The sequence below is a fragment of the Leopardus geoffroyi genome, chromosome A2 (assembly GCF_018350155.1).
Source record: "Leopardus geoffroyi isolate Oge1 chromosome A2, O.geoffroyi_Oge1_pat1.0, whole genome shotgun sequence".
Classification (NCBI taxonomy): domain Eukaryota; kingdom Metazoa; phylum Chordata; class Mammalia; order Carnivora; family Felidae; genus Leopardus; species Leopardus geoffroyi.
The window spans coordinates 54,305,594-54,765,410 of record NC_059331.1 but is presented as its reverse complement, the minus strand read 5'-3'; the positions used below and the strand labels follow the sequence as shown (position 1 = coordinate 54,765,410).

Genomic DNA, 459,817 nt, shown 5'->3' with positions numbered 1-459,817 from the left:
ACTTGTTTCAACCTGATGACCAATTTTTTTTTTAACTTTACAAGGTTAGCAGGAATGGACAGTGACTTCCCTTTGCACATTGACACAGACGAGAAAGAGACCTTGCCAACCTCTCAGAAGTAAAACAAGAGACCAAGCTTTGCCTCTCTGTTGCTGGCCTCTGCCTTGGATCCTGGTAGCCAGGACTTGGGAAATGAAAACACCATATTAAGTGTCTGGGACCATATAAGTCCCAGAACAGGACACTCTTATGGGCAAGACTATATTTGGAGTCAGGCGATGGATCTTTTGTTAAACCATTATGATTTTGCCTGTCATTCTACCATTTACAAAAGCCAGGTGTCACATTCACCATTTTATTTGCTAAAAAAACACAGTGGCAATGTGGCCTTCAGGTTGTGAATTAATTCTGGAAATCATGATGGATGGGCCACTGCTGTTCTATTGGTGTTTTTTTTTTTTTTTTTTTAATTTTTTTTTTTCAACGTTTATTTATTTTTGGGACAGAGAGAGACAGAGCATGAACGGGGGAGGGGCAGAGAGAGAGGGAGACACAGAATTGGAAACAGGCTCCAGGCTCTGAGCCATCAGCCCAGAGCCCGACGCGGGGCTCGAACTCACGGACCGCGAGATCGTGACCTGGCTGAAGTCGGACGCTTAACCGACTGCGCCACCCAGGCGCCCCTCTATTGGTGTTTTTAAGAGTGATGATGGCAAAGAACTTCTTGTATACTTTACAGTTTATCAAGAACATTTTCAGGGGTGCCTGGGTGTCTCAGTTGGTTAAGCGTCCGAATTCAGCTCAGGTCATGATCTCATGGTCTGTAAATTTGAGCCCCGCGTTGGACCCTGTGCTGACAGCTCAAAGCCTGGAGCCTGCTTCGAATTCTGTGTCTCCCTCTCTCTCTCTCTGCTCCTCCCCCACTCACTCTCTCTCTCTCTTTCTCTCTCTCTCTCTCAAAAATAAATAAACATTAAAAAAATTTTTTCATTATTCAAATCCCTTGGGTAACTCTATTACTATTTCCACATCAGTAATAATAATGACTAATATTTACTGAGTGATTCACACGTGCCAGTCACTGTTCTATGTGCTTTACACATTGTGACTTGTTTAATTGTCATACAACACTCTGTGCTACCAACTAATACTGTCCCCATTTTACAAGTCAGGAATCTGAGGCCCAGAAAGATTCAGCGATTTGCCCAAGGTCACACAGTCGGTAAGTGCTAACTAAACCCAGAGTCCTATTGCCTTTCACAACCCCCACTTTTTCTTCCTCTGTGAAGTCCTGGTTTCTGAGCTATACTGCATCTCTCAGCATTTTCCAGGCACCAACCATGTACCGGGCACGGAGATGGAAGATGTGAGGAGAATAAGGCAGGATGGTCTCTCAGTCTTGGAGGCGGCCATAGCTGGCAGAGGATACAAACACCAGCCAGTTAGTTAAAAATAGAGAGGGAGAGAGGGAAGTGTGCACACGTATGCAGATAAGTGGCATCAAAGTGGGGGCTGCTGAAATGCCCCATGGGAGTTCAGGGAAGTTTCCCAAAGGCAGCAACACATAAGCAGAGCCCTCTGGTAAAAATGATCATGAAAGGCCTTCCAGGCCAGGGAACAGCAGATGCAAAGACATAATCATGGGTAAGAACATGTGTCCTTTGAGAAACTTCAAAAAGTTCATTCACGCTTTTAACATTGTTCCCAACGCTGTAGGGAGCTGCTTCTAAGGGTGGAAGCTGGATCTCTTCGCCACCTTATGGTTCTCCCGCTCTCTAGCTCTGTCTCTCTCTCTCCAGCCCCTTATTGTCTAAGTCTATCCCAAGCAGCACAAGGTGTCTTGGCATCATATTAAAAACCCCAGAGCAGAGGGCACTTGGGTGGCTCAGTCAGTTAAGCATCCGACTCGACTTCAGCTCAGGTCATGATCTCACAGTTCGTGGGGTTCTGTCTCCCTCTCTCTCTGCCCCTCCCCTGGTTGCTCTCTTGCTCTCAAAATAAATAAAAATAAACTTTAAAAAAAAACCCTGAGCATGAAAGGGAAATCATGATGTGGTAAGCATACGTCAGAAGAAAGTGTGCAGCATGTCATGTAACTCCCCAAATATCTGGCTTCCCTTCAGACTGGCCCAGACCCCAGTTCCACCGGCCTCTGCCAGCTGCTGCTGTGGTGATGAGCAGGCAGGTTGAAGGGGTACAGGTTGGCACACCCCATCTGCTGGCACAGGGAGATGAGAGTAATGAGGAAAGGACTGGCTAGGCCGTGGGAGACAGAGCCTGGTCTGCAGAATTGGCAGAGGGTGAGCCAAGCTGGGCAGGTGGCACCCATTCAGGCTTTGTAAGGGAGGAAGCAGAGAATGGCGGAAAGAAGAGAGGGGAAGAGGGAAGGAAGGGGAAGAAAGAGATGGAAACCAGTAGGGAATGAGAGACAAGAAGGACAAGCAAAAAATTAAGAGATGGCAAAGCATTGTGGTTATAAGCACAGACTCTGGGCTTGAATCCCAGCCCCATAGAGGTGTGATCCCAGGCAGGTGACTTAAATTCTCTGAGCTTTAGTTTCTTCATCAGTAAACTAGGATAATAATACCTCCCTCCTAGGCCGGAGGATTAAATAAGATACTATTTGGAAAGTGCTCGGTAAGTGCTGGGCACATAGGAAGGACTCTGTCAATGTTAAAGATAAAGGAGGAGAGGTGTGGTTCCAATGCCTTGGCAATTATGTCAAGCTGGGTCAGTGCCATAGGAAGTGTGCGGATCCAATCTGGTGTCATGGAAACATCCGTGAGAGTCATGGCCCTGCCAGGTGGGAACTCAGAAGAGAATCAAGTAGCTACATTCACTGATCCAGGGAGGCTGGAGGTGGGCAGTGGCAGCCTCACAGACCTGAAAAGTGGGACGCACATGGACATCTTGGCTGGGGGGCTCATGAGCTGCACAGCCACCCATCTACAGGTTGTAGGCTGGCATCTCCTTTGATAAAGCAGGGCCACCACCAGCCGTAGGGGCCTTTGGTGGATGGGAAAGAGCACCCCCCCCCAACAGATGAGTCCTGTGCCAGGACTCAAGCCCTGCACTTGGTGAGTGGGGCAGGGACTGGATTTCTGCTCCCTCTCACCCCCCCTCAACTGTGCTATCCACAGCCTGTACAGGAGCCCCTGGGCCAGGGACAAGACTGAAGTCTCAGATTTTTCAAGAGAAAAATCAGGCTGCTTATCTGCAGCTTCAAATCTCATTCTTCTGACCTAAATCTCCGGATATATGTGTGCTTGGCTAGTTGAGAGGTTATCCCAATTCCAACCCAGATTTGAAAGAATCCATGTATATGTGGTATGTTAAGTATTTAGGGCATTTAAGAGAATCTGGCATGTGAAGCGTCTAACACATTAGGCTCGTGACTCCAGTTTAAAATGTGTAACTAGCAGTTGACTTACACTTGTGATTTTAAGTTTGCTCAACCAACTCTGTATTAAGCACCTGCCTACATGGGAGCCTAAGATAAACCAAACAGGCAAAAATTCTTGCCGTTAGGGAGTTGACATTCTAGTGGAGAGACTTAGACACTACATGATGGATATACTAAAAAATTACATTATATAGTATGTTAGAAAGTGAGTGCTATAGAGAAAAGAAAACATAGGAGGGGGAGTGCTGGCTTGTAGTATTTAGTAGGGTGAACAGAGCAGGTCTCACGAAGAAGGCACCATTTGAACAAAGACCTGAGGGCTGTGAGGAATGAGCCATGTGGATCTCTTGGGGAAGAACATTCCATGCAGAGGGAACAGCCAGTGCAAAGTCCTCAAGGCAGGGTATGCCTGGCGGATTGAGGAAAAAGTAATGAGGCCAACACCCATGTCATAACAGCACTATTCACAAAATCCCAAAGGTAGGAACAACTAAAGTGTCCATCAACAGATGAATGAATAGACAAAATGTATGTTCTGCCCATACAGTGGAATATTATGTAGCCATAAAAAGGAATGACATTTTGGTATATGCTACAACATGGATGGACCTTTTCCTTTATGCTTAGTGAAATAAGGCAGATGCAGAAGGACAAATACTATATTGTTCCATTTACACGAGATCCCTAGAATAAGCAAGTTCATAGAGACAAAAAGTTGAACAGAGGTTACCAGGGGCTGGGGGGAGGGGAAGAAGGGGAGTTGCTGTTTCTCTGGTACAGAGTTTTTACTGGGGATGATGAAAGGCTTTGGGTAGAGAGAATGGTGCTAGCTACACTGCACCGTGAACATATTTAATGCCACTGCATTGTACGTTTATGAATGGTTAAAATGATAAATATGTATATTTTACCACAATAATAAAAAAAAAAGTAATGAGGCCAATGTGGCTGGAACAGAGGGGGTGAGGGAGAGAGAGGAATTGGTCTGAGAACTCAAGGGGAGAGGGCAGGTCATGGCTATCATAGGGACCTTAGGCCTTTACTCTGAGTGAGGTGGGTGCCAGGGAAAGGTTTGGAGTAGGAGAGGGACAGGATCTGACCTCTGGCTTCTGTACTGAGAAGAGATTCAGACGGTAAAAATGTCTAGTGTGCTTGGCACATACTGAACCTTCAATGAGTCGACAAGTATGGGCTGGAAGGATTCCTGCTGTGTCTCTGAAAGGAAGCACAAATTCTAACAGCTGTCTCCCCTGGGACAGGGAGCTGGAGGTGGACGGCTCTGCAGTAGGGTGAGCCGAGGGTTGTGAGGAGCCGAGCCAGCCACCAGGGGGCACCACAGGAGCACGTGAGAGCACTGCAGACTTCCCAGGTTTTCAAAGTCAACTTAGTTCTGCTAGTTCCTGCTGGATGTTTTCTGAGTCTCCCTCCTGCTGTCCCGCACGGGAGGGTGAGGACCTCAGCCCTGTGGGGTGGGAGTGTCAGTTCCCCCACCAAGCTCCTGCACTGCTGAATTTGAGGCCCCTTCCTCTTGCAGGGGCTCGACAGAGCAGCTGATGATAGTGTGGAACTCAGATGGCACCACACACAGCCATATTCTGGACTGGCCTTCGGCCTTCAATAGAGCTCGTGGGTTCTTTTCTCTCCGGGACCCCAACCCAAACCAGCTCCTTCCACAGCCCTTTAGTTACAGTAAGCAGCGCCTCTGTTCAGCCACGTGCTCCCCACAAAGACCTTGATTGAGGTCATCTTTGACCCCTCTCTCTCACACTTTGGTTCTAATTCATCAGCAAATCCTTTTGGCTTTTACTTTGAAATGGATCTACAATAGGCCCATTTTCAGCCGTCTTGCCACTACCCAGGCATCTCTCACCTGGGTGACTCGCCTCCTCCCTGAAGCCCCTGCCTCTGCTCTTACCTCATCCATCCCTGCAGCCTCTGCTCCCTAGGCAGACAGGGGGCTCCTACTGGACCAAAGTCAGATTATGTCCTTCCTCTGCTTAGCACCCTCCGATGGCTCCCGCTGAAGTCCTCACAATGGTCCACAGGGCCCTGCATGACCTGACCCCAGAGCCCCTCAGACTCATCTGTTGCCACCCTCCCCCACCCCGGGTATGCAGGCAAGGTGGCCTCCTTGGCTGCTGTTCCCAGGCAGAGGATGTTCCACCTCCGGGCATCTGCACTTGCTGGTCCTGTGCCCAGAACACTCTTCTCCCAGGTTCCTAACTGCCTTTCTCCTTCACATCTGTGCACATGTCACCTCTTCCCTGACTGCACTATCAAAATAGCACACCCCAGGCCAAAGCTGGGACCAGGAGAGGCAAGTGAGGTATCCAGGTTACAGGATTTAAGGGGCACTCACTCCCAGGCCCGTGCAAGCACTGGCCACCTTTTTTGCACTCTGGGAGCCTCACTCACCTCCCCCTGTTCCTGGCTGTTCACCAGCATCATTGCCCCTTTACTCTCTGTGCCCCTACCCTGTGTTTGTTTTCTCTCTCTCTTAGGAACATGTGCCGGAGTTGACTGACCGCCTTCCTGCTCCTGGGATGCCAGCTGGGAGGAGGGTAGGAATTTTTTCTCATTTACTACTGGTATCCCCAGCCTCAAACTGTGCTGGCCCATAACAGGCCCACGGTAAATGCGTGTTGAAGGACTCAGTGAACCAATGTGTATCTTGGGCAGGTTGGTGAATCTCTCTCAGCCACCATTTCCATGTCTGTAAAGTGGAGATGACAGGAGCCCACACTTCTCCAAGCTGTGGTGAGGACAGAGACTGTGCATCTGACACAAGTCCTGTGGTTTCTGATGTACAACAGGCAGTCAATAAAGGCCAGCTGTTGTCGTTATTCTCATGAAGCCATGGATCCTCTCCTAGGGAAGGTAATACTAGTTGCTGGAACAAACCACCCCCAGAATTTGGTGCCATAATAACACATAATGGCCAAGGCGGGTCTTCCTGGTCAGTAGGGCCAGTGGGGGAAGAAGGACGTAGAGGAGAACTCTCTCCAGGCAGTCATCCATTCCCTTGGAGACTGTAGACAATAAAGCCATGCTGGCTTCAGTGTCTGGCTTCCAAGGTCACCTTGGAGTTCATGTCCAGCCAGGAGATGACAGAACAGAGAATGGAGAAAGTACACCCACTTCTAAACCACCTGAGCCAGAAGCAGCTCACATGACTCTCTCGTACCTTCACTGGCAAGAACCAGTCACATGGTCCCTCCCAGCTGCAAGGAGGGCTGGAGACTGTCGGCCCAGCTGGGCAGCTACTTCCTAGCAGCTACACGCCACAGTAGAGAAGTGCACGTCTCTAGTGGACAGCTGGCTGTTTCTGCCTCAGAGAGTTTCCCAAAGTCTCTACTCCCTGAAAGTCTTAGGCTGAACCTCTGCCAGCCTGTCAAGTCACCAACTTTGCCAGGCTGGCGAGACACCACCCCAGGTATCAACTGTGTGTACCTCAGCCCAGGGGATTGGAAAAGATAGCGGTGGAAATCTCTCAGCCTCAAAATCTCTCTCTCTCTCTCTGAATCAGGAGGACACAACTTGTCCCAACCGTCTTTAAGTCTGAGCTTCTCGCCGGTTCTCTGATCTGCCCTGCAGATCAGACAACCCTGGTTGTTAATGGTTAATCGCATGGTTAATCATAGTGAACTTGTGAGGAGCAGAAGACCCCAAAAGTGTTGGAAAAAAAAGAGAGAGAAGAATCTAGGAGAGGCCAGGGCTTCCCCTACGTGTTTAAGGCTCCTTTCCACCTGATTCTGCATAGCCAAATCTCCCCCACTCCTCACCTTTGTCCCCTCTCTACATCATCGTCATTATCACTGTTGAGCAGACATCTCTGGCTCTTTCCTTGGCTGGCATACACCCTCTTCCTACTAGTAACATCTCCATTCCTTGGCAGAATCACCCTCCCCTGCCTCAGTCTCTGGTTCAGGTAATTTCCTTGATCTCACACTACAAAATTTGGTGCTGAGTCCAGGATTTTCATGTGAGATTTAAAAGCCAGCTGGGCCCCACCCCTGAGCAACCTGTCACACTCCCACTGGCCTCTCACCTCCTTAGAGTCTTCCTTCTCTAAAGGTGCTGTGTCCAGTCCTGGAAAGCCCCTCAAAATCAGTGGTGCAAAGCATCTCTGGACAGGCACTGGGCCACACGAACTGAGTGCTGGGAGGCTGGTTTGGGGAGGGAGCTCCCCTCATTACAGAAGCTCTGCCAGTTAGCTATTGCTGTGTAACAAACACTCCTAAACTCAGTGGCTTCAAACAAACCACTAAACTCAGTGACATGAGCATTTATTTTTGCTCCACAGTCCACATGCCAGCTGGGCAATTCTTCTGGTCTTGGTTGGGCCCTCTCCTACATTCAAAATCAGCCAGGGACCAGGTGGGCAGCTCTGCTGATCTTAGCAGGGCTCTCTCACATGTTGGGGATTGAATGGTTTAGCACAACTTTGACTGGGATCGATGAATTCTGCTCCACGTGGTCTGCCAGCTTCTAGCAGACCAGTCTAGGCTTGTTCACAAAAAGACAGCCATTAGAAGCATGCAAGGTCTCTTGAGGCCTAAGTTCAGAACCATAACACGGTCACTTCCGCTGCCTTTTAAGCCTTCTATTGGCCAAAGCAGGTCACAAGAGCAGCCTAGATCCAAGGATGAAGAAATGGACCCATCTCTTTCTGGGAGGAAGCACCAAGGGGTAGGTGTCAGTTTGTAGGCCGCCATAACAAAGTACTGCAGACTGGATGACTGAAACAACAGAAATTTGTTTCCTCACAGTTCTGGAGGCTGGGATTCAAGATCCAGGTGCTGGCAGGATTGGTTTCTTCTGAGACCCCTCTCCTTGGCTTGTAGGTGGCCGCCTTTTCTCTGTGTCTTCACATGGTCTTCCCTCTGTGCATATTTGTGTCCTAATTTCCTTTTCTCATAAAGACACTATATTGGATTAGATTCACTCTGGTGACCTCATTTTAACTTAATCACCTCTTTAAAAACCCTATCTCCAAATACAGTCACATTCTGAGGTCCTGGGACTTAGAACTACAGCATAGGAATTTTGAGGCTCCATAACGCAGTGCATTATGGATATCTTTGTACTCAGTCTAGCACAGACCCCTAGCTTTATCCTGAGTATGATGATGACCCTGCGAGGTGGATGTTAGTCACCATTTCGCTCCCCAGGAAGCAGAGGGTCCCAGATGGTAAGCCGCTCATAGAGCCATCACAGAAGGCTGGGTCCTCCCAGCTAAAAAGCTCACTCACATTGTCTTTTCCCCACTCCGAGTATGTACTTGGGCAGGGCCCAAGCTGGGCACAGGTCATCTGGAAAACCAGCGGTTCCTCTTGAATAAGCTGACATGAGAAACAAGGCAGACCAACCGTTTGGTGCCTCCAGGGACACCCTCCTCCCTGGGCTATGTCTCCCGACAGAGCTAACACAGAGAACACCCACGTCTCCCTTCCCTCGCCCTGAAAGCACACTGGCTATTTCATGAAACTGAGAACCTTGAATTCAGGACCTCAGGCACACTTCCCAGCCTCCTGCAGGGTGCCATTCCTGGCCTGTTCCAGGCACAGTCTTAAAGCGGTGAGTAGTATCTATCCCACACTCGTATCAGACTGCTTTTTACTTATGGCGTAAATTGTGCTGTTTTCTTGCCTCCTCATCTTTGCACATACCGTTCCCTCTGCCTGAAGTACCCTTCCCTCTTCTCCTACCCCTTCTAAGCCGGGCTAGCTCCTTTTTTTTTTTAATATTTATGTGGGGGAGAGTGCAAGTCGGGGAGGGGCAGACAGAGGGGGACAGAGGATCCGAAGCGGACTCTGCACTGACAGGCTGACATCAGCGAGCCTGATGCGGAACTCGAACTCATGAACCGCAAGATCATGACCTGAGCCGAAGACAGAAGCTCAACCAACTGAGCCACCCAGGTGCCCCTAAGCCTGGCTAACTCTTAGTCGGCCTTCAGAACCCATTTCAAGGGGCTGTTCTCCCCTACCCCTCCCAGACAGAGGTGTGCTTCATCTCTTGTGAGTCCCCAGTTATGTATGCTTCTCAGGTCTGTCACTCCACTAGACTGTGAGCTTCTCAAAGGAAGGAGAGCTGTCTTAATCACACAGCAGCCACACCATACTTGTGAGAACGTGACCAAGTTATTTAACCTCTCTGTGCATCAGTTCTTTCACAGTAATTGTGTGAGACCCAGTGAGTTACTAGATGCAAAGTGCATAGATAGAACAGTATCCGGCACAAAGTCAGTGTTCAATAACTGTGAGCTATTATTTGTATTATTGTCCCCCAGCACCCTGAATAGGACCCAGCCCAGGAATTATTTGCTGAATTAATAAATTATGAATGACCTTCAATTTCGTGAGAAGACCAGTGCAGAGGGATGGGAGAGAAATAAGAATATCACCAAGCGCCTTAAGCATTTTAATTAGAGCCTCCTCCACGCCCCCATGCTGTCTGGCCGCTGCCTTCCGCTCCTATTTTTGTTTAGCCTGGGTGGCACTTTGAGGATCAGAATTTGGGGCATCGCCTTCTGCCTGCGTCCTGAGCCCATGTGCCAGAACGCGTGGCCTCCCACGTGCTCCCAGCCTCCTGCTTTAAATAGTCTTCTCTTGCTAACTGGTAATCTAAAGCCTAGAGCGGAGTTTATGTAAGCTGACCAGCCTCTCCCCCCAGTTTGGCTGAGACCCTGAGGCCCATAAATCCCACCAGAATGGGAGCATTTGGCTCCTCCCGCCGGCAGGGGCCCTGCAATATTGTTCTGCCCTGGGGAGACTCTGGGGAGCTTTGGGAATCACTCACCTGTCCCTGGTGGTGCTTAAAGAATTCTGACGCTTGTCTAGCATCCTCCCGTTGATGTGGAACGCAGCCTGAGCACCGGGATTTTTAACACTCTCCACGTGATTCTGATGTTCAGCAAGATTGAGAACCATAGTGTGAGAGCCTCTTCCTTCCTCTACCAACCTCTGGGTGCGCTCTTTCCAGGCATTAGGCGGGGGTCTCACTTTCCTGGCTCCCCACACCCCACCCCCACCCCCGCCCCTTTTATAAATGACAGCTGCATTTCCAGGCTTCTGAGTAGTCCATGTGCCTCTGGTGCACTATCTACAAAATGCCTATTATTTACTTTGAATTCTACTCACTTTTAAATTTTAACGCCTTTCTTGGGCTGTCTGGGTGGCTCAGTCGGTTAAGCATCTGACTTCAGCTCCTGTCATGATCACACGTTCGAACCCCGCACCGGGCTCTGTGCTGACAGCTCAGAGCCTGGAGCCTGCTTCAGTTTAGGTGTCTCCCTTGTTCTCTGCTCCTCCCCCACTTGTACTCTGTCTCTCTCTCTCTCTCTCAAAAAATAAAACATAAAAAATTTTTTTTAATAAATTTTTTAATTTTAATAAATTCTGGGGCACCTGAGTGGCTCAGTCAGTTAAGCTTCCAGCTTCAGCTCAGGTCATGATTTCACCGTTCATTAGTTCAAGGCCCACCTTCGGCTCTGTGCTGATGGCTTCAGACTCTGTGTCTCCCTCTCTCTCTCTGTCTCTCCCCTGCTCATGCTGTGTCTCCCTCTCTCAAATATAAATAAACATTTAAAAAATTTTAATTTTAATCCCATTCTAAGAAGATGTGACATGATGGGTTGGATGTACTAGTCTGTTTTCTTTAATATACATTTAAATAAGAGCTAAACTATTAATACTTAAACCCATATGCCACACAAAATCATTTTGTGCAGAGGGAGGGTTACACTCACCACACCTTAGAGGGAGCAGAGAGGGGCCACCCAAGGATATGTGGGATCAGGGAACAGAGGCTGCCTTCCAGGGTTGCACATCAAGGAAGGCCAGGGGATAACTCCCAAGTCAAGGACAGCACAAGTATGCTGAGAATGCTTAGAATATCTCTAGGGGAATCTATAAAAAACTAGTAAAAGTAGCTATCTCTGTATCTTCTAGACCTCTTTTTTTTTTACTTTTATTTTTTTTTTTTTAATTTTTTTTTTCAACGTTTATTTATTTTTGGGACAGAGAGAGACAGAGCATGAACGGGGGAGGGGCAGAGAGAGAGGGAGACACAGAATCGGAAACAGGCTCCAGGCTCCGAGCCATCAGCCCAGAGCCTGATGCGGGGCTCGAACTCACGGACCGCGAGATCGTGACCTGGCTGAAGTCGGACGCTTAACCGACTGCGCCACCCAGGCGCCCCTTACTTTTAAAAATAAATCCTTTTTTTTGTTTGTTTATTTATTTATTTAGAGAGAGAGAGAGAGAGCACAGGGGAGGGGCAGAGAGAGATACACACACACAGAATCCGAAACAGGCTCCAGGCTCTGAGCCATCAGCACAGAGCCTGACACAGGGCTGAAACTCACAGACCACGAGATCATGACCTGAAGTCAGACCCTCAACCGACTGAGCCACCCAGGCACCTCTAAATCTTTTTTTTTTTTTTTTTAAGAGAAAGAAAGCGTTAACAGAAGGAAGGGTCTCAGATAGAGATGCCAGTACCAGACTCCAACTTTGGCTGAGAATGTCCAGTGCTGTCCAGGCAGGAGCAGCATAGAGTTGGGTTGGGGGCACCTGACGTTCCAGTCACTGGAGACCCACTACCCTTGTGTAGGACACTCGGGTTTCCTCAGGCTTCATCCAGGGCAGGCCCAAAAAACAACCTTTTCTCTGAGTTCTGGCTCAGCAGGCGCTCTCTGAAGACACGTAGGCTCTCCATCCTATTCTTAGGTGCTGGGCCCTACAAGAGAGCTAGGCTGAGTGTACCCAGGGCAAGTAGGAGGCCAAGAAGGCACCAGTCTCAGTGAGCTGGAGGAAGCATCCTGAGGGGTCCCCTGCAGCAAGCTCACAGGGCCTGGGGGCCCAGAGGACAGGGCGAGGAGCCACAAGTGCATTATGGGACAGGCACATATTACCAGGTCTCCGTTAAGAGAGCAAACTCTTTCTTCCCAGCAAAGTTGTGCTGGTTAGGAAAGTTGTTCTTGAGGAAGTGAGGTTCCCATCACTAGAGGTATGCAAGCATGGACTAAAGAAACATGTGTCAGGGAGGCTGGGGAGTATTTTCCTATATTCCCTGACTTTTAAATCTCTTTGAATGTTGAACTTCTGGGATTCCAACTCCCTGACATGAGGCCTGCCTCCTCTTTTGTTGGCAGGCAAAATGTGAGAGAAGGGAAGAGGTACTCTCCTGCCTCCATGGCAATTTCCTTGCCTCCCAGAGAAGAATCTAGGTGGGTCAGGAGCACTGTGATAGGATGACTGGGGAGATCCTCATGGACTTGCAGTATCAAAGGTCATCGTTTGGCCTTGAGATATGAACTTCGGCCTTGGAAAAGTACCTTCAGGAACATAGGAGGTGATGGGATCCCTGGCAAGTGCCTCTCAGAGCATTGTGGGACCTCAGGCAGTACAGTGGCCTGCGACTCAGGCCTCCTGCCCAGTTTGGGCCTCCAAGATATAAAAACTGCGACGAATTTAGTTCAAATCAAAATAATTTTAAAATGTTCTAGTTTTTACTTTTTTATTTTTTATTTTTAAATGTTCTAGTTTTTAGATCAGTATAAATTAAAATAATCAGCAAGGTCATGTAGTGAAAAGTGAATCTCCCTTTCATACTTCTATCTGGAACAACCACCAATCCTTGGTGTCCTCCAGAACTAGTCTATAAACACGCAGACAAATGCACACATCTCTCATGAAATGTGTTTTGAGCACCTACTAAGTGTAGGGAGGGGGGCTGCGGGGTGAGGGAGCACAGACCAGAGAGTTAGGCCTGGGACCACGAGTCAGCTGGTAATAAGAGCAAATGTTTACTTCCTGTGATCTTTCTGGTTTTTTCTCTCATGTAATTCCCACCATGTATTAGTTGGGGTTCTTTGAGAAACAGGTACCCATATGACATTAGGCATGAAAGAGATTCTGGGGGGGAAATACCTGTGAAGGAAAATGGGGGAGGAGCTAGAATAAGGTCACGAGATTTAGTAGACAAAAATATAGAACATCTAGTTAAATGTGAATGTCAGATAAACAATTAATACTTTTTTAGTATAAGTATTTCGTATGCAATTTTTCTGATGCATACTTAAAAGAGTATTCACTGGGGGCGCCTGGGTGGCTCAGTCGGTTGAGCGTCCGACTTCGGCTCAGGTCATGATCTCACGGTCTGTGAGTGAGTTTGAGCCTCATGTGGGGCTCTGTGCTGTCAGCTCGGAGCCTGGAGCCTGCTTCGGATTCTGTGTCTCTTTCTCTCTCTGCCCCTCCCCCACTTGTGTTCTGTCTCTCTCTCTCTCTCTCAAAAATAAATAAATGTAAAAAAAATTTTTTTAATTCCTTAGACACTTACTCTATCCCTGACCTCCTCCCAACCTGAGGGTATATAATGAGTTAGCCATCAGGACCCCAGTGCAGCTCTTCCTGCCCACGGGTCCTGTCCCCATGCTTTAATAAAATCACCTTTTGCACCAAAGACATCTTCAAGAATTCTTTCTTGGTGCGGACCACCGCACCTTCTCCCCAAAACATCACCAATAGTATCTAGTGGTGGAAATGGCATAAGGAAATGAGTACCCTCAGCGTTCATGCAGTAAGAGAGAAGTCTAAATTGAGCACAGCTTTGTGTGGAGTGATGGGCAGTATTTACAAAGGTTTTCCACTGCCACTCCCTCTGTCCTAGCAACTTGACTTTAGTCTGTTACAGAACCAGGCTGGAACACTGGCGGAAAAACCAAGCGGCACTGGGAGATCTTGGTGGATCAGAGATTTATTTAACACCGGCGGGCTCAGAGGAGACCATTTCTCCAAAGATCTGAGCCCCGAATGAAGGGGGGAAGGGTAATTTATAGTTGTCAGCTTCCATATGGCGGGTTGTCACACATGCGGCAAACAGGGAAAGAAGAACCCGAAGAGGGGTCTCCAAGCTAGAGACCAGAGCTTGTTTTAGTCCCCTTGGCCATCTTACGATGTAAAACTTTATTCATGTCTCTAGTCTTCTATCCCACAGGCACTCTCATGTCTGTACAAAGACAGGAATAAGACTCTTCATGATGACATTGATTACAGTTGGGAAGCACTGAAAATAACCTAAATGCCCATTGGTAGAGGAATGTGAAAATAAATCATGGTGCATCTAAACATCAACCATTGCAGGGGCACCTGAGTGGCTCAGTCAGTTAAGCGGCCGACTTCGGCTTAGGTCATGATCTCGCGGCCCGTGAGTTCGAGCCCCGCGTCGGGCTCTGTGCTGACAGCTCAGAGCCTGGAGCCTGTTTCAGATTCTGTGTCTCCCTCTCTCTGACCCTCCCCTGTTCATGCTCTGTCTCTCCCTGTCTCAAAAATAAGTTAAAAAAACGTTAAAAAAAATTAAAAAAAAATAAACATCAACTGTTGCAGTGAGTGAAAAAGAGCAAGATCTCTCTCTTTAAGATATTTATTTATTTTTGAGAGAGCACGTGTGCGGGGGGCGGGAGGTGAGCCGCAGAGAGAGTCAGCCCAGAGCCCTATGACCTGAACCGAAGTCGGATGCTTAACTGAGCCACCTAGGTGCCCCAAGAATAGGAAATATCTAATGACCACCAGGAGAGCATCCTGTCATGTTGCAGTATTAAAAGTGTCTTGGCGGGGCGCCTGGGTGGCGCAGTCGGCTAAGCGTCCGACTTCAGCCAGGTCACGATCTCGAGGTCCGTGAGTTCGAGCCCGGCGTCAGGCTCTGGGCTGATGGCTCAGAGCCTGGAGCCTGTTTCCGATTCTGTGTCTCCCTCTCTCTCTGCCCCTCCCCCGTTCATGCTCTGTCTCTCTCTGTCCCAAAAAAAATAAATAAACGGAAAAAAAAAAAAAGTGTCTTGGGGGTTGCCTGGGTGGCTCGGTCAGTTAAGCATCTGATTCTAGATTTCAGCTCAGGTCATGATCTCACAGTTCATGTGTTCAAGCCCCAGGTCAGAGGTCATGATCTCGAGATTTGTGAGTTCGAGCCCTGGGTCAGGCTCTGTGCTGACAGCACAAAGCCTGCTTGGGATTCTCTGTCTCCCTCTCTGTCTGCCTGCACTGCTCACACACTCTCTCTCTCCCTGTCTCTCAAAAATAAATAAAACAATTTTTAAAAACCTTAGGTTTAAAATAAAAAGAGTCTTGGGACAAGGAGTAGAGGGACAAGACGTTTATGTAAAACAATAAGAAACAAGGTATGAGAGTTGTATGCTCATGTGAATGTGTGCAAATGCAGAGAGAAAGATCTAGAAGGTTACAGTCCTGGTACCTGATGCCTGGTGTATCCCAGAAAGAGCAAAGAGGCACATGTGAGGTGAGGGAGGGAGAAAGGAGGGGCTTCAGTCTGAGGGCTCCCAGCAGGCAGTGGGCAGTCCCTGCAGGGGTTCAGATGTCACAAGCCCTGGTGGTGGTCACATCAGTGGGGCTGAGCCTGCCTACCAGACTCATACCCAGAGCTTCTGGTTCCTCCCTGTGCTAATCATGCCTTTTCTCTTCTGTAATTCTCATACTCTGTGGCTTAGTTGACAGCAAATTGGCCAATTCCTAGAGGCAGTAAAGGACTGGCTTGGGGGCACCTTTCATATGCAGACTAACCAATCCAGAGCTCAGCTCCCACCATCTCCTTTGTCTGTAGGCTCTTATACCCTGGGCCACTAGCCCTCTGCCCTAATCAACCCAGGCCTGGGTACCAGACAACTCAAGACAGCCCCTACATCCAGAGTTTGCTGGAATTATTCAAACCAGCCAGTCCCAAACCCACTCACCCTGCCTTCCCCTCTCCTTCCTGCAGAAAGTTTCCTGCCCACATTTTCCTCCTGCTCCTTCTCCCTCCTGACAGACTCCGGTGCCTTACACACTGTCCTATGTGGCTTGGCGAGCCACTTCCTCTTGGGATCTGTGAGTGACAAACTAGCTTCTCAAGGGCGGCCCCCCTCCACCTGTTAGCCTCACCATACCTGAATCATAACACAATCTACATTTGAAAGCACTCCCCCACTTCCAGACATGAAACACCACCCCTTGAGGTCTGGGACGGGGGACACTGGACGTCCAGATTCCTCCTCCCGGGCATGCAGTCCATCCTGGGAGGTTCTGTGTGGAACGGACACACCCCACGAGCAGCCCTTATCACGCCTTCTCATTACCTCCCGTACTGCCTTCCTCATCCTCACTGGCAACGCCCTGGGCCAACCACCTCCAAACTGTGAGCTGTGGTCCCTCCGAGGGGTGCTGAGAGGTGCAGAGTTATAAAAGGAGACTGTGATGTTTTCTCTACAGATCTGTATATTACATGATTTTTTAAAATGTATTTATTTTTTAATTTACATCTTAGTTAGTTAGCATATAGTGCAACAATGATTTCAGGAGTAGATTCCTTAATGCCTCTTACCCATTTAGCCCATCCCCCCTCCCACAACCCCTCCAGTAACGCTCTGTTTGTTCTCCATATTTATGAGTCTCTTATGTTTTGTCCCCATCCCTGTTTTTGTATTATTTTTGCTTCCCTTTCCTTATGTTCATCTGCTTTGTATCTTAAAGTCGTCATATGAGTAAAGCATTATAATATTTGTCTTTCTCTGACTAATTTTGCTTAGCATAATACCCTCTAGTTCCATCCACGTAGTTGCAGATAGCAAGATTTCATTCTTTTTGATTGCTGAGTAATACTGCGTTGTATATATATACCACATCTTCTTTATCCATTCTTTCATCGATGGACATCTGGGCTCTTTCCATACTTTGGCTATCGTTGATAGTGCTGCTATAAACATGGGGGTGCATGTGCCCCTTCGAAACAGCACACCTATATCCCTTGGATAAATACCTAGTAGTGCAATTCCTAGGTCCTAGGGTAGTTCTATTTTTAATTTTTTGAGGAACCTCCATACTGTCTTCCAGAGGGGTGGCCCCAGTTTGCATTCCCACCAGCAGTGCAAAAGAGATCCTCTTTCTCCGCACCCTCGCCAACATCTTGTATATTACACGATTCTTTAAGTGATGTGTTCATTTATTACTTTAGTAAATCCAAAATATTAAAAATGATGATAGGCTGAGGAGAGAAAAAGGAGGTACATTCAGTCAGCAGCTGTGTGTGTTGGCAGCTGGGGGAGGCTGTCTTTTGCTGCCTTGTCATTAGTTTTGAAGTTTCGCAGAGAAGCCTCAGCCTGGTGCTGGTGGTGGGGAAGGGGCCCCCTCCCTCACAGATGTGTTGGCACTCATCTTTGATGCCGGTGCCTCCTGCCACGCTCATCTCCTGCCGGCTTCCTCCTCCCCCTCCCCAGCCGTCTTCAGGAGCCTTTCGTCAAAGGACAATTATGGGGCTCATTTGTCTCTGCCTGTGCCTTGCCCCCACTCAGTCTGAATCTCATGGCGCTGGATGCTTCTATGACAGCTGCCCGCTCAGAAAAGCAACACTCAAGGGACTATCCAAGAAGTGAGCCCCCAGTCGTACAATTAGTTCAGATACTGGGTTCACACGCTGTTTCTGCTACATAATTGCTGTGTGATCTTAGGCAAACTGCTTACTCTCTTTCAGCCTCAGTTTCCTCATGTTTAAAACAGGAATAAAATAAAACTTTACCTAGCTCATAAACGTGTCAGGTGTTTGAATATACTTGAAACACTTAACATAATCCTCAAAGTCACCAAATTTTGTCATTACTAATCTCTCCATTCACTCATTTTCTAAACTACCATTTTATTGAGTGCCTACTGTGTGCCTGGCCCTGTGCTAGTTTCCAGAGATGTAAAATAGAGGTAAAAATACTTGTTCTTTTTATGTCACAGGCTGCTTTGGGGCCAGTGCCAGCAAGAAAGAGTTGGGTTAGACACCAAGAAGAACTTCCTAGAGTGAAAGATTACCGGATTCTAGAAGTAGAGGGAGGATTGAAGGAAACAAGTTTTCTAATGGGAGGAAACGCTAATCCAGAAAATATTTGGGCTCCTAAGATCCTCCTCACAAGCTTTCCGAAACATCCTAGTGGGGTGCCGGACAAGAGAAGAGAAAAAAGAAGTATTTATCCAGGCAACATTTGGTGCATCTGCAAGGAGCCACATGAAATTTACAATGTATTCGTGAAGAGGCAGATGACCGGTAGTTTGTTCCTCAAGCTCAGCGGGCCCCCCGGCCTGGCAGGATTGGGGTGGAAGAGAGGCTGATGAGAAATAAATGAGACAGGCGCTGAAATTTCTTCTTTGCCAATAAAAGAAAGTTACAATTTGAAATTGGGCAAGTGTCTCCAGGAAGTGAGAGCAGGGGATGTGATGGGGAAAATTCTCATCTGTAACAACTCCATTAGCTGGTAGCTCCCAGGGGAGCCGGCCACTGAGCCCAGGCCTCTCTCCCTTCTGCAGCAGGGGCTGGAACTGGGGCCATGTGGCTGGTGGTTGATGCAGCAAGGTGCTTCAAATGCAGAAATCTAGGGACACCTGGAGTGGCTCAGTCAGTTAAGTGTCTGACTTCGGCTGGTCATGGTCTCATGATTTGTGGGATTAAGCCCCACATCAGGCTCTCTGCTGTCAGTATGGAGCCCCCTTCAGATCCTTCTGTCTCCCTCTCTCTCTGCCCCTCCCTTGCTCGTGCTCTCCCTCTCTCTCAACACTAAATAAACATTATATATTTAAAAATGCAGAAATCTAGCATGGTGTCGGGAGACTGGATTAGATGAGTGTTTTTCAGAATTGAGCACCAGCATTCCCCGGAGGGATTTCTACCACACAAATTGCTGGGCCCCACTCCCAGAGATTTTGACTTTGTAGTTCTGGAAGTGGGGCCTGACAATTTACATTTCTCACGAGTTTCCAGGTGATGCTGGACCACTCTAGATGAGCAGGGGCCAGGTCCCAGGGCCAGGCCCATGCAGCTCTGGCAGGTGTGAGCCCAGAGGAGTTGCCTGATGCAGTGTGGAAAGAAGTCACAGGAGGCTTCCTGGAGGAGCAAGGACTTGAGTTGAGTTGGAGACTGGGATTTTCCAAGTCAAAAGGAGAGGCAGGAAGAATTCCAGGCCAAGTAGTATTGTGTGGACTAAGAAAAGAAAGTCTGTACAAGTGTGACTGGATGGGGGCAGGAGAAGGGAGCCAAGACAGGAGCAATGGGCCACTTCCAGATCACAAAGGGCCAGGGAACATTGCTAAGGGATGTGAGCAAGATAATGACAAGACCAGAGCTGAGTTTTGAACTGATGTCTCTGCAAACTAGGGGAGTGGTGATTCAGCTATAATTCTTTACCTCCTCCTTCCAGAGGAGGAAGCTGGGGGTGCAGAGAGTAGAAATGATTTGCCTGACATCTGGCTCAAAAGCTGGGGGTGGAGCCAGGACCCACCGTGGTTTGCCTGGCACCAAATGTGTCCTTCTGTCCACCACCCAGCAGGGGTCTGGAGCAGGGAGAGCAGAACAGTAATCCTGGCTCTGCCCGCAGCTCACTGACGCCTCATGTCCTGATCGACCCTCTCTTGGCCACTAGGAGGAACAATGAGTGAAAAATGGGTTTAATGGTGGTATGATGGCAGCTAAGGAAAAGGGCGAAGGTCTGGGGCTAGGGAATCATGAGGGTGGGTGGGAGGGACAGTGCCAGCCCACAGGGCCAAAGCCACTGCTTTGTGCTGACGATGATGTCCTCAGAAGTGTCTTGTTCCCTGAGTCATCAGTCTCAGACACAAAGGGGCAGTAGCCCCTGCACCATGCCTCCTCCTTCCCTCACCCCCCTCAAGCTGCCACTACCCTCTGCTTTAATGAAAAGTATTCTCTGCCCTGGCAACACCAGCCCCACTTGCTGGCTCTGCTCTCAGAAGGTGTTAATGAGGCATTTGGAGAACCCAGAGGTCACAGGGACCCAGGGCCTTGGGGGGAGCGATGACAAAGGGGGAACTCAACCTGGTCAGATCAGGCAGCAGCCACCCTGACCCCACATGGGGTACCTTGTAGAAGCGACTACAAGGTACTCCGCCGGCAGACTTTATGAAGGCAAGATGTGTGCGTTTATTATGATTCCCCCACCCCAGCTCCTTTTACTCCCAAACACTGGTTCTTGACCCTTCTGGATCACAGACCCCTTTGAGAATTTGATGGAAGCTTGAAACTCTTCCCCTAACAAAACTTAAATGCCAACTAATGAAGTAATAATCCCAAGAGCTGGCATTTATGAATAATTCACTGTGTGCCAGGCACTGAGTTAAATGGTTTACATGCTTTATCTCATTTAACCTTCGTGATACTCTAAGTTTCACCATCTCCACTTAGTAGGTGGGGGAATTAAGATACAGAGAGGTTGTTAGCTGTTGGAGGCTGCACAGCTAAGTTAGTGGTTGAACTCACACTCAAACCCAGGTCTGTTTGACTCCATAGCCTGGCTTTTAACAAGCTCACTCTACCACATATATATGTGAGCATAACTTTGAAGGCAATTTCAGGAATGATAAGCCCACAAAGGACCTGAGATACACTCTTTGTGGTAGGGACATAATTCTATTCACTCCAGTGATCTCACAGTTCAGTAGGGGACAGACATGCTCCCTGGTGATCAGTGGTAGGAAGGGATATTAGGAAGGACATCCTAGAAGCAGTAATGTCATTAAGTCACAGGGTATTAAAAGATAAGTGGGCAAGGACATTCTTGGCAGACAGAATGGTAGATGCAAAGATGTAGAGGCAGGAAGTAATGTGTTATATTTGGGGACTGTGAACAACTAAGAGAGGTGACAGCAAAGGGTGGGGAGCATGAGAGCTGGGAGGTGGCAGATGATGAGGCTATAACATCAAGTTCTATAGCAGTTAGAATGCTTTGGCCACCAGTAACAGAAACCCCAACCAGAAGTGGTTTAAACAATGATTCGGTTTTATTATCCTGTGTAGCAAGATGTCCAGAGTTGGAGCGGCTCCAGGGTTGGTTAATTCTGCATGGATCAATGACATCGTCAATGACTCAGATCTCTCTTTCTGCTCTTCCATCTCCAGTGGGTTGACTTCCATCTCCAGCTCATGCCCTGGAGCTCATGCCCTCATGGTCACAAAATGGCTGCCAGAGTTCCAGATATCACATGAGAACATTATGACACAAAGTAGAAAAAGAGGGATTATATGGTGCCTCTGTTTTATCAGCAAAGAAACTTTCCTCAAGGCCCCCATCTTCCCCCCATTGGCATTCCTTATTTCACTGGGTGACACAGACACCCCTAAACAGATCACTGGCAAGAGAACATAATTTCCAAGATTGGCTTAGATCCATCAAGACTCAACTCTTAGGAGATGCATGGCTGCGTGATACCAGAACAAAACCAGGAAGAAATAGGAGAAATGTCTGTTGAAAAGGCAACTAACAATGTCTGACAGATTCTGAACACAAAAAGCTTTTATTGTGAAGGAAATGAAGAGTCATCAGGGTTTTTAAGCAAGAAGATGTAATGAAGTTTACATTTGAAAAGCTCACCCTGGTGGCCAAAAAGACAGATATTCAGAAGTCAGAAGAAGCAATGAAGAAATAGCAATAGCGATAGACCATGGAAAAGAGAAAGGCTGCCCTAGATTTAGGAAAAGATGCAATTCTAAGATGCTTGGCAATCTTAGAATTTCCAAGTGTTTTCTTGTTCCCTAACTATACCATTTCTATATCATCTTATACCAGTTTTATGGATGCTGTATTTTATTTTATCTCTCTCTGAGGATACCAATTAGAGGGTGTTTTCTTTTCTTCTTCTTTTTTTTTTTTCAACATCCTTTTCTGTTTTCAGAATTATCTCCATTTTCTCTGGGGTCATTTTTTTCTGTGTTGTTTTGTTTGTCTTAGCCTCTTGTTCAGGTTGCAAGTTTTCTTGAAATATTTAGATCATCCTTGATCATTCAATAATGGAAGAGCTAACCATGTGTGGCCAATAAGCTATCTTCAAACAGAAATCTCCTCAGATATTTAAAATATAGAATCCACAGGAGTTACCGTGTTGTGGGAAAGCAGATACCTAAGCTCTGAACAGAGAAGCATCAGGACTATCGTTCACAATGAGCTTGAGAGTTATTAATACTGGTATTAGCCTGGTGACCCCTCTCCACAAAGCCCTTTAGACAGGACCTCAAACACACCACAAGACCTCATGACCCACATAAAGAAAGACAGCCCATTCTCACTGACTGTACCTCTAGGAACTTCTCCCTCGGTTGTGACTCATTAAGAAACGGTGTCTCCACAATGGTAGAATCTTTTAGAAGTTAAGCACCCTGCTTAAGATTCTCTCTCTCTTCTCTCTCTCTCTCTGTCTCTCTGTCTCGCTCACTCTCTCTTCTGCCCCTCCCCCATTCGTGTACATGCTTTCTCTTTCTCTCTCTCTCTCTTTCTCCCTCTCTGAAAAATAAAAAACGAATAGAAGTTAAGCACATGGTATCAGGAAGACATGAGTCATAGGTCATCCAAGGGTTGTAGTATCTATATTGTGAAGCTGTTCCTGAGAATGAAATGAGGTAATAGATGCAATGTGTTAAGCACTAGGTGTTGCAAGTGATTGATAAATGTAAGCTATTACTATTATTGTGGTTAATTAATGCACCCCTCATTGAGAAGGCAAGTCAGGCCCTCCATCTGGCTCTTCCAACTAGGCCACAAGAGAAGGGGAAGGGCCATGATGAGGAGACCCGTCTCCTCCCAGAGGTCGCTCTGGGCTTGGGTTTGAGAGGCTCGCATAGGAGCAGAAGCTGATGCTATAGGGGAGGAAGGCTGTCCTGAGAAGCAATGCCAAGCGAGATTAGAGAAGGCAAGATGGAGGCAGATTTTAAATCTCAGACAGAAATTTGATTCTGGACCCTGTCAACACAATCTATAGTGTAGTGGTTAAAAGCCTGAGTTTTGAGGCCATGCAGAATTTTTAATCTTGGCTTACCAACTCACTAGCTGTGTGATCCTAGATAAATGTCGACCCTTCTCCGAACCTCGGTATCCTCATGTGTAGAATGGGAATAATAGCAAACATATACCTGATAAAATCATTGTGGGGATTCCATGGGATAACATACACGAAGTTCTGAGTTCAGTAAGCAGCCCTTAGTAAGTGCTCAGTAAATGTAGCTGCTGCAATAAGAAAGAAAAAAATGATGGTAATAATAATTGTCATTTGGTATCAATGGGCCTAAGGGGGTTATTAAAGTCTCCCATGATACTGTAAACCAAACTGGCTTCTATCTCCACTAGGGTACTATTATTGTGACTGCTAGTAAGGCTGTGTCCATCAAGGCCCTGGCAGGAAATGGCCACCCACTGCAAAAGAGAGAGAGAAATGAAGGGATTTCTTATCACGGGGAAGGCAGGGTGAAGAGAAACACAGAAGATAGTGCAGCACCCCGAGGTGGGAAACAGCGCCCACCAGGTGCGGCCCGCAGGGGTAAGGCAGAGGACAGTATCCGGAATCCACGGAGAGCTGGAGCAGTCGGGGAGGGCTGCCCCACAGGAGGCGTGGCTGTAGTAGGAATAAAGCCAAAACAGCAGGAAGGAGGGGAGCAGAAGTACCCCAGCCTTCCCTCAGCCTTGGGTCTCCTGAACCACACCAGAATCTGGAGGGAGTGGGGACCCAGGTGGGGCAGTCTGCAGAGACTGGCTTGCTGGACACAGACACAGAAGGGGCAGAGAAGGGGTAGGGAGGGCAGACAGGTGATAATGCAAAGGCCAAGGAAGTCACTACCTGGAGCTCACCAAGCGACAGCCAGGGGTAGGAGAAACGTTGGTTGGAAATGTTGACAAGAGTGGTTATGATTTTGGAGGAAGGAGTGGTAGGGAAACTATACCAGATGAGGACAGGAGCTGTCCCCAACATTCCTCTCTAACCTGGGCAGTGACCCTGGGGAGTAGTTGGCAGGAGGTAGGGTGGGAGAAAGGAAGGAGTATTCCCCACTTGGAAACATGTAGGGGCGCCTGGGTAGCTCAGTTGGTTGAGCATCCAACTTCAGCTCAGGTCATGATCTCGCTGCTCTGCTTCGGATTCTGTGTCTCGCTCTCTCTCTGCCTCTTCCCTGCTCTCTCTCTCTCTCTCTCTCTTTCAAAAATAAATAAACATTAAAAAAAATTTTTTTTAATTACTGAGGATCCCCAAAGAACATTTGATTATGTGGCTTATATCCACTGATGTTTCCTATATTAGAAAATAAATTCAGACTTTTCAACGTTTATTTTTTCATTAAAAATTTTTTAAAAATTAAAATTTTTCATTAAAAATAGGGGCACCTGGGTGGCTCAGTTGGTAAAGCATCTGACTCTTGATCTCAGCTCAGGTCATGATCTCACAGTTCATGGGTTCAAGCCCTGCGTCAGAGGTTCTGTGTTGACAGCATGGAGCCTGCTTGGGATTCTCTGAATTCTGTCTCCCTCTCTTTCTGCCCCTCCCCTGCTTGCTCTTTCTCTCTCTCAAAAACAATAAAAACGTTTAAAAAATAAATAAATAATAAAAATGCCTTATAAATCCATTATGTTAACATAAATAAAACATTTTTATGGAAAACAGAGTTTTCCAATAAAAATAATTTACTGAGAAGAGTGGCATTGGTTTACATTTTTATGAATTTGAAGACAACTACATTCTCTTATTTGCTTCTGTATTTAATCAACAGATTAGGGGTGCCTGCGTGGCTCAGTTGGTTAAGTATCCGACTTCAGCTGGGGTCATGGTCTCACAGTTCGTGGGTTCAAGCTCCACATCAGGATCTATGATGAAAGCTTGGAACCTGGAGCTTGCTTCAGATTCTGTGTCTCCCTCTCTCTCTTCCCTTTCCCTGCTCACGCACTCTCTCTCTCTCTCTCTCTCAAAAATAAATAAACATTTTTTAAAAATCAACAGATTAAATTTGGGTTGAAGTCTGTGAAGATAAACTGGCCTCACACAGATATGTGGTTAGGAAGGTGACAGCCTCATGGATCCCCTGAAAGGGTCTTAGGACCCTAGGGGTCTTCAGAGCAATGTCAAGGAGGGACGGCATGCATGACACATGAGAGTCAGCATTGCTAGAGCTGCTCAACTTGGAAACAGACTGTCTGAATGTAAATCTCAGATATATGGGCAAATCACCCAATCTCTCAGTTTGGGGGGCTCAGTTTCCTCCTAGAGAGGGTTAAATAACTTGCTCCTCACAGAGTGGTTTAAGCAGTGGAAAGTGCTAATAAACACTAACTTATTATTAGCCCAGAGCCTGGTACTAATAGGGGCTTTTTTATTTTCCCAGGTTGGACATCCCCTCCAAGACAATGTTCAATCTCCCAAGGATGGCCTGGACTTCGATGTTCCCCAGGGGAACATCCCCCTGAGACCCTGTGCCCCTCCCAGGGGAGACCCGGGCTGAGCCCAGCATGTGCCTGTGCCATCTCTCTGGCCACAGGTTCAAAGCAGCCTCCCTCACGTGTGCCTGCCAGCCTCTGGCACGTCAGGCCAGTTGTACCTACGTTGGTACAACGTACCAAGCTCTCCTCCCCAGCAGCTGGCAATTAGGAAGTCACTCTCCATAATGGACAAGACCTAATCAGCCTGCTGATAATTACCAGGCCCGGAACGTGGTTGTGATTCAGGAAAGATGATCCCTGAAGACCAGAGCCACTTAAATCCTGGCACTGACCATGGGTCCCCTTGGTAACCTGTAACTCAGCACAATTTAGCCACTGAGCTAATTGATGTTCTCCAAGGCAGTCAGCTCGCACTCGGGCAATCAAAATGGGCTCTAATTGCCAACATCCTTCAGGTAAGAAACTCCACATGTTCTCTTGCCACCCAAGAGGCCCAAGCAGGAACTGAGTCTCTTGGCAAACTAGTCCTCTGATTGGATTTAATTAATCAAAATGAGGTTCGAAGAAAGAATTAATTAAAGAACATATTAGAGGAAGTCACGATATTGAGATGTTTCACAGCAAAGCCGGGCAGGCAGCTTCGCTGAATTCATGAGAGGTGGCTCCTTGAAGAAACATTCCCCAGGTTCCCAAAACTGCCTGGGCAAGCAACAGCAGGGGGAGAAGAAGGACTGCCAGACTTGCTGTCTTACAGAACCCAGGTGAGCCCTGTGGTGCCGTCCACATGAGACGTGTGGCCTGGGCAAGTCAAGTCATTTCACTTCTGAGCCACGTGTTTCCCACCCATAAAGTAGGGGTGGAAAAGGTGGGTGGACAGTACCTTCCACAGTGCCCTGCACAAACTAGGTTCTTGGTGGCACAGTGCAGAGGTGAAAACTGGCCCCTGAAGAGGGCCCCTTTGTGCCCTCCAAAGTGTTTCAAAAGGCAGAGTAATTGGGTAGATGTTACACTGGGTTGCAACATAAGCTCTCAGCTCCGTGGCCGTCTGTCCGTGGGGCCGGGTTCGCAGGGCTGTAGTGACTGCATAGCACCCTACGATATATGGGTTTGCCTCACCACCTCGCTCTCCGACTGGGGAATAAGGCAGACCTGGTCTCAAATCCCAGGTCCACCCTAGCGAGTGGCCTTCATTCATACTCAACAAATATTTGCTCTGCACCAGGCACTGTCCTAGGTGCTGGGGGTGCAGGAGTGGCTCCTGTTTTACGGGGCACAGAGTTTGGTGAGGGAGGAGTCTCTTATGAAAAAATCACCCAGGAGGACTATGACAGATCCTACTGGTACCTCACCCCATCCCCTCAGCTCTCACCTTTGCAGTACACATAATGGCATCCTGAGATTCTTCACGCAATGGCCTCCTTCTTGTGGCAGGCACACAGGGCAAGCTGGAAGCATCAGGAAGTTAACATCCCCAGGAGCAGCCCCCACCCCCTGATCAAAGGGAATCAGTGGAAAATCTCCACCTTCCTCACCCCATCGAGTAGGACAATTCTAAGGCCTGTTCTACAGTTTCCCAAGAAAAACCTGCTCACTGATGCATTCCACATGCACTTCCCTCCCTTTTCCCAGTCACTCCCCAACTCTCAGACCACTTCCTGGGATCACTCTCCAAGCAAACTCTTTACACCCCTGGGACTACCCTGCAGGTAAACTACTTGGACTCAAATCCTTGTCCGGGAGTCTGGTGCTGGGGGCACCCAGCCTAAGACAGATATAATCACAAACTGTGATAGCCTCAAGGAAGGGGCAGGAGAGATGCAGTGCCACATCCTGACAAAGTGTCATCTGAAGTGACAGTTAAGGAAGAGTAAGGAGTTACCTAGTGTGAATCATCAGATTCAGCAGAGCAACCAGAAAGCCTTTTGGAAATGTTAAGCAAAAAGAGGTAACACAGCAGGGTTGGCATTCAGCCCCTGGCACTGCTGTGGCCTCACAAGTGTATCTGAATCCATCCATTGTAACTGGACATGTGTCCTGATTCACTGATGCCTGTCTTAAACCAGTTGTTGAATATTTTGAGAATCACTTTTGGAACTAGGTGTTTATGAAATTGTCGAGGGTTTAAGGAGCAGGATTGCAGAGTGATACCACATAAGTGACCTGCCAGGGAAGCTGTTTCCTCTGTTTCCACTCAGGAAAGTGGGAAATGAGGAGACAGCCATTGGGATTATTGAACTTGACAACTCACTCTTTGGAGCACTAGTCAGCAATAAAAAGGAACAAACTATCAAAACATGCTGCATCATGGATGAAATTCAAAAAAGTGCTAATTGGTAGAAGCCAGGAACAAGAAACCACATATTGAATGATTCTATATGTACTAAATGTCTAGGAAAGACAGATTGATGGAGAAAAAGTAGTAAGTGGCTGCCTGGGGCTGATGGTAGGGAGAGAGATTCATTGTAAGCATTACCTTACTGGGGGTCTGAAAATGTTTTTAAAAAATTACTAAAAATCATTGAATTGTATGCCTACAATTCAGGGTAATTTTTACATGTAAAACGTATGCCTAATCGAGTTGTTTAGAAGGAAAAGAAAAAGAAAAAAACCATACTGGTAAAGCTGTGAAGCTGGACAGAAAGCTGCTATCCATAGCTGACTCTAGATACTTCCAAAGCTAGGGTTTGGACACGAGAAAGCTGTTACAGAAACATCACACCTCACTATAGCCCTGCTTTTCAGCAGGAGTAGTCAAAGCAGCCTTCCAAATCTCACATGAAAGCGTCCATGTGGAGAACTTACTGTGGAATCCAAGACTCTAGCTGCAAGGGAGTCTGAGAAATATAGTCTTTGCTTTCCAACCTCCACAGTGCAGGAAGACACACAGAAGGGAACACAGGTAATATAAAAAGTAGGAGAGAAGAAGGCTCTAGAAGTGCCTGGGTGGCTCAATAGGTTAAGTGTCTGTCTTCGGCTCAGGTCATAATCTCATGGTTTATGGGTCTGACAACCGCGTCCCCGCCCCCCCACCCACCCATCTGGCTCCACACTGAGCATGAAACTTGCCGTGAGATTCTCTCTTTCCCCCTGTGTCCCTCCCCAGCGCCCTCTCTCTCTCTAAAAAAAATAATGAAATTTAAAAAAGAGTACTTTTCCTAATGTTTGGCCCCAGGGGAAGTGCTCAGGAATTTTTTTTTCTTTCATCCTTCAAAGCTGTCCCTTCCCCCCAATGAAGCCTTCCCTGATTCCACTCCAAACCACACTGCTTTCTTACACATCCAAACCATGGTGGTCTGAGTCCCTATGTGGGGACTGGACTGAGCCGGGGAGAGAGAGGGAGGACTGGATAAGGCACAAAGCCTGGATGAGTCACATCCCCTTCAGGGCTAGAGGACAAGGTGGAAGAGGAAAGGGAGGATCCAAAATACCTCAGATTTCAGATGTTAGCAACTCCAATAACACATTATTTCTTCCCACTAAGCCTTTGTTAATGCTCTTTTCTTCTGCCTGAAATGTCTTTCCTTTTGTTTATCCTTTGACTCAGCTTGGATGCTTCCCCCTCCGGGAAGCCTGTTCACCCAATGACCCCTCATCTGTGCTCCCCTTGCATGCTTTGCTCACCAAAATCAACACTTCTTACCCTAAGTGGCCATCATCCGTTTGCTTGTCTGTCTCTTCACTGGCAAGGGAGCCCCTTAAGGGCAGGGATCCCCAGGAAGTTAGGCTGGGGGACCTAAGATAGAAGTAACCTGAAGCTTTCCACATCCACTCAGTGAAGCACCTATTTCATGCTGGGCCCTGATCTAAGCAGCTTCAATAAAGGCAGACATATGTGAGAAAGGAAAGATGGGAAGGGTTTCAGTGGAGAGAGACCAAGGGAGGAGGCATCTGTGTTAGTCAGGATTGGCTAAGTCATCCGCAGTAACAAATAAACCCTGAAATCTCAGTGACTTAATATGAGTTTATTTCTCACACGTGAGAAGTCTGATGTGGGTGTGCAGTGTCTAACTTCAACCTTGTGACTCTGGGGTCTAGAATCCTGCCATCATGTGTTCTGCCATCTCAACACGTGGCCCCCCCAGGCTTCTAAGGCAGGAAGAAAGGGGTAAAGGAGACTCATGGGCTCTAACTGCCTCAGCTGGGGAGTGACACCTGTCTGCTCACAGCTCATTGGCCAGGGCTAGTCATGACTTCATCCCAAGTGCAAGGGAAGCTGGGGGAGTTTAGGGAAGCATGTGGAGCATCTCTGTCTCAGCATCCTAAGCTGGGCAAAAGGCACCAGTATAAGAGTGGGAAGGAGAGGGAGTATTTGGGGGAGCAGCACATAGACCCATAAAGCTCCAGTTCCTGGCATGGACTCATAATAAAGCGCCCGTAACTGATTTTTGTTTTTAAATGTGTTTTGTTTTGTTTTACTTTGTGTGTGTGTGTGATTGGAGAATGAAAGAAAGAGTAAATTGTTCTGCAAGGTTCAGTTTTGAGTCCCTCTGGTCCTGGGGCTCTAGAGCTCAAAATGCTGTTTATCAATGGTCTACTTGGGGCCACACACTGTGCAAGGACTGTACGCATATTACTGCATCCCATTTACTTCTTAGAAAAACTCTGAGGGAGGCGTAGGGATTGCTGTGCCCATATTACAGATGAGAAGACTGAGGCTCCAACTAGTTTAATCATCTGTCTGGGACCGAAGCCAATGCCCGATCCTTTCCATCATGTGCATTGGTACAATCACTCACAGGAGCAGAGGGAAAAACCTTAAATGGCTAGGAGGTGGGTTTCTCACACTCTTCAAGTCTTCCCATATCTGAGGAGGAAACACCACTTCCCACATCAGTCAAGTTTGGAAGCGGAAGAGGGTAGAGTATATCCTTGGTCAAGGGCTCCACTTATTCAGCTCAACTTTCTTCAACGGCATGGACATGGTAACTGTCCTGGGGTGGTCACAAGATTCACTGAGAAAGTGTCTATAAGCACTGAGCACCAAGGAAGTACTGTATCAGTGGTCCACATTGCCTCTATTAGGGCACTCACCTTTCAGAGGGGTACTGTGAGCAGAGGGAATGTTATTAGGGCCCCACTTGCCCTGATGGTGACAATTGGTGTTTTAAGGTTGTCTTAAGACCTTCCAGAGGAAGGCAGCCCAGTGGGGTGGAAAGTCAGGCATAAAGGAAGGCCAGCCCTACATGCTTCATGCACCCTGGGGCAAGACACTAGTCTCTGTGTTGGTTCTTTCATCTGAAAGTGAGAAAAATCCACAAATTCATCAAATGCTTAATGTTTCAGAGGGCTTTGGGGAATAATATTGGAGATGTGGGTGTGCATGCATCTAATAAACCACAAGTCTTCCTCTGTCCCAACCACACCTGAACCATGTGTCCCCCAAGGAGAGGAGCTGGAGCTCAGATACCCTTCTAGCCCCCTCCTTCCACTGCCCAAGAAAGTGACCAAAAGCTGTTTTGCAGAAAAGCCGAATAGCTCACCCATCCACCAAACAAATGGTGGTCTAATTCAGAGTCTAAGGCCTGAGAAAATTTGGGAATTCAGTTTGTTTGTTTATTTGTTTATTTTTAAGTGTATTTATCTTGAGAGTGAGAGACAGAGCTAGCTGGGGAGGGGCAGAGAGAGGAAGAGAAAGAATCCCAAGGAGGCTCTGTTCTGTCAGCGAGGAGTCTGATCCCACAAACCGTGAGATCATGACCTGAACCAAAATCAAGAGTCGGAGGCTTAACTGCTTAACCAACTAAGCCACCCGGGTACCCCTGGGAGGCCAGTTTAAATCAGAGGTTGCAAACCAGCAGTGAGTGGGCCAAACTCAGCTTCAAACAAGTTACTTAGCCTTTCTGTACCTTTGTTTCTTCATCAGGAAAATGGGCATAATAATAGTAATAATACCTAGAGGGATTATTGTGTGGACTAAAAGAATTAATATAGGGAAGCTCAGCTGGCTCAGTCGGAGGAGTCTGCAGCTCCCAATCTCAGGGTTGGGAGTTCAAGCCCTACGTTGGGTGTAGAAATTACTTAAAAAAATAAAACACTAAAAAAAAAGAAAAGAATTAGTATATGTAAATTGCTCAGGACAGTGACTGACACATAACAAGTGTTGTGTATGTGTTGTTGTTATTGATTCACATGATGTTCAAGTTTTTGGATTTAAGTGTCTCCACTTAGCTGGCCTCTTCATTTTGCCCCAGTCCCTCTTGTCCTGCACCCGGCTTGCTTTCCTGCCCAGGCCCAGAAGGCTGCTAGTTTGAGTTCCCAACCACAGCCTAGTCTTATGTCCTCATTGTCTCTGCTGGATGACACAGATTGTTGATTCTTGCCATTGAACCATGACGATTACAAGTCCTGATGCCCTTCTCAACAGAACTGAGGAGCCTTAATCCTGTCCCCCTCAATGTTAGAAAGAGACACCCCACGACAGCTGAGAAAAAACTAGAGCCACAGAGTTCCAAGATTATCTGGATGCATGTTTTATTATCATTCAGATGATGATCACGGACAAGGGGAAGGCGCCTAGAGGGTTATATACAAGTTCAGCATTCAGGGCTGTTTACATACGCCCGCACATCTTTATTCCCACAACCACCACACAGCACAGCACAGGATGCCTCCACCTGCCATCATTCCCCTAAGCAGAACATAGCCATGGGTCAGGGCTCTGAACACCCACAAAAAGGAGGCCCAAGAAGCAGAGGAGACCCCCAGTTCTGGAGGTAAATAAAGTTGACATGTGGCAAATCTTGACTCATGGAGCAGGGGACAGAAACTGGATTTGGACATCACATCTTCAATCCCACCCTGATCTCACTGGCTGCTGGACCCAGTCACCCTGCTCCTCTCTGGGGATCCCTTAAAAGACACAGAAGGGTCATTTTTAGCCAGGGCTAAGGAAGGGAAGCAGCCTGTGGGGGTGCAGGGAGAGGGACTCTGGGATCTGTCCCCTGCCAACAGGGCAAAGTGGGGTAATCCAGGGTTTTAACTCAGGCTCCCGTTCTCATGTCCCTGAAGGGGGAGGGGGAACAAGGCCAGGGAACTGGGTGTTGTACATACAGGGGGCTCAGGTTTATGGTCAGGGATCTAAGGAGGAGGGAAAGAAGGAGTCACAAAGGGAATAGGACCCACAGGACTTAAGACATTCTTAGACCCCAAACTTGATAGGAAGCTGGGTTCACTCCTCCAGGGGCTCCCTGGCCCAGGCCGCCCGCCGCCCAGGATGCTGCCGCTTCTCCTCAGCCCCCTGACCCCTGCTCAGGTCATCCAGGAGCCCCAGCAGGAGGCTGGCTTGACCACAGGCTCCCTGAGGCTCACATGGGCCTCCCAGAGCCCTCTTGCCCGGATGTTGGCGTTTCTCAGGCATCAGCTCTCCCTCCTCCACCTCCTCTTCCTCTTCTTCCCAGCTCCTTTGGGCCTTGGGATCCACCAGCCGTCTGCCTGGGTGCTGCCTCTTGGTGAAAGTGTACCCAAGCCAGGAGGAGCGCCGGCCAGGGTGCTGCCGCTTCTGCTGAGTTACCTCTGACCATGCAGCCACATCCTCCCGCCGGCCAGGGTGCTGCCGCTTGTGGGGGCCCATGGCCCCTCCTTCTTCTTCCTCTTCAACTCCGTCTTCTGCCTCCTCCTCTTCCCTTTTGCCAGGATGCTGACGCTTGGAGAGCCAGTCGGGTTGAATGATCTGGGACTCTGGGGAAGGACAGGGGCCAGTGAGGGACCTCCTGACCCCCAAGTGCCCACTCCAGCCTTGCTCCTACTTAAGGCAGATTCCCTGCAGCACTCATCCAGAGTCACAGCCTTGTATATAGCCTCTTAGACATCACAGACACACACACAGATACAGATGGTCAAAGGCATGACCTCTGGTTCTAGTCCTAGCTCTGCCACTCCCTAGCTGTGTGACCATAAGCAACTTACTTAACTTCCTGAGCCTCAGTTTTCTTCTGTGTAAAATGAGTAATAACAGTATCAGTCTAAGAGCTTGTTAGGATGATTAAATAGTGTGATAAAGTGTTTGAAGGACTTAGAACAGTGCCTGGCATATATGAGTCTAGTAAGTAGTAATTAAAACTCTCACATACAGAGAGACTTTTTCTCTATCCCCTGCACAGAATCTTCCCCACTGGAAGCCTGCTCTCTGTAAAACATTCCCAGGATGGGCATGGAATAGAAATCTGATCTCAGAAAAAGGTCAGCTCATGATCCTGAGGAGGTTATGGCCAACAGTTTCTAAACTTCTGAAAGGCAAGAGTTTGGATGACCAAGTTGCTCCCCACCTCTGCATCTGGGTTTCCCCCAACCCTCTTGGGGGCCTCTGGTAGGAAGGACAGACCCACCCCTCACCTGATTCTCCATCGTCCTGATTCCCTCGCAGACGCAGGAGGTCTTCCTGGAGGAGGAGGAGGCCCTCTGCCTGGCGCAAGAGGTCATCCAGGCCTGCGTGCTCACCGGCCTCGTGCTGGGCCACCTCCGGCTGGGCCACGGTCAAGGTCAATGCCAAGGCGAGCAGCAACCAAGGGCCAGGCATTGCGGGGCCTAGGATTGGGAGTACAGAGAGTATAAGCGGGCGGAGCCCCTCTTCCAGCCCTCCACCACCTCCCCCTTTCCTGTCCCAGCGGGTCCCCAAGGTGGGTAACAAATTCAAACACTCCCCTGCGGCCAGGACCACCTGCTACCTTAGGGTGGGGTAGGGGCAGCCTCAGGCTCTGAGTGTCCTCACCCACAGAGATGCTTGGAGTACCTGCCCCCGCCCAGTTGTGCCTGCGCAAGCCTGGAAGCCGTGGGAACCCCATCGCCACCGCCACTCCTCAGTGTCACCCGGAGCTGGGGAAGCCAGCGCGCTGCAGGCTCGCCAGGAGTGTAGCCACCAAGAGCGCGGGGCCCGACGGCCACAATGCTAATTCCTGCGTCGCAGGCCAAGATTCTTCCCGGCGCCACATTTTTGGTCCAACGCTCCTTTCCCAACATTCGAATTCCCATGTCACCGTTCCAATTCCAACTCTTAGATTCTATTTCCAATGCTAAGATTCTTTGGCTAAGCTAGGAAACCACCAGTTCTGACTCTAAAATCCTAATTTCAACAGTGAAATTGTTTCTAACGCTGAGGCTGACACTCTAAGGCTAAGATTCGAGTCCAAAGCGAAAATCAGTCTCTAACGTCAGGACTCGGATTCTAACCCTCAGGCTCTGACGCCAGACACCCAGCTCTGCCCAGTTCTGCCCCGACGTCCCGGCGCGGACCTACAGCTGCCATCTAGGCAGGGGTAGGATGGAGAACTTTCCATCCTACCGACACTGGGCGCCGAGCGTTGCAGAGGCCGGGACGTGAGCGCACAGGAGTGAACGCCACCAGTGTGCCCGCACCACCAGCTGCCTCGTCCAGTCCGTGGCCCGCGCTGTGGAAGCCCCGGGGGGTATGAGCGCAGCGCCCCAGCCGGTGCGCGGGTGCCACGCTCCGGGAGGCGCTCGGGGGACAAAAGCCGCGGCTTCTTCCCGGCCTCACCGAGGGCTGGTGGAGAGGGCTCCCTTTCCAGTGCTCCCGGACGCTCCTGCGGGGAGGCGAGGGAACAGAGATGGTTACCTGCCGGGCGCGAGCTCCGCGGGACCGGTCCGAGATCGTGGGGCTCCGAGTTCGGAGTTTTGGGGCCTAGAGCCGGCGGATCAGGAGGCGGGGAGCGCTGGCAGGACCCGGACCCCGCTGCCGGCTTCTCGGAGGGGCCGCTGCTTATATCTGCGCGGGGCGGAGGCGCGGGTGAGGTCAGCGGGGAGGGGTCGCGGACGCCAGGAAGGGGCGCTGACGGCAGCCGGCCCCGTGGGTACCCCGCCCGCCAGCTCCCCCGGAAATCTGGGGCGGGGGCGGCGGGGGCGGCGGGGGCGGCGGGGGCCGGAGCCTGGGGTGCTGATGTTGGGTCGCTTCTGCACCCGTCTCCGAAGGTTTGTTGTCTAAGAGAACGCTCATGGAGAGGACAGAGGGAGGCAGAGAGATAGCGAATCACACCGTTAAAACGAGACACAAAGGAGAGGATAGGAGATAGTGACAAAGACTGAAAGAGGCACACTGAGAGCAGAGACAAACACCAAAGAGACACAGGGAGAGACAGAGAGAGAGACAGAGAAGGAGAAAGAGAAGGGGGGAGAGGACAGAGGAAAAAAGTAGGGGACAATTGGGACTTGGGTTCTGATCTTGACTGTGTCACTTCTGGCAAATGCCCCCGGCTCCCTGGGCCTCAATTTTCTCATCTGTACAGTGGGAGAGAGGGACAGTTTTCAGAATGCCAAACCTGGTAGCCTGGGGCCACCACCTGCTCACAGATGGTTTTGTTTGACTGCCACAGTGATTTGAAAAAAACTGAATAACTAACATTTAAAAACCAGGAAGAATTTGGGACCAAGAATTTGGCCAGCTGGAGCTGAGCCTGGTTGCCCCAGTCACCAAGGCAGGACATTGGAGTTTGTGACCCCTGGACCAGAAAGAAGTCTGTTGGTACCCACCCCATCAAAGCAAAGGAGGAGAGGGGATGTAGGGAGGAGAAAAGCATGGATGATAAGGCTCTTGTTCCTCAGTCAGTCCCCAAAATCACATTGGAAGAGAACACTGCCACATCTAGTCCTGAGTACAGCCTCCATCCTGAAACACTTAAGGAGAACCCACAGTGTGCCAGGATCCTTGGTCAGCCTACACACACAGAAGTTAGTCAGGCCTACTTAGAGGGAACTACATTTTAGGTGAGGGAACATCAGTGAAGTCATCCCCTACCTCTAGACCATCTCAACATTAGTCTGCCTCCCCATACGATATTTCTTCAGCCTCCCATTTTATTTTATTTTAGTTATTTTTTTATTTAAAATCATTTTTAATGTTTTACATACTTTAGAAAGAGAGAGACAGAACATGAGCAGGGGACGGTCAGAAAGAGAGGGAGACACAGAATCTGAAGCAGGCTCCAGGCTCTCAGCAAAGAGACTGATGCAGGAGACTCGAACTCACCAACTGGAAGATCATGACCCCAGCCAAAGTTGGGCACTTAACTGACTGAACCACCCAGGTGCCCCCAGCCTCACATTTTAATTGAGTACATGTTGAATGCCCCCAGCCATGCTGGGGGTCTGGAAAGAGATTCCAAAAGTGTTCAACTTGGCATTGCACCCAACTTTCTACCATATCACCACAAACTCACATCACCTGGCAAGATAAACAAAGTAGAGACTATTAGTCCCACTTTATAGACAAAGACGCAGAGGTTTGGGGAGGCAGAAGGACTTGGAACATAAGAGGTGGGAGGGAACTTTCAGATCCCCAGCTAGAGTCCTCTCCTCATTTTTAGACGAGGAAACCAAGGCCCATAGAGATGACCTGATCTGCTTCCTGACTCCCCTGCACCCCCAGAGTCAGAAAGTTGGCTGGTGTAGACTACAAACCTGAAACCTGCTTCATCTCCCAGCCAGACTCCAGGATTTGAAGACTCGCCATCCATACTAAGCATTAAATCAGACAGACAGACAGACAGACCTATTATCTTTCACATATAAGGAAAATGTGTAAATTGATAGAATCTCTATGGGTGGTAACCTGAAAATGTAACACACATGTACCTTCCACAAGACATCCCACAGACACCCGTACCTGTGCACAAGGATGTATGCACAGATCATTTGGTGCAGCATAGTTATTAGAAGCCAGAATTGGAAACAGCCTGGATGTCTGTTCATCATGAGGTGTCTGCTTAAATCAACTAGGACCCAACTAAAACTATGGGTATTATATTCTGACTTTGAAGAATGAGGCAGTTCCCTATGTACAGATGTGGAATAAGCTCCAGGACATATTGTTACATGAGAAAAAGCGGAGCAGAGAACAATGTGTACATCATGTGCACGCATGTGATGGCGCGGGAGATGAACTGTTATGCTCTTCCGCAGAGTGTCTCTCTGGAGGGATGGGTGAGAACAGTGCAGATAGGGAACAGGGAGCTGGGGAAGGGAAGGCCAGTGGTCCGGGGCTTGCTTTTCACTGTCAGCCCTTAGTGCTGCTTGAATTTTCTCTCTTTGCATCATTACCTATCTACAAACCAACAAGCAGCACCAACAAAACAAAACAACAGAATGTCATCTGAGGCATAAAAGGAGTGATAAGTGTGGATGGATAGAAAAGCTGCCTGGTAGAGGGTGAGCCGGCTGGAACATCGCCCCCTGGTGAGCCCATTTGATGTGTTTCTATAATCAGGGATTTGAGTTGTCAGGACAGTTCCTGGAGGGCTGGGAAGGGGAGGAGAGAGGAGAGTTCTCACATTGCCCAAGGGACTAGAGAGGATGGTACAAGCATCTGATCGTCCTTTCCTCTGTTTGTCCTTTCCTCTCTTCCTTTCCTTCCCTCAGCAAATATTCATTGAACCCCTAGAAAGTACCAGGACCTATTCTGGATCTTGGGCACTGTGTTAACTTGCGTTTCTGATGCTTTGGCCTGGGGCGGGGGGGGGGGGGGGGGCAGTGGGGAGTGGGGGTTCTGGCTGACTCTGGGGAGAGGGCCTCTCCCAGGATTAGCCAATTCTTAGAGATGATAAGGGACTCACCTGGGAACACCTTTCATAGGCAAACTAACCAATCCAGAGCCCACACCCCCACCACCCGGGGCTGCTGCCTCCTTGCCCTTATCACCCTAAGCCAAGTACGGGACAGCTACAGTTACAGATTGCCCCTAAACCCCAGAGCCACTGAAGTTATTCAAACCAGCCGATCCTAAACCTGTTTACCCTGCCTCCCCATTCCTTTGTTCCTTCGTTCCTTCAGGCAGAAACAACAATTAAGGCACTGGTCCACCTTCCACCTTTCCCCTACCCCCTGCTTCCTCTGCCTCCTTACTACTGGATCCTGGTGTGACCAGGATCCGGCCAAGCAAAAAGGATCCTGCTCTGGTCTCTCACTGAGCTCACAGTCCAGTCGTTATGTCACACATATTTTTCTCACTTGCTTTTATTTTTTCTCTAACAATACAAGTGTGCTTGATTTTCAAGACTGTAATTGCTTATCAGATTAAGACAGCTATGCTTTTGAAAATGAATAATGGGATAGTTTAATGGTGAGTTTGTACATTAATTTGTAACTTCCAGTGCCTGCCTACCCACCCCTACCCCAACACACACACACACACACCCACATCCCTCCCCCCCCCCCACACACACACCACAGACACCTTCCTACAGGAGGTCTATTGAGTCTCAGAGTCTCAGTGTGGGTTCTGATTTTCCAGACTCTGTCTTCCCTAATTTCCCCTGTCTTCTCCCTCAAAGTCTCTTTGCTCCCTGTTCAAGGATGTCTCCTGTATATTTTAGGGTCTTTTTCAACTCTGAGCTATATAGAAGGGCCTGAAGTAGGCCCATCTCAATTATGTATTAATTTTTTTTACATAGTGGTTTCCTAAATTAAACTTTTTATTTTGAGATAATTATAGATTCATGTGCAGCTCTAAGAAATAATACAAAGAGGCTGTGGGTTTCCTTTGCCCAGCTTCTCTTAATGGTTGCCTCTTGTAAAACTATATAGTACAAAGTCACAACCAGGATACTGACATTGATACAATCCACTGATCTTATTCAGATTTCCCCAGTTTTACTTGTACTCATTTGTGAGTGTATGCACTTAGTTCTATGCAATTTTATCACACGTGTAGGTTTGAGTGTGGATATAGACTCAATTCTTTCCTTTATATTCTGTTTTTGCTGTCAAAAGAATGAAGGTCTTCTTTTCCACAAGATCATAAAAATTCCAGGAAGAAAAATCCATTTAGTGTCTGCTTTTTCTCCATAGAAACTCATTCCAGAAATCTTTCTAATCCATATTTCCCTTTACCCTTTCCATTGGAGATTTTTGACCCAACTGAGTGACAATTCTTTGATGATGAATCCACTGGAAACTTTTCAGTTCTCATTTCAATCACTGATTTATTTTTTTATTCAATGAATAGTTCCAGGATACACACAGGTGTCAGGCATAGGCCTGGCCACACCATGGATGCAGAAGGGCGGGGGGTGCAGGGATGTACCAGGTAAGAGGAGGTGGGAAGCAGTCAGATCTCACGGGGCTTTATTGGCTCTACAGAGTAAGGAGTTTGGAATTTATTCTCAAGGCAGTGGGGAAATAGAGGGGTTAAAGCAGGGGAGAGATGTGACCTGATTTGTTCTCTAACCATCCATCTGGCTGCTTGGTGAATTATAAGCTTATGGGGGGCAAGAGGGAAGCAGCAAAGCCAGTGAGGAACCTCCATGAAACCCTCGCTCCTTTGTGAAACTCTTCTGCCTGTCTCATCGGGTTGTTCTCTTCTGCTTTCGGGCTCTCCTTCTGCTATGCTTGGCTGTGGAGTGGGCCCCACTGAGCCCAGTGTGTGTCTGCAGTCACCCCAAGCACCATCCCCAGGCCTCCTCATCTTCACTTCACCAGGCCACACGCTGGTGCCTCCCAAATCAGCTTCTCCACAGAAAACTATGTGGCCCTCAGAAAGAAAGAGCCCCTCCCAGGGCGATCCTCTCCTGCAAGCAAGAGAAAATACAACCCAAACTGGCTCAGGCAAAATAAAAGGCGGATGTACTGGTACATGTGACCAACAACGTAAAGACCTAGGACTAGCTTCAGGGATGGCAGGATCTAGAGGCTCAAATGATGTCATTCAGAATCTGTCCTTTTTCTCCGTTTGTAATCTCCACTTTCCTCTAGATGGCTTCATTCTCGGGCTGAGTGTCCTCAAAGGTGGAGAAGTAATCATGGGCATCCCTGGGATCACACTGTCCCAGCTGAGTTACCCTAAAAGCAAAAGAGCCCTTCTCATTCCCAAAAGTCCCAGAGTTGGTTCCCATTGGCCCAGGCTGGGTCACATGCCCATTCCTGAACAGACCACTATGATTCTGATTGGCCAACGGGTCAGCCTATCTGAACAGCATGGACTCAGGGGGTCCTCCAAAGGTATATTGGGTTTCACCCACTAGAAGAAGAGGAGCTGAATGACAAGTACATAAACAACACAGGTCTCCTATGTCCCCATTGCACAGATGAGGAAACCAAGACTCAGAGGAGAGGGTTGCCTGAGTCCCTCAGTGAACCAGCAACAACCTCAAGACCAGTGCCCTACCCCATTTTTCCTTCACAGTGTCTGGGTCAGGGTTTTCTCTAAAGAAACTGGAAGAGGGGACGCCTGGATGGCTCAGTTGGTTAAGCCATGGACTTCGACTCAAGTCATAATCTCATGGTTTGTGGGTTCAAGCCCCACATCGGGCTCTGTGTTGTCACCGCGGAGCCTGCTTTGGATCCTCTGTCCCCTTCTTTCTCTGCCCCTCCCCCACTCTATCTCTCAAAAATAAACATTAAAAAAAGAAAAGAAAAGAAACTGTAGTGGCCAAATTCTTACTGGCACACTGGGTTCTGCTTTACACTCCGTGTCCCATCCCCAGCCCCAAGACCTTGTTCTTTTCTTGTAGGCAATAAGTTGCCATTAGGAGAGTGTCATCTTTTCTGGAAACTCTAGGGAGGCCTCCCCCTAAATAACATCAAGCCCCGAATAAATGGCTCTCTAATGCGGGGATTTCAGACACCCTGACAGGAAGAGGGCTCTTTGGGTGCCAAGAGGACTCCTGGCAGCTGACTACTCTGCTTCCATTTAGGCCTCCCTTAGTCACTGCCCAGCTTCTGGCAAAGAAGCGCTAACTCAGTCCATTCCCTCTGGGACCCTTCAATTCCATACACATTCACTGAGCACCAACTCCATATGGGCAGTGTGGTAGGTGCCAAGGAATACGGCGGAAGGTAAACCTTGCATGGCTCCCTGATGCTTAGGGGATCACAGCCTTAGCCTGGTATAATTCCTTTATAATCTGGGCACAATCTCGGCTCCTCTCCTGCCAGCTCCCCTTTACTCCATGTCCAGTCCCGCCTCCAACATCAACCAGTGAAACTCATTTTGCAGACATGCTGTCTAATCTCACACCTCCATGTTCTCGCCCCTCTCCTTGCCACCTGCCACTCGCGGGCCACTTATTCATTCTTCAGAGCCTACTGCAAATGCCCATTTGTCTATTCATTCATTCATCTGTCCTTTTGTTAACTTAACAAACTTAAATGTACATAAACATGAGACCGAGCAGGTCATATGTTGGGTGTTAGGGTCACTGAGAGGGTCCACATAGGAATATTGTTCTGAGGATGTTAGCAGTCTGGGAGGGGAGAAGAGCGTGTCCGTATAAGTTGTATTATGGCATACTGTGAGGTGGAAAGCTCTGGGGCGGGAACAGACCCAGCCTGTGGGATCAGGGATGGCTTATCATGTGAGTCTTGGACTTATACTGGATGAAAGGGCATGCCAGGAGGCTTTCTCTGACCACCCTGGCTGAAATAGGTACCCATCACACCCTCTTGTGTGACTGCATCTTGTTCCCTGCTATTTTTCAAGGTCCCGGCACATAGCTAGCACTCAGTAAAGAATTTTTAAATTAACGACTACATGAATGAACGCATTCAGCCCAGGGTGAACGAACACAGGCTGCCTGGCCCTGTCTTTCAAGCTGAAAGGGCACAAGGACAGCCTCCCTCCATCACCACAAATGAGGTAGACAGCATGTTTACCAGCAGAAAGAGCGGGCAATGTGAGGAGCAGTCTTGGAGGTGCACAAAGAGAGACCCAGAGGCCAGAGCAATAAGAGGAAGCTTCCTGGAGGCAGAGGGCAGAAGCCAGGCCCTGGAGGATGGAGACAGTCAGGACAAGCAGAATCAGAAGCAGATGAGCTCAGGCTGTTTGAGGACCTGCTTCCTCTCCCCTTCTTGAACAGAGACTCTGTGCCCCTGCCTCCCGTCCCCAGAGCAGCATGGTCCAGAGTTGAATAACACCCAGGGACTGTTGAGGCTGACCACTATGAGACACCAGGCAGAGTCTGCCTGTCTGGGCTCAGGGCCAGGCTAGGCTTCCACACTTACAGTCTAGGCTGACAAGCTGAAGCCATGAGGCCCCACCAACCCAGGGCCCTGTGCCCCCTGTGAGGTCTTATATCCATGCTGAGAGACCAATCGCAGGTCTGTGTGGTCTAGATGGTTTCTGCCCAGCTGGAGTTTGCTGAGTAGAACTCGGGCTCCAGGAGGGCGCCAGGGGCTGCAGGAACACTGCCAACCCACAGGGCTGGTGTGGAGCCGGATGCATAGGAGGGATTTCTGAGGAGTGCTGTCTGATGCATTTAGCAGACACAGAACACGTGCACATGTGTGTGGGTGCCCCTGGCTGTGCACATGTCTTTGCATCTACTGCACATGCCCCTTGTATGTGTGTACGTATACATAGCCCATGTTTGCATGCTGTACACACATTCATAGATTTTGCCTTGAGTGTATGTGTATACACATGGGTGTTATGTATATGGTATGCACAGATTCGTGTACAACTTTGCCTCGTGTGTATGGGTGTACCGGTGTGTATACGCATATGGGGGTCCAGGTCTGTATGGTGTGCACATGGGCATGTGTGTTTGTGCCTAGGCCTAGGTCAATGTGTACACATGTGGCACATGTATCTGTGGCTTAGTTTGGAACAGGACCTAGTGGTCATCTTAGGGCCCAGTTGGTCACAAGTGACCCTGTCTGCTGAGGGAACATGGCTTGAGATCAAACGTTCTACCCATGAATAGGACATCCTCACTACCCCCTTCAAGAGTTATCTGTTTGTTCTTCCATTCTCTGTTCTCTGCTGGCTAGTCTGGTAAATTAACTTGTGTTGATATAAGAGAAGGAATCTCCTTGAGGACGGAGTCTGTGTTCATCTCCCACATGGCTTGGTGCAGGGTAGGTGCCGAGGAGAAGGTAAGTACTGGAGAGGGACAACAGATAAGAACTGAGAGGATAGGAGGGGCTCTGTCTTGATTTCGGCTCAGGTCCTGATCTCTCGGTTCGTGGGATCGAGCCCCGCTTCCGGCTCTGCACTGACAGCATGGAGCCTGCTTGGGATTCTCTCTCTCCCTCTCTCTGCTCCTCCCCAGCTCATGCATGTGCACTCTTTCTCTCTCTCAAAATAAATAAATAAACATTTTTTTAAAAAATCGAGAGAATGGGAACCATCTCCTGGGTGCCCTGAATACATTTTCTTGTTTAATTCACACAGCTCTATGAGATTAGAATCATTCTGTCTGTTTAAAGGAGCCAAGGCTCAGAGAAGGAAGTGACTTGTTCAAAGTCACACAGCCAGGACCTTGGATTTGAACTCAGGTCTGTGTTATATACCAAAGCTTTTTCCAGTCAAAGCCATCCTTCAATCCAGAATCTGGTATCTCAAAGCCCATAATAAAGAGTCAGTCTCTGACTTTTGAAATAACATCAAGCTTATCTTGGGATCATCTCAGGAGAATATATGCTAATTCTGATGTGGATGGAAGTGCTTTGTCGGGTGGGCCAGGGTGGGGGCGGGTGATAGATGGCTTGACGCCTGTGAGCCACAGTTGCTGGATGATCAGACACCTCGTCATCCATCAGGCACGCCAGAGATAACAAGCCCCCACTTCTGCCATTGCTTTTGTTATTACAAGAGAAAAATGAAAACCAACTCCAAATCACCTTGGCCATTTAGGTATATTTATCTTGCTGTCAGCCATAAGCAGGCTCTATCTCAACGTTCCGGGCTAATTAGAGCTTGTTTTCAGAATACATGGAGTCTACACCCCAAGGAGCAAGTATTAATCTGCTGTTAATACTGGGCCGTGAGTCAGGGTGACAACAGGTGGAGGAGGAGGCTCCTGGCGGGTCCTGATTGAGACCTTCATTTTGGCCCAACAAGATGGCAGTCTCCCTCCTGAAAATCCAAGTATTCCTTTTCATGGCTCCATGAGAATCCACTTATGAGTCTCGAGTAGACTCCAGGATTCTTTGGCCACCCATATCCATCCTTTGATTTCCAGTAAGCAGAAGGACCCCTCTTTCCTTCTGGAGAATTGCCTTATCTCCATCCAGCACAGTCCTGATGGGATTCTAGCCACACTGCCCCATTCCCAGGGCAAGGGGTCAGCCTATGGAAACTCTCTCCTGGGATTTAGACTCTTAGGTGGAGAGATGCAGAGCCGTTAGGGCAGACATTCATTACAGCAGCCACAACAGCACTAGAATAAGATAGTGGAAAAGTCTCTGCTGCCTGGACCCTTGCAGGACTCCCTTTTTAGCCTGGAGCCTGAGCCTTTGGTCTTCCTGTTGAGCAATAAATCTCCCTTTTCAGCTAATTTAGCTAAATTTGGGCTCTGTTCTTTGCAATCCTGACTGATAAGGCCTCCTCCTCTGTACTGGGGTCTCATGAGAATCTAGAGTCATAGATTCAAATCCTGGCTTTGATTTCAGGAAAGAGAGGAGGAGGGAGAGAAGGGGTTGGGAGAGGAATAATGATGACTGGAAAGGGTAAGGGGATACAGCTGGGTCAAATGGATATCAAGGACAATAAGAGAAAAAGGAATCCCAGGCAGAGGCCCAAAGGTGTACCAGAAATATTCCCTATGTGTTTATACATAATTCTCACCAAAAAACTTGAAAGCCTCCTTATTCCCATTTGTATAGGAAGCTGTTATTTTTTTCTGGTCAGCCTCCAGTCCCCTTTCTTCTTAAGATAGAACCCTGGTTTTACAAAGGAGAATTATTCTCTTCTGCCTTTGGATTTGTTGGTTTGTGTAGGGCTGGCACCACCTTGGGAACCATGTGACCAAGGACTGGCCAGTCAGGGTTTGAATCTCCCCAGCCACAGGGATTGGTTCAAGGACAGCTATATGGTCAAGCCAGGCCAATGAGATTCAAACTTGAGACTTTTACTGAATTATTTACAAAGAAGTGTTCTTTTCATGCTGGGGTTGTGGGATGTAAACCCAGAACTGGCAGGGTCCGTTTTTGCCACTTTACAAGAAGATTCTACTTGTGAATGATGCCACCACAAAATTAGTTGGACCAGAAGGTAGGAAGTCACTGGTTTTTCATGACAGGATAAGTTCCTTTTTTGTTTAAGTCAGTTTGGGCTTCCCTTTCTGTCACTTGCAACCTAATGACTAATAGATAAAACTCAAAGAAGAGAGGGTATCCTAGGGCTGGCCCATGTCTCGTCTCATGCTAGGGCAGGGAAGAAGCACCACAGGGCACCAAGCAGATTCCCTGGCCTTAGCCTCTGCCTTAAACTCTGAAGGCCTGTGTTCAAGTGCCAGTTCTGCTACTAATTCGGGGGGTGGGGGTTGGTACATCGCATAACATCTGTAGGGGTCAGCTGTCTCTTCTAGAAAGTGAGGGTGATGATAATATAAAACTTTCAACCAACTAATTGGTTACTACATGCTAGTCTTCATGCAAAGAGTTTTCCAGCATTATTACATTATATCTGCATAAAAAGTGAATGATGTAAGCATTATTATTATTCCCATTTTATAGATGACAAAGCTGAGACCCAAAAGGTTAGGCAACTTGCCCCAGGTCACCAAGTAGAAGACCAAGTCTTTGACTCAACCCCTTACACAACCTCTCAGATGTTAAAAGTGTAGCTAGCCAGGAGGGGATGGGGTGCAGGCAGCTTTGTCTTGCCTGCTGGTTCACCAAGCACCCAGCCACTTTTTGACCTAGTCTGCATCTTCAGGGGGAGCTCCAATTCTACTTGAGTAGTGTTCCTTTTTTTTTTAACATTTTATTTTTTAAGTAATCTCCATACCCAATGTGGGGCTTGAACTCACAACTCTGAGATCAAGAGTCATATGCTCTCCCAACTGAGCCAACCAGGCTGGCCACTATAAGTAGTGTTCTTATAGGGAAACCACCCAAAGTCTTGTAAGCGCCTGAACAAACAAAGCAAGGTCAAGACCATTCATAAGGTCAGGATCATGGGAGTTAGGCTGGCCCCATGGACAACATCTGATCTGGACTTTCAAAAGATGGGTCATTTCCCCTGGTCTCATCTATATGTAGCCAAAGGGAGTCCAGAAAGCTTTTAAGAATAATAGTGGTTTGGGAGATGGAAGGAAGGAAGGAAGGAAGAAAGGAAGGAAGGAAGGAAGGAAAAATTAAGTAAGTAAATCTATGAATGAGTAAGTGAATGAGATAGAAGCTGATTGGTTATATTAGAAAAGCTGGAGAAGAAGGGGTAGGCACTCAGTAGGTACAGCCACAGTGGGCAAGTGGAGAAGTGAAGCTAGCCAAGGGCAGGAAACCCGCTCCCTCCCTGCAGACTCACCTAGCCCTAGCCCTCATTGTTTCTGATACTTTTATCAGCACTCGGCCAGGAGTCACTTGTGGGCATAGATCTAGGGCACAGATTCTAAGGGGAGAGATCACAAGGAAGGGCTGCTCTTAATTCTAGCCCACAGCTATGGCAGGAGGTGGACCGATGCCATCCATCACAAGCATCCTGGGTCTGGCCCTACCAAAGGCCGAGACCAGGCACATCTCCACAGTTACTCTGAGGGCCCAGCCGGCTACAGCAAATGAATTTTCCTTTATTGATTTTGGGGTTAGAGAGCAATTCAAGACAATCACGAATAATGCTCAGATAAGCAAGGGCTTCTGAGGGGGGAGCAGGGCCACAGAAAGGACTCTGGAATTTCATAGACCTGATTTCCACTCCTAGGCCCACCACTACCTTACTATGTGACCGTGTGCAAATAACATCACTGCTCTGAGCCTCAGGTTCCTCATCTGTATAGAGCAGGGCTAGTGAAACGTACCTCCCAGGGGTGTCGTGAGGAAATGTGGAATGTGGTGGGCATCATGCTTGCCTGAAACCGAGTAGGCACTTGGTAAATGACAGCTCTTTATTGTTCTGACCTTTCCCCCCAGTAGACACTTTTGTCATCAGAAACAAATATAGTTCATTTGTTTTTAATCTAAAATAACAAAAGTGTGTCTGCTTATGGTCTGGGAGGAATGTATTGGTCAGAGTCCTGCCAGGAAATAGGTAGCATCCCCAGATCTGTTAGTTTAAGGATAACTTCATGAAAGGACCGTTTACAAAGTATGAGCAGAGTGCACAAGGGGTAGTGCAGTACCCAGGGAAGGTGAGAGAAGACCTGGTAGCGCTTCTAAGCCCAAAGGGACAAGAGGGGACAGCAGTTAATGGGGTCCAGAGAAAGGGGGCATTGGACTGTGAGAGTCTTGACAGGAGCAATCAGTTGAGGGACCTCACAGTGGGTGAGCCTGGAGATTAAATACCACAACCTCTTTCTTCTCCCACCTTCTGATCCCCTCTGGGACTCACCACTGGCAGAACCCAACAGGAAACCAGGGGCCAAGGGAGCCATTGGTAAAGGCCTTGAGCAGGAAGGGGGAGGGCGCAGAGTGGATCCAGAGGGTCAAACAGAGGGATCCAGCACAAGGGTTTCTGAACATCCTGTTGATAATAAACTTGAAGACCCCATCTCATAAACAGGCTCTTAAGCCCCCCTCTTCCACAGTCTAGACCTGGCCATTTGCAATTACAGCCAGCATCCCATTGTGTAGAGAGGAATGCAGCAGTGACAATGTTCTGATGAAGGATAAGCTTGGCCCTTTCCGGGACTCAGCCTGAGGGTGGGTACAGGACACTGGGGCACCGATTGCTCTGAGGGATGGGCATGGCCGGATGTCACACAGCAGCCCTGAGGACAGGCTTCACACCAGAGGCGGTCTGTGATTAATGAGCCACTCAAGTCCAGTGGGTGGAGAAATTAAAATAAATTAAAAAAAGAAAGTTTAATAAATTCTGGCTGGCGTCATGCAGAGCAAGAAACCCTCCCCACGCTATTATGGACAGTCATTTTTCAGTTTGTATGCAGAGAAGTCACAAATGGATTCACTGCGGCTGTCAGGATGATGGGGGCCCTTTCCAGTGCCCTTTACAAAGCCCTGACGCTTCCACTCTGGGTTTGGGATGGCGGGCTGAATGCTGACCTGCCTCAGCCAGGTCACAGCAACCAGGCTGGTCCATGCTGGGGACAGAGGCCAGGGGCACCATCTCCTCAGATGGAATGGAATGAGCAAGGAAGGAGGGCATGGGGAGGGTGATGGAGAAGACGTCACCCACTCATCCCATGCAGATATACGCACGTGGAGACTAATAAGGGGACTCAGACACATACAAGGACACACAGAGACATGAAGAAAGATACACAGGAACACTCAACAGGGACTCATACAGACACACAGAGTCACATACACCAGAGAAACAGACAAATACACACAGAAGGACACTTACAAGGACACCAAAGCCACACACAGACAATATATGGGAACATACAGAGATATGAGACACACATACAGGAACACACAACAAGGATACAGGGACACATAGAGTCATAGGTACAGAGATAAACACAGTCAGAGATACACATGGGGACCCAGACACTCACAGAGACTTATATGAAGATACAAAGACACACAGACCCACAGGAACACACAATAGGGACACATGCTGAGTCACTTATACACAAAGACACAGAGAAGGGTACACAGAAACCCCAGATATGCCCCAATATACAGAGTAACACCCTCGGGGACACAGGTGCAACACACACACACACACACACACACACACACGCACACACACACACACCACTCTGGAGGGGCTCTAAGAGAAGGCAAAGAGCCCTTGCTGGCAGAGGTCGGAGCTGTGTGGCCTCAGAAAAGACTCTTAACTAATCTCTCTGAGCTTCAGTGACCCCATCTAGAAAATGGGAGTCATAATCCTTACCACATCACTGCTGTGAGGACTGAATGGGACAATGACACCAAGTGCCAAGTAAGGGGTTTAATAGCAGGACACCAAATGTATGTTGGGTAAGTCCATTAACAACACAACAGACTATATTTAAACAACCAAAAAAAATGTCTAGCTGCCCAAAAGGGACTATCCCAGGGCAAGCACTTGTTGGATTACAGCCCATTAAGCAAGGGTCAAGCCCAAGTGGAACCACAATACAACTCACTGACCCCACCCCCTACTACTCTGACTCTAGGCCCAGAACTCAGAGTCTTTTGTGGTCAAGCTCCCAACCCCACCCCACCTCATCTCCACCACTCTTCCCAATATCTCAGCCCCAATCCTACAGTTTCCCCACTTTCCCCAGACGGGCCATGTGTTCCCTGCCCCCAAGCCTTTAGCCATGCCATCTCCTCCATTGAGGGTGCCTACCCTCTCCTTCTGCACCTGTAAATCATATCCCTCCTTCTCCTACTTGAGTCCTACTTGTGTAGGAAGCCATTCCTGACACCAGTGACCTCTCTCTGTCCTGCTCTATAAAATTATGACTTTTCCTTTCCTTCATTTACAACTGAGGCTCAGAGAGGTGAAATGACTTGCCAAGGGTCACACATCTCAAAAGCAGTAGAGCTGGGATTGGAACTCAGGTCTATTGGCGTCCAAAGCCAGTCTCTTTTTGTTACACTCTCTTAGGCCCTAGAGATCAGAGGTTATATTTGATGCACGTTTCAATAGTTACCAGCCCGTAGGGATTGGAATATAAGGAATACTGCAATAAACATTCTTATGTTTTAGATTGTGTCTTTAGCATGAATTCTCAGCAGTGAAATTAATGGTCAAGGTGTGTCTTAGCCTGTTTGGGCTGCTGTAAGAAAATACCACAGACTAGGTGGCTTTTAATTTTTTTTTTTTATTTCTTTAATGTTTATTTTTGAGAGAGAGACAGAGAAAGATAGAGCATGAGTGGGGGAGGGGCAGAGAGAGAGGGAAACACAGAATCCTAAAGCAGGCTCCAGGCTCTGAGCTGGCAGCACAAAGTCCAACATGGGGCTCCAATTCACAGACTGCAAGATCATGACCTGAGTTGAAGTCAGTCACTTAACCAACTGAGCCACCCAGGCGCCCCAGACTAGGTGGCTTTTAAATAGCAGAAATTTATTTGACAGTTGCAGAGGCTGGATCAGGGAGCCAGGTCAGGAGAGGGCCCTCTTCCAGACTGCAGACTTCTGTCTGTGTCCTCACACTGTAAAAGGGAGCAGGGAGGTCTGTGGGCGGTCTCTTTTATAAGAACATTCATGAGGGCTCCAACTTATGACCTAATCACCTCCCCAAAGGTCCACCTTATACTACCATTACATTGGGCACTAGGATTTCAACTATTAATTTGGCGGGGCATTGGGGGCAGGGGAACAAAACATTCAATCCATAGTAACTTGTATGAGCATTCATTCATCCCATAGATATTTCTCACCACTTTCACGGCTACCTCTTTGTTCCATGCCATCGTTACTGCTCATGTGCATGTCTACAGAGGCCTCTTACCTGGACACACTACCTCCCTACTTCTTCCTGTGGTATTTTGATAATTGGTCCCCTTTCTTCACCCCTTTCTGCAGCTGCACACTTGCCAAGGCCTCATCACGGATAGAATGGATTTCCCTGACCCTTAACTTTGGCCTGGGCCACTGCCTTGCTTTAGCCAATGGGATAGAGCAGAAGTGGGCCCGTTTCAAGTTCCTTGGCCATTGCCATGAGAACATGCCTCCGCTCACACACTGCTGGTAGATGAAAGATGAGAAACACGTGCAGCAGAGCCACCCCAACTGCAGACTACAAGAATAAGTGACCTTTGGGGCCCCTGGATGGCCCAGTCCATGAAGCATCTGACTCTCGGTTTCAGCTCAGGTCGTGATCCCAGGGTCTTGGGATCGAGCCCCACCTTGGGCTCTGTGCTAAGTGTGAAGCCTGCTTGGGATTCTCTCCCTCTCTTTCTCTCTCTCTGTCCACCCCCCGACTTGCACACTCTCTCTCTCTAAAAAAAGAAGAGAGAGAATAAATGATTATCATTTTAAGCCACTGAGTTTGGGGGTGGTTTGTTATGCTGCACTCTTGTGGCAATAGCTGATATGACTGATATACACCCCTCTAATCTATTTTCCACACACTGCCAGACTTATCTTTTTAATCTTTTCTTTTATAATTTGTCCTTTATGTGCTGCAACCTTTTACCATTAATCTGCCTACTTACTCCAAAGCCTTGCCATTCTATGCCCCAGGAGGCCAGGAACGAACTGATGAGAGCACAGAAAGCAGAGGTGACTGATGAAGCTAAGGTATGCCCAGATCTCTTGCCAGTTCATTAGGGTTGACCACAGCCAAGGTGGCCCATGTGCATGAAGTGGAAGAAGCCCAAAACCTTCTCTAGAAGGGGGAGAGGAAGAGCCAATACCTAGCACTTGCCAGATCTCATATCTCACCATGGGCCTCACCATCCCCATTCACCCGGAAGGTAGCAGAGGCTTGCCCAGGGTTGCAAGGTGAAGAGATGGAAGCAGTGGGATTGGAACGCCGGCCAGTCTGTTGCCAAAGCAGTTTCTGCTCTCCAAGCCTTGGCTGGCCTGACCCTGGGCTATCAGATGGAACCTCTCCCCAGGACCACCTCTTCGGCTTCTGGTTGGCCCACAGATATGGCTACTTACTGGCTGTGTGACCACAGCAAGTGACATTACCTCCCTGGACCACTAGACGGTAAACCCTGTGAGGGCAGGGACTTTCTTTTGCTTATGGCTCCATCCTGTTACCGGAAACAGAGCCAGGAGCTTCATATGTGTTCGGTGAACGAATGAGTAAGCCAGTTAGCCTATAGTTTCATCAGAGTGACGGCATTTCTTCTGTCGAACACCGGACAGGATGGTGCTTGAATATGGAGGCGATTTTGATCACCCCCGAAAGTAGGGAGCCCTGGGAGTCAGACTGGCCTGATTCCAGCCAAACTAGCACCCAGGTAAAGTGACTCATTTGTTCCTCAGTTTCTCCTCCATCAAATTGACCTTCCTGCATTGCCTACCATGGGGATGTGGTGGGGATTGACTGAGATGTACACATAACATGCCTGTTCGTCATATCAGTGCTCAGTAAGTGGGCCATTATTATCTGGACTAAGGGTAACTATTTAGGCTAAATGACCAGCACAAGAGAAGATCCAGAAGCCTCCAAACCTCCTGGAGGAGAAGGTCTGGATCTTCATCCATGCTCTGCCCTATCAAAGGAGGCCGTACGAGCAGCCAGGACTCTAGCTCTGGGAAGACTGGGGGAAAGGGATGAGAAGCAGATTTCTGGTTGTTTCGTACCTGCTCTGAATTAGGCACCTGCTGAGCTGTCCTTAGAGAGGAGGGGGGTGGAAGTGGCAGGCACTCATAATGAACACAGAGCTCATCCAGGCAGGGCCTGGCCATTGATCGTCTGGCTCTTGGCTCCCGGCTCACTCCAGCAGCAAAGGAGGAGGGAGGCGGAACACACATGTCCCCAGGATCTGTATACAAGTGTCCAGATGTCAGCATGACCCTGGAGTGGAAATGGAGAGGTAGTGAGGGAGACGGCCAGGGGCCTCCAGCATCTGTGTTCAGTCTCGAGGGAGGGCAGCGTGAGGAGAACCAGGTGAGTCTGGGCACTTTCCCTTTCCTCCAGTCCTTACGACCATCTCACACTGGAGGATTCTTACCCCTGTCAAGACTGAAGCTCAGAAGTGATTTGCCCAAGGTCACACAGCTGGAAAAAGGGTATGACTTTTAGTCTAAAACCCAAATATATAAAAATTGTGACTTTCTAGATTAGAACTTCATTTCTGTCTCAAACTCCCTTTCTTCCAGGAAGTGGAAACTTAATCTCCCTGCCCCTACTACCCAATCCCTGGGGTTCTGTGTTGCTTTTCTATTGTTGCCTAAGGAATCACCCCAAAACTCAGTGGCTTAAAAGAATACCAAGATTGGTATTATTCTCTTGGATGGTTCTGGTAGCCTGCACTCAGCTAGGTGGTTCTTGCTCAGGGTCTCCTGTGCTTTGCAGTCAGGCAGTGGCTGAGGCCGGAGGTACCTAGAAGGCTCCCTCAGTCAGCAGCTGAAGCTGGCTGCGGCCTGGAACGCCTACGTGTGGACACTCCGAGTCACCTGGGCTCCCCTCACAGCATTGTGGCCGGGTTCCAAGAGCAAGCGACCCAAGCAAACCGAGTCAAAGTTGTGTCACCTTTTGTGACAGCCTCAGAAGTCACAGAGCAGCCTTGTGCAATAGCCACATGTCACATTCAAGGGGAAAGAAGTAAGTCCCGAAGTCCCGCCCCTCCACGAAAGGAGTGTCAACATCTCCTTGCAATACGAGCCTGTGGGATCGGAGAGCCTGTGGAAATCCTGACAATACCATCTCTTCCCTGCACGCAGCCTGCTCCTGCATGCTCTCCAGTCATTGGTCCACACTGTCTGAGACCCTCCCCCCCCAGGGCCCTCACTGCGAGATACCCCTCCCTGGGCCTCTTGGGTCACATCTGTGTCTCTTGGAACACGGGGATCACTGTGCTGCTTCTCACACTAACCTGGAGCACCCGGGGACCCCGTGAGGCCGCCTCACAACCCAAGTCCCCATTTCTTCCACCTCTCACCAGGCTGGACGGAGTGAGACAGGGGACCTATAGCAGTGAGAGTCCAGACAGGAAACAAAGGGCTCAGCACATAGTAAATGCTTAGCGAATGTTAGCTTCTGTTCATATGATTATTAGAAGTTACTGTGAGAAGTTACACAGCAGGGAGAAGCTCTTTCTGCTGGAGGTATGGGAATAGTTAGGGCAAGTCTTATGGAGGAGGGGACATAGGCTGGATTTTACCAGCTGGGAAAATGAGAGGAGGGACAGTCTAGGGACAAACGACCAGAAGCGCAGAAGGTATAGGAGTATGAGAGTCAACTGAGTTTGCAGGCTGTGAAACTTGACCGGACAGAGGCCCAAGCCTGCAGCCTGGGACTGGTTGGGAAGGCCCCACCTGCCCAGCCATCCCTGGTGTGTGAGCACAAAGCTGGCAGGAAGGCAGGCTGGAGAAGGGGCTCTGTGCACAGGCCCACTCTGACCCTCCAGCCCAGCCTTCCCAGGACAGGCAATCCCAGCCCTGGAACCTCGGTGAATTGAAGCAATTAGACTCTCTGCCGACCTATCTTCCAGCTTTGAAGCCCCTTCCCTTCTGGCTGGGTGGGGGTGGACCGCACAGGATGTGCTCAGTGCCTTCCCAGGATAGCAGAGTCAATTAGAGGCTTTGCCAGGAGGTAGCGGAGCATGTAATAACTCTTGTTGTTTCATCACAGGCACTGTGTTTAATTTAGATAAGTTTGCTGCTTGGCAAAGGAGAAAACTGCAGTCCTAGGGGTTGGCGAGAGGGGTGTCTGTTTGGATTTCCAACCGAGTCCCACCATCTGGGCTCAGTGCACCCTCTGCCCATTGCCACCTCCTGTCACCCCCTGGCACCTTCTGCAGACTGGGGCTCCTCGGACTCCCTGAGATTCTGACCCAGTGGGTCTGAGTGGGCCCCAGGTGATTCTGAGGCAGGTTTCTCAGGAACATACTCAAAAACCCCTGCTGGGTTAGGGCGAGGTCACAAAGGACCTTGAATGTCACTTAAGGAAGTTCAAACAACTCTAGTCTACTTGTTTTGTAGTGGCTAGGGCAAGATTTACTTTGAAAGGAGGGGTTTGAAGCCAGAGCTGACCAACCCCAGGGTTTGATTTGGCAAAACTCATTTGTTCTTCAGATAAATGTTCATCAGCACCCGCTCAGGGCCACACCTTACTCTGAGGACCCTGAGGTGGGAAAAACTACTCCAGTCTGTGCTCGTCTGGCTGCGGGTGGCAGGGAAACAGACATGGTAATGGGAACTTGGAGAACCTGAACTGTCACAGCGCCACCACAGCCTGAGGAATGCAAGGATTAACTCTGCTTCCCAGAGGTGGAGGCTGTGGGGCTGGGTCTTAAGGAGTGAGTAGGAGTTTGCCAGGCAAAGCCAGCAGGAGGGGCAGGGTGGAATGGAGGGAGGCAGTTTGGACTTTCTTCTTTTCCCACAGGGTCTGGTTTATTTCAGTATGATGGCCTGCCTCATGCCCCTGCCTCACAGACACCCCCCTGGTGGCCCAGGTGACCTGGTTTCTCCTGGCTCCCTGTACTCATGCGCTCACCATCTCTAAGACCCACACCCCACCACCAACACATACACACATCCAGAGGCCGGCTGCCTTGAGTCATCTGGCAGAGTGGGAACATCAGGGTGACAGCCTTCCTTATCGTCACACAGTTAAGGGTTCCGGCTACTGCAGAACCCTGGGAAGGGTCTTCTTTTTATTCTTTGGGCTTTACAATTTTTTTTTTTCCATCTCTGGGTCTATTATTCTCACATTTAATTAATGTTCCATTTGACTAATAGGATATAACAAAAGCAGCTGGGGTCACCCAGAGGCTGGGGGGCTGGAATAATTGCACATCTTGCAACCTTGGGGTGGGGGTGGTTAGAGGTGGACGAGGGCTCCTCCGCACTGCTTGAGAGGAACCCAGCAGGGTGAGCCCACCCCACTTCTGTACCTTTGTCCTGGCTGTTCCCTTCTTGGGGGGCTGCTCTCTGCCCCTCTTCAAAGTCCCACTGCCTCCACTGTCTCTTCATCTCTCCAGCTCCCAGGAAAGCTGGGGCAGTAGTTCTCAAATTCAGCAGTCGTGAGAGACACCTGAGGCCTGTGTGTCAAAATGCTGGCTCCTGGCTCCGCTCCAGGAAGTTGGTGAGTGAAAGCCCAGGAATCTGCATTTCAGCACGGCTCATCCTAGTGCTTCTGTTACAGGCTGAATTCAGACAAACTTTGGGAAATCATGATTTGGACAACAAACTGCATTCCCTTCTTTTATAAAGGAGAATAATCACAGTACCATCCCAAAGCACCATAAGGATCTGGATCAGGCCCGCTCACCGGAAGCACTCAGTAAACAGCTGCCAAGGTCATTGTCACAGGCTCCACAGGGATGGTGTCTGTGTGCTCCCCTGCTGTCCCCAATCCCCCATACAGTGTGTGGCTCCAGATGGGTGATCAATAAGCAATTGAAGAATGGTTTTCTTTGGGCAGCTCCAGGAGGCAGAGAGGGAAGGAGAGCAGCTGAAAATTATTAATTCACCCTCCTATACTGTTTGAATGTTTGAACATGAACCATGAACACATACCACTTTAACAATTTTAAAAACTTGTGTTTTCTGGTAAATGACTAAAAAACCTTCTTGAGGCTTTGGATGAAGAATGCATTCTTTTCATAAGGGTTTTGAATTACTAAGATCCAAGTGCAAAAATCTAGTTCCATATGGCCTGTGGATGCCTGAAATGCCCTGGGAGTTTCTTTAAATGCAGTTTCATGGGCCCCGCCCTGGGTCTCTGAATCACAATTTCTGGGGCTGGCACCAGCCTTGCTAACAAGCTCCCCCACCATCATGCTGTAAGTGGGAGAATCCCTGGAGAGCACTGGAAGCAGGTATCTGACGCCCTGAGGGCAGAGACATCTTTGTACTTGCCTCAGTCCCTACCACCAATCTACGCGTGTGGGAATGCAGAAAAGACTTCCTTGATGGATTAAAAGGGCACTGAGACCCAGAGAGGGGCAGTGAATTCCCCTAAGCCACACAGCAAGCAAGTGAGAGACAGCAGAGGGGGGCTGGTTAAGAGCTTCGGTTTGGAGTCAGACATGTCCTGTTAATTTTATTTATTTTTTTTTCAATGTTTATTTATTTTTGGGACAGAGAGAGACAGAGCATGAACGGGGGAGGGGCAGAGAGAGAGGGAGACAGAATCGGAAACAGGCTCCAGGCTCTGAGCCATCAGCCCAGAGCCTGACGCGGGGCTCGAACTCACGGACCGCGAGATCGTGACCTGGCTGAAGTCGGACGCTTAACCGATTGCGCCACCCAGGCGCCCCAGACATGTCCTGTTAAAACAAAACAAAACAAAACAAAACAAAACAAAAAGCAGCTGTTTCCTTGATCAGCTGTGTGGCCTTGGACAACTGCCTTCACCTCCCACAGCCCAATTGGCCCCTTCATAAAATGGGGCTATTCATTCCTATCGCAGTGAGTGGGAGTGTAATAAAAGTAGGCATGTAAAGGTGCTTAGCATCACACCTGCTCGGTTGCACTACATGGAAACCGCTACTGTTGGAATCGTCAACATCCTTATCACTGAGAGGCCGCACACAGCAGGGACTAAACACCCAGGCCCTGGAATCACTGGCTCATGTATGACGTGAGGGAACTTGGACAGGGCCCCACCATATGGAGCCTCGGTTGCCTCGTCTGTAAAATGGAAACCAGGATGATACCCATAATACCTACCTCATAGGGATGCTGGGAGTTGGTATTTGTAAAGCTCTTAGGACTGCGCCTGGCACAGAGTGAGCTCTAAGTGCATGTTGGCTGTTATTATCAGCAGCTTGGACTGGAAGCCTGCTGCACCCCGGGGATGAAGCGTGCCTGCTTGCTTCACTCCTCATCCCCAGTGCCTCTGGAAGTCCCGATAAAAGCTGTCTCCATAATGAATGTACCTCTCAGCCAAGCACGGCTGTAGCCACACTGCTCTGACGAACGAGGCCTTGGCGGCAGCACCAACATCCACACAATTAAGCAGCTCAACTGCACGGGGCAGGTGGATGACAGCCACCCGATATCGATTTCCTGGTGGGACCACAGCCCAGGCCAGGCAGGAGCCTCTGCTGAGATCGAAGCCAGCGTGCAGGACCGGAGCCAGGGGGAGGGGGCCAGGGCTGAAAACTCCCAGGCCAGGGTGTCCTGGGGGACTGGGCTAAGCACCCCTCCCTCCAGAATGGCAACATATGTGCCATGTTTCATGATGATGTTGATGTAACACAGGCAGCTGACATTTAATAAGCATTTAGAGAGTATCATTTACTATTCAACCTTAGTTATAATGATGTCCTGTTTTATAGACAAGGAAACTAAGACCCAGAGAGGCGGAGGTTCTGACCCATGGTGCTCAGCTGGGATTCAAGCCTAAGTCTGTCTGATTGCAAAATCTGCCTTTTAACCACCACCAGATTGCCTCCCATTTATTACTTGGGTAAGTTTTTTTTGTTGGGCCTCAGTTTCCCTATCTGCAGAATGATCATGGAGGACTGGATTGGATGGCCTCAAAGGGCTCACTCTGCATTTTTGTCTGTAGTCAATTAACTCTCCTGGGGGCTTTTGGAATCAGCTGGGAAGGATGAGTAGGGGCCAATCTGTGAGTTGAGAAAGAACCTTGCTGTCCTCAGACAGTCTGTCACACCCACCATGGCCCAATCTAACATTTCTGAAGCTCTTACCATGTGTCAGGCACTGTTCTAAGAATATGAATCATTGTAATCCCCACCTCTCCCTAAGGTAGGCACTCTACAACTCCTATTTTCCAAATGAGGAAACGGAGACTTAGAAAGGTCAAACAACTTGTCTGTCTAGATGCTGTGGGTGCCCCACCCAGGTCCCCCTTACTAGCTGATGCACCCATCCCCTAGCTTCTGTGAATCTTCACTGCTAAAGAGCACAGCTTCCCCTTCTCCTGACAATTACCCTTGGCCAATGGGAGCTATCCCACTCCCAAAGCCCTCAGGGACAACGCTCAAAAAGTGATTGTCTGAAGTATAGGTACAAAAGCCTGGCCCATTGCCACAAGGAACCTATTATGGGTTAAACCGTGTCCCCTAAAAAAGATATGTTAAAGTCCTAAACCCCAGTATCTCTGGATGTGACCTTATTTTGAAATAGGGTCACTGCAGATGTAATCAGTTAAATGAAGCCATAGTGGAACAGGGTACACTCAATCCAATACGATTCGTGTGCTTATAAGAAGGGGGAGAGAGACATGAGACTAAGACTCACAGGGAGATGGCCATGTGACAATGGAGTGATGCATCTACAAGCCCAGGAAGGCCAAGGATTGCTGGCCACCAAGAGAAGCAAGAAGAAGCAAGGAAGGATCCCCTACACACACACACACACACACACACACACACACACACACACACACACAAATTTCAGAGGGAGCATGGCTCTGCTGACACCTTGCTCCAGGACTTCTGGCCTCCAGAACTGTGAGACAATAAACTTCTGTTGCTTAAGCCACCCTGTTTGTGGCACTTGGTTACGGCCGCCCTAAGAAAGGAATACAGAGCGTCTGGGACACCCTTGACAAAAGGTGGGACAACTCCATGGTGTTAGTCATGTTTCAGAGTGTCCCTCTCCCCTGGCCCAGGATGAGAGTGAAGTTAAACTGCTATCACCCCCACAGCTCTGCCCAACTTCTTCCTGTCCTAGTCTGCTCCCCTCAATCCCTTGTAGATTCCTCCTGAGAGCTCATTCTCAATAAACCACGTATCCAAGAACCCCCCACGCAGGCTCCGCTTCACAGAATCTAACATGATTCAAGGTCACCCAAATGGCAAGTGACAGATTTGGGATCTGAACCCAAGCAGTCTCGCTGGAGAGCCAAAGCTTTAGAAAACCACAATGCTCTGACTCTGAAAAGAACAGGGTAAGGTGCCTGGTGGCATTGCCATCTCTGGTATGACCCCAGCCTTGAGAGGTGCCCATGCCTGGAACCTCCCTGCTTCTAGAAAGGGACTCAGGTTCTCCGTGGAGGGAGGGGACCCTCTCTCTCACAGTGAGCTCCCACTTCCCGAAGCCTGACTCCACTTTCTAGCTCCTGGGGTGGGCACATAGCCTGGGCTTGGCCAATCAGAGCACCCCACCCCCCTCCCCACATAGTGATTGGCTTAGGGACAGGCACGTGACCCAAGACCATCCAATGAACTTAGACCTCAGGACTACCCGTTGAACTGTCAGGAATAACTTCCTTTGCTCCCCTGACGCTGCACACTGGGCAGGAGCAAGCTTGGAAATGCTGGTGGCTTTCGTGCCACTAGTTGGAAGCAGGGCTTGAACAATAGACCCTTCTGCCTTCTTCTAGTGGCTCCCCATTTTCCCCAGAGTAAAAGGCAAAGTCTTTACCAGACTCACAAGAGCACACACAATCTAGCCCTGATACTCTGTCTTCCTCTAGCTCTTCACCAGTTTTTCTCCAGCATGCTGCCCCCTGCTCCCACCTCGGCACCATTGTACCTGCTATTCTTCCAGCTAGACAGTCCCTGGAGAGCTTCATGGCTCGTTCCCTGTGTTTACTCCAGCCTCAGCTCAGATGTCACCACCTTAAAGAGGCCTTCCAAGCTAAAATAGCAACTCCATCACTCACTATCCCCTTACCCAGCTTGATCTTTCATCACAAGGTTCTGTCATTAATGACACTATTTATTGCCATGAATAAGACTTCTCCGTCCTAGCTTGGTTGTTATCTTCATCCCGAATAATAAGCATGCATTGAGCACCTACTAGATACTGGGCCCTACTGATGGCCAGCGATATAATCATAGTCACAATACTTGTGTCCTTCCATCACTTTCACAACTGAAGTCTCTGGCCCTCTCCAATATGTATGCTCCCTTCTAAAAATATTCAAATTCAGATTAGAGAAGCTGCAATGTCCACGGAATAAAAGAAGGCCCTGTCTGGCTTTAGCTGAAAGGCCATGTGTTTGCAACTCCTGCCCAGGTTGCTCCCTGTGGGGAAGGGAATTCTCAGCTCTTCAGCAACTTCAGTGTGCCAAGGTCCGTGCTGGGCCCTTCACACATGCTACGAGGACTGTGACGCCCATTTCACAGCTGAGAAAACTGAGGTGCTAAATAGTGACAGGCTTTGCACAGAGTCACAGAATTAGGATGTGGTGAAGCCAGATTGCTGCCCTGATGGATCTTCACCTGAAGGACCTACTTTCCTGGGCTGTGAAATGGGAGGATAGATGTGCCAATTGTAAAGTCCTGTGCACACAATGGGTGTGATTTGACTCTAAGATTTAGGGAGAAGGATTGAGATGGCCCGGAGGTTTTGAGGATGGAGAGGCATAAGGCAGACATGGGGCTGTAGGATGTGGCGAGGGTGGGAGCCTCTCCCTGCTCATCCAGGAAAAGCTTCAGAAAGTCATAACCAGAGGGGCAGGCAGCAGTGGTAGGTGAGGGGTCTGGGCCAGCAGGATATGAGCAAGGGTGGGGTGGCTCCTGAGGAAATGAAAAAGCCCAGAGATGGAGCTGATGGTACGGAAATGAAAGGGTGATGCAGGGATACTTGGGGATGTGACAGTCACCCACCAAGTGGTGGTGGGGCATTGACAGTCCCTGGGCACAGGTGGGCCTGTCCAAGTCCCTAGAAACAGACAGTGATACCATCATGCTCCTAAATCGTCTCTCGCAGAGAGTAAAGGTTAGTTTCCGTCCCCATTGCTGTATCCGAACTCTCCCACATGAACACCACCATCTCGCACTTTGGGGCCTTCCCCAACCTTCTAGCTGGCCTCCTGTCTCCTCTGCTCCCAACAGTCTGTTTTCTATAGGCACCAGAGTGGTCTAATAAAGGGTAAAACAGATCCTGTCACTCTGTGAAAACCTTCCCGTGATTTCTGGTTACCCTTAGAGTAACAGGCAGACTCCCACCAACCTGTTCCAGTCCTCTGTATGGCCTTTCCTTCTAGCTGGTATCTTCTTGTTGACTTGTTTGGTGGTAATTGTCTACCTTTCTTGGCAAGCTTCAGGACAAGGTTGGCTTTGGCACAGGCATAACCCCTGGCACATAGCAGGTTCTAATATTGGCTGACCACTCCTCTTGTAGTCTGTCTCTGGAAAGGCGTCTCTATCCTAACAACTGCTCAGGCAAAAAAACTTTGGGGTCATTCTTGGCTCCTTACTTTCTCACACCCAACGACCAATCCATCAGCAAATCCTACTGGCTCATCCTTCAAAATGTATTTAGAATCCTACCCTTTTCCCCACCATCACCCTGGTCCAGCCACCATTGCCTCTCACCCAGTCAACTGCAAGAGCCCCCCTCCCCCACTGGCCTCCCCGTTTCCACCCTTGTTCCCAATGATCTATTTTCTACCTGGCTGCCAGATAGTTCTTTTAAAGCTAAAGTCAGATCACACATCAGAGTAATGGCCAAAGTCCTTACGGTGGCTCATAAGGTCCTGCACTACTTGCCTCTGTCTCCACTGCTCCTTTGACCTGCCCTCCTATCATGCTCCCTCCTTCACTAAGAGCTATGAGAATTTTTGTTGTTCTTCAAAAACAACCACCTCATTTCTGCCTCAGGGCCTTGGCACGTGCTATTCTCTTTGCCTGGAATTCTCATTCGGGGATCTCTGCTCGGCTAGCTCCTCACCACCTTCACCACCTCTCTGCTCAAATGTTCTTCCCTCAGACCAAGCTGTATGGAATATCACACACACACACACACACACACACATACACTCTCTCTCTCTCTCTCTCTCTCACACACACACACACACACACACACACCCTCTAATCACTCTTTCTTTACCTTTCCTTATTTTTCTTCATGGCATTTAATCATCACTAGACTGATTACGTATTTAGATGTCTCTTCGTATTTATCCATCTCTCCCACCAGAGTATGACCTCCAGGAAGGCAAAGACTTTATCTCTTTTGTTCATTGCTATGCCCTTAGCTTCTGGCACAGTGCTTCATACACGTAGATGGCACCAACAAGGTATTACATGAATGAGTTCAGGCTGCAGCTGTCTAGGTAAGGCACACTGGCAGTCTGGGTCAAGATGGAAGCTGTAGACATGGCTTCAAAGCAACCACTCATACATTCACATTTAGTAAGCAGAACAAAGAAATAAACAGAGAGCAAAAAGAAGCCTCATGCCTTTCCCCTCCCTGCCCCACAATTTCTGATATACCACCCTCAGGTGAGGGCCTGGTACAGAGAGCTGTCTTCTTTTTGTCTACCCCACACTCATTGTCCCATCTTCTGAGAAGACCACACCCTCCCCCAATATCAGTCCAGGGGGTTTGGGTGGACAGATCCACCCCTCATAACAGAGCCAGCCCATGACTCAGACCACGTCAATCAGAGTTGTAGGAGCTAGTCTCTGGGTGGGCATATGACACCATCCAGGTCAATCAGAATCATCCCCAGGACATCTGGTGGAATTATTGCTAATGAAGGGAGTTCTCTCTTTGCCTGGTGGCAGCTAGGATGGTTTATAGAGGGTGTGCCCTTAGCTGTTGGTAGCCACTTGCCACTGGGAGAAGGGAGCTTACCTGGGAATAGAACCTCCAGAGAGAGGCAGATGTGCAATGACATCATTTGAGTTCCTAGATGCAGCCATGCCTGAAGGTTTCCTTTTCCTGGACTTTTTAGTTATGTGAGAGAATAATTTTCTTTTTCTTAAGTCAGTTTGTGATAGGTTTCTGTCACTTATCTTCATGAATCGTGAATAAAACAATAGCTTGAGGTATTTCAGAATTTCAGTCATTGTCATACTGCCTCGGGCCAGTCTACACCCCTGTACAAACTAATTCTTCCCTCCGTGTCTTTGCTCAAGCCATGCCTCCCTCCTAGAGGGCCCTTCTTTACTGCCTGTGTTTAAAGGTCTGGCTCAAGAGTCTCCTTTTCTGGATGCCTTCTCTGATCACACACACTACGACGTCTCCCTCTCAGGGTCAAGCACAGTCCCCTGCCCCTCGTGCTCCACCTTCTCTCAGCTTCCTGCCCCTTCTCAGCTCCAAGCATCCCTAGGCCTCTCTGGCCTCCTAGGTCCTAGCAGAGGAACGGTCCTGGGCCTGACTGACTCAGGCCAACTTTGTACCTCTGCTCCCCCCTGGTGGTAAAAATCAGGATTGCACTTAAACTTGCTGCCCTTGAAGTCAGGCTCCTGAGAGGGAGGAGCAAATGCCTAGTCTCACCTGGGGTTGTCACGCACAGCGTCCCGTGCTTTTTATTGGCTAAATCTGGCAACCCTAACCCACCTTCTGGTATCCCTTTTATCGAAGCTTAGGTTTTTAAGACAGGTCTTTGGAGCTACTCAGGCTGAGCCCCGCGGGGATAGGAGATCTCTAAAGGGGGTGGCCACAACTTTGCCCAGCCAATCACAGCCACAAAAGAAAAAGGACTTCTTTCTCAAAAGAGGCCAAAAATCTTGTTTTACATAAAATTTCCTGATTTCTACAGGTTGGGAACTAATTCAAAGTTCATATATCACCATGCAGGTCAAATAAAAACATGTCTGAGAGCCAGATTCCCCAGGAAAGCAACAGCCAGCTTTTGATCTCTGGGGCTACATCTCCCATTTCATAGACCAAGAAAGTGAGGCCCAGATAAAGGAATGGGACCGCTTGGTCGCAAGGCTGGTAAGTGGTATTTTGGGGCTGAACACCAGGTCTCTAGGATCCCAACCCAGTGCTTGAGTCTTTGCACAACACTCTGAAGCTTCTTCCGCTTCCATTTTCTACAGAGCAAATTCCCACTGAGGCTTCACCCTCCGGCTTCTCTGTGTCCCCCAGCCCAGAAGCCAGGCCCTCCTCCTCTCCAGAATTAGTTCTTCACCTCAGTTGGCCCCTCACCGTCATCTTCCTCAATGCACTCCCCTCCTCAGGCTCCTCCTTGCAGTCCCACAACAGACTCAGGCCTCCTCAATTCTAAAATCAGCCTCCCCCGAAATCTACTCCCTTGCTCACAATTTTTAGCAATTTGGGCTCATAGTAGCTCATGGCTTAGGGGCAGAGAAAAGTTGCTGTAATTGAGCAACCCAGGGAACTCTGGAGGCACCAAAAAGGGAGCAGGGAATCAGGGAAGGCTTCCTGGAGGAGGGGGTATTTAGTATTGGCGATGCCTAGGGATGCCTAGTGTTGGAGAAAGAACAGATGTTTCCAAGGTGAAGAGAGGGATGGGGGTTGGTGTGGGAAAAATAGAGGAGAAAGAGGGGCAAAGTCAGTGTGAGTAGTGAGGTGTCTATGTTGGGAGGGGGTTATGGGTTGAATTGTGTCCCCCACCCCAAATTCATATGTTGCAATCCTAATCCCCAGTACCTCAGAATGTGATCTGATTGGGAAGTAAGGTCGTTGCAGGTGTAATTAGTAGAGATGAGGTCATGCTGGAGTAGGGCGGGCCCCTAATCCAGTATAACTGGGGTCTTGACAAAGAGGGGAAATTTGGACATAGACACACGCCTATAGATAGGACGCCATGTAAAGAGGAGGTAGAGATTGGAGCGATGTTTCTATACACCAAGGAACACCAAAGATTGCCAGCAAACTACCAGAAGCTAAGAGAGAGGCCTGGAACATGTCCTTTCCTCATGGAAGGAACCAACTCTGCCAACACCTCAACCTTAGACCTCCAGCCTCCAGATCTGTGAGGGAATAAATCTGTGTTGTTTAAACCACTTAGTCTGTGGTACTTTGTTACAGCAGTCCCGGCTGCACCGGGAACTCGAAGTCCGGGTTTGCATTTGGGATAACTGACGTCTCCAAGTTCTACACCAGAACATGGTGGCGTGGGGAAAGTCAGCCCCTGGCTTGTTGCCCATCCGCTTCCTCTTTCCAACCCCTGGCTTCACCCTAGACTGCTCACATATGAACACCTGCACTTGGCCACCCCTCACATTTAGAGGTACACACACCAGAGGCACAATCTGCCCTGGGAACCATGACCTGGGGAAGCAGCCTGCACAGGCCCTGGAACATTGGGACAGAGATTGTCAGATCCTGAATATCTGTGGTATGATCTAGAAGGGAATGGGGTATGTACTCCGGGAGGGCACGTCCACTTGGCCCTGCAAACTCCCTGCCCCGTGGGGAGAGGAGCACCCAGCGTGGGTTCCAGTGTGGAGCCTTCTAAGGCACAAGGCACAGGTGTAAGAGCAGGACAGGGGAAACCATCGGGTCAGGATGACTGGGTGGGATTGAGGCAGAGTTTCCAAGCACAGTGAGCCCTGGTTGTGAAGATAAGCATACGTCAAATCAAAAAGACTGAACATGCCAAGTGTTGGCAAGAGCATGAAGCCCTTGGAACCCTCCTAGGCTTCTAGAGGGAGTGTGAAATACAAACCACCGCCACTTTTCCTCTTTTCGTTTTACATGAAAGGCAAGCCTACGCTCATTCTACTGCAGACGGACACCAAAGAGAAATGAGGACTTAGGGCTACCAAAGGCTTGCACAGAAAGTTTGTGACAGACTTCTTTATAATTGCCAAAAGCCGGAAGCGGCCCATTCTCCATCTACCTGTGAGCGAATAAGGAAGTTGCTATCAATTCATACAGCAGTAAGACCGTACAAGCAAATGGCATAAATGAAGCTCAGAATCACACTGGGCAAAAGAAGCCAGGGGCGTCCAAGTGGCTCAGCCAGTTAAGTGTCCGACTTCAGCTCAAGTCATACTATCACAGCTCACGAGTTAAAGCCCCGCATCGGGATCTTCCGTCTCCTTCTCTCTCTGCCCCTCCCCTGCTCTCTCTCTCTCTCTCTCTCTCTCAAAAATAAATATAAAAAAATAAAGAAGCCAGAAATAAAGGACTATATGTTGTGTGATCCCATTCATGTGAAATTCCAGAAGGGTCCTAATTTACAGCAATAAAGGACAGAATAGTGTTGGGGGAAAGGGGGTCAGAATTGACTGGGAGGGGACATGAGGGAACCTGCTGGGAGGCTGGAAATGGTCTACAGCCTGATGTGGGTGGCACCTCAAGGATAGATACAAATACAAAAATCCGCCATGCTATAGGGAAGGGGAGAGTGAGCTCAGACTGGGGATTCTAAAAGTCCAGGAGGCCACCCAGGTGGAAGCGCCCAGGAAGCACCTGGATAGATGGGTATGAAGCCCAGGAGAGAAGTCAGTGATGGGGAGAGGGATGTGGGCACCGTGTGCTCATCAGATGTCACAAACAGGCAGCCCATGGGCCAAACTTAGCATACAGACAGGTATCATTTGACCTGAGCAATGTTTTCAAAAACTAAATTTAAACTAATTTTAAACAGTGGGAAATTTCACTTTAAAAATCCAATTTTCTAGCTTCCTTTGAATAATCAGACAATCGGGCAATGCTGGGATGCTTTCCCATTGATAAAAACCAAGTGGAGATAATTAACCAAGACTGGTGCTCTCCAGTGACACCTCCCCCTCCAGGCCCCACCACTCTCTGTTGCCTCACAGCCCACCCACATCAATCTGTAGGTGCACATTCGTGTATTCATGCATTCAGCAAATCCTTACTGTCTTCCAAGCGCTGGTAAACGAAACACACAGGGATAGTGATCCCTGAGTCATAAAGCTTAGATGATGTGGGAGGAGACAAGACGATAAGCAAATAAGGAAAAGATGCGATGTAGGGGAGCCTGGCAGGCTCAGTCGGTTGAGCGTCCGACCCTTCATTTATGTTCAAGTCATGATCTCACCATTTGTGAGACCGCTGACCCCTGACAGCTCAGAGCCTACTTAGGATTCTCTCTCTCCCTCTCTCTCTCTCTCTCTTCCTCTTCCCCGCTCACACATGTGCGTGCACTCTCTCCCTCTTAAAATAAATAAACATTAAAGAAAAAAAGATACCATGTAGCAGCTGGCGGGCAGCAAGAGAAAAATAAAGCAGGAGAGGGGCACTGGGGTTGCCTGGGTGGAGATGAGCTCTTAGGTTTGGATACGGTGGTCAGACACAACCCCACTGAAGAGAGGACATTGAGCAAAAACCTGAAGGAGCTGAGCAAGCAAACAGTGTGGATATGGAAGGAAGAAAATTCCAGGCAGAGGGAAAAACCGTGCAAAGGCCCTGGGTGAGGGTACGCCTCACAAGTTAGAGGGGTAGTGAGGAGGCCAGCATGGAGGGAGGAATGAGGTGGGAGAGGGAGATGACCATGGGCCAGCTCATATGGGGCTTTCAGGACTGCAGTAGGGGTTTGGCCTTTACTTTGGAGGAGGGGTGCCCACAGGAGGTGCTGAGCAGAGGCCCGAGGTGACCTGACTTAGGGTTTCACAGGATGCACTTTGTACTACCTGAGGAGAAGACTCTACAGGGAGGAGTGAAGGGACAGCAGAAGCAAGGACCCCAAGGAGAGTCTTTTTTCCCCTTGTCCCCCCACCTTTTTAATTGCGCTAAAATATGCCTAACATAAAATTTCACATTTTCACCATTTTTAAGTGTACAATCCCATTAAGTACATTCACCAAACAGCCATCACCACTATTTCTGGAACTTTCATCACCCCAAACAAAAACTCTGTACCCATTAAGCAATAACTCCTGCCCCTACTTCTTGGTAACCTCTAATTTGCTTGCTGTCTCTATGAATTTATCTATGATAGCTATTTCATAATAGTGGAATCATACAATATTTGTCCTTTTGTATCTGGCTTATTTTACTCAGTACATTTTCAAGGTTCATCCATGCTGTAACGTGTATCAGCACTTTATTCCTTTTTATGGCTAATCGTCCACATTTTCTCCATGCATCTGTTAGTAGACATTTGGGTTGTTTCTTTTTTTTTTTTTTTTAATATTTATTTATTTATTTAAAATTATTTTTATTTTAAGGGCTTATCTATTTGTTTATTCGTTTGTCTGTTTTGAGAGAGACAGAGAGTGATCAGGGGAGGGGCAGAGAGAGAGAGGGAGAGAGAGAGAATCCCAAGCAGGCTCCGTACTCAGCGAGGAGCCTGATGTGGGACTTGAATTGACAAAACTGTGAGATCCTGACCTGATCCCGACTGAGCCACCCAGGTACTTCTATCTTTCAACTATTGTGAATAATGCTTCCATAAAGACTGATGTAGGTATCTCTTTGATTCCCTGTTTTCAAGTCTTTCATTTATACCCAAAAGTGGAATTGTTGGGTCACATGATAATTCTTTATTTAATGTTTTGAGGAACCACCGACCTGTCTTCCATAGTGGCTGCACCATTTTACATCCCCACCAGCAGTGGATGAGGGTTACAATTTTTCCACATCCTCCCCAACTCGTATTTTGTTGTTCTTGTTAGCTGGTGTTTGGTAATAGCCACACTAGTGGGTGCGAAGCAGTGTCTCATTGTGCTTTTGATTCGTATTTCCCTCGTGACTAATGGTGTTGAGTATCTCTTCATGTTCTTCTTGGACATTTGTGTATCTTTCATGGAGAAATGTCAGGGAGGAATCTTTTCCAGTTGAAAGATGATATTGCTCGGACCAGAGTAAGAACAGGAAACATAGTGTGAAGTGATCAGATTCCAGGTATCTTTCGAAGAGGAAGCAGACAGGGTTTGCGGCATGGGAGAAAGAGAAGTCGAGGACTTCTCCAAGTGGTGCCCATATTTTTTGCCTGAGCAGTTGCTGAGATGGGGAAGGCTTCAGCAGAGACAGGCTTCAAGGGAGGGAGAAAGGTTTGGTTGAATTGGGACAACCCTGGAAACAGGATTGAAGCCCAGAAAGGAATTTAATACTTCAAGAAAGTGGGTAGAGGGATAAAAAGAGAGTTTCCTATATTTTGCCACTACACTGTTTTTTAAGGTCCTCTATGGACACAGATTCACTGTATCAATTCCTGATCAACTGGGGTTCCCTCTGCCCCAGTCCCATTCCTGGTTTGTCACCTGAGGGGTGATGGGGGCTGTTCCTGAAGCTGCAGATCCATCTATGGACAGTAGGTGGCACTGTAGGGCCGGAAATAGCCAGAACCCCGCTGGCTCAGTAGACTGGACCAGGGACCAAGAATTGGGAATTTTCAAATCACTGCATCATGTAAAAGTACAATTCTAGAATCTCAGCACCAGCAGATTCGAAGATTCAAGACAGAAAATGCCACACCTGAGCCTTGTGAAGGGGAAATCCCAGTGGGCAGCTGGTTCCAAGAGATATTTACTTCCGCGATATATACGTAAACACATTCAGTGCCAGTTAACATTTATTCATTGAACACCTACCGACGTGTCACGTGTCACTCGCTGCGTTAGATGCTGTGGATTCAGGGGTGACACTTCGTTCCTGCCTCAGAGAAGTTTCAAGGAAAAAACAACAAACAAAAGGAATAATATGGATTGTATTGTCAAGGAAATACACAGGATTATGTGATGGAAAGATTAATTTCACTGTGGGAGAGAATTAAGGGAGGAGATGAGGTTTGGGTAAAGACCTGAAGGAGGAGGAACGCAGAAACCCTTTCCAGATAAGTAGCCCCAGGATTGAGAGGGGACCTCTCTCCAGGTTTCCGTGGTCACGCAGCTGACCACTCCCAGTAGCATTATTTAAAGTCAGGTCTGTCTGAACCTGAATGGTGCTCGCTAATAGCTGCTGGGAGGATTGGGTGAAGTAATATATGCAAAGCCCTATTATTCCTCAACTAGGAGTAGGGTTTTGTTGTTTGCTTTTTTTTTTTTTCTTTTTATTGAAGTATAGTTGACACACAATGTTACGTTAACTTCAGGCCTACAGCATAGTGATTCAGCCAAGTCCACAAGAAGCAGGGTTTTAAAAGCAACCTTCAGAAATCCCTGCCTTTCTTGTCTCATAGGCTTTGCAATGAGGCAAATGGGGAAAGTTTATTGCTGCCGATAAGATGTGTTCTCATTACTAAGACAGCAAACTTGGGGGCAAAGGTAGGTAAGCCGTAAACTCCAGGTTTCTTCAACTCTGAGAAGAAGACAAGGCCACAGCCTGGAGAGCACTGCCAGAGAGCCCTCCCCTTCCCCTCAGGAGTGTGTGTGACAAGGGAACAGGAGGCCCGGGGTCCTTTGGGCCCAAAATAGGTGCTGGCACTGGGCGAGTGAATTTCTGACGTATGTGACCTAATATTCCCTGCATGGAGACACCTGCCCTCCACATCCTAGGGCAGAACCTGAGCTTTCTCTCCAAGCTGTGATTGACTACTCCTTTGCCTCTCCAGACTTGCAAATACACATGCACTCACACACCTACATACACGTACACACTCATCCACATACATACTCAGACTCGTGCACTGATGCACATATATATGCTCATACTTTCCACACTCATTTACATCCACATACTCCAGCACTTAAACTCACTCACCCACATATGCACATGTGCGCAGTCACACACTCACTAAGATACACTTAAATCTGCTCACACACATATATTCAAACATTTACACACATTCCCACACTCATATACCCATATTCATTCATATGGATATTTATACACACAACACAGACATTCACACTCGCTGATGTAGTTGTATACACTGACTTACATACATTTAACATGCACTCATACACTTACACACACACTCGAATAGTCACACACCTCATACACATTCATACTCACAACACTTACACATGCATTCACAAACCCATAGTGCATTCCCTTACATACATATATTTCACCCAGTCACATATGCATGCAAACATCTGTACACACACTCACACATGCTCATACTCAAACTCACATATTTACACACACAAACCTGTGCTCACATGCTCATTTACTTACTCAAACTCGCATACATTCACACAGTTCCGTATTTACATGCTCACACAAACATTTATACAGTCACATATTCACTAGAAGTCAGGGAGAGGACCCCCCAGTTGTCTAACCAATCAACAGCATCCAAAAAATATTTCCTTTGCATTCATTTCTGTGCCACCTGCATCATGGGTTTGCTGTGCTGATCAAATGAGAAACTATCCAAGAAAAAGGGTCCTGGATTCTGCCAGGCTCTGTACTGGCTGCATCTCCCCTGGAACAGTGTCCTCCTTGGGGACGAGCACCTTCATTGACCATCTTGGTGGCCCTGAGAAAAACCCTGGGCTGAGAGGTTGGAGCAGGGGTCAGACCAACTGGTAATGGCCGCAGTGGTCATGGATCCCAGCCAAGGGCCAGGCGTGTGGTCTGATAGGTAAGAAGAGACAGGAACAGAGAAAATCATAAACAGAGTATCATAGAGAATCTTCAGACCACACTCTATGAAATCATTGTTTATCCCCCCTCAAGTGTTATAACTTTGTACAAATAGTTAATATCAAAAAAAATTGTTAATGTTTATTTTTGAGAGAAAGAGAGAGAGTATGAGCAGGGGAAGGGCAGAGAGAGGGAGACACAGAATCCGAAGCAGGGTCCAGGCTCCGAGCTGTCAGCACAGAACCCAACACAGGGCTCCAACTCGTGAACCATGCAATTGTGACCTGTGTCACAGTCAGATGCCTAATTGACTGAGCCACCCAGGGACCCCAAATAATTAATATTTTTAGAGGGCTTATTTTTGGGGCCAGGGGCCACAGATCTGATGGCCCACAGACCATCACAATCTATACACTCTTTGGTTTGGGGTGTGCATTTAAAATTTTTGAATTTCAAAGTCTTTGGAGGAAGGAGAGAACACTTGCAAAAGTGTGGAGAGGCGCCTGGGTGGCTCAGTCAGTTAAGCCTCTGACTCTGGATTTTGGCTCGGGTCTCACGGTTCATGGGATGGTTCTGAGATGGAGCCCCACATCCGATCTGTGCTGACAGCACAGAGCCTGCTTGGGATTCTCTCTCTCCCTCTCCCCCTGCCCTTCCCCTGCTTATGGAAGCACGCACACGTGCAAACACACACACGCTGTCTCTCTCTCTCTCTCTCTCCCTCTCTCTCTCTAAAAATAAATAAATAAACTGGAAAAAAACAATAAGTGTGGAGTAAAGACTTCTGAGAATCTGCTCGTCATAAGAGCCATAAGTACACTGGTAAAAAATAGTCCCAATTAACTTTTTCAGTACTCTGGAAATTAATCAAAGACTTACAACAATCCAAGGAACATTTACTTAAAAAAAGAAAAAGAAAAAATAAATCTCAAAACAGTGAGCATTGTGACATTTTAACTTATCCTATTCCATTCCCCCTTCCATAGTTCTGCAATAGCCTTGAAAACCACCAGTTTTACGATCACAATAGCCATAAAAACTGGTTACTTATTAGTCACTGAAAAAGGAAGAAGGGTTTGGAGTTCACTAAAAAGCCCTAACTCCAAAGAGTTGTCATTGTTTGACCTATCTGGAAGTTCCTTAGGAATCCCCACTCGGAGAGTTTGTCTTTATCTGACCTGACCTGTTCCCCACTGGAGAGTTTGTCTTTATCTGACCTGACCTGTTTGCCAGTCAGCGTGAACAGCTTTTTCTCTTAGAGGCATTTGTCAAAAACAATCAGCAACAACAGTTTAACATTGAAGCTGCCTGAGGCAGTGATAACAGATGGGCCCAACAAGAAATTGACAAAAAAATTTTAAAGAAAAGTTGGGAAATCAGATGCCTATAGAGAAATTTGAAAAGCTCCAACATATTCTTGGGGATCTAGGAGGCCATGCACACATGCAGGAGTGCGTACTTGCCCAGGAAATAACTGAGAAAGCCACTAATCTCTCACCTCTGGCTGACCTTTTGAGGTTCTGCTTAAGCAGGAAGTAGAGGCTAAGGTAGTGTAAACTGCCTGATGGAAGGTTAAAAGTATGCCCCCAACATATACAGATGATTTCACATCAGAAACCATGGAATCCAGAAGGCAGTGGGCTGGCATGCTCAATGTGCTGAAAGAAAAAGACCAAGATTTCTATATCTAGCAAAACTATCCTTCAAAAGTGAAGTACATCAAGCAGAAGATACTCCTATGCCAATATTCACTGCAGTACTATTCACAATAGTCAAAGGGTGGAAACAATCCAAATGACCATTGATGGATGAATGGATAAACAAAATGTGGTATACAATTACAATGGAATATTATTCAGCCATAAGAAGGAATGATGTTCTGATGCATGCTATGACACAGATGAACCTTGTAACATTATGCTACATAAAATGAGCCAGATACAAAAGGACAAACCCTGTATACTTCCACTTATATAAGGTGCCTAGAGTAGTCAAATTCGTAGAGACAGAAAGGAGTTTAGAGGTTATGAGATGCTAGGAGGAGGATATAATAGAGAGTTATTACTTAACATTTACACGAAACAGTCCTTCAGTCTATGATGAAAGGATGCCAGACAGTAACTCAAATCCACATGAGGAAATAAAGAGTAAAGGTAACTACATAGGTAAACAGAAAAGATATCATCAATGTTTTTGTAACTCTTTTTTTCTTCTACGTAATTTAAAAGACAGTTGCATAAAATGACAATTATAAGGTCATTTGATGGCCTTGTCAGCGAGTCCTCTTGCTCATCTATAGACCCCACCAGTTAAAACCAGAAATAGACAAGACTGCCTAACTCATGCTCTAAAACCCATTGTGCTTATTTCTTATCGCACTTTCCTGAGGCATTGACAAAGATGTTTTGCAATAACTGGAACATTCCAGCTGCCAGACCAGAAAAGCCCTGATAGCAACGGAATGTCTAGAAGCCCACATCCCCCATGTCCCCTTCCCTGACCACAATCATGTGCAAAACACGATCATGTGCTAAACACGTGCTGGCCCCCATCTGTGATCACACACTCTCTGGCCTGCTTCCTTGCACGTAACCACCCCACAAACCCTCCTTGTAAATTCTAAGTGTCCATCTTGCCAGGCAGAGGTCAGTTGTTAAGGCTTGAGCCTGCCACCTCCCCCAGCTGCTGGCACTTGAAATAAATTTCTCCCTTTCTCTTTTCCAAACCCTCGACTCTTGAGTTACTGGCTTCTCTTGCTATGAGTTTCTCCGAGTTTGTTCAGCAACGGTGTTGGCAAACCCAGCCAGGGGCTAGGCTCTTGATTGGTCCAGCCCCTTTGGGACTCCCCAGGGCCGAGCGGCTGGCCTCAGCAATGCAGCGGGGCTCACCCATTTGTTTCCTGAGTTAGTGGCCGGGATGGATAGATCAGCCTTATAACAGGCTTATGATGTAGGAAGATGTAATTTGGACAATGGTAGGACAAAGAACAGGAGGGAACAGAACCATAGAGGAGTCTTGGGCACACATCCAGCCCACCCAGAGCCTGATCATGGCCCTGGCTCCCTATTCAATCACTGAACCTTATTACCCACTCTGGGGGATCCAGCCATGGGCAAGACAGACCCAGCTGCCCCTGCCTTTGCAGAGCTCTCTGCCCCACAGATGGGATGAGATGGAGTGACTCAGGGTCTGCTCACAGGGTGGGGCTAGAAGAGTTTTGTCAGGCTAGTGATAGGGACACAGTTTTAGGGCACTATCTCCCTTGTTTCTGTTCTTCTGCCTCTACCATTGACCTTCAAATTCTCTCTTTATTATGCAGAACAGCTCCTCTGGCCTTTTCTAACCAGACCTAGGAACTGGGTAGTTTGGGGGTGGGAGTACAGGGGCGGCTGGGGGCAGGGTGCTGAGGAAGGGAAGTTGTAAAAGAGTGGAGCGGGAAAGGGGAAGGTACCAGAATGAGAGTCCAAAACCCTCAACTCCTACCCCCAAGCCAGCTCTCCAGTCTGCTGTTTGCCTGGAGACACACAGACCTCTTCCCACCAAAAATTCGGGTGTGTAAACTGTTCTCCATCTCTCTACATGTGTAATTGTGTGTGTGTGTGTGTGTGTGTGTGTGTGTGTGTGTGGGCTGGTGTGTGTAACAGATTACTAAATTGCAGCTTTCCCCTGAGTTACCAAGATAAATAAGACATTCTAGATCAAGATGAAAATGTTCAAAGGAAATAAACAAAAACCTGTTATAAGGTCCTAAAAGATCTACCTGCATTGAGGATCTAATTATTAAAGAAAATTGTGAGACCTTCTTTTGAGAAAATAGGACTTTGACTCTCCCTGCCCTCAGCCCCACCCCACGCAGGGGGAGCACTGAGGTGCTTTCCCGGAGGCCAGGAGATGGGTCACAAGGGGACTATTTGGGAGCTAAGTATGGGCTCTTTGTAGGGTGGAGGTACTGGGCCTGGTCTCTGATCTCAGCAATCTAAAGGATCAGAGAAAGGAGCCTCTGAGGGATGGCTGAGCAGGAAGTCTCACTGCCACAGGCTGTCAGAGGAAGGAGCAAACCAGAGGATTCTCCACAGATGAGATGTAGGTGCCTCAGGAGACTTGGCCTGATCCTGCCCCAGAGGACACCTGGAGGAGTGATGTGACATCTGACAGAGACTCAGTGTGGTTTGTGCCCCAGGTTGTGGGGAGGGAAGAATAAAAACAGAAGCTGAGGAGAATTGCCAGGAGGAGGTTAAGTGAGTTGCTCCCGTCAAAAAGGTAAAATGGAAGGGTGCCTGGGTGGCTCAGTGGTTCAGCGTCAGACTTCAGCTCAGATCATGATCTCACGGTTTGTGAATTCGAGCCCTGCATTGGGCTTGCTGCTGTCAGCGCAGAGCCTGCTTTGGATCCTCTGTCCGTTTCTCTCCGTCCCTCCCCCGCTTACACACGCGCTCTCTGTCTCTCTCTCTCTTTCTCAAAAATAAATAAATTAAAAAATAAATAAATTTTAAAAAAAGTAACATCACTCATCATCAGGGAAATACAAATCAAAACCACAATGAGATACCACCTCACACCTGTCAGAATGGCTAACATTAACAACTCAGGCAACAACAGATGTTGGTGAGGATGCGGAGAAAGAGGATGCCTTTTGCACTGCTGGTGGGAATGCAAACTGGGGCCGCCACTCCGGAAAACAGTATGGAGCTTCCTCAAAAAGTTAAAAATAGAACTACCCTACGACCCAGCAATTGCACTATTAGGTATTTATCCAAGGGATACAGGTGTGCTATTTCAAAGGGGCACATGCACCCCCATGTTTATAGCAGCACTATCAACAATAACCAAAGTATGGAAAGAGCCCAAATGTCCATTGATGGATGAATGGATAAAGAAGATGTGGTATATATATACAATGGAGTATTACTCAGCAATCAAAAAGAATGAAATCTTGCCATTTACAACCATGTGGATGGAACTAGAGGGTATTATGCTAAGCAAAATTAGTCAGAGAAAGACAAATATCATATGACTTCACTCATATGAGGACTTTAAGACACAGAACAGATGAACACAAGGGAAGGGAAGCAAAAATAATATAAAAACAGAGAGGGGGACTAAACAAAAGAGACTCTTAAATATGGAGAACAAACAGAGGGTTACTGGAGGGGTTGTGGGAGGGGGGATGGGCTAAGTGGGTAAGGGGCATTAAGGAATCTACTCCTGAAATCATTGTTGCACTATATGCTAACTAACTTGGATGTAAACTTAAAAAAAAAAAAAAAAAAAGGTAAAATGTAATGTTCTCAAAGCTCCCCAGAATCTATGAAAACACCCCCTGAGAGGGATCAGCTTTATGCACAGGTCAGCACAAACCCATCCTGTAGCAGTATCAACCAAGTAATGACTTTCCTGCTCCCCCCTGCCACACACATCCCCCCCCTCCACACGCCATGGGTTAGAAACCACCTGACCAAGATGGATGAGGAGGCTTTAAGGTGGGAAAAAGAGAAAGAAGGATTTACCTACCTTCTAGTAAAAGAAGAGGCCATCTGTAACTTTTCAAAAAGTTGGAACCTTTGACTATTCCCCAGGCTGAACATTCAAACTTGTGAACTGAGACTGTGTTTAAGAACTTGCAATGAATATAGAGTTTTTGTTTTGTGTGTGTGTGTGTGTGTGTTTGAACTTGGTGTATTTGTCAGGGTTCCCCAGAGAAACAGAAGCAACAGGAGATAGGTATGTATATCTGCAAGGTGGGCTGGCAGGCAGGAGGCCCAAGAGCACCAGAGCTCCAGTTCCAGTCTGAAGGCCATCTGCTGTGGAACCAGAAAAAGCTGATTTTGCAGATGAAGTCAAAGGCAAAGGTCATCTGCTGGAGAATTTTCTCTTCCTCGGGCATGGTTGGTCTTTTTGTCCAATTCAGGCCTTCAGCTGATTGGGTGAGGCTTACCACACCACAGACGGCAATCTACCTTACTCAAAATCCACCAATTTAAATGTTAATCTCATCCAAAACCACTCTCACAGGGGCGCCTGGGTGGCCTGTTAAGGCTTGTTAAGGCCCAGTCAGTTAAGGGTCTGACTCTTGATTTTGGCTCAGGCCATGATCTCATGGTTTGTGAGTTCCAGCCCCACGTTGGGCTCTGTGCTGACAGTGTGGAGGCTGGTTGGGAGTCTCTCTTTCCCTCTCTTTCTCTCCACCCCTCCCCTTCTTGTGCTCTCTTTCTCAAAAATAAACAAACATGTCAGCAACAACAACAACACTCTCACACAAACACCCAAATTCATGTTTGAGCAAATATCGGGGCAGCGAACTATCAGAAAAGCCATGGGAGTGTCCCAGTTTCTACCCAGAGCTTCCTCCACTGTATCCATTTTAAATATATACATTTTTAATGTTTATTTATTTTTGAGAGAGAAAAAGAGAGAGGGCAAGCCAGGAAGATGCAGAGAGAGAGAGAGAATCTGAAGCAGGCTCCAGGCTCTGAGCTGTTAGCACAGAGCCTGACACGGGGCTTGAACTCACAAACTATGAGATCATGACCTGGGCCAAAGTCGGACACTTAATGGACTGAGCCGCCCAGGCACCCCGACTCCATTTTATTTATTTTTTATTTTTATTTTTTATTTTTTTAATGTTTATTTTTGAGACAGAGAGAGACAGAGCATGAACGGGGGAGGGTCAGAGAGAGGGAGACACAGAATCTGAAACAGGCTCCAGGCTCTGAGCTGTCAGCACAGAGCCTGACGTGGGGCTCGAACTCACGGACCGTGAGATCGTGACCTGAGCCGAAGTCGGCCGCTTAACCGACTGAGCCACCCAGGCGCCCCACCCCTGACTCCATTTTAAAGAGGTAATGGGAGACAAAATAAACTTTTGTGATTATGCCCCATGAATATGTTGCTCAGCCATTACAACTGTCACCAGTGTTTTCAGCAGGGACTGCAGGAAGTGCCACTTTAAAAGCTGTTAACAATAGGAACCTATTTCTTTGGTGGCACTAGAGTTACACTTTCGGCAAAGATTGCTTTCATTTATCTTAGATAAAGTGAAAGCCGTCTTCTGGAAGGAAGAAACCATGGCCCCAGAGGCATCACATGTTAATTGCTGTGTTCTGGGGGAGCAGGGAGGAGGTATCTTTGAAGAGATTGGGGGGGTTTCCTTGGGTTTGCTTGCTCAAGCTGGAGCACGGCCTAGGGAAATGAGGATTCCTAGACTCTGGGAAGACAACAAGAGATTCCGATGGCAGGGTCTCCACCTGAAGTGCGAGGAAAAGGGCTAAGGAGAGAAGCAAGAAGGGCCCCCCAGGGCTGGGTTGTCTAGGACAAGGACATGGCCAGTGCAGAGATATCTGCTGACTGGGTTTCAGTTTTCCTTCCACTCCTTCAGGCTTGCAGCAAAATTCTGTAACCATTTCAGCCTGGACTCCAGTTTCTCAGAGGAATTTGGGAAGAGCAGGGTGAGAAGGTTCCGGAGCCACTGGCAGAGTAGCTGGGAGCTGCAGGTCAGAGCTGAGGAGCACGGTGGACCAGCGATCCCTCTATTAATAATTACTGGGGGTCAGCAGGCTTCCTCTGTGTCTGGTTGACCTTAGTGGTCATGGCGGGGGGCCATGGGGCTCTCAGGCATACCTCAGAGGGGAGGCGTCTGGTGTCCTGTGGCCTGAAGGGTGCCAGACTTTGGAGAAGTGGCATAGTCAGAGGTCAAGAGTTTGTTCTCTGGAGCTAGGCTGCCTGGGTTTGAGTCCCACCTCTGCTCCTTAGGGCCACAGGCAGGTCAATCCATCTCCCTGTGACCTCACTTTGTTCCTCGGTAAAAGTGAGGCTGTTTGAGGACTAAACAAGTTGGTATTGGAAAACTCTGAGAGCACAGCTGGAATGTAAATGTTTGTTGAGCTGAGTCAGTCCACGGAGCTGAGTTAGGTTAAGTGTGGGCTACGTGGTGAGTTACAGAGGCTTTTGTAAGTCAGACTGGGGAGCCATCCAAGGCCCTGAGCAAAGGGGCACTGACGTAAGCAGATGCATGAGTTTGCGAGAGCAGGTGGGAAGAAATCCCTCGACTCGAATGAGATATTTGCAGGAGTGAGGGGCCCTCCCGATACCCCTCAATGCCCCTCAAGCCCTGGCCTTGGTCCCACCTGCTGAAAAGAAAAGGGGACAAAAATAAATCAAAGGCTGTTTAGCTTTTTCTCAAAGTCTTTCCTTCCCTTTGGTGGCGTTGTCAGGCCAAGCAGAGGTCATTCCAGCTTTGTTTTTCTGTAATCTGCTTCCAGCCCAGAGGCAGAACTGAGGCCTAAAAATACTGTGAGCCGCCAGGTCGCATCACTTCAGCCTCTGCCGGCCGGGTTGCCTGTCCCTCTGCTCAGCACTCTGCCCTTGGCCTTCACTCACTGGCAGTTCTTGGGCATCTCCATCCACCCCCCCAAGACTGGGGATGGGATCTGGAAGGACAGAGCCTAAGATCTGGGCTCAGGGAGAGGGGTCCCCTAAGAGGGACTGATACCTCAGGATTCAGATAGATGGTCTCTCTCAGCTCTGCCCTTTGTATAGATGGGAACACTGAGTCCTAGAAAGGGGAAGCCAGGTAGTTTTCTGAGCTCAACTACTGCCCTGCCCCCCACTTCTTCCCAACCAGCTTCAAAGCTCTTATCTGGCAGAGAAACTTCAAATGATGCTAAGGAGGAAAGCCCTGGGTTGTTAGTCCAAAGTTCTGACTCTCATCCCCCAGGACTGGTGGGGCTCAGTTCCTTCATCTGTAAAATTGGGGGATGTGACCCTGTGGGTTCTGCAAAGATGTGGGAGAGGGCAGCAGGAAAGCTGAGGATAGAGGGAGCCTCTGGGGAACCATCCCCATGTCACCTAAGGCTCCTCTGCTTTCATCTGTTTTCTGTTCTAGGAATCATTATAAGGTTTTGTCTGAAAACAAGTTCTGAAATGGAGAGATTTGTGAAGGCTCCTTCTGGCCCCCATGGTCTGTGAAAAGCTTCACCTGCTGTCACAGGCCAAGTAACACTCTGTGTGACCTGTCCATCCTAAACCACTTGCACCTGCTCAGCCTATCTCACCTGGGCTCTGTGCATGATGCCTTCTCTCTCACCTACTTCACCCGCCCACCTGGCAAACTTCTCATCTTTTAAGCCACAGCTCAAGTACAGTCTCCTCCTGGAAGTTTTCCAGACCTGCCTAATGGCCTCCTTGGGGCTGCCACTGTCTCCAAGCTATCTCTTATCACAGCAGTTAGTACCTTTGTCATTGCCTGTACACTTGCCTGTCATCCAAGAAGACCTGAGTTTAAATTCTGCCACTTTTCAGCTCTGTGACCCTGGGGCAAGGGACCTAACCTCTCTGTGCTTCAGTTTCCACATCTGTAAAATAGTATCAGCACAGGCAAAAATACTTGCTATCTGCCAGTCTTTGTCTTATGTGCTTCACTCATCTAATCCGCACAGCATCCCTGTGAGATTGGTATAAAAACCATTTATTTATTTACTTACTTACTTATTTATTTTCTTAACAACTGAGGAAACTGAGGCACAGAGAGGTTAAATAACTTGCTCAGGACACAATCTTGTAAGTGGCAAGGCCAGTATTCAAAACACACAGTCCAAGTGCAGAGAGACTGTACTGCCTCTCAGACGATATCTTGGAGGGTATGGTGTGGGAAATATGTAAATATGTAAATCCAGGGAAAGTTGCTTGCCACATAGTAAGCACTTAACAAATGTTTTTTATCTGTTTCCTAGTGTCCCCTTCTCCGTCACTCTATGCTTGGGAATTTAAACCTGGTGATTTGGAAGAGGAATGGGCTATATTTTTAAGGGTTTTTGTTTTCATGCTCTTCCATTTACTATCATGGGATCATTACATGTCAGAGCCGGAGAGGACATATTAAATAATAAAGCAACAGTAACTAGCACTTCCTGATAACTTATTACGTATCACTGTGCTAATGTTTTTTTTTTAATAGATTTTATTTTTTATTTTTTAAATTTTTTTAATGTTTATTTTTGAGAGAGAGAGACTGAGCGGGGAAGCTGGAGAGAGAGAGAGTGAGAGAGAGAGAGAGAGAGAGAGAGAGAGAGAGAGAGAGAGAGAGAAACGAGCAGGTTCCACATTGTCAGTGTGGAGCCAGACACAGGGCTCGAACTCACAAACCGTGAGATCATGACCTGAGCTGAAATCAAGAGTCAGACCCTTAACAAACTGAGCAACTCTAGATTTTATTTTATTTTATAAATAGGTTTTATTTATAAAACGCTAGATTTTATTTTATTATTTTTCTTAAAGTTTATTTATTTATTTTGAGAGAGAGAATGAGCACAGAAGAGGCAGAGAGAGAGGGAGAGAAAGAGAATCCCAAACAGGCTCCACACCATCAGTGTGGGGAGTCCAATGTGAGGCTCAAACTCACGAACCGGGAGATCATGACCTGAGCTGAAGTCCAATGCTTAACGGACTGAGCCACCCAGGCACCCCTGGATTTTATTTTTTCAAAGCAGTTTTCAACTTACAGCAAAATTGAGTAGAAGTCAGCATTCCCATATCCTCCCTGCCCCCCCTCACCCACAGCCTCCCAGACAATCCACATTCCCTGTCAGAGTAGTACATTTGTTACAACTGATAAACCTACACTGACACATCATTGTCACCCAAAGTCCACAGTTTACATTAGGGTTCACTCTTGGTGTTATATATTCTCTGAGTTTTGATAAATGTATAATGAAATGTATCCACCATGATAGTATCACAAAAAATATTTTCACTGCCCTAAAAATTCTTTGTGCTCTGCCTTTTCATCCCTTTCCACCCCTAACCCTCACCAAGCACAGATCCTTTTACTGTCTCTGTCGTTTTCGCTTTTCTAGAACACCATATAGTTGGAATCATACAACATATAGCCTTTTCATATCGGCTTCTTTTACTTAGTAATATGCAATTAAAATTTCTCCATATCTTCTCATGGTTTGGTAGCTCACTCCTTTTTAGTGCTAAATAGTATCCCGTTGTCTAGATGGACCATAGTTTATTTATCCATTGACCTGTTGAAGGACATCTTGGTTGCTTCCAAGTTTGGACAATTATGAATAAGGCTGCTATAAACATCTGTGTATAGGTTTTTTGTGGACATAAGTTTTCAACTGCTTTGGGTAAATACCAAAGAGCATGATTGTTGGACTGTATGGTAAGAGTATGTTTAGTTTTGTAAGAAACTACCAACCATAAAACTGTCTTCCAAAGTGGCTCTACCATTTTGCATTCCCACTGGCAACAGACAAGAGTTCCTGTTGCTCCATATTATCACCAGTATTTGGTATTGTCAGTGTTCTGGATTTTGACCATTCTAGTAGGTGTCTAATGGTATCCTGTTGCTTTAATTTACACTTCACTAATGACATATTTTGTGGAGTATTTTATCATATGCCTATTGGCCATCTGTATATCAAGTTTGGTGAGGTGTCCAGATCTTTTGCTCATTTTTAAATCACGTTGTTAGTTTTCTTATTGTTAGTTTTAAGAGTTCTCTATATTTTGGGGTACATCTGTTGTAAATATTTTCTCCTAGTCTGTGCCTTGTTTTCTCATTCTCTTGACAGTCTTTCACAGATCAGAAGTTTTTAATTTTAATTAAGTCCAATTTATCAGTTATTTCTTTCATGGTGCTATGGTTTGAATATTCATGTGCCCACTCCCACTGTTCAGTTCAAATGTTGAGATCCTCACCTCTGAAGATGATGGTATTAGGAGGTGGAGCCTTCAGGAAGTGCTTAAGTCATGAGGGTAGAGTCCTCATTAATGGAATTAGTACCTTATGAAAGAGGCTCCAGAGAGACTCCCTAGCCCATTCTGCCATGTGAGAGTATGAGAAGTCTGCAACCTGGAAAAGGATTCTTGCCCAACCCTGCAAACACCATGATCTTGGACCTGAGGTTCTAGAATTGTGAGAAAGAAATGTCTGTTGTTTATAAACTACTTTTTCTGTGGTATTATGCTATAGCAGCCCAAATGGACTAAGACACATGGGTCATGCTTTTGGCATTGTATCGCAAAAGTCATCACCACACCCAAGGCTGTCTAGATTTTCTGTGTTATCTTTTAAGAATTTTATAGTTTTGTGATTTAGACTTAAGCCTATGTTCCATTTTGAGTTAATTTTCATGACGGATGTAAAGCCTCTATCTAGATTCTCCCTTTCTTCCTTCCTTCCTCCCTCCCTCCCTCTCTCTCTCTCTCTCCCTCTTTCTTTTTCTTTCTTCTCTTTTCTTTCTTTCTTTCTTTCTTTCTTTCTTTCTTTCTTTCTTTCTTTCTTTCTTTCTTTTTTTCTTTCCTTCTTTCTTTCTTTCTCTCTTTTGCTTGTGGATGTCCAGCTGTCCTAGCATCAGCACCATTTATTGAAAAGACTCTTTTTTCTCCATTGCATTCCCTTTATTCTTTTGTCAAAGATAAACTGATTATGTTTAGTGCATCTGTTTCTGGGATTTCTGTTCTGTTCCTTTGATCTATTTGTCCATTCTTTTGCCAACACCGTACTATCTTGCTTAATATAGCTTTTTAGCGAGTCTTGATGTTAGGTAGTGTCAGTCCCCCAACTTTGTTCTTCTCCTTAGGTATTACTTTCACTCTTCTGGGTCTTTTGTCTCTCTCCATATAAATACCAGAATTTGGTGATATTCACAAAACAACATGCTGGGATTTTGATTGAGATTGCACTGAATCTGTAGATCAAGTTGGGCTAATATATTTTTTAAATGGCTTATCTTTATAAGTTTAAGCCTTACAATGACTCTTTGGGATAGCTACTATTATTATCATCATTTTTCAGGAAAATATTTCATTTTTCAGGCTCAGATATTCCCCAAGAGTGAAGTCAAGGAAGGACCCTGTGGGGTTGTATTATGTATGTATTTACACACCCTTGCATATATGTACACACACATACATCTCTAACTCTCTATCTATCTACCTATCTGTCTCCTAGCTTTATCTGTTAAAAGGGCCTAAAAGCGATAACATTTTAACAGCAATGAACACACCTACCACCTATGTCTTGGTTTCTGTATTTCATTGCCCACTAAACAGAAACTGGGCTCTTTGGAGAAAGAGGATTAGATCAAGGAAGATACAAGATGAACCTGGTATTTATTTTGTTGTGTCTTTAATTAAAAAAAAGAAAAGGACTGGAAATGAAAAAACGATAAGGATTCGTCAAAAGGATGCAGGATTGGATTTGGTAATGGTATCTCAGACATGACACCAGGAGCATGGACAACCAAACAAAAAAACAGGTAAATTGGATTTCACCAAAATTAAAAACTTTTAAAAATTTTATTTATTTATTTTGAGAGAGACAGAGAGAGTGTGAACAGAGGAGGGACAGAGAGAAGAGGAGACTCTCACGCAGGCTCCACACTGTCAGCGCAGAGCCCAATGCAGGGCTCCAACTCATGAAACTGTGATCATGACCTGAGCAGAAATCAAGAGGCGGATGCTTAACCAACTGAGCTACCCAGGGACCCCATAACTAAAAGCTTTAAAAAAATATATTTTAGGGGTGCCTGGGTGGCTCAGTTGGTTGGACTTCGGCTCAGGTCATGATCTCATAGTTCATGGGTTTGAGCCGTGCATCGGGTTCTGTGCTGACAGCTCAGCCTGGAGCGTGCTTCAGATTCTGTGTCTCCCTCTCTCTCTGCCCCTCCCCTGCTCGCACTCTGTCTCTCTCTCCTTCAAAAATAAACATAAAAGGGGCGCCTGGGTGGCGCAGTCGGTTAAGCGGCCGACTTCAGCCAGGTCACGATCTCGCGGTCCGTGAGTTCGAGCCCCGCGTCAGGCTCTGGGCTGATGGCTCGGAGCCTGGAGCCTGTTTCTGATTCTGTGTCTCCCTCTCTCTCTGCCCCTCCCCCGTTCATGCTCTGTCTCTCTCTGTCCCAAAAATAAATAAACGTTGAAAAAAATAAAAAATAAAAAAATAAATAAATAAATAAACATAAAAATTAATATATATATGTACATATTTTATTTTGGGGCACCTGGGTGCCTTAGTCAGTTAAGCATCCAGCTCTGATTTTGGCTCAGAACATGATCTCACAGTTTGTGAGTTTGAACCTCACATCAGACTCTGCATTGCAGAGCCTGCTTCCCCTCTCTCTCTCTGCTCCTCCCGTTTTCTCTCTCTCTCTCTCTCTCTCTCTCTCAAAATAAGTAAACATTAAAAATATATTTTATTTTATTTTTAATTTAAGTAGTCTCCACACCCAAGATGGTGCTTTGAACTCATGACCCCAAGATCAAGAATCACATTTTCCACTGACTGAGCCATCCAGGAACCCCAAATTAAAAACTTTTATACATCAAAACACACCATCAAAAAGTAAAAAGGTAACCCATAGGATGGGAGAAAATATTTGCAAATCATATATCTGATAGAGGATTAATATCCAGAATATAGAAAGAATACTTACAACTCAACAACAACAACAAAACAACCCAGTTAAAAAATGAGTAATCTCAGGGTTGTGAGTTCAAGCCCCATGTTGGGTATAGAGCTTACTTTAAAAAAAAAAAAAAACAAAAACAACTAATATACTTGATTTGGGGCACCTGGCTGGCTCAGTCAGTGGAGCATGCAACTCTTGATCTCAGGGTGGTAAGTTCAAGCCCTACATTGGGCATAGAGATTACTTTAAAAAAATGGACAAAAGACTCAAATAGACACTTATCCAAAGAAGATATATAGATGTTCAACAAGCACCTGAAAAGATGCTTAACATTATTGGTCATTAGAGAAATGCAACTTCAGGGGTGCCTGGGTGGCTCTGTTGGTTAAGCATCCAACATCGTCTCAGGTTATGATCTCACATTCGTGGGTTCGAGCCCCAAGGAGGGCTGTGTGCTAACAGCTCGGAGCCTGGAGCCTGCTTTGAGTTCTATGTCTCCCTCTCACTCTTCCCCTCCCTGGCTCATTCTCTGTCTCCCTTTCAGAAATGAATAAACATTAAAAAATTTTTAGAGAAATGCAATTTCACATCCATTAGGATAGCTAGTATAAGGAAAAAAAACAGAAAATGACAAGTGTTGATGAGGATGTAGAAAAATTGAAACCTTTGTTTCGTTGCTGGTGGGAATGTCAAATGGTGAGGGTGTTGTGGAAAACAGCATGGCAGTTCCTCAAACATTAAACGCAGAATTACCACATGATCCAGCAACACCGCTTCTGGGTATATACCCCAAAGCATTGAAAGCAGGATCTGAAAGAAATATTTGTGCACCTACGTTTGTAGTGGCATTATTCACAATAGCTAAAGCATGGAAGCAATCTAAGTGCCCATGGACACATGAATTGATAAACAAAATGTATCATATACAAACAATGGAATATTATTGCTTTGAAAAGGAAGGCAATTCTGACACATGCTACAACATAGTTGACCTTGAGGACGTTTGGCTAAGTGAAATAAGCCAGTCACAAAAATATGAATACCATATGATTACACTTCCATGAGGTACCTAAAATAGTCAAAATCATAGAGCTGGGGCGCCTAGTTGGCTCAGTTGGTAGAACCTGAGACTGTTGATCTTGGGGTTTGGGGTTTGAGCCCCACAATGGGTTTAGAGGTTACTTATAAATAAAATCTTAAATAAAAACAATCATAGAGAAGGAAAATAGAGTGGTAGTTGCCAAGGGGTAGAGGGATGTGGGAATGGAGAGTTATTGTTTAATGGATACGGAGCTTCAATTTGAGAAGATGAGAACATTCTGGAGGTGGATGGTGGTGATGGTTGCACAACAATGTGAATGTAGTTAATGCCACTGAACTTGACACTTAAAAATGATTGAGATGGTAAATTTTATGTTACACATATTTTACCACAAGTGAAAAATAGACAGTAATAGATTATAACCCAATGAATGAAATCAGAATCAATGAGTCCATACTGACAAGAAATAGAAAACAAGTAAACGGGGGGGGGGGGGGGAATACATTAGAATTTCAATATGGAAGAAGAGGTGAAATTAGAAAAATGACCATTTTATAGCAATCATAGTAAAGGCTGATTGGGCAACTATCCTCAACTGATGCTGAATCAAGACAGGAAAATTTGGGAGGAATAGGACATTTGCATACTTTTAATGTTTGTTTGTTTGTTTATTTTGAGAGAGAGAGAGAGACAAAGTGTGAGTGGAGGAGGGGCAGAGAGAGAGACACACACACAGAATCTGAAGCAGGCTCCAAGCTCTGAGCTGTCAGCACAGAGCCTGATGCAGGACTCGAATCCGCCATTCTTGAGATCATGACTTGAGCTGAAGTCAGATACTCAACCAACTGAAACACACAGGCGCCCCACCTTTTAAAAAAGCATTTGCATGCTTTTAAAGTATCTCCCCACAACTTGCCTAATGCGAAGGGAAAAATAGAAACGAGTCAATGGAGAAAGCAGACAAGACATTGACTGGGTGATCAATACAAACATCACCAGTAAGATTTGGTCTGATATCGCATGCCTCTATATGTGATACCCTTAAAAGGATACAATAGCACTGATAGAATATCCTGATCGGGGATGCATTACCTGATCTTAATTATGAGGAAACATCTGAAAAAACCCACATTGAGAGACTTTCTGTAAAACAATTGGCCTGTATTCTTAAAAATAAGGAAAGACTAAGGGATCATTCCAGACTTCAAGAAGGCTAAAGAGACATGATAACTGAACTTGGTAGTGAAGAGGAAAAAGAAAGCTATAGAGACACTGAGACAACTAGCAACATTGGATTATGGACTGTCGTTTAAGAAGTATTGCATCAGGGGGCACCTGGGTGGCTGAGTCGGTTAAAGGTCCGACTTCAACTCAGGTCATGATCTTGCATTTCATGGTTTCGAGACTTGAGTTGGGCTCTGTGCTGACAGCTCAGAGCCTGGAGCCTGCTTCAGATTCTGCGTGGTTCTCTCTGCCCCTCCCCCGCTCAGGCTCTGTATTGCATCAATGTTAAATTTACTGAATTCTGTAACTATATTGTGGTTACATAAGAGAAAATCCCTGTTCTTAGGAAACCGTGAACTGTGAAGAGTAAATGGACATGGTGTGTGCAAGGTATTTTCACATGGTTCAGAAAGACAGATCGCGGTTAAGGGTAAGCAGTAGTCTTTGATTATTCTTGCAAATGTTCTGTAATTTTGAGGTTGTTTTCAAAATAAAAAGTAACAACAACAACAACAACAAAAAAAAAAATCCCTAAGAGCACCCAGCTGCTAAGGGTTGAACTAAGATTTAAATTCAGACTGTTTAGGGTCACCTGGGTAGCTTAGTTAGTTAAGTGTCTGACTTTTGATTTCAGCTCAGGTCATGATCTCACTGTCATGAGATTGAGCCCTGTGTTGGGCTCCGCAGTGACACCAAGGAGCCTGCTTGGGATTCTCTCTCTCCTTCTCTCTCTGCCCCTCCTTCGTGTTCTCTCTCCCTCAAAATAAATAAGTAAACCTTATAAACAAACAAACAAATAAATAAATTCGGCCTGTTTGGCCTTCAGGGATTCTGCTGTCTCTCTGATCTGCTAGCTCAATCACTCCCATTTTACACTAGACACTGAGGCCCAGAGACGGAAAGGGATTTACTGCTTTCTTGCACCTGACCTGTTGGTAGAGCTGAGTGTCCTGCCTTGAGAGGACGGATGTTTCTTTGGTGCCTCCTCTGACTATTTGCTGGGCCAACTGGATGCCCTGCTGGCCTCACGTCTGGATTCTGCACAATAGGTACTGAGAAGGTTATGCATAATTAGGGGAGTAAACAGGCCAGGCCTCATGGATTTATTTGTGTTACTTTCTACTCCACCGTTATGACACCTATTGTGTTGTCTGCCCTGCTCAGTACCCCTTCTTCTTCTAAGGACAATACCTTCCTTGGAAGACCTGTTCGTTTCTACTTTCTAACCATCGTGTGGTTCTGCTGGGTCTTGCCAGTCACAATGTCCCACCCTCATGGCCACGTGTGATTGGTCTAGGGGTGGGCACTGGACTCAAAATGGGCCAATAAGAACCTTACCCTAAGATTTTAATGGACTGGATTTATGGTAAGCATGATCTAGGCTTTCTAGTGTGAGGTTATGATCTGTGGGGCTCAGAAACTGATGGCAGCCACATTCTCCATCATGAGGAGAAAGCTGGTCTGATAGAATAAAGCTAAGAGAAGCATAGAGGAAGAACCTACTCTAGGATCCAGGTGTCTCTGAGGCTCTTTTCTTTCCTTTTTTTTTTTCTTTCAGATGGAGAGAAAGAGAGCACGTGATCTGGAGAGAGAAGAGGGAGAGAGAGAGAGAATCCCAAGCAGGCTGTGCATCCCTATGACCCTGGGATTGTGACTGGAGCTAAAATCAAGTAGGTCACTCAACCAACTGAACCACCCAGGCACCCCTGAGACCCTGCCTTTTCCATGGATACGTTCTATAAACATACCAGCATCCTTCTAATAAGTTGCTGTGATTTTGTGAAGCCTGTATGTTTTGGATTTTAATGATTTGAAACTAAAATAGACCATTTTGGTTGGGATCTCCCAACCAAATGAGATCCCAACTCATTTGGGTTCAGATCCCAACCACTAGCAATTCCAATCATAAGACCCCAGTAGGAAAGATGTCAGAGTTCCATTCCCCTGGAACTAAATGTATTATTGGCTCTGCTTGGATGGAATGAAGACCATGGGAGTTGGCACCAAGGACTTGTCCCACTGGCTCTGTCTGAGTCCCAGGGAGGGCCATGGTTTTCACACTATTGATAGAACCATTGGTACTCATCTCTACCTTACCTGCTAGGCTCTTGGAATGTGGCATTCTCCTACCCCCTCAGGATTAAGGCCAGGTCAGTGGAAGGAATATATGGTTTATTGTCAACAGAAAGAAACAAGAGGAGTGGTGCCTGGGAGGCTCAGTCAGCTGAGCATCTGACTCTTGATTTCAGCCCAGGTCATGAACTCATGGCTTGTGAATTTGATCCCTGCATTGGGCTCTGGGATAATGGTGCAGAGCCTGCTTGGGATTCTCTCTTTCTGCCCCTCCCCTGCTCATGGGCTCTCTCTCACACAATAGATAAATAAACTTTTAAAAAATAAAAAGAAAGAAAGAAAGAAAGAAAAAGAAAGAAAGAAAGGGAAAGGGATTAAAACTCATTGAGTCTCACCTCTTAAGTTATGGGTGGGAGACAGAGAAGAGGCTAGGGGAAGCCCTCCATGCCAAGATGAAAGGAGATTAGTCACAATCCCTTACTTCTGCCTAAATCTTAAAATGAGGTATAAATTACATAAAGAATCTTAAGAATACATTTCTACAGGGGCACCTGAGTGGCTCAGTCGGTTAAACGTCCCACTTGAGCTCAGGTCATGATCTCACGGTTTATGGGTTCAAGCCCTGCGTTGGGCTCTGTATTGATAGCTCAGAGCCTGGAGCCTACTTCGGATTCTGTCTCTCCCTCCCTCTCTGCCCCTCCCCTGCTCATGCTCTGTCTCTCTCTGTCTCTCAAAAATAAATAAAACATTAACAAAAACAATTTTTTTTAAAGAATACATTTCTACATACATACACACTTGTATAACCACCATTCAGATCCAGATCCAGAACATCATAAGCATCCAAGAAGACTGCTATGTACCCCTTCCTAGTCAATATGCTGCGCCACCCCCCCCCCCATTGTGACCCATCTCTATCATCTTAGGTAGTTTTGCCTGTCCTTGAACTTCATGTAATGGAATCATACAGTATGTGGACTTTTGTGTCTGGCTGCTTTTTCATTCAACATAATATACTGGCCTCAACACTCTTGATCTTCATGGTACTCCTGTAACAATAGTTAACTGTTAGGTGCCAGGTGGTGTTCCAAGAGCTTTACATGTGTATATTCATTTACTGCTCAGAGTATACCTCTGGGTTAAGTATAGATAAAGGTGCTGGGGCACAGAGACGTGAGATACCTTGCCCGAGACATGGGTCTGAAGTGGCAGAGTTAAAACTGGAGGCGGGCACTCCATCTCCGTCTAAGTTCATATCTAAGAAGTAGGAGATCTCCTATACATTTAAGGGCTGAGAGGCTAACTGGGTAGATCTGGGTCTTTGGAGGCTCAAGTTAGGGCAACAGGAATAAATGTGCTAAATAGAGTAAAGGGTTGTATAAATATAAGGCAGGGCCATATTTCATTTAATATTAATAGAGTTGCCCTTCCGTCATTTACTAATCCAATAAATATTTATTGAGAACCTAAAGAGATACGTGGAAGGTCAGTGGGTTCAGAACAATAGAGACAAAGTCCCTGCATTGTGGAAGTCACAGTCCAGAGAGGAAAGCAGGTGTTTAAGGGAAATTACATGTATGTCGGGCTAATAAAGGGGAAGTTCAGGATGCTTTCCCTGGTGTGTGTTGGGAGAAGCTGACCTTGTCTGTGGGGTCAGAGAAGTCCTCTCTAAGGAAATGACATTTTAGCTGTGACATGAGAAGTCAGCAGAGTCTGAGAGAAGGTGTACCGGGCACAGGAAACAGCACAATCAAAGATCCTGAGGTAAGAGAGAGAAACTAGCACAAGAATTAGAAATTCAGAGTTACTAGCATATGACAATTTGCCATAAAACAGTGACTTAGCCTGCTTTCATGGAAATGAAATTTCTTATGACAATTTCAATCTTTACTTTCTCTCTCTCTCTCTTTATATATCATGGACACTAGATGTGACAGCCTTTTTTGATCACTCTAGATCTTAACTAGTTTTTACTAAGTTTTAATTTTGTGAAGATACATTCTTTACTTGTTACCTACATTAGCAGAGTTAAACACATCCTGAAAGAAGACACATATGGAGGCATCTTTGGAAATGTGATGTTATTGCTACAAAGATACTGCAATACTTCAACGGAAGTTACACAGAATTTTACCAAACAACTTAAGGTTTTCAGTTCCTCTGCATTCATTTCCTATCAATACTATCGCTAACTAATATCCATTAGTTAATTTTAACTATCAATTTTTAACAGTTGTTGCAATTCATGCTCACTGCCATTCTTCAAATTACATGTCACTTAGTCCAGTGCTTAGTTCAGATCGCCAGATTGCCTAAAATAAAGACTTTGACTAAGCTGATCTGGAATAGGGCTAAGGTTCTGCTTTTTTTATTTTTATTTTTTTTTAACGTTTATTTATTTTTGAGACAAAGAGAGACAGATCATGAACGGGGGAGGGTCAGAGAGAGGGAGACACAGAATCTGAAACAGGCTTCAGGCTCTGAGCTGTCAGCACAGAGTCTGACGCGGGGCTCGAACTCACGGACCGCGAGATCATGACCTGAGCCAAAGTCGGCCGCTTAACCAACTGAGCCACCCAGGCGCCCCTAAGGTTCTGCATTTTTAACAATCCCCCAGGTGATGCTGATTCTTATGGTCCAAGGACCACATGAATAGTAAGGATTTAGATTAAAGACTGAACAAGGTCATTATTTTCGTTCAGTAGCATGCATTTTTATTTTAAAAATGACATTGCAGTTTCAAATGCAGGATAAAAAAGAAACTTATTTTAATTTTTTTAATGTTTATTTATTTTTGACAGACAGAGTGTGAGTGGGGAAGGGGCAGAGAGAGAGAGAAAGACACAGAATCTGAAGAGGCTCCAGGCTCTGAGCTGTCAGCACAGAGCCCTATGTGGGGCTTGAACTTACAAGCCGTGAGATCATGACCTGAGCCGAAGTCAGATGCTTAACTAACTGGGCCACCCAGGGGCCCCAAAAAGAAATTTATTTGAAAATTTGGGTTTGGATCATAGGTAGTTTGAAGGATTTGCAACTGAAATCTCCTTTTTCTAGTATTTTCTATGTTGAAGAGATTGAAACCAATGTCAAGAGGCTCTGCAACTTATTAAAAATCAATCATCTATTTTTTTTAAAGAGAAAGACATTTCTAATTTTTTAATGTTTTATTTATTTTTGAGAGAGGGAGAGATACAGAGCATGAGCTGGGGAGGGGCAGAGAGTTAGGGAGACACAGAATCCCAAGCAGACTCCAGGCTTTGAACTGTGAGCACAGAGCTCCATGTGGGGCTTGAACTCACAAACTTGTGAACTGCGAGGTCATGACCCTAGCCGAGTCAGACACTTAACCAACTGAACCACCCAGGTGCCCCAATAATAATCTATTTTTTGAATTTTTGTTTTTTGAGAGAAAGAGAGAGAGTGCCAGTGAGGGAGGGGCAGAGAGAGAGGGAGACAGAGGATATGAAGCATGCTCTGTACTCTCAGTGCAGAGCCCAATGTGGGGCTTGAATTCACAAACCACAAGATCATGACCTGAGCCGAAATCAAGAGTTGGACGCTTAACTGACTGGGCCACCCAGGTGCACCAATGATCTATTTTTTGTTTTTGCTTTTTTAAAAATGTTTATTTATTTGTTTTTGAGAGAGAGAGAGAGAGCACAAGCAGGGGAGGGGCAGACAGAGAGAGGGAGACACAGAATCTGAAGCGGGCTCCAGGCTCTGCGCTGCCAGCACAGAGCCCGACACGGGGCTCAAACTCACGAGCTGTGAGATCATGACCTGAGCCAAAGTCACACCCTAACCAACTGAGCCACCCAGGTGCCCCAACAATCTGTTTTTTAAATAATCTATTTTTTTTTTGTAAGCATTCTCATTTAGTTTTTCTTTGAAGAACTTCTTAATCCCTTTCAGGTTTTTGAGAGCATTATGTACATCCAAAATTATGTTTTTTTGTGCGTTGAATTTTCTGTACCATTTTATTTAAACAATTCATTTTACCTAAAGCATCATACCAAGTCAGTCAAATTTAGACAAGGATATGTTTGAAAGCAGAACATCAGCCGGTATTTCAGGACCTGTGTTCTATATTAATATCATCATAAAAAAGATCATTGCACACTGTTTGTAACTGAGTTTTTACTGGCATGATAGTATCAATTCAATTTCCCCATCATATATTTAACAGTGGTTTCACATTTATGTTCAATGTTTTTCAATATACCCAAGTGTTTAACTGAAACTGAAAAGCAGTCATGTAGTTTTTGGAGGATATTTTTAAATTCAGTAATGTCAAAGGAGAGTTTGACTGCACTGTTCACAATGAAGTTTAAAGAATGCTTTAAAAATATATACAACGGTGTATCATTTTTTTTCAAAGAACAATTACAATGCTACATTTTCCCCATATAGTTGCATCATTGTCATATTTCTTGTTTCTCAAATGATTTTTGTCAAGTTCAGTGTTTGTAAGTATTTTATTAAAAATTTAAAGTGGGGGTGCTTGGCTGGCTCAGTCGGTGGAACATGAAACTCTTGATATTCGTGTTGTGAGTTCAAGTCCCATGGTTGGTGTAGAGATTACTTAAAATAAAATTTTTAGGAGTGCTTGGGTGGCTCAGTCAGTTAAGCGTCCAACTTTGGCTTGGGTCATGATCTCATGGTTCGTGAGTTCCAATCCTGCATCAGGCTCTCTCTGCTGTCAGTGTGGAGGCTGCTTTGGATCCTGTGTTCCCCTTTCTCTCTGCCCTTCCCCTGCTCTCCCTCTCTGTCTCAAAATAAATAGACATTTCAAAAATAAATAAATAAAATCTTTAAAGGAACGTATTTGAGTTTAGAAATCTACAAGTTGAATCATAATTATTATCTGTGTTACATACATTAGGTATTGAACCTAAAATAATGAGTTAATGTTTAGCACTTCTCACCTTATCCCCAAGTATATCTTTTATAACACCTGTTAACATTTTAATAAATGGGTTTTATATTCATCCCCTGAGTAATGTGCCATGTTTTTTTGGTGTTATTTGATTTTGCATAAATACTCTTCCATGATGTTACCAAATGTTGCCAAATGGATGATATTCCAATTTCCGCACTGTGAAAAGTAATTGGGTAAGTGTTTGAATGTTAGATATTACCTCACCAAGAGCAGAATCATTTGTATAATGTTTTCAATAGGAGCACACCAATATTTCTTCCCATTTTATACAGTATTCTGCAGCACTATTTTTCACTGTGTCCCATGTATCTCTGATGTTTTTTTCTGTGTTTTCCCTCCTTTTCCTTTTCTGTGCTTTAATCTGTATTCTTTTGATTGTATCTTTTAGTTCACTAATCTTCTGTTCTGCTGTTTCTAATCTGCTATGAATTATATCAAATGAATTTTTTTTTAAAGATTTTGTTTTTTAAGTAATCTCTACACTCCAAGTTTGGGGCTCAAACTTATAACCTGGAGATCAAGAGTCCTGTGCTCTACTGACTGAGCCAGACAGGCTCCCTTAATGAATTCTTTTTAATCACAATTTTATTAAGACATACTATACATACAATAAACTGCAATTGTTTATAGTACACAATCAGATGAACTTTGACCTAGGTATATACCCATGAAACCACTGCCATAATCAAGATTCAGATTATTCTGATCACCTCCAAAAGTTTCTTTGTACTCATTCACCCCTCATCTCTCTTTCTCCATATCTGGACCCGGGAAAGTTCCCTGGGTCTATAGTGCTCTCACTATAGATTAGTTTGCATTTTCTAGAATTTTATGTGGAATTATACAATATGTATTCTTCTTCAGCTTCTGTTGCTCAGTATGTTTTTGGGATTCATCCACATAGTTGGGTGTATTGGTAATTCATCCCTTTTAACTGCTGAGTAGTATTCCATTGTATAGATATACCAAATTTGTTCATCCATTTACCTGTTGATGGGTATTTGAGTTGTTTCCAGTGTTTGGATACTATGAGTAGAGCTGCTATAAATATTCTTGTACAATCTTGGTGTGGATATGTTTTCATTTCTCTTCGCTATATGATAGTCTTTTTGAAGTGTCCATTTGGCTTTACTCTAGTCTCCAGTTATTTTACACTAGTCAACAGTAATCTAAGTGTTGCTATGAAGGCATTTTTGTATAGACAGTTAAAATCCTTAATCAGTTGACTTTAAGAAAGGGAGATCATCCTAGATAATTTGGTTTGGCCTGATTCAATCATGGGAAGTCATTAAAAACAGAGTTGAGTTTCTCCTGAAGAAGATATATTGCCTTGGGACAACAGTTTCTGTCTTAGCCTGAAAGTTCCAGTAGGCCCTTCCTGATAGCCTGCCCTATGAATTTTAAATGTGCTTAAATAGCCCTTTTCCCCACCCCCAATTGCATAAATCAATTTCTTGAAATAAATCTCTTATTTCTTGTCTTCTACTTGTCCTGCTTCTCTGAACCCTGATGGATACAGATTTTGGTATTGAAAGTGGTTCTAAATGAACAGAATCTTAAGAATGAGTTTTCTGGATTGGTTCTCTAACCTGGTTAGATTTAAATGTTTGTTTGTTTGTTTATTTATTTATTTATTTATTTGAGAGAATAGAGACAGTGCAAGCAGGGTAGGGGCAGAGAGAGACAGGAAGAGAGAGAACCTCAAGCAGGCTCCATGCTGTCAGCACAGAGCCCCATGTGGGGCTCAAACTCATGAACTGTGAGATGGTGACCTGAGCCAAAATCAAGAGTTGGTCGTTTAACGGGACTGAGACACCCAGGCATCCCTAACCTGGTTAGATTTAAAGGCACTAATGACTATTTCCAGTGGTAAAGAGGGTACTGGTAGTCCATGGCATGATGAGGCATTGGGTACTCCTAATCAAATACCTATGTCAAGCGAGGTCGTTAGTGGCCATGTATTTTCCACCTTAGAATATTGTAGTCAAATTAGGAATATAATGGGATTGGCTGGTTGCTCCTAACTGTACTGAAGAAAGTGGGGAAAGAAAAGGTTGAGCTCAAACTATGCATAGATGACTTGAAAGCTTCTGAATCTGCCTCGAAATAAAACCTTAGTGCCAAGATTTCTGAAAACCAAACTCAGAGCCTCATTCTGCAAGTGGCTAATAGAAACGCTGGTTAGAGTCTGGCAGGCCCCATGAATTACAGTGCAGAACCCTAGGGTTTTGGAGCAAAACACTGCCATCATCTACATATAACTACTCTCCTTTTGAGAAATAGTTTTTGGCTTACTACTGAGCCCTAGAACAGACTGAATGCTTGACCATGGCCATCAAGTTACCATGTGATCTGAGCTGCCCATCATGAACTAGGTGTTATCTGACTCACCAAATTATAAAGTTGTGCATAAATGGCAATCACAAATGGTATGGTTACTGAAGGTATGAGTACGTTGTATGAACAAGTGGCCCAAATGTCCTTGGTCTCTTGCTACAGTATCTTTTCTCTCTCAGCCCACAGATAACAAACCATTGGGGCATCCCTATGACCAGTTGACTGGGGAAGAGAAAGGGTAGTCTTGGTTTATAGCCTTGTGTACAAAGGTTCTGCACAATATGCAGGCACTGGGTGAAAATGGACTGCTATAGTACTATAGCTCTTTTCTGGGATAATCTTGAAGAATAATAGTGAAGGAAAAGCCTCCTGGTTGGCAGACTTCGAGCAGTGCACCTGCTTCCTCATTTTGTCTTGAAGGAGAAATGGCCAGAAGCTCTGTTGGTCTGGAGGTCTTAGCTCCAAAGGGAAGAATGCTTCCACCAGAAGACCCAACAATGATTCTTTTTCTTTTTCTTTTTTTTTTTTCACTTTTCAAAAGAATTTTATTTTTTGCATTTTATTTAAATTCAAGTTAGTTAACATATGGTGTAATAATGGTTTTAGGAGTAGAATTTAGTGACTCATCACTTACATGTAACACCCAGTGCTCACCCTGACAAGTGCCCTCCTTAATGTCCATCACCCATTTAGCCCATCCCCCCAACCAACACCCCTCCAGCAACCCTCAGTTCTCTGTATTTAAGAGTCTTTTATGGGTTGCCTCCCTCTTTGTTTTTATCTTATTTCTCCTTCCCTTCCCCTATATCCATCTCTTTTATTTCTTAAATTCCACGTGAGTGAGGTCATATATTTATCTTTCTTTGATTGACTTATTTCGCTTAGCATAGTTCCATCCACGTTCTTGCAAATGGCAAGATTTCATTTTTTTTTGATTGCTGAGTAATATTCCATATCTCACATCTTTATCCATTTATCAGTCGAAAGACATTTGGGCTCTTTCCACAATTTGGTAGTGCTGCTAACAATGATTCTTTTGAACTGGAAGTGGAGATTGTCACCTGGTCACTTTGGGTATCTCATGCCTCTGAATCAACAGGCAAAGAAGGGAGGGTTTTTTTTTTTTTTAATGTTTACTTATTTTATTTTTGAGAGAGAGAGAGAGAAAGAGGGTACGAGAGAAAGGGAGAAAGAGAATCCCCATCAGCTGTAAGTGCAGAGCCCAACAAGGCTCCAACCCACAAACCATGAGATCATGACTTAAGCTGAAATCAAGAGACGCTAAACCTATTGAACCACCCAGGAGAGCCAGAAGGAAGTTTCTTATATAAATGAAATAAATCACACAGAGAAAGACAGATATATGATTTCACTTATATGTGGCATCTAGACAAAATAAAAAATGAATGAATGAACGAACAAAAAAGAAACAGACCCATAAATATGGAGAACAAACTGGTGGTTGCAAGAGAGAAGGGTGGGGGGCAGGATGGGCAAAATGAGTGAAGCGGAGTAGGAGATACAGGCTTCCAGTTACTGTTTTACACCAGAAATTAATGTAAGAAGGGAGTTCCTGTATTGGCTAGGGTGACTGATCCTGATTACCAAGGGGGAAATGTAATTGCTACTACACAACGGAGATGTATTAACAATAGTTAACACTATATTGCAGTATTAAGTTACAGGATGTCAAAAGTGGAAAGGGAACATCACCTAAGGACTTTGTATTCTCTTTTAGGGAAAGATAAATGTTTTCAGTTGTATGCAGGTTAGTTGTAGCATGTTAGGGGGAAGTATGACCTTGTTGTCTTTATTTGGAGCTTAAGTACATTTAAAGAAATGTGTAGGAGTGGGATTGCTGGGTCATCAGACTTTTTAATTCTAGCTATTCTAATGAGAGGGTAGTGGGAGATCATGGTGGTTTTAATTAGCAAATTCCTGGATGAATAAAGATGTGGAGCATCTTTTTGTTGTTTATTGTTGTTTTTTTCCTTTGGTGAAATGTTTACTAAAACCTTTGCTTATTGTTTAATTGGGTTGTTTATTGTCTTTTTATTACTCAGTTATAAGAGTTCTTTATATATTCTGGATACAAGTCTATTGTCAGATATATTGTATTGCAAATTCTCCCTCCCATCTGTCGCTTGCCTTTTCATTTCTTTAATGGTGTCTTTCAAAGAATAAAGATTTTTTAATTTGATGAAGTTCAAATTACGAACTATTTCTTTTTGTGCCCTAAGAAATCTTTGCCTATCTTGAGACCGCTAAAGATTTTTTTTGTTTTCTTCTAGAAATTTACTTGTAGTTTTAGCTTTCATGTTTATAATCCATTTTTAGTTTCCTCTGGGGCCTCCTTCAGTGCTCCTGAGATCTATAAATGCATCCCCCCATCTAAGATAAACTTGCCACCTCTCTGGCCTTCATTCTTCATCCAAACTATCATCAAGCCCTGTGCCTAGGAGGTGCTCTTCTCTACCACCACCAGTTTACCTTGCCTTGGCTGTTACAGCAGCCTAACTGGCCCCTCTGTCCCAACTCTGAGCCCCCTCCAGAAGTGATGATTTAAAAATAGAAATGATGAAAAATCCTCAATGGCTTCCCCAGATTCTCAAATCCTTGCCCCAATTATTGTATACATCGTTCCGCGCTCCACTCCGCATTCAGGGGTCTTTCAGCACACCATTCTGGCCATGCCAAGTTCTCACGTGTTGTACCTTGTTAACTCCTTTCAAGTCAGCCTTTGGATTCCAGCCTGCACATCCTTGACTAAATTCCTACCCCACCCTCCCAGGTTTTCTGAACACCACGTACCTCCCGGAAGAGATCTTACTAATTACAAGTTGTAACGTTTTGTGATTCTCCCTTTAACGTTGTCCTTCTTCACCAGACCTAATTTCGTGTGGCTAGGGACTCTTTTATTTCCATAATGTACCCCCCGCAAGTGGAACAGGGCCTACCACACGGAAGCCTCAATTCATAAGTGATGAACAAATAAATGAATTAGAAAAATGGAATAATAAAGGCATAGGCTGATGGCCGCTTGTGGTCCCTTCAGTGGTAATTACCAGACGGCAAATATTAACAGTCTCGGTCTTTTTCCCAGCAGCGGACGAAAACCTGCTAGATCGGAGAAGGGAGGAAGGCATTTCAATCAAGGTAGGAAGAACAGGTGTGTGATCCGGAACGGCGGCTGTAAGTCTGCTCAAGCCTGTGTAGCTCTGGGCCCTCGCTCCCTAGAAAAAGGGGTCAGACCAGAGTGCCTTAGTTTCTAGACCTTACGCCCGGAGGAACCCATCCGGACTAGCACAGGATCACCTGCCAAGGTTCTGCTCTCCGGCCCAGCAACCGCGTGGGTGGGGCCACGCCTTCCGGGGGCCGTCCCCGCCCCTTGCAGCGTGCGCGCGCCCGTCGCCGCCTCGCGCTTGCGCGGCCAGCTGGGGGCGGAGGTTGTGGGCGGTGGCGGCGGGTGCGCGCGCTCTCGCCCCCTCGCGCCGGTTCGCGCTCCCGCGCCGGGGCTGAGGAGGCTGTGGCGGCTGCAGCGGCGGCTGCGGCGGCTGAGGCGGCGCGGGGGGAGGGCCGGGAGGGGGGTGGTTGGGGGGGATGGACCGAGCGAGGCGGCCGCAGCGGCAGGAGCCGGCGCTTGAGCTCGAGCCACGGCGCTGGCGGAGACGCCGGCTGCCCCTCCCCTCCGCACCGGTGAGTGAGTGCTCCCGCCCCGGACGCTGGCTGCGGCCGCGGCCCCTCACGGCCCTTCCGCCGCGGGTGTGGAGAGTCGTGAGGGGAGCGTGGCCCAGAGGCGCGGCCGACGCGGGCCCGGCCTCCCGCTCGCGGCCTGGCGCGGCTCGGACCCTCGGTCGCCTCCGTTCGGGGCTGGAGCTCCGGGCCTAAGACTCGTCCTCCAGCATCCCGCCGGGCCTTTTTCCTTTCCAGCTCGTTCCGCTGTCACTTCGACCCTGGGGCTTCCCTCCCCACCCCCTCTCTTCGCCCCCCTTTCCAGCCCCCCCCCTTTCCAGCCCCCACCTTTCCAGGGCCAAGGGGAGGGAGGGGAGTGTGATGAGTTGGGCCGAGGCCTGAGGGACTGTTTGGGAGTAGACTCTGGTGGGGGTCTGGGGTCCTATGAGCCCTCGCTCGTCCCGGTGTCCCCAGAAGTTGGCCACTGGGGCCCAGCTGTTGCCACCTGAAACCAGTTTTGCACCTTTTGTTTTGATTTTGAACTTGTCGTTTGGGGGAGGGGGGAGGAGCCCGCTGTACTGGGAAAGGGAGAATAGGTGCTGCAAGGTGGGCCGTGAGACTAGGCTGGCTGGGCTTGGCCTCGGAGTGCCTTTTGTTAATCCATTTAGGAAGAGAAAAGGGGGCTCAGTGAGTTGCACCTTCCCTAAAGGGCAGATATCCGTTTATAGCTTGCAAACCCCTGCTTTTTTCATTTTAAGCAAAGGTGTGTGTAGTGTTGGTCCAATTGTTGGTTTGGTTCCTACCTTAACAACATTGATGATGAGGCTCTCCCAGGTGAATCCGCAGCTGAGTTTCTTGAAGCAGCCCACTTGAGCTGTTGGCTGATTTCTCCCTTTTCTTTGATGACACCATCCACGAGTCCTGGTAGATTATAGTCACCGCTTTTGCAAGTCTGCCTTTTCATCCTGACTTGTCACAGAAGAAAGGAAGAACACACAGTCTAATCCAAAATGGTTGCTATAAGTCTGACATACTCATAGGCATCTCTAGGAAAGGTCTGAATTCCTAAATTAGTTAATTCTAAAAAATAAAAATAAAAATAAAATCCAGGGCTTAAAAAGCATGTAGCTGCTTTAACAACCAAACTTTGATATGTTTACGTCTTTTGACCAGTATCTTAAATTTTGGAAGAGATTCGTTAAACTGAATCCTTGTCTTTGAAGTACCTGTGTATAGAAATTGTTGCAAAGCCTGGAGGAAAGAACCTTATGAAAATGTTAATGACAAGATTCCTGCAGGGGGTAGGTATGTTGTTTTCCTCCATTTGTAGATTAAAACAGTGAGACCAGAATTGTGAGTAGGTGGTAGTTTTACTAGTGTCCTGTAACACACGATGCTTTTAGGTGGGATTTTAACGTAACAATACCTTGTCCTCTACCAACAGAATTGGCTTGTATTTTTGTTTTTTTTTTGAAATCACACACCCACTCTCTGGCTAGTATAGAAAGATTAAAAAGCTGCTTCTGGTCTGTGGGTGGTAACCTTTTAATTTCTAAAGAGTTTTCAGTTGCTTACAGAATAGATTGCTGATCAGCGTAGGAAAAATTTAGATATTAGAATTTCATTAGCACGTGATTGAGATCTGTTATAATTATGAACATTAAGATTTGGCATAGTGTGGATGTTGTATACTATGTATAGGAAATTAGATTTCTCAGAGGATTTGCATCTTACGGTAAACAGAGGTGCCGTCCGCTGACAGAATGTTGTTACACCTTCCAGTAGTTGAGGGAATCTTTTATAAGCACAAAAAAACCTGTACAGTTTGATGAAGAAACCCAATGACCTGGACTAGTTGGTGACCACCATTTCTTTAAGCTGTTTGTTCCTTCTCTCCACTAGAATATTTCCCCTTTTCTGCGAGAGTCATATATGCACAAAACCTATAATGGCTAAGGGCTTAAGTTTAAATTCCTCAAAATGACATTTATGAATTCCTCAAAATCACATTTATGATTTATTTCTTCATAGAATATTTATTGAGTCCTTATTTTGTTCCAGAAGTTTTTCTAAATACTGGGCAGTGGTGGGGAACAAAATAGACAAGGTCCTTGTTATTGGGCTTTTTTCGGTTTGTGTGAGAATGAGGATAACAAACAAGTAGACAGGATAATTTTGGGTAATGCTGTAAATCAGCAATTAGCAAACTTTTTCTGTTAAAGACCGGAAAGTATTTTAGGCTTTATGGGCCATACACTTTTTGTTGCAACTACTCAACTCTGTTGTTGTAGTGCAAAGTAGCCACAGACCGTACATAAACAAGTGTTTCTGTGTTCTAATTAAAGTTGGTAGGAGTGCCTTGGTGGCTCAGTCGGTTAAGCTTTCCACTAGTGATTTTGGCTCAGGTCATGATCTCATGGTTCCTGGGATTGAGCCCTGAGTAGGATTCTGAGCTGACAATGTGGAACCTGCTTAGGATTCTCTTTCTCTCCCTCTCTTTTCTGCCCCTCCCTCACCCATGCATGCACATTCTCTTTCTCTCTCAAATAAACAAAAAAACCCAAACAACTTTGTACATTGAAATTTGAATTTCATGTAATTTTCCCATGTCACAAAATATTCTTTTTCATTTTTTTCGGGGGGGGGCTCATATTAAGACATAGGACAGGCTGGATATTGGCCTGTAGGCTCTAGTGTGGCCCTTTATAGAAAAAGTTTGCTGATTCCTGATATCAGCTATGAAGAAGATAAGACAAGATGTGACAAGTGAGTGACTGGTGGGGTTGGTGGGGAGGCCTCACTAAGGAGTAGATATTTCATTTGTGGCCTAAAAGATGGAAGAATTTTACTGGCAAATGAAACAGCAAGTACAAAGATCTGCAAGTGGAAATGAACTGGTCCTGTGTTCCCCAGCATTGAACTTTACATACCATGTCATTCTTGCCTTTGTGACTCTGCTCATTTTGTTTTTAAGTAGGTTGCCTATTCTGTCAGGTTTTAAAAGTCTACCCATAATAGAATCTAAGACTTGGAAGAGATCTTAACTTCCTACCCAGTTGCTCTCTTCTAAAATGTTCTCAGTGGTTTTTCAGCTTCTGTTTGAAACCTTTGATGATTGTAAATTCATTACTTTGAGATAGCCTATGCCATTTTTGGATAGTTCTAATTGTTAGAATGTTCTTCATGTTGTAATAGGATTCACCCTTTCTACCTTTTTTCCCTGATGCTGCCTTACAGTGACTATGGCATAAGCCTACAGTGGGTTGCACCTCATTCCCAGGGATCAGTTCTAAAGCCAGGACTTGAAACAAAAATCACATAAAATGAAAACTATATTTGAAAATCCCGTAAATTGCTTAAAAAGTATTGTATACATGTTTTTGTGTATATAGCAATATATAATTCTTGGGCACTTTGCAAACTGAGAGCCACTGTGCATTACTGAAGGAAGGTGCAAGAGGAAATTATTATGTAGATATCCAGGCCTTCAAATAGTTTTGCTTTTTTTTTTTTTTAATTTTTTTTTTTTTCAACGTTTATTTATTTTTGGGACAGAGAGAGACAGAGCATGAACGGGGAAGGGGCAGAGAGAGAGGGAGACAGAATCGGAAACAGGCTCCAGGCTCTGAGCCATCAGCCCAGAGCCTGACGCGGGGCTCGAACTCACGGACCGCGAGATCGTGACCTGGCTGAAGTCGGACGCTTAACTGACTGCGCCACCCAGGCGCCCCTAGTTTTGCTTTTTAAAACAGCTGTCAAATCCGTATCAGAGAGTGGTAGATGGTGGCAAATTTTAATGTTTTTCTGCTTCCATGCAGAGTTTATTTTATTGTATTTTTACATTAAGCCTCTATTATATTAATGTTTATAAATATGTTGTGAATATTAAATGAGATAATATATATAGAAGCACCTGGCACATGGTAAGTGGTCAATAAATGTTTGCCAGATTTAGAGTTTTTGCTTCAGTGGGCTCACATGCACACTGTCCTTTGAAAAGTTGCAGAGAAGAACTTGGCCACCTGCTTCCTGTCTTTCCAAATTGGCATTTCCTGTTGTGGCTTTACCAAACAGCTGTCATTCTCTATGTCCTTGAGTGTTGGTCACATTTTACCAGAGGTCAGCTAGTAAGTTAAATGGCTGTATGTTGTAACTGTTCTGCCACATGACTCAAAGTATTTGAACACTGCTGTTGTCTCCCACTCAGGTCTTTACTTTTCAGGGCTAAACTTCATGTCTTTCATTTCTTTTAATATTTTTTTAATTTCTTTACCCTCTTGTTGTTCTTATGAGTACACCAGTTTATTGTTGTTTATTTTTACTTTGGTACCCTGAATTACATTTTAAGGTACAAACTCATCTTTCATCTCCTTGATGAAGTCTACCTTCATAATTCTAGACCTTCTGTATATTCCTAATATATTTTTAGCTACACTTCTCAATTTAATATTTTTTAAAATTTATACTTGTTCACAAGCATTTTTCTTACTTCACAGTGAGACAATAAGCTTCTTCAAGGCCAGCACCTTGTTTCATGTATCTTTTGTGTCCTGATGCACTGAGGAAAATTTCAGGCATGCAGTAGATCATAAGTGTCTGATGTCAGCTCAGGTCAGGATCTCACGGTTTGTGAGTTTGAGCCCCATGTTGTGCTCTGTGCTGTCAGTTCAGAGCCTGGAGCCTACTTCATATTCTGTGTCTCCCTCTCTCTTTGCCCTTCCCCTGCTTGCACTTTCTCTCTCTCAAAAAAAAAAAAAAACAAAAAAAAAACCATGCAAAAAAACCTTTTAAAATAAACTTTTTTTTAGAAGTGTTATATTTACTTCATTATTGTGAAGATAGTACAGAGAGTTCCTGTCTATCTAGTTTCCCTTATTATTAACATATTAGTGTGGTACATTTGTCACAAGTAATGAACCATTATTGATCCATTATTACTAAGTTCTACAGTTTTTCTTTTAATATTCCTTTTTTTTGTTCTAGGATCCCATTCAGGATGCCATGTTACATTTAATAGTCTTGTCTCTTTAGCTCCTCTTGGTTCTGATGATTTCTCTGACTTTCATTGTTTTTTTTTTTTTTTTTTTTAATTTTTTTTTTCAACGTTTATTTATTTTTGGGACAGAGAGAGACAGAGCATGAACGGGGGAGGGGCAGAGAGAGAGGGAGACACAGAATCGGAAACAGGCTCCAGGCTCTGAGCCATCAGCCCAGAGCCCGACGCGGGGCTCGAACTCACGGACCGCGAGATCGTGACCTGGCTGAAGTCGGATGCTTAACCGACTGCGCCACCCAGGCGCCCCCCTTGTTTTTAATGACCTTGGCAATTTTGAAGATAACGGATTAGGTATTTTTGTAGACTCGCCTTCAGTTGGAATTTGTGTGATGCTTTTCTAATGGTTAGACTAATGTACTGTGATTTTGGAAAGACCACAGAGGTAAAGTGTCATTCTCATCACAAACCAGAAGTACATACTAGTGATGTCACTTGCTGGTGTTGATGTTAACTTTGATCGCTCAGCTTGAGGTAGTGTTTGTTTTCTAAACTATAAAGTTAACCTTTTTGTTCTTCTCTTTCTGTCCATATTCTGGAAGAAAGTTACTATGTGTAGCCTATACTTAATGAGTGATGAGTTACACTCTACCTCAAGGGTGGAGTATCTACATACATTTTGTTGCTTCTGTTGTTTGAGCTTTGGGCATTGGGAACTCTTTCACTTGACTTCTGTATCCCTTCCCTTTGATGTACTCACATGATTATGTGTGAAGGAGCACTTTCTTTCTGGCAACAAAAAATGCTTCAGACTCCTCTTTTATATATCATGTTCTAGTCCTATAGTCAGCCAATTTTCCAAGGAGGCCTAGTTCCTTTTATGGGGAAATGGTATTAGAAACTAAGATTTTGAGTGCGAGATGTGCTAGTAGCTACTTGAGTATTGTTGCTTCTAGGCCATCTGAATGACAGAGAAAGGAGATTCATGTGTATAAATTAAGCTGTTAATATACACATCTATAAGTATTTCTATATGTAACCATTTGTCTCTATATTAAGCTGAACATGAATTCATACAGGTGTTTCCAATTCTAATTCCTTACCACATGGATCATTCTAACCTCCACTATCCATTTACTTAATTCTTCAATTCCAGTATATATTTGGTTTCAGAATTTTTTTAATATGTATACCTGTGGGAAATAACTTTATTAACTAGAGCACGGTGCTTATGGATAGTTCCTTTTGCCTTTAGTCTTATAGACTCCACTCATTTCCAGCATTACTTGGTCAGCACCTTATTCCTCCACCTACTTTGGGAGGTTGTTTCATGTTTATAATAGATTTGAATTTTTTTTAATGTTTATTGTTGAGAGAGAGAGAGAGAGAGAGGCAGAGAGAGAGGGAGACACAATCTCAGTGCTGCAGGCTCTGGGGCTTGAACTTCCCAACCGCTAGATCATGATCTGAGCCAAAACAAAGTTAGACGCTTAACCCACTGAACCACCCAGGCACCCCTATAATAGATTTAGATTGTTTTGTCACATTCTGCATTCTATGCTGAGATCCCTTTACTTCTTAAGGGATTATTTTAAAATTTGCACACATTAAGGCTTATTCTCTGTGATGTGACACAGAATGGGTTTTGACAAACTTTTAATCTCTTATGTTAACCATTACAGTATCCTATAGAATAGTTTCAGTGCTCTAAAAAATTTATCCATCACCTATTCAATTCCCCTGATACCAGCCCCTGGGCAACCATTGATCTGTTTATTGTCTCTACAGTTTTGCCTTTTCCAGAATGTCAATCTTTTAAATTTAAAGAAGTATTTTTGAATGATTTTTATGAACGCAGCATTTTGTTAAGTAGTGGGAGATACAAGTACTAGACAACCAACACTCAAACTTTTTTTTCCTATTGAGCTAAAAGTCATATAACACAGAATTCATCATTTTAACCATTTAAAATGTACAGTTCAGAGGCTTTTAAGTACATTCACTATGTTGTACAACCACCACTACTATCTAATTCCAGAACAGTTTCATTAACCCAAAAAGAAACCTCATATTCATTAAGCAGTTCCTCTTCCCATCCCCTGGCAATCCCTAGACTGATTTTTGTCCCTACAGGTTTGCCTGTTTTGTATATTTAATTTAAGTGGAATTATATAATGTATGGTCTTTTGTTTTTGGTTTCTCTTATTTAATAATGTTTTTAATATTTATCCATGTTATAGCATATTTTAGTACTTAATTCCTTTTTTGTGGAGGAATAATCCATTTTATGGACATAACACATTTTCATTTATCAGTTGATGGACATTTGACTTGTTTTCACTTTTTGGCTGTTATGAATAATGTTGCTCTGAACATTCATGTGTAAGTTTTTGTTTGAACATGTTTTAACTAATGCATTTCTTTTGATAAATTGTATTTTCATATTAAAGGGAAAGTTACCCAATGGCTCATTTGGTGTAAAGTGCTTACAGTGCTACTTTCTCTTGGCATGGTATTCATCAGTGAATAGTGAAATCACATAATTTTCCTGTTGTCTTTACAGAATAAAGAATTTTGGTACCATTGGGGCAACAGTGGGTAGGCTTCCCTAGAATTCTGTTAGAGGAACATCCTGATTTATGTTGTGTACCATTTAGTTATATTTCTGAGTAGCAAGTAGTCGCTCATTGTGAAGCTGGATAATAAGATCTGCTTGTGGTCTAAAGGAATCTCTTGAGTGTATGAATTGTTTTTAACATTCTATATTCAGAAGGATAGTAGGCAGGATTCCCATTCTGTAATCTATTTGGCATCAGTGGTATTATAGAGGTTTTATTTTTATTAACCACATTCCCTCTGAGGTTTAGACTGTATTAGAGTGGCATTAAATATTAGTGTTTTCTTTTTCCTATTTTAGCACCCAACCCTGATGCTTTGTTTTGCAGTTATTGCTTCAACACCTTTGCTTTGATAAATTCATTTTCCTCAGGAAAACTTGGCAGAAGTGTTCTTTTGCCAGTTTAGGGTAGCCTGACCAATTCATTGAAGTCCAATGTTTTTCATACTTCCTGAAAGCAAGGAACATTGGCTCTGTAAGCTTCTAAGTGACTTTGAGGTTCCGTGAAGACAATGGAATATAGATAAATTATATATTAACCATTTTCATACTTTATCCCAAGAGTGTCTTTATAGGCAAGCCCTTCAAAAATTTGTGTAATAGAACACTGGGCTGGAACCAAGAATATTTTAATTTCCCTTGTCTAAAAACTCACTAATACTGGACGAATAACTTGTGCCTTGGGACAATTTGTTGTAGAAAAGATCATATTGACTTTCTCTACAGGGATGTTGTGTTAGGAAATTAGTTCTATTAATCAAGTACTTTATAAGTACTGTATCTATATTCTGTTTACTATTTCTAATGTTCTTTATTTTTTTGTGTAGTTCCAGATTTCTAGTGTACATTTCCCTCTGAATGAAGGACTTCTTTAGCATTTCTTGTAGTGCAGCTTTGCTGGCGATGAATTTTTTAGCTTTTGTATGTCTGAAGAAGTCTTTAATTTGCCTTGATTTACAGAAGCTATTTTCACTACATATAGAATTCTGGGTTGACAATATTTTTCTTTAACTATTTTAAAGATGTCTTACTGTCATCTGGCCCACATTGTTTGCAGTGAGAAGTTAGCTATCATTCTTCATGCCTCTGTGCATAATATGTGGTTGTCTTCTTTTGGCTACAGTTTATTTTTCTTTCAGTTTTTAAAATTTCTGGTGTAATACAGGTAACATAAAATTTACCATGTTAACCATTTTTAAGGGTACTGTTCAGTGGTATTAAGTACATTCATATCATTTGTGCAACCATCCAAACCGTCTTTCTCCAGGAGTCTTCATGTTGCAGAACTGAAACTGTACCTATTAAAAAATAACTCTCGGGCGCCTGGGTGGCTCAGTCGGTTAAGCATCTGACTTCAACTCAGGTCATGATCTCAGTTTGTGAGTTCGAGTCCCACATCGGGCTCTGTGCTAACAGCTCAGAGCCTGGAGCCTGCTTCGGATTCTGTGACTTCCTCTCTCTCTGCCCTTTCCCTGCTCACGTTCTGTCTGTCTCTCTCTGTCTCAAGAATAAACAAACATTAAAAAAAAATAAAATAAATAACTCTCCATTCCAGGTCCCTGGTAACCACCATTCTATTTTCTGTCTGTGATTTTGACTGCTTTGGGTACTTCATAGAAGTGGAATCATACAGTGTTTATCTTTTTGTGACTGGGTTATTTCATTTAGCATAATGTTATGAGGGTTCATCCATGTTGTAATATGTGTCAGAATTTCTTTCCTTTTTAAGGCTGAATATTCCATTGTATGAATAGATGACATTTCACCATCCATTTTTCTGTCAGTAGAAATTTGGGTTGTTTCCACATTAGCTATTATGAATAGAGCTGCTGTGAACATGAGTGTACAAATATCTGTTTGCGATCTTGCTCTTAGTTCTTTTGGGTATGTACCCAGAAGTGGAATTGCTGGATCATATTATAATTATATGTTTAAATTTTGAGGAACTGCCATCACAGTGTATTGTTTTACATTCCCACCAACAGTGCATCAGGTGTCCCAGTTTTTCCACATTCTTGCTAGCATTTTTAATAATGAATAAATGAATTAATTTTAAAGTAGGCTCGATGCCCAGCATGAAGCCCAACACAGGTCTGAATTCAGGTCCTTGAAATCAAGACCTAAGCCGAGATCAAGAGTTGGATGCTTAACCAGCTGAGCCACTCAGGTGTCTCAAGTTGTGTGTGTGTGTGTGTGTGTGTGTGTGTGTGTGTGTGTGTGTGTGTGTGTGGTTTTTATAGTGGCCATCCTAGTGAGCATGAGGTGGTATCTCATTGTGGTTTTGATTTGCATTTCCTTAATAATAAGTTATGTTGAACATTTTCATGTGCTGATTGTCCATTTATATATCTTCTTTGTAAAAATGTCTATTCAGGTCCTTTGTCTATTTTTGAATTTTTTTTTTTAATTACAATATATTTTTTAAATTTTTTTACGTTTATTTCTGAGAAAGACAGAGCATGAGTGGGGGAGGGGCAGAGAGAGAAGGAGACACAGAATCTGAAACAGGCTCCAGGCTCTGAGCTCTCAGCACAGAGCCCAACGTGGGGCTCGAACCCACAAACCGCGAGATCATGACCTGAGCCGAAGTTGGTTACTCAACCGACTAAGCCACCCAGGCGCTCCTGAATTGGGTGGGTGGGTGGGTGGGTGTGTGTGCGTGCGTGCGCGCGAGCTTGTTGAGTTGTGGGCATCCTTTGTATATTCTTGATATTGATTACTTATTAAGTATATGATTTGCAGATATTTTTTTCCATTCTGTATTCCTCTGGCTGCTTTTAAGATTTTTTTCCCTTATCTCTGGTTTTAAGGAAATAGATTTGGCAGAGTTTTACATTTCTTCATGTTTCTTGAGCTTTTGGATCTGTAGGTTTATAATTTTCGTCAAATTTAGAAAATTTTAGGTATTATTTTTTCAAATCTTCCCCCACTGAGATTCTAATTACACATATATTATTATTAGATTATTCGATTCCTTGAGTTTGTCCCATAGCTCATCGATGCTGTGTCCTTTTTTTCCCCAGTTTCCTTATATTCTGGGTTTCATTTTGGATAATTTCTATTATTGTGTCTTTACATTCCCAAATCTTTTCTTCTGCATTGGGTTATCTACTGTTAATCCCATAAAGTGTATTTCGTTTCAGCCTACTATACTATAATTTGTAGCTTGATAGAAATGCAGTGACATGGCAGGTATCAAGAAATACTGTCTTAATTTGCTGCCAAAATAAAAGATTCCTAATTCTGTAAGCTGTCTAAAGGGTACATAAAGCCACACTATGTGTTAAATTAACTTTGTCTCTTGTTTTCCACATTAACTTTGTTTTTCTGCCAGACCTACCTATGTATTTTTTGCATCTTATTTATTTATTTTTTTGTATTTCTGACATAGACATCTCTATAATATTTGTTTTATAAGGCACCAGAGTGCCTGGTATGTTTGCCAAACTACCTAATAGTTTTCTGTGTTGGTTTGGTTGTATTATATGACCGTCATCTTGCTATAAAAAGCATGAAATAGATTTTTATATCTTGTTTTACTATACTGCTTATTTAATATTAATCAGAGAGCTGGATTACCTGCTGAAGTGTACCTTTGATTGCAGCTGTCGTTGATAATCCCAGTGCCACCTGGGCTTGGCCACTTGTATTACCACCGTGTGATCTTTTAATATTACTAATACCAACTTAAAAAATTTTTCAGACTGACAACTGGTAACTGTTTGCCAGCCAGTCATTTGCATTTAGTAGTATTTGTCCTTCTCTTGCTCCTCTGTCCCAGCAGGTATTATTCTCTTGAGGACACACCCACAGTTAGCACAGTCTTCAGATGCTGACACTTGGTGAGCAGCTACTCTTAATCACAAGATATAGAAGACACAGTCTCCATTCTTCCAGGTTGGATCTCTATTCATGTGGATTTTCTGTTTCTGTATCTTTTTTAAAAATAACTTTTTGGGAAACACTTTCATCCTCATCTATGCAAAGAAAGGAAAGCTATTGTGCTGGGATTTTGAGGAGTTATGTGTTTTTCCTTTTATTGCAAAACTGCATCACTTAGGCACTCAGACAATAATGACTTAACATTGACTCTTTCCTCTATAGAACTTTGTTCTCATTCATTCACTTGTTACATCTTCCTTTCTCCCATTCTCTTTTTTAAAGCAATTGTCATAACTTAATAAGAGCTTCCTTGATGTGTGATATAGCAGCTCATTTCTTAAATTCTTCCTGAATGTCATTGGACTCTGGGTTAGACTTATAAGTAATAGGAATCCATTCGAATTCTTATTCCTCAAGTTGAGATTGTGATTCTGATGAACTGAGTTTGTTCTCATTCTGCAAAGACACTGGGAAAGCTTAGTATCTTCAGCATAATATATGGCTGTATGGTTTTGTAGTCTGCTTCAATATCAGTTGCAAGGGGAGGTGTGATATCAGAAAATTGAGAGACTTCAGTCCCAGTTTTGGCATTGTTACTGCCATGCTTTGAGTGAGAGTATATTTGTTTTCTTATCTCTAAAATTTTTTTTTTTTTCAACGTTTATTTATTTTGGGACAGAGAGAGACAGAGCATGAACGGGGGAGGGGCAGAGAGAGAGGGAGACACAGAATCGGAAACAGGTTCCAGGCTCTGAGCCATCAGCCCAGAGCCCGACGCGGGGCTCGAACTCACGGACCGCGAGATCGTGACCTGGCTGAAGTCGGACGCTCAACCGACTGCGCCACCCAGGCGCCCCTGTTTTCTTATCTCTAAAGTGAGCTTATCATTACTTGCTTTACACAAGCCTCATGGGATTGTTGAGGGACAGGTGAGAAAATTTGTGTGGAAGACTATTTTACCAGTGTAAAGTCTTGTTACTGTGTTGCAGAGAGCTGTAGACATACTTGTTCTCTTCACTCAAAGATGCAGTTTTTATTTCTGCAGACTTTTTTGATGGTATAGCTCTGTCATGAATCGGATATTTTAAATCTCCATACTTAATGTATGAACAGTAGTGTTTATAGTGCCTAATTACATGGTAGGTGCTAAGTAGATTTTATTTATTTTTTATTTTTCTAAAAGATTTATTTATTTATTTATTTATTTATTTATTTATTTATTTAGAGCACGTGAGTGGGGCAGGGGCAGATAGAGAGAAAATCCCAAGCAGGCTCTCCACCGACAGCGCAGAACCCGATGAGGGGCTTGAGCTCATGTACCGTGAGATTATGACCTGAGTTGAAGTCGGATGCTTAACCGACTGAGCCACCCAAGGCTCCCTGGTGCTAAGTGTATTTTAAAAAGTGGATTTGTTGAATGTGATGCTAAGAAAATGTCAGTTTGTACAGTAAGAAACTACTTTACAAAATCTATTGGATAGTGTTTTGAAGAGAAATCTCATTTGTTTTATTGTTTTATGCATTTAAAATATTTGTTGAGGGCTTACTGGATTCTGGGTACTGGGGAAGAAAAACAATGTCTGCTTTCATAGAGCTTCTTTTGCGTTTTATATGGGGAGATAGAATAAACAAGATAAGTAACTTCTAATGACAAGTTCTAATGAGAAAAGTACAAGCAAGAGAGAGGAATAGAGCATATCAAGGGGAAGGATTGAGTGGTCGCAAATGGCTCACAGAGAAGGGAACATTTGAGTAAAGGCTTGAAAGATGTGAAACAGCGAGTCATGCAGATAAATGAGAGAAGAGCATTCTAGACATAGCAGATGACAAGTGATAGGTCCTGAGACTGAAGCTTGCCTGGGAAATGGTAAGAATTGGGGAGGGTAGATGCTTATCTTGTGGTGCCTTAGAGAAATGCGTTTCAGACTTTACTGTGCATATGGCTTATGTAGGTTGTTTTTGTTAAAATTCAGTTTCTATTTTGTAGGTTTGAAGTGGGGGGTTCATTTCTTTTTTTATGTTTATTTTTGAGAGAGAGAGAGAGAGAGAGCATGCTCAAGTGGGGGGAGGGGCAGAGAGAGAGGGAGACACAGAATCTAAAGCAGGCCCCAGTCTCTGAGCTATCAACACAGAGCCCCATGTAGGGCTCGAACTCACAAGCTGTGAGATCATGACCTGAGCTGAGGTTGGATGCTTAACTGACTGACCTACCCAGGCTACCCATGGTGGGGATCATTTCTAACAAGCTCCCAGCTACTGCTGGTGCTGTTGGTCCTTTGTAGGTCTTTAGCTTTCATGCTAAGTGAAATTGGAAATCCTTGGAGGGTTTTGGGTAGTGGTTCGACATGATCCAATTTCTATTTTAACATCATGCCTCTGGCTGCTGTATTGGTAATAGGCTGGTGGTGAATGATTGGGCAGGGGTAAAGGAAGGAACACCAGTTAGGAGGCTACTGCTATAATTCAAATGAGAGAAGACGCCAGTTTGCATTGTGGGGTGGCAGTGTATGTGATGACACATGGTCTGATTTTCAAGTAGAGTCAACTAGTTTTACTGATAGATTGGATGTTTTACTGATAGAAAGAAAGGAAGGAGTTAAGAACAATTCCAAGGTTTTTGCTGTAAGTTCCTTAAGGACACCATTTATTCAGATGGGGAGGACTGAAGGAGTAACACGTTTGGAAGGAAAATACAGGAGCTCAGTTTTGGACATATATTATAGATGCTTACTAGACTTGGTAGAGATGTTGAGTAGGTAGCTGGTTTATGAGTCTGGAATTCAAGAGAGAGGATCTGCTAGAGGTGTACCACCGGAGGTTACTGTCAAAAAGATTGTATTTAAGCCAGGGGGCTGGATGAGGTCCAAGGGAGTGAGAAGAGATAGAAGTGAGAAGAGTTGGAGAACTTAATTAACTCTGGAGTGGACCAGAGTTTAGAGATCTTTGGAGGAAGGTGAAAAGGAACAGTCAAAGGAGACTTAGCACCAGCCAGAGAAATAGGAAGAAACCAGGTGAGAGGGTATCTGGAAGCCAAACAAGGAAAGTGTTTCAAGGAGTAGGGAGTTGTTATTAACTGTGTTAAATACTAAACAATTAAGATGATGGTTGAGAAATAACCATTTGATTTAGCGGTGTGAAAGTTATTGGTAACCTTGGTAAGAATAGTTTCAGTGAGGCAGTGGGGGATAAAAATCTGATTGGAAATGTTGCCTTTCCAATAGCAAAACAGTCCTAAACCCTGATGAGGTTGTATTTAGGTAAAAATCTGCAACTCTAGATAAATGTCTGGGATAGGAGAAGATATAAGATGTTTAAGTACTATTAGCAACTGGCTTGATTAATTGCTCATTCAAAGTGATACTGAAAAATGTACCTTGAAATCTTTAAGGTGTCCTAAACAACTTAGTTCCTGGATTTTTGTTTCATGTCGTCAAGGTTTTAAATCGTTCTTAGCAGTTACGATAGAAAAGAAGAAATATGAGGATTGGTTAGGAAACAATTTGCTCTTAACTATTCTTATTTCCTAGGTTACAGAGCTGAAAGACACCTTAAATACTAATTGGACTATTGAAAGGGACTGTGAGAACCTCTTCACACTGCTATCTATTTCATAGTAGAAGTTTTCAATCTTTGTAGCATCCTCAACCTGAAGATCTGTGCAAACAACCAAAGTAGACAAGTTAAGCTTAGATATAACTTAGTTTTAGCATTTATGGAAGACCTCTTTTTCTACATTTGTTTATTTAAAAATATTTATCAAATATTTTCATATATGTTTGGTTCTGTTGTAACTGCTTAAGATGCAGTGCGTTAAGGTTACTGCCTGAGTGGAGCTTATGTCCTAGTTGGAATGAAGTAGCAGATTAGGGCCAAAACTTGTTAGTTGTCTCAGACTAGTACTGATTGTCTTAATGCTGTGCATGCACATGGGAATCACAAAGAAATAAAATGATGGTAAATACATAACATGGAATACTATGCTGCTATTAAACAATGACACAAATTACTCTATTTCCAGTAGAATTTAAGCTCCATTGGTTTCCATTGATATAAAGTGTATCACTTAGGATATATTCAACTGTAAATAATAGTAACAGTATCTAAAAGTAACTAAACAGTAAAGACTCTTAAGTTGTCTCATATAAATAGAAACAAAGAAATAGGTGGTTCAGGGCTAGTGTGGTTGCTTGGTAATATTTATTAAACCCAGGTTTCCCCCCTATCTTAACTCTATTACTTTTAGTATATTGTTTTTTCAGTTTCTCTGCTGTAGCCTTATGGTTGTAGGATGGCTGCCTTAGCTCCAAGCAGCACAACTAACTGCATTCAAAGACGGGTAATGGAGGGCAAAATTTTTTTTTTTTAATGTCTGTTTATTTATTTTGAGAGAGAGAGAAAATGAGAGTGAGTGAGTGGGGGAGGGGCGGAGAGAGAGAACCACAAGCAGGCACCGTGCTGTCAGTGCAGAGCCCCATACAGGGCTTGATCTCACAAATTGTGAGATCATGACCTCGCCTGAGATCAAGGGTCAGACACTCAACTGACTGAGCCACCTAGGTGCCCTCAAAATATTTTTCTAATGGGAAGGCTTAGTCATTTTAAATGGGGAGAAAATAGGGGCGCCTGGGTGGCTCAGCGGGGCGCCTGGGTGGCTCAGTCGGTTAAGCGTCCGACTTCAGCTCAGGTCACAATCTCGCGGTCCGTGAGTTCGGGCCCTGCGTCAGGCTCTGGGCTGATGGCTCAGAGCCTGGAGCCTGCTTCCGATTCTGTGTCTCCCTCTCTCTCTGCCCCTCCCCCGTTCATGCTCTGTCTCTCTCTGTCTCAAAAATAAATAAATGTTAAAAAAAAAAAAAATGGGAGAAAATAATTCCCAGAAGTCTTAAACAGTGCTTCATGAACTTTAAGAGTGTGGGTAAGACTGACCTAGGGAATGTGTTAAAATACAAATTCCTGGAATCCACTGACAGAGATTCTGATCCATAGGTTTAGAGTGGGGTCTGAGAATTTGTATCAGTGATGTGCTCCCACGTGATGCAGATGCTGTGGTTTTGAGTAGCAACGCCATATGCAATGTCTCCTTACATTTCAGTGAAGGTCAATTGCTTGCTGCCCCGGACCCCTGGAGTGTCTAAGGAAGTGATTATCTGGTAAAGAGAATATGATAGCCATAGTGGGTTTCAACTAATCATGGCTCATCTCTTGGGGTTGGGTACATTACCACCCTGAACAGATAGGAGTTCTGAAAGAAGGGAGAAATGGCTGTAGGTTGACAGCTAAGTGTCTACTACTTTTGCTATTACAAATGTTGCAGTGAATATCCATGCTCCAAAGAAAAGGTAGGTGTATTTAAAATTTTTATAGATAATTCCAAATTGTGCTCTAAAGAGTTGGAGTTTATATATATTCCCATCAGCAATCTGTGGGGTACTTGTTTCCACGTCTTACAAATTAGATATGTTATCAACACTTTGATCTTTGTCACTCTGATAGGTAAAAAATGTTATTATATTACAGATTGAATTTACATTGCTCTTTACCTCACACCTGTCATAATGGCTCAAATCAAAAACACAGGAAACAACAGGTATTGGCAAGGATGTGGAGAAAAAGGAATCCTAATGCACTGTTGGTGGGAATGCAAACTGGTGCAGCCACTGTGGAAAACAGTATGGAGGCTCCTTAACAAAGTTAAAAATAGAGGAGTGACTGGCTGGTTCTGTTAGTAGAGGATGAAACTCTTGATCGTGAGTTTGAGCCATGTGTTGGGTAGAGAGATTACTTACAAAGAAAAAAAAAAAGGAAGTAGAAACTACCTTATGATCCAGTAATCACACTACTGGGTTTTTATCCAAAAAATATAAAAACATTTATTCAAAGGAATACCTGTACCCCTATGTTTATAGCAGAATTATTACAGTAGTTAAATTATGGAAGCAACCCAAGTGTCCATCAGTAGATGAATGGATAAAAAATGATGTATATAGAATGGAATATTATTCAACCATAAAAAAGAACAAAATCTTGTCATTTGCAACAACATGGATGGAGCTAGAGAGTATTATGCTAAGTGAAATAAGTCAGAGAAAGACAAATACCATATGATTTCACTCATGTGAAATTTAAGAAACAAATGAGCAAAGGAACAAAAAAGAGACAAACCAAGAAATAAACTCGTAACTATCAAGAATAAATTGATGGTTACCAAAGGAGAGGTGGGTGGAGGGATGAGTGAAATAGATCATGGGAATTAAGGAGGGCACTTGGGATGAGCACTGGGTGATGTATGGAAATGTTGAATCACTGTATTGTACACTTGAAACTAATAAAGTGTACTAATAAAGTGAATGTTAACTGGAATTCAATTTAAAATTAAAAACTTTAATCACACAAATTTACGTTGCTCTTTATGAGTGAAGTTGAATTTTATCTTTGTTTTTCTGTGATCTGGTTGTTAATGTTAGACGTTGGTTCTTTTTTCATTGATTAATTGATTGCTTTTTTCCCTTTATGAATTTGTAGGAAATGTGTAATGAAATCAGTGTATTACTGTATGTGTTGCAAATGTCTCTTCCCAGTTTGTTGGTCTTTTAAATCTGGTTTGCTTATTTGTTTGTTATAAAGCACAGTGTGGGGCTGCCTGTGCGGCTCAATCTGTTAAGTGTCCGACTCTTGGTTTTGGCTCAGGTCATGATCTCATCTTTCATGAGTCATGAGATTGAGCCCCATGTTGGGCTCCACGCTGCTTAAGATTCTCTCTTTGTGCTCGCTTGCTGTCTCTCAAAACAGAAAGCACAGTGTGATTATACAGGCTTGTAAGTTCTTCTTTTGCTAAGCATTATAGATCTAGATCTTAAATAATGGTACAATATACATGCTTACCAAAAATTTTGTAAATGATGCTAAAACTGGGAGTGTTATCTGATGTATTGCATCAAAGAAAACCAAGGCAATCTAAGCAGGATGAAGTATGAAAGTGATAAGATAGGTGTGATAGAAATGTAAAGTTTACTCTTTAACAGAAATGATCTGCCTAAAATAGATTTTTCATTTGAAAGCCACCACCCTCTAAGGTAGTTAATTGTATAATGTGGTTGTGAAAAGAGGCTAACATTGATGAACATTTATAGATGTACAGTGGTAAATTAAGGGAAGTAATAGTCCCTTTGTTCTTGTACCATCTGATTATATGTATTGTGTCCACTTACGGATTTTACACTTCAGTGAGACAGTGATAATCTAAATTGTCCATATGATTATGACCAAGAATAATGAGTTCCCTAGATACTGTATCTAATGAATAGCGATTGAAGAATCAGGAGCTGTTTTGCCACAGAAGATAATACTTGGAAACTTAACTATCTAAATAAAGTTAAGAGTTGTTTTAAGCAAAAGGGAGCTGACTGATCATCTCTCTTGCTCCAGAGGACAGACCATGGGTAGAAGGTAATTTGGAGGTGAATTTCATCCCACTATGGAAAAGACCTTTTGCACAATAAGGTATGTCCCATAGTGGAATAGACAAAATTATGAGGTCTCTGTCATTAGACATATTCAAGTATAGCTTGGATGATTGTGTTTTGGAGATATAAGTGTTCCTGTAAGAGTTTAAACTACATGATCTCTTTCTTGTCCCTCCCAGCTCTTAAGATTTGCTAATCTCTAGACTCTCTTTTTTGTGCTCATATTGGTAACAGAAGGTAGTGAAAAGTCTTATTGACTTCAGTTCCTTGATAATTGGGGAAGAAAAAAATAAAATATTTTCCAACCAGCAAGAGAATACAATGCCAAAAAAGGCAGTTCTTAAAAAGTGTATAAAGTAGAAAACTAGAATACTAGATCTGTATATGGACTGTCAGTATTATGTTTATGATAGCAATTCTTAAGGCTAGTCTGTCTGCTTGTCTCTCCCCCCTCCCTCTCTCCCTCCCTTCTCCTCTTCCTTCCACATTTCATTTACTGAATTGGGGCAGGTGATTTAACAACAGACTGTGAGATAAGGCTGGGGGGAAGACTTCTTTGCATTCCCTCTCAGGACTCACAGTTGTGTTATGGATACTTATAATAAATTTTCCATAATAGTCTTCTTTTGGGCAAGCTAGGTCTGAAACTGGAGATTGGCATACATACATTCTAGGAGTCCTAAGAATTGCTTGGACTTATGATCAGTTCCTGAGGGCAGCTTTGTTGTGAGGATGTTCAGCAAAGTGGCTGGTGGAGAACTTGCTTGAAGACTGATAAAGCTGGGGGAAGGTTTGGCTCCACAAAGAGTCACAGCATTATTTTGCTCTTTGGCTTTTCTTTACTAGGATGCCTAGGTGCCTAGGATACTGCTTCATGTGAACACCAACAGGTATGGGGCCTGTGCTGTTACTCAAAAACCTCAAGCCTGGCACACACCCTTAAGACTAGCATAATGTTCTTAAGGATTGTTAGAGAGTTTATAATTTTATACTACATTATAAAAAGTAAGGGTTGCCATAGAAGAAGGCAGGGGTTTGTGTTTTATAACTAGACTTAGTACTCTGCTACTTGGGTGCAGTGGGAAATTTAATGATGAGATTCAATTTTCTCATACGTTATCAGGGGTAATATCTATCTTTCAGAATTGCATACATTGGAAATAATTTGACCTAAGGTTAATGCCTGGCACAAAGATGGCAAAAAATTATTATTTTTTAAAGATTTTATTTTTTTTAAGTAATCTCTGCATCTAACATGGGGCTCGAAATCACAACCCCAAGATCAAGAGTTGCGTGCTCCACCCACTGAACCAGCCAGGCACCCCAAATGGCATAAAATTATTACTAATTATATCAGTAGAAACTGTTCTGACAATATTGCTTAAATTTTGGGGTCTTTTATTTATACATGTGCAGCAAAGTAAGCTGGGAGATGGTATCAACAAATCCACTTATCTTTTTTTTTTTTTAAACTTTATAGAGAGGAATTAACTACTTGTGTAGGTTTTTCCATACCACCACCAATTGTCCAATTTTGTGATACCAGTCCAACAATTGAATTCAGTTCTAACACTGTCTACCTGGAGTTAGTGTCAGATCCTTCAAGTTAGAGGGCTCAGTTCCTAAGACTGTCCCCACTTTAGTCACCAGTTGCAAGTCCGGGGCCACCTATACTCCTTTCCAACTTTGCAAAAAATTCTGGGGTTTCCATGACCTCTCCTTAGATTCAATAATTTGCTGAGATGACTCACAGAACTCAGGAAGAGCACTTTACCTACGCTTATAGGCTTATTATAAAGAGGGCAACTCAGAAACAGTGGAGAGGATGCATTGAGCAAGGTATGGGGAACTTCCCTGCTGTCTCTGGGCACACCACCCTCCCAGTACCTCCATGTGTTCACTTATCCAGAAGCTCTCTAAACCCTGTTGTTCAGGGTTTTTTTTAGAAGTTTCTATTACCTAGGAATGATTGGTTAAATCATTGGCCTTGGTGGTTTACTCTCCCTTTCCCCATAACGGGGGCAGGGCCTGAAATTTTCAACCCTCTAATCATGTGGATTGGTCCCTCTCACAACCGGTTCCCATCTTTAGCTATGTAAGGGTCCACCAAGAGTCACCTTGTTAGCACAAATTGCTTTGTGGTTAAAAGAGACTTGTTACGAATAACAAGAGTGCTCCTATCACTCTTGAAATTCCAAGGGTTTTAGGAGTTCTGTGCCAGGAATTAGGGACAAAATCCAAATACACTTGAGCCTGGGACAGCATGGGTGTGAACTTATGCAGGTCCACTGATACACGGATTTTTTTGATAAAAACATGACAGTATTATAAATGTATTTTTTCTTATGATTTTCTTAATAATATTTCCATTTCTCTAGCTTACTGTAAGAATACAGTATATAATGCATATAACAGACAAAATATGTGTTAATCACAGTTCATGTTATTGGTAAGCCTTCCAGTCAATAGTAGGCTGTTAGTGGTTAAGTTCTTAGGGAGTCAAAAGTTAAATGCAGATTTTTGACTGCATGGGATGTTGGTGCTCCTAACCCCCTAGTTGTAACTAGGTCTTGTTTTTTAGAACCGAGGGCTGAGTTTCAGAACATCAGTATTAAATTCCCTATAGGTCATTGATATGTTAGTTTATTGAGCCATGGTGCCACCGTTTTGATTCTTGATAATGTAAATAATATTTGTTTTGAGATCCTTAGATGAAAGGTACTATTGAAACAGCTGACTGCCAGGGCGCCTGGGTGGCACAGTCGGTTAAGCGTCCGACTTCAGCCAGGTCACGATCTCGCGGTCCATGAGTTCGAGCCCCGCGTCGGGCTCTGGGCTGATGGCTCAGAGCCTGGAGCCTGTTTCCGATTCTGTGTCTCCCTCTCTCTCTCTGCCCCTCCCCCGTTCATGCTCTGTCTCTCTCTGTCCCAAAAATAAATAAACGTTGAAAAAAAAATTAAAAAAAAAAAAAAAAAAGAAACAGCTGACTGCCATATTCCTGAGGGGTCTTTATCAAATTCCAGTATGGTTTCTTTTTCTGCCTGGACTTTTGTCCTCAGATGGCTGTACTCTAATCCTGTGACAGAGCTAATGCTTTAGTGTGATGTGACAAAAGCAGATCATTTGCCAACAGGAATAAGGCTTATTTTTCTTAAACTATTAGGTCATGAAATTTGGGTGGAGATGTCTTTTGATGGTCTTACTCTTTTTAACAGTAAACAACAGCCAGGACAGGAGGAGTAAATTGTTTGAAATTCTAAATTCTTTCCTACTTTAAAGATTTTTCCCCCCTCTGCCTGCTTATTTTTAAGATATTTTTTAGAAATGTGGACAGTGTCTTCTCCTAATACAGAAATTTCCTTAGAATGTAAGCTTTAATTAATGTTTTAAATATTTTTGAACATCAGTGGGAAGTGTCTTGGTACACAAGAGTGGGCACTGGTCTAATACAGTGCCTCACAGAATTCTCCATGTGTATCAGTCACTCAATAAATACCTTTTCTAGAAGTTAGAAGCCTTGGTTCTAGCCTTTGCTTCCAACTACCTGTATGACCTAATTAGAGTCTCATTCCTCATCTTTAAAATTGTTAGAATCTGGGTCTCCAGGGTGGCTCAGTTGTTTAAGCCTTCATTTTCGGCTCAGGTCACGATCTCACGGTTCATGGGTTCGAGCCCCGCATCAGGCTCCCTGCTGCTGGCTCAGAGCCTGGAGCCTGCTTTGGATTCTGTGTCTCCCTCTCTCTCTGCCCTTCCCCAACTCATTCTCATTCTCATTCTCATTCTCTCTCTCTCTCTCTCTCTCTCTCTCTCTCTCTCTCTCTCTCTCCCCCCCCCTCTCCCTCCCTCCCTCCCTCCCTCTCTCTCTCTCTCTCAAAAATAAGTAAACATTTAAGAAAATATTTAAAAAGTAAAATAAATTTAGGGTGCCTGGGTGGCTCAGTCGGTTAAGCATCTGACTTTTGGTTTTGGCTCAGGTCATGATCTCGAGGTCTGTGAGTTTGAGCCCTGAGTCGGGCTCTGTGCTGACAAGCACGGAGCCTGCTTGGTATTCTCTCTCCCTCTCTATCTGCCCCTCTCTTGTTCTCTTTCTCTCTCTTGCTCTCAAAATAAATAAAAAAACTTAAAAGTGAAATAAATCTAGATTTAAGTTAGTCTAATATCTGTTAGTAAAATGAAAAAAGAATACATTTTATTTCTGGTATATGACAATGTGGAGGCACAGGAGGATTAGGAAGCCAAAAATGTAAGATACAAATTCAGAGCTTCCATTTTGTTAGTAAGTATTCATTGAATGCCAACTGTATCCTCACTATTGATAGGGAATCTCTCTTCAAGAAGCTTGCTTTTTAAAGCAAAAAAAATTTTTAATGTTTATTTTTTGAGAGAGAAACAGAGACAGAGCGTGAGTGGGGAGAGGCAGAGAGGGAGGGAGACACAGAATCTGAAGCAGGCTCTGGGCTCTGAGCTGTCAGCACAGAGCCCCATGTGGGGCTTGAACTCACAAACAATGAGGTCAAGACCTGAGCCAAAGTCAGATGCCTAACCAACTGAGCCATCCAGGCACCCTAAAAGGCTTATTTTTCAATGTAGATAGAGGAAAACATAACTAACTTTTGAAGGCCACTCAATTTGTATTATGGAAATTCAAAGAAAGAAGAGAATAGGTGAATGCTGAAATGGTTAAGATATGACCTATGGCCTCTATTTAGATAAATGTTGGAAAAAGGAAATAACACTACAGGCATGAAAGATAACATGTAAAAGCATGGGGACAAATTAGTCTTATATTGTATGTTTCTGCATTTATGAGACTAGTCTAACCCATTTGTTGACCTTTTGAACTTAGTTTTGAGTATGGTCAGTTTGAGATAGGAAGAATGGATTTCTAGAGGTAGAGCTGAAACAAAGGAAATGGGGAAGTCCCTATTTCATAGGTAGAATGAACTGGAGGGGGAAGAGATTTGCATAGGTAAGGATAGTTGAAAGTGTCATGTTGTAATCCTGGAAATAAGATGAAAAAGTATTCAAAAATAAAGTCAGTGACAAACTATTACTTTACAATAGTTTATCAGTAGATAATATTTAATAAAACCAGTATATAAATTTTATATGTTTATAGTGAATAATGCCATGTGTATTGAATTTCTGATCTGTCCTGGATTTGTGAGCCCAGAATTCTGTTTGTAGCAAATGATAACAATATAAAGTATAGCTGTGGGTCTTTGTATCCTATTGGGAAGCAAATGAGAGATTAAGACTCTAACACCTAAGGTGTATTTATTTAATAATCTAAGTTTAAAAATCAGTGAGGCAGGGGAGCCTGGATGGCTCAGTCGGTTAAGTGTCTGATTCTTGATCTTGGCTCAGGTCATGATCTCATGGTTCCTGAGTTTGAGCCCCACTGTCTACCCCTCTGTCTACCCTTCCCCTCTGTCTACCCCTTCCCCTTTTGCACTCTTTCTCTCTCAAAATACATATATACATACATACATACATACATATCAGTGGGGCAAAAAATCAGAGTACCAGGGCCCCCAGAATAGTGCACGTATTTTATTTTGATCTGCCTATCCTATTCTGCTGATTACGAACATGAGAATCCATAACAAGTATGTGGTAGCTCTGATCTCTGATTTAAGTTTGTATGGGTGATTCCCAAATCTCCATCTTCAGCCTATACTCCCTACTGGTTCCTGAAACTTAATGCCTTCTACCAAATTCATTGGCATTTTGCCATGATCTCTTTGCATTCCTGTATACCTATACTTCCTCTAGTTTTACTTATCTTGATTAATGGTTCATCATTCACTTAGCCAACTAGTCCATAAAATTTGAGGATATCTTTAATTAATTTCTGGCTTTTATGTTGATAAACAAATGTGTATTTTACTTCTGAAATGTTTCTTCTTCGTTGAGCCTTTAGGATGTTCATTTGTTCACTCATTCACTCTTCTGTCACATTTATTGAGCACCTAATATGTGCTAGGCACAGTACAAGGTACTAGGGAGTGGTAAGTAAGATCAGTTTCTTGCTCTTATAGAACCTGTAATCCAAACTTTCATCATTTTCCCTGCATCCCCTTTGAGCTATTGTGATAGCCATTCTTATTTTTTTCTGGCTATAAATCTAATACATGCTTATTTTAAGAAGTGCAGGTATTATAGAAATGTATAACACTGAAAGTAGGAGACTGCCTATAGTCTTATCCATCAGAGATACTGCTGCTAAAAATTTGCATTTGTCTTTTTTTTTTTTTAAACATAGTCACAATGTTTTAACACATCTCTTTGTCTTTATGTCGTTTCCTGTTTATGTATCACAGTTGCTACCAGAGATACCTGGTTAAAGAATGGAGTTGAAAAAAAAAAAGTTGATTGTTAATCTTTAGGTCAAAACCCCCTCAGTGTTTTTCTGTCACCCACAGAATGAAGTCTAAACACCTTTAGCATTGTGATTATAGCCCATTTATTTTTGGTCCCCATCTACCTTTCTTGTTTTTCCAGAAACTTTCCCAGAAGTGGCCCTTCTTACAAGTGTAAATAAAAGATCTCAAGTATGTGGCATTAGTATCCCTCATGTGACAAATAATACTCTGAATAGGGGAGACAGGTTGATGTAAGTACAGTAATAGTTTATTCAGCTTTTATCTGTGTGCTTGCTCTGTCCCACCTACTTTGGTTATGGTAGAATAAAAAATTATAGGAGTATTTTTAAAAATTAATTATTTTAAGTAATCTCTCCACCCAGTGTGGGGCTCAAACCCACGACTCTGAGATGAAGAGTTGCATGCTCTGCTAACTGAGCCAGCCAGGCACACCTGTAGGAGCAGAGCGAGAGGGAGAAAGGCAGAGCAAGAGGGAGGCACAGAATCTGAAGCAGGCTCCAGGCTCTGGGCTGTCAGTACAGAACCTGGCATGGGGCTCGAACTGATGGACTGCGAGATCATGACCTGAGCCAAAGTCGGACGCTTAACTGACTGAGCCATCCAGGCACCCCTGTAGGAGAATTCTTAAAATTAATTCAGATAAAGTGTCAAAACATTGAAACAATCTGAGATCCTATCCTACAGGAATGATTACCATAAAAGTTTTTATAAATATCCTTCCATACATGTCTCTTTGAAAATATATACAAATGCAGTTATGTAACAGTGACTATAACTGACTATAACAGTTTTAAATAAATAGGATAATATTGTAATGCTGTTTTTCTTTTGACTCAGACATAGATTTTGAAGACTTTTATGTCAGTAAGAGACCTGGGTTTAAAATCATGGATTTCAAGGGGCGCCTGGGTGGCGCAGTCGGTTAAGCGTCCGACTTCAGCCAGGTCACGATCTCGCGGTCCGTGAGTTTGAGCCCCGCGTCGGGCTCTGGGCTGATGGCTCAGAGCCTGGAGCCTGTTTCCGATTCTGTGTCTCCCTCTCTCTCTGCCCCTCCCCCGTTCATGCTCTGTCTCTCTCTGTCCCCAAAATAAATAAACGTTGAAAAAAAAAATTTTTTTTAAATCATGGATTTCAAGAATGAGAAGCCTGAGCTTCTAGAGCAAATGTTAATTTAATGCTTGGGAGAGTAAGAAGCTGGTCTGACTTCCCTGACCCTCCAGATTGGAGTAGATGTTCCTCCTCTGGGACCTTGGCTGTTCCACCATAGCTCTTACCACAATCTGTTGTTGTTGTCTGCCTACCTAAACCAGAGTCCCTTGTATCTATGTCTTTGTTTTCCTTAGGCCTAATATAGTACCTGCCATCTAGTCGGCAATTCAGTGTTTGCTGATTGGATAAATGACTATATGAATGTCTTTGGCGAAATAAGGTGGTTTGCCATGAAGAATTTGCTGCATGTATTCTTTGAAACTATCCTTCTCTGTATGCCATGATTACTTATGTGCCAAATAACCTTTTGGTATTAAATCGGTTTACTAAGGGGATTTTACTGCTGAGAAAAGAAGGTACTGTATAACTGGTTGACAGTTACAATTCTGATTATAAATTAATTAAAATATTAGTGTGGTGAGGCAGATGGGTATGAGAATTTGGATAATATGAACCATTTTTACCCAGAGTGTAATTACCACTTTAGGTAAGATAGTATGCAGCTTTTATTTTATTTTATTTTTTTAATTTTTTTTTTTTAATGTTTATTTATTTTTGAGACAGAGAGAGACAGAGCATGAATGGGGGAGGGGCAGAGAGAGAGGGAGACACAGAATCGGAAGCAGCCTCCAGGCTCTGAGCCATCAGCCCAGAGCCTGACGCGGGGCTCGAACTCACAAACCGTGAGATCGTGACCTGAGCTGAAGTTGGACGCTCAACCGACTGAGCCACCCAGGCGCCCCGATAGTATGCAGCTTTTAACTGGGCAGAGATATAGGTGTAGTATGGTGAATAGAAGGCTGGATTCAGCTTTGACTCTGCCTCTTACCAGCTGTGAAATCTTAGGCAAGTCCTGTAACTGTTTTAGGATTTAGTTTATTCATTAAATGGCTAATTGGCAGCTCAGATGTGGTCCAACGCTAAAATTTTGTGACTGTGAAATAAGAGCCATACTTTATCTCAGTCCATTGAGGCTTATCTGTACACTCTTCACTTTCTTACAGTAGACGTGTAAATGGACAAAACTTAAGGCAAGAGAGTATGGTTGCCTTATAACTTCCTTGGAAAAACTATAGAATGAAGCACGAGGTAGCATTGTGATAGTTTTTAGAGGGAGTGTGAACCTGAGAACTTCTTTTGCATTATTTCACAACCAATTCTGGATAAAAATAATTTTATCTTGGAGTGCCTGGCTAGCTCACTTGGTAGAAACTTGTGATACTTGATCTCAGGGTCATGAGTTCGAGCCCCACCTTGGATGTAGAATTTACTTAAAAAATTTTTTTTTCAGGGCTCCTGGGTGGCTCAGTTGGTTGAGTGTCTGACTCTTGGTTTTGGCTCTGGTCATGATGTCATGTTTTGTGTGTTCACGCCCTGCATTGGGCTCCATGCTGGCAGTGTGAAGCTTGCTTGGGATTGTCTTTGTCTCTCTCTGCCCCTCCCCCACTCACCCTGTCTCTCTCAAAATGAATAAATAAACTTAAAAAACAATTACAAATAATTTTCTGGGGCTCTTGGGTGGCTCAGTCAGTTAAGCATCTGACTTCGGCTCAGATCATGATCTCATCGTTCATGGGTTTGCTCCTTGCATCAGGCTCTGTGCTGAGAGCTCAGAGCCTAGAGCCTGCTTCAGATTCCGTCTACCCCTCTCCCACTTTCTGTCTGTCTCTTTCAAAAATAAATAAACGTTTAAAAAAATTAAAATAATTTTCTCATTGAAGAATAAGGATATGGCATTTCGGGATGGTGAGTATGTTGATGTAATTAGAATTGGTTCTATCTACCCTCTTTTCTCACTCTCAGAAGAATCTCAAGATTCAATCTCATTGTCTTTGAGGCACAAAGGTTAGATTGATGATATAACAGAGTTGGAAGACCTGTTTTTCTTCTTGATTTTGAGATACCAAGGAAGATTGTTTTACTTCTGTGTGCTTGATTATTTTTTACTAAAAGAAGACAAAAATTTGACTCTTACTATATCATATGCTTTGGGATAATGAGATAATTCTTTGGAATACTATTTTTTTAATTCCATTTTTAAAAATGCATAATTTCTAGTAAATGCACAAATCTAAGAGGTATACATAGCTCAGTGAATTTTACATCATATAATGTATGTTTTATATATAATATATATAAATATATATCTTTACATTAATTATATATACATATAGTTATAAATACCAATCTGATTAAGTTGTAGAATATTTTCCTCCCTTCAGAAAGTTTCTTTATGCCCCTTTCCAGTCAGTATCCTTTTTTTGAACACTTTGCTTTATTATTAATTTTAAGAAGCCAGTAAGAACAAATCTTGACATACTTTATGTTTCATCAGTAATTTGAGTCTTGAACTCTATAGTAAGGTCTGATCTGTAGAGGAGAAGGTCTTTAACCTTTAGAAATAGATAAGGCATAATTATGTTAAAATGTTTTTCTAAAAAAACCTAATCCAGGGTGAAGAGGGAGTAGTTTCACATTGATAAGGTGACAGTGTTGTTTACTGGCATTTTCTTTTCTGTGTAGATTTTTTCCTGTAAGTTTTTGGGTTGTCTGAAAGGAAATTTATTTGGAAAGTTCTGTGTAGGTGGGAAAAGGAATGTGTTTGGCCAAATGAGTGATGAGCTCGTTCTAGGTCTGTTCTGTTCTTCTTCTACCTGTGCTATTGTGTAACTCTGTGAACAAGGCCTAGCCTCATTTTTTACATCTAATATTTATTCAGTACTTTTTTATCTGAGGCACTGTGCGTGAATCTTTCTGAAGTTTTGTGGTGCTACCTTAGCCTGCACCTGGTACTGTAGCTATTTATTATGTAATCTTGTTTATTAATTTATATATCTATATTTTATTTTAGAAGTTTTAGATTTGTGGAAAAGTTAAGCAAAGATAATAGAGAGTTTCTGTATACCAGGTACCCATTTTTCCTTTTTTTTTTAAATTAAAAAAATTTTTTTAACGTTTATTTTTATTTTTGAGAGATACAGAGCATTAGCTAGGGAGAGGCACAGAGAGAGGGAGACACAGAATCCAAAGCAGGCTCCAGGCTCTGAGCTGTCAGCACATAGCCTGAAGTGGGGCTCGAATCCATGAACAGTAAGATCATGACCTGAGCCGAAATTGGACACTTAATAAATGACTGAGCCACCCAGTCGGATGGCTTTTTTTTCTTTAATTTTTCTTTGAACGCTTATTTTTATTTTTGAGAGACAGAGACAGAGCATGAGCTGGGGAGGGGCAGAGAGAGAGGGAGACACAGAGTCTGTAGCAGGCTCCAGGCTCTGAGCTGTCAGCACATAGCCTGACCCATTTTTCCTTTCATAATATTTTGTTTTATTAGCTTCATTGAGGTATATTTCACATACTTTAGAACTCACCCATTTAAAGTGTACACCTCAGTGATTTTTAGTATATTCATAGAATTGTACAACTAATTCCAGGGTATTTGCATTTTCGCTGCCTATCCTAGGCAGCTCTGTCTCTATGGATTTGCCTATTCTGAACATTTCATATAAATGAACTTCTACAAAATGTTGTCTTTTCTGACTAGCTTCTTTCACTTAGAGTGTTTTCATAGTTTATCCATTCTGTAGCATGTTTCAGTTCTTTTTCATTACCAAATAATAGTCCATTTTATGCATGGACATTTGTTTAATAGTGGACATTTTGATTGATTCTCTTTTTTGCTGTTATGAATAATGCTGCTGTAAGCATTTGTATACAAGTTTTTATGTGGACTCTCAGAAAGAAATCTTTAAATTTGAACTGTGCCTGTCAAGAAGAGTCTCCCCCCCCCCCCCCCCAACAAATATGTTGGAAACCAAGAGGTAGTCAGGGAAACGGAGGGTAACTTGGGATTTGTATGTTTTAATCCTTTTATTCTTTTTCTCAGCCCCTTAATCTCCACAAATGTTGCAGGTTTTGAAACATGAGAACATTAAACAAAATTTTTTTTTGATCTTGAGTACTGAAAAACATTTTCTTTTTGTAAAAGCACGTGTAGAATGAGAGATTACATTAAAATAATCCTTAAGGTCCTATGATTCTTTGATTTATTCTAAATTTTCATTATGATTTGCTGAGATTATCATGGAGGATACTGTTCAAAAAGCTGTAATGTTAGCATTGTAGAACTTATCCCCATTTAGAGAGAGAGCTGTGGTAAAGCAGTTGAGAGGTTCAATTTCCAGCTCTTCCACTTGCTGGCTCTGTGACCTTCAGCATGTCACTTAAGCCTCATTTTCCTTATCTGTAAAATGTGAAGTAACAGCAAGTGCCTCACAGGATTGTTGTGAGGATCAAATGAGATAGTGTTAAGAAGGAGCTTGAAACTACAATGTGATATACAAATATGAGGTGATGTCATAAAAGGAGATCTCTAAATCTATAAAAAACAGTAGTTTCCTATTGTCTTTTGTCTTCAATTTACTGATTCTTCCAGCTTCCTATTAATTTCTGATTAGGTTAGACTGGTGATTTCCTTTTCTTCTCAGATTAAGAAAAAAAACGTGGGTAGCAAAAAAGAAGTTAAGGTTGTTGTGCCAAGGGAAATGAGCAACACCTGCTGTAGCATTCCTAGCAGGAGCCAGGTTGCTGCTCTCACTGCCTATATAGGTGCCTGGCATTTCCTAAAATAAAAAAAAAAAAAAAAATTGAATCTAATACTTAGTTATGCTTATTCTGTATGTTAACCTTAAAAAGAAAATTCAGTTACTTTACAGCAAAAATAGGTTTATTTGAGAATAGAGAATCGCAACTGCCCTTTTAGAGGAAAGGGGGAAATTGGGAGGGCTGTTATAAACAAAGTTCTGGAGCACCTGGGTGGTTGAGTCTGTTAAGCATTCAACTCTTGATTACAGCTCAGGCCATGATCTCTTGGTGGTGAGATGAGGGTAGAACCTGCTTAGGATTCTCTCCCTCTCCCCCTGCCCCTCCCCTTCAGGCACCCCCACCCCCACCCCCCTGGGTCTCAGAAAAAAAAAAAAAGTCCATTGGGAGTTCATAGTGTAGTGGCTTTTCATTGGCTGAGTCTCATTGGCTGGGCTATTGCTGGGAGGAGGAAAACCTTTCTTCTTTCTGCTGGGAAAGTAAAGCAGTGGCTAAAATAGTATGGATTTGCATAGTAACTTTCTTCCTGTTGGGTCTGCAGTTGACTACAGTGTTTGGGGATGAGAGCTTCTCCTGCTGGTCTCCTGGCTCCATTTTAGTGTGTTCATACATATCAGACCCTGTTCTAAGTTTTACACTTATTTTTTTTTATTAAAAAATGTTTATTTTTGAGAGAGGGTGCGTGCATGCCCGCGAGCATGAGTGGGGAATGGGCAGAGAGAATCTGAAGCAGGCTCTGAGCTGTCAGCACTGACCCTGGTACAGGGCTCAAACTCACGAGCCATGAGATGATGACCTGAGAAGTTGGACGCTTAACTGGCTGAGCCACCCAGGCACCCCTAAGTATTTTACATTTAATCTTCACAATGATTCTTTGAGGATAAGTACTATGGTAATACATGAGGAAATTGAAGGTTAGAAAATTACTTAATGATGGTTGGTGCTGCAGTACTTTGAAACTTTTCCTTTTGGGTAGAGCTCAGGCTTATATTCGTACCACATTTTTGCAAAAAATAATTACTTCTGTAAGCTTTCAGCAATAGATTATTATACTTTATCTTTAATTACCTCTAGAAACACCTGATAAATTTTGGGATAAGTAAAGGTCCAGGAGTACTGTTTTAGTCCCAATTCTGATTTAGAAAAATCAGAGCAAATTGGATTTAGAAAAATTGGAACAAATGAAAGGCATTGGTTAGGCACACTGGTGGTGTTTTCTAAATCCCCTGGTTTCTCAGTTTTAAAAGGAATGCTTTTTTGCATTTTAAGTTTTTGAAATTGTGTGCATTTAATATGGTAGTATTTCTCCTTCAAAAGTTATTCAAGTAAGTTGTGCCTTTTAATCAGTTAACAAGGTTTAGAATCAAAATGCAGTAATGTTTAGTCCATTTGACTTTATTTTTTAGCTAACACACATTATCACTGTGCCATTCTTGGGCTCCTGTACATAGCCTTTGCATGTTCAGTACTGATAGCTAGATTTTCTGTTAACCAGCTAACATTGGAGTTGCTGTGGGGTTCTGAATCTTAACTTCGTTTCTTACTCTTCTTAAACTTTCTGCAAGGATATCTTAATGACTGAGAGATGGAAGTACCTCATTGGCATGTTTTGCCTTACTAGCTGTTGCTAATTTAGTGAATCAGCTAGTTGAGGGGGGAAAGTTAGCAGATAATTTCACTGGAGACAGGGCTGGAGTTAAAAACTTGAAAGTCCAAGGGCAGTTAATGTTTATTGCATAAATTCAGAACATTATTTTGAGAAACTACCTCCATCTGGTCCTTGTCCCTGTCCTCTGACAACCAGTAATCAGTTCTCCGTCTCTGTAGTTTTGTTATTTTGAGGATATTGTATAAATGGAGTCATTTGGTATATAACTTTTTGAGATTGGCTTTTTTTATTTACTAAACATATAATGACCTTGAGATCTATCTAAGTTGTTACATGTATCAATATCAATTGCTCCTCCCTTTTTATTACTGATGAATATTCTGTAGTATGGATGTACCACAGTTTGTTTAAACATTTGTCTATGGAGAGGGGCATTCATGTTACCAGTTTGGTGTATTATCAATAATACTGCCATGAACATTTCATGCATAAGTTTTTATGTGAACATATGTTTTCATTCTCTGGGATAAATGCCAGGGAGTGAGACTGCTGGAAGATATGAAAACTGCATGTTTAATTAAAAAAATTTTTTTAATGTTTATTTTTGAGAGAAAGTGCATGTGAGTGGGGGGAGGGGCAGAGAGAGAGAGGAGAGAGAGAACCCCAAGCAGGCTTTGTGCTGTCATCGTGGAGCCAGACACAGGGCTCTATCTCATGAACTGTGAGATCATGACTTGAGCCGAAATCAAGAGTTGTCTGCTTAACCCATTTGAGCCACCCAAGTGCCCCTGAATATTTACATTTATGAGAAACTGCCAGACTTATCCGTAATGGTTGTACCCGCAATGTAATGAGACTACTAATCGTTTTTTATTGCTTGTTGAGCCTTTTTCGGTCATAGATGCCAAAATTTAAGAAAAATTTATGTGAGAAAAATCATAAAGTGAAAGGTTGATTGATGTAGTTGTTTTAGCAGAATATACAGTTTCTCAGGAGAATAAAATTTTAGTTCTAGATTCTTTGCTTTGGCAGTCTTTTGTTGAACTTGGTTGAAAAGATTAATAATTTTGAAAAATGAATTAGGTTTGTTACTAAATTTTCATGCTAAGTCATTTGGCCATTTTGGAAACTGAATAATGAGTTTCTTCCTCTTTAGCTCTCATAATTTCTTTATAAGTATTTATCTTTTCCTAAATTGTTAATAATTTCTGATACTTTAGCCTCTGTTTATAACAAGATGTCTTTACTTGCTTCTTTTGTTTTGTCATGAATTATAATACCCACTGTTTTTTATGACTTAGAATTTTTGAAACACCATAAGGAACTGTTTGCTTACCATCAAAATAGGCAAGTCCCCTAAGTAACCATATCCATACCCAGGCTTTACTCAGTCACTGTGAAATAGCGTGGGTTTTTTTTAGGCCAAGGAAGCTCTCCAAGAATTTTGTGAATAAGGGTGGGAATTGACCTTGCCAGAATTCATGGGGAAGATGTCTGTCTTCTTGTTTTGTGTGGTGGAAAAGGGTTTTTCATCCAAACGCCCTGATTTCACATTTCTCACTGAGCATTTTTTAAAGTGTCTAGAGATTTTAATTCTTTAAGTGTTAATCATTTTATTTTATTTTTATTTTTATTATTTTTAAAAAATTCATTTTTTATTTATTTTTATTTATTTTTTATTTTTTTAATTTTTTTTTCAACATTTATTTATTTTTGGGACAGAGAGAGACAGAGCATGAACGGGGGAGGGGCAGAGAGAGAGGGAGACACAGAATTGGAAACAGGCTCCAGGCTCCGAGCCATCAGCCCAGAGCCCGACGTGGGGCTCGAACTCACGGACCGCGAGATCGTGACCTGGCTGAAGTCGGACGCTTAACCGACTGCGCCACCCAGGTGCCCCCAAAATTTATTCATTTTGATAGCCTGAGCAAGGGAGAGACACAGAGAGAGGGAGAAAGAGAATCCCAAACAGACTCTGCACTCTCGTGCAGAGCCTAACCTGGGGCTTGATCCCATGAACTTTGAGATCATGACCTGAGCCGAAATCAAAAGTTAACTGGTTACTCAGTGCCCTGAGTGGTGCCCTGAAAACTGGACATTTGAATCAAATAGTGTGGTAATTCTGGATATCAAGTTCTCCTGCCTCCCTAGAGTTTGCTGTTTTTGTTATTATTTTTTTATCTTTGCAGGCTGCCTCCATGCCAAGGGTCAGTCTGAGGTGTAAACTTAAGGTCTTCTCAGGTCTTTTCTGATCCTGTGCTTTTCCCTAGGAATGTGCAGTCACTTTCTGATTTTACCTGTGTATGCAGTTGATTTTGAATGTCTTAGGTTTTAGAGTCTGTTTCCCAGTAGAGGAAAAATAGAAAAATGAAAGAGGAGGGAAGAGGATGCTAGCTTTTTAAATGCCCTGGAAGTCACTATTGCTGAAGAGGAGAGGGCCTTGTGATAGCTTGGGGGTGGGGGAGGTGCAACAACAATGGCACCTGCTTCTTTGCCACCTCTGTGATCAGAAACAATAGTCAGTGACCAGGGCACAGACCTCTGATATTTGGAGGACAGAGTTTGTTTGTTTGTTTGTTTATTTCCGCCTCCCACCCTAGCTCCCACAAAGTTTGTGCAGGCTGCTGTAGGAACTTTGCACAGCTGCCCTTCATGTGGCTGGGTAGGGGCTGGCTAGCTACTACTACTGTGCTGAGTTGAAACTGATTGGATTTATCATGTAAGCCTTCCCCTGGATTTGCAAGCCGTAAATAAACTCCAGAATTCCAAAATAGTTACATCAGACAGATTCTGCTCTTGCAGTTGTCATCTAGGTGGGTAGCCATTCCTGGTGCTTCCTACTCTGCCATCTTCCCAGAATCCTCTCTTGAGACCTGGGTTGTTGTTGTTAATGTATATTTATTTTTGAGAGAGGGAGACAGAGTGCAAGTGTGGGAGGGACAGAGAGAGAGGGAGAGACAGAATCTGAAGCAGGCTCCAGGCTCTGAGCCATCAGCACAGAGCCCAATGCAGGGCTTGAACCCATGAACTGTGAGATCATGACCTGAGCCAAAGTCGGACACTTAAACGACTGAGCCACCCACGCGTCCCGAGACCTGGGTTTTTGATGTGGCAGGAGACACTTAGTAGTATGACCTCAGGCAAATCACTTAAGTTCTTTGGGCTTTAGGGAAGTATGAGCTTGTAGGGAAAGCATTTAAACTGGTAATTATTAAGACTCTCTTACCCTAAAATACATGATTTTGTAAAATTATGCATGTAATTTTCTTTAATTTTGGAGTTCATTTTTTAGTTCTTTTAGTTCACGTTTTGCCCTGTAAAAAAAGGGCAAAAAACTTCTCAATGTTTGAACATTTCTGTTTACCCAGAATATTTAAATTGTATGTGCAGTTTATTTTTTTTGGAGCTTCTTTTCTCCAGTTTGATGTTCCTCTTTGGAGTGCCTAAGAAAACTGTAGGTTTGACTTTTTAGGAAAACACATGGCTGTTCTAATTGGTGGTAAGTTTGATGGTGAGATCTGTTAGGACTTTTATTCCTTGTTTTGAACAGAAATTTTTTTTTACAACAGGTAGGATAACTGCATTTTTCTAATGTCGTTCTGAAAAAGTTCCTGTAGTTACTTGCTTTGCTGGGTGTTCTTATCCACATCAATCCTTTTGGTTCCCTTGGAAGAAGTAAAATACTTTGAAGAACTAGCAGATGATAATTTGGGAGGTCAGTTGTTTCACTTTCCTGTGATCAATAATGATTTGTATTCTTTCCTATGGTAAAGTTTGTACTTTGAGTTATTTGGTTAACTTTTTCATGGTTTCTTCCTCTTTAGGCTAGTGAGTATCTTTTTCATAGCTTTTCAGCTGCACAACTGATGTATTTTCCTTTTCATTAAAGATGTTTCAGATGCTGATATATACAGAATATTCTAGGGATATTTAGAGATGAATTTTTGTCCAATATCTCCGTTTTATACAAGAGGAAATTGAAGCTCAGATTAATTGCTTTGCTTAAGGATATGTTGCAAACTAATGGCCGAGATGAGACTTAATGCCGGTTTACTGACTCCTACTCATCATATCCTAGTGCAGCATCAGATAATCCAAGTCACTATATTGTTTTTTGGGGAGGGGCGGGGGGCAGGGGTTTTGGAGGGGATTAGTTTGGGGAGAAATGGGGCTTTAGCTGGAAGGTGGATATAGGGTCAAGAGATGTTTTCTTTTTTTTTTTTTTTTTTTTCAACGTTTATCCATTTTTGGGACAGAGAGAGACAGAGCATGAACAGGGGAGGGGCAGAGAGAGAGGGAGACACAGAATCGGAAACAGGCTCCAGGCTCTGAGCCATCAGCCCAGAGCCTGACGTGGGGCTCGAACTCACGGACCGTGAGATCGTGACCTGGCTGAAGTCGGACGCTTAACCGACTGCGCCACCCTGGCGCCCCAAGAGATGTTTTCTTAAAGTGGGAAAAATTGTATAATGTTTGTATGCTGATGGGAATAATCCAGTATAGATAGGGAGAAATTGATTAGAGTGAAGAAAGAGTTGCTTATAGTTTATGTTTGAATAGGCATATAAGTAGAGAAGTTGACCATGGTGGGAATACCACCATTTAATCCTTACTAGCAGTAGGGAGTGCTGATGGTATGGATTCAGATGCCGGTGGAGAAGTAGATGTGGTTTAGGTTTGTCTAAGTGCTTATTTTTTTCAATGACACAGGAAGGTAGGCCATTAAGGGACTAAGGATAGAAGAAGGGATGTTAGATTTGAAGAGAGTTAAGAAGTGTGAAACAGTCCTCTGTAAGAATGGGGGAGTGAATATACTAGAGAATTACAGAATCAAATGCCCATTTGAGATTAGTGGACATGAATTTACAGTGTTATTGGGTCAGCATGGAAACATGACTTTTCTTGTCACTTTGTATGTGAAATAGGCAGGTAAATTATCCAAGATTGGGGTGTTGCTGGTTGAGGGAAGGAGAAGAAGGCCTAAGAAATTGAATATGTGTATAAGGGAATGTTAATAATGATGGACTGTGGAATCTAAGCCAGGGACTTGTTTTAGGGGAAAGGGTTGTATAGAATGGAAGTGGAGTCATTTTAATTCTGTGAATATTCACTCTTTTCAATCAATGGTGCTGGTATAGTCAAATACAAATGCACAAAAAAAGAATCTCAACACTTACCTCATAGCATATGTAAAAATTAACTTCAAATGGACTGTAGACCTAAATGTATGACCTGAAATCATAAAACTTCTAGAAGTACCAGAGAAAATCTTTTTTTTTTTTTAATGAAATTTATTGTCAAATTGGTTTCCATACAACACCCAGGGCTCATCCCAACAGGTACCCTCCTCAATGCCCATCACCCACCCCCCATCAACCCTCAGTTTATTCTCAGTTTTTAAGAGTCTTTTATGGTTTGGCTCTCTCCCTCTCTTTTTTTTTTTTTTTTTTTTTCCCTTCCCCTCCCCCATGGTCTTCTGTTAAGTTTCTCCAGATCCACATAAGAGTGAAAACATATGGTATTTGTCTTTCAGTACCAGAGAAAATCTTAATGAACTTGGGCTAGCAAGGATTTTTTAAGACACAAAAAGCATGAAGGGGGAAAATTACTAAATTGGATGTCCTCAAATTTAAAATCTTTTTGAGTATTTTTTAAAAAAATATTTATTTATTTTGAGAGAGAGAGAGAGGGAGACAGAATCCCAAGCAGGCTTTGCTCTGCTAGCGCAGAGCCTGATGCAGGGCTCGTACCCACAAATTGTGAGATCATTGCCTGAGCAGAAACCAAGAGTTGGCCCCTCAACCAGCTGAGCCACCCAGGCGCCCCTAATCTTTTTGTCTTTGAAATTCACTGTTAAGGAAATGAAAAAGATATTTGTAACTGTGTGAGGTGGTATGTTATGGTTATCATTTTGCAAAATATACTTACATCAAATCATTATGTTGTATACCTGAACCTAATATAATGTTGTTTGTCGGATATAGCTCACTAAAAAATAAATAAAAAACAAAATGAAAAGGCATGCTCTCAGACTGGGAGAAAATATTTGCAAAACGTATTTGACAGAGGATATGTATCCAGAGTATATAAAGAACTCTTGTAACCCAATAAGACAAACAACCTTGTAAAAAAAAGGGCAAAAAAACCTCACAAAAACTTGAATAGAAAGTTCATCAAAGAAGATAAATGGATGCCTAATATGCATGTGCAAAGATGCTTAACTTCATAAATCATTAGAAAAGTGTTAACTAAAACCATAATAATGTACTGTTATACTAGAATGGCTATAATTATAAAGATTGGTCCGGTGTTAGTAAGAATGCAGACCAAGTAGAATTCTCATATGCTGTTGGGAATGTGAACTGGAACAGCTGGGCAGTTACTCTAAAATTTAAGTGTAAACTTGCCATATGACCCACCCATTTCACTTCTTAAGTATTTATCCAAGAGAAATGAAAGCAATATGGTGGCACCTGGGTGGCTCAAGCAGTTGAGCATCCAACTCTTGGTTTTGGCTCAGGCATGATCCCAGGGTTGTGGGATCAAGCCCCATGTTGGGCTCTGTGCTGAATGTGGAGCCTGCTTGAGGTTTTCTATCTCTCTCTCTGTGCCTCCCTCTGCTCTCATATATGCTCTCTCTCTCTCAAATAAAAAAATATTGGGGCACTGGTTGACTCAGTTGGTTAAGTGTCTGACTTTGGCTCAGGTCATGACCTCGTGGTTCATGAGTTCAAGCCCCTTGGGCTCTGTGCTGACATCTCAGAGCCTGGAGCCTGCTTTGGGTTGTATGTCTCCCTCTCTTTTACCTGCTGAGCAGTTAAAAGGAAAGAATTACTGATACTTAACAACCTGGATGGCTCTTCAAATAATTAGGCTAAATGAAAGAAGTCAGACTTATAAATAAAATAAAGCAGATATACTATATTTAAGTTCTAGAAAACTACTCTGTAATCACAGAAGATAGTTGACAGGAGAGGAGGGTAGGAGTGACAAGATTACACAGTGGGCATGAACAAACTTTTGGGACTGATGGAAATGTCTGTTATCTTGATTATGTTGACGGTTTTATGGATATAAATGTTTTGTTAACTTATCAAATTGTACATGTTAAATAGGTGCAGTTTATTTTATATCTGTTATACCCTAAAGCTGTAATGGACTAGCAGAATGGTGGAGTTAGTAACATGATATTCATTTCTTCCATGCTTTCAAATATAATGCTTAGCAGATAAATCATTTGAGGCCTGTCAATTATTTTTGTTCTTATTATAACATTGTTCTTTTCATGTTAGGTTTTTTTAGTTTCTGTGCTGTGTTTTACTGGACTTTACGAGTCCTGGCACACTTGGTAAGAACTTGGTACTTTTTGATGATGTTGCTAAAACCTAACGGAATAGAAGCGCCTAGGGGCGCATGGGTGGCTCAGTCTGTTAAGTGTCCAACTCTTGATTTCGGCTCAGGTCATGATCTCATGTTTTGTGAGTTTGAACCCCGAGTCGGGCTCCTCACTGACAGTGTGGAGCCTGCTTGGGATTCTCTCCCTCTCTGTCTGCCCCTCACCTGCTCGCTCAATCAATCTCTCTCTCTCTCTCTCTCTCTCTCTCCAAAATAACTAAATTTAAATAATGTTTTGAGCATTTAGAATGTTCTACACTCACTACTGAAAATACTATTCCTGTTTTCCTGAACATTCTTGAAGACTGACTTCTGTAGTTCACTGAATATATAAATACTTTTTAGATTAAAAAGAGAATTGAATTGCCAGAGTTGAATTTTATCTGGTTAAGGTATTAGTGAGATGTGAAATAGAATAAAGATTATGGAAATATAATTGGTATGTGGTGAATCAGAAACTTATAATTCTTAATTTGTAACTTTTTGGTTATCATATTTAGGTATTTCTAATTTACTTGTGTAGTTTCTTATTGTTGGGTTGAGGGCAAGGAGAAATGCTGGGGAGGGAGTGAGGGTAATGTAATTATTACAGGAAAAGGAGAGAGCTCTGTGTTTTTATTTTTTTTTTTCTTTTATTCTTTCTATTGTTATTAGTAGATATCATTAGGGAACAATTAATTCCAGGGACTGTGAAAAATATGTTCTGTGCATTATTTTATATAATTCTCACAACTCTAGGAAGTAGGTCTCATTGCCATTTTACCAATGAGGGAACTGAGACTTAACATCTAAGATTTTACAGAAAGATAAACAGCTAGTAAGTGTCTTTAAATAACTGGCTCACTCCAAAGATCAGGGTCTTAACACTGCTGAATTTCTCTCATTGTTAATAAGACAGTCTTGTCCAGGATTTAAAAAAGAAACATCCCTTTGAATGTCCATTAGCCCTGGAGAATCTGTTTAATAACATACAGATACATAAACACATGTGACCCCTTTTAGGAAAATCATTCTTTTGGAAGTATTCTTCATTAGGAGAAACAGTTTCTTAGAATTGAAAGTGCTAGAGATTTGTAAACATTTTTGTGAGCGTATAATATTTTTTTAAAGTCAGGCAGTAAGAAGAAAGCTGAGATAAAATACAGTCTGTGAAAGGAATCCGTGAATCACCAGACATTCTTTCATTGATCCTGCTTCTTGCTTTAATGTGACACTGTTTCTTAGTATTTTACATTTTCATGTTTGTATGTTCATTCATTGACTAAACAGCTTAAGAAGTCACTGTACCTACCTGTTCTTTGTAGTCACCATGCTTTTAGTAAGGTCCTCTTTCTTTGGCCATATTTACAGAGTATACACAAGCAAGTTTGATAAAACTGTATTTATGACTGAGGAGAAGGCATTATTCAAAGTGATAAATGTCTATTGAACTTAATGTGTCTTTCTCATTTCTTTATTAACTCTTGAGTTTCTTACCTATTCATTTGGTCAGTAGTGCTGTATGAAACGTGGAGGTCAACAGAAAATTTTGTTTTGAGTGTGAATGACTGGGTTGGGAAAAGATGTTGCTGAATCACGAATTCCCTTAGGAGGTGGCTGAAAAATGTTGCCCCTTACAAAATAGAAGCATGGGAAGAAATAATGACTTCAAGAATAGAACGGTTGAATAAATATTCAGTGTAGCAATGCATAAGGTATGTGTTACCATTGAAACCATCTCAAATGACCTACAGTGAAGGAGAAAGAGCATAAATTGGAGACGTTTTTCAAATCTGGAAAACATGATTAGATTTTATTTCTAAACTTTGTGTTCATTTATTTATTCTGGAGAGATTTAGGATTAGCTTTGGGGCAGGTGAACAAAATTTGACATACTCAGGGTGTATTGAAATGTAACGTTATATGATTATCGTGTTTTTTCCTGTTTCTTTCAAATGACAAATTGTGAATACTTGATGTAAGAAATTTGAAATTAGGATTTTTTAAAAAAGATAAACTTTTTCAAGATTTAATGTATAAATATATTATACCAGAAGGTTTGTAGAATCTATTTTGGCTCTTTCTTGATTTCCAATGATCTTAATAGGAATTGTCTTCAGTTGGTTCATTTATTCTGTTACTTATTCCTCTGCTGTTCAAAGTCAGGAATTTTATTTTGATAGTCCTTTCTATGCTTGGGTCTCAGAAGGAAGTCCCTTGTAAAACCAAGTATGATGTAGCTGACATCATTCAAAGCATTAGTTGTTGTATGTGATGAAAAATGAAAAATAGCTTGAAGTATATGATATTTAAGTTTCTTTTGGATATGTTTGGAGAGAGAGAGAATTGCCATAGGAGGAAACTTAAAGAATTTTATTCTTAGTTTGAAAAGAACATACACGAGAAAACTTTTTCCCCCCTTTTGCCTGCCCTTACACTGAAGTATTTGGGAGACACCAACCTTCCCGCCCCCACCTTTCCTCACAGGTCACATGATGTTTTTCTTTTGAAGGTTTTTCAAGATATTTTCCCTGCTATTTCAGGACTCTTGCCATTGTACATTCTTAGACTCTTCGGGGACATTTCTCTGGCCTCTTCTGAGAACCCTTGTCAAAACTGCTTAACTAGGTGATTAAATGCTCCCTCTTTCAGCTTCATTTGGAAGGATTTGCCTCATTCCCTTTATTGGTTATTAACTATTCACTTTTGATAATAGATACCTGGTTTATACTTTATAGTATTTACTTGTGCATCTTTATTTCAAAAAGTATTTGAGGATTATAGGCTTCTTAGAAAACCCAGATATCTTTCCTTTCCTCCCCTTCTTCTTGAGATTGTAATTACCCATGGGAGTAAAGAGTAATCTTTTTGGGAGTTGGTGGGAATATCTGTAGACAGATTAATTATAGATTATCTATACTTTTTCATCAAGATATTCTCTCTCCCTTTTTTCCTCTATTAATATGGTTTTTCTATGTTTCGTACTTGCTTATTTGTACATCTTTAACCCACACACAACACAAAATGGGATTTAAGACCTGACCCATATAGGAGTTCTAGAGCATTCTTAATGCACTGTGATTCATAATCTAGGCTTGTTTTTAAAACAGCTATCCTTTATGTATGCTGAATAACTAGCCTCATATATATCCTCCCCTCTCTCCATTTTTCTTTTCTGCGGGGACCAGGCTATGTCTTCAGAATAAAAAGGGGTCTAATTTTCAGATCATAGGTGTCATCAAAGAAGGGAGTATTTTGACGGTTAAGAGCTTTCATTTTTATTAGTTCATGAGTTAAGTCAGAATGCTAAAGTAGAGGATTCACTTCTTCATCAGTTTCTTTCTTAGACCAGATTTTGGGATGCAGATCAAAAGATGCAGGTGGTTGTAAGTTCACAAGTTGTATTAGAACTAAGGCAGAATGAACCAAGGATGTTCTTGTGGATACCTTTCAGGAATGGTAAGAGAAGAGGGGAGAGGCAGAAAGACAAGGTAAAAACTACCAATGCAAACCCTGGATTTGATTTGTACGTTCCTGCAAATGAGGTTTAAAAAATAAACCCAAAACCTAGTGAATTTATTCCTCCATCTGCATTATAGGATTTGTAGGTTTCAAACATTTTCTGTATATATATTCATGCCTAATATAAGCTCTGTGTGGATGCTAAATGACAAGTAGTCCACATTCTGCATGTATATTCCTGTATCTTCATTCACTCCTAAAATTCATGGCAATGTTATTTCCACCTATGTTATTTTTCTAAATTTTTGTAGATTTTTCATAGATAGTCTGTATTAGGCTAAGGGATTTCCCTTCTCTTAATTTTTTTGAGAGTATTTGTCATAAATGTTGAATTTACTTGAATGCCTTTTCTGTATCTGTTATGATCATACGGCTTTCTTACTTAGTCTGATACTGTGAATTAACATTGATTGCTTTTTTTAGTGTTGAGTTAGCTTTGCATCCCTGGGGCTAATATTTTTTTTTGGTTTTCATATATATATGTTCACTTAAGAGTATTGATCTGTAATTTTTTTTTTTTTGGTAATGTCTTTGTTTTATTTTAGTATTAGAGTAATGTTGGCCTCGTGAAATGAAATGTTCCCTCTTCTATGAGATTTTGCAGAATCATTATTTCTTCCTGAAATAGTTGGTAGAATTAATCAGTAAAACCATCTGGGTCTGGAGTTTCCCTTTTTTTGAGGGGTTACTACTACAAATTCACTTTATTTAGATACAGAGTTATCCAGGTTATCTATTTCTCCTTGTATAGGTTTTGTAGTTTGTGTCACCTTTGAAGGAATTGGTTCATTTCATCTAAGCTATCAAAATTATGGGCATAGAGGGGTTTGTTGTATTTATTACCCTTTTAATATCTGTTGTGTCAGTGTTAATGTTCCCTCTCTTTTATTCCAGTTAGTGGTAATTTGTGTCTTTCCCATTTCTTGGTTAGCCTGGCTACAACTAGTTCATTAATTTTATTGATCTTTTCAAAGAACCAGCTTTTGCTTTCGTTTATTTTTCTCCATTGTGTTTCTGTTCTCAGTTTCATTGATTTCTGCCCTAATTTTTATTTTTTTTTCTTTCACTTTAACTTTGATTTAGATTTAATTTGATCTTCTAAGTTTCTTAAAGTAGAAGCTTAAATTATTGATTTTAGGTCTTTTTTAATACAGTAAAACCTTGGTTTGTGAACATAATTCATCACGGAGACATCCTTGTAATCCAGAGCTCTTGTGTATCAAAGTGAATTTCCCCATAAGAAATAATGGAAACTCAGATGATTCATTCTACAACCCAAAAATATTCATATAAAAATGATTACAATACTGTAATATAATGTAAAATAGTAGAGAAAATACAAAATATAAAGAAAAATAAATTAGCCTGCACTTACCTTTGAAAACCTTCCTGACTGGTGTGAGAGGAGGAGGGTTCACTATCACTAATGGAATCACTGCTATCTTTTGGCCCAATGGAATCTTTTTCTGCATGGGGGCCATTGTATACACTCACAAAGATGTTGACTACAGTACAGTATTAATAAACTGCTGTCAGATACTGTATTTAATGTAACTGGCAACAAGGCAGCAGAGGAAAGGGTCTATGTCTGCAGGCAGCCTGACCTAGAATGAAGCAAAGCATTCCTAAGCTTACTCTTGTATGGAAAAGCAAAGGACTGTCTATAAGTGCTTTGAAGTGACAAAAAAATACACTAGTGCCAGTTGTGGGTACCTTCCAACCTTCTGAGAAACCCTGATTTCTGCCAAACGCTGCGGCCTGAGACGGAGCTTCTGAGCATGGGAGACAATCATCCACAATCCTGCAGAGAGAGACAGCGGGAGAGAGAAGAACCATTGGCTCAGTTGTGATCATGTAATCATGTGATGTTCGGTGTCACATACTACTTGTATTACAAGACATCACTCATTAAGTTAAAATTTATTAGGGGCGCCTGGGTGGCGCAGTCGGTTAAGCGTCCGACTTCAGCCAGGTCACGATCTCGCGGTCCGTGAGTTCGAGCCCCACGTCAGGCTCTGGGCTGATGGCTCGGAGCCTGGAGCCTGTTTCCGATTCTGTGTCTCCCTCTCTCTCTGCCCCTCCCCTGTTCATGCTCTGTCTCTCTCTGTCCCAAAAATAAATAAACGTTGGAAAAAAAAATTAAAAAAAAAAAAAATTTATTAGAAATGTTTGCTCGTCTTGCAGAACACTCACAGAGCAAGTTACTCGCAATCCAAGGTTTTACTGTATATGCATTTAAAACTATAAATTTTTCTCTGGGCACTGTTTTAACATCCCACAAGTTTTGATGTTCCATTTTCACTTATTTGAAAATATTTCTGTTTTTTTCTAGGCTTCCTCTTTTACCCATGGGTTATTTAGGAGTATATTGTTTAATATCCAAGTATTTGGGGCAACTTTCCCAGATTTTTTGCTAATTGATTTTAATGTAATTTCATTGTGATCTGAGAATGTACTTTACATCATAAAAAACAATATTTTATTTATTTTTTTAAATTTTATTTTTTATTTTTTAAAATTTACATCCAAATTAGTTAGCATATAGTGCAACCATGACTTCTGGAGTAGATTCCTTAGTACCCCTTACCCACTTAGCCCATCCCCCCTCCCGCAACCCCTCCAGTAACCCTCAGTTTGTTCTCCATATTTATGAGTCTCTTCTGTTTTGTAAAAATACTGAATGCTTTACGAATTTGTGTGTCACCCTCGCACAGGGGCCATGATAATCTCTGTATCGTTCCAATTTTAGTATATGTGCTTCCGAAGCAAGCACAAAAAAATAGTGTTGAGATTTATTTTATGGCCCAGAATATAATATGTCTTTGTGAGTGTTCCAAGTGCACTTGAAAAGAATGTATATTTACCAGTTATTGGGTAAAGTGTTTTGCAAATGTCATGTAAGTGAGGTGGTAGTACTATTGAGGTCTCCTTCCTGATTTTCTGCCTACTTGTTTTAACAGTTACTGAGTTGAAAGTCTTTTTATTTATTTATTTATTTATTTACTTATTTATTTTATTTTATTTTATTTTATTTTATTTTATTTTAGAGAGAGAGTTAGGGGAGAGGAGAAGAGAGAGAGAAAGAATCCCAAGTAGGCTTCAAGCTTAGTGTGGAGCCCAATGCAGGGCTTGACTTTATGACCTCATGACCCTGAGACAAAATCAGGAGTCAGACGTTCACCTGACTGAGCCATCAGGCACCCCAAAACTCTTTAACTATAATTGTAGATTTGTCTGTTTCTCTTGTTAGATCCATCAGTTTTTGCCTCATGTATTTTAAAGTTCTTATTTTAATAGTTTTTTTTTTTTTTTTTTTTTTTTTATTCCAGAGAGAGAGCACAAGTGAGGGAAATGGGCAGAAGGCAGGAGGGAGGGTGGGGGGGAGAGAGAGAGAGACCAATGCAAACAGGCTCCATGCTTAGCATGGAATTCAATTTGGCGCTCAATCCCACCACCCCAGGACCATGACCTGAGCTGAAATCAAGAGTCGGATGGATGCTCAACTGACTGAGTCACCAAGGCGCCCCTAAAACTCTTATTTTAGAGTGCATATGTATTTATGATTGTTACATTCTTCTTGGAGAATTGACCCCATTTATCATTATGTAGTGGCCTTCTTATCCTAGACAGTCTTTCTGATTCTTAAGTCTGCTTTGAAATTGATTTGGCTGTACTTTCTTTTGGTTAGTGTGTGGTATCTTTTTCTATTGTTTTACCTTTTCCTATCTAAATCTTTATATATTAAAAAAAAAGTTTTTTTTTAATGTCTATTTATTTTTGAGAGAGAGAGAGAGAGAGAGAGAGAGAGAGAGAGAGAGTGTGTGAGTGGGGGAGGGCAGAGAGAGAAGGAGAGACAGAATCTGAAGCAGGCTCCAGGTCCTGAGCTGTCAGCACAAAGCCTGACATGGGGCTCGAACTCATGAACCATGAGATCAAGGACCTGATCCAAAGTTGGATGCTTAACCGACTGGCCACCCAGGTGCTCCTTAATCTTTATATTTAGTGGACTTTTTGTAGATGGCTTTTAGCTTGATCATGCTTTTTCATCCAGTCTAACAATTTGTCTTTTAACTGGTGTTTTTTTTAGACCATATTATTAAAGTAATTATTTAATTATTAATTAGTTATTAATAACTATTTAGTAATAATTAGATTAAAACTTACCATCTTGCTAGCTGTTTATATTTGTTGCATTTCTTTTTTCCTTTGCCTTCTGTAGTGTGAATTGAGCTTTTTATTAGTATTATATCCTCCCTGTTGACTTATTTATACTCACCTAAAATGGTTTTTAGTTGTTGTCTTTGGATTTACAGTATATGTTTTAAAATAATTTTAGTATACCTTCAAATTATACCACTTCACATGTAGTGCATGTATCTTAATATTTTATGTTCCTAATTCTTCCTTTCACTGTCACTGTTGTTAATATATTTTATTACATATGCTATAAATAACCAGTACGTTGTTCACTGCTCCAAACAATTGTATTTTAGAGTAATTAAAAATCTGAAAGAGAGGGGTGCCAGGGTGGCTCAGTCAGTTAAGCGTCCGACTTCAGCTCAGATCATGATCTTGTGGCCCGTGGGTTCAAGCCTCACATCAGGCTCTTTGCTGACAGCTCAGAGCCTGGAGCCTGCAACCGATTCTGTGTCTCCCTCTCTCTCCGCCCCTCCACCACTCATGCTCTGTCTCTCTCCATCTCTAAAAAATGAATAAACGTTAAAAAAATTTTTTTTTAAAAATCTGAAAGAGGAAAGACTTTATTGTACTTTCGTTTATTCATTTTTTGGGTAGATCCAAGCTTTTCACCTGTATCCATTCTGCCTGAAGAATTTCCTTTAATATTTCTTGTATGGTGGGTCTGCTGGCAATGAATTCTTTGTTTTTGTTTGTCTGAGAGAGTCTTTATTTCTCCTTATGAAGAATATTTTTACTTGATATAGAGTACTGGTTGGGCAGTTTTTTTCTTTCAACATTTTTAAGTTGTCACTCCATTGTCTTCTTACTTGGCAACGTTTCTGACAAAGTTTATTATAATCCTTATTTTTGTTCCTCTGTATGCAATATGTTTTCCCCTCTCTTGCTATCTTCAAGATTTTCTCTTTGCCTTTCAGCAATTTAAATATGATAGGCCCAGGCATGTGTATTTTGGTGGGGGAGGATATATTTATCTTATTTGTTTTTGGAGCTTCTTAAGTCTGTAGTTTGGTGCCTTGTCACTAATTTTGCTTAGTTCTTGGGCATTCTAATACTTCTTCTCCATTCTTTCTGTCTCCTGCCATTCTAAGTATGTGTATGTTACATTGTTTGATTTTCCCACAGTTCTCAGATGTTCTCTCCTGTTTTCTTTTCCTACTGTTTTTTCTTCTTTACTTTTCAATTTGGGTAATTTCTGTTAGCTAATCTTCAAGTTCACTGATTCTTTTTTCGGCTGTTTCAAGTCTACTAATAAACTTTTGTTCTTTGTTACTGTTTTTATTTCTAGAATTTCCACTTGATCCTTTCTTATAATTTCCATGTCTCTGAATTTATAAATTCCCTTCTAGGTCCAAAATCTGTCATATCTGAATCTAGTTCTGATGATTGCTTTGTTTCTTCAAGCTGTGTTTTTGGCATACTTCATAATTTTTTTGTTGAAAGCTGAACATATTGTATAGGATAGGAGATACTGAAGTAAATATTTTATATGCTTGAAGAAGACTGCAAATTTCTGCTAGACCCTGGCATCATGGCCTGAGCCAAAATCAAGAGTCCAGATGCTCACTTAAGCCACCCAGGCATCCCTTTTTCTGCTCTCATTTAAGGTGGAATTTGTGTTAATTTGTTAGGGGTTGGGCTATATTTGAAGTTTATTATTGCCATGGTTACCAGAGTTGATATTTGTTCTTGCCATGGGAACCCAGAGACTTCAAGTTTTTCTAGTGTCCTTTGTCTCCTAGCGTCCCTTATCTCCATGCTTAGCTTTGGATTTTCCCTCTATACTGTTTCTCAGAGTCTGTCTCTTGCAGCTGTATTCCACTGTTATTTTTATTTGGAGCTTGTTAGTGTGGTAATGGAGGATAAGAGGAATTCTTGATGGTCTGTTAAGCCTCAGATTTAGGCAGATGTTAGAATCTGGGTCTTGTAAATGTGGGCTTCACAAAACTTTACATTCCACTTCCTTGGGTAGAGTTTCTCCTCTTCTTTCTTTTTACCCACCTGCAGTGTCTAGATTAATTTTTAAAACCTAAGGATTTTACTTATTTTTTTATTAAAATTTTTTTAATTAAAAATTTTTTTTCATGTTTATTTTTGAGAGAAAGAGAGTGTGAGTGGGGGAGGGTGAGAGAGAGGGAGACACAGAATCTGAAGCAGTCTCCAGGCTCTGAGCTATCAACACAGATCCTGACTTGGGGCTTTAAGTCACCAACCAGGAGATCATGACCTGAGCCAAAGTCATTTGCTTAACCGATTGAGCCACCCAGTTACCCCTAAAACGTAAGGTTTTTAAAGTTAAGGTTTTTCAAACCTCTCTCACCCTGCATTAAGGTTATTGTTACTTTACAGAGAGTGAAAATTGTGTGTCAGTATCCTCAGTCTCTTTTTCTTTCCTTCAGCTCTAGTGGGATTCTACCAGTGTCCTCTGGGTATTTGATGAATTTTTCTTTGCAGATTAAGCCTTTTGTTCCATAGGGAGATGGGGGAAATAGATCTTGGCTGATTGGCATTCGCTATTCTACTCTTCAAGCTCCATAGGTATGGGTGAGGGCAAGGATGAGGAGCTTTTTCTGCATATTCTCAGATCCACGCCCCTGCATTAGAGATTCTTTTGAAGTTCCTGGAAAAAAGTGTACATCAGGGTGAGAACTCTTATGATTGCAGCCCCCAGGGGCTTTCCAGCCTCATGTTAGCCCACATTCAGTCTTAAGCAGTTTGTCAAAATTATATTTTAAATCCTCCTAACTGCAATGGAATTCTCCCATGCTCTTGGGACTATATTTCCTTTAGTTGGAGAGAAAGCTTTCCCTTTTACCGGGTTTTGGGTATTTGTCCAGCCTCTGTGTTGCTCTATCCCTGATGTATTTTAAAAATTTATGTATGTATGTTTTTTTTGAGTATAGTTGACATAACAGTGTTACTTTAGTTTCAGGTATACAGCTTAGTGATATGACAAGCTTATGCATTATGCTATGTTCATTCACCTCAAGTATAACTACCATCTGTGTCTTTACATCGATATTACTTTGTTGCATTGACTGTATCCTTATGCTGTGCCTTTTATTTCCATGACTTATTCCATAACTGGAAGCCTGTATTTCCTTCCCGCCTTCACCCGTGTGGCCCAACTTCCCATCTCTTCTGTATTGCTAGAGGTTAGATCAAGAGAAAATGGGGTTCGGGTAGGAAGAGTGTGATTCTTTTCACTCTCTGAACATTAGGAATCCACACTGTGGTCACAGAGTAACTTGTGAGACTTACCTTAGGGCTCAGCATATGATCAATTTTGGTAAAAGATCTCTGTGCTTGATAGAGTATTTATTCTTCAGTTATTGGGTAGTGTAGGTCTGGTTAATCATGCTATTCAAATCTATATTTTTATCCTTTTCTAATCTCTTTCTGAGTCATTGGTCAGCTACTCAGAGTTGTTAAAAGTTTCCCCATTATGATTATGGATATTTTTCACTATTTGTAATTTTTCCAACTTTCACTTTATATATTTGAAGGCTATGTTATTACGTGCGTACGAATCTTAAATTGTTATATCTTACTCATGAGTTATACTTGAATTCTATGAATTATACACCTATAAATGCTTTTTGCATTAAAGTCTACTTTGAGTACTATTAATATGGCTAGAGAGGCTTTCTTTTAGTTTATGTCTGTATGACCTTCCTATACTTTTTAACTGTTTTTTCTTTTTTTTTTTTTTTTTAAGTTTATTTATTTTTGAGAGAGACCAAGACACTGTGAGCAGGGGAGGGGCAGAGAGAGAAAGAGAGAGGGAGGGAGGGAGGGAGAAAGAATCCCAGGACCGAAGTGGGACTCAAACTCATGAAACTGTGAGATTGTGACTTGAGCTGAAACCAAGAGTCAGGCACTTAACCAACTGAGCCAACCAGGTGCCTCCCCGCCTTTTTTTTAATGTTTGTTTATTTTTGAGAGAGACAGAGACGGAGTGGGAGCGGAGGAGGGGCAGAGAGAGGGGGAGGCACAGAATCCAAAACAGGCTCCAGCCTCTGAGCTGTTAGCACAGAGCCCAGTGCAGGGCTTGAACTCACGAGCCGTGAAATTATGACCTGAGCCAAAGTCTGATGCTCAACCGACTGAGCCACCCAGGCGCCCCTATTTTTAACTGTTTTCTTTTTATTTTAGGAGTGATTTTTGTGAACACCATAATAGTTGAGTTTTGTTCTTTATTAGTGCAATAATTTTTGTCTTTTGGTTTGATTATATTAGTGTAGTTACTAGAATATTTGAGCTTCTATTTACACCTTATGTTTTGCTTTTATATTAAGTTCTACTTGTTCTGTGATCTACCCTCCTTTTTGCATTCATTTGGGCATTTTAATTTGTATTTCCTTTCTATTATCATAATAATTATGTATTATTTTACTACTTTTTAAATGTTTACCCCAGAGATTAAAACATATGATTCCTTCCTTTTTAAAAATATGTTTATTTTTCAATATGTAATAATAGTCATAAGGCACAGAATTCAAAAGGTACAAAAGACTATGTGATAGGAAGTCCTCTCTCACATCTACCCACGAGCCACCCCATTCTTCATTTGCCTTAGGAATGTATATAGACCAGTAGAGTCATCTAGCATCTTTACTGGCCCCCAAACATATTGTGTTTACTGCTCTTCTGGATGGAAATCTTGGTCCATATCTTCCTGCTTATTCATCCATTTTCTCATCCTTCAAAGCTCAGTTAAAAGTTTCATGAAGCTTTCCTGAACAAATCTGTTCTTAACTGATCTTCTAATATTAATTGCAGTTTTCTTCACACATTTTAGCTTAATAATATGGTTTTGTGCTAGTTTCCTTTCGTTTTAAGTACGTGAATCTGACTTTCCGTCCCAGATTGTGAGTTCCTCAAGGGCAGGGTAATATGCTTTCACTTGGTCTGTATAATGCTGAGCATAAAACAAATGCTCCCCCAATACTTGTTTAATTAAATAGTTTCTCTGGTAATGGCTGTTAGAAGGTCGTTTTCCACAAAAATTTCAATTTTCGTGCATCTTGATTCTCAATTGTACATGGTAGATACAGTTTTTAAGAGTTAGCTTTGAATGCAATATTACAGATCTAGAATTGCGAACTACTTGAAAAAATATTTGCTTATAAAATTGTCTTTATGTGCTTGCTTTGCATTTCAAGTTTAAAATTAATAGCCATTCCTAATTCAGTATGAGAGTGTAAAAATATTCATTGCTATTTATTACATGTGCACTTCCTTAAGTACTAACAAGTTAGCACTTTTTTCAAAAATATCTTCTTTGTTGATTATAATTTTTCTTCATAACATTTGTGAAAAATTAGAAGACACTGAAAAATATTAGAAAAAATTACCCTACTCCTACCAGTGAAAGATAAATATTAACATAAACATATAAACTCAGTTTTTTTCTGTGTATATGTAATAGATAAGCTACCCATTTAAGTTTTTCACTTTGTAATTCTTAATGTTCACTTTCAGCTTTTCCTGAAAGGATTCCTGTACACCTTAGAAGTGCTTGAAGAAGAGTGATAAAGGCAAGTATACAACTCTTTATGGTTAGTGAAATAACTTGGTTGATAGCCAAGCCAAAAAGCTTTGGTCACCATATCTATCAGAAAAGGAAAAAAAAGTAAAGAAAAAAAGAAATAAAGATATTTATATATAATTTGAATGGTTTTCCAGAGCACCCTCCTAAACATTTGCCAGAGTTTTAAAACATAACTTTTAAACTTATTTCTGATTTTAATTCAGAGTAGATTGTTTCTTGAATGTGAAGTAATGGTGTATTATGTCTTTCTAGAAAAACTGTTAAAATTTCGGAGAATTTAACAAAGTTCTCTGAAATACCTGGTCTGTAGATAGCTACCTTTTCCTTCTCTTTTCCTTACTTTGTATTCTTTCCCCTCTTTTTCCTTACATCCTTCTACTCCCTTTTCTCTTTCTTTACTTCTTCTGGTTTACTTATAAAAACTTTACTTTTCAGAGAAGCTGAGTGAATAAAAGTGAAGCCAACATTTCTATCTTATGATACTTTATGATTGAACTTGTGTTAAACCAGGCATCTCAGTATATTGTTTGGAGAGTTTTATAAACTGAGCAGGGTTACTCATTTGAATTTGCTGTCTTAAAGGAGAAAGTAAGGGAGTCCTAAAAAATTTTGACATTATTGAATTTGTTTAGTGCTTGCATTCTTACTGTCAGCAGTATACCATCACTGTCTTTGGTATTTTGGACACAGTATTTGACCTTCCATCATATTTGGTGTATATCAAAAGGTAGCCTTAAAGATTTTCTGTTGACCTACAGAAAATTTTAATAAGCTTCAAAATTTTGACCATATTTTTTGTTTGTATTGTTATCACAGCAGTGTCAGTGCAACAGGTTGTTTTTAAAAATTCTTATATTAGAACTTGATGTTTAAAGCTTAATTTTGGTTTTTTAGGGTTCCATGCTAAATAGGCCTCTGCTTAGTATGATTAAGGTATGTCTTGCTTTTAGAAATCCCAGAATTTATTACTGTTGTAGTATATAACCTTTGCAGCTGTATAGATAGTCTGTGCAAGCTTTGGCTTGGAAATTGACACTCTGTTTCTAGGTTTTCTTAGGAATGCTGTTATTTTTTTATTTGTAATCAGTCATCATTTCCAGTTGTTTGAAAATAAAGATGATGTACAGATGCTAGTGAAATCTCAAATGAAGTTATGTTAAAAATGTATTATGTTTCCCCCCCTTTTTTTTTTTAATTATCAGATGGCCATTTGATTAGCTTATAACACTGCCCAAAGAAACAGGTTTACAGGTAACATCTTTATATATAGGACAAGTAAAGTACGTTATTTATTTGGTTTTCCAGCTAACTTTGGCACCATTCCTTTATTGTGGTATCTTTTACTCTCATGGGAGAAACTTCTATCTTTTGCTTCCAGATACAACAAAAAAATCAGTTGTATTATTTAGCTAATGGAATACAAATAAGGAGAAAGGTAAATTACTACCTTATTAGTCTGCTGCTTTCACATCTTCCCATCTTCTCAGGGTCTCAATTCCCCAGATTAGTTACTGGAGTATCTTGGTTACATAGCCCTTCTTCTCTGAGGGGCTCAATGCTTTGTGGGGTGGAAATAATTCAATAACTATTAGTATGCTCCACAAACTCATGAGTGAAGGTGAGTATAATTAAATATATGTACTACTGGCAATATTGGCAATATTTTTGCCCTCAAGGAGCCCCAGAAAACTCCAGTAAAGGCCAAGACAGTCATTAACTAATGAGGATTAAGGGTTTCATTCTGAGCTCCCTCAATGGGAAGAGGAAAAACAAAAGCAATGTGCAATCAGGAAAAGGGCAAGAGGCCCCGGTGGTATGGCAGGATTTCAGCATGACCACAAAGAGCTTAAGCAAAAAGCAGTGAAATTTCCTGTTCTCATGACTGCTACTCATTTGCCTAATTTAGGAGCAAAGAATTTTGTGGTATTTAGAAAGTGGGCAGGTACTGGTGAGAGATAAATGTCTTTAAGTCTGTCATGATGTTTATGCCTCTGAGTCATGAAGAGGTCAGGAGATGAGTAAATAAGTATGAAAGAATATGGACAGCAGAGCCACAATGACAGTGCCATATACACGGTAAGAAGGTCTTCCTTCTGAGAGTAGTTACCAAGAAGAAAACTAGAGGGTTTGCATTCCTACCCCTCTGAACTCTAGTATCCTTTAGTTCACAGTTAACTCTTACATTCCAGTTAGTTTATGCCTTCTAGATTGCTACTTGGTGGCAAGGAGTCTCCATATCCCCAGAACATGACCCCCATAGGGCCTTACTAGTAGTGACTTAGGCTGTTCAAAGTACTTGGTAGTGTAGGGAGTTTTAAAGCTCGTTGAACAAAAAATTGAGGGAAAATAGGGAAATAAAGAACATCCTATATCATATTTTGTCCTCAGGTTCTGTGCATTAATACAAACTTATATATTTGCAGAACCTCAATACAAAAGTACTGTTTCTTTCCATTAAATCTCATCCCTACCATCTCCTTTCCTTTTTTTTTTTTGCATGTGATTTCCATAACCATGGCAGTTTTGCTGACTTTACATCTCTTAGTTTCAGCTTCCTTTTAATTTCCTGCATTTAATATTGGTGTGTGATTGCATTTTAACCTTTCTTTTTCTCTACTCTTCCGTCTACCCAGTTACTGTGTTACTTCGTTGCTTTTAATTTGTGTGGATATGTGAGAAGCTTCTGTCAGAGATGACACTATTCAAAGAAAGGGATTTCTTTGAATCTCTTTTTCATAGGGTAGGGTGGGGGTGGGGACCAACTCCCAGCTGTTCAACACTTGTCCATTTGAAATGTAAACTGTCTTGCTTCTTGTTCCCCACCTCTGGAGTGACTCTGAAGCTCTCTTCTTGATAGTTGGTACAGGGCAAAGCTCTAGTTTCTGTAGAGACAGATTCTGCCTGGATCATTTGCTCATATGGTGCCAGATGGTCCTTTGTGTTCAGCGGGAATTCAACTTGCAAGATTTTTGTTTCCATTTTCTTCTCAATAAACACCCCTGTTTACCAGTGACTGATGAATATGATTGGTAACAAGAAATTTCTCTTTTCCATTAAAATCCACAGTTAGATTGGGATGTCCACTTCTCACTATTATTCTTTGAATTTACTTTGCTGAGTTTCAGCATATGGACAATTAACTGTGGTTGTGACTGAGAGGAATTAAATTGCCTTATCTAGACTGTACGTATGAATGGTCTGTTCCTTCTTGATTTCCCAAGTAATGGCTGTTCTGTAAACTATTATTATGGTTTCCATTCCAAGATGACTCCTCTGGTATTCAGTTCTTCATATGTTGAAACCTGTAGGGATTTTTTTTTAACATTGCTATTTGCATTTGCTGTGTACTTATTTTTAGCTTTTTTCCTATTCTAGAAAATAATCATTACCCATTATCTAGAAAACTGTCTTTTAATCTTTTGATTAAAGATTGCTTAATGATATTGCCTGTTTGTTTGGCTAGTGGCATGTTTTTTTCTTTAACACTGGAAATTCTGCATGGACTTATAATAAGATGCTCTTTTCTTTCTTTCTTTGCTTTTCTTCTTCTTTTTTTTTTTAAGCATTAGATAGGCATGAAGCCTCCGTCTCACAGCTGCATGTGTAGTTACTGTTGAAGCAAATGCCTACCTAATTTGACAGTCTTGGTGTGTTTAAAATTTTTTGAGTTTGCAAATAAGCATATTAAATCTACTGATGGAGCCTTCGGGCAGTGAACAGTTATATGAGGACCCTGATCCTGGAGGCAAATCCCAAGATGCCGAGGCCAGAAAGCAGACAGAATCAGAACAGAAGCTGTCTAAAATGACCCACAATGCTTTGGAGAACATTAATGTGATTGGCCAAGGCTTGAAGCATCTCTTCCAGCACCAGCGCAGGAGGTCATCAGTGTCTCCACACGATGTGCAACAAATTCAGGCAGATCCAGAACCTGAAATGGATCTGGAAAGCCAGAACGCATGTGCTGAGATTGATGGTGTCCCCACCCACCCCACAGCTCTGAATCGTGTCCTGCAGCAGATTCGAGTGCCACCCAAGATGAAGAGAGGGACAAGCTTACATAGTAGGCGGGGCAAGCCAGAGGCCCCAAAGGGAAGCCCCCAAATCAACAGGAAATCTGGCCAGGAGATGGCAACTGTTATGCAGTCGGGCCGACCCAGGTCTTCATCTACAACTGATGCTCCAACCAGCTCTGCTATGATGGAAATAGCTTGTGCTGCTGCTGCTGCATGTCTGCCAGGGGATGAGGCAACTATAGAGCGGGTAAGTCTGCCAGATTTCCTTTTTCTGTTAACTTACTGTTCTTTATATATAAGACTCTCCAAACTTCTTTTTGGTAGCTAAAAAGAGATGGCAAGGACCTCAAAGTTGTGGTAAAAAATAGTTTTTTTTCCCATTAAATACATGGGATGAATAATACTCATTCTAGCTAATGAATGGATCCCTATAATTATATTCCATTTGCTTCCTAACATATTGCTATGTTCTGTTTATTTTACCCTTTTGCTAAAACCTTCAGTATCTTTCATGTGCCTTTTGTGTGTTAAGGGCTCAGTTTTATGGTAGAGGAGCAAAGATGATTCTTGTTTTGGTTTTGCACATGAATTGACTTTCTTACATTAATGAAGGCAAGAAAGTTCTAGAATCTGGGTTTGTCTGCTTAGCATGGGAATATACTAAATTGGTTATAATTTTCATATACTGTGCCACATCATCAGCATTCAGTATACATTTTGCATTCTGTCATAAAGTGCATGCATTCTTATAATTTACTCTTAATAAACAGGTTTTTTAGGTTTGCCTGGATGGGAGAACTAGGCTTAACAAATTTAGGGGGAGCTCTTTTCGTAAAACTTAGTGTTATGAAAATAACTTAGTTAAGGCACATAGTAGAAATAGTTCTGGTAAGGTTTGAAAACTTAGGTACATGTAGCCACGCAGGTAGTAACAATGAGTGAAGTCATGTTATGGGGCTAGGACAAAGTGGAGAGTACAAGTCCTGTCTAAAGGGGCAATGTCTTCTTAGCTTTAGCTGATGGTTGTGATTTGGGACTGTGAGCCCAGTCTTGCCAGGTCTTCTGATTTGAGAAATTTGAAAATGAGTTTAGTCATTTCCTGATTTTTAACCTGTTAGTATAGAAGCCAAACTGAACATATTTGTGGGCCAGGTCTGCCCTATAAGTCACCATCTTGCTGTGTTTTGGATTTATTTTTATGTATTCCTTAAGTTTTAATGATTAATCAGTCTCACTTTTATACTGTGTCTGCTTCTGGCACAGGCAAATTTATTTTACTGAATATTTAGCCTGGAAATATAAATATTGAATCTAGAACCTTTAAACCTCTCTATCTAAATGTGGCATTAGAAACAAATGAGTAATAGACAGTAGATCATTTTAAGAAGTTAAGCCTGTCTGAATAACATATTCACCAGAATAGCAATCATCAGAATAATGATTCACATCATTAAAATTAAAGGTATAAATGAGGAAAATAATATAAATTTATGTGCATAATAGTTACCTTTTTTTTTTTTTAATGTTTATTTTTGAGAGAGAGTGTGAGTGGGGGAGGGTCAGAGAGAGAGGGAGACATAGAATCTGAAGTGGGGCTCAAATTCATGAACTGAACCATGAGATCATGGCCTTAGCCCAAGTCAGACACTTAACCTACTTAGCCACCCAAGCGCCCCCATAATAGTTATCTTTGAAATAAAAAGGACATTTGGTCATTGATTATACAATCTAGTTGACAATAACTAACAGTGCAACTATATAATTTGTCTTAATCTGTACCAGAGAACACTAAGAAATTTTTTTTTTTTACTCGTGATTCTGTGATTATAGACTTTTATGTTAAAAATTAGGGGCGCCTGGGTGGCTCAGTCACTTAAGCGTCTGACTCTTGATTTTGGCTCAGGTCATGATCTTAGCTCAGGGTCAAGATTGAGACCTGCATTGGGTGTGGATCTCTCTCTCTACCCCACCATGCCCCTCTGCCCTTTCATGTGTACCCTCCCCCACTCTCAAAAAAAAAAAGAAAAAAATTGTAAGTAAAGCATATTGTGTGTGTTTATATTGCTTTAGAAAACTTCATAGAGAGCCAGGGGGGGAACATTTTTAATAATTGTTTCTTTAATACATGTATTTACAGAAAAATCCACCGATTTTACTTCATTGTTTTATTTTAATCCCTGTGTAGTTAACAATATAGTGTTAGTTTCAGGTGTACAATATAGTCATTTCAACAATTCCATATATTAATACTACTTATCAAGATAAATGTACTCTTAATCCCCTTCATCTGTTTCATTCAACCCCCCCTACCCACCTCCCCTCTGGTAACCATCTGTTTGTTGTCTATGGTTATGAGTGTTCTTTTGGTTTGTCCTTTTTTTTCCCTTTAATCATTCATCTTGTTTCTTAAATTCCACGTGTGAATGAAATGATACAATATTTGTCTTTCTCTGACTTATTTCACTTAGCATTGTATTCTCTAGATCAATCCATGTTGTTGCAAATGGCAAGATTTTGTTCTTTTTAATGACTGAATAGTATTCCATTGTGTATATGTACCATATTTTCTTTGTCCATTCATCTGTCATTGGTTACTTGGATTGCTTTCATAATATGGCTATTGTAAATAATGCTGCAGTAAATATACAGGTGCATATATGTATTCAAATTAGTGTTTTTTGTATTCTTTGGGTAAATACCCAGTAGTGCAATTACTGGATGCCGTTGTGGTTCTATTATTAATTTCTTGAGGAACCTCTACTGTTTTCCACAGTGGCTGCACCAATTTGTATTTCTACCAACAGTAAACAAGAGTTCCTTTTTCTCCACATTCTCACCAATTCTTTAGTGTTTTTGATTTTAGACATTCTGACAGCTGTGAGGTGATATCTCATCGTGGCTTTGATTTGCATTTCCCTGATGATGAATGATGTTGAGCATCTTTCCATGTGTCTATTGGCCATCTATATGTCTTCTTTAGAGAAATGTCTGTTCATGTCTTTGCATTGTTAATTGGATTATTTGTATTTTTGGTATTGAGTTATATAAGTTCTTTACAGATATTTTGGATACTAACCCTTTACTGGATATGTCATTTCCCATTCAGTAGATTGTCTTTTAGTTTTTTGTTGATTGTTTCCTTTGCTATGCAGAAGTTTTTTGTTTTGATGAAGTGTCCCAATAGTTTGTTTTTGCTTTTGTTTCCCTTGCCTCAGGAGACATACTTAAAAAAATGTTACTCCCACTGATGTCAGAGAAATTACTACCTTCTAGGATTTTTATGAAAACCCACCAATTATTTTTTTTTAAGTTTTGTTTTGTTTTGTTTTTACTTATTTAAGTAATCTCTATACCCAATGTGGGTCTCAAACTCACGACCCTGAGATGAAGAGTTGCACACTCTTCTGACTGAGCCAGTGAGGTGTCCATGAAAACCCACCAATTTTAAATATACAGTTGATTAGTTTTAAAAAGGTGTGGTCATAAAACAGTAGTCATGATGTGGAACATTTCCATCACCCCGCACTGATTTCTTATGCCCCTTTGCTATAGTCTGTCCTATTTTCTCTAATCCTTGGCCTCTGGCTACCACTGATCTACTTTCTATTACTATTGTTTTGCCTTTTCTAGAATTTATTATAAGTGGTATTATACAGTATGTAGTCTTTTGTGTTTGGCTTCTTTCATTTAGCATACTGCTTTGGAGAATTAGTTGTTGCATCATTCCTTTTCCTTGCTGAGTAGTATTCTGATGTGTATCTATTTGTTTATTTGTTCCCTGGTTGATGGACATTTGGATTATTTCCATTTTCTCGCTATTATTAATAAAACTACTATAAACTTTTGTATGTAGGGCTTAATGTTTTCATTTCTCTGATTCATATGGTAAATGCGTCTGTCTTGTTTTAACTCAAAAACACTTCTGATGCCCAATGTATGTTTTTTTTTTCCCCACGCTGACAACCAGTTCTGACACCAACTGGGTGTCCTACAATTCAATTAAATTCTGACAGTAACTCGTTAGAGTTAATGTAGATCTCACTGTTAAAGGACTTGGTTCCACTTCAAATGTCAGTTGGAAGTCTCAGGTTCCCACCTGTGCTTCTGACCAACCAACTATTTATTCTACAACTCCCTGTTCAGGTTTGGTTATTTACTAGAATGGCTCACAGAACCCAGAAAGGCACTTTACTTACATTTATTGGTTTATTATAAAGGATACAATTCAGGACCACCAAAGTACAACAGCTGCCTAGGGCAAGGTAGATGGGGAGGTTTGGTGATTCACAGCTTTCGTGTCTCTCTAGGTACACCACCCTCCCAACACATAGTGTCCACCAACGTGGAAGCTCTCTGAACCATGTCATTTAGGGAGTTTTGTGGCAGCTTCATTATGCATGTACAGTTGGTTAAATCACTGGCCATTGGTGATTACCTCATTTCCAAAACTTCTCCCTTTCCAGGAGGTTGAGAGGTGGGGATGAAAGTTCCACTCCTCTAATTGAGCCTTGGTCTTTCTGGCACTCTACATCTATCCTAAAGCTATCCTGGGGCTACTAGTCATCCAATTAGCACACACTCCAGAAATCCAAGAGTTTCAGGAGCTCTGTGCCAGGAACCTGAAATGAAGACCACGTATATATTTATCACGATGCATGTTTAACTTACAAAGTGACTGTGCCATTTTGCATTTCTGTCAGCAGTGTATGAAAATTTTAGTTTCTTCACATCCTCATCAATATTTGGTGTTGTCATCATTTTTAAATTTAGCCATTCTAGTTTGTGAGTGGTATTGCATTGGGGTTTTTAATTTGTATTTCTCTAATGGCATGAAAAGATTGGTAATATTTATTTTTTATGCAGTTGGTAAAGATTGGCTGATGATTTTAAAAAGAAGATTATTTCTAAAAATTGATGTTAATTATTTCTAGACATTTAAGTGATCTGACAATTCTTCAGAATTAGCAGAATAATCATTCATTCAGACAGTTTGCTATTTGCTTAGTTAACACTTGCTGAAGAATGGACTTCTTATAGTTTTAATAATTTTATTTATAATCACCAGTCTGGGAGATAAAGCTCATGTTATTCATGTGTAAAATCAGAATGCAGTAACATTAGTTGTGATTTATAAAATTTGACTAGATTTTTATTTGCTTCTTAGAAGTTTAGGCTACATTCTCTTTGTGAACAACAAATTGCTGGAACCTAAAGTACTCTACTTACCTTCTTAGCCAATATAATTGGGTTTATATTATATTAGCCAATATAATAGTTTGTCACTTAATCAAAAGTCAGTTGAAGTTTTTATTATCAAAAAATGGTATGTATGTATTTTGAATATTTCACTTTAACTTAAAACCAAGACCTTAAAATTTTAAAATATAAACCTACTGATTGGACTTTTGTACCTTTCTTGCACTCATTGCATGGATTATAATTTCTAGTTTTTAAGTTTTTATAAAGTGGAGTGATAACCTGGTGACACTTGTGAAGCAGTGTGGGACAGCCTGTTAGATTTTAATCTCTTGAAAGGCTTTGCCCACTTTAAATTCTTTTTTTTTTTTTTTTAACGTTTATTTATTTTTGAGACAGAGAGAGACAGAGCATGAACGGGGGAGGGTCAGAGAGGGAGACACAGAATCCGAAACAGGCTCCAGGCTGTGAGCTGTCAGCACAGAGCCCCATGCGGGGCTCGAACTCACGGACCGTGAGATCATGACCTGAGCCGAAGTCGGCCGCCCAACCGACTGAGCCACTCAGGCGCCCCTTAAATTCATTTTTAAAAAAGCAATGTGCTTTTCTTGAGTCTTTCCAAAGCACCTGTGTTTTCATAGAAATAACAAACCCTTTTATGCTCATCTGATTGGTTTATGTAGTATTTAATTAAATTATTTAGTTATAAATGAATATAACTTAACAAACTGATGTAGGAGCTTAAGTGTATATGGGAGTGTACCATAGTGTACCAGCCATGAACACTGATTATCCTGTGAGGATAAAATCTGCATGTCTTTCAGAGAAAATGAAGTTTGAGAATGATATGGCAAGTTGGTTAATTAAGTGGAAATTAGTTTGGAGAGCTTCTATTTTATTGTATCTTAGTATGAGAGATTGTTTCAAATTCCAAATATGGGTGCCTCTATTTTTGTGTTGAGGATGAAGTGTTTTAATACTGGTGGTAATTGTTTGCGTACATTGATATCTGTGTCCCATTTAAGTTAACAGCATTATTACAGACTTGCATGTACACGTATGCATGTACAAACATAACCCTAAGACAAATGTTGAGTTGATTTTCCAATGTAGCCATTGTGTTTTGAAAGCCAGCTGCTTCTGCCTTAGCCATCTGCCACTTAACAAGTCTAGTTTTAAAAGTAGGTTCTTGGCCTTTAGGCTAGATTCCTTTTTTAAATCCAGATTTGGCAGGTATTTATTTGTGCCTAATATGTACAAAGCATGGCTTTGACCTAATGATGGAAATGAGACCTGGTTGGAACAATCATGACATGTTGAACACAAAGGTTCTTGTTCCCTTCCCTTTTGGATTTACCAGTGTCTGTCTTTTTCCCACATAAAAATTTTGTTGACATATCCAGTGTCCTGCAGTTACATCATTTAAAGGGTCATCTTCAAATTCACAAAAGCAGTTTTTTTCTGTAAGTGCTTTGTGATTTGAAAGTTACAAAGTTAAATGTTTTGAATTTGAAAGAAGCATGCTTAATGTAGAAAACATTGAACATACAGAATAAAAGAAGGAAAAAACAAAAATAAGTATTGCGAATATTTTGGCATGTTTTCTCTATATACTACTTACTTAAATATGCAAAATACATAGAACATTTAAATTTAGTTCTTTTAAGATTAACATTTAAAAATAAAACTAGAATCTTACTAAATGGACAATTTTGTATCCTTTTTTATTAAAATTCTACCTTGAGCATTTTTAGATATCCATAAATATTCTTTTTTAGATTTTTACTGATTGAGTAATATTACAACATATTTTGTTGTAATACCATAATTTATGGTAACTTTTTTATATTGAGTTGGAGATAGAGAAATCAAAATATTTAAATTTCCTTTATGTAGAATATATGAAATATTTATTTTTATTTTTTAAATTTTAATTTGAGAGAGAGAGTGCATACATATGAGTGTGGGACAGAGGTGCAGAGGGAGAGAGAGAGAGAGAGAGAATCTTAAGCAGGCTCCATGTGTCCCAGCGCAGGGCTCAATTCCACAACTGTGAGATTGTGACCTGAGCCGAAATCAAGAGTTAAACACTCAACTAACTAAGTCACCCAGGCACCCCTGAAATATTTATTAATCAAGAAATATTTGGGAGTGGTGATAATGATAGCTACATTCATTGTGTGCTTATTATGTAGCAGCCAATGTATTTAAACACATTATATAGTTTTCTCATTAATTCTAAAACAGCCCAATTTTTTTCTGCATGAAGCAGCAGAGGCATAGAGAAGTTAAGTATGCCCATGGTTTCACTGCCAGCATGTTGCACAACTAGAGTGTTTCAGAACTTAAATACTAAATGCAGGCATTTACATTTTGATTAGATATGTTTTAATAACATCTGTATTCTAGGCATTATTTCATTCAAAAACTGCTTTTACCTACCATACCAGATGGTCTCTCCATTTTAATGTGCTGGACATTGGTCTGAGTATTTGGGAGATACAAATGATGTACTTTTTCCTTCTGTACTTTAAAATATTAGCTTCATTTGTATGTATAATACAGAAACAATCAGTAATTGGTACTCAATTTATGAAAATTCAGGGTAGCATTTCATACATAAGATGGTCTTATTTTAGATCTTTCTGAAATCCTTTAGATTTTTAAAAATGGCTACTAAAGATTTTTTCTATTACACCTACTATTCACCTTTAAAGTTCTCCCGAGGATTTGAAAACTTTCAGATCCTAGACTCAGTGAACTTATAGTCTAGTTGGAGATACAGCAAACAGTATAAAAGTTATCTGTATGATAAATGGTATGGATAAGTTGAGAAGATGAAAGATCCTTCTAGTTTGGAGTGAATACAAAGCTTAGAGGAGGAAGTGGAGGTGGGCGCTTTGATTTGGGTCTTGTAAGAGAAATAAGATTTAGATGTGTGTGGGTGTAGGAGAAAGGATTATTTCAGAAAGCGGAATGATATGAACAAGGAAAATGCATTTACTGGCAGGATAATTAGGAGAGTGGTCAAAGAAACATCGTGTCAGCTGCCTCAGGTCTTTTTTGGAATGAGGTAGGGTATAACTTGTCTCTCTTTTTTTCTTTCATATCATCTGTCCAACATATTTGACCAAACTTCTGAGTGTCTGTTACATGTAAGATGTTCTGAAAAATGCTGTAGTGGATATATAGGTACATAACACTTGATCCCAGCTCTTAAGATTTTTAGAACTAGCAGGAAAGAGAATATGTACCCATAGAAGAAAAAAGTAACTTAGGAATTTTAATAAAGCACTTTGACATGAAGTATCTCACTTGATCTTCTTAGTAATTCTATGAGATGGTAATGAAGGTCCTTATTGTCATTAATTCACAAAGTAGGAAACATAAATGATTTCAGAGTCACACAACTTGTAAATAAGGAGTGAAGCTTTTGATTTCTGTAGGCTGGTCCCCTTTCTGTAATACTCTGTCGCCTCCACATGTAATACAGGATACAATGTGATAAGTGCCACAAGCAATATAAAAATGTGTATTTAGGGAAGGAGTAATTAATTCTGTCCAGAGGATCTGGGAAAGCTTTGAAGGAAGAAGGACTTTAGGTTGTTGATGTGGGTAATGAAGACTGAGGATCTCCTCTAAGTTAAAGACTTTTGGGAATGAAACAAATTAGTGTTTTCTAGTAAACATACACTCTTACGAGGAATCTTATGGACTTGAATAAGACCTCTGACGTTTTGGCTGATGTATTGAGAGAAGGCCTAGAACTGTCCACAGGGCTTGCAAGAGGTGCCACATCTTAGTTTTGATATCCCTCCCAACACCTAGTAGGACAACATTTTGCATACAAATATCTCCTGCAGAAATAGCATTTTAAGGTATTTTTTGAATAATGAGCAAATCCTTTTCTCTGCATCTTAAATGTTGTGTCCTTTGGAGTTTTAACCATAGCCATACCACTCTTTTCACTCTTCTGTGAACTTAAATGCTGTCATACTTTCAGTTTCTACCAAATATTGGTCTCCAACTGGGCCAGTCCTGTGATCTTCGGAATTAGTTATCTCACTGTCTGTTGGTTATCTGCATAGGTAATTCAAACTCATCATTTCCAAAATTAAATTCATCATAATCTCTCATAAACCTTTTTATCTTCTAGTATGTTTCCTGTCTCTGTTGTTTCCAAACTTGTATGAATGCAGAAGAAATCACTTAGGAAACTAGTTGAAAATACAATTTTTATGCCCTATTCTCAGAATTTCTGATTTAGAAGGTCTGGTATGGAGCTTAGAAAACCATGTGTTTTTTTTGTTTGTTTTTTTAATGTTTTTATGTATTTTCAGAGAGAGAGAAAGCAGGGGAGGGTAGAGAGGTGGAGGGGAGAGAGAATCCCAAGCAGGCTCCACACGTTAGTGCAGAGCCTGATGTGGGGCTTGAACTCATAAACTTTGAGACCATGACCTAAGCCGAAACCAAAAGTCGGATGTTGAACTGACTGAGCCACCCAGGTGCCCCCAAAACCCTGTGTTTTTTTGTTTTTAATTTTTTTTTTCAACATTTATTTATTTTTGAGACAGAGACAGAGCATGAACAGGGGAGGGGCAGAGACAGAGGGAGACACAGAATCTGAAACAGGCTGCAGGCTCTGAGCGGTCAGCACAGAGCCCAATGCGGGGCTTGAACTCACGGGCCGTGAGATCATGACCTGAGCCGAAGTCCTGAAGTCGGACGCTTAACCGACCAAGCCACCCAGGCGCCCCTCCAAAACCCTGTTTTTAATCAAGGCCTCAGATGATTCTAGTGCAATAAGTCCCATGAGTTTGAGAATCACTAGATCTGACTTTCTGGAGCTACCAGTCACCCACGTTGTCAACCTTTGCGTTATTCTGATCTCTTTTACTCCTCAATCACATGATCCCCAAGTTTGTCCCTATTGTCCATTCCTAAGTCAGTGCCCTGGTTTGGGCCTTCAACTGTCTCATTGCTCTTTCAAATCCTTTTTTCATGCTGCATGTAGCTTGTGAGGGCTATCTAAAACAAAGCAAATGGTGCCATTTCCACTGCTTAAAAGTCCTTCACTGGCTCCACCATTACATGAGGAGTAAAGAAATTTCCTTAAAATGGCATGCAAGGCCTTCTAGCCCATGTGGACTTCTTTACCTCATGCCATTCCCTGTCACATACAGAACCTAGCATTTGTTTCCCACTCTTTTTATTCTTCCTCTAAAGTTTTCATATTTCCATATTTTGGTTTATGTTTTAATCATTTATTCAGCAAATATATATTATCTAATATGTGCTAGGCACTGCAGATATTATGATGAGCAAAAGCAGATGTGATTCTTACTCTCATGGAGTTTATAATCAGATGGGGACGCATATTAAACAGTCATTCAAACAAATTAAGTTTTCAACTGTGACATGTGTTACTAGAGTCTATCATAGAGAAATTTGACCTAGTCAAGGAAGTCAGTGTATGGCTTTCCTGAGGAGGTAACAGAGCTCGTAAGGATAAGCTGAGGTTTATTTGAGATAGCTGAACTGCAGGTACAAAGGTCCTAAGAAGGCGGGGAGGTTTGCTGAGTATGAATGATAGAATGGCAGGTATATATACTTGTGTATGTACATATGCAAGTGCATACTGGATAAGGCTGGAGAGATAGATAGGTGCAGTTCATACAAATGTTTGCAGATAATATTAAGGTGTTTTTCTCCCACTTAAGAGGGATGAGCAGCATCAAAGCATTTAAACAAGGTGTGTGTGGGGGGAGCACTATATCAACTTTGTGATTAGAGAATACGACTGTGCTTATAGAATGGATTGGAGTAGGTTCAGACTGAATACAGGTAGGTGAGCCAGAGGGCTATCATAGCAGTCCAAGTGAGAGAGGACAGTAGTTTAGATCAAGGAATTGATGGTAGAAGTGAAGACAAGAGTTACCTGAGGGCAGGGTATCTTTTTTTTTTTCCTTAAGTTTATTTATTTTATTTTGAGAGAGAGAGAGAGAGAGTGTGTGTGTGTGGGGGGGGGGGCACAAGTGGAGGAGGGGCAGAGAGAGAGATAGAGGGAGAGAATCCCAAACAGGCTCAAACCCATGAACTATGAGATCATGACCAGAGCAGAAGTCAGACGCTTAACTGACTGAGCCATCCAGGTGCCCTGAGGACAAGGTATCTTATTCACATTTGAATTCCCTGTGCCCAATACTTCTGTCCTTGGTTTATGTGTTCAGTGAATTAGTGAGTAGTAAATAGATATGGGGAGCAAGAAAGGAAGTCTAATTAGTGAGTTTGAAAATGCACATGGTTGGGGCGCCTGGGTGGCTCAGTCGGTTGAGCGTCCGACTTCAGCTCGGGTCATGATCTCATGGTCGTGAGTTCGAGCCCTGCGTCGGGCTCTGTGCTGACCGCTCAGAGCCTGGATCCTGTTTTGGATTCTGTGTCTCCCTCTTTCTCTCTGACCCTTCCCCATTCATGCTCTGTTTCTCTTTGTCTCAAAAATAAGTAAACGTTAAAAAAAAAAAAAAAAAAAAGAAAATGCACATGGCTAAATCTTTGAAACAGAGTAAGCTTTTATTCAGTCATTCATCGGTATTTATTAAATACCTACTATATACCAGACAGTGTCCTAGGTAGTTTGGATACATCAGAAAACAAAACAGTCAGAGATTTCTACCATTTTGGAGTTTACTTTGATTGAAAGAGATTGAATACAATAAATACAACAAATGAATTACATGTTATGTTGTGAGATGAGGAAGTATTGTGCAAAAAAATTAAAATGAGATAACAGATCAAGACTGTATGGAGGGGAGGTGTAAAGTGGGATGATAAGAGTAAGCCTCATTGAGGAGGTGACATTTGAGTGAAGATTTGAGATGAAGGAGTTACTCATGTGGTGGGCTACCTGGGGGGTGAGAAATATTCAAGGCAGATGAAGTAACCTCAGGGTGAGAGTCTGCCTGAATGTTAAAGGAATAGCAAAGAGACCAGTGAGTGAGCACAGGACAGTAGTAAGAGATGAGGTCAGAGAGGTCACAGATGGTCAGATCAGGTAGAGCTTCATAGACGTTGTAAAGATTGAACAAGATGGGGAGCCATTGGTATTTCAAGCATAAGAGTTATAATCTTATTTTTTAAAGAATCACTTTGGCTTCCATGTGAATAGACTACAGGGAATCTAGGGTGCAAGTTAGGAGTCTGCTGTAGAATCTAGGGAAGAAATGATGATGGCTGAAACCAGGGTCTTAGCAGTCTTAAATAGAGCAGTGAGAGAACTCAAAGCAAGAAAATAACAGTGGTCACTTTGAAGGTCCCAAGTAGAGTTTCCCTAGAAGGCAAACGGAGTTGATTATTAAGAAAGGGCTTCTCTATGAAGAAAGCAATAATGAGCCATGAGGTAAATGTTATACAACAGCATAAAATATCTTCGAAAAACTATTAGGTTATTGCAATAGAAGACCTAGTGAAAGAATGAGACTTGAGAAGATGGCTATTGAATGTGTGTTTTCACTATAGGCTAGAGATAGGCTGTGTTTCAAAGCAATGGTGAGATTCATAGTGGTCCAGAAGTCAAGTGTACAGTTTGTGGTATAAATTGAGATTATCATTAAGTAAATGCTTTGAAATTTCAATGTAGTATATAAATGTGCCATGGTATTAGGATACTGTTAATGTTTAAAAATAGAGTGATAACATCAAGGGGGGAAATAGTAGAATTAGGGGGGAGAAAGGAGGCCTTCAGATTCAGAATAGGCTCATTTAGTTGGGTTCCCTCAAGTTTTTATCTACTATAATCATTGTTTTGTGGTGAGTCAAACTTTTAAACACTCAGATTACTTGTAATATTAATTGTCAGATTTTATATCTCATCCTCAAATAGAAGAGTGGAAAATAATTGTCACCTTAAAGTTTGCTTGATTATAGTGGAGAACAGTTTAAAAAGAAAAAGGCTTCTGTCCTGGATTTGCCATTTACTAGCTGAGTTATTTTAGGCAAGTTACTCAACTATCTGATTTTTAGTGCTCTTGCCAACTTTGTTCTTTGAATCTATGATATAGAATATGAAAAATTGTACAGATGAAAGTGCAGAGCTGGCGAGGGCACTGAGAGCTTCCATGATGATGTCTCAGTTTATTTTCTCTTCTTTTATATCTTATTAAAATACTGAGGGATCAGAAATATTTTCTGCCATTGTTTGTTTTTCATACATTTGTGTTCAGTAAATGTTTATTGAGTGTTTGACCTAATGTTGTTTTTGGCCAGTGCTCTACAAACTTTTTCTGTAAATAGTGGTAGTAAATATTTTTGACCATCTGGTCTTTGTCACTACTCAACAATGCATTGTAGCATGAAAGCAGCCTCCCACAATATGTAAACCAATCGGCATACCCGGGTTTGGCTGTAGTGGACAGTATCAGGCCATGGCCCATACTTTGCCCACTCCAGATTTAGGTGCTGAGAATATATGAGTGAATAAAACAAGTAAAGAATATTTTCCCTTGTCAAGTTTACTATATACTAAGAGGAGGTAAATAAAATGTGCAAATAAAATACAGTTATCTCCCACTTCTCAAAAGTTAACATTAAGCCTCTGCTTTTGTGTTAGTGTTTATTTTGACTAACTGAAAAAAATTTGAAGAGGATTTTTGCTTTTATGAAAAAAGGCAAAAAGTGACAGTGGCACTCAGCATTTGTTTTGGAGTGAGCAGTTACAGAGGGCACAACTCTAGCAGCAAAAGTAGCACTGCCAAGCTCCTTTCTTGGGAACTACATTTAGCATCTCAGCATCAAGCTGTCATAGCCTTGAACTGGATCTGTGAGCAACTGTGCTTTATCTCAATTTATTTTGTGCATCTGTTAGCAAGATGTGTCCTAGGGTATCAGAAAAGCCTAAGGTTATTTTTTTTTTCTGCGAATGATCAAAATTTTTTTCATATAAATTAATGGTAATTGCTTCTTTGCTTTATGCCATTTCAACTTACAGAAATTTTCATATGAATGCTGTATTTTGGATAGTGTGAGAAATCTGTACACAATATGACAGTTGTGAAAGGAAGTGAATTCTAGGGCAGGAAATTTTAAGCAGAGTGGTCAAGGAAGACCTCATTGATACATGGGCACAGACCTGAAGGATAGGAGGAAGCCAAGAGATATCTGAGGAAAGAATAGGCCTGGCAGAGGGAAGAGCAAAAGAAAAGGTCCCAAAAGCCTATAGTTAAAGAAATTGTACTGAAATTGTTTTCTTTCTTGGCATTTTAATGGGAGATGATCATGCACATCAAAGCCATAAGTCATAACCTCTTGTCTGTGTGTGCCAGATGGGTGAGGAACAATACTTGGAACAATTCCTAGAATTTGATTTACGTGGATTAAATTTATGTTGTATGATTTAAATGTTAATACTTTTTGCATTGTTAAAAAATTCAACTGAGTAAAATTAAAGTTCTTGCTGCCTTTATTCAACAATTCAGTGACTTGGGCAACATCTAGTGTGTGACAAATAGAAAGGAGCTCTAAAGAGCTGTACAAAGTGAAAGATTTTATATTTATAGACAGAAAGGAACAGAAACAAGGAAGTTATACTAGGCAAAAAAGCAAATTGATTACATTACTTTTCCTTAAGGGGTGGCAGGGGGTCATCAGGCAGGTTACCTGACTAATACTGATCAGGTAATTCCTGATTGGTTGGTTTATGAGTCCCTTTCTGGGAGAGGTGAAACTGTAATTAGATTCTCAGTTGGGTAATGTGGGGCTTAGCATAAGTGACTCCCTTTTGGGCCAGTTATCTTGTTTTTAATAAACTTAGATGCTTGTATGTGGCTTTTAGAATAGTCGTGTCAATTGCCTAGTCTAAGGTATAGTTTCAGGTAACCTTTTCTCCCCAAGTGTATTTGTCCACTTTCTCAAATTCAACTTATGTACGTACATGACTCAGACAAATTTCTGAATATGAAAATTGAAGTTATTTTTCATTAAGCGGGTCATTTCTTTGTAATAAAGACTTTTTATTTCACCAGTACAGGTATCTCTTAAGTACCCCTGAGTTGGAGATTAGCACTTTGAGAGAAACGAGTTATAAATTGTGTTATAGCCTTATTCTCAAAGACCTTACAGTCTTGGGGTGGCAAGATTTACATAAGTGGCAATTAAAGAAGCAGGGTGATGTGGTGTAATCAAGTCCAGAAGTCAGAGGCCTGTGGTTTTAGATTCTAAGAATGTCTTATTGCTCTTATTAAATATCAGTGTGACCTTAAACAAATTAAACTCCATAGGTTTCATTTTCTTCATTTTTCACATGAGGTCATTGTACTGAGTAATATTTATTGTTACTTCTAATTTGAAAATGCCACAAGTTAAACTTGGGCTTCCCAGTCTTTTTCATGACACACATAGAAAATTTAAACATCTGTCCAGCACACCGGGGTAAAGTGATGACATGTTCATAGCCAGGGTAGTTGATCTAGTCACTCTAGGTTCTGCTTGCCCACCCGGAGGTCTGAGGGTGATCAATATCTACAGCATACTTACAACTCATCTTTGTGGCTAAAATCGTTAATAAGAGAACAAAATATAATCAGTTGTTACTGAGTTAAGGGCGGTAGAAGTTCAGAGAAGGGAGAGCTAAGTATGGGGTCCTGTTATTGACAGGGGCTTTATAGAGCATGTGCTCCTTGGAGGATGTCTTAGGAGTATGAGGCACAGTAAGGGTGAATCTTCATCCTAAGACAACACGATACATGCAGATTTCAAGTTTCAAAATAGCTCAGATGTGCTTTAAAGAAGAAGGGGAAAAGAATAAAACCAAACCCCAATTGTGAGTCGCTAGAGAGCTAGGACCATGTATTAGTTATCTTTATTTCCCACATAGAACCCTAGGGCCTAACCAGTATGAGGACTGGTAAAACATTTAGAGGAAGTAATGAGAGATAAGATTGGAAGAGTGCACGATTATGTGTAGCTGATTTTTAAAATGTCAGTTTGGGGGGAGAGAGCTTTGATTTAGCATTATAAATGTGAAACTAAATAATTCTAATGATGTGATTAGAAGCAGGAAGCCCTCACTATAGATTTTTGAAAGGAGGTTTGCATGTTGAAAATGTATATTTAAAAAAAAATTTTTTTTTTTTTTTTACATTTATTATTTTTGAGAGACAGAGACAGCGCAAGCAGAGGAGGGGCAGAGAGAGAGGGAGACACAGAATCCGAAGTAGGCTTCAGGCTCCGAGCTGTCAGCACAGAACCCAACGCGGGGCTCGAGCCCACGAACCATGAGATCATGACCTGAGCTGAAGTCGGATGCTTAACCGACTGAGCCACCCAGCCACCCCGAAAATGTATATTTTTTAATAGTTATGTTCAAGATGGAATAAAAGGAAAAAAAAATAGCTAAGGTATCAGAACTCAGTGGAGCTGAGCTACTGTCGTGTAGCGTAAGCATTTACCAACAACATTTAATGATTTATTTCTATGGGAAAAGTCATTTTGAGTTTCATTGTTAGAAATGGTTTGTAGATTCCCAGACTGGCCCCAAAATTCCATTCCTACAAAATGTAGGTGAAATATTATACCCTATTTCACAATTACAGTGGTAACTAAATAGTGAAAAAATACTAATCAGTGCTTTTTAAATACACTTTATTTTATAAAACAGTAACAATAAATGATAATATAAATTATTAATAAATATATAATAAATTATATATATAATTCTGAGAAAAGAGTAAGCTTAATTAAAGAGGAATGAGAAGGTAGATGCAAACTTAGGAAGCTTATGAAGGGAAAGTCTGAAGCTAGCATCCCAGTTCTCCATTAAGGTTAATATCACTTCAGAGCTCACTGTATCATTTTCCTGTTTATGGGTGAATTTAGAAAAAGCGTATACCTAGGGCGCGCCTGGGTGGCTCAGTTAAGTGTCCGACTTCGGCCCAGGTCATGATCTCATGGTTCATGAGTTCGAGCCCCGCGTCAGGCTCTGGGCTGACAGCTCAGAGCCTGGAGCCTGCTCCAGATTCTGTGTCTCCCTCTCTCTCTCTGCCCCTCCCTAGCGCGCGCGCTCTCTCTCTCTCTCTCTCTCTGTCAAAAATAAACATTAAAAAAATTTTAAAAAAATATACCTTTATTAGGCTGCTGTTAGGGAAGTTTTGTGGGTTATTTACAGTATTGTATGGGCAGAGAGGAGAATTTTTTTGTAATGCCTGGCTCGATCTGGGAAATAGAGAAAAGAGGAAAGGGTTGGGCAAGCAGGCAGCGTAGAAGGGGGAAGTAGGGTTACTCTTCCTGGTAATTCCCTCTCTTTGGTGGCTAAGAGCCCAAGTATTGGGAGGATTTCACACTGAAAAGCTAAGCCAACTTGATTGAATCATGGTTTCCAGGTTTACGTATGGATTTTCCATGCAACAGAATTGGATCGCTGTGGGTAAAGGACAAGGGAAAGGCATTGCCTGTCACCTTTCCTCTGTACTGGAGGCCCCATGTAGCACTGCCCCAGCTGCTTTCTTTGTCTCCAGGCTGGCACCTCAGGAGCAGAAAGAGCTTTAGAATGCTGTCCCTCTTGGCCCATATTTCCACAGGTGGAATGGGGACAGAGACTGCCCAAAGGACTTCCCAACCAAGGCCATCTCTGGAAGAGGCACAGAGAGTTCAGTGCCTGCTGCTGTCTGGAGTTCATCTTTGAATTAGCTCACCCATTCTTTCTCATTCCCAATCTCATTCTTAAAGTTATTAAAATTTTAATATAGATTTAGAGCTTGTGGATTTAGAGCAGGGTATATAAGTAAGGGATTCTGCCTCCTTGGTAAATCACAGCAGGATAGCATCCAGCTGTGTTCATATGAAAGGGAGATTTCTAAGATTGAATTAGTTGAGTAAAACCTGAAAGGAATATTATTCTCCCAGAGGGGAAGGAATGAGGTGGTGGGAGGAGTAGTTCTTGTTACTGACCACCAGGTGGTGCCCCTAGGCCAGGATCAGTAGGTGGAGATGAGGGGATAACTGTCCTGACAGGATGTTAATAAATACAGCATGACTTGAGAAGTAACAGGAGATCATTACGATATGAGCTAGATTGAGTACAGTGACTGTGATATAGTAGTAGGTGCTCTTTGTAAATATTGAACTGAAATGATAATTGTGGAAATGGAATAGATAATAGAAGAGTAGGTAGGATTTAATGACGGCTAGAAAAAAATTAATGGCAAACAAAATATAAAACCTGAAGATTTGTTTGGGAGGAGTTGTAAGACAGTGCCCATTTTCCCACAAAGCAGCTGAAAAATTATAATTTTTTTCTTTTTTAATCTTTTTTTGTCCAAGATTTTATTTAAATTCAAGTTATTAGTTAACATATAGTTTAGCATTGGTTTCAGAGGTAGAATTCAGTGATTCTGGAAAATTACAGTTTTTGCTGAACACCAATTGATATTGCTGTTTTCTATGTATTTAGTATAAGGCAAAGGGAATATTTTATTTCCTGTCAAGGGAATACTATGAGCTTGGAAAAGTGGGGTTAAATCAGAGATGGAAATGTATTTGGCTTTTGAGTTGTTTTCTGTTAAAGATACTTTACAGAGCATAACTTAGTTGCCAAAATAAAGAACTTTTAGATTTATTAACCCTCATTTAGAGGTTCAAAATGTGTATGTTTCCTTTATTATAGTATTTTATGTAGTGGCCCAAAAGATGTTTTGATTATCCATAGTGATCTTAGGTTGACATTTAATATGGTTGTCATAAGAATGAAGGTACAGGTAAGGTGTTCTTGAACTTAGTAAATTTGATTTTGCAAAGTTATCATAGGGTCCCTTCTAAAAGTTTTTTTGTTCATTTGTTTTAATCTGAGTTACATTCCTATGTTTGGAACAGCAGCTTTTGTGATGAAGGCTCAACATAATACAAAGTTGTGTTCACTCTTTAAGTTAAATCTAATCTCTTTTGCCTTTACATTACAAAATAATTAGACCTTTAAAGGAATATGTGACCTCACTTCTGCTTTTCCTTTTTATTCACGAGGCAACATAGCCTTGAATGTTAGTTGTGAGGGAACAGAAATTTGGCATCTAAAATCCACTACTCTTTTTGTTTGAATTGTTGAACTGTCTTCCCTTGTGACTATTAGCTCTCAAAGACTCATAGGTAGGTAAGTAGATAGAAGGACAAACCAGGATCATGAATTATATAAGGTAATCACTAGAACAGATTGGAGTTTTTTTTCAGAAGTCATAGCAAGTGACTTATTTTGAGGTTCCATTGTTCTGACCTGTGATCTTGTGAGTCAGCGGGAGCAGACTATATTATACTTTGGAGTTTTCATACTTTATATTTGCATTGATTTGTGTCTCTCATTTTATATATAGATGGACTTTGAAAATACCCTTTTCCTAAGTAGAATCATTTTAGATATATAAAAGATGTTTGATTTTAAAAATTAATCTTATGACAAGTCTCTTTGCAAAAAGAATTAGCAAGGATTTATTGGTTTAGATATTATAAAAATATTCATACCTGCTGCCAAAGATCAAGTCAAATATTTAAGTAATTTGAGAGAGGGAGGAGGGGAGGGAGAGAGTACATGTGCATGAGTGGGGGAGAGGAGCCGAGGGAGAGAGAGGGGGAATCCCAAGCAGGCTCCAAGCTCAGCACAGAGCCTGACACAGGGCTCAATCTCACAATCCTGGGACCATGACCGGAGTTGAAATCAGGAGTTGGACACTCAACCAGCTGAGCCAGCCAGGCATTCTTCAAGTAAAATATTTATTAAGATCTGACAAATATATTTTATTTTATCATAGTAACATCTTACTGGGGTAAGGAGCCCTGACTCAGATTGCACAATTGTAATACTGAGGAAGTTAAGAATTCAGAAACTTTGGGTTACAAAATGAGCTACTTGTGACACATTAATTTCCAGCCAATAGATCCCTCTCTGTTGCTAAGTGATTAGCAAGACTCATAGACTGCTAAGCTTTAGGGACAGTCCTAATCAAACTCCTCATTTTACAGTTCATTTTTACAGGTCTGAAGATCTTAAAACTTGCTTGAGGTTATACAGCTAATGAGTGATACCAGCTTCAAATCCCTGGATTCCTTCTGATTCTGTGTTTAGGGTTTTTGCCTTTTTATCCTGTTGATCATGTCAGAAAATTGAAGAATAACAGTTCTGTCAAGCAGGAGAAAGGAAAAGGTGAAAAGAAAGTTTTTTCTTTTTCAAGATATTGGTGACTAGATCAGCTTGTTTGAATGAGGGCAGAAATCTAAGAGCAGTGACAAAAACTGGTTTCATTACTACCTTTTCGGTTTCTTTTCTTTTTTTTTTAATGCTTATTTATTTATTTTGAGAAAGAGAGAGAGTGTGAACAGGGGGAGGGGCAGAGAGAGAAGAGAGATAGACTCCCAAGCAGGCTCCGTTCTGTCATTGCGGAGCCTGACTCACACAGCCTCGATCTCAGGAACCTGGGAGATGTTTATCTGAGCTGAAATTAAGAGTCTGATGCTTAACCAACTGAACCACCCAAGCACCCCCTACCTGTTGGATTTCTTATGTTGTTACTTTTAAATAATTCTTGTCTTCTTTTTCAGATGAGTAGCAATAGAAATAAAATTATAATGATTCCTTAGAGTTATCTTAATACTGTTCATCGTTAAAATATGAGCAGTGAAATTCTGGATTCTCATATATCTAAAAAAAAAATAAGAAAGTAGAGTAATTAAGTATTTACAGGGCCCTAAAACAAGGCCTTTTCTATTTACTGAGATAACCAGTTAACCATACAGTCTCTATGGAGCTATTTCTGCATTGTGAGGTTGAGGGTAGGGTAGAAAAGAGAACTCATGATTGTAGTCTCACGTTAACCACAAAATAATGTTGGAGAATTATAGCTAAGAAAGGGGGATGAAGGTAAGAACCATCCCTCCATCATCTTTCTTATTGCTTTAAAATACCAAGAAACCTGCCCTGAGAATACTGAATTTCAGTGACTCGTTCAGTGATTGAGAATCTTTTCCACATGGTTGTCCGTGATATTTGCAAGAATGTTTTGTGGAAATGAATTTGTTTTAATAGTATTATTTAGGATTGTACTCAGCTTATCGAGTATCTATACAAGACCTTTTTCATGTATATAATGTAATTTATATTGCATGCCAGCTTTTTGAAGTAGGTCTGATCTCCTGGTTTTGTTTTGTTTTGTTTTGTTTTGTTTTTTTCACAAATAAAGTAATTAGGGCTAGGCAAAATTTCAAACTTGCCTAAGACCAGAGAGCTAGTACATGGCTAAGTCTAATTTTTTTGCTCATTTGATTATAGCACATATGGCTCAATAGTGTACGTTTTTATCATGTACTTAATGTGAGCAGTGTAATATAAAGGCAGAGGGTATAGAAGATCTTAGAAGGACCTAGACTGCCAAAAAGTTGGTTAACCTTCCAAGTCTTTGGAAGATCCATCTAAGGAGACTAATTTTCCTAAAACACCTAAGGGGAAAAAAAAAACAAAAAATCAATTGGTCTTAGAAATCTAAAGTAATATTTGAAGCTTGATAATTAACTCTTATAGTAGAAATGAATAAAGTAGAAATTTAGATAGAAGAATAGAAGTTTCCCATTACTTTCCATATCCACTGTCAAAAGGCCACAGTGAAATTGTTGTAATTCCAGAAGTCACCACCTCCAGAGTCTAACCTCTGAACAGTACCTGAAAGTAGGAAATGCAAGGTTATTTATTTATCTTTGCTTCAGGTAATCTAACTGGCAGATAATGTGACAGTAGCAATGATTCTTTTTATTTTTTTATTTTTTTAAAAAATTTTTTTTTTCAACATTTATTTATTTTTGGGACAGAGAGAGACAGAGCATGAACGGGGGAGGGGCAGAGAGAGAGGGAGACACAGAATCGGAAACAGGCTCCAGGCTCTGAGCCATCAGCCCAGAGCCTGACGCGGGGCTCGAACTCACGGACCGCGAGATCGTGACCTGGCTGAAGTCGGACGCTTAACCGACTGCGCCACCCAGGCGTCCCTCAATGATTCTTTTTAATTCTGTGTTTTTGGTGTTGCTTCTCCTGCCAAGTTGCTACAACTATCTGAGGGGTAAGACAAGAATTCTGGAGCATTGTACGAAAGAAAGTTCTTTTTGAACCTTTCATTAACACAATATCTTAGGTTTGAAGGGACTTCTATAGTCATTTTATTCGTCTCTGTAACATTCTTCCCAAGTGGTTATCTGGCTTCTCAAAATCTCCCAAAGAAGCCCATTCTACCAGGCATGCCTCTGTTAGACAAATCTAACATATTAAACTGGAATCTGTATTAAATTGCATTGCTTCAGTTAGGGCCAGTCACAGTATGTAATGCCTCTGCAGGCATGAATTTCTTTCATAATGTGTGTTTCTGAATAATCCCTTCTCTAGGCTAATAATCTCTAGTCTTTGGGATATTTTTTTTCTTTCTTTCTTTTTAAAATGCTTATTTATTTATTTTGCCTTGGGCGGGGGGGTGGCAAGAATCCTGAGCAGGCTCCATGCTGTCAGTGCAGAGCCCAACATGGGACTCAAACTCATGAACCCAGAGATCATGACCTGAGCCGAAATCAAGAGTCGGACTCTTAACCTAATGAGCCATGCAGGCTCTCTATTTCTTAATTCAACAAATATTTATTGATCCAGGCATTCTAAATGCTAGAATGCAATAATGAATCTTTACTATAAACACTGTACTGTGAAATATTACTGTCTCTGTTTTATTTATTTATTTATTTTTTAATTTTTATTTTTTCAACGTTTATTTATTTTTGGGACAGAGAGAGACAGAGCATGAACGGGGGAGGGGCAGAGAGAGAGAGGGAGACACAGAATCCGAAACAGGCTCCAGGCTCTGAGCCATCAGCCCAGAGCCCGACGCGGGGCTCGAACTCACGGACCGCGAGATCGTGACTTGGCTGAAGTCGGACGCTTAACCGACTGCGCCACCCAGGCGCCCCTACTGTCTCTGTTTTATAAGTGAGGAAAACAGAAGATTGAAGTTGAAGTGACTTACCAAGTTCACACAATTGGTTAGAAATTTACTGGATGTCAGAACCATGCGTAGCTCCAAAAGTCATGCTTTGACCACTACTCTGTTGTTGTGGGTCTTGCCAAGAATAATCACATATAAGCCTAGAGTAGATAAGTTCAAGAAGAAGGTTGGCCTAAAAGAATGGCTTAAAAGTACTTCCTAGGTATGAGATTATGGGGATTCTTGGGATGCTAGATGAATTTGGAGTCTTCCTGGGCTCCATTGGAAAACTACACATCAAGTAAATTCTTGACAGTCACAGATCTAAATTTGTGGTTTCAGCAATTCACTAAGGACCTCAGAGGTCCATGACAAATAGGGAATGCTTCACAAATTTCAATGTCATCCTTGTGCATGGGCCATGCTAATCACTTGTATTGTTCCACTTTTGTATATATGCTGCTGAAGCAAGCATGGGGCTGTTCTTGCACATCATAATTTGGAATATTTAATCATATTGGTCCATCAGCTCTTGATTATTCCAGTTCTTCTGTATTCTTCTTAAATGGTGGTGTGCAGAACATAATATCCAGATATGTATTTAGCAGGGACTAGAGCTGAGCTATCACTTCCCTAATTCTAAGGTGCTGTTCTGTTCTTTCAATGTACACAACTCCATTTTGAAATTGTTTTTCCTTTTTACAATGTGACTTTTTTCATAACTTTAATTTTCATTTGGTGAAATTCATAGAATTTAATTCAGCACAATTGAAATTTTTATAGATAGTGCTTTAAAAATACAGATGCTTAGTAATTTTGAGAATGTTAGAAAAGAACACTTTTTTGAAAAACTTATCTGTTTCTAAAATATTTGCTTTTAAGAGTAAAATGCTTTCAAATTATATCTTCTTTTAATACAGTATTAAGGGTGGAGAATGTCACTTAATATTTCCTACCTTCACCTAATTTTTCTTATTTTATATTTGTAGTATTATTTAATGTATGGCTGTATTTTTGTGACATTTTTAAAAATCCAGTCATTTATTATACTTAGATCTTCAGGTACATTTGTTTTTTAATCAGTGCTCAGTTCTTTTTCGTAAGGTGTTTTCTTTAATGTCTGGTGATACTTGAAATCCAAAGAGGTTTTGTCTTAAAAAAAAAAAAAAAAAAAAAAAAAAAGAATTTCTAGCTCAAAATTCAGCTTACTAAGGTAAAACAAGTCTCTGGGATTGCAATAAATTATCTCCCAGGAAATCAGATGTGATGACAGAGGAGTGGTCTGGGTCTGTAGGGGCCTAAGAAAAAAAAGTTATTGTAGTTGTTGTTAGCCATTTATTTCTTTTTAGGATGCTAAGATAGAAAATGTTGTTTCTCTAGCATATTTGTGTTATGATGTTTCTATACTTCACATAGATTAAAAAAATTAAAATTTTTTTTAATGTTTGTTTATTTTAGAGAGAGAGAGAGAGTGCAAACAGGGGAGGGGCAGACAGAGAGAGGGGGACACAGAATCTGAAGCAGGCTCCAGGCTCTGAGCTGTCAGCACAGAGCCTGATGCAGAGCTCAAACCCACTAACTGTGAGATCATGACCTGAGCCGAAGTTGGACGGATGCTCAACTGACTGGGCCACCGAGGTGCCCCTAAAAAAATTTTTTTTTTGTATTTATTTTTGAGAGACAGGGACAAGGCGAGCAGGGGAGGGACAGAGAGAGAGGGAAACACAGAAGGCTACAGAGCTTGCCACAGGGCTTGATCCCACAGACTGCAAGATCATGACCTGAGCTGAAGTAGGCACTTAATCGACTGAGCCACCCAGGTGCCCCTATATTTTTTAAAAGTAGTATTAGCACTTTCATTGAGGCTGTTAGAAAAATTTCATTCTACAGTGCAGAGTTGCAATCTTGAAAGCAATATTTGACATTTGAATATTGCTTTCCTGGTTTGGATGTGAATTTTTTTAGTTGGAGAGAAATTCTCATATTTGATTTCTGAGCCAGAGTCTTAATCAGATGTTGACAATTTAATTTGAACATAAATCTTTTTAGCAAGTATCAGTAGCAGGGAATTAATTAATTTCCTGGCTTACTTGAGAAAGATGTCACTAGAAAGCTTTATTTATGATTTCTAAAGGCCCTCTGCTGATACCTTCTGGTATTGCTGAAAGTATGTTAGTTGAAATAACATGCAAATTGTTCTGTATTACACCAATGCTTCTTACTGCCTGCAGTGTGTTTTAAACACGGTTTTCTTGGTTATTCCTAATATAATTCCACCGTCTTATTTTTTTTTTTTTCAACGTTTATTTTTTATTTTTGGGACAGAGAGAGACAGAGCATGAACGGGGGAGGGGCAGAGAGAGAGGGAGACACAGAATCGGAAACAGGCTCCAGGCTCTGAGCCATCAGCCCAGAGCCCGACGCGGGGCTCAAATTCACGGACCGCGAGATCGTGACCTGGCTGAAGTCGGACGCTTAACCGACTGCGCCACCCAGGCGCCCCAATCCACCGTCTTATTTTTAATTACCAGCCAGGTTATGGGACTAATTCTTTTGTTTTTATTGAAGTATAATTGACATATGATATCCTATTAGTTTTAGATGCATATCGTAGAGGTTTGATATTTTCATACATAATGAAATGATCCCTATAATAAGTCTAGTTACCATCTGTCATCATGCAGAGTTACTATAATATTATTGGCTATATTCCCTATAGCCCTATAGAGGGGATTGTACCTCTTAATCCCCTTCATCTGGTTTGCTACCCTCAACCCCTTCCCCTCTGGTAGCCTACAGTTTGTTTTCTGTATCTGTGAACCAGTTGCTGTTTTGTTTGTTTTGTTTTTTAGATTCTACATAGAATTAAAATCATATGGTATTTGTCTTTCTGTCAGTCTTATTTCACTTAGCATAATATCCACTGGGTCTATTCGTGTTGGTCCAAATGGTAATTCCACGACCTAATGTTAAAAAAAAATAAAGGCCATTAACTGTCAAGAGTAGTGAGTGGCTTCCAAATTATTTTGCCCACCCATACCTTTAGCATGTCTCCAATATTTTTATGTTTTAAATTGTACAAATAAAATTGTTTCTATAAATTACATACATCATATAATATAAAAATTAAATTAAAAGGATGAGATAGGGGCGCCTGGGTGGCTCAGTCGGTTGAGCGTCCTACTTTGGCTCAGGTCATGATCTCGCAGTCCATGAGTTCGGGCCCCGTGTCAGGCTCTGTGCTGACAGCTCAGGGCCTGGAGCCTGCTTTGAATTCTGGGTCTCCCTCTCTCTTTGCCCCTCCCCCACTCATGCTCTGTCTCTCTCTGTGTCAAAAATAAATAAATATTAACAAAATTTTTTAAAAAAATGATGAGATAAAAGTACAAACGGAAGTTACAATGTTTTCTTACCACAGTCCATTGGATTGTCTTGCATACATACTCAGGTGCATGTATATGAAAAGCATTTATATATACCTTAGGAATGTGATGCTAACCATAATATAAGAACAGATTTTACAACAGAACTGTCAGTTTTGAGGTAGGTTGCCTGGGGAAGATCAGGCAAAAGCTGGAGAACCACACACACATCATGCATGTTGTAGGACATATCCATGACTCCAGTTGAGAGTTGGACTAAACAACCTCTGATACTCCTGAATTCTATGACTATAGATAGGAATTCATAGGTGGAGCACTTATATTTAAAACACTGTAGGAAACTTAGGCTGTGAATCTGGAACAGGACTAAACAGGAAATTGTTCAACTTCTTCACCCAAACCTGCTCAGAACTTCTGCTGTCTTTAGAAATTTGATGGGGTGCCTGGGTGACTCAGTCGGTTGAGCGTCTGACTTTGGCTCAGGTCTTGATCTCACAGTTTGTGGATTTGAGCCCCATGTTGGGCTCTGTGCTGACAGCTCAGAGCCTGGAGCCTGCTTCGGATTCTGTGTCTCCCTCTCTCTCTGTCCCTCCCCTGCTCACGCTCTATCTCTCTCTCAAAAATAAATAAACATTAAATTTTTTTTTTTTAATTTGATGATTTCTGGGGTGCTTGGGTGGCTCACTCAGTTAAGCTTCCAACTCTTGATTTTGGCTCAGGTCTTGATCTCATGATTTATGAGTGCCAAGCTCTGTCCTGATAGCTTGGAGCCTGGAGCCTGCTTCAGATTCTCTTTCTCCCTCTCTCTGCCCCTACCCCGCTCGTGCTCTCTTCATTTCTCTCTCTCTCTCTCTCGAAATAAATAAACTTAAAAAAAAATTTTTATGGTTTCTGCTTCACAAGCTATCTCCACATAGGAAAAAGTTTTAAGTTTTCTTGTAATATCCTGACTATATAGGAGAATAAATCTGTAAGTAAGGAATTCCAACAATGAACTTTATCAACAGAGTTTTACTCTGCTTTAGTATACCAAATAAAAGGAGAGAGGCAGGGAGAAAACATGAAAGCAAGTTAAGGATGAACCATTATTTTAAAGTGTATAGTATCACAGTCCCTCTAAAATCTGTAAGTTACTAAAATAAATCTATAAGTACTGTTTCACTAAGAATAAGTAATTCTGGGGGCGCCTGGGTGGCTCAGTTGGTTAGGCGTCCAAATTCAGCTCAGGTCATGATCTCACGGTTCGTGAGTTTGAGCCCTGTGTCTGGCTCTGGGCTGACAGCTTGGAGCCTGGAGCCTGCTTTGGATTCTGTGTCTCCCTCTTTCTCTGACCCTTCCCCACTGTGCTCTGTCTCTCTCTCAAAAATAAGTAAACATTAAAAAAAAATTTTTTTTTAAAGAATAATTTATTCTGCGATGTAATTGAGTAGCTTCACTTTTTTAAGCTCAAAATTGTATTGCCTTCAAAACAAAACTTTAGCATCCATCTGCCCTTTTTCTTTTTTCTTTATGGTGAGGGGATGGTTTTGTGAAATCCAGCTAGCAAAGATAAGCCAGCAATAAGCTTATAGCTTTTTCACTGTACTTGATTTGAGTATTGTGGATGTGACTATAGTGCTACAGAGCACCTACTTAAGTTTCTTTGTTGTGGTGGTGATTTTCTTCTTTCCTGGTTGATGTAATACCCTGTTCTGTGTCATTGCTCACAGAGAGGCAGAAGCCCTTGTGCTTCAATGCATCTAAGAGTGTCTAGCATCATTAGAACTTGAGATTTTGTTTTTTAATTTCTAATCCTGCATTTGTTGAGAAGATTTCCATCTTAGTAGCACTTTTTTTTTTAAAGTATAAAAGACACAAAATGAAAGGCCATTGGATGGCCTGTGGGATGTTCTTTGGGAGATGTTTTCTACAATTTTAGTGAAATAGAAGCTTATTAGGATATGATACAATCTTAGGGAGCATACACTTGGTTTATTAATAAAAGCCTCAAATGTTAAGCAGCTATGCAAATACACAAATAACCACCATCTTTTAGTGTAGAAGTAGAATATCTTAAACATTGTTTTCTGGCTTTAGCTCACTGGAGGTTTTCCAACAACATTTAACTTGTTTTCAAATGATTGTAGATTGTGCAGGACACAACTATACATTCTTCTGGGTTAAAGAACAGTGTCTACGTTTATACTGCTTGGAACTGTTGTCTGCTACAAAAATGCAAAACAGCTAAAGAAAACAATCTACCCATTTTGTTATTGCAACTGATTGTTTATTAGTGGAAATATTTCTTTGATAAATTTCTTTCCATTTTCCATATTCCTTGGGTGTCACAAATTGTCTTTACAAGATTTGTGATGAGTTATACCAAACATTGAATCAAATTAAGTTTAAACAGATAAATACTCGTGAGGTTAATATATTCTTCTTAGGAATGTTCTTCCAGAGGGCCTTTGCAAATAAGGTGATCTTGCTTGAGTTTCTTGGTAGAAAGATGGAATCCAGGCTATTTTCTGTTGTTAGAAGTTTAGCTTTGTGAGAATGGGAATAAAGGTTTTATGATCTGATTATAGCTCAGGAGAATTTAGGCCATAGTATAAATTACCTGCCTTCGGTCTACATACTGGTTTGGGATGTATATCCTTTTTTTTAAAATTTTTTTTGCTCCTACTTCTATGTCATTATCTTTTGTTGCATTTGGGTGCAGAGATTTTTGGATTGGTACAGAAATCCAAGACAAGCTTGACTTTTGCTTCTTGTTTTCATCATTATAAGGATTTGTAGTTCTAGTATTTTACTAAATAAAATCAATTGAATAAACAGTTTTCTTATTTAGATGAGTCACACTTTGTCACATACTAAGTTTACCAACTATGCCGTTTAACCAAATAGTTATTTTTTCCTTTTTTAGTGGGATTTACCTAATAATTAGGTTTAAAAAAAATAGCTGCCATTGAAACTGGCAAAAAGAAAAAAAAAATTGCAAAAGCAATTGATGTTTTATATAAAGAAACGACACTCCTGTATGTCTCTTCTTTACTATAGTACACAGTACACTTCACTTCTGATTAACAGATGTGTGGGCTTTTTCCCCCCACACCAAGCACTTCTCTGCAGTATCTGGTGGGTGTCCTACAGTTTAATGCAATAATGACCCTATCTGAGAAGATAGCTTCATATCCCACAGTTTAAGGGCATAGACCCACAAGACTGCTTCCCTTCCCTGTTTAGCTGCCACTGGCAAGTCCAGGTTTTGACCAGCTGACTACAGATCAAATGATCCCACCACCTACTCCTTGGGTTCCATAAATTTGCTAGAGTGGCTCGGAGAACTCATGAAAATATTTTACTTACTGTATTAGAGGTTTATTATAAAAGGGTATAACTCCAGAATGGCCAAGAGATGCAAAGGGCAGTTATGTGTGAAGAGGGGCAGAGCTTCCGTGCCTTCTGGGTGTGTCACTCTCCCAGGACTTCCCATGTGTTCACCAACCTAGAAATTCTCAGAACCCCATGGGTTAGGGATTTTTGTGGAAGCTTGATTATATAGATATGGTTGATCAGATCACAATCTCCAAGCCCTCCTTACTCCTTGGAGATGAGAGAGTGTGGGGCTGAAAGTTCCAAGTCTGAGCACATGGTTGGTTCCTCTGGCAACCAGCTCCCATCCTAGGTTAAGTGGAGGCATTCCACAAGACACCTCCTTAACATAAAATCAGGTATGGTTGATGGGCGCCTGGCTGGCTCAGTTGGTTACGCATCTGACTCTTGATTTCAGCTCAGGTCATCATCTCACTATGGGTTCAAGTCCCATGTTGGGCTCCACGCTGACAGCGCAGAGCCTGCTTGGGATTCTCTCTCCCCTCTCTCTCTGCCCCTCCCGAGTTCGTTCGTTCTCTCTCTCTCTCTCTCTCTCTCTCTCAAAAATAAACTTAAAAAAAAAATCAGGTGTGGTTGAACAGGGTGAGGAGGTTGTTATGAGTAATACAACACTCATTTCACCTTTATGCTCTGAAGCTATTTCAGGATCTAAGGACAAAAGACCGAATATTATAACAAAAGATGCTCCCTTTGCTGTTAATATGCAGGAAATTCCAAGAGTTTTGGGATGTATTAGCCAAGAACTGTGGATAGAAGACCACAAAATATTACAGATCACAGTATCATATGCTAAGTGTGAAGATGTCAAAGCCATTCTTTTTGATTGAATGTTTTAAGTCTATTTTTCTTAAGGAAAAAGAGAGACTTTCTCTCTCCTTAAAGATTGGAACCCTTGTGATTTTTTTCTTCCCATTAGTTTATTTCTCTTATCATTCATTGTCTGTAGCTTTACAATTCTGTATTGTCCTAGTACTGCTTTTGAAATTACAGCTGGAAACTCTGAAAAGCATTTTCACAAAGGAAGACTGAATTGTGACCTTAGACCAACAGTAAGCTACAGGAACAAATGAAATTAAGAAATTAATATTATTTCAGATATGTTTCTTTGTCCTTAGTCTTTCAGAGAATTGTTGAAACCAAGAATTTAAAAGTCATCTCTTTGCTTTTCAACGTAATTAGAACTATAAAACATTCTACCTGCTTATAAATCTGCTTAAATTTTTTGTGAAGGAGTTTCCGTAGACTGATATACTACCATTTTTCAGATTTTCAGAGTTCTCAAAAACAAATGTTTTCTTCACCGTATGTAACACAGGGAAACTTTATTTTAACCTTTTATGTTTATCACATAATATAAAACATTAAAAAAAAAAGAAACCACTACAGCGTTCTAATAACCAGAACTCTATATTCTATTTCTTTTTTTTCCTCAGGCAATCATTTTTATCCTGGAATTTATTTGAATATTTTCTAAATAGCATGCTTATGTCTTTTTTTTTTTCTCTTGTAGATAGTATCTGTTGATTGCCTATAAGAAGATGATGATTAAGTTCTTTTCTCTCTGCCCACATTTTATTAAAATTTTAGTTAAATTTTGATACTGTTTACATATGCCAATGTAAATAGTTTAACAAGGTTGGGGGATGAAAATTTTTCCTCTGTCCTTTGAGGTCCTTTTGGCTGGTATAAGGCAGATTAACAGGAGAAAATCATATTTGATTACCTAAGTATGGGGCTCCATAAGAATATGAGACCCACAGGAAGTCAGGCAGTTGAGGCTTATATGCTATGCAGAGCTAAAGAGAAGTTGGGTATGGGGCTGAGACTTCAAAGGAAAGATGAAAGGAATCTTCCTAGGAAGATGAAAAAGAGTGAATGTTTGGTAAACAAATGTTTGCTGGATCATACAGAAACAGTGGGGCATAGAGAGGAATTTTTTTTTTTTAACGTTTATTTATTTTTGAGACAGAGAGAGACAGAGCATGAACAGGGGAGGGTCAGAGAGAGAGGGAGACACAGAATCTGTAGCCTTACAGGCTCTGAGCAGTCAGCACAGAGCCCGACGCGGGGCTCGAACTCACGGACCGCGAGATCGTGACCTGAGCCGAAGTCGGCCGCTTAACCGACTGAGCCACCCAGGCGCCCCCTTTTCTTTTTTTTTTTTTTTTTGCATAGAGAGGAATTTTAACAGACTTTGCGAAGTTCTTTTCTGTCTGCCACTCCCAAGTTCAGGTTATACTATAGTTAGCTGTGGTGATAGCTCCCTTCTTGGAGCAGGTTCTCTATCTAAATTCTTTTAGGCATTTAGGGGGAAGGTCAAAGTTTCTTTGTAACCCTTCTGATTCCTTTTTTTTGTTTGTGTATTTTTTGAAAGAAAGAGAGAGCAAGCCCCCGTGAGGGGCAGAGAGAGAGGGAGAGAGAAATCCCACGCAGGCTCCACGCTATAGCACAGAACCCGTTGTGGGGCTTGAACTCAAGAACTGTGAGATCATGACCTGAGCCAACACCAAGAGTTGGATGCTTAACTGACTGAGCCCATGAGCCTTCTGATTCTTAAAAATAATCAGCCTAGAATCATTCACATGCTAGAGAGACACATTTTGGTGTAGCAGATTGTGCTCCCCTACAGTCCTGAAATTGACTTGGTAGATAGTTTCATCTCAGTGGATCAGTCACAGTCTTGACAATAGGTAAGTTCAGTTAAACTCATTTCAGGAGGTAGTAATGCAGGTAGACTTCCAGAGGTAGGCTTGTGTTATACCTGCAATCAGGTACTTAATAAGACATTTCTATAGGAAGAAAAGAAGAACAATAGTTAATGATTGGAACAATTATCAGCCAATTTGTAAGTTTTGAGGATAATCAGTTGAGAAGATTTCTAGATGTCAGGGTTGAAGCATCTTTTATAGTTTGAATGTCTCTAATTATGTCATTGTGTCTTCAGGCAAACTTTGTCAGTGGCCGGTATAGCAACATGTACAAAGATTGTCTAAACATGAATTATTAGGGTGAATTCTCTGAGGTTTACATCAAGTTGTTCAGTTTGGAAGACTTTAGGAAGGGCAGTTTTAGTTTTCTTTTTTTTTTTTCAATGTTTATTTATTTTTGGGACAGAGAGAGACAGAGCATGAACGGGGGAGGGGCAGGGAGAGAGGGAGACACAGAATCGGAAACAGGCTCCGGGCTCTGAGCCATCAGCCCAGAGCCCGACGCGGGGCTCGAACTCACGGACGGCGAGATCGTGACCTGGCTGAAGTTGGACGCTTAACCGACTGCGCCACCCAGGCGCCCCGGCAGTTTTAGTTTTCAATGATTCTAACTCAGAAGGGTCGGAGAAAAATTAAAAACATTAGTTTGGAGAGTTGTAGCCAGACATTGGAGAAACTAGAAGAATTCAAGATCTAGTCAATTTAGAATGAACAGTATTAGAATCTAATATCCACAAAGGTGTGCTATTGAAACATTTTTTTCTCTCTATAACCACTCTCATTTCTACCAAAGATAGCCAAGTTAAAAGTAATTTGTTTGCAAAATAAGTCTAGTTTTAGTAAATTGGCCTGGTTATTTGCATAAATGCAGCAAGAATAGCAATTGATCATATAGGCTCTTATATTTTATTACTAATTTTTTAAATGTTTGAGAGAGCGGGGAGGGGCAGAGGGAGAGGGAATCAGAGTGTGGAGCCTGACACAGGGCTGGATCTTATGACTGTAAGATCAGGACCTGAACCAGTATCAAAAGTTGGATGCTTAACCAACTGAGCCACCCAGGTACCCCACATAGACTCTTTTTTTCTTTAAAAAAAAAAAAAATTAACATTTATTTTTGAGAGACAGAGTGACACAGAGCATGAGTGGGGGAGAGATAGAGACGGGGTACACAGAATCCGAAGCAGGCTCTCAGCTGTCAGCACAGAGCCCGACACGGGGCTTGAGCTCATGGACCACGAGATCATGACCTAAGCTGAAGTCGGCTGTCCAACCGACTGAGCCACCCACCCAGGCGCTGTGCCCCCTTCTCTCCCTTCTCTCCCCCCCCCCCCCCCCATATAGACTCTTTTAAATCTGCTTTGGTGAAACTGTGTATAAAGGGAACTTCAGATTGGACTTTTAACAGCCTCCAAAGGCTAAGAAACCAAGCCAAATACTTGCCATTAGACCTTGCCTACAATATAATTCCTCGCTTTTCAATGTCCCCAAAACATGTTGAGGTTCCTGTACCTTCCAGGAAGTGACCTTTTTTTATTCACCTGGGAAGGCTGCTAGGAACCTTGTAAGCAAGGTACCAGGCCAGTTTTTCCAAGGGGCTTTATTGTGTCTATAGTCCTCTTTGGTTCCTTAAAGCTGTCTGGACATATCTGAGTCTGCATCTTTCTCTCAAATACGACATTCCAATCAAAGTTTTGGTAATATAACCAGTGTTTACAATTGTCTTTTGTTATAAGGAGAACAGATTCTTACTGAAATTAAGCAAATAAATATATTGCCATAAAAATAAGAATATTCACTGAGAATTTCTAAATTCTGGAGGGATCAGGTACAGAGAAATATATAAACGTCTCAAACATGCTTATAAAGATATAATTTACCTAATTGCTGTAAGTTTATATTTGGCTTCAGAGGAAAGGTTTCCTTATATCTGGGAAACAAGATTAAAGAGCCAACAATATTCAAACAAAAAGTTATAAAAATTATAGTTATTCTCCTCCGTTTATTTAGTCCCATATAACTTACTCTTTTGCTTGAATCCAGTTTTCCTGATAGTTCTGGAAATTTTTACTCAGTCCAATTTTATGATCTTCAAGTTATCAGAAACCTGTGTTCTAGAGTCTTTTCCATGAATCTCCTTGAATATAAAGCATTTTTCAGGAACACTTTTGTAAAAGTGAGTAAAAACATAATTATGTAAATGATAAAAAACTTAAAAATGTCAGTGGTTAACGACCTGATTAGAGTTTATTACAATGGAGTTGACAAGGAAATTGGTTATTTCTGTGACATACAACATTTTAAGATAATAACTAGAATTATGATTGATAATAGTATACCAGGACATATCAGGATTTTAGAAATTATATATAGTTTTTAGAACACTTCTATTAATAATATTTACCCATACAATATAAGATTTATCGTCACTTACTTGACAAATGCTTCCCATGTAATAACATCAAATAAGCCTAGTTTATTAAAAATTTTTTTTAATTAAAATTTTTTTAATTTCTATTTTTTGACAGAGAGTATGCACGCCTGCACACATTCAAGTGGGGGAGGAAGGGGCAGGAAGAGAATCGCAAGCAGCCTCCATGCTCAGAGTGGGGTAGGGGTAGGGGTGGGGTTTCGATCTCATGACTGTGAGCTCATGACCTGAACTGAACTCAAGAGTCAGATGCTCAATTGACTGTGCCATACAGGCACCCTCAAATAAGCCTAATTTGTTCTCTCTCTCCTTATAAAAAAAGATGCTATTTTTTTGCATTTGTTTTTCAGGGCCCTTTGAAAAATTCCAAAGCTATTCTGAGCTCTTCCAAAGCTATTTTGAGGTTCCTTGATTTGGGGGAACTTTGTCAAAAGATATCAAAAAACTTTAAAAATGGGTCACTGTGGAACAGTACATAGTTATCTATTTATCCAAGTGGCAATTAAGACCTAGCAGGCAAATATAGAAAGTTCACTGGCTGCATAAAGGAAACACTTAACCCTTTTAATATTGAGAATATATAATATTCAGTTTTCTTAAGTAATCAAAAACTGATTAAGCAACATGAAGCATAGGGCATTATTTTGATAAAACCCAGGAATTCTGTTTTCTAGTGGGCAGATTACTTTAAGGGTAAAGAAAATCCCTTTATAATTTCTTGTTATTAAGAGCAGACCAATGGGGCGCCTGGGTGGCGCAGTCGGTTAAGCGTCCGACTTCAGCCAGGTCACGATCTCGCGGTCCGTGAGTTCGAGCCCCGCGTCGGGCTCTGGGCTGATGGCTCAGAGCCTGGAGCCTGTTTCCGATTCTGTGTCTCCCTCTCTCTCTGCCCCTCCCCCGTTCATGCTCTGTCTCTCTCTGTCCCAAAAATAAATAAACCTTGAAAAAAAAAAAATTAAAAAAAAAAAAAAAAAGCAGACCAAGAAAACTTCGCCCTTTTTAAAATTTTTTTATTTATTTTTCAGAGAGAGCACAGGTGCATGTGTGTGTGCAAGTCAGGGGAGGGGCAGAGAGAGAGGGAGAGGGAGAATTCCAAGCAGGTTCCATGCTGTCATTGCAGGGCCCCATGCAGGGCCCCATGCAGGGCTTGAGCCCATGAGATCATGACCTGAGCTGAAATCAAGAGTTGGACACTTAATCGACTGAGCCACCCTGGCACCCCAACTTTGTCCTATATTTTATAAGAGAAAAATCAAATTCTGATTTCACACCAGTATACTTTTGATATAAAACTCATTGTTAAATAAATTCATTTTAATTTTAACCAGCTTGACCTCTCATTAAAATTTCTCTTCAGGGGCGCCTGGGTGGCGCAGTCGGTTAAGCGTCCGACTTCAGCCAGGTCACGATCTCACGGTCCGTGAGTTCGAGCCCCGCGTCGGGCTCTGGGCTGATGGCTCAGAGCCTGGAGCCTGTTTCCGATTCTGTGTCTCCCTCTCTCTCTGCCCCTCCCCCGTTCATGCTCTGTCTCTCTCTGTCCCAAAAATAAATAAACGTTGAAAAAAAAAAATTCTAAAATTTCTCTTCAAATATTCCTTTTCTACAAACCTACAACTTTGTTTTTTACATCCATATTTTATAATTTCCTGTCATTCATATTTTATAATTTCCTGTCTCATAACTAGTTTTACTGTAGGACAAATTTTCTTTCTTTCTCTTAAAAGTACCTCCATATTTCATACCTTTTCTTGAAAACACATGCTACTTTCCTTGTATATAGACTTGTTTCCTTTATTATTTTTAGTAGCTTTAACTACATACATTAGTTAGAATTCTTAGCCCTTAGAAATTTTAATTTCCAGTAAAATAAGTATAGGCATACCTCATTTTTTTGTGCTTTGCTTTATTATACTTTGCAGATATTGCTTTTTTTTTTTTTTTTTAAATGAATTGAATTGTGTTCAGCAAATCTATCAACCCCATTTCTCCAACATTTGCTCACTTCATGTCTCTGTGTCATGTTTTGGTAATTCTCACAATATTTCAAACTTTTTAATTATTACTATATTTGTTATGGTGATCTGTGATTAGTGATATTTGATGTTTTGAAGTACCATAAATCATGCTCATATAAGCCAGAGTAATGTGGGTGTTCTAATTCCTCCATTGACCAGCAGATCCCTGGTCTTTCTCCCTCTCCTCGGGCCTTCCTATTCTCTGAGACACAACATTAATGAAATGAGGCCAATTAATGACCCTTCAATGGCCTCTAAGTGTTGAAGCTAAAGAGGGAGTCACACATCTCTCACTTGAAATCCGATGCTAGAAATGACTCAGCTTAGTGAGGAAGGTTTGTCAAGAGTCAAGGTAGAATGAAAGCTAGGTCTCTTGCACCAGTTAGCCAAGTTGTGAATGCAAAGGAGGAGTTCTTGAAGGAAATTAAAAGTACTACTACAGCAAACACACAAATGATAAGAAAGTGAAACCGTCTTATTGCTAATATGGAGAAAATTTTAGTGGTCTAGGTAGAAGATCATTCCTGTAAGGCAGGACCTAGTCCAGAACATGGCCCTGTCTCTCTTCAATTCTGTGAAGGCTGTGAGAAATGAAGAAGCTGCAGAAGAAAAGTTTGAAGCTAGCAAAGGTTGGTTCATGAGAGTTAAAGAAAGAAGCTGTCTCTATAATATTAAAGTGTTAAGTACCAAGTCCAGGCTACAACAAGTTATCCAGGAGTTCTAGCTCAGATAGTTAATGAGGATGGCTGCACTAAACTATAAATTTCCAGTGTACATGAAACAGCCTTATATTGGAAGAAGATGCCATCTAGGACTCTCGTAACTAGAGAGAAGTCAGTGCCTGGCTTCAAAGCATCAAAAGTGCTTCAAAGACTGACTTTCTTGGTAGGACCTAATGCAGTTGGTGACTTTTAAGTTGAAGCCAGTGCTCCTTTCCTATTTGAAAATTCTAGGGCCCTTGAGAATACTATGTCTATCCTTCCTGTGCTTTAGAAATGGAACAACAAAGCCTGGATGACAGCACATCTGTTCATAACATGGTTTACTGAATATTTTAAGCCCACTGTTGAGACCTACAGCTCAGAAAAGAAGATTTCTTTTAAAATATTACTGCTCATTGACAGTGTACCTGGTCATTCAAGAACTCTGATGGAGATGTACAGCAAGATTAATATTGTTTTTTTGCCTGGTAACACGGCATCCATCCATTCTGCAGTCCACGGATCAGTCATTTTGATTTCAAGACTTACTGTTTAAGAAATACATTTCATAAGGCTGTAGCTGCCGTAGAGATCCATCCTCTGATGGATCTAGGCAAAGTAAATAGAAAGGCTTCTGGAAAAGATTCACCATTCTAGATGCCATTAAGGACATTCGTGATTCATGGGAAGAGGTCAAAACATTCACATGAACAGGAGTTTGGAAGAAATTGAATACAACCCTCATTGGTGACTCTGAGGGATTCAAGACTTGAGGGGAGGAAGTAACTGCAACTGTGGTGGAAATAGCAAGAGAACCAGAATTAGAAGTGGAGCCTGAAGATGTGACGGAATTGCTGGAATCTCATGATCAAACTTGAACAGATGAGGAATTGCTTCTTATGGATGAGCAAAGAAAGTAGTTTCCTGGTGGAGATGCTGTGAAGATTGTTGAAATGACAACCAAGGACAGAAGTTCTGCTGTGGGTAAAATGCTATCAAATAGTGTCACATGCTACAGAGAAATGGTTCATGAAAGGAAGAGTCAGTTGTGACAAACTTCACTGTTGTCTACTTTTAAGAAATTGCCACAGCCACCAAGATCAGTCAGCAGCCGTCAACATTGAGACAAGAGCCTCTAGCAGCAAAAAGATTACAACTCACTGCAAGTTCAGATGATGGTTAGCAGAGTTTAGCGATAAAGTATTTTTAAATTAAGTTATGTACATTGTTTTTTTTTAAGATAAAATGCTTTTGAACACTTAATAAGCTATAGTATTTTTTTTAACTTTTTTTTTTTTTTTAAGTGTATTTATTCTCAGAGAGAGAGAGGGGGCAAGTGGGGAAGGGGCAGAGAGAAAGAATCCAAAGCAAGCTCTGCACCACCAGCACAGAGCCCAATGTGGGGCTAACACTCAAGATCTGCAAGATCGCGTTTTGAGCCACCTTGGCACCCTCCCCTCAAAAAAGCCTTTTTTTTAAAGCTTGCTTGTTTACTTTTGAGAGAGGGAGAGAATCCCAAGAAGACTCTGCACTGTCAGTGCAGAGCTTGACGCAGGGCTTAATCCCACAAACCACGAGATCACAACCTGAGCTGGGATCAAGAGTTGGCCGCTTAATCAACTGAGCCACCCAGGTGCCTCAATAAGTTCCAATATGTGTAAACATAAATTTTATATCTGGGAAACCAGAAAATTCCTTTGATTCACTTTATTGAGGTGTTCACTTTATTCATGGTCTGGAATTGAGATTACAGTATCTCTGGGTATGCCTGTAGTGAGCAATTATGAACTGTTATACCAGCATTCTTTAGATTGGCAAATTTATGAATACATTTCACAATTTCTAGGAACTTAATGCTTCTTCATACTGCGTTGTCAATAAAGCACAAAATGTATACTAACAGACCCAAATTTATCTTTTAGTTTCTCTGTAATAAGGAAGGTAAAAGAAGATAAACCTATGTTCAGTAATTAATGTTCCATTATTTAATTTTATTTGGAGATAATCTAGATATTCAGTGAATTTCTATCATTTAACATAGCAAAACTCTAAAGTTTCAGGTTACCAAAAATATTTTGGAAACTGTTTTTAAGTACATATACCATAAAATATAGTTGTTGCTAAGAAGCTTGCCTAAAAATTCCTATCTCACATATATCTATCTAAATTATTTGCTTTCAACAATGAGTTTTTTAAATATATTTTAAGTTGTTTTCAAATTTTTTAAATGTTTATTCTTGAGAGAGAGAGACAGGGACAGAGCGCAAGTAGGGGAGGGGCAGAGAGAGAGAGAGAGAGAGAGTGAGACACAGAATCTGAAGCAGGCTCCAGTCTCTGAGCTGTCAGCACAGAGCCTGATGCAGGGCTCAGGGCTTGGACTCACAAACCGTGAGATCATGACCTGAACAGAAGTCAGACGCTTAACTGACTGGAGCCACCAAGGGGCTCCAGTAATGATGGTTACATTATTCACAAAAACTTCATGAGACATTAGACAAAGGCAGCTATCATCCCAAGCATTTTTCTTATTGACATATTTTGTCAAGAGATATAACATGAACTTGATTAGTGAACCTAGGTAGAGTAAAAATATTACACTTAATGTTGATAACCCTAAAGACATGTCTGCATTAATTAAACCAAGAAAATTAAACTACCTTTTTTTTTTTTTTTTTTTTTTTTTTTTTAACCAGAGTTTTCTCAGATCATATGAACTTAGAAAGAAAGCATTTGGGTTAGTTTCTATACTTCTGAGAGTTTAGAGTGAACTTATATAAGCGCTTATTTTTAAGTCAGTTACATGGAGCTCTTTTGCAAATTAATTTTGGGAATACCTTCCAGAGGTAGGGAAATATCTGTATATCCTCTCTATAATGTACCTACATAGATGTACATATGGACAAACACAGAGATTTTATTTTAGACTATATAAAACTCACTAGTTTATAAGTAACAGTTGGAATAAAGTTTACTTGCTCAGATGGGTAAAGTCTTTTAGTGTTTGTGGAGAAGACTTAAAAATTTTTATTTTAAATGTTTATGGATTTTAGAGAAAGAGAAGCATGTGAGTGGGGAGGGGCGGAGAGGGAGACACAGAATCTGAAGCAGGCTTCAGGCTCTGAGATGTCAGCACAGAGCCTAACGGGGCGGGGCGGGGTGGGTGGGGCGGGGGTTGAACCCAAGAACTGTGAAATCATGACCTGAGCTGAAGTCGGACTGAGCCCCCAGGCGCCCTTGTGGAGAATACATTTAAGATTTGTATTTGTCCCTGGAAGTAATCTTAAGGAGTCTGTGGTCTAAAGTTTGGACAAAAGAGCCCTTTTTGCAGTTTGTATTTTTTAAAAGTCATCTTTACCTCTTTGTTTTCTCCCCCCTTATTCTTTGGAGAGTATGGGCATTGTTCTAGATATCTCCTGGATTCTTTACATTTCAAAGACAGGGCAAGAGTTACACCTTTAAGAGTTGGAGAAAGGTGGTGAATTCCTCCTAGAAGGACTTTGGTTTACTGAGGCTAGTAATTTACAAGTTTGAGATAAGTAGGGAAGGGAGGTTTTAGAATTGGTAAAAAGGAATTGATGGATTTTGGATCGCCTGTAGAGCTTTTTTTAGGTTTGGAAATATTTGTAAGATTAGGACAGCTGCTCTCATTTTTTTTTTTTTTCCCAAAGAATTGGGTTGCAGCCTAAATGATATCAAGGGGCTGATCTACACATCCAATTACATTATCTACAAATTGCTCTTTTCCCTTTGGGTGCATAGTTTTATTTTAGCTTAGTGGAGGTGAATGAAAAAAAAGTTCCTGTCAGGCTTTGAATATAAGCTTCTAATTTCTGAGCAACTTTAACCATAGAGCTACTTAAAATCTTTTTAAATATCTTGTCAGTTTTTAGCTGAGACAAACTAAATATTTCTGGTAGTACTGAACAACTTCATGGACTTAAGGGGCGGGCATCTTCAAAGAGCATGCAAAGGTTACTACCTTCTTAAGATCAAGTCACTCCCACAGATAGCCAAAAGAAAGAATCCATAGCCTGGCCTGTCCTGGGTAGGCAGAAAGCCAAGCCATGCTGTTAGGACTCAAAACCATCTTAGTAAGATTTTGCTTTGCTGCCTTTTTTTTTTTCTTCCTTTTTTAACATACCTACAGTTTCTGGGTCTGTAGTTCTCAGACATAAAATTACCAAGTGTGCCAGAAGGTGCCACGCTTAATTCTTTGGATTTTAAGGGGGGAATTTATGTTGGATGTCAATTAAAAAAAATTTTTTTTTAAATCTTTGTTTATTTTTGAGAGAGAGAGACGGAGCACAAGCAGGGAAGGGGCAGAGAGAGGGGGAGACACAGAATCGGAAGCAGGCTCCAGGCTCCAGCTGTCTGTCAGCACAGAAGCCTGACTGGCATGGAGGTGGGGGGCAGGGCTAGAACCCATGAACCATGAGATCATGACCTGGACCGAAGTCAGATGCTTAACTAACTGAGCCACCCAGGCACCCCTGGATGTAGATTTTAGTTTTTGGTGTAATTTCTATTCATTTATCTTATAAAAAGGAGTCCCTAATGCTAAGCTGTTATATATCTTTGTATGCAATTTTTAATTTGATCTTTCCACAGGTGCCAGTAGGACAGCTGTTTAGGATGAGAGCTCTCTAAAAGTTGTTAAATATAAATTTTTTCCTATTCAAAAGATTGATCATCTGGCCATTGCTGAATAGGATCTATTAATTTTATTAGTGACTCAAACCAGTAAGCCTTCTTATGACTCAACCAAATATGCAAGAAGCATCTCTGAAGAGAGTTTAAAATATGCAGCGTTCACAAGGTCCAGAAAGTTCACTCTCAAAGATAGTCTAAGAGAGCAGAGGCCTTCTTTGCACAGGCAGTAAGGATGGTGTAGTGAAAACGGTATCTCCCGTCTCTCATAGGAACATGAGATGCTTCTAGTCAAAAACCCCCTAATCTGTAACACCAGACAGGTAATACTGGAATAGGACTTTTCCAGCACTAATGAAGCAATGAAGGTTGAGATGACAAAGGCTCCTTATGGTCTGGGACTCTTTATGATCAACTTCCCTGAAAACTGTCATGGCCGGACAAAGTGCTGTTTGTGACTTCAAGTCTGGGAACCCTGGTCTAGTTGGCCCCCAAGGTGTACCCTACCAAGTACACCTTCCAGATGGAGGAGACCAGAGAGAATATTCTCATTGGTCACAAAGCCAGACTTTCAGGACATTTATATAACAAGATAAAACAAAAAACCTCATCTAGTTTTTACTTAGGGGACCCACAGCAAAGTTTGTTTAAACAGATGATGGTCTGGCGAGAACTGTCAACTCACCAGTCTCTGAGGCCGGCTTGAACAGCCCTATAGGGTATATGCCTGTGTTCTAACCTATGGTTTTTACTCCTTATGACAAATGACACCACTGAGACAAAAACAGTGACCATCTCTGGGAGTTGAAGGATCAGTCAAGAATCCTTCAAGAATCCTTCAAGAAATCAAGAATATTCATTACCAACTGTACTAGAGTTATTATGCCCAAGTATTTTCCACAAATATTTTCTCCTAATGTAAATTTAGAAAGGAAAGAAACAAAGGGCTTTCACCGTTTTCACTTCTGCCAGACCCCACGGACAGAGGTCTAGGAGGCTGACTGGTAAGAAATCTTAACCTTCTGCGGGCTTTTGTCAGAAATCCCAGGATTCTTCATCTGCAGCAGTCTCAGGAGGAAGAAGTTTTCTAGCTAGTGAAGATCCTGCCAACTATACCAAAACTATAGGGGATGGGACGTTTTTCCTTTCTCTTTCAATGTTCTTTTGGAGTTAATAAGAATTAAATTGAGGGGCACCTGGGTGGCTCAGTCAGTTAAGCATCTGACTCTTGATTTCGGCTCAGGTGATGATCTCACAGTTTTGTGGGTTTGAGCCCCGCATCAGGCTGTCTGTCCTGACAGTGCAGAGCCTGCTTGGGATTTGCTCTCTCTCTCTCTCTGCTCCTCCCCTGCTCAAGCTTCCTCTGTCTCTCTGAAAATAAATAAACTTTAAAAATAAATAAATAATTAAATTGACATGAGTCAGATTAACAGAAAATCATATTTAATTACATATGTATATGGGCTCCATAAGAATGAGACTCATGGACAGTTAGGCAGTTGAGGCTTATATGTCCTGTAGAGCTAAGGAGAAGTGGGTAGGGGCTGAGACTTCAAGGGAGAAGAAGACAGTTCACAGGAAAATGAAAAACATTAAATGGTAAACAAATGTTTGCTGGATCATACAGAAACAATGGGGTATAGAGAGGAATATTAACAGACTTTGCTAAATTTCTCCCTGTCTACCATGCCAAGTTCAGATTATACTGTAGTTATCTAAGGTGATAGCTTCCTTCCTGGAGCAGGCCCTCTATCTAAATACTTTTAGGCATTTAGGTGGAAAGTCAAAATTTCTTTGTGAGCCTTCTTATTCTTAAAAATAATCAACCTAGAATCATCCACATGCCAAAGAGACATATTGCAGGGTGGCACATTTTGCTCCCTTCCAACAACTTGAACCTTATAAGTAGAACATGGTTACATTTTTTTCCTTTCTATATAATTTTTTTTGTTGTCCCTGGAGTTAATTGCTTCCATTTTGATTGTTCTTTCTAGCTGTAATTGGGTCATTTCCAAATTCTGAAAGAACTACAAGTCCTCTCGATACTTTCAGAAACGTTGTGTATTCTTCCTACTTTTCATCTTTTTCTTGATGCCCTTACTTCTCCAGTTTGAATGGATTGCTTTCAGAGACTGTTGCACACCTTTTGTCCTGGGACTCCTTCATCTGTTAATCAATAACAGATTCCCTGTTTCTCTGATTTAATGTTGTCTTCTTGATTGGCTTATTATTTTTCATGGAGCATATTCTCCAGGAACCTTGTGAAAAAGGATGCATAAGAGATCATTTTTTAGAAGTTGTGCCCATTTCAAAATTCCTTTATTTAATCCTTCATTTACTATGATACTTCATTGACTTGGTGTGGGATTTTATGTTGTATATAATTTCCCCATAGAATTTTTAAGCATTGTGTCTTAGTTGTTAGTATTGCTCTGAAAAATCTGATGCCATACTGATTCTTGATCCTTTGGATAACATCTTTTTTTTTCTCTAGAATTTTAAAAAGCCTTTATTGTCCTGGGTTTTACAAAGATGTTCTTGGTGTGAGTTTTGTTGGCTTTTGTTGGGCTAGATAGTTGTGGGTCCTTTTGATCTGGAGAACTCAAAAAAAGATCTGAAAGTACTTGTTTTAGAAAACTATCTTGTATTAATTTTTGTTCCATCTTAACCAAAAATGTATTTTCCCCATATCTCCCACTAACTTGCCACACACTTGTCTGACTGGAAAACTTGATTTTGTTTAAAAATTTTTATTGTATTAAAAAATTATTATGTAATATTTTAGTCATACCTAAAAAAACCTTAAGGGGTGCCTGGGTGGCTCAGTCAGTTAAGTGGCCAACTCTTGGTTTCTGCTCAGGTCATGATCTCATGGTTCGTGAGTTCAAGCCCTGTCTCAGACTCTGTGCTGACAGTACAGAGCCTGCTTGGGATTCTCTCTTCTTCCCTCTCTCTCTACCTTTCCTGCTCTCTTTCTCAAAATAAATAAATAAACTTAAAAAAAAAGGTGCTGCTTTCTTATATATAAAAAAAAAACTAATAATAAACAAATGACCTATGAACTGACTACACAACTTAAAAATGGGAATGTTACCATCACTATGCTCTTGAAACTATATGTGATTCTCCCACTGTCCAAAATCTTGTATTTCATTCACTTTTATGTTTTAAAAGGTAGTTAATTATGTATGTATGTGGCACTAAACAAAACTATTGTTCAGTGGTGCTTGTTGGGGTTTTTAAAATGGTATTAGTTTAGAGAGTCTTGTATGACTTGCTTTTTTGCAAAAATAATGTGTCTGCGGTTGATCCATGTATTGCATATAGCTGTAGTTCACTTACACTGTTTAATCTTTTTCCCAACTTAAGTTTGTATTCTTTTTGTTGGTCGAAAATTGGATCTCCTGTTACATTCCTTGGTTTTGTTTGCATTTTTCTTTCTTTATTTTCTGTCACATTCTGATTTCTGGGAAATTTCCTTAAAACTTATTTCCTAATCCTTCTATTAAGTATTTTTTTCCCCATCTTATTTTCTAAGTATTTTTTCCTCTTCTGTGAATACTTTTTCTTTTTTCTTTATTAAAAACATTTTTAATATTTATTTATTTTTAAACATTTATTTTTGAGAGAGCCAGTGTAAGCAGGAGCAGGGGAGAGACAGAGAAGGGAACAGGAGATCCGAAATGGGCTCTGCACTGACAACAGCAAGCCCAATGTGGGGCTCAAACTCACAAACTGTAAAATCATGACCTGAGCTGATGTTGGGTGCTCAACCAACTGAGCCCTCCAGGCACCCCTGAATACTTTTTTCCCCATTACATCTTGTTGTTCTTTTATAGATTTCTTTGTCTCTGAGGATAATTTCTTTTGCTTCCTATATTGCCTCTCTTTGGAGTTTTCTTTTTTTCTGGGTGTTTTAGTCTCTGTCTTCTTTAATAGAGGCTTTTCTTAAAAGTCTAGTCATTCATGGTTTTTCCTTATTTGAGAGAGGCATTAAAATGCTCTGGGAAGCTCTCCTTTGTGAAGGCTTTCTTGGGTTGATGGTTTTTGCTATACAGTAATTTGGCAGAGACCCACTTTATTGTAAGCTCTTCTAATTGTCAGTGTCTTGGGTCTTGTCTTCAGTTGGTTTTTCCAGAGGAATTGTTCAAACTCTTGCCTTTGAGGGTGAGTGGATGATGGCAGTGGCAATATACCTGGCTACGTGTGTTTTGGGAGACAGGGAAGAGGACTGAAATTGTCATCTATCAATTTGAATCCTTCTGTCCTCAGAATGGTCCCTCACCCCAGTCCTCAGTTCTGTCTAGAGTCTGTCATTCTGGAATCCTTCTGGTCCCTTGTTTCAGTTTCACCAGAAAGTAAACCTCTGGGCTGATCACCTGTGTGTTAGAAGAGTGATGTGCTTATCTGACTGCTCATTATAAATACTTTTAACCAATTTTTCTGTTTCCAGGTTCAACTCTGTGCCCTTTTTTTTGAGGGGGGGGGAGAGCGAGAAGGGGAGGGTGCAGACAGAGGGAGACACAGAATCCTAAGCAGGCTCCAGGCTCTGAGCTGTCAGTACAGAGCCCGACGTGGGGCTCAAACCCATGAACCGTGAGATCATGACCTGAGCCGAAGTTGGACTTTTAACCGACTGAGCCACCCAGGCTTTTAAAGGAGCCCCTAATACTTTTGTTCAGTTCTGACCTTTCTGTAGTTTTAGCATAAATTGGCTTGCTTCTTGTTGATTTCCCCATACTACCCACTACCCTGCCAAGCCTTTACCTAACTGGAAAAAAGCTGGAAGCTAAGTCATTTATTACCAGACCACCTGTTTTTTTTTACCTTCCAAATTTTTATTGACATCTCTTATCTACTGCTGCCTCCTCTCTAGTTCTCTCTGCCTTTGTGAATGTTTTCCTTTTATTATTTAATTTTAATATAAAGCCAAAGTTAGTGTTTCAGTCTTTCATGTTTAATCCATTAATTCCCCTCTGGAGAAACTTTTATTAGAATAGAAATTTGAGGGACTTTGATGTAGATATGCCCTCTAAAGTCTTCTTTGTCCCCAAATTACAAGTCACAAAAAGTTTCATCTTTTTTTTTTTTTTGAAATTAACAAAAGCCAAGATACGGAAACAGTCTAAGTGTCCGTCAGTGACTGAATGGATAAAGAAAATGTGGTATGTGTACTTGTGTATTTAATATGTATGATACATGGAATATTATTCAACCATAAAAAATAATGAAATCTTGGTATTTGCACCAACATGGATGGACCTTGAGGGCATTATGCTAAGTGAAATAAGTCAGAGAAAGACAAATACTGTATGATCTCACTTATATGTAGAAACTCAAAAAACAGGAACAGCAAAAAAAACAAACAAAAAAAACACCCCAAGCTCATGAATATAGATAACAAACAAGTTGATGGTTCCCTGAGGTAAGGGATTGGGGATTGCTGAAGGGGACCAAAAGATACAAATAAATCATGGGGATGTAATGTACAACATGGTTACTATAATTAAAAATACTGTATTGCATATTTGAAAGTTGCTAAGAGTAGATTTTAAAAGCTGTCATCACAAGGAAAAAAATTTATGGTAACATGTTTAACTAGACTTGCTGTGATGATCATTTTGTAATACATGCAAATATCAAATCATGGTATACACCTGAAACTAACAATGTATAATTCCTTTTGTCTAATAATTCCGCTTTTAGGAATTTATCCTATAGACATGCTTACACACATTTTAAATTACAAAAGAAAATGGGGCGCCTGGGTGGCGCAGTCGGTTAAGCGTCCGACTTCAGCCAGGTCACGATCTCGCGGTCCAGGAGTTCGAGCCCCGCGTCAGGCTCTGGGCTGATGGCTCAGAGCCTGGAGCCTGTTTCCGATTCTGTGTCTCCCTCTCTCTCTGCCCCTCCCCCGTTCATGCTCTGTCTCTCTCTGTCCCAAAAATAAATAAACGTTGAAAAAAAAAAATTAAAAAAAAAAAAAAAAAAATTACAAAAGAAAAAAGAAAAATACAGAGAGCCACTATTGTGAAATAGAAAAGACAAAGACTGGAATCCATTTGTTTCTTCCTAGTAGCCCCTAAAAGGACAGCATTTCTATAGCAAAATCACCTTTGTAGTTATCTTCTGCCTCAAATTCTCTTTACTAAGTAGCTAAATATGAACTTTATTCTCTTTTCATTGGCCTAGAATGTTATAGGCAGAATAATCTTCTTAAAATTTGATTTTGGAAATTAAAACTGTTCTTACAAATCTTGATTTGGGTGAAGGAAATCTTGATTAAGTTAAACTAAACCCTGGGTCTTATTAAGTCTTACACTTAAATATTACTTTGGACCATATGATATTGCCAATAGTTGAGAAAGAAGTTTTGGCTTACAAAAATTGTAATTTTGTGGAATTCAATGTAACAGCGTTAAAGGATCTCAACAGGTTAACAGCCCCTTCTGTCCAGTGTAGGAATTTGATCTTACAGCATTCTTGGAAACATTCCGGTAGGAGGAAAGGATGAAATAAAATGACAGCCTAATATTACGTAAGAGGGAGACTTGAGGTCCCCAGTTAGTGTAACTTCTAGATTCAAGAGCTACATCAGGGTTCCTTTGGTGTTATAGAAATTTCACACTACCGAGACCAGAGGCTATAAATTCCATGGTGTGCTGATTTGATACACAGTGCCTATGAATTTGGACATTAACACATTCCCTGAAGACCGGGCTGCCAAACTACATATCTGTAGAGAATTTCAGCAAATATCAATATAGCTGGAATAGTATTGCTTAATTTTGTTTACTTGTATATAATTTGCATCTATATTTCCTTAGTTAATAGTTGAGCTTTAAAATTATAATATTACTGTTGGGGCGCCTGGGTGGTTCAGTTGGTTAAATGTCCAACTTCAGCACAGGTTCATGGGTTCGAGCTCCATGTTGGACTCTGTGCTGACAGCTCAGAGCTTGGACCCTACTTTGGATTCTGTGTCTCCCTCTCTTTCTGCCCCTTGCCTGCTTGCACTCTGTCTTCTCTCTTAAAGGTAAATAAACATTAAAAAAATTAAAAAATTATAATATGATGTTGAGAGGTTTAAAAGATTATAGAAATAAAGTCTACAACAACAATAGCAAAAAGGTTGGAGGAGGGTTAATGGGTCAGATTGTTGTTAAGGTCTTGTATTGTTTGGAATGTGGTTAAACTAGACTGTAGCAAGTCAAGAATGTGTATTATTTTCTCAGTAACCACTAAAAGAAAAACACAAAGATGTAAAACAAACTAAAAGAAGAAATAAAATGGAATATTAAAAATAGTTGATTAATAGAAAAGAAGCAGGAAAAGAAGAATAAAGAACATAGGAGATAATGCAAAATAAATAGTAAGATGGAACTAAAAAGGCCAGAAAACACTAATAATACCATACAAACACTAGCTGAAAGAAAGGTAATTAAGCCATGTTAATATCAAATAAGTTAGATATTAAGGCAAGAAGTATTACTAAAGGTAAAGAATGATATTTCATAATGCTAAAATGGTCCTCTCAATAGAAAGACATAACAAGGGGTGCTTGGCTGGCTCAGTCGGTAGAGCGTGTGACTTAATCTCAGGGTCGTAAGTTTGAGCCCACATTGTGTGTAGAGATTGCGTACATAAAACTTAAGAGAAAGAAAAAAAGAAAAAGGAAAGACATAACAATCCTAAACAACCTTCTCTTGTTTCTTGGTTTGCTCACCATTCATATCTATGGTCTTGGGTCTTTTCTTTTAACCTGTGTTCTCATTTTTCACTGCTAGAGAGGTTTCTTTAGTCTTGAGGGAAGAGTTGTTCCTTTGTCTCTCTGACTGCGGTACTGTCATATTCAACACACTCTGGGCATTGTAAACAATTGTGTGGGGTACCACTTGAGAGAACAAAAACCTCAGAATTATTTAATGTTGCAGTTATTTTTAATGTAATTGTTCTTTATAAAATGCCAAGTATGAACAATAAAATTTAAATGAGAACTGAAGAAGTTGATTATTTTTTAAAGAATAATTTTTTAACATTGTGTGATTATAAATAATAAGGTATTCTAAACAACAAACCAGAAAGGAGCTGTTCATTTGTAAGGATTCTTGACAATAAGTTTGTTTTTTGTTTTTTTTTGGTACTGGGTATTTAAAGCTCTGCAGTGATGTGTTATTGTCAAAACTCTTCATTTCTATCTGGAGAGAATGTCCTATTATTTAGAGAAGATCCCATTTTTCTGGAAAAAGACATCTGTTGGTTGATCTCTATGACTAAATGCAAGAAAAGGAAGGAGGAGTTTAAGGAAACAAAAGTGCAGAATCAAGGGGCATATTTGGAAATAGAAATACAATTAGCTTCGTGTTTTAAAAAAAAAATTGTAAAAAACACATAATTCTAAGTGTATAATTTAGTAGTATTAAGTATATTTGTCTTGTTGCCAAACAGATCTCCAGAAGTCTTTCATCTTGCAAATCTGAAACTATATCCATGAAACAACTCTCCTTTTTCCCTCCTTTCCCCAGCCACTGGTAACCACTATTTTACTTTCTCTTTCTATGAATTTGAATACTCTAGATGCCTCTATAAGTAGAATCATGCATTTTTTTCTTTTTCTGACTGGCTTATTTCACTGAGCATAATGTCCCCAAGGTTTCTCTATCTTGTAGCATGTGACAGGATAGCCTTCCTTTTAAATACTCGGTAATATTCCTTTGATTTATAACCACATTTTTGTTTTTCCATTCATCTTTTTGATGGATAATTAGTTTGCTTCCACATCTTAGCTGTCGTGCATTATGCTGTTATCAACACAGGTGTGCAAATATTTCTTAGAGACCTGACTTTCAGTTCTTTTGGGCATATAATCAGAAGTAGGATTGCTGGGTTATGATACTTCTATTTTTAATTTTTTGAGGAACTGCCATACCATTTTCCACTATCATTCTAATGGTGCAGTTCTACTATTTTATAATCCCCTCAACAATACACAAACGTCCCAATTTCTCCACATACTTAGTAACACTTCTATTCTTTTATTTTATAAGTTATCCTAGTGGGTAGGAGGTGATACCTCATTGTGGTTTTGATTTGCATTTCTCTGATTAGTGATTTTGATCACTATTATTATTATTATTATTATTATTATTATTATTATTATTATTATTTCTGTATTCTCTGTTCTTTTATTTAAAAAAAAATTTTTTTTTTTTCAACGTTTATTTATTTTTTTGGGACAGAGAGAGACAGAGCATGAACGGGGGAGGGGCAGAGAGAGAGGGAGACACAGAATCGGAAACAGGCTCCAGGCTCTGAGCCATTAGCCCAGAGCCTGATGCGGGGCTCGAACTCACGGACCGCGAGATCGTGACCTGGCTGAAGTCGGTCGCTTAACCGACTGCGCCACCCAGGCGCCCCTCTCTGTTCTTTTCTATTGATCTTTGTCTTTATTCCAGTCTCACCATGTTCTGATTACTGTAGCTTTGTAAAGTGTTTTGAAATCAGGAAGAATGAGTTTTCTGTTCTTTTTCAAAATTGTTTTGTCTATTTCATGTCCTCTGAGATTACATATGAATTTTAGGATGGAGTTTTCTATTTCTGCAAAAAAATGCCATAGAGATATTGGTAGTGATTTTGTTGAGTCTGTATACTGATTGGAGTAGTGTGTACTCCTTGACAGTGTTAAGTGTTCCAATTCATGAATATAGGATATCTTTCCTTTTACTTGTGTCTTTTTAAGTTTGCTTCTGCAGTGTTTTGTAGTTTGCAGTGTATACTCATTTCTTTTTGTTTAGGCTTATTCCTAAATATTTTGATACTATTTCAAATGGAATTATTTTCTTAATTTCTTCAGGTTATTCATTGTTAGTTATAGAAACACAACTGATTTTTTGTGTGTGGCTTTTGTATTCTCCAACTTTGCTGAATTCATTTATTAGTGTTAACATCTCTGTGAAAATCCCAACTTCTTTTTATTAGGGTTTTCTGTATATAAGTTCATGTTATCTGTGAACAGACATAATTTTACTTTTCACCTTCCTAATTTGAGTGTCTATTCATTTCCATTCCTTTTCCTTGCTTAATTTCTCCAGCTAGGACTTCCAGTAGTATGTTGAATAGAAGTGGCAAGAGCAGGCATCCTTGCCTTATTTCTGATCTTAGAGTTTTCAGTCTTTCATCATTGGGTATGATGTCAGCTGTGGGCTTTCCATTAATGGCTTTTTAAAATGTTGAGGTAGTTTCCTTTTAATACTAGTTTTTGAGCATTTTTATCATGAAAGTGTATTGAGTCTTGTCAAATGCTTTTTCTGCATCAGTTGAGATGATACATGATTTTTTCCTTCTTTCTGTTACTGTGGCATATTACATTAATCACTTTTCATATGTTGATCTTGACTTTCCAGGATTAAATCTCACTTGGTTTTAGTGTATATACCTTTTAATGTGCTGTTGAATTCACTTTGCTAGTATTTTGCTGAGGAATTTTACATTGATGTTCATTAGGAATATTGGTATGGATTGCAGTTTTTGTGTAGTGTCTTTGTCTAGCTTTGGGATAAGGTAATTCTTTTTTAATTTTTTTTAATGTTTGTTTGTTTGTTTTTGCGAGAGAGAGAGAGAGACAGAGTCTGAGCGAGGGAAGAGCAGAGAGAGAGGGAAACACAGAATCCAAAGCAGGCTCTAGGCTCTGAACTACCAGCACAGAGCCCGACGCGGGGCTGGAACTCATAAACCACTCATGAATTGTGAGATCGTGACATGAGCCAAGTCGTAAGCTTAACCTACTGAAGCCACCCAGGAGCCCCTGGATAAGGGTAATTCTGAACTTACAGAATGAACTTGAAAGTGTTCCCTCTTTGTAAACTTTTTTTGAGGAGTGTCAGGAGGATTCGTGGTAATTTTTCTTTAAGATTTGGTAGAATGCTCCATTGATGCCATCTGGTTGGTCCTGGGCTTTTCTTTCTTGAGAGTTTTTAAATTAATGATTCATTCTCTTTTACTGTTACTGATCTGTTAAGATTTTCTATTTCTTCAAGATAATTCAGCCTTGGTTATGTTGTGTATTTGTAGAAATTTATGCATATTTTCCTAAGTTAGCCATTTTGTTGGCCTAATAGTTGTTCATGGTATTCTCTTAAAATCCTTTTTTTCTGTGGCATTAGTTATACTGTCCTTGATTTCTTTTCTGATTTTCATTGAGTTCTTTTGCTTGTGTGTGCACCCTCGTTTGCTGTTGCTCTCTCTCATGTAGTTAATCCAGTTTAAAGCTTTGTTAACTTTGTTGATCCTGTCAAAAAAGCAACTCTTAGTTTCACTGATTTTTTTCCTTTTGTTCTATTCTTTATTTCTGCTCTAATGTTTTTGGTTTATCATTATGTCCTCCTTTGTCTCTTATAACAGATTTTGATTTAAAATCTATTATTTTCTTATAGCTTTGGATTTAGTTTTTCTAGTTTCTTCAGGTGTACGGTTAGGTTATTGATTTGAGATCTTTCTTCTTTTTAAATGTACTCATTTACTGCTCTAGTGTGCCTTCTTAGCATTGCCTTTGCTCATAAGTACTTCATAAGTTTTGGTATGTTGTATTTTCATTTCCATTTGTCTTTAGGTATTTCTAATTTACTTTGTGACTTCTTTTACCCATTGGTTGTTTAAGAGTGTGTTGTTTAATCTCCACACAAGTGTAGACTTTCTGGTTTTCCTTGCATTTCATTCCATTGTGAGTAGAAAAGATAACTTTGTTAATTTGTTAAGACTTGTTTTGTGTCCTAACCTGTGGTCTGTCCTGAAGAATGTACCATGTGCACTTGAGAGGCATGTATATTTTGCTGTTGTTGGGTGGAGTGTTCTGTATATGCCTGTTAGTTTTAATTAGTCTATAGTGTTATTGAAATCATATTTTCTTATTGATCTTCTGTCTCATTTTATCCATTTTTGAAAATGGAGAATCGAAGTCTGTTGTGTTGCTATTTTCCTTTCGATTCTTTCCATTTGCTTCATATATTTATGAGTTCTGAGGTTTGGTGCATAAATATTTATAACTGTTAGATGTTTTTGGTTTATCATGCCCTCTTTTGTCTCTTGCAACAGATTTTGATTTAAAGTCTGTTTTGTCTGATATTCATAAAACCATTTCTCCTGTCTTTTAGTTACCATTTTTATGGGCCGTTTTCCAACCTTTCATTCTCAGCCTGTGTTTGTTCTTAGCTCTAAAGTGAGACTCTTGTAGACAGCATATAGTTAGATCCTGTGGTTTTAATTCAGTCAGATCTTTTGATTGGGGAGCTTAATCCATTTGCATCTTTTAAAAAGATGTCATTTTTTTTAGAGTGGTTTCAGGTTCACAGCAAATTTTAGAGGAAGTTACAGAGATTTCCCAGATGACCCCAGCTCCTACACATGCATAGCCTCCATTATTAACATCCCCCACTGGAGTCATACATCTGTTACAATTGTTGAACTTACACAGACATATCATAATCACCCAAACCCCATTTTTTGCATTAGGGCTCATTTTTGGTCTTATATATTCTATAGGTTTGGGCAAATGTATAATGACATGCATCCACTATTAAAGTATCAGTATTTTCACTGCCTTAAAAATCCTGTATTCTGCCTCTTTATCCTCACCCCCCACCTCACCCCCCACCTCCAGCTTCTGGCAACTACTGATTTTTTTTTTACTGTCTTCATCATTTTGCCTTTGCCAGAATGTAATATAGTTGGAGTTGTATGGTATGCAATTTTTCAGATTGTCCTCTTTTACTTAGTAATATGCATTTTAAGATTTCTCCATGAGTCTTCATGGCTTGGTAGCTCATCTCTTTTTATCACTGAATAATATTCTGTTGTTTGCATATAGCACAGTTTATCCGTTTACCTAATGAAGGACATCTGGATTCCTTCCAAGTTTTGGCAGTTATGAATAAAGCTGCTGTATACATCTGTTTACCGATATACATATGCAGATATATAAGCACATCTGTGTTCAGGTTTTGTGTAGATCCATTTACATTTAAAGTAATGATCGATAGGGAAGGACTTAAAATTATTGTTTTGTTAACTGTTTTTTGTATATCTTCCAGCTCTTTTTGTCCCTCCCTTACTTTCTCACTGCTTTCCTTTGTGTTTTATTTTTTATAAATATTGTTCCCCCCAACCCTTATCCGTGGAGGATACATTCCAAGACCCCTGGTGGATGCCTGATACTGTGCATAGTACTGAACCCTGTATATACTATGTTTTTTTCCTATACATACATACCTATGATAAAAACTAATTTGTAAATTAGGCACAGTAAGAGATTAACAACAACAATAAAGTAGAACAATTATAACAATATACTATAATAAAAGTTGTGTGAATGTGGTCTGTCTTTCAAAAAGTCTTTATTGTTATTGTACTCTCACCCTTGTTCTCATGCTAATGTGAGATAATCAAATGCCTGTGCCATGAAATGAAGTGAGGTGAATGACATAGGCATTGAGACATAGCATTAAGCTACTGTTGATCTTCTGACATGAGGGAGGATCATTTGCTTCCATACTGCAGTTGACCACAGGTAACTGAAACCACAGAAAGCAGAATTTAGAAAGAGGGACTACTATAGTGATAATGCTTTGATATCTTTCTTATTTCCTTTAGTTTATAATCTGTAGGTACTTTCTTTGCAGTGATCATTGCAATTACATCTTAATTACGTCTTAATTAAAAACATCTTAAAGTGATAGCATTGTTTTTTATTTTTATTAAAAAAAATTTTTTTTAATGATTATTTTTGAGACAGAGACAGAGCATGAGTGGAGGAGGGGAGAGAGAGAGAGGGAGACACAAAATCCAAAGCAGTCTCCAGGCTCTGAGCCATCAGCACTGAGCCTGACGTGGGGCTCGAACTCAGGAGCTGTGAGATCATGACCTGAGCTAAAGTCGGACACCCAACTGACTGAGCCACCCAGGTGCCCCGATAGCACTGTTTTTTTAACTATTAATTTTTTATTTTTTAATTTTATTTTTTATTATTTTAAATTTACATCCAAATTAGCATATAGTGCAACGATTTCAGGAGTAGATTCCTTAGTGCCCCTTACCCATTTAGCCCATCCCCCCCCACAACCCCTGCTGTAACCCTCAGTTTGTTCTCCATATTTATGAGTCTCTTACGTTTTGTCCCCCTCCCTGTTTTTATATTATTTTTGTTTCCCTTCCCTCATGTTCATCTGTTTTATCTCTTAAAGTCCTCATATGAGTGAAGTCATATGATTTTTGTCTTCCTCTGACTAATTTCACTTAGCATAATACCCTCTAGTTCCATCCACATAGTTGCACATGGCAAGATTTCATTCTTTTTGATTGCCAAGTAATAGTCCATTGTGTGTGTGTGTGTGTGTGTGTGTGTGTGTGTGTGTGTATACACACACACCACGTCTTCTTTATCCATTCATCCATCGATGGACATTTGGGCTCTTTCCATACTTTGGCTGTTGTTGATAGTGCTGCTATAAACACGGGGGTGCATGTGTCCCTTTGAAACAGCACACCTGTATCCCTTAGATAAATGCCTAGTAGTGCATTTGCTGGGTCGTAGGGTAGTTCTATTTTTAGTTTTTTGAGGAACCTCCATACTGTTTTCCAGAGTGGCTGCACCAGCTTACATTCCCATAAACTATTTAAATCACATACAGAAACTACTTTACAACTCCACCCTCTGCTTCATGTTATTAATGTCACAAATTACATATTTACATATTGTATACCCATTAACATAGACTTACACAATTTTATGTTTTTGTCATTAAAATTCTATGCACCAGATTTAGAGTGTACATGTTACTATATTTGTTCATGTATTTACCTTTACCAGAGACCATTATATTTTTATGCGGTTTTATGTTGCTGTCTACTGTCCTTTCATTTCAACTTGAAGGACTTCCTCTGGCATATCTTGTAGAACAGATCTAATTGCAATGCACTAGCTTCAGTTTATCATTTTAATTCCTCAGCTTTAGTTTATTAGTTTAGTCTCTCAGCTATAATTTATTTGGGAAAGTCTTTTTTTTTTTTAAGTTTATTTATTTTGAGTGAGAGAAAGCACGAGTGGGGCAGGGGCAGAGAGAGAGCCAAGCAGACTCTTGCACTGTCTGTGCAGAGAGAAGAAAGGGACAGAAGAAAAGGACACGGGCTTGAACTCATGAGCTGCAAGATCATGACCTGAGCCCAAATCAACTCAGTCCCTTAACTGACTGAGCCACCCTTGTGCCCCTATTGGGGAAAGTCTTAACTCTGCCCCCCCCCCCCCACTTTTTTTTTTTTTGCTTGATACAGTATGCTTGGTTGAAAGCTTTTTTTGTTTGTTTTGGTTTTTTCTTTCAGCATTTTAAATATATCATCTCATTCCTTCTGGCCTGTATAGTGTCTGCTGAGTAATCTTACAATCTTATGGAAGCTTCCTTGTATGTGATGAATTTAATTGCTTTTGCTGCTTCTAAGATTGTCTTTGACTTTAGATAAAGTTTGATTAAAATGTGTCTCAGTGTAGTTTTCTTTGGAGTTATCCTAGTTGGAGCATTTTGAGCTTCTTTAATCTGTGAGTCTATTTCTTTCCTCAGATTTAAGAAGTTATCAGCTACTTTTTTTCAAATAAGGTTCTCTGTCCCTTTCTTCTCTCTCCTATCTGTGACATTCCCATAATGGCAAAGCTAGGTCAACTTAGTGGTTTCCCTCTTATAAGTTCCTTAGGTTCTTTTCATTTTTCTATATTTTTTTTGCTCCTCTGACTCCAATTTCAGATGACCTGCCTTCAAGTTCACCGATTCTTCTGCCTGTTCAGTTCTGATGTTGAGCCCTTCTAGTGAAATTTCCCATTTAGTTTTTTGTACTTTTCAGCTCCAGAATGTGTCTTTTTGTAGTTTCTGTCTCTTTGCTGATATTCTCATTTTCCTGTTTTCTTTCTGTTGTTTGTGTTCTCTTTTAGTTCTTTGAGCATTTTTATGATTTATTTAAAATTTTTTGTCTGATACCTTATAGATGTGTGGTACTTTAAGTAGGTCTGTAAGGTCTGTTTCTGGAGTTCTATTTTGTTCCTTTAATTGGACCAAGTATATCTGTTTCTCTCTCTCTCTCTCTCTCTCTCTCTCTCTCTCTCTCTCTCTCTCTCTCTGTGTGTGTGTGTGTGTGTGTGTGTGTACTTTGTTTTGTTTTTGGCTGGGATATAGGCATTTGAAAAACAGCTGCCTATCCCAGTCTTTGTATACCAGATTTCTGCATAGGAATATCTTCACTAATTAGCCTGACTGGAGGTTCTAGGACTTCCCAAACCTTTTGTGATTTTAGCCCACCCTGGCATTTGCCTGCAGAAATGCAACTCTAGGGTGCTGCTTTCGTGTTATTTGCAGCATCTTCCAGCTCTGTTTCCAGTCTTTGCAGTGCTTTGAGTCAGGCAAAACAGAAACCAGTCCTTCAGGCAGCCCTCAGGCAAGCCAGAATGTAGCACATTTAGTCTGTTTGTGTTCCTGAAGGAAAAACCTTGACATGGGGGGTTTTTTCCTGGGTCTTCCACACTATGCTGTGCAGGGGAAGTAGCATGAATGGGTGCACCAAACACTATAAATTTTCCTACACGTTTTACTATTATCATGTCTTGTTTATCATGTTATCATGTATGGGTGCTATAGCTTTTACCTATTCTCTAGAGTTCATCCCAGTATTTTGGTCCATGTATTATTAACTCAGTGCCTTTACGGGAGAAGGAAGGCCTATATCTACTAGTCTGCCAATTAGTTGTCATTCTCCCTAGTATCACTTTTTGAAGTATAAATTCTGCCAGATAATCGTTCTCTTCATAAGACATGAAATTAAAAGGGAGTTGCAGTATTTTGGACTTGGGTAAGGCATTTGGTTTTCTCCTTTGTAGGGTCTACAGATGGAGAAAATGAGGTCTAAAGCAGTAATATTTAAACATTAAAGTTTATGTGATCTTTTATATTGAAATAAAGAAATAAGGTAATGGAACAGTTACATATCTATCCTCCCAGACAAGATTAAGGTTTCTTTTAAGGTTTTCAGGGCACTCCACAAATATTTATTGTTTACTCTAAGATACTATGTAGTTGGCATACAAAATGTATATAAGATATAATACATGTATATAGATGTATATAAGATATAATTCTATGCTTAATGCTTAAAAAACTAAATAACGGTATAGGACCTAAGTAGCAAATACAAAAGTATAAGAACTATCACTATGAGTTCTGCAGAAGCAGAAATGACGGTGAGCTAAAATGGACAGGGTTTGCTTCTATAGAGTTTGGGCTGGACCTTGAATGGGTAGGATCATATCTTAGTATCTGTTTTGGAGAAAACATACCACATGTCCAGAAGTGGGCATGTACAGGCAGTATTGTGTGTACTAGCAAAAATGAGAAATAATCTAAATGGTCATCAAGAAAAAGAGAATAATAAACTAAACTATTCTGTGTCTACTATGAAATAATATGTAGCAATAGTAGAGATCCATATATTCCAACAAAATTTTCTGAGTAAATTGTTGAACTTTTAAAAGCTGATATTTTAGTTTGTTTAGGCCACTATGACAAAATACCAGACTGGGTAGTTTATAAACAATCGAATTTTATTTCTCACTGTTCTGGAAGCTGGAAGTCTGAGATCAGGGTGCTAGTGTAGCATGAGGACCCTCTCCCAGGTTGCAGACTATTCGTTGTGTCCTCACATGTTGGAAGGGGCTAGGGAGCTCTATGGGATCTCTTTTACAAGAACATTAACCCCACCCGATGAGTGTAGTACCTCCCAGAGGCACCACCTCTTAATATCACATTGGGCTTTAGGATTTCAACATTATAAATTTTGGGAGGACGCAAACATTCAGACCATAGCAAAAGAAGTTTTAAATAATATGTGTACTATGATATTAGTTAAGAAACCAAGCTAACCTGAAGATAATACTGCATAATTTTTTTTAATGTTTTTTATTTATTTTGAGAGAGAGCAAGTGTGCGTGCATGAGCACAAGGGTGGGGAGAGAGGTAGAGGGAAGAGGAGAGAAAGAATCCAAGCAGGCTCTGCACTGTCAGCACAAAGCCCAATGCACGGTTATCTCATGAACCATAAGATCATGACCAGATGTTTAACTGACTGAGCCACCCAGGCACCCCAATACAGCATACTTTTTTTTATATAGACAAATAGTATATAACCTCATTGTAAAGGAAGGATAAATGAATAACAGTGGTTACAACAATTAAGCATTCATAAATTACTTACATATTTAAAGATCAAGAAAAATCCCAGATGAAAATCAATCAAAACATTAGTAGTAGTTACTTCTGTATGGTGATATTTTGAACAAAGTTTTCTCACTTTTTATATTTTACTCTATTTTCTGAATTTTCACAGGAAATATTTTATTCAAAAATACTAAATTATAAAGTCTTTCATAAATGGGAGATAAGCAATTGACAAATGGTTAATAAAATTAATTCTTACAAAAGTGGAATAGAAGAGTAAGTAGAATTTAATTAGGTGGAAATATCAGGGACTTTGGGGGTATGGGAGATGGTTGAGGGACAGAGTGGGAGACCCAGAATGTCTTAGAAACTTTTGAAGTTGTGTAGAGCCATTGAACACTGCCTTATATTTTTAAGCCATTTATTCAATAAATATTTAAGGACCTAATATCTGCCAGAATACCCCTATGAGCATATTAGGGTCCTTGCCCCTAAGAAACTTCTGTTTTGATGAGGCGGATGCAGACAAACAGATTGTAATACAGCAGTCCCCCTTATCCATGGCTTTGCTTTTTACTGCAGCCCAGAAGCAGATGATCCTTCTGACATACGGTCAGAAGGCCAGTAGTAGCTTAATGCAATGTCTACATCATTCACTTCATTTCATCTCATCATGTATACATTTTATCATCTCACATCATCACAAAAGGAAGGTACAATAATATATTTTGAAAGAGCACATTCACATAATTTTTATTACAGTATATAGTTATAATTATTCTATTTTATTACTGGCTATTGTTATTTTGTGTGTGTGTGAGAGAGAGAAAAAGCACGAGTGGGGTAGGGGCAGGGAGGGAGAGAGAGAGAGAGAATCCTAAGCAGGCTCCATACTGTCAGAGCAGAGCCCAACACAGGGCTTGATCTCACAAATCTTAAGATTGTGACCTGACCTGAAATCACGAGGCAGATGCTTAACTGACTGAGCCACCCATGTGCCCCTATTGTTGTTAATTTCTAGCTGTGCCTAATTTATACATTAAATTTTATCATAAGTATGTAGTTTAGGAAAATACACAGCATGTATAAGGTTCAGTACTTATCCATGGTTTTAGGCATCCACTGAAGGTCTTGGATGTATCCTCCCAGATAAGGGAGGATTACTCTACAGTGTAGTAAGGAAGAATCAACCGATGAGGTGGATAACAGAGTTGGTGAAGGTTGAAGAGAAGGCTTTCCTAGAGGAAAGACATCTAAGTTGAGATTTGGAGTTATCAAGTTGAAAGTAGTGTGAGATGTCTGGAGAGGGAAAGCAGGGACCAGCAGTTGGAACACCTTGTAAACTGTTTGAAGGACTTGTTTCTGTAGTGTTTAATTATTCCGTACATATGATCTTACTGAGTGCTCTTTGCAACATAGTAAATAATAGCCCTGTTAGTTGTTTGGCACTTGGTTGTTAGTTGTTTGGCACATAATAAACTCTTTCCTCTCTAGCTCTTCTACCTTTTCTTCTCTCCCTTTGCCTTGTATATATTTACTGCAGGTGATGCATGGCATGAATTTTTTTGGAGGAAATAAATGCAAACCCTAAAATATTGCTGATAGAAAAGGAGGCAACCTTAATTTAGCCTATTTGAAAGAGCCATGTTCAGTTCATCAAAATAAAAATGCTTTTTGATGTGGTTGGCTGCTCTTTAAATTCAGTCATCGCCATGAGGTAGTTAATGGAATTGAATACAAGAGGTATTCAAATTTTTTGATCATCAACATCTTTTAACTTCTTACCACTTTCAGAGTTATGACAGTGGCTTGGGGCTTTTATAAATAACTACACAAGTTACTTAATCTGTGTAGATGAAATGTGGTATCTGTATTGTTATCTAGTGTGGGATTGCCAAGTGAAATTAATTTTTGCAAGATACAAATCTTGTATCATTTAAGGGGGTTGAATTACCACAGTGTGTCCAAAACTGGCAGCATGATTTACTAAATTTTTTGGAAGTAGATTTCCTTCCTCCTTGCCTTAAATGCAGACAGTAACTAAGAGTCAAAACTTTACATAAAGAGTGAACCTATCACATTATTATTTGTTAATGATGGGCTATTCCCATTTGGGCAGTTTATAGAAAAAATGGTAAACCCCAACATGAAATTTAGAAAGGAGGAATAACTTAATTTTGTTACAGTCTACACTTTAGACCAAGCAAACAAAAAAAATATTCTGAAAGCTCTAGGCTAACATGTTGCCTTGTTAATGCGAAAAACTAAGTTTTACTAACCACTTTAATCACACCTCTGTGTTAACTTGTGGAGTTTTTTTGTTTTGTTTTGTTTTTCTGCATGGGATGCCCTTCTCCTTTTTTGTCTGTTGGCAAAATTCCTCTCCAACCTTAAAGACTCCAGATTTAAGACTTTTCTTGTCCCATAAAGGTTCATTACTCCTTCCCTGTGTCATTACTGTTCTTGCTATTATAGCACTTGCCATGTTTATGACAATTGTTTAGGTTTTCTGTTTGCTTACTAAGACCTCCATAAAAGTAAAGGGTGTCATAACTGGTTTAGTGCATGAATGAAAGGGGGCTTTCTGAAATGACATGGTGTTGCATATTGAAATTTCACCTCTTAAATTTAGGCTTAGTTTTATTGACTGGTAGCTGGCACTGTTACTTCTACTGGGTTATTACAGGACGCTGGTTAAAGCGCACAATGTTTGAACAATATAACTTATTTTATATAACACTATTATAAGAATGGACACTAAGGAGATAGGGAAAGAAACTGTAAGCATATTAAGTTGTGCCAGGCTTTAGAGAAACTCATTTAACTTAAAGTATAAAGGTTCACATTTTTTAAATAGAATAATTATTCGGTTTCCTAAAAAAGTGTACCGTATGAATATATTAAGTAGTGTTCGTTTTTAGTGCGTTTTAGTTTATTAAAAAAAGGAGGAAGCATGATGTAATGGAAAAAAGCAACACAATGAAATTTGTATTGGGGTTCTAGTTCTGACTCAAATACCAACTCTGATTTTAGGGTCAAATTTGAAAACCTCTTTGAACTTTAGTTTACTTCTCTGCAAAAGTGTAGTTTGTATTACATGGAATTCAGTAGTATACAACTTTAATATCAATTTATTTAAAAAATGGGTTTAGAATTTTAAGAATGAAGTTGCAAAAGGAGGGGCAAGTGTTTTGAATATGGAAACCAACTAAATTGGGATGATTATTTAAGTTTTATAAGTATTCATCCAAGGTATTTTGTATGTTTTTGGTTGCTGATTGTTTTGGATTTTTTTTTTAGTGATAAAGCAAATCAGAAAACAGTATAGTCCTAGTTTGGTAAAAACAAGCATATGTAGGTAGGTTTATACATACACAGCAGGTTGAAGTGTAGTAGTAAGATAATTGTGGGGTTATATATGATACATAAAACAAGGAGAATAAAATATTTTTCTTGGTTTTTCTATGAAGATGCTAAAAACGAAAATAAAATACCATTTCATAAAGACTGTTTGTGGCTTTGGAAGTAGATTATTATTATTTGACAAACACATATGGAAAATGTAATGAATGGGAGCTGGGGCCAACATGTCAAAGGCAGACTTTTTTTCTGTTTCTGAAACCTACTTAGAACTCTTACCTATGGTGGAAAGTAGAAGACAGGATTGCTTAGTGATTGATGTTCATCTCATTTTTAGTGATGATGGAAACAAGAGTTCTTAAAATGGATGTGTGGACAAGCTTTAGGGGAATCCATGGATCATTTGGAATTGTGTCAAAAACACTGTGTCTGTTCATTCATGAATTTCATGTATGTCATTCCAGTGACTGAGTTCATAGCTTTGAAGAGATCCACAAAAAGTGTGTGATCCAGAAAAAGATTGATTAAGAACCCCATGGACAGTTCCTGTGTGTTTCCACATAGAGTATAGGAGATGGGGATTTTCAGTCACAGCTTACTGAAAATTACATTGTTTATTCAGGTCTTGGAGTAATAAGAGAATTATTGCAGAGCTGTTGCTTTTTCTCTAGGTCATACATTTTGTCTTTCTAGCTCTTCTTTCATAATCTTTGATGTTGGTCTTCTATTTTCATCTAAAATGCTGCCAGACACCTCAAAATAGATCATATGCAGAGATTTTCCCCCAGTTATGTTTATTGAAGATCTTTTCAGTTTTTTGTTGTTTTATTAAGGACTGGATTGCATTCATACACTCAAATGTTTTTTAACAGGTCTTGTTGCATTTGAGCAATTAATTAGAGGTTTATCTTTATTTTATTGGGCAAAAAATAAGTTCCTCGTCGAATGAAGACACCATTCTTTTAGTCTGTTAAGTCTTTTTATGTGTATCTGGGAACTTTGAGGATTTATATCCTGTTCAATTCATGATTGATATTTTTTGTGTACCTGGATGCGTAGACTTTTGACAGTTTTCTCTAATTACTTTTCCCCTTTCCACCTCCCCTTGGAGGTGCGGGTTAGAAAGAATCTTGCAATTCTTTGCAGTCTAGCAATTATCTGGGATTCTAGTTGATTATATCAGAAACACCTCATGTTTATCTTTGAGACAGTTTGTCTTTCTGTAAGGAACTTCATTATTTCCACCCCAGTATCTCATTAGGTCTTCCTGCATTCCCAGGAGTTTTTTGAGTACTCAGTTTCATTTTGTATAGGGGGAAAAAAATGGAGGTACTGGTACTCACACCATTTAAAAACACACAAAACAAAAAACCACACAGAACTCAGGTTTTCTATCAGCCTACTTTCCACTTGTACTTAAATTTCAGTCAGTTTAAATATTAGGTTACATTGTATACTCTGAGCATTACATATAAAGGAGTCTTTGCTTTCAGTCACAAAGTTTTCCTAGCTTTGGAATTTCAGAAAAAGTTTAAATATGTTCAACCCTTTTCCATTTAAGGTTTTTGGAATATAATTTTTATGTATATATTTTGGTTACCGTGACTTTTTTGGAGTTGTGGCATCCTGTTACTTGTTTGACTCTGGTACATCTTTTCTACTCTTCTAAGGTATTATGAAATATGTATGTGATATTTGAAGTGAAGTTTTAAAAATTGTACATTATATTTGGTGATATTTGGAAACTGGTAGTCTATGACAAGGGCATAGTTGTGAATAACCATTGTATTAAGATCTGGCTTTTCAAATTCATTTTTTACTTTTCTTGCCCAAAGGGGGAAAAAAAGGTAGTAACACTATATGGTTTCCTCATGATAATACTGAGGCTTTAGAATATTCCTGCTTTACTTATCTGAAGAGTTGAAATGCCTAACCCAGGGACTGCACATAGTAGGTTCATTCCAACAAAGGCTACATGTAGCATAAGGTGTTATGCCGTTTACAGGGAATTGAGAATCACTGGAGCAGGGAAAATTAATATATGCCAACAAGTTCTGTTCTGGTCCATTTTTAAAATCATTCAAGAGTAATAATTCAGAGAGGAGCAGAAATTTTCACTGAAATGAATCTATCCTTACGTTGATTATCTGGAAGCAGAATCAAATAGGAAGAGACTGGCGAACGATAGCAAAATATTTTTTATCTTTGCATCTGCCCTCAGGATTGCCATTTTCATACCTCTACCTACATTTATTCACTCTGAGCTGTTCGTTTTGTTATGTGTGTAGATTTTAAAAAAATTACATTGTTCTTATGGGAGAATGCAGTTACCTCAGGAGGCAGCCTTCGTTTGTTTTGCTCGTAAGGAAGTTGAAGTCACTCTGTAATGAAGTTGAAGTCACCCACGAAGTATGCCTTTCTGCACCTGACATTCCTTCCCGAGGCGGGACTCCTCCCCGTGAATAAGAGGAAAGGCTCGGCCAATTACCTTAGACAAAGCCGGACAGCTGCCGAGCCCAGCTGGGAGGAGTCTCCGGGGCAGCGCTGCGGAGTCGGAGTCCGGGGCTTTTTGCCACCTCCTTTCATCCCACTGGTTCACCCAGCAGATTACCTGAGGTGGAGGTTGAGAAGGGGGTGTCGCTCTTTGCGGGGGACCTCCTCCGCCGGGAGGGCTGGACGGTGGGGGGGAATTGTTGCAGTTGCCAGGTTTCTGCTTGAGGCAGATGCTTCCTAACCCCGGCGCGCCACTCCTCCCCGCCACACAGACCAGAACCTCAGGTCCGCACGCCCCCCCCCCCCCCACCTTTGCCGTCCCCGCCCCCGCCGGAGTCTCAGGTGGCACCGCAGCGGCATCCCGGGCTAAGGATTTGGTGGGAAGCGAAGGGGTGGTCCTTGTGTCTGGACCCCTCACGGCTGACTCACAGGAAGTGTGCTCGCCGAGCTTGGCACTGGGCGAAGCAGCTCCAGGATTCCGCCCCTCCCTGCCGCCGACCGCCCGCCCTCTCCGACGTAGGCTTTGCGGTATCTCCCGATGGAACAATGAAGTGGTTCCAAGTTTGCTAAGACTCCCAGGGAAAATCTTTGGACTTCTGTGACAGTCTTCAGAATGTTTCGCCACCGAGTTTTCCAGGAAGCTGTTATTTAAAAAAAACAAACCCTTCCCTTCGTGGATTGCTTTGTCTGAAGATTACTCAGGGTGACCATGGTTCAACGCTTTAGCCTCAGGAGGCAGCTATCCAAGGTGGGTAGCTTGGGTAGCTTTGTGTGTTTGTTTAGGGGAAACTCTCCCTAGGTTCGGCGTGGTTTCCTTTTTCTCTAGAACTGTTCTGTCAAGCCTGCCTTCCTCCAGAGCTAAGGAGGGGCAGGGGGAGGAAGCGCTGCCTTTTGTTCTTTCCTCTGACAGACACAAAGGTTTCAGGCTGACTGCGCTGGCAACTCCAGATTTTGTTCTCCTAAAACCAGAGCTGTCCTCCCTGAATTTGGAGGAAGTTACAGTTTGCTTCTGAGGTACAGTTTCCAGGAGGGTGTGCGTGAAAGAGAATAGTGGATAAAAAAAGTGCATCTTTAATTAGCAATTAATCTAGCAGCTTGTTGACCAAGATGAGAAAGCCTTATTGGTCTGTGGAATCCGTCCGGTTGTACAAAATTTAGTATAAAACGAGGACAACTTCCATAAAATAGTGCAGGAAGCCAAGACCTGTGTGAAAATACTAAAATGAGCAGTTAAGAAACCCACATACTTAATGAAGGAGTGTGTGAAAAGCAGTAACCAGTGGGCTCACAAATCAAAATTTTACAGAGTTCTGCTTGAAAACCAGGTTTCATTTGTGCCGTTTTGAGGGAAAAGTTCTATTAACCTAAGGAAAACAAACTTAAAAAACAACAACAACAACAGGCAAAGCTCTCTTGGAAGAGGGACTGCCGATTTTCTGAATCAGCCCTGGCCGTGGTCAACCCTCTCTTGACCAGTCAGTCATGGAGTTCTCTGTTTAGCTAGTGCAGAATCTAGTTTGGAAAGAGGTGTGCTGAGAGTTGAGCTTTATTTAAAAAATCATTCTGTTCTTGAGTCTGTTTTTAAAATGTAGCACTTGGTGGTTGGATTGTGTCCCAGATCATTCCCTGCAGACAGAAGCTTAAACAAACAGTAAATCAGTAGACATTCTTCACTTTCTTGGTTGTTAGAATTGTTAAATCCTGAAATGTGTTATTATCTTAAGGGAAAACCTTTCAGTTCCTCACAGGTGACCTCAGTGTAGAATGTGTGCATTCAGGCAAAAATGAGCAAGGCTCTTGGGTCCATCCGCATGTCAAATTTCATCTCTTTTCTTGGATCGCCAAGCCTAACGAGGGACTTTTTATGAGTAGTAAAATACATTTCCCTTGCTTCTCTTCCCCTAATTCTAGGTTTCTAGGTATGTGTGTTGGGGGTAGTGGGCCAAGAAGCCTCCAGGTTTCTTGTAAACAATAAAAAGAATCACTTTTTGTTTCTCTTTGAACAACCTTTAGTTTATATATTTCCAAATTTTGTACTACATTTAAAAAACAGATGTGTAGGTTCTCAGGACAGTGATTTTTCTGCACAAGAGTGTCTGAAATAGTTCAGAGCCAGGTGATAATTTTCTAATTAGAAAATAAATTCATTCTAGGTATTTTGCTACTAATATTTCTCTCCCAATTACTTTTTGAACCGTACTCTTCTCACACTGTACTATATAATATATGCTTTAGGCCTGGCTGTGATTTATAGAAAAGACACTTTTTGGGTAGAATTAGGAGCACATCTTCTCTGTAACATGAAGAAATAAAAGGCACATTATATAAAAAACATTCAGAGAGGTAACTACCTCTTTCAATTCCTTTTCTTTTTTTTTTTTTTTTAACACCCCTCTCCTCCACTTTAAGGTGGTTTTTAGGCCCTACACTAAATGAGTAGGATCAAATCTAAGGAAATTTGTTTTCTATCACATGCCTTTAATATATAGTATATGTTCAATAATGAATATGAAAAATAATATTCTTTTTTTTTTTAATTTTTTTTTTTTTTTCCGTTTTATTATTTATTTTTGGGACAGAGAGAGACAGAGCATGAACGGGGGAGAGGCAGAGAGAGAGGGAGACACAGAATCGGAAACAGGCTCCAGGCTCTGAGCCATCAGCCCAGAGCCTGACGCGGGGCTCGAACTCCCGGACCGCGAGATCGTGACCTGGCTGAAGTCGGACGCTTAACCGACTGCGCCACCCAGGCGCCCCGAAAAATAATATTCTTAATCGTTTCAGTCTACATGGGTGCTGATATACGAAAGAGAAATTAATAGTTAGGTCAATAGTGTTCTTTTTTTTTTTTTTTTTAAACGTTTATTTATTTTTGAGACAGAGAGAGACAGAGCATGAACAGGGGAGGGGCAGAGAGAGAGGGAGACACAGAATCCGAAACAGGCTCCAGGCTCTGAGCTGTCAGCACAGAGCCGGACGCGGGGCTTTGAACTCACGCGTCAGATCATGACCTGAGCCGAAGTCGGACGCTTAACCGACCAAGCCACCCAGGCGCCCCAATAGTGTTCTTTTTTTTTCAACGTTTATTTATTTTGGGGACAGAGAGAGACAGAGCATGAACGGGGGAGGGGCAGAGAGAGAGGGAGACACAGAATCGGAAACAGGCTCCAGGCTCTGAGCCATCAGCCCAGAGCCCGACGCGGGGCTCGAACTCACGGACCGCGAGATCGTGACCTGGCTGAAGTCGGACGCTTAACCGACTGCGCCACCCAGGCGCCCCGTAGTGTTCTTTTTTTTTTTTTTTTTTTTTTAATTGCAGTGAATGCACTGTACCTCTGTTCTGTCTTTTCAGTTAAACCCATGTTACCTGCGATCACAGGACCTGTCTTAACCCAGTGTATGGTATTTTTGGCGCACATTGAACACTGAAAGTGAAATTAGGTTGTTGTAGGTCAGAAACAGTTGAATAATGGCAATTTCATATGATTCCAACTTTAGTAATGAGTATTTTTGCCAATAAGAAATAATCTTCCACAGGTATACAGTTGTCTTAAGATGATCTCATATTTTAAAAAGCAATTTCCTATTTTAACAAAAAGAAGTACTCATGTGATCATCTATAAATTCTGTTGGAAAATTTTTGAAAAAAAGTACTTATAAATATTTGCAGTGATTTTAAACCTATTTAGATTCTTTTTATTAAGTTTGATAGCCATATTTACTTACACTGGATATTTTCCCTAGATGATTCCTCTAGGCTAATGGATGTTCACATCTGAATTTGTAAAAGGAGGAAGTAAACTAAGATATAGATGAAGGAAAAATCTTCATTTTTAAAAAGGATGCTCTCTTACTCTTTTTGACTAGATCCCAGTTACCTGACTCCCAGAAAAGTTTTTTCTTTACCCTTTAGACTCTTTTCTTTTTTTTTTTTAATAATTTTTTTGAGTTTATTTTGAGAGAACAAGATTAGGGGAGGGGCGGAGAGACAGAGACAGACAGACAGAATCCCAAGCAGGCTCCATCAGCACTGTCAGCCCAGAGCCCTACTCGGGGCTCAAACTCACAAACCATGAGATCGTGACCTGAGCTGAAATCAGAAGTTTGGATGCTTTAACTGAGCCATCCAGGCACCCTAGATTATTTTCTTTCTGCATAGTTTTCTCACATGTGACTTCAAAAATATTCTCTAAGGAAAGCTTTTTCTTTTTGCCCTAAGTCCTCTACATGAGCTAGTCAAAATAGTCTGGAACCTGCCAATGTGGACTTAACCATGTAATTCTCCTAATGAAACTTCAAGTTAGGTGGTATCAACTTCATTTTGTCATTAAAGAAATCGGTTTGGAGAAGCTAAAGCATTTGCCCAGATCAGCAGGAGGTGGAGTCAGGTTCAAATTTAGGTCTAATTCCAAACCGATTCTGTATCTACTTACCAACTATCTCCCTAAACTTCTGGTGTTTTAGTCAGTCTACTGTCGTGGTCACTGATGTTTCTCCCTATGTTTATACATGGTGATAGAAAACAGTATGGTTAGTAACTTGGGTAACTTCCTTAGAGCAGCTCTTTCCCCTGCAGTTGAAATTAGTATCTGATGGGATTTAAATTTATCAAACTTGGTAAGTGTTTCCTGCAATTGACGTTTTTTCCTTTGGCTAGAAAAACATTGATTTGAACAAGATAGTTGATTTAATAAAGCCATATTATATATAGTTTGTGGCTCAACTGCATGCATTTATGTGAACCTTTAGACTGTACTGCCTTTTAAAAAACTTCTATTAAGAAGAAAAAGTTACTCCTGAGTTTCTATAATAATGTTTAAGAGATGAAATATGATGAGTTATACAATCAGAAGGTCTTAAGTCACTCTGGCTCTAACCACCGCTCTCCAGTCTTTTAAATCAGTAATAGATGGGCAGCTGGATGGCACAGTGTGTTAAGCATCAGACTCTTGATCTTGGCTCAGATCATGACCTTGTAGCTAGTGAGTTCAAGCCCCGTATCAGCCTCTGTGCTAAATCGGTAATAGAAAATTATTTTTTTCCAGAAGCTTCAGTTTTTTAGAAGGTATGATAAAAGCTGAGGAGGCTTTGAAAAATGGTTTTAAGATAGACTATTCTAGTGAAATCTTACACCCTTTTATTTTACTTTTTTAAAAAAAGTTTTTAATGTTCACTTATTTTTGAGAGCGAGACAGAGTGCAAGTGGGGGAGGGGCATAGAGAGAGGGGAGACAACCTGAAGCAGGCTCCAGGCTCTGAGCTGTCATCACAAAGCCTGACACAGGGCTTGAACTCACGAACAAGATCATGGCCTGAGCCGGAGTCGGATGCTTCAACTGACGGAGTTATCCGGGCTCCCCTTTTATTTTACTTTTGAATGGTAATGATTTTCATAAGTTCAAAAATTAAAACTTACCTGTGAAATATTGCTTCCAACTGTGTCTTTTCAGCTGGTTTACATCCCTGCCACCCTAGGCAACCAGTTTCTTATTTATCCTTCCCCTATTTGTTTATGCATACGTAAGAAAATATGAACATATGTTTCCTGACCCTTCTAAAATGAAAGATAAATGCTATACACTTTGTTCTAAGATAATAACTTGGGCTTTACGTTTCTAGATATGGATGTAAATAGTTATCTCAGTTTGGGGTTCACATTTATTTTCACATTTTTATGGGAGGCTTAAGTTCTTTAGGACAGGTATAGCAACACAGGATGTACTTTCCATGTCAAAGATAATTAAAATAACAACAAATTAATGATGACTTGATTCTTTTTTCAATTCATACCACATTTATTTTCCTACTTGGTTTGAGTGCTTTCTCTTTCTATATTAAAATTTCTTATATGGTGAAAAACTTAGAAGATAAAAAAATCATACCGTTATATCTTGGTTTGGCCTGTGAAGAGATTAATATGGGTTTTTTCCTCCTGTTCTCCCATAGATTTGTTGAAATTATTTAATCCAGACTTGCAGAGCACTTGAAAATATTATTGTCTAAAATTGTTATTCTTTCCTACATTTGGTAGTGTTCTACTACTTGATATCAGTTTTGTATCCACGTAAGAAACCTAAGATTTCAGGAGGTATTGATGCTAATTTGAATTCTTAATAAAAACATTCTTTTTGCAAAAGTAGTTTCTTTTGAATTTCTATCTGATTTCTTTTGGGTTTAGGACTTGATGATAATATATATGACTCAACATAATTTTTCTGTGAATGTATTCTTATCAAAAGGAAGAACGATCTTTCATTTCCATCTTAATTAGGGTCTTTTAAAAGTATTTTAAAGGCTGGGGCTCCTGGGTGGCTCAGTTGGTTGAGTGTCCAACTTCAGTTTAGGTCATAATCTCATGGTTTGCGGGTTCGAGCCCCATGTCAGGCTCTGCACTGACAGCTTGGAGCCTGCTTCAGATTCTGTGTCCCCCTCTTTCTCTGGCCTTTCCCCACTTGTGTGCCTGTGTGCATTCTCTCTCAAACATTTAAAAACTATTTTGAAGGCTAAAGTGGTAAATTTTATACAGATTTTATCCAGTTTTTTAAAAAAGTATCTTTTAAAAGAACCCTTTTAATGTTAAGTACTATATGAGTACAGTGTGGTACTATATGCAGTTTGAAACCCCAAACACATAGGCAAGGGAGTCTGTACTGGATGGATGTTTTTAAGTCATGGAAATGTGCACAACATCTCTCTTTTTTTTTTTTTTTTTTTTTTTTTAGGCCATTTTTATTTAATTTTATCTCTGTTACTTCAAACTGGTTTCATACTGGGAAATACAATGTTGGTATTTTTTATTAGCCAGCAATTAAATGCTATATTTTCCTGTGAATTATTAACCCACTTTTAGGAGACTTAAATCAAGTAGTGGTGTCATCAGCATTGAAGGATCATTCTGATGCATTACATAACCAAACTAGGAAGACTGATACTGCTTTTCTGTTAGTAAAGTGAGATCTTTAGTGAGATCAATTCTGTATATTGTGGTTGCAGTGGGAATAGGTAAGGTATAGAGAATGGCTCTCCTATTCAAATATATTGGCAATAATCAGCTAAAACAGAGAAACTAATTTAGAAATATATGTATGGCAACTCTTTAAATTTTAAAAACTATGGTAAATAATAGGCTGTGGATGTGGGACAGTGGAATATGCTACTGACAGAAGAGAGTTAATCTCCTTGCAAGTGCGTTGCTTTTTTTTAAAAATATATTTTGTTAAGTTTATTTGTTTTTGAGAGAGACAGAGGCAGCGTGAGCAGGGGAGGGGCAGGGAGAGAGAGAGAGAGAGAGAGAGAGAGAGAGAGGGAGAGGGAGAGGGAGAGAGAGAATCCCAAGCAGGCTTTGCACTGTCAGGACAGAGCCAGATGCGGGACTCAAACTCAATGAAACCATAAAATCATGGCCTGAGCCGAAACCAAGAGTCGTATGCTTAACCGGCTGAGCCACCCAGATGCCTCAACTTTTTTTGTTTTTTAAGTATACAACAACTATCATTTGGTGTTGATTTGAGTTTTATTTTCCTGAGAAAGATGGATATAGTAAATGACTCAGTTAGGTGATTCTTTGAGGTAGAAATGTTTACCAAGAGTTCCTAGTTTTGAAGATCAATGAGCTGATATACTTGAAAGTGCTTTGAAAACTGTAAAGTACTGTATTAATTTAAGAATTTAAGGTGATGGTATTTTCATTATTCTGTCATTCCATAAGTATTTTTTAAGTTTTATTATTTATTTTAAGTTAAATTTTAGTTAACATACAGTACAGTACTGTTTTCAGGAGTAGAATTCAGTGATTCATCACTTACATACAACATCCAGAGCTCATCACAACAAGTGCCCTCCTTAGTACTCACCACCCATCTAGCCCATCACCCAACCACCTCCCTCCATCAGCTCATAGTTTGTTCTCTATCATTAAGAGTCTCTTGTGGTTGGTTTCCCTCTTTTCTCTCTTCCTCCATATGTTCATCTGTTTTGTGTCTTAAATTATACATATGAGTGAAATCATGGTATTTGTCTTTCTCTGATTGACTTACTTTGTTTAGCACAATACATTCTAGCTCCATCCATGTTATTGTAAATGTCAAGATCTCGTTCTTTTTTTTTTTTTTTTTTTTAAATGTTTATTTATTTTTGAGAGACAGAATGTGAGTGGGTTAGGGGCAGAGAGAGAGGGAGATGCAGAATAGGAAGCAGGCTCCAGGCTCTGAGCTATCAGCACAGAGCCCAACACGGGGCTTGAACTCACAAGCTGTGAGATCATGACCTGAGCGGAAGTTGGATGCTCAACTGACTGAGCCACCCAGGCGCCCCAAGATCTCATTCTTTTTGATAGCTGAGTAATATTCCAGCACGCACGCAGGCGTGCACACACACCCCCCACATCTTCTTTATCCATTCATCAGTCAATGGACATTTGGGCTCTCTCCATAGTTTGGTTATTGTTGATAATGTTGCTATAAACATTGCTGTTGGCGTTTCTTTACACCAGTAATGAGCAGCAGAAAAAGAAATCAAGGAATCGATCCCATTTGCAGTCGCACCAAGAGCAATAAGAGACATATAACTAAAGAGGTAAATGATCTGTCCTGTGAAAACTATAAAACACTTATGAAGGACATTGAAGAGTACACAAGGAAATGGAAAAAGAATTCCATGCTCGTGGGTTAGAAGAACAAACATTGTTAAAATGTCTATAGTATCTAAAGCAATCTACACATTTTATACAATCCCTATGAAAATACTACCGGCATTTTTCCCAGAGCTAGAACACGCAGTCCTAAAATTTGTGTGGAACCACAAAAGTCCTTGAATAGCCAAAGTGATCCTGAAAAAGAAAAGTAAAAATAGACACTTCACAATTCCAGATTTCAAGCTATATTATTTATGTTTAAGGTATCTCTGTATCCACCGTGGTGCTCAAGCTCATGGGCCTGGGATCAAGAGTTACATGCTCCCCTGACCGAGCCAGGCAGGCACCCCATTCCATAAGTATTTTTGAAAAGAAGTGACTGTTCCTTAAAACTGTGACTTAAAATACACACACACGTACCCACCTCCCTTTTTGTATGTACATAATTTTGTATGTCTTTTGGATAGATAACAGTGATTGCCTGGGAACACTTGGGTTGGGAGTAGGAGGTAGACTCGCTTTTTAAAACTATTTGTCACATACATAACTTTCTTAAATAATAGCTCTAGTCAAATATGTTAAAAGTTCAAAATGTAGACATGAATTTCAAGCTCATTATTTTTCAGTGAAAACGATTGCTAATAGTTAACTTAAAGGTTAATGGTTAAAAGATGGTATTCTTCTAGGCTTGGTGCTTTCTCCTAACCATCCATGCAAATTGAAGATAACCTCCCTGTGTAACACATAAGTTTGTAGTATAGAATCCCTAACCCTTTAAGAATTCTTTAAATGAACCTCTTTGGGCTAATTTAATCATACTATTCTGAAAGCATATTTTGGGAATGCTGTATAAAGATAGGAAACACATTTTGTTATATGTATTTACAAGATGCATGTAAAAATAATATGAAATATTCAGATTTGTTCTTAATCATTTTGGCTTACATGAGAAAATTAAAAGGAAAATTTGCTCTTTTGGACACCCTGGGGTTAGTTAGAACTTAACTTTTGCTCTATACACAGACCTGTAACAGAATCCCATTGCAAAATGCATCAGTTAAAAAGAAGACTGTGCAAATGGAACTTGCCTTGTGGTAACACAGGATATTTCCATTAAATTTCCATTTGTTTTATCAAAAGAAGCTTATCACTTTGTCTTTACTGGAAACTTCAATACAGTATCAGCTTTAAGGGAATTCTAATATGAACATCCTTTCAAAATCTAAGATTTAGTTTATATTTCTTCTGGAGAAATTAAACCAGGGTAATGCGATTGCTAGCGTAAATGGCTTAACTTCTGTGGAGTGAACAGAGAGGCAAATCTAGAAAACTATCCTTGAGATGATATATGTGGGTCATTTAATATTATTGCTTATTGTGTGGAATTTTAACTGCAAGCTCTTAATGTACTTGTCTAATATTTTTCCCTGTTTTTTAATCATTTGAAGATATACAATGAAATGATACAAACAACACCTGAATATAACTGCCCATTCTTTCTTTGATGTAGAGTATGTATGTGTGTTGAGACTTAGGAAACTAGCCACAAAGTTTGATCTCAACAAATTCTCTTTGGACATGGTTGGAAATCTGATCCATTCTACTCAGCAGCTAGTGGTGAATGATTATTTGAATTTTGAGTCTTATGAAATGACGTTATTGATCATCATATTCAATAACCCCCAACCATTAGGACTTTAAGAAATTTTAGAGCATATAATGTACATTCTGTGTATATTCTAACTTAGACCTTGGAACTTAGTAAGTGGAGATAGTAGGTTGTATATAAAGATTAACATCTACTTCATTTCTTACTACTAATTTCCCGTATACATATCACTCTAGCTCCGCTACTTTTTTGCTTTTTTTTTTAATGTTTATTTATTTTTGAGAGAGAGAGACAGAGTGTGCGCTGGGGAGGGGCAGAGAAAGAGAGGGAGACAGAATCCAAAGCAGGCTCCAGGCTCTGAGCTGTCAGCACAGAGCCCAACGCGGGGCTCGAACCCACGAACCGTGAGATTGTGACCTGAGCCAAAGTCAGATGCTTAACCGACTGAACCACCCATGCACCCCTTTGCTACTTTTCAAATGTACCACAGTTCTGCCTCCATTCCTTTGCATTTGCTTTTCCTTGTACCTATAAAGCTGCCCCTCTAGCCCATGTTCTTAAGGTAGAAGGAAACCTATGATGTAAAATAGTGTGCTAAGAAATTTTGTCTAAGATAATAGCTCCTTCCAATAGAACTTTGTGTGTGAATGAGAATATATCTGTGCTGTCCAGTATAATAGTCACTAGTCACATGTGGCTATTGAGCACTGGAACTGCATCTAGTGTGACTGAGGAGCTGAATTTTAAATTTAATATAATTCTTGATTTAAATAACCACCTGTAGTAAGTGGTTACCATGTTGAACAGTGCAAAAGAAAACTGGATAGTATGGAGAGTGAACAGACCAGGATTGAGAGAACAGGTAGTAGTAGCCTTTTTTTTTTTTTTTAATTTTTTTTTTTCAACGTTTATTTATTTTTGGGACAGAGAGAGACAGAGCATGAACAGGGGAGGGGCAGAGAGAGAGGGAGACACAGAATCGGAAACAGGCTCCAGGCTCTGAGCCATCAGCCCAGAGCCCGACGCGGGGCTCGAACTCCCGGACCGCGAGATCGTGACCTGGCTGAAGTCGGACGCTTAACCGACTGTGCCACCCAGGCGCCCCAGTAGTAGCCTTTTAATCAGGCATGAATGATGAAATTTAAAAAGGGAGAATGTCCATTATTTAGAAGAAAGATGAACAGAATTCATTGAAACTGAGATGGAAGAAGGAAGACAGATTTTAAGCCAAGACCCTGGGTAATGAGGAATTTAATTGTTAAGAAAATAGAAGATTTGGGTCAAGCTGATGTTACTTTGTTGGTTTGGGTGTAAGTTTGAGTTTGTGTATATTATGTCTTTGGTGAAGACTGAATAGCTAAGTGAAGTTTTGCATTTGGAAATAGAGAATTGGGGGTTAGATAGTGGTCATGATTGTGATGTTAGTTTACAGGTAACAAAGTCACAAGTGGAAGGCTTTTGAGCAGATACTAAAGGAATGAAGGTGATGTTGAGTGTCAAATGCCAAAGAGAAATTAAAGTGAAGATTGACTGAACTTAATCATACAACTGTAGATATAGTAGAGGTAGAGACTCTAGAGATTTTCATCTAATCCATTCATTTTACAAATGAGGAAAGTGATGCTCAGTGAGTGATGTGAAATGAAATGTTTAAATATACAGAGCTTATAAATGTCAAATTGAGGGCTTGAATCCAACTTCTTTGCTGACCCTTTCAGTGCTTTTCCCATTATGCTGGCAAAACAAAATCTTACTGAGAAATTTCACTAGAACATAATGGAAGCTAGATAACAGAGTGATAAGAAAGTAGAATATGGGATGGAGAAATGGAATTAGTGAGTGTGGGCAGCTTCTTTGAAAAAGCTGGCAGTGAAAAAGGGGATTGAAATGAAATGCAATTGAAGGAGGCAGTGAACTCAGACCAAAGTTTTTTTGGTTCTAGAAATATTGAATAAACTATTCTGGCATGACAGTCAAGGGATAAAAGTACCAAAGTGGTATTATCTTCTTATTGCTGGTTGGGGAGATAAAGTAATTGACTTGTAAGATATATCATCATTGGGGCCAGAAATAGTCCTTAGATCTCCTGAAACTATTAAGTGATCAAACCTTCTTTTTTCAGAAAGAGCCCTACCTTACTGCACATTATTCTGTTTTGGTTGAAAATATAGATTGTTGATATGACTGGCATTTTACTTGGAAAGATATGACTTCATGATATTTCCTGTTCTTGAGGCTGCTTGATCTTCTAAGGTCTAAAAGGAATTCAGAGAGGTAAATCTTTGAGCATGAAGACTTTGAGTATGTTCGTTTTATAACTTAATTACATAACCACCACTATTTGAGGATATTTACCTTGATATTAAAGAACCAACTACTATGGAAGTTAAATGTGCCATAATATGTTTATTCTATTTCAAAGCTGGGGGGGGGGTGGTTAGAGGGGAGAAGGTTCCCTGATTCCCTCTCCCCCCTACCAAAAATGTACCACAAGTGATACCTTTTACCTCTTTAAAATACGATAATGTGGGGCGCCTGGGTGGCGCAGTCGGTTAAGCGTCCGACTTCAGCCAGGTCACGATCTCGCGGTCCGTGAGTTCGAGCCCCGCGTCGGGCTCTGGGCTGATGGCTCAGAGCCTGGAGCCTGTTTCCGATTCTGTGTCTCCCTCTCTCTCTGCCCCTCCCCCGTTCATGCTCTGTCTCTCTCTGTCCCAAAAATAAATAAACGTTGAAAAAAAAAATTTTTTTAAATACGATAATGTATTGGAAAGAGAATTTTTAGTGAAATGGTGAATACAGGTGATGAGAATGCAACCTGGAGAAAGAGAAAGAATTTAAGATTGTTAAGGACCCAATGATTGTTTGATGGTTGTTTATAGAAAAGATAATTTTAAGAGACTTCCTTAGCTTTAGCCAACTATGTGGAATATGAAGTTAAAATATGAGATCTTTTAATTTCACAGTGATGTCTTAAAAGTAAAATTCCCTTGTCAGCAAGGGAATTTAAAACTGAAAATTACATCTTGGAATTTTTTTTTTTTTTTAATTTTTTTTTTTCAACGTTTATTTATTTTTGGGACAGAGAGAGACAGAGTATGAACGGGGGAGGGGCAGAGAGAGAGGGAGACACAGAATCGGAAACAGGCTCCAGGCTCTGAGTCATCAGCCCAGAGCCTGACGCGGGGCTCGAACTCACGGACCGCGAGATCGTGACCTGGCTGAAGTCGGACGCTTAACCGACTGCGCCACCCAGGCGCCCCTTGGAATTTTTTTTTTAATGTTTATTTATTTATTTTGAGAGAGAGAAAGCACACGTGCCTGTGCTTGCAGGAGCTTGAGCGCATGGGGGAGGAGCAGAGAGAGAGAATCTCAAGCAGGCTTCCTGTTGTAAGTGCAGAGCCCGACACAGGGCTTGAGATTTCACAAACTAGGAGATCATGACCTGAGCCGAAACCAAGAGTTGGTTGCTCAACTGACTGAGCCACCCAGGTGCCCCTACATCTCGGCATTTAATTTCTACTATCAACTCTTTTGTGGGAGCACAGGACCAATCACTTAGTTGATTTATTGCTGCTAGGTAGTCTCTGTATGTTACGATGAACGATGTACTGTAAGTCATTGAATTCTGAATAAATTACCAAATCAAAAAACGGTTGTTCGATGCTGGAGTCTCAGAAGAAACAAATACCCACAAACAACAAAACATAACCCCCAGGGTGGAGTTAGGCTGTTGTGTTTTTTCTTTTTTTAAAGGACCATATATATTATCTTGAGAAAGGAGTATATCTCTAGCAATTATGCTGTATTTCAAAGGGATCAGATATTATGAAATTCCACCCAGACCAAAGGCCAAAAATGGAAAAGTATCTTTAGCGTTACAGAGGCCCAAGCACAAACGTATAGTGATATAATTAGGATGTGTCTTACTTTACAATTCCATGCTCTTTTGGCCTTAATATTAAAGGAAAACTTAGATCTGTGTTTAAATTTTGAATTGGTTAGTTTTTATTCCAGACCAAGGTCTATTAATGTACTCTGTCTAGTAACTAGACTACCTGAGAATATTAAGAAACTTAAATGGCTGTGGTTTGCTTTTAGAACATTTCAGCTTAGAAGAATGTGTCTTGTTTACTTTTTGCTTGCTAAGCATGTATGACTGGCAAAAGGCCTTGTAGCCCTGCTGCCCACATGGTCTGGACAAAATAACTAGTGGTCTGTTAGAGAAGAACAAAAGAGAAACAAGAAAAATAATTTTCCTTTGGCCAGAAGATATCACTGGAGCCTTGATTGCTAGAGTTGAAGCAACAACTAAAGTAGAGGGAAATCAATGGAAAGTAGTGTGTGCTGGTAGGAAGGAGGCATTTGGGTTGGGGGTTGGATTGCATAGCACGCAAAATAAAGGTTCCTATTGATCAGTGGTATTTCAGCTTCATGTTCCCAATTGGAATTTAAGTGAGAAGTATTCTGGCATTTTCTTGTTTAGTGTTTCAGAGGAATTTGTGTTCTTTCAGCTTAGTGTACATTTATTCTTTATTTAAAACCAGGCAAACTTCTGACTCTCATGGGGATAATTAAAGAATATAATCTGACAAAATAAAATCACAAAAAATGATATACAATTGGACTGTGATACTATTCCTTCTAACCAGTCGACTTTTAGAAAAGTCAAGAAGTCTTGTTCTAGAATAAGATAAGCCCAAGGAGCCTGTGTTTTGAGGGGGAAGGCAGGTATGTGGTATTTCTCTGAGTCCTTTCTGTGGGGGGTGAGAAGGTAAATAAATAGCTATGCACTGAAGTCTGTGAGTCTGTTGACCTACTTTTAAGTCACTTAAATGCTTCTGTGTCTGTGCTGAAACCAAACTGGAACCTTGGAAAAAACCTTGAGATGGTTCCTCTCAGTAGTTTCCCCATAAAAATTCCCATCCCTTTGCTTATTTATTTAGTATTCTCAGAATAGATTTGGATTATTCCCCAGGAAGATTACTGTAAATTGCTATAGTGTGCTGGCATTTTCTTGTACATTTTTTCATCAGTGAAGGGAAGATCATTTAATAGTGGTAGCTGTGATTTATTGGGTGCCTGTTGTGTTGCAAATATTATACTCAGCACTTTATGAACAAGATCTTATTTAATCTTCTCAGCAGTTGTGATAATTAAGATTTGATTGAGACTTGTCCATAGCACACTTAGAGAAGATTGTGTCATTTCTTGAGTAGTCATTGAATAGTGTTACATCTATTTTCTTGTTTATTTAATTTATAAATGTTTATTTACTATTTTTGAGAGAGAAGCACGCGTGCTTGCATGCGTGCAAGTGCGGGGGTGGGGGGGTTGGGGGGAAGAGGAAGAGAGAGAGAGAGGGGCAAAGAATCAAAGCAAGCTCTAGGCTCCGAGCTGTCAGTGAAAGAACCTGATGTAGGGCTCCAGCTCACAAACCATGAGATCATGACCTGAGCCGAAGTCAGACGCTTAACCAACTGAGCCACCCAGGCACCTCTCTTGTTTAATTTTATATCTGTTTCCTAACTCCTTAGCATAGTTCTGGCACATGGTAACCGCTTAAGAAATGTTTGTTGACTGTATATCTGACTCCATTGAATACGTATGTACTTTATCTTAAAGCCAAGTTCCCTTTCTAATAAAAAATATTCTACAGCCTCCAGCACTTTGGGAATATTAGCTGGTTTTTCTCCTTTTTCTCTGGCCCTTGCTTTTTGCTTCTTTTGGGGTGCCCCTATTCCTCTGCTCATCCTTTAAATGTTGATGTTCCTCCAGGCTCTGTTTTAAGCCCTCTTATATTCTCTATACTTCCCATGGGAAATATCGTTTCATTGGCATTATTTGTTATTCATGTGTGGAAGATGCCCAAATCAGTATCTCCAGTTAAGATTTTTTCTTCTGAGCTGACCTTCAGTTCCATTTATTTTATTCATATATTTGTTAATTAATTCAGCAGTTATCAACTGTATTCCATCTACACAAAGTATAGCAGTGAAAAAGATTAAACAGGTTTCAATTCTCATGGAGCTTATGTTATTGGGAATAAACAAGATTACAGTTCTAGTAAGTGCAATGAAGACAGTAAATCAAGGTAATGTGATAGAGCATGGTTAGGGAAGAATTCTCTGAGGAGGTGATATTTGAGACCTAAGGCAGGGAACAAGACTGGTGTGTTTGTTGAAAGGAGGAAAGGAGAATAAAGGAAAGTGAGATAATTCCCTAATGCCAAAAAAAAAAAAAAAAAAAAAAAAAAATTTTTCCCCCCTAAAAGCAGGGGAATACTTGGTCAGTGTAGGTAAGGCTAAGTGAGAGCAATTAATAAAAGATGAAAAAGGGTACATATCATGGAGAGAATTTTTGACTATGGTACATTTGTTTTTATTCTAAAATTCATAGGGAGCCCTTCAAGGGTTAAAGTAGAGACTAACATGATCTGATTTATATATTTAAAAAAATTTTTTAATGTTTATTTATTTTGAAGGAGAGAGAGACAGACAGGGCATGAGCAGGTGGGAGGGAGAGAGACAGAGAGTGGGGGAGGGAGACACAGAATCCAAAGTGGGCTCCAGGCTCTGAACTATCAGCACAGAGCCTGACGCAGGACTCGAACTCAAGAGCCGTGAGATCATGACCTGAGCCAAAGTCGGACATTTAACTGACTGAGCCACCTAGGTGCCCCTGATTTATATTAAAAAAAAATTTTTTTTAACGGTTATTCATTTTTTGAGAGACAGAGCATCAGTGGGGGAGGGGCAGAGAGAGAGGGAGACACAGAATCTGAAGCAAGTTCCAGGCTCTGAACTGACACCACAGAGCCCCATCCATGCAGGGCTCGAACTCACAAACTGTGAGATCATCATGACCTGAGCTGCAGCTGGATGCCCAACCAACTGAGCCACCTAGGTGCCCCCTGATTTATATTTTTTAAAACACCACTCTGGCTACCATATGAAGACTGGAAAATAGAAGTGGATATATGGAGACCATGGAAGGAGATAATGATGCTTTGCAGTAGGGTGGTTAACAGTGGTATTGAAGAGAGGTGGACAGATTTGTGCTATATTTTTTGAAGGTGGACCTGACAGGATTTGGTAATGGATTGAATGTGGGAAATGATAAAAAGCCAGTTGCCTATTTGACATCTCTTCTGGTTTCAGAATCATCCAGTGTTTAACATGGTCCAAACTGATCCCCCTCTTCCGCTCCCCTTTCTTTTCCCAAACCTACCTCCTTTCCAGTATTTCTTTTTAAGTGGTTCTCTATGAACCCATTTGCTTAGGACAGAAACCTAATCACTATCTTCCATTTGTAATTCTTTTTCCCTGCATATCTCTCCCACCTCAACCAGTAAAGGCCATTGATTTCTGTATTTGAACGTACATGTCTCTATCCATAGTATCACACCTGGATTTCTACCTCAGTCTTTTCACTGGTCTCCTTCTGTATCATTATGCTTATCTGATCCATTCTGGATGCTGCAGACAGTGTTTTGTTTTGTTTATTTAATTTATTTGTTTAAATTCAAGTTAGTTAACATACAGCATAATATTGGTTTCAGGAGTAGAACCCAGTAATTCATCACTTACATATAACACCTAGTGCTCATCCCATTGAGTGCCCTCCTTAATACCCATCACTGATTTAGCTCATCCCCCCATCCACCTCCCCTCCAGCAACCCTCACTTTGTTCATTATAGCCAAAAGTCTCTTACGGTTTGCCTCCCTCTCTATTTTTATCTTATTTTCCCTTCCCTTCCTCTATGTTCATCTGTTTTGTTTCTTAAATTCCACATATAAGTGAAATCATACGATATTTGTCTGTCTCTGATATTTCACTTAGCATAATACACTCTAGTTCCATCCACGTAGTTGCAAATGGCCAGATTTCATTCTTTTTGATCGCCAAGTAGTAGTCCATTGTGGGGTGTGTGTGTGTGTGTGTGTGTGTGTGTGTGTGTGTGTGTGTATGTGTATGTGTTTTATATATCTACCATATCTTCTTTATCCAGTCATCAGTTGATAGACATTTGGGCTCTTTTCATAATTTGGCTATTGCTGATAATGCTGCTGTAAACATTGGGGTTCATGTGCCCCTTCAAATCAGCATTTTTGTATCCTTTCGATAAATACCTAGGAGTACAATTGCTGGGTCATAGCATAGTTATCTTTTTAATTTTTTGAGGAACCACCATACTGTTTTCCAGAGTGGTTGCACCAGTTTGCATTCCCACCAACAGTGCAAAAGTTTCCCCATTCTCTGCATCCTCCCCAACATCTGTTGTTTTCCTGAGTTGTTGATTTTCGCCATTCTGACAAGTATGAGGTAGTATCTCATTGTGGTTTTGATTTGTATTTCTTGCTGCAGACAGATTTAATTAAGGCACTTCTTTCCTGAAAATTCTTCATTGGCTCCCTCAGGATAAGGTTGAAACTCTCTTAACATGATCTGTTGAGAGATTGCTTATGACATGGCCTCTCCTTGCCACTTTAGCCTCATCTTTCAACTTTCCCACCCTTGCTATCCACCAGCCACACTGAATTATTATTTGATCCTCAGTGAGTCATGCTCTAGTTGTTATGCTTACTCTCTTTTCCTAACCCTCTTTTTGCCCACTCCCCATTATTCATCCACAGCAAGCAAACAACATACAAAAGCTTGTGGATGTCCTTTGGGTAGCAGCTTAGATGTCATTTCTTCAGAGAGACTTTCTGATCCACCAGCTCTTAGTTAGTTTCCCTTGTTTTATATCCTCTTAGCACCCTCTACTACCTTCCAGGGTACTATCAGTACTACCAGGGTACAATCTCAATATTTTGAATTGCCATTGTTTAACTAGATGGTAAGCTTCATAAAGGTAGGGGCACTGTCTTCCATGTTCACCATTATATTTTCAGTTCTAGATTCCCCCCCCCCTTTTTTTTTTTAGTTTTTATTTAAATTTTAGTTAACATGTGGTGTAATATAAGTTCAGGTTGGGGTGCCTGGGTGGCTCAGTCAGTTGAGCGTCCTACTTCGGCTCAGGTCGTGATCTCATGGTTCGTGAGTTCAAGCCCCACATCGGGCTCTGTACTGACAGCTCACAGCCTGGAGCCTGCTTTGGATTCTGTGTCTCCCTCTCTCTGCCCCTGCCCCACTTACTCTCTGTGTTTCTCTCTCTCTCAAAAATAAATAAACATAAAAGAAAAAAAAATTTTTTTTAATTAAAAAAAATAAGTTCACGTATGCAATATAGTGATTCAGCATTTCCATACATCACTTGGTGCTCATCACAAGTGTACTATTTGTTTATATTTTTTGAGAGAGAGAATACAAACGGAGCAGTAGAGGGAGAGGGTGGAAGAGGATATTAAGCAGGCTCCATGGTTGGCAAGGAGCCAGACTCAGGGCTCAATTTCATGACCATGAGATCATGAACTGAGCTGAAATCAAGAGTTAGAAGCTTAACCAACTGAGCCACCCAGATGCTCCACAAGTGCACTCTTTAATCTCCATCATCTATTTCACACTTTACCCCACCCACCTTCCCCCCTTGTAACCATCCATTTGTTCTCTATAGTTAAGAGTCTGTTTCTTGGTTTGCCTCTTTCTCTCTCTTCTTTCCACCTTTGCTCGTTTGTTTTGTTTCTTAAATTCCACATATGAGTGAATCATTTGGTATTTGTCTTTCTCTGACTTATTTTGCTTACAGCTTCTATGTTCTTTTTTTTTCAAGCTTATTTATATATTTTGAGAGAGTGTGTGTGCATGTGAGTAGGGGAGGGACAGAGAGAGAATCCCAAGTAGGCTCCATGCTGAGCCTGGAGCCCAACATGGGGCTCCATCTCACAAGCGTGAGATCATGACCTGAGTTGAAATCAAGAGTCCCAACGCTCAACCGACTGAGCCACCCAGGAGCCCCTCTAGAATGTTTTTTTTTTTTTTTTTAACTTAAGTTTATTTATTTAGAGAGAATAGGGCAGGGTAAGAGAGAGAAGGTGAGAGAGAATCCCAAGCAGGCTCCACACTTTCAGCACAGAGCCCAACACAGGGCTCAAACTCATGAACCATGAGATCGTGACCTGAGCTGAAATCAAGAGCCACACACTTAACCGACTGAACTACCCACGTGCCCTCAGATGGTTGTTTTTGTATTTTTGTTTTTTTTTTTTTTACTTTTTTAAATGTTTATTTTTGAGAGACAGAGTGAGTGGGGAGGGGCAGAAAGAGAGGGAGATACAGAATCTGAAGCTGGCTCCAAGGTCTGAGCTGTCAGCACAGAGCCCAACGGGGGGCTCAAACCCACTAACTGCGAGATCATGACCTGAGCTGAAGTCTGATGCTTAACCGACTGAGCCACCCGGGTGCCCCTTAATGTACATTTGTTGAAGGTGATCTGTGGTAAGAAAGATAGTGTATTAATAGAACATTCATGGTATTTTTAGTATGAGGATTTATTCAGCCTACTGACATTGTTATGGAAAGAATATTCAATATATATACATCATAATAAACTGATATCTCTGGCTAAATAATAAACTGATCAGTGCCCTAATGTTATTCTTGAAAGTGGCGTGTAGACTTTTTGACATGACCCCAGTAGTCCTCATGTAACCAAAAAAAAAAAAAGCCAAGAAATGTTTCTTCTCCAGACATAGAATCAGTTATGCTCTTCCAATGAGCTCATTACTTTTGGTGGGAAATAGTACCATTTTGAGCACTAAGTATGCTCATTGCTTCTGTGTTATGCCAATATGACAACTGAAAATGTAAGATTTCTTTGTAGTTCTTTTTGTCTTTGAGGTAAAAATGTTTTAAAGTCACTTGAAATAATTATCTTTTCTGTGTTATTAATTTACCAACTTGACATGGGCTTGTTTCATTCACTTTTTACATTTAGGGATTTTTTTTTTCGTTGCAGTTTAATTTGATTTTATACTTAAATAAAGCACATACATGGTTCCAAATCCAAATCTGCAAAACAGTATACACTCAGAGCAGTTTAGTTTCTTTCTTTGTCCTTTCCACTTATCCATTTCTTCCCTCAACAGGTAACTTTTTCAGGGGGATGGGGAAGCTTTGCCTTCCTTTTTAAAAAAGCATAAACATGAGTGTATATATATTTACCCCCAAATTCACACATACACACATACTCACGTAAACATGCATATTTCTTAGAAGAATGTCAGTATACTATTCTTACACACTTTTTTTAACTTGATGTTATAGTAACAAGGTAAGAAGATAATCCTCATTCCTTTGTAAAGCTGTATGGTATTCTCTTACAGAATTAGACTATAGTTTATTCAACCAGCTTTGTCTTTTTGGACGTTTGAGTTATTTCTGGGCTTTGCTATAACAAATGCTGCAGTGAATAGACTTTTTTATATATCTTTCATATTCTTTACCAATGTGTCTTTGGGTTTAGTTGCTAGAAGTGAGAATAACTTTGCTAAATTAAATTTTTTTTTTAATGTTTATTTATTTTTCAGAGAGACAGAGACAGAATGCGAGTGGGTTAGGGGCAGAGAGGGAGACACAGAATCCAAAGCAGGCTCCAGGCTCTGAGCTGTCAGCACAGAGCCTGATGCGGGGCTCGAACTCACGAGATGTGAGATCATGACCTGAGCCGAAGTCGGACGCTCAACCAACTGAGCCACCCAGGCACCCCTAACTTTGTTAAATTATATGACACTTCCTTCCAAAGAGATTGCATTATTTTGCATTCTCAGCAGCTTTATCTGAGAATACCTGTTTCCTCACCTTACCAATTTGTGTTACTCTGATAGGTGAGTAATGGTTTCTTTGTGTCATTTTAATTTATATCTATTTCATTGTGAACAATGTTGAGTATCTTTTTATATGTTTAATAGGCTGTTTGTATTTTTTTCTGTGAATTTCTACATGTTTGTAGATCTCTTTTTATAGAAAAGAAAATAACCTTTTTTCTTTTAAATAAATTGTAAATATTTTTTGCATTCTTAATATTATGTTCTTTGTCTCTCCACTTGAGTTATTACACTGCTGTAATTAAAACGTCTTGTTATGTCTGTACTTTCTTATCTGTTTGCATTGTCAGTAACCTAGTTCAGGCTAGCATCACTTGCAAGACAATTATAATAGCTTTTTAACAATTGCCTGCCTCTGTCTCCAATTTTGCCTTTCCCAAATGTTTTGCCCATACATCACATAAATCTTTCTAAACTATCTCTCTTACCATTTTTCTCTTGCTATACGGCCTTTAACTGCTCCCTTTGTATTTAGAGTGAAATTCATATTCCTCAGCTTATTGCTTAAGCCGTTTCATGAGTTAGCACCAGTTAGCTTAACTTCATTAGCCAGTGAGTCTAATATTGAGCTTCATTGCATTTTTCTTTGTTTACTCTGCAGGCTTCTGTTTTTCACTTGGATTTTTCTTACAGCCTGGATCACTTTATCCTCCCTTTCCCTTCCCAGCCCACCCTAATTGTGTTAGCCAAATCTTACCTATTCTTTAAGCAAGGATCAGATACTACCTTACAATACCTCTCCTCTGCTATTCCCACGATTCTCACTATGATCAGGTTGATTTCTGAGAGCATTCTAGTTGGGAACCATTAGAATTAAGGAGGTACTAAAGAGAAGATCATCAGATATCCAGAGATTTTGATACATTATATTCTGGTAGTCTGGTTGTATCACACTGACAGAAAACTAATAGTACATATGTTTTCTTAATTGATTCGTATAACCTCCTAAAGGTGGTGCCAGTGATATTTCTGTTTTCCACATCTCTTCATTTTTATTAGAGTGATAATTATGACTGCTTAGGGGACCAAAAATTTAATTTTAGTTTCAATCTAACCATACTCCACTTTTTTCTTCAAGTGTACAATTACATTTGCAAATTCACTTTTACTGTGTGGTATCACTGAACTCAAATTCAGAGTGTGATTCCTATGGGTGTGGGAAAATTTTCACTCTAAATTTTCTAAATTGATGAAGTTTTATAATTAAAATCTGTAGCTAAGGAATGTTTTGATAGTGTTTAAAGTATTGTATCAATGTGGCTTGGTCGGTTAAGCATCCGACTTCAGCTCAGGTCATGATCTCATGGTTTGTGAGTTCAGCTCTGCTCTGATAGTGTGGAGCCTGCATGGGATTCTCTCTCTCTTTTCCTCTCTCACTCTCTCTCCCCCTTGCTCACTTGCCCTCTCTCAAAAATAAAGTATTGTATAAAACTGATATCCTTAAGGCGTCAGAAAATACATCCACAGTTTTAACTTTTTGCTCTTTCATTTAGTTGGGCCTGAGATAATTACAGAATCCCTTGGAGCCCCAAATAGTTAACAACCTCAGACAAAAGTATTTGCTTGCCAAGTACAGAATGTTCCCCTTAATAATATAAGGGAAATAAAGTTCCATTTGGCACCAGAAGTGCAGTGTAGGATAGGCTCATTTGAGTTCATGACAAACATAATAAAATGAGAAAGAGTATTTTGGCTAAAATAATCCTTAGGTAATCATCACCTTATAAAAAGATCTTTAATTGCTAAGGGAAAAAGTAGATAAGATATTCTTCATTGCTTTGATCCAGGGAAAGTTTGTGATCAATAATGAAGAGCACTGGGGCGCCTGGGTGGCTCAGTCGGTTAAGCAGCCGACTTCGGCTCAGGTCATGATCTCGCGGTCCGTGAGTTCGAGCCCCGCATCGGGCTCTGTGCTGACAGCTCAGAGCCTGGAGCCTGTTTCAGATTCTGTGTTTCCCTCTCTCTGACCCTCCCCTGTTCATGCTCTGTCTCTCTCTGTCTCAAAAATAAATAAAATGTTAAAAAAAATTTTTTTTTTAAATAATGAAGAGCACTGAAAAAAATTGGGGGATGCCTGAGTGGCTCTGCTGGTAAAGCATCTGACTCTTGATTTTGGCTCAGGTCATGATCTCACAGTTGCTAAGATTGAACCCTGCATACATCTCTGTGCTGGCAGTGCAGAGCTTGTTTGGGATTCTCTCTCTCCCTCTCTTTCTGCCCCTCTCTTGCTCACATGTGCTGTCTCCCTCTCTCAAAATAAGTAAACAGTTGAAAAAAATAAATAAAATTTGCAATTTCCCCCCTCTTTAAATCAGTATCATGTATGTGCTATAAAAAGAGAAAAGTGGTTTAATTATTTTTGGTTCATTTTTACCTCTCGTCAAGAGTAAATGTGAAACTTTACATCGTTTCCAGGTGTGATCTTAAGAACATAAGTACATGAGTTCTAGCCTACATTGCTTTATAAGATAATCAGATTTGGCAGAGATGTGAAGGCTTTAAAAGAAGAAAAGACAAAATTCCCAGCTTATACCCCTTTACCTTCTCCTGGCTCTGTACCTAAAACTCTTTGACGTCCATTACCATTCACTTGCCTTTCCTCCCCTACTAGACTGTGAACTCTGTTAGATCAGAACTGAGTCTGACTTCTCTGTATATCACTAGTGAATACAGGGATGAATCTGGGATCTAACCCTAGCCATACCGACAAGCTTCTGTTTAGCCTTAGGCAAGTCATGGTACAGCTCTTTATGCCTTCTTTCAAAAGGACGAAAGAGAAAATCATAGTTTCTTCGATATGGAAGAGACCTTAAAGATTACATAATCCAACTCCTTTATTGTATGGATGAAGAAACCTTGCCTGCCTGACTCTTCTAAATGTGAGAATAGAAATACTTTGAACTAAATAAATAGCAGTGTTATATTTTATCCTGATCTTCTCATGTGGGATAGATTAATTTCATTTAGAACTATGGTATATAGTCTTAAATTAGATCCATGTTTTTCTTTGCAATTTAGCCCTCAAATCTTATTCTTGAGTTAGAAAAAATGTGGGTGGTTAAGTTTCTCAGGGTAGGATACAATAAGAGGGAGGAAGAAACATTTAATCAGTGGGATTATAATAAATGATAACAAAATACCTACATCTAGTTGCTTAAGTAATTTCTCATTAGGCACTTTTCTCACTAAGCTTGGTTTTTGTTTTTGTTGTTTTTTAATAATAAACTCATGGACACATTAAGGTCCATATGTCTAAATATATAGGCATTTAAAAATCATTTTCTGAAGTTGTTTGGATTTTGGACTTTTAAAATTTTATTTTGGGGACGCCTGGGTGGCTCAGTCTGTTAAGTGACCAACTGGCTCAGGTCATGATCTTGCAATTCGTGAGTTCAAGCCCCGCGTCGGGCTCTATGCTGACAGCTCAGAGCCTGGATCCTGCTTCGGATTCTGTGTCTCCCTCTCCTCTTCGTGCTCTCTCTCTCTCTCTCTCTCAAAAATAAATAAACGTTAAAAAAATTAAAAATAAATAAAATTTCATTTTGTTACAAAGTATCTTCAAACTGGATTATGAAGGAGAGCTGTGTCCTGGCATCTATTATAACATACCTCAAGCAAATTAAAATATTTATGCATTTGTAAAACTAAGGAGTGATTATTTGCTTTTCAAAAGAAGGCTTCACTTTTAAAAAGCATCCAATTGAAATACTTGTGTGTACTACAGAACTATGTACTACTTCTGTGTATTACTTAGGATGGGGAGGGCTGGGAGAATAGGAAGATGATGGCTAAAGGTTCAGGCAGGGTTCATTTTTGAGGTGATAAAAGTGTTCAAAAATTGATTGTGGTGATGGTTGCACTTTTCTGTGAATCGGCTAAAAACCGTTGAATTGTACATTTTAAATAGATGAACCGCATGATGTGTGAATTATATCTCAGTAGGCTGTTGTTAAAAAGCATTTATCATGGGGCCCCTGGGTGGCTCAGTTGGTTGAGCGTCCAACTTTTGCTTTTGGCTCAGGTCATGATCTCACAGTTGTGAGAACAAGCCCCATGTCAGGCACCACATTAGCATGGAGCCTGCTTGGGATTTCTCTCCCTCCTCTCTCTCTGCCCCTCTCTCACTTTCTCTCTCTCTCTCAAGATAAATAAACTTAAAATTATCATAAGAATTGTCTAGTGAATGTTGTTATATCATGTAACCATGGTTTTTTTTTTTATAATAGTGGCCAACATTTGTTGATTGCTTATTATATGCCAGGTATTATGCTAAATATTTTAAAGTGTACATTTTCTTATATGAGGTTTTAGTTTACATAAAGCTTTCCAGCAACATAATCATCTTTATATACTCCATGGATACTAGCACAGAGCCTTAACGAATGCCATAAAGTTAAAATGTGTGCATGGATGACTGTGTATGTGAATGAATGAATGAATGAATGAATGAATGAATGAATGAATTTAGTTACCACTCTGGCATGGAATCTCAACACATCAAAGCATTGCTTTCTCATTATCTTTCTATCAGTCTACTCTCAGACCTACCAAGCAGTTCCAGCTTACATAGGGATTAGTGGTTTTATCAAGTAGAAGATTTATTTTGACTTGATTTTGCCATTTACACAGAAGTAAGTAAGGATGAGGAGAACATTTACTGCATTTCTGTCTTTCCCTTTGCTCCTTATTTCAAGCAGTCAGCAATCCATCTTTAGCTCTCAGTCTTTAGTGGGAGAGGTTTAAGCTTTCTGCAGATCTAAGAACATTACTCCAAATAAATTTGGTTTAGAATATGCCTGAATCAGAGTCCAAGAAAATTCCTCTCAAAATCTTGTACATAGATGGGGCGCCCAGGTGGCTCAGTCGGTTAAGCATCCGACTTCGGCTCAGGTCATGGTCTTGCGGTTCGTGAATTCGAGCCCTGCATCAGGCTCTGTGCTGACAGCTCAGAGCCTGGAGCCTGCTTCGGATTCTGTGTCTCCCTCTCTCTCTGCCCTTCCCCTGCTCATGCTCTCTGTCTCAAAAATAAATTAAAAAACATTAAAAACTTGTTTTTTAAAAAATCTTGTACGTAGGTGATGATTCCTACATGTATATATTTCACTTTCAGAGTAGAAATAAGAGGTCCCCAAACATTTTCAGTCTTATTTTTAGACAGTTGGGTTAGGATAATTCATTGGATGTGGACTAAATTCACAAATAAGATAGTTCAGCTCTGCAACCCAAAACCCCCTAGGATTCTGATGATCTCATGGCCTGTGGTTCTCTAACACTGTGACATTATTTTCTTTTGAATTCTGGGTCAACTGGAAGATGCTTTTTGTAAAGCAAAAAGTTTTAACTTTGAAGTCTAATTTATCAGTTTTTTTGTTTAATGGTTTGTGCTTTGGGTGCTGCATGTAAAACCTTAGGTCCTGTAGATTTTTTTCCTGTATATATGTATTTTAATTTTTTTTTAAGTTTATGTATTTTTGAGAGAGAGAGAGACAGAGCATGAGTGCGGAGAGGCAGAGAGAGAGGGAGACACAGAATCCGAGGTAGGCTCAGGCTCTGAGCTGTCAGCACAGAGCCCAATGCAGGGCTCAAACTCACAGACTGCGAGATCATGATCTGAGTCGAAGTTGGACACTTAACCGACTGAGCCACCCAGGCGCCCCTTCTATATATATATTTTTTAAGTTTTATATCGAATTTAATATTTAGGCCCCTGAGCCATTTGAATTAATTTTTGTGTAAGATCTAAAGTATGTATCAGCGTTCTTAAAAAAAATTTTTTTCTGACACCATTTATTTTCTTGGTGTTACCGTGAATGTTACTGTTTTTTTATAAATGTGAGATTCCAGTAGTTCTTTGCTGGGACATAGTAATAGTGAGTTGACTTTTCTATATTTTCTGTATATTTTCTGTTTTCTATATATCCTGTGACCTTGCTAAACTTAAACTTAACTTTTTTTAGTTCAAGGAAGTTGTATATTTTTGTTGGTTTGGGGGGGATTTTTGGTAGATTCTTTGGGGTTTTCTAGATACTTACGTCACTTTTCCTCCAATCTGTATGCCTGTTCTTTCTTTTTTTTTTCTTTATTGTATTAGCTTTTTAGTACAGTGCTGAATTAGAATTGTGAAAAAAGACGTTCTTACTTTGTTCCAGGTCTTAGGGGGGAAGCGTTCATTCTCTCACCATTAAGTATGATGCCACCTATAGGATTTTCATAGATACCCCTCTTAGTTTAAGGAAGTTTCTTTGTGTTCTTAGTGTGCTGGGAGGCCATGAATACATGTTGAATTCTAACGAAAGCTTTTTCTGCATCTCTTGATATGACATCTGGTTTTTCTTATATAGCCTTATGAGTATGGTGAATTACAACAATTATTGATTTTCATGTGTTGAGCCAGCCTAGCATTCCTGGAATGAATCCCACTTAGCTGTAATGTATTAATTATCTTTTTTATATATTGCTAGATTTAATTTGCTAAGCACTTTTGCAAATGTATGTTGCTTTTTAAAAGTAAAATTGAATTCTAGAATACACATTTTGATGTGGATTATAAAAGACAACAAGTGCCTTAGAGATCATGATTTCTTTGTTCCTGCCTTCCTAAAATAACTTTTTCTTCATGTCCTAATTTGAAAGATTGGCTATATGTCGTTAGGACTTTAGATAAAAATCTAAGTTATTTGAAAAATTGTACATTTTTAGGTAATCATTTGACAAAAAATGTGAGACCATCCCCTCTTTAACGAGATAATTTTGGCTACTAATTCATAGTGTGTTTTAGGTGACTTTTTCTTTTAAATTGATTTTTTTCTCATTTTGACATTTGGAGCTTATTGTTGTAATGTGTTAAATTAGCTTTATTAACATATCTATCGTGTCAGCATTCACTGATAATTTCAAAATGGCTGAAGAATTGGGATATATTCAATCCAGAATGAAAGCTTTAAAGAATAATCTCCCAAGGAGAACATAGTTCTGGTATTGACTCTGGTGGTGAATGACTGTTTTGGGTTGTTTTTTGTTTTTGTTTTGTTTGTTAAATCCTCTGCAGGGATATGTGTAATGAATCACTGACAGTTCTGTGCCAGTGAATATGGGGATATTGATATAATGGTTGATGGGTTTAACATCCCAAATCCAAGTATGAAGGAAAGAGATAGGGTCACACAGCTCAAAGGAGCATGGAAAAAGCATTCTTGCTGATAGAATCATTCCTCCTTTCAGAATGCTACCTAGAGAACTGGCATAGTTTAATTGCTTACAGCTGGGTAATAGAGGGTTGCTGTGTTGTGAGACCAAGATTCAGGTAGTCTTACAGTGTCAGTAGTAACTTCTGTCTACATTTGTGCAAACTTTTAAATTATGCATGTTAAATAAATATCTTCTACTGCCCCCTCCCATACATGCAAATGCAGTTCAGTTTTAGAACAAAGGGTACTAAGGCCTCACCCTCCTAAAGGGTAAATAGAGGTCAGGCAGCTTGAGTCTTAGAATTCAGCTTGAATATTGAGAATGGAAAATATATTACAGTGTTTGGGATTTCTTTTCCTACTTCTTACATAAAAAATTGAAGTATGGTACAAAGGTCTATATCCATAGAAATAGCTTCTAAAAACATGGACACCTGATTCAAAGGATATGAATATTTTTAAAGATTTTGAGACATGTGAAATGTATCCAAGAGAAAACAGTCCTCTAAGTCAATGACGACTTGTCCAAGAAACTACACCTATTACGGGTCAGTGAAGGTGTCTGTTGAAACAGGGAGTTTATTTTCTTCAAAAGGTTCATCATAATGTAGTACTTGTGTCCTGCTGAAGAAGTAACTTCACAGAGAGGCACTTAACATTTGCAAGATTCAAAACCAGGCACCCAGTAGGTACTCAGATTATATTTTTTTAATTTTTTAATATTTGTTTATTTTTGAGAGAGGGAGAGACAGAGCACGAGTTGGGGGCAGGTGGAGAGAGAGGGAGACACAGAACCCGAAGCATGGTCCAGGCTCTGAGCCGTCAGCACAGAGCCCAACTCATGGCTCAGACTCACTAACTTCGAGATCATGACCTGAGCTGAAGTAGCATGCTCAACCCACTGAGCCACCCAGGTACCCAGGTTCTCAGAATATTTGAATCACAGAATCGTCATATTAGAGGGCTGAGATGGTCTTGAAGAAAAGAAGAAAAGCAAGCTGAGATGGTCTTAGCAGGATTCAATCTGTCCCTGTGTGCGTATGTGTGTATGTTTCTGGGACATGCATTTGCCTCGTTAAGATAAAGTATTTGTCCTATCTATGCAGAAAAACATTAAATAGATCATGCTACGTATTAAATATTCCTTTCTCCCTATTATCTTGTTTTACTACTCCAGAATAAAACTTTTATAATGATAGTTAAAACTTAGCCTTGGCAAACCAAATTCAGGATCAATCTAAATGGCTTTATGTTATGAGCTGAGATCCAGAACCAAATTAGCTAACTCTTCATATTAAAGCATTTTATGGTTTTTCTTGTCTCAGACAGTGAAGATACCTTGTTTTTTCTTTTGAAGGATCAAAATGAAACTGAACATGTTCTACCTGTGTTAAGGTTCCCAGAGCCCCAAATCTTTTTTTTCCCCCATTCTGCTTTCTGTATTCATATTTGGCTAGAAGGATTTTGTATTTAATGCCTATACTATGACTACAATAGTTTATTCTCATTAATACCATTAACTATAAGTAGTAGACTGGCTCTTCTTTGGGATTTTTTTAATATAGCACCAGCACTTAAATTATTCATATTTGATATTTGAGAACCTCTTCCCAGAGGTCTTTTATTCTTGAACAAATTTGCTTGATTTTTACCCAAATTGCTTACTATTATATTTTGAACAAGTAGAGTAACTTTTTTCTTTTTAGTGCAACTTTTGATTTCTCTAAACGTCAGTTTCCTTATTGGCAAGAAGAAACAAATTAGGTTATTGTAAAAATGAAAATTTGCTAGGCATACAGAGCACCTTGAATATAGGTCTTGGTACATTGTAGGTATTTTTTTTTTTAATTTTTTTAAAAATTTATTTATTTTTGAGACAGAGAGCATGAACGGGGGAGGGTCAGAGAGAGAGGGAGACACAGAATCTGAAACAGGCTCCAGGCTCTGAGCTGTCAGCACAGAGCCTGATGCGGGTCTCGAATCCATGGACCATGAGATCATGACCTGAGCCGAAGTCAGACACTTAACCACTGAGCCGCCCAGGTGCCCCCATTGTAGGTATTTTAATAAACCTTAGGTGTTATAGTGACTTACAAAACATTGTATGAAATTATATCTTCCTGTTTGTCACTTCTGTTTTTAAAAAAAATTTTATTTATGTATTTTTTAAGTCATATCTACACCCAGCATGGGACTTGAACTCATGACTATGAGATCAAGAGTTGCAAAGCTCCTCCAACTGAGCTAGCCAGGCACCCCAGCACTTTTGTTTTTGTAAACAAATCTCATCCATTTATTTGTGTGTAGGAGGCAAGAACTGAATCACAATACCAGAGGAATGGCATAATGGTGTGGCCATTTATTTTAATACAGATTCGAGAGGAATTTGGCTTTGGGTTTGCCACAAAGTACTGGGTCTCTTTAGGTAATATGCTCAGAATATCTTTAGGTGTATCTAATGTGACCTGTTCATTGGCTTGGAGTGCCACATAAGACTATTTCCCTAAGTATTCAAAACAATACAGTTCCAAATCTCATGCCGTGTGAGAATTGTTTAAAGTTCATTTTTCTTCAAGTCTTCTTCCCAGATACTTCAAGGACTTTCCAGGATAGTATTCAGTCTAAAGGTTGCTTCCTAGTTATTATTATAAGAGAAAAGAGTGTTCTAGCCACTGCAGGGTTTGGGTGGGAATCAGGATGTTACTGCAGTGCTTCAGAGCCCAGGAGATATCAGAGTCCTAGTAAGGTGAACAGTGCATCCATGGTGGAATGATGTATCCTAGCACAGGGTGTCCAAGCCCAAGTGGGGTGAGGGTGCCCACACCCAGGGAGGAGGTGATTGCAGAGATATGAGATGGGTTACACACAAAAGGGTAGGGGTTCAGGGGGCCTGGATTGCTCAGTTGGTTAAGCATCCGACTCTTGATTTGGCTCAGGTCACGATCTCAGGGTTTATGAGTTCAAGGCCCGTGTCGGGCTCCTCACTAACAGCATGGAGCCTGCTTGGGATTCTTCCTCCCCCTCCCTCTCCCCCTCCCTCCCTCTCTGTCTCTCTCTCTCCCTCTCCCTCTCCCTCTCTCTCTGTCTCAAAAATAAATAAACTTAAAACAGTATGATCAGAAGGGTAGGGACTTTATTAAATAAGTAAATATATATTGAGGATAATGGAAGCCAGGTTTTTCACTATAAGAGAAAAGAGTTCCAAATTTGGAAAGGAAGAAGACTATGAACCTTGTGATGTTGGATTGGAATATTGTGGTTATTTCAAAAATTTTAAATTTAAAAATAATGAAATATAAATTATAAACCTAACTTAGATTGTAGCTTAAATACAAAGATACTTCACCTTATACATGGGACTGGATATTATTTATGTACCTCTTAAAAGCGATTGACAGAATTTGCTAAGCTTCAGAAAGAACCATGTGATTTATAAGCCAATCCTAAAAGCTTAAGGAAAAGCTTCAGTTTCTGAATTTGCAGCTTTATAAATTGAATGTTATATGTTACAAAGTCTAAGATCAAATCTTTTAAATATACCTGATATGTACACAAAAACTCCCTTGAGCATGTAATAGAATTCTGTTTTTAAAGAAAGGACAAGGAGAGCATAGATGGTCTGCCTGATAAAGCTGGATTACAGTGTAGGTCCTGAGCTCCCTGGTGTCCACAGCAAAAAGTTAGATGTGGGAATTTTTATCTTGGGTTCATGAATTTCTTAGAGTTATATGTAAATCTCTGTATGTGTGCATGTTTTTTTCTGGAGAAAGAATGCATAGTTTTCATCATCCTCAGTGGGGTTGTGTGACTCAAAAAAGGTTGAAGCATTGTATCATATTTTTAAAAGGATGGATATCTGAAGGTCCTCTATAAATTCAATTTTAGGAATCCTTTTGTAGGGAACATTAATGGAGCATGTATTACAGAATTAAATTTAGGTTTTAGATTAGGCTTTACTTATGTGAAGTAATATTTTATTGAGTGCCTTCAAGAAAAAGCTCTGGAATACTAATACATTTCATTCTCACTACATTTATGCAAAGTAAAGATTATTCTTATAATTCTGTTGAGGAAATTGAGACTCAGATTAAAAAGCTTGCCCTAGGTTACAAAGTGAGAGACCATGTAAGAAAGAAGCAGGTGTTCTTTCTACTCTTTCGTTACCGTTATCTCCAACCCAGTGCCTGCTCTGTACTGGGCATTGCACAGGGTACTGGTGATGTAATGTTGAACACAAGAGACTGTTGCTTCTCCTTCCTTCATTCTCAAAAAGAAGGTGAGGGAAACAAGTAAGAATATTAAAACTGGTGTGCTTTCCTCTAATTTTAAAACTAGTGAGAATATATTTCATATATTCCCTATATTCTTCCATTTTCTCTTGTAAGATGGTTGGCAATACTTCATTGAATTTCCTTAGCCTCCCAGTATCTTTATTGGGATATATATAAATATGATTATCTTATTTATCATTGAGTCTATTAGTGGGATCAATATAGGATCAAGGATGTCTAGTACTTGATATTACACAGTAATCATCAGTCTGCATATTGTAAATTATTAAAAGTTTTTAAAGCTACATGTATATTTATAAAATCTTCTCTAAGAGTACTTAATTTCTTTTTCTCCTTTTCAGGGACTTTAAAAATAGTCAAAAAGGAGAGAGATTCAGCAGTATCTCTCTCTCCTTTGGTAGCAAGGACATGCTTTGTGCTGCTGAAATGGAGAAAGAGAAAGAGCCTAAAACCCTTAGGATCCAGAATGTCTGGCAACGCTGCCCTAGAGGCTACACACCACAGGGGTTGACATACAGGGTTTCCCATCGGGGCATTTGCTCTGAAGGGGAAGATTCTTGTGGAAAACAACTAGGCTTAGAGAAGTGTGAAACTGCTCTTGGCAGAAGTTGAGCTGCGGAGTAAAGCTCTCTGCTTTAGCACTATGGCTGGGACTCTGTTGGTGTTATTCTGATATGAGCCCACAACAGAAGGTGTGGAGTTTGTGCAGGACATGACAACAAAATGTTTTGTAATTTCATCATACAAGCCAAAGAGAAGAGTGAGTTTCAGAAAACTTAAATGCATATTTAAAACTGTTGGGAAATTTTTTTCTCTTTGCTGTTTGGTACTCCAAGAAAAGAATTTTCCTTCTAGATTGCATAGTGCTTCTGACATCGGTAGCTGGTACCTTGAAATCTAGTTTAATTTGATTTAGCACATGATAGTGAAGTGCATATTTTCTAAGAAGTTTTGTTTTCTTCATTTTTGTGTGATAGTGGAGAAGTCTCTTGAAGATTCTTGCTGCACTCTAAATAATTAACAAAAATTATCATGAAAGTAGTTCACAGATAGGCTTTATATGCTAAAAAGCTGGGTTCAAAGTCCTTCTTCATTACCTATTTGTTACCTGGAACAAGTTTCTTATCCTCTCAGCTTATCTTTGAGTTGGAGGTAGTAGTAGTAATAACTTCCTCCTAGGGCTATTATTAGGATTATACTGAATATATGTAAAACTCTATATGTGGCAATATATTAAGATTATATATAAATATTTGATAAACGGAAATCTCGGTAATGATATAAGGAAGGAGATATATACATGCTGTTTTTATTTTCTTTAGAAAGTTTTTTTGTTTTTTGTTTTTTGGTTTTTTTTTAAGTTTATTTTGAGAGAGCAGAGAGGGAGAGAGAGAATCCCAGGCAGGCTCTGAGCCATCAGCGTGGAGCCCGATGTGGGGCCCAAACCCACAAACTGAGATTATGACCTGAGCTGAAACCAAGAGTCAGACGCCCAACCAACTGAGCCACCCATGCGCCTCAACTTTCTTTAGAAAGTATTAAAGATAACTGAGTTGTCTCTCAACTTACGAGTACTTCATTTTCTAAAAACTCCCTGCAATAAACCAGGCTCTTCATCCTCCTACATCTTCCCTGACCACCAGACACCTACTTGTTACCAGTGTTAAAGTTACAAAGTGAAATTGTAAGATTTAAATATCAGCAGTGTAATCACCCATTCTGCATTGAACTTGGTACATGGAACACAGTATTGGTCAAATTAACTAATCTAGAAACTTGGATAATCTGCAAGAAACACTTTTCTCTTATTTAACAAAAATTTGTTAAGGTTTATTTATTTACTTTTTTTTTTTTTTTTTTTTGAGAGAGAGACAGAGACAGAGAAACAGAGCACAAGTGGGAGAGGGGCAGAGAGAGGGAGACACAGAATCCGAAGCAGGCTCCAGGCTCCCAGCTCCCCAACATGGGGCTTGAACTCATGAACCATGAGATCATGACCTGAGCTGAAGTCAGATGCTTAACTGACTAAGTCACCCACGCATCCCTAAGAAAGTCTTTAAAGTTATACTGTGATCGGTTTCATTACATGCTGTTATGACTGTAATTGTTTTTTGTTTTTTAAGCAAATGAAACTTGGCAGTTGAAACCTATCAAAACACAAAAGCTTGGATTTGGGTTTTACAAAAGAAACAGTGATTTTTAAAACTTGAATTGGAAAATAAGTTAATAAATAACAACCAGATTGTGCCTTTAAAATTTTTCTTACAGTTTAGAAGCTGAACTCGAGAATGCTTCTCACACCTTCAGTTATCTTTATTTTTGAAGCTGAGTCAGGATTTTTTCTTTAGCAGGACAGGGCATTTTGCAGACAGATTAACCTGTTTGCCAGTGTTTGTACACTGACCAAAACATACATATAATTAATTTCCTTGGTCTGAAAAATACAGTAAGTCTCTCTAACTAACTCAGTGCCCAACAAAGGATGTGGCTCAGAGCAGGTGCTTTATTATTCATTCATGAAATACTGTGAGAGTTGGGAAGAGGAAGAGAATTTCCACAAAGGGAACTCAAAGTTTCATGGGGGCAATGGCATTTGAGCCTTTAAGATAACAGTCATCTTGGATAGAGAAACATAGGAGGGCATTCTAGGTGAGAGAGCTGCAGGACCCAGTACCCAGAGATGGTACCATGTATTATATGTAGTTTACAAACCATCCAGTTCTGTTGAGCTACTGTCACAATATGGCTCTAAAGACGTGGGAACCAAAATGAAGCTAGCAAGGTATTTGCTTTCCTTTAGGATAAGTAGAATTTAAAAAAAAAAAAAAAAAAAAAAAGCATCTTCCTTGGGATTTGGTTTGTCATTTGAGGTAGATCAGGCTATGAGAACATCAAAGATCAGATGAATAGCAAAGGTAATAAGCAAGTGGTTTACCTTCTCTGAGCCTTAATTTCCTCAGCTTTAAAAATTAAGCCAATAAATAACTAAAATGCAGGTTATTTTAGTGATTAAATGAAGTAATGTATATGAATAGCCTGATACATAAAAAAGGTCACTATTCTTTTGGTGGCTTTGATAGTAGCAGTTGTAATGAAAATAGTAATACATTGTTTATGGTGAAGAGATGTTTCTTTATCCAAAAGAATCCATGGTGCATTGCAGAATAATTGAGCTTTATAAATATTTCTAATTCTGGTATCAGTCACACATATACTGCTCATTTGTGTAACGTGACTACAGTTTTGCTTCTCGTTTTATGATTTAATTTTTTGTCTGAATACTTCATATGAATTTATAGGGAAGTAGCTGTCTATTCCACAGATTTACTATAGCAAATACCATGGAGTACAGGTGACACTTGTCTCCAGAAGTCTTTTATTGGAGTCTTTTAGTGGAGATAATTCCTTATCCCTTATTCTGGTGCCCCCTAGAATTCCTAAGTGCTCCCTAAGTTCAAATTTGTACAAATTACAAGAAGATCTTTCTCAGTTGATTCAGCCAAGAATTTTTCTAAGAGGCCTCAGAGGTGAGGACACTGGGCCATAGTGAAACTTTTCTCCATAGGTAATTGGTGCCCAAACCAGGATTCAATCTATATTTTCTTCTCTCCTTGGCTAGGACTTTCTTTAGTATATATCATTCTGTCTCTAATCAAGTACACCTATGTAGTAAACTTGTATGGATCTTAAGAGTTGGTGTGGTTGATGAGAGAACAAGTCCTGTTAGAAATATTTCATGGAGGAGTGATTTTTAAAGGTTTAACAGCTTTTAAATAAGTTTAACAGGTTTTAAATAAGTTTAACTTCTTAAAATATAATTCACATACCATACAATTCACCCATTGAAACTGCACAATTGCATGACTTACTATAGTTACAAAATTTTGCAACTATTGCCATAATCAATTTTAGAACATTTTTATTACTCCCAAAAGAAACCATACATACCTATCTTAGCCATCACTGCCTAATCTCTCCATTTACCCTAGCGCTAAGCAACCACTAATCTAGCTTCTGCCTCTATAGATTTACACAGACATTATTTTATTTTTACTCTCATGAGCTGGTCAAGGAGAAGCATAGACTTATTTTATTTCATTTTATTTTTTAGAATGTTTGTTTATTTTTGAGAGAGAGCGTGTGCGCGCGAGTGGGGGAGGGGCAGAGAGAGAGGGAGACAGAATCCGAAGCATGCTTCAGTCTCTGAGCTGTCAGCACAAGAGCCCAACATGGGGCTCGAACCCACGAACTATGGGATCATGACCTGAGCCAAAGCTGGATGCCCAACCAGCTGAGCCCCCAGGTGCCCCAAAAGGCATTTGATTTTAAATGGATTAATTTAGTATGTGGTCCTTTGTGACTAGCTTCTTTCATTTAGCACACTATTTTCAAGATTGATCTATGTTGTAGTATAAATCAAGTAATATGACATATTACACTTTATCCATTCATCAGTTGATGGACATTTGAGTTTTTCTTGATTTTATGAATAATACTGAATATCTAATGGTATAAATATTTTTATACAAATGTCTTCATTTCTCTTGGAATAATATACTTAGGAGTAGAATTGCTAGATCATATGGTAACTCTATGTTTAATCATTTGAGGAGCTGCCAGACTGTTTACCAAAGGTACTGCATCATTTTTCATTCATTTACAGTATGTGCGAGTTTTAATTTCTCCACATTCTCACCAACTCTTGTTATTATCTTCTTTATTATAGGCATGCTAAGTGGGTACGTAATAATGTCTTATTTTGGGTTTGATTTGCATTTCCCTAAAGGCTAATGATGCTTATTGGCCATTTGTGTATCTTCTTTTGAGAAATGTCTGTTTAGGTCCTTTGTCTATTTTTAATTAGGTTTGCTTTTTAACATTGAGTTGTAATAGTTCTTTATATATTATGTGTACAAGTCTCTGATATATGCAGATTTTTTTCTCATTCTCTGGGTTGTCTTTTCACTTTCTTAGTGGAGTTCTTTGAAGCACAGCAGTTTCTAATTATGACTATGTCTACTTTATGTATTTTTTCTTTTGTTCCTTATGATTTTGGTGTCCTAAGATATCATTGATTAAATCCACGGTCACTAAGATTTATTTTCTTCATATTCCTATTTTCTTCCACGGTCACTAAGATTTATTTTCTTCATATTCCTATTTTCTTCTAAGAGTTCTGTAGTTTTAGTTCTTTTATTTAGATCTTTGATTCATTTTGATTTCATTTTTATATATGGTGTCAGGAAGGGTCCAGCTTCATTCTTTTGCCTGTTGATAGTCACTCATCCTGGTACCATTTCTTAAAAAGACTATTCTTTTCTCCATTGAGTTGTCTTGGCAAAGGAAATAATTCTTAAGCATTGCTTTCAAAGGACAGATGTAAATGGCACAAATGAAAGCATTCTGATTTGGCTTCTAGGTAAATTATGTGAAGAGTGTGTGGTCAGGTGATTTAGATCACAGAGTCAGTTGCCTGTGGCTGACAGAAATCCTAAGTAATAGATATCTTTCAAGAAGTTTGAGGGGCGCCTGGGTGGCGCAGTCGGTTAAGCGTCCGACTTCAGCCAGGTCACGATCTCGCGGTCCGTGAGTTCGAGCCCCGCGTCGGGCTCTGGGCTGACAGCTCAGAGCCTGGAGCCTGTTTCCGATTCTGTGTCTCCCTCTCTCTCTGCCCCTCCCCCGTTCATGCTCTGTCTCTCTCTGTTCCAAAAATAAATAAATGTTGAAAAAAAAAAAATTTAAAAAAAAAAAAAAAGAAGTTTGAATATGGAATTTAGAGGGTGAAGTTGTAGTGGTAGATAAAGAAATGATCTTACGGTCTCAACCTTTTCTGTTGAAATAAGTCATGAAACCTTCAGTTATTAGAATAAATGTATAGAGAAACTTTAAAAGAAGTTTAAGTAAAAACAGCTATAAATTTATATCATAAAGATAGCCAATATGGAACAAATAATAAAAGTCATTAAAACAGAGAACATGAGATATACAATTTATAATTTTATTTCCTCCACATGAATACAGAAGCACAGAAGTAGAGATAATTAACTAAATGGCAAAGTAGGGAAAAGAATGTTAGTGAAGAGTCAGAATTTCTTGGAGATAATCCTAACCTATATTAAGTATGTAACCTTAAATAAGTCACTTAACCTTCGGAATAGTAGCTGATATGTACTGAGGTCCTACCAGGTTCAGGAGTTTGTGTAAGCCTCAGCCTTTTTTTTGTAACATGGAGATTGTGTCAAATTAATTACCTTGTAAATTTTTGTAAAGAGCCATATACATAGAAGGGATGATTATGCTTGAAATTTGAAAATTATCCAATGTCGTAGTAGAAGTAGTAGCTGATAGTATGTGTGTATATACTCAAAATAGTTCTTCAAGGTGTGCTACATTCCTATCTTGATGAGGAAGAAACTAATGATTTAGTGATTATGAAAGTTGTACAGTCAGTAATCAGAACAGTTAATTTAATCCGTGATTTCTTTATACCACCTTGATTTTAGTTTGAAAGATCGTAGATCCTGGTGGGTAGAGGAAGGGAAGGGAGTAGAGTAGGACCAGTGAGATTTAAATTATTAGGCATATGGAAGGTTAAGATAAAATTCCAAAGGGGTGTTGAGTCCTCAGATAGGTGATCTCAGAAGCAAGATGGAATAGCACCATATGTTAATAAGGTCAAAGGTATACTGTATTCCATTTGACTAATATATAAATCCCAGGAGAGCTAGATATTGTGAAGCACAGTTATATAACATATAACTGGAGACAAAGGGAAGACAGAACACCAACTAGTGAAGTCATGAAATCAAGATGGAAGGAAGAGGTAAGTACAAGAGGCTACAATATACTGCAGCTTATAGAGATGCATAGACTGCTTTGAACCATGAGGAGGTTACTTCTTAGAATTAATTCTCCTATTTATACCCTTTGAAGACTTTTCTCACCTACCAATAAAGTGTCTGTGGCCAATCTCCAAATGTTGTGGAACTAAGCACTCTTAAGTGCTTTGTGGCTTTAATCTCTCAGCTCATTGCATACTTCTTATTTTCCCCATGGTTGAGATGAGAAACATTATTTGCGAATATAAGATAGACCATAAAAAGAGTACAAGAAAACAGAACAGTTTTTGTTCCTTGATTTATCCTGTGCCATTATCTTCTTGACAACAAGTACAAAGTTCAGGTTCTAGTTGTTATCCTGCTGCTACTAAATTAGCGAGCAGTAGTCATGCTTCTCTTTGATGGAGTTGAGCTGTTGGAGATATCATCAGCTAGCACAGGAGGGAGCAAAGGACTTTGACCTCTAATTCTGATTTGCAAACTTTTTATTTCTACGTAGAAATTCATGGTGATTGATGTCTATGAGAATAGATTTGAGATGAAAGTATGGATAGGGAAGAAAACTAATACATACAGAGCCCATGCTCTCTGTGAGACAGTCTGAAGCACTTGAAGATGAAATAAGAGTATTAGAGTTCACAAAGGCCTGAGTTTTCATTTATACTGCTTTGCTTCTCAGAAATGACAGAGCTAGGATTCTGAAGAAAAGACAGTTGAGTTGAGAAACATTATTTTAGCAAAAGCTGATGCTGTGTGCTAATTTTGTCACCACATGTGCATTTATTTAATAAATGATGGAGAGTAGAAGAGGAAAGTAAATATATGATTGTAAAATCTAGCTTGCCCATCTTATGTAGTGTTTAGGAGCACGGAATCTGAACTTATACTGCCTAGGTTTCCAGCTTCTTTCCTCCGTTCATTAATTTATGCAGTAAGGTGATGCCAGACTTCTCACACCTTGTGAACACAGGGCATTAAACCTGTTTGGTGTGGAGGGAAACAGAATCAGGGGGAAAATTTTTTTAGGCTGTTAATACATGAAGGGTATAAGTGTATTGCCTGACCACTCACCAGTGAGCTCAACCTCGTAATGTATGCTGACCAACTTCTGTCAAAAACCCAGATTAGATCCTTGATATTTGGCAACAAAATGCTAAGGGAAATGCCACACATCTGTCCCGTAGACTATCCCAGCCCTCTTCCAATATCGAGTCAGATTACTAGGAAGCTGCAGGCCTGAATTTATAGAAACTCACTCACTGAACTATGATTTTATAATAAGCCCTTGATTTTTGTTACAGATGGACATAAGAATCATATGCAAAGAATGCCTTTCCATTTTTTGTAGAAATCATTGTTAAAGATTTTGTTAATTAGTTTTCTTTTTTTTTTTTTTAATTTTTTTTTTTTCAACGTTTATTTATTTTTGGGACAGAGAGAGACAGAGCATGAACGGGGGAGGGGCAGAGAGAGAGGGAGACACAGAATCGGAAATAGGCTCCAGGCTCTGAGCCATCAGCCCAGAGCCCGACGCGGGGCTCGAACTCACGGACCGCGAGATCGTGACCTGGCTGAAGTCGGACGCTTAACCGACTGCGCCACCCAGGCGCCCCAGTTTTCTTATATACAAATTCACATGCGGGGTGCCTGGGTGGCTCAGTTGGTTAAGCGTCCAAATTCGGCTCAGATCATGACCTCATAGTTCATGGGTTCAAACCCCACATCAGGCTGTGTACTGACAGCTCAGGCCCTGGAGCCTGCTTATGATTCTCTCCCCCTCTCTTTCTGCCCCTCTCTCACTTGTGCTCTCTCTCTCTCTCTCAAAAATAAGCATTAAAAAAATTTCACATACATATTTCGCCTCCAATTAAATATACTGATAAATTCTTAAGTGCTTTTATAACAGCAAATGAAAAAGGTACAATATATTTTCATTTTTGCTGTGGTTGCCTGAAAATTCAGAAGTATTCAATTGCAGTAACTAGCCTTTTTCCTTTTTTTTTGAGAGAACACCAGAAGGGAGAGCAGGGAGAGGCAGAGAGAGAATCTTAAGCAGGGTTCATGCCTAGTGCATAGTCGGAGCCCCACTCAGCCTGATTCCACAACCTAGGATCATGACCTGAGCCAAAATCAAGAGTCTGGCACTTAAACAGCTGAGCCACGCAGGTACCCCTAGCCTTAGTTTTTATGTATCTAATTCATTTATCTGTCTCCCTGTCTTCTAATGTATTTTTTGTTCTTTAATTACATTTTTTATTGAGTTTATAAAAAAATACATAGATTTTACAAGTCATTTCAGATTTTTTTTGAAGGTAGATTTTGAATTACTAATTGGTACTGCAACAGAATGTAATAATAATACAGAGATCCATTCCAGGCCTCAATATTCTTTTTTTTTTTTTATGTTTATTTATTTTGGGGTATCTGGGTGGCTCACTCGCTTGAATGTCTGACTCTTGATTTTGCCTCAGGTCATGATCTCACAGTTTGTGAGCTCGAGCCTCCCATTGGGCTTTGGAGCCTGCTTGGGATTCATTCATTCATATTCTCTCTCTCTCTCTCTCTCTCTCTCTCTCTCTCTCTCTCTCTCTCAAAATAAACAAAGTTAAAAAAAATGTTTAAAGTTCCTTTATTATGAAAGAGAGCCCAAAGGGGGGGTGGGGGGGGGGTTGGGGCAGAGAGAGAGGAAAAGAGAATCCTAAGCAGGCTCTGACCTGAGGCTCAAACCCACATTGTGAATGTTACCATGACCTGAGCTGAAATCAAGAGTCAGACGCTTAGCTAGCTGAGCTACCAAGATGCCCCAAGGCCTCAGTATTCTTAATTAATGTAGCACCTAAGCAGGGACATGTGTTTTGAAACATACAGTATTAGAAATGAGGAGCCAAATGTGAAAATTAAAAATTATTTCTTTTGGAAAAGAAGTACAGTTGTGAAGTTGATTTATTTATTTTTTTCCTTCCCTAAGACTTTGGAATCATAGACCAATGGTTTCCAGCCTATGGGCTTAGATCCTTCATGACAGTGGAACTGTTGTGAGTATTCCAAATGTCCCATGTGTATTTTTCAAAAAGTGTCATTAAAACTATAGTTTCTATCATGTGGAAGCTTGTACATTTTTTAATTCTTAGAAATGGTATTTTTTTAACTCCAGTATAATTAATGTACAATTAGTAATAATTAGTACAGATTAGTAGTGATCTGTAATAGTTTCAGATGTACAGTATAGCAATTCAGCAGTTCTATACAATATTCAGTGCTCATCACAGTAAGTGTACTCTTAATCCCCTTGATTTCTTTCACTCATCCCCGCCCCCAGCAGCCTCCCCTCTGGTAACCACCAGTTTGTTCTCTATAGTTGAGTCTGGTTTTTTGTTGTTGTTGTCTTTTTCTTTGTTCATTTGTTTCGTTTCTTAAATATATACGAGTGAAATCATGTCTTATTTGTCTTTCTCTGACTTATTTCACTTAGGAAGTTTGTATAGTTTTTAACCTTTTAATATCATTGGATATTAGATGATATTAAGTAAGGTAAATTTAGTAGACATGATAAAGATATTGTAGGTATTTGGGCAAATGACCTTAAATTTTGTATAGAAATGCTGAAGTATTTTGATGTGGAGTACCATATGCAATTTAAGTAGTTTAGCAGTGTATGTGTGTGTAAAGGCAAAGCAAATATGGTAGAAAGTTAACAGTTGTTGGATCTAGGTGGTGGATATATGGCTGTTCATTATAGCATTCTATTTTTTCTATATATTTGAAATTTTTTGCAACTGAAAGTAAAAAAGAGAAAGGCTGCTAGGACTTCAAAAGAATGGTTGTCATATAGAGAACATTACTGGAGGGGAGGTGAGCAGGGTGGGGGGAGCCAGGAGGGGTGGAGTTGCAAGTGTTGGAATGGGTTAATCAGGTGATGGGTACTAAGGAGGGCACTTGTGATGCGCCCTGGGTGTTGTAGGTAAGTGATCAATCACTGAAGTCTACATTTGAAACTAATATTGCACTGTATGTTAACTAGCTAGAATTTAAATAAAAACTTGGAAGAAAAAAATAAAAGCATATGGCAAAAGCCATGTGTTTCACAGCTAGAAACAAAACAAAACAAAAAAACACACAAAAGAATGGTTATTGGTACTTGGTCCAACCTTCATTTTTTTTAAAGGAGGAAAAATTTTATCACAGTGTTTCAACTGCCTAGACTTATTTTTTGCCCAACATTATACTACTAGCATAAGGGAATAACTAACTAAAGTGTGATAACTAAAATTACTGCTACAGTCTTTTCTATCCTGAATGACTACAATGTAGCATCCTGGCAGTCTTCCTAGGAATTATAGACATATCTTGCCAGTTATAGATGCAGAGGAGTCTGTAGAATAGTTTGGCATTTGTGCTCGTAGGTACCAAGTGAACACAGTGATTCTGGAGCATGTTATCTGCCCACTCTGTGTTGTAAGAGATCTGCATTCTCAGTCTAGATGACCTGGCAGACTTCTGGGTCATTTACGGGGTTAGAAAGACAGATTCCCTGTTCCCTTCTCTACCAAGTCCTATTAAAGCTAGCAAAAACTCCCATTTCTGCTCTGGCTGTAATATACCACTTGAATTCTGCTGGGAAGAGCCAAGTCTTTTGGCCCTACTAGTCTTCCCCTTCCCAGAGGTTCCAAAAGCACCCCCAGGTAGTAGACCAGCTTTTACTAGTTCCCAGCTTTGGGTAGAATCAGTACCAAGCTACTACATGTGCCAAATAACCTGCTTTGCAGTATTGTAACAGATGATGCTAGGGAAAGCAGAGAGATCACAGACAGCAACAGCTCAGCTTTTGTTAGAACCTTGACTCATGAGATCCTTACTTAGGATATAACAGAAGTTAGCCTGATCATCAGTTTTCTTAAACATGTTCACATTTGGTCTCTGTGATTTGCATAGTTTGAAATGTACTTAAACCTTCATAGCCTCTAGTTCTCTTAGCCTTGTTAAACACAGTTTTTATTGTATGTATATGTATTTGGCTAATGTATTATCAGAATATTTTATCACTAAACATGAGTGTTCATGTAACTGGTTACATTGTAACTGGTATTTATGGTCTCATTTTTTTCTTTTTTGCTTGTTGTATTATAAATATCTCAAACAAGCAGAAAAATAAAGAGAATAATGTAATAAACACTCAAGGACCATTACTAGGCTTTTTCAAACTTGCTGTTTGGCTGTATTAAATAAAGTTTAATTTTGTGCATGCCACTCTTCACCCCATTGCCCCTTCTTTGAACATAACTACTATTCTGAATTCAGTATTTTTCATGAACATATGTTTATGTACTTTTCATACATATGCATGTATTCATAAATACTATATAGTATTCTGTAACTTCTTTTTTCACTCAGTGTCATCCTTTTGAAATTTACTCACATGGGTAAATACAGTTCTGTTCTATTTAATTGTTGCACAGTATTCTGTTGGGAATTTCCAATATTTCATTGCTTCATAAATAAGTGCTGCAATAAATGTTCTTCAAAATGTCTCCTTGCACACACATACAAGAGAATCTCTCTAGTATATATATGCCTAGAAATGGAATTACTGGGTTGTGTGGTGTATTCATGTTTATATAACTAGACATTGCCAAATTGCTATATAGAGTGTACCAATTTTTTTAATGTTTATTTATTTGGTGGGGGGGGGGGGGCAGGGAGAGAGAATGAGCACAAGTAGGGAAGGGGCAGAGAGAGAGAGAGGGAGGAGACACAGAATCTGAAGTAGGCTCCAGGCTCTGAGCTGTCAGTGCAGAGCCCAATGAGAGGCTTGAACTCACAAACTGTGAGATCATACCTGAGCTGAAGTTAGACGCTTAACTGACTGAGACACCCAGGCATCCCTGAGTGACTGTACCAATTTAAACTCCAATCAACAGTGTCCAGAAGTTCCCATTATCCCTCATCTTTATAGACGCTTGAAATTTTTGCCTGTCTATCGATATGAAGTGGTATTTGATACAGCTAGTTTTGGTTTCTTCATAGTGATTTGCTTATGTTGGGCAAAGCTTATGAAAAGGCAGTGGAGCTGATTGACAACCTAGATTTTTCCCTCAGGAAATATCATTGCTTGATTATGCAGTTTATTAGGCTGTTCTAAATGAAATGCTGCTTGCTGGTGAACTACTTTTGTTTTTAAGACCATAAAAAAACCTTTTAGGAATTCTGTACAAGAATAACTTTGAGGGAAAAAAATTCTCATAAGGCATTTTCACTTTCCAGATTTATCCTTGTCATTCCAGTTTCCTCCCATGATTCTCTTAGCTCTTGTGACCGCTGATCAGCCAGTGCATGAAAGAAAGATGTCAGGACCTTTATTGACAAATTACATCTGACAGCAGAATAAACCCACTTCTACTAAGTAACAAGCTTCCACTGTTGTCATTGCTATCATTTTTGATTACTCCAGTAATGAAACTGAATCTGTTTCTTAGGAACCAAATTAAGAAAGCCTAGAATATTCCACTACTGAATTGGTAGCAGCTACCTGATAATGATCTGGTGACTTTTCTAAAGAAGAAAAATGTAAAGAATGTGTTATTTCATGTGCATTGCACTTAAATGATTTCTTCTTGAGTTGGATTGTGTTCCAGTGATCTATTGCTATGTAACAAATGACCTCCAAACTTAGTAGCTTAAGATCCAGGGACTGGGTAAGATGGAGCAAGTACACTTTGCCTGGTCTCTCCCACTGACTGCAGTTTTAAAAACCTGGGATAGGGCTACTATTTGAGGATACTGAAAGGTAGATTGTAACAGGCAGATTAGGAAAGAAAAGCAGATCCCGAAGTACTGTGGAAGTATGAGTGAATTTATCATTTCTCCCATGCCTGAATCCAACACAGCCTAAAACCCAGAAGTGGGCATCAATGTGAATAGAGAGAACTCCAGGAGAAACCATCAGTTCTGGTGCAGAGAATAAGAAAGGCATATTCTAATGCTCAGAGAAAGTATAGATGCCTTCTGTTGTTCTTTTTTCTTTTCTCTGTTCTCTTGTGCCATAAGCCTCAAGCAGTTCTGTGGTGGCAGCAGATTGGGGTCTGGCAGGAGCCTAAAGCTCTGAGGGTAGGGAATCTTTCCTTATGATCGGTGGAGCTTTGGTCCCAAGAAGGTTAGAATGACCCCATTTGCTTTTTTTTTTTTTTTTTTTTTTCTTTTCCTTCAGTTGCTTGGCTCCAGACATAGACACTCTGGAAATTGTGTGACAGTGAAGTAAATAAAGCCCAACCTTTCTGGCTATATGACAGGAAGGGGAACCCTAGTGAACCAAAAATTACTGGGGAGATTGTAAAAGGGAGAAGCTTGGGAAATAAACTCTTTAAATTTTGTTATGAACTCCTGGCCTTACACATATGCTAGACATGTAGAAATTCAACTTCAAGTAGCATATCTGCTCTCTAATAAATGAAATATGGGTTAGACCGCAGCTCAGGTACCAGATTGGGAACAGGGTAGTACACATATGGGACAGATCCAAATAGCGGTGCAAAGACTGAAAACTTAACTGAATTGAAACTACACAGAAGGCTGGTCAGAAACTATCGCCTGAAGAAAACTGGGTTGATTGCCTACTAAATGAAAAATATCCGTATTCTCCATAGGATTTTAAGATGACCTAGAATCTTAAAATAATGTCCAAAAGTCCAGGATACTTGGCATTTGAAAAAAATAGGAAAACAGTTCACATGGAAAAAATCAGTCAAAAGATGCCATACCAAGAACACAGACTTAAGCAATGACAAAAACTTTAAAGCAGCAATGATAAAAATGTTCCAGCAAGTAAGAGCAAACATTCTTGGAATGAACAGAAAGATAGTCTCAACAAAGAAATAAAGAAGGTAAAGAACCAAATGGACATTTTAGAACTGAAAAATACAATAAATGAAAAAGAATTCACTGGATGGGATCAATAGCAGAATGAAAATGATAGAGAAAAGAGTCAATGAACATGAAGATAGATAAGTAGAAATTATCCATTGGGGTGGGGGGGAATGTTGAGGAAAAACTTGAAGAGAAACTTAGGGACTTGTGGGACAATGACAGAGGTCTAACATTAATGTCATCAGAGTTCCAGCAGGAGAGGTAAAGGAGTGGTACAGAAAATATATTTGAAGAACTAATGACTAGAAACTTTCCAAATTTGGCAAATAACCTAATCCTGTAGATTCAAGATTCAAACCTTTAGGTTCAGGAAATCCTAAAAAGAATAAAGACAAACTCACACCCAGACACATCATAACTAAAACTATCATGACACCAAAACAGAAGACAAGAGAAGATTTTGAAAGCAACCAGAGAAAAATGATGCAGTCCTTATAGGGTAACAACTCTCCAAAGGACTACAGATTTCTCATCAGAAATCTTGGATGACAGAAAGAAGTGGAATTATATTTTCAAAGTGCTGGGGGCGGGGGTGGTAGTGGTGGTTATCTGCTTAAGGTTTTATATCTAGCAAAAGCAAAAGTGTCTTTCAGGAATGAGGGTTAAAATAAAGACATTGTCTATGGTGCCTGGGTGGCTCAGTTGGTTAAGTGACTTCGGCTCAGGTCACAATCTCAGGGTTCAGGAGTTAAAGCCCTGCATTGGGTTCTCTGCTGTCACCACAGAGCCCACTTAGGATCCTCTGTCCCCCCCCTCTCTCTGCCCCTTCACCACTTGCACAGTCTCTGTCTCTGTGTCTTTCTCTCTCTTTCTCCCTTGCCCTCTCTCTCTCCCTCCCCGTTTCCTCCCTCCCCCCCTCAAAAATAAACATTAAAAAAAAAAAAGATGATTATAAGGAACTGTAAACAACTCTGAACACATAAATCAACAACTTAACGAAGGAGACCAAATTCTGAAAACAATGGGCTACCAAAAGTCACCTAAGTTGAAGAGATAGCCTGAATAGTTCTATGACTATTAAAGAATGGAATTTATAGTTTATTTTTTTAAAGTTTATTTGTGTGTGTGTGTGTGTGTGTGTGAGAGAGAGAGAGAGAGAATATCCCAAGCAGGCTCTGAGCTGTCAGTGCATAATAGCCCGATGCGGGGCTTGAACTCACAAACTGCAACATCATTACCTGAGCCAAAAATCAAGAGTGGGATGCCCAACTGACTGAGCCACCCAGGTGTTCCTTGTAGTTAAGCTACAAATTTCATTTCTGGATGACACAGTCTGTTGAGCACCCCACTCTTGATTTTGACTCAGGTCATGATCCCAAGGTCAAGGATTCAGAGCCCCTGCATTGGGCTCTGTGTGGAGTGTGGAGCCAGCTTAAGATTCTCTGTCTCTCCCGTTGTCCCTCTCCCCTGCTCACTTGCTCTCTCAAATAAAACAAAAACAAAAAAAACATTCTGAGAAAGAAATCACATAGTTTCACTGGCAAATTCTACCACAAACTTAAGAAATATACCACCTCTGTGTGATCTCTTACAGGAAATGGAAGAGAAAGGGACTCTTATTTTATGAGGCCAGCATTACTCTGATGTCAAAACTAGAGAAAAAGCTATACAAGAAAACAAAATAGCAGACCAGTATCCCTCATGAACATAGATGAGAAAATACTCCATAAAGCACTAACAAATTGAACATAGCAATGTACGTAAAAAATAATATGCCATGTCTAAGTGTGGTTTATATCAGGTATGCAATACTAGTTCAGTATTTGAAAATCAAAACAATGTAATTCACAATGTTGACAACCCAAAGAATCAAAACCTTTTATCACTTGATATAAGAAAAGCATTTGACAAAATTTAATAATGTTCGTTATTTTTTAAAATTTGTTTATTTTGAGGGGGGCAGAGGGGGAAAGAATCCCAAGCAGGCTCTGTGCTATCTGTATGGAGCCTGATGTAGGGCTCAACCTCATGAGCCATGAGATCATGATTTGAGCTGAAACCAAGGGTTGGAAACTTAACAGACTGAGCCACCTAGGTGCCCCCCTGCATTCATTATTTAACACTCTCAGCAAACTAGGTGTAGAAGGAAATTTCTTCAACTGATAAAGGACATCTAACAAAAAAATTTTTAAACTGCAGCTAACTTTATACTTTATGGTATAAGCCTGAATCTTGTAATTTTAAGATTGGGAAGAAGGCAAGGTTGTCCTCTCTGATCACTCCCTGTTTAACATTGTACTTGAAGTGGGTGCCAGTACAATAAGACAAGAAAAAGAAATAAAAAGCATATGGAAGGAAAAGGGAGAAATAAAACTGCCCCCACTCACAGCTGCATGACTGCTTATATAGACAATCCCAAGGAATCCACACACACCAAAAAAAAAAAAAAAAACAAACAAACAAACAAACAAAAAAAACCCTCCTAGAATTACTAATAAATGAGTTCAGTATGATCCAAAGATACAGTGCCACCCCACACAAACCAACTGAGCCTTTATGTATTTGCAATGAACAATTGGGGGGAAGGATTTACTAATTATAAAAGCAGCAAGAGAAAAATACTTAAGTATAAATATAAAAATCATATTACATGTAGGATCTATTTGCTGAAATTGTAAAACATTGATGAAAGAATACAGATATAAATACATAGATATATTCAGGGACTAGAAGACTCAACATCCTAAAAATGTCATTTCTCTCTAGTTCCATAGATTTAATACAATTCCAGTAAAAACTCTCAGCAAGTTTTTTTTTGTAATTATAGACAAACTTATTCTCAAATTTATGTGGAAAGGCAGAGAAACTAAAATAGCCAAACCAATTTTGGAAAAGAAGGATAAAGTTGAGTGAATTATCCTACCCATTTTTAAAACTTCTCATAAAGGTACAGTAGTCAAGATGGTATCATATTGGCTAAAGGATAGATACATAGATTATTAGAATAGAAAGTCCAGAAATCAAACCACATAAATACTTCCAATTCATTTTTCATTAAAATACAAAGATAATTCAATGGAAAATGGATAGTGTTTTTTAAATAAAGACGGACAAATTCATCATCCATCTACAAAAATATGAAGCTGTACTTAGATCTCATGCCTTATGCAAAAATTAACACAAAATAGATCATAAATCTGTATGTAAAACATAAAACTTTTAGAATACATATAAAATCTTTGACCTGGGATGAGGCAAAAAGTTCTTAGGTATGACACCATAAGCCCAATTCATAACCTTAAAAAATGATAAACAGGAATTCATCAACATTAAAAGTTTTTGTTTTTTGTTTTTTGTTTTTTGTTTTTATTGTTGAAAAACACCATTAAGAGAATGAAAAGGCATACTACAGCCCAGGAGAAAATTTTGCAAATCACGTTTCTGACACAGGCCACATATTCAGAATATATTTTTAAAATTGCCAGAAATGACCAGGAAAGAACAAACAACCCATTTGAAAAATGGTTGAATATCTTAGTTTGTTTTTTTTTTTAAACCAAAGAGAATGTACAATGGTAAATAAATACATGGAAAAAATGTTTAGTATTATCAACTATTAGGGAAATTAACTATTAGGGAAATTTAAACCATGATGAGATACCATTAGTCTAATGGCTAAAATAAAAACTAACAATTTCAGATACTGACAGGAATGCTGACAATTACCCTCATACTTTGTTTTAGGAAAGGAAAATGGTACTACTACTCTGGAAAACAGTTTTCTTTTTAAGTTAAATATACACTTACCATGTGACCCAGCAAATTCATTCCAGGTTTTTAACCTGTAGTAACATAAACTTCTGTCTCAGCAAAATCCTTCACACCGGGGTTTTAGAGCAGCTCTATTCATAATTACAAAGAAGTGAAAACCATCCAGATGTAGTTCAGCAAGTGAGTGGATAAACAAATAGTGGTACATCCATACAGTGGACTCTTGCTCAGCAGTAAAAAGAAATGAACCATTGATACATACAACATTCTGGATGCATGAGTGTCAAAGGCATTATGCTGAGTAAAAGAAATCATCTTAAAGGTTATATACTATATGATTCTGTTTATATCACTCTCTCAAAAAGACAAACTGTGGTGAAAAGAATGGATTATGCATTAGTGGTGGGGTTAGGTGTGACTACACAAAGGAGTCATTTATTTACGTATGTATTTAGTTTTGAAGTATAATTGACATACGACGTTATATTTCTTATGCTGTACTTTTCATCTCCGTGATTTATTTTATAACTGGAAGTTTGTACGTCTTAATACTCTTTATTTCACCCATCCCCCACTACCACCTCCCCTCTGGCAACCACCACGTTGTTCTCTAAGAGTATTTTAAGGCATTCATTTTTTTTTGTTTGTTTATTCATTTTGTTTTTTACATTCCACACGTAAGTGAAATCATATGATATTTGTCCTTGTCTGACTTATTTCACTTAGCGTAATACCCTCTAGGTCCATCCATGTTGTCACAGATGGCAAGATTTTGTTCTTTTTATGGCTGAGTAATATTCCATTGTGTGTGTGTGTGTGTGTGTGTGTGTGTGTGTGTGTGTGTATGTGTACACACACACACACACACACACACCATATCTTCTTTACTCGTTTATTGATCAGTGAACACTTGGGTTGCTTCCCTATCTTGGATGTTGTCAATAGTGCTGCAGTAAACATAGGGTTGCATATATCTGTTTGAATTAGTGTTTTTGTTTTCTTTGGGTAAATACCCAGTAGTGGAATTACTAGATCATATGGTAATTCTATTTTTCATTTTTTGAGGAACCTCCATACTATTTTCCACAGTGGTTGTATCAATTTACATCCCTTCCCCTTCACCCCCAATAGTGCACAAAGGTTCCCTTTTCTCCACATCCTCACCAGCGCTTGTTCCTTGTCTTTTTCATACTAGCCCTTCTGACTGGTGTGAGGTGGTATCTCATTGTGGTTTTGATTTGCATTTCCCCAGTGACTAGTGATGTTGAGGATTTTTCACAATGGAGTCTTTTACAACGATGGAACTGCTCTTTATCCTGATTGTGCTGGTAGTTACATAAATCTATGCATGTTTTAAAATCCATACAACTGTACACATGTTTAAAAAGTCCATGTTATAGTGGTAACTATTATATGTCATGATTCTGTGGTGTAGCCAGGTGGTTCTGCCTTCCATGTGTTGGCTGGGATATTGCGGATGCCCAGAGCGTCCAAATGGCCTCACTCATGTGGCTAGCAGTCTGTATTAGCCACTGACTCAAGAGTTTAGCTGTGGCTCTTGGCCAGTGACCTTGATTCTTCTACTGTTACTACTCTGTATGTGGCTGATTGGGCTTTTTTGCAGCATGGCCAGTGGGTTCTTTGGAGTGTTCAGAATAACAGTCTCCGATTTCCAAGCACTAATCAGGTCTCTGCATCATGCTTGCTAAAGCACCGTTTGCTACAGTTCGTCCTATGACAAACCCAGAGTCCGTGTGGAAAGAGGACTGCACAGGGCATAAATACCGGGAGTGTTGACTCATTAGGGACCTCCAAATTATTGTCTCTCACAGATGGTGAGTGCTTGGAGTAATTGAAGATTGCCTGTTATTATTATTATTATTTTAATGTTTATTTTTGAGAAAAAGAGAGAGTGCGAGTCTGCACAGAGCCTGTGACACAGGTCTGGAACTCATGAACCCTAAGGTTATGACCTGAGTCAAAGTCAGATGCTTAACTGACTGAGCCACCCACGTGCGCCCAAGTTGCCTGTCATTTTTTTAAAAAACATAAACTGTGATTGTTTCACACATGTTGAAAATGTGTTCTTTTTCTATAAGTATCGATAATTATAGACCCACATCTTGACAGAGATTTGAATTCATTCTTTGTGTACCCAATTACTTTTCCCCATAACTCTATCATTAATTGACCCTCAGCATGGAATGGGTTTCCATCCAAAAGCACTCACATATGAAAAATGCTGAAAGAGTGGATCTCAAAAGTTTTCATCACAAGGAAAAAATTTTTGTAACCGTGTGTGGTTATGGATGTTAACTAAATTTATTGTGGTAATCATTGTGCAATACATGTATCAAATCATTGTGTTGTACGCCTAAAACTAATACAATGTTATATGTATTGACTATATCTCAATTTTGAAAAACATACAAAAGAGCTCATGTAGCACTGCAGATAACTGTGGGATTAATTAGGGGTCTAGAAAGGAAACTTCTGGAACATATATTCAGACAGCATCCAAAGAAGTAATTTGTCCAAAAAAAAAAAAAAAAAAAAAAGCCTCCATTATATGAAGTTTTTATATAATGAAGATATAAGGTAGGAATACTAAATCAGAAATATCCTACAGAAATTGAGGGTGTTTTTGGTTTTTGCTAATTTCTTTATTGTTTTGTTTTTAAGCAGTGGTAAACATAAGAAATGAGATGGTTATGAAATGAATGCATAAGCTGGAAAAAGATGGTAGGAGGACAGCAGCATTGATTCTTAGGTCCAAAATAAAATTATAGAAACAAAACAATGAAAGATTCCAGACTGGGGAGAGTACACTGAGTATAGAATGAGAAGGTACTAAACAGGGTGTGAGTTTTTATAAAATGTTGAGAAATAGAAAATACAAACATAAATGATCTCTAAAGTCAGTAGCAAGCAAGACCTATTCATCTTACTCATTTTTTTTCATCCCTAAATGCCAAACACAGGGCCTGGTACATGGTAATACTTACTGAATAAATTAATACAGGATCCCTCCTCTTAGAAAATTTTGTCTTGAACTTTGGAGAGAGTAATTAAGGGGTGTAACAGTTTCATCCCTTTGTTAGTCACACTATTTCCTCTGTAGATGAGGTATGAATGGTGATCTCTTTTTGTCCCCCTGCTAATGCCTATTCACTTTTGGCCTAAAGTCTGTGGCTATGTAGTGCTGTATTTATCTGTACAGGTTTATATAATTTATCAGATGCCCCCTTCTACTCTTATTCTGGTTCATAGGAGGAAATAAAAAACATTAGTTCATGTCTCCTGGCTTCGGCAGTAGACTAAAACCTATGCATCAAAGGAGTGTTTTATTGCCCTCACAAACTTATTTTCTGTTGGCCTTGTGTTAAAATCATAAAGAAGCTCAGAACTCAGAAATGTCATTATTTCTATTCAGTTGATAATGACCTCTCTGGGCACTGTTCCCTGTATATCCTGCAATAGGAATCAAAATTTCCTTTGACAGTCTGGACACCAAAACAAAAACTCATGTTCAAAGTAAATTATTCTTTCAGAGGTCTCTATAAAGTGACCTAAAGCAAAACTTATTAGTATGGGAAACTACATATCCAGTATTTTAAAACTACCCATTTTGAAACTACCCAGTAGCAGTTTTTCCCCTATTTGATGATATTTTTGTTTCCCAGACTTAATAAGATACTGGATTACATCTTTAAGTAAAAAAATTTTTTTAATATTTTTTAATGTTTATTTATTTTTGAGGCAGAGAGTGCAAGCAGGGCAGGGGCATAGAGAGAGGAAGACAGAGAATCCGAAGCAGGCCCCGCACTGCCAGCACAGAGCCCAACATGGGGCTCAAACTCATGAATCATGAGATCATGACCTCAGCTGAAGTTGGATGTTTAACTGACTGAGCCACCCAGGTGCCCCAAGTAAAATGTTTAATGAATGAGAAAACTCTATTAGAAATGGTAAAATTACCTATTATGTATTTGGGTACAAATATAGAGAAAAAAAACTTGATCAAAAATTGGGAAATCTATAAATAATTAAATTATGTGTATGTCCTTTTAAAATCTAATATTGGTAAGCTAATAATTATAAAATTAAAGCTAATATATCTTGTAAGTGAAAAGCCTTTCCTTTGTTTCTTTCTTCCTTATCCCTCCCCATCCCACTTCCATTATGTATTTGTTAATACCTGTTTCTTGCTCCCTCAATGGATGTCAGATAACATGTCATAGGCACTTGACTTCAGTCGTCTTGCGTGGACTATTGTAATAGCTTCCTAAGCACTCTTCGTACATGTCCTCTGGCCCTCACTCACTCCAGCATTGTCTGTTCTTAGAGTGATCCTGTTAAACCTGAAACCTTTCCTTACTCTGCTCAAGACTCCCATTGACTTCCTTACAGTAGCCTACAATGTCATACATAACACAGTCTCACCCTGCTTTTATCCACCAGGCCTCTCTGTCCTTATTTTCTGTCTTTTCTCCCTTGTTCACTCATTGTGCACACCAAAACCATTCCTGTCTGAAGGCCCTTGAACTTGTTATCTCTCTGGAACACCTTTCCCCAGATATTCACGTGATTTCATTCAGATCTCTGGTCAGATATTAGAGAAGGTCCCTCATCCTCTGTCCTCTTTATTCTGCTTTATTTTTCTTCATAGCACTTATTACCAACGGACATATTATATATTTTATTACATTTGTTTATTAGCTGTTTTCCTCAGCTAGGATGTAGGCATAATCAGTTTGTTCTTTGATGTTTCTCCAGAACAGTGCCTCAGATAATTGAATGAACAGCCCAGCTCAAGTTCTACCCCTTCCTTTCAAGCTTTTCTCCATCCTGTAGTGATTCACTTTTCTCTCTTTTTCTGAACATTTTTGTAGGTGCTCATGTTCTGTCTCTACTGATTCCTTAAAGATAGAGTTCTTACTGTAAACGTCACTACTTAGTAGGTAAGAGTGTGGAGTCAGAATTGTACAGTCTAGTTTAATCCCAGCCCTACCATTTAGCCATTTGACTCTGAGCAAGTTATTAACCTCCCTACTTTTCTGTTTCTATGCCCCAAAAATGGCAGTAATGGGCGGTTCTATGAATGGAACACAGAAGATATAGAACGGGAAAAGGAGGCAGGGATCTGATGATCATCAGGATCATTGTGTAACATACCTGGTTGTTTGGACTTTTTCATATAAATAACAGAGAGCTTTGAAAGACTTTTTTTTAGGCAGTAGTATGGCATAAGGTAAATTTCAACTTACTTAAAATTTTAACTTGATGGGGCACCTGGCTAGCTCAGTCAGTATGGCATGTGATTCTTGATCTCACTCTTGATCTCTACTTAAAAAAAAAATTCTTCTAACTTCATTTACTCTATTCTAATGCCGAACTGTTCAAGAGCTTAATTTACTTTACTGTTCTTTCATACCATTTTGTTTCATCTCTGTGTCCTGTGTTTACTGCTGTTTCCTGGCTAAATTTTATTTATTAAAAATATTGGGTCACTTCTGATCTAGAGTAGAATTTTCATAACGTAAGGGAGTCCACAAAATTTAAAGGATTACGTGTGCATTGCCTTATATTTTCTCTTGACAGAAATTCCGTGTTCTGGCTCCTTTGCCTGGTAAGACTCTTTAGTGTTCCTCTAACTTCAGGCAAGAATTTCTAACAGTACACTTGTATAGATTCTTAATGACCTAAAAAGAAACAATAAATGTGCATTAGGTTTGTAGCAACCTTTGACTTCTGGATATGTGTGAAAAATGAGGTTATTTACCATATCTTCAGTTCTGGCATCTATCCATTACCAAAAATATATTTTCAGGATATTTTCCCTGCTCTGTTGTAAAATCACAGAGAAGTTTTGGGGCTCCTCAGCTAGGTCACAGTGTCCAGAAGACTGTGCCTCAGCTCAGATCAAAATCAATGTATTATTAGTGATACAAATCTAGTTAACCAGTAGCTTTTCAAATTTCCCACTTCCTGTTCATTTCCTCCAGATGCAAAATAGGCTCAAGGAGAAAAGTTCTTTCCTACCTTTTATATTTTGAGCTGCCTGTGTTTGCGATTCAAGTATTTTTGGTGCTTATTGCTTAACTGGGCTGAAGATTATCTCATGTGACAGCATAGATCTCTTGTTTTGGAATTGCCATTACTTTCTAGAACAGCCAGTCTGTACAGCTGCCAACATGCCCTGGATCCTTTTGCTTCATATTACAGTGATACTGCTTTGTCAGGGTAGAATTCAGCCTCACAGGGCTGGAGTCAGTCTCTGCTGACCTCATGCCACAGTACAGCATGTTCAAATCTGGGAGAAACCCGAGGGTTATTCGGCATATTCCTCCTCTTTCTCCCTTACAAGCATGGAACCCTCAGTCTCCTCGGAAACCGTATGTTGTATATGTGTGTGTATCTGTCTCTTTTTTTAAACCTCTTCCTTAATCCTATATTCTACAGCTTTAAGTGGGGGCTGGTTAAATAGACACAAGAAAGGCTTTGAGCTGCTGAAAACTCAGCATTTTTCAGCAGTAGGTCTCAGCCATGGGCATTTGCTATTTTTGGACTGACTTGTGTGAGATGGCAATAATCAAGAAGCATGTTATGTGTTTCCTAGTTGTGCATTTTGCCCATAGCTATTTGGGCAGAATGCACAGAGCACTCTTTGGCTGTGTGGGCATGCTCAGATCATACTGGAGTATTCCGACTCTCCCGTGTGCTGGGCTGGTTCAGTGCAGAGTAAATGTCATCCTCACTCTCTCAGGCAAAATAGTTATCAGAAAATAAGTGTTTCCTTCAATGAACAAAAGAATTTTGTTTGCCTTTGGCAGGGTTTTAGCTTGGGAAAAACTTGGGTTAAATTTGAAGATGCTAGGCATGCATAAAAAATAAGAATTTGGATTAGAGCCATTTGAAATATTACATTAGAAACAAAGGTTCTTATCCCTGAGCTACTTGTTTTCAGTGTATTTTTTCCCAAAGACTTGGCAGTCTTCTGAATTGTAAGGCAGTGTGCACATATCTCAGTGCTAAAGTTTATGTCTCCAGGTCAGAAGAACAGGTCCCTGAGATACAGCTGGATAGGAAGATGATCCAGCTTTATACAACACAACTACCATTTTCACATTTGATCTGTAATCTTGAGTAGAAAACTTGGCCCATGGCTTGATTTTATCATGATTGTTTGAGTTGGTTTTATAAGTGATACATAGATATTTTCTAAGAGCTCATGCTAAAGCAAAACAGATTTTTTATAGTTTTACCTGATTCTGAAGTTAATGTACATTAATATTGTTTGCCCTGAGCCATTGGATTTAAGATCCAGATTTTTCACTCTGAGGTTTGATATTAAATTACTGTCTTACACCTTATGGTTAATAATTTAAATACTGACTTCATTAAGAGATTTTTGGCTCTGTTCTCTACCCTTTTTTTCTGTTTGTTTTGTATCTTGGATTTTAAAACCCTGGCACATCTCTGTTTGTTCTAGGGTTATAAAAGGTCAGTTTACTTATCTGTGTTATTAAGAATGTTAGCCTAGGTTGAATGGGGTGGTGAGATAGAATTCGTACTAGAGCCCTAAAAGGGTAGGAGGTAGAGACTGATAGTAAAAACAGAAATTAACTCCTTTCCCCACTTACTGATAATCAAAAGGGAGGAGGGGAACAGAAAACATAATTTAAACATTTTTAATTAATTTTCTACATTATTATATTAATTCATGAGTAGAGGAAACTTGCTAAAAATATATATATATATTGAGTACCTGAGTAAATGATTGTAGATGCAACTGTTTTCTTATCTTCTCTACCCATGTCTCCCTCTCACTTACCAAACTATTTGTCGACTATGGGAACTAAGTAGTGTCATTGAAACAATGATTAAAATATTCACAAATGAGGTATTTGCTTCGTTTCTGTAATTCTTACTGTCTGGATATATCAAACTGCTATGGATTGAGGTTCGTATATATATTCTCCTTGCATGAGACTGCAACATGCTTTGTGAAGAGTTCATTCTAAACTACAGAATGAATATTTTGAAGGAAGACTCAAGAGGGATTAATATATCTGACTCTAGGAAATAAATGGAGAATTTTAGAAAGCTGGACAGTATTGAACTTACATCTGTTTTTTTAATGAGATCAAAATATCTCAAGACGTTGACCAGTTCTAAAGATGAATAATTCCCTTTTTCCTTTCCTAATAACCCTGCAACACCACACATCTGTATGTTTAAATCATATATGTAATACAAACATTCCAGACAACTCCTTGGCAATGTTGACATTGCCTGAGTTTTCTATGCAAATGCTCATAATTTACAGTGGCAATTCAGAACATACATGTGTAATCACTTGGCCATATATAGATGCTTTACCTTTTAAATAAGTGTTATTTACATTGGGCTGTCACTATATTAAACAGTGAATTTTTCAAAGATAAAATAAAACTCCCCTCACATCTAAACCTTACAATCTAGTTGGGGAAGATAACAACAAATAATAAACCTGAGAGAAAGAGGATGGACTATAAAGACAATAAAGGTGAGTAAGTGAGCTTGAAAGTGCTGGGGGTAGACTGTTATTTTTAATAGGATAGTAATTGTAAGCCTCGTTTAAAAAGATATTTGAGGAAAGACTTCATAGAAGTAAGCGGGTTAGCCATACATCTGTCTGAGAAATGAGCATTCCCAGTACAGCGTACAGCCAAAACAAAAGCAGGAGTGTTCCTGATATATATCAGGAATAGAAAACAGGTTGGTATGTCTAGAGCAAGAAGGGAGGGCAGTGGTAGGAATTGGGGTCTCAATGATGCAATAGAGCTTCTCAGTTGTCTGTTGCTATATAACAAATGATTCCAAAATTTAGTGACCTAAAACAACTTTTTTATTTGCTCACAGTTCTGAGTCAGCTCTTTCAGCTGGGATTAGTTGGGTCGTTCTTGTGGGATCTGGCTGGGAAGTTACTAGGTAGCTCAAGTACGGTTGGGTGGTCTAAGATGGCCTCCTTTACATGTCTTGTAGTTGGTGCTGGATGTCAGTTGAGCCTGCCTTCATGTGGCACAAAGATTTTAGCCTGAACAGCTGTGAGGATGGAATTGTCATTAACTGAAATGTAAAGCCTACTGGAGATCTCAGTGCAGCAAGAGAGAGCAGGTCCCAATGTACAAACACATTTCAAGTCGCTGCTCTGTCACATTTGTTGTTTCATTTGGCCAAAGCAAGTCCATGACCAAACTCAGTTTCACAGGATGGAGAAATAGATTCCACTTTTTGATGGAAGGAATGAGGAAGTCAAATTGTAAAAGAATGGCATACTAGATTGGATGAATTTGTGGCTATTAATCTCCCACACAGAGATCAGATCAGAAATGCTCTTGAAGCCATTTTTAAAGACTGGCTTTCTCTTTGAATGTAAAGAGAATACATTGAAGAATTTTAAGCAGAGAAGTGACATGATTTGACTTTTTTTTTTTTAAGTTTATTTATTTTGAGAGAGAGAAAGTACAAGCAGGGGAGGACCAGAGAAAGAGGGAGAGAGAAAGAATCCCAAGCACTGTCCACACTGACAGCACAGAGCCTGATGCAGGGCTCAAACTCACAGACCCTGAGATCGTGACCTGAGCTAAGACCAAGAGTCAGATGCCTGACCGACTGAGCCACTTAGGTGCCCTATATTTTTAAAGGATCATTCTGACTTAGTACTGAGAATAGATTATATGGTGCCAAGGAAGGCCAGGGAGGAGGCCATTGTAGTAATCCAGACAAGATATGATCGTGGGTCAGACTAAAGTAAAATAGCAGAAGATAATGTGAATTGGTTAGATTTTGAATGTACGATCAAACAGGATTTTCTGATGGATTGGATATAAGGTATGTAAGAGAGAAATTGATGACTACGAGGATTTAACTTTAACTTGAACAGCTAGAAGAATACATTAACAGATGAAAGTCTGCTGGTGGGACAGGTTTTGTGGGAAGAGCAAGAGTTCAGTTTGAGATGTCTGTTAGACATGCAAGTGCGAATGTTGAATAGATAAACGACTGTATGAGTCCGGAATTTAGGAGGTCTGCGCTGAAAATAAAATTGAAGGAAGTATCACAATAGATGGTATTTAAAGTCAAGAGACTAGATGAAGCTATTAAGAGAGAGATTGAATATAAATAAAGGAGAGAAGAGGCAGAGGAGGAAAACTGGCTTATGATAGATGGGGAAAATCAAGAGAGTATGGTGTCCTAGAATCCAAGTTTAGAAACTCTTCACAGGACAAGAGAAACATCAGCTCTGTCAAATGATGCTGATAGGTGAAGTAAGGTGAGGACTAAGAACTCCTCTTTGGATATAGTAATGTAGGGATGATTGGTCATCATGCCAAAAAGTTTTTAGTTGAATGATGAGATAAAACCAATTAAGTGAGTTTGAGAATGGGAAGAGAGGAATTTGGAGACTTGAGTTTTAGACCTTTTTAATAGTTTTACTTCTATAGGGAGCAGTGGGCAGTAACTGGTAGAGGAAATGCGGTCAAAAGTTTCTTTAAGGTAGGAGATGGGAAAAATCGTGTTGACGGAAAAAATTCAGTAGAGGGGGAAAATTGGTTCATTTCTTTCATTGTATTTAGTAAACTTACATGTGCAGGCAGTATTCAAAGCACTTTATAAATATGAACTCACTTTTAATAAAAGAATGAAACAGTGACTGGCCATTTAGTATAAAGTACTGTGGTGGGTGCTCTAAGGAGTTCAGCAAAGTGTAGGACACAATCTCTGACTTAAGGACTCATGGTCTCTATTAGAAAATATAAAAACTTGCAAAAATAACTAAAAATAGGAAGGTAATATAAAGTAGAAAAATTATACAGCTTACAAGTTTAGAGAAGCGAAATTATGTTTAGCCTGGGAATAAGTAATGTCAGTAATTTGATTGCAGTTAAATAACAGTGGGCCTTTAAAAGTAGGCTCAATTGGGCTTAAATTCATATAATTTTACCTTGAACATAGATAGGAGTGTGTGTGTTGTAAGGTGGACTGGGGACAGGGTTCAAGGTAGGAGGGAAAACATTTTCTCTTCAGTATATAGTCTTGAGGTCAAAAAAGCAGAAAAGCCAACCTCAGAGATACTCCCTTCTCTATCACTATAATTGTCAGCTTCACATTTATAGTTCTAATCCCCATATGTAAGGGGAAGGGGGTGGGAGTGTGTATGTATGAACTGCATGCACGTGCATCTTCAGTACCTAAAGTACAAGGAATCCTCTGTTAATCCTCTATTTGACTCTGCTAGATATATTTAGGAGCCTATTTTTGATTTTAAAATAGTTTGGGGGAACAATCCAGATTACTTTTCAGAAAAATAGGAAAGTTTGAGATGTATAAACCCAGGAAATATAATTAGACTATGTCCTTTAATTCTCATTTGCCCTTAATGAAAAGTGTAGTGGTTGTTGGAAGTCTGAGAATAAGTAAAGAATACCAACTATTTAGATTGATACTTGGCTGAAAGGAAGTATTTTATGTTCAGTGGAAACTTGTGAGGGTAAGTTTATAGACAATCATTTCTGGAGAGTGCAAAAGCCTAACTCAAGTTGACTTTTTATTTCCAGTGGTTCCTCTGTAGTCTATTTTTCAAAAATCTAGGCATATTATGTCCTGATTGCAAGCAGGGAAAGATTCTCTTGGAGATTCAAAAGAACTCATAGAAAAAGGAATATGTATGGTCAAATTACATATCAAACAACGGTCAAGTTTATCCTTAATACAAAGAATGCAATTGATAATTAAAATGAGATCTTCACTTACCAGAGTAATCAAGATACCAAAATTTGATACCTAGAATTATATTGTTGGTAGTAGTGCAAATGGTCACAATCTTTCTGAAGGGTAATTTGGTAATTTCTCCCAAAGTGTAAAATATATACACTCTCTAATACACTGATGGGATTTATGTTATTAGTATACCCAGAGAAGTTTACCAAGATATACGTAAATGTGTTACAGTATTGTCATTTTAAAATGGGAAGGAATCATTTTGATGCCCACATGAAGTTCAGTAACATTAAATATCTTTGATGTCTCACCTCCCCCCAAATATGGTGCAGCCTTCTTTCTTATCAAGGAACTGGATCCCATATTGTCCTATTTGACAGTTATCAGGTGAATTCAAGGGAATTTTAAGTTTTCTAGAAATAAAGCCTTTTCATTTATTCTGTTAATGTCCATCACTCTATAGATGAGGTGTGTTCAGAATGAAAGATCAAATACTCCAAGATGATTCTCATAAAAGAGCTATTAGGAACAACTGGCAACAGTAGGAAGCTGTTAACTAGAAAACAAATCTTTAAGAAGTAAAGATCACAGGGACGAGCACTGGGTGTTATATGTAAGTGATGAATCACTGGGTTCTACTCCTAAAACCAATACTACACTGTATGTTAACTAACTTGAATATAAACGAAGGGAGGAAGAAAGACAGACTACACAGATAAGAATGTGAGAATGAAATGGGGGAGTGGGTAATCCAGAGAAAGTTTACCACAACTCTGCGTCTTCAGATAATTCTTTTAATTTCTGAGCATTCCATTTTCATTTTGAAGAACAAAACTGCCAGTGAGGTTACAAAATTTAAGAGAGCAGCAGTGGAAGAGAGAACTTTTATTACATCCTTCTTCTTAAACTAAAGCTGCTTTTAGATTCTACATCATTACGTTTACATTCATGATGCATACATTTTATCATACATATTTCATCAAATATAGGTCATTTTATGAAACAATCCAAGTTTTGCCTGTTTATGTTTTCCCTTGTATGAGCTGTGGTAAATTGCTTGCATCTTGACTCACTGTTATTCTCCACTGAATTAATTATGTGCCACTTTACCTCTGAGTTTTGGAGCTGGATAAAGAGAGAAAAGCCAAGTGCAGGACATCCAGGTGGCAACTGTTCATACCCCATACAATGAACAAGTTCTGAAGAACTATACCCAGTATCTTCTTTTGGAGCATGAAAGCAGGATTAGAGTAAGGCAATAATCTTATTGGTTCTCACTGACCACGTAGTTGTAGTTTTGATCAGTGTGAAAATTTTCACCTTGGAGGCAAGGGCACTAGATTGCATTGTTGTTTCTAAAATGGAGAATGATGTTATCGAGAGACTGAGGCTCAAGAGACCTGGTTTATAGTCCCAGCCCTACCACATCTAAGTAGGAACTGGGGGATTCAGTTAACATGCCAAAGCTTTTATTTCTCGTCTATAATATAAATTTATAATTTATAAATTATATATTTATAAATATATAAATATTTATATTTATATATAAATATAATATATTTCTCTTCTATAATATAAACAGAAATATATCTGTTTCACAAGATAACCTCTCAAGATCTTTAGATTTTAGGAGGCTCAGATGAATGTCTTGTACATGAATACACATGTATACACATGTATACACATGTATAGATTTGTTTTAAAAAATAAAATTTGCCTTTGGCTCTCAGAAATACAGACTCAGGCCTCAAATTTTGCATAGATTCTGTGTTATAGGCAGTTACTAGATTTAAAAAGCAGGGGTGTTGGGGGTGGGGTTTTTTTTTTTTGGTTTTTTAAGTAGTCTCTACACCCAATGTAGGGCTCAAACACACAACCCTGAGATCAAGAGTCACGTGCTCTGCCAACAGAGCCAGCCAGGAGCCCCTAAAAAGCAATTTCTTAACTGATTATTCTTTTTTTTTTTTATGTTTATTTACTTTTGAGAGAGAGAGAGCGCGAGCGTGTGCTTGCAAGTGGGGGAGGGGCAGATAGAGACAAAATCCGAAGTAAGCTCCTGACTCTGTCTGAGCTGTCAGCACAGAGCCCCATGTAGGGCTGGAACTCACCAACTGAGAGCATGACCTGAGCTGAAGTCCGACGCTTAACCAATTTAACCACCCAGGTGCCCCTGATTCTTTAATTACAAGCTGCTTATAGACAGTAAATGAGGGATTTTACCTTACTTAAACTGGAACTAATAGTATATAGGAAAATCTAGATTTAGACAAAGCCTTATTACTTTGGGTAGGGTGATTATTTGCTTTGAAAAGCATTCATTTTATAATTTCCTTAACCATTTTTTTAATAACCATTTTTAAGTCCAGTGTAATAGTAAATGTAATAAATACTACCCTATATGTAAATCTTTAATTTGCATATTGTTTTGAAGAAACAAAATCTGCCTTAAGTGAGAGCAGCATATCTTTTTATTATATGAGATTAATCTCTGTGATCCACCAATTAATAAATTGGAATTTCAAATTTGTAAAAAAAATATAGTGAAATAGGTGTGTATGTATACTTTTAACATTTACTTGATGGTCAAAAATTTTTAAACCATTAAGAGTCTTAAGGTAAAATTAGGTGTAAGAAGGTATTTTCTAGGTAGTGTAAATTCTTTTAAAAACAAATTTTCAGTCTACTTAGCACTAGATTGTTACCATTAAAGACCAGAAGTACATAAATAAGTACCTTATAAAAGAAGCCCTAATTACTATGGTATTCAACAGATTTTCAAAATTTATGTTATCCCTGGGTAAATTTATTTCTTTTTTTAATAGGATTACTAGTAGATCAGAGATACTCTGAAGACAGCATATGTAGATTTCAGCAGTGCCTTTAACGGAGTTTTTCTTGATATCTTTGGGGAGAAATTATAACTGATTATTCATAACTGAGTAAGTTAATGAAAGAATGAAAAGAGTACTAACACTGATAAATATCAGCCTGGAACATGGTCTCTGATGGTTTGCTGCAGGATACTTCCTGTCCTGTTCAACCTCTTCATTAAATCCTTGGCTTAAAGAGATTGCTATGGTTAATCAGAGTTGAAGATGTCAAGCAGCTGAAAAGAATAATTAAAACTTTGAACCATAGAATTGGAACCTTTGGTATTCTCAAATGAAAAGCAGAAGTCATCACTTTATGTGAGGAGCTGTACCACATTTGTGTAATTTATGGAAAGGGCAACTGTTCTTAACACCATTTTCAGTTAAAGAGAAAGCAAACAGGAACTAAATTAAATGCTAGGACTAGGTTCTCTAGCAAATCTCGTTAACACTTAAAGTGATTTAGACACCGCACCAAAAAGAGTCTGCCTGATGGGACCTTAATTAACCTAAATCATACAACGTTCCTGTTACATTGCAATACCTTGGAAGAATCAGGATGTCTTAGTCATTCTTTGAAATTAAAATTCTAGAAAGCAAAAATTATTAATATTATCTAAATATTAGGATATTGTTTCAGATTATTGTTAATGTAATTACAACATGAAATACCCTGAGAGAAAACAGAGTTCCTAGTAGTTGAGAAGAATAAATGAAATGCCTAACAATATCCCCATCTCAATTTTTTTTTACAAAGAGACACTAAAAGAACATTGTGGTCAATTGACTCGGGGCAAATTTGTCTTATTAAAGTTTTCCTCTTAAGGTTATTAAGAAAACACTAGTTATTAGGACTTTTCAACCCCCTAGATTAGCGGTCTGCAAATTTTATAATACCTTACAAAGCTTTAGCCTTTTCTCATTTTTAATTTTAAATATTATACAAGTTAATTTTTATTAAACCATAAGGAGATAAAACTAATTTTGTCAGAACACATCGTGGAAAGATAGAAAATATTTATTTCCTGAGTGGCTACTGAAGTCAGGAACAAACTAGAGACAGTTCCATGTTAATTTTCTAAATAATGGCTTGAAAACAAAGGTCTTCCATTTTTACTGCTTTAAACTTATATGAGAAATTTGTCCCTCAGACATTTCTAACAAATTCACTTAATCCTGGGATAGACTATTTTTTAAGGTTTCTTGCAACTCTAATTTAGGATTCTGTGAGCTTTTTATTTTTATTTTTTTGTATCTATTTTTTATGTGGTTGTAGAATCTCTAACTCACCCTTAGACAATTAAAATCAATTTGTAAACAAATACTGCTTAGCAATCAAGTAATTCTGTAAAAACATTGAATACAAAAAATGGAAGAGTCCAATTCAGAAATCAGCCACAACTAGCTATAGACTTAAATAATATAAGCATGTGTTTGAGGTGATATGATTTATGGTTTTAGTTTTTAGTGGTACATTCAACAGACATTTATTGAGCCTACACTGTCTGCCTTGCCCTGGAGAACCAGAAGTGAATATTGGGCCTTTCATATGTAATCCCCCCTTATTGTTTTTAAATGATCATAAATGAATTGGTCTTATATAATCTTTAGGGAGCTTTATTTTATGAGTAGTTTCACTAGGACTAAAGATTATTGACCTGTGTCCATAGGTCTTTATTTTACTGTTGAGAATTTAGTGGTCTCCTGTGTTAATTTACCCATTCAAATACTATACAAGCCTGTGTGCTCTTAATTATTCTGAATACAGAAACCTCAGAACAGGGCTCCCTCTCTCTTCTTTGGAACAACTTATTTTATCTTTATATTAGATTTTTTAAAAAGTATTGCAGATAGGTTGAGTCAAGGAAATCAGGCCAGTGAACATGATGGCATCTGTTGTTGGATTCTGACAAGTAAAATCAAGATTGAAGGCTTACAGATAATTAAAAAATAAGCCATCTTTTGTGAAAACTCTTGAGTTATAAAATATAGTCAGATTTCAGATGTCCAGTAACCTATCAACCGCACCCCCCCCCCCCAACCCTCACTTCCCCACCAACTTTTGGAAATATGAGAGGGTATTTTCGTTGACACAAAGACTTGGGGGGATGAGTGATGCTGGCGTTTAGTGCATGGAGCCCATGGAGGCCATGATGGCCAAAATGTCAGGAGTAACCTTGCTTGGGAGCACAGTCCCCAGGCATATTTCCCTCTACTCGTCCCTCTTCTCCTTTTCCTTCCTCATTAGAAAGTGAGAACCCCAGCTGTACAGACATTAGGGGTAGTAATATACCCTTAGTACACTGATGCCGTTTGCACAGCTCTCGTTTGGTGCCATTCCGTTTTTGTTTTTGTTTTTTAACAGCTAGGAATTTCTTTTGAGGAAACATTAGTATGTAAATTAGGATCTGAAGGGACATTAATTCTCTATACACTCTGTATTAGGATGTATTTATTGACCCCAGTAGAAGAAGCTGTGTTACCTTCCTTATCTTCTTCCATTTTCTCCTTTATAATTAGAATCATTATTACTACTGTGTATACATCTGTTATGTGTACATTGATCCAGTTCAGTGAAACTCTAGGAGTGTTTCTTAGCTTTAACTTTGGTAGTGAACCTGTGCTTGTGCTATTTTTCAGAAACGGTACAGATTCTCATTTAGCCGTTTTGATTGCTCTAAGCCTGATATGAATTTGGAATTCAGAAAAGTCTGTTTGCTTTCACCTCGGCAGACTTGTTCACTTGAACATGCTGTTCACATTTAATGTAAATACGTTTGAATAGAAGAGCATATAAATATTTGGTTTCATATTTGGCTTCTATTAAATATTGACAGTCATGGAAATATCTCTAGGAGATCTTTTTTTCCTTTTTTTGGATCAAAATTTCAGCTTTACGTTCTTTCCAACCATTTGGAAACATTAAGTGACTGTTTTTTCCTTATTGCAATTCAAAATATCTGAATTTGATTCATAATTTTCTTTCCCCAGAACTATTCTTTTAGTCTTCCCTGTTGGAAATGCATCATCATTCTCTTAGGCTGGAAATTTGGGCCTCATCTTTGATTCATTCTTCTCTTTAATCTCTAATATACAGTCAACAGATCCTATTGGTTCCTTCTTCAGAAGAGTCACCAGGCCTTTTCTTTTGCATTACCTCTGCCTCCACTTTACTCCAGTCTTTACCATGCTTCAGTGTTCTTCCTTTTGGTCTCTCACCTCTCTTCTTTAAGCTTGTGACCACTCAATTTAAAACTACTGAAAAAGACAGCAGAATGCTTTACAACTTAATATCTCAGAGAGAAATGGAAAGCAAGTGAATATTAACTCTGAGATCATCTAATCTACAACAGAGTAAAATTTTTCTGTTTTGTCCTAAATTTCAACTAATCTCAAAGATTTACTTACTTATTCCTTCATTTAACAGTATCAAGTATATGCTCGGTTCAGCTGTTAACTGCTGAATATTATGCTTATAGTCTTTTCATTCCCCCTTGACAGTTCATCTGTTCTCTTCAACTATCCTATTTATGCTTTCTCTAGTTTTTCATCTCCATCCCTCAACCCTGCAAGTGCCAGTCCTGTTTCATAGGTAGTAGGCCTTGAATCATTTAAGCTCCATAAATCACACGAGTCCACAACTGATGGGTGGCAATGCAGGGACTCAATTCCATCTCCTCTGCAGACCAGCAACCTTCCAACACCATCTTACTAATATAATAAGGTCTGTTGTCTAAGCTTCATAATGTTAACCATAGAATACTATAGGCTAATGGTTTATTAAGAGAAAGGGTAAAGGAATGAGAAATTGGCCATTTGACTGTTTTTTGGTAATAAAACTTGAAGAAGTTTGGAAAGAGTTATGTTTTCATAAGTAGTCATTTAATATTTATAGTATCTGTCTTCATCTTCTTACTCTTTCTTGGTTACCTCTCCCTTTTTTTTTTTTTTTTATGTTTTTATTTATTTTTGAGAGAGAGAGCAAGTGAGCATGAGCAGGGGAAGGGCAGAGAGAGGGGGAGACACAAAATCTGAAGCAGGCTCCAGGCTCTGAGCTGTCAGCACAAAGCCCATGCAGGGCTTGAACTCATGAACAGTGAGATCATGACCTTGAGCCTAAGTTGGATGCTCAACCAGCTGAGCCACCCAGGTGCCCCAGTTATATCTCTTTATTTAGAATCATGTGGCTATTCTTAAAGAATATTTGGAACCACTAGAGCTTTGTGCAGTATAGTGGAAAATTAAATAGCAAAGAATAATGAACCAGGTTACTTTAAAATGTAATAGCTTCATATTTGCCTCCCCACCCACTGCACCCCACCCCCACTCTGCCATCTGTGGCTAGTAATATTTTACAAAGAATCAATTGATTCTCCTTATGGACTTGAAATTGCCCATGGAATGCCATTTTTCTTCATTTCAAGCAATTTTCATATTTTTTGAGAATATGTAAAATGTGCTTAATTTTTTTATTCCTGAGACTTCAGTATGATGTGTTGTTCACCTGGGATTTAGAAGGTATAAAATAGATCAAGTAAGGATTTTCAAGAGATGGCTTATGGCACCTCTGACATTCATGGAGTATAGCAAGAAAATTCATTGTGGTGTAAAGCATTTTCTAAAACAACACATTACCTATGTATTGCCTCCAGATGGTAGTTTTCCAGACATAGAATATGCTTGGGTATATTCTAATGATTTACTTTATATTTTATTTTTTATTTTTTTTTTCAACGTTTATTTATTTTTGGGACAGAGAGAGACAGAGCATGAACGGGGGAGGGGCAGAGAGAGAGGGAGACACAGAATCGTAAACGGGCTCCAGGCTCTGAGCCATCAGCCCAGAGCCCGACGCGGGGCTCGAACTTGCGGACCGCGAGATCGTGACCTGGCTGAAGTCGGACGCTTAACCGACTGCGCCACCCAGGCGCCCCTACTTTATATTTTAAATGAATGAATGAATTTTAAATTAATTTAAATGATTTGTTTTGTTTTGTTTTGTTTTTCAACATTGCAGGTTAGAACTAAAACTTAAATCAACCTGGTCCCACCAAAGACTCTTTATATTTGTTCTCCTTGTGAGCTTGCTATTTTTAAAACATTTGTTTACAAACAGCATATATTATTTCCCTTAAAAAAAAAAAAGTAGAGCCAGTTAGCATTTCTGAACAGCACTAGTGCAGTGATACTACCTGAAGTAGTTATAATTCCAGACAAAATTAAATGTTTCTCATTGTAATCTGCTCATATAACTTTGTCATGGGTGTATGTACACTTTCCATTTGTGCTTTGGAAATCCTGAAAACAACTTGACCTTTTTGTGGACCAGGTTGTAGTATTCTATACTGTGTCTCATGACATAAAAATACTATTTCATTATACTATTTCATTTTACGAAATAAATTTCTGTATGATTCTGCAGTTTCTTTGCAAGCAGTACTTGGGGGTTACCTGTGGCCCTTCTTGACCTCTGTCAGGGCTTTATGATGTTTTGCAGTTGTGAAACAGCATAGCACCTTTGAACCCCTTATGTGGTAGATCACATTATGGTACATGATTCCTTTGAGGTAGGAAGAGCCCAAGTAAACAGGTAATTTAGCTAGTTTCTAAAGGTCAGTGCTTATATTCTTCCTAAAATCTCATAATTCTGATATTGGCTTGGACATTCAGCAAAAGCCTCTCTTGCTTTCCTTTCTGAACTAATTCATTCTAAGCAGTAAAAGAAAGTAACTTGCCTTATTTAGAAGTTCATATGACCATACTAATCTCAGGAGATTTTAAACACCTTTCCAGTTTCTTGCTTTGTCATTTATTGCTCCCCCACCTACTGCTGTTTGTAGAGGTTTACTTTTATACAAGAAGAGCTGCTGGAGTTTAAGAAAAATCTACCTCTTATTGAATCCCAGTAGGAAGTTTATGCTAGCTGAACTGGTTGCCTGGTGGAAGAGGGCAGAAGAGACTCCTTGATGCAACACATTTTAACTTCAGAGCCTTGCTTGCAAATCTCTTCTCTGCCATCTATGACTACAATTAATAATTGATTTCTTAGATTTATCATTTTTCTTCTTTGACTCAACTTTACTTTTCCCCATCTTTTGCCACTTAGGGAAAAACTTACCCAATCAGTCATTAAGCGTCAACATCAAGATCAGTCTAGGAGCAGAACAAGTTTCATGGTCTTTGGACGTTATTCCCCAGTAGATCCTTCATGAATAAAATATAGTGAAGAGTAAAAGAGAAGGAGAGCATTAGGCATTTTATCCAAAAAATAAAGTAATATTTATAGATCTGACAGCTTTAATAATATAGGAAAGCCTCTGGAATTAGCCTTGGTGTTTTTGTTTTGGTTTGGTTTTTTGTTTTTGCAGTTAAGCAATTTATTTAACTTTATTTTTTATTTTTTAAAATTTACATCCAAATTAGTATAGTGAAGCAATGATGTCAGATTCCTTAATGCCCCTTACCTATTTAGCCCATCCCCCCTCCCACAACCCCTTCAGCAACCCTCAGTTTGTTCTCCATTTTTATGAGTAGCCTTGGTTTTTATAAAGAACATCTTTTGTCTGGAATTTGCTTCCAAATAATTGCAGGGGAGGGAAAGTGCGGGCCATGAGTTAATAATTGAAGCTGGATGAAGAGTGCAAAAGATTCATTTTCCTCACTTTTATATATGTTTGAAATGTTGAAATACCATTTGAAATAATAAAGAACTTTTTAAAAGACATCTTTTCCCCAGGAATTTTGGATGGATAAAATCTATTTCCCTATGAACTTTACAGCATCCCCCCAATACTCAACAGTGTTGAACACAATAAAAGTACTATCATAGGTTTGTATTATTGAAGGAAAAATACTTTCTTGTCAGTAAATTCTAAACTTCAGTATGTTATTTTGTGTCTATTATTGTCCAAATTATGTTGTTATTTATTCAGCAATATGTAAATTTATTTCATATATTGCATTCTAATGAAGTTGTGTTCAGTTTTGCTTTTCATCAAGGGCGTATTCAAGTAAACGTTAATTAGTATTGAGATATCTGAAAAACGCTCAATGAAAAAACAGTATTAAACAATTTGTTCATATACAGTATGCGTGCTACATCTCTGGGTAGTATTTGAATTAAGGATCCTGTTTTCTCAGTCAGGGTCCGAACATAACTTTGCTGGTAAAATGATGATTTAATCCTTAGTCTCTTTTGTCTTGTCTAGTTAGTCACTCGTATTGAATATCTATGCCAGTTGGGGCACCTGGGTGGCTTAGTCCGTTAAGCTTCCAACTTCGGCTTAGGTCATGATCTCATGGTTTGTGAGTTGGAGTCCCACATCAGGCTCTGCACTGGCATCACAGAACCTGCTTGGGATTCTCTCCCTCCCTCTCCCTCTCCCTCTCCCTCCCTCTCCCTGCCCCTCCCCCACTCACACTGTCTCTGTTTCTCTCAAAATAAATAAATAACTTTAAAAAAAAATAATCAAATGTAAAGCCAGAAAGTTATTCTGCTATCAATGCAAATAACACAGAAGATAAAAAATAGTCTTTCATGTTGTAGATAAAGCCTTTAATCTCCAAGCCAAGGAAGTGAGCTCATCAAAAGTGATCAGATTTTGCCAAAACTTGAACGTATTTCCTGGCTTTTTTTTCAGATCCCAGTAGTATAAACCATGGCAAGTCAAATTCACTGTCTAAGATCTATCCTTTTTTCAAATTCTGGAACAGACAGCCACTTTACTTTGGGACAAAAATGCTCTTTTTCCTTGAAAAGCAAAAGGACTTGTATTTCTCTATCACTATTGTTGCTAATATAGTTCCAACCACCTATATCAACACAACTTGCATTTCAGAGAGAAAACTGGATAGAAGGGGGGGATAATTAGAACTGTCTGTCAAACACAAGCATGTTAGTAGAGTAGTAAAACTCATGAATACACATAGCAGACTTTATATAGCTGCACTCCTCTCTTTTACACTATCTTATAGTGGCAAGATGAACAGCTTATTAACATGACCCAAAGATAGAGCTATTCTAATAGCATATACAAATAAGAAGTAAACATGTATCAACTTAGAATTATGCTTGATAACATTTAGTATTCTATTTTATTTAGAAATTATTTGGGCACCAAGAATTACTTATTAATTAGCTTGATTTAACATTAGTCCAAGATTTTAAATTACCATAGATCTTGGAGAAATTTATTATTGAAATATTGTTTACATACAATATTACATTAGTTTCAGGTGTACAACATAGTAGTTGACAGCTCTGTATTATGCTGTGCTCACCACAGTATAGCTACCATCTGTCCCCATACAGTGCTATTACAGTACCATTGACTATATTCTCTATGCTATATCTTTCTTCCTTGTGACTTACTCATTCCATAATTGGAAGCCTCCACCTCCCACTTCCCTTCACCCATTTTTCCCATCCCCCTCCCACGCCCTCCCCTCTGTCCGCTATCAGTTTGTTGTCTGTATTTATGGATCTTTTTCTGCTTTTTGTTTTATTGAATTCCACATATTAGTGAAATCATAGGATACTTGTCTTTCTGACTTATTTCACTTAGCATATATTTTCTGGGAGTATCCATGTGGTCACAAATGGCAAGATCTCATTCTTTTTTATGTATGTGTGTGTGTGTGTCTGCACTGGCATCACGGAACCTGCTTGGGATTCTCCCCCTCCCCCTGTGTGTGTGTGTGTGTGTGTGTGTGTATGTGTGTGTGTATTCTCCCCCTCCCCCCACACATATATGTGTGTACATACACACACGACATTTTCTTTATCCTATTCATCTATGGATAGACACTTAGGTTGCTTCCGTATTTTGGCTATTGTAAATAATGCTACAGTGAACATAGCAGTGTGCTTACCTTTTCACATTACTGGTTTTGTTTTCTTTGGGTAGATACCCAGTAGATCTTGGAGATATTTAAGCTAACACATCATTGTCATTGATATAAAAAGTTTGTTAACATTATTATTCAATTTAGATGAATACAGATTTTCAATTTTTTAAATATCAAATATATAGGAAGAGTAATACTAGCTTATCTGATCAGTAAGTCTGTTATAGGAAATTCAGATTACCTTCTATCTGAGAAAACAAACCCAAGTAAATTAAGATGTATGCAGTGTTACACTTAACTGACAAAACTCATCTTGATTTGTACAATAGTTATCTTAATTATATGAAATTGGACTCCTAAAATGTTTCTGAACTAGTAGTTTCTGTAGATAGGATTTCTTTTTCTTTGTCTAACATATTTGGAGCATTATAGGTTCACTTTATTTTCTTGGAAATTCTAAAAATTTGATAAATAAGTGCTTATTGAGCTCTACAAAACCAATGAGAACAGAACTTCTTAATTTAAGAGATATTATAATCAAATTAATCATTATCCTCTAAAAATTGGAAAACATTTCATACTTAAGAGGTCAAGTTCTTTCTGAATTACATACAGAGCTGTGGCTTCAGTTTTACAGCTTTAGTCATGGGTCAAAAGTAAACATAAAACCTCATCAGTTCAGATCTCTAAGAGCTACTCTCCTTTAATATTATGTGCAACATTCTTAATTGAGCTCAAAATAGACAAGTGGACGAAAAGAAAAGTCTAACAAACTGAATTCTCTTTTGGTTTTTCACTCAACAGAAAATAGATCTCTGTCATTCTACTACATAGACCACCAAATGGTGGGACCATAAAAATCCAATTCTCAGTAGGTATATCCATCAATGAGGAATAACTTATCAACTGTGCATTAGCCAGAAACAAAAACAAAATCAGCAAGAGGGAAAAAAAAAATTGAGAAAACCAGAAAGTCAGCAAAATTGAAGTTCTGTTGCCCCTTGGGATTTGAGAGCCAAGAAGCGATGTACCCAGGCTAACATAGCCAATGAGGTATACTTCTGTGGCAACTCTGGTGAATCTATTGGCGTCTTCATGGATCCTCAAAAACTGTTTAGGGATTTTTTTTGGGGGGTGGTAAAATCATGACTCCTACAAATATACAATGGGCAACTTCAGGGCTACTGTCTTCCATGCGGTGGCTCATCCAACAAGACAGCTTTCATCTTATAGCACTTTGTTTTCAACACATGTTTCAAAAATCTCAGTGTTAGGGAAAGAGACTAGAAGGGCCTTACGTCAGTGTTTGGTTTGGATTTTCTCTGAGTGGTGAGATTACAGATAATTTTTGCTTTCTTTAATGCCCACTTGTGTTTTCAAAGTTTTCTATAATGAACCTGATTGTCTCAAAAGAAGATATATTAAGAATGGTAATAAACAGAATTAAGCAGACATTAGCTAGTGTTGATGCTAGCTGTGCAGGATTGGTTTTTCTTTTGTTTTTGTAGAAACAAAAATTTACTCTGTTGAAACCTTACAACCTAATTTTTAAGCAAAGACAAAACTTGTATTAAGCCATTAAATTCTTTATTACTTTGTTCTGGAGAGTCAGGGTCAGAGTTCTGTGTCTCTAGAGATAGAAGATGAATTTCTGGAGCCATGGTGTCAACACAGAATTATCTTTAAATTCATTTACAGTGCTTTGGATTTCATTCAGAGGGCTTCATATGATTTAAATGAAAAAATGTTACATGAAGCTGGTGAATGCTGATGGAAAGCCCTTCTTTGACCTCTTAGTACTGTGCTGGCCTGAGCTTCCAGCCCCATACTTACATGCAAGTACAGAAATTATCACAGCTTTAGGCACCGAACTCTCAAATTGTCTTCTTATGATGCCTTTCTGTGTAGTAACCTCAGAGAAATGTTCCCACATATTATACATTGTACATGCTACACTATACTTCATAATCATTAAAATTCTTCCTGTGTACGTTCCCCAGAACTGGTTTTACAAATGAAAAAATAAAAGCTCAGATCTGATGGTCTGTCTAACTCCCAAAGTGACTTATTCAGTGCAGGAACAATCTCTTTCAGTTGTTCAGTTCTTTCATGCAGTATCATGGGTATTCAGTAAATGGTATGTGATACAGGGCTTAAGATTGTGGTGTTTTATTTTGTTGCATAGACTTCAGACAACTCCAGCGCTTTTCATTCAGAAGCGTTTTTTTTCCTTTCCTCCATAGTGAATAATTGGTCAATTTTCATTTTAATTATTTTGTGAACCTAAAATGAAAAATAAGAGAAGAAACTTCAGGAAAGCATAGATATTGTTTTGGCAATCTTCTAGTCCTTTATCTAAACATGGGTAGATTTGTTTTGATGATGATGATGATGATGGTTATGATTATTGAACCAGGCTCCCTAAACATTTATTTAGAATGTTTTTAACCTTCTTTAAGCTATTCTCTAAACCTTAATCTGGTTTTAAACTAGAAGACAAATGTGAATGGTGAATTACTGCTCTGTAGCTTTAAATTCAACCAGTTTGATGCTTTTGTTTTTTATAAAAGATGCTCACAGCTCCAGAAAAGAGGCAGATACTGTGTGATCTCCATTCTCAGAGTAAAACTATTCATTTGCATTAGCAGCTCTAGCAAAGCGCACGCGCGCGCGCACACACACACACTCACAAACACACACACACACACACACACACACACACACACACACACACGATGCTTGTTTGGCAGAAGCTTTCTGTTTATTCAGCACAGAGCCCTCCCAGGCTCCCAGATGTAGAAAGCTCTAAGAGTTGATGTACAAGACAGAACCGGAACTGTACATAGGCTGAGGTGGGCACTGCGGAGGATTGGCTATGCAAGGATGTTGATGTGGTGCGGCTCTACCTGCCTGTTCTGTGAAAGGCACTTGTCTGAGGCTGTGAAGGTGAGAAGCCCAGGGATGCACTAGAAGCTTCATTTCGGCTGGCTCTTTGGTGGGGGAATGCATTCCCAGTGGTAGCTGTCCTCATTTACAGCGTTATTCTCGGAAACGAAGTATGTGCAGCCGTGACAGACTATGCCACAGCTCCTCTGCAGTTTGGAAGCTGGGACAAATGGAAAAAGCACATAGTCAAGAGAGGTTGTGATTTGTTTTCACTATCCAAGCTTGCTCTCGCAGTACCCAAATGAAGGATGAGCTTTGTGGCAAGCAAAATCAGCAGACTGCCTGACGGGGGGTTTTGGTAAGATAAATGTATTGCTTGTGTTTTGGGGGGGAGGGTTTCTTGGAGTTTTTTAATTATTATTTTTATTTTTCTATATCAACTACATAGAATTGCCTCTTAGCAATAACTAACACATTTTGCAGAATCATATGTGATGGAAAGGGGTGATCCAAGAAGCCAGAAGGGAAAATATTATTTTTGATCATTCATTTGTGACCTTCAGAGATAATCATCAAGTTTTCTCAGATGTCTATGAACAGGCAGAAGCCAGGAACTTCCAGAGCAAAGAATGCTGACTAACAGATATCCTTTCTTTTCTTTGAACAGTTATAATTAACCCCCCCCCTTTGTTTCCCCCCGCTTTCCCTATGGCCTAAAGTAGAAAAGAAAAAATAAAAGCTCCCTGGTCTTACCGAGTTGTTGCCTCTGGAACAGTAATAGAGAACATAAGTATGGAGGTGGAGGAAGGCAGGATGAAGAGTCTGCTATTTTCATAGCAATGCGTTGGTGGGTGTTTGTCTTGGTTCATTATCGTTGCTGTTCAATATCAAGTGGTGGTTAGTGCTGTATCTCGTTGTCTGTACTATAATTTAATCCCTTTATGTTCTATTTTGTATGTTTTTCTTTGCCAGACTCAATTCTGTCATTATGAAAACCTTTTCTGTTATCATTCATACATATTAGCCTTTGTTAGAGAAAAGATAGTTGTAGAAAGTAACTCTTAAATATTTATGGACCCCAAGAATGATAAAGACATTTGCTTTTTAAAATTGAGGTTTTTTAAAAAACAGATATGGGGGTCTTGATTTTGGAATCTTTAACAAGCATTTCATGACAAGTTAAAGAAATGAGTTGCATTAGATCTATGAAATCCTACCAGAATCACTTTGCTCTAATCTACTTCAGGTTGGATCCTATGTCTTAGGTTTTTCTAAGTCTGAAGGTTTACTTTTCCTCATCCTAACTTAGGTAAGTATTGCTGGAAGATAGGTTGATTGTTTTATTAGCCTAACCTGAGATCTTGTTCTTGGGCCCCTCTTCTTTCCAGCAGAGAGAGCCAAGTTTCCTAGCTGCTTAGAGTGGGCACAGAAGAGATCCATTGACATCTGACTTTTTGCTGACTCATTGGTTATATAAGCCTTGTAAATACAATTATCCATATACTTCATTAGGTTACTGGGCAGGTGGCCCCCTTCCTGTTTACTGATCTTTTCTTCCTTCAGCATCCTCTTCTTCCTTAAGACTTTTTGGTAACATAGTCTCAACTATTAACCAAGTGAATTCTAAGAAGTGAAGGACAAATCCTTTTTTTTTCTCTCTCTCTCTTTTTTGGAATTGCTTTCTTAACTGTTTCTTTACCTTGATTATGATAAAATTCCAAATTCTGTATTCTCTTGGCACATGAAACGTAATAATACCTTTCCTCATTTATGACCTGGTTAAAGTAATAACTTCCTTTTCTGTCTTTGAGACCTCAGATCAAATGCCCTTGTTCAAAGAATTCTTCTATAACTTCCCAATCTAAAGTAGTTTTCCCTCCCTTACATCATTCCTTTTTTCATAGCACCCTTTTTTTTCTTCTTTGTAGTACTTCTCAATAATTTATATTATTTGATTACTGGTTATTTCATCTCTACCATTCTTATCCACTCAGACGTTAAGCCTCATAGAAAACAGAGATGCTTTGTTTTGTTCATTAGTACATACCCAAACATCTAGCAAACTTCCTGGCTGAGAGTTGAAGAAAGGACAAGTAAGCAGTATTCTATATGTAAAGGCCCTGTGGTGAGAAGAAAGGATGAAGGGGTTGCAGGGGTTGAAAAAGACCAGTTTGACTAGAGTGGGGGAAGCACGCTGTAAGATGAAGCTAGAGAAATAGATCCAGGGCTTAAATCATGTAGGACTGACTTGATAGACCACATTCAGATACTTGTTCTTTTAAGAGTTGGCAGCTGCAGGTGGGGGTTGCCTGGATGGCTCAGTCAGTTAAGCATTTGAATCTTGGTTTCAGCTCAGGTCATGATCTTCTGGTTCATGAGGTCATGATCTCCTGGTTCAAGAGATCAAGCCAGAGTCAAGCCCCACTATCTGCTAATAGTGCAGAGCCTGCTTAGGATTCTCTCTCTCCCTCTTTTTCTGCCCCTCCCCACAAAAAAAGTCATGGTAAGCTACATAAAAGAATTTAAGCATTTGGTGATTTAGAACTTATTTAAAAAAAAAAATCTGTGTCATGTGGTGCTCAAACTCACTTCCCCGCGATTAAGAGTCACATGTTCTACAGACTAAATCAGCCAGGCGCCTCAGCACTTAAAAAAAAAAAAAAAAAATTCTCCAGCTTAACTGAAAGCCTGATTGAATTCAGGTAGATTAGTCAGTGATCCAGGAAAGAGATAACAAGAGTTTGTCCTAAGGTGGTGGTGGTAGAGATAGATGGGAGAGTATTATAATTTGATGGAAATTTGGAAAGTAAAATAGATAGGACTTGGTGTTGAATTGGATATAGGTAGAAGGCAGAAGATGTCAGGAATGGTTCCTGGACTTTGGTTTGGTTTAGTTTGGCCTTGGCTTGGCCTTGTTTTATAACCAGGTGAGAGATAGAGATAGAGAACACTATAAGAAAACCAGGTTTGTAGGAGGAATTGTGTTTGGTTTTGGACATGCATATTTTAATATAGTCAAGTAGGTTTTTGGATCTATAAGTCTAGATTCCAAAGGAGATTTTGCTACTATTAGCATTGAGAAGCCTTTGGAAGTACCTTTGGAATAAAGTGCAAAACAGTGATTTAGACCTACCTTGGGATCTCATCTCCTGCCAGAGCCCTATTTATATAACCTCACAAACTACTCAATTATCTTAAAGAAGCTACTATATTTCCTTCTTCTGGGCCTTTGTTCATACTGCGTTGTCATCTTGAAACGCCTTTCTTTATCACTTCTCTTTATATCAAAAACTTCTAACTTCTTCCTTCAAGGCTTATTTTTTTTTTTTTTTTACCTCCTCCAAGAATCCTCCTCTTTTCCCTTTTCCTTCTTCTGAATACGTGACTCCTTCCTATGCTCAAGAAGTACTTTGCCTTCATATCTGCTACATCATTTACTTAATTGGACCTGTATTTTAGTTGATCATTTTCATGTCTCACTGACTAGATTATATGTTTCTTGAGAGCAGGGATTCACCTTTATTCAGTGCTTTACATAAGGAAAACAAAGAATAGTTGCAAAATGAATTAAATGGTAGGAAACCTCAATCTTTTGTATAATCTGCTTCCTTAATATCATAGCACCATGATATCCTTTCTCCATCTATGTGCTCCTGATTTTCTCTAAGCTGTCCCTACATTTTACCCTACAGATACCTAGATACATCGGAGAACTAGTCTTCCATTCATATGCAAAGTCCCTGAACTAGTCATTTTCATTATGTAATTTTACTTTATTTGTACTTTATCAGGAAAACTGAAATCTTGCTATTGCTTATCACCTGTGAAAAAATTGGCCAAGGTAGGAAGGACCAGCATCCATACAGGATGTCAGAGACACCTAAGGGATGCTACTAAGGTGACAGTGGAGGAAAGACTTAAAGGAGATGATGGAATAAGCTGTGCAGGTTTGTGGGGAAAAGTATTACAGGCAGGAGGAACACTAAATGCAAAAGCCTTGAAATAGGTACATGCCTGATACATTCCAGAAACAGCAAGGAGGCCATTGTAGCTGGTGGCAGTGGAGTAAGGGATGAATAGTAGGAGATACAGATAGGGAGGTAATGGATGTGCTGCAGGTGCCAGGTCATGGTTGTTCAGGCCATTGTAAGGACTTTGGCCTTAACTCTGACTCACATAGGGAACACTGGAAAGTTTTAGGTGTAAAAGACTGTTGTGACCTCATATTTTTTTATGTGTGGTTTTTTTGTTTGTTTGTTTGTTTGTTTTTTTTTTTTTTTTTTTTTTTTTTTTTTGAGAGAGAGAGAGTATGTGTGCACGCGTGTAAGCAGAGGAGGGGCAGACAGAGAGAGAGGGAGAAAATCCCAAGCAAGCTCCATACTGTCTTTCAGTGCAGAGCCTGATGCGGGGCTCAATTCCATGAACCATGAGATCATAACCTGAGCTGAAATCAAGAGTCAGACATGTACCCAACTGAACCACCCAGGCGTCCCATGACCTGATATGTTTTTAAAGGATCACTCTAGTTGCTGTACAGATTATTGATTATAAAAATATTAATCTAGTGATAGTTAAGAGACTTACTGCAATAGTCCAGGTGAGAGTTAATTGTGGCTTATACCAGAGTGGTGGCAGTGGAGATTCAGTGAGATGTGGTGAGATTTTATGTCTCTTTAGCAAGTAGAGCCCAAAACATTTGCTGGAGAAATGTAATATACATAGGGGGTAACAACTTAGACTCTGGAACCAGACTGTCTGGGTTTAAACATTTGGCTTTTCCCCTTCTTTACTTTGTGATCTTGAACAACTTAAATTATTTATGCTTTATGCTTTAGTTTTCTTAGCTTTAAACTATAGTGATGTCATTGTAAGAACTATACAATTTACTGAACATACAAAGGATTTAGAACCTTGCCTGGCATATAGTAAATACTTTACTATATGTATTAGCAACTATGATTATTTTTTTTTCAACGTTTATTTATTTTTGGGACAGAGAGAGACAGAGCATGAACGGGGGAGGGGCAGAGAGAGAGGGAGACACAGAATCGGAAACAGGCTCCAGGCTCTGAGCCATCAGCCCAGAGCCCGACGCGGGGCTCGAACTCACGGACCACGAGATCGTGACCTGGCTGAAGTCGGACGCCTAACCGACTGCGCCACCCAGGCGCCCCACAACTATGATTATTAATGTTGCTGTTAACTGGATAGAGTATGTGAGAGAAAGAGGACTTAAAGTTGACTCCAAGGCTTTGGATCTGAGCATATGGATCAATGAAGTAGCCATTGGCTGAGATGGGAAAGACTGCAGGAAGAGCAGGTTTTGGGGATATCAGGAATTCGGTTTTGTACATAGTAAATTTGAAATGACCATTAGACATCCAAGAAGAGATATTAAGTAGGTAGTTGGATCTAGAGTTAAGCACAGTATGGGCTGAAGGCATACATTTGGAACTCATCAACAAATATATGGTGTTTAAGACCATTTTAAGAGAAAGAAGAGTATTTAAGCCCTGAAATGGGATTGGGGATGTGTGGTTTGGACATCCCCTCCTTAGAGCCTCCATTCTAGCTACCGAACAAGCCTGAAAAGTTCAGTGATAGCCCAGTTATCACACACCCTGTGGGGTTTTCCACATTCTTCCATTGCTTTAGCATTTTATCAAAATTGAGTGAAATAAATAGGATTAAGCTGAGACTTAGAAATCTTTTGTTTTAAGGAAACTTGTGTTATAAAAGTATTTGTAGGGAATTACCTTGTAATGGGGAACTCATTGGTGGCAAGTTTTACAAATTGGCTAATCCACACATGGATTTTATATGTATTTTTAAATCCTCAGCAGTGAAAACATTTCTGTGTCACCTTCTTCTTTTGCTGGCTAGTGAATGCTCAGAAAATAGAAACTAATTTTAGCCTTAGCCGAATTGTGTCAATCAGTATATCCTCATGTGACATTTTTAACATTCAGGCATGAAGTCTCTGTTTGGGTACTTCCAGTGGCATACATGAACTGAAACTTGAAACCCCCTGGTTAAGTTGAACCTCTCACTTTCAGTATATGTTATTTTTTCCTCTAGTTATCGGGGAGAGAGCTTTCTCTCACAATCTGTTACTCACCTGTAAAATAAATTTTCTTAACTGGTTGACCTCTCAGGTTCCTTCCGAGCTCAAAGCACCTGTACTTACAAAAATAACATTTAACCATCACAAAGGAGCATACTATTGACTACTAGGATTGCAGGCTCCTTAAGTGTGTTTTATTTGTTTTTTTGGTACTTCCACTGCCTAACATAGGCCCTGTGCATAGGAAACATTCTGCAAAGCTTTGTTAAAATGACAATAAATCATCTGACCAGGCTTATATGAATCTATTAAGTCCAAACATCAGGCCTGGCAGTGCTAATCCTCAATGATGCCTTTCATGTAAGCCAGGAAACCAGTGCTCCTGTGACATAGCGATTCTGAGCAGCAATCCTAGATCCTGTAATGGATATTTTGCAGTTGGGTTAGAGCAGGGTAGACCAGATAGGATGTTAATAATCTAAATTGATATTCAACACAGTTGATTTTTCCTCAGCAGCCTTGGAGGGATGAGTATCATCTATTGGAAACTATTTTTCTTACAAAAATCCTGGCATTTGTTCCATTTGTAGTAACATAAGCTTAGTCACTGTATGACATATGAGAGATAGAAGCACGTTAAGGCAGTGCTGGTGAGCATTTATATTAAACATTTCCTAGATATTTTTGCACAAAAAATTGTGTTAGCTTCTTGGGGTACAAAGATGAATATAACTTGTTTCCTGGCCTCAGGAACTTAGGTCAGTAGAAGCAAGCCACCCGATCATTTCAACATAATTTGATAAGGACATTGAGAGAAGTATATGTATAGGTACATGGGAATATGAAGAAAGCCATTAATCCAGCTGGGAGAGGGAGTTTGTTGGGAAAGATGTCCTGGAAGAGGTTACATCTGAAGTGGTTCTTGAAGGATAAATAGAAGTTAGCCAGAAAAGGAAAGAACATGCCCTCGACTATATAGCCAGAAGCCCAGAGGTGTGAAACAGCATGCCATGTCAGAAGAACCAGATTATACAGGTGTGATCCTAAGCCTATGTGGATTTAAATTTAAGGTTTCCATTGTTTTCAAGTGATCCATGATACAGTTTTTTTTTTTTCTGTCATTTGCTGAGGCATGTAGTAGGATCCTTAGCCACAAAACTAGTGTGCAAACTCCACCAGAATTCACATTTCAGTGAGCATGTCCTCTACTCATTGTCACATACACGGTATTCCCCATGAAGTTACTTTAAAACTTCGTTATTTATAGAAAATGGATCTAAAAAGTGCTGGTTGTAAAAAAGCGCATAGGGCCTTAAGTGGTTCTTAATGCGCAAAAAGGAAGTTTGGGACAAACTAAACTACAGTACCAACTTTAGAAGTGGCCAGGATTATTATCATGAGTATTAAGCAATAAAACATTATTTTATTATTCTAAGCAAACTTTTCTCAGAATACCCATATAACATAGATGAAAGCAGTGGTAATCAGGGTTCCAGGAACCCTACTCACTTGCTTCCACTATTCCCCTCTGTGGTAGTCTAGACACATCTCTGTAGAACCTAGGACTATTCCATATAACCAAAGTTCTGTATAAAAATATGAAAAAGTGATCCCTAGAACTTACAGGAAAAACTCCATTGTGTACAAGGATTATTTATCAAGTGAGAAAAAAAACTTTGTGACAGGTAAAAAGGCCCGTTTTTAAGGCTGTAAGTTGAATCTTGATTTTAGCTCCAAGGTAAAAATGGAACGCTTAGAGAAAAAGCTTGCTGGCTATGGGTTTGGTGGAACTTTAGTTCATTTTTATTTTCTACTACTCCCACTTGAGATATCCTCTTCATTGCACAGCAGACTAAATGTCAGTCAGAATTGCTCAACAGAGTTGTGCTTACTGTGAGAAGGGAAGGGCATGTCATTTCTACAGTGAGACGCTGGAGATAGGTGAAAAGTCTTCCCGTAATAAATATATACTTGCTGCACAAAGTGCTAATTGACTTGAGGTTTCTTTTCTTTTTGTTAAGGATAAGGTGTTGGGGGTGTTGGCAAAGGCAAGCCTCCAGGAGATAATGATACAGAATTCAATAGCTCCTAAGGCAGGACTCTTTCTTCTGTTGTACCTTCTCAACACAACCTGCCTGGCAGAAAAAGAAAAATTTATATGATGAACCAGAGTATCTTTGTGTTTATCATTGATTAGAAGATCGATTTCTGTCTGGTTCTTAAGACCAAGATTATGAATCTCTAGGGATTACAATTTATATTGGATTTGGGGCGCGGGGTAGTCTCTCAACAATCCAATATTCTATACTGTTGCCCCCACTAAATATGAGTGCACTTGAATTGAGCCACACACTCCAGTTTTGGGTCAGAGCCGTGGCCCCAATACCTGTGAGAAAAATTTTGGAAGAATAATGTAGCTGCATCTGCAGGTGCCTAAGTATTCAATTTGCAAAGGCTACACTGCACAACCCATTTGATGAAATCGGCCTTGGAAAAGATCCACTTTCAGAAAAACCAAAATAGTCCAAATTCTATTTGTTTTCAGATTAATTACAAAGACTTCTCCACTTCTCACCCTTCTTCTTTTACTCTAAAATGCCTGCTTAATTTTCTCAGAAATGATGTCGATTATGTAGTGTGCAGAAATTTCCTGAAAGAGAGCCAGTATTCTATAAAGCACAGATATAAAGTCTATGAAGTCTATAAAGACTTCATTCCACTAAGTAGACAGGATGGGGCTGTTGGCTTTTATTGTAGGCAGTGATGTCAAGTCAGGGATTTCTGAATCTTTTCTAGTTACAAATATGTACCTTTGAGTAATGAACCAGGTAAGGAATAGAAAAAGGTAACTTTTTGAATGCTTACGATGTTTGGCAGGCATAATCTGATTTCACATATATTTAACATTTTTTCAGATAATCTCACAAGAGAATGATAACCCCATTGAATAGATAAGAAAACTTAGACTCAAAGAGAACAAGTAGGTAGCCCAAAGACACCTAGCTAGTAAGGTGGCAAAGCCAGGTGTGAACCTAGGTCTTTCTACTCCTTGCTCTTTCCACCATGTTCCTTCATACCTGATTGTTCTCAAAGCTGGGTGCTCCCATATTCTGACACTTCCATATACTCAGAGAAAGTAGATATATCTGTAATGTATTTGCAAATGAATATTGCAAGCCATTATAAAACTTTTATCAAATATTCTCCCCAAGATAGCTCTACTCTGCCCCTGACTAATTGGTCTTTTGAGGCATCACTGTTTAAATTTTCTCTTGAACTGTTTTCGGATCAATTAACTAAAATCTGTTAAAAGATCATTTAAGTGTGGCAAATTAATTTTTTTAAGATTTTATTTTTAAGTAATCTCTACTCGCAGCATGGGCTCACACCCACAGCCCTGGGATCAAGAGTCACATGGCTTACTGACTGGGCCAGCCAGGCACCCCCTAGCAAATGAATTCTTTTTTTTTTTTTTTTTTTTTTAATGTTTATTTTTAAGAGAGAGACAGCATGAACAGGGCAGGGGCAGAGAGAGAGAGGGAAAGAGAGAATTTCAAGCAGGCTCCATACTGTCAGCACAGATCCCAATGCAGGGCTCAATCCCACGAATTGCTAGATCGTGACCTAAGCTAAAATCAAGTCCTACGCTTAACCAACCCAGGCGCCCTGGCAAATGCATTAATAGTAAGAAACAAAGTGCAAACAAAGCAGCATATCTATTTGTTATAGCAACAGTAAGATCATGAATTGTAGCCTTTGACCATACCTCTAGCTGTGTAGCACTTTGCCCAGCTTCCAATAAGTAGTCAAAATACATTTAACAGACTGGTTTTTGCTCCTAGATTTTCTCTGTACAAATTAATACTGTCCCCAGCCATAAGTGTCCAGGACTTGCTACACTGGTAGGTATGATCACTCATGAAAGCCCTTCAGCCTATGGTCACATGAAGCCCTATTGAATAAATAATCTTGCCACTTGATAAGGTAATAAGAAGTACCTCACAGTCACTTCATTTGTAAATTAGTAATAACGTTGTCTACTTTATAGGCCTGTTGTGAGCTTTGCAAGATTAGCTAGCCAGCTGCCTAGCCACAAGACCAACAGTCAAGAAAGATGACTATTACTTGTACTGTAGTACCTTGAATTACATTATTCCTTTGGTTCAGACTCTGTATATTCCATGATCATGCCTGAAATGTGAAAGATCTTAAAAGGAAGTATATTCTAGAATCTTTTAATACTTGAATTTTTTAAAAGAACTACTTAGAATGATAGAAAAAATAATAGCCAGTAGTAACTGTTTACTCTGTGTCCAGGACTGTTTTTGAGCGCTTTTATGTTTATTTACCCATTTCATTCTCAAAACAGTCTTCTGAAGTGGGCCTTAGTATTATTCCCATTTTACAGTTGATGAAATGGATGCAGAGTTTAAGCAACTTGCCCCAGGTCACATGAGTAGTAAGTAGCAAAGCTGGATTTGAACCCAAGCAGTTTTATGCCAGAAACCATGCTTCACTACTATACTAAACGTAGCCAAATTAAATAACTTTGTTTTTCTGATTTGTGCCTTTTCATGTATGTTTAAGAAAGTCCTTCCCTATTTTCCAATACCACCTTCTCAAAGGTTTAAAATTTGCTTTTAGAGACACCTGGGTGGCTCTGGTTAAGCATCTGACTCTTGATTTCAGCTCAGGTCATTATCTCAGAGTTTGTGAGATTGAGCCCATGTTGGGCTCTGTGCTGACAGCGCGGAGCCTGCTTGGGATTTTCTTTCTCTCCCTCTCTCTCTGCCCCTCCCCCACTCATGCTCCCACATGCACTCTCTCTCAAAATAAATAAACATTAAAAAAATAAAATTTAAAAAATAGAATTTGCTTTTCACATTTGCATTTTAATTGTCTGTCTGGAATGAGGTGGAATCTAATTTTATGTTGTTATATATGGATACCTGATATGCCAGCAAAGGCTTTTGAAAAAGAACCACTTTTTCAGTTGGTGCCTTTGTGACTCCCAGCTAAGTACTCTTACCTCTGAGGGCTTTTGTTCATAGCTCAAAAGATACTAAGAGAGTACTCACACCCCCTGTCCTGTAAATCTATAGTTCAGTTTATCTTTTTCTTTCCTTCTCCATTCCTCTTCTCTTCTCCCCTCTTTTCTCCCCTCTCCACCTGTCACAATTTCTCCCTCTTCTCTCTCCTTCCTTTTTAAGGATAGTGCCTGCCAATACTGGGAAGAGTTACTGAGTAATTGAGTGATTCATACTTGCAACTGTTATGCTTCCCTCCTGCAGAAGCTGTGGGGTTAGTTTTCTTTGAAGGCTGAGGACAGTAGGTTCTGTCAGATACACTCTTACAGGCATATTGATGATTCTGAGTGGGAGTCATATACTGGAAAGATACAGTGTGGCCCCAGACAGCTCAGGACAGAAGTCAGATTAAAGAGTCTGGTTTATCTCTTTAGTTATTGTGTAGGGAAATAAAATCACAACCAAACTGTGATCTATTTTATAAATAATTATATTGAAATGTTACTGTGTTTTTTTTTCAAATTTAGAGATATAATAAAACCTTGATTTTATTCCCAAAGCCATATTTTCACCAGTATGATCAATATTTATCCTCCCTGAGTAATAGTTAAACTTGTTTTCTGTACCTGCACTTCTTTACACAAGAGACTACATGTGAGGTGATATTCAGATAACAAAGAACCTAAGAAAACTAGACAATGCATAAACTTGTAGTCTTGGGTCAGGGTATTTCATATTTGCTTTCCTTTTCCTGTGGTAGATTTAAACTATTAAACATAAGTACACAATCAGAGTCTATTACGTACTATAGTTATGGGATCTGAAATCCCATTCAGAAAGAAAATCATGCATTGGAAACCCTGTGCAACTGAAGAGAGAGTTTCTAAGCTCCATTTTCAACTTTTTTCAACGTGGTTATCTGGGACTCTGGCTCATTCTCCTTTCTGCTGCTTCCCTCTGGCCCTTTCACTGCTCGTTAGCTTGCACCTAAAAATGAATGGGGCCGATGGAGGAAGTTACACAAAATAATTATTTGCTAGTCCCTAACTATTCTGGACATTTTTGTTATTAGGGGAACATAATGTCATTTTGCTATTTATTTCAGTTTTAAATTATCTTTTGATTTTATTTAAATGCACATTATTACTCATTTGTTCATCTAAAAAGGAAATAGTTTTTATTCATATCAGTAGTAAAAATTAATTCCAGTAATGAACTTTCCAGTAATGAACTAATATTTTTAGAGTTCTAGAGCACGATAATTCCTGCTCACATGGCAAACTGAGGAGATATAACCAAGATAAAACAAAGACTGACAAGCTAATTATCAGCATTTCACGAATATTTAACATTTGGTATAAGAGGGTAGCCTACAGTTGTTTCTATCAAATTGTCGGCTGGTTACAGATTAGGGCTGGGGACCAAGTAAAGGGTTATGATGTTAACCTCCAAGATGGTAATTTGTAATTTGACACTCATACTGGGAATTTTATTACCCTGAAATGGTTCTTTTATTATTTATTTCTGTTCCTGCTCAGTAGAGAGCAATTTCTAAGGACTTTTTGCATGAGCCCTACTTTAATGTACCACAAGCCACACCCAAGGTGTTTTGTTTTGTTTTGTTTTTGTTTTTATATCCTGAGTTAGGGAAACCTGACCTCTCCCAGCTTTGGCTAACAGCTTTGAAATTGGATAGTTTCAGTTTTCAAATCTGAGCAGCTTGCCTTCTTCTTTATCTCCTTTGAGTGGTTGCTCACCCATATGAAGGATAGTTATTGTGTGTGTTTTGGAATCCCTTGTCTAATAAAAAACCTTTTACTGGATAGAATTCACAAAGTTTGAACTCCAGAAGACCTGAACTTAGTTGTTGACTTGATTAATTTCTTACCTCTCACTGTCCCTCTCCCTGAGTATTCACTTTCTCTTGCCCAAGTTTATCACAGTTACTTGTGATCTGGGATATTAACTCTAACAGGATACCACATTTATCCTTGGCACTTTCGGTAGTAACTTCTCTTTCTTACCACCACCTGTTTCCAGCTACCAATTGAGGGTCCCTATCAGAATAGAGAGAATAATTCCATCACCTTGACGTACTTTGGATAAAAAGACACTGTGATAAATAGGACTTTTATATCTAGCCAGTAAAATACCTGTTGTCACCAGCATTTTGGATGACCATAATCTGAGAGCGTGGATTGGAATTAGTGATGTCTGAATACTAAAATGCTTTTCATATAATTAAATTGAAATGCAGATGTACCTTGTTTCACAAAAATATGTGTGAAGAATGTAAATTAAATCATGCTTTAAATCCACTAGGGGAGCTTTGAATATTGTGATAAATTCTCTGACAAAGGAAGACACCCCCAGTTTACATCTTGTGCATATCTTTTTTCATATGTCTGTTTTGTGTAAAGCAAAGTATACTTGTATAAGGACAGTACCCAAGAGGGAGATGGGGCTTGTATAGGACAGGAGGACTTTGGCCAACTATCTGTGCTGAGATCTGGGAGTATGTAAATTTTCAATACATTTGGCCCATTGATTCCGGAGAGGTAGTCCTCTTGGGCTCCTTCTAACATCCACTTCTTATTTTTACACTAGATTGAGCGTTTGGAAGTAAGCAGCCTCGCCCAGACTTCCAGTGCAGTGGCCTCCAGCACTGATGGCAGTATCCACACAGACTCTGTGGATGGAACACCAGACCCTCAGCGCACAAAGGCTGCTATTGCTCATCTGCAGCAGAAGATCCTGAAGCTCACAGAACAGATCAAGATTGCACAAACAGCCCGGGATGACAACGTTGCTGAGTACTTGAAGCTTGCCAACAGTGCAGACAAGCAGCAGGCTGCCCGCATCAAGCAGGTCTTTGAGAAGAAGAACCAGAAATCTGCCCAAACCATCCTCCAGCTACAAAAGAAGCTTGAGCACTACCACAGGAAGCTCCGAGAGGTGGAGCAGAATGGGATTCCCCGGCAGCCGAAGGATGTCTTCAGGGACATGCACCAGGGTCTGAAGGATGTGGGAGCAAAGGTGACTGGCTTCAGCGAAGGTGTGGTGGACAGTGTCAAAGGTGGACTTTCTAGCTTCTCCCAGGCAACCCATTCAGCAGCAGGGGCCGTAGTCTCAAAACCCAGAGAGATTGCTTCACTAATCCGGAATAAATTTGGCAGTGCAGACAACATCCCTAACCTGAAGGACTCTTTAGAGGAAGGGCAAGTGGATGATGGGGGGAAGGCTTTGGGGGTGATTTCAAACTTTCAATCAAGCCCAAAATATGGTAGTGAGGAAGATTGTTCTAGTGCCACTTCAGGCTCAGTGGGAGCCAATAGCACCACTGGAGGCATTGCTGTAGGAGCATCCAGCTCCAAAACAAACACTCTGGACATGCAGAGCTCAGGATTTGATGCACTACTACATGAGATCCAGGAGATCCGGGAAACCCAGGCCAGACTGGAGGAATCCTTTGAGACCCTCAAGGAACATTATCAGAGAGACTATTCATTAATAATGCAGGCCTTACAGGAGGAGCGATATAGGTAAGTTATATGGCATTAAAATCCTAAATTATTTCTGTTTGCAGTTCCCCTCCCTTTGGATATGGGGAAGTGGCTTTAAAAGGTCTGAGAAGGGTGTCCTTTTTTTTTTTTTTTTTTTTTTTTAGTGTCCAGAGCACTTTAGATATGTCCTATGGCATCCACATAGTTCCTATGAGAGCAAAATAGAGACACAGCAAAGTTAAATGACTCATAAGATCATACACCAATGAAGCATTTTGGTCAGAGCATGACAATTACTGTAGCTCTCTAGTATTCTGTTCCAGTTTAGGACTTTCACATGAAGCCTGCACTTTCTAAGACATTTCACCTATTTATAATCACAGAACCACAAATCATTGCAACCTACAATTGTACTACATTGAATTCAAAAGATCTACAACCCTCTGAACTCTAAGAAATCTAAGAAAAATCTAAGATATAGCCTGCCTAAAATGTAATGAACACTGTAGATATTTGGCCTTAAATGCACTTATGTAAGCATTTGGTGTGGAGAGAGTAGACTGAAAATATATCCAGATAAACAATGTCCATTACCTTTGTTATGAATTGGCAAGTGTTTGAATGGGTGTGGACTTAAACATGAAACGGTTCTACAGTAGTTAGAGAATTCTCAAAGGGCTAACTGCTTCGAGTCATAATCTGTGCTAAAGGTAAAAGCTGGTCTTCTGTTCCATATTACAATCCATATTCATATTAGACCACTCTCAGTTCTCTAAATACGTGTTTTCCCCCCTTGTTTCCATCACATGCAAAGAGAAATATCCCCCATGGAGTACTCATTCAGATCCAAAGTCTGTCAGGCAGAGACAGGCCACCTCATTGATACAGATTAAGGGCCAGTCTTACAGAAGCCACAGATCAGGGGAGGTCTTGAAAGACCTGAGTTTTGGTTCTATCCCAGATACTAACTCAAGAGAATCCTCATTTCTTCCACTCTAATACCAAGGGTTGAACAGACGATCTCTTAAGGTCCATTTCACCTCTTAAAAAAAAAAAAAAAAGGTTTTTTTTTTTTTAAGTTTGCTTTTATGAGAGAATTTTAAGGCTTGCAATAAATTGTTCATGTACATCACTTAGCTCTGAGAGGAGTTACAGCTGAGGGTGGTTTCAGGTGGTAAAAATACTATTCAGTAATTCAGTCCTGCCTCTTATCTTTGCTCTTCTGTCCTTGACTTCTAACTTGAGACTTTAAGGGAGAAGAAAGGTGAGTGTGGGAGAGAGAAATAAAGTTCTAAAAGCAAGTATATTACTATTATTTGTGTTTTATATATTCTTTCATATACTTAAAAGACAATATCTAAAGTGAGCAGTCTAACAATCAAATATACTCTAAAAATAAAACACCTGATCTCTTATACAGTGTGAAACCTAACTTCCAAGTTCAAATTCTAGGTCTGCCACTTGCTAACCTTGAAAACTGGGCAAGTTTCTAAAGTTCTCAGCCTTGGTTTCCTCATCTGTAACATAGGAATAATAACAGCCTTTCATATGCTTATTGTGACATTTAAATGGAAAAATTTATGTAAAGCACATAACTCAGTGCCTGGTCCCCTGAGTGCTTGATTGATGTTAGGTGGCAGTTGCTACTGCTGTTATTGAAATAGATCCCTCTGGGGCGCCTGGGTGGCTCCCCAAATCTAGGTTTCTGCTCAGGTCATGATCTCACAGTTTTGTGGGTCTGAGCCCCGAGTTGGACTCTGCTGTGACAGCGCAGAACCTGCTTGGGATTCTCTCTCTCTCCCTTGCTCTCTGCCCCTCCCCCACTCACACTGTCTCTGTCTCTCAAAATAAATAAACTTTAAATAAAATAAAATAGACCCCTCTGAACATTGAGACCTGGGCATCCCACAGTCAGTTGCTCAAAAACACAGTTGCCTGCTTTGATCCCTTTATTTTGAACGGATGGTTAAACATTCCTGGTTTTAAATTCTTTCAGAGCTTAAAAGTCATACAAAGCTTGTTATGTCTTCAAGTCAGATGTAGGCCAATTTGAGAAAATCAGAGAGGAAAAACAGGTCTCCCAAGGCCCAGTTTTGTATCCATTTAAAATAATTCAAGGGCACCTGGGTGGCTCAGGTCATGATCTCACAGTTCTTGGTTTCAAGCCCAACATCAGGCTCTCTGCAGTCAGCATAGAGCTTGCTTCAGATCCTCTGTCTCCCTCTCTCTCTGCCCCTCCCCTGCTTGTTCTCCATCTTTCTCAAAATAAATAAATAAACTTTTAAAAAAATGTTTTAAAAAAGTAAATAAATAATTCAGACAGGACAAAACTTTACCTGGTCATTATCACCTCATTGTAAGAATCAAGTCCAAACCATTTGTGAGGTAATGAGAAATGCATTTCTTTCATTGCACTTTGGGTTCTCTGTAGTTAGTAAGTGATTAGTTTTATGGAATAAAGAGAGCATAAAGAAAACTTAAGAATTTTCAAAACCAGAGGTAAAACTTGGAGGGCAAGGGGAAGACATAGTATAATGTATAATCTGACTTTTGTCATATCACTTCAGCTTTAGAATGGTCTTTCCTTAAAACAGAATCCATACACACACACACACACACACACACACACACACACACACACAATGTATATATATACATACATATATACTGTATGTATATATATATATATATATATATATACACACATATGTATGTATGTATGTATATATATACACATATGTATGTACGTATATATATATATATATAAAGGGAAGATTAAATGAATATAAACAAATGAATGGTATGTTTCATTAATTTTTTTAATTTAAAGTTTATTTATTTTGAGAGATCATGAGCAGAAGGGGGGGGCAGAGAAAGAGGGAGAGAGAGATAATCTAAAGCAGGCTCCTCACTGTCAGCACAGAGCCTGATGTGGGGCTTGAACTCATGAACTGTGAGATCATGACCTGAGCTGAAACCAAGAGTCAGATGCTTACCCGACTGAGCCATCCAGGCATCCCTTAGAACAGAATCTTGAAGAAAGAAAGCCTGTTTTTTTCCCCAGGGAAAGGCAGCAGAAATGTCACAACTGTTTCACTCAACTATTTTGTTGCACCACTATTTCTATGTATAGAGCAGTTAAAATTTTCTCCTCTGTTACATGTTTTTAACCAGTAAGTACACTTAATTTTGTTGATCTTTGAACTATTTCTGGTAGGTCAATTTTCCCCACACATTGAAGCTTATTCTTAAGCATCAAAACTTTCATGTTTTAAGCATTTGGGGAGAATTTTTCTACCTTCTTTTAACAGAATAACACACCGAACCTTAACTTGATTGGAAATAGCTAGAACAGTAGTGTTCTAGCTCTGTGATACTCTCAGGTCAGTGAGAGTGGTAGGGTTATGTGCCTCTGCAGTAAGTAGTCCTAGACAGCTTGCTCTTTAAAGTTCTTTCTTCTATTTCTTATAAAAAATTTTTTTTTTTCCTTTCCGTATCTCTACATTATTACTGAGCTGCCTGCAACAGCCTGTCTTTACTAATTTCTACTTCAGCTCTGTTGTATGTAGGTTTGGCTTTTTATCTAGGAAGGAAGTAGGCTATCTAGGTATGGACGTAAGGGACTCTTCCTCCCTGCCCCCCAAGGGACTCTTCTGTGACCAATTAAAGTGTACATGGCTGCACTAGATGCATTTCTGTTTATTTTCTATATTTTATTTTATTCATATATGAGTTGACAGGAGGGAGGCCATGTACAGTTGTTGCTTGTTACTTAAATGAGGAGGAATACACTGTCACTGACGGCATTTACTGAATTCCTATGGTGTACATAATGCCAGATGGTTTATATATATTTGCTAATCTTCACAATAGCCCTTCAGGTGCGTTGTATTATCCTCATTTTATAGATGAGGAAAGTGAGGCCCAGTGGAGTTTTAAATTTTGCCAAAAGGTTACTCACTAAGTGGTAAAGCCAGGAATCATGCCCAGTTTTACTTGACTCCAAAGCCAGTGCTTGTTTTCATTCCAGGACAATTTCTTTTTTTCCCCAAGCTCACCCTGAATCCTATATGATTAAAGACTAGCCTATAGTCTAGCTCTAGGAAGCATTGACTGCATCGGGTATGGGGGGCCTTTTCTTTTTTTTTTTTTTTTTTTTTTTTTTTAAACTTTTTTTTTTTTTTTTTTTTTTTTTTCAACGTTTATTTATTTTTGGGACAGAGAGAGAGCATGAACGGGGGAGGGGCAGAGAGAGAGGGAGACACAGAATCGGAAACAGGCTCCAGGCTCTGAGCCATCAGCCCAGAGCCTGACGCGGGGCTCAAACTCACGGACCGCGAGATCGTGACCTGGCTGAAGTCGGACGCTTAACCGACTGCGCCACCCAGGCGCCCCATGGGGGGCCTTTTCCAGGTCAAAGTGTGTGTTTCACTAAAAGCTGAGTCACTGTTTCTAACGCATTTTATAAAATTCTGTGAATACAAAATCTCTTCAAAGTTTTCTACAGCAGTGTAGGTAATAGGGGAAACCTGCCTAAGGAAACTTTCACTTCCATCCTTATTTCCTCCTTTGCAGAGTCCCTTCTCAGTATTGTCACTCACTTAATTGCTTCCCATTGCTCTCTACCTGTGAATAGCGCCAAATTAAGATTTTTACCCAAGGCCATCTACTTACTGTGAAATAATCAAAAACATTCAAACGCCTGTGGAGTACAGTCTCTCTCTCTTCACCCACATAACTATGCCATGCTGAGTATGTCTTCAGCACCCACATGCACTCAGCCCAGGAAGCTACTGTAACAAAGCTTAGATATGAACTCCGCATCAACCTTTGATCAGGAATTAGGTGTTTAGTCTTTGAGCTTTGCATTGGGCTCTCAGATATGAGTGAGAGCATATATTTTGGGAAAGTAGGATACAAGGTTTAGACATTTTTTTTGGTGATGGAATTACACTAACCAGATTCTTCTTGTCCACATAGCCTGTGCATCCCATTAAAGTATTATCACAGGTTTGTTAGTGGAACCTGGGTTCATGTAGTACTTCAGAAATAGAAGGGGCCCTTAGATATCTAGTTTAATCTCATTTTATACATGACTACACTGAGACCCAGAAAGATAAAGTGACTTTTGCCGGGTCACACATTAAAATGGCTTAACGTATATTTTACTCTGCTAAAAACTGGAAGACTAGCTCTGTTCCCCTGGTGGATGTAATATATTAATAAGCCACCATAGGAAAAAATTGATCCGTGGCAAAATGCATTGAAAATAGGGGAGAACCAGGAAACCATTCATTGACAGTTTTACAGGTTCCTTTTGTAGTTTTTTCCTTAGGAGATCTGGCCTGCAACCCTACTCAGCTACTGTCAGTATATGGCAGTGTCATGTAGGGCAGGCTAAAAACCCTTCTCGTGTTCACAAGCAGTAATACCATTTTGAAAGCTTCTATTTTAAGAGGATTACTGTCCTTTGGAAACTGACTTCTCAGACTCTTTGTATTAAGCCCAGGGATATTTTAAATTGCCCTGAATCATAAGAGCAAAAATACAGAAGAAGGCAGTCGCCGTGAGCAGTCATCACATGCAGTGGAACCATGGGTAGCTAGGCTAACCCAATTAGCACAGGCCATTGGAGTTTTAACTAAACAAATGGTCAGTTAAATATAATTTCATTTTACCATCACTAGACATGAGAAAGATATGACCAGAGACACCGATTTTAGCTCCATTATTCCAGGTGTTAGCTCAATATCAACTGTAAATTGATCTGAGACTCTCCAGAGTATATGTAGACTAGGTTTGAACAGTAAGTTGAAATTGAAACTGAGAATATTGGATCAAATTAGCTATTATAAAGAAAAAAAGCCCAATTGAAATATGTCCTTATGAAGAATAAGACCTTCCATAAAAGAGATTTACAGATGTGCTGCTCTTCCCAGTTTAGCCACTGAAGAGGTAATAGAGGAAGAATAAGAGGGAAGGAGAGAGGAAGAGAGGGAGGGAAAAATTATTTTACTTCAGTAATTAATTGAGGTTGGACAAGCCTGAATTCACTTGCCAGTTCTGACACTAGTTAGCTGTGTGACAGTATGTAACTCATCTGAGACTTAGTTTTCTCTATAAAAACAAGGTAATGATATCTATTGTACATGGTTGTTGAGATTATTAAAGGAGATAATGTATGTGGAAGCACCTAGTATAGTCTGTGGTGTGCCAGGATGTTGGAAAGCTGTCATTACCAAGTTTCCAAATTGCCTAGAAACCCACCTCCGCCCCCGCCCCACCAGCTTTTATATTTATTCCCTATATGCTTTAGGCATCTGCTGTTTCTTGTCTTTAAGATAATGCACTGCCTACCCTGAAAGTTTGGGGGACTAATTCTATGCTTTTTACTTTCCAACTAAAGACTAGTTCAGTGTTCCCTAGCCTCTTTTCAGGCTTCAACACAAATGAGGTAACAAAAAGTGAGGACAAGACATCTACTTTCCCTAATTCAGCCACGAATGTATTCAAGTTGCCACTACAGGTCATACCCTTACCCTACCTATGTGTCTCTTTTCTGGTCAAACACTGGCAGCAGCTACCTCAGGTCCCTGTTGGTGTTAGCACCGGGACCTCGTTCTTCCTGTTTCTCTTAATACCTGCTCTACAAGATTTTCAGCCATCCTGTCCTAGTGACCTGTTGCCCAACTAGAGAAGCACCACTGGCTCTCAGAGATGGCTCTGAACTTTTGAGCCACACCCAAAGAGTGATGCACTAGGTGAAGCATTCCCAGCCTGACACTCATCCAGTTCCTCATTCATCAGGAATTTGACCCAAAAGAGCACCAGGTTATCTTTGATCTAAGAAGATGACTACTGTGTGTACTAATCCAATGGCTGAAATACTTTATCAATTTATATATTATTATTTATTGTTTACCTACAACAAAATCTACATGTGTTTTTATATTTTGTAAATAGAGCAGATTTTACTTCAGGGGGAGGTGGATTTCATCTGCCAAAATATGACATAACCTATATTTTAAAAAGATCTTACAGTCTTAAGGCTTTCTGTTTGCTAATAGTTGAACTCAAACCGTATTGAAATTTTCTTTGAGTTGTAGTCATGATTTCAGAAGAACTTTTGAGTAAAAAGTCTCAAAATGAGATTATTAATCTCATTCTTTGTGTTTAAACTGAAGTCTCATGGAAAACACATGCCAGTCAAAATCATACACTTGGATCAAGAATTGCCTCTCCTTTCATGTCCAGAGAGCTCTAACTGGTGTCATATCAAGAGGTTAAAATCCCTTACAGAGAGTTCTTGATTTTAAAAAATCACATTTGTGAAAGGCTGTACACAGTTTACCTTTCCTTCCCCTCTCCACCTCAGTCTTTGATATTAATATTTAATTAAAGGACAGAGGTGTTCTTTCTATGAATTCCCTAGAGATCCAAGTTCCTTGTTTTAGGATTTTGGTAGGAAGTAAACACTAGCAAGTAAAGCAAAAGAGATTATAATATTAATAATGAGAGTAGTGGGAACTGTAGTAATAGATGTTTTCTTCCTTTTGTTGTTGTTTAGATTTTGCATTTGATTAGTCGTATAGGAACAATAAGTTTTTTAAAAGGCAACAGTAAACTCTAAAAAGAGGAAGCATGAACTGAGTGGTTCAGATTCTCAGTACACCTCACTAACCTAACAAGGGGAAGTTACTGCATCTCTCTCAGTCTCCCATTCCTTAATTACAAATTAAAGTACCTCCTAGGGACAAAGGAGGTAAGGATTAAGGTAGAAATGTCTTCATGAATCAGAGGCAAATGCCACACATAAAAAGGCATGGGGGGGTGGAGGTGTGTAGTTATTGTTATTACTGGTGCTAGTGTTTTGATGTTTTGATGCTTACAGTGATTAACTAGATGTAGACTGAACCCTAAATTCCTCCCCTGCTTGCACTCCTCCACCCAAAATGACACCACATCATCTTTACTGGGCTCTTTGTGTTAGCCTGATTTCAGACCATAATTTCACATATAGGTTATGTAAGCCACATAAAAATGACTGATGGCACTGAAAAATGTTTGACTGCAAATTGCTATGCCTGATCAGGTTTGTGCTTTCAAATTGTGGGTTGTGAGGTTGTGAAAAAAGCTGAGGAACAAACTTCCATGACCTGGGTGAACAAATCAGCAAAAGTGTTTTAGCAGTGACAGGCCCATTAAAGTTCTTTCAAGGTGCTGAAGCAACCTGGGAGACCTGCATTCCAAGACACCCAGGGCATCTTGCCAACCTCTTTGTTCATAGCATTTTACAAAAGCCCCAGAGTTTATGGCTTTCTTGGTTTCCTCCCTGATGTTTCCTGCAGATCGGAGATGCTTAACTATGGTAACCCAAACACAACTGTGTGAGTGTAAAGGCGCCTGGCTGGCTTAATAGAGCAAGTGACTCATGATCTCAGGGTCATGAGTTTGAGCCCCACGTTGAGGATAGAGCCTACTTTAAAAAAAAAAAAATTGTGTGGGGTGCCTGGGTGGCTTAGTCAGTTAAGCATCCAACTCTTGATTTCCGCTCAGGTCATGATCTCATGGTTTGTGGGATCAAACCCCATCATGGGCTCTGCACTAACAGTGAAGAGCCTGCTTGGGATTCTCTCTTTCCCTCTCTCTCTCCCTGCCCCTCCCCTGCTCATGTGTTCTCTCTCTCCCTCAAAAAATAAACAAACATGAGGGGGGCCTGGGTGGCCCTGTCGGTTAAGCATCTGACTTTGGCTCAGGTCATGATCTCACAGTTCGTGAGTTTCAGCCCTGCATCAGGTGAGCTTGAACCTCCTTCGGGTGAGCTCGAGTCCCACTCCTGGCTCCACACTCTGTCTCCCTCTCTTTCTGCGTTTTGTGGGATTCTCTCTCTCTACTCCTCACACATGCTCTCTCTCTCTCAAAAATAAGTAAGTAAATAAATAAATAAAGGTTTCTTATTAAAAATAAATAACATGAAAAAATTTTAATTAGAAAAAACTGTAAGTGTAAATAGGATTTCAGCTACATAATAACAGCTGTGACTTTTCTGTTCTTTCAGAAAGTCCTCATTCTCCAGGTAATTATTATGACTTGAAGAGGGAAGCAACTGCTAGTAGTTATTAGTTGGTGAATTAATGCAGCTGTTTCAAGTGGACCCATTGTGGGTCTTGCTTCACCCTTGAATTCTGCAGCTTTGTGTCACCTTGGCAAGTCTCCTAACCTGTTGGTTGTTCTGTTTTCATCTGTGGGGACATGGAGCTCATTCTACTTACCCAAATGCTACTTTGCTATTTAACTAATTGTTAATAAAGTACTGTCTGTGGGAACAGTAGTATATTTTCATACTTGGGAAGACTCTCAGCTTGAGGAGATCTTGCTATTAATTTCTCATGTAACCGTGAGTAAATTGTTCAATCTCTGAAGGACTTTATTTTTTACAAGGTTATGGTGAGAATTAACCATTTCTACTCGACTCTTTTTAGGGATTTGCAAAGATCAGTTGAAACTTACTTGAGATACTTTCCCTCTCACACGTACAAAACAGATGTCTTGAAAGAAAGATAGGTAGGACAGTTTCATCAATTTAAAGGAAAGCTTGGAATAGTCCAGTGAATGGACTTGGTTATCTGGCAAACTTGAGTCAGGGAGATAGCAGGAACCCATTTGTATGTTTGTGCTGGCCCTCCTGATGATGAAATAAGAGAGGCGTGTGCCTCTCTTCTTCTTCTTGAAAAGGACAGAATGTGTACCCAGAAACCCTTTTGTGTGATGTCATAGGAAAAACTCTGAATATCCTGGAACAGTGAAAATGTCTAAAAATGTAAATTGAGAATGTGTTGATAGATGAAGAAATGGAGGGTTAGAGGAGAAAAAAATCAGAAATAGGAAGCCTTGAACAGTAGAGCCACAGAGCACTTGAGAGAGACTGCATGGCAATCAACAAGCAGTCCTGTTGAACTTCCTCACTAGGAATTGTTGGAGGGAGCTGGGAGGATTATAAGACAAAAAGGAAACCAAATGTATATCTGTAATCTTTCCCACAGAGCTCCTTTTTTGTGTAGGGCATTTGACCTCTAACTCTTGTTCAGTCTTCACAGTTGCCCTTTGGAGTAGGTAGATTGCCTCTTCCACACTGGTGAGTTGCAGAGCCGGGGTTTGAATCCAAAACCCAGTCTGAGCAGATCCATCAGCTGGTACAAATTGCATACAGATTGCATATAAACAGAAGTACAAAGAGGGCACAAAGTGGGAGGAGTGAAGACAGAGAGCCTTCAGATATAATATGAGATGAACCAAATCCAGTCAGAAAATGGCTTCCAGAACCTTTGACATGTTGGTGACCATTGTATGATAAACATTGGCTTATAATAATGTTCAAGAGTGTTGGTAGGGGCGCCTGGGTAGTTCAGTTGGTTTGGCATCCAACTACTGATTTCGGCTCAGGTCATCATCTCACAGTTTGTGGGATTGAATCCCGCCTCAGGTTCTGTGCTGACAACACAGAGCCTGCTTAGGATTCTCTTTCTCCCTCCCTCTCTCTCTGCCCCTTCCCCACTGGTGCTGTCTCACTGGCTCTCTCTCACAAAATAAAGAAATAAATGTTTTTAAAAAAGAGAGTGTCGGGAACAAGTGCTAAGGACTTTTGCATATACTCTATGATTCACATACAGGATTACATATTTATATATAGTGTTACATAATTACAGAATTTCTATCTTACATGTAGATAAAAATGTGAGGGGCAGCCTAAGGTGTTATTAATAAATCATCTTAGCCACTCACAAGTGAAAGTATCCAAAACCTATTTTATCACAACCCAAGCCATCAATCATACAGCCCAAAGAGGAACCTGAAAGAGATACATGCAGGAGAGAACTCCATAAAATACTTTGAAACAAAAGTTGCATATGGCACAAGGAAATCCAGTTTATGAAAGAAACTCAGTGTGAAATGGACCAAACAAATGAGAGACTTATACTGGCAGAAAACAATGCAACAATACCTTCAAAGTGCTAGGGAAGAATAACTGTGATCTTAGAATGCTGTCCACCTAATTTATTTATTTTTTTTTTTTTAATTTTTTTTTAACGTTTATTTATTTTTGAGACAGGGAGAGACAGAGTATGAACAGGGGAGGGTCAGAGAGAGGGAGACACAGAATATGAAGCAGGCTCCAGGCTCTGAGCTGTCAGCACAGAGCCCGACGCGGGGCTAGAACTCACGGACCGCGAGATCATGACCTGAGCCGAAGTCGGCCGCCCAACCGACTGAGCCACCCAGGCGCCCCATCTAATTTATTTTTTAAGAAAGTGAAATTAAGACACTTTCAGACATGTGTAGACAAAGATTACCATTCACAGAAACCTTTGCTGAAAGAAATACTAAAGGATATGCTTCAAGGGCGGAAGGACCTCAATGGGTAAAAGTCAGTAAAGCATGTACTAATTTAAGGACAGACTTTAAAAAAAAAAAAAAAAAAAAAATATATATATATATATATATATATATATATATGTATACACACACACACACACACATATATATATATACATACATATATATATATATATATATATATATATATATATACACATACATACACTAAAAAATCTAAATTTCTTACATCAATTTGGATCTAAAATTCTGGAAAAGAAGGTGGGATGCAAGGGTTGCATTTCAAAGGAATATTAAAGAGTGTTGGAGCTCCTGGCTGGCTCCGTTTGTGGAGCACACGACTCTTGATCTCAGAGTTGAGTTCAAGCCCCACATTGGGTATAGAAATTACTTAAAAGCTAAAAAAAGCGTTAAAACTTTGAAGGAAGAAACATTTTGTACCCTAATCTGCCTGTCACTTGCCACTTGGCAAATTTCTGTTTACTTTATCTTTGTCCCCTTCAATCAATGATGGGTGCTCCCACTGCTAGGAATTTACCCAAGGGATACAGGAGTACTGATGCATAGGGGCACTTGTACCCCAATGTTTATAGCAGCACTGTCAACAATTGCCAAATTATGGAAAGAGCCTAAATGTCCATCAACTGATGAATAGATAAAGAAATTGTGGTTTATATACACAATGGAGTACTACGTGGCAATGAGAAAGAATGAAATATGGCCCTTTGTAGCAACGTGGATGGAACTGGAGAGTGTTATGCTAAGTGAAATAAGCCATACAGAGAAAGACAGATACCATATGTTTTCACTCTTATGTGGATCCTGAGAAACTTAACAGGAACCCATGGGGGAGGGGGAGGAAAAAAGAAAAAAAAAAAAAAGAAGAAAAAAGAGGTTAGAGTGGGAGAGAGCCAAAGCATAAGAGACTGTTAAAAACCGAGAACAAACTGAGGGTTGATGGGGGGTGGGAGGGAGGAGAGGGTGGGTGATGGGTATTGAGGAGGGCACCTTTTGGGATGAGCACTGGGTGTTGTATGGAAACCAATTTGACAATAAATTTCATATATTGAAAAAAAAAAAAATTGATGGGTGCTCCCAGAAACATTAGGATAAATAAAACATAAATGTGAATACATTTTGCTTTTCAACTAGGTGTGTAGATATGGGGCTCCTAAACAGTAGATGAAATGACTGAATAGGCTAACTTAAACCTTCATCCACCAACGTGGCCTTCCTACCGCCGATTGTTCACAGGAGCCGGAAGGCTCTCAAGATTCTTACCTCATCTTCTCACCTGACCTTTTATATTGTACAAAAAAGTGTATGTTGGGGCGCCTGGGTGGCGCAGTCGGTTAAGCGTCCGACTTCAGCCAGGTCACGATCTCGCGGTCCGTGAGTTCGAGCCCCGCGTCAGGCTCTGGGCTGATGGCTCAGAGCCTGGAGCCTGTTTCCGATTCTGTGTCTCCCTCTCTCTCTGCCCCTCCCCCGTTCATGCTCTGTCTCTCTCTGTCCCAAAAATAAATAAACGTTGAAAAAAAAAATTAAAAAAAAAAAAAAAAAAAGTGTATGTTGCCCTAGCAAGGACAGTTCCCAGGTCTGGGGCTGGGATATTCTCTATCAGCAGTCTGTGAGCTCTGGCTTGGCCTTGCCCTGTCTTGGCCACTGTATCTTCACCCAGAATTAAGATAGTAGAAGACAAGCATATCTTTACAAATAGCATGTGGAAAGAAAGAGCACTGACAGAAACCACTGTCAGCGGAATGAATTAAAAATGATACTTGGGGCGCCTGAGTGGCTCATTCGGTTAGGCATCTGACTTCAGCTCAGGTTTGATCTTACCGTTTATGAGTTTGAGCCCCACGTCAGGCTCTGTGCTGACAGCTCAGAGTCTGGAGCCTGCTTCAAATTCTGTGTCTCCCTCTCTCTCTGACCTTTCCCCCTTCACACTCTGTGTCTCTCTCTCTCAAAAATAAATAAACATTAAAAAAATTAAACAAAACAAAACAAAACAATACTGACGAGGGACTTGTGCTTTCGTGTGATTCCCCTACTTCCCTTGCCCTGTTTAGCCTCTTCCTTGTATTTAATTAAACTAGCCCTTTTTTACACTGCCTCCCCCCCCCCCTTGCCGCCCCACCACCAAATAATACTGACAGATACAAGAGCAGTCAAGACTTTACCAGGGATTTGTTCTATACAAATATATCGGGAACTATTTCCTCTTGCTGAATGGAGGTATCAGGGGTAATACAGGTATGGGAGTAGCTTGCTTTTTGCGACTCTAAAGACTGTGGGGTGAGAATTACAAGTAGCTAGGGGTTTTAGCTCAGTTTTAAAAAGAACTTCTCTAATGGAAAAAAATGCCTTAAGATAAATGAAACCCTGTTACTGGAGGTATTCAAGGAGAGATTGCTTGTCAGGGATGTTATAGAAATAATTCCTCAATTGAAAGAGATTTAACTAGATTTCTAAGATCTTTTCTAACCCCTAGAGTTTAAGATTCTTTCTAGTAAGGTAACCTATTTTTATCTTTCAACAACTCTAGAGGGGTAGGGAGGTACATGAAATAGTGATAATCTTAGAGACATGTAAAATTGAGTGTGAGATATTTATTGATGTGGACTGCAATGAGCCTAAAATGAGATTAAGGCCATGAATCAGTCACCACAGGAAATATTTGGCTGGCTAAAAAGGTTTTCAAATTATGCATGAATTCCTTTCAGGGAGCATGTTTTCAAGTGATGCCTTCTTTAATAAGTAGAAACATTTTCAGGGATGCCTGGGTGGCTCAGTCGGTTAGGCATCAGACTTTTGATTTCAGCTCAGGTCATAATCTCATGGTTCATGGATTCAAGCCCCGCATTGAGCTCCACACTGACTGCGCAGAGCCTGCTTGGGATTGTCTCTCTCTTCCTCTCTCTGTGCCCCTGCCCTGCTTGCTTACTCTCTCTATCTCTCCCAAAATAAGTAAATAAACATTAAAAAAATAAGTAGAAACGTTTTCAAAAAGGCCATTATATTCCTTGGTAAAACTGTGAAGACAGAAAGGAGAAAACTGGACATTTTTTAATGACCTCTCCATGCTCAAATGAGTATAAAAGATTAAGATTATTACCATCATTTTATAGGTGAAGGAACTTGCTCAGAAAAGTGAGCTAACCTAACTAGGACCATATAGCTTATGAGATGCAGACCTAAGACTCAAACCCAAGTTTTCCTGGCTGTCATACCTGTAATCACTTTTCCCCAGTGTTTATTATAACTGGCATCTTTGACTTAGAATAATGTTTTCAAAACTCATCCATATTGTAGCATGTGTCATTACTTAATTTTTATTTCCAAATAATACTCCATTGTGTGGTTACACCACATTTTATCCATTCATCAGTTGATGGACATTTTGTTCTTTCTACTTTTTGGCCATTAAGAATAATGTTGTTGTGAATGTTTGTGTATACCTAAGAAGGTAGAAATAGGTTTTCATCTCTCTTCAGTGTATACCTGGAGTGGAATTGCTGGGTCTTATGGTAATTCTGTGTTTAACTTTTTAAGGAACTGCCAAACTGTTTTCCAAAGCTGATGCACCATTTACATTCCCACCAGCTCTGTGAGAGTTCAGATTTCTCTACATCCTCCCCAGCATTTGTTGTTATTCTCTTTTTGACTCTGGGTTTATAGCGTTTTTATTACACTCCTCCTTCCATTGACTCCACCTTGACATCAGGCTCCAAACAATCATGTCATTGTAGCTGAGTCTAGCTCCTGTATGGCAATGTAATTTGGATCAGCTATAGACCTGACTCAGATTTCTTACCTACAAAGGGAGTTTAGCTCATCTGGCCTTCTTGAGTCATTTCGAAGTGGCATCACAGTGTAAAAGGTTAAGAACTTGGGTTTAAAATCAAACGAACATGGATTCGAATCTTTGCTCCCTACTTAATTTCTGTATTCCCTTAGGCAAGTCACTTTACCTCTCTGAGCTTTGTTTCCTTATCTGTAAAGTGAAGATAATACCTACTGCCTTCTTGGGTTTTACAAATGAATTTGGATATATAGTAGGCACTGAATAAATGGCAGCTGCTGCTGTTACTTTTTATTCTGTTCTAATGGTATGTGTGAGCCATGTTTAATATCAAATAAGATTCTCCAACATTCCTGAAAGGCCTAAAGAACTATACAATTACGAAACACATGCCAAAAGATGTCACATGGGTCTGTTTTCATCAGCAGACTTGTTGCCACCACTGCCATGCTCCCCTCCCTGCCACCCAACATCATTCTTTGGCTTAGGAGGGTTATTTGCTGCTAGGCCCAGCCCTTCCCTTAAATCTCAAAGGACTGGTAACTTTGCAGCACTCCTTTTTTTGTTTGTTTACATTCATTTTTGAGAGACAGAGAGTGCAAGCAGGGGAGGGGCAGAGAGAGAGAGACACAGATTCCAAAGCAGGCTCTAGGTTCTGAGCTGTCAGCACAGAGCCTAATGGCAGGGCTTGAACCCATGAACTGTGAGATCATGACCTGAGCCAAAGTTGGATGCTTAACCGATTGAGCCACCCAGACGCCCCTGGAGCACTCCTTTTATAAAGTCTCTTTCCCATCTCTGGTGAGGAGAGAGAACGATGAAATAATCAAACACTAAAAACACTACAGAGCAGTGAGCTAAGATAAGATGAGCCTGTAAAGGCAATAGTATATCAACATAATCTTATGGCACTTGGTGGACTTAAAATATGGTAGAAAATCAGTTCTGGAGGTGGTGCCTGTTTCTGAAAACATGCCTTGGGCAGCAGATGAAGTGAAAAGGCAGTCACAGAGAATGTTGGCCCTAGTTACAGGTAAAGGTTGGAAACACTTTCTGATCTGTCCCATCACATTAGTAACAGAATTTTGGTGTGAAAGCAAGCAATACAAATGCCTATCCAAGGTAAAGGAGAACTCAGTAGGATTCAGGGTAATAAGATAATAAGTAATAAAGGGTGAAAAAAAGTAAAAAAGGGTAAAAACTAATAAATTAAAAAATAAGTAATAAAAAGTGTTGGCTGTGCCTTTTTTTAAAAAAAAATCCTCATTTCTTAGAGAAAGAATGGAGTTTAGGATGTAATTATGTATGATACAGATTATTGGAAGGGAGAATATCAGTGATGCTGCAACATGAGTTACCTTAAACTGAAAACTTCTGTGTATTCCTTAAAAGTTTGTGTAAGGGATATATGGGGTTAAAAATAAGGAAAGGGCAAGGTAGTTTTAAGTGTCTGAGTTCGGGCATTTTTATTTTTTTAATACAAAGCCCTCTGAGGCTTCTATGCTAATGTTGGGTGTGTGCTTGCCCAAGTAGCATTCAGGGGTAGTGTATTCTGTTGGGCTGAGCCCTCTGTCTATCAGAGAAGCTTACATTTTATTCACCATAACCTAGAATGTATTTCTTGTTACCTTTCAAATCTTTTTTAATGGTTAGTTTTCAACTGTCCTTCTACCTACGTAGCTCTTTGTTTGGTTCCTGGGATTTTCAGACACAACCTACCCCAGTCTGTCCTCTTCACCTCTACATAACCCATTTTCCTAAAACACTGTGTTCATGTCACCCTTCCGCAATCAGCAATCTGCTTTGGGCCCATTTACTATCTGTTCCAGAATTCCAACTCCCATGCCTACCTTTTACGGCCAGATTTCCCTTTTCTCTCCAACATAGATCCATCATTCCAATTATCCTGTACATTTCTACCTCCTGCCCTTTACCCATGTTCTTTTTCCACCTAAAATCTTTGATCTTGTCCTTTAAACATGTTTCAATCCTACTGGTCCTTAGGTGCCCAGCCCAGGTTCCATCTTTATATAAATAACTTTCTCATAGGTAGTCCTAAGTGCTAGAGATACAAGATGAAGAAAAGGACCTGTTCCCAAGGAACCTCATCTCCCTCCATTCTGTTTTTTTCTCAGCTGTAGCCACACAGGCCTGCTTTGTGTCCCCCAAACCTGCCAAGCTAGTTCCCATCTTGAGAACTTGATACCTACTATTCCTTCTGCTTTGAGATACTCCTCCCCCCACATCTTTATAAGTCCTTTCATATCATCATTCAAGTTTCAGCTCTCATTGCTGGAGAGTGCCGAGCAGGAAAGAGTTCTTCTCTGACATTCCAGCTTAACCTACCATCAGGCACTCTGTCGTATACCCCTACTGACTACGTTTTATTTACCCATACCTGCAATTGTCTTGTTTTTTCTGCCTCACCTCCCTCCCCCACCACACACCTTAGCATGTAAATTACTGAAGGTAGGCATTCTGTGTTGCTTACCACAGTATACCTGGTACACATCAGACTCTCAGTAAGTATTTGTTGACTAAGATGACCTAGACGCTGTGGTTGGCCATGGGGATGATAGATCCTGAATCATGAATATCCAGGTGAGTGACTTATCCAGTATCAGAATAAGCTACTGGTGACTGCTAGAAGGTCATTTTCCATTTATGTGCTGTTTATCTTGTGATGAGACCTGCTGAATTGTCCTCTATTTTTTGCCTCTCCTCTCTGCTGCTCAGAGCAGAGTAAGAACTGCCTCATTTATTATGAATATGCTCAAAGCTAACCAGGGCTGCTGGCATCGCTGCAAATACTGTGTGTTGAGAAGATTGTGGAAAAACCATGTTGCTGCTATGATATGGCCTTGTGACAAGCTGTCCATTCCAGGGACTGAGAACTGAACCCACTAGCATGCCTTGTTAGCCCAGGCCACTGACTTAATTTTTCTGTGCTTTTGTTTTCTTCCTTTGCAGAAAGGATTTGGGGGATGGGATGTGAGAGTAATACCAGGAAAAATACAGAATGCATAAAATTCTAACTTTTCCCCCATTCTTAGATGTGAACGATTAGAAGAACAACTAAATGACCTAACAGAGCTCCACCAGAATGAAATCTTAAACTTGAAGCAGGAATTGGCCAGCATGGAAGAGAAAATCGCATATCAGTCCTATGAACGGGCCCGGGACATCCAGGTTAGCATGAAGGATCACATGTAAAAGCACAAGACTAACAAAAAGTACAATGGTGGTTGGCAGGGGCTGGGATTGAAGGAAATGAGGGGTGCTTGTGTAATGAGTATAGATGAAAAGAGCTATGGAGGTGGATGGTGGTGATGGCAGCATGACATTATGAATGGATTTACTACCATTCAGCTGTACCCTTAAAAATGGTTAAGGTGGTAGATTTTATGTTCTATGTCTTTTACCACAATAAAAAAAAAAAAAAAAGAAGAAGAAAAAGGAATGAAATACTGATGGATAAATGTAGAAAACATTAAGTTCAGTGGGAAAAAAAGCCAGTCACAAAAGGCCACATATTACGTGATTCCATTTACATGAAATGTCCAGAATAGGCTATGGAGACAGAAAGTAGATCAGTGGTTGACACGGGCTACAGGGAGTGGGGAAAGGGAATAACAGGGACAGGGGATTTCTTTTGGGGGTGATGAAAATGTTCTAGAATTTGATAGTAGTGATGGTTGTACAACATTATCAATTTACTAAATGACCCTGAATTGTACACTTTAAAATGGTTAAAATTAAATGATAAATTTAATGTTAGGTGTATTTTACCATAGTATTTGAAAAATTCAGGAAAAAAGATGCAGAACATAGAATATCAGGAGGAGGTTATATTAACTGTAATTTACCTATTCTTGAAATGAGGTACATTTCTCAAAAGTCTATACCATTTAGGGGTGGTATGCTTGCTTGAGTTCTTAGGAAATGTTCTGAGGTCTCAGTATATAGAAGATTACATGCATTATTACATCTGTTGGCTCCTGCTTCAGGAGCTGCTCTGACAAGATTCATGGCCATCTTGTCTGTCTTCTTCTATAAAAAGGGCTTTTGTCCTAGTTGCCAAACCCAAGCCTTTTACAGGCACATTGCCAAGTAGTTTGTGAGAATAACACATGAGGCAGTAATGTTTAAGGTTACTAGCCCTCTAGTGTATGCTGTGAAGAAATAGAATATGTAACTTTTTCTTATCTTGGGAGGTATTTCTAGGGGAACAGTTGCTGATTTCATATGAAAGCATCTTGAAATAAGCTAGTCTTAGAGAAGGGAAGTGGTCCAGGAATCTTTTTTACAGTCCAAAGGAATCAAGAGAATGTCTAGATCATTTGCCCAGCTGCCACTTCTCCAGACTTCAGAATTCTGTTCATGTTTTAGTTTTTTTCCCATGATCATTCTGGGCTGGGTAGTATTCACTGACTGTCCATTCACTAGCTTGCTTCAGCCTGAAGTTGCCTAGCCTTCACCTCAAGTCCTGGGAAACCAGGACGCACTGAAACCAAGACCAGAAAAACCTCGGGCTCCCACCATTACTGAACTTTACAGGATACCTAACCTTAGCTAAGGAGATAGCTGTCCTCCGAACGTTGTGGGTAAATTTCATATAAACTCATGGCTTTTACTTAAGATATTTGGTCTACTGCTTGAGCATAGTGCCCTCTTTTAAAGAGATCAACCTAAAAGGGGGGAAGTGTACTCTTTTTAGGGAGATGGATCAGAGTGCCCTTTACACTGATGTCTGTGGTTTGCTTAACTTGGAAAACACCAGATAGTGTGTACAAGGATGTTCAGAGGATGTTCACATTATAGTTGTTACGGTAGAAAAGTTGGAAATAACCTAAATCTCTCCAGTTGGGAACTGGCTGAATAAACTATGAAATACCTACCCTACTGTAAAATGCTACATAGCAGTTAAAAAGAATGAGGTACATCTCTACACATTGACAGGGAAAGGATCACCAGGACCCACACTGTTGAGTAAAAGAACAAGTTATGAATTAGTCGCCATACTGTGATACTATTTATATTAAGATAGAAAGTCAAAAAATAATTCCATATGTTTCCCTAGGCTTAAATATGTATGCATTTAAACATAAGTGAAAGGATGAACACATTAAATTGACAGTGTTACTTTAAGACTAGGACCTGGATTTGAGGAAAGTATCAAGAGGAACTAGGTATCCTATTTGAAATGTTTTATGTGGCACAACTATGCAACTTAAATTTGTGATTTTTAAATGGAAAAAAAAAAAAGCCAATTGTATATTTGAAGTCTTGTCATTAAAATGTTTAAGACTAGGGCGCCTGGGTGGCTCAGCTGGTTGAGCAGCCGACTTTAGCTCAGGTCATGATCTCACAGCTCGTGAGTTCGAGCCCCGCATTTGGGCTCTATGCTGACAGCTCAGAGCCTGGATCCTGCTTCAGATTTGTGTCTCCCTCTCTCTGCCCCTAACCCACTCGCATTCTGTCTCTGTCTCTCTCAAAAGTAAATAGACATTAAAAAAAAATTTTTTTTTTAATGTTTAAGACCAGGGGCACCCAGGTGGCTCCGTCAGTTAAGCATCCAACTTCGGCTTTGGTCATGATCTCATGGTTTGTGAATTCGAACCCCGCGTCAGGCTCTCTTGACAGCTCAGAGCCTGGAACTTGCTTCAGATTCTGTGTCTCCCTATCTCTCTGATCCTCCCCCACTAGCACTCTGTGTGTGTGTGTGTGTGTGTGTGTGTGTGTGTGTGTGTGTGTGTCTCAAAAATAAATATTAAAAAAAATTTTTTTTAATGTTTAAAACCAAATCTAAGTGTGGCTACTACTTCCTGTGAGCCATCCCACAAAGAATGCAATGGAGAGCAGTTCAGGTGAATAAGAGTTGCTTGAATAATGACTTACATATTTAAAATCACTGGCATAGCTCAAGAAGCATCTGGCTTGCTCAAAGGGCGTGTCAGCTACTCGGAGTACGTATGAGCAGAAGGCTTAACTATTCCCTGTTCTGGCCCACAGGAGGCCCTGGAGGCATGCCAGACCCGCATCTCCAAGATGGAGCTGCAGCAGCAGCAGCAGCAGGTGGTACAGCTGGAAGGGCTGGAGAATGCCACTGCCCGGAACCTTCTGGGTAAACTCATCAATATCCTTCTGGCAGTCATGGCGGTCCTTTTGGTCTTTGTCTCCACGGTAGCCAACTGCGTGGTTCCTCTCATGAAGACTCGCAACAGGACGTTCAGCACTTTATTCCTTGTGGTTTTCATTGCCTTTCTCTGGAAGCACTGGGATGCCCTCTTCAGCTATGTGGAACGGTTCTTTTCTTCCCCCAGATGATGCTGGCACAAGAAGGCAGTGCTCCCCTACCCTCTGGCGAGTGCATGCAGCGAAGAATTAGACAGCAACTTACCTACTCTGAAGTTTTCTACAACAACAAAAGAGTTGAGTGAATCTGTTTACATTTAGAATAATGTTTTTTTCTTCAAGAGACGCAATTGCAATAGTATTTTTTAGATTTTATCCAAGAAGTTTTTTGGGCAAAAATCTTGGATCATTTTTATGTAGCATGATTTTCCTTGGGATGCAAATCTTAAACAGTCCTTTAATATGAACCAACAATCTGGAGCACACTGAAGGGCATTCTAAATTGTGGCTTGAAGGACTGCACTAAAACCCACTAAAAAGATGCAAAAACCTGATTAGGGAAACCAGTTAAACCTAACACCCTGCCTCGTCTGGGCTCACCACCTCTCCCCCTCCCAGACTAACTTTACTGTGAAATCCTACCACATTCCATGTCTGAATTTTTGGATTCAGGGTGGATTGTCCTTGTCCGTGGATGAACACATGGATCTCTCCCTGGCTTTCTCACCCAAGTTGGCCACTCATGCTAACCCTGGAAGTATGATCACTTTTGAACCTGGTCCCTTAACCTTTACTAGGATACAAAAGTGAGAGCATCATGCCCCAAAGGATCACTGCAAAGCCCTACTACAGTATTTTGAAGTAGCCCTCTAAATACTTAATTTTAAGCAAAATCCCTTGGCCGCACTTTTAAGGTTTTTTTAAATATGTGTATAGTCACCAACTTTAAAAAAAAATCCGAACAGCATACTTGAAGAATGTAATACTCAAACTCTCAGTGCTTCCTTATGGTTTCTAATAGGATTTTTTATTATTGTTATTATTATTATTGGGTTTTTTTGGAAAGGGTTGGGAGGGTCTTTTATTTTTCCTTTGAAATAAAGAAGTGATGTTTTTAAATGAAGAAATGTGTGGATATTTAAGTGTGCTGCTCCCTCTTGTCTTGAAACAGTTTGAGTAAAGGAAGACTTGCTATAAATGCTCCCCTCTGATGCCCTTGATTTGAGATGCAGCTTAGACTTCCTCCTCTGGCTGCTGCTTTTTGGTGTCCTGCCACCCCCACCCTACCACTTCATGGGTTTGGCTTGGTTGGAGAGGAAAAGGGTGTGCAGGGAGAGGAGGAGGCTGTTTCCACAAACCAGCATGATAGGGTAGAGATTTTTTTGCCCCAAGAAAATGTTCACCCAGTGACTTTGGGCTGGGGTTATCTTTAGGAAAAATCGAGACTATATTATGAGAGTCATACGTAATTCCTCGTGTTTCCTTAATTTATTCTTAACACCCCCTAATTACTGAAACCAAAGTGATGTGGAACCTTCTGTCTGCATTTTGGCCCCAGCATCCTTAATTTCAAAGCTTTATTCTGTCTGCCTGAGAGAATCAACTGAAGGTGATTCTCCCTAAAGAACAGAAAAGGATCTGTCAGGTTTGAAGGACCCAAGTTTGTGGTGTAAAATGTTGTCAGCTTCCTAGTCCTCTAGACTGACTTACTAACGTACTTGTGCTCAGTGGACTTTTATAGACAATTTAGAAGAAAGAACTGAGCCTTCTTCCCCATGCTATAACCAGTTCCACCAGGATGGGACTGGGCCTTTAGAACATATCTGGAAAGCTTGGTTAATCTCTTCATAGTATTGAATCGCAAATGCTGTTCCCTCTTGGCCTCAGTTCTGTGCAACCAAGTGATGAGCAAGGGGCACATAATATGCCCTGAAAAGAGTAGCAAAGCATGCTTTGCCTATTCTTCCCATATGAGGAAATTCTTTTGGAACTAGATTAGCATTGCCTTCTCTGTCTGAGAGGATGGTTTACATGACAGCTCCAGCCTCCTGTGGCTTTGGCAGGCTGGCCTTCTCAGAGTCAGCATGTTGTTTCCATAACCATTTTGATATTTTAACTCAGGTACCCCAATCTTCACTCCATCCCCAGATGATTGTAGTACAACCTGTTAGCTCTGTTGACCTCTCAAAATTAGTGCCCAGAGCAGGGACCACAGGGATGATTTTTCTATTAAAAAATAATTGGAACCAATTCATGTTCAGGCCAAAAACAAATTGTTCCCATGCCTATGTATTTTAAATGTTAACTTTGCCTAAAAATATTTCAGTGACTTCAGGCAGGAGTGCCAAAGGACACCATGACCTTGTCGAACTAGCATAGTTTCTGCTAACTTTCTGCTTTAGCTTATCACTCAGTGTAGGGAAGAGAGCCCCACAAAGCTATCGAAAAGAGGCTTTGGCCACAATCCTCCAGTTTTTGTAAGAACCTTTGAGTCCCCTAAACTGTGTAGAGGCTACTAAGTTTTTTGTGGGCACTGGAAGACACTGTGATAGATGGATTGATATTGCTCCCATTTGTGTTGGGACAGTTTCTATCAAAGGAAGGTTTTCGCCTGTGGACAGACCCCTGAGCTCCCAGCCAAGCAGGCCTGTGCTAACTGCCCACGATCCTCTCAAACTGTCTTAGGAAGGAGCTACAGGCTAGGTCAGGCACAGTAACAGCTTTCTAGCTGTGTTGTCCCTTGATTTCTTCACCAGGCCCAACAGTTAGCTGCATTTAATGCTATTTGTAACCATGCATCTGTTTTCATGCCTTCCCCCACTTCCCGCTGCCCACACCTGTTGCCTTTGTGTTTCTTTGCACTGTGGCTGTTCCCGGATTCTCATCTATTCCGAGCCCTTCTATAACCTCACTCCAATGGTTGTTTAACAATTGTTCTGTGAGTGGAAATTTCCCCTTGCTTTAACACTTCTTCTCTTTTAAAGACTACACGCATTCCCTTTGAAATGAAGCATTCCTGGATTACTTGTTAGTGCTGGTGCTTGAGGCTGGCTGTGGTAGCCTGGGTGACTCTGTTCAGGCTGTAGAATAACTAACATTTTTCCTTTTTTATGGTTCAATTGAAGGGCACTTCTGTCTGCTCCAATTTCAGTTCCTTGGTATATACTCCGTGCATCCTAGCAAGGAAGGCTTTCTACTCCACAGGCTCCTTAAGAAGCAAAAGTAGGTTAAATTTTACACTTCATTGACCGGGTCTTCTTTCTTCCCTGTACCCCCTTCACCCAGTTGAGTTGAAAATCTGATAACCAAGAAGAACACTGCGATCAAGCCTTCCTTGCTAGCCATGCCCTAATAATGAGCATATTTTTATGTGGTCTTCACTGCATTTGGTTTTGTTTCTGACTTCTATTCCTTTGAGATACAGTCAGATGAAATGCTGAATTCCAAGTGAGCTCCAGCAAGGAGTTGCCTTTCAGCTTTGGAAAATATGCATCCAAAACAAAACCAAATATTTTAATCAGCAAATTGACACAGGCAAAATTATGGTTCCCACCCCTAAATGAAACTGGGGATTTTGAATGTGGCTCTAAGAGTTAACATTTCTGTCTGTGTGTTGTGTATGCTAGGTGATACCCTCAGTAGGATTGACTACTAGACTGTGTGTTTTATCAAAGTGTGTAAGAATAAAAACTCACTTGCACGATTTGAAAAGTACAGAAATGACACTTGTGAACGCGTGAACGTTAACACTGTAGTTGATAGATCTTAAGCTGCTAATTGTTGAGAGAGAATTACATTTATGTTTTGTCTGGTTGCTGCATATTCTCAGCAGCACTTTTACTGTACATACAAATTGAAATAAAGACCTCAGCTATTAACGAGGTGGTTGGACTCGGGTTTATTTTGGTCTTTATTTTTGCATATTTATTACAGTTTCCATTGACAAGTTTGTCAGTTTGAAAACTTTCCACCAGTTTGTGGGTTAGAAGCTATGTGTACGCACGCATGCGTTATGAGACCATAACTGATAGCTGGGTGGCTGTCACTGTCTCCCAGGACTTTACATACATTTTAGACTGTCACTTTGACACAGTTCCTTTCAACTGGTAGGTAAGACTGCCTTTTAGTTATTTGGAGGGAGTTTTTTAGAGGCAGTATGCCCTCCCTCAAATTCATGTGATGACCAAATAGGTATAATAATTCCTGTCCATTCTTTTTTTTTTTAATTGAAAAAAAGTTGTGTGTATAGCTGACACACAGTGTTACATTAGCTTTAGGTGCATTGTGATTTGACACCTGTATACATTATGCTATGCTCACAAGTATAGCTACCAACTGTCACCCTACAATACTATTATAATACCATTGAATATCTTCCCTAATCCCTGTGCATTCTTCAGTAGGCTTTGTTAGTGTTATGATGGGTGTATAAACACACTTTGTGAAACATGTAACATTTGAAGTTTTATATATATGTAAGGGGTTATAACCTAGCCAAATCCCATCTATGGTTTTGTTATACGGGTAGCGTTTTGTTTTTTTTTTTTTTTTAAGTAATCTCTATGCCCAGCATGGGGCTTGAACTCACCACCCTGAGATCAATAGACACATGCTCTACCGACTAAGCCAGCCAGGTGCCCCTGGAGGTAGTAATTTTTAATATGGTTTCTTGTTGATCACTGAAAAGCCTCTGGAAATCGAGAAGCTCTCATCTTACCTCTGACAGGGTATCAAGCAGGGACCTGATGACTTGGTTCTTTATAGCCACAATCTGAATGTCAAGGTATTTGGGCCCATGTTTCCGGCTTACTAGCTCTGTGCCTATCCTATCTAAATGCTAGAGGTATCATTCCCACCTTGATCCTACCTAGTGTGTGTTGTAAAAGTAAAGAGTGCCTCTTGTGAAAGCTTTTTAAATTGCTGCAAGAATGCCTTAAACTTCTTGAAATGTGGACTGGGCTGCCATGTACAGAAGTGCACATTGTACATTGCCCACTGTGGGTTACACTATGAACAATATATCGGTGTTGTGCAGTGCATAACTGGTACACAGAGCAAGCCTGATTATAATAATTATATAATGTACAATGCATAATTTCAAAGCCTGTTTTATTTTCATTAAAAACTTAGGAGATGGGGCGCCTGGGTGGCGCAGTCGGTTAAGCGTCCGACTTCAGCCAGGTCACGATCTCGCGGTCCGTGAGTTCGAGCCCCGCGTCAGGCTCTGGGCTGATGGCTCAGAGCCTGGAGCCTGTTTCCGATTCTGTGTCTCCCTCTCTCTCTGCCCCTCCCCCGTTCATACTCTGTCCCAAAAATAAATAAACGTTGAAAAAAAAAAATTAAAAAAAAAAAAAACTTAGGAGAGTGGAAGCCTGGTAACAAATCTGAGAAGCTGTTGTGAAAACAAACTGGGGAGACAGGTGAGGGTGTGGCCAACTAGAAAATGTATGTCTCACCTAAAGGATTCAAATGTACTATTTTTAAACTCTGTGGGCTAAGCTAAACACCTAATCAGCTTGTGACCTCAAGTCTAGGTAGTGAAGAGTAGCTCACATGTTTGAGTACTCACTGAATGCCGGGCATAATGCTTAGCACTGGGCATGCAGCTCTCACTTCTCCCTACAGTCTTACACAGGCAGTGTCCTCATTGTCTAGGTAAGGAAACTGAAACCTGAGTTAAATGGCTTGCCCAAAGCTAGTGTTAGGAAATGGTAAAGGATTGTGTTGGAAAATAGTCTGCAACATATTTAACAAAAGATGAATGTTTACAGCATGTGAGTATAAGAGTTAATATGAACCAAGAAGAAAACAGCTCAGTAGAAAAATAGGCAAAGGTTATGAAGTAGTTCACAGAAAAATGAATGGCCAGTAAGCATTCAGAATTAAGTATGTAAATCAGTGCATTAAATGAAAATGAAAAATTTAGGACCGCCTCAGTGGCTCAGTTGGTTGAGCATCTGACTCTTGATTTTGGCTCAGGTCGTGATCCCAGGGTCCACACTGAGCGTGGAGCCTGCTTAAGATTTTGTCTCTCTCTCTCTCTCTCTCTCTCTCTCTCTCTCTCTAAAAGAAAAAAAAAATTAAAAAGCCAGTTGTGGGATAGTATACTGTCTCCTGTTTATGTGAAAATATTCGTGTTTGTGTAAATGTATGTATGTAAGTGTACAGAAGAAACTGAACATTAAGCTGTCCCCAGGTAGTCCCTTCTGGGAGAGGGAACGGGGTGCTTTCATGCTTGACTTCTGTAAAATGTGAATCTCTTAAGTGTGAAATGTATTTGTCTATTTTTAAGTTAAAAATATCAAAACTTTTTAAAGTGAAAATAATAGGTCCATTGTGGAGAAATGAAGAGTTGATAATGTTTCTGATACCAGGTTATAATAGATCATTTTCTGCTTTAGCATTGTCCTAGAAGGAGCTCTGGACCCAGTTTGGACCACCTACTGGGCTTTCCTGGAGCCTAGATTTCCAGGTCTGGTGGTCAAAAGGATGTCCCACTGCCAGAGGGGATGTGACCTCAGTAGCTGATACAGCCTGTTCAGCTCAGCCCTTTGTTCATCCAACAGCATTTGAGAGCCACTGTGTGCAAGCCTGGACTAAGGAGATGTGCTAAATCAAGAGAAAAGGAACATGGTAGAATGAAATACATGTTGCAATAAAGTCAGAAGCCATGTGTGGGAGTGGAGAGGAAGAAGCAGTTCTGACAGGGCAGTTGGGAAAAGTTCAGTGGAAGAGGCAGTGGTATCTGGGCTGACAGATGATGATTCTGGATGAGTAGAGATGAGTGAGAAGGGTGTTCCAAGTTGAAGAAACATCATTAAAACCATGGAGGTGAAAAAGGCCAAGGCGAGTGGTTCAAGCAATGAATGTGAGCCTTGCAGGACTATAGGCTCCCTAGAACAATGTGAATCAGCAACAAAGTTAAAAACAGCAGGGGCTGGGCTGGGGCAGTGGCCTGGTTGTAAGAAATCCAGACTGCCTTGCCTGCTAAAGTTTCAAGAGAAGCCGTCAAAGGTCCTGAGAAGTGGGACCCAGCCTTGTCCTTTCAAAGGGAACAAGTGGCTCCTTTTCATAACATCCAGTCCAAGTCTGTCAATGATTGAGAAATGCTGCCTGAGGTGTTTGGTTGTTTGCCTTTTGATCCTCTAATAGGAGGAGCTTTAAAACTTTAGTTGATGTATGAGAATTGGGGGTATGAGAAGCTCAGACTTCAATTATTATTTTTTAAAAAATCCTTGTTGGGGCGCCTGGGTGGCGCAGTCGGTTAAGCGTCCGACTTCAGCCAGGTCACGATCTCGCGGTCCGTGAGTTCGAGCCCCGCGTCGGGCTCTGGGCTGATGGCTCAGAGCCTGGAGCCTGTTTCCGATTCTGTGTCTCCCTCTCTCTCTGCCCCTCCCCCGTTCATGCTCTCTCTCTGTCCCAAAAATAAATAAACGTTGAAAAAAAAAAATTAAAAAAAAAAATCCTTGTTACCTTTGGAATTAGAATGCTTCCATCCTAGAGCAAGATGACTTGGCAAAATCTAGTCCTTCTGCCTTTATGAATTTGAGTTTAAGCTGTCCAGTCGAATTTTCCTTTAGAAGATGACATCTGAGCAGGTATTGAGACTCTATTAAAAGGTACGGCAGGAGCACCTGGCTGGCTTGGTTGGTAGAACATGTGACTCAATCTCGGGGTCATGAGTTCAAGCCCCACATTGGGCTTAGAGATTACTTTTTTAAAAAAACAAAACACTATTCCTTAGATGGGTGAGACTAAAATGTCTCACCCAGCACCTGACCTCAAAATCAGTGCTCCACAAATGGTCTCAGTTATTAATATCATTAATAGACCAAGAAGTCCTTGAAGAGAGGGACCTGTCTCTTTCATCTGGCTCTCTTCAGTATGGAGTACCTGGGTGGCTCAGTCAGTTAAGCATCCAACTCTTGATCCTCAGCTCAGGTCTTGATCTCAGGGTTATGAGTTCAAGCCCCACGTTGGACTCTGCACTGGGCATGAAGCCTACTTAAGATTTTATTTATGTTTATAATTATATTTACAGCCTGTCTCCCATCCTCACCTGATGGGCCCAGTAGCCAGAATGTGGGCTGTCCCTGGCCAGCCCTTGCTCTGAAGTTGGTTTGGGAAACAGAAAAGTCCGTATGTGTCAAGAAAACCCAAACAAAAAAGAGAACATGGCCATAGGGAACAAAAACTTGCAAATGGATGCACATACAGTTGGCTAATGATTTTACTGGTGATTTCTTAATCAGTACAGTGGCAGGGACATTGTAATGTTCATGGCTATATCCTCAATGCCAGGAATGATGCCTGACACTTAACAGGTGCTCATTAAAAGGTGGAATTTTTTTTTTTAAGTTTATTTTCAGAGAGAGCGTGCAAGCAGGGCAAGGAGAGGGAGAGAGAACCCCAAGTAGTCTCCACACTGTCAATGCGGAGCTCAATGCAGGGCTCAAACCCACAAACTATGAGATCAGGACCGGAGTTGAAATCAAGAGTCAGATGCTTAACTGACTGAGCCACCCAGCACCCTAATAGTAGGAATTCAAAAATCACTATTGAATCCCTATCCCGTGCCGGGCCCAGTGCTGCTTGTTTTACTTTCAATTCTTAGACCTGCTCTGAAGAGGAGCTGATATAATTTCCATGCTGCCGACAAAGAAGCTTGGATTTTTCCTCAATAATAGGTCATTTCATCGGTGGCAAAGTCACAATTTGAACTCCGCTGATTCTGCCTCTCTAAAGCCTATGCTATTTCAGGGCGCCTGGGTGGCTCAATCAGTTAAGCATCCAACTTCGTTCAGGTCATGATCTCACAGTTTGGGAGTTTGAGCCCCTTGTTGGGCTCTGTGCTGACAGCTCGGAGCCTGGAGCCAGCTTGGGGTTCTGTGTCTCCCTCTCTGCCCCTCCCCTACTCGTGCTCGCTCTCTCAAAAATAAGCATTTAAAAAAAAAAAAGCCTATGCTAGTTCTATTCAATTTTACTGGACAAGGAGTCAAGATTTGTGGATTTCAGACTTTGTATAACCTTGAGAAGGCAAATAACTTACTTTTTTTGGACCCTCATGTCCTTACTATAAAGTCACCTTACTTCTCATCAATAAAATGATACTCTTAGCACTTTTTGCCCAGCTCACGATCTCCTTAAAGAGCATTGGCCGTAATCACTCAAAGGGTTAAATATTGGGACAGGATGAAGTGCGGATTTGTAGCTGAGATCTGGGTATGACCGTAATAGGATTGTGCATAGGGGAGGAGGGGTAGGAGCAGGAAGCCAGGGGATGGGTTTGAAGCAAATGTAACAAAATGTCTGCATGACAGTGGGTACATGGGTGTTCTGTTCTCTTTTACTGTTTGAAACATTTTGTGATCTAAAAGAAACATTAAATGTAAAGTATCATGGTGTTGACCTATAGCACACTGATGGGAGCGTTAAAATGATAATTGGGCCAATGCTCAAAGCGTGCTGCTCTTTATGAGATTTGCAAGTTGTGTTCAACTGGTCAGAATTCTTAGTGCATCAGGACATCTCAAGAACCAGCGTTCAACAGAAAGAACATCTGTTCTATCACGTTTAGTTTTTCATTTATTGTAATGATTAAAGGTTCATACCTACAATGGGCTATGAGAGAAATCGTTGCAGGCAGCTTAAAATTTTCTCATGTCCTTTAAAAAAAATGTATTTTTTTTATTTTAGGGAGAGAGAGCAAGCAGGGGAGAAGGGCAGAGAGAATCTTAAATAGGCTCCATGTTCATTGCAGAGCCCAACATGGGGCCCAATATCACAACCATGAGAACACGACCTGAACCGAAATCACATGTCGGATGCTTAACCGACTGAACCACCCAGGCATCCCTAAAAAACATGTGTTTTTAATAGTTGATGTTTCTAGCACAAAATGTAAGCATTTCAAACATCAACAAAGTTTTAATCCATTTCACACACCCTAAAATAAATAAATGCCCTATCATAATATAGTCCAGTTTTTCATTTGAAGACTGCTTTATTTGCTTCCCAAAATATTTATACATAAAATTTGAATTTGCCAATGAATCTTTTTCTCAGTCAATTAAAGAGTATGTGTAATCTGTGCATGTTAAAACTTAACCCACAAGTGTTATAACTCCCTGAAGCATCATTCTGCCTCCCAGGCGGTCCCTGACAGCCTCCTTTTAATAGAGACCCTGACTCACACTGCTTTAAACACTGGAATTTTTTTTTCCTCTTACTCATTTTCAGTAGGTATCTTCCAAAACATATGACACACTTCCTGCTGAAATTCATTTTATCGCCATGACCAGGTTGTCAGCCCAGAGGAGCGCACTTGTGACACTCTTGCTCCTGCCTTAAAACATCCTAGACTACCTTTATACCTTTTTTTAATAGTTTCTTTTAATGTACTGAGATAGAACTCCCACCACCATACAATTCACTCATTTAACGTGTTTTAAACACCCATTCAATAGTGTTTAGTATATTCACAGAGTTGCATGCCAGCATCACTGATTCCAGAACAGTTTCATCACCTCCAGAAGGAACCCTGCCCCCCTTAGCTGTCACCCTCTTCTCTCATTCTTCCCAGCACAAAGCAACCACTAATCTACTTTCTATCTACAGATCTGCCTACTCGGGACATTTCATATAAATGGAATTCTACAATGTGTGGTCCTTTGAGATGCTTCTTTACCTTATTCCTTTTATTGCTGAAAAATATTGCATTGTATGAATATGCGACATTCTTATTCATCAGTTGGTGGATAGTAGTGCTTCTATGAACATTCAGACCTAAGTTTTTGAATGAACATATGTTTTCATTTCCCTAGGAGTGGAATTGCTGGGTCATATAGTAACTATGTTTAACCTTTTGAGAAACTATCAGATTGTTTCCAAAGTGGCTGAATCATTTTACATCCCTACCAGCAGTCTCCACATGCTCACCAGCCCTTGTTATTATCTGACTTCTTAATTATACCCCTCCTCTGTGTGTAAAGTGGTATCTCATTGTGGTTTTGATTTACATTTCCTTGATGACTATTTTTATTCTAATAACCTTTTTTCATTAGCTTTCCTATCTATAACCTCCCAACCCAGGCTGCCAGCCATCACATTTCATTATTTCCCACGTGCTTGCATTACTGAAAAGACTTCCATTTCCCCTCTAAAAACTGCTTTTCATCTACCATGGGGTGGGATTCCATATATCCCAACTCAAAATTATGTCCAAGGTATGATTAAATGGGTTCTGAATGAGGCCCCACCCATAAGAGAAGATATGTGCTTGAGCTTTGCAACTGCTGACCTAGCAACTTTGAGACTCTGCTTAAAACCAAGATTTTATTTTATTTTTTAATGTTTATTTATTTATTTGGCAGGGGAGGGGCAGAGAGAAAGGGCGAAAGAGAATCCCAGGCAGACTACGGAAGGGGAGGTTGGTGGGGTGGGGTTCAATCCCACCAACCGTGAGATCGTGACCTGAGCCGAAGTCGGACACTTAACCGACTAAGCCACCCAGGCGTCCTAAGACTTTTTTTTTTTTTTTAATGTTTTTATTTAGTTTTGAAAAGAGAGAGACAGAGCATGAACAGGGGAGGGGCAGAGAGAGGGGAAGACACAGAATCCAAAGCAGGTTCCAGGCTCTGAACTGTCGGCACAGAGCCCAACACTGGGCTTGAACCCACAAGCTGTGAGATCATGACCTGAGCTGAAATTGGACGCCCAACTGACTGAGCCACCCAGGTGCCCCAAGACTTTATTCTTGGAAAAAGGAGAAAGGAAGGAAGGGAGAGAGATAAAGAGAAAGGAAAAAAGGAAGCAGGCAGGCAGCTTGGCTTTCCACTGGCTGTGTGACCTGGGACTTGGTTGTCCCAGGTCCTCACACAGGTGCCCCACCCGTCAGGCCATGCCTGGTGCCTCTTCACTCATCTGCACCTTTGCATGCACTTTTCCCTCTTCTTGGAGTGACCACCCCCGTCCTTGTTTGTCACCTAGTAAGTTCTTATTCTTTTATTTAACTTTATTAAGAAAACTTTCAAAGACAGGCAAACAATGAATAGTACAATGAACCCAAGTCAGCAATCACCGACTTGCGGTCAGTCTTGCTCACCTGTACTTGCCCTCCACTCCCCAAGCCCTCAAACTGGATCCATTTGAGGTAAATACAAGAGAGCAGGCATTATTTGTCCATTTTGACTTTTTTTTTTCCTGATCAAATGCTCCTTTTTTATTAAGATGACATTCACATAGTAAAATTAACCAGAGTTTTAAAGGGAACAACTCAATGTCATTTGGTACATTTGCAGTATTGTGGAACCACTGTCTCTGTCCGGTTTGAAAGTTTCACCACCCCAAAAAGAAAGCCCAGAGCCATTCAGCACTAGCTCTCCATTCCCCTTCCACCCTCTGCTAATCACATTCTGGGCTCTGTCTCTATGGATTTACCTATGCTGGATGTTTCATTTAAACTGGAATCATCAGGACAATGAATAAAGCACCAGAGTGGGGTGGGGGTGAAATAGAATCATCCAATAGGTGACTTTTTGTGCCTGGCTACTTTCAGTTAGCATAATGTTTAAAAAGTTCATTCACTGGGTGCTTGGGTGGCTCAGTTGGTTGAGCATCCCAACTCTTGATTTAGGCTCAGGTCATGATCCCAGGGTCATGGGGTCGAGCTCCTCGTCGGGCTCCTTGCTAACCTGCTTGGTATCCTCTCTCTCTCTCTCTCTCTCTCTCTCTCTCTCTCTCTGTCCCTCCCCTGCTCACTCTCCCTCTAAAATTAAAAAAAAAAAAATTTTTTTAAGTTCATGTTGTAGAATGTGTCATCACTTCATTCCTTTTTATGCCTGAATAACATTCTGCTGTATGAATAGACCACAATTTGTTTATCCATTCATCAGCTAATGACCACTTGGGTTTTTTCCACCTTTTGGCTGTTCAGAATCCTGCTATAAACGTGTATGTACATGTACTTATTTGGGTATCTGTTTTCAGTTCTTTTGGTGTCTACACCTAGGAGTAGAATTCCTGGGTCATATGGTAATTCTGTGTGTAACTTTTCCAAGTCTTAAGCCACCACTCCTCTGTGAAGCCTGTCCTGACTCCCCCTCGTACATTCAGATGTCCCTGCCTTTGCGGCTGTCTCTGTTGCAGCACCTGCGTCACTGAATGGCTTCTCTTGGTTTATGTGTGGTTTTACCATACCACTCCCCTTCTCCTGGTGACTGAATCTGCTTTCATGAAACACTCACCCCATTCTCGCTCCCCATAGTTAGAGTAGACTAACCCCACATGACCCCTGGCCCAAGAGATGGACAAGTGATCTAGTCAGGCTGTTCAGAGTCGGCCCTGAGGCTCTTGCTGGCTGTGTTGGGAAAGAAGGACTCTTCCCCCAGGTTTGCTACCCACACAAGTTCTGTGTGCCCAGAGTTGCTCCAGGCACAGCCTGTCTAACAAACATGAGGTCAAGAGGGAGGAAGGCAAAGCCAAGACATGAAGACAGGAGATAAGTTTCTTATGAAACCAGTTTGACTCCTGGATGCAGCCATGCTTAAAGCCATTTCATCTCTTGAACCTCACAATGGCATGAGCCGCTAAATTTCCTTTATTGCTAAGGCTGTTTGAGTTGGGTTTTCTTACTTGCAGCCAGGAGACAGACGTGATGGTTGACCCAAAAGGGATTGCCTGCTGATACCTTTACAGAACCACACCTCCCTGATTCAGCCATGCAGTCTGCATGAGAATCACCATTATTCTGAGTCTGGGACTGTCAGGCTTGGGACCTGAGACAGGGTCAGTCCTAGCTTTGGTGTCATAGAAGAAGGTAAGTGTGAAGTTCATAAGGGAGAGCTCTTGGCAGGGAGACCCCAGGCCAGCAAGGACAGGGGAGACAACACACACCACCGCACCGAGGGTGTGGGCCCCAGCTGTTCCTGCGGTCAACACACGCTATCCTCGCCATGGTCTGACATGTCAGATGTGCCAATATAATTCCAACTAATCCCCTCTTTTGGCCTGATCTAACCTGTCTATTCATGTGTCTCCCACAAGCCCCTTAAAACACAAACCACTTCTGGGGCATCTGAATGGGTCAGTCAGTTAAACGTCTGACTCTTGGTTTTGGCTCAGGTCATGATCTCAGTTTCGTGAGTTTGAGCCCCGCATCGGGCTCTGTGCTGACAGTGCGGAACCTGCTTGGGATTTCTCTCTTTCCCTCTCTCTCTGCCCACCCCACCTCCAACTCACGCTCTCTCTCTCCAAATAAATAAACTTACACACATACACACACACCACGTCTCATTTCCTTCTGTGCCCTTAACACCAGCACAGCATTTTGCTAGGACACCTGTATGGACACACAGCTGACTTTGTCCAGTGCTATCCCATTCTAGGAGCTAAGTTATTATTTGTATCATCTTGTTTAATCCTCCCAGTATTCCTATTAGATGCAAGTAGACAGAACTATGTGAAATTTCCAATACTCAACTGAGTTTTGCCGAACAAACTCAGCAATTTCATGTGGCCCAATCTAATATATAAGGTATCTTGCTAATGAAGCAAGGGAGATTTTGGAGTCTTGCCCAACATAAGCCAGGTAGAAAACGGTGGAATCAATGGGCAAGGTGAGGCCTTGATTTTTAGATAGCAGGAGGGAGTGAGGAGAAGAGAAACAGGAGAGGAGAGCCACATAACAGAGCCACAGTCCCTGCCTGTCTGCCTTCTGCTCAGTGGGAAGCTGACAGCAGAGGTGGCCAAGGGCCCTGAGGTGCAACAGACACACCAGGGCCACAAGGAATTGCCACAGGTTCACCACGGGGCCATCTCACTGCTTTCTACAAGGCTCAGCCCAGACTGGTGACAGCATCTCTGCCACTCTGGGAGTGTGCAGCAGGTCACACTCAAGGCCTGGTTCATCCTGCAAAGCCTGGTGGTCAGCACAGAGAACAGAAGCAGGGTCTCCGGGGAAAAGTCTCTGTGAAGTCACTTGATGTGGGCAGAGCCCGCAGCCTGCCTTCCGCCCAAGTCCGACTCCCTGTGACCTCAGGCAAATCACTTCATTTCTCACTGCCTCTTTGACGCAGCTGGAAAATGGAGATAATAATACACCAGCCTCATGAGGTGATGAGGGGTTCATGAATTAATGCATCAAAGTAAACAGAACAGAATCTGACACATAGTACAGGCTCGATTCATGTAAACTAGTGTTGCTATTATTTGGAAGCCCTGCTCCCACTTGCTACAGCCACCTGCTGTCACCTCCACACCTTTGCACATGTTGTTCCCACTGGTTCTCTGTCCCTCTGTCCACTTAGGAAATTTCTAGCCTTCCTTCAAGAGTGCCTCTTCTCAGAAGTCCTCCTTGACCAACGCTTCTCCTCTTACCACCTCCCCCATACAGACCAGCAAAGTGGTCTTCAGTCCCTTTTCTAAGTATTCATTCTAGCACCAGCTAGGCTGGGCCTCTGTAACAGCTACACAGTGAGTTTGGTGGTGCATTTACACATCTGTCAGCACTCCCAAGTCTATGAGGGGAACAGGGAGGGGCTGTGTTCCTCTCCTCAGGGACCCCACAGCCCCTCAATGGATAGATGATGGCTGGGGCCCCAGGATCCCACAACACATATCCCATGAGGGCACTTCAGGATGCTGCCAGCTCCGGAAAAGGAGGTATCTAGGGTGAAATGGTCAGTGATTGAACTAGAAATCTCCCAGTTATGGCACAAATACGAGAGGAAATTGAGTCTGGAGGGAGGCCAGTATGCAATGGGTTCCCACACTTCAGACCCAGCTCCCTGGTGCCATCCATCGGAGAACTGCAAACTGACTTACAGTGGCCTCCCCAAAGGAATTTGGAAACATTGTGCACCCTCTCACACAATTTAAAGTTGACATCTACAATGTTTTAAAGTTTAATCAGACGTAAAGAATGTGCTTTCCAGGATATTTAATTTTTAAGTATGTATGTATGTATTTTATTTTTAGAGAGTGTGAGCAGGGGAGAGGGACAGAGGGAGAGAGAGAGAATCTTAAGCAGGCTCCATGCTCAGTGCAGAGCTGGACATGGGACTCGATCCCACGACCCTGGGATCATGACCTGAGCCCAAATCAAGTGTTGGATGCTCAACCGACTGAGATACACAGGTGCCCCAGGATATATTAAATATTGGCATTGTGTTTCATCACTATTGGTAATATTTCCAGTGAATCTAAAGAGCATACTGATTGGATACCCAAAATCACCTACATAAAAAGTACATGAATAAGCTCTTCTTTATTTATGAAGTTTTATTTACTTCATTGTTCTTTAAACATTTTTTAAATTTCTTATCTTTTTTTTTTTAGTAATCTCTACATCCAACATGGGCCTCCAACTCATGACATTGAGATCAAGAGTTGTGTGCTCTTCCCACTGAGCCAGCCAGGTGTCCCTTACCTCATTATTTTTGAATATGTTGACTATTCAAAATAATGAATATTTTGAAACTTGAATTCAGTTCCACAGTCCCCACAAAGTTTCAGCCTCGGGTAACATAGTCTTATACCTGATCACATGATCCTACTTCTCTGTACCAAAACTACAAAATAAAGTAGTTTCAAAAGTTTGTAAAGTAAAGTGAAGTTTCAAAAATTTTAAATGTTCTGTGGGGGTGCCTGGGTGGCTCAGTGGGTTAAGCGTCCAACTTTGGCTCAGGTCATGATCTCGTGGTTCGCGTCAGGCTCTAGGCTAACAGCTCAGAACGTAGAGCCTGCTTCGGATTCTGTCTCCCTCTCTCTGCCCCTCCCCTGCTCATGTTCTGTCTCTATCTCTCAAAAATAAATAAATATTTAAAAAAATTTTTAAATAAAATGTTCTGTGGCCATAAGTGTTTAACAAATGTTATTTTGGGAGTGCCAGGGTGGATCAGTTGGTTGAGCATCCAATTCTTGATTTCAGCTCAGGTCATAATCCCAGAGTCATGGGATTGAGGCCAGCATCGGGCTCTGTGCTAAGTGTGACACCTGCTTAAGATTCTCTCTCTCTCTCTCTCTCTCTCTCTCTCTCTCTCTCTCCCTCCCTCCCTCTGCCCCTCTTCCCCACTCACCCTCTCTCTCCTTCTCTAAAATAAAATTAAAAAAATTTTTTTCATGTTATTTCGGAAAGTTAACATTACAAATATTATTACTATGCAACTGATCAAAACACTATGTGTGGATAAATATTTATTAAGCAAAATGTTACTTGAATGTATTTTTAATGAGCTGATTACATCACCCTGGTTTTGTGTACCAGTGGATAAATATTCCTTATATCTATGATGAGACAGTGTTCAGCTTCATCTCTTCGTGTTCTCATTTTTACAGGTATAAACACTCAGAGGTCTTGTCACATAAATAGGCGACAGAAAAGAAGGAGTAGTATTGGAGTAACGTAACTCTAAAATTATTTTAACTTCCTTTTGCGTTTTATGCCAACATTAATAGTAATCCGTCATCAGGCCTTATTTTTTGTTGCAACCAGGTGATGGGTAAATACGCATTCATTATACTGGTTCCTCTGTTTTTGTGTGTGTTTCCCTTTTCCCATAGTAAAAGTTAAAAGAAATTATGCTTAATCTCTATTGGTCGACTAGAGGATTGGGCCCTCCTGCAATTTAGTTGCAAGCAAAACATGGGGGCTACTTGACTGGCAAGAGCCTTTCTCTCCCCGTCTTTGGAGCCCTTAGAGCCCTTCTTCCTCTCCAGACAGAGAACAGGACTTCCAACTGGCCTTTTGTTGGCCTCGGTTGGGGGCATTTGCCTTTCCTTCCCAAAGCAACAAGCTGCGTTCTCAAAGAGTCAGTGGTCCATTTGAAGACTGTGTTGGGTGACGATGATGATCCCTATGGCCAAGGGCCTGGGAAAATGGGTCAGGCCAAGAAGGACAAAAGAAAGATTCCGTCTCAGAATGCATTCTTTGCTCCCTTCCAGCCTCTCCCATGAGCTTTGCCTGGAACCTGGCACTTCCAATGCCTAGGGTCATTCACTTAAGAATGGTGAGGCTGGAACTCTCTATATCCATCTTCTCAAATTACTTCAGCCCAGGAAAGCTTAGTGGATAAATTTCAATTAAAATAAAAGCAAACAACTAAATGTGGTCCTAGAATGGATCCTGATCATGGTTGGGGCAAGGAGAGGGAGCATGCTATAAAAGACTCCTTTGAGACAATTGGCAAGATTTGAATAAGGTTTTGCAGGTTAAGTAATGGAATTGCACCATGATTAAATCACCTGATCTTGAAAACTGTTGTGTAACCGAATGCCCTTGTTCTTGGGAAGAAGTCACTGAAGGTTATAGGGTTCAAGGGCGTCAAGTCTGGAACTTACTCTCCAGTGCTTGGAGCGGGACTTGAATATGTAGAGAGTGGGTAAGAATGCTAAAATTTGGTGAATCAGGGTTACGAAGGGAGTCCAAGAGTCCTCTATACTATGCTCACAACTTCTCTGTAACTGAAAGGATTTCAAAACAAACTGATGCAGCAAGCCTGGTCTCTGTCGCCGCCTGGTTGTTTTTTCGGGGAACGCACCCTTCGTGTCCGAGTCCTTTAAACTCCCCGCCTCGGGCAGTGGCTCCTAATGTCCCTGGGTCCAGCCACACGCCAGCGACAGCCTCCCACCTAGGGCGTCCCTGGCTGTGCCGGTTTGATTTCTCAGCATGTTTAAGTCCGTCTGCCTCTGTGAACAGCTGCATGCATATTTCTTGTGCGAAACAATGTGAAGTCACATTAATCTTAGGTTTGAAAGAAGCCGGAATTTCAGAGCTTCCAACCGAGATCAGATGCTTTCTACAACTAGAGAAACTGAGCCCGGAGAGGGCAAGAGATAGAGCACGACCAGAAAAAAAAGTCCTTTTCTCAGCAAGCGGCTGGTTCAAGCCCCACCGTCCACTCATTAGATTGGACCCTCAAATCTGGCCACGCCCCTAAAGTCTGGGTTCCCGCAAGGCGCTGACCTCACCTCCTACTCCCCACGTGCCTCGGCCCGCTGGCCTCAAACCCACTGTGCGCCTTCTCTCATCTTGGGTCTTTCGCCCACGCGGCCCTCCGCCCTGACCCCGAGAACATGAGTCCTCCCGCACGAGTCTCCCCAGGTTTGCATTCATCTATTTGTCGTTGCCTTGTGGCTGCTCACCCCACTCCCCCACTGGAATGGGGGCTCCTGTGGACAGGACCTGTCTGTCTGGTTTCCCAGTGTGTCCACTGTGCCTGGCACAGAGCGGGGCCTTTGGCGAGGGCAGGAATGTTTGGGTCTGGTTCCTTTATCCCTCGTCTCAGCTTTGCTCCCAGGTGACCGTCCGCGAGGGAGTGTCCTTTCCCGAAGCTGTGGTTTCTGAGGAGCTCAAGGCCCCCGAACGGGGAAATGGGGGTAGGCAAGGTGGGGGGGGGGCAGCTAATGGTGGCCCCGCCCTCTAGGGAGCGTGCTGCACTAATCTTGCGCAGCCGGAAGAGCGGAGCGAGGGGCGCGGCGGGGCTCGCGACGACCCCTGGCTGGCGGGCCGCAGAGCCTGGCCTGGGTCCCCTTCCAAGCTAGGAAGGTCCGTGCGGGCTGGAGAAGTCTTCGCGCGCAGCCTAAGCACCCCACCCCCAGCCCGCTTCCTTTCCGCGTCCACAGGCCAGACCCCGGCTCGTGCAGACGGTCCCACCTCGGGGACAATGGCAGAGGGCGAGCTGCAGCGGACGTGCGGACAATGGACCCCCGCCCACCCTGGCCGGCCAGCGTCCGGCCTTTCTCGGCCTGGGCGGGCGGGACGCAGACGGGGCGCGGGGGGCGCGGAGGTGGCGCTGCTTCAGGCCTCCCCTTACCCGGGCTCGGACCGGCTGAGAACCAGAGCTCTGGTGTGGAGCGGAGAGCCTGGTGCCCGTGCCCTCCCCTGGGACGAGCCCTTGGTCCCTCCCACAGCGTTGTCCTGGGGTCTACCGCGACCCGACTCCGCCCCCAGCGGTGCCCGCCTGGAGGCCTGGTTTTCACCCACCCCTTTTGTTTTAAAATGAAGATACAATTTATACAGAGGGAAATAGATCTCAAAGGTGAAGTTTGATGAGTTTTTACACGTATATATCCTGTAACCAACTCCCAGAACAAGATAGAACATTCCCAGCTTCCCAGAAAATTCCCTGGTGCCCCTTCCCAATCAATCCCTGACCCCAACCCCGGACCCTGGCAGCCACTGATACTTTTTTTTTTTTTTTTTCGGTCCCTACAGCTTTGCTTTCTCTAGAATGTCATATAATTGGAATCACACAGCGTGGAGACTTGAAACAGGGTTTGAGATTCACCCCATGTTATTGCGTCCATCAGTAGTGTGTTTCTTTTTATTCCATTGTAGGGCTTATACTTCCATTGGTTTGTCTGTTCACCAGTTGCAGGGCATCTGGATGGCTTCCAGTTGAGGGCAATTATTAATAGAGCTGTTATAAACATTTGTGTACAGGTTTTGGGTTTTTTTAAATGTTTATTTTGGTGTGTGAGAGAGAGGCAGTGTGAGTGGGGGAGGGACAGAGAGAGGCACACACAGAATCTGAGGCAGGCTCCAGGCTCTGAGCTGTCGGCACAGAGATCAAACTCGTGAACCATGAGATCATGACCTGAGCTGAAGTCAGAGGCTTAACTGACTGAGCCACCCAGGCGCCCCTGTGTACAGGTTTTTGTATGGATGTGTGTTAGGTTGCATAAGTTCTACTTTGACTTTTTAAGAAACTACTGAGTGGGTTTTTAGAGGGGCCACACCATTTCACACACACATAGACTTCCAGCCGTGTAGGAGAGTTCCCATTGCCCCAGCCCTTGTCATCTCTTGGTGTCAGTCGTAAATTTCAGCCATTCCAGTGGGTGTGGAATCATCTTAATCATGTTTTTTAATTTTTAAAAGTTATTTATTTATTTATTTTGATGGGGGAGGGGCAGAGAAAGGGGGTGAGAGACAATCTCAAGCAGGCTCCATGATGTCAGCTTAGAGCCAGAAGTGGGCTTGAACTCACAAACCATGAGATCATGACCTGAGCCAAAATCAAGAGGCAGATGCTTAACCAACTGAGCTACCCAGGCACCCCTCAAGAGAGTGTTTATTGACTAAACAAAAGAGCAAACACCCAGAGCACCCCTCACCTTTAGTATGTCCCAATGAAAGGAAGTCCCAATGGTTTCCCAGCCTTCCAAGTACTGTTTAGGTACAGGTATGGGCCCTGGGGCCAGAGTCAGCCCACGTGCACACCTTGGTGGACTGATGGCTGTCCCCTCAGTCCTTGAACCTTCCTGTGTTCCAGTCATTCCCAGACTGCCAGCCCACAGGGGAAGAAGCTGGTACCCCAGGTCAAGAGAGAGGGGACTGGGGTTCAACCTGAGTCCTACCTGTTTGGCCATTCAGCCTCCCTTTCAAATAAAGAGTCTGTCTTGGTCCACTCAGGCTGCTATAACAGGATACCATGGACTATGTGCCTTATGAACAACAGACATTAGTTCTGGAAGCTGGGAAGATTTGGTGTCTGGTGAAAGCCTACTTCCTAGTTCATACATGGCTGCCTTCTCAATGTGCCTTCACAGAGCAGAAGGGACAAGGACATTTTCTGGTGTCTCTATCTTTCTCTTTTTTTAAGTTTATTTATTTATTCTGAAAGAGCACGCACAAGCCAGGGAGGGACAGAGAAAAACAGATCGTGACCTGAGCCAAAATCAAGAGTTGGATGCTTAACCGACCTAGCCACCCAGCTGCCCCTAGTGTCTCTTTTATAAGGGCACTAATCCTATTCATGAGTGCTCCTCCTCCGTGAGCTAATCACATCTCAAAGGCCCTATCTCCTATATCACATTGGGAGTTACGATCTAACATATGAACCTGCGGTGGACACATTCAGTCTACGGCAGCGCCTCTGGAAGAATCATTGATAGACGAATGGGGCAAGAGGCAAATGAACACAGGTGTCGGGTTTAGAAGCCCACGCACCTGGCAGGGCCTCTCATGGCTGGACCACTGGGGGCCACCCCCTGAGTCCATGGGGCATCTGCAGGCTTGGCTCTGCTTCTGATGCCCCTTGTGACCTGAATTTTGGAAGATGGGGCAGTGTTGCTAAAAGGCGCCTGCTTGCCTTCAACAACACACCTACTGTGTGTTGAGCACTGTCTGGCACAGGGCACACAACCCTTGCTCTGGTGAAGGTCACAGTATGGCAGGAGAGCCCTCTGGTTGGGGAGGGCGTCTTTGAAGGGGGTGTTTGAGCAGGGAATGGAGTCCGTGGGGAGGTGTGGAGAGAGGGCACACAGGCAGCCAGAACAGGAAGGCTAAGGCCCGCTAAGGTGTGGGAACACTCTCTGTGCACGCGAGTACCAGTGAGAAGGCAGGCGCTGCTGGAGCAGAGAGCAAAGGGGAGAGCAGGAGATGGAACTGGGGGCAGGGGGGCAGTCAAGGGGGTTGGATGGCATTTTAGTCGGCTCCAGCTGCCCTAATAAAGTACCACGGCTCACCCACAGAAATTTCTTTTCTCTGTCCTGGAGGCCAGAAGTCCAAGATCAATGTGTTGGCAGGTTTGGTTTCTTGTGAGGTCTCTCTGCTTGGCTTGCAGATGGCCACCTTCTTGCTCTGTCCTCACACGGTCTTTCCTCTGTGTGCGGCCATGTTTGTATCCTAATCTCTTCTTTGAGGACACTAGTCCTCTCAGCGTAGGGCCCACCCATATGACCTCATTTTAAGTCAGTCACCACCTCTGGAATTAGCCCTCTCTCCAATTACAGTCATATTCTGAGGTGGTGGGGGTTAGGACTTCAGCACATGAATTTTGGGGGCTCATAATTTGGCACAGAACAGATGGCTTTTGCTCCCAAGGACGTGGGGGCCTGGGTGAGGCATGATGAGCAAGAACAGACAAGATCTGATTTACATGTTAATAGGATCCCTCTGGCGCCAAGGCTAAGGGAAGAATAGACTCCAGAGGAGAAGGGGTCACCAGGGAGGAAGCTGCTGCAGAGTCCTGGCTAGAAACTGGTGGTAGGACAAGTGGGCAGGGGTCAGACTCTCGATATGTTTGGGAGGTGGAGCCAGCACATTTCTTGAGGGATAGATGGGGGAGGTGGGGGGAGAAGAGGAGATGAGGGGGACTGGGGTGCGGGCCTAAGCCCCTGGCTGAAGGAGGCCCCAGCTCCTTCGGGCATGATTGCTTATCCACCAAGTGCCTACCGGGTGCAGCTCAGCCCCTGTGGGTGAGGAGGGCGAAGCCTGGAGGCAAGCGCCCAGGCCACAGGGCATGCTGACTTGGCCCTTCTGGTTCTCTGGCCCTTCCTCCTGGCAACAGAGCCTGAGCCCCCACTTGGACAAACATCTTGCGGCCGTTTCCGCCTCGCCTGCCCGGAGCCCCAGCCTGGCCTGAACAAACACTCAGGACCTGTGCTTCCGGCTTCAGCTCTGGGAAAAGCCCAACCAGGGGCTGTCGAGGTCAGCCCTGGAGAGAAGAGGGAAGGAGGAGGCACCCAGGCCCTACATGGGGCCAAGCCTGCCCTGGGGGTCCCCTGCCTCTTCTGGAGCCACCAGAACAGTGCTTGGGCTTCAGCGTCCCCATCCCTCAGATGGGCCTAAGGTGGGTGTACCACCTGAGAGGACTATGGGGAATGGGGCCTAACTACACCCCCCTCAGAGGACTATGGGGGAAGGGGCCTAACTACACCCACCTCAGAGGACTATGGGAGATGGGGTCTAACTACACCCACCTCAGAGGACTATGGGGGATGGGGTCTAACTACACCCACTCAGAGGACTGTGGGGGATGGGGCCTAACTACACCCACCTCAGAGGACTATGGGAGATGGGGTCTAACTACACCCACCTCAGAGGACTATGGGGGATGGGGTCTAACTACACCCCCCTCAGAGGACTATGGGGGATGGGGCCTAACTACACCCCCTCAGAGGACTATGGGATATGGGGCCTAACTACACCCACCTCAGAAGACTATGGGGGATGGGGCCTAACTACACCCACCTCAGAGGACTATGGGAGATGGGGTCTAACTACACCCACCTCAGAGGACTATGGGGGATGGGGTCTAACTACACCCACTCAGAGGACTATGGGATATGGGGCCTAACTACACCCACCTCAGAAGACTATGGGGGATGGGGTCTAACTACACCCACTCAGAGGACTATGGGAGATGGGGCCTAACTACACCCACCTCAGAAGACTATGGGGGATGGGGCCTAACTACACCCACCTCAGAGGACTATGGGAGATGGGGTCTAACTACACCCACCTCAGAGGACTATGGGGGATGGGGTCTAACTACACCCACTCAGAGGACTATGGGGGTTGGGGTCTAACTACACCCACCTCAGAGGACTATGGGGGATGGGGCCTAACTACACCCCCCTCAGAGGACTATGGGGGATGGGGCCTAACTACACCCACCTCAGAGGACTATGGGGGATGGGGCCTAACTACACCCCCCTCAGAGGACTATGGGGAATGGGGTCTAACTACACCCACTCAGAGGACTATGGGGGATGGGGCCTAACCACACCCCCCTCAGAGGACTATGGGGGATGGGAAGCCCTGGGTGTTGAAACTGGCACCTAGGGGCGTGGTGCTGCCCACAGGGCTGTGAGAGGCCTGGGGGAAAGGTTCTAAGGGACCCCCCCAGGACCATGGTGTTGTGTGGGGAGGGCAGGGGGCAGATTTCACCTTCCCTCCTGTGGCCACCCCATTCTTATTCCCATTTTCTGAAGTGTCCCGTGGTGTGCACCTCCAGGCCTGTTCCTGTCACTTCAGAGCCTCCTGGAGTCCCTGTCAATTAGGAACCCGGCCGGGGTTGGGGAGTGGACATTCCTGACAATGTGAAATATGTGAACATGGTTGACTGGGAAGAGTGAGCAGAGGCAGCTGGATGTGAGGGAGGTCACCCTGCCAACATGCCTCCCCGTTAACTGCTCCTGAACAGTGGCATGAAGTGGACAAGTCGCAGGTTCTGGGATCAGAAGGACCCAGGTTCATATCCCAGCTCTGCTGCAGGACTAGTCCCTCAGTTTTATGAATGTGGAGGGGAAGCTCCTTGGGGACTAAGCGACATGATTAGGACAGGGCACCAGCACCTGCAGCACCGTGACTGTGTCGTGTGCACTGAGGTGCACATAGGTATTTCCCACTCATGGCCAAGGGGGACGGGGTCTCCTCTCCCCACCTCGTGGGGGTCCGGGAGGATCCACCATTCAACACCCCCTAGTTGAAAGCTTTACCAGATAAAGTCTCCCCAGCTGGGGTTTGATTTTGGTTTTGTTTTTGTTTGTCAGGCAGGATCTGGGAGTGGAAACAATGGAATTAATGTGTGGGTTTTTTTTCCCCCTTTGGAGCAGTTTCTCCTCATGTGGGATTGGATTCCTACCTCGTCTTCCGGTGTTTGGAGGAGCCACCAGGAGAGGATGGGTGTGGGTGGAGGAGGTCAGCGAGGGGAGGTGAGGCGGAAGGTTTGGCAGGACAAGAGTAGGGAGAGATGTGCTGTGCTTCTTCCTGCCTCTGGGTCTTTCCCCTGGCTGTCTCCACCTCAACACCTGCCCCCATTGGTAGCCCCTATGTCTCCTTGAGCTCAGGCATCACCTCCTCCAGGAAGCCCTCTCTGACCTCCCCAACCACGGTTAAAGTGGTGTCAGCACCTTCTTGCTGTCATTAACCTAGTTCTGTCTTGCACTGTCGGCCGCTCATATTGATTTACAGCCCTTTCCTCGGCATGAGCCTCTGAGCTCAGCACGGGGCCTAAAGTTGGCTCTGAGGGGACACCACCTGAGTCGAGCAGGGAAAGGAGGATCCGGTCCCTGCCCTACGGTCCTCATTCTCTGCTCAGGAGTTTTGATATGGGAGGGAGAAGGCAGTAGGGGAGAAAGCAGAGGGAGAGTCAGACTCAGATGGGAGGGGCCGGGGCAGGGGCACAGGCACAGAGAGGATGTGGATGGAACAGTGCACAAAGGCTGGACTTTGGGGACTCTGTGCTGTGACTTCGGGCACTGAGTTCTCCCTAGGCCTCAGTTTTCTTCTCTGTAAAATGGGGATAACTGCACCACCTGGTGGGACTAACTTGAATGGTACCAGTGCAAGGTCTTGGGGGTGCACTGCGGGTGCTTTAACCAGCTTAGCAAGGGCAGGAGCTGGGGTTGGTGCCCAGGCGGTGGGGTCTTTGGCTGGGAGGGTCCAGGGCCTGAAGGTGAAAGCAGAGCCCGGACAGATGAATCACATGGGATCCATTCAGCTACTGGTGCTAAAAATAACACTACCACTCCCCACCCCCTCCTTCTCCCGGCATCCTCTGAGACAGGGGCAAGGGTCTTGCAAATAGAAGTGAATTATGGGGGGGGGGGCTCAAACCTGCTGTAAATCATGCCGTGACGGCAGCATTTAAGAGGCTTTTCTAAGGCTCCTCACTTAACCTCTTGGCCTCTCCCCAGTCATGTGGGGGCAATGCTGGGTGGGCACAAGGGGGTCCAGAGGGTCCTGGCTTCAGCTTAGGCTTCCTTTGCCTAAGCTCCATTGGTGGCCTTGAGGTCTGGTGTGGAGAGAAGGACTGGAGAAGAGGGAGAGGAGGCAGAGGGAGGCACTTCCTGGAAAACACCTGCACCTTTCTGGCTGGATAATAAATGGGGGCTTGTCTATGGACAGTAACTCACAGACCCTGGGCACCAACACAGAGTATTCTGTTCCCATCACCCCATTATGCACGCACGTGGCACTATGGTCAATGTCTGTCAAACGGCAGCCGACCCTTACCATCACTCACCATGTGCCTGGCTCACCGATAACCAAGAGAAACTGAGGCACAGAAAAGGGCAGTTACTTGCCAGGAAGTAGCAAAGCTGGGGTTCCACCAATGCTGCCTTTCGAAGGGGGCCCTGAGGACCACGCAAGTGAGTTCGGCCCTGGAAGTTGTGCCAGAGGGGAAGGGTCTGGGGTTTCCGACCCCAGACAGGTGGCCAGCTGCTCTGAGCCCCTATGTCCCCACTGCAGAATGGAGCTGAATCTCTCCCTCTGAGCTGTGGGGAGGCGACGGGTCCTGGACTGGGTTCAAAGTCCCCCCCCTTTGCAGGTGGCCTGTGAGTCCCTGCAAAAATCCACCAGAATTCACATCCCCCTACCCATGGCTTTTGCCCCATGTTTATATTTAACACAAATAATATACATTCTTTGAGGGAACTTAGAAAATTCAGACCCCCTGCCCCCCAAGGCAGGTGTTGGATTCATCCTGTCTGATTCTGCTTCTCCTCGATCCCATGACCTGGGGGTGCACACCCTCCGTGGCTGGGCCTCAGGATGCCCATTTGTAGCTGTACTGCCTGTCCAAGCCGGGGTCCTGGGGCTATGGAAGCCCTTGGTTCCTTTTCCAGCAGAGGATGCCCAATTCTGCCCACAGGCCCTGAAGGGGAAGTGAGAATGCAGAGGCAGGGATGGGGGTGACATGGGTCCACTGAGGAAGTGGAAGTGCCCCTGAATTCTCCCATTTCTGATAGGACTGCCCATAGATGGCCAGTGCCATCCCTTGTCTGGGATGGAGGTTCCCAGAGTGGTGTTCCCAGCACCCAGCCAAAACCATCCTTGGGGTCCCTGGAGCCCCTGGCTGTAATTCAGGGAGGAAGGAGTCCCCTGGCCCCCTACCCAGAGAGCCCCATCTCAGGAGGACCTTCCCAGCCTCAGACCCCTGACTTTGACCCTGGCCTGGGCAGCTAAGCCTCTTGAGGACCAGGAAACTGAGGCCAGGGGAAGGAGTACCTGATTGGCTCTGTTTTTAGGTAGAGACTGAGCCAGGACTAGAACCCTGGTCTGCTCCAGCCAGGGCCTCAGACACCTGCCCCAGAATTTTTTGATGGCTGCCTCCAGGCCAGTTCCAGTGTCTCAAATCTCCTGTACCCCCTGTATCTCCATGTGAATCTCCATGGCCACACAGAGCTGGGTTTGAATCTCATGCTAACCTCTCTGCTGATGTGGCCCTGGCGAGCCCCTGCCTCTCTTTGGCCTTATATAAAACGGGGCCAGTGAGACCTGTGCTCATATGGGGAGTAAATGAGGTAAGTTCATACCCGCCCTGGGGGATCCAGGATGGGTGTCAGTTGGGTTGGGGGGTTGGGACTTGTGGCCACTCCTGCCACACCAGCCATTCCCAGGTGTGATGGGACAATGGGCTGAGTAGCTGCATCTGTGGTGACCTCACCCACTTCCGCTGGGGCCCCACATGGCCGCCTGCTCTGCTGAGGAGAGGGTCTCCCCTCCTATCCACTTCCTCTGGGCTCCTTCCTGCTTCCCTAGGTGTGGCCGGCCCTTCCATACAGGCGCTCATCAATCTCACCCGAGGTGCCCAGCGTCCGGCAGGCCTTCTCAGGCCATGACTCACTTCCTGTTTCTGGGAGCTGGAAATAGGACTCGCTCCCCAGGCAGCTGCTCAAAGTCTCCACTAGCCTGTGCCCCCACCCAGTCCTGTGCCCAAGTCTGTGTTCTGTTGGACATGAAACCAGCCGGAAGGTGCTCCCATTGCTCGTTTAGGGACGCAGCAGCACCTACTTGGAGGGTCTGGCCACGGGGCAGCAGCAGGGAATGGGACAGATGAGGCCCTGCCCCTGAGACATCCTGCTGATGTTAATCAAATAATCATCTAACTCGTGTGCCACGAGCTCTGTGCAGGGGGGGTGCGAGGGTGTCTGACCACCCTCAAGCTGAGCGGGGAGGCACGAGGGAGAACCGAGTGGTGGGACCAGCAGAAGCATGTGTGGGCCTGGAGTTAGGCTGGATGGCTGCAGAGAGACTGTGACGAGGAAAAAGGGATGGAACTTTACCCTAAGAGCTTTTGCAGAATTTCAATTAGAGTAAAACAACATGAACAGATTTACAATTTGAAAACATCCCTTAGGCTGCTGTGTGGAGAAGTGATCTGGGGAGAGGCAAGAGGAAGGAGTGGGAGGAGGCATCCAGGCAAGAGGGGGTGGGACTTGGATGGATGCAGTAGTCTTGGGGGTGGAAGAGACCTGAACTGATGGAGGGTGATTAGCTGGTGACCTCTGGGCTTGTGGGGGGAGGGAGGGACGGAGCAGTCGGCAGCTCCTAGGCTCCGCCTTGAGCACATGGCAGTGGGGGCTGGGGTTGGGTCCAGCCTGTGCTACGCCTTTGCTCCGTGACTTTCAACAGGTCACTTAACTCTGCCATGCCTCACCTCCCCCTTCTGTAAAATGGGTAGAAGAGAAACTAAAACTGCCTCCCTCTAAGGTGGTAAATACAATAATCCATGTGACCCTCTTGGAGCAGTGTCTCTTCCTGGGCAGCCTCAATAAACATCAGCTGCTTTTATTCCAAAATCTTTTTCTACTTCAGGCCTGGTAGGTCTCGACCTTCTGCTGTGTACAAGGGATGACAAGATGCCCGTGAAACCAAGAGGCACAGCCTTACCCCCTTTTGCAGATGGGGAAACAGAGGCTCAGGGGGAAAAGGGCTCTGACCAAGGTTCCCCCAGTTGGGAAGTGGCAAAGCAGGATGTGAACCGGAATCCCTCTAGCCCCACAGCCTCCCACGCTGTTCTGCTCAGGGACCGAAGTGGCTTTCCCCTGTCCATGGCCCTCAGCTGAGGAAATGGAGGTGAGACTGGCACCATTACCCTATAAATTTCAACCCAGCCACATCATGTCCTCACTGGAAAATCTGCATTTTAGACACACAAACTCTCCCCAGGCCAGAGCAAGGGGTGTTGGCCTTCCCTGGCAGGTGGATGAGTGCAGGTGACGACATCTGCAGGAGGCCAGTGGGGTGGGAGGAAGAGAAGGTCAAGGCTGTCCTGAGCTGCATGGAGTGGGCACTGACCCAGGAAGTGATGGAAGAACATTTGTTCATTTCCTTTTATCCATCCATCCATCCATCCATCCATCCATCCATCCATCCATCTATCCTTGTGAGCCTGCTTTGAGTCCAACATTCTGCTTAGTGATGTCGGGGAAACAAGGATGCCCCAGTAAGATCCAGCTCCTGTGATCCCACTGGTTGGTGGGAGGAACAGAGCAACAGACATTGTCATCTGATGTGGGAGCTCTGACAGTGAAAGCACAGGGCACCGTGAGGGCCCAAGGGAGGAGGTCTAACCTAGCCTAGGAGGTCTGGGGAGGCTGCCTGAAAGAAGTCAGAGACAAGTCTTGGGGACATCCTGGAGACTTAGACAGAGGGACAGGGCAAGGAAGGAAGTTCAGGGTCATGGTGGGGCTTAGTCTGCACACCAGGGACTTGGGGATTGCCGGAACTTTGGAACTCAGATTCTGACTAAGGGTGAGAGACGCTACGGGGGGAAGTATAGGCAAAGGATGGCGGCTCATGCTGAGACGCACAGCTGTGGTCAGCGGGGGCTGCTCTTGAGTAAGATGGGGAATGGCATCACCCAAAAGTCCCTAAAGAACCAATTCCAAGTTCCTCAACACAGGGGACTCTGGCCAGGCTGAGTAATTATTCCCAGGCTGGGCTGCCCAACGTTAAGGGTTAGACCACCGAAGGCCAGAGGCAGGACCATCGATCCAAGGCCAGGAGCCAGCCACCCATGGTCAGAAGCTAGACCATCCAAGGTCAGAAGCCAGCCACCCAAGGTCAGGCTGAACTCTACGAATCAGAGATTGGGTTATTGAAGGTTGATCATAAAAATCATGGGGTTTCATGAGGAAACCCTCCTCTACTCCGGGGAGCAGCAGCACCAGGATCTGAGAGGTCGTGATGACCTCCAAGGGCCTGAATTCCCATCGGGCACCCCAGATCATGGGCCCACACAGCCGCTCACATCAGAAACTACATGTAGACAAAGGCAGAAGCAGACCCTTGCTATACATTCATCCCCCACATGAACCTGAATCCCCATCTGTGTACATTTGACCCCAATGTGCACCCCAGGCACACAAAAGCACATTTGCACCCCTGCTTATGTGCATATCCCCCCATCTGGGCACATGCCCCCATCTCCCCACCTGCCGGACACACACACACAAACCGGGAATCCCCACACAGGGGCTGCTACCGGCCGGTGCAGGCTGTGGAGGAAGCTCATTACCAGGGCAGTCCCGTGGGGCCCCTGATGCCTCTCTCCTGGTGGCGGGGAGCTGGGCCAGTGGGCTCAGGCCCCAGCCTCTCTGGAAGCTGCCTGCGAGAAGACCCTTCCCCTTTAGGACCAGTAGCCTGAGGTGGTGTGCACCCAGCTCTGGGAGTGTGGGCACAGGGAAGAGTCTGTGTGCAGGCTGCAGGACAGAGTCTGCACCCAGTGACCATGGAGGCTCCTATGGTCAAGGGGGGTCCTCGAACTTACCACCCCTCCCCCAGCCCAGTGAGCTGTGCATCACCCACCCACCAGCTCCTCCACAGTGTTCTCCAACTCTGAAAGAGGCACCCCAGGGTGCAAAGGCCCAAGACTCAGGAACTCCCCAGGACTGGAGCCTCCCTCTCCTCACCCCTCCCCACACCAGGTACCCCAGGCCTCCAAGCACACCTCCTACACAGCCGTCAAGCCATCTTTTCCTTTTCTGCCTCAGCCAGCCCCTGTATAGGCCCCTGGCATTGCCCAGCTGGATGTCCGCAGAAGCCCCCTCCCTGACTTCCCTCTGGCCATTCTGATCCTACCCTTCTCCCTCTGAAAGCCATTCTTAAAGCCATCTATGGCTTCCCAAGCTTGCAGTGTGGATAGAGGGCTCTCCCGGCCTCGCCAGCCCCCCAGCCTCAGGTGGAGCATCCCTGCCCCCCCCCCCCGACACACTTTCTCTGCTCCACCCACAGGAGCCTGTGGGCCTCTGCTCTGTTCCTCCAGGCCTCAGGCTGCCACTCACCTGTAGGCCTTACTGAGAAAGCTCTCCTGTCACCTTCCTCACTCCTCAGCATCCTGCAGGTCTCAGCTCTCAAGGGCCACTGCCCCAGGGAAGCCCTCCCTGACCCCAAGGTGGGCTCATCAGCTTATGAGAAACTCTCCTAGAACCACCTGGTATCGCTTCTTCTTAAGACAGGTGGTCCTTTGTGGTGACATAATTATTTGAGTTATTTGATTAAAGATGGTCTTCCCCATGAGGCTGAGCTGAGGATGGGGACCATGCCTTTGGATCCCCATAATACGCCTGATTCCTGGTACATAGTAGGTGCTTAGTCAATGACTGTTGAAGGGAGGGAGGAAGGGAGGAAGGGAGAAGGGCTCCATTCCAGTGTTCGATCCCACCTAGGGTTTTGCCTGTGTGTGGAGGTGGAATGGAGGTGTAGGCCTTCGGAACTGTACCAGGAAGCCGGTGTGAGAACTCACTTTGGGGGCCAGTGGGTCTCCCGGGCTTAGTGGGCAAAGCAGGATGGCCTGGTCTCGTGAAGGTGGATGGTCAGTGTGGCCACGTGGATAAACGGGTCAGGAGGCAGCTTTGGCAGAGTCTGTCCGGCAATGCCCAGGGAGGGGGCCTCCAACAACAAAAAAAAAGGGCTGTCTACTTGGCAGATAGCCTCGGGTGGTGATACAGCCAGCCAGCCATCCCAACATAGCAACCATGTGTCTTACCCTGGAAGATCCAGGGAATCACTCAGTCCACTGGGGAAGACTATGTCTTCATACTATGTGGTAACTGATTTGATAGGAGGAGCTTCTAATGCCACTTCAAGGCTCAAGGAAGTCTACTCAGAAGGGTCTTAGAGTAGGCTTTGAGGGATGCCTAGAAGTTCCTGAGGGAAGACTTTCTAGAAGAGGTGACATTTGGGCTGGGTCTTGAGGGATGAGTAAATGTTCACCAAGAAAACAAAAAAGGAAACACATCTCTGGACACTGGTTTCTCTTTAGGGAGTTGTATAGGCCAAAGGGCCAGTAAGACCTGGGCCCTTGCTCATCCATGCCAGCCTTTCCCAGTCACCCTGTGTTATTAAGAACAAGGACTCTGGAATCCAGGCTTCATATAGCAGCTGGTGACCTCAGGCAAGTCACTGCATGTCCTTGTGCCTCAGTTTCCCTACCAACAAATGAGTATGATGATAGCAGCCTCTTTGTAGGGTTGTTGCAGGTTTCAATAAGTTAATAGATGCAAGGTGCTTAGAATTGGGCCCAGCTCATAGACTGGCTATGGAAATGGCATTTATTGTTATTTTGTTAGCTGCCATGCACTTGCTCAGGGAGAAGAGGGGTGGTGGGCACTGGGGAGGTGAGGTATCTGGAGGAGCAGCGACTCCAGTGAGCCAGTAAGGAAAACCTATCTCCCACCTCAGAGTGGCTGAACATCACTGACCAACTCTGTTGAGGGGGCAGATATATCATCCTATTTTACAGAAGGTAAAACTGAGTCCTAGAGGAGGGTATAGTCTGGAGGGAGCAAAAGGGTCTTGAGATGAGGCCCTGGCTGTGGGTGGGAGGAGGCAGGACAGGGAGAAGTGGGCGTCTGACAAAAACCCAAGCCAGCTCTGAGTGCCATCCAGCACTAGGACAGGGCAAGGGCAGGACTTCCCAAAAGTTAGAGCTGGGGGGATTGTGGGAGTAACATCTCCTTACCATCAGTGTCTTTAATAGCAAATGTCATTGATTATTTACCATAGGCCAGGTGCTGGCTACACATTCTCCAGGGATTATCTCATTTGATTGCCATAGCTGGGAAAGGTAAGGGATTCTTCTACCCATTTCACAGGTGTGAAAACTGAGACCCAGAGAGGTGAAGGGACTTATCCTGGCTCACATAGATAGGAAGCAGAGTTGGGATCTGAACCCAGGTCCAAGAACCACAGGGTGACAACCCTACGGCCTTGACTGGGGTTCCCCTGCACTCTCACTGGGCCCACTCCTGGAGAAAAGGGAACAACCAGACCTGGGTAAAAGTTCCAGCTCTACCTTGAACAACTTGATGGCCTGGAGTAAGTCACTTTCCCTCTCTGAGCCCAGGCGTCACAGTCCCTGCAGTATGAAGACATGAGATGAAGTTCATGTTGGATATTCAATAGTTGTGTGAGTACTCCATAAACCTGGCTCAGGTGCCACTTCCCCTGGGAAGACTGCCTTGCTTGCTCCCCTGGGCCTGGTTGTCTAAAAGTCCTCTGTGTATCCTTAGCCCTGCTGCCTAAGGGCATAGTTACTGCCCCAGGGCATACAGTAGGTGCTTACTCAACATCTGCTGGAATGAACACGGTCAGATGGACCTGAGTTCAATTCCAGAGCCACTGCCTTGCTTCTCTAAGCCTCAGTGTACTTATCCATCATATAGGATCAACAGCCCAGGCCTACCGGGATTTTGCAAGGATTGGCTGGGAAATGTCTAGTGCACAGTAGGTGCTCAGCCCATGTGACTCCCCATCATCCTCAGCTCTGGGCTTTCCCTGCCTCCCTGTGGCTCCTGTCATCAGGGACACATTCACCGAGCACCTGCTGTCTGCTGGGGGATCACCTTGCCCCCCAGCCAGCCCCGCCCCGGGGTGGCTGTCCCCTGGAAATGGCAGCCTGGGAATGTGGGTGGGGCCCCCTGGGGCAGCCAGCCCTTCCCTTGCTGCTGCTGGACAGAGGCCTCAGTGTGGAGCTGCTGGGCCCTTTCACGGGCCCAGACCCATGACTGGACGTCTGAGAATGCCGCCCATTATCCAGCTCACAGAGCACAAAGGGGCTACGCGGGGGCTCGGCAAGCCAGGCGCCCGGGATGGGTGCATGGGGGCTCCGGGTCCCCACCCCAGCCTGCTGCGTCCGCTCCACAGAGGGCAAGCATGTGCCCGGAGCTGGGAGAGGGCATCTCTCACACACAGGAATGAGAACCATTTCCTCCAGCCCCACGGAGAGAGAGACAAAGACAGAGAGCAATGACCAGGGGGCTCGTCCTCACAGGCAAGGGCAGGCTACCCCTCCTGAGCCCTGAAACCTGACCTAGAAAGCCACTACCACCCTCCCTGACCCACTCCTAGGGTGGCATCCAATAGAGGCAGAGGAAAGAACACTCCAGAACTCCAAAGCGCGGGTAAAACCCCCTAGTTTTCCATGGCGTCTGCAGCGGGGAAGTGTCAACAAAGCCACACCAGCAGCACCAATTGTCTGTAATTTAAACACATTAGTGTGATGGGTACTATATGTCCTGTCAGCAAGGCCACTCTAGGGTCACACTGGCCCCTCCCGGGCCACTCCAGATGGACATGGTAGTAATGACAGGAGATCCAGTGTGGAGGGGCAAGGCTGGCTAGAGAGGGGGCAGGAGTCACTCTGGGCCACCTATTTGCTGTGTGACATCAGGCAGGCCTCTAGACCTCTCTGAGCCTTGGCTTCCATGTTAATGAGTGCAGGTGGTGGTGGAAGACCAGGTGGAGGGTTAATTAAACAGTGATCTTGTGCATCTGAGCCCTTAATGGCACCAGCATGACACACATCAGTGGCAGCTGCTATGAGGATATCATCATCTCTATTACCTATCTGTAGAGATAATATCTATCTCTATTATCATAGCTGGGGAGGGGTCTCCTGAGTGGGGCACAGATAATCAGTTTGAGGAGTCTGAGGGAGAGGATCCCGTGTTTCAGAGCTAGAAAGTCAGTGGATACCATACTTCTTGATATGCTGGGCACTTTGACATGCCTATGTTTTCCATCCTCACAGCAGTCATGTGAGGTGGATTGTAATCACCTTTTCCTGATAAGGAAACTGAGGCTCAAAGACAGATGGCGCCACCACGGTCGGTCATACAGGTGGTTAGAGACTGAACTGAGCCTGGACCTCAGGTCTCCCAGCTCCAAGGCGGTGGGTAGAGGGACACAGTGGCCAAGAACAGGGTTTAAGGCCAAGAAGCTGTGTAGCTACGGGTAAGTGGTGGCACCTTCCTGGCCCTCAGTGTCCCCATCTGTAAAATGGGGATGATAAAACCTACCTCTTGCTTTTGGGAGGAAATGAGATGGGTAAAGCTCCCTAGAAGCTGCAGTGATGGCTCCTGGCACTATCTGGGCCCATGCTGGGGGTGCTGTGGGCTCCCGGAGGATTCTGCTTCCAGCACCTTCCTGTCACCAAAGCAGTGCTCAGAGCCGTCAGCGAGTCAGGAGTATTTCCTGCAGGAAAGCATTCTCTTAGGCCAGGCCCAAGGGACAGAAGGGCAGGAGGCGCCCCTCCCAGCATAGCCCTGGCCCCACTGTTGTTTTTTCCAATTGAAGGAAAAAAACATTTCCTCCTCCTCCTCATGGCTCTGCTGAGGATGGACAGGGCAGGATGGGGAAGCCCCCACCCAGGCGGTGCTGAAAGCCCAGGCCTGCGGTCCTTGGGCCAGCCTGGTCAGCGACCACTAGGAGTCCAGGCAAAGACCCTACCTGGGCCGCCGTGTCCTCATCTAAAAAGGTACTGGATTTTATCAATGTTGCCCATATTTCAGTGTGTTGTACCATATGGATTACAGCCTACTCCATATTTGTCTTTAACACACATTTTAAAAACTGCAATAGGGGCGCCTGGGTGGCGCAGTCGGTTAAGCATCCGACTTTGGCCAGGTCACGATCTCGCGGTCTGTGAGTTCGAGCCCCGCGTCGGGCTCTGGGCTGATGGCTCAGAGCCTGGAGCCTGTTTCCGATTCTGTGTCTCCCTCTCTCTCTGCCCCTCCCCCGTTCATGCTCTGTCTCTCTCTGTCCCAAAAATAAATAAACGTTGAAAAAAAAATTTAAAAACTGCAATAAATGCATGTATCAAGCAAGCTTTACATCATTATTATACTTGGAAAAAACGAGTATCACTTGCCAAACCCAGAAAATAAGGGGCCGTAGGTAAATTCTAGAAGGCTGATGTCAATGGCAATGAGCTTAAGACCTTTTCTCTATTAAAAAAGGACAATGACAAATGTTAGAGAGGCATTAAAGGCACATTAGCCCCAAACAGAGACCTTCTCCTTGGTATGATCAGAAGTCTTGAACAAAAACCAAAAAGAGCCCAAATCATAGCGTGATTCAGGATTAGCTGGTGGTCAGTCTAGAATTGATCAATCCAGGTTAGTTAATTCGAAGTTAGTTAATGCTGGGTGCCACCCAAACCACCCTCCTGGGTACCATGCATCTCCCCTTGGTTTCCTCCAAAATCCCTTCTGGGAGGAGACCCACTGCATCTTAGTAAGGACAGGGAAGGTGTGGGTTCTTTTCCTTGTTCCTGCCTTCCTTCCCCCAGTGCTTATCAGCACCTCTTCCACCCAGCCAGGGATACAGGGTGGCTGCCGGGTGACCCATGCTGACCTGAAGGAACTTCCAGCTAATGGGTCTGGAGGGGAGAATGTACACAATCTGGAGACAGATCTGGGTTTAAATCCTCACCTTGCTAATACCCTTAGTTTCTCCATCTCTGAAATGGGTTTGATGACCCCTGCCTTGGCAGCCGGATGTGAGGATGGCATGAGATCAGGGCAGTGCTGGGTACAACGCTTAGCCCTCGTGGGCTGTGGCTTCACAAGCTGCCATGGAGCCCAAGACAGGAAGAGGGGCCCCGTGGACCATTGCTCAATGCGAGGGGAGAAGCTGGCATCTGCCCAGTGCCTGCCATGTACCTCACACCAGGCTTTCTGGTAGTTATGTTGTTTACATCTTATAACCTCCCAGGGGCCTGTGTGCTATTATGATTGTCTTTGTTTTACAGACAAGTAAACTAAGGCTCAGAGAGGCCAAGTGCCTTGTCTTAGTCAACACAGCACTTTCACTTCAGCTTGAGAGGACACTTGGACCCAGCCTGTGCCCAACCTGGCCCTGCATGCCCCCAGCCTGGGGTAGCTCCTGAGCTCCCAGCGCTCAGTTTGGCAGGTAGCTTGTGTCCAACGTGCCAGGAATCATGTGCACTAGGCTGAGCTGTGACAACACAGAACATTTTCCTCAAGGCTCAGTGGGGGGAGCTGCAGGATGTGGCAAGATGAGCCCGGAGACAGGAAGGAAGCTAGGAGGGGCGAGCGAGGGAGAGAGGGGTGGGAGATAGGGAGGGAGACCGACAGAGAGAGACAGAGACAGAGAGATACACACACAAAGACAGAGTGGAAAGAGAGGGGGGTGGGAAGAGACTAGGGGAGAGAGAGACAAAGAGAGAGAGTAACTGGGAGGAGCGAGAAGACTGACAAAAACAGAGATGGGGTAGGAAGTCTAGAGAAAGATAAGAGCAGGAGGGAGGCAGACAGATGGACTGATGGGGAGGGCTCCAAGAAGGGGTGGGGGAGGTACACTGGGCACCCAGTCCACTCCCACAGGTGGCACAACATGAGCCCTCCCCATCCAGAGATGGAGGTTGGGATATCCTATCAAGCTGTCCCTTGAGTGGCCTTGAGCCCAGCGGGGACAGGGCACCAGAAACAGAGCCTCTGATTTCCTACAGATGAACACTCCTGGCTAGTAAAAGCAGTGGCTAGCGGGGAGGACAGAGGGGGTTGGAGAAAGGCGGACGTGATGGGCAGAGGCTGGCGGCAGGAAGATGAAGATGCTAGGATGAGGAACAAGGGGGACAGCTGTAGGTCTGGGCTTTCCTGCCTACCCTCTGGGGCACAGAGGGCTCTCTGTCCTTCCTTCCTGGCCAGGTGGAAACAAATGAGCTGAGGCCAGAACACCCTCAGAGCAAGGGCCTCCTGGTGCCATGTGGCCCCCTGATGGGAGCCCCCTGGTTCTGACAGGCCAGAGCTGGCGTGGGGCTGGGAGAGATTTGGGCGAGGCTCAGAGCCAACAGACTTCATCTTTCAAACATTGTAGTTCTGCTCCCGGTGAGCTAGGCATCTTGGGCCAGTCCCTTCCCTTCTGGGGCCTCAGATTCCAAATCTGTAAGGTGGGATAATAACAGCACCAGCCTCAGAAGGTGTCTGTCAGGACTAAATGGGTCAATACATGTAAAGCACTTGGCATAGTGCCTGGCAGGGGGAAAGCTCTGCTTGGGCACCGTGGGTGCTTCGCAAATGGGCTCTGTGACCTTGGGATCATTGCTGCCTGCCCCTGAACTCAGTGCCTACCTATTCTAGGTGAAAGAAGAAATGCCCAAAGAAAGGAGAAGCAGGCCCAAGTGCCAGCTCACTCCTGGCTGATCTTGCACTAAACCTGGCAGGATTTTTGGTGATTCGAGTCCTGAGTGAAGGGGATGTGTCTGGACAGATGCGGTGGGTGGAGGGGCAGCAGCCCACAGGGCTGGGTCTCCACAGAGGTAACAGTGGGCCTCCTGAGGCCACTCCCCTCTCCCCCCAGGGCCAAGGCCTTACTCTGGGTGTCACTCTTCCAACCCAGCCCAGCCTGCCCCATGGCCTGGCACATGCCTGAAATAGTTCCTTTCTCCATGTTTTGCTGATTTGTATGTCTGACCCTTGAGCTTTTGTCCCTCTGTCCCTGCCGCTTGTAAGACCTCCTTTATGGGGCTGAGGTTTAGGGGGCAGACCGTGGAGTCTGAGGAGGTGGTGCCCTGTGCCCAACTGGCCCAGGGTTCTAAGGCCTGGACAAGTGTCCCGTGAAAGAGAGTATTAGGGGAGAGACTCTGAGCGTGAGATGCTGAAAGCGAGGGAAGGCTGTGCATCAGGAAGGCAGAGCGGGAAAGAATGGGGGCAGACAGAGATGGAGGAGAGAGGGGCCTCCGAGGGATGGGAGACAGAGGGAGCCGTGGAGAGAGAGGGAGAGCCAGGGACAGAAAAATAGAAGGGAAAGGGGGAAATGGGTAGTGATAACAGAACCGATAGGGCAAAAAGGGAGTCAGAGAGAGGGAAGAAGAGCCAGAGACCGAGGAAAAGAGTGAGACAACACACACGGGGTTGGGGGCCTTGAGGGGAGAGACACAGACAGGGAGACACTAAGAGGGACAGAGACCAGGGAGAAAGAGGAAGAAAAAAGGAAACAAGCCGAGCCACACAGGCCAAGCGGCCAAGAGGGAGGAACGAGCGAGAGGAACGAGCGAGAGGAACGAGCGACGGAGGCGGAGGCAGCGCTGGGAAAGGGAGCCTAAGGGCCGCGGGCGCCGCGCGGGAGAGTCTTGGAGGGCGCGGGGCGGCCGGACCCACCGACAGCCTAGCTGAGGCCCGGAGGTGGGAGGGCGGGGCGGGGCGGGGTCCGCGGGCAGCTCCGGGAAGGGGCCCGGGGCGCTTGGGGAGGTGGGCCCGGGGCGGGAGGGGGCCCGGGAGGCGGGGCGCGGCCGGGCGGGGCGCGGCGGGGGCGGGGCGCGAGGGCGTGTCCGCAGCGGAGCCGCCCCCGCCCCGCCCCCGGGTTGCGCGGCGCGGCTGAGCCGGGCCGGGGCGCCGGGGGCCGGGGGCCGCTGGCGCGGGCAGGAAGCGCCTCGCGGCCCGGGCCCGCCCCCCGCCTCCTGCCGCCTCCGGGCTCCCGGCTCCCGGCCGCGCCGCGCCCCATGCACTCGCCGCGCCGCGCAGCCCGCGCACGCCCGGATGGCTCGTCGCGCCGCGGGCGGCGCACCCCTTAGCGCTCGGGCCGCCGCGGCCAGCCCCCTGCCGCCGCGCCCGCCATTCCGGGCCCCATCCCCGAGCCCGCTGCTCCCGCTGCTGCTGCTCCTGGGGGCGGCGCGGGCCGGCGCCCTGGAGATCCAACGCCGGTTCCCCTCGCCCACGCCCACCAACAACTTCGCCCTGGACGGCGCGGCGGGGACGGTGTACTTGGCGGCCGTCAACCGCCTCTACCAGCTGTCGGGCGCCAACCTGAGCCTGGAGGCCGAGGCGGCCGTGGGCCCGGTGGCCGACAGCCCTCTGTGTCACGCCCCGCAGCTGCCTCAGGCCTCGTGTGAGCACCCGCGGCGCCTCACCGACAATTACAACAAGATCCTGCAGCTGGACCCCGGCCAGGGCCTGGTGGTCGTGTGCGGGTCCATCTACCAGGGCTTCTGCCAGCTGCGGCGCCGGGGCAACATCTCGGCTGTGGCCGTGCGCTTCCCCCCCGCCGCACCGCCCGCGGAGCCCGTCACCGTGTTCCCCAGCATGCTCAACGTGGCGGCCAACCACCCAAACGCGTCCACCGTGGGGCTGGTGCTGCCGCCGGCCGCCGGCACAGGGGGCAGCCGCCTGCTCGTGGGCGCCACGTACACCGGCTACGGCAGCGCCTTCTTCCCGCGCAACCGCAGCCTGGAGGACCACCGCTTCGAGAACACGCCCGAAATCGCCATCCGCTCCCTGGATGCGCGCGGTGACCTGGCCAAGCTCTTCACCTTCGACCTCAACCCCTCCGACGACAACATTCTCAAGATCAAGCAGGGAGCCAAGGAGCAACACAAGCTGGGCTTCGTGCGCGCCTTCCTGCACCCGCCCGACCCGCCACCGGGCGCCCCGTCCTACGCGTACCTGGCGCTCAACAGCGAGGCGCGCGCGGGCGATAAGGAGAGCCAGGCGCGGAGCCTGCTGGCGCGCATCTGCCTGCCCCGCGGCGCCGGCGGCGACGCCAAGAAGCTCACCGAATCCTACATCCAGCTGGGCTTGCAGTGCGCGGGCGGCGCGGGCCGCGGCGACCTCTACAGCCGCTTGGTGTCCGTCTTTCCCGCGCGCGAGCTGCTCTTTGCCGTCTTCGAGCGGCCGCAGGGGTCCCCCGCGTCCCGCTCGACTCCGGCCGCGCTGTGCGCCTTCCGCTTCGCCGACGTGCAAGCCGCGATCCGCGCCGCGCGCACCGCCTGCTTCGTGGAGCCCGCACCGGACGTGGTGGCCGTGCTCGACAGCGTGGTGCAGGGCACCGGGCCGGCCTGCGAGCGCAAGCGCAACATCCAGGTACGCCAAGGGAGCCGGACATCAGCTGGGGTGGGGGTCGGGGGGCAGGAGGGAGAGCGTGCGGGTAACTGGGCGCGTTGTCGCTGAGAGGGACACAGGTGTGAACGTGTGGTACCCAGATGTCCGTGTGGAGACCCAGGTATGTACTCTGGGCCACGGTGCATTTGTCGGGACCCAGGTGTACTCAGGAGGATATAAGTGTCAGCCAGGGTGGGGGCACTGGTGCGAATATGGTACAGGTGTGTGCCTGCGGGCACTCGAGAGAGTACTGGGTTACAGGTGAGCATAACTAGGTGTGTAGGAGGGGTCGAGGTTGCAGGTGTTCACTGGAGAAGCATGTGTTAGCCCAGGTGTGCAGTGGTGGTCCTAGGCGTGTCCAGAGTGCAGAGCAAGTGAGTGCATGTCTGACCAGAGGTGTGTTCTGGGCTGGCTGTGTGAGCCTATCAGGGCTGCCCTTGGGAGTTGGCAGATATGTGCTTGGGTGTGGCAGGTGTGCACACCGGTGTGCACCAGGGCCCTGCAGATATGGGTGGGGGTGTGCAGCAAAGAGGGAGTGATGGGGTGTATGCACCAGACTCGTGTGTCCCTGAGCTGGTTATGCAGGAGTGTAGGGCAGGTGGATGTGTCCTGCAGGTCACTGGTGCAGCAGAGTGGGCCTGGGTGTGCACTGGGATGTATGTGGCAGGGAACACAGGTGTTTGGGAACTAGTAGGTACTGTGGGGAGGCCACTGGTTGGCAAATAGGTGTGTTCCTGATGCCAATTTTTATCCACTCATTCAACACATATATACTGAGCATGTAGCATGCATCAGACATGGGCACGACAAGCAAGACAACACTTGTGGAATGCCTACTGAGTGCATCAAATGGCATAACTGTCTTGGTTCTTACAACTACCCTCTTAGGTAGTCTCTATTCTCATCCGCATTTTACAGATGAAGAAAATGAGGAACAGAGAGGTTAAATAGCTTGCTCAAGATCACACAGCTGGGAACTAGCAGAGGCAGGGTTTCAATCTAGGCTGTCTACCCTCATCATCTGTGTCCTTAACACCACCCATTCTTTGCTGCCTTATGGACATGTTGCTCGGAGTGTGTGTGTGTGTGTGTGTGTGTGTGTGTGTGTGCGCGCGCGCGCACGCGCATGCAAGTGTGTTGGAGGGGTCTCAGGTGGCTGGGGTGGGAAGGTGCCAGGGCCAAGAGAGTAGAGGGAGGTGAACAGGACTGTGTGCAGTACTGAGGTGTGCAGGGGGCGAGAGAGTGCCAGGGGCTCAGGAGGGAGTAAGGAAGGGCCAGGTGTGGCAGCAAAGCTGGGGGGTGGGAACGAGGCCCAGGAGGCTGGGGCTGGGTTGAACAGAGATGAAGGGGCCAGGTGGGGGATCGCTGTGTGTGTTGACCTTGGGGGAGGTTTATGACACAGCGGGGGAGAAGGGAGCTCTGTGCAGTTCCCCTGGAGAAAGCCCACCAGCAAGGGGTCACTTGTTCAGGGGGCCCTGAGAGGTGGAACCCTGTGCCTTCTCCTTACTCTGTATCCTCACGTGAATCTGGGGAGTCCGTTTCAACCCCAAGCTTTGCCACTCCCCTAGGAAGCCTCAGTTTCTCCCTCAGCAAGATGCTGTGAACTCAGCCTTTTCCTGGTGAGCCCTCCTTGGGGCCAGGCCCCCCATGGTCCTGCCCTGTCTCTCCTCCATGGTCTTCAGGCTGTGGGAAGAATCTCATGAGATTAATTATTCCCCTGTGGGTGTGCCCAACACTGGGGCTTTGAGAAAACGCAGATTCCTTCTCCTGCATTCGGGCTCCCATGGCTGTCCACCACCAGCTGGCTGACTGCCCTGAAAATAAAAGGTCACGGTGGGTGAGCAGGGCAGATCGCCACCCACGGGGGCTGGCCAGGTCAGGGTTGACTGCCCAGCGCTGTGACTGGGACATCTACCATTCCCCTCCTCAGAGCCACATCCTCCAAAGGGGTGTGTTTGAGGGTACAAACTTTGTTTGGGGGGTCTCAGGGCCAGAGGAGGTGAGTGGGGAGTCAGTCCCTGCTCTACAGAGGGAAGACCCTACTGTGGTAGCCAGGGCTGAGGTCGGGCCAGCCCCTGGGCCTTCCTTAGCCTTTCCAGGGCCTGTGTGTCCATCCAGGCCCTTGGTGTGGGTTGATGCATGGGATTCCTCAGGCCACCGCCACCGCAGTATCCCCCTCCCCCTCTGCAGGAATCGTCCTGGTTCCCACGGTCCCCAGCCTGGCCTGGTGCAGTGACTCACTCTGCTGAAGTCGGCTAGGGCTTCCTTCTCCTTAGAGGGGCAGGGCCTCTCCAGGGACGTAGCCCCAGGGACAAAGCGGCCTTCGGCCTTCTCCCCACGCCAAGGTGGGGTGGATTCCTGGTCCTCCTCGGCCACACTCCCTGTGTCCCCACCACACCTCTCTCCCTTTTCCCATGCCCTGTTGTGGGCTCAGATCAGTGCCGCTGGGCAGTATCTCCCAGATGTGTCCAAGGCCCGAGGGTCTGGGCCTCTGGTGTAGCCATGGGTGGGGAGTGTGGAGGGGGATCCATTATTCTTGCTCCAGGCTGTTGCCAGCTCCCCAGTTATAGGCTAAGAACTTGGACTTTGTTTCCTGGATTCAAATCATACTCTGTCACTTCCCAGCCGTGTGACCTGGGCAAGTGACTTAACCTCTTTGAGCCTCAGTTCCCTATGCTGTAAAGTGGGGACAATAAAAACAACATCTCTAAGGACTGCTTAAAGAACTAAATGAATGAATGAACATAAGTGCTTGGTACCTGGCATGTAGTAAGCACCTGGTAGCTCTCTGCTGTTCTTGTTGGTATTATCCCAGGGGCCTTATTAGCACAGGTCTGGGCTTGGTCCTGGACAGCAGTGACCTCTTTTGGCTTGTTCTGCAGCAGTAAAGACCCCACAATTTCCCACCTCTAGCCCCAGATGGAGGCCTCGATAGACACTTCCTAAGTCCCTACTGTGTGCCCCAGCCAGTGCTATGTGCTGGAGACCAGTGGTGCCTCAGTTTCTGCTCTCGTGGTCCATGCAGGTGAGCGGAGGACAAACATGTGGCCATGCACTTAGATCCCAGGGGGCCAGGGGTGGGGGTAATAGGAAAAGCTGGACAGTGGGAGCCCTGACAGAGGACATCACAGCCTCTGGGAGAGGTGCTATTGATGCAGAGGTGGGGGGATGAGCAGGGGTCGGCTACATGAAGCTGGCAGAAGATGAAAGGGTCCAGGCAGAGGGAACAGCCTGTGCCTAAGCATGGAAGTAGGAAACAGCAAGGAAAGCTGGAGCAATGGAAGGTGGTTCCTGTGGTGGGGGGAGTGGGGAGGATGTGAGAGAAGGCTGGGAGAAGTGGGCGGGGCTTGCAGGTGTAGAGAGGCCACATTGTGGAGTTGGGACTGTATCCTGGGGAGGTGGGAGTTATGAAGGGTCTTAGCCAGAGGAGTACTGTGATCTGAGTGAGCACGTCATGCAGCACCTGGGTGGCTCAGTGGTTAAGTGGCTGACTTCAGGTTATGATCTCACCTGTTTGTGAGTTCAAGCCCTGTGTCAGGCTCTTTGCTGCCAGCTTGGAACCTGCTTCAGATTTTGTCTCCCTCTCTCTGCCCCTTCCCGACTCACACTCTGTCTCTCTCAAACATAAATAAACATTTAAAAAATTTTTGAATGAGCACCTCACTTTCCCCCTTTGTAGAATGGGAGCGATAATAAAGCAGTTACCTCATAGGACTGTTGTGGAGAATTAAATGAGCTAATACCTGTAAAATTCTTAGTAGAGTGCCTGGCACACATGTTTGCAGTTACATTTGACCCTTGAACAACTCAGGGGTTAGGGATGCCCACCCCCTGCACAGTCGAAAACCTGCACATAACTTTTGACTCCCCCAAACTTAACTACTAATAGCCTCCTGTTGACTGGGAGTCTCACCAATAACATAAACAGTGACTAACATATATTTTATATGCCGTGTATTATATACCACATTCTCACAATAAAGTACACTAGAGAAAATAAAACATTAAGAAAATCAGAAGGAAGAGAAAATACATTTACAGTACCGTGCTATAAAAAATCCACATGTAAGTGGACCTGTGCAGTTCAAACCCACATTGTTTAAAGGTCAACTGTACTATGGGGCGCCTGGGTGGCCCAGTTGGTTAAGTGTCTGACTTCGGCTCAGGTCAGGATCTCACGGTTTGTGAGTTCGAGCCCCGTGTCAGGCTCTGTGCTGACAGCTCGGAGCCTGGAGCCTGCTTCGGATTCTGTGTCTCCCTCTCCCTCTCTTCTGCTCATGCTCTGTCTCTCTCTCAAAAATAAATAAACATAGAAAAAATAAAGGTCAACTGTACTATGATTGTTTTTAATATAATTATTTTAGCGAGTCCCTAGGTGGCTGGTGAGGGGAAAGATGAGAGGCAGGGAGACTGGTTGGAGGGCTGGTGCTGTCTTCCAGGCTAGAGATTCGCTCGCTGACTTGCAAATATTTCTCGAGCACCTGCTGTGTACCAGGCCTTGTGGTGGGCACTGGGTGCAGTGGTGAAGGCCTGTGTCAGGCCCTGCTCTCGGGGGCTGTGCACGGCCTGGTCTGAGGGCACAGAGGGAAGCGGTGAGTTCAAGACAGATTTGGGTGCCAGGGTGCAGCCCCAGAGGCGGACAGGGTAGAGAAGGAGGCTGCCCAGTCCGGCCCAGCATCGGGATAGAAGTGGGTGCCGTTGGAATAAGGCATGCAATCGGGTGCCTGTGGCGGAGAGAATTAATTTGCTTCTGGAGTGTCGGGCAAGTTCTAGGGGCCTGGAATCCCTTTCCTCCCAGACCCATCTGGCCTGACTTCTCCAGCACCGGCTGGTCTCAGTGGGGCAGGCATGGGGGACTGGACCCTGCACTTCTGCCTGTTCCCCAGGGACATCTCACCTCCAAGTGAGGTGGTTCGGGTGGGCCTCTGGAAGCCCAGCCTTTCACCCTTGTTTTGGGGGGTCTTTTGACCCCACGAGTCCAGAGCCTTGGCCACAGTGATCCCAGACATTGTAGCTTCTCACCTGGTGAGCTTTATCCTTTGCTCTCCACATTTAAAACCATGAAATCTTAGCCTCTGCTGCCCCCTTCCATCCAGGAGTGTGCCAGAGAACCAAAGAAGGGAGGAGCTGCCAAGGTGTGAGGTCAGAAGCAGGGAACCTTGTCAAATCCCCCCGCCCCGCCCCAGGCTTCAGAGGGCCCCAGCTTTGTCCCTGGTTCGGGCATTATCTGGGGCTGTTGCATGATTTTGAGTGAGAAAATTGTCCTCCATTGCGTGTGGCTTGGATCCCTTTCCTCAGTTCATGTTTGAGGTGAGAGTGAGTTGGGGAGTTGCTGTGTGCTGTTGATGGGGAAAGTGAGGCACAGGGTTACCCAGCAAGGCAAGGGCAGGCTGAGTCTAACTCTCTTCCCTGAATCTTTTCTCTCAACCTTTGAGTGACCGTGATATTTGTTTTTTTTTAAGCCAAAAGGAAAACCAACAGGGAAATGCCAATGCTGCATTTTCAAGGTATCTTTTTATAGTAAAGGTGGAAAAAAACCCCTCAGGCTGTTTTAAACTGGCATGCTGTGGGTGGGTGCTCATCGTCAAGAAGGCGTTTTCTGAACCAATTTAGGGGCTGAAATGCTGGGTGGAGGTGGAGGGAGACAGAGCTTCCAAGATGGGCTTTACATTTGGAGTCGGGCTGGGGGCTGGGAGCGTTCCCTGTGGCCAATGGTACAAGCAGACACTTGGTGGTTCCTAGGGGGTTCCAGCAAGGTTGGTCAGGATGATCTTCTAGCCTAGAGAGACAGACAGGCCTTGGGCCAGGCGATGGTTAATATCCCAGTGCACCCTGGTAAGGTCACCAGTCCTGATTCCCAGGTATAAGATATCGAGTCCCAGTTGTTCTGCCCATAAACTGTGTGACCCAGGGAGAGTCATTTATTCTCTCTGGGCCTCGTGCTTCCTCATTGTAAAATGGAACAGTGTCTCCATCTGAGGATATGGGCAGGTTAAAATCTCACATGCACTGCCCAGGAAATGGTAGGAGGAGGTATTAGTAACAGGAGGGAAAAGCTATGTCTAAGAAAAGTGTGCTTGGCATGCAAAATGGCCAGCAGAGCAGAGAGTGCTCACTTGGAGGTCAGCCACCTGGAGGAGATGGGATCACACCAGGTCCTAAAGGTGACCTAGGTGGTCGAGACAGAGGGGTGAGGCGCGGGTGTGTCCAGGGCCACCCCAGCCGAGTGAGCTCAGAGATAGGAAGACATGGAGAGAGTAGGCACGGTGTCACTGCTGGTGGCCAGGCAGACGCTGAACATCTGATGGACTTGAGGGGTGTGTGGAGGGAAGGTGCCCCGGTCAGCTCTCTGGGGCTGAAAAATAATCATCGCTGGGCTCCCAGTTCTGAGTGGGGTCACTGTGTTGGCCCTTCGTGAGCACCAGTGTGTTTGAACACAGAGCCCCACCCCCACCCCCCACCCCTCCCGCCATGAGGCAGGAAGTGCTGTTACAGATGGGGAAACTGAGGCCCAGGGACACACAGCTGGTTAGCGGGAGTGGGGATCTGCAGATTGGCTGTCTGGCCCCAGAGTCCATGCTGGGCAATGGCTGGTGAGCTCTCAGCTGGGAGTTTTTTGGTTACCCTTGCCCCGTGGAGACTTGGGCGTGGCCCTTTGTAGAAACCCCGTTGTGTGGTCACACCTCTACACGGGCCTGGGTGGAAGCTGGGAGCTATTGCTGTGGTGACTCAGTTCCAGAGTGGGGTGAGGCTGGCCAGGGCATCTGTCGAAGCAGGGGCTGATCAGGCCTTTTGAGGAAGTGGGGAAGGCGGGGAAGCACTAGTTGCATTCATCGCTAAAAATGTGATCCTCTGGGCTCTGGAACGAGTGAGCCTCCTGCCCCTTTGAGTGTGTAAGTGAGGGATGTGGTCAGTTTGAATGACGACTTGGCAAATCTCTTTCAGCACTGAGCCCCGCCCTGGACCATGCCAGCCGGGTACTGGGGCTGGGAAGGCTGCCTCCCTCCAGGGCAGCACTTCACCATCCAGGGTTTGCTAGGAGAGTGGATGAAGGATCTGTGTTGGCCTTAACCATAGTTAGGACCTGCCACACCCAGGCAGGCCCGAAGTGGCACATGAGTGCTGGGCCCTGGCGCTGACACCCCGAATTCAAATCCTGGCTCCGTACCTTCCTAGCTGTGGCCTCTGGCAAGCCGCTTACCTCCTCTGGTCCTCTTTTTCCTCACCTGTAGAATGGGTTCAGCATAGGGAAGAATGGGGCAGCCTGGCATTCAGCGGAGACTGTGTTGGTCGTCATCAGCCCCCTGCAAAAACGCTCTCCAAGAGTCAGATTTGCTGGCCCGTGGCTGCTGGTTTTCACAAAGGTTAAGAAAACTGGCCAGGTTCTGTGTTCTGTTTGTTGGAGGGAGGACAGACATGGTGTGTATGGAAGAGGAGCATGAAAGCCTGAGCCCCTGGTGGTGAGGGGTCCCATCCCCTTTCCGGACTTCAGTTTCCCCATCTGAGTTGGGCTGGGGGGTGGCAAGGAGGCACTCACCGACAGAACTGCTTCTGCCAGCATCATTATTATCGCGGTTAATGCTACTGTTTCTTGGGAACTTACTTTGTGTCAGACGTACTGCAAAAGCTCTTTGTATATAGTCTATCTTTTTTAAATCTCCCCAGAAATGGGATGAGATGAGTGTTATACCTCATCTACAGAAAGGGGAAACAGAGGCCCAGAGAGGTTAGGTGACATGCCAGAGGTCACACAGTGGGTAAAAGGTGGGGCGGGTATCTGGCTGCAAGCCTGTGCTCGTCACCTTTACTCCCTGGTTCCTCCCAAAACATTGACTAAAGGGATGTGATCCAAAGGGGCCCTCAAGGCCACAGTGGGAAGAGGTGAATGGGTCTATTTTTTTTAAATGTGTGTGTGTGTGTGTGTGTGTGTGTGTGTGTGTGTGTGTGTGTGTGTGAGAGAGAGAGAGAGAGAGAGAGAGAGAGACAGAATGTGAGCAGGGGAGGGGCAGAGAGAGAGACAGAGAGAGAGAATCTGAGGCAGGCTCCAGGCTCTGAACTGTTAGCACAGAGTGCCACATGGGGCTTGAACCCACAGACCCATGAGATCATGACCTGAGCCTAAGTCGGATCTTAACTGACTGAGCCACCCAGGTGCCCCTGAATGGGTCGGTTTTAAAGGTGAAGAAACAGACACCCAGGGAAGCTGTAGCCCGGCTGGGGCTGCTGTGAGGAGTCGTGAGAGCTTCCCAGTGAGCCCCAGTGCCCAGCATGGTCCCAGGTGAGGGGCTTCTGTTCCCCAGGACTGCAGCTGCCTCCGCCTTCACCTACCAGAGCCCAGCACCTCCTGAGTGGCGTCTTCTGTCTGTCCTTGCTCCTGGTGGAGGGTTCTCTAGAGTGTGGCAGTATAGGAGGGGACCCAGCTTTGTTACATGACAGCCCCCCAAAAGGGATGAATCAGACTCTGCCCCTACCCTCCAGGAGCTCCCAGACAGTCAGGGAGGAGATCATGACAGAAGATATGCTGCAACCAAGGTTGCACACTGACCAGCCTCTTCTGAGGGAGTCAAGGAAGGCTTCCTGGAGGAGGGGGATGGTGGAGCAGGAATATGGCACGTGGGCCTGGGGAAGGCAGGCAGAGGCAGAGGCCCACAGATGTGGTGAAATATGGCTCGGGTAGCAGGCAGAGATGAAACTTAGAGTGTGTGGGGTCTGGGGTGCAGGCCAAGGATTTGGATGCTGTCCTGTGGGCTGTGGGGAGCCATCAAGGCTTTGGGAGAAGAATGAGACATAGTTGATCTGGTTCTAGAAGGGACTCCATAGCTGCTGGCCCCTTATCAGCCCTGCTAGGTGCTGGCAGGAGCAGGAGGCTCTCTCCCAGAGCCCCCACTGTGGCTGGACCAGGTGACTCCCATGGGCCTTTCCAGCTCTGACAACGGTGTGGGGATTGCCATGGAAACCAGCCGGTGCCGCGTGGGGACAGGCCTAGAAAGTCTCCTGGCACCAGCCACGTGCATTTGGATCCTGGCTACCCCCGGAGTGTGGCTGTTCTCTTTTTTTCAAAGTCCGTGTTTGGGCCAGGGCCTAACCCAACAGGCTGCCTGGATGGGCCCCTGCACGGCCCACTTTCCCGCTGACGCTCAATGCCACTGAGATCCGAGATCTGCTGGGCCAGCGGGGCTGGCCCCTCCCAGTCCACCATCCTTTACCCTGAAACACGATAAATCACACGCTAGAGGAGGGAGGAAGCTCGAAGCTCCATTATGAGGCCCAGCGAGGCCCCAGCGGGGCGTTAATCATGTAGTGCTTTCTGCTCTGATCGGTAAATAATGGGGGGGCAGTGGGCAGAGGCCTTGAATTGGAGGCCAGGCCCGGGAAAGGAGCTGCATGGCCTTCTGGATGTCACCTCTGCTCCCATGCCCCACCGGGGGCCCGTCCAACATCTGTGTCTCCAGAGGTAGCCATCTCCTTAATTGGCCTCGGTTTCCCTAGCTTGCCACCAAGGGCCTCTACAGCTCCAGGCAGCCAGGCTCCCAGCAGCCGTTGACAATGCCCAGCAGGGTGTTGGGTGGAGAGGCGAGGGTTAAGGGCGAGGACTCTGTGGCCAGCCTGCCTAGGTTTGAGGCTCACATCTGGCCCTTCTGGCTGTGTGACCCTGGACAAGTCACTGCTCTGTGCCTCAGTGTCCTTTGCTATAAAGTAACACCGACTTATTAGGGTTAAATGAGGCTGCACAGGCAGGGGCACAAAGTAAACCGTAGCTGCTTATTATGGTCGTGTTGTTTATACTACTGTATCTTGATTATCTTAAAGCTGTCTCTTCCTGACTTGGGGGTGGTCGCTGAACTGGGATGTGGGCAGCTGGAGACAGGGACCAGTGTGTCCCCTCTATGTCCCCAGAACATGGGACCCAGACCAGAGATGTTTGCTGAGGGCCTCAAGCCAGCCCTGTCCCCTCAGCCGTGCCCACAATCACGGGGCAACTCTGGGATGGAGGCCTCTCCATCCTCTGGGATGGAGGCCTCCTCTGGGATGGAGGCCAACACCCAGGGGACAGGGAGCAGGGTGTGAGTTCCAGTCTCCAGGGCCCCTTAGCCCCAGAAGGAAGGAGGCCAAATGTGCCCAAGAGAGGCAGCTGCGGCTCTCAGCTTCTCCTGGCCGGCATCCCCTCCAGGGGAAGAGGCTGGGAGAGAAACTGTTCCAGGGAAAGGAGGGGCTGGAGCCGCAGCACTCTGCCCGCCTTCCTTCCCCCCCCCCCCCCCCCATTAGAGCTGGCGAGAGGGAGTGACTTCCCTGGCCAGGGAAGAGGAGAAGAGTCGCTGGCTGCCCATCCCACACTGTGTTCCTCTGGGACACCCCGGGGGTGGGGGGCGGTGCGAGGGGAAGGGGGCAGGGCTGGAAATGGGGCCAGGCTGGGCCAGAATGAGAAACAGCTTCAAGAAGGGGGAGCCGGGTGTCTGGGGGGCCACGTCCAGCTAACAAAACAATGGCCGCTTGAGTCAGCGGCTGTGGTAGTAGTTCCCAGGCAGGCCTGAGCGGAGCAGGCCTCGGCCGAGCTCCCAGCACCCATCCTCGCTGTGGGTGAGGGTAGATGCTTGACTTTGGGAAGTGGTGGAACTGTCTGTCCTGCCAGGCTCCCGTGTGACCTGCACCACTAATTGGGAACGTTTACTGAGTATCCACGGTTGTCAGTTTCAAGGGCTGCTGTGAGCTGAGCTCTTTCCAGCAGCTCTCTATGGAGGGTGCTGTTATTGTCCCCACTTTACAGATGCGGAGACTGAGGCTCAGACGGGATGTGGCATCCCAGAGCGAGTAATGAGCACAAGACTTAGTACATCAGGAGCCTCAGTTTCTCTGTCTGTAAAATGGGAACACAACAAGAGTGTGCCTGTGAGGTAGCTCTGCTTGGGGCCTACCCACAGCAGGTCTTCAATCCAGCCAGGCCCCTGATCTCAGCCTGGGGGCTGTCCCTCCAGGCTGTGTCCAGCTTGGTGGCAGAGTCTAGGGTGCCAGTTGTGGCTAGACAGACATATCGTGCTAAGGATGGCCTGGCTGGCAGGTTGACACAACCCTTCCAGATGGTCTCAGCTTGCCTTGATGAATTCAGTGCCCTGGGGCCGGGTGACCCACCTCCTCCAGAGAAGGGTCAGGGATACAGAGGTGCTCCTCTCTGAAACTCTGGAAGGGTCTACCCTAGCTGCTGTGTCCATTGCTACTTCTTAGGTTTTTCCTGCCTGATTCAGGCAGCCTGGCGTCAGGTAGAGAATTATCACACTGTTGTCTTGAGGAAGGCTCTGCCCCTCTCTGTGCCTCGGTTTCACCTCTGGCTCAGAGCCAGGCCTCTTGACTGTTCTCTGTGGCTCAGTTGGACATTCTGTCCCCGCCCACCCCTCCAGGAAATAAGCATCTTGATCACCCACTGGGAGGTGCTGGTATTTCCTTCCCAGGCGGGAGGCGACTTCCTCCTTGGTGTGGGGTCATTGCCGGATGCCCGTTAGAGCCAGGTCCATCCTGTTTCCTCCCTGGGCTGACACACAGTAGGCCCATGGCTCTTTCAATTACTCAGTTTATCGTCAGTGGAGGCGTCGGCTTAGTGGAGCCTGGAGCCATAGCCATTAGCTGTGGTTTCCAAGAAACTGCAGGGGCTAAAGTTAGAAGGGGGAGTTTGGGTTTGGGGTCACAAGTGTGGCTTCAAATCCCAACCTGGGTACCATGGGTGAACCTTGACAATGCTTCCCCCTTTATCCTCAGGGCTTCTGAAGAAGGGTGGGGGTAGGGGCTATTCAACAGGGCTTTGTGTGAAGCAACAATCCTGCGAGTTTAGTGGCTTTTGTGGCCCCCTGCAAGCTGCCTGTCAGACCCCCATCACCACCCTACCTGGTCCTTGCTTGCTCCGTCTCCTCTAGTCCTTGTCTCTGCAGCAGTCTCCTGACGGAGAATTCATCCTCTTTGGCTATCCGAGCTGAAGGAAGAGTTGGCAGGGAACAGCATTGAGGGGAGCCCCAGGGTGGGAGGGGGGCAGACCAGGTGGAGCAGGGTCTTGAGAGCCCAGGAGCAAAGTTTGGGTTTATACTGAGGGCACTAGGGATCCATGGAAGGCTGTTGAGCTTCAGAGGTGACACAAATTGGTTTGTGATTGGTTTTTTCTTTTAAAAAAAATTAAAAAAAATTTTTTTTAACGTTTATTTATTTTTGAGACAGAGAGAGAGCATGAACGGGAGAGGGTCAGAGAGAGAGGGAGACACAGAATCCGAAACAAGCCCCAGGCTCTGAGCTGTCAGCACAGAGCCCGACGCAGGGCTCGAACTCACGGACCGTGAGATCATGACCTGAGCCAAAGTCGGACGCTTAACCGACCAAGCCACCCAGGTGCCCCAAAAATTTTTAATGTTTATTTATTTTTGAGAGAGAGAGAGAGACAGAATGAGAGCGGGAGAGGGGCGTGCGCACACACACACACACACACACACACACACACACAGAATCTGAAGCAGGCTCCAGGCTCTGAGCTGTCAGCACAGAGCCCAGCGTGGGACTCAAACCCATGAACCTTGAGATCATGACCTGAGCTGAAATTGGACACTTAACCAACTGAACCACCCAGGCACCCCTGCTTGTTTGTTTTTTTAAATAACCTTTTTATTTTGGAATAATTTTAGATGTATAGGAAAGGTACAAAGACAGATAGTTCCTGCGTACCCTCCTTCCCGTTTTCCCCATTGCTAAGGTTCTACATTCCCATGGTACATTTGTCAAAACCAAGAAACCAACTTAATACTTTACTCTCAACTGAACTCCAGACTTTACTCCACGAATATTCTTTTTTTCTTTTCCAGGGTCCCACATTGCATTTAGTGCTTTGCAGTTTTAAAAGCTCCCTTTGGCCACCGTGGAGGGTGAATAGAAGGGGGTTTGGTCCAGCCCCAGCCCAGGTATATTTTTTAATACCCGAAAGCCATTGCACCCTTCCAGGTCCTCACAGTTAAACTTCACTTTCCTGGGATCTCAATTCAATAACCATCAAAAACTTGAGGCGGAAAAGTGCCCTCAATTCCCAAGCACAAAGCCCCAACAGCCGGTGTAGTCTATAGCCAGGACGGAACCACTGGGCCTTGCAGCCTGCCATGCCGGCCCCCCATTGCCACCTCATCCTCCTCGGAGCCACCTGCGGTGGGGCTGAGGTTTGGTGGGGTCCGTGGGCAGGATGCAGAGGCCTGAGAAACTGGGCTCTTGAAGCTCGTGCTCCCACTGGCTTCCTGGGAAGAGAAAGTCAACACAATTACAGTTGGTAGTGAAATCAATATGTCAGAGTTTTAATGGGAGAGTGGGCAGAGCAGAGCTTTGGCCCCAGGAGGCAGTAGCTGAAGAGGGAGGGTGTGTCCTGCTCTCAGGAAAAAGCTGAGACCAGCAGCCAGCTATTGCTCATCCCATTTCAGAGAGGGAGAAACTGAGGCTTTTAGAGGAACTAAAAGTAGCAGCCAGGTGCCGCCTGGGTCTGAACACCCGATTCCCGTGTTGCCACACACACACTAGGCATACGGTTGGCCCATATGTCGGTCTCGTTCTCCAGCACCCAGCATGGCAGTGTTGCTCTCAATCTCTGGAGAAGCAGCAGCTGAATACAGTCAATCACACTTTAGTCAAAATTAGTCTCCTTTCTTTAGGAAACACTCACACTGGAGTGTAGTCTCCACCCTGGAGAAGCTCATGTTTATGCTATCATGATAAATGAAAGTGGTGACCAGAACAGTGCTGTCACAGAAGAGGGTGTGTGTGTGTGTGTGTGTGTGTGTGTGTGTGTGTGTGTGTGTGTTTTGAGGCACAAAGCTGGTGAAAAACTTGCTGCCTGGGCATGTCTGACAAAGGGAATAACATGAGTCAAGACAAGGGGGACTGATGGGCCAGGGGAGGTATGAGGGCTCAGAGGTGTGGGAAGGGCATTGGCTGCTGAGGGAATAACATTATGAAGGATCAGGAGCCCTGGTGGGAAGGTGTGGCCACATTTGAAGAATTGCAGAGGTTGGTGTGGTCAGAGCAGAGGGTGGGACAGAGGAAAAGAGCAAGACTTGAAGCTTAAGCGGTTGGAACCAGATCCAAAGGCGTTGAATGCCAGGCTTGCTCCTAAGGACAGCCAGGAGCTGGAGAAGGGTTTTATTCCGGAGAGGAGTTAACCAGTTTTGTGCCTGGAATGGTGGCTCCACTGGATTGGAGGGGACTGCTGTGATCGGCCGGCCCTCCCCTGCTCTCAGGGGCATTTGTGTTTTGAAAGACCTACGCAAAGTGAGACTTGAAAGAAGGCGGGTGCTAGGGGAGGAATTTCAGACAGTGTCTGTCATAGGGTCCGGGCAGTATTTTGAGCCTGTGGAGCTAACTGCCCCTGGAGACCAAGTTCGGCTGAGGCCACACTTGGGCTGGCTGTCCCGTCCCCAAGGCCACTGTCTCCTTTTTCCCAAGCCTGCAGCCCACTCCCCCAGCAGGGGAGGCATTTCCCGCCTGCTTGGTGGACACGTCTCCCAGCTTCCACTTTTGAGCCAGTTTGCAGCCTTGTGATCTCTCCTGCCGGTCGGGGAGTCAGCTTCCCCCTCAGAGCACAGATCATTCAGAGCAGCTGACAGGGGTTACTTCTCCTTTAAAATTTTTTTTTTAGATTTTATTTTTAGGATAAGAAAAAAAAAAGTTGGAGGAAAGGCTTTTTAGAAAATTCCTTCGGTACAGAATTAATGGCTTGTGAACGTCAGGGCGGGCAGGCGAGAGCTGGATTCCCAGCGTGCTCCTGCCTCATCCACTCTGCCGCCCAGCCCACAAATCACTATGATCTGGGTGCCTTGTCCGGCTTCTCCTGGCTGGCTGGGGTCCCCCATTGCAAGGCCCAGGGCAGAAAACCCCAGAGGTGTCATCTGGGGCCTCCCGGGTCTTCCCTTCCCTCCCCCTCTCTCAGAGCTCAGGGAGGAAAATCATGTACCCCAGGCAAGGGTTTACAATTTTAATTTTAAAACAGCTTATTATTTCATGACGCAAGTAATCCATATTCAGTGAAACAAAGTTATGTAACCCCTAGTAGAAGCTTCCCTCGTGGCAGGCTTTGGGCCCAAGTGCCCACTCTCCTGCCTGCTTGCTGACAGTGCCCCCCTCACCTCTTCCCTGCATCTGCAGGACTGCTGAGGGGTGAGCCCAGGACCTGGGAGAGGCGGCTAGGGAAGTGGTTCAGCACCCTCTTTCCACAGCTGACCCCCACCTCGGGCATACAGAATGAAGTCAGGCAGGGTAGGTATGAAGCTGAAAGACAAGAAGGAGCCAACTCTGTGACACCCCAGACACTGTCTGGGAATGACACCCCAGGCAGAGGGAACAGCAAGGGCAAAGGCCCTGAGGCAGGGCACAGTGTATGAGCAACAGAAATGAGGCCCATGTGGCTGGAGTGGAGGAGGAGTGTGGGTGAGGAAGGTATGGGATGGGCTTAGATGGGCTCATAGCCCCTGAAGGGAGGATTAGGATCCAGTGTTTATTCTGAGTGTTGTGTAAACCATCAGAAGTTTCAAGCAGGAGAGACCTCTTTGCATTTTTTAAAAATTTTTACATTTTTTTAATGTTTATTTATTTTTGACAGAGAGACAGTGTGCAAGTGGGGGAGGGGCAGAGAGAGAGGGAGACACAGAGTCCAAAGCAGACTCCAGACTCTGAACCGTCAGCACAGAGCCCTATGTGGGGCTCAAACTCACAAACCAGGAGATCATGACCTGAGTCGAAGCCGTATGCTTAACCAACTGAGCCAGCCAGGCACCCATTTCTTTGCATTTTTAAAGGGCTCCCTTGTTCAGGGGGACAGGTTGAGGCCAGAGTGGGCCCAGACCAGAGGGGCTAACTTAAGGTTCTCCTGGGCAGTCCAGCTGGAAAACTTTTGAAGTAGGCACAATTTGTTCCAAATTCCACTTTATAATAATCATTTTAGTGACACTCATATCTGAAATGGCAACAGTGTCTGACAATACTTCTGGAGCATTTACACACAGTGCAGGCGCTTCATGGTGAATGATCTCATCCTGTTCTTGTGAGGGAGGGTGCAAGAGATGTACCTACCTAATAGTTGAATAAACTGCGGCTCGAAGAAGTGAGATGGCTTGCCTGCTCACCTCCAGCCATCCTGGGGAAGACCACCCACTCATGGGTCCTGCCTCCGGGTGGCCCCAGCTCCACCCTCCCCCACCTCTGGGCTCAGGGCCTGGCCCCCCAGGGACGCTGTGGGATACAGGCCCCACCTGGAAGCCTGTGGGGCCCCAAATTGTATTTATTCACCCAAGGACAGGCAGACCTTGTATTTATTGTTTGTTTTTGAAAACTAGCTGAGCTTTAGAGCAAAACCCATACGGGCACATCACCAGTGGCTTAGGCTTACAAAAAGCATAAATGAGAAATTAAAAAAAAAAAAACACACAACAGGGACGCCTGGGTAGCTCAATCAGTTAAGCATCCAGCTTCGACTCATGTCATGATCTCGTGGTTTGTGGTTTCAAGCCCCACTTGGGCTCTGTGCTGACAGCTCAGAGCCTGGAGCCTGCTTCAGATTCTGTGTCTCCCTTGCTGTCTGCCCCTCCCCCGCTCATGCTCTGTCTCTGTCTCTCAATAATAAATAAAAGTTAAAACAAAAAGAAAAAAAATAATTTTGAGGGGTGCCTGAGTGGCTCAGTCGGTTGATGTCCGACTTCAGCTCAGGTCATGATCTCATGGTTTGTGAATTTGAGTCCCACATTGGGCTCTGTGCTGACAGCTCAGAGCCTGGAGCCTGCTTCAGATTCTGTGTCTCCCTCTTGCTGCCCCTCCCCAGTTTGTGCTCTGTCTCTGTCTCTCTCAAAAATGGATAAACGTTAAGAAAAATTTTTTTAATGTTTTTTTTTAAGTTTTTTAAACGTTTATTTATTTTTGAGACAGAGAGAGACAGAGCATGAATGGGGGAGGGCCAGAGAGAGAGGGAGACACAGATCTGAAACAGGCTCCAGGCTCTGAGCTGTCAGCACAGAGCCCGACGCGGGGCTCGAACTCACGGACCGCGAATTCATGACCTGAGCCGAAGTCAGCCGCTTAACCGACTGAGCCACCCAGGCGCCCCAAGAAAATTTTTTTTAAGCCACAGCAAAATGACTCTAAGGCTACACCCTAAAGCCAGTTCTGATGCTACATTCTGGTGACCTTCTGAATCCCTGCTCAGACCCGCCGATGCCCACATCCCAGCCTCCAGGGGGCCGAGGTGTGGCTCAAGTCTGCTGCCAGTTTTTCGTCGTAGAAGAACGACATTGCAACTGATCCAGAGCAGGCCCCTTCCCCTGTGAGTCTCAGTTTCCCCATCTGTGACATGGGACCTCATAGGGCTGCCGGGATTTAGGGAGTCGATGCACAGTCCTGGTACAATCCCAGTTCTCAGTAAACACAGCCTGTTAATGTGTCTACTGTTGTGACCGTTACCTCATTGTGTATGCACTAGCTTTACCAAAATGGTCCCTATGATATCCTGTGACTTTTCTCAGCCAGCTATCTTTCCGTCATAATCCATACAGATCTGAGGTGTCACCAAGGGGTGGGGGCAGCCCTCCTGGACCATGCGCCATTATTTTCATGCTCAATCCTGCTGGACACTGAGGTTGTGTTCCCCCACCTCCTCTTCTAAACCATGCTTGTGTCTGCATCCTTGTGGATTTGCGCAGTTATCTTCTCAAAGGTGCATCCTGGAGGCCTGTTTTGTATCTTTGTGCAAACTGCACAAGGACCCTTTGGAAGAAGCAACAAGACACGGGGGGAGGTGGGAATGAGTCCAGGGAGTGGCTGGGGACTGGGGTCACCAGCTGCGTTGGTCTCACTCCAGTGTGTGGTGGGACTGGGTCGCCACTGGGGGTGGCACTGGGCTGATGCAGATGGCAGGGCTGTGCCTTTGGACTCGCCTTGCCTTCGTTTGCCCATCTGTGATGTGGGCAGGTGGGGGGATGTATCTTGGGCAAGGAGGAGAGGGGCTCAGTCTGGGGTCTGGTGAGCTGTTGGGAACTTGGATGGTGGTGCCGGGGTCAGAGCAGAGGACCTGGGAGAAGGAAACCCCCTGGTTGCTGTCGAGACCCAGCCCAGGCAGGAGGGATACCTCTTGGGTATCAGCAGGTAAGTTGAAGCAGAGGATGGTCTGGTGTGGGCTCCTCTGCTCTGCCCGCTGTGACCCGTCAGGAGGGGCAGCTCCAAGGTCATGAGGATGTGCAGGCCTCACCCTGTCCTCAACTTCCCGGCCTCCTGACCTTGCCCCTTTGCCGGCTCTTCTTGCCTCCGTCCCATAACTTTTCCTATGTGGTTCTTACTACCTGAAATGTCATGTCTCCGAGGCAGCTCTGGGACTGAAGCTGAGGTCGGGGGTCCGTCTGCGATCAGGGATAGGGTCCTGCTTATGTCGGGGCCCCAGCCCAGAGCAGGGCGTGTAAAACGGCAGCGTGATTTTAAAGCACTGATGCTGAGGTCTGACATACAGTGTGGGCATGGAGCCAAAGAAGTTTCTAGAGCCAAGGTGTGACATACTGCTTCTCTTCCAGCTGCAGCCGGAGCAACTGGACTGTGGGGCTGCGCACCTGCAGCACCCACTGTCCGTCCTGCAGCCCTTGAAGGCCACGCCTGTGTTCCGAGCCCCGGGCCTCTCCTCTGTGGCCGTGGCCAGTGTCAGCAACTACACAGTGGTCTTCCTGGGCACAGTCAGTGGGCGGCTGCTCAAGGTAGGGCTGGGGGGTCAGGGCCGGGGAGTCTGAGGGAGGTGGAGGGTGTGGGGGGAGGCTGAGCCTGGGTAGGCTGCACAGGTGGACACTACAGGTCTAATACTGGCCTTCATTTTCTCTGGTTTGCCTGGCACCTTACAGTTTTTTGTTTTTTTTTTTTTAATTTTTTTTTTTCAACGTTTATTTATTTTTGGGACAGAGAGAGACAGAGCATGAACGGGGGAGGGGCAGAGAGAGAGGGAGACACAGAATCGGAAACAGGCTCCAGGCTCTGAGCCATCAGCCCAGAGCCCGACGCGGGGCTCGAACTCACGGACCGCGAGATCGTGACCTGGCTGAAGTCGGACGCTTAACCGACTGCACCACCCAGGCGCCCCAGGCACCTTACAGTTTACAAAGCATTTTTCACATCTGTTTCTTCTACTCTTGCTCATAACAAATTGCCTTGTCCTGCAGAAGAGGGAAACCAGGCCTGAGAGAGGGCCCTTCCCTCTGGTCTCTAGGACTTGGGCTTTGAAGCAGAGGGATCTGAGTTCAAGTCTCTAGGCTCTGCCGCTTGCTGGCCACTTGACCTTGGGCAATGCACTTTCTCTCTCTGGGCCTCAGTTTCCCCATCTGGGAAGGGTTGTAAGCCCTGGCTCTTGAGACTGCTGTTAGGCTTTGACGGGTGAAGGCCACAGCCTGGCAAGTGGGGGCTCTCATTGCCCTTCCCTCCCCCACCTGGCTGGCTGCCCTCGGAAGATCTCCCCGACCAAGATGACTGGTTTCTGGAGGTGATGATGCCTGGCCCCAACACTCGTGGAGCTGGGAAGGATGAGAGGCACCTGCTTTCCCCACCATGGGGTAGGAAGGGCTTTCCAGGGCCTGGGCCGGCTTCCTCCCAGCCACCTCCCACCCTCTGCCTGTTAGGAAAGTCAGCTGCCTGGCACAGCTCCAGTGTGTGCCAGGCCCTGGCCTAATTGACTCAGATCTGATAACTCAATTCCCTCAGCTGCCCAGGCGGACGCCACGGGCCAAGGGGTAGGCTGGGGATTGAAACCCTGGCCGCCTGGCCCCGGGACCTTAGCTGGCCCGCTAGCAGTGGTGAAAGGTGCAGGTATGGGAGCAGGGAGGGAATGGGGTGGGGTGGGCATCCTTCTCAGCCTTTGAAGTCCCAGTGAGGGTCCTTATTAGACAGTGAGACTCATGTTTTGGGGTCAGATACTTGGATTTGGATCCTGGCTCTGCTGGTCCCAGCTGTGTGACCTGGGGGTGGCTGCTTCTCACCCTGAGCCTCAGTTTCCTCATCTGTCATGAGGGAAATGAGCCAGACCATCCCAGACTGTGGTCAGAGTCTGCTGTCCCCTGTGAAGCAGGTAGTGCCAGGATCCCCATTTCCCAGGTGAGGACGCTAAACCTCCAAGAGGGGAAACGACTGCCCCGAGATCACACAGCTGCCCCTGGGCCAGCTGACCAGGAGCCCACATGACCCCTTGACCCAGGCCTCTTTACCCACCACCCTGCGCTGGGCACCACCTTCTCCCACCAGCCCTTCCCTGCTCGGGGCTTAGATCATAGCATCTAGCCCAGGCTCTGGAGCACAGTAGGTGCTCAATAGATGTTTGAAGGAGTGGAAATAAACCAAGTGTCTGCCGGGTGCCTGGGGCAAGGGCAGGAGCAGGTCGGAGACTGAGCAGGGGCCAGGCTGCCTGGGCAGACCCTACCCAGAGGTCACCTGGGACAGGTGATGTCTTGGGCTGGAACAGAGCCTGTGGGAGCCTGGGAAGAGAGTAATTTTAATTTGGTGTGTGGAGGACATTTGAGAAACTCTTCCAGAAGAGGCCCTGGGAGGACAGATCCTGGCTGAAAGTGGAGGAAGAGAAATACTCCAGCAGGGAGCACAGCGTGGATAAAGGCCTACAGGCTGGAATGCTTGTGTTGGGTTGAATGGGTGGAAATGAGCCTGGTGGAGTAAGTTGGGGTTGGTTGGTGGGGCCTTGAATACCAGAACAAGTTTATTCCATAAGCAGGCGGGAGCTACCAAAGGTTTGGAGCCTACAGAGAAGGCCAGGCAGTAGGAGGCCCAGGGAGACATCTAAACTAGTGGGCCCAAGTCAGGGCCTGGCAGGGCCTTAGACAAGGCAATGTGTTGAAAGTGTGAGGGGCCAGCTGAAAAAGAACAAAGTTTGATGGGGCTCTTGTGGACATTGTCTGTCCTCAGGAGGACATGCAGAGGGACTCTCAGAGCCAGAGAAGCTTCCAGGCCTCAGCTGGTCCTGGTCTTCCTCCTGCCAGGACCTTGGACCCCACCCTCTAGCCTCATCCTTGGACTGTGGGGTCAGATAGGCCTGGGCTTGCACTGTGACCCTGAAGTGTCTTCATTTTATGACTCTCACCAAGTCTGTAGCCTCTCTGGGCCTCCATCTCCTCATCTGTGAAATGGGCACAAGAGGGGAGGCATGAGAAGTGTGGCCCCATCAGCACTTCGCAGGCATCTTCTCCATCTGTGCTTACCACCGTCCCGAGGGGCGGGTGCCATCATTAGTCCTAGTAGGTCAGGAAGCCGAGGCTCCCAGAGGGGAAGTGACAACCTGTACATTTGTACAGCACATAAATGTCAAAGCTGGAATTCAAACCCACATCCTTGCTCTTAGGCATGATGCCAGACAGCTGCCCAGAGAATCTTTTGTAAAGTGTAAGGTCTGCATGTATTCCCAGGGCGGGATGTGATGGAGAAGATCAGTCAGGGAGGGAGTTCCTGGTGGGGCCACAGCAGAGGCAAAGGTGGAGAGGCCAAAGCCACCGCCCCCCTTATATGTCTGTGATTTTCCACCAGTCCTAGAAGGTCTGCAAGAAGATGAGGCTGAGACCCCAAGCCTGAGTCAGGTCCCCACCTCCAGGGGCATATCCCCTGCCGTGGGCACCCTCCCAGTGCCCCATCACCCTGACGGCCACGCCCCACCCCCACAGATCAACCTGAACGAGAGCATGCAGGTGGTGAGCAGGCGGGTGGTGACGGTGGCTTACGGGGAGCCTGTGCACCACGTCATGCAGTTCGACCCAGCAGACCCCGGTTACCTTTATCTGATGACGTCCCATCAGGTAAGGCCAGAGCCCTGGCCTGACGGGGTCCCAGGACACGTGGGCTTTCTTCCTCTCTGCCTCCCACCGGGGGTACCTTCTCTTCCCACGCCTTCCCCGTGTACACATCACCTCTGCAGGGGAGCCCTGTTTCCCCTAATTTCCCCTGTTGAAGCGTCGAGCCTCAATTTCCCCGGCCTCTCGTGGCCCTCGCCACTGCCGATTCCCCGGGCAGAGGCCGGCAGCCCCGCTGAGCTGGGCCCTCCCCTCTGCCTCTAGATGGCCAGGGTGAGAGTCGCCGCCTGTGCTGTGCACGCCACCTGCGGGGACTGTGTGGGTGCAGCCGACGCCTACTGTGGCTGGTGTGCCCTGGAGACACGGTGAGGCTCCTGGGGGCAGAGGCTGGGTGTGGGCAGCTGCAGTGGGGCCAGGGGCCCGCCGGGGTCCTGACCTGTGCCATGCCGCACCAGGTGCACCCTGCAGCAAGACTGCGCCAACTACAGCCAGCAGCATTTCTGGACCAGTGCCAGCGAGGGCCCCAGCCGCTGTCCCGCCATGACTGTCCTGCCTGCAGAGATCGACGTGCACCAGGAGTATCCAGTGAGTCCCGGGGGAGCTGGGACTCAGCTCGGGGTGGGGAGGGGACACAGGGTGGGGAGCTGCCCTTCACCTGGCCCCCAAGCCCTGAGAGGTAGAGACTCCTGCCCCCAGTGCCCCTGGGACCTGGACGCAAGGAATGAGAATGACTGGGCTTTACTGAGCACTTACTGAGTGCCCACACTCACTGTGTGCATGATGTCCACCTGTGTTGGTCCTCATACAACTCTATGAAGTGGATGCTCTTAACATCCCCGTTTTTCAGAGGAGGAAATTGAGGCACCGAGAGGTAAAGTGACTTGCTCATGGTCATACAGCTAGGGAGGAGCAAAGCTGGGATTTGAACTCAACAGAGGCAGGCTCCAGAGTCTCAAGAGGGAGGGAGCAATTTGGGGGATACAAGGAGAGTCAGTGCCCAACCCCCTGCCTCTTCCCGGGCCTGGTACAGGTAGGGATCAGAGGGACCACCAGGTGCCAGGCTGCTATTTCTTGTGCTCAGAAACAGATCAGATGAATCTGCAGTGTGGAGGCAGGGACTCCCTGCCTCGCCTGAGCTCAGGAAGGCCTGAAGCTGCCACAGCCCCCTCCCCACCCATAGCAGGCAGTCTGGGGAGGGCTGAGGGACAGGCAGGCCTGGGCCCCACTCAGCCCTGCTCTCAGTGACCTCCCTGCGGCTGGCTATCCTCACCTATCAACAGGGGGGAGATGGTGGTTCTAATGGTCCAGATGGGGTCTGGGACTCCTCTGCACCCCTCTCCGCATGATTATGTATCACAGAGCCCTTCACACGTTTTATGTCCACAAGCAGACCAGGCACAGGTTTGTCCATCCATCCATTCATTTATTCGTTCATCACATAGATCATTGAGCACCTACTACGTGCTAACAGCAGTTCTAGACTCTGGGGACACAGCAATGAACAAGACAGAAAAAGCCCTGGTCCTTGAGCAGCTGACATGCTTGTGGAGCGAGAGAACATGCAAGATAGGATGGCAAGATGGTGAAAAGTACTGTGGGGAAAAGGGCGCAGAAGAGAGAGAGGGGTGGGGAATGAGTGGCGGAGTATCGACATTTTAGACGAGGCTGGAGCTAGGACCATGGTGCAGATGTTACATTTGAGCAAAGATATGAAGTAGGTGAGTCAGGTGGGTATCTGGGAAGAGTGTTCTGGGCCAAGGGAACTGCCAGTGCAGAGGCCCTGAGGTGAGAACAGATTGGTAGGTTTGAGAGAATGTTAGGAGATGAGGTCAGAGAAGTCCCAGGGACCAGATGACTCAAAGCCTCCTTGACTACTGTAAGATGGTCATTTTCATTTTGCAGATGAGGAAACTGAGGCCTAGTGAGCCCCATGTAGGATATAGCCCTCTGGCCTGGAGTCCTGGCCACCTGTCACCCCTTCTCCCAAGGTTGCTAGAGTGGGGGCTGGGCCCCGAGGGGAAAGGCCTGCTCCCCACTCTCCAAGCTGAGGGTCCCTGGCCCCCAGGGCATGATCCTGCAGATCTCGGGCAGCCTGCCCAGCCTCAGTGGCATGGAGATGGCCTGTGACTATGGGAACAACATCCGCACTGTGGCCCGGGTCCCGGGCCCTGCCTTTGGCCACCAGATCGCCTACTGCAACCTCCTGCCAAGGGACCAGTTCCCGCCCTTCCCGCCCCACCAGGGTAAGCACCGCACTCACTGGGCTGTGAGTACAGCCCTGAAGGGGTGTAATGGAATGTCAGGCATGGGGGTCCTGATATCGCAGCCTCCGAGGTCAGGGGAGACTCCCCTTTGTCCTTTTCTCCCTGGTTCCCCTGGTCCATTCTAGATCACGTGATTGTTGAGATGTCTGTGAGGGTCAACGGGCGGAATATCGTCAGGGCCAATTTCACCATCTACAACTGCAGCCGCATCGGACAAGTGTATCCACACACAGCGTGAGTGGGTCAGGGTGCTTGCCTCTGGGTGGTGGGAGGAGGAACAGGGAAGGGTCTCTGCTCTCAGGAAGGCCCTTGGAAGAAAAACAGTGGTGTGCTAGAGGCAGACAGGGCCCTCGCTTGTTCATTTTCTGGCTCATTTATGTGCAGCAAACTCTTATCACCCTAACCTGGCTTCTGTGGACATTCAAGCTGCAGGGGCAGAGAGAAGTGCTTTGATTACCCTTAATTTAGTCTCCTAAAGGCCCTGCTTGTCTATATCCTCCTTGCATGCCTCTCGTAGCAGGGAGCTCAGTATCTTCAAAGTGCCCCACCCTCTGATGATGATGGTGGTGAAGGAAGACCTTTCTCCCCAGGGCCGGGATCTGCCTCTTAGGTCCCAGTTCCTGGGGGCAGGGGTGAAATGAGGGTGGGCATCCGAGTGTCTGAAACGCTCCTTGTCTCCCAGCTGCACCAGCTGCCTGTCAGCACAGTGGCCTTGTTTCTGGTGCACCCAGCAGCATGCCTGTGTCTCCAACCAGTCACGGTGTGAGGCCTCACCGAATCCCGTGGTAAGTTAGGCCTGGGTGGAATGCCCTCTGCCTGTTTCATTACTTTTTTTTTTTTTTTTTTAATATGTTGAGAACATTTCCACATCATTAAATTTTCTTCCTGGCACCAGATTTAACAGCTGTGCTGGGCTCATCACATAACAGCACATTTAACCAATCCCCTGTTGTTGGATGTACCGATCACTTCCCATTTCTTTTTTGTGTTCTGATATAGACAGGGCATGGCGTGTGTCCTTGATTATTCCCTGGAGACGAACTCCTAGAAATGGCATATTGGGGTGAAAGCGTGGCCACATTTTTACATCTTTGACTCAACTGCCTCCAGAAAGCCTGAGCCAGTTTTAACTCCCACTTGCAGTAGGAGGGCTCCTTTCTACACACCGTGTCAGTACTGGCTAGTTTGAAATTTTACCTGTAACATTTTCAACAACCCTGCGGGCTCAGGGCAGTTGTCCCTGAGGCCAGGAAATACCAGACTGGGACCTTGAATCTAAGCCCCGCTGGCTTGGCGCCCACGTTCTCCTTCCTTCCCGAGATCAGGAGGTGGGCTGAAAGGCCTCTGGCTTGGTCTCCCCATGGGTGCTGGGGACCCTGGAGCAGGTGATGCCATGGCTGTCCCTGAGCAGAGAAGGTGAGCTGGTCTCAGGAGCCACACGCTCCCAGGTCCTGTTGCTTATGCTGGTCCCGTGAGCTCTATAGGCTGATTCTCTGCTGGCCAGGATCCAGGCCCTCCCTGGTGCTGTGGGATGGCTGGATTGAATCAATTACACCAGGGTGGGCGTGGTGGGGAGAGTTGGCGGACGGGGAGAAGTACAAATGGAAATGCCACATACCTTGCGCCTGGTTGGTTTCTGCCGTGTGTTCACTTGCAGGGTGGCCTTCTGCCATTGCCCCAAAAGCTTCTAAGGCCATCCTAGCCTTACCAGGGATGACCAAATGAGGCTTTGGCTGGGGCGGTGATGCTCAGCCAGGTGGGATGGCTACACTGGGGTGGGAGAGGGTGTCGAGGTTCTGAGACTACAGCTCATCCCCTCTCAGACCTGGCTGCTGGAGCCTCTGTCTTGTATCAGGGCTGTGAGGGGTCAGGGTGAGGCACTGAGTCCCTGCCTGAGGCTCCTCTCCCCAGGAAGGAGATGCTCCTGCCCACTTTCCAGATGGGACAACTGAGGTAGCAAACAGGGTCCTGGGGGCACTGCTTCCTAGCATGTGTCCCAGGGAAGCGGGCCTAGTCCCTAGAGCATCTGAACCCCCAGCCTCTTGGCTCTGGGCTCAGAGAATCTCATCAAGAACCCTCCAAGCAGGTACAGATCAGTGTTCAGATGCTAAGGAGGGGCTCCATGGCCCACACCTGGAACCCTCTGGTCTCTGCACCTCCTGCCTAAGCCTCTGAACTGCTTTGAAGAAGGGTCATCCAGGAGCTTACCTCAAAGAACCGAGACAATAATGTGGGGCTTCTGGCCCTGGGAGAGAGATCCAGTGGAGTCTGTGTGGCCAAACCATAGAGGAGGCCCCCGGGCCCCTGTGTTGGAGTCCGGGCCAAGCAGGAGTCCTGCTCTTTTTTAGGGTCCACATCTTCTAGCCCCCAGCCCAGGGCTGGGTACACAGAGGGGCTCAATAAATGTGAACATGAAGCATTCGTGCTGGCAGCCTGATGGCTGTTGAGGAGGACCCACAGGCTCAACACGGTTATCCAGCATTTATTGGGCACCCTTTGTATGACTGGGTCTGTAGCAGGCACTGGGAAGGAACCCAGTTAGACATAGTTCTGCCCTCCCCGTTATGAGCCAAGGGCCTGAGGTGTGAGTTGTGGCTGTGTGATCCTGGTCAAGCTCCTGAACCTCTCTGTGCCTGTTTCCCCATCTCCTATTTTACTTACTGTGTAATTGTACATTTTACTACTATAAAATGGCCTTACTTTGCTGTGCTGGGAATTTTGAATTGCACCTGTGAGGCACCAACTCCATATGTGGCACATAGTAGGTACTCATTAAAAGGCCACTATCCTTCTCAGGAGCGGTGGCTACTTTGCTGGGTGAGCCAGGGAGCACTTCTCTGGGAGGGGGACTTTTGTGCAGGGTCCTGACAGATGCATAGGAGCTCACCAGTCTAGAGGTGTTTCTGGGGCAGCACCCCATAAACCATCTCCCCCAGGTCCGCAGCTCTGGGGGCCAGGAGCTGGAGCGGTGGGCCCAGAGAGGGTCTGTCTTAGAGGACTATGGTAATCTAGCAAGAGAAGAGGCAGCCCCCTCCCCAGGCCTGCGGAAGTCTCTGACTGATACTTAAGGTGGCATTTATTTATGTCTCTGTTAGCCCTGCAGGTGATATGTTTCTGGTCAGGTGGTGGACAGGGGAGTTTGCACATCCGCCTGCACCCCTCGAGAGCTGGGAGGAGACAGTAGGACTTGGGTTAGGCCAGGAGATGTCCCTGGGGAGGTGCTAGGGGCTGAGTTTCCTGTCACTAGGGAGTCTCCTGCACTTCCCTAGTGCAGAAGGAGGATGTGGAGGAGTGGAGGGTGCCAGGAAGAGGGTGCGGTGTTTTAGAGGAGGGGAGGAGAGATAGGACAGTAGGCCCCCTTCCTGGGGAGCCTGGCGTGGATGCCACCGTGAAATTGGACTTCATTCGGAGCCAGTGGGGAGAGTGGTTTGGTAGGAACAAGGGGCAGTTTAGGGGGCTGTGAGGGTGCAGAACTGTAGAAAGGGACCGGGCGAGATGGGTTTAGGGTCTGGGCCAGCCATGCTGGATTGGGACATCAGTTCTTGACCCTTGAATGTGGGAGAGACAGTGAGAGAGTCTGTGAGTCCCAGTGTGGGTACAGGTGAGGTCCTCTGTGAACCAGCACCCACTGGGCTCCTGTCTGGGTTGATTGTGGCTTTTGGCACTGCTGACTCAGCAGCTGTCCTTATTCCTCTGCCTGCAGTGTGGTCGATTGGCCGTGGTTTCCTGAACCTGCAGGCTCTGCCCTGTGCTGCACTCCAGCAAAGAGGAGAAGCCACTCAGCCTCCTTCTGAGGTGTCGATGGCTTGGCTTAGATGGGACAGGGAGGCCCCATACTTTGGTTGCACTGGGGGAAACCCTAGTTCAAACTGGCCTTGGCTGCAACAGAATTAATTGACTCCTATGAGTGTGAAATCTGGGGCGGGGGGGATGGGGGGGGGCGGGAGAGGGGTGGTGGCATCACCTTCAGGTATAGCTGGATCCAGGAGTTCCGACCATGTTTTCAGGGCTCCCTGCCCCTCTGGTTGGGCTTCATGCTCTGGCAGCCCTCCCCCCTTGGTAGCAAGTTGACCTCAGCAGCTCCAGGCAGGCTCCTGATTTCCTGGCAGCCCCAGAAAATAAGAAGAGCTTCTCTTTCTTATTGGTTCTATTGAAGTCCCAGTGTTGACTTTTGCTGGCTGCACTAGGGTCACGTACACTTCCTGAACCAATTGCTGAGTCCAGGGCAGGCCTGGGACACCAGTCTATCCCTGGGGCTAGGGAGTAGAGTCAGTCTTCCCAAACCACAGGCCTGTGGGGGAAGTTCCTCAAAGGCCAGGCCAGACTTGGAGGCAGATTGTGGGGGCTGGAGGCCAGCAGCAGACATACCAGCTGGCCCCGTGGAGGGTTAACCAATTCTGGGGGGAGATACCAAAGGAGGGCAAAGGTGTGCCAGGACTCTTAGCCTTGGCCCACTCTGTGGAACGGGTACAAGCATCCAAAGCCATGGGATCATAGATAGGGATTAAGGAGAATGGGGGGGGGGGACTCTCAGGGATGCTTCCACGTCATTTCCTTGGTGGGGGGGGGGGGCTCACGTGGAAACTCCTGCTCTGACCCTCACCCCACAGCCCCTCCTGTCAGCCACTTACCCACTGGTGGGGTGGAGCTGGGAAGACAGAGCCACAGAGCCCCCGGCCAGCTGCAAGGCAGAGCTGGCAGCAGCCATGAAAACTGATTGCAAACATGTGGGTTCCATTCCCTGAAATTCCATGGGGTTTACACACCAGCCTGCGGAAGATGTCAGAGGCCAGAGGCTTGTGTGGGCTCACCCTGAGCTGGACACAAGCTCCTCCCTCCCAGCCCCGCAGGACGACGGTCAGCTCAGGAGGCCTCACCCGGGCCTAGCCATGTTGCTTCTCTGGCTGAGGCCTCTGTGATCCACACCAGGCCCTGCTCCCCGGGAAACGGACCAGTCTAGGCGAGGTTTCTGGCCTGGTGGTCGGCAAACAGTCTGGACAACTAGAGGCCTCTTGTGCTGCCAGTTCCATCTTGGGCAAACTGCTCTGCTTCTCTGTGCCCCGATTTCCTAGTCTGTAAAATGGGTGTAATGATTATACTTAACTCAGAGGATTGTTGGGAGTTCGGATTTGGTGAATTAATACGGTGTGGTGTGCTTAGAACTGTCCAGGAGCACAGTGAGGGCTGTGTGAGCTGGTGACTATCTCTGATGTTGGCATGGTCATCATTTATTGTTACTGGCATCTCCTCAGGGTCCAGTGTTATGCCGAGTCCCCCAGGGTTCCCCTCAGGGAGCTCCCTGTCTGATTAGCAGTAAGGAGAAAAGCCCCAGGGAGGCCTCCAAGTTCTATCCTCAGAGGCCTTTGCCCTGGCTGGCTGACCTCAAGGTGGACACATATGGATCATTGTGTTCCCAGCCAGACCTCTAGGCTGGGATGGTCAGCCCTTGGTATGGTGTGGCGGCTGCAGGGTCCCAATCTCCCCTTCTCTCAGGGTCTCAGCAGGTCAGGCTCAGAGTGTGAGGAGGCAGAACATGGCCCAGTGGGGCCCTCAGGTCTGAACAACAGTGCGGGGTGGGGGCTCCAGACTTGTAAGCTCAGAGAGGTCACTAGGTGGCATGGTGGGCACAGCCCTGCTCCCTGGTGTCTGTTTCTGGACTGGGAGTCAGACAGTGGGAGTTCACAGACCAGCTCTGCCCTCTGACCGCAGGTACATCGCCATGTTTCTGAACCTCCAGCTCTTGCCTGCCCTCCCTCCCTAACTTTTTTCCTTTTTTAAATTTAAATGTTTATTTATTTTTCAGAGAGAGAGTGGGTGCTAGCACGAGCCGGGGAGGGGCACAGAGAGGGTGGGGGCGTGGGAGAGGATCTGAAGCAGAGAGCAGAGAGCCTGATGTGAGCTCAAACTCATGAGCCGTGAGATCATAACCTGAGCCAAAGTTGGACGCTCGGCTGACTGAGCCACCCAGGCACCCCTAACTTCTTTCCTTTTTTTTTTTTTCAATGTTTATTTATTTTTGAGGGAGAGAGTGTGAGACAGGGGCAGAGAGAGGGGGACAGAGGATCCGAGGCGGGCTCTTTGCTGACAGCAGTGAGCCCAGTGTGGGGCTCAAACTCCTGAACCGACCCGTGAGATCATGACCTGGGTCAAAGTCAGACGCTCAACCAACTGAGCCACCTGGCGCCCCTAACTTCTTTCCTTTTTCGAAGTGGCCCCTGCTCCACCAGGCCTCCGTGGCTGTACTGCCAATGTGAGAATGCTGATGCCCAGGCCTGCCCAGGACTCTTGCGGGGCTGGAGCCTCTGCCCGGAGGCTGGGACTCTCACCTGCAGAAGTGGGGAGGGGTGTGGAGCCTCGGGACACCAGGGTCCTCATAGCCTGTTTCCCGTGGGCTGTTCAGAAATTTGGAGTTCTTTTTCTGAATCATTTAACATGTGTCATCCTGGAAACCGCATTTCAGAGCTGGGCGTGGTCTCGGAGAATGGGTGCAGCCCCTCATTTTATAGCTCGGAAAGATGAGGCCCAGAGATGGGGAGGGGGGCCAGCCCTCAACCCCAGCCTCCTGACCTCCTCTGCAAAGTATGCCCTGGAACAGCCATGGCGGGACTGGTTCCATCGCTGGGCAGGTTACATCATCACGGTGTGCCTCCGTTTCATCATCTATAAAATGGGGCCAATAAAGCCTGCCTGTAGGCTTGTCATGAGGGTCAAAAGAGACGGTGTGTGGGAGGCACTGGGCACATTGCCCTCGGTGGTGGCGGCTGCTGTGATTTTGTTACTGGTGTTTCCTCACTGTGCAGGCTGGCAAGTACTTCCCTGGGGAGGCAGGCTGCGACAGTAGGCTGGCTGGCATGGCCGTGAATCCTGTCTCTTCTGAAATGCTCCCGCATCACCCTTACCTCGTTGTGTTTTGACTGCAGAGCCCTCAGGACTGCCCCCAGATCCTGCCCTCACGCCTGGCACCCATGCCCACAGGCAGCTTACAGAGCATCCCCGTGCATCTAGCCAATGCTGCCTTCCAGGTAGGTGGAGGCCAGGCCTGGGGGTGGGGGCAGGAGAATGCTGTTCTGGATGAGGACCCATGCTCTGGTCCCTCCACCCACACCTTGGTTTTGTTTCTCTGAGTTTCCAGATTCTGTTTGAGAAAGCCCCACTGTGTTTGCAGGGGGTTAGAGGAAAGGGAAGTGGATGGGGAGGGCCCAGCCCAAGGGACAGCAAGCTGCTAACAGCTCCTGAGGGAAACCCTGGCCAGGACCCCCAGACTCCCCTACCCTGTAAAGCTCTCCTGGCAGAACTGGGCTGCAGCCCATGGTTGGGCACTGTCCATGTCCTGCTGGCCCTACCCCCTAGGCTGACTTGTAATTCTGCACACATTTCCTCAGTTCATGGCTGACATGTCTTACCTGAAGAATGTCCAGAGAACCCCTGTGCTGCCCTATTCCCCATTATCCAGATGGGAAAAATGAGATCCAGAAAGGAGAAGTAGATGACTCTAGGTACACGACGTAGGGCTTGACTTGCACCCTAGCACTGGACTCCTGAGAGAGTGCTCTTCCCTACAATCTGCCGTCACCTCTGCACCCACGCATGGGGAGGAGGAGATTCAGCTCCTTTCTGGGTCCCTCCTGGAAGAGCATCTTGGTGGGAAGCATTGACGAGTTCTGGAAGTGTGCCAGCCATCCCCCTCCCCAGCTCCTAGGGACTCGCCATCTGTTGCTTCCACGGGGGAGCGAAGGCCTGTGACAGCTGTCGCACGTGGGGGCCACGTGCCAGGCATCTGGGATGTGTCAGGCAGCCTTGTGGCTGGGGCTGGAGCTCTGTGTGGGCAGTGCCCTCAGCCCTCAGACTCCCTCCTGCAGTGGTTGGAACAGAGCCTCAGGAGTATGAAGGGGCCTGGTCTGGTATGGAGGGCAGTGCTGCTCCCTGGGGCTACAGGAGCCTGGCGCGGGGAGGCCCAAGCCCTGGGTTCGGGTCCCGTAACCAGGAGGCATGTGTCTGCCCCCAGTGTGCCTCAGTGATCCTGGCCCTCGACCTGCTTCTAGAACACTAAGGGCAGGAAGAGGCAGAGCCCCCTTCCTGTTTGCTGAGCCTGTACTCTGGGGAGCCTCAGGACAGGCTGGGCCTGCTATGCTGAGTGGCTGAAGCCTGAGCTGACCCACCTCCTGGCTCAGCATGGGCAAATGTGCTTGCAGCCCTGTCAATAGCCACCTTCCTGTGTTAGCTTCAGAGTGAAGCGGGAGAGGGGGTAGGCCAGAGGGGAGGGGTGTGCTGACCTGCTTTCTCCTCAGGGTGTCACATGTGCTAACAACAGGGACATAAACAGGAAGTCCTGCCACGAGGCTGGACTAATACACATGAAACCTGAGTTTGTTCAGTCAGCAAATATTTATTGATACTGTTCCCTGGAGGCCTGTGCTGGGCAAGATAAGACTGGGGAGTTGGGGCCTGTGTATTTAAGTCAACAAACATTTATTGAGCACCTCCTGCATACTAACAGCCAGCGTATATTAGTCACCCACAGTGTGCAACCCACTAAAGATACATGATCTCGTTTCCCCAGCAACCCTGCAGAGTAGGAATGTGTGTTTCCATTGCAAAATTTAGGAAACCAAGGCTCAGAAAGGAGAGCCACTTGCACAGGGTTGCACAGCTAGGAAAGGCAGAAGGTAGGATTCAAACCGATGGAACCTGAGCTCTTTTACTGCCACACACTGCCCTTGGAGGTGTCACAGGGGCTGAGACCCAACTCTAACCCTTCCCAGTGGGTGGCAAGACCAGTGTAAAAAGAGCCTGGGCAGGGAGATAAGGGTGGTCCTCAACATACAGGGTGCAGGCAGGCTTTAGGAGCCTCCTAGAGCCCCTAACATGCACCCAAATATTCATTGCTAAATGAATGAATGAATGATCAAATGAGGGGCACGCACCTGATTTAAGGGGGCTCTGGGAAGTCTTTGGAACATGAGACAATTTGAGCTGGATGCTGAGGGCTGTGTTGTGTTTTGCTGGGTGGCTAAAGGGGAGACAAGTTGTTTGGGTAGGAGGAACAGCCGGGACAAAGGCCCAGGGGCAGGGCAGCCTGTGCCATGTCCAAGAGTGTCCTGCTGTGGCTGGGGCACCGGCCCTGGGGGACAGAGGTGGGGGGTAGTAAGAGTCAAAGAACAGGTGGGGTCTTACTGGGATGAACCTTGAATGGCAGTCATGCTAAAGAATTGGATTTTTATGAGCCGGGTAAAAGGCCGTTGGTTTAGGCCATCGGGAGATATGGGTGAAGCTTTTAGTCGCATGGGGAGCAACAGGTTCCAGGTGTTCATGTACTCCTTGCCTCCCTCCTTCCATCATTGGACCTGAAGGCCAGGAAGGACATTCTGGAGGAGTAGGGGCCTGATAAAAGGGCTCAGCCCACTACTCTGGGCAGCAGCCCATGACAAGTTGGAGTTAGAGAGCAGTGGGTGCTGATCTGCCTCTCCTCAACAACCCCATTTCTCCTAGGGTGCAGCCCTAGAATGTAGCTTTGGGCCGGAGGAGATCTTTGAAGCCGTATGGGTGAATGAATCTACTGCACACTGCAACCAAGTGGTGGTAAGTGGTGTGGCTCGGGGGGGCGGGGGGGGGGACGGTAGGAAGGCCTGCATAAGTCCAGACGCTATACTCCTTCCTTCCCACCTTATCCCCCTCCTCCTTTTGATCCCCTTATCCTCAACAGCCCTGCCCTCTTCTGTCTCCATGACATGCATCCCCTCCCCCCAGCAGAGACCTAGACACCACTCACACCCCTCATGCTCTTTCTTGTCCTTTTGCAGCTGCACACGACCCAGAAGAGCCAGATGTTTCCACTCAGCCTCCAACTAAAGGGGCAGCCAGCCCGATTCTTGGACAGCCCTGACCCCATAACAGGTGGGAGCCCCTACGGCCCTATGGCCACTGGGGATTCAGCCTTAATGGGTGGAGCTTACCTTGGGGGACTTATCCAGTGCCCACCGCACAGTCACAGATGTCCTGCCCTGTGTTTCCCTAACACACAGAGTCTCAGATCCCAGCCTTGCCGTTCTGTACCTGGTCACTCAGTTCTTATTCATTGAGCAGCTATTGTGGGCCAGACATCTGTATGCCGATGGCTGTGCAGCTTCAGGCACTTGCTTGGCCTTCTGTTTCTCAGCCATGTGACATGAGGTACAGGCCCTTTTACAGAAAGCTTGGTGAGGATTTGCTGAGATGATGCACACAGATCTTACAGTTGTGACTGGGGCACAGTCAGCACGCCCCAAATGGTGATTGGTGTCCTTACTATTATTATACATATTGAATCAATTCTTTAAGAGTCTGTCTATTCATGGGGAGCCTCAGATACCCCTAGTGGATATGGCACCACCACCCGCCCCCCTGTCCCCACCATGAAGGCCCCAGAGTCAGACTCCAGAAGAACCAAACTGCACACCCAAGACCCTGAAGAACCCTCCCAGCACTCCTGCTTGGGCCACTCCGAGGGTCTGAGGCCCTGGTGCCCATTGCCCACATTGCTCAGTGATCCCCTAGCATCCCAGAGCCCCACTGGTGGGTAAACAGACCCACCCAGGCCTGGGTGTGAATCTCGGGCCTGCCGCTCACAGGCTTTGTGACCTTGAGCAAGTCAGTCCTCCCCTCTGAGCCTCAGTCTCTTACCTGTCAAATGGGGCTAATAAAGAGCTCCCGCTGGGGCGCCTGGGTGGCTCAGTCAGTTAAGCATCTGACTTTGGCTCAGGTCATGATCTCCCAGTTCATGGGTTCAGGCCCCGTGTTGGGTTCTGTGCTGATGGCTTGGAGCTTGGAGCCTGCTTTGGATTCTGTGTCTCCTCCTCTCTCTGCCCCTCCCCTCCCCATGGTCGGTCTCTCTCTCTCTCTCTCTCTCTCTCTCTCTCTCTCTCTCTCTCCCCCTCCTCCCTCCCTCTCTCTTTCTCTCAAAAATAAACGTTAAAAAAATTTTAAAAACCCCAAACAAACAAAGAGCTCCCACCTGGTAGAATCGTGGTATGGACAGATACTATTAATGAGGCTGTGGCTGCACTGTGCTTAGCAAAGGCCCTGGGGAGTTTGGAGAACCAGGACCCACCTCTGGGTGATGGTGAGTGAATGCAGAGGGCACAGTGGTGACGGGGGTGCTGACCCATGCTGTCTCTGTGTCTCTCCCAGTGGAGGTCTATAACTGCGCCATGGGCAGCCCTGACTGTTCTCAGTGCCTAGGCCGGGAGGACCTGGGACACCTGTGTGTGTGGAGTGACGGCTGCCGCCTGCGAGGGCCCCTGCAGCCCCTGCCTGGCACCTGCCCCGCCCCTGAGATCCGCGCGGTAAGCACCCCCACCCACGGAGGCCTGTCGCACCCGCATGCCTGCGTGTGGGACACACAGCGCCCCACACGGGCTCTCAGACCTGTGACACACGTGCTTGCACATAACCAGCCGTATGCATGCAGGATCACCTGGGGAGCGCCTGCTGGGTGCCAGGGCTGCTGGATGCTGGAGACACAGCAGTGAACAAAGTGCCACCCCAACACGGAGCTAATGTTTTAGTGGGGGAGGAGGGTGGGCAGTAATAAGTAAGGAAATAAATAATTTATATATAGAAGGCGATAAGTACTATGGAGAAAAGTAGAGTGAAGCAGGGAGTCTGGGCCGGAAAAGATGCTAGCGCTAGTCTCTAGTTGTTTTTCTTTTCATGTTTATTTTTGAAAGAGAGAGAAAGAGAGGGAGCAAGCAAGGGAGGGGCAGAGACAGAGGGGGACAGAGGATCTGAAGCGGGCTCCGTGCTGACAGCAGACAGCCCAATGCGGGGCTTGAACACACAAACCGTGAGACTGTGATCCGAGCCGAAGTCGGACATGTAACTGACAGAGCCACCCAGGTGCCCCCAGTCTCTAGTTTTTATGGTGAGGTCGGGGAAACCCTGCTGGTATGGTGATAAGTGAGGCCGGCAATAACAACCGAGCCTGAGTTTTAGCTAAGACGAAGTCCGGTGGAAGGATTCTCATTGGCGTAGGCTGGGTCAGGTGCCCATCCCTGACCCAGTCAGCTCTGGCTGGGTTGCGAGATCATGTGGTCACACATGGCCACTGGGAGCAGACTGCGTTGTCCACAGAAGCCCCCACCCTCCGCAGGTGTCATTGACTTTGCACACTCACATCCCCAGACCCATGTGGGCACATCCTCACTGGCAGCCCCCGTGACCTGTCCAGTGAGCAGCGGCCCCCACCCCCTCAGAGCCTCCGTACCTCCTCCTGAGCAGCAGGTGTACATGCACTTGCCTGGGTGTGTGCAGCAGTGGGTGGGGAAAGCTGCTGACGTCCCAGCCTCAGAACGTCATTCATCCTCTGGTCACCTGGCAGATTGAGCCCCTGAGTGGCCCCTTGGACGGCGGGACCCTGTTGACCATCCGAGGCAGGAACCTAGGCCGGCGGCTTAGCGACGTGGCCCATGGCGTGTGGATTGGCAGCGTGGCCTGTGAGCCACTGGCTGACAGATACACGGTGTCGGAGGAGTGAGTAGTAGCAGTCCCCAGGGCTGTTCTGAATGACCTCTAGCGTCCCCCCTGCCCCTCCCAACAGTGCCAACCACAGCTCTGCCCTCCCCTCTCCCCTCTGCCTTCCCACCCTCCTCAGCACCCTGCCGCTCCCTAGAAGTGGCGCAAGGTCTTCCAGACCTTGTTGAAGCCATTACCCACCCCCGTGCATTCCGCCCTTTTCTACTCTGGACGCTTCTCCATATCCTTCAAGTTCCCACTTCAACACCTGCTGCTCTGGGAGGCCCTCCCAGGTTCCCCCAGAACAGCCGGACTTCCATAGAAGCCTTGCATTGATTTTTTTTAAAAAAGCAACAAAAACCTTGTAGTTAACAAAGTGTGGGGCTGCTGGTGTGGTGCAGAGGTCTGAGCCTACCACTGTGGGGCCTGGCCCAGAGGGGCTGTAGAAAAGCAGGGGGTGAGCTGATTTCCTTTGCCGGGGGAGCTGTAAGTCAGGCTTGCAGAAGAGCTATCAGTCTACCAGCCCAACAAATGTCCTCATGGTTGGAGAATGTTCAGATCCCAAGAGACCATCTTATCTCACCCCTTTGTCACATAGTTGTAGAATTGTGGGAAAGTCAGGCGGGGCGGGCAGGGGAGGTGGGTAGTCCTGGGGAAGAGCCTGACATCAGGGTGACATCGGGGTTTCAGAGTGGCTGTTTTCCAGCTGATAGGGAATGGTTTCAGTATTTTGATGTGGGTGATGCCATTGGCTGTCCCAGCCAAATGGCAGTCCCAGCTGTGAGTCGGAGAGGCGGGAAGCTGAGGGCAAGGGTGGGGAGCCCACATACCCTCGGGGTATAGCCGGGGTGGGGGGTGGCATCATTCAAGGGAGAACCCAGGTGCTGCTTACCCAGCCCCTGAGACCCTCCAGCTGCTCTCCTGACCCAAGCTACCTTCCCCCAGGATTGTGTGCGCTACAGGGCCAGCCCCAGAGGCATTCTCAGACGTGGTGACGGTGAACGCCTCTAAAGAGGGCAAGTCACGGGAGCGCTTCTCCTACGTGGTAAGGGAGGCTGAACCCACCCTCCTGCCCACCCCACCAGACACACACCTGGGGGGTGGCCTGAGGCCTGACCCCCTGTCTTCCTCCTCACAGCTGCCCCAGGTTCAATTCCTAGAGCCTGACAAGGGCCCCAAGGCAGGGGGCACCAGGATCACAATCCACGGGAGCGACCTCCATGTGGGCTCCGAGCTCCAAGTCCTGGTGAACGACACAGAGCCCTGCACGGAGCTCGTGTAAGCCCCTGTGCCTGGGCCACCCCTTCCTGCCCAGGGAAACTGGAGGGCTGGGGGCTGGAAGGGTGGAATGACGTCCTTGCACCAAGCATCACTCGGGTTTTCACCGGCTGTGTCCCTTCGGCCAAGCCCCTTCCCTTCTCTGAGCCTCAGTTTCCTCATCTGGTAAGAACAGTAATTGTGAGTAGTACTCTGTGCCCGGCATACAGTAGGAGCTCCATAAGTGACCTCTGCTGTGAAAAATGTGATGGTCATATACATTTGGAGCTCCTCTGGCTGGCCCAGGGGTGTGGTCCAGAGCCTCTTGATGAAATACCTCTGTCTTTATTATGCACTTACTGTGTACCAGGCCCCATTGATGGGCATTGCTAGGGACACCAAGAAGAGCCCAGCAAAGTCTCAGCTCTCGGGAAAGCAGACACTCCCGCAGGAAACAGAAACATCTGAGACTGGAAAAAAGCTGGTTCTTTCAGAGCCATTCCTCAGCTCTGAGAGAGGGACTCTGGGAGGGCTTCTTACATGAGGCGGGATGGGGCAGAATTGGAACACACGGGCAGGGCTGGAGGAAAAGCGAAGGTGTTGAAGGTGGGGAGGACAGCCTGAGCAAAGATGTGGCAGTGGGTATGTGCAAACAACAGATTCCTGTACGAGGGGGCAGAAGACCAGGTTGGGGTGAGTCGAGGAGGCCTGTCTGGGCCAGGCATGCGGGCTTGTGCCCTGGGCGATGGGGCAGGCAGGAGCAAGCAGCAGGAGCTGGGGGCCGTGCTGACAGTGCCGCTGCCCTCCCACAGGCGCATGGACACCAGCATCACCTGCACGGTGCCCGAGGGTGCCCTGCCAGCCCCCGTGTCCGTGTGTGTGCGCTTTGAGCGCCGGGGTTGTGTGCACAGCAACCTCACCTTCCAGTACATGCAGAACCCAGTCATCACGGCCATCAGTCCCCGCCGCAGCCCTGTCAGGTGAGACCCCAGACCCTGACCTCTGGCTGAGCTCACTCTCTAGGGCTGCGGGTGGGCTGACAGGGCTCGCTCTATCCCACAGTGGCGGCAGGACCATCACGGTGGCTGGCGAGCGTTTCCACATGGTGCAGAATGTGTCCATGGCTGTGCACCATATCGGCCGGGAGCCCACGGTGAGGGGGCTGGGACCAAGGTGGGTGGGGAGCGGCCAGTAGCCCTGATTGACTCTCACGCTGCTGCATCTGTCTTCTCTCTGCCTCTCTCTCTGTCTCTGTCTCTCCCTCTCTCTCTCTGTCTCCTTAAACCTCAATCTCTCCCTGTTTCTCCTGCCCGTCTGTCCATCCTCAACCTTGGCCCTGGCCCTGGCCCTTCCCTACCAGCTCTGCAAAGTTCTCAACTCCACCCTAATCACCTGCCCGTCCCCTGGGGCCCTGAGCAATGCATCAGCACCGGTAGACTTCTTCATCAATGGAAGGGCCTACACCGATGAGGTGGCTGTAGCCGAGGAGCTGCTGGACCCCCAGGAGGCCCGGCGGGGCAGCAGGTTCCGCCTGGACTACCTCCCTGACCCACAGTTCTCCACGGCCAAGAGGGAGAAGTGGATCAAGCACCACCCCGGGGAGCCCCTCACCCTGGTCATCCATGTGAGTTCCAGTGGGTACCAGTGCGGGAGTGAGCGGGGCCGGGCTCAGCCGCAGACCTCAGCAAGCACTCCCTCTCTGTTCCTTCAGAAGGAGCAGGACAGCCTAGGGCTCGAGAGCCACGAGTACCGGATCAAAATAGGCCAAGTGGCCTGTGACATCCAGATCGTCTCGGATAGAGTCATCCACTGCTCGGTCAACGAGTCCCTGGGCACGGCCGAGGGGCAATTGCCCATCACAGTGAGTGAACGGGGAACCCCAGGTGGAGGCAGACCTGGCCCCCAGCCCTGCCCCTCACCCAGCGTATCAGAGCTAAGTGTTGTCATGCTCAGTGGATGACGCCAAGTGGAGTTTTACATCCCCACTTGACAGATGAGGCCCAAGAACTTAGTCACCTGCTCCAGAGCGGTGATTGGCCCCAGATAGGCCTGATGGGGCTGGACTTTCAGAGGCCGTTAGAAGTCTCCCTTGTTCCACTTGATGCTCCACATCAAGTTTGGGCTGCCAGTCACGTGCAGAGTCACGGAGGGGAGGGATACAGGAGGAGTGCCGAGAGGGGCCAGAAATGAGACCTTTTCTATGCTGTACCTGCTTGCATGCCTCCTGGGACGGGAAACCCCTTCCCTCTCAAGGCAGCACATGCCGCCCAGGACGGGTCTGACTGCCAAAGCTCCCTTTCACCAGCACCCCAGTCCCAGTTATGCCCTCTGAATCCTCAGCCTTTGCCTGTTTCCCTGGTCATCAGACAGTCCTCCAGATACTTGGGGACAGCAGCCAGGCCCTGTGAACTGCCCTGCCTTCGGCTCCTCCACTGCCCCTCCCAGGCCATCGTAATAAACACAGCCCATATTGAGTCTCCCCTCTCTTCCAGGGCTAGCCAAGCATCATCTCCTTTAGCCCTCACAGCATCCCCAGGAGGTGGGCCTGGTTATCTCTGTGTTTATAGATGTGGCCTCTGAGGTTCAAAGAGGTTAGGTGACTTGCCCAGGACCCCACAGCTAGTGAGGAGAGGAGCCAAAGCACAAGTCTGGGGAAGCTACAGCTCCCTCCTCCTGCCTCTGCCCAGATCCAGGTAGGGAACTTCAACCAGACCATTGCCACACTGCAGCTGGGGGGCAGTGAGACCGCCATCATTGTGTCCATCGTCATCTGCAGTGTCCTGCTGCTGCTCTCTGTGGTTGGTAAGGAGACTTATTCTTGTGACACCTTGGAGGGCACACCTGCCCCCACCTTGTCCCAGCCCCTCAGAAGACTGGCAGATAGGAGAAGAGGAGTGATGGGCTGGGGACACAGCTGAAACAAAAGCTTGGTGGTGGGTTACTCACTGAGAGATGTGCCCTGGCTGCGGCACAGGTGGGTGGAGGATGATAGATGCTGGGGGATGCGCTGGGTCCAGGCTGTGGGCCCTGACTGCCTGGCAGAGGAACTTGGAACCTTGTCCCGGAACCAGTAAGGGGCTACTGGAGGAGCTTAAAAGGGAAGCTTAACCTACACATTTGGTAGGCTATCCCACTATGAAACTGATGGTTGTAGGGGCGCCTGGGTGGCACAGTCGGTTAAGCGTCCGACTTCAGCCAGGTCACGATCTCGCAGTCCGTGAGTTCGAGCCCCGCGTCGGGCTCTGGGCTGATGGCTCAGAGCCTGGAGCCTGTTTCCGATTCTGTGTCTCCCTCTCTCTCTGCCCCTCCCCCGTTCATGCTCTGTCTCTCTCTGTCCCCAAAAAAATAAATAAACGTTGAAAAAAAAATTAAAAAAAAAAAAACACTGATGGTTGTAAAGGTGATACAGTTGATCCTTGAACAACACAGAGCTGGGGGCGCTGACCCCCCCCCAGTCCGAAATCTATGTATACCTTTTGACTCCCTCCAAAACTTAACTACTAATAGCCTCCTGTTTCTGGAAGCCTTACCAATAACATAAACAATCAACACACATTTTGTATTTATATGTATTATATACTACAGTCTTACCATAAAGTAAACTAGAAAAAAGGAAATGTTATTAAGAAAATCATAAGGGGGCGCCTGGGTGGCGCAGTCGGTTAAGCGTCCGACTTCAGCCAGGTCACGATCTCGCGGTCCGTGAGTTCGAGCCCCGCGTCAGGCTCTGGGCTGATGGCTCAGAGCCTGGAGCCTGTTTCCGATTCTGTGTCTCCCTCTCTCTCTGCCCCTCCCCCGTTCATGCTCTGTCTCTCTCTGTCCCAAAAATAAATAAACGTTGAAAAAAAAAATCATAAGGATGAAAAAAATACATTTTCAGTACTCACTGTATTTATTTTTAAAAATCTGCAGGTAAGTGGGCCTGTGCAGTTCAAACCCAGCTGTCCAAGGGTCATCTGTGTGTGTGTATATTTCCCCCTTCCCCACCCCAGTAAGGGATTATAATATAATACTACTGTGTCACCTTTTAAATGTTTCATAATTCACAAGTTAACACCTGGTCATCGTAGAAAGAATCGAAAATGGTAAAAAGCAGAAAGAGAAGAAATCGCCCATTATTCTCTCACCCAAAGAAAGCCACTGTTCACCCCTATTTTTTTTTTACCTCCTCTATTTCCGACTTGGGCCGGTTCACCCCTCCTTAGGCAACCTGGTGGTCCCCCGCTCCCGGGAGGTCACCATACTGATGCCGAACTTAGTGCGGACATCTGGCCGGCATAGCACATTACAGCCCAGAATTCCTGGGCTCAAGCAATCCTCCTGCCTCAGCTTCCCAAGTAGCTGGGACTACATGCATGTGCCACCGCACCTGGCAAGGATCCTGAGCCTGGGAGACCCCTGTTTTATTTTAACTGACATATAATTTTATGTTAGTTTCAGGTGCACAACACAGTGATTCAGTATTTTGATGTAGTTGCCTTGTCACTATACAAAGTTCTTATAATGTTATTGACTATAGTCCCTATGTTGTACATTACATCCCCAAGACATGTGTTTTATAAGTGGAAGTTTGAACCTTTTCATCCCCTTTACCTATGTCACCTATTCCTGCACATCCCTCCCCTCCAGCAACCACCAGATTGTTTTCTGTATCTATGAGTGTTTCTGTTTTGTTTGTTTTGTTTTTTTAGATTCCACATATAGGTGAAATCACAGAACATTTGTCTTTCTCTGACTTATTTCTTGGTGTAATATCCTCTAGATCCATCCATGTTGTCACAAATGGCAAGATTTCATTCTTTTTTAGGGCTGAGTAATATTTTATGTATGTATACCATTACTTCTTTATCCACACATTTATCCAGGGACACTCAGCTTGCTTACACGTCTTGGCTATTGTAAATAATGCTGCAGTGAACATAGGGATGCGTGTATCTTTTTGAGTTAGTATATTTGTTTTCTTCAGCAGATGAATAACCCAGAAGTGGAATTGCTGGCTCCTAGGACAGTTTTATTTTTATCTTTGAGGAACCTCCATACTGTTTTCCATAGTGGCCGCATCAATTTATGTTCCTCCCAACAGTTTACCAGGGCTTCCTTTTCTCCACATTTTTGCCAACACGTGTTATTTCTTGTCATTTTGATCCGAGCCATTCTGACAGGTGTGAGGTGCTAGCTCATTGTGGTTTTGATTTGTATTTCCCTGACGATGAGTGATGTCGAGCATCTTTACATGTGTCTGTCGGCCATCTGTGTCGTCTTTGGAAAAATGTCTCCTCAGGTCCTCTGCCCATTTGTTAATCAGGTTGTTTGGTTTTTGTTATTCAGTTGTATGGGTCTTTATATATTTTGGATATCAACATTTTATCGGATGTATCATTTGCAAGTATCCTCTTCCATTTAATAGGTTGCCTTTTTATTTTGTGGATGGTTTCCTTCACTGTCCAAAAGCTTTTGAGTTTGATGTCATCCTATTTGTTTATTTTTGCTTTTGTTGTCCTCACCTGAGGAGACATAGCCAAAAAAAATATTGCTAAGACTGCTGTCCAAGAGCTTGCTGCTTATATTTTCTTTTAGAAGTTTTATGGTTTCAAGCCTCACGTTTAAGTCTTTAATTCACTTTGACTTTATTTTTGTATATGGTGTAAGAAAGTGGTCTGGTTTCATTCTTTTTGCATGTGGCTGCCCAGATTTCCCAACACCATTTATTGAAGAGACTGTCTTTTCCCTCTTGTATATTCTTGCCTCCTTTGTTGAAGAATAATTGGCCATGCAAGGATGAGTTTACTTGTGGATTCTCTTCTAGTCCATTGATCTATACGCCTGGTTTTGTGCCAGTACCGTACTGTTTTGGTTACAATAGCTTTGTGGTATAGTTTGAAATATGGGAGCATGATCCTTCCCGCTTTGTTCTTCTTTCTCAAGATTGCTTTGACTATTTGGGGTCTTTTGTGGTTTCCTGAAAATTTTAGGATACTTTATTCTAGTTCTGTGAAATATAACATAGGTATTTTGATAGGAATTGCATTGAATCTGTAGATTGCTTTGGGTAGTATGGGCATTTTAACAATACTTCTTCCAAGGTATGAGCGTGGTATATCTTTCTTTTTTGTGTGTGTCATCTTCAGTTTTTCTCATCAATGTCTCATAGTTTTCAGAGTACAGATTTCTTACCCCCTTGGTTAAATTTATTCCTAGGCATTTTATTCTTTTTGGTGCAGTTGTAAATGGTATTGTTTTCTTATTTCTTTTTCTGAATTGTTCTTTATTAGTATATAGAAACACAGTAGATTTCTGTATGTTAATTTTGTATCCTGTGACTTAACTGAATCCGTTTAATAGTTGTAATAGTTTTTTGGTGGCATCTTTAGGGCTTTCTACATATGTTATATCATCTGCAAACTGTGGCAGTTTTACTTCTTCCTTTCAAATGTGGACGCCTTTTATTTCTTTTTCTTGCCTAATTGCTGTGGCTAGGACTTCTAAGTGCTATGTTGAATAAGATTGATGAGAATGGGCATCCTTCCTGATCTTAGAGGAAATGCTTTCAGCTTTTCACCATTGAGTTTGATATTAGCTGTGGGTTTGTCCTATATGGCCTTTATTATGTTGAGGTACATTCCCACTATACCCACTTTGTTGAGAGTTTTTATCATAAGTAGATGTTGAATTTTGTGAAAGGCTCTTTCTGCATCCATTGCGATGATCATATGATTTCTAGCTTCATTTTTACGTTAATTTGGTGTATCATGTTGTATGATTTGTGGGTGTTGAACCATCCTTGTGTTCCTGGAATGAATCCTACTTAGTCATGGTATGTGATTCTTTTTTTTTAAGTTTGTTTGTTTGTTTGTTTGTTTATTTATTTATTTATTTATTTTGAAAGAGAGAGAGAGCATGAATGGGAGAAGGGCAGAGAGAGAGGGAGAGGAATTCCAAGCAGAGTCCATGTTGTCAGTGCAGAGCCTGATGCAGGCCTTGATCCCTTGTACTGTGAGATCATGACCTGAACCAAAAATCAAGAGTCAGACACTTAACTGACTGAGCCACTCAAGCACCTCGATGGTGTACAATTTTTTAAATGTATTGTTGAATTTGGTTTGCTAATATTTTTTGCACCTTTGTTCATCAGTGATATTGGCCTGTAATTTTCTTTTTTTGTAGTCTCTATCTGGTTTTGACTTTATAAAATGAGTCTGGAAGTATTCCTTTCTCTTCAATTATTTGGAATAATATCAGGAGGATTGGTATTAACTCTTCTTTAAATGTTTGATAGAATTCACCTGTAAAGCCATTTGGATCTGGACTTTTGTGTTTTGGGGAGTTTTTAAATTACTGATTTAATTTCATTACTAGTAATCAGTATATTCAGATTTTCTATTAATTATTCAGTCTTAAAAGATTGTATATTTCTAGAAATTTATCCATTTTTTCTCGGTTGTCTAATTTGTTGGTGTGTAACGTACAGTGTTATCTTTTATATTTCTGTGGTATCAGTTGCAATTTCTGTTTTCATTTCTGATTTAATTTAGTCCTTTTTTTTTTTCTGGATGAGTCTGGCTAAAGGTTTGTCAATTTTGTTTCTTATCAAAGAACCAGCTCTCGGTTTCATTGGTCTGTTCTATTGTTTTTCAGTCTATTTCATTTATTTCTCCTCTGATCTTTATTTCCTTCCTTCTACTAACTTTGGGCTTTGTTCTTTTTCTAGTTCCTTTAAAGTTAGGTCATTCGAGACTTCTCATTTCCTGAAGGAGGCCTGTATCACTAGCGAACTTCCCTCTTAGAATGGCTTTTTCTGCAACCCAAAGATTTTGGACTGCCATGCTTCTGTTTTCATTTGCCTCCATGTATTTTTTTTTTTTTTACTTCCTCTTTGGTTTCTTCATTTATTCATTGGCTATTCAGTAACATGTTGCTTAGTCTCTATATGTTTGTGCCTTTTCCCATTTTCTACTTGTAATTAATTTCTAGTTTCATGCTGTTGTGGTCAGAAGAGATGTTGGATATTACTTCAGTTTTCTTGAATTTATTGAGACTTGTTTTGTAGCCTAATATGTGACCCATCCTAGAGAATGTTCCATGTGCACTTGAAAAGACTATGTATTTTGCGGTTTTTGAGATTTTATTTAAATTTTTTTAATGTTTACTTATTTTTGAGAGAGAGAGAGAGAGAGAGAGAGAGAGAGAGAGCGCGTGAGTAGGGGAGTGGCAGAGTGAGAGGGAGACACAGAACTTGAAGCAGGCTCCAGACTCTGCGCTGTCAGCACAGAGCCTGATGCAGGGCTTAAAAGCATGGACTATGAGATCATCTGATTCGAAGTCAGATGCTTAACAAACTGAGCCACCCAGGCGCCCTGAGATTTTATTTTATTTTGAGAGGGAGAAAGTGCATGTGAGCAGGGGCAGGGCAGAGGGAGAGGGAGAGAAAGACTCTTAAGCAGGCTTCAGGCCCCATGCAGAGCCCGATATGGGGCTCTATCTCACGACCATGAGATCATGACCTGAACCAAAATCAAGAATCAGATGCTCAACAGACTGAGCCACCCAGACTGAGCAAGGTGTCACTTGCTGTTTTTGGATGGAGTGTTCTGTATATATCTGTTAAGTTCAGCTGGTCCGGTGCGTCATTTAAGGATGATGTTTCCTTATTGATGTTCTGTCTGTGTTGTCTATCCATTGATGTAGGTGGGGTGTTAAAGTCCCCGACTATTATTATGTTGTTGTCTGCTTCTCCATTTAGGTTGTTAATATTGCCTTGTATATTTAGGTGCTTCCATGTTGGGTGCAGAAATATTTACAAATGTTATATTCTCTTGTTGGATTGACTCTGTTTTAAAATCTATTGTGTCTGATGGAAGTATTGCTACCTTAGCTTTTTTTATGTTTCCATTTGCATGGAATATTCTTTTCACTTTTAGCCTGTGTCCCCACACTTCTGAAATGAGTCTCTCATGGGCAGCAGATAGATGCATCTTGTTTTTGTGTTGGTTTGTATCCATTCATCCATGTCTTTTCATTGGAGAATTCAGTCCATTTATATTTAAAGTAATTATCGATAGGTACATACTTATTGCCATTTCATTATTTTCTGGCTATTTTTGTAGTTTTTCTCTGTTCCTTACTTCTTTTGCCCTCTTTCCTTGTGGTCTGACAGCTTTCTTTAGTGGTGTGCTTAGATTTTTTTCTTTTGTGTATTTTATATAAGTTTTTTCTTTGTGGTAACTGCAAGGTTCACATATAACATCTTAGGTTTATAACAGTTTCTTTAAAAAAATTTTTTTGATGTTTATTTTGGAAAGAGAGAGAGACAGAGCATGGGCAGGGGAGGGGAAGGGCAGAGGGAGAGGGAGGCACAGAATCCGAAGCAGGCCCCAGGCTCTGAGCTGTCAGCACAGAGCCCGACACGGGGTTCAAACTCACGAACAGCGAGATCATGACCTGAACTGAAATCGCACACTTAACCAACTGAGCCACCCAGTCACCCCTATAATAACAGTCTCTTTTAAGTTGATATTAAGTCAATTTTGAGCACATTCCAGAGCTTTATCTTTTTACTCTCCCCCATTTTATATTTTTGATGACACACTTTACATCTGTTTGTTTTATGTATCTCTTAGCTAATTATCGTATTTTAATTAATTTTACTACTTTTGTCTTACTCTTCATACTTGTTTTCTAAGTGTTTGACCCACTACCTTTATTTTATAATGTTTACCACTAGTTTAAACACACACACACACACACACACACACACACACACACACCGCTTCTTTTTATAAGAATGGGACATCAGAGTTATTTTCCAGGGCGTTCCCCAACCCTTTACCCTGTAGGAGTTTTCAGCCCACCAGGGAGGGGAGGACTGTAGGCCGGGGCAACCGTCCACCTTCCCACACCCTGCCCAGAGGAGCAGGAAGCCAGCAGGACCTCTCACTCCAGGCCCAGGCCCAGCACACTGCCATGTGCCGACAACTGTTTTCCAAAGGGCTTTCCAGGCCTGACCTGCCTCTCTACTGCCTGCAGCCCTGTTTGTCTTCTGTACCAAGAGCCGCCGTGCAGAGCGCTACTGGCAGAAGACTCTGCTGCAGATGGAGGAGATGGAATCTCAGATCCGAGAGGAAATCCGAAAAGGTAGTGGGTGGGGAGCATGCGGGACTGTGGACCTTGGCTTTCCCATCTGGGGAATGGGTTCAGGATCTACTCACAGCTCCCTGCGTATCCACCAGGGTTTGCCGAGCTGCAGACAGACATGACTGATCTGACCAAGGAGCTGAACCGCAGCCAGGGCATCCCTTTCCTGGAGTATAAGCACTTTGTGACCCGCACCTTCTTCCCTAAGGTCAGCCGGCACCCTTGCCAGTCACCTCAGGGGTTCCTTGATCTCTTTCTGAGCCATGCCAACCTAGAGGGCACTTTTAAGCAGATGGGAAAACTTGGTGCTACGTGGACCCCTTGAGCAATGCGTAACCTGCATGCACATTTATGGCAGCCCTGGCTATCTGCCCTCGCCTGCCAAGGGAGGGGTCCCAGTTTCTCCTCTCACTCTTCTTCTCTATTCATTTGATGTTTAACTGTCCGTATGGAAGCCGGCTCTTAGCCCCACTCTCCTGGCGGGTAGGGCCTGCCTCTCCCTTCACTAAGGGGGCTCTCCTAGCCCCCAGTGCCCGCCCCCCCAGCCTCTCTCAGCCCTGGTGGGCCCCTTCCCAGTCAGGCTTTTGGTCTCCAGGTCCCCTCCTCCTGCCCACGGGACTCTACCTCAAGCCTCCCACCCCTCTTTGCGTTCCAGGGGCTGCTGCCCTGTCTCTCCCTTCCCGGGCCCAGCAAGAGCATATGTGCTGGTGTCCACTACCCTGCTTCTTGCCCTTCTGCACTGTTTACCCTGCGGCAGCCCAAACAAGGCCACGCTGTAGTTCCCGCTGGCCTCTCTGTGCTTTCTCCCGTTCCCCACTGAGCTGCTTTTGCTTCCTCTTAAGCCTTGTGCATTGCCACACCTCGTGTCGTGAGGTTCCACCCTTTCCTTTCCCCCATGAAGCCCCTTGGGTCTCTGGACCCTTAAGGCCCTGCGCATGGCCTACTGCCTCTTCTTCCTTGACAAGGCATCCCTTTGCATTTGTTGAGCGGCCCTTGTGTGCTGGTGAGGGGAGACGCAGCCCTGCTGAGATGCTGGGGGGTGGTCTGCCCCTACAGTGTTCCTCTCTCTATGAAGAACGTTATGTGCTGCCCTCCCAGACCCTCAACTCCCAGGGCAGTGCCCCGGTGCAGGAGACCCACCCATTGCTGGGAGAATGGAAGGTGAGTACCCCATGCAGGTGCATGACTTAGAGCCAACCCACCCCTCTTTGGGCCCCGCTTTCCTGTTCATCTGATCCACGGGTCCGAATCACCAGGAGTTGGGAGGAAGGAGTCAGTTATTGTAAGATAATGAGCCCTCCATCCCAGGAGGCATTCAAGTGTCCATTCAGGGTGTGGTAAGTGCTGACCCTAAGCCAGGTAGTGAGGAGAGAGGATTGGGCCCTTCTGGATATCCCACTCCATCTGCTGCTTAGAGAATGGAAAATGAGAGGTTCTCACGTAGAAGGAATCTGGGTTACCTCCAGGCACCTTTGATCTGTGAGCCCCATTTTTCAGCTCAATTGAGCCGTTATTCCCAGTCATGGGGAGTTAAGAGACCTCTACCATGAAAAGGTGGTGAGCTCCCCATCCCAGGAGGCATTCAAGGAGACATTCAGGGCATTATAAGTGCTGACTCCTAGGCCTGGTAGAGGCACCAAACCCCTGTGGACTTCCCAGCACCAATTGCTTCCGCAGATCCCGGAAAGCTGCCGGCCCAACATGGAAGAGGGGATCAGCCTGTTCTCCTCATTGCTCAACAATAAGCACTTCCTCATTGTTTTCGTGCATGCGCTGGAGCAACAGAAAGACTTTGCAGTGCGTGACAGGTCAGGCTGCAAGGCTCTGGGAGAGGGACAGGGGCCTCTCAGAGGCCACACAGCCCGTCCTGGGTTGGCTGGGGCAGTTTGCAAATCACCTTGCCCGCTAGGCAACGGGCATCTACCCAGCACCAGGCCCTTTCCTGACTTTTCTGGGCCTGGATGCCCAAGGTCTAGGCTCGTGGGCACAGCGGTTACTGTGGATGCTAGAGAAAGTGGCCCTTTCTCCAGGTGGGTTTGAGCTGTGCCCACCCATCTGCCAGGCACCACCCACACAGGCATACTTGGGCTCGCCAGGCCCACGAGGCAACACCGGCACCCCCTCCTCCCACTCCTCAGATCCCAGGGCCTCTGGCTGCAGCCAGTGCTGATGCCCCACACCCACCCGCAGGTGCAGCCTGGCCTCCCTGCTGACCATCGCGCTCCACGGCAAGCTCGAGTACTACACGGGCATCATGAAGGAGCTGCTGGTGGACCTCATCGACGCCTCGGCTGCCAAGAACCCTAAGCTCATGTTGCGGCGCACAGAGTCTGTGGTTGAGAAGATGCTCACCAACTGGATGTCCATCTGCATGTACAGCTGTCTGCGGGTGAGGGGGGCGGAGCTGCACCACCAGGGCAGCGGGGACCACCATCTCCCAAGCCCATGTCACGTCAACTCTGTCATCTTTGTGCAGATGAGGAAAGAGGGGCTCAGGGAGCAAGGAGAGTCCTAGAGGGTCCATTATACAGACAGGGGAACTGAGGCTCAGGGAAGGCCTGGCCTGGCTTCCTGTTGGGGCTCGGAGCAAGCTCAGGGCAGAACAGAGACTGTCACCGGGCTTTGTTCTGAAAGATTGTTGTCTTGGTCATCAAACCCTCCCTTGCGTGCCTTTGGGCCACAGCTCTGAGTTCACATGATAAATCAGGCCCAGTCCCAGCCCTTAAGACTCCCCCAGGCTTAGAGCAGACAGGTGTGGAAATGGCAATTAAAATACAGAGCGATAAATGCCACACAGTGGCACTCCACCACCGATGCCTTGGACCCGGTTAGAGGGCTCAAGGTAGCTTCCTGGAAGAGGCAACCCTAAGCTCGGGTCTGAGGGCTTAGCGGGAGGGTTGGGGTATGAGGCCCAGCCTGGCCCAAGACTCTCTCTACTCACCAGCTTGTGATTTGACACCACATTCCGTGTTCTAGTTCTCCCTAAACTCACCCTGGGTGGCTTAGCAGAGTCACGGGCCTGGGAGCCAGCTGATCTGGGGGCTCGAGTCTAGCTCTGCTACCTCCCCACTGGGTGACCCTGGGAAGGTTGATTGTCCTCTCTGAGCCTCAGCAGCGAGGGGGATATCCCATGCCTGGAAGAGTTGCTGGGATGACCAAATGAATGTGCCTGCCCCCAGACAGTGGTTTTCCACCTTAGAATCCATGGAGACACAGGGGGCGGGAGGGGGTGTAGTGGACAGGAGGCAGGGAGATGTGGGAGAATGACACCAGGATCCAAAAGGAGGATGTTACACAGTGTGGAGGTGTTAGCGGAAGGGGTGGTGAAGGCATTCAAGGTGGGGGCCACAGCATGGCCAAAGGCTTGGGACCTGGAACATGGAGGGTGGGCAGGGAGGCAGTGCGGGCTGGGCTGGGCAGGCTGGGCCTCTGACAGCCCTGTGCACACCCCAGGAAACAGTTGGGGAGCCATTCTTCCTGCTCCTGTGTGCCATCAAGCAGCAGATCAACAAGGGCTCCATTGATGCCATCACAGGCAAGGCCCGCTACACACTCAACGAGGAGTGGCTGCTGCGGGAGAACATTGAGGCCAAGCCCCGGGTGAGTTGGGCGGGACCAGGGCAGCTAGCTTGGCAGCAAGGTGGGAACCATCTCCCAGGCTGACTGGGAGGGGAACCTGCATGCCCGGAGCATCCTGACCTTAATCGTGACCCAGCCGCCCTGGGCAGGCTCTTGCCTTGCCTGGGCCCTGGGTAGCGATGGAAGGGACTTGCTGACTGTCTTCTCTTGTCTCATGCAGAACCTGAACGTGTCCTTCCAGGGCTGTGGCATGGACTCGCTGAGTGTGCGGGCCATGGACACAGACACGCTGACACAGGTCAAAGAGAAGATTCTGGAAGCCTTCTGCAAGAATGTGCCCTACTCTCAGTGGCCACGCGCGGAGGACGTTGACCTCGGTGGGCAGGGGCCGGGTGGCGGGCCTTAGCCTTTGGGCTGCTCCAGTGGGAGCTGTCCCTTGCCTTGGTTGTATACTCCTTTCAGTTGGTGAATGTACATTAACTGAGGCACCGGGGACATGGAGATGGATGATCAGACAAGATGCCCATCACCAGGGAGCTCCTATTCTGGCAGGGAGACGGGTACTGCAGTGTGAGCAAGCTGCAAACAACAGCAAAAAGTATTCAGGAAAGGCTTCCTCAAGGAGGGGGAGTTGGAGTGGGTTTTGAAGGATGCATAGGAGTTCTAGTTAGATCAAAAAGCTGAGAACATTCGTTCTATGACCACAGGCTTTTCATAGCACCTGGTGTGTCCAGGCCCTGTTGCAAGCACCAGGTTCTGATGATAAATAGGTGCTAGGTGCAGTGACTGTTCACAGCAGGTTGCTCGCCAGGGCTGATAGGCCGGGGCCAGGATAGGGTAGGTGATGAGGTTGGGCAGGCACTCAGTCACCCAGATCCTGGAAGGGCAGAGTCTGTATCTAAGGACAGTGGGGTCATGGAAGGTATGTGATCCCTTTCACACGTGGTACCTTTTATTTCATTGGCATTAATAAAGTAACAATGTCAAAAATGAGGACATTTCTAAACCTGCTCTGTGCCCACCATACCCTCTCCTCTGGATCTTTTTCCTCCTCCCCATTCTACAGATGGAAAAATAGAGGCTCAGAGAGAGGCATGGCTTGCCCTGGGTTCCACAGAGAGAGCAAGAGACCTCTCCCTGGGGGGCCCAGGCTGGTGCTGCGCCCTCCAGCCAGCTCCCTGCCCCTGACACCCTGCTCCCTGCCCCCAGAGTGGTTCGCCTCGAGCACACAGAGCTATATCCTCCGGGACCTGGATGACACGTCTGTGGTGGAAGATGGCCGCAAGAAGCTCAACACACTGGCCCACTACAAGGTGAGGGCCCCGGCCCCACCCATCCCCCACTTCCACCCTCCCTAACTTCTGACCTCTGACCTCGGCCTCTCCCCTCCTGTCAGATCCCCGAAGGTGCCTCCCTGGCCATGAGCCTCACAGACAAGAAGGACAACACACTGGGCCGAGGTAGCACTGGTGGACATGGGGAGGGTGTCTAGGCCAGGCCTGGGCTCTTTCTGAGCAGTCATCATAGGGAACCTGAGGCTTTAAGAGGCAGGACTGGGCCGGACTATTGTCTCCTTGGTTGGGGCAAGGGCCAGGCCAGCCCCTCTGCCCCAGTACTGCTTGGGCAGGGCCTGTAGCCAGGCCTCCTCAGGATAGTATCCTGCGGGCAGCCAGAGAGAGGCCCCAAAAGGGCGGGATGTGGTTTCAAGAGGTCTGGGCAGCTGCCAGGCTGGAGGGGGAGCTGGTCTGTGCATCTGGGCTTCAGGCTGTGTCCCTGCCTCAATTCCACCCCCCATCCACACCGTCAGGCTCCCCAGGCCCAGCTGCCCAGCTGCCAGGCATGGGGTCCTCGGCTCCCGCCATCTCAGGGTCCCCTCCTGAGGTCAGGAGCAGGACCTTGGGCCTGTCCCCACAACTTAGGAGGTCTGGGTTGGGCAGTGGAGGGGGTGAGGGCAGCCAGCCTTTTCCCCTCTGAGGGTCTTTCCCCTGTCCATCTGTTGACTCTCTCTCTGTCCCTCTGTTTCTCCTTTCTCATATGTGTCTGTTTCTCACTGCCTCTATCTCATTCTCGGTGTCTCTCTGGATCTCTCTCTCTGCCTCTCTCCATCTTAATGTCTCCATTTCTGTTTGTCTCCCCTCCTCTCTCTTGTTTATTTATTGTGTTTTCCATCTCACAGTGAAAGACTTGGACACGGAGAAGTATTTCCATCTGGTAAGTGCCCGGCCTCTGGCCCTGGGGGCGCCCGCCCTCACCGGGTGTGGACTTGGCTTCCTGCCACCCTAGGCCTCTGGGGAAAACATTCCCAGCCCTGGGAAAGGCTGGGGACTAGGGAGCAGGGGGTAGGTCCCAGAATCACCCTCATCCCTTGGGCACCACAAAGCGCATGTGGAACCAGGTACCTGTGGGTTGTGGGATTAGACGGCCCACAGGATGGCCAAGGGTGGTACCAGGTGCTGGACTGGCCCCTTTCCCGGCCTCCTAGGTGTTGCCCACGGACGAGCTGGCAGAGCCCAAGAAGTCCCACCGGCAGAGCCACCGCAAGAAGGTGCTACCAGAGATCTACCTGACTCGCCTGCTGTCCACCAAGGTGGGCCTCACCTCTCCTCCCTGTCAACGGGCCAGCTATTTGCACATGCCTGGGTATGGTGGGGGGGGGTAGAGTTCTGTGGGGGCAGAAGGGCTCCCTGCACGAGAGGCTGAGGGCTTTGTGCTGCTCCTGGGGAGTGATTTGCTCACAGCCATGAAAGGTGCCTAACAGACAACTTCCGTATTAGCCAAAGTAACAGGGCAGCAGAGGCCCAGAGGGGTCAGTACTGCCCCCAAGGTCACATAGCTCAGGTGGCCTTACCCATTCCCCGCTTTGTGCTCCAGTATCTGGATTAGTCCTTTCAGTACCCCTGGGAGGAGAATTTCACTAACCTATTTCACAGACAAGAAAACCAAGGTCCAGAGAAGTTAGGTGACCAGCCTGATAGGATTATGGCTTTCCCATTCACCATCCCAAGCACTCCGAGCTCCCTGAAGCTAGGAGAGGTGCACACTCCCCTCCCCACATGGCCCTGGGCTGACCGTAGCCACCCCACTCCTCTGCAGGGCACACTGCAGAAGTTTCTGGATGACCTGTTCAAGGCCATCCTGAGCATCCGTGAAGACAAGCCGCCACTGGCCGTCAAGTACTTCTTTGACTTCCTGGAGGAGCAGGCTGAGAAGAGGGGGATCTCAGATCCTGACACTCTGCACATATGGAAGACCAACAGGTTGGTGGGCCAATGGTGTGTGGGCGGCGGGCAGGCAGGGAGGGATGTGCGGCTTCATTGTTTCAACGTGGGCAGCAATAGTGCAGCAGTTCAGACCCTGGTCTCTCAGTCCACCTGCCTGGATTCAGTTCCTCTTTTGCCGCTTCCTAGCTGTGTGACTTTGGATAAGTGACTTCACCTCTCTGTGCTTTAGTATTCCCAGCTGTAAAACCAGGGCAATAAAAGTGATCCACCTTAATTGTAAGAATTAACTAAAAGCAAGCATTGTATAAGTTTTGTCCTTACCATCATTTCTCTCTTCCACCCCTCTTGGGCGGGTACCCTCAGCTCCATTTGACAGATGAGAAGCACAAGGCTCACAGAGCAGTGCCCACCCAAGATCACACAGCCCTTGCAGTGGCAGAACCGGGCTCAAACCCACGAGATCTGACTCCTATACCCAGTTCATAGCCTTCCTTTAAGGCTTTCCAGGTCACAGAACCCCACAACTTGTTGAAAACTTCAGCCTGAACCTCAGTAAAAATGACGCGTAGAAGTTTCTGTGCAGCTGCAGGGGCTTCTCAGACCTCTGGGGGAGGGTCTTCCACTCCAAGCTGCTGAGTCAGTGGGTGGCCCTGGGGTGGGGGCACTACCAACCCTCTCTGGCCTCCTGAGACCAAGGCCAAAGATCCAGGCCCTGCCCTCCCTCAGCCCTCTCTGGCTGCTCAGTGGCCCCAGCTAATGGTGGACTTCCTGCTGCCGTGCAAGGGCTGGGAGGAGGAGCCATGTGCTGCCAGGCAGGGCGGGGTTGGGGGGGGGGGGCGCTTCTAATGAGAACCAGGACTTGGCTTGAGGCTCCCTTGTGAGAGCAGAAGGTTCTGTGGGGGGTTGGGAGCGGGTATGAAGGTAGCCTGGGCCTGCAGCCCCTGCCCCAGTGTCCTGCCTGCTGCATGCCAGAAACCCGGCTCTTGGCCCCTCAGCTGCTACAGCTGGCAGAGATGATCATCAACCCTATTTATGGATGAACAAACGGAGGTTCCATCTTGGGTCTAAGCCCCTCTGGCCTTGGGGGGGCAGGGAGTAAAGCCAGCCTGTCCTCTGGGCCTGGCTGCCTCCCTCCTTCGAACCCCTCAACGACCACTTCCTTTGCTGCCCCACCCCTCACCCCACCTCCATCACTCCCATCCCATAGCCTTCCTCTCCGGTTCTGGGTAAACATTCTGAAGAACCCCCAGTTTGTCTTCGACATTGACAAGACAGACCACATCGACGCCTGCCTCTCCGTCATCGCTCAGGCTTTCATTGATGCCTGCTCCATCTCCGACCTCCAGCTGGGCAAGGTCTGCTGCTCCTGGGGCGGGCAGCCCACTGTCAGAGTGGGAGGAGGGTGCCCAGGTGGGGTGCGTGGGCCTCAGATCTTCCTGGGAGAGGAACCCAAGGAGCTCATGGCTGGGGCGAAGAGTGGGTGGTGGGGACATGGGATGAGCAGGGATGTTCCAACAGAGGCAGGTGCCCAGAAACTGGCGCCTGTGGTCAGAAACCCTGCACCTGCCTCAGGTGTGCCCAGCACCACCTTCCAACATTTAGGCCATAGGGCCAGGCCCGGGGAAGCCAGTATCAATGTGGGAAACCTGCTTGGTCAGGTACAGTATCATGAAGGAATCAGCCAGGCTCCAAGTAGCAGTCCTGATGGTCAAGAGCCTCTGAGTGGGCACTGAGTGAAAGAGTGGGCAGAGGGGAACAGGTGACCAAGACCTCTGAGATGCACACGGGAGGGATATCCCCAAGAGCGCTGCAGGGGGAGGATCCGGCTGGTTTTAGAGAGTGGAGAGGAGGGAGAACTGCATTCTAGGCAGAGGGAACTACCTGGCCAGGGGCAGGGAGGCGGGGGACAATGCTGGCTGCTGTGAACATTAACGAGATGGTATAATTAGACTAGGCACTACAGGACGGCGGGTGCATGGCCCTACCTTCAGCCCATGACTTTCAGAGGCCATGAGAGAGAGAGAATGCCATCACTTCTCACATACGGTCTCCGTAGGCAGGATGCCCGTGACAAAGAACTGGGAGCGTACTTGGCACGTTTTGCTTTCAGGCGTTGGAAACATGCAGTGGGAAATATTCCACTGAGCCAGCAATCGGGCTTCCAACAATCTTAGCCACCAAGACCCATAACCCTAAGCGAGGATACAAACGAAACAGCCAGCGTGCGACAAAGAGTTGGCACAGAGCCTGTGCACTTTTCCCCCTAAAGGAAGTGGTTCCCCCTTCAGTCCCATAGAAAATAGGGCAGGGGTTCCATGCCAAAGGGCAGCACTGGGAGGGGGCAAAGAGCCCCTGGTCCAAAGTGATGGGGCCCTTTGTGTGGCCGACGGACGAGGGCTTTTCCAGAAACAGATCTGGTCTCCGCCCGCCGCCTTATCTGCCTGCCGCCCCACTCCTCTCTGCCCAGGATTCTCCGACCAACAAGCTCCTCTATGCCAAGGAGATTCCTGAGTACCGGAAGATCGTGCAGCGCTATTACAAGCAGATCCACGACATGACGCCGCTCAGCGAGCAGGAGATGAACGCGCACCTGGCCGAGGAGTCGCGGGTGCGGCGGGCTCCAGAGGGGCCCTGTGGGCTCGGGACCTGACCCCCAAGGAGGAGCTGCGGGAAGCTGGAGGCTTGTGTGGAAGTGTTGGGGCTGGGCCAGGGCCTGTTTTGAAGGGTGGGTTAACCACCTCTCCCCACTCCCACCTGCTTCCTTACAGAAATACCAGAACGAGTTCAACACCAACGTGGCCATGGCTGAGATCTACAAATATGCCAAGAGGTATCGCACACAGGTGAGTACGCCTGCGGGCCTGGGGTCATGGCCCCCCCCCCCCCCCCCGCCACCGGCTTTCCACCCTGCCCACCTGCACTCTGCTCAGGAAAACCCCAGGAAAGTTTCCTGCTCAAGTATTCACATCCCAGGACATTTGCGCTTTAGGTGTTGGTTGCCAGCAGTAGAAATCAGGCAGCGAGTAGATTGTTCCCCCACTGTGGTGGGAGCCTCTGGGGCCCAGGGCCTTGGGCTGTGACCCAGCTGCCCCCTGCTTCCCTGTCAGATCATGACTGCCTTGGAGGCGAACCCCACTGCCCGGAGGACCCAGCTGCAGCACAAGTTTGAGCAGGTGGTGGCTCTGATGGAGGACAACATCTATGAGTGCTACAGTGAGGCCTGAGCCTGTGGGAGACGGTGCTGGGGAGGGACACGCTGCCCTCGACTTCACTTTGATCCCCGTGCCTCTGACTGCGGCTGGGAAATGACTGAGCAGAGTCAGCTTCTGGGGAGGGGGGAATGGAAGGGCCCCTCTGAGCCTGGCAGAGGAACCCCCCAGCCCTGGCCCCTTGGGCACCTCTCTCTGGCCCCTCCCACCTGCCCCCAGACCCGATCTCTGGGCTGGGGACTTGAAAGCTGCAGCCAGTGCCTGGTAAGGCTCCTGCCGCCCACCCACCCCCAGCCCCTGCCCCCGCCAGCACAGCCTGGCCAGAGCCTCCCCACCCCCAGCTCTGCCACCACCACCACTGCTGCTGAAGCCCTGCCCTACATGGCCCAGCGCCCTCAAGCAGAGCCCCCCGGCCCAGAGGCCGCAGCCGGAAACACTACCTCATCCAATGTGGCAGAGGGGAGGCCTCCTTGCACCAGCCCTGGATCGGTTTCTGCGTCGGCCACCACAATGTTGTCTCCATCTGCTGTCACCCAGAGAGGACTCTGGTGGCACACGGTTTCAAGCGGTGTCAGATTGTGGTTGCTTGAGCTGCTGCTGGTGGAGTGGGCAGTGCCCACGGCCCGTGGGCAGGCTCCGTGGGCTTTCCCACAAGCTGGGGCGGGCAGAGGACAAGGGGACAGGTGCTGAAGGGAGGGGAGGGGGCTAAGTTGCACCAAGGCTGTAGCTGGGCTACTTGATCTTGCTGGAAGTGTTTCTAAAGATAGCACCACTTTTTTTTTTTTTTTTTTTTAAAGCTTTTATATATTAAAAAACTTCTCACGCGCCAACTGTGAATAGCTGCCGCTTGTGCAGAGGACCCGGGGAGGGGTCCCTAGGGGCTCCCAACATAACACTGGAAATGACTGTTCCAGAGGACAGGCAGACCTGGCAGAGACCCCCCCACTAAAGGCCTGAAAAAAAATCACCCATTCTGTTCCTGTCAGAAGCAACCCTCCGTGGCTGACCCGGCTCCCCCTGCAGCAGACCCAGCCAGCACTGGGACTGGCTCTGAGCCCGTGGGGGCTGGGCTGGAGGGGGTGGCTGGGAAGCTCTGGAACCTTCTTTATAATAAAAGCCTGATGGGAAAACCTGCGTGGGCTCCAGCCTTTATCCTGAGATGGCCAAGGAGGGAAAGGTGAGCTTGTAGTAGAAAGGAGAGGGCAGCCAGGTTTAGAGCCCTGCCTCTGCCATCCTCGTTCACAAGCTTGGGCAGATACCTTAGTTCTGGGAAGGCAATGGCAGGATTCAGTGGGACAATGTCTGCTTGCTCTGGGCCTGACCCATAGCCGACCTTCCTGAGCTTGGAGGGCATCCATGGGACCTCCAGGAAGATGTCATAGCTGCCACGTGGGTCCTGCTCCTACTTACCTTTAGAACAGGCCTGTGAGGAACAGAATATTATGCCCATTTTACAGATGTAGAAACTCTCAATGCAGTGGAGGAATTCCGCCCCCCACCCCCGCAGGTCATATAGCCAGGGAGCAGCAAAGTGGGGACACAAACCAGGTTGCACGGCCTCCCTATTCTTCTCATTTGTGCTTCCTCCAGGCGGTCTCCACAGTGGACCCCAAATGGGTGGGGAGGTCAAGGTGACTGTCCTAGGAAGACAGCTGATGTTTACACATGCCCCTTGCATATCTCATCAATCTTGAAAACCCCATTTTTTCACGTGAGGAAATACGCAGTTTCCCCAAGGCCGGTGTAACCCTGGACTGTTTCCAGTGGGGCAATCTGTTCCTCACAGCAGTTAACCTTCCTCAGGGTCAGCACTGCCACAGAACCCCCGGCCCACCCTGCTGGCTCGGGGCCGACACTGGGGCGGGGGGGTGGTCAACTCCATCCCCTGGGAAAAGGTCATTAGCAAACTGGCTCCCAAGTAGAAGCTACTCAAGTTCATTATTTTTCTGTCATAATGGGGAAAAACCAAGCATACATTTTTCAAGAATAAGAACTAGGACAGAAAAATTCATACAATTGAAACAAAATCCCACAAATACCAGTTCTAGAATTAATGAGAACAGAGAAGTGAGAAAAGAAAAATAAACAATTTTTAGCTTTAAAAATAGCCTTTTCCTGTACTGGCTTCGGGGTGGGGACAGATTCTTTATCTTTTCAAATTTTCTATTCTGAGCACTGATTCCTTTTTATTAAGCAGATTTTCTAATTTAAGTTATTGACACATTTGATAGGGATTTTTTTTTTTTTTTTTTTGGTGTGATTTGTGAACACAGGTTTCCTGCAGAAATGTCAGGAAGTACAAAAAGCACTTAGAAAATAAAGCTATGCGAACCCACCCGAGGTCAATGTCTCAGAGAATGTTGGTCCAGATTGTGTGCCTGCCTGGGTTGGGGGCTGAATAAAATTCGGGACCAGGGTGTACACACCATTTTGTAACCTGCCTTTCCCCCATGCAACAATATGTCAGTAACATCTTTCCGTGTCATTAAATATTCTGCAGCCTGTTTTCATGCCTGATTAACATGCAATTCCTTCTTGAAGTTTCACAACACATTTGCACATGGAGGAAAGCTCTGGTTTCTGGGGTCATTTCTCTACATGGAAGGTGGGCAACTTCTGTGAATTGTCCACAGTTCTTATCTGGGGCCCTGAAGACTTGCCTTGCAGCCTCAGGAGTGTCTTCGCTGTCCGAGGGTCATGGGAGGTGGAGACCTTCAGCGCAGTGTCCTCAAGCGGGGAGGAGACTCGTCCATGTCTCACGGGTACTGGATGCTGCCCGGCCTCTGCCAGGCCAGGAATGCTAACCCGGTCCTAGCTCGTGGAGTTGTGAGGCCCCGGAATGCCGCCCCAGAGCCTGGCCGGGTGCCTCCCACAACCCCCTGCCAAACCATGAAAGGAGCAGAGGCACAACCAGACCGTCTCCAAGGAAAGTGCTGGCCCAGCCCCTGCCATCTGCTCAAAGTACCCTCGGGGCCCTGCTGGCAGCCACACTACAGATACCCCAGGGAGGCTGTCAGCACAGCTAGAAAAAGCCTCGTGTGGGATTCGAGGAAGGAGGGTAGGGTTTTGAAAGAGCAGGGACATGGGGCGCCTGGGTGGCGCAGTCGGTTAAGCGTCCGACTTCAGCCAGGTCACGATCTCGCGGTCCGTGAGTTCGAGCCCCGCATCAGACTCTGGGCTGATGGCTCAGAGCCTGGAGCCTGTTTCCGATTCTGTGTCTCCCTCTCTCTCTGCCCCTCCCCCGTTCATGTTCTGTCTCTCTCTGTCCCAAAAATAAATAAACGTTGAAAAAAAAAAATTAAAAAAAAAAAAAAAAAGAAAGAGCAGGGACAGGAAGGGAACTGCCTCATGCCCCATGCTGGCCTGCCTCAGTTTCCCTTTGACTCCCATCTGCCCTCTTTCCCAATTCCTGTCCAGTTTACCTCCCTCTCCCTTCTAACTCACCCATTTTTTCTCTGCCCTGCCTGTGCTCAGTGGTCACCACTTTGACCACCTCTCTGCAGCCTCCTGCCCGAACCAAGTCCTCACCCCAGGAAATTGTCACTGTCGAGTTACCAGGCTGTGTGGACCCCAAACTGTAGACTCATCAGTGACCCCTTTCTTACATCCAACCCTTCAGCAAATTCCATGCACCTGTCTTAAAACTTTTACCCAGAATCCACCACTTCTAAGCCCTCCCCTCACCTGGACCCCTGCTGCAGGAGCGGGCCTCCCACTGCTGCCCGTGTCCCCTGCTGTCACTCTGCTGCTCAGGACCCTCTAATGGCTCCTCCTCACAATTACAACGAAAACCAACGAAACCCAAAGTTCTTACCCTGGTTTACAAGGCCCTTCCTGGTCTAGCCCTGGTCTACCCTGCAGTCCTTGTCATGGTTATCTACTGCCACATAACAAACCACCCCAATGTCAGGGGCCTAAAACAACAGCATTTATTTACAGTAGTTCCCCCTTCTCTGCGGGGGATGCATTCCAAGACCTCCAGTGGATGCCTGAAACTGCACAGTATGAACCCTATATATACTGTGTACCTTTCTAGACATACATTCCCTTGATAAAGTGTAATTTATAAAGTAGGCACAGTAAGAGATCAACAAGTAATAACAGAGCCATTATAATACTATACTATGATAAGAATTATGTGAATGTTGTCTCTCAAAATAACTTCTTGTGATGATGGGAGATGATAAAAGGCCCATGTGGTGAGATGAAGTCAGCGAATGACGTAGGCACCCTGACGTAGCATGAGATTACTATCGACCTTCAGCTAATAGGTCAGAAAGATCACCTGTCTCCGGAGCATGGATGACCACAGGTAAATGAAACCACACAAAGCGAAAGGGCAGATAAGGGGACACTACTGTCCGTTGCCTGTGCATCTGCAATTGGGACAGGGTTCGGCCATGGTGTCAACCGAGGCAGCTGACTACAGCCAGAAGTTCTGGATCCAAGGGGGCACACTCCTACGACTGGCAAACTGGTCAGGGATTGCAGCTGGGGCTGAAAACTGGGATGCCTCTGTTCCTTTCCACCGGCTGCTTGGGCTTTCCCACAGCATTGTGGTGGAGTTCTAAGAGCAACTACCAAAACCAAAACCAAAACCAACACTACACACAGGGAGTAGGAGCTGCCAGTCTCTTAAGATCTGGGCCCAGAAACCATCATAATGTCCTTTCCACTATATTCTACTGTTCAAGCAATCACAGAGCCCAGATTTAAAGGGCAGGGATGTAGACTCCACCTCTCCATGGGAAGAGTCTCACAAATGTCACAGCACCCTGGACCTCATCTCCCATTACTGCCCCCTCATTGGACTTGAGCCACACGGACCTTCCTCCAGCTCTTTGAGCCTGTCAAGCATGCTCCCACCGCCGGGCCTTTGCTTCTCCCCTCCTTCTGCTGATTAGAACAGGGCACTGCTAGGCATTGAATCGTCTCTGGCCGCTCTCAGCAACTCAAACCCACCTCTCTGCAGCCAGAGGGCTCTTTCTAAACACACACCACTTCAGTCTCCCCCCCACCCCCCTTGCCTATAACCCTCCCTGGTACTCCACTGCCCCCAGGAGAAAGTCTACCTTCCCTCGTCTCCCCCAACCCTCACCCTTACCCCCACCTCATGCTCCTCTCAGAGCCACAAACCCCTTCCTTCTACCACACTGTCCAGCCCCACCTCACATGCTGGGTCCTCTGCCTGCAGCATCCTTCCCCTCAGCTGTCTCCTGCTCATCCTTTAAGATTAAAAGCTGCCTCCTCCAGGAAGCAGTCCCAGATATCAGGCTGGGTTTAACACCCTTTCTGTGCCTCCACAGGCCTTGAACCCTTTACATTGTACAACCTGTCTCCCTGCAGGGCAGGAGTTCCCACCTGGGCCCAAGCCCCAGACGGCCAAATCCTTGGACTTCAGCCTCTCCTCACACCAATTTGTGAGGGGAAAAACACCTTTATTGATAAATAGGTTACAATGAAATAAATAGAGTAATGGTTTTTTGGGAAATAAAAACTCGAGCAGAATCTCAGTCTCTCTCCACCCCAGCTCTAGCTTTCAGCTTCTGTTTTCTTACTGGCCAGTTTGGACGACGAGGCCTTGGTGGGCATGCCAGGCTTTCTCGGGCCCTTGGGGGCCCCTGTCTTCCTGGCCAGGGGTGCAGGCACTGTCTTAGACCCACTGGCCCTAGGAGGAGCAGTGGCCTTGGCTTTGGGCCCCACCTTGGCCCCACAGGCAACAACTTCTTTAAGGACCTTGTTTTCTTTCTTTTTGGCTGGAGAAGCAGCACTATTCTTATCCTATAAGAAAGCAAACCAGGGGCAAGATGACAGAGCCAGGCAGGGTTCACACATAGCTCAGAACCCACGAGAATAGGGCTGAAATCCTAGCTCCGGGTGGCTTTAGACAAGGGACCCCGCCTCTCTAAGCCTGTCTCTTACTTGTGAAGTGGGGAGGATGATCCTCAGAGCACTAGAGGGCCAGACAAAAGTCAGTGAACTGGGCTTTGTACAAAAGCAAATTACCCCCTGCCCCACGGTCCCTTCCAGCGGGATACCCACGCTCTGGCCTGCTCATTGCGGAGACCCAGACCAGGGGAGTCATGCAGGCACCTACCTTGGGGACCGTGGATTTTGAATTCTGACTCCCAGCTTTTGTTTTCCTGTGGGCCTCACCATCTGTCAGAGAGTGAGGGAGGAAATGTGGGAAGGACCCCTTTCAGGAGGAGCTGCTGGTGGGCAGAAGGTTCAGGGACCCCTGTCCTCACCTGGTCACTCACAGGCTCTGTGACCTGGGGCAAATTGTTTGACCACTCTGAGCCTGGGTGCTCTAGTCTGCAAACTAGGGATAACAACATCTCTCATGGGTTGGCGGGGTGGGTGGGGGGAGGGTGCGACGGGATTGACTGGACTGTGGAAGACCATCCCTCACCCTCAGCAAGGCACCAAGCAGACACCCCCTACTCTGCACTCACTCACAATAAAGACCCCTGACAGGTCTTTCTTAGCCTCTAGTCTTTAGCCTGTCTTCCACGTGGCAGCTGTGAAACATTTTTAAAAATACCCTGGGAGTGCCTGGGTGGCTCAGTCAGTTAAGCGTCCGACTTCAGCTCAGATCATGATCTCACAGTCAGTGAGTTTGAACCCCGTGTCAGGCTCTGTGCTGACAGCTCAGAGCCTGGAGCCTGCTTTGGATTCTGTGTCTCCCTCGCTGTCTGCCCCTCCCCCACTTACACTCTTTCTCTCTCTCTCAACAATAAATAAACGTTAAAAATTTTTTTTAAATACACACATACATACATATATATGTATAATATGTATGTATAATATGTATATATATGTATATATAATATGCATGTATAATATGTATATATAATATACATATATATGTATAAATAAATAAAACAATACCCTGTACCCTAGCTGTTCCCCAAAGTCCTTCCATGGCTATTGCTTGTCCTCCAGATACAGTCCGGACTCCCAGCTGCCCTTCACAGTCTTTCCCTTCTGCTTCTCACGCTGCACATCGAACTATATGCACTTCTTCAAAAGCTCTACCCTCTTCATGCCTCTGGGTCTTTGCGCAGCCTGTTGTCCTCCCTGGGACACCTCCTCCAGGAAGCTTCCCCTGATTCCTCTCAGAGGAGTCAGGCTCCTCCTCTCTCTGGGTTCTCCCTTCCCTAAGCCTACCCTCCACAGCTACCATGGGTTCTCCAACTCTCTAGGTCAAGACAAGCACTCAGGCACATTTACTAGATAAGGAATCCCCTCCCCAGAGCAGGCCTCTCCCTCCGTCCTGCCTCACATCCAATGGCTGTCACAAATCCCTGTGCCCAGGCCCTCCTCTCACCCCACTCACACACCTACCTTGGTTGCTCCTTCTGCCTTTGACCTTTGACTTTCCTCTTGGGCCAGTGGCACTGGGAAGGTCCTGTGTGGCCTTGTCTGGCTGTTGGGAGGCCTTCTTGGCCTCACTCAGTCTTGCCTCTTGGTCTTTGGTCTGGCTGCCCTTCTTGGGAGCCTTCTCCTTGGCTGCATCCAGTTTGGTAGGACCTGTCCTCGCCTCTCTTGACTTCTTGGGTCCCCTTTTCACCTCGCCTGGGTTGGGAGGGTCCTTCTTTGCCTCCCTTGGTTTTTTGGGACCCTTCTCCTTGGCCTCACCGGGTTTCCTGGGAGCTGTCATGGTGGATGTCTTCCTAGATTGGGCTTTCCTTTTGTGCTTGGGAACTAACTGGTAGAGGAGAGAGTGGGGTAGAATGGAGAGCAGGAGGTCTCAGGGTCTCATACCCCTACATCCCACATGAGGCTCAGAGAGAACGCCTTGTTCCAAAAGAGGGAAGGGGCAGAGAAGGTGGTCAGGGGCACGGGGAGCAGGACCACGGCCAAAATGCCTGAGGCTGAAGACCCATTCTATCCCTGCATTGCTCTTCCAGGGAGGGGTGTGGCCATTTAGGAGCTGGGGGACCTGAGTCTCCTAGACCCACCTTAGGCTCTCTTCCCTCCTGCACAGATGGGTGTCAGGAGGGTGCAGGCGGGCTCCCCTACCCTGCACCTGAAGTCTCAAAGCCAGGCTCCTGGGAGTAAATCGCACAGCACCGACCAGGAGCCCGGACTCTAGTCCTCTGAGATGCTAATTTATGAATCTCCCATCCATGACCTCCCAACCCACACACTTTCCATCTCTGTGGGCTCTGACTCTCCTTCCCGTCCCCCACCTCATGCCTCACACCTCCATGCCTTCCTGCCGCTTCCTTTCTCCCCCTTGGGTGGACCTTCCAAGTCTGATAGCTCAGAGTTCCTAACTTCCTGTGCAACTCAGGAAGTCTTCTCTTTTCCCACTGGCCTCAGTCTTCCCATCTTTACAATGGGGCCTTCAGGGAGTGAGTGACCAGTAGGCAGTTGGGGAGGCTCTTGGCAAACAGGTGGTCTCTGTTCTTCTAGAGCCTGCCTCGAAGGACATTCCTCCCTTTGCGCCCCAAATCTTATGGCTCCCCATTACCGTGAAGACCAGAAACAAATCCCCTCTCAGCATACACACATTTCTAACTACATGACACACCAGGCTTCCTTCCCTGCCTCCTCCCCTCCTCAGCCCACTTCCCTGACTAGTTCCCAGGCCCTGCAGCCTAACCCAGCCACATGCAACCACAGTGCCCCTATATTGCTCCCCTTCCCCATACCCTATGCACCTGGCCTTGGCATGGCTTGTATCCAAGCTCTGACCTCCACACAGGAGTTCTACGAGGGACTTCCTGTCCTCAGCCACCTACAGGGACTGGAACATGGTATGCTGAGAAAATTCCACAGTGTTCTACAGTTACTGTTAGAGCAACTGCCACGTGCTGAGGCCCAGCAATGATAAGACAGGCCCCATGTCTGGGTCCCTGAGATTTTCCTGGTGGCACCATGCTGGGGCTTGATTTTGTGCCAAATCTGCCCTCAGCTCTGGGTGTGCCTGGATGGCTCCCCTCTGGGACCCTCCCCTTTGAAAGAGGAGGATGTGATGGCCCAGGGATGTGCCAGCCCTGGTTTGGAGACCTGGGGTTTGGAGCCAGTGAGCATGGGGAACACACCCAACAGTGACCTTCTAGAGCCCATGGTTGGGTGTGCCTCGTTCGTGGTGAAGAATTCCAGGAAGGGGCTCTTCCAAGGACCCAGAAATGAACATGGCTGAGACGGTCCCTGGTCACTGAACACACCTAATGGGGAATGAAGGTGGACACAGCAGGGACTGAGGCCCTGTCGGGGTCTTAGATGGGACAGGGTCCTAGCCTTCCTGGAGGAGAAGGTACCTCTGAGAAGACACAGGAAAAACACAGAGAGAAGACAGGAGGAGAAAGGCCTCTTGGCAGGGGAACAGCACACAGAGGCCAGGGAGGAGGAGCTGGGACTGAAGCTCAGACCCTGGGGCCCAGCTCCCCCACACTGTGACCTCCCTCAACCCTGTTCCCCAGCCCAAGCAGGCTCACTTTGAAGCTGCCAGTGGCCCCCCTGGCCTTGGAGTTGGTGGGCCTGACCAGGAGGCCGCGGTGCATGCCAGTGGCCAGGGCCTGCTTCAGCAGGTACTTGAGCCGGAGGACATCCACCGTTGGGTACTTCTGCAGGATGTAAACCTTGATGGCCGCCACTGAGGTGCCCCGGCGCTGCTCTCCAGCCTGCAGCGCCTCCAGAACCATGCGCAGCACGGGAGGGTGACGGCGTGGCCCTCGGATGCCACCACGGCTCGGGCCTACGGATGGACAGCAGGGCGTCACCCAGAGCCCAGGCCACCCTCAGTCCCAATCAGTAACACACATGCCTGGCAGAGCACCTGCCAGGCACCAGCCAGGCCCCACAGTGGGTGGGCAAGGGACCTGGGGGATCAAAGGCAGCCCTAGTCAGCACTACTGCCCACCGGCCAGTGAGGCTTGAGGGCAGGGAGTGCTGCTCGTCTGGACACTGTCTCCCAGTGACTGACATAGGGCTGGGCACACACCAGGAGCTCCATAAAGATTCACTCAAAGAATTAAATAGTCCTTTTAGAAAACAAAATCCTTTTAGAAAACCAAAGCTTTGCACAGCTAAGGAAACCATCACAGAATGAGAAGGCAGCCTACTGGAAGGAAGAAGATATTTATAAATGATATACCTGACAAAGGGTTAATATCCAAAATATACAAAGAACTCCTACAACCCAATAACAACAACAACAACAAAAAAAAACCCAATCTGATTAAAAAAGGGCAGAGGACTTGAATAGACATTTTCTCCAATGACATACAAATGGCCAACATGAAAAGATGCTCAACATCACTGATCATCAGGGAAGTACAAATCAAAACCACAATGAGATAGCACCTCACACCTGTCAGAATGGCTAAAATTAAAGCTAAGTATTGGCAAAGATGTGGAGAAAAAGAAACCATCATGCACTGTGGGGGGGAATGCAAACTTGTACAGCCTCTATGGAAAGCAGTATGGAGGTTCCTCAAACGTTATTCCACTTCTGGGTATTTAGCTGAAGGAAACAAAAACACTAGTTCAGAAAGATACATGCATCCCTATGTTCATTGTAGCATTATTTGCAGTAGTCAAGATATGGAAGCAACTTATGTCCACCAAGAGATGAATGGATTAAAGAAAATATGGTATATAGATACAGCAGGCTATTACTCAGCCCTAATCTTGTCGTTTGCAACAACATGGATAGACCTAGAAGGTATTATGCTTAAGTGAAATAAGTCAGAGCACGACAAAGACTGTATGAATTCACCTTCATGTGGAAAATAAAATTAAACAAAACAAAATGGAAACAGACTCAAATACAGAAAACAAACTGGTGGTTGCCAGAGAGGAGCAGGGAAATGGATGAAATAGGTGAAGGGATTAAGAGGTATAAACGGCCAGTAATGAAATAAATAAATCATGGGGGTGTAATGTACAGCGTAGAAAATATGGTCAGTAATACTGTGATAACTTTGTGCAGTAACAGAGGATAATTACATTTGTCATGGTAAGCACTTCATAATGCATATAAATAACTAGGTTATACACCTAAAACTAATAAAATATTGTATATCAATTAAAAATTGTTTTTGTTTTAATTTTTTATGTTTATTTCTGAGACAGAGAGACAGAGCATGAGTGGGGTAGGGGCAGACAGAGAGGGAGACACAGAATCAGAAGCAGACTCCAGGCTCTGAGCTGTCAGCACAGAGCCTGATGCGGGGCTGAAACTCACAAACCGTGAGATCATGACCTGAGCCAAAGTTGGTCGCTCAACCAACTGAGACACCCAGGCATCCCACAATTAAAAATTGTTTTAAAAAATTAAAGATAAATGCTGGACTATTTATAGATGAAATGATAAATCTGACATTTGCTTTGAAATAACACAGTAGGTGAAATAAGAGTAGCCATGAGCTGGTGAGTGTTGAAGCTGGATGATGGGCACATAGGGAAGGGAGTGGTGTGGGTGGTAGATGGGAGCCACTATACCACTCTGTCTACTTCTGCATGCATTTGAAAGTTTTCATAAATAAAAGCTATAGGAGAATTGCACTTCTAGGTATGTATACTCCAGACAAATGAAAACATATGTTCAAATGAAAATTTGTACATGAACGTTTATAACGTTATTTACAATAGCCACAAAGTAACAACCCAAATGTCCATAAACTAATGAATTGAATAAACAGAGCATGGTTTTAACCATGAAGTGGAATATCATCCAGCCAAAAGAAGGAATGAAGTATTTCCTCGGAAACATGCTGGTACAAGAATCCAGTCACAAAAAGTCGCATACTATAGGATTTCATTTACAGGAAATGTCCTGAATGAGACAATCCTAGAGAGTAGATTAGTGGTTGCCAGGGACTGGGGATGGTGGGTGGGTAAGGGCAGAACTGTATTGGGCACAGGTTTTCTTTTTGAGGGCACGAAAAAATTCTAAAATTGCCTGTGGAGAGAAACACACAGCAGTGAATGTACTAACAGCCACTGTACCCTTTAAATGGGTGAATTGTGTGGTACATGAATTATGGAGATATCTCAATTAGCTGTGATATTTTAAGTTGCCAAAGAAAATAGGATCAAGGGGGTGAGAAGCTGTCAGTCACTATAAGGTGCATAAAAGTGGCTTAATATGAAACCTGATTTAAATGTGATTAGAAATGTTGGTTTCTGAATGATAACACTACAGACCAAAACCTCTAGGATGCAGCAAAGGCAGTCATAAGAGGGAAGTATATAACAGTCCAGGCCTTCCTAAAGAAGGAAAAAAGGTCCCAGATACACAACCTAACCTTACACCTTAAAGAACTGGAAAAAGAACACCACATAAAACCCAAAACCAACAGCAGATGGGAAATAATAAAGATTAGAGCAGAAATCAATGCTATCGAGACCAAACAAAAACAAAAACAAAAACAAAAAAAACCCAACAACAACCAATAGAACAGATCAATGAAACCAGAAGCTCGTTCTTTGAAAGAATTAACAAAATTGATAAACCACTAGCTAGTTTTATCACCAAGAAAAAGGAAAGGACCCAAATAAATAAAATTAAGAATGAAAGAGACATCACAACCAACACAGCAGAACTACAAACAATAAGAGAATATTATGAGCAATTATATGCCTATAAAATGGGTAATCTGGAAGAAATGGACAAATTCCCAGAAACATATAAGTACCAAAACTGAAACAGGAAGAAATAGAAAATTTGAACAGACCCATAACCAGTAAAGAAATTGAGTTAGTAATCAAAAATCTCCCAAAAAACAAGACTCCAGGGCCAGATGGCTTCCCAAGGGAATTCTACCAAACATTTAAGGAAGAGTGAACACCTATTCTCTTGAAACTGTTCCAAAAAAAAATAGAAATGGAACAAAGAATTCCATACTCATTCTATGAAGCCAGCATTACCTTGATTTCAAACCAAAGACCCCACTAAAAAGGAGAACTATAGACCCATTTCCCTGATGAACATGGATGCAAAAATCCTCAACAAGATATAGCCAACCAGATCCAACAATACATTAAAAAAATTATTCACCACGACCAAGTGGGATTTATACCCATGATGCAGGGCTGGTTCAATATCTGTAAAACACTCAAAGTGATTCATCACATCAATAAAAGAAAGGACAAGAACCACGTGATCCTCTCAATAGATGCAGAGAAAGCATTTGACAAAATAAGCATTCTTTCTTGATAAAAACCCTCAAGAAGGTCTATCAAGAAAGTAGGGATAGAATGATCGTATCTCAAGATCATAAAAGCCATATATGAAAGACCCAATGCTAATATCATCTTCAATGGGGAAAAACTGGGAGCTTTCCCCCCAGGGTCAGGAACAAGACAGGGATGTCCACTCTTGCCACTGTTATTCAACATAGTATTGGAAGTCTTAGCCTCAGCCATCAGACAACACAAAGGAATAAAAGGCATCCAAATTGGCCAAGAGGAGGTCAAACTTTCACTCTTCACAGATGACATTATACTCTATATGGAAAACTCAAAAGATTCCACCAAAAAACTGCTAGAACTGATCCATGAATTCAGCAAAGTTGCAGGATACAAAATCAACGCACAGAAATCAGTTGCATTCCTATACACCAACCATGAAGCAACAGAAAGAGAAATCAAAGAATCGATCCCATTTACAATTGCACCAAAAACACATAAAATACCTAGGAATAAATCTAACCAAAGAGATAAAAAATCTATATGCTGAAAACTATAGAACGCTTAGGAAAGAAATTGAAGAACTCCTGGATAGGAAGAACAAATATTGTTAAAATATTAATACTACCCAAATCAATCTACATATTCAATGCAATCCCTACCAAAATAACACCAGCATTCTTCACAGATCTAGAACAAACAATCCTAAAGTTTGTATGGAACCAGAAAAGACCCTGAATAGCCAAAACAATCTTGAAAAAGAAAACCAAAGCAGGAGGCATCACAATCCCAGACTTCAAGCTATACTACAAAGCTGTAATCATCAAGACAGTATGGTACTGGCACAAAAACAGACACTCAGATCAATGGAACAGGATCGAGAACCCAGAAATGGGTCCACAAGCGTATGGCCAACTAATCTTCAACTAAGCAGGAAAAATATCCAGTGAAATAAAGACAGTCTCTTTAGCAAATGGTGCTGGGAAAACCGGACAGCAACAGGCAGAAAAATGAACCTGGATCATTTTTTTACACCAGACACAAAAATAAACTCAAAATGGATGAAAGACCTAAATGTAAGATAGGCAGCCATCAAAATCCTCGAGGAGAAAGCAGGAAAACACCTCTTTGACCTCAGCCACAGCAACTTCTTACTCAACACATCTCTGGAGGCAAGGGAAACAAAAGCAAAAATGAACTATTGGGACCTCATCAAAAGAAAAAGCTTCTGCACAGTGAAGGAAACAATCAGCCAAACTAAAAGGCAACCGACAGAATGGGAGAAGATATTTGCAAATAACATATCAGATAAAGGGTTAGTATCCAAAATCTATAAAGAACTTATCCAACTCAACACCCAAAAAACAAATAAGCCAGTGAAGAAATGGGCAAAAGACATGAATAGACACTTCTCCAAAGAAGACATCCAGATGGCCAACTGACATACTAAAAAATGCTCAACATCACTCATCATCAGGTAAATACAAATCAAAACCACAATGAGATACCACCTCACACCTGTCAGAATGGCTAACATTAACAACTCAGGCAACAACAGATGTTGGCGAGGATGCGGAGAAGGAGGATCTCTCTTGCACTACTGGTGGGAATGCAAACTAGGGCAGCCACTCTGGAAAACAGTATGGAGGTTCCTCAAGAAACTAAAAATAGAGCTACCCTATGGCCCAGCAATTGCACTACTAGGCATTTATCCAAGGGATACAGGGATGCTGTTTGTAAGGGGCACATTCACCCCCATGTTTATAGCAGCACTATCAACAATAGCCAAAGTATGGAAAGAGCCCAAATGTCCATCGATGGATGAATGAAGATGTGGTATATACATACAATGGAGTATTACTCGGCAATCAAAACGAATGAAATCTTGCCATCTGCAACTACGTGGATGGAACTAGAGGGTATTATGCTAAGCAAAATTAGAGAACGCCAAATATCATATGACTGCTCTCATAGGACTTTAAGACACAGAACAGATGAACACAAGGGAAGGAAAGCAAAAATAATATAAAAACAGGGAGGGGGACAAAAACATAAGAGACTCTTAAATATGGAGAACAAACAGAGGGTTACTGGAGGGTTGTGGGAGGGGGGATGGGCTAAATGGGTAAGGGGCATTAAGGAATCTACTCCTGAAATCATTGTTGCACCATATGCTAACTAACTTGGATGTAAATTTAAAAAATAAATTAAATTAAAAAAAATAAATGTTGGTTTCTGATCAATTTGCAAAACTTAGACTTTTTAAAGAGAATCAGTTAGTTAAATACACATAAATATATAATTTTCCCCCAAACACATATCGAAGTAGAAAGAAAACAAACAAACAAACAACACACCCAGAGACTCTAGATGTCAAGCAAACGTAGAGACCTAATCCAATTCAACCATTGCTGTCTCCTGGCCACGAAGAGCCCAGTGTCTGGGAATATTCATTTTGGGGCCAAAGTTTGTGAATGGGTGGAGTCCCTGGTCAGCCACCTGCAGGACCTTGGGAGTTTCACTCTCTTTTCCTCGCTTCAGTCTTCCCATCTGTGTAGTGGGCATAGAGCCCCTAGGGAATCTGTACCCTCCCAGCTACAGTGTCCTCCAGCCTGGCCTGTGGGAAGTGTTCTAACCCTTCCTCAGCTTCCCCAAACCAGGCCCTATCCCAGGGAGCCACCCCAAGTCTCCTCTGTCCCCAGTCCCTGCGGCTGAATTCAATTCCTTATTATGCATCATTCAATGCCTGCTACATCCTGGGAGGACCAGAAGTCATAGCTTTTCCCCAAACTTGTCCTCCATCTTCTCTCCCCAGGAATGACACCACCACACCTACCCAGACACCCAAGCAAGAACCTGGACGACCTCCTGGACCTCCCTACCCTTCCCCACCACACCACTCCACCCCTTCCTTGTGGGATTCTCTCTCCGCCACCCCACCCCGAGGGTCTCAGCCTTCTTCTCATATCCCTCACCTCCTGCTGGCCCTCAGTGTAAGGGTCCAAGGCCCTGGCTGAGGCCTGGGAGGCTACCCCTTCCTGTGATGCCACTCTGCCCCTGGCCAGAGCAGGGCTTGTGAATAACTGGATGTTCCCCCAGCACCCTCACTCCTGGGCCTCTGCCCATGCTCTTCCCCCTGCCTGGTTGACCTTTGTCCCCCATGGTCATCAGGTAGTTCTCGCTTTAAGGCCTACACAGCACCATGATTTATATACCGCGCTGACTTCCCAAGCCAGGATGAGCAACTCTGCCGTGTGCTCCAAGGCACCTGGAGCCCACCCTCTAACTTTTCCTCGGAAGGAGTATTTTCTCATCCTCAGAATGCTTCCCCTGCTTCACCCTCTTGTCCTGGATGAGGTTTAACCCTCTTTCAGGGGTTGCCTCCTCCAGAGAGCCTTCCTTGATCTCCCAGAGTGGTTCGGCAACTGCTCTGGGTTCCTAGAGCCCTCTGTATTCCTGACATTAAGGCGCATGCCCTATTATCAAATGGGATCTCATCAGTGAGGCAGTCTAGCTCATCAGACTGGGAGCTCCTGGAGGGAATGAACCTATCTATATCCAGAGAAACACTGAGGCGTTGTTTGTTGATTGAAACTTGGGATGCAGCCCTGAATTCAAGGCCTGGCTCTGCATCAAATGTAATGTCCCTCCAACTAGCTGCCCTGCAGCTGCGTCCGGCCACCCACCCTCCCCACCAAAAGATAATGGGCTCCAGCTGGAGAGGCCCCGCTCTGCCCGCTTTCCTGGAGTTGGGCCAGCCTCAGCCCCCAGGCTGTACCTGGCCCTGCTACCTCTGGCATCAGCTCTTCTGCCAAATGAGCAGGTGAAAACTCAAACGGCTTCCAGGATGGGTGCTGGGGCCAGGAGCGGAGGCTGGATGACAGAGGAGGGTCCAGAACATCCAGGGAACCAGCTCACGAGGACCCCACCTCCCTTTCCCTACCTGGCTTTTCAGACTCAGACAGCCCAGATGACCCCACTGCGGAGGTCAAGGATGCTGAGGAGGTGGAGGTGTCACTGGAGGCAATGCTCCCAGGAGCCATTGCACGGGTAGATGCAGACACAGATGCAGGTAGTTGACCCCCTCCCCAGGCATGAGGCTGCCAGGCCTGCCCACTCCTCTTATATATCCACAGCCCGGCCCCACCACTCCAATTAGCCCCTGATTGGGCTGGGAGGCTCTGAGCTGCTGATTGGGGCAGGAGGGCTGGGATGGGGCATTGCAACCCTGCCTGTGTGCCGACACCCCAGCTGAGCCACCCACTCCTGGGTGACCTCATATGAGTCAGTTGACTTCTCTGCATCTCAGGTCCCATGGCAAAATGATGGGTGCTCAGATGCTTGATCCCTCCTGCACCCTCTGACTCCACGGGGCCTGGAGATGCTGATGGGGAACTGGGCACACCTGGGTTGGGGAGGTGACCACTGAGGCCTCCAATCCCACCTGCCCCAGGGCTGCTCCTGTTCCCAGGCCACTGCTGGCCTTGGTTTCTCAAGAAGTTGGAGGCCCACTGGTGGGGTTTGCCTGGAGCTGACACCCCCAAATCAACCTGTGGCCTCCTTTTGTTTTGTTTTATTTTGTTTTGTTTTATAAGAAAGAATTTTATAAGGGATGAATGAGCAATTTTTAAATAAAATTGCCTAGCAAGTCTCCACAAATAAGGATAACCATTGATAAAATGGACAAAGAATATGAATAGGCAATTCACCGGAAAGGCTGATAATAAACCCAAGAAAATATTCTCGACCTCCCTGGCATTCAGGAAAATTCAAATTGAAACAATGATGATATACTAGCTCCCCATCAAATTGACTAAAATTGAAGACAGCGTAGGCAAAGATGCAGGGAGCCTGGCCCTCAGTGCCTCTGCTAAGGGTGTAAATTGGGGTGCAGTCTGCTTTGGAAAGGTATTCCCTTGAACTCAGCAATTGCACTTCTCTGTCCTAGAAGTGCAGTAGTCAGAAAAGAAACAATTGCTACATTATTTAGAAAAGAAAAAAAAAGAGAACTTCCACATGAATCACTGGAGGCTTGACTGAACTACTCCCTTCTGCAGAAAACTCTGCAGCCATTTGAAATGATGAGGTGAATTAAAACAAGGATGAGGTGGTTATTGCACACCTGGTAGAATGACAGATATTTATTTTATTTTATTTATTTATTTTTTTTTCAACGTTTATTCACTCTTGGGACAGAGAGAGACAGAGCATGAACGGGGGAGGGGCAGAGAGAGAGGGAGACACAGAATTGGAAACAGGCTCCAGGCTCCGAGCCATCAGCCCAGAGCCTGACGCGGGGCTCGAACTCCCGGACCGCGAGATCGTGACCTGGCTGAAGTCGGACGCTCAACCGACTGCGCCACCCAGGCGCCCCAGAATGACAGATATTTAAATTAGATCTATAGATGCTGAGTATCCAGCACATGAAGAAACACATAGCCACTGGGAGGGTAAGCTGGTAGCCACTCTAGAAAGCAATGCAGTGACATCGAACATTAACTAAAGATAGATTCACCCCCCCCCCCCATGGCACTGTGGGTATAAATCTGAGAGAAACCCTTACACCGATAAAGATCCTCGCTGCAATCCCAGCAAAAATTCAAAACAACCTAACTACCCACCAAAAGAAAGGCAGACAAATAAACTGTGGTCTAGTCACATGGTGGAGTAGTATAGAGCAGTGAAAATGAAGGAACCAGAGGGGCTCCTGACTGGCTCAGTCAGTGGAGCATATGCAACTTGTGATCTCGGGGTTGTGAGTCTGAGCTCCATATTGGGCATAGAGATAGAAGGAAAGAAGAAAATACATAAATAAATAGATGAATGAATGAATGAAAATGAACCACAATGTGTCCGTGGAATATGCGCTCCCTTTCTGAGAAGAAAGAATTTGTGTCTGTGCAAGTATATGTGTGTGTGTGAGTGTGCATGCAAGTGAAGGCATAGAAGAAGGTCTGAAAGGATTCTCACCAAGGTAATAGCATTGGTTACCTCTGAGGAGGGTGTAGGAGTTGGAGGGACAGGTTTAAAACAAACTTCCATTCTTCCTTCCTTCCTTCCTTCCTTTATTGTTGGGATTTTTCCAGGGATTCTCCAGCACCAGAGTCTGGATTGAGGGAGGTGATGGCCATCAAAGTGTTCTAAAGTGAAATCAGAGATCACTCCTCTCCTGCCTAGCACCCTTCATAGCTCCCTACTGTCTATGTGTGGAGGCTTGACCTCTTTTGTCCTGCTTATGGAGCCCCTTTCTCCCTAGAGGCCCACAGTCCAACCTCTGTGACTCTTGGAATGGGCTAGATGTTGAGAGCTGGGCTTTCTTCTGTGTTTCCTTTGTGTGTGTGTTAGATGGATGCAAAAATGTCCCCAATTTCTCACCCATGCCCATATCCATGTCCATTTGCATGCAACTTTGCAGCTCCTCTCACACTCTTTAAATATGAGCTGGCCTTGTGACTTGCTTTGACCAACAGGATACGGTGGAAGTGATGCCATGGCAGTCCCAATCCTGGCTAGCCCACTGGAGCTCAGAGGCTCGCAGCTCAGTCACCCCTGCCACCCAGCCCACAGCTGGTCAAACAGCCAAACCTCCAGTTGACCATGGATGCTTTAGAGATCTGCAGAGATCAACCAAGTTGAGTCCAGATCAGCAGAACCACCTGGCTGACTCACAGTCACAAACAACAATGGTGTGTTGTTTTAAACCATGAGGTTTGGGGTTGTTTGTCGTGCAGCATAAGCTAACTGATCCACTGCCTAGAAGGCCCTTCTTTACCCCCCACCTACCTTCTCTGGACTGTTTCCCACTCATCGTTTTGGCCTCAGTGTAGCTCAGAAAAGCCCTCGCTGACCCCTTAGGAGGTTAGGGTCCTCTCCTCTGGCTCCAGAAGCCCCTGGGACCTCCAGCACCCTAAGTTCCCACTCGTCCACACTAGCCCCTGAGCTCTGAAGGGCCCTGGGGGTAGGCAGGGCTGTGTTCGACTTGTTCTGGTGGTATCCCTGGTGCATAGCACAGTGCCTGGCACACAGTAGGGGCTCAGCACCCATTGCTGTGGAACCCCAGTGCC

General features: G+C 43.4%; 4 protein-coding genes, 1 long non-coding RNA gene and 2 other non-coding genes across 17 annotated transcripts; 3 read left to right on the top strand and 4 right to left on the bottom strand.

Moving 5' to 3' along the window:
• Positions 1–32,086: 32,086 nt before the first annotated feature.
• TRH (thyrotropin releasing hormone) lies at positions 32,087–106,573 on the bottom strand. Of its 3 annotated transcripts, none has more exons than XM_045493902.1 (3): positions 102,613–106,573; positions 33,964–34,155; positions 32,087–33,309 (listed from the first exon to the last, which is right to left on the bottom strand). In XM_045493902.1, the coding sequence occupies exons 2-3, from the start codon at positions 34,145–34,147 to the stop codon at positions 32,801–32,803; spliced, it is 693 nt and encodes a 230-aa protein (XP_045349858.1). In that variant the 5' UTR covers positions 34,148–34,155; positions 102,613–106,573; the 3' UTR covers positions 32,087–32,800. The 3 variants fall into 3 exon arrangements, with proteins under 3 accessions (XP_045349858.1, XP_045349859.1, XP_045349857.1); XM_045493903.1 differs by lacking the exon at positions 102,613–106,573 and adding an exon at positions 35,201–35,684; XM_045493901.1 differs by lacking the exon at positions 102,613–106,573 and adding an exon at positions 34,798–34,955.
• TMCC1 (transmembrane and coiled-coil domain family 1) lies at positions 101,633–343,892 on the top strand. 8 transcript variants are annotated; one of them, XM_045493896.1, is made up of 7 exons: positions 101,709–101,833; positions 155,145–155,200; positions 159,212–159,477; positions 317,788–318,722; positions 327,742–327,759; positions 336,933–337,068; positions 339,892–343,892. In XM_045493896.1, exons 3-7 carry the CDS (start codon positions 159,253–159,255, stop codon positions 340,204–340,206), a joined length of 1,629 nt encoding a protein of 542 aa, XP_045349852.1. In that variant the 5' UTR covers positions 101,709–101,833; positions 155,145–155,200; positions 159,212–159,252; the 3' UTR covers positions 340,207–343,892. The 8 variants fall into 8 exon arrangements, with proteins under 8 accessions (XP_045349855.1, XP_045349852.1, XP_045349849.1 ...); XM_045493897.1 differs by lacking the exon at positions 101,709–101,833 and adding an exon at positions 113,296–113,316; XM_045493898.1 differs by lacking the exon at positions 101,709–101,833 and adding an exon at positions 120,780–120,798.
• Positions 148,133–148,236, bottom strand: LOC123607735. The gene has a single exon (XR_006716884.1). It is a non-coding gene; the product is annotated as a U6 spliceosomal RNA (small nuclear RNA).
• On the bottom strand, positions 182,782–182,885 carry LOC123607750. The gene has a single exon (XR_006716898.1). It is a non-coding gene; the product is annotated as a U6 spliceosomal RNA (small nuclear RNA).
• LOC123606012 lies at positions 185,697–209,256 on the top strand. The gene is made up of 3 exons (XR_006716045.1): positions 185,697–191,083; positions 196,731–196,732; positions 209,245–209,256. It is a non-coding gene; the product is annotated as an uncharacterized LOC123606012 (long non-coding RNA).
• A 36,315-nt stretch (positions 343,893–380,207) lies between the features above and the next one.
• PLXND1 (plexin D1) lies at positions 380,208–440,741 on the top strand. Of its 2 annotated transcripts, none has more exons than XM_045493890.1 (36): positions 380,208–381,633; positions 400,206–400,382; positions 403,332–403,463; positions 403,722–403,822; positions 403,913–404,042; positions 405,523–405,700; positions 405,847–405,955; positions 406,404–406,506; positions 412,642–412,743; positions 415,211–415,300; positions 415,522–415,615; positions 416,888–417,042; positions 418,077–418,228; positions 419,156–419,255; positions 419,349–419,488; positions 420,280–420,447; positions 420,530–420,620; positions 420,828–421,091; positions 421,179–421,328; positions 422,155–422,269; positions 429,491–429,598; positions 429,694–429,806; positions 430,697–430,759; positions 431,276–431,406; positions 431,789–431,987; positions 433,052–433,198; positions 433,398–433,554; positions 434,387–434,490; positions 434,574–434,637; positions 435,354–435,388; positions 435,660–435,764; positions 436,271–436,434; positions 437,606–437,753; positions 438,866–439,006; positions 439,167–439,241; positions 439,506–440,741. In XM_045493890.1, exons 1-36 carry the CDS (start codon positions 380,314–380,316, stop codon positions 439,620–439,622), a joined length of 5,742 nt encoding a protein of 1,913 aa, XP_045349846.1. In that variant the 5' UTR covers positions 380,208–380,313; the 3' UTR covers positions 439,623–440,741. The 2 variants fall into 2 exon arrangements, with proteins under 2 accessions (XP_045349846.1, XP_045349845.1); XM_045493889.1 differs by having other exon boundaries at positions 380,254–381,633; positions 430,655–430,759.
• A 4,262-nt stretch (positions 440,742–445,003) lies between these two features.
• On the bottom strand, positions 445,004–457,891 carry LOC123606008 (histone H1.8). The gene is made up of 5 exons (XM_045493892.1): positions 456,697–457,891; positions 449,057–449,316; positions 446,955–447,318; positions 445,705–445,766; positions 445,004–445,388 (listed from the first exon to the last, which is right to left on the bottom strand). Exons 1-5 carry the CDS (start codon positions 457,067–457,069, stop codon positions 445,140–445,142), a joined length of 1,308 nt encoding a protein of 435 aa, XP_045349848.1. The 5' UTR covers positions 457,070–457,891; the 3' UTR covers positions 445,004–445,139.
• Positions 457,892–459,817: the final 1,926 nt, after the last annotated feature.

What these genes read in the sequence shown, in the direction of transcription:
- TRH (XM_045493901.1), bottom strand. Translation starts at nt 34,873, where the DNA reads ATGGCAGCTGTAGGTCCGCGCCGGGACGTCGGGGCAGAACTGGGCAGA. An exon ending in TCTGGCGTCAGAGCCTGAGG is followed by an intron (nt 34,156 to 34,797) that starts GTTAGAATCCGA and finishes TCCCAATCCTAG; the next exon opens with GCCCCGCAATGCCTGGCCCT. An exon ending in TCAGGACGATGGAGAATCAG is followed by an intron (nt 33,310 to 33,963) that starts GTGAGGGGTGGG and finishes GTCCTTCCCCAG; the next exon opens with AGTCCCAGATCATTCAACCC.
- TMCC1 (XM_045493893.1), top strand. Translation starts at nt 158,911, where the DNA reads ATGGAGCCTTCGGGCAGTGAACAGTTATATGAGGACCCTGATCCTGGA. An exon ending in ATGAGGCAACTATAGAGCGG is followed by an intron (nt 159,478 to 317,787) that starts GTAAGTCTGCCA and finishes TTTTTACACTAG; the next exon opens with ATTGAGCGTTTGGAAGTAAG. An exon ending in AACGGGCCCGGGACATCCAG is followed by an intron (nt 337,069 to 339,891) that starts GTTAGCATGAAG and finishes TCTGGCCCACAG; the next exon opens with GAGGCCCTGGAGGCATGCCA.
- PLXND1 (XM_045493889.1), top strand. Translation starts at nt 380,314, where the DNA reads ATGGCTCGTCGCGCCGCGGGCGGCGCACCCCTTAGCGCTCGGGCCGCC. An exon ending in AGCGCAAGCGCAACATCCAG is followed by an intron (nt 381,634 to 400,205) that starts GTACGCCAAGGG and finishes CTTCTCTTCCAG; the next exon opens with CTGCAGCCGGAGCAACTGGA. An exon ending in ATCTGATGACGTCCCATCAG is followed by an intron (nt 403,464 to 403,721) that starts GTAAGGCCAGAG and finishes CTCTGCCTCTAG; the next exon opens with ATGGCCAGGGTGAGAGTCGC.
- LOC123606008 (XM_045493892.1), bottom strand. Translation starts at nt 457,069, where the DNA reads ATGGGACCTGAGATGCAGAGAAGTCAACTGACTCATATGAGGTCACCC. An exon ending in AGGCAGAAGGAGCAACCAAG is followed by an intron (nt 445,767 to 446,954) that starts GTAGGTGTGTGA and finishes ACTCTCTGACAG; the next exon opens with ATGGTGAGGCCCACAGGAAA. An exon ending in CAAAATCCACGGTCCCCAAG is followed by an intron (nt 445,389 to 445,704) that starts GTAGGTGCCTGC and finishes GCTTTCTTATAG; the next exon opens with GATAAGAATAGTGCTGCTTC.